We start from the raw sequence: 576716 nt of genomic DNA, 5'->3' as shown, positions 1-576716 counted from the left end.
ATCTTAAGGATCATCTGCTGTGGGCAAAGACACCTTCCACTAAACTAGCTTACTCAGACTTCCATTCAACCTGGTCTTAAGCACTTCCAGGGATAGGGCATCCACAGTTTCTCTGGGCAACCTCTTTCAGTGCCTCACCAACCCCACAGCTAAGAATTTCTGCCCAATATTTAATACATCCTGCACCAAAATATTTTGCTGTAAGCTGCAACACTGGACAGCCAACTCCTGTACTAGGCGTGTCAGCACCAAGGACAGAGGTAAAAAGCAATAAATTCCAAGAGTGTGATCACACATTATCAATACAAGCCCCATCTTTCTTACCTTCTAATGGCAGTCACCTCTCATAACCAAAGACCCAAGAAGATTTTCCACTCTGAGGTCTGAGGAGTTCTTAGCTACAATTTTTAAACAGCCCAGAACTGAGAAAATTTTCATAGGATTTCAGGATGTATCTATGTAGCATAATGAATCAAGGTGAGCTCTTTGTTTGACCTGTGATTTGATCCAATTATGAAATAGAACTTAAGTGGTATGAGGTAGACATGCCTTATACTGCTCTGGACATGCAAAGGCCCTCTGCATGGTTATATAATCCCCAGGAAGAGCAGTAGGACCAGGCAAAGAAAGCATATAGACTCCAGCACAAACATGGTCATTTTTTTGCCCAGGGCAAAGGTCAGATTGAACATCTGGCCTGTCCGAAAAATAGCCGCAATGGCACATCATGATGAGGAACAGCTGGGGTCAAACAGCTGTCTGTGTAGTAACTAGAATCAAAAGTATATGATTATAGATATATATATATATATATATAGATATATATATATATATCCTCCTGTTCAGGACAAGATTGTTGAGAGGCCTACCTCCTTCCATACCCCAAAAACAAAAGAAATTAATCTTCAGAGTTTGGAGCCTTATGTTACAAAAAGATCAACAAACTTCTCAGATTTGTGGATTACATCCTTTTCACTAAGAGAGTTCCCATCATGGTACTCAGAATTCATACAAGCGGGATGTAAGTACAGTAGTTTCACGAATACAAGCCGCACAATTTTGACTAAAATTTTGCTCCCACCCTGGAAATGCAGCTTACGCTCAGGAGCAGCCAATATATGAAAAAAGTTCTGAAATTTCCAACCCCAGAAGTGCCAGCCAGGGTGCTGAGCCGAGCACCTGCCCGTAAAACCTGGGATTACATGATTGTTACAAATTGGTTACTCTGTTGCGTGGTGGGTGGATGTGGGCTCCATGCCGGCAGCATGGCGGGGAGGTGGGGAGCTCCCTCCTGCTGGCCCTGTGGCCCGGGGAGGAGGCGGGGGGCTCCGTGCCCGCCTCCCACTGGTGCCACGGGAGCAGGGACACTCTGCGCCCGCCTCACACCAGCACTGCAGGAGCGGGGAGGGCTCTGTTCTCCGCCTGCTGCCGCAGGGCAGCACTGGGCCAGGGCGAGTGAGCCTGGTGGCAGCAGCGGCCAGCCCTGAGCGGCCCCGCTGAGCAGCAGCACAGAGCTGGGCCACCTGGCCCCATCAGCAGCCCCGAGCAGCCCGAGCCTGCCCGGCCCCAAGCCAAGCCAGTAAACCCCGTGATTACGCGATTCTGTTACTAATTGGCAACTTTGTTGCACGCGGGTCCTCACTGCAAACAGCAGTGCTGCTTATAATCGGGTGCGGTTTATATATGGACAAAGATCTAAAGGTTGCTGACACCCAGAGCTGCCGCTTAGAATCAGGTGCGGCTTGTAATCATGAATTTACTGTACTCTAATTTCTGGAGACATTTGCTGTTTTTATTTTGCCTCTGTTTCCTGATGTTTGCAAATAATATTCTGTGCTGACACTGTGTCTGAAGTTTACACAACTACACAGACTTATACAAAAATTACAAAAAGCCCAAGTTTAGAATAGAGGAGTTTATCAGTTCTGAGTTGTGAAATATGCACAACCCTCTGTGTCCCAAAGAAGACTGTGTATGTGTGTATATATATACACGTATATACAACACACGCAAACTTGACAGATTTCCATTTTAGATACTGAAAATAACTGGGTTTTGACCCATTGGAAGAATTCACATTGAAACGTGTTGAAGTGTCCAGATCCATCTACAACAGGGTGCATCTGCCTTATAAACTGACTGTGCAAATGACACTCAGTGAAAATTTTTGTTTCCACAATGCAAGGAAGACGAAGTTGACCCATGGGCAGACCTGGATGGTACAGAACTTCCTAGGAAGAATGTAGTTGAATTATTTATTATATGGTGTGATCTTGAAATCAATATGTAAAAAAGGAATGATTAATCCAGCCGGAAAATCACTGGTCTACACTTTCAGGCATATAGCAGGCAAGGTTGCAAAGTCAGATAGAACTTAGGACGCGTGAAATCCATATATCAGAACAGCTGGCATGGCTTTATGGAATCTTTTTAAAATTACCGTAGCAAGTTTCTTTCCATATAATTTGTCTGTGGACAAAGAAGAAACACAAAATCCATTAGTCTTAATGTGTTTCCACAGAGTTAATGATTCTCTCAAGTATCAAAAAGAGTTTCAAAATTATCCTGCAAAGGAGAAAAATGGAAAATTATGTGCAAAATAGATTTTAATAATTCAGACTCAAGAATTTTCAGGCGATTTTAAAAAGCAGCTTAACTTACTTACGGCTATATCAAACAAATAGATATGGGCTTTTCCCAGTCTAGTTGACATAAAATTAAAATAGACAAATTTTCTAGGGGAATAGCAACACAAGATTTTTATTTGACCAGTCTACTCTGACACTACAGACAAATATTAACTGGAAGATGTGGTAATTTCCATATTTTGCAAAGCTGGTATTTACTGAGCTCATTTCTGATGAACATGTTTGATATTAATTCATTTCATCTTGCAACATACATAGTCTCTGATGGAAAGCTGCAAGTTTTGGTATCCGTAAGGAACAAATCCCAGCACATTTTCTTTTACTATCCTTTCTTCCCAAGTACTCTATCCTTGGAATGTGTTTTCCAAGAAATAGTTTATACAGCCAGAAATGAATTCAAGTTTTCAAAACTGATGTTCCACAATGATATAAAGGAATTCATTCCATTCTGGAATAAAAGGATTTCAAGGAATATTAGAAAGGCAAAACCACAATAACTGATGTAAAAGTGCTACATAGTCTCAAAGACTCAAAGATGTGGTTCTTGTATTTTATAGTTTCCAGATAGCTTTTACGCATTAAGTTACTTTAAATTAGTTTTTTAGTCATTGTAGCAGTGCTGTAATTTACTGACTTGCCATGCTTAACATTTTCACAAATTGCTGGTGCTCATTACAACCGAGTTTTGAAATAGCTTTTTGGAATAAAGGACAATATTTTGAAGTTGCCATTTAATGTCCTGGTCAGTAGGAAGCCCTTGACCTAGGAATGAATTTAACGTCTACTTAACTTTATTCCGTGTATGTGCTCTAGATTTGAAGGTAGATGAACACTGCACTGGAAAAATGCCCTTCTGAAGGATTTTAACACATCCCTAGATCTTCCAGCTTTCAAAACACCAGTCTAAGTAACTGTTTTCGGAAAGATGGACTGAAGCACATTTTACAGTGACTGGTAAAGACAAGGCTTGTGTATTTTGTAAAAGTGTTTCATTTTTAATGAGCTATTCACTTTCTGTACTCATTTTATTTAATAGCTTAACCTCCTAACTCTCTCTTCTCTATGGTAGTGAATTACTTTCCAGAAATAATAAGGAATTTTAAGCATCATCATGTTGCTGGTATTGTCCCTTGAAAATGTGGGTTGTCATCACCTCATCGCCCCATCCTCATCTGCTCATTAGTGACACTCTGTATGGAAAACCTCTAAAGATCATTACCACTGTAGTCTAAAGCCAATGTGCCAACATAATGAAAAACAATTCAGCAGTTCCCTATGCTCTGTTAGTTGTGTTTGTCATAAATGAGTTGTGGAGATTTGGAGTGAATGATCCATATCATATTGAACCGTCCTTTTTATCGCTGACAATTGAAGGTGACTGAAAAGCTGGGTCAGTGTCAGACTGTATCTAATTGGAAACCTTTTCTCATTAACGCTTGATGTTGACTTGTATTAGTTGATGAAATTAGAACCACAGTGGAATGGATTTTATTACACAGAATGAGCTGGTTGAGCTCTCTTCCATTTCAATGTTTTTTTAACCCCACCCCTGACTGCTGAGAAAGGAATCCAGAAGCAAGGGAGTTGTGAATGATGCAAGATTAAGAGGAAATTGAGTAAAAATGTCAGTGCTTCTCAGGAAATTGAAACCATGTGCGTATTTGTGCCACATTTGTTTCAGCAAAACTTCTGAAAATACTTCCTTATTGATCATCTGAGGTTTTTTGTTTGAATCTGGAATGGAACAGAAATGTTTCCCAGTTAAAAGAAAAATGGAAAATGTTGTTGGAGGGAGGGGGAAAAAAGTGCTTGTTATCTGAAAAGAAATAAGGAGATTTTTTTTATAGGTTAGACAGTCAGTTTTGCAATAAGGAAAACATAATTCATTCTTGAAAATTCCCCCAACCCTGAATAATCCATTTTCCTGCTTATCAGCAGCTGATTAAAGGATACCAAGACAAATTCATACCAATACAAAAGTTAAATATAACTGTATAAGCCTACAGAAAAATTTATGAGTCATACAATGAAGACTGATAACATACAATGTCCTATACATACAATTTTTCACAGGTGTTTGACAACTTTTAAAAAAATAGTATGTACAAATTCATTTTAGGAGCAAATTAAATCAACTGAATTAACTATATGGCAGTCTGATATAGGATAATGATGCCTATAGACTGTCAGATTGAAATAAATCCTGTCACTACAGAAATTCAGACCTACAAGATGGGTGGCAAGGGCTATTATTACAAAAAATCTCTGTTTAATGATCTTGTACTCACACCCACAGCTTCTCTCAAATATAGCTTTTTATCATGAGAAATTCATTAAAATTGAACACATAAGGGATATCTTGATGTTATCTCCTTAGGCATATCCTTAAAGCCCATAAGTCACAGCCAATTTTTGACAGGAATCTCAGAAAATACTGAAACTGGAAACTTTGAGATCCGATCTAAAAAGAGCAAGAGATTTCTTCCCAAGAAATGCGCATGAATCTCTTAAAAGTTTTTTCATTTCCATTCAACTCATGATTCAGGACTTTTTTCCTCAAAATTTTTTTAAATAATAAAAAATACGTAAGTTGACCCAAAACTTCACTTATTTATATAGTCAAAGTCATGCCAAAACCATCATGTAAATAGTTTAAAGTCCATGATCTCAAAATTTTTACCTCTGAACAATCAGTTAAACTGGTTTCAACTCTCAAAAATTCCTCAGTCTCATTCCAACAGAAATAAGAGCTGGTTTGCCAATGCCCCTCCTTTTGAGTTCAGTCAGTGATTGACACCAAACTCATTAGATTTGTTGCTACTGTAATTTGTAATCACAGATACCATATCGTAATCACAAATGCCATATTATAAGAAGAGAAAGAAAATTGGAAGTGCAAATTCAGAAAGAAAGAAAGAAGTTAAATATAGCACAATACCAAATGTTCTTTTAATAACACCTCTGCAACAGATTATCTTATATGCTGTTGAAATGTGTCACATTTTCACTACGTTTATTTTTTTAAAAATTCAACTTACAAGCAGAAGAGGAGGAGCAGACTCTGATCTCTTCTCTGTGGTGACCAGTGACAGAATGCAAGGGAATGGCCTGAAGTTGTGTGAGGGGAAGTTTGGGTCAGGTATCAGGAAAAGGTTCTTACACAGAGGGTGGTTGAGCACTGGAATGGGGTCCCCAGGGAAGTGGTGACAGCAATAATGTGGCACAGTTCAAGTGTTTGGACAGCACTCTGAGACAGATTCTTGAGGTACCCTGTGAAGGGCCAGAGGTTGCATTTGATGATCCTTGTTTCCCTTCCAACGCAGAATATTCTGTGATTCTGTGTTAAAACTTGGTACATCTTCCAGTACAATTACATGTATTGTTTGAGATTTTAGAATGAAGCAAAACTTGTTGGTGTTATTGGAGAAAAAGTAACATGTATTTTTCATCTGTCTCAGTTTAAAAGAAAACATAGAAACTTGCCTGCTATTCAGAGAAACCCACATTATAAACCAAGAAAATTGGTTTAAACCAAGAATAATACAAATCTCTTGTATTGAAATGACAGTCTTATAGGTTGTGTTTAACTACCACTAGATAGAATCATTTACACTTGTCTTCAATCAAATATACTTTGATTTACATAATGCAATGCTTTCAACTCTCATTTCTTACTCATGCATCATGAAATTACACTAGTTTCTACTTTGCTTCTAATTCTGTTGCTGCTGGACTTAAATGGTTCTTAGATTCAAATTTTGATTATATATGGTATAATACAAAAGCTTTGTCCCTGCTTAGAAAGGACATGTTTGGCTCAACATAAAAAAGCAGAAAAAAAGTCATACTACTTTAATCTTTTTCCCCCACAGCCAGCATCTAAATAGTGATGAGTATTTTGCAGTATCAAGGTAGTGCTTGGAAATAAGCTTCATTACAAAGAAGTTGTTCTAAACATCTCAACTTCCACAAGGTATTTTTAAAAACTGTGGTTGTATTTAAATTCAGATATATACAGGAAGGAAATTAAGCTAGAGAAAATAAGCAGAAAAAAAAAATATGAGCAATATGAATGCGTGATGACCTAAGTAAGTAAAAGTAGACAATTGGCACCCAGGTAGGAAAGATAATTGGGCTATTTTTGCTAACAATATAAGGTGAAATTCAAAGGAGAAACACTGGCTTTACCAAGAACACCAGTGTTTTATATGGTTTCTTAAAGGCATTGATTTGGAAAATGCATGTACAGACAAATCTGTTTTGATTCTTTATGCCTTTCAAACAATTCCAAACTTCATTTGGATATGACTGTATGTGATGTTTACACACACAGGGTTAACATGCTTGGCTTACTCAAATCCATTCATAATCTTGCCCTGCTTTACTTCCACTGTATTTATGAACCCTAATTATTAAGAAAACACCAGATGATAACATCCAAAGATGGGTAGTTACTGGTTAAACTCACATGGCTTCCTTCCCAAACTGTCTTTCAATGACCCTCCTTCTGAGGTTCCAAATGCAGTTTAAGAGCTGCAGACATTTTGTTGGCACCAGATTTGAAACTCATAATGGGTACATTATTTGGCCACATTATAAAATAGCTTCATCCATCTAACAAATGAAATAAATTTAACGGGTGCACTCTTAATTACAATAATTTGGAAGAGAAAGACATCAGCTGAAAGTGGTGTGAGAAGGTCATTCAATGAGATTTGTGACTTTGGAGTCCCTTTTCATGATACAGTAGGTAATTGGACTCAATGATCTTACAGGTCTTTTACAGCTTAAATTATTATACAATTCTATGATGCTAATTCCTTCCTAGAGTTGCTGTTTTTCTTGGTGTTTATGACAAATTTTCCTTTTTCCTGGCATGTAGGCAAAAGCAAAACATGGCTACTTGATGCTTTAGTTGACTTTAGATTTTTTTATTGACACAACAGTTTCTAATATTGTTTAGAAGTAAAGGAAATTTCTTTCACTAAAGGTCAGCAGAAAGGAGAGATACACAGACCGATGCCCTACCAATGGATGTTTGCCCTCAACCAAGATGGAAGACAGAAAGGGCATGGAGAAAGAACAGAAATTGAAATAACTCTTTCCAATCTCACAATAGCTATGAGTCAGAAAAATACTTGTTGCATTCACAACTCTTTCTACTGCACAGGTTCCAGTAAATCCACAACAAAATATGTGTTGAACAAACATACTGTTGTTTTTAACACAGGGTACACCATTCACAAGCTTTTATTCACTTTGCTCTGGAGGTAATTCCTATTTCCTTTTCTTAGAAAAAAATATGGTGCCTTATTTTCAAGAAGCAGCTCATGCCCAGGGACCACTAGCATCCATGGTTAGGCATATGCTCTCCCTCCCCTCTACAAAACTTGTAAATGGCGAGGCAGAAAACTGCAAGAGCACATGTAGTAGACATCACATATCTGTGTCATTCAAGTAGATGTCATAGATAAAAGACATAATTGCCAGAGTGGTGGGATACACACCACTTTCTTGTTTTACTAAGTTACTTCCACGTCAGGCATGTTCAGTAGGCCAGACTTTTAGAAAAAGGAAACAAATAAAGCAATTACTAGAAACTTTTAATATTATAGCTATTGACAGTCGCCTTTAATAACATAACTTTTATTAAAGGCTAAATATAAATTCAATTTTAGCCAAGGAGTCTGACTGGCTGTTGGCTGTTTGAGAAACCAGATAAATTAATACTCTGTCTCACCAAAGATAACAGTCCATTAACACAAGTCAGTATGTGTGACCCTACACCAAGCTGCCTATAGGAAGAAAAAGCTCTTTGACACACAGGAACACCAAAGCTAAATGGCATACAATGCATGTGAGATCAAGACTTAACGATATATGATTATGACTGAGAAACAGTTTGCTTAGTGCAAATAAGCCGCTATTTAAAAACTAGACAGCGCACTAACAGCTTCAGTTTCAAGGGTAATATTAACAGTATTGATAACATGCTAACAGTAATTTACAATTTTACTTATTTCTTTGTTATTTTACTGGGAGCATCTTACTGACACTTACAGTGTCTGGTGGCTAACTTCAGAAAAACATCATAATCATGTTCCAGTGTTGAAAATCTAAAAATAGAGACTTTTTTTTTCCCTTCTTTTTTTTTTAATTGAATTTTTAATTGAAACATGTCTTGGACAAACATATGCTGTTGTAATGATATATTGCAATGGAATGAAGTTTTCCAGTATTTTACTCAGAAATATGTATTATGCACTAATCTGACTGCCTTAATTTTGCAGGAAACAGTACTCTATCTGTATGGCCCTTCTGTGGTACATAAAGATGCAGCTGCTATAAATCACAGAAATGGTGACATTACTGAAGGGAGAGAGAGCTGCATGTAGCATTTTTCCTGACCTCTTTGCAAAAGAGTCAAGTCTAGAGTTTAATGAAATGAAATCTCTTTCAAGGGAATCCGAATGAGGCTGCCTCTGCAGCACTGTTCCAGGGAAATTATTTCAGCTGGCCTCTGAGAAGATTTACACCTAGTTCTTCAGTGTCAGAAGTTAAGGCAGGCTGCATTCACTACCTGGAGACCTCCTTATCACTTCTTATCCTAAAGCCAGGAGTTGCCTCTGAAATTGCTTGAAGTAAAAATGGTTTAGGTACAGAAAAGATATAAACAAATTAATAAGAGCCCAAGATCACTGTAACTCTCATATCAAAAAGTATTAGCTTACCCAGAAATTTCCTGACCATAGCAGGGAAAGAGATTAAAGTTATTTTTCACTCAAAAAAGGTCAAAGAATAGAGTAAGTTATTTTCTTCTCATCAATAGTAATAGTTATTGTCTGCATTACAACTGTTCTTATACTAGGCACAATATTTAGTCAGAACACTGTTTTTCCTGTAGTAAACTGAGAAAACTAATATTTGAAATTTAGTTTCATTATATAGTTTATTAATTTGGATATTTTTTTCTTCAGACTTCCTACTCCATCAATAAGAGAACAAACATCAGTAAAGAATTGGGTTATTTTTTAACACCATTTACTACAAATATTACACTCAAGTGAGAGTAATACTCCTGTATTACTCAGGCAACTGAACTATTAAAATAATTTTATATTGATAAGCCTCTACCTTCTCAACAAGAAAAAACAACTTGTGCTTTTTTCAGATCTTAACAAATACTAATAATATACTTAGATTAAATGTTTTTATGTATATCCCAATCTGCTTAATATTAAAGAGCTGCAATATCACAAAGGGTGTAAACATTTATTTCATTAGGTGATCTTTAAAATCACACATTTAAACAGTTTGTTTTAAGCTGGGAAACGAGAGTATTTAGGGTATTTAAGCATCTAAAGACAATTATTTAAATGGAAGCTACCAAACTTCCTGATTTCTAATAGGCAGAAGCACCTATTCTCCTGCAGTAATGTAAATGGTCTGAATTCTTCACCAGAGATTGCAGGCAGAAAGGTCAACTATTATGCAAAATAAATGACGGGTTTGGAACAATCACTATATCCAGCTGTTACAAAGTAAGCAGGCTCTGTAAGCCTGCCTGCCAGGTGCAGGCCTCTTTTCCCTGCAGGGGTGATTGTAATTTCAGAAAGCGATGCAGTAAACAATATTACTAGATACCCAGGGAAAATACCTACCATCATGTTTGCAAACCTAGGGTCCCTCTATATGGATACGGGACAAAATATTTTGGCAGATCAGGTTTTGTAAAAAAAATTAATTATTTTTATGAAATATATCTGTAGCAATATGAAAAAAATTATAATCTAAAAATTTTAGGGTTTCTCCTTATTGGATGAATCACATTCTGCCACAATTACCTCCACTACTCAATGGCCTGAATTCTTGTCACTGTTTGTAAAAAGTCATCTAGTTATAAGTACAAGTATTGAGAGAATTAGATGCAAAGTACCATAGCATTAGAAATGCCATTACTTTCTTTGGTGGGAAAAAGTAAGTATTTTGTGATCTATATGTTCAAAATCTCTTTGTATTTTGAAGGATCAGTTTCACAGAGAGCTCTTCATATTCATCTGCTGCTTTTAAAATTTGCCTAGAAGCTTCATCAAACACTTTTGAATAAAAATATATTCAAAGAAAAGTGGTTCAATTATGAATTCATGTAAATAGAAGGTTTTACTAAGATTATTGGTTCTCCATGCAACACAGTGAATCATAAAATTTGGACCCATTCTCCTTACTAACAACTTCCTGAATAATCATTCCCTCCTTTATTTATATTTTTTTACCTTTTTGCACTCAGAAAAAAAAAAATTAGGAACCATGGTCAGAGCCTAACATATGGTACATGGACCTCTGCCAGTGTTTCTCTTTTCTAATTTGAAATATCCTTCCTGCTGTTTAAATCTTTGGTCAGCCTTAAGAGTACTCAGCAGTCCTCAGGAATCAGCTGTAGTGCTTTAGGAAATGATTGCTAAAGCACCATTAAAATCAGTGCAGAAATTCACCAGCTACATTTTCTTCTATTTACTTATTGATGTCAAGGATGTATAACCAGGAACTACAAAAGAATAAAGCATCCCAAGCACCTTCTTGTCCAGGAATATGACTTGAAATGTGTATAGAATTCAAGATACATAGAAATATAGCAACAGGTTTGTAAGCAGTGCTTGTGTATTTCTGCATCTGCCAGGCATTATTCAAAATGGGAGGTGAATCTAAAGCAGAGGAGAAAATTATTAGAAAATGTTTTCCTGATGTTTCATGGCTTGTCCTGGCTTCACTGGCTGCAGAGTGAATAGTGAATAAAAGACCTCCAGAAAGCCAGACCCATGTATGTAATGTGTCTGGAAATTCCACATGCTTTGGAATTATGAGGCCAAACTTTTGTAGCACAAAAGGAAGAAGCCTTATTAATGCTGGAGTATCATTTTATTATCATCCTCTTTTTTTTTTTTATTTTAAAAGGAAAGCGAGAGAGGTGAAAGCATCACAGTCTTAGGCAAACACTTAAGGCTGGATCAACATCTAGATACATGGGTAAGTTAAGTACCTCTAAGAAGAAAGTTATCGAAAATTGTGAACACATTAAGCCAATAAGAAGTCAGTGCTCTTACTGGGTTTGGTTGCAAGCCAAAGCAAGCCTCTAATGTTGCCCATAGTGCAAGGACTGGTAACAGACCACCCTGATCATATACTAGTGGTCAGTCAGTCTGTCCTAGCAGCCCAAACTGGTGAGACTCAGCATACAGAGAAACACAGGGGTAGATTTAAAGGCTCAGAGGGAGTGTAATGAGGAAGTTGTGCAATTTCTTTTCTTGTTAGTTATCTCCTTTCAAATCTGCATCCAATGTTTGTGGACAAAATCACTCTCACATTCACTGAAAGTAGTGCTCTGTAGTATTCCCATGAACCAGGAGGAGCAGGCACAGCAGATTCCTGAGGAGAAGACTAATTAAGGGCAACCCTGACTTCTTCCCCTTTTAAGAAATATCATAATCTCTAGAAGTATAACGGGGGATCAAAAAAAGTTCTCAGATGATATTTTGACAGTGTGACTTTCCCCGGCTTTAAAATGATGAGAACAAGCTTAAATGCAATCAGGTCTTTTATTCCCCTAGCCAGAAAACAAAGGTCTCAGAGCTAAAATGTCACATTTCTTCTTATTTTCAATTTTCAGATTGTAGTCAAAAGCTGAGGCTGACATTTTGTTCTTTGACTTTGATAGTTGCCAGAAAACAAAGGAAAAACACAAAGGTGTGAGGAACAAAGGACAAAGTATCCCTCAGATTTGCTTCCAGTTTCTGGATTTTGGTTGCCCATGACTGTCACTGGGCCTTGTGCCACCCAAGTCCTTTGGAGTACACACTGTCCATGCTGGCTGTAACCAGTCTTTTCTGCAGTGCCATCAGGGTGAGGAGCACTGTGGGTTCCTGGCCTTGCACCATATGCACAGATGCTTCTAGCTGCTGTGTCAGCTTCTTCTGCCATCAAAGCTTTTTTTTTTTTTTTCTTATGAGAAAGGACTAATATTCCCCTCTAACTGTCCCTAAGCTACATACTGAGTGTTTTGTTAAATTAAATTAAATGCCCCTTAGACATCATGATTCTAATAATTTTCCCCATAAGATTTAGAGTACTGCGCATAAAGATCCAGATTAGACAATAATTTTTCTCCCTGACATAAACAAATGCATGACAACATTTTATATAGACCTGACTTTTTGCCATAGAGAACTGTACCAGGACCAATTTTTTCATAAGCCGTTGCAATTTTGATTATCATAAGTATTACTTGCCTTCTGCATTCCTCAGTTGTTTGAATCTTGCTCCAGTCTTCTTGAGTTCTGTCATTTCTGTCAGTGAGGATGAAGGAGAGAGCTAACTCATGAATTTAAGCCTCTGGTGAAAGCACAGTGGCAAGTAACACACTCACACTGACCATCCTGTGAGTACAAACAATTTACAAAGCCTCAAAGTCATTATTCTTAAAAGCCTTCACTCTGAAACAAAAATGAAACATTGTGGCAACTATTCCTATTGCTGATTTACATATTTTTGGGCTACAGAATTTGAACAAGCCAAGAAATTACAATAGAAAAGATTGTTCAACAGTTGGAATAGCTGTTATACAGCTGGAAAACTGTATATTATATATGCAAACATATACAGTAAATTCACGAATACAAGCCGCACTGAGTATAAGCCGCGTCTCTGGGTGTTGGCAAATACTTCGTTTTTTGTCCATAAATAAGCCGCACCTGAATATAAGCCGCTCTGTCGTTCGCAGTGAGGACCCGCATGCAACAAAGTTGCCAAATAGTAACAGAACGGTGGCAGGGCGGGGTTTACTGGCTCAGCTAAGACTGTGCAGGCTCGGCCCGCTAGGGGCTGCTGACGGGGCCAGGTAGCGCAGCCCGGCGCTGCCCCTCGGCGGGGCCACTGGGGGCCAGCCGCCGCTGCCACTGGGCTCGGTCACCACGGCCCAGCGCTGCCCTGTGGTGGCAGTGGCGGCCCGGGTCCCCCCCCTCTCCTCCCCGGGCCGCGGCAATGGCGGCGCGGGTGCCCCGCCGCCTCCCAGAGCCGCGGCAGGGGCAGCCCGGGTCACCTCGCCTCCTCCCCGAACCACAGCAATGGCGGCACAGGGCCCCCCCATCTCTCCCTCGGACTGTGGTAGGGAGCTCTCCCGCCTCTCTCCCCACCCCCCGTGCTACCTGCAGGCAGCCAGGCTCCACCCGCAGTGCAACAGAGTAGCAATTTGTAACAATCGCAAAATGCCGACTTTGCAGCAGCTCGGCTCGACACTCTGGCTGGCACTTCTGAGGTTGTAAATGTCAGAAAATTATTCACATATTAGCCGCTCCTGAATATTGGCCACATTTCTGGTTTAGGAGCAAAATCTTAGTCAAATTGGTGCGGCTTGTATTCGTGAAATTACTGTAGGTTATCTCATATGTGATTACCCTGAAGGAAACAACTTTTTAATGGTCGGTGCAAAGTTTCCCTGCTCAAGGCACGGGGTTGGAATTAGTTGATCTCTAAGTTCCTTTCCAAACCAAACCATCCTATGATACATCTGTAAAAACAGTTCTTCTGTCCGTTAGACACTATTTAGTTGCTGTTAGAAGTTCAATGGAAAACCATGTTGACATTAAATGTTGACATTAAAAATTTCCAATATAATTTCTCATTATTTGAAATGCTTTTCACTGAAAATATGAAGATTTCAGCTTAGCATGAGGAAGAAGGAAGAAGACAGAAGCTGCTTAAGTTCTGATAAATCCAGATGCTAGAGAACACAGGAGGATAAACAAACAGATACAGCACTGGCACATTTGCTCATTGCTAAGCATAGGCACTTCACAAAAATCACTTACTAACTGTTACTTGTACTGCATGTCCCCACCATTTTCCCCCATTTTCTCCCTGCCTCAGTGGAACACATCATGTACAATTCTACTATTACACTCTCTTTCTTTTCTTTGTTTTCTGCTTTTCTGAAAGCAGGTTTCCACATAAGGATAGCATTTAAATCTGACTATGTAACCTTATAGGAACACAGAGCACAGAAATGAAGGTAATGAATGTGATATATAGCACAAGGCAGTCTTCTATCATTTATTTGCCATCATGATTCATTAGGGAAAAACAGGAGAATAAAAAGAAGAAATTGAAAAGTGTTGTCAAGGTCACCAACATTTCTCTGGTGCAGGATTTCCCCAGGTAAAATTATTTTAATTTGCAAATTTGCAAAGATAAAAAAGGCCCTGCTGTGAAAACCACAATATTCACTGTAGCGTGTGGTGTTGATGAGCTCCACCAGATGATAACGCAAATTGAAATCTCACATTTCTAAGACCTTTCATTAGTGGGGGAGAAAATAATGTGAAGAGTTATAATATAGTTAATGGTATTGCAGGGTTGATCTCACTAATCTTACATGCATAGGTTATCATACTAATTCACTTCATCTGGAATATTAGTCATCTTAATAGAGGGCTTTCATGTTTCCTTTTGCTTCAGTTCTAAAGCTTGCGTTTGGATGGTTTCAGACTGCAAAAAAATTCAAAAATCTCACAAAAGAGATCAAAACTCGATAATACGAATTTAAACAAGCCGTTCTGCTCTTGGCATGCCACCAAGGGAAACAGCACAGAGAACTGTCCAGTAGTTATCAGATCCAAGTTATCAGATATCAAGTATATGAGAGGTACACCCCCAAACTCAGAAGAAAATCTGGAAGGTGCCACATACTGCTTTCCATATTTTTGTTGAGTTTTTTGGTTTTGTGGATTTGGGATTTTTTTTTGTAACCTCAGATTCATCCTGCAGACTGCTGTGACAACCAATATCTCCAAAGACTCAACCAGATTTACACTTAAGAGTTAAATTTGAAACAAGTCATGTCACCAGCAGTGAGTGGCTCTGGCAGAAGATATGCACTAGATCTAATTCTTTTCCTTACTATTAAGGTTTGCATTTAGCATCTACTCAACAAGAAAAACACCTCCAGTGTGAAAAGCAGAACCCTGGGAAAAAATTCTACTGAAAAATAAAAAAAAAAAAAAAAATGGGGGGTGAAGTGAGGGGGGAGGCCAAAACGCCTTTCAGGGTTTTATTTAATTCCTTAATTACTTCATTCCTTTTTCTCTGTTGTTCCCAAGAGTATTATAGCAAATATGTAAAGGCAACAAGCCATTCAAAAAAACCTCACCACTTTGAGAAAAAAATTTTTGAATGCAGAGAGTTTTTATAGAGAGTTTTTATGATTGAATATTGAATCAAAAATTATTAATGGAAATCTTAAAATATACTTGAGTTAATTTAGAATAAAGCAGTCTCGAGTATTTACATTGACCCATTTGCAAATTGTCTTGTTCCAAATTGCAATAAATTACAGTTCTGGATACTTTTTCTCTAAGCATCCTGGCACAACTAGAGAATCTATTCTTTATTACACATTTTATTTGCTCTTAGCCCAAAGCTTAAAAACTCCAACCCAGAAAGGGAACATTAAATGAAAAAGTGATCATAAATTACATAGACTTTACTGATAGAAATAATAATTTAAAAAGATAGTAACATTCCCTACACAAATAGGTAAGATATGTGGTAGTTTTTGATTAAATCTTTAATTTGATAAGAGGATTGTCTTTCATTTTGATGGCTGCAAGTTTCATGGGCTCCAAAGAGTTTAGAATCACCTCAGCTTCAAGGCAACTTACTTGCTGATCTATATTCTTTATTGAAAAAATATTTGAAAAAAACATTTTGTTTATTAGCAATGACAAACACATCAGAAACAGAGTTATGAGTAAATTTAGCTAATTACACAGAACTTTGGAGAGAACTTAGAAATTTTTTCCTTATTCCTACTGCTTTGCTAAGACCACCATGAAATATCATTTGCCATGTTAATATGATAAAACATCATAGTGTTGAGGGCAAAGAATCTCCAAGATGCTCTAATCTGGGTTATTTTTGTTGATGGAGATACCCTCTCAAAATTGCAGTAATTTCACGACCATAAGGCACACTGGACTATGAGGCGCACCTCCAGGAGTTGGCAAATTCCGTAACTTTGTACATTATATAAGGGGCACTGGACTATAAGGGGCACTTTTTTTTTTGCCGCGAAGATCCGTGCTGCGGGCAAAAAAAGTAATGAATTAGTAACGGAATCCCGCGATCATGGAGTTTACTGGCAGGTGCTCAATTTGCAAACATTTTTCACAGATTGGTGTAGCCTTTAAACGCAGCCCCAAGAGCCCTCCCCGTGCGCGAGGCCCAGCAATCCCACCCGCCCCCAGATGGCATGGCAGGGCTCTGGGCGGCGGTGGCTCAGCACTGTCCGCGGCTCGGAGTGGCTCAGCACTGCCCACTCCCTCTCTCTCTGGGCGGCTGCTACTGGCCGGGGCTACCCGCTCCCTCTCTTCCCATGCGGCTGCTGCTGGCTGGGGGCTGCCTGCTCCCTCTCTCCCCAGTGTCGCCCCTCCCCATGGCTCGGCTCACGGCTTGCGGCTCGCGGCTCGCTTTTTTTTTTGCATCAAGGAACTACACTGCGTGCAACAAAGTAACAAATCACTGGCAGGTGCTCAATTTGCTAACATTTTTCACATAGTGGCATAGCCTTTAAACGCAGCCCCAGGTGCCCTCCCCATGCCACAGACCCCAGCACTCCCACCCGCCCCCAGCACCGACTGGCGTGGCTCGCAGCTCCTGGATACCAGTGCACAGCCGTGGGTCCCAGCTTCCCCTGCCCAGTGGCCGCAGCTGCCGCAGGCCCAGGCACTCCCACCTGGTGCTGGATAGCGCAGCTCAGCTTCGTGTTCCCTCTGTGCCCAGGCTGGGGCTGGCACAGCTCGGTTTCTTGTTCCCCCCATGCCCGGGCTGGAGATGGCAGCAGCTCCCTCCCTCCCCACGCGGCAGCAGAGGCCAGGGTCGGCAGCAGTACCTTCCTCTGTCCCCACGCAGCTCCTGCCAGCGCGGCTGCCTGCTTCCACCCCACCTTGCAACTCGGCACGCCCGCAGCACCGCCCCAGCATCGCAGCTCACACTTCTGGGTTGGCAAATTTCGCAACTTTGTCCGTTATATAAGGTGTACCAGACTATAAGGTGCACTTCCGGGTTCGGGGAAAACTTTAGTCAAAAGGGTGCGTCTTATAGTCGTGGAAATTACAGTAATTTCATGATTATAAGCCGCACTGAGTATAAGCTGCACTTCCAGGTGTCAGCAACTTTTCATTCTTTGTCCATACATAAGCCGCACCTGATTATAAGCCGCACGTTACAACACAGAGTGTGATAAAAGCTATCTATTCTATCACCATCTTTTAAGGGTGGAGGTAGCAATCCTTATCTTCACAGGAGATGTTCTGCTAATGGGCCATCCATTGAAACCAGGCAGGGCATTGTTCTTTATCTTTTCACAACCCATCCTTCCTCCAGCAAGTCATTTTCTACTAATGGCCCATTGAGTCCCACTGTGTGACTGATAAAATTACTTCATCCCATTGGAAGTTACTCCAGGCAGGGGGAAGAGCCCAACATTTCTTACCAAGGTAAAACAGAGGTTTTGGGACACTAAGGTAGCCTTTTTCTCCACTGGACTCCAGAGGAAAACCGGATTTCTCCACATCACCACTGGACCTTTAGAGGGAAACTGCACCTTCTACAGGAGCACTGCTTCAACTGAACCACATCTGTCACTACAAAAGGACTACAGCCACTATTTGATGGGACTGCTACCAACACCCTGCCTGACAGGGTGTCAGGTTGTACTCTGACTTTGTCAGGGCTTGGGGTTTGTTTCTTTGTAGTGCTGTATTTCTATTTTAATTTCCCTAGTAAAGAACTGTTATTCCTAATTCCCATATTTTTGCCTGAAAGCCCCTTGATTTTAAAATTGTAATAATTTGGAGGGAGGGGCTTTACGTTCTCCATTTCAAATAGAAGTTCCTGCCTTTCTCAGCAGACACTTGTCCTCCAAAGGAAAACAGCAACTTTTTGTTCTTTGTCCATATACAAACCACACCTGATTATAAGCCGCACTTCGCGTTTGGACCAAAATTTTAGTCAAAATGGTGCAGCTTATAATTGTGAAATTACTATAGCTATGTTACTACAAGAAGGTGTTTTAAACTTCTGCCAGACCCAGAAGACCATAAACTTAGCACCTCATAGTAAGTTATTTAACCATGTTTATGCTGCATGTTGAGGAATTATTCCTTAAAAAAAACCCAACTGATTTAAAATGTAGTCTGTCAGAAGTTAATTGCTTTATTCTGAACACACTGTGTGTTAAGGGACTAATATTTGCATGCTGGACTGTACTAACAAAACTGTGGACTTCATTCTCTTGAAATGGTATGGAAGAAAGTCAGTGAAAACAGGAACAAGGGAGTAAGAAGTAAAAGCAAGTCAGTGGCAGTTCCCTGCTTAAACGACCTCTGTGTTTTCAGCTATCAATCCCTACTTCAGGGGATATTGCACAGTTTCCTTTGAATAAACTAGAATGAAGGAAAATGTTTAGTCCTGACTCTTGGAGTCCTAGATATTTCTCAACTCCATTTAAAGCTGTGAATGCAAAGTTCAGACTTAAAATACTTCGTTACGTTAATAAATGTCTCCTTCTTAAGGATTGTGAAAGGATGAACATAGGAGGCTGAGGTTCCAGATATTTTTACGCTGAGTGGTAAAGCGGTAAATGTTTATAGAAAATGTGCTGTACACCTTCCTTCTCAGCCCTGTGGAAGAAGATTTAGTTTGGACGACGGATGAGATATGCTTTGTATACTAACACTAGTTCAATGTGATCAAGTACAGGAAGATGTCTACCTTTGGAACTGAAAAAAAGGGAACAGAAAAGTTAGTTTGTTTTTTGTTCAAAAGCCTAACTTCAAAAGATACTCAATGTCCTTCACCCTCAGGGGACTGGCTTAGCACAGTGTTGAACCAGCCAGTAATTGCTTTGTTAGATTATTTAATTAACCCTGAACAAACTCTCTTGGGGGATGCAACAAGAGACATTTAGCCAATCTCCCTCTACATGAAAATCTTGACTGGTGAAAGATGAGAAGGTAGAAAAAGCAGCCCCGCTGGAAATTACATGCTGATATTTTGCAGAGTGAGACCTATCTAACATAGTATTTACAGTAATTTCACAACTATAAGGCGCACCCTTTTGACTAAAATTTGGGTCCAAACCCGGAAGTGTGCATTATAGTCCTGTGTGCCTTATATAAGGTACAAAGTTGAGAAATTTGCCAACCGGGAAGTGCGAGCCATGAGCTGAGCTGCAAGGTGGGGTGGGAGCGGGCGGCTGTGGCCAGAAGGAGCCACGCGGGGAGGGAGGGAGCAGGCAGCCCCCGGCCATCAGGAGCCGCGCAGGGTGGGTGGTACTGGGCAGCCGCAGGCAGCCCCTGGCCAGCAGGAACTGCACGGGAAGGGAGGAAGCGGGCAGCCCCGCGCTGCCCTGAGCCACGGGCAGTCCCAAGCTGCCCCGAACTGCCCTGAGCTGCCCTGAGCTGCCCCAAGCCTCGAGCCGCCCCAAACCGCTGCCAGCCGTGGCAGCCCTGAGCCACCCTGAACCTCAGCAACCCCAAGGTGTGAGCTGCAGCCGCCCCGAGCCCCGCCTTGCCAGCTGGGGGCAGGCGGGAGTGCCAGGGCCCGCGCATGAGTAGGACACTTGGGGCTGTGTTTAAAGGCTACACCAATCTGTGAAAAATGTTTGTAAATCGAGCACCTGCCAGTAAACTCCACGATCACAGGATTTGGTTACTAATTCATTACTTTGTTGTGTGCAGCACAGATCCTCACTGCGAAAAAAAAAGTGCGCCTTATAGTCCAATGCCCCTTATATAATGTACAAAGTTGTGAAATTTGCCGACTCCCGGAGGTGCGCCTTATAATCCGGTGCGCCTTATAGTCGTGAAATTACTGTAATTAGCACAAATATCATTTCACAAACCTATTTTTAGATTAGTTTTTAAAACTTGAGACTAAGACTTTTTTCTTGGGATTCACTTTGGAAAGTGACATTGCTTTCCCGTCTTTTATCATCCCATCTATTTCTTGGGTAAGTCATTGACAGTAGGGGGTGAAAGAGCTGAAGAAGAAATGAGGCTACAAATGGTTACCAGGACACCAGTCCATTTGTTTCAAGGGGTTTCTTAGGATAGAAACAGCTGGCATCACAACTGTCCACTCAAAAATCTCTAGAAAATGTGATGCAGAATGAGATGGTACGACAATTACCAGCTCTGACGGAGGACAAAGGAAAATAAATCTAATTATAGTCTGTCATATATAAGGTGTATTTAGATTATGCTAAAAAACTGCTTTAACTGTAAACATCAGCAAACACAGAATACACTTCAGCACAAGTCAGTGCTGAGTCTTAATAGAAACTGTACTAAAAATAACCGGTTTAGATTCAAGGCTGGAAGGAAAAACAATCTAGGTTAAGAAAAGATGCCTCATCTGAGCAGTCTCGTATTTTGTTGAGGTTTGTTGAGGAGAAAGAGAAAGTTCTAATGCTTTCAGTCTAACTTTTGGAGGTTTTGGCAAAGAGTTTGGAAATTGTTTCATAATTTAAGAATTATTAAAACAAATATGATATTATACTATCCAGGAAAGCTACTGTAGGATATTTTATTGAACATGTCTGATCCAGCTGGGGTGAGCAATTATCAAACTCTGATGTTCATGAAGGAATGAAGACCTGCACAGCTGCATTTTTTGGAGGCTCATGACATATCTGCTAAATTGTAATATCCAACATATGGCTCTTTTTTTAATATATTTAATAAGATATTAAGTATACCAGAATACCAAAAAATGGCCAAGGCAGCAATCCAGTGTGCACTTTGAAATTTGAAGTACAACAAACTTTGATTTCTTCCTGCTTGGGGATCTCTTTCCCTTCATATTTTTCCACAGAAGACAAAAATGGTAGCATCCCATGTAAATAACATGTACACACTCTCATGTGATTTTGAAACATATGTTTTCATAACTGTATTTTTTAAGACAATTATAGCACTGTGAATAACATCCTCAATGTCTGTTAGACTGAAAATACTAGGAAATTTAGGATTAAATCTTACATTCTTTTTTAGAAGGCTCCCTTTAATTGCTTGCAGAGCCATGAAAAAGCCAAAAGAATAAGTATTCCATGGGTGAGTCAACCCAATCAATGGCATAGCATGAAAGCAAGTACTTGGGGCAGTACTGAAATATGAAATCAAGGGTCCCTGGCTCTGCCATCATTTTCTGTTTCAGTATAAAGAATGACAGCCCAAGCACCTCAATTAACCTCAGTTTTTATGGCAACTCTCAGACCAATCTGCTACTATTAAAGCCTAACTACTTTAGAGTTTCCATGATAGAAATAACTACCTTAATTGTTTTCTAAAAATCAGTTGGAAATTAATTTCAACAACTAGATGGAAAACCAACATAGTGATCATGCCATCGATACATTGCAAAATATGTTTGTCCTTGCATTAAAATCCTCTCCCTATGGGACTCAGATGTTGCTGCTGCCAAAAAGTATGGAAGCAGTTGAGTTGTAGCTATGCCAACCGGAAGACAGCCAGACACTGTAACAAATAGCATTCCCTCATGCATGAAAGAAAGGAAAAAAACCAAGCACGCCATTGGAGTTTTTCTGATGTCCAGCCATGGCTACAGGCCCATATAGGCCAACACCAAAAGCGTTCATGAGTATACCAGATATGCCAATTCAGCATGAAGGCTTCTTTGTGTTTTGACAAGGAGCACAATTTCAAGGCATAAAGGTTGTCTTGAATTCTGCTGGTAGACATGCTACGGACACAAAAGGGCCTTTAGGGTCCTTTTTATGCTCCCATTTCCAGCATTCAACTGTGCTTTCCAGCCAAGATGTCCCAAGTAACTTATTAAGTAGGAAAATGGTAGTGGGTAATGGAAATATTTTTTGGTAGTTTGGAATGAGATCTGACAACTTATTCTCTCACTGGAATATTTTTGGCATGCTGTAGTTTACAAGAAAAGTTTGCATTATACAGTAAAATATTGCTATGGTAATTGATGGTAGTGTAAATATAATTTCCTAATTTATTACATGTTTCTGCTAACCTTATTTTTCTAGCTGGTCTTATACTTTATTGGCTATTAGAATAGAATATAGAGAGTGTCCTTTATTATTCCATGAAGAAAGATATTTCAAATTTTGCAGTATAAGTACTCTGCTTTTCTAATGCTGTTTCTCTGCTGCAGCTCAGCCAACAGAATAAGAAATGAGCTTATGCCAGTGTTAGGGTTTAACTAGCAATGAATATAACTTTATTGCCATATTTATGAAAGCTTTTAAAATTGTGGTTAAGAGGAAATCTTCCATGTCGTTTCAGTCAATATTTTCTGAGAAGGAGGACTTTAAAAAGCTGTGAAGTTATAAGTTTTTTCCTCATACCTGATTCCTCTGCCCTTCTCCTTTTCAGCTCTTTCCCTGAGTCCTTCCTTAGTGTCCCAGTGGTCTTGGGAAATTGGGGTTTTTTTGTATTCAACTGTATTTTTAGCAAAGACGTATCCATGTTACCTATAAGATAAGCAAGAAGTTTGAAAACTGGGACCAAGAAGCCTCAGGCAGTTTCCAGGCCATTGCAAGTGCAGCAATTATTACCAGTGGTACAGTAGCTGTGAGAGATGATATTCGACTTTATCCAATTGCACTTGGAGCTCTTAAGAACCAGTTTGTAAACTGCTCCTTTGCTGAGGTATGCTTCTTGGGATTGACAGAAAACTGGATCTTGAGCACAGTTTTACAGACCACTCCCCGCTCCTTTTCAAAGGAGAAAAACAAGTGTGCAAAGTAGCTAGAGAATATTAACATGGTAGCAAAATAAATTGTGTTTGATTAATGACCTATAAATGTAATAGAGACTGCTCAGTTGGGGGGTATTCTGAGATGCCTTCCACTGCATGAGAATTCCTGTGTAGTCAGTGAAACCCAAAGGTGTTTTTCAGGGCAAGATCCTCAAAGGATTAAATTATTTTTCTGGAGAGGTGAAGTTCTGATAATCTAATGTCTGAGGAAAAAGGAAATTTTACTCACAGTCTGGAATAAGTGATGGTTTTCTTCCCTCAATAGTTCTCTTAGTTGTAGCCCACTTGAACAGTCCTGAAAAACAGGATCCTCTTTCCTAACCTCTGTCTTCCAAGGATTTTATTCTCATAACTGGACTTCATATCTCGCTCATTCTTACCTGCTTTCCCTGTGCCCTATACATGCTGTATTTCTATCTGCATCTGAGGAGGCCTAGAAAGAACCAGCCTACACTTCCCAGGTGTTGCATGATTAGAAAACTGTCCAACAACTGTGAATGAGAACCCCTTGGTTCTGGGGACTATATACAGAATGTCAATATTTATCCTGGAAAGGAAAGGTTTAGCTATTTGCTTTATGTCATAGAATCATGGAATGTTTTTTGTTGGAACAAACCATCAAGATCATTTCGTTCCAAACCAGGAACACCTTCCATTAGACCAGATTTTTCAACTCCCTGCTCTTGAGCAGTTCCTAGGATAGGGCACCCACAACTTCTCTTGCAACTTGTTCCAGTATCTCACCATCCTCACAGTAAAGAATTTCTTCCTAATACCTAACCTAAATCTGGCTTCTTTCAGTTTATACCCATTATACCTTCTCCTACCACCACATAGAATCACAGAATGACCTGGGTTTGAATGGACCCTAAAGATCATCTAGTTACAACCCTCTGCCATAGGCAGGGAACTTGCCAAACAAGCACGAGGAAAGTGGCAGGGATGGGTCCTCTACAATTTCTGTGAAAAACCTTACCACTCTAATGTGGCAGCTTGGATAGCAGAGGAAAAAAATTCACAGGATTTAAAAGTCACTTTGGTTTAGCCTTGCTATATTTGCAATGCTAGTGAAGGTTAAAAGCACATAGTAAGAAGTCAGATACAGGTGAAGAGATAACTTTGAACTCATGCTACATATTCAAAGACTTTGGAGTGCTTTTCAAAATCTAAAAATATCCAAGAGAAAAGTACATGTAAGGTAGTTTCCACATAGCCATAAACAGATAACTGCAGAAAAGACATGTAGAAAAGAAAATGAGACAGAAAAGAGGGACAAGAAAGGATCCACAACAGCCAGTAACTCTCTCCTTAGAGAAGATAGAAGTTCAAAACATAGTGTTCAAAATCGCCCTAAAACATGGAAACGTCAAGAACAACTAAATATTTAAACCATGACAGAAAGCTCAGGTATCGTAGCTAATAAACTCGGGGAAACAACTTGTCTTTGAGTAATTTCTTCTAAGTTTGGTCTTTTCCATAAGCAATAGTTTCAAGACAACTGACAGCTCTATATCAAAAGCATTTCACTGCAGGGGGGTCAGTAATGTCAAAGAAATCTTCTGCAACCTTATGTAAAAGATACCTAAGCATATACTGTAAGTAATTTTCTGGACTATAAAACAACATGAAACAAATTACTAGAAAGCAACTACCACCATTTTATTATTGGGAGCAGGGACTGACATTATAATTTCTCCTACATGCTTGTCTTCTCTGAATCCTCTGGGATGCATTGCAGAAAGATGAGGAAAATCTGCTTATTGTAATAACATAAGCATGATGAACATATTTTGAAAGTTGTTTTATTACAAAACACTAAAGCATATTTCAGGTTTTTTCTGATTTAAGAACACAAATAAAATATCAGTGACATCTACAGATAAAAGCATTCAAGGCCTCAGCTTGCTTCCCTCATGCACATTTGTGTTTCAGCTGTTATCAAAAGATTTTGGATTCATCTCTTTCTGTTTCTGAATGTTCCTAAATGGGACAAATGAGCCGACTGGAGACAAAAGTTACAATACTAGCTGTAGCATGTATCTAAGTGCACATGCTTTCCAAAATATTTGGTAAACAAACAGAAAAATTAATCTTGAATGGGTGTGCAATAAAATGGAAACAGAAAATATACAGGTGCAAATTTATGAGCAGTGAAATCCTCCAGGATGCCAGTGATGGTGTGAGTATTACAGATAACAGTAAGGAATGAGATAATTACATAGCTGAAAAGAGAGTTGCTATCTCATATCATGAGGATATTATGAAGGGAGCTTCTCAGTCTCTTTCTTTCCCATAGGAATACACAGAGAAATTGGAACTCATCATGTTAAGAACCAGACAAAAGCCAGTGTCTTGCCTCCCATTTTTAATATCTCCTCCTTGTGGTAATCACAGTGACTTCACTTTCTAATCTGGTGAGCAATTATCATTACGCAAGAACAGAACATTCTTTAAAATAAATCATTGTTTAGGCAATTTTAGTTTAATTCTACTAATCATTACTAACCATATCCTGGGATCTAGCCCTTTACTAATGCAGTCCTTTCCAAACCCTGTTGCAATTGCACTTAAGTGCAATTGTTATTCTTCGGTTTTCCTGGTATGTTTTTCTTTCAATAAAGCATACTATTAGCTCATTATTAAAAAAAAAAAAAAAAAAAAAAAAAAAAAAAGAGAGAGAGAAAAGAGAGAGAGAGAGAAAAGGCAGCAGTAGGCAAGGCAAGGTAGATAGATTTTTTTTTATTTTATTTAAACATTACATTCCCATTATCTGTGCCAGGTGCTTTCTGTAACATTACAGTACCCTGGAGTCTAATTGAAGACCATTGAAACCACACACCCCTAAAAACAATTTATTTCTGTACTGCTGACAAAAATACAGTCATAAATAAAAAAACATTCTGCTGCTCTTTTAATTTGTCCATAAAGATGCATGTATCTGGAAGATAAAAGCACCTGGATCTTAAGCCATATTGGCACAAAACTGTCTGAATGAATACACCTTTGTGGACAGACCAAAAGAGATATCATGTATGCGTGACAGGTATAGACTGAAATAAAACACAGTTGCTAGGAAAAAAATCATGAAAATAATATTATTTTGAAATGGCACTTTAAAAATAACTTTCTTTAAAGGGCTATGAAATTAAGTGCTCGACTGGTGTTCTTTGGGCAAAAGGTAAAAAGTAGAGCCTCATGCTACAGAAGTAGGGTCTAAAATACAACAGGTTTAAGAAAGTCTGCAAAAAATAATTCTGAAAGAGTTATTTTGTGTCTTTTGAGCCAGAACATATTTAAATTCTGTAAAAACAAAGATAGATTCTTGCTGAAAGACTGTCATGATGAGAGAGTAAAACCAACAAAATTTTCTCTCCTATATAACAGTGGAGGGACTTCAGCAATTGTGAAGAGTGTTGGAAGTTACATTTAAAGTAGGTGTCAAAGGTGCATCTTTTTTCTAGGTATACATGCTTGCAACAAATACAAAAATAGTAGAGCAAGTATTTTGAGAAGCATGTATGATAAGAGGACTAGAATGTGAGCAGGGACCACAGTTCCTGTTTGGTGCTGCTTAGGCTTTGAAGCATCCTGTGTATTCATTCTGTTCCAGCAAAGAGGTTCTTGTGCACTTCCATAGGATATTCTTCACAACATTGTTAATTTGCAAAATACTTTTATCTAGAAAATTCAACAAAGAAACAAGAGTAAAAATTTCCCTTTGAGGGATTGACTAGCTCTTCTTATAATTCTTACAAGAGAGGGTTGTGTTTTATATTTGTATTTTCCTTCTTTGGGGTCCAAATGAGAATGTCACTTAAAAAAAATATTTAAAATAAATAGTATGAAAGTGTTCTTTGGAAACTACCCATCTTTTTTACTTGTTTTGTGCTGGGAGTCAAGAACATTGAAAAACCTCCTTCTGGCTAGCTAAGTCTCTGATTTTTCACTAAGCACAAGTATGTTTTGAGTTCTGAGGAAATAGAGAGGTTGTCAGAAAAAGTCTTTGTGGTTTCCAGATCAAACTTACACTGTCGAAGGTGAGTCAAGAAGAGACAACTTTATTTTACAGATAGAGAGGATCTCAAGAGTTTTGCTAAACTCCTGTCCCACTGGTTCACTCACCCACCCCTGACCCAGACATGTAATTTCTGATACTGACATTCAGGAGTGATGAAAAGACTCAGATCTGCAACCTCAGAGCATACGCCCAGAGTACTTTGCATTACCTAAGGAAAGTTGTACCCTTTACAAGCAAACCAAGGAACACCTCCTCAAACACTGGTAGTAGAACAAAGATTTTCATCTCATGGGTGTAGATTACTAAATGGTATCAATAAAACTTATTACATGTTTTTATATTGGAATCAGAAATACCCTGCATTTCCTGTAACTTTTCACACATGGATGAACTATTTTATCTCTGATCAGAAAATATTTCTAAACAGCAAAATTTCAGAGTACACTCTCAGTATCCCTTGAGAAGCACATATTGAACTTTCAGCTTTCAATTTTAATTGCTTTATCAGAGAAAGGAACCAACGGGATTTCAGTTTTCTCTTTGCTTCCATCTAATTCCCCTTTCCAGCTCCTACATTTTTCCACAAATCTCGGGATTGCTCTAGTAGTCATTTGCAATCGTGTTCTGGCTTTAGTAGGAGGGATTTGCTGCGCAGCAACAGAAGATGAGGACAGGAGCACATGCACTGGAGAAGCGAAGAATATTAGAGCTCTAACGCAGAAAAGAAAGGCGTCACTTCTGCATGTTTTTGCCTCAGTATTTAGTAGCTGATATCACTTGTTAGGATACTCAAAATATCTATTGGAATTCAAATGTTTTCCAGAGACGCAAAAACAGGTCTTTACATCAGCAATAAAATTTATTATTTCCACAGTTTCTTATGTCATACAATCCAAGGAGGTTTTTTTGGTTTGTTTCTTTTTTAATGTTGTTTTAGTTATTAGGGCTGACCAGAAAACTATTCTGTTAATTTTTAGTCAATTATATAATTTTCTGTTTACTGCTAGTTCTGTTTTCTGCTAAGATGGAGAAAAAAAAAATCAACCAAACGTTATACAACCATTTAGTCTGCAAACAAAGAATGCCTGAAAAACTGAATTATCTAATTGGTTAGAGTGTAAAACAGTGGAATTCACCACTCAGAGTTTATTAGTCTGTTCATTTAATTAAGATTATGTAAATTCTTTGACAAAAAGTAGTATTTCATTTCAAAAATGTATTCTCTTATTCAGGCATTTCACTGTTTGAATTGTAGTAGAGGATGTTCATTTACTACAAGCAGCTTTGATCATAAATATGCACTTATTCACACCCTGCCATGTCTTATTGATTAAACAGGATATTTTCCCTCTTGTTAGAGTGAAGTTGCAGTTCAAAGGTTTTAGAAAAGCATCCACTGTAAGAAATTGGCAAAGGAAGTGTGTAGTGCACTACAACCTCCAGAGAATTGCATGATGTTCCCTCTTTCCAAGCTTCTGTGTTTATTGCTGAAAAAAGAGCGTGTGCAGTTTGTGCTGCAGTTGAAATTCAATAAATATTTGGGGAAAATGGGTATGCTTGAAGACAGACATGAACTATGTTAAATGCCATTAAATCAGTAGACATATTTTGAAGTGTTCATTTCATTTATTTAAATTTATTTATTTTATTTTATTTATCATGACATATTTCATCCAAAATGGGCAAGTTACAAGTGAAAGCTTTGGCTCACATCTCCTAAAAGGACTACAAACCCTTCCACTATGTTACAGAAAAGCAATCTCAAAACATTGTAAAATTCTTGAATCCCAGATATCTGTCATATGAAGTAGGGAGTTCTCTGATGGTTTTTGTGTATAAATTTCAGTCAAGATGTCTGTGGTCTTTTTGCAGCAAAAGCAAAGAGTGCAAAAGTTTTATCTGTTTAGATAGAAGGATTAGGTTTGGGGGGGTGGTACTTTTTTTCCTTTTTCTTAAAATCTCTATGTGATTTAATAGTTCTCTGAAACTCACTAGTAAGTCCCCCTATGACAAGTTTCAAAATGGAAACCAAATAAATATCTCCTGAGCCTCAGAGAGAGTACACTGAATAATAAACTAAAGCAAGGCATTGTAGACTCACACAGCATTCTATGAGGGTTTCTAAGTGTTTCAAAAATACATGAACTATCACAGTAAGATGAGCAAGAATAGGAGATAGCAACAAGATCATTATCCTCATTCTGCTAATAGACATACCAAGACAAGAAAGCTGAACAACCTGCCAAGCTTGTGGTTCATAGCCAGGAGAAAGCAGATCTCCTAACCCCTACTTCTCAGTGTTAACCAAGATAATTGCCAATGGCTAGCCAAAGTTTGCTAACGTCAGGACCTTGCAAAATGTCCCTGAGATATCATATAGCAGACAGAAAAGGCACAATTCAAAATGTATTAATATGAATGGGAACTTTTCTACTGAAATAAACACACTGAACTCTGAAGATTTTCCTGAACCTGGTCATCCCTAGTGCTATAGAAATGGAATAGGTTCAGCCACTTCCTGCCACACTGCCAGGAAATAATCTGTTAATTGTCTTTTTGGAAGGATTTGGGAATTACAGTAAATTCACGAATACAAGCCACACGGACTATAAGCCGCATCTCTGGGTGTTGGCAAATATTTTGTTCTTTGTCCATAAATAAGCCGCACCTGAGTATAAGCCGCTCTGTCGTTCACAGCGAGGACCCGGGTGCAATAAAGTTGCCAAATAGTTACAGAATCGCAGCATGGCGGGGTTTACTGGCTCAGCTCGGGCTGTGCAGGCTCGGCCCGCTCGGGGCTGCCGACAGGGGTTGCTTGGGGCCGGCCGCCACCACCACTGGGCTCGCTCGCCCCAGCCCGGTGCTGCCCCATGGTGGCAGGCAGGGACGGAGCCCCCCCGCTCCCACGGCGGGGACGGAGCCTGCCTGCTCCTGCCGCAGCAGGCGGGGACAGGAGCCTCCCGCTTACCCCACGGGTCACGGGGATGGCAGCACAGAACCCCCGCCTCCTCCCCGAGCCACGGGGATGGCGGCACGGGGCACCCCCCGTCTCTCCCCTGGGCTGCGGCAGAGGAGGGAAGGAGAGAGCTCTCCTGCCTCTCTCCCCACACCCTGTGCTGCCTGCCGGGAGCCAGGCTCCACCCACGGTGCAACAGAGTAACATTCGTAACAATCGCGAAATGCCAGCTTTTACTGGCAGGTGCTCGGCTTAGCACCCTGGCTGGCACTTCTGGGGTTGTAAATGTCAGAAAATTATTCACATATTAGCCGCTCCTGAGTGTTAGCCGCATTTCCGGTGTGGAGCAAAATTTCAGTCAAAATGGTGTGGCTTGTATTCGTGAAATTACTGTACTTTCTTTAAAGCACTGTTTCACACAAAATAGCAGAGTTCTTGAGAGCATTTATGTTTTTGTGCCTGGAATGACCAGCTCCACCCCAGGTGCTGTGGGTAGGCAGTTCTTTATCTGGAAGGCTGCAGGCCATGAGTGATGGTTTTTTTCAGCATTGTCTTTGAATACAAAGAAGAGTACTGTTCATATTGTTACGCATAGATGCATTAATTTTTTGCTTGCTTCTCAATGTGGCCACGAAATAATGCCTTTCCACAGAGCAAAGTGAGTGCTACAAATTAAGAGAAAACAGCAGCTAATTTCAGGATCAGATTAGCCCTGGTCTGCAACATTCCCTTTTTAATATCAAACTGTTTTTTGTTTTGGTTTTCTTCTACTCTCTTCTTGTAACAACATTGCATGAGTCCAGCTTGTGGGTAAGAGTGCCACCTATTGAATGCCTGCAAGTATTTGTCATCATCTACCAAGGAAACAAAATCTTACATACCATGTTTTATGGTGCATCTGTAAGTGGCAAAAAGACAAATAATGTCTTCCTAACTGAACCTAAGACTGATATGTAGTTAGCGGGGGGGAAAAAATTAAAATTGGAGAATTTAAGAAGCAGTGTCACCATAACAAACACATATTCAAATATTTTTTTTTCCCTTAGAAAATCGGGAAGGGGAAAATCAATATACAGAAAAAGGTCAAGTACTTATGATAAAAAAACAGTGTGTCTAATAAAAGAGCAGTTTGTTTAAAACAGTTCAGATATAGTTCAGGGTAAGTTTGTCTCCTGACTCAATCCAGAGAGGATTTTTTTCCCCTCATCATATTGGCTAGTCATTATGCTAATTAAATACTTTACTAAGCCAGGGTGTGCTAGATGTCACCTTGGAACCACTTCAAACAGTGTTGAATAATATAAAAGCTGAATATAAGGCAACCACATTACAGGGTTATATTACAGAATGAACTAGTTTTTCTTTCTTGGCAGCAAAATTGCAACGACAGTGCATATTTTTAAAAATTACTGGAATCTCTAGAAAGTGAGGACAACCAAAAAGACTTACAAGAGCACTGATGATTTTTCCACTTTATTACACTTGCATATGAATTGCATTTTCCTGGCATCCTGAGCAATGATGACATATGAGAAACATGTATATTTTTAGAAGATTTGTATAATTGTTGACTTGGGTATATATACTGAGTTTAATCAAGAGAAATCTTACTTACAGTAATTTCACGAATACAAGCCGCACCAATTTGACTAAGATTTTGCTCCTAAACCGGAAATGCGGCTAATAATCAGGAGCGGCTAATACAACCTCAGAAGTGCCTGCCAGAGTGCTGAGCCGAGCAGCTGCAAAGTCGGCATTTTGCGATTGTTACAAATCGCTACTCTGTTGCACCGCGGGTGGAGCCTGGCTGCCAGCAGGGAGCACGGGGGGCGGGGAGAGAGGCGGGAGAGCTCTCTTTCCTCCTCTGCCACAGCCCAGGGGAGAGACGGGGGGGGGGGCCCGGCGCCGCCATTGCTGCGGCCTGGGGAGGAGAGGGGGGACCCGGGCCGCCCCTACCGCGGCCCGGGGAGGGGGGGGGGGGGACCCGGGCCGCCCCTACCGCGGCCCGGGGAGTGGGGGGAAGCCCGCACCACCATTGCTGCGGCCCGGGGAGGAGGGGGGAGACCCGGGCCGCCATTGCCGCGGCCCGGGGAGGGGGGGGGGAAGCCGGCGCCGCCATTGCCGTGGCCCGGGGAGGGGGGGGGAAGCCGGCGCCGCCATTGCTGCGGCTCGGGGAGCCGGCGGGAGCCCCGCGGAAGCCATTGCTGTGGCCCGGGGAGCCGACGGGAGCCCCGCGCTGCCATTGCTGCGGCCCAGGGAGGGGGGGGAAGCGCGCGCCGCCATTGCTGTGGCTCGGGGAGCCGACGGGAGCCCCGCGCAGCCATTGCTGCGGCCCAGGGAAGGGGGGGGAAGCGCGCGCCGCCATTGCTGCGGCCCGGGGAGGGGGGGGAAGCGCGCGCCGCCATTGCTGCGGCTCGGGGAACCGACAGGAGCCCCGCGCAAGCCATTGCTGTGGCCCGGGGAGCCGACAGGAGCCCCGCGCAGCCACTGCCGCGGCTCGGGGAGCCGATGGGGTGCTTTGTCCCCGCCCGCCGCCGCCGCGGCAGGAGCGGGGAAACTCCGTCCCTGCCCGCCGCCGGCGCCACGGGCGCGGGAAAGCTCCGTCCCCGCCCGCCGCCGCTGCCGTAGGAGCGGGGGAAGCTCCGTCCCTGCCTGCCACCGCAGGGCAGCGCCGACCCGGGGTGACCGAGCCCAGTGGCAGCGGCGGCCGGCCCCGAGCGGCAGCGCCGGGCTGGGCCACCTGGCCCCGTCAGCGGCCCCTAGCGGGCCGAGCCTGCACAGCCTTAGCTCAGCCAGTAAACCCCGCCCTCCCGCGGTTCTGTTAATAATTGCACGCAGGTCCTCGCTGCGAACGACAAAGCGGCTTATATTCGTGTGCGGCTTATCTATGGACAAAAACCGAAATGTTTGCCAACACCCAGAGATGCGGCTTATATTCAGTGCGGCTTGTATTCGTGAATTTACTGTATATTATATGCTGCACTTCATAGGCACTAGCTAGACAAACTAACCATTTCCTGAACTGTGGGGGAAAACAATCAGAAAAGAAAATTAATAGAATTTAATCAGTACATGAACACATGTACTTAATTTTAACTTTCATTGAAACCGCCATTTTTGCTTTCCTGTTCTGAGCCATAATGCAGTAGCACTTACTCTTGATCCAAAGCAAGGTTTGTGGTCACCACTTATGTTGATGACCTGAGAGAGAGCCTACCAGATGGGAATGAAGAATAAATAAATTCTTCTTATTTAGCTGTAAACAGCATCCTGAATTAATCATATCCTGATCACTCTTCAGGATCAATCTGTGTAAGAGTAGTGATGTGCAAGTAATGACAGAGGGTGAATTCTGGTAGTGTTATTCTGGTGTCAGTATGAACATTGCTTCAATGAAGCAGTATCAGGAGGGAAAGAAGTACCTTGAGGAAGCCCTGATAGAGAGATGTGAGTGAATAAGCGCATAATTACTGCCTCCAAATGACCACAGTGATGATCAGATAACCCCAGAGTACACAGGCAAACACAAACAGCTGTCACAAACTCCAGAATCTGAAATATCACAACAGATTATTCCTCAGTATGCAAATATGTGTTAGCACAGATACAGCTACACAGATATATTTCCTGAACCCAGGGATATATTTTTCTTAATGTTACTTAACCTAGTCTGCAATGTTCCTAGGAGATTTGCAAATCTGGCCTGTGAGCTGTGCAGTCAAAAATCCCAAAACCTAATCAATATGCTTTGTCTTCATATTCTTGCTTTATTCCTTATTTTCCAGAAGCCAGACTCCCCCAGACAGCCTAGCAGTTCTGGGACATAGACCTTCCTCTTGCTGTAATTCATTCTTTGGACTGATGAACAAATAATAAAATTTAATTCCCTCAGCCTTATTTATGTCTCAGAAAGGTCTGAGACTCCTATAAAGAGGCAAGAAAATCTGACTTCATCCAAATTGCAGAAATCATTCTGAGGAATATTCATCTACCAAAGTCATGCTAACAAGTCCCACTGGAATGATGTGTCTGAAGGTTTGAATCCACAGTACATCCAGGATGGCAAGATCCTGCCTTTCTATACATTTCTAGTTTCTATGTCAGCGACATTCCTCTGGATACAAGATGCATTTGTCAACTCTCCACACAACAGAGATTATTCCTAGCCATCCCCACTTCCTGGATGTCATGCAATTTATAAGCTGGACATTGATGTTAAGAGGATAGATTGAAGAATGGTAGAGAATATTTGTAGCACTAGAGCATTTATCACCTCTAATACTACAGAATACATCCCTTTCCCCTGACTGAATTTTGAGCTCAGATTTTGTTAGCAATCACAGCAAGGTAAAAATCACACCAAGTAAGAACGTAAGGGGAAAAAGGAAGGAAAGAAAAGGAGCAGGAGCATGTTAAACAAAACACATTTTAATTTAACACAAAAGTCCTTTTAAGGGCTCAGAGTAAAAAATCACTCCAAGTATGGATGTAAGAAAAAAATATAAAAGAAAAAAGAAATATGTCAAAAAACAGGTTTCTTTGTTTTAAAAGAAAGTCTTTTGAGGGCTCAAGGCCTGAACCTCTGTTAGGGACTGCTACACAGGCTGGATGACTGCCAATATATCAGGTTGCGACAGGCCATTAGAAGAGGCTGAATATGGATAATCTTCCCTAAGGGCTGAGTAGTATCATACTGCCTTGATTACTTTTTTTTAATTTAGATTAAAAATCCCTATAACAGTTGCCAACTAATTGGAAAAAGATTTTAAAGTAGCTTTAGGAAATTAGGTAAGAATAGTTTTTATTATTGTACTGAGTAGCAATTGCTGCAAACCTCCTCCTCCTGAAGGATGGGAAGTCAATCATGAGAAACTCTTATTGGAACAGAAAACTAAACCTTGTCCCTTATGGGATTTCATCCTCTGAAAGCTTGTTTTACTCTGACCATTTTATTTGAAGTCAATGTCAGGGAGCAAAATAAGTGTTGGGAAGGCCAGTCTCTGAGCAATCCATGCACATTTGTACAATGCTTTTATAAAACAAGTTAGCTTCATATGTAGGTGACTAGCCACTGCAACCATAGGCCCAAGCTATGATTTCCTGAACTTTAACAAAAATGATAACACCAATATTTTAATTAAAGTAGAGGATGTTTCTGATTTAGTAGGAGCATTCTCCCACAGTCTTCTGATACGAATCCTAGGATTCACTTCTCTTTGTCACTCCCAATTAGCAATTCATTGAACATATAAATTGAGATACTGATTTGAACTCTGGAACTCAAAGATCAACTACAGCATTAAAGACCACAACAATCATCTGATTTCTAGGAAGAAATAAATATAAATATTAGAGGCACATACAACAGCAGCAATATGTTAATGCACAAAAGCCAGAGTGTGGCCAAAACTGTGAAGAAATTAGAGAAAATTCCACAGCCAAAAGTGGTTAAATACATACACGTAATTAAAATCCATGTGTTTGAGAAATAAATTAAACACTGACATGGAAAGTAAGTTAGCAGAGGCCTCTGTCCACTTTTCTCCTAGTAAATTTCCATCTGAGTGTCATGATAGCAGTGCCTCTGCAGACACTGTCAGTTCCAAGGATTTACAAGATTTAGGCTCTGAACAATACTGCTTTCAATCACAACCTTAATGACAGATTTGCAGAAGTAGCCACAGCATCCATGTGATTAATTCAGATATGAAATCAGATCAATGTTTTCAGGAAATACATTCTGGGGAAACAGACAGATACATTGGGATTGTTTATTTTTGAGTATAAGGGGCAGGTTTTCAAGTGTCCAGCTGTCACAGCTGGGTGACACTTTAAAAATGTTGCTGAGAATCCATTAGCTCTATTTTACTTTCTTCAATCAGATTTTTTTCTATAAATTTATATGTATATGCATATCCATATGCATATGTATATGTGTATGTATATGTTTATGTATATGTATATATATATATGTAGGTATGTATGTATGCATTCTTAAAAACCTGGACACAGCTCATTCATTCAGTCTGTGGACACAGACCATCATTCATATCTGCTGCCTAAAGGTTCTCTAGAACTTTCAACTCAGTATGTTCATACTACTTTTATTTTTGTGCGTGTGGTACAGGAAAACGAAAGCTAACTACTCCCTTGTATTCCCAAAGAACATCTAAAGCACCTGGAGCCATATTCTAAGAAGAGACGCCAAGAAAAAATAGAGAGTTCTATGTGTGTATTAAGATTGATTCTGAAATAATATAAAGTCTGTTAAGGGATTTACTGAACAAATCAAAAGAGGAAGGCAAATTCTTTAGACATACTAGATTTTCAGAGCAACTTGGTCCCTGACCCAAGATAGCTATTTACAATTCTTGGCCCTTGCTGAAGGTGAATGTGTCTCAGCAAATGCTGCTCAGAGTGTCCCCTATAGCTAAGCATCTGGCTCCACTGTAGACTCATCTAATAACAAATGAGCAAATGTTCACAAATCTGGAACACATATTCAAACAGACTACAGTCAGCTTTAAAATTAAGCAATCCTCTCTTTATGGTGCACATATTTTGGAAAATGTTGTGTTTCATGACAAATATTAGCCATGTCATTTGACTAAATTCAGCAATGTAGTCCATTTGTGTGTTTTAGGTTATTTTTATGGTCTCTAATACCTTGTATCTACAAAAATAAATTAACCTACTTTCGTACTATCATAAAATTCATACTACTACAAAAATAAATTGCAACCAATTTAGATACATTTTTTAATCTCTGCAGTTAGGTTAACTCCTGCTTAATTTTAAAAAAATGTAAATTATCAGTTATTAAAAATTAAGTATGATAGAATCAACACGTTTAAATTCTAAGTCTTAATACTGGCTAGAGAAATATTTATAATACTGTTTCTTCTTCTGCTTCTGTCTTAAAATTCAGTCTTACAATTCAGCCATTGGCATCATAAGACTGGGGAAAAGCATCAGCACATTTTTAGTCTGTAATGTCATTGTAATAATATGAAGGGAGACTTTACAGAAAGGATTTGTTTCTTAAACTTATGCATTCAAAACAGTCTTGGTCAAGCAAGATGAAATTGTTGCATTCCAGAACTCATGGCAGCCCAGGAACATAATTCTTACTTTCATTCTGCTTTGAAAGCAAGAAGGACTTTCAGGAAAAAAAAGGTTTGAATTAGTATGAATTGACAATGGACCCTAGACATTTCTCACTTTGCTGTATCAGATTTCAGTTCTGATGCCTCATCCATAACCAATTAATTTTAGATAGAGAAAAAAAGGTTGATAGAAGCTTGGAAATATTTTAAATGAGACTTAGAATATTCTAGAAGTATAAATGATACAGAAGTATAAATGGTATGGGGTTTTGAATCATGACACTCTCAGTGCCCAGGGTCCCCAAGAAGTAAGGAAGGATTTCTAAATTTTTTAAAAAATCCTCAAAAGCCAGAGCAACATTCTTATATGTTGCTCTTTTACAAATAATTTCTGTAAGAAATCAGAAGTCACAAAGCCTTCAAAAGGAAAGGATGGGAGGCTTTTACCACTAGATGATTTTAAGCCCATTTATTTCTATGTACAGCTAAGAGTCATTGCAAGCAGAATAATCCAGAAATTTCAGCAGATTATGCACATCAGTTGCTTTGGTGCAGTGCTTACTAGGAAGAATGGTCCTCCAGGACAGTTCCACTCCTGAGACAGTGCCTACAAGTGGCCTCCAGTGCTGGTTAACTTTACTGCTCCATGATAGGATGTATCTTTGGCATATTTCCATTTCCTTCTGCAATCCATTAAGACACTACGCCACTCTCATTTTATTCAGTTGTAAAAAAAGCTTTCACTAGTTTTCTTCTTTCCAGTTCCTGCAATAGAGGTGGGGTCTGGTTACCTGGGTAACAGAAACACAAAATCAGACATTAAATCAGAATTTGTTTGGCTTTCTGACAAGGCAATTGAGAAGCAAGGGACATCTTACTCATAAACAGGCTTCTGCACAAAGTCACTAACCATGTAATAATGGATAGCCTATTATGTATACATGTGAAAACTGAAAGAAAAGAACATAAAGTAGCCACGTTAGGATCAAATCAAGGAATATGGTCAGAAGTTCCTAGACAATCCAGGCTGCCTTAGATTTCAGGAGGTGTCCCAGTCCTTGTTCAGCTTGCTGCCTGCCAGGACCCAGTGCCATATCACCATTGCTTCTGCCCAACCCTGCTGTCCTAGCTTGCATCCCTGAAAAGCTCTGTCTTCCCAGGACAGAGCTTGGACAATACTCATGTTGAATTTTATAGCATCCCTGTCAGCCCCTTTCTCCCCCTGCTCCAACAAATTTTGAATGGTAGACCAGCCCTTGAGCAAACCAACCAGTTCCCCTAATTGTCATCTTCAAGCCTTTTTCCCAACCTGAAAATGAAACTTCAGATAATTTTAGTAAGGAGGTAGTATAAAAGAGGATCTTTAATGAAGGCCTTCAGGAGCGGATATGGAAAGATGTCTACAAAATCCTACCCCTACAGGGATTAATACACATTTACAGGTTTTAGGAAATTAGCATAATTGATTAAAGTACCAATTAGGAGGACAAGTGATGAGGCAATTATTCCATTAAAATGTAGAATGTCTCAAAGAGTTGTTTTGGGACTTGGTTCTCAGAAAGAACCAGGATAGCACAGAGACTTGTACCTCCTGGGGATTGGAACTCTGGAATTTATTTTGTCTTTCTGCTTAGGGAAAGGCCATGGGAAAGTACCAGGGAAACTAGCTACTAATACAGTAGGTGACAGAGTTAAAATACATGTGTGAAGGATATGGAGAACATATAAAACAAATAAGGCAAAACCCAAATGACATCAGAGGCACGAATCCTCCATCTCCTACCCTGGATCGCTGAAAGAGCTTCAGAATTAAACAAGAACAAGCAGAACAGCTCCCAGAGCCTGTGGGACCCCAGGTGTTACACATCTCCACGAAGGACACAGCTCATAAACCATGACCCTCCAAGCCTTACCATTCCACTGGAGAGGTACAGGCCCACACAGCATAGTAATGTCTTTCTAAATGATGCCAGTGGTGCTTCAAGGAAACAACAGTGTGGAAAAATAACACTTGCACTACTATGGTTTCTTAGTTTTTAGCATCTAGAAACTAAGTAGTTTCAATACTTGAAGAAGGAGTGCTTGGTGCACTTTTATTTTCTAAATATTTTCAGTTTCTGAATGCATCTTTCTTAACAATAAATCCTATAGTGTCATTATGTATTGTGTGTGGGGAAAAAAATCTTCTTTTGTTGTAAACATCCTGCCAAATAATGTCTTTTTCTCCTCTTCATTCTATTGCGGGAAAGTGTGACTAATCAGCCCCTGTTCACTTCCTTCTCATCATTCTTGGATTTATCTAGTACCCCCAGTCATTTTTCCTCCCAGACTAAGTAAACCTAGTCTGTTTAATCTATCCTCATGTGGAAAAGAATGGAACATAGTTGTCATCTTTCTCCATTGCTAGCTTTATTGTCCCTTTTGAGATGCTATAAGGAGAGCTCTGCTTAGTATTAATGGTATGAGCACATCTTGGACTTGGGGCATAATAATGCTTTCTGGTTTGCTGTAATTTTCTTTCATAGTAAGTCCTAACAGTTGATTTTCATTTTTACTGTCTCTGGGTAATAAGTCATAGAAATAAACACAATAATAAATACAATGCCTCCACAACCTTCCTTCTGAACAGTAATAGTTCATTTAGAGTCCATCCCTGGGCATGTATACACCCTGTGTACATATAGGTAGCAGGTTTTTCCCCAGATGCATTACTTTCATGGAACAGAATTTATCTTTCACTTTATCACTGAGTTACTCAGTATTGTGACGTCCTTCAGCACTCGTGCAATCAGCTTGCATTTAACTGATCTGAATGTTATACTCCCAGCAAATATTTTCACCTCTCTCAATACATGTCTACTTTCACAATAATTTTAGTGAATATGCGAATGAACACATATCTCAACTCCACTCTTAATATTGCAACACCTGAAAGTTATTTCTTCTTTTTTTTGCTAGTAGTAGGAGGAAGAGGAGGAGTAGTAGTAGGAGTAATATTAATATTGTTGTTGTTACATTTATATAAACACCACAGGATCTTGTTCAGCCATATAATCTCCAACTGCAAGGAATTCCAATAAATTTTCAGGGCATGACCTAGCTCTTCAGACACCACACTGAATGTTTCCCACTATGTGATACTTATGCATACGTATTACTGTGTCTGTATTATGGCTTCCTCCACAATGTCCAGTACAGAAGTCAAGTGTACTCGTCTCTTGTACTCAGATCTGCTGTGAATCCCTTCTTAAAAATAAGTTTCAGATTTTTCAGATTTGACTCTTCTGGTCTCAGGGTCATTTTAAACAGTAATTTGCAGTTCATAGGTGAGTAATTTTGTACTGGTAACTCTTTGTGAAATATAATTTGATCATGACAATTTATGGCCATTCAATTGCCTTTATTGAAACTCCTCTACTGCAGGGTATTGTGATGGATTCTGAACCTTTACCTCACCCATGCTTGAAACCTCTCCCTGCTTAATACAACCACACACTTTAGATGAATACTGTCTAGCCCAACATCTGCTCTTTTGATAAATAGTTGATGAAATGAACAGGCGTGTAACCACAACAAGTTCCTGGTGTAACATGCTTGAAAAGGTTTTCTACATTGTCAGGCTTCAATAATCACTGCCACCATCACAATTGTAATTGGGCATCTACCTCCTTCAGGATCACTGACAGTTATTGTCTCCGTCTTCGAGTATTGACAATAGCAGTAAAAGCTATCCACAAGGATATAGTATATTTTAGTTTAGATTCTCTGTTGTGACTTTTAGATTCTTGTTACTGAAGACAAAAGAGCTGGAGAATCACAGCTCTGCATGTTTGACTGTAGTCAGGGATATTTGCTGCATATACACATTTAAAGAGACATCTAGACACAGATTCATTGGTCTAAATATCTGTCTGTCCTTGTTAGCTCTACTTTTGTCCTCTGTGGTACTTCTGATGCTTAGTAAATGACTGCCTTCAAGTGCCTGTGTTGACAACTGAGCTCTGTATAACAACCGCCAGCAAAACTCAAGTTGAATGAAGGGCTGCCTGAATAATTTATATGACTGTTACTTTTACAACTTCAGCACATTTACAACTAAATCCAATACAGATGAACTGCTGTATAACAGTCTATCCATGGCAAATTGGGCCAGAGAGAGCCCACAGGTTCATGAGAAAAAAACCCAGAGAATGAAAGGACAGTAACTGAATTCTACTGGTGCTGAATATGTATTTTCTAATTTTATATAGATTCCAACAAAATACAAAAATACCAAAAATGGTTTATCATAACAACAATACAGATTTGTCCAGGTGCAAGTCTTTAGCCCACCTCCATCCAGATCTTTTTCCCTAGATTATGCAGGCTACTCAGAATTACTGAATTTAAGAATGTGTTGACTTGTTAGATGTGGACTTTTTTAGATGGCAATGCAAAACATTATGCTTAAACTGGCATAATTTGATTCCAGTCAAACCATTTTCAACTAAAAGGACTTAAGAAAACACTTGGCTTTCCTATGTAATTTTCCAGGTTGCACATAGCTTTTAGTTCTTCCTAATAATATAACACTAATTATAAACAAAGTAATGAAACTCAATTAAATTCCTATTGTTTAATTTACTTCATTTGATATACACAAGGTAAGATATTATTTTGTAATTAATGTACACAGATACAGACAGTAATTAAAAAAGAGGGAAGGAGGGAGGGAGGAAGACAGGGAGGGAGGGAGGAAGAGAGGGAGGGAGGGAGGGAGGGAGGGAGGGAGGGAGGAAGGGAGGAAGGGAGGAAGGGAGGAAGGGAGGAAGGGAGGAAGGAAGGAAGGAAGGAAGGAAGGAAGGAAGGAAGGAAGGAAGGAAGGAAGGAAGGAAGGAAGGAAGGAAGGAAGGAAGGAAGGAAGGAAGGAAGGAAGGAAGGAAGGAAGGAAGGAAGGAAGGAAGGAAGGAAGGAAGGAAGGAAGGAAGGAAGGAAGGAAGGAAGGAAGGAAGGAAGGAAGGAAGGAAGGAAGGAAGGAAGGAAGGAAGGAAGGAAGGAAGGAAGGAAGGAAGGAAGGAAGGAAGGAAGGAAGGAAGGAAGGAAGGAAGGAAGGAAGGAAGGAAGGAAGGAAGGAAGGAAGGAATTTTTTAAAAAATCCTGGCAAAGTGAAAAACTAGTAACAATGGATGAAGAGAAGGCTGATGTACTCAACAATGCTTTTGCCTCAGGCTCCAAAGCAAGCTCTCTTCCCACACCTCTTGAGTAGATGGACAGGAAGATGTGGACTGAGGGAACAAAGTCCCTCCCACTGTAAGTAGAGATCCTTTTCATGACCACCTGAGAAATCTGAAAGTACATAAAACTTTGGGGCCTGACAAAATGCATCCCAGAGTCCTGAGGGAATGGCTAAGGTAACCACCACACCACACTTCAAGATATTTGAAAAGTCTTTGCAAGTCAAGTAAAGTCCCAGGTGGCTGGAAAAGGGGAAACATTGTACCCATCTTTTAAAAGGATAGAAATGAGAACCCTGGGAGCTACTGACCTGTCAACCTCCCCTCTGTGTCTGGGAAGATCATGGAACAGATTGTCCCAAAGCTGTGCTAAGGCTACGTGTGTAGGACAGGAAGGTGGTTTGGGGTAGCCAACACCACTCCACCAAGGGGAGGTCCTTCTATGATAGGGTGGCTGCACCAGTGGACAGGGGAAGGGTGTGGACTTCTGTAAAGCCTTTGACACAGGCCCCCACAACATCCTTCTCCCTTAAAATGTAGAGAGAGGGACTTCATGGGTGGACTATTAGATAGATCAGAAAGTGGTTAGATAGGGTAATGGTCACACAAGGTAGTGGTCAACAGCTCAGAGTTCTGATGGATAAGAGGGACAAGGGGTGTCCTTATTGTCCACAGGGGGACCAGAGTTATTTATACTGTCATTAACGACCTAGACAAAAGAGATTGAGTGTACCCTCAGAAAATTTGTAAATGACACCAAGCTGCGTGGAAGGATAGGATGCTATTCAGAGGGACCTGGACAAGCTAGAGAAAATGGTCCATGGGAGTCTCATGTGGTCAGCTGAGGGCCAGGACATCCCCTGGTTTTAACATAGGCTGGAGATGAACAGATCAGAGCAGCCCTGCCCAGAAGGACCTGGGGGTGCTGTGGGTGAGAGGCTGGACATGACCCAGCCATGGCACTCCCAGCCCAGAAAGCCAAACGTGTGCTGGGCTGCATCCAGAGCAGTGTGGGCAGCAGGGCAGGGAGGGGATTCTGCCCCTCTGCTCTGCCCTGGTGAGACCCCCACCTGCAGTGCTGCACACAGCTCTGGGGACACAGCACAGGAAGGACATGGACCTGTTGGAGCGGGTTCAAAGGAGTCCAAAAAGCTGTTCGAAGGGCCGGACCACCTGTCTTATGAGGAAAGGCTGAGAGACTAGGAATTGCTCAGCCTGGAAAAGAGGAGGCATCAGAATGACTTAATTAATTCCAGCTTTCCATTGCCTAAAGGAAGCCTACAAAAAAGGGTGAAGGGACTATTTATAAGACCCTGTAGCAACAGGAAAAGGGGGAATAGTTTGAAATTGAGAGCAAGTCTAGATTAGATATTACAAAGATAGTCTTTACTGTGGCGGTAGTGAGGCACTAGAGCATGTTGCCTAGCGAAGGTGTGGATGCCCCATCCTGGAAGGCAAGGCTGGAAATGGCTCTGAGTAACCTGGTCCAGTGGAAGATATCCCAGCCCAGCAACAGGTGGGGTATAACTAGATGATCTTTAGGGGCTCTTCCAACCCAAGCCATTCTACAGTAATACACCATTTATTCTGAGAGCTGCATTTTCATAAATGTAGCAACAGCATAAATGTGAGTGGGGGTTGTCATCTTAACTATCGTTTAAGGTGGTAGAAGCTGTGTAAATTGTTAGCTGTTTGTGTACGTGTAATTAAAGGTGAATCATAAGCTGAAATATAAAATCAAAAGAAAAATTTCTACTAATTTTACAATGTTAAAAAGAGAGAACAACACTGAATACCTGTGTCACTTTCATTTTCAGGATGAAATTTTACCATTAATAAGAGTCATGCTATCCCCTACTGAAAATTTTAATTGCTTTGATAATATTGTAGTTAAAAGGACTGTTTGGATTCTTTACTCTGAAAGTTCGAGTAACAAAATCTTACAAGTTTAAGATGAAAGATCTAAAATACCAACTTAACTTACTGAGTATGCCTTATTAAATGACCATAATCCAACAAGAGGAGGAATTAAGGGGCACAGATCTAAACTGTTCACTTAATTTCACTTCATGATCTGGGTTACATATAATTTTGGAGCATATCTCAGGTTAAGTCTGATGACATAGATACAAAGCCACAATGTTCATAGGAGTGTCTGAAGAGATACAACTATGGATGACGGTGGAGTATTTAAACTGCATGTCCCCACTTTACTCAGTTTTCAAAGGAGCTGCAAGGAAGACTGTCTAAATCAGAAGATTTTTTACTCCGCCAGTTTGGGCAACATTTTTGTTCTCATCTTTGCAACCTTTAAGCAGAAGAAGCATTCAACAGAATAGAGATTTGAGAAGGGCCTTGTTACTGGTTTGTTTAGAATTTAGAAAGCACCATAAGACAGTTCACAAGTTTTGTCACAAAATGTAAGTTACTTTGACGATAAACACTACAGGTAATAGTGCCACCTGGTGACTGAATTATGTCAAACACAAATAAATAAGCATATTAACCTGATTAACTATTCATTAATAGGGTCCCAGCATCCCTAAATAGAATGACTTAGTCCAAACAATTAGCAATCTATTGCCAAGTTGCTATGGTTCAAAACTTTATTTCAAATTGATAAATTTCAAGACACAAGCTCCTTCTGAAAGCTGGAAATATCTGTAATGCTTAGTAACTCAGTACAGCCAAAGGGTACTTAGTACGTTAAGAATTTTTCACCTAAGTAAGTCAACAAGATTTTAACATAATACAACCAGTTTACATTTGAGATGTAATTGCGAAGTGTAACTGCTCGTATTTGCTCCAGAATAAATACAGAGTAATTCATTTAGCATTGATTTGGACATGTCCATGCTTTAAGTGACAATCCATCTTTTCCACCAGTATTGGCTGAGAAGTGTTCAATTAAAAAAAATTAATTAGCTTTTCTAAAACTCTGTTCTATTTTAGGTATTGTATTTTCAGTTAAGGAACTTGGAAGCAACCATCCACAAAAGTCTCACTAATAATTGTTCCTGATTAACACGAGAACATCAATAAAAAAGATAATTGAACACTTTTTTTTTTATTTAAAATGATCAAGTCAAAGAAAACAGTATACGTGGCAGATTGCTTATGTAAAAATAATTGACTCATTAATCTTAACCACATGAACATGTTCACATTAGCAGGGTCAGCTGCTAGAAAGGATGGAACCACAGTTACATATTCAAAAGGTGTGAAGTTGAAGTTACCCCAACTGCATGAAATCTTACCTTAGAAACTTAATGGAAGCTTTGGAGATAGCTTTAGATAGCTATCCCATGCCAAAAACAGAGAAACTTTCAGTGACTTTCAAATAATGGGATACAGATCAAAAACCTTTTCAGGAAAGAAATGTCCTTCTATCATACTAAACTATCAAACAAACATGATTGAGTCACTGACTGTGGCCTCTATATACAGAAATATAACCTTAACCTCAGTGCAAAGGTATGTGTTAAAGCCTTTTCTTGGTGATAAGGTAACGAGACATTCTAAGCTAAATAGCTCCAGAGAGGAATTGGGTCAATGCAAAAGGCTTCACACTTACAGCAAACATCGATAACAGCATATGAGACTACATAGATACTCAGGAAAAGTTTTCGGCGATGTGTGCATGGCCACTGATTGAAATTGATCCCTCTGCTGATTGCACATCCTGCACATTTACACATATCCATATATAAATACATACAAACAGTAGATGTCCACCACCATAATGATGATGCTGACAACACCTGTAACAGGCCACTAGCTTTGCCTTAAGCTTACAGTTCTGGGCTTAGTTCCTGAAAAGCTCTGTCTAAATTTCATTTGGCCTCCCTGGAGATTTATTTTAGTTCAGCAAAAGGAGCAATCACCTAATGACCAGGTAACTATTGCAGTATGTTTTGTTCAGCTTTGAAAGTAAACTGTGTTCAAATAGCTATCACTAACTATGCCGAGATATGTGTTTAGTAGATAAAAGCAGTAATAATGTTGTTAATCTTTATGGAGAGAGATAACTGTGACTTAGAAAGAAATGAAGTACAGATAAGCAGTGGAGTCAGATGGCAGTATCTGATGCCCTGGGCTACAGGCAGCTAACCAGTCATTCCTGGTCACCTTGGGAGCTGGGCAAAACCATTTTTCATGGCAATAAAGAGAAAACAGGACAAATAAAGAGTGAAACATACCTTGTATGGCATAACATTGACTTGCAGATTAGTGGAGGAAAAGCAAGTTGCAGAGTGTATTGCTAGACATAAAATTGGCCACTATTATATCCCAGGTGGAGAACAAAAATTGCTGAGATCAACTCCACCTTCCCCCCTGCAAATAGTTTAGGATACTGGTGATAGACCATACCCCAAAGTCCTGAGACTGAAGCTACAATTAACATTAGAGCCCAGAAGTGAAAGGCTGAGCACATCACCACCTGAAGTGTAGACTTTGGGAGGTTGGTCTTTATGCCATTTTAAGTACATGTGTTTTGATCTGTAAGCACTGGTTACATGACAGTATCATTACAACTGGCTACTAACATTCTTCAATTAAACCATTAAGGTTTTCATTAGACTAAAAATGGATTATTGGCTTCACATGTAAGGTAGGTGGCTTTCTGCTGCAAAAGGATTTTCAGTGTAAAAAGCTTGCATTAATTATAAAGGCTGTTTTGTAACCTAGGTAAAAGAGATATGTAGTACTTTACATTAGTTTGGTTATTTGATGCAGAGGCTGGAAGAAGAGGATAGCATGTATATGACACGATGCTTCTGCACAGAGTATCTGGCATTCTGAAGCACTTCACTTCTTTCACTGCTGGAATTTCAGCCTTAAGAGAGTACAGAAGTTACAGCTATACATTTCCAGGTTGCTGCTTGTTTGGACCTACATGGGGCATTTTCAGTTGTCCTCTATGCTACTGGACCATAAGATTTCTGCACATGAAAGTCAGCTATTGTGATTGCATTGCCAATAATAATGCACTATAATAAAATTGGATGCAAATAAGTGCTTGGAGCCCAGCCAGCTGCTGTAAATCTCAGCTAAGCTGAGAGGACAGCTCCTTGAAACTATCCAAGCTAAAACAATTGATGGCAGTTGAAGATCTGGGTCAGCATGTTATAGAACAGGGAACTATCTCCGCTTTGATTATTTTGAGAATAATTGTTGAGATAAGCTTATTACTCTGATCTTCTCAACATCTGCCTTTTCAGTGTCCATGATTGCCATCTCTTAATTCTCTTTCAATTTTTTAGTTCAGAGAGCACGTTAGTTCATTAAAGCCTACATTATTTTCTTAATATACTGCAGGGTTTCCCCCGGAATCAATATGGTCTACCAAGTACTATGTCTTTCACTAGGGACTGTAAATCAAAAGGCAAGCCTCAGCCATCCAAGCACATTTTTCTAGAGCAATATAAATAGTTTCTCTTTAAAGAAGTACAAACAAAATTGTATTGTGACTTATGTCTTAATCAATGAAAGTTATCGGGTATGCCTCCCACTAAAAAATTAATATACACATAACAATTGCGACTAGTGTCATATAAAGATATAACCATTTCAACATAGTTTTAAGTATAATCCTTATTTCTTTTCTAGATGAGGTGTTCAATCCTTTACATGTGGCTTTTCTAATAGTTTCTTTTTAATGCTTAGAGAAATATTCTCCATGACCAGACCCAGTGAAAAACCTAGAAATACTCAGGCTTTGGACACCACAATTTAACACCTCAACTGACAATGCTGGATTTCAAAATAATTAACTGATGTTCTTTCTAAAAATTTCTTCCTTTTCTCATATCCTCTTCCAAACCAATTTGCATCTCAGTTTTAAACTATCTGCAGCCATTAGATGATTAATCAATCAACTACAACTTCTTATATGAAAATAAATAAAATTAAATGTTTGAGAAATATTGAAGGAAAAGAAAACCACAAAACTAATTTGTGGGGACTAGAGGACAGTCACAGTGCAAATACAAACATCAAATTCCACAAAAACAAGTAAGTTTACTTTTAAGTTATATTCGTAAGAGGGAAAAAAAGTATTCCAATGGAACTTAGAGCAAAAAGGAGCACATTTTCCTGCAGCTGAGAGATCTAATGAAGGAATACATCTTGTATCATTCAGAAAGAGATTTTTAAGGGTTTTTTTTACTGTGGGCAGTAACTTAACAGTGCAGAATTTAACCAAAACAATTTTATGAGGAAGATATACTAGAAATATAGGAGAGATATTTTTGGTATTTGTCTTGAAGGAAGGCATTAACTAAGCAAAACACATCCACACACGCATACACACTCTAAGAAAAGTATCCTAATGTGAGTTACTAATACTCTTCTTTATCCAGAATGATGTATTTTCATGTCAGTTGAATTACATACATGTTTTCCTCAATTTCTTTTCCACACGTACTCTAATAAAATTCATGATTTTTGGTGTACTGCAGTGATCTTCAGTTTGTTCTTTCTCAAATTCAGTGGCATATAAACACAACCAATCCTTTTACAAAGAAAAGAGTTAGCTCGCTGTCAGAGAACAGACTGTGAGATTGACAGGTGTATTAAAAAAACCTGTGAGAAGCTCCCAGAAGATTGAAGTTTTACCTTGAAATCTAAATAGAAAGTTAAAAAAAAAAAGTTATTCAATATATTGTCTTCTGTGAAGATACAGTTATATCACTAATAGGTGCAAGGTCCACTGAAGAAGGTCTAGAAAGTAAAAGATAAGGGAGGGGAGGGGCTGTGGAGTTTGTCACAGCAACTATGTTTATTCATGTATTTAAACTCATCTTTGAGATGTCCCCATTCCCAAATGTAGAGCTCTTTTCTACAGCTCTGGTGATTTTCTTCCAGATATTTTATTAAAATAAGCATTCATGAGACTATTTTTCCCCAAAGCTGTTTTTCATTGTTAGGCAGATCAGTTTTCCACTCAGCAAAGTCAGCTCTCCAACTATGTGGACTTGCCAAGACACAGGCCTAGTGACCTCTACCTGCCCTCTCCTGTCTAGAGCTCACAGGGCAGTGATTTTCTTCATAGAATGTCTTGAACTGATATGATGTCATTTTCTTTTAGTCTGGCATTCTCTGAGTTCTAGAAACACCAGGTTGTGGTTGCATAGACACAGGGGGAAAAAAAACTACCCAGAGCTTCAGTTAGTATTCCTGATTTTGCCCTGCTAAAATAAAAGAAGAGTAAATTTTCCTGTAATTTCCTAATTTCCTATGATGTTTGATTTATGACATGTTTTACAGTACTGAGGCAATTTTAAAACAAAACAAAAAAAATTGATGAACAAAATTCATGTTACTTTACAGATAAATTCACTCATTTTTGATTTCACTATAGCTCACCCTTACACATTTACTTCCAAATTCTCTCTAAAATTGATTCTTACTAAATTAAGAAGAGAGTGCAATGAAAGGCAACTATATTTATGCTGAGGTCCTTTTATATTCTGTTTCTCTTGCAGTTTTCATGTTTTATCTTTCTCTTTATCTCCTTCTAGGTTCTAGAAACTGTTTCATCCTCCAAAACGGGTATATCTGGAGCCTGAAGAAAAGCAGTAAGAAGAAAACAGAGTATATTTAGTTTCTCATAACAGGTCTCTGTTCCCTTTGCAATGACTTTTCATGTAATTGTAATATTATGTCATTATAAAATGGAGCCAAAAAATGAGTTCTGTGATTTTTTAAATAACTTTCCAGATTATCATCAGAATGATAACCAAAATTTTTGACAGGATTTCACAACCAAATATGCTTGGTGCTCACTACATGTTTTTGTGTGTATGCATGTATATTAAACTGATGGAAGAAGATGAAGAACCTGCACGGGCCAGGCAAAAACTAGAAGGCAAGTCCCCTATATATTTGCAAAAAATTAGAATAATTTTGTTTCCATATAGTTATGTCTAACAAGTATTTTCTTTCTATTTTCTAGTTGTTTCATAACAGTATTACATCTTCCAAGTCTTTGAAATCCTTCATGTATTGATTCAGATATAACAAGAGGAACTAACTGAAGTAGCACAAGAGGCACTTGATGAAACTGGTAGAATAGCAGAGTAGAACTGATGATAGCATGCACTTTTCACAACAATGAACCTTCAGAACTCGTGGCCAAAGGAGGCAGAGATGAGCATAACAGCATGTTCAGAAGGATGTCAAATTGACTCATGAAAAAGAGATTTCAAACCAGAATTAAGGGCGTTAATAAGGAGGTGTCTCAAAGCACTTCACAGAACCACAGAATGAGTCAGGCTGGGATCACAGCAGGTCATCCAGTCTGACCTCCCTGCTCAAGCAGGGTCAGCACATTGTCCAGAATTCTATCCAGGAAGTTCTTGAATATCCCCAGTGAGGGAGACTCCACAACCTCTCTGGGCAACCTGTTTTGGGTCTCAGTCACTGCATAGAAACCAAGTTCTTCCTCATGTTCAGATGGAATTTCCTGTGCCCCTGTTTCTGCCCACTGCTTTTAGTCCCACTGGACACTGTAAAAAGCATCGCAGAGCAGAGCCTGGCTCCATCCTCTTGACACCCTCACCTCACATACTTACAGACATTGACAAGATCCCCTGTCACTTGTCTTCAGAACAGAACCAGCTCCAGCAGCTTTTGCTCGTAGGAGAGATGCTCCAGGCCTTCACTCATCTTTGTCACCTTCTGCTGGACCCCCAGTGCCCTCCCTTCCTCCTTTGAGGTACTTTTTCATCATAGAAGGCAAACAGGTTGTTCAAATATACCTTACCTGCAATACATCCATGCTGACTACTCCTGATCAGCTTTTTGTCCTCCACAAGGATAGAAATCGCCTCCAGAATGAGGCACTCCATCACCTTGCCAAGGATTGACTATCTGGTAGTTTCCTGGGTCCTTTTTTCCCTTTTTATGCCTAGTGTATGTCCATACTTCCTTCCAGGCCTCAGGCACTTCTGATCACTACAGCATTTCAAAAATGGTTGTAAATTGCTCACCTTGACTCTATCAGCTCTCCCAGCCCTTGTGGGTGCATCCTGTCAGGGCCCATGGACTTGTGGATGCCAGGCTTGTCTGGTTCCACTCAGTCCTCCTTGAGCAAGGGAAAGTCTTCCTTCAGCCTTTCCTTCTCCCTAGTCTCCTGGGTCAGAGATCTCTGAGGGCTGGTCTTGTCAGTGATGACTGATGCAAAGGCAGCATTCACTAACTCTGCCTCCTCTGTCCTTTCTTAACGGAGTCCCACTTCCATTTAGTAACCAATCTACATTTTCCTTAGTGTTTCTTTTGTTACTCAAGTATTTAAAGAAACCCCGCTTCTTGTGCTTGAACTCCTTGGCTTTACATCCTTGCTCAGATTTAGTTCCAGGTGGGTCTTAACCTTCTCTGTCTCATTTTTACTTACCCTGCCAACCTCCTTCTATTCATTCCAAGTGGTCTGAGCCTACCTCCATCTCCTGGGTGTTTCCTGCTTACTGACAGAGCAACTTACAGGAGTTCTTTATTCATTCATCACACAGATCTCTTTCAGTCTTTACCAAATGGCTTGTCCATTAGGATACATCATTCCTGAGCTTGGAAGTGGTGCTTCAATATCAACCAATGCTCTTGGATCACTCTTCCGTGCAGGGCCCATTCTCATGAGATTCTTCCAAAATCCCTGAAGAGGCAAAAGTTAGTTAATTTCTCCTGTAGCCATTAAAGATTTTGGCATAGCATGAGTGACTATGGTATCAGGACAGAACAATTTCATTTAAAGCCTCTATTAAATCTTTCTAGCTTCTTCCACCTGTTCCCAAGTAAAGATCTGGAGCTAAAAAAAAATTTAAAAGGCAGCAGAATTTAGACTGGAAGGATAATTCAGGCAACAGTAGAACCTGCTAGTCAGACATCATTGAGGTAGAATATTTAGGTAGTTTTATGAAAAGGATATCCAAAGAAACAACTCTCCAAAAGGGAGGGAAAAGGCTATTTTTCTAATTTGATGTAGTTGTTCACCATTTAATGAAGAGGATTATGCCAAAATTTTGCTTAGAGTGCCAGAAGGCTGGACCTAAAGACACAAAAAGACTTTCAAAAAGGAAAGCAGGACTGCTGACAAGTTTTTACTTTGAAAAAATTATATATTGAAATAAAATATGACAAAATCAAATTAGCTCATTTCCCTATCCTCTTCTCTTCCTTTTGAGGAGAAGATTTTTGATAGGTTTTGTTGAGGATCCTTCTGCTCTACTAAAAAATAAGGCAGACATCTTTATTTGGCAACATTTACACACATTCAGTGTTGAGCAAATGCTTAGTTCCACTGACAACAAAATAACACGAACTCTCAGGCAGGTATACATATTTTCAGGATTAAGGCCATGGTGATTTTTTTCCCCCCTCTATGCAGTTATGCAAATTTTTCATTCTACTTGCGATGAGAGTCCTAAATTACTGTCTAAGTAACTGCACTAGCAACAGCAGACTAACAGTGCAGTCTGAAAGTCAATACTCCTACACTGTTCTGAGATTAAACCTCTGACTTGCAACAGATTGCAGCCAAGTGGAACAAGAGAACTGGTCTTGTCAATTCCTATGGCTGAGAAAGACTCCTTCTATGCTCACCATAACAGAATCATACTTTTTAAATTAGGGTAGGTTACTTTAGAAGCAAAGATACAGAGATTTGGGCTATTATAGGCAGAAAGTGGAATAATTTGACAACACTGTTAGCACACAGGAAAAAGCAAAGCTGAAAGAGAGAATTCATTCATGGCAATTTGTTTGCAAGCAGAGCCTATATAACCTTATTAATTGGGTAATCAAAACAGATCTTTTTTCACACCTTTGGCAAAGTGAAAACACAGGCACTTAACAACACAGTCTATATTGTGTCTCCTTGCATGGAATTACATGTGGTGAAATCTCTCAATAAAAAGTAAACATTCTCATTAATCTGCACATACATCTGCCAAATAATCTCTTATTTCCTCAGGTAAAGAGTTGTTTTAACAGTGCTGGGCCTGCACTATGACCAAGCTCTGATAGCAGTGGGAAAATTCACTGTAACTGTATTGTTGTGGCAATATGGACCACCAAGGATGCTGCAGAACCTACCTAAAAGCCTTTTGAAGTGGCGTTTTATAAGACAAACACATTAAATTGCTCAGTAGATTTTACTAAGGCTGGCAAGCTTCAAGGAGCAGTAATAACTAAGATACTGTCCTTAAAACTGCAGGCAGAAAAGTAGCAGCCTTTACTGCTGCCTTTCTGCTTGGTGCTGCAGGGATGTCAGCTCCAAGCCAACAAGTATCACCCTGCCTGACAACCAGATCTGCATATCTCCTGATCCCCTTTTTAGGGCTAGCCCAAAGTATCCAGCAAAATGCAGCATCTTAACTTTGTCATTAGAAGTAAACAGCTCTTGGCCAGCAATCCAGGCGATATTGTATAATACCTTAAATGAAAAGCCCTAATTCAATATTTCAAACCTAGTACTGGCTTTTTGGAGATGGATGGATCCTTAAAAATCACATTTATCATGCCCTAAAGCATCAAATTTAAGGAATAGCTTTTCCTTCCAGCTTTTCATAGTATAAAGAATAAATTGTATCTAGGAGGTTTGTAACTGTTTTTAATTCTGGCAAGTGCTTAGCTATGGGCGTATTAAGAAATGCTAGCAGAGAAAATGCTTGACATTTTCTGAGAGTAGCTCCTTAAGTTCCCAAAAAAAGATGGAAGTTAAATAACCTTGCTTGTATTAACTCACATACACTTAATTTTATGGGTTAGGATATGCATGATTAAGCCAAAGAAATTGTTATCTTCTCTTGCATTTGTCATTACAACCTCAAAGGCAAAAAGCAGTCTTCTTTTACATAACATTGGAAAGTTTAAACTCAATCTAATGTTAAGGTTAAAGGGAAATGGGGATGGGGAGTGTGGGGAGAAATTACTATTACCTAGCAGCCAGTCATTTAGGCAGATTCCCTAACAGGTCTCTGAAGAGTATTCCCAGTGTGGGAATTACTTGCTTCTAGTATCAGCTGGCAATGAACGAACTAGACATTGATAGCAATGATGAGCAACAACTGATAATGCCTCTCCATTAACATCTTAGTTCAAGTCAGGGATGTTTTTGGGAAGTGATTCAAGTTGTTCCTACTTACACCACTTGATTTGATAGCTCAGTCCAAATACATGAACTAGTCTTCTGGATGAAACAAACTAGATGAGGGGCTCCATGGTCTCATCTAAAATTAAATTGATAATTTATTCTCATTTCAATTTTATCCATACCTTCATTTTATAAATTTTCTTTTAAATATATATTTTGTTTATCAATACTTTAAGCATTTGGAGTATGTGGAAGTATATGGAAGGTTTTTCCTCAAATATCAGAGTTTCAAACCCTAAAAAACCTGAGGGCATAGAAAATATGTCTCAAATTCATTGAACACACAGGAAGATCTCTCACACTGTTTATACTCAGGCCAGGTCACTATCAGTTTCTGCAGGAAAGCTAATGGATATATTTATTATGGTTTTCGAAATCTAATATGAATTTCCTGTAGTATTTGAAGATCTGGTTTGGTTAGTACACATCAATAGAAACTGACTAGCATTTCAAAAGGCGCCCGTATTCCCTCCTGCTAGCGTCTGATAACAGATACCTGGGCATTAATTCTGTCAAGTTACCCTTCTTGTGGCACCCATGTGTCCTGAATTTATTCTAGCTTGGGTAAAAGTTATGCATCTCACACTCTTGGCCTGCTATTGTGGGGCTGAGGGTTGCAGGCAGCTGCTTCCTCTACCCTTCATTCACTCTTCTGCAAGGAATGGTTGATGCCAGTCGGCTCAAACATTAGCCAAAATCATCTTTTCCTTAAATAGTTAAATTGGGATTTGATTTTTGGAGTACAAAACTTCAAAGCTGACGGACTGTAGGCTGCAGAACACACTTCTGGGCCCAAAACCTACCAGTGCACTGTCCTCAGAAGCCCCTGTTCCAGGCAGGTCCCTGGCGACCTTGCATGCAACCATTTCAGAAGGGGCCACAGCCATAAGCTCGCTTCTGACGTGGTGAGGAGCCCTGTGACCACCTGAGCCGCCAGCAAGGCTCAAGGTGCAGCTTCAGCATCAGAGCATGTGAAGGGAGCAGCTGCTTTCTCAGCAGCAGCTGCAGAAGCAATAGATATGGAAGGAGCCAGTCAAGCTGCAAAAGAAGCTTCTGTTGCTTTAGCAGAAATCTGCAAGCTGATCTTTTCCTGTTTAGTGATACATGAGTAGTGGTATGGAAAAAGAATATCAAGGGCATGGGAAAGAAATCACTGAAAAATCTCAAGATGTATTCTGTGCCCTCTATGTCAATTTAATCTAAAAAAAATGATCTTTTAAAAACTTACTCCTTTATGAAGAATACAGACTGTGTTTCCTCTTCTGAGTTGAGTAAACACAATGCTCTACAGTGGGAGTTCCACACACTATTGAGACAGACAAGGCAATTCTAAGCATGGCATCTTCAGATACATTCTTCTTCCCAAACCCCAGACACAGAGCTTTCACACCCACACCTCACACTAAATACAGGAATGGAAGGTTTACGGATAATCTTTGTATAACAACTGGAGCACTGCTAGCATTCTGTTCCTTAAGATTACATAAATTTACCAGAAAAATCTAACCAAAGGAAAAACACAGCACAAGAAACCTCCACACACAACCAACAGCAAAAAAAGACAAGTTTGTGTTACAAGAAAATTCATCATTCCAAAATATATTGTAGCTTTGTTTCCAGCTTCAGTGTACTCCCTTTAGGAAATAAAAGCAAAGAGCTATGACTGGTTGACCTGGAGATTTTTGATTTTTTTTTAACTAAAAAGGTACAACATTTTCTTCATGGTCATCTTTATAAATTAACTTCTGTTCATTGTAGCAGATTGATGTTTTATCTTGGTTTAGGGGTATTCATACATTTAAATACAAATTAATAATTCAAGCCTTTGAGTTACCCAAGGAAGCAGTCAAATAAAAGTGCAAAAAAATTTTCCTAATTTTCTTGGTTTAACCAGTTTATTTTATTCCTTCCTTCTTGTTGAGACAATTTTGCTTCAAAGCCAGAAGATATTTATTTATCAGTCATATTACAATGTGCTCAAGTTAACAGAACAACAAAACCTCACATGTCGGTAACTCAGGAGAAAATTAAATCTGTTGGATTCCCAGTGGCAATTCAGACTTTAAGGGCCCCATCCAAATCTTTGACCATGACTGGGAAAAAAGCAGATGACCAAGCACAATTAGACCACACTAAGGGCAACATTTTCATATGTGGGAAGGCAATCTAATTTGCCTTTCTTTTTCATGACTTGCAAGCAAAGATGTATTTGCACAAAAATATGTGGACATTTTAATGCAATTAATTAAGCCTGCAATTTATATGAAAATAAAATATTGTTGGACACTATCTAGGCATCCAAAATGTACATGTAATTTCTGTGACTTCTAATTTGTCAACATCATTTATTTTGATTGTGCAATTAGGAAAGTAGATTAATTAATTTCTGTCTTACTACAAGAAGCAAGGCAAATTCAGCAGCCAAGATGTCAAAGTTATGAAGGAAAAAAGAAAGAAAAATCAGGACACAATACTGAAAAGCTCCAGGCAAACAGAGCTTCTACATACCAATACAGGGAAAATAAGAGGGCTGAATTTAAGGAGCAAATGCTGGGCTAAAATGTGTCATTTAAAGTCTCACTGTGAGAGAAAACAGTTAATGTCAAATCTTATAAATATAAATGTAGAAATAAAGGGGGGAAGGTTATCTAGCTCAGAGCAATTTAGCAATATTAGTGGCTCAGAAATGTTTTATGTGGTTCTCATTAGAGAATCTTCTCATTGGAAGATTTACCGGTAAATGTATTTTCATTAAATAAGTGTTTCACAGAAACTGGAACATTTTCCAGGGGTATATTGATTTCAATATAGCAGTTTTCAGATAAAGAAAGGGTAAGAGACCAACAAATGCTCACAAGATTTGCAATCAAAAGACAAATTCTTCAGCACTATATGCTGGAAAAAAAATTAATATTTTGTTTTATCTCCGGTACATAAGCTAAAATGAACTCACAGACCTAGAAAACAAAATAGTCATTCTTAAACCCACACTGTTTTCCCCACTGGTCCCCTTTCCTGACATGAAAGCTATTGGCATTTTCAGCTCAGTTGATGAGGTACACACCTGTACCCAACAGCATTCCTGAGAGCCAGGCTCTTACCTCAAACTTTTTTTATGGATGTGCTGTGAGGATTGTGTTACAGGAAAACACATATTTGCTTGAAGTGCATTGGTCAGTTTTGGAAGACCTTATCACATTGTCTGAAACATGTCCTTGAAGTGGCTTCTTCAAACAAAAAAGACTGAAGCAGATGCTTTGACAAGGCATCTTCACTTTTCAGGGTTTGTGAACATATTTCAGTCAACAGTATCCGATCTGTTATCTGTGATAGGTCACTGTTACTCATGGCAGTCTCAACTCCCATTGTAAAATTCAGAGAGAATAAGAGAGTGTTTTGAAAATATAAAGATTTAAGAAAATCTTTTTTGTAATGACTCAGTGTGAGTAGACAATCCCTATACGGATATGTCCTGTAAAAATTGCTTAGGAATCTTTCCTCCTCCCCTCTCAACACCTAATACCTTTTTGCTGAAGCAGTTTTCTTCCACATTTTCCTGTTAACTGTTCCATCAATACCTCCTGTCTGGTAATCCCTTATAACCTTTTTGACTGAATGACATTCTCTCTAAAACACCAGCATCGTTATTTGTGCATGTTTGTGTCTGCAGCAATACTTAGACCAAAGTGATACCTCATGTCCTATTATGTATGTTATTACACTATACCACTATAAATCGCTCTTAGTAATGGCAAAAAAATCTATCTTGATTTTTTTTTGACATATAGAAAACACATCTAAACCCAATTTATATTATTTTTTAAAAGAAAATTCTTTTCAGTTGCTTGTTTACTCATAACAAGGACTAAATGCACTGCAGTATCTTTTCACTAAAATGCTTATGTAAGTCATCTGTAAAAAGTATTCCAGCATATAACAGTGTGACAAAGGTACTCAAGAGTAGAACTGTAAATAATTGATTTCTCTTTTTAAAAAATATATGTAGAACGTATAGCCTTGGGGTAGACATTGTCTAGTCCAGACTCCTGCTGCAATAAGAAACAGGTCACATAGAGGAGGAGGAGAAGGCTCAGGTACTGCAGGTGTCACTCACTAGCAGCTCTCTGAAACAAAGGATCATACTTTCTCACTGGCCACAGCAGATGGGATTATAAACTATTGCTTTAGATTACTAAATTGACTTTTTCCTGTGAACATAGTTTCTGTGTGTTTGGACAGAGAATTAAACAAGCTATAGAAGTCATTGTGATTTATGGATTTATGTGTTTAGTAGTTACTGCGTCTTGTTGCTTATCCTGGGCAGGCACAGCCCAAAAGTTTGCAAAAAAGTAGGTATCTTTAAAATGTTTTGGATGGGTTTAGGAGGGGTATTTTGCATGTTTTCATATTGGTAGCATATTTTCAAAGTGCTTGCCATGAAATTCTATGCATTATGTTTAGATCAAGTTCCTAGAGTTCAATACGCCGACTAGCAGATGTAATGGCACAAATAATATAAAAAGTCATATGAAGCAATTAAATGTTGTGCCACAACAGAAAGGGTTTTTGTTAGATCTTTTATGCTAAAAACTGTCTTAAGTGACCGGTTTGGCATTAAATGACCTAACATGAAAATGGTCCCAACCAAAGAGAATTTTGATAATTTGCACATAAATGCGTTTAAATTGAAATGTGTGTCAATATATAGAAAACCAAACAACTTGTGTATTTCTGACTAGTCAAACAAGCTGCCTTCCTGAGTACTAAGCATAAGACAAACAGGTACATAAGGCTCTGAGACACATTTTGACACCCACTGCCTTGGATGTCACTGCTTTGACACTACTGTCTATGCAGTTACGGAACACACCAGGAAACAAAGATGACTCAGTCACCCTCTGCCTGCCCTGTTGGGGCTGATCAAGCTCAAGTCAGGCTGAGGTCACAAGATGTATCACTGCATTAACTTTCTATTTTAATTGGGCCAATTCATCCTGCCCTGAGCAGGTCTTCTTAGCTACCACACAAGTAACTTCTCCAACATAATTACAGGAATTTCACGATTATAAGCCACACCATTTTAACTAATATTTTGCTCCTAACCCAGAAGTGCGGCTTACACTCAGAAGCGGCCAATATATGAACAAATTTCAGAAATTTCCCAACCCAGAAGTCGGAGCCCGCAGCAGCCCTGAGCCAAGCCGCAGCCCGCCTGGCCTCGGGTGGCTGGACAGCAGTGGAGCAGTGGCGGCGCAGTTCAGCCCTGGTGGGCACAGCAGTGTTCCCCAGCTCCGGGAAGCAGGGTTTTGGTGGCACTGCCCGGCCCTGGGAGGCACAGTGGTGGTGGCGCTCCGCAGCCCCAGGGGGCAGGGTGGTGGCAGAGCTCCCCAGCCCTGGGAAGTGGGGTGGCAGCGGCAGTAGCCGGGCACACTGTACCCCCACTTCCTGGGGGCAGTGGCTGGGGATGCCGCTCTCCCTCTTCCCACTGGCAGTGATCAGGCACGCCGCTTCCCTGTTTCCCAGCGGCAGCAGCGAACGGGACCGGGGCCGCTCCCTGGCGGCCACCCCAAGCGGGGCCGAACCAGTAAAGCCCGTGATCATGCGATTCTTTTACTAATTGGCAACTTTGTGAAAGTTGCACGCAGATCCTCCCTGTGAACAAAAGTGCTGCTAATAATCCGGTGCAGCTTATATATGGACAAAGACCTAAATGTTGCCGACACCCGGAGCTGCGGCATATAATCAGGTGCGGTTTGTAATCATGAAATTACTGTATACAACTTCATCAGAGGTGTCTGAGGTGCAACTAGCACAATGAAAATTATAATGCCTGCATCCTCCCACACAAGCAGAGTTTCCTATATAGTCAGAACTATACATGTTTTGTAAAGTGTAAGACAGACCCATCAATAATCTGCTTTAGTACTATAGTGATTTATAATTTTTATGAGAACTGGTGCTATCCTGTGAGTAACCCTGTCAAATGGCCAGTGTTTCAGAAAGCCCTAAGAACACCTGGATTTAAATAGTCCTTGGCACTGACACCATCTCTTTTCTGTTTGTTCAGAACAGCTTCTTTTACAGAGCTCACCTCATATACTAACTACAGACAAAAAACAACATTGCTTGAAAAATCTGATCTTTACTGAAAGATTCAAAATCTACAACAAGACATTTACTCTGAAAATCTGGATATTTGACAATGGATTGACTTTAAATGGTTACTTTGCTGTTAGCTATTGGCTAGATCTTGACAAGTGTCTAACAGTACACAGTAATCCCATATCCATATAAAATTAAAGAGATAACTGACAAATAAAATTAAAAGAGTAATTTGAATTGGCATGCATCCAAGAAGGTGACTTTGCCATCTCTACATTGAATACTCCCAAGGAATCTTTAATGATTTATGGTAGGAAAGGATGAGTTTTGTGGGCCAGTGTGTCACAGTAGAGTACTCCTCCATTCCACAATCTGTGCCAAGGCTTTGGGTTCAGTGCCGGCTAAAGAAAAATTATCAATTCCCAAACCAGTCTCTGAAGTGCTTTGGCAATAAGTGAGCCAAATTCAGCCTTTCAGAACCTTGACGTAATTTTCCAGTTTTGAATATCTAAGGCAGGAGAGACTCACAAAATCACACCTTTCCTCCAGAACTATCTGGTCCTACAACCCATATATAGGCCTATCCCAGTGGAAACTGCCAGCACAGTTGATCAGTGCCCTTTTGATCTCTTTTTCTATATCTATGTGCACAATGAAAATGTGTGTCTTCAAAATAAACAAGGACAAGTACTCAGTGTAAAGAAGAAATCAAAGATTTCTATACGTTTCTTTTGAAACTTGTGCAGTTTTCCAGGCATTCACAGTACAAACCTTATTTGTTGAGGTAAATACATGGAACTATATTTTCAAGTTAATTCCAGCTCCACTAAGTTAACCTTATCACTGCTCATGAAACTCAGCTTAAGACCTGGCTAATTACCCCAGTCAGCCGCCATGCCCCATGCAGCCTCTCGCTCACACCCCCAACAGTGAGAACAGGGAGAGAATTGGAGAAGTAAAAGGCAAAAAAGCTGTGAGGTGATATAAAGACAGTTTAATAGGGAAAGCAAAAGCCACATGAGCAAAGAAAAGGAATTCATTCACTGCCTCCCATGGGCAGGCAGGTACTCTCCCATCTCAAGTAAAGCAGGGCCTTATCATACATGATGTTGACTTAGGAAGACAAATGCCATTATTCCAAACTTACCACCCTTCCTCCTTCTTCCACCCATTTTATGTACTGACATGATGCTGTATAGTCTGGAATTTCCCTTTGGTGAGTTTGGGTCACCTGTCCCGGCTCTGTCTCCTCCCAACCTCCCAAGCACTCTCAGTCCCCTCACCAGTGTGGCAGTACCAAAAGCAGAGAAATCCTTGACTCTATGCAAGCCCTGTTCGTCGATAACAAAAACATCTCTGTATTATCAACCCCGTGTTCAGGACAAATACAAAACACAGCCCCATACCAGCCACTGTGAAGAAAATTACCCAGCCAAAATCAGCACAAGCATATTCCCAGTAAGTTCTGAGTTCCCATACCCACAAGTTGACAAGATTAAATAAAGGTGGTAAAATCTAAACTGAAGTGGAGGGAGGAGAGAAATACTTGAGAAAAAATATTGCCACTTGTACTGCAGAACTGAAATCCAGTATGTGGCCTAAATTAAAACATCACATTTGGTATTACAGCCCATACATGTAAGTGAGGTAAAAAGATACTATGCAAGCATTCAACAAAAGGAAAAGACATGTTCACATTTAACCAGAGAAAAGTCTGTCAATAAGGAAAGCTAATTTCAGAGTAAAGAAAAAGTGGCCATGTCTTTCTGCTGAAGAGAGAAAGGAGGAGGAGTTGAGGTAAATAAATAAAAGAAGCAGAAAATTTAGCATGGCAAAACCATGAAAATTAATGCTTGAAGCTAAAAAGAGGGACAAAAAGGATCTGAAAAAATACTGATAAGCTCAAGAGGAAGAGTTATAATAATGTACATGGAGGAGGAGAAAATAAGAGGAAGAACTATAATGTCAAGAATGTTAAGCTGGCAAATCCTACTACTTTTTTATGACACAGGATACAGGAACAGAGCATTTAGGATTCTTCCCAACCCCAGGAAAACAGTGTCAAATGACAGTTATTTCATTCCAACTAAGAGAACATTGATATTAAAAGACACACAGAGACAGAAAAGCAATCTGAAGGAAATTACTTGGGTTTTCAACATTAAAGGAATTATTTGTACAAGCTTTTGTACATAACACAGAGTGATATCATAAGGGGAAAAATTAAGTATGAAATGGTATCATAAATTGTTCATTTGCTACAAATCTAAAGTTGTTGTGGAAGAAGAATGAATCATGGGCTCTTTTCTCCACAGTATGTTCTCTAAAACCTGAATAATGTGACAATTATTCAGGGTTAACAAAAAGGAAATATTTTTTTCCAAGGCTTCAAAGTAACAAGGCAGTTAGATAAAGTGGATTCTGCAACACCAGGAAGTAGGAGGTGAGGACTGTTTTTCCTACTAACATGGAACAACTTTGACTGACCAGGGTAACGTAATGTCAGCCATCTGCAGTGAATAAGAAAGATTTCACAGCGAGCTTACTCCCAATATTTGACAAAATACAAAATATTTTCTGGTGAACCTCATCCTCTCTCTGTACCATCTGTACCTACACTGAGATCCTCAGAAGTTCTACAACAAAATAAATAAAAAACCAAAATACTGTGCATATTTGTGCAATATTGTCAAAATGTTGTGCATGGGAGCAGGGGGAGGTTTTCCTTGTAAAGAATCTAAAAAATAAATTATCGATACTAGTTTCCTGATTTTGAATGAAAGGATATCACTGTATTCAAAGTCAAAACTATTCTGCAGTTGTGGAGATGGATGGGGGTAAGTGATAGACAACTGACTAAAGACACTACTTTTCTATGGCAAGAGAAAGGAAGTGAGCATTATTTGGAGTCCTTACACTTCAGAGTCAGAAAATTGCAGTAGTCTATTTGTCCTATAATACACAAGTGCTATCATCTCAACTGTGAAGACACAGTTATACGCTCAGAACACTCTCTTGTTCAATTGCAAGGGTTCCCTTTTACAAAGAAGAAAATAATAAATGCAATAGGGTCAGAGACAGAAGATATGGAAGGTGGATGCTGGCCTCAGAGAATAAAGCTTGTTTACCTTATATATTGGTGCAATTTTCTTTCATACTGTTTACTAGGGAGGAAAAAAATCCACTTTCCTCAGATACACTCAGATGGGCTCAAATATAAGTTCATTCAATTTATTAAATCTTGCTGTATTGTAGGAAAAAACCCAACACATTACTTTTCTGTATTAATTTTTTTCAAACATGGAGTAATGGAAATATTAATTGCATACTCGAAAGACTTAAATTGCTTTGCTATTAAAAAAAAAAAACAACTAAAAAAAAAGTGGAAAATAGTTTGTCTTACCCAATTCCAATTTATTTATTTTTAATATATTATTAGAATTTAGGTGTGGAGATTATGGGTCATAATCAATAACTGGTTAATGGTATATCTCTGTGTTTAAAATGGATAGTGCTATGCACATATATTCAACTCTTAATTGATGCTACCCACATACAGCTTTTTAAATAGCCCTCCTTGCCTATTTTTCAACACTCTGCTATTCAGTTTCTTGCATAAATTATTATATTTATGCATGGAAACAAGTTCAGCTGCTTTGAGTGCTATTAAACATGAACATTTTCAAACTACCTCAAAATAGTAGCATTTTAAAACATTACCAAGATGTCTAAAGAAAAGGCTTTTCTGATTTTCTTTATTACTTGTTTTCTTTGTAAGTTTTAACAGAGGATCTTAGCTTGATAATAAAGGCAGTCATGATGGGATACAGCAATTCAGGATATAAGAGACTTTCCAAAATTCTATAGTCCATGAAAGGAAAGTGGATTAATTGTTCATTTTTTTCCTTTATGGTTGCATTTTACAGGTGGGAAGCTGAAGGAGAGACAGAGAAATTCACTGGTCCAAAGCCACACCCAAGGTGTGTGGTAACACCAAGGACTAAACCCAAAGACTCTTCCTTCTTCTGCCCACTGTGTAATTGTCTTCCTCTACAATGATGTCTCTACTATAAGTAACAAACATGGAAATCAGTTGGAAAAGTCTCTGTCACACAGACTACATTTTGTCTCCTTCCTCAGTCTATGGTCCTATATATGCTCATCGGATCAGGTCTTTGCTGAAAATGTCAGGAATCAATCCCTCTGCAAGAAGTATTTAAGGAACGTCTTTGAGATTCAGCAATACTTGAATTTTCCTTTACTTTCTCTGTTTATAAGTTACGATGTTTGGGACTGAAATGAATAAAATCCTATAAAGCCTTTCAATATGATCAAGGTCAAAGGAATATGACCAATATCTGTGTTTTGGTTTTGTTTTGGTCATATCTGTCATTCATACAGTTTCCAGAATTTTCTTAGTGTCAGATTTTAAGCAAATGAGCTCCCCCAAAAAAGCCCTTTTCTTGATTATTTCCTTGACAAATCATGACTAAATATTTCCCAAGCAAATGTTCATCAGAAGAGGGCAAGAGGGTAGAATTAGGTCATTTTGGTAGATGTCTTAAATTTGAGGTAAATGAAGTAGGTCTCAACAGAACTAAGCAGGAAGGTAAGAAGAAATAATCACACAAAATTTTTTCTTCCTTCTATGCTCAATTATGTTAAGCAGTCATGATGCAAACTGCATCCTTCATCCTCAGACATGACTGTCTCAAATATTTGTCTTGTCTCTACAGGGGACCATTATACCACTAGGGTATTAGTCCACATTTATCAAGGAAAAGCATGAACTACACTCACCTATTCTCTTATACTCCAGTTCAGCATAGATATATATGGAAAGTTTGTCTTCACTCATCCACACCCATAATCCACAATTGAAACAATTTTAAAGAAATAAACTAAGAAAAAAAGCCCTAACAGTAAAAGTTCATAATCTCCCTTTGCTTCACATGAAAGGCACCCCTTTCCTGAGTGAGAAGATGAACTTTCAGCCTGAGTGAACCATATACGTTTTGAGAACACACTGTCATAGAATCAGATGGCATAAATATGTTAAAGGAAGTCTCTGGCTCCAGGATCCTGAAAGGAAAGCTTGCCATATGTTTTCTGGTGACATATGAATATTCAGTTTTGATTCCCAAGGTGCTTCACATTAGGAAGAAAAGCAGTATTGGGGGAAGAGCTGAGAAAGTCTCTTCTGCATTTCATTTTTCCTTTTTTAAAATATTATTACAAAATTCACAAGGAATACAGAAATTCATACTAGCTTAGTATAAAAACTGTGTTTGCAAATTTTTTTTTAAATTAGCCAACTGGTCGCACAAGCAAACTCATTTACTTTATTTAGCCAGAATGTTAAATTTTTGTGAAACAGAGAAGGGAATTTTGCATGGTCTTTGCTCACATGTTAATGTTGCTACAGTGGTAGGTATGAGCATTGCCATTAGACTGTAAATGTAACAGTAAAACTTTTTTCTTTTATTTCAGGAGGGAAGAACAGTATTTCATGCTTTGCTCATGATGTTTTGCTTTACTTGTTGCAAATTCTTCTCAGGGAATAACTTTTGCACTAGGAGAGCCCATTTAGTGCCCTCTTTTGTTTGTCCAGTCATTTTGAGCAGAGGAAAATCCTTGAAAGCAGACACAAATTCTGATATTAGTACCTAGGAAAGGGTATAATGCCTGTTTACTATTTTCAGACACTGCTGTTTGTGAACAGGTAGGCATATTGATGAATGAAGATACTACTCAAAGAAAATAATCTGCTCTGACACTATTTTTCCTTTTCCGTTCAACATTTATTTGAGTTTATTTATGCATTTGAAAGACAAGAGAATTTGTCAACTTAGCTTGTTAAAATATTCAATTTCATCCTTTAAATCACATCATTTTCACCAAGAAATCAAGTTGTTGATCCCAAAAAATATTTTAACCCCTTCCCAAGGTAACAGAAAAGAGAGAATGGTGAGGAAGGAACTGTTTTCAGTGTATAGTTTGTCCTCAGCAGCTATAACTAGCTTAAACCTCTGTCTGGCAGCAGTTGTTATCTTCGAGGTCCTCCATAAAATATGTCGAGAAGATGGTTTCCAATCTCTTTTTATTTGAGTCTGTATATCAAAGGCCACACCTGAGTGATTTTTATAATTAAGATCTCTGAAACTCTGATTCATGTTAATCTTTCAGCCTCAGACCTTTCATGCTTCATAATTTCTTTCCTAAAATATGGCTTCTAGAATTGAACATGTAGGCTCCAGCTATGCTCCCCCTAATGCTCAGCATTAACCAATTTATAATTCCAGCTCCTTTGAGTCTCTTTTCACTCCTGCCAAAGATTGCTCAAACAGCTTTTGTGTATTATTTATGATTAACCCTGTTTCCCAAGGTGATTTTTTTTTTCTTCCTAAAATTCATGCATTTGTTAGAGTCCTTTTTAAGCCTACTAGTATAACTTCGGTCAAGAGAATGACCTAGATCAGTTCAGATCTATCTTTTTGCTGTTTTCCTTATCTTTTTGCAACAAATCTGACTTTTTGGTTAATATGAAGTACATTTTCCTTCTTCATTTAGTTATAAGATTAATTTCCATACTATATATGCTGCATATGTGTACATCAGCAGTGACACTAATCAGATTCTCTCTGCAGAATTAGTAAAAAACAATTTTTTATCATATTAAAGTTTACTGAAAATAAAATAAATCTGATGCATACTTGCTCCAAAGGAATAAAGTGCTTATACAAGGTGATACTGACACTTGATGCTCAAAAGCTGTGAGGCTGGTTTTTTTGGTTTTTGGGGGTTTTTTCTAGTTGAAAGCAGAAAAATTGCAGCTAAGTTAGATAATAGTAATTCCAAAGAACTCCAAAAGCAACCAAGGGAAGAAAGGTGTGTGGTTTCAGCAAGATCATGAACTGATGTAACCGAAAATCCTCCTTGATATGTCTTTTACCATATGGGAAATTAGAAGTTTAAATTAATATCAGATTTGAAATACTTTTTAAAAGAAATATGTGAAACTCTTGTAACTCCTCGTCTTGGAAATGTTGAATAGGCTTCAAAAGGGATCAAATGAAATCAGACAAAGTTTGAGGTGGAAGTGGACTTCTGGACATCATCTGATTCAAACAAGGCTACCTAGAAAAGCTTGCCTGACACTTCATGCAGAGGTGTTTTGAATGTTTCCGGGGAGAGAGACTGCAATGTTTCTGGGCAACCTAAGCCAGGGTTGAATCAGCCTGACAGTGGTAAAAGGTTTCTTTGATGTTCAGGAAAAACCACATCTTTTTCAGGTTGTGCCCCTTGCGTGTTGTCCTGCCACTGGGCATCACTGAAAGGAACGCAACTCTGCCTTCTTTGCATCCCCTCTTTGAGTATTTATAGACATTTATAAGATCCCAGCAGAGCTTTTTTCTTCTCCAGGCTTGACAATCCCAGCTCTCTCAGCCTTTCTTCACTTTAGAAATTCTGCAGCTCCTTAATATTCTCTGTGGCCCCTTGCTGCTCTCACTCCAGTACATCCATGTGTCTCTTGTGTCTCTTCTGGTGAAGAAGAGACAACACTCCAGGTGAGGTCTGGAGTAGTCAGAAACAGATATTTCTGACTCCTTCAGCCATGTGTGCTCCACTTTGGGCCCTCCTCCAACCCATTTTTCAATCTTTAGGTTTCTAACATCTCTCAAAGCTTTGCTGGCACTTATTTTAATTATCTTGACATCAAACTACGGAGCTCGCTGTTTCTCTGAATAGATCAAAAGAGCATATGCTATGCAATCTTTATCTCTAAGTGATTCAGAGAGAAAATATCAACCTCAATTAAAATCATTAACATGGTCTCTTTTACTGTATCACAGCTGAGAGATAAAGACCAGATCAGATACAGATTTTGGATACAAAGTTTGGGGAAAAAAGTTCAAGCATGTTCAGTTAAGAAGTAAATATTAAATCAGTCTTCAAAGAATGAGGAACCTGGGAAGAGATTAGTGTCTGTATTTCAAAATATGTTCAAGATCCTTTCCTTTTTCTTTTGTTACAATTTTCCATTTAAAGAAAATAAATTAATTTCAAAGTGTAGTTTCATAATATTAAAGTTAAAAAAAAAAAAAAAAAGGTAAAATGAAATGTCACACCAAAAGTACTCAGAGCACATAGTCTGAAATAGTTTAATTACAGGTAGTACAAGTGCAGTGAAGTTGAGTTTCATTGCATTAAGGTAAACAGCTTTGATTATGTCAAGACATTAAAGGCTGCTTCAGGTTTTAGCTATGTGCCTCAGGACAGGTTAGAAGTCAATACGCCACTTACAGTTGAAGTGTAGGGAATAAAGAGGACAAATATGTCCAAGGTTCCCAGCTGGCATAACTTACTCTTACCTTTGTTGTTGGGGGCACAGTATCACATCAGCATCTAGCAATGCATATGATCTTTAGAGCAATGTGTCAGACCCACACCTGGAGGATGATTGTGTCTGGAGCAACAGCACAAGAATAGAGGACAGACTGTGAGAGATCATCCAGGAGATGTAAGTCTGAGAGTAACCTTGTGTCTTCATGAATAGGCACTTCATCATTAAAAATTCTATGACTATACACAAAGTAGTTTAGAATTTCCCCTGTGTAGGAGAGAGTACAAGTCAGCAACAGGCTGAGGCACAACTGCTTGCTTGCCTCTGCACAGAGCACCAGTGACACTGCTGTTTCAACACTATCTTTTTAAGCTCAGTTCTCAATTTCAAAAACAATGTAAAAGCCCTAGGAAGAGAACTGTAAGAGGATCTGAATAATGGCAAATAAGCATTGGGAAACTTGTTCTTTGTGCTATAAGTTGTCATTTCATTACCGAGAACTAACATGAAAGGAGTAAATGGGTATGTAACAACTGCAATGCCATGAAAACATGACAGTCAAGCATAAAAGTGTACAAAATTAGCCTCTCTTAACAGTAAGTATAATCAGAATGAGTCAGTCTGAATCAGATCAAAGTTCCTTCTGGTTTGGAATCAAGTCTCCTGACCTAAATTGTTAGGAAATACTTTGAGAAAGTCTAGGACAAGAGAGGAAGAATATGGTGTGTTTCTCTAGAGTACTTTTTCAGGTGCCAGTGGATTGGTGCAACTTCAAACACATGACCAGCATTTTTCTTGTAGAGAAGGTGGATAGGTATTACTCTACAATTCCATAATGATACATCCATGACACGTCCACTGGGGCATGGAGAATACTGACATAAAATCTTAGAGAGAAGCCTTTGATGGGAGGAAGTATGAGATTCCTGTACAGTTTATTTATATTAAAAAAAAGTTTCCTAATTCTGTTCCAGATAAACCTAAGGCAATAACTAACATAGAATTTTATATCCATTAAATCAATTTTAAAGTTTGGCTAGAAGTTGTAGCCTTTTTTTGCCCCCAAAGAATACAGCTAGGAATACAGGTCTGCATCATTGCAAAAATGATTTTAATATTCAAGGTAATACTTTTTCTGCAGACCATTTAGAAAATTATACCTGTTTGTTATCAGACGTAATATGTTTGAATTTGTAGACAGATCCTGTAGACAGGTCTAACACTAGCAAGCAACCAAACCCTACATACATGCCCCTTCACTAGACATGGTGTCACAGAGAAGAGATTCAGAAGGGTAAAAGCAAGAAAATTTGTGGATTGATGGAGGTGGCTACCATGGCAAGTAGTGAATTATTTCCTTGTTTTACTCTGCATGTGTGTGCGGTTTTTGCTTTCCCTATTAGATTGTCTTTATCTCAACCTGTGAGTTTTCCACCTTTATCCTTCTGGTTCCCTCACTACCCAAATGGTCGGGGAGTGAGCAAGTGGCTGCAAGAGATTAATTTGATGGCTGGGGTTAAAACAAGGCACTTGAAAAGGCAAACATCATTTGACTGACTGTCCTTCCTTCCTTCCTTCTTCTTTCCCTCTTTTTTTGTATGCTGAACATGATGCCAGAACCTATGCACCTGTGTCCCCTCCCAACTTCTTATACACCCCTAGCCTCCTCACTGATGGGATGGTGTGAGGAGCAGAAAAGATTCTTGACTCTGGAAGCACTGCTTATTCACAACTAGAGTATCCCTGAGCTACCAACATTATTTTCACCACAAATCCAAAACACAGGCACAAAAAGAACACACAAACCTATGCTAGCCAAAACCAGCACAATCCCATTGTGTCAAACCTTATCACAAATGATCATGTCTTATCATGCATACTGAATACCCTGCAATAACCTAAGGCAACCATAATGCTTAGAGGCAGCATGCATTTGGGGGAAAAAAGGAAAAGATGGTGGGTTTGATGTGAATAGTATGTCTTAGGTTTGTTTGAGAAAGCATAGCCTTGCATGTTACACAAAAATACAGTTACTAGATCACCTGAAGAATCTCTCTAATGCTGTGACTTCTTCAGACCTCTCAATTCCAATTTATTTAATCTTCATAAGTTCAGGAAAGGATATTAAGAAATTTGGAAACTTTTCAAGTAAACATTGAATCCAAGTCCATAACCTTCATGATACTAATAAATCTAAATTACCTGTTAGTGTATCCAAAGAACTGTTACTCATTCACATTTTATTGTAAATGCAGAAAGCTGTTTTTCCTGAACATTTTTTTGAAAAGGTACATGTAAGATATAGGAGGGGTCCACACAAAACATGCAGAAACAAAAATCACTTTGTTCTTCCTCAGTTTTTATCTGTTATGTTTCCAGTCATTAGAATCTATCTCAGTTATTAACAGGGGAATAACATCCATCAAGATTGCACCTCCATGCTATCAGAAGGAAGCAAACACCTGGAGGATCAAAATACCTTTGCTTGATTCCATCATCTCCTCTGGTAGCACCATCACTGACTTCAAAGAGCTTTCATTTATACTGGTGTGCTCCAGAGATAAATTTGGCCTTTCAGTTTCATTTTCAAATGCAAGACACAGAGGATAAAATCTTAAACAGACAGTTTAAATGCTCTTCCTAAATACAGCAAAGAACCTTCAGAGAATACACATACTTCCTGCTGAACTCAATCAATTTGACTTCATCCCTAACTTGCACAGATTCTGTGACAGTATGATACTAATGACAATAATCCTGAGTGTCCTCAGTGGATAGATATAAAAGGTATGCCCTTTTGTTTCTAACACTAATTCGCTTTAAAAAAAAAGATCTTGGATATAGCAACTTCAGCATCAAGTTTGCCTCTTAATTCCATGATATGAAGTAAATACATGACTCTAATTTACAGAAAATTTTAAGAAGTTTTTTTTTTGTACAGAATAGGCTTGGTAATCTTATCTGCATAGGGCAACTTTGTAAGTTTGTGGACAATGTTTATATATTCATTTTTTCAAAAAGTGTGAGGGGTTTTATTGCATATTGCATATGACACAAATGGAGATGATGAACTCGTCAAACTTTACAGCTTGGTCATGCATTCAGTGAGCAAAAGAAGGAGGGAAAGAAGGATAGTGGTAGCAAAGAAAATCTTGATCTCGGCATTGAAGTGGCCTCAGGTACTTTGTACCTCTGGCTGAGAGAAAATGTCAGCTTGCCTATGGTGTTCTGCAGCTCACACTGAAACTTAAATCCAGCTGTAAGGCTTTTTCACAGAAAGGAATCTCTTGGTTGCAGATATTTTAGGTTTTGTTCACATGAAAAATGAATGGAAATACCTCTTTTACATGATCACTGATATATAATATCAATATTAAGTAAAACAACATTGCAAAACAAAGCGCAGGTAGGTCAGGCTTCCATTTGAAGAACAGTCTATCATGTACCCATACAGAACAGTAAAATTAATCACAGGCTTTTTGTTATCTTGTCCACAGCTCAAAAAATTATTTTTAAAAAGCAAACAAAAAACACCACCAAACCACGCAAGCATTGATGTTTCTGATCATGCATTGCAGACACTCCTTCAGTAAAGCCTTTCAGGCAAATAACTGACCCCTGTATTAAAATACTGTGGGTACAGTTTCCCTGGCTGATGTTTCAAAAGTATTACCCTATATTCCTTTAAACACTAGGATGGTTGTATAAATTTCTGCTTCTTTTAACGGATACTGATAACAGTCTCTCTGCATTTTTAACAAGATGCACATCTTCAAAATAGAAGGTTTTAATTTGAATAAGTTACTTTGGAAGTAAGAGGTAAAAATCAAATTAATTAAAATGTCGTCCTTTGTTTGTGGTGATTAATAATACATAAAGAATCCAGGTTTTACATAATTCATCAATCTGACGCAAACTGGCACTTTCCAGTTCCACAGAGTGGAAATCCAGCTACTCCGTGACACTTGAAAAACAGCTCTGACCTGATGTACTGCATCCTTCTGCAACAGGACTTAAAGTCATAGGGATCCAGTTTGTCACATATAAAATGAATTTTCTAGGACTGAGGCAGTAAGAATACAATTTAAAAAAAATGTACTGAGTTCCCAACATGATTTTTTCTCTTTCAAGTACTAAAACTGCAAAACCTAAAAGTAACACAGTAGCAATTAAGGATGGAGAAGAGCTCATGTAAGATAATGTAGCCTATGCTCTTATGACTAAAGGATTATTTCCTGAGGAACTCAACATTTCTAAATATATTGCTCACAAGGTGATCTAGAACCACGTATATACACCACAAAGCTCAATATGTAAGAGAAGGGTGGCAACATTGGGATTGAATCATAGTGGCAATAGATCCTGCTTCTTTCCAGACATGCAAGTTCAATCAGGAAACAGTAAGAAATAGGCAGAGAAATAATTCCTTATCAGAAGTGTTTTCCATCATGGACTGACTTTAAGAGTCCCAAAGAAACAAGAAAAATTATACCGAGTTCCCTCAGTTCTTAGTCTTGATCAAGTTGTGTACTTTTCCCCTCTTTAATCTTCTTTCGTTATCCTCTTAACCCTCTGCCTAATTGCATAGCCTCTGTAAGTCTTTTTTTTCTCAAAATCTTTATAAGCACTCTGGCTTCTTCAGCTGTTCCCTCTCTGTGATTTGAATTTCTTTCTTATTTGTCTCTAGGGATCACAGGTATTTTCCTTTCTTCATGCTGTGACAGAGCATAAAGAAGCAGCTGATAAAAAACCACCTTCTCTTATTGATGGGTAATGATGACTCTTCATTTGTACCTGTACACAGTACAGCAACACAGCCAAAAACATTGGCACAGAGTTCTGGTTCCTGACGGTGACACCAGAACTGTCAGCATGCACTGGCCGCTCAGTGGTATAAGCAGTTTGCATTCCTGCTCAGCTTCAAAATTTTGTGTCAGGTATTTCTACCAGAGGTACAAACACTTATTTTAGTGTTCAGTAAACCCTGAGGTATGATGACAAACCTATACCTCTGGAAAGATTTCAGCTAATTACCAGTGGGTTTGAATTAAGTATTTAAAAGTAAGCACCAAATTATCAAATGCTCAAATAATGATAAATTCTTTGCTTGCAGTGTATACAGAAATCGTATTATATTGATCTCATTTTATTAACAATCTTAAAACTTCCAATTCTTTTCAGTATTCCCTATAAAATACTTCTTTCTGCATATAAATCAGCCATTCTTTTCTTATAAAATACTTGTTACTGAGTGTAATTCACCTCATCTTGGAACATAAGTAATTTGATTAATATTTTAGGGATAAAGGATGTAACTTTTGGTTTTTTTCCAGTTTTAAAACTATTCATATTTTAAATAAAGATGTGCCATAGAATAAAGTCTGGAAATTAAATCTTTTAACATTTGAATATTTAGAGTTCTTGTATTGCTATTTTTTTCAAGGTAGAGATGCATTTAATATTAATATTATTTTTATTTAAGTATTACATCAGAAAACAAGAGCAGAAGAAATAGAATGATTCTGTAAAATCTGAAGCATATTGAATAAGTTCTTTGTTTTCTAATGATCTATTGTTTTGTGGAAATATTCAAATCACAGGGAATACTGCTATTAATTAACAAATAAATTAATTATTCAATATACATGCATACCTTCAGTCCTTAAGTCTAGCACACTCTTATGCATTTACCTGAAAATATAATGAAAACCAAAAAAAAATTCTAAGTAGAGAAGTAAATACAATTAGATTTTTTTTACTTTTTTCTTTTCTTTTTCAGACAGCAGTGTTTGCAGTTAGACCGTTTTACATTCTAATACTTTGGTTTTGGTTTGTCTTCAGCTTCATTATATTAACTTCTGAAGGCATCTTTTCAGTCTTCCTTTAAATTTTTTGCAATAAATAATCAATATTTGCCTTAAAGATATCCTACAGAAGTTTTGGTAAAAAGAAGCCTCCTGTCTCAAACAGTTGGAGGATGAAACAAGCTCCTTAAATAGCCAACCATTACTAGTTCTCCTAGTGAAAAAACAAAATGCTTTATCAACCTCCATTCATAGTAGAGGATGGGTTCACGCACAGATTTGAAGCAATTATCTATTTATTTCTATAAGAATAAGAAGTTTTCAATTTATTGCATCTATCAATTCTCTTCCAGAATATACTGGACTCGTGTATTATACCCATAAGCCTAAAAGTCCTCAGAGCAACAAAAGACTTTTAGGAAAAAAGGGTCATACAACAAAATCTGCTAAAAATTTATATCTCTTTCTTTTTAATTGATTTTAACACAAACTGATGATTACAGTAATTTCACGAATACAAGCCGCACCAATTTGACCAAAATTTTGGTGGAAACCCGCAAGTGCGGCCAATATTCCGGGGCGGCTAATACATTAACAAAATTCTAGAAGCTGCCAACACGGAAGTGAGAGCCCGCGGCAGCCCCAAGCCAAGCTGGAGCCCGGCCGGCCCCGGCTGAGGTGGGAAAGCCTGGCAGAGGCGGGGCCAGCAGTGTGGGGGGTGGGCGGCAGAGCCTGAGCCAGCAGGGCGGGGCAGGGGGGGCGGCAGAGCCTGAGCCAGCAGGGCGGGGGAGCCCGGGAGAACTGGGGCTAGCAGTGCAGGGGAGCATGGCAGAAGCAGGAAGGCCGGCGGGTGGGGCTGCCTGGCACCGGGGGAAGCCCAGCAGAATCGGGGCCAGCAGCGTGGGGGAGCCCGGCGGTGCGGGGGCCTGCAGTGCCGGTCAGGGCGAGGAAACGCGGCAGCGGTGCAGACGGGAGGGGGCGGCCGGCGAGCCTGGCAGCGGCGGCAGCAACCCTGCCGGCGGGGCGAGCGAACGCGGCGCAGGGCGAGCACGGCGCGGGGCGAGCGAACGCGGCGCGAGCGAAAGCAGCGCGAGCGAACGCGGCGCGAGCGAAAGCGGCGCGGGGCGGGCGCGGCGCGGGGCGGGCGCGGCGCGAGCGAAAGCGGCGCGAGCGAAAGCGGCGCGAGCGAAAGCGGCGCGAGCGAAAGCGGCGCGGGGCGGGCGCGGCGCAAGCGAAAGCGGCGCGAGCGAAAGCGGCGCAAGCAAACGCGGTGCGAGCGAAAGCGGCGCGACCGAAAGCGGCGCGGGGCGAACGCGGCGCGGGGCGAGCGAGGCACAGTGCGGGGCGAACGCGGCGCGGGGCGAGCGGCGAGCCCGGCGGCGGCAGCCCTGCCAGCCGGGTGAGCGAACGCGGCAGCGGGGCGGTGCTGACGGGGGAGGGGGGCCAGCGAGCCCGGCGGCGGCGGCAGCACCACCCGACCAGCCCCGCCGAGCCGTGGCGCTGAGCTGGGCAACCCGGCCCCGTCGGCAACCATGAGCGGGCCGAGCCTGCCTGGCCCTGCCCCGAGCCAGTAAAGCCCGCTATGCTGCGATCCTGTTACTAATTGGCCAATTTGTGAAAGCTGCGCACGGATTCTCGCGACGAACGAAAGTGCGGCTAATATTCGGGGTGCGGCTTATCTATTGACAAAGACAGCAACATTGTCGAGGCACCGGGGGTGCGGCTTATAATCCGTGCGGCTTGTACTCGTGAAACTACTGTATTCTTCCTTTCTGTAAGATGGTGAGCTTGAAAGACCTCCGAGGGTAAGGTATAACCTGATATATAGAAAGCTTAAGTAACTTTTCCTGACATGTACCAAAGTTGAACAGTTTTTCCCCTTTTCTTTGATTTTAGTTTCAACAGACAGTGTCAGAATACAGAATATGAAGCTTATTGAGCTTCTAAGATTAGTGCTGCAGAAACTGCTTCTAATCCTCCATCATCATCAAATTGACTAGTCTGACACTGTCAGTGCTGAGCACTGCGTGTACCAGCAAACACTGGAGGCTGAAAAAATATTTCATTTTAATCTAAAAGAAATTTATCTGTTGCTGCATTGAACTTGCCTATATCTTCTCAGAGAAGATACAGAGAAGAGGAAATTAGTTCGAAATCTGTAATTTCTTGAAAAAGAGATGTTTGTAAAATGTTTTGATGCACTAACTATTTCTGAACCAACATTTTATATGGAAAGGCCAGCACATATATTTTATACTATTGTTCAGCAAAGATGCAGTTTTTTTAAACAGGAAGTATTTTCAGATTCAAAGAACATGGGTCTGAGCCAGGACTCTGAATCCAAACAGATGGTAGGTAACAAAGGCCAGTTGAGACAAGGCTGTTGATGGCAAAATCCAAATACTTTACAGGCAGGATGATGAAGTAAAAAAATGTTCAAGCTTATGCTAAGTTTGTATTACAAACTAAGAGATTCCTCCTATCAACCTCCACTTAAGCTGCCAAATCCTCCTTCAAGGAGCTACCTATTGAAGTGCATTATTTTATCAACCCCAATGCTAATTTGCAAAAGAAAAAGGTAACAAAACTTAAATTAAAAACCCCCATACCGAAGAAACCTTTTAAAGTATAGATTTCCCCTTCTGTTCTACCAGACAACACCCACTCCCATTCCTATGTTGACTGAATACAGTCATCTTTTCAGAAGTTCCTAGAAAACCTAAGCATTGCTGATTTACAACTTCCTGGATTTAAACTAAGCCCTGACTAGTATAAGATTGTAAATAGTTGGTGTTCCTCTTTTCTGAAAGAAGTCGCAATATCCTTCAAAGAGGAACCTTCATATCCTTTTTCTAGATGCTCTATTGTCATAAGAGAATTTAGGAGTGAGGAAGATGCAGAACAGGATAGCACCAACCAGAAAGACAGATTTTATTTTTGACATAATCCAGCCAATAACAGGTAATCAGCAGTGGTACCTTCACATTAGAAATGACAAGAGGGAGTTAACTCAACAGTTGTGTTGGGAAATTACTCACTAAATAAAAAGAGAAAGCTGTCATTTATTGACACTTTTTACATATGTTTTATGCTAGTTTTTCATGCATTCCGTCTTTCAGACTTATCAACAAATTAGGCTGTAGACTTAAGTAGTAATATTGCAATTTGCATTCTTCAACAATATGACTTGAAAAGCAGAAAAAATAATAAGTACGGAGAAGATTATTTCATCAGTCCCACTCTGAAAAGTCGTATCTAAACAGTATCATACTGCCAGATTACATTAGTTCTCTAGATAAACAACCAATAAATAGTCATTGTTGACTGTACTATTGATTTCTAGAGAAAAGAGTCCACAACAGAGTAAGACTAGTTACGGACTAATTTTCAGAGACATATCCCACATTTCAGAGTCTTGAGGATGTGTTTAGCACTAGATCAGAAGCATGTTACAGACTAAACCTTAATCATTCCCTTAATCATCTCATCGCTCAGTAGTCTTTCTGTAGATTTTAGGAAAGCTGGCAAGGAGCTTCACGGCAGGATTTAGAAAAAGGTGTAGACTGCAAGATTCATGAGACAGTGACTCTATTACCTTTGAGTTCTCCTTCAGATTAGCACAGTGGCTAATGATGGTTAGTGATGATCCATAAAGTAATCTGAAATGAGCTATTAGGCTGCTTCTCCAAAGCTGATTGAAGAAATATCATCGCAAATGCTACCCAAGCTTCTACTCTCCAGAAAACTGAAGTGAAGAAGATGAGGGGATTGAGTTATGAGTGAAGAATTGTGTTTCGTGTACCTTTGCAATTATATATTCCATTTAGGAAATTATGGAGGTTTTTTCTTAGTTTGGGGTTTTGGAGATGAAAAAAATCATAGTGGACAAATGGACTGATGAGTACCAAGTATGCTGCAGCCCACGCTCTGAGTAAGGCCAAATGTGCTTTCTAAAAAGAGGAATCTAGGAATATAGGAGATGTAGATTTTAACTTCCCTGGAGTCACTAGGTAATTTTCAATAGGTTGAAAACCATTGCTTAAATATCCACTCACAAACAGCAAAACAAAATTACAAGCAAACAAACAAAATCAGGACTTTCCAGCAAATACTAGATTTTGCAAAACTCACATGAATACCATTCTCCAAAAGGAGTCACTCTCACTGAAAGAGTTAGTAGCAGAAAAAATTGCAAATAAAGCAAAGAACAATATGTTATAAATCCATCCCTACTGTCAGCTCAAAGAGGTAAAAAATTTCACAGATTCTTTTACCAAACCTGTTTCATGCTGAAAAGAATTGATATTTCAAAGTTTGCAGAATATGCACATAGTTTGCTTTGGCAGTTGCATCAGACTTTGTTGAGGTGTATGGAGGCTTTCCAGTAACGAAATCTGTATTGTACAAAATTGACATTTTACTATAATCAGTAAACAAAAAAATTGGTTCATATGAACTGAAAAATTCACATATATAGACAGAATGACATTCCATAGGACAGAAGGAAATCTACAGGCAATGCATATAAACAAAACATTAAACAGTCATATTACCATGCCTGAGACTAAGAAGATACAAAAATAAATGTTTTTACTTTTTCTCTGCTAAAATGGTATTATGAACTGTGCAAAAAAGAAAATCTCAAGGACTCTAAAACACAGTCACACATGCAAAGGTACTAGACAAATGAAAAAAAAATTAGTTGCAATATCATCTCTGGCAGTTGCAGGTCTTGACTTTGTACCATGGCAAAAAAGTATATTTGGACAGATAAAACAGTCAGGGGAAAAAATTAAAACACGTCTTTAATTAGAATTAGTATCTTAATATGAGATTTCACTTCTTCTACTAAAAGGATGTTTAAAATTTACATTTTAAAGATAAAACACCATTCACTAGTATTATCATTTAGTTGTTAAGATGGCAGTGTAGAGGAGGGGCTCGGGGATCAGCAAGTTCAGAGCCTGAGCCTCCATGGCTGGATGTTCTGGATGTGTTTAGTGCATTTTTCAAACAGTTTCCATTCATATATCTTATGTGTTTAAACAGCAGGACACTCTGAAGTAGAGTGAGACATATACAAAGAGTTTTCTGGTGGGGAGAGAGAAGAAATGAAAACTATTTGCTTTTGAAGTGAAAGCCCAAAAGTTTGTTGAGCCATTCTGTTTCACTTTAGATATTTATGTCCTTCTCTGGTAGGAGACTGAACACACACAAAAATGCATCTCTTCACTCTGTGGTAAACAAGCTACTTTGACATTGATTATTCTTAGGAGCATACCAAGGAATATCACCAAGTAGCATTAGAATACAGTCTTTAATCACATGGGGAATGTAGTGTGTCCCCGAAGAAAGGAGAAATTCACAGACTCAAGTAATATTTACATCTGACCTCCTGTGTAGTAGAAACCATAAATGCCATCCAGCAGCTCCTGCATCAACACTATAATTTCTGTTCCAGTTGCAACCTTTGCATTTTAAATACTTTTTCATCTTGATTTAGAGATCTCTTAAACAACGTCAGAATGCATGGTAATAGGGACTTAATCAGGACTGAATAGTCAGGAATTATTCACTTCTGGTTCAGGAAGAGACAAAATAGTATGTTCATGATTTCAAGCAGTACATCTTAACACAGTCAAAAGAAGAAAGACTACCAAGTACAGCAACATCTGTTCTCTGACTGACTTTAAAGAGCACCACGCACAGAAAAGCCATGAAATCCAATACACAAGGTCTTTTTTTGGCAAGGAATACAAAACTAGCTTTTCTAATTAATAGTGTTTCAAATTCCTGCCTCTCCTTTGAACAAAGGAAGCAGAAAGCCAACCAGTTGACACTAACTTAAACTTCTTGGTCTTCCGTTGTGCTTTGGATATTATAAAACTATTTATAACAAAATTAATTGCCATTTCAGAATAGATATTTAAAACAATATGGGGGCCATCCTTCTGCCTGACTCAAAGCAATGGGACAACTAACTCACTCTGTTTAATATAAAGTACCCATATTTTAAACAGGCTTCAAGACACATTCCATTGAAGCTCAATGTACTGTTAGTGAAAACACAATTTAATATGGGAGAGAAAATATCATTATCAACTAGTCCCCTTCACAACCTTTAACCACTGAAATTCCTTCAAGATATTATGCAGTTTAGGGGCTAATTAATATTTGCAAAATGCTGGGACTCTTATAGACCAAAATATGCCATATACAGACATCTACACCAGCATAAATATATGTCAGTGCTTTGGATGTGAGCTGTTGAAAAGGATGGTGGTAGAACAACTACTTAAATGAGTCCTTCATCTGCTATAAGGCTGATTGGAAACAGGCAAGATAAAATAACTTTAGGAAGAATTGCTTTGTAAAAATACACATTATTACTGAAGCATCACATGACTTACAGCCCAATATAGCTGAAATGGCATATCCATTACAAGATGCTGATAGTTTTCATAGAAGGAGGTAGAAAATACAGCTGAAAATTCAATATACATTTACAATTTGCATGCATGTTTTTAAGATTTCTCTATATTTCCTGGTCTAAGAATATCTAATACAGATTAGTCTTCAGTTTAACATGCCACAAATGTGGTTCAAAAGGCTGTAAACACACTAAGTCATTACATCCAGGAATGTGAGACTCCTGTTCAAATGATAAGAGGTGGAAATAATATTTACTTCCTTTTATCCAATTAGATATTATAGTCTCCCTAAATGTCCTTCCTGAGAAGACAGAATAATTTTTCCTCCTGAAAACAGAAAAAATCCATGTCATCATGTTTTCATTGAGTTTTGCTGAAACTGCTTTCAAACTGGAACCATAAGCAAGGCGCTTACAATGAAGTGAGGAAAAATTTGTCTAGGTCTGACATATTTCATGATTCCCCAGCTGTCTAAATCGTACTGATCTGGAGAACTGTCCATATGACAAAAGCACAAGTGGAATTGTTTCCTTCATGCTTTTAGAAAGATGCAGTGGATGTATTCGGTTTACGTGGCAAAATAAATAGCAGGGGTACTACAGGTGTGCCTTCCGTGACAAGATGCCAATGTCTTCACCCATGTCAGACAGAGAAGTCACTGCTGAAGCAGAGGAAGAGAATGAGAAGAAAGGAGTGAGAGAGAGAACATGGAATGAGCTGACCAAAGTCCCCATTCTCTATTCCCTTACATCACTTTGGGAGGACACAGAGAAATTGGCAGGGAAGCTCAGTTCGTGAAAAAGGGACGAGTGTGGAAAAGCCTTTGAAGACTCACTTTTATTTCTCTTTATCCTACTCTATCTTTTGGCTAGCAATTACTTAAATTAATTTTCCCAAGCTGAGTCTGTTTTGTCCATGACAGTCATTGTTAAGTGCTCCTGCCTTGCTCTTGTCTTGACACATGAGCCTTGTGTTATATTTTCTCCCTCCTGTCCAGCTACAGAACAGAAGTGATAGAGGGGCTTTGGTGGCCTTAGACATCCCGCTGAGCAATAGCCCCCCTCAGCACTCTGCAACACTTACAAAGGATAAGAACAGGTAGGATGCAACAAGCATTTTCCAGTGTATTAAGTCAGAGTTGGACACAAAGCTGCCTACATGAGACAGTAAATGGAAAGTATCTGTACCTTGTGCTGCACCTCTGCATCACAGTGAAGCTCCACACCTACCATCAGGCTGAAAGAAACCTGTATCTGGGAGTCTGTGAGTTTAGCACGCAGGAGTTGGACTACGAAGTCAGCAAGTTATTCTTCACATCCAATTTGAAAATTAGTGTGTATAAATTAAAGGCGTACAATAGAGAACTGGCTTTGAGCAATTATCATGCTATAAATACATGTTCTTCAGAATTTATTTTACTCAAAGTTCTATGAAGGGCATTTATGTATGTACATGAACCCTTTGGCCTATATATCCCAGCCAAACAACAGTAAGCCTCAATACACCTTTAGCAACATCCTATAGCTGTGGGTGATAGAATAGCAGTATCAACATTTCCCATGTCTGAATTATGTATATGTAGTAAAAGTTAAGGTGATTCATTTAAGCTATTTAAGTGAAGCTAACCACAAGTCTATGTTTGTATCTATGCCAAAAGTGTATTTTCTACATACACAGGACAAAACAACTTGAAGTTTCACTTCTCTTCTTATGCAACTCATCCAGTCTGTTTTAATTAATTCTCTAAGTAACCTGAGCCCTGCAGAAAAAGTTTGAAACAGAAATTTAGAGAGGGAAAGAGAATGCAAGAGGTCTGCTGTATTTACAACAGTACATTCATGAATATCATCAAGTAGATCACCCACCTTTTTGCACAGCAATCTAAAAATACACATGTGCTCACAAACCTGAGCAATAAGGACACAGTTAATGTTGCTGCTTCCTCTTTTACTCCAGTATCTGTCAACACAGCAGTCCACAAACTGGGCATAATAAAAGCAGTACAAAATTTCTCAGATATCTCTACCAACAAAACAGAGATGTATGTGGTTAAACCCACAGAAGTAATAGAAATAAAGTCATCCCACATGACTAAATGACAGTTTCTAGTGGGTAGCTTAGTAAGTGAACTCTTTATCCCCGAAGGACTACTCAAACCATTTGTTTTCATTTTCTTGACATCCTGTCAGCATAACATAACTGGATGTGCTGCTCTGCTTGTTATTTTCTGGGATGAAAATTACTGTCTTTGCTGAGGAGTCTTAAGAGATAATGAATAATAAGTTAGAGGAAAATACCCATCATGTGATTTCCCAGGAAAGAACATTTGCTCTTAAGCCCTCTTGCAAACCACAGAAGGCAGTGAAGATCTCAGAAGTTAGGCCACTGAGATGTGGGTGGAACAATGACATATTTTCTTTATGGCCCCTGAAAAAAAAAGATTAATTTTTTTGAAATTTTAGCACTTTTTGAGGCTGATTCGTTAAGAATTGGTGCTTTTCTTTGCGCACAAAGTTGCTGCTCAACTGTTTAATACCTTACTACTTCTATGCTTTCATTATCCCTGTATTGCCAAGGACATGGCAGTCATTGTGATGATTATTAAAGACTTCATGAAAAAGCAAGAATACTGGATAAGGGATATTGGCAATGCTGTGCATTAAAATATTAAGACACCTAGACCTTCAATTCAGGCCCAGTGAGCTAGAATTTTCAGCTTAGAAAACAAGTGAAACAAGTAAAATTATCTCACTCTAACCTCCAGCGGACATTAATCCACATCACAAGACCATCATGCAACTTGTCAGAATAGTCATATTTTCTTCAAAACTTAATCTAAGACCAGTGAGTTCTGAGCATGGACAGGAATCACTGTTTCTTCTCATAAAGAGTTTGCACGATGCTTGATATTAGCATCTTTTGTTCCAATCATTGTTACTAGATGATAGATACTAATTTTAATTTCTGTAAAAGTGGTATGTGAATTTTAAAGGGCATTAAGATGAAACTTACATACATTGACAGCAAAGTACAATGCTTGTAAAAAGGGCAGAGTTGCAGTCTATTACACCTTAATATTGGAGCTACAGTCTCCCAGAGATGCTATTTAGATCTCAGAATCCTGCTAGGAAAAGATTTTTACTCTGGTTCCTCCTTGCTCCCATGGGATGGTAAGTTACTGCTAACCTAACTGCGCAGCTCCCCATTTATACCTCCAGAGGTAGTTCTGCTGCAAAGATCAATAGAAAAGCACTACATGGAGTGCATTTACTCACCCATTCCTAGCCCCTAGTCTGTGAAGATCCCAAATTCCTCCAAAGTGACAAGACCAAATAACTTCTCAAAAGATGAAAGGGGGCTGTCACAGCACATTATGTCCTTGAAATGACAGAACAGCCCAAACAAGACTCTAGAATTTAACCATTTCTTTCTATGTAGTTCTTACTTATGAGAGAAGGACTGCGAAAAATCAGCACTTTATTCTATAAATTTCTAAAAGCATTCCTTTTATCAAAAAGTATAATTGGCAGGAAATGCAGCAAAACAAAGCCAAACACAATTTTGATGAGTACTTTTTACATTGGTACTTGGCAATTTTATTCTGAAATCCAAACTACTTTCATCTTTCAGGAATGAAATTTAAAAATCCTTCAACCAAGAATGGATATCTGTGTAATCAGACACCTGAGTAGAATTCTATTCCTTTACTAGTTTATAATTTGTTGATGTACCACAAATTTGAGTCTAGAAAGGCATTTCACCAGAAAAATGTGTATATTTAGCTACGCTATTTTTAAAAGGAACAGTACTATTTCTCTAAACACTAAATATCTGTTTTATATCATTCTTTTTAAATATATTTTTAACACTTTTTTAAGATTTATGAGCAAAAATCCGAAGTTCTCCATCAAATTATTCTATTTCTTTAGCATGGCGCAATATAAATTCAACCAATAATATTTGCAGTCATTTGTGCCATGACTTTGGGTCTGACTTGAGTCCTAGCTTTTCTTCAAGGAATCCACATCTGTGACGTACTAAACCATGTTTTATGATAGAGAATATCCAAGACATTATTTTTTTGTCTTCATCCCAGCCAAAGTTCTTCTGTATGTCCTCCCTATTTCACATGTTGATTTTTATGAATCATCTTAAGAAATACTGTGTTGACAGTCTCACAGAAAGTTAAATATCACCTTTTTAATTTCTCACAGTAACTTTGTACTTACCTGTTGCCATCCTTTTTTTCTTTTCTCAGAATATGAGTCAGCAAACTCCTGCCTTCAAATACTATTAACTATTCTTTCCCTGCTACTTTTGTGATACACAAATAAACTCCGCTCCAATGTCTAATGTGAAGCTGCTCTCACGCTGATAAGCTATTTACAGATCTTCCACCAGCTCCTTCTCATAATTATGATGCTCTTCAGCATCTCTCCATCTTTAAAATCCACTGCTTCCATACTAACCATAATATCTTCTACCACAATGAAAAAGGTGTTTGCTTTAACAAATTATTTTTTATTATCTCTCTGTGTACTTCATTAATGTCTGTTTTATCCACCTAACATCATTCACCCTATTTGAGGGACAGTCTTCCTTTCACATATGTGCTTCAGATATTTCCACCTATCCAGGACCCCCTCCTGGTCTTCTTTGGCCACAGATATTAAATAGATGTTCGGTCTGGGATTTATGCTGAGAACTCGTTATGCAACCAAGAAGAATACTAAGGCTCTAAGAATACTCCACCTTCTTGTCCTCTAGTACACCAACACAGTTCAGGAGTTGCACAGTATTGTTACAACCTCAAAAGAAGGAATCTGCCAAGCTTTCCAACAACACAGTTGTAATTGGATTGCTTTTAATATAAAAAATTTGCAAAATATTACTTATGTCACATGCCAAGGCAATTAGAAGCCAAATTGTATTTCAGTAACCTGAAACTAAGCCAGTCTACAGTAAATGACCTGACATAGACATAGCAGTTGTTCCTGAGGCAGGAAGAGGTCTGGAAAGCCCAGGCATGGATGATACTTGGAGCTTGAGGACCTGTCACATATGTGATGACATACATGTGTGAAAACCTAAAGAAACTGCACTTACAAGATAGCACAGAGCTGCCTTAAAAGAGTATAGATTTCATCACGAACAGTCAGTGATGCAGTTACCACACCTCAGAAAAAAATGAGCAGAGCTAGTTATCCTAGCACCCTGTATTGCATGGCTGCTTTCCTAACTATTGCCTTTGAAGTGAAATTATATTTTAGTAGCTGGTTTAACCTGTAGCTAATTCTACCTAGTAAGTCTGGCTTCCTACCTTTTTGGACCAGCTGTTGAATTTTAGTACCACAGGATCCATCCATATGGCTACCCGAGTTGAAGGAAGCATTGTGTCTGCAGATATGCTGTTTGCAGCCTTTGGAAACAGTGGAATTTAACCAATGTATATAGTCACTGTTGTCTGATGGAAAAATGTTTGCAGATTTTGTGATAGATACCATGAGGTCTTGTGGAAAAGCCCCTAATACCACACCATTCCAGAGAAAGATGGGCAACCTAGCCCAGCTAGGTCTGCTCTTAGAAGGGCACTTGGATGTCAGGCTTGAAACCATGGGGATGATGGCTGTTGCAGACAAAAGAAAGTAAGAGACCGTTCTGCAAAACAGAGAAATCATAACTACATTGTGAAGACCCAATTTAACCTTGATTTCTGCCTCAATACTGGTTGTGGGAGGTTTGTGAGGCAAGGGGGTGCACATGTGCCATTTCCAGGAAGCAGCTAGGAGAAGATGGGTGAACACCTTATCTCTGGGGATACTTTGACTGGCAATCATTTTGTATCTCACATGGAACAGGTAGTCAGTAGGAGACCAGTTCAGATTCTGTACTCCCCAGAGAGGCTCTCAAATCAGATGGCAAAAGCTCTCCACCAAGGGACTGCACTGTTGGACTGGGCCAATGGTCTCCTGTCAGCAGGCAGACTTTGGGAGGACCCAGGGGCCATAAAGGTAACTGCCCCACACTCTCTGGGGGTTTTCTTGCTTGGGTTTCTTTGAGTTTTGTCTTTTGGGGGCTTTTTTGAGTCTAGGGGCCTTCTGAGCCTTGTGTTTTTGCTTTGGCTCCAGCCCGTAAGGTCTGCTTCTTGCCTTGGCTCTAGCCTGTTTTTTGGCTCTCCTGCCCTTGCTGGCCCTTGCTTGCCCTCGCTCACTCATCACTCACTCACTCTCTCACTGGGCACTTGACAGCACAGTAGCTGACCTCTGAGTTTTGTGTGTAGCCTGGGTCCTGCCCAACTCCCTCACCCCTACCCATTCTGGTTTTCAGATAAAACTTTGTGTCAGTTGACTTAATTTAATTCTAGACCATCTATTTTTAGAAGAACTACTCACAGCTCCCCACAATGGAACGAGATATGCATAAAAATCAGTTCAAAACAACTATTTAAATCCAAACTTACATATCCAGGGTAGAATAAGGACAGATAGAAGCACTCATGCAATTAGTTAATGGGTGGCATTTTTCTGGTTATTATTTGTAAAGTTCCTAGGATCATAAATCTTAAACATTTAGGACCTCACCCAAAAACTTCCATGTTAGTGAATTTGTGGGATGACAGACAACTAAAATGTGCAAAACAAGGTAGTAAAATCAACAACTTGAAGAGCAAAAATGCTTCCAAATTCTTGAAAATAATTAGATGCAGCAAGCTGATTCCAAATTGAATTAGATTCATTCAGGAATTTATAATAAGAACGTGACTGTGGAAAAGAGTGGAAGCTCAATGATACCATCCATTAAACCTCAGAACCTCCTGAGAAATGAAATTAGATGTTTCAGTTCAAAATTGTTTTTACTTCCATTATTTAGCCATGGCTGGAGAAAAGAATGAACACAAAGCACAGCAAATCAGACCTTTCAGAGCATTATATAAGTAAGCCTTATGCCTTATCCAGTTCTTGAGCAAAGCTGTTAAGTGTTAATGCATATAATCTATCTAGCCAGCTAACTAGTTTAATCCATCACATAGTGTGTGAAAACATAAAAGCAACCCAGCTGTGACAAGTTAATAGCAGGGTGAGGCAGTAAAACAGTAACAAAAACACACTTTGATTAATGATTCTGAATTGTCCAGCTCTGGTATAGATGGCTTTTGTCTAGGTCTATTTAGTGGCCAATCAATGCAAAATAGATCTAGTGATCTAAAGCATTATACCAGATCAGAAATATTGCTTCAAAATGATAAAAACTGGAGAAAACACCACGTTTTCATAGCAAGTAGAAGCAACAATTCCTATAACTAGACCTGCTTCAGAAGAAGAGAAATAATTAAACCATGTAAGGTTCAAGGGTTATTCCAGTAATACCTTCAGTAGAAGGCATGCTAATAATATGAATAATATAAGAACCATTTCATACTATTAGTCAAAGAGTAAGAAAAACTTTCTTTGACCTTTAAAATATGTGAAGTGATTCCCTTTCCTCATATCTCAGTTTCCATTTCTACAACCCTACATTAGCAGTTTACAAACAGGGTTAGGGGAAAAAAATTATAAAATATCAGATGAAAACTTGCTTTCTTAGCATCTCCTGTGGTGTCTTGGATATTCCAGTTACATATAAAATAAGCACACAAACTCTCGGGTACGTGACAGCACTGGACAGTCATCATACCTCTTCTTTCAGTCCACAGAGTCTTTCCTGTTAAAAATACTATTGAAGAAACACGCGAAACAGTACCTTTGACCTCAGGACATGGAAAGCTTGAGGATATGCCTCTAAATCTGAGGAATTCGGGCATCCGTTATATCCAAAGGGAATGCTGCAAGCACCAAGCTGTGTCTCTTTTTTTCTCACCAAATTTTTCTTACCAAATAGGTGTGCTACTACTCTACAAAATATCTGTAATAGCATAAATATTATTCCTAAGTATGCTTCCTATGGAACTGTTTGGCAATTGAACTTGTAACAGTGAAAACGGCAACAAAAGAAGATAAAAAACTATCCATAAGACCCTACATATTTGTTGAGCAGTAAGAATGGCCAAGAGAAAATCTTCTACACACCCGTAGAGCAGAAATAAAAGCTAGAACCAAGCATGCAGAAAGTGAAAAGAGATCTCTGTTTTCTACACAGCAAGCAGTTGCATGGATTTTGCTGCTGTATGACAACATAGGACATGACTTGGGCAAAACACTTTTCTAGCCTGGAAGATCAGACTAACAAGTCTGTTTCTCTTGCTTGTGCACAGTATAGCAGGCTTTCAGTCTGAGGCACTTGATAATCCTAACCCCTCTGACCTGCACAGCTGGTCATTGTGCGGACTTCCACGTGTAGGATGCAGGGTAAAATGAAAGTGAGAAATGCATCTTGCCAACATGGAGCAATCAGAGTTATCTGAAAAGAGCACAACATCCCAGTTCCCTGAATGCTGAAGGAATCACAAAACTGGAGATCATTACATCAATCACAGTTTCAAATGTCCTGACCACCCACTGCACAGCACACTAAGCATTCCCTTTTCTGCACCCCCGTGTGTGGTTTCTGGGGCTGCTTTGTCTTGCTGCACATTCTCTCACCCTTCATTGACACCTTTTCCATTTGCTGTCATACAGACCTCTATCCAAACATGATTAAATAAATTGCATTTCACTCTTTGCTCCTTAGGTTTTGAACATCTCTCATTCTTGTCTTTGCTGTGAGTTGCAGTGAAGTGTGCAGTGATTTTGTAAAGGGGATTTAACACTTCATAAGTGATATGATCAATAACAGTACTGTACAACAAAGTCCAAAACAAGTCTGTAAAAACAAAAAATGCATCAGAATTCACTTCTGACATCACAAGGTCCAATACAAATACATTTAAATGGTCCTGCTGCAGTGGCCTGTAACAGGAGTTGTAAGCGCAAAAACTCAAAATGAGAATTTGTTTCCTAGTCATTGCTAGATATATGGGTATTTGGAAGTTCATGATGATTTTTAGGCAAAATAATTACAAAATTCTGTGTGTAAAAAGTAAAAAAAATCAAACTCAGAACATATGGCAAATTTTTAGGAGAATACTACCACAGCTTAATTGTCAGCATAGCAACTAGCAACATAGAAATGCTGTCAAGTAAAGTGACAACATGACATGCCTGCAAGTAGTGTAGCTGTCCCAAAGAGAACTAAATTGGCCTGCCTGTTTATAGCTACACAGAAGAAACTGCCTGCTGTACTAAGTAAAAGCTGGTAGCAGGATATTTCCATCTATGGCTTTTGAATGGGGAGTTTATCTGCCATCCCATCTAACACAAATCAACATCTATGTCTGCAAATTAACAAGGGACTTGCTGTGTTAGGAACTGATAGCAAATTGGACTCAAGCATTTTTAAAAAGGCTATGTTAGAGAAGCAGACAACCTGTACAGACTTGGTTCCACAGAGAAGAGAAGGAATACTTAGTGACTATTTCTGATAGTTGATAGTTCAAGACCTTTGTTACCTGACATATATTCTGAGCAGCCACATTCAGAATTAAATACTGAGACACCCATGTCTGAGGATGGCTAAAGGATAACACTAGCTTACAGCTGCTGCTAATCCTTCAAGCACCTTTTAGAGATAAAAAAGTTCAGTGGGTCAACTTAACCTAGCCAGCTGTCTCCAAAAAAACACTTAGAAAGTCCTTTGAGATGTGTCAGATTACAAGCAGTGATTTGGAGCATCATCTGCACCAAGTAACTGTAAGTGCTACTGGCAATGTCCAATTACATGCTGACAGAAACACAAAACACCACAACCCTGATGTGATAAACCAGCTTGAAAACCCACATCTCCCAATAGAACATGATTGAACATTCTAACAAATGAAAACAGCTAAATGGATGTGGCCCAGCTCGGCTGTTTCTTTATCTCTTTTTTAAGGGTTGGGTTTCTATTTCGGCAGCTACATGGAGTGGCCAGTCTTCATGGGAAAGGCACGGCTTCAGTAACATTCTATGTGGAATTCAAAGTAGCCACAAGAGGAGGTGCTAGAAGGAATTTGCTTCTTTTTTTTTTTTTACAGGATATGATTATGGTAAAAGGTGTGTTGTATATGTCTAGCCACAAGAGTTCTTCCCAGGGTTTACCTACTAAATAAGAGTGAATGTTCACATCAAGGAAGGGGCCAACATGTAAGATACTAATTAAGTTTCTGAGGAAAAATTGCCAGACTGAATATCATATAATCCAAGTAAAATCTCTAATGAGTTTGAAGGGACACATGTCCAAGAGAATTTCAACAATGTTGAAAACAAAGAACTGTTTTTAAAATATATGTATTTTTTGAATACGAGTGGTTTTTATCTGCTCTCATTACTGTTTTAATTATTAAATTACTTTTAAAATATGGTAATTTAAAAAAAAATACAGAGGATAAGGCTGCTTTGTTTCAGACAAAGCGTGAGGTGAAGGAATGTGTTGCTTCTAATTTTCCTTTGAGTGAGTGGGAATTAGAGGAAATATGTTAGGATGTGCTGCAGTTGCAAATATCAAGTCTAAAATGTTAAAGAGAAGCCTTCCTATCTAAAAGAAAGGAACATTTTCTCAAACCCAGGAACAGGTTTTAAATGAGAAAATAAAAAACCTTTAAAGAAAAAAAAAACATTTTTGAAAGATAAACTTATAGTTGAGCTTTTGTGAGGTAATATTTTTCTGAAAATATTTTGTCCTTTCCTCACACTTAACAGGGATCTAACATTGTAGATTGCCAGACTAATAAGCTTTGTTTTCAGAGAAAGGGAGTTTTTGCTGAAGAGTAAGAATGTAACTGGTTAGTGAGAAACAGTCTCTGATGTCATTTTCCTGTATTTTTCCTAAGAAACATCAGTGAGCTTTATTAAATATATCAGGCTTACGACAGAATATTCTTAACTACAAGTTCTTATGAAATTCACAAATTACTGGAAAAACCACAGATATTACACAAATGAAGAGAACATTTCTGTGGGTTATTCTTTTCCACAAAGAAAGAGAATGATAATCTAAGCACTGAGGTGAAGAAAACTGGCAAGAAAAGTACAGAAATAAGCAAAAAAGAACATGCTCACATTTCATCAAGCAATGTGGAAGGGAAAAGTGAAAGGCAAGGAGAAGGGGAAAATAAAGGAAATATACCTATGTGAGAGAAATTTCTGCCAGTGTGCTGAGATGCACACTTTTGCATACATAATTTTCCAAGCTACCATAAATGAAAAGCTTCCAATAGAGGAGCGGGAGGGCATTGGGGGCAATGGAATTGACAGTAATGAGCTTACTAAAATAGAACATTTGTATTTTGCCTGAGGAATAAGATTCCATATTACAATATATTTCAGTGGTTGGAATTGCCTGAAGCTTTCAATCCGTGTATTTATGGTTTATGAGTTAGTGAGCAGAGGACATCTACCAGATACTGACAAGACTGCAAAGGCCTGAAAGGAGAACAGCATTTCCAGCTACAAAAACGCCTGATATCCTACCTGTGTTGATGAGACCTAACTTCTTACATCATAACATTTCATTAATGCTTTTTTGAATGATCTCTAGTTGATCCTTAGATTGGTCCTTGGTCAGATATAGAAGTGAGAAGATAAATTTAATTTCATCTTGAGATCAAAATGATGGTCTAACTTGTTCTTCTTCTTACTCACAACAGGAGATATTACAGGTTTAACATTCAGAATTTGAATGCTTGCCAGAAAAGAAGTAGGTACATTGCTCAGAAGAAGGGGTAAACAGGATGATTCAAGTTGGTGCCATTTTGGTCCATCTAAAAATATAAGAAATGTATGCAAACAGTTCAGTCTAACTGACAATTTATCAAGGAATAGCTTAAAAAATAAAGAGAAAATTCTAAATACAAGATCAATGAATGTGGTTACTCTTAGGGCTGTTCAGTACCCCTAAATTAATATAGGCTGCTGTTACACACTATAATAGCTTGCTGAGCATTTGTTAACTCCACCAGAGTATATGTGCAATTATTTCTAATGAACTCCCCAGCCCCTTAGGAAAAACTAAAAGTCCTTTGGAATTGGTTCTACCTGTTGGCTGCATTAAATTTGGAAACAAAACCCATACGTTTTCAAATCTCCCCATACGACAGGGCTCAGAGCTAGATTGGCATGTTTATTTTCAGAAAACCTCCCAAAGCATTTTAGGCATGGCCAAACTAATACATCTCTCCGTGACAGCTGAAGAACTTTTATTTCCTTAGCTAGAGTGTAACAGATTGCTTGCAGTTTAAGTCTCAATGTTTAGGTTGCACTGCAAAATCTGGCTGCCTGCTGGGGTTGTAAAGAGGTCCTATGCAGAGAGGGGAATTCTGGGAACATCTGCCCACATAAAGAGTCAAGGGAAGGAACAGCAATTGTGGAAGGTGAGAGAAAATAATTTTCCATCACATATCAGCAGACTTTCTACTGATACACTCAACTTTAAAAAGTATCTGCTCTTGAAATTCCTAATGATTCAGCTGGCAGAACAATTTAATCAGAAAGATAGGACTCCATCCTAATGAGGGCACTATTTTTTTTTTTTTCATTTTCAGAAAAATTTTTATTTATATGTGCTTTCAGGTATGCTTTTTTTTACTTTCCTCTTATCACAATATAATTGGAAAAATACAGTGTCACATCAGAGGATTTCCATTTTCATGGCAGATTTAAATGAGATTGCCTTTATCTGGAAGATTCTTGATCACCAGTCAAAGTAACAGCTGGTGCACTCTGCTTCAGCTGTATTTGGACATTGGGGAATGTCATGTTATCAAAATGTTTTAAGTGCACCTATCAAAGCTGACATAAACTGGAACCTGCGACATCAGCCAAGCAGACTGCAGGTTTATTGCATGGCTTCACATCACTCTGCAGAAAGTAAATTGTGCACAGGAAGTGAAACACAGTTTTTCTAATGCTAAACTGACTTAACTTTCAACTTCCCTAGGCAATATAATTCATGAGGCCCTAAACCACTTGCTTTACCAATATTTTTTTCACATTGATGAACTTAAGTAAATAAAACACACTTTAGAAGTACAAGTATCCTGCGTGTTTTAAAAGGTTGTTTTACTGAATGTACCAAAGAATGCTTTTGTCAGTGAATATCACTGAAATCTTTGCAAAAACCTTTATACAGTGTTAGATCAAAAACCATTATTGGCAGAAAGTTGTAGACATTCAGAGAAGGATTTTTTGGTATTTAAATCAAGATTTTTCCTCATAAGTACGTAATTATACACAGAGAAAATGATAGATGCATGCAGCATATCAGCAACTTCAGTAATTTCCAGTTGCTTTAGCCAATGATGATTTCAATTTTTTTTTTCATGATACTCATACTGACACTATTATTTCATGACACATTATTATGTTCTAAAAGAATAAACAACGCACATCACCAAATGGTCTACAATGTATAAGATGTGCACACACCAAGTGTTCTTTTCACAGTGGATTTTCAAAAGGCTTTACAATTCCCATTTTGGAATAAAATTAGGCCATAAATTGACTGGAGGCAGCTCCCAGACTGAGCTAGAGTTCTGCAGCCTGAATTTCTAGTTGCCAGCCAGGAAGGGAGAGCTTTAAGTGCAAACTGCTCATATGTGCAGGAATAGATTATAAGCAGCAGGTAGAAAGCAATGAATTCATAGGAACTGAGCGTTGAAATGAGGATGTTGCTATGCAAAGGCCAAGTTATTCCCAAAGTGAAGAAGACATAGGTGACCACTCCAGTAACTACATTCTCAAGTCTATGTCTTTTCATGAATGTCCATCGTTTGCCCCTAGCACACCCATCTTTCATCTTGATTCTTAGACATAAGAATGCACACTTGCAAAGGGGTTTGAAGTATTCAGGACTAAAAAAGCAACCTTAAGATTAATGTTCTCACTTGTAGCTCATGCATAGCTTGGTGAAAGCACTGCAGCCTCAAGAATAAACAGATAAGGCTGAATTTACTGCTGAGTGTCTTGTGACCTTTTCAATTACCTAGAATAGCAATCACTTAGAACTTGTAAACAGACATCCCAGATGATGTTTGCTGTGAGTAACTCCATCCTCCACTATAGTACATAGCAGGTGTCAAGTGCAACTTTTAGTGAAATTCTCATGGATACAGAAGTTTGGAATCTCATATGAGCTGACACCCTTGGTAAACCAAATAAAACAACTTACTAAAAACCTTCTATGGGAAAGCTCTGTTCCAAAATAAGTTTTGTGAAATGTATCCTTATAAAGTTACTACTGCTTTTCAAGAGAGAAATAATTCCTTTTTTACTTTCTTTCTTTCTTTCTTTCTTTCTTTCTTTCTTTCTTTCTTTCTTTCTTTCATAAATTTTGAAATCTATGCTCTCTATTCTGAGATCTTTAATGAGTACATCATGCTGGTATTATTAAAAAGCAATGGATTTTCATGTTTTTACATAAAGAACCAAAGGTCTTCAGCAATGTTTCTCTCATTCTTCAGTTTACTCCAGGTTTATGTGCACTGCTTCAGGGCAACAATTCAAAGCCTCAGAGCTGATGGCAGCAGGGAGATGGTAAGCAATTGCCTTTACACCACTTATTTTGTTCAGTTTTCACTCTCCTTCCACATTCCCTTAGCTTATCAGATAATTTTCATATTAACTCATGAGTTTTCTTGCTTTCACTTCTCCTCTTCTCTTCCACCATCCTACTGGGCATAGGGAAGGTGGGAAGAGTGAGGAAAAAATCTAAGTGATACTTAGCTACCTACCAGGTTTAATCTATAACATCAAGACAAAGCACTAAGAATCTTTAAAACAGAAAATCTATGATGGTAAATAAATAGAATTTTTCAGAGATGTGGGTGGGTTTTTTTGTTTTACTGAGTCGACTATATATGAACATGAACTATTCAGGTCTAGAGTTAAAAAGAGCTGCCTTTTCTCCTGGAAATAACTCAAGAGAGAAAGACCAAGCACACTGTTAAGTATCTCCAGTGACACAGTGACCTGTCATTGGGAAAGTCTCCCTGGAAAGTCTGCCCAGGAAAGTGATCAGGGCTCCAAGTCAGGGTACCAGTTGCAACTGGACAACAAAACTGTCGCTCAGTTTGTCTCTTTGGGTCATCCAGTCACCAAAAACCCCATCTGACCTACATCATAACCCGGAGCTGCTGAAATAGACTAAATTCAAAGACAAAAAAGACAGCTCGGTCATCACTTCCTGTTACTTTCTTACATTGGGTTACTGACCTATAGAAGAAAAACATGCTCTGCAGGTAACCTTTTAGCTCAAAGGAAGGTCTTCCTGAAGCCACTGAGTTACCTCACCCAGTACTACTTCGGTTTTTGACAGGCACTCATCTTCTTCACCAAAGCTAACCTGACAGATGGGCTGAAAGCCAAGCCCAGAGGCTGATCCAGGCATGACTAAACATCTGGAATCTTTTATCAGGTGGCTTCTCCGCTCCCACTTTAGGGTAAATTTGTTCAATATACTTTAGCATCTGATTAAAGAGAAAAAGAAAATGAGATAGAAACCCTAAATAGACTTTTAAGAAGCCTGAATTCTTAAATTGAACTTTGAAATGTAAATAAATCTTCACCTCTGAAACCATCATAGAAGTGCAAAAGGCAGAATTCATGACGGGACTTCAGGGCACAGAAAACCAGATGTAAAATGAGACGTTGAGGGTGAAACAAAAGCAGTTATTACTCTTCTCACAGTTACAACTGTGAGTGCATACATTCTAAACTCCAAGCTCCACTACATTGTAATCCTATTCATATACCCCCATGGGTATATATACCATGTACCTCTGCTATTAATGATGTTGCTCTTTCTCGAGTCAGACCTAAATTTTTCTCTTTTGGAAAAATAAAGTAATAATTAAAATCTGTGCTCTCCACGTGTTTGTGCTAAATATAGGCAGTGGTACCTAGAAGGCAAAAAAAGTTTCCTTCTTCTGCTCACTGTGCCTTAATAGCACGACAAGGATCAACCTCCCCTAACATTTTATGCCTGTTTGGGATCTCACTTTTTTTTCTTTCCACCAGTCAAGCCAACAATAAATTGGGTCTGAAGATACAAAATTCACTGGAACAAGAAGCCAGAGTTGCAATTAGAACCTCATAGCAGTGAAGAAGTTACCAGGCAACAACTGGCTGACACTATCCTGTCCATCGGTGTACTTACATTACCTGAAAGGACAAAAGGACATACAGAGAGTGCAAATTGATTGTCCAAGGACACAAAAGGAAAAGTTCTGAGGTAAATGTTTGGAGAATTCCTGTTGAAACCTCTGCTTCACTTACTATCCCATTCTGCCATCACTATACATCCCTTAAATTGCAAACCTCAACATGTTATGGAAAGGAGAATGTTATGATTGCAAAAAAATTAAAAGACCCAAATTCAGGTGGGTGGCTCGATCGCATACATTGTTACACTGACTTTTCTCCAGTAGTATTTTTTAAATTGTTGAGAGGTTAAAGAAGCTTGATGAGTTGACAAGTGGCTGTGTGGCAGCTCCCAGAGGGTCCTGATCAGCAGCACTGGGTCTAACTGGAGGATTCTCATTAGTGGTGCCTCCTGAGGTTCAATACTAGTCCAGTATTGTTTAACTTATTCATCAATAATTTGGATGAGGGGGCAGATGCCTCCTCAACAAGTTCATTTGTCATCAAGCTCTCTGATGGCAGAGAGCTGGGAGCAGTGGCTGATAGCCCATAGGGCTGTGAAGCTCTTCAGAGGGGTCTCGACAGGGTGAAGAGATGGGCAGAGAAGAACCTCCTGAAACTCAGCAAAGGCGAACACAAGGTCCTGCATGTGGGGAAGAACAACCCTGGACCCCACAAGAGGCTGGGAGCTGATCAGCTGGGGAGCAGCTCTATGGGGAAAGACCTCAGGGCCCTGGTGGACAGCAAGCTGTCTATGAGCCAGTAGTGTGTCCTGATGGCCAACAAAGCCAATGGGGGCATTAGGAAGAGTACTGCCAGCATGTTGAGGGAGGTGATCCTGCCCCTCTACTCAGCCCTGGTGAGGCCACATCTGAAATGCTGTGTCCACTTCTGGGCTCCTCAGGATAACCAAGACATGGAGCTCCTGGAGCAGGTCCAAAGGAGGGGGAAAAAGGACTAATAGAGGATGGGGGCACCTCCCTTATGATGAACAGCTAAAGGAGTTGGTCCTGTTCAGCCTCAAGAAGTATTAAAAATACCTTAAAAATTACAGTAATTTCAAGATTATAAGCCTCACCATTTTGACTAAAATTTTGGTCCGAACCCGAAGTGCGGCTTATAATCAGGTGCTGCTTATATACAGACAAAGATCGAAATGTTGCTGTTTTAGTTTGGAGGACAGGTGTCTGCTAAGAAAGGCAGGAGCTTCTCTTTGAAATGGAGAATGTAAACCCCCTCCCTCCAAATTATTATAATTTTGAAATCAAGGGGCTTTCAAGCAAAGATATGAGAATTAGGAATAACAGTTCTTTACCAGGGAAATTAAAATAGAAATACAATGCTACAAAGAAACAAACTGCAAACCCTGACAAAGTCAGAGTACAACCTGACACCCCGTCAGGCAGGGTGTTGGTAGCAGTCCCATTAAATGATGGTTCAGTCCCCTTGCAGTGACAGATGTGATTCAGTTGAAGCAGTGCTCCTGTAGAAGGTGCAGTTTCCCTCTGGAGGTCCAGTGGTGATGTGGAGAAATCCGGTTTTCCTCTGGAGTCCAGTGGAGAAAGGGGCTCCCTTAGTGTCCCAAAACCTCTGTTTTATCTTGGTAAGAAATGTTGGGCTCTTCCCCCTGGCTGGAGCAACTTCCAATGGGATGCAGTAATTTTATCAGTCCCACAGTGGGACTCCATGGGCCATTAGCAGAAAATGACTCACTGGAGGAAGGATGGGTTGTGAAAAGATAAAGAACAATGCCCTGCCTGGTTTCAATAGATGGCCCATTAGCAGAATATCTCCCACGGAGATAAGGATCGCTGCTCCCGCCCTCAACAGATGGTGATAGAATAGATACATTTTTATCACACTCTGTATCACCCAAGACAGTTGCTGACACCTGGACGTGCGGCTTATAATCGTGAAATTACTGTATGTAAAACAGGACATATCAAGAGCCAAGCTCTTTTTTGTTTTTCTGTGCAATAGAACAAGAGGCAATGGACAGAAAATAATGCACAGAAATTTCCACCTGAACATGAGAAAGAACTTCTTTACTATGCAGATGACAGTGCACTGGAGCAGATTGACAGAGAAGTTATGGAATATTCCTCATTTGGAATACTCAAGAATCATCAAGATGTAATCCTGTGCAATGTGCTGTAGGAAGACCCTGCTTGAACATAAAGATGACTCACTGTGTTCCCTTCCAGCCAAACCTACTCTGCGATTCTGTCATTCGGTGAACCCCAGACCGAAAGATTTTGCAATTCATACAGCTATAAAAGCAGATTCAGGTTCCATTTTGTTCTATTGCATACAGCCTGTTCTGTTCCCTAGGTACTGTATTTGCAAGGTAGATAATGTTCACACAATCCAGACTTTTCAGAAGGAAATTAACACTGTGAGAGTATGATTGTGATATGAGACTCATAATCTTATATCCATAATGAGTGTCTAGTGTGCTTAAACAACCATCAGAACTGTGGTGTGTGGCTGTTTAGAGGTGCATTGGAGGAGTACTGTGGATTGTTAGAAAATTCAGACAAAACAGGATGAATCGATAATCCACATTGAAATTGTAAAGCAACAGTGACTTAAAAGGAAAAAAAATATATTTATAGTTGGTTGCAGTTTTTCTTCCACTTCTTTTTTGAATAATTGTGTAGCAGGGTTTCTAATCCATTTACAGAAATATTGAGTATGCATTACATATCAAAATAAATAATTCCCCCATATCCTTGTACTCCAAAATATGCAGTTAATTAAACTAATTTGTCAGTTTTTGTAATTTGGAAACTCTTCCTGTCATTGTCTCAAATCACTACTTATTTAAATTTCATCCTTGGCCAGTTTCATGATAATGTTTATCTGCTCCAGAGGATTGGAAATGAGAGCAACACACTGCCATAGCATTTAATTTCTTTCTTAAAGCTGGAAAAAGTAAAGCATCAACTGGTCAGTTAGATAACACAATGTCCCATGCAGCTTATTTGCTTATGATAGCTGGGGGGTAATTTAATTCCTGAGCTCCTCGTTGAATGATTCTGAGTGGGCTTCCCTACTGTTGAGAATGAACTGTACATAAAGTTTCTATAAAAATAGAATGAAAATTTTCTCACATCAGAGCAAGTTATATATTACTGCAACACACATTTAACATGTAATTCTTCACTATTTGTATACATTTTTTATATAACATTTATCTTGTAGAATAAAGAGACAAAAAAGGGAATATCAAAACTAAATCTTAAGGAAACGTACCTTCTGAAGAGTCTAGAAAAGAATTAGTAGAGATTATCTAGGTCAATTTTTTTTTTTTTACATTTGTTTTCATGCTCAGTGTGCTTCATAAACATTCAGTTAATTCCAAAATCACTTCTGTCAGATGCATTGTGCGTGCTTCTGGTTTTGCCACCCCAGGAAATTAAAGGCATATGCAAAAAAGTACTTTTAATACTCTTTCTGCTAATAAGAAAGTTCCAAACTCCCAGATCTGTGAAAATCCAAAGGGTCATTTCTCTACAGACAAGTAAAGATGTTTGCATGTATCCTGTTTCTGCCTTGGGGAGCACACTACTCTATAATGTTAGAACATTATATAAGGTAAAACAGCAAGTCTGTGCCCCAACATTTTATCATACTGCCTCTTTTGGTGTAATGTCCCCTACAGCTTACCAGCTATATCTTGAATCAGATGGAAACCCCTATGATATCTTTCTTACCTCTTGATTGAATCTAACTTTGAACCAACTTTGCTACCAACAGCAAAGGTATGTGGCAAGTATTTCCAGTTGCCTTAGCTTGTGCTTTTACTGATACTGCCTGCCTAACAAAGCAAAGAAAGAAGACATTTCAAGAGAAAGGGATAGCAACAAAGGTACCATAGCATATATTGATGGTTAGGTTTTCTTTTTTTTTCTTTTAGGGAATTTTCTTCCCGTTTGTTGTCATAGAGATGACATGGTAGCCAGGGATTTTGGCATACCTCTGAAGAGATCCTGGAAGAGGAGAAGCAGTGTGGTGCTCAGCACCACTGAGCTGGGATGGGTCAGTCTTCACCTGGCTGGGAGGGTGGACAGCTTTGGGTTTTTGGTACAGGACTTCTCTGCCCAGGGGGCTCACTGCTATAGCTGAGCATTCCTTGCCATGTCTCTGTGCTGTCAGTGGGCCAGTACTCAAGGAGCTGACATTGGACTGGGGCGTTTTGACATCCATCCTTGCTGGGAGAGAGACCCTGACTGTCTACCTGGGGGCCTAGAGAAAACCTCAGCCTCCACTTCCTTCCTCTCTCCAGAGGAAGCACCTCCCAGCCGCTTACTGGAGCCTTGGCTGCTGCTATCTTCACCAGAGCACTGCACAATGGGACAATGAGAGCCTGGAGAAACCTGGCATGCAGCACAGGGAAAGGGGGAAAGAACTGATTCTGAGCTCTTCCTTCCCCTTTGAGTTATTCTGGCTGCTGCTGCTGTTGTTGTTTGTCTTTCTTGGTTTAGGTTTATGTGTGCTTATCTATTTATTTATATGTAAACAAGTGTCATTTATTTTTCCATATCTTTTCTTGAAAGCCTGTAATTGCAAATTTATAATAATTTGGAGCGAGGGGGGTCATCTTTTCCATGCCAGGAAGGTTCCAGCCTTCCTTGGCAAACACCTGTCTTTTAAGACAGGACAGCATATAACACACATGTAGCATAGAACTCTGCTGTTTGTAATAGGGCAGGAACCTGGAAAGACAGTGAAATATGAAGAATTTCACAGATCTAATAGTAGCAGCTACTGATCAATATGAATTCTTCCATAGAATTGGAAAATCTGAATTTCCTAGTCTTTGATAGCAGAAATACGGTAGTTTGGGGGATTTTTTGCTTTGTATGCAGTAGATTTAGGTCGTTGTTCCACCTTTGCCTGTAAGAACCTTTATTTGACTTTTTTTATCCTTCTCAGTCTCCTCTTTTTCTCTTGAAAAGTTAGACTGAGATATTGAAGGGCCAAAAGCAACAAAACTGCAGTTCGAGTATTTGACCTGCTTCCTCTCCTGGCATTCACCTGAGGATTTCAGTCTTAACTTTGTTTCCACCCAGCACTTACATGGTAATAAGCAATAGCAAGCACCATTTTAATAAGAGGCATTTTACCTTATTGTCACAGTTTTCCTTAGACTTAAATCTCTATTGCAAGTATGTTTTTCTTTTTAAGATTCATGTAGACACCATCATAACCAGCCTTTTGGAATTCATTTACTACTGTCCTAGTACACTAGCATATTTGTATTTGCATTTTGTATGTGTCATCCACTCTTCCAAGTCATCTGATGAGATCTCATCTCTCTATTTTGAATGCAGGTGGGCATCCAGGACTTATTATTGACATCATGTAGTAGGGAACTCACAAATAGTCCTTAAGGTATTGTGATTCTGATGAAGTAACTCAGTCATTAACAGTTGACTGAGTGTGGATGGGATGGAGCTGATCTTCACAGGATTTGTATGCTACTGTGCTTTGGATTTGTGACTGATTTTGTTTATAACACACCAGTTCGTTCTCTGCTGCTGAGTGGTGTTTGCACAGCATTGAACTTTTCTCTTTTTTCCATCCTCTCTCCTCCAGAGAATAGACAAGAGGATGGGAAGGGAACAGCTAGCAGATTTGACCCAAATTAAGCTAAAGGACATTCTGTACCATATGACATCATGGTCAGCAATAAAAGTTGGGGGAAAGGAACTATGTACATTCACATGGGTTGTTCCTGTCCAGTAGGTAAGAACAACACACACACAATTCCCCTACTCTGGTGGAATAGAAGAGAGAATGGAAAAAGCAAAAGCAAGAAGGATTGTAGTCTGTGAGAAGGTTAATTTAATGGATTAAGGAAAACTGAGCATGCTAGCAAAGCAATATTGAAATTTTTTTCTTACCATTGGCAGGGAGGTGTTTAGCCTTTCATGAAAAGCAGGGTCTCAGAGTGCTGTAGTGGTTGCTTAGGAAGGCAAATGCCACAACCCCTTATAACAGTAGGAATCTTCCAGGTGGCTGTAACAAGTATCACATTACCTGGCAAATTGAGTCTTATTGTTTTGCCATTGAGACTTACAATATTTTATAATGTTAACTTTCGACAAACAACCTTTCATGGTATTTCTTTCACACTGACCTGTCTGACAGCCAATAGCTGACAGGGTTCAGAGATAGCAGTCAAGAGAAGGATGATATTGCTTACTTCATTTCCAATATTACACAGCATTAGCAGTTTTCAGTACAAGCATACGACCTTACCACTCAGGAACACCAAGTAACTATCAAATGGTAATGGTTAAGTCAGTGGTTTCCTCATGACAATCCTTAGTTTCATACTTTGATTCTCAACAAGCCTGAAATTGTTGATAGAAAGTGGCAGGGTACTGGCCAAGTAAAATATTTGGCCTCTCTAGGGTAAGAATTTGACTGGTTGTCATTGGAAAAAAAAAAGTAAAACAGTATTCAGTTTATCATCAATTATGAAGTCAGTTTTATGGCTATAAGATAGTTCCAGATTCTCCTGAAGATTTTGATACCGTGAAGCAGAGACAGGTATGAGGTTTTTCTTTTTTTAGGCAGATGTGCATACATTATGTTTCTCTGGTATACTAAGTTTATCCAGTGAGTTCATCCTAACCTAAAAAATATGAATTGTACACAGTTTCATAACTCTGTTTTAAATATCAATCCCATTTTGCTAAGGAGTCATCTAAATAGTAGAACAGGATTTCTTTCTAGTCAGAGTAAATAGAATAGGGACTTGAAAAGAGTAAATTTGGATTAGTAGTTAACAACAATACAATATTTTTTTTTCTACTTAGCTTATCACAAGCTCAAAAGCTCTCTATTTTCTTCACTTTATAAAGAAAACTTATGCATCTGTAATTTGAGTAAACTATCATCTAATTAAATAATTTAGATTGAATATGCTAATGTAAAGGATCATAAAAAAAGAATAATTACAAAGGGACTTCAAGAGGATAATTGCAAATGAAGAATGTTGGAGCCAAATAAAATTATTATGTTCTTTAATTACTGAAAACCCATCTAAACAAAGAATTGAGAATATCTTATTTAAGCAATGTGCACAATGAATGTCTCTTCAGACCCTTGAAAAATATTAATATGATCATGTACTTATTAGATAATGCTTAACAACTTTCAAAGCCTGTGACCTCCAGGGGGAGGGAAAAAAAAGGGAAATTTTTATCAATGCCCCATTTTCCACAGCTCTGTGGGCAGTCTCAACACCGTGTCTCATCCCAACAGTAAGGCAGCTCATGCCTTCATCAGCATCATCCCTGAAGTCGTCAGAGAGGGCCTTCCACTTACCCAAAGTAGCTTCACACTAGAAATAACATTCAAGCTGCTTTGGAAGAAGAAACAAAACTAAAACCATTTGCTTCATCAAACAGATGCACCCACACATGCACAGAGGACTGCACTCCAAACAGGCATAACAGCAGGCTCTGTCCATTTATATCCTGTTTTCTACAATTAGTGGGTTTGTTCAGCTCTCATATTTTTCCTCAAATATCTGCTTTCTCATGCAGTGAACTGTTTGCAATGCTGGTAGGTGGAAAGTTTGTTGTTTGTTTTCCTTTGTACTAAAAATCAAGATTTTGGGGAGCTTCCACGGGTTAATTGCACATTTTAAAGTATTTTCATAGTCTATCCTAGCAGTGATTTCATCAGTATCAATATCAAGTAATCAGAATATTTCATTCAGTCTTTGGTGAAGAGAAAAAGATTTGCAAGGTCATGTTGTTTAATTACACAAATTAAGGTGTTACTCTTACCAGTAGTTATTTCAGTATCTATATTTTCTGTCTTGCATTCCTATAGTGGCCTAGGATCCCATTTATATAAGCAGTCCCTGCAAATTTTCTTTAAAATGCTAAAAAGAAGCAACAGATATGGGGAGAAGATGCAGTTCATAACCAAACCTTGATTTGTGCATAGCTTTTATAACATGGCACAACTATATAGGAAGCATTAAAGTATTAGAAGCACTCAACTATTAGAAGTATTCAGTTTCATTTTAAGAAGCTGAGAAAGCAGTCATTAATTTCTACAAGAAATACGGGAAAAATGTTTGATTCACTATCTTTCCAAAGGAACAATACAAAAGAAACATCCAAGTTTCAGTTGTATATATTTATTAGATAGAAATCATTCATTTGATGAAAAGTAAAAAGTACATTAAATCTCTTTTTAATTTTTTTAAACCTATTTGGATCACCCAGAAGCACAGCTGAATTACAGGTGTATTTCTTAGCAATTTCAGCATAAAAGAAACACAGTGTTCTGAAAAGAAAATCAACCTGTATAACATCTGTCGATCGCACCATCAGAATATTCAGCCAAATACTCAGAGGTTACAAAGCACCCAGGCTGAGGGCAACAAGAAGTGAAAGAGTCTAGACACAGATAATCTTAGACTGTAAAAGAAACTGAAAATCATCTTGAAAAGCTAAAAATGTGAATACAGTAGCCTGTTTTCTACCCTGGTATGATTTGAAGGTATAATAAATCAAGCCTTTCTTGACAGACAGAAACTAAAATAACTGTGTATGTAAATAGGAGAATTTAGCATAATTGTGCAAGATCTATTACATTCCCAGGAAAAAGATCTTGATTGAAGCCAGTTTTGGTTTATTGTTTCTTTTGGTGTTTCCTTACATATATATTACTTCCAATTAATAAGTTTCAAGTTTAAGGTGTAGAGTTGGTTATAGTTTCTGAAAGAACACTGCCAAAAACTATTAAGATTTCTGTAGCCATAAGTGAAAGCACCAAAGAAATAATGGCTCTGAGTTGACTACTAGAGAATTCAGCCTTCCGAACCTGGGGCTTATAGGACAAGCCCTTTGTATTGCTGTTGAAATAATTTAGTAGAGACAGACTGAGTCAATTTCTAGGCTTCTCTAGAAGTATTTAAGTGAGAAAATACAATGTACAGATGTAGCAAATATCTGAATTTCCTGGGCTTGGACCAGAAAGAGAAGTATACATTGCGCTGAAAATTGTACTTGTGAAAAACTAAGACATGAGAATTTATGTAAATTTCAGTATGTGTGTACACAGCAACAAACACACTGGGCTGCATTCCTGAAAAACAGGCATTCAATTAGGGAAACATACCTATAACCCAGCTGCAGGAAAAAGAAGGTAGAAATACAGGAAGTCAATTTTACAGTTATTTCTCAGCTATCATAACTTGTAGGAATCGAGATGAAAGAGAAATAGAACCTACTGCCTATGAGTGAGAAGAAGGCCTGCAACTTAAGAAATAAACAACCTCACTCAGCTACCTTAAAATTCTCTGGTTATATTTTTACTAATTTACCTCATTTTGATAGTAACTAGATACAATACTTCCCCCTGCAGAGATTATTTATGCCCTTAAAAAATGTAGGATTATTGAAAATTGAGCCAGTCTCTAAGGCAATTGTGGTGTGATATGATCCTATGCGAGCTGGTGAAGAAAGGCTCAGGATGACTCAGATGCACCCTCATTGGTGGCACCATACTGTTTTCCCCTGCCCAATTATCTAGCATTCGGGGGAAAGAACTGCAGTTCCCTAATTGGTAGAATTTATGACAACTTTTTTCCTCTTTCAGGAAAGTTGCCCTCTGAGACATTGACTGAAGCAGCTCTTCAGAAGCAGTAACAGCACAACCCAATATAGCCATGTCTCATTCTAATTTTGTAAACCATATGTACAGTTTGTGTTCTTAACAGATTAGATGAATCTTTCTATGAGTTTCAATAGTCTACTAGAAAACTATTTTCAGGCTTTGGTAGACTATTCTCTATTCCTGCAAATAGCTGCTTCAAGAATCTAGCTTGCCCCAGCTGCCTACAGCTATTCCTACAAAGTTCTGATAACACTTTTTTGAACATTTTGAGAAGCACAAGGTCTGGTTAAATTGCAGTCTCTTTGAACCCAATGTCTTCTGCCAAAGTCTCCTTTATCGTAAAGGTGACACATAAGCAAACTATAACATCAAGGTGATTATCTGAGAAATGAGCTAATAGACTACAGCTGCATAAAGAAAAAGTAGTTACACATGTTGTGCTCCAGTGAAAGCACTGAAACAGACAATTCTTTTGGAGCTTCATACAAGCAAGATTGTTAAACAGGCTTTTTTCAGCCTGTTTCAGAAACAAAGAAATTAGAATCTGAGGAGGGATGACTCTCTACATCCTAGCCCAAGTCCATTCATTACCAACAGAGGTTACCACACTGCAAAGGAGCTCCTGACTTTTAATAGCACAAACGTGATCCTCATAGTGTGCAGTGATTACGTTTCTCAATAAAATGTAAGTGTCTAATTCCTAAAAAATGAAGAAACTTGATGGCTGTTATACTACTTACATGGCTAGAAATTACTTAATTCACTACAATTAGATAAGTATTTTCAACCAGCCTCACCTGAAACTATATAGGCATTAATATAAATTCCATAGATAAGAAGATGATGATGCAGACACAATATCCCACCCTTCAAGAAATCTAGATGAGAGAAAATCACATTAACTCTAGATAGATAGATAGATAGATAGATAGATAGATAGATAGATAGAATTAAATTATATTTACTCCAGCATAAACTATGTAATATAAAATAAAATAAAAAATGCCTCCCAACAGCAGTTTGTGTATCAGTTTCTGGGCAGAGACTCTGCTTCCACATTCCACATGCACATTTCCTTCCCTATTCATAACCTTATCAAAACCAGATAAAACATAAATTAAGTGATTTGGAATACACTTCTGCTGTCCTGAGAAACATTATTTAGCATAGTGAAAGATATTTTTGTCTTAAATCAAACTGTTTTGTAAAAAAAGGATATGAGATATTTAGGTAATTTTCTTTTCAAGCAACATGGTAACCTAAAATTATTGACTGCTTTGTTGAATAACAAATATTTAAATATTTTAAATACCTGTGGGAATATTGCAATTTATTATATGCTTTGACAATGTTTGCTGCACATTTGTTGCTACCGCTTTAATATCTACACTTACAGTGGACAATGTGTTATTTTTTGTCTTTGGATTTACTGAAATTTCAGCGCAAGGGCACCAAAGATATCTTAGATAATGTATTAAAACTGCAAGTTTATGGCATGCCAAAATCACAGGCATTTTGTATTTGAAAGTGTTATATTCGTAGCACCAGAATACAAATTATCATGAGTTCCACTAAACATAATTACATTATATGTAACTATAAGTTGTTGCACCAGAATAAAGAATTTTACAGATTGGCTTTTGAATATATACAGAATGTATTACACTGAGGAGCTTGAGATGCCTACAGTTGATTGAGAAAATGTGGCCACTGTGTGCCAAAATACACTTGAATTTTCTTCTAAACCAAAACAGCAAAAGGTCTTCAGGATGGGTTTTGCAAACCAATCTCAAGATATTGTTATTACCAAGCAGCTTTGTCAGATGCCTTTGTTAACATACAGCTACAGATGACATGAATTCATTCCATGGACATGTCAAGAAAGTAAAATTTGCTTGATTCCCAGACAAGACTGACTACTCAAACCTGCTGGCATTCAATTGCTCCCATCTTTTTACCTCTGATGCCTGGGCAAATTGCATACAGATTGGCAAACTAGGACCAGGTGTCAGGTAATACAGATTTTGGATACAATATAGAATGGGTATATGCAGATTGTCCTGTTTGTGTCCTGCTGAGCGATATGAAAACATGCCTTGGACTATTTTTACAGACTGTGGTCGTCCAATCCATATTATTTGAATATAAACTTCTCTGTCCCTTTTTGAAGGCCCAACTCTGCCCAAACCATACACAAATTTTCCTTCTTGATACTATCCCTTAGTCCTACCCTGTCTTGTACTGCAAGTCCCTAGTCCTCAAGTTAACTTCAGCTTCTGACAAGACTCAGCAGTTTCATTTCATCATGACCATTCTGTTTTGCGGAGCCTGCTGTGGAGATTATGAAACAAATTTCCAACTCTGGCTAAATTTGCCTTCCAAAAAAAAAGATAAATCATCTGAGCCTGCCCTTACTGACAACCAGCAAAATAAGCACCTTCCTTGGATGGGACTTTGTCTATTCTTTCATTCAATAGTTTTCACTCAGGGTGTCCAGCTGCAATGGGAGCATGCTTCTTACAGCTTCTCTGAAGACGATCCTGACACCCTTCATTATCACACAAACTCCCGCAAGAGTCTCAGATCTGTACAGCTTTCCCCAAATTTGTCTTTTGGGCAACAAAGGCCATTAACACTGATAGCAAGGTGAAAATGACATTATCTATGAAATTACCTCAACCCCTTGTCACTCTTTAAGCAAAGACTGTTTCAAGGAAGGAGTTAAATTAAACTCTATAATGTTCACTGAGTTATATCCGAGAAGACCCCTGCTATTGAAGGGTGGATCTGAGTGCTGATGGGAGAGGCTCCTGACTGAGCAAGCAATAGAATAGAGTTTGTACCTCCTGTTCTGTTGCTGGGATCCACAGTCTGCTCTGACTCGGATCAGCTGTTGTTTTGTAATTTCTTTGGGCCACCTGCTGTCAGCACTAATTCTGTAGATAGCAAAGCACCCAGAGGATAGGTGGGGCACAAATACTCTACTTTAGTTGAAACAGGAAAGTATCAGAGACTAACACAATTCTTAAAGTTGTCTTAAAGCACTTTGTGCTTTTCTTTCCTAGGCATTAAGTACAATAAATGCAGCGTTTACAAACCATCAAGTTTAATGTACTAAAAAACAATTACTAAATATGATCCTCCAGAGAAGTTTCCCTCCGTGTCCTCTCCATTCAAATATTCCTTAAGCTTAGTAGCAAAACTGAGCATCTCTCACCTCATGCTATTACTTTCTTAGTAATTTGTGGATGGTTGGTAATAACACTAGAGGAAATCTTCCTCCCAGACTAGCACTGCAGGAGTGCCTATCTGCAATGCAGATGCCTGCTGTTTTCAGTACGTGACATCCACAAATGTCAGTAGTCTTAGAACAGCAAAGGGGGGAAAAAGATGGAAGAAAAACCCTTCACCAATTAGGTGCCACTTGTTTATCCATGGATCTTACCTGTTTTCAAAGGCTTAGCCATCTGATCAGATTACTAATGTATTTATATATAATATATGTTATATATATTATTATAGCAGAGTAACCAAATGATTTTTTAATCATATATCACATACAGTGAGAGTGAAGAGTACACAGCACAGAAATAATGTAATTCACCAGTCTTTTAGGCATTTATTGATGCCCAGAGGAACTAGTTCTTAATTCTGCTCTTAGTACTTCTACAAATTCTGCCATAAAACTTCAAGCAGTTACTTCATCTTCTTGTTACTTGCTTGAGGTTGTCACAGTCCCAAGGGCTTTACCTGTAATACAGAATAGAATCATAGACTCATTTAGGTTCGAAAAGACATTTAGGATCCAACCTGGCACAGCCAAGGTCACCACCAAACCATGTTCCTGAGTGTGGGGAATAGAAAAGGTAGAAAACTCTCAGAAGAGGTATGAAAACAAAACTCACAACAGCAGAATGCAAGAAAACAGATATGCAAGGACAAGAAACAGTAAGACTGTGTTTTTAAGCTATGTAGAGATAGGCCTTAGAAAATATGTTAAGCAAGATAACAGAAAAATGCAAGTTTAATAATAAAGCTTTATCCATTGTTTTTAAGCTAACGAAAAGCAAGCATTGTTAAAAGCAAGGTGTACATGTAACTTGGCTTAGGCAAGTGCCTGTAAGCTTTTAACAGTATCCTATTGGCTAGACATCTTTTAAAAAGACCTTGTAATGAAGAGAATTTCAACTGTTGTTTTTAGGGCAAGAGCTTTCGCCATCTTCTCTGTCTCACCCTGTAATGAGGCTGATGCACTGAAATAAAAGCTCTAAAAGCTCCATGCCTGATGCCTTGTACCTTTTTTACTATAAAGATTCAACACTGAGTAGCACACCTACACATTTTTAAATATTTCCAGGGATGGTGACTCAAGCACTTCCCTGGGCAGCCTGTTCAAAAGCTTGACAGCCCTTCCAATGAAGAAATTTTTCCAGCTTTAACATCTTGTCTTACCAATTGTTACCTGGGAGAAGAGACCAATCCCTACCTGCCTGTAACCTTCTTTCAGGTGAGTGTACAGAGTAAGGTCTCCCCAGAACCTCTTCTTCAGCAGACCAAACACCCCCAACCTCCCTCACCTGCTCCTCACAGAATGTATGTTCCAGAGCCTTCACCAGTTTCATTGCCCTTCTCTGAACATGCTCTGGCACCTCAGTGTCTTTCTTGCCGTGAGCGGCCAAAACTGAACACAGGATTTGAGATGCAGCCTCCCCAGTGCCCAGTACAGGGGGTCAATCCCTGCCCTGCTCCTGCTGGCCACACTGCTGCTGGTACAGCCCAGGATACCATTGGCCTTCTTGGCCACCTGGGCACTGCTGGCTCATGTTCAGCTGCTGTCAGCAGCACCCCCAGGTCCTTTTCCTCTGGGCAGCTTTGCAGCTACTCTGTCCCAGCCTGTGGCACTGCCTGGGATTGTTGTGACCCAAGGGCAGGACCCAGCACTGGCCTTGTTGAGCCTCACACCACTGGCCTTGGGCCATGATCCAGCCTGCCCAGATCCCTCTGCAGAGCCTTCCTGCCCTCCAGCACATCAACACTCCCACCCAGCTTGGTGTCATCCCCAAACTGACTGAGGGGACACTCTATCTCTTTGTACAGATCATCGATAAAGGTGTTAAACAGAACTGGCCCCAGTACTGAGCCCTGGGGAGCACCACAGGTGGCCGTGTGCCAGCTGCATGTAACTCCATGCACCAGCAATTTCTGGGCCCAGCCATACAGCCAGGTTTTTACCCAATGAGCAGCACACCCTTTATATTTGTGGGCTGCCAGTTTCTTCAGCACACATGTTGAAAATGGTGTCAGAGTCAATACTGAATTCCAGGTAGACAACGTCCACCTCCTTATTTACTAATCAGCTGATCTTGTCACAGATGGAGATCAGGCTGGTCAAACAACAGGGTCAGCCTTTCACAAACTCTGTGGAAATTGAGGTGGACAGGGAGCTGACTTCACCTGTCAGTGCAGGCCCTGAGGCCATGTGAGATAGCATGCTAATGTGGTCATTCTATATTAGGTCATGTTTCTGGTTCTTGCTCTGGGTTGGTTTGGAACTGGTGGCTTTCAAGGACATGCTCCTAGTTCGCATTCGTGACTGAAACTGTGCCCTCATATACGCCTATATATTGCTGAGTTCCCCACACCCCTGAGTCTTTGGAGGTTGCCTTTCTACCATGCGGTTTCTACGTTTGCTATGTTTACATCAAAAGTTCTTTGTTTCAGGGCCATCATTCCCATCTCTCTATACTTATGCCACATGCTCTCCAGCTGGAACGGTCATAAAACCCCTGCTGACAGGGCCCTAGCTGTCGTGTGATGTTACTTAGGGTAATCTGCTCCAGACTGAGAGGTCTGTAGTTCCCCTTGTCCTCCTTCCTACTCTTCCAGTGGGTGGACATTAAATTTGCCAACCACCTGGGACCTCCCAAGTTAGACAGGATTTTGGTGAGAGATGCAAAGTGGCACTTCCACCAGCTTCCTCAGTGTACCTGGAGAAGTCTTGTCTGAGCATCATAGATTTTGTGTGTGTCTAAGTGGTATAGAAAGTTGCTGACCATTTCCTCTTAGATTATGGGAGCTTCACTCTCCCCATCCCTGTCTTCCAGCTCAGGGGCCTGGGTCCTCGCAGAACAACACTGGTCTTGCTATTAAAGACTGAGGCAAAGAAGGCACTAGGTATCTCAACCATTTCCCCATCTTTTGTCACTACACTTCCACACAGTATCCAATAAGGGATGGATAGCATCCTTTTTCCTGCTAATGTGTTTATAGAAATATTATTAATGATGTTTTAAAGCCGTAGCCAGATAAAATTCGTGTTGGACTTCGACCCTATTAATATTTTTTCCCTGCATAACCTCACAACATCCTTGGAGTTCCAATGAGTTGCATGGTCCTTCTTCCCAAGGTCATGAACTCTCCTTTTTAACCTGAGTTCCAACATTTCTGGACATTTTTTCTCTTCAGAACTGCCTCCCAAGAGACTCTAGCCACCAGTCTCCTACACTGCTGTCTGGAAGTCCAAGGCAACAGTTCTGCTGCTCTGCCTTCTTTCTACTCCAAGAATCAAAAACTCTAACATTTCATTATTCCTATGCCTAAAACAGCTTCCAACCATCACATCACCCACACATCGTTCTCTGTTCACAATGGTATGCCTTCCCTAGTTGGCTTACTCAACACCTGTGTCAGAAAGTGGTCTTCCATACATGTCAGTAATCACTTTTGGATGAAAATTTCCTAAGACAGAAGTGGGATTAAGATTGCAGGCTGCTTTAAAAAGGCAGAACAATGATTCTAGAGCTATTTGTAGCTATTCTTCCATGAACTTTAATTTCTTTTTTCTTCTTAATCTAAAACAAAGGAGAGAAAAATTTAAAGAAAATTAATCCAAGATAATCTTTACAGTAAAATCTACTCCCATCTTTCACTTCTATGTGCTGTCCTTTTATTCATATGTCCTGAAGCCTAAGCTTCAAAATGTTGTTTCCCATTTCTGTAGGGACTTTAATATGCCTGACTGTGGACTTGTTCACAGCTAAAGAAAAATTGTCTAGAGCATTATTTATGAATATTGTTTTTCAAAAGACTCTTCTGCAGAATTTAATACCAAGTTTCATGCTAAAGCATAGATATAAAAGTAATAAATCCAATTGCCCAACATAGTTTTCTTGAATTTGGGAAACCAAGCCAGAATGGTTTCTGAGGTATTTATGCTTTTTACCAGCCAGGAAGATCCTCCAGAGCATTACAGCAATATAGCAGTTCTGGGATAAAAGCTCTCTCTTGCTGTCTTCTTCCATTAAAAAAAAACAAAAAACAAACAAACAAAACAAACAAAAAAAAAACCTGTATATGTATTCATAGGAGTCAAGCTTTCCCTGAATTTTCATAGACTGTGGACAAAAGGGAACAGTGTTTATTTTTTTTTAAATAACACAGAGCACAAAATTAATTATTGTACAAGCTGAAGCATGTCTGTTACAAACAACCAATTCTAATGAAAAAATTGCCAGTTAGGATAATTCAGTACTAATGTTGGTAAGCTGTTTCAATAGCTAATTTTATTTACTTAACACTTATGCCCCTAAATTATAAAATGGTAAATTTAAAAAGAAATACAGATTTCTACTTACATGATTAGCACGTAAAAGCAGGCCAGGTCTATGACCTAAAATACCAGAAACCTGTTTTTTTTTTAATGTGTTTTAAGTTCTATCCTAATGAAAATTGAAAACAAATGAAAATGCAGAAAATGTCTATCCTATTTTGGGAGAATGCATAAGAAACTTACATGATAGTTGTAACACCTACAGCAGTTATAAATTAATGGGTATAAATTAATGAACAAGTTAAATTTGCATTCCATTTCTAGAGGCTGTATTCAAAGATCCTTTTCCCAGTATGTAGATGTGAGATGTGTCTACTTCATGTCTGTGTGGGGTGCATATGCCAAGGGGGTGCAGAGGCAACTCATGTAAGGAGAGGTTGGAGCTGCCTCATGCTGGAAACGTAGGATTTCATGTGGCTCCAACAAATCCACCACAGACTGAGATGGTGGCTCCTCTGGGAAAGAAACTTAAGAGAGGGCAAAAGTGCCAGACAGTCTGAAGAGGAGGGGAAAAAAAGAGTGAGAAACACACAGGACTAGGTTTAAACTAAGACCACAGCTTTAGGGGAGACCCATATTGAAGCAAAGGAGGTGTCAGAAGGAAGGAATGGTAGAGAGGAATGGTTTGGAACAACCACAACTCCGTTTCCCCATCCCCCTGCACTGCTCAACATTGGAAGATACAAGTTGGCAATGGATTGGAGCTGAGCCTGGGAAGATGGTTTTGGTTTTCAATGTCTAAATTTATGTTAACTAGTTATAAATCAAATCAATCTTTCCTATATCAAGCCTGTTTTGTGCATGAGAGAAGTTGGTAAATTATTTCCATGACTTTTTCTTAACCCGGGAGATTTTTCATCTTATTCTCTTATTGTCCTGTTAAGGTAGGAGAGCTGGTGAGCAGCTGGACAGATGTCTTCCACATACCATAGCAGTGGAAGACAGCAGAGCTTTAGTGAGACTTGTAATATTGAAATATGGGATGTTGGAAATACATCACAAAAATGGAAATACATCACAAAAGTAGAAAACCATGAGGCAGTCATTGCTTGAGAGCACATTATGAGTGGTAGATTGGTCAGTAGCTAAGCACCCCACAGCTCACTCCCCTTACATCTCTGAGGGTACAGGAGAGGAAAAGGAAGAGCACAAACCAGGAGATTCATGGGTTATGATGAAGTTTAGTAAAAAGGAAGAAAAAATCAACAAGAAAAAAAAAAAAAGAGAGATGTAGAGGCCATCATTCACCATCTCCCAGAAGCTGGCCAATGTTCAGCCAGGCTCTGGACAATCTCTCTCCTCAGAGAAACCCTCTTCTCTGTTTCTATTTTAAACATAATATTACACAGATTGGAGTAAGCCTCTTGTCAGTATCATTCAGATATTCTGGCTGTGTTCCCATCCAACTTATTGACCACCTTCAGCCTACTCTCTGAGGGCAGAATGGGAAAAGGAGAAACTAATGCTGTACAAGCACTGCTGAGTATTTGCCAAGATACTGGTGTGTTATCAACATTGGTTTACACACAAATCCAAAACGCAGCACCGTTAGGGCTGCTGTGAGGAAAATTAGTGCAATCCCAGCCAGACCAGCATAATACAGCAGTTTTCATATTGAAAAATTCCTTGGAGGTGATAAGACTGTTTAAGGAAGTAAAAATGAATCTTTTAGATTTGTATTCACTTTGAGATTTGTATTCATACTGTCACCTGGGAGCTGATGATGATCTGAGAAGAAAATAGTGGAACAGAACAAGAGACGAAACAGAAAGATTTTGATGCTGTTAAGCTAGGTTCCTATCTCCTGCATAGAAATAGATTTCTTCCTTTTGAATTATTTGTGGAGTTGATATCAGGAAAGTATTGTGGAATGGGTCTGAAACCTTTTCCATAGAGACTCAGGCAGAAGGCAGACATGGTGGAGCTGCAGCAGTTTTACCTCTCCTTGTTAAATCTCTGCTCTGCAAACAATATAAATTCACCAGCTAGCCCATACTGACTTTCTATATCTCAGCCTTTCCGAGACATCCATCTCCACACTCTTTCTTCCAAATATACTGAGAGGTTTCTGCTAGATAGCCACCTGGGAAGGTGTAATATAAGGCTCAGTTAACGCCTTGATGGTAAGAACACCTAATAATTCTTGTGCTACTTAGTTTTATTCTGATTTTCAGCACTGTGGAAGTGATATGACACTCACCATGACTGTAGATACATGTGATATCAATGAGAAATACATAATTCTACATAAGAATTTAGATCTTTAATGTTCTTGACCTAGAATAATGTGTTTACAAACAAGACAGCAAAATACAGTAATTTCAAGATTACAAGCCGCACTGACTATAAGCTGCATCCTCCGGGTGACGGCAACATTTTGTTCTTTGTTCATACACAAACTGCACCCAATTATAAGCCGCTCTGTCATTCACAGCGAGGATCCCCGTGCAACTTTCACAAAGTTGCCAAATAGTAGCAGAATTGCTGGATCGCGGGGTTTTTACTGGCTCAGCTCGGGGCCATGCGGGCTTGGTCCACTCGGGACTGCCGAGGGGGTTGCCGACAGGGCCGAGTGAGCCAGCTCAGTGCTGCAGCTCGGCAGGGTCACTTGGGGCCGGCCACCGCTGCTGGGCTCACTCGCCCCCGCCTGCACGGCCGGCGCTGGGCGAGCTGGTCCTGGCCCAGCGCTGCCGGTCCCGCTGCTGCTGTGTTTGCTCCCCCTGACCCGGGGCCCGGTGCTGCCAGCCCCACCCCTGCTGGGCGGGCTGGCCCTGGTCCGACACTGCCGGTCCTGCCACTGCCGCATTCGCTCTGCCCAGCCCCTGCCGCGTTCGCTCCCCTGGCCCAGAACTGCCCGCCCGGCCCCCGCTGTGTTTGCTCCCCCCGGCCCGGCACTGCCGGTCCTGCCACCATGGCGTTCACTCCGCCCGGCCCAGCGCTGCCTGCCAGGGCTGGGTGGGCTCAGTTCGGGGCTGCTGCCGGCTCGCATTTCCAGTTGGCAGATTTCAGAATTTTTTTCCACAGATTAGCCACTCCAGATTACAAGCCGCACTTTGGGTTCAGACCAAAACTTTGGTCAAAATGGTGCGGCTTGTAATCGTGAAATTACTGTACTTCTTGAGAAAATGCAGATAATGTTTTAATTTTATTAAATCCCATTAATTCAGGTAAATTGTTAGGCCTTGGAAATGGATGGATGTGATATATAATGGTAAAATATCTGTAACCCAAGCAGTCCATAAAGCAGTGAAAACATCAACTGGTTGTGGTGGTGGATAGGTTTCAAAGAATGCCACAGGCGTATGCACACTGTGAGATCTGTTATTGCAAAGGAAGGTGATGAGAGATAAAAAATCAAGGTTGTCTTCAGGAACACATGAAATTAAGCAAGTACACTGGCAAAGAAGAAGCTAGCAATATTATTAATAGCAGGAAAGTGAAGGAAATGAAACATAAGAGAGAGATGAAGATCAATGAAGCTCTTAGAAACCTGATCTAGTGGAATGTGTCCCTCTCCACAGCAGCTGGATTAGAACTAGACAATTTCTAATGTCCCTTCCAACCCAAACCATTCTATGATTCATGATACGCAGATGACCACAGACTATGTAACCCCTTCAGAAACATCAATAAACAGGTTAGGAAAAGAGAGCCGTTGGAAAAACTTCTAGCTGAATTGTGTACTTTGTTGCCAAATCCAACTGAAGTGAACACAGTATAATCATTTTCTGTTTCTTGCTTAGAATAAAAGTGACTTAGGGAAGAAATCTGGGTCATTGTGTGTGTTTCCATCTCCTCCAGCCAGGATCTCCAAAGTCAGACTTCTGCATTTTTATGAAGAGGTTGAGTTAGGTCCTCAAACAAAAGCTCTGCCTTTTCAGGGTCATGGTAGCTGAAGAATGGCACCCAAGAAAATTATCCTGTTCATTTACTGGAAAGACAAAGGTAGATTGCACAATCTCTGCCAAAAGAAGCCATAGTTCTCCTCAACTACTTCTACACTGATTTCAGCTTCTTGTTTTTTGACTGGGATTGCAGCTGGAGTATTCAGTGATCATTTCACAGGAGTCTCTTTCTGCTACATCCTTATAGAACATTACCTTTATCGTAGAACCATAGAAATATTAAGGTTGGAAAATACCAGAGTTATGAAGTCAAACTTTGACCTACTACCATTATATCCACTAAACCAAATCATGAATTGCCACATTTACTAATTTTTTGAACACTTCAGGAATGGTCTTCACCAGTTCCCTGGGGCAGCCTGTTCCAATGCTTAACCAGTCTTTCAGTGAATAAATTTTCTCTAATCTCAAATCTAAACCTTCCCTGATGCAATTTGAGGCCTCTTGTACTATCACTAGTTTTCTGGGAGCAGAGGCTGACCCCTGTCTTTGGTTACAATACAGGATGTGATCAAAAGTATCCATTTTATCACCATCTGTTGAGACAGGGTGGGGTGGTGATCCTTACCTATACGGGACACATTCTGCTAATGGGCCATCCATTGAAACCAGGCAGGGCATTGTTCTTTATCTTTTCACAACCCATCCTTCCTCCAGGGAGTTTTCTTCTGCTAATGGCCCATTGAGTCCCAGTGTGTGACTGATAAAATTACTTCATCCCACTGGGAGATGCTCCAGCCAAGAGGAAGAGCCAAGCCTTTCCTACCAGGATAAAAACTGAGATTTTTGGGACACCAAGGGAGCCCTTTTTCCACTGGATTTCAGAGGAAAACCAGGCTTCTCCACATGGACCTTCAGAAGGAAACCGCACCTTCTACAGAAGCACAGCTTCAACTGAATCACATCTGTCACTGCAAGAGGATGCAGCCACCATTTAATGGGACTGCTACCAACACCCTGCCTGACAGGGTGTCAGGTTGCATTCTGATTCTGTCAGTGTTTGGGTTTGTTCTTTGTAGTACTGTATTTCTATTTTAATTTCCCTAGTAAAGAACTGTTATTCCTAATTCCCATATCTTTGCCTGAGAGCCCCTTGATTTCAAAATTATAATAATTTGGAGGGAGTGGGTTTACATTCTCCATTTCAAAGAGAGGTTTCTGTCTTTCTTAGCAGACACCTGTCCTCCAAACTAGGACACCCCCAACACGGCTACAACCTCCTCTCAAGCAGTTGTAGACTGTGATAAAGTACTCACTGAATGTAGTTTTCTTGGCTAAACCAATCCCAAACTCTCTATGCCACTCCTCAAAGGATTTATTTTCCAGACCTTTCATCAGCTTCATTGCCCTCCTCTGGACACACTCCAGCACCTCAATGTCTTTCTTGCAGTGAGCGGCCCAAAACTGGATACAGAACTCAACTGGACTCTGTGACTTCACCAGTGCCCAGTACAGGGGAACAATCCCTGCCCTTCTCCTGCTGGCCACACTACTGCTGGTACAGCCCATGAAGCCATTGGTCTTCTTGGCCACCTGGGCACTGCTGGCTCATGTTCAGCTGCTGTCAGCAGCACCTCCAGGTTCTTTTACTCTGGGCAGCTTTGCAGCTACTCTGTCCCAGCCTGTGGCATTGCCTGAGGTGGTTGTGACCCAAGGGCAGGACCCAGCACTGGCCTTGTTGAACCTCATTGAACTTTTGCAATGGATGGCAGCATTTCCCCAGGTAGGACCACCTGTGGGATGGGCATGACCTCTTCTACATCATGCTGATTCTGACTGAAGAAGAATGACTCAGATTTTGCTACAGCCAAATATTAGAGCAAGGAGCTGACATACCACAGCCTGACACAAAAGGAATTGAGGCACACTGACAAATTGATCAGTCAGTCCTAGCAGGAGGCAAAGCATTCTGGGATGCCAATTGAAAGTCGGTCATTTTAATGTGAGGTAGGGAATGTTGGGCCCCATTACCTTAATATGCTGTTAAGTTCACACCCTTTGCACTAAAATATAGGAAACACATTATCTGGCCGGTTAATTCACCTAAAGAGCTGCAGCAAGTAGAAGCAGGTATTTTAAAATGCAAATAAATTAAATTTGGGGTGAATTAACCTCTGATCCCCACCAAGATATTTATTCCACGTACCTGTTGTCCAAAACTGATGAGCTCATTTTGAAATATATAGGAAAATACATTATTAGTCCTTTTTTCCCCCTGATTTCTATATTTCCCTAACATGTTAAATATAATAATTAGATTGCAAATTGGCATCAGCAGAAAAATGTAGTGAGACTGAATTTTTATGATGTTTTTCTCAGATATTTCTTCCTTTCTTCTACTTTACAATCAGTTTCCAAGATAATTGTGCCTCCCTTCACTGAAAATGATGACTGTACTTACGTAGTGCCCTGTAGAAAGTGAAACTGCATGCCTCAGTGAATTCTATCATCATTTCACCCCCTAATGAGTGAGATTGTTTGCAGGCAGATGAAATTAAATTGTAAGCTCTATTGACTTCAACAACAGGTGCCACTTGCGCAAACCCAAAGGGAACCATTGAATTGTCAAAAAGATTTAACTCTTCCTCACACGCTGGCATCAGATAAAATCTTCTTGGTACCTACACCTCACTTAGTTCCTGGAACCAAAATTTATGATCTCATCCATAACATCACTGGCAAAATGTCGAGAAAGAGCTGAATTAACTGCAAACAAAGCAGCTCAGTTTCTGACTGCTGGGTTGTAGCAGGCCTGCATAAAGCAAAATTAGGTAGAAAGAGAACAATTAAGCTGAAATAAATTCATCTGGAAAGTAGTGAGGATTTCACGAAATTTCCTGTTGGTTTAGGATTTTATGTTTTTGCTTAATCCTCTGTAGTTAAAACAAACTTAAACTTGTTCTTGGAAAATCTTAGTAGGAAGGATTTAATTTACAAATGTTCCCATAGCTCCAGGCTGTGCCATTACTTCATCTGCATTTGCAAGTAAATCAAGATGCCGCTGATAAGCTATGCAAAAGAAATCCATGCAGAAGCAGGCTTTCACCCTTTTTTGAGCAAGAATGTCACCATTGTGATCTTACAGAACAAATTAGTATTTAACTCAATGACTGGGGTTTTTTTGTGCAAGCACAAAATATTGGCATTCTTAGTTTCAAACAGAAAGAATGCTCAAATCCCAGTGTTGAACAAAATAAGAGCTGGTGCTCTTTGAGTTACTTTCTTAATGCCGTTTCTTTCCCTGACACAAGAATCCTGTTCTTGTCAGATAGAGAGTCAGTTAGCCCTATCTTGCAAGAGAATCCTCCCTATTTCTGGATATAATTTGATATTTCAATGATGTGAAGAACAATTAAATACTTAAGAATTACATAACTTCAAAAGTCTCTTTTGAGATGAAAAATATGCAAATTATAGTGTCTAATATGGTTATGGTAAAATTCTTTAATATTGACTTAAAAGCAAAGAGATTTCAAGACAGCATGATATAGTTGATCCAATGAAATAATCAAACCAACTTTGTATCACTTTGGTGGCAATTTATCTTCTCTGCCTGAAGCAGAAAGATATTCCTGCTGCAATAATGGATTTATGTAGTTTCTCCCAAATCGGTTTCTTTCAGTTTTAAGTATTCAAAAATGTGAAGTCCTTCAGTGGGTAATAGCTACAGGCACGTACCAGACAGGAGACTTCCCGGAGATGAAGTTTAGAACATTCCCTTGTTGAATACGGTTACAGGGCTACAAGTCACCACTCTTGCTCTGCTAACAGGCCCTTGCATTCACTCCCTTACTGTGTCAATTGAGGAAGGGAAAGAAAGGCTCAGGGAGCTAATGGTTGCGACAGAGCCCGTGCTCAAATAGCCATCCCACAGGATCCCAGCCTTGCCCACCACGGCGCAGGTCAACGCAGCACCGGAGCGTGCCCCGGCCGCTGCTGGGCACATCCAGCGCCGCCCTCCCGCCGGGAACAGCGGGCAGGGAGCCCCGGAGACAGCGCCTGCTTCGCCCGGGTAAGGAGCAAAATGTGCTGATGGCATCTCTGACATTTAACGATGTTGCTTTCATTTTGAACACACCATTGAACAGATATTGAATCCATTCATTCTGATAATAGACTCAGTGCTGCAGAGCTTTCATTTTAATATATAAATAAAGAAATAAATAAAATGTAAACCACACACGCTTTTCTGTGTGGGGTGAAGGGAGGGAAGAGTTTTGACACTACATATGATACATGTTCAGATTTTTTGAGTTTGCCTATTTGCATACATCTCTTTGAAAATCTGATTTAAATTTCCTATTTTTTGTCTACAGCTTTTCCAATCTTGAGATCAAGCTGCGTATTACTCTTTGTCAGACTGGCTGTTAAAAAAAATGTTAAAACTTTCATATATTACTCATGTTTTCCAATTTGGCTGGGGAACATTCAGTTTAAGTACTGTTTTTGAGACAAAATTGTGGCATTTTTTCTTATCTCACCAACTACACTGTATTTATATTTTTCCAGCTAGTAACAAAAAGGAGAATTTGAATTTAAATCATTATTTGCAAAAACCACATGGAAATTTTCAGGTGTTGCTATGTCATTTTTATAATTGTAAGAGTATTGCCACATTTATTTTCCCAAATTCCCTTCTTTGTGCTTTTATGTAAAGTAATTCAAATAATGGTGTTTGGACAAAACTAGGTGTCATGGTTTAACCCCAGCCAGAATGCAAGACCACCCATTGCCTCTCGCTTGCTTCCCCAGAAGGGGGAATCAGGGAGAGAATGGGAAGGGTGAAACACGGAAAACTCATGGGTTGAGATAAAGACAATTTAACAGGGAAAGCAAAAGCCACACACACAAGCAAAGAAAACAAGGAATTAATTCACTGCTTCCCATGAGCAGGCAGGTGTCCAGCAACCTCCAGCAGTGCCTTATTGTGCATGATGATGACTTGGGAAGACAAATACCATCACTACAAATGTGCCCCCTTCCTCCTTCTTCCCCCTTCTTCCCCCCATTTTATGTACTGACACGATGCCACATGTTCTGGAGTTTCCCTTTGGTCAGTTTGGATCCTGGCTCTGTCTCCTTTCAACCTCCCAAGCAGCCCCAGTCCCCTCACCAGTGTAGCAGTACCAAAAGCAAAAAAGGCCTTGGCTCTGAACAAGCCCTGCACAGAGCCTTTTGTTATTTTGCAATAACAAAAACATCTCTGTATTATCAACCCTGTGTTAAAATCCAAAACACAGCTCAATGCCAGCTGTTATCTCTACCCCAGCTAAAACCAGCACACTAGATATCATACATTCAAAGCTGAGGATCACTGTGAGCCAAAACATATACCAAACTCCAAGTCCAAATTTTCCTCTTACGTTGGATGGGTATTTTTGGCAAGTGCATCTTCACATATTTTTGTGAAGTGAAACCACATTTATAACAAAACAACTGATATGAAAATATGCTCTTGTGCTAAAATGTAGATATGTTTGTGAGAAAAAGAAGTGATCAAAACACTTTTTCCCTTGGTCATGGATTCATAGTATCCATACAACACTCTGAGTTGGAATGGTTCCACAGAACTGTTGAGTCCAATTCCTGGTCCTGGAGTGGATATCCTCAATAATCACACTATGTGACTGAGAGTATGTTCCAAATTCTTCTTGAACTCTGGCAGGCTTGGTGCTAGGGCTAAACTCCTTCATCAGGAGAGTAACAACCTGTTAACAAAGATGTTTGAAGTAAAATATGCTTGTAAGATTAATACAAGGAGTGTCTTAAGTGATACAGATAAAAGGGTGGGATAGACATCCAACTGTGTAATGACATCAGGATGGCTATTCTGTGTCCCACAAACTGGCTGTGACTCCATTTACTTTCACTATTTACTTTACAGATATTACATAACATATAACATATACAAAATATATACATATTAGAGGGAGGGCCACACTCCTGTGAATTGTTATTGCTGTTATTGCAAATCCATAAAAAGAAGGCACTCTGTGATCAACACTGTCTCCATTCTCAGGTTTGAACAATCTGAGCTATGGGGTAGTAAGAATCCCCTTTTAAGACAGAGAAGTTTGAGAATATTCGTGTTTTGTTGTACATGCAGTCATCTAACCTACTCCCTGCTGCTGTTTCTACCAGTGACTCCAATAAGCAAATATTTCTACAGCCTTCTTTTCTAGCCAAGAAACTTTAGCATACAATAATGAACAAAACAACCTAACTTAAAGTTATTAGTTACGCACCAATGGGGATGTTTATAAATGCAAATCTCTCTCATTATGTCCTACCAGAACATTCCTTGTGATTTAAGAATTACCTACCCACATGCTTTCAGAAGCTCCAAGGCTAAGCAGCAGCTACTGATTGCACTTCCAGATTTAGACAAAGTGGCAGGTAGCTGCCTGAAACCCTTTTTGATCTTTCTGGCTTATTGTCTCTGTCTACATTTTTTCAGTTTCATGATCCACACAAAGAGAAAAATGGATTCCTATATCAGTTTTCTAGATAGATTAGAGATTAAAATCTGCTCAGGTAATCCATCAGCACATGAATAGTACTCAGATGTCAGAGACAATGGTAAATTCATTTCGATCAAGCCATTCAAATCTCCAAACACAAAGGACCAAGTATTCACAGGGCTAATGAACCACCTGGTAATGAACAATAAAAATTAAGTCCTTATTTAATTTCTCTATAGTTGAAGGCAGTTTTCTGTCTCCTGTCACTTGGTGTATCAATGAGCAGGTTTCCAGCACAGCTGAAACAACATTAGATTTGAAAGATGTATAAACATTGGTATCATCAAGAATATTAGCAGCTATGAAAGCCAAACCAAGCTTTTGCCAACAGCTGCAGCTAGTTTCTCTATTTCAGTACAAAGGCTGCAAGTAAACAGCAGCTCAGATTAAATCCTGGATGTGGCAGGAGGCAAATGAGGAGATAAGAGCTTCTTCTAATGCAAACTAACACTGTCATGGCAGTTTCTATGTGAAATCTAACTAGAACTTGAATTCCAGACATTTTTTTCTGTGCCTGATTAATCTGTGTACCAGTAACTTTAGATCCACCCAGCTAGAGTATGCAGATAAAATAGAGGTAGAAACAGATATTCAATGGGTAAAATTATCTTTCTAATCAAGAAAGTTTTGTGCAGCAGACAATATAAGTCAGCTGAAATTACATTTCTTGAAATAGAATACAAATTTAATTTCTCGCTTTCTACTACGTGTGTCTGTATCAAACAGTTCTCAGTAGCCATTTCTGGCACAATATTAGCCCTGGCAACCAGGAGGGCAACCACATTCTGGGGTGCATCAGGCATGATGGGGCAAGGGAGGAGGTTCCCCACCTTGTTCTTCACTGGGATGGCATCACCTCGAGTGCTGGGGATAGTTCTGGATGCCACAATAAAACAGAGAGATAAAGCTATTGGGGAGTGTCCAATGGAGAGCCATGAGGATGGTGAAGGGAAAGCTTTGTAGGGGAAGCTGGGTGAGAAAAACTCAGGTCACTTGGTCTGTTCCGTCTGGAGGAGACTGAGGGGAGACCTCAATGCAGTTACAACTTCCTCACCAGGGGAGGAGGAGGGGCAGGCACTGATCTCTGCTCTATGGTGACAGTGACAGGACCAGAGAAAATGGCCTGAAATTGTGTCGGGGAGCTTTAGGTTGGGTATCAGGAAAAGGTTCTTCACCCAGAGGGTGGTTGGGCACCAGGCTCCCCAGGGCAGTGGCCACAGCACCCGCCAGAGGGAGTTCACAAAGCATTTGCACAATGCTCTCAGTCAGACACATGGTGTGACTTATGGGGTGTCCTGAGCAGAACCAGGAGCTGGATGTCGTCCAAATCAGGATATTCTATGCTTCTAGATTCTTCAATTTTCTTTTGGAATGCATGCAATATGGTTCAAGTAATAAAACACTCTTAAGTGCTTTGTATGAGACTAAGTAAAAAATTTCCAAATATCAAAATTATTTTATTCCCTTGCATTTCCCTTTGTTTTTTTAAAGGCACAATTGCACCTTTTGCTGTATTTTTATATGTCTAGGTCCTGTACCTCACATTAAAAAGAAAAAAACCCAAAACTGTTATCACATGAATAAAATATGTGCTACATAGTGGTAAAGGTATTAAAACTGCAAACTGGATATTAATCTGATTCTCACATGGAGAATCAATCTTTATTAATTAATTTCAAAATTCTTACCCTGAAATTGTGATGTTACACAAATCTCTATTCAAAGAGAATGGATTACAGTAAATTCACGAATACAAGCCGCACTGAGTATAAGCCGCATCTCTGGGTGTTGGCAAATATTTCGGTTTTTGTCCATAGATAAGCCGCACCTGAATATAAGCCACTCTGTCATTCGCAGAGAGGACCCGCGTGCAATTAGTAACAGAACCGCGGGAGGGCGGGGTTTACTGGCTGAGCTAAGGCTGTGCAGGCTCGGCCCGCTAGGGGCCGCTGACGGGGCCAGGTGGCCCAGCCCGGTGCTGCCGCTCGGGGCCGGCCGCCGCTGCCACTGGGCTCGGTCACCCCGGGTCGGCGCTGCCCCGCGGTGGCAGGTGGGGACGGAGCTTACCCCGCTCCTACGGCAGCGGCGGCAGGCGGGGACGGAGCTTTCCCGCGCCCGTGGCGCCGGCGGTGGGCGCGGACAAAGCACCCCGCCTCCTCCCCGGGCCGCGGCAATGGCTGTGCGGGGCTCCCGTCGGCTCCCCGGGCCGTGGCAATGGCGGCGCGCACTTCCCCCTTCCCCCAGGCCGTGGCAATGGCGGCGCGCACTTCCCCCCCCATCCCCGGAGCCGCGGCAATGGCTGCGCAGGGCTCCCGTCGGCTCCCCGGGCCCCGGCAACGGCGGCGCCCCCCCCCCCCCTCCTCCCCTGGGCTGCGGCAGAGGAGGGAAGAAGAGAGCTCTCCTGCCTCTCTCCCCGCCCCCCGTGCTGCCTGCAGGGAGCCAGGGCAACACGGTAACACTGTAACAATCGCGAAATGCCGGTTTTTACTGGCAGGTGCTTGGCTCAGCACTCTGGCTGGCACGTCTGGGGTTGTAAATGTCAGAAAATTATTCACAGATTAGCCGCCCCCGACTATTAGCCGCACTTCCGGGTTTCCACCAAAATTTTTGTCAAATTGCTGTGGCTTGTATTCGTGAAATTACTGTACTCTTAAAACAACAGATTTGATCACAGTTCATTGTTGACCACTGTTTTGAGCTAATAAACTTAGCCAAAAATATCTGAAATTTTCTACAATTCAAAATAAATCAATTTTATTCTTTTAACCTGTAAGTCAAAGATAGTATGCTTCAGTTCCACATTAACAATAAACAATAATTAGCAGAAAAATGCAAGCATAAAGCCTTTTTTTTATTTTCTTTTTTCTTTTTGTTTTTTTTTTTTCTTTTTTTTTTTTCCCTGGGGCTGCAATAAATGTCCCTCTGAAATAAAATATACACATAATTCTACAAAATAGCTTTTGTGATAAAGCTAAGATGTGGCTAAGGCTCAATGTTTAGGGGTCTCTGAGTGGCTCACCTGTGAATAATACATTACACAAGAGGGAGTTAACAACCTTGTCTAAATACTTATTCACTCATCCTGATACATGATGGGCAGTTTTAAAATAGTTCTCTATATGTAGCAGATAACAGTTATGAACTACAGATTAATAAATGCATGTAGGACATACGCACACACACATGCACGCACACACGCACGCATGCGCACCAAACATCTTGGCTCAAACATTTACTTTCCCAAGGGAAATTGATTGTTTAGTGGAAGAAGTAATCTACCGGTTTGCAACATTGCAGTTTGGTCTCTGTCCCACAGATACAAAGCAGTCATTTAGTATCGGGCAAAAAAACTGTCTCTGTGGAAGCAAGCACACACATAATTGTCTGTTTGTTAGTTTAAGACACATAACGGGGAGCACATTTTAAATTTATTACATCCTTATGTAAAGCCACATAAATATGCAGATTGATCATGCATTTGAAATCATTAGCTCTCAGTGCAAAGTCAACATATAAATATGTGTCCTCCTGTTATGGAAATTGTTTATTAGCCAGCATATCAAAGCAGGTAGAGAACTAATTCAGTTCCCATGACAGTAGCATGTTGCTGCTTCTCTACTACCAGAATTGTTGGTTTTTACATTTAGGAGAAATCCAAAGCAGTGCGTAAATAATACATATCAAGAAGGTCCTCAATCCATCTCCAGGGTGCCTGCCATTTATGTCTCTTCTGACACACTTCCCTAAATGGTTTTTCAGCTTTTAGCAACTTTCTGCATCTTACCAAGCAGACTTTTCAATATAAAAATGCCCCGGTCCAAAGCAATAGCCAAATCCTCAAGCTCAAACATCCGTATGGCTCTAAAGGAGTGGTGAAAATTATTCAGTGAATTGAAAACACCCTTCCTGTTTAGCCTGCCATGTAAAGAATTGATAAAGCACTATCAGTATTTACAGACCAATTATTTGGAGAAATTTTCTTGGGAAGACATGCTTGGATATTCAGAAAGATGCCCTAACATGTAGATTTTTATTTAGCTGAAGTACATCCTGAAACTGGGAAGGATCATAGCAGGAACTGTTCTGCTGTAACTCAGTGTTGTTTTCCACATGATTAATTTCCTTCTACATACCGCCAATATCTTCCTTTTTTTCCAGATGAAATTTTCAATATGGTGCCAATAGCAGACTGAAAAGTAGGGACAAGATCCACCTACAAATACAAATACAGCACAAAGGACTCCAGTAATTCAAGAATATTTGTCAGCATACACACCTCTGCCTAGAAAATCAACCAACACTATAAGCCCTAGGTAACCTGAAATCCTAGCTGTAAAAGAGCTGATTACTCTGGGTTCTTAATATTCATGGGATTTCTCTTTTTTTCCAAAAGTCCTTTGGTAAACAGACCTGTCTAATAAATTCTAGTCCAAGATAAACTGGGACAGAGTTCCCTTAGTGCCAGTTGCACAATACATCTCAAAATTTGAAATTTAATATTCACAGCATCAAGAGTACTAAAAGCTGGTTGATGTTAGCACAACTGTATTTCAAAGCATGTATTTCCCAAGTGAGCTACTAACAACAGGGGAGCAGCCTCCCTTTCTGGTGGATGGGACAATGAAGAATTTAGTAGACCCAGACTGAGGAAACTTTTTGGGGTTTTGCATTGTTCTCTCAGAATGAATGTCCTGGTACCCCTTTTCTGAGGAGCAGTGTTGCCGCCAGTAGTGAATGCTTATCAGAAGAGAACCTCTACCACTCAAGTTGTACCCAGCTGCATCACTTGGTGTAGCTTCCTGCATCTGCACCTCTCTGAAGAGAAATGTAAGTGCAAATGGTTTCTTGAGATGGGTGCTTTTTAGAAAACCTCTATGCTTCCTGGAATATAAGTTCTCTCCTTCTAACTTCTATTTTTCTTTATTTTTATTCTTTTTTCATCAATGTGCAAATATCATTAAGGACACAATACAAGTCAACATTTTTTTAACTATATAGAACATTCAACCAGCCCATTGATAATAATCCCACTCATGCACAGTATCTGTTAATATAGATTTTAATAAAAAGAAATGCTCTTGGTTTAAAAATGTCAAGAAATTCTCTTCAATACTAAATTCTAGCAGTTTGAGAGACACTAGTGTTTCCTTTGGAGTACTCAGGGAACTTGGAAATTATTCCATTTTTGAGTCAGTGTTCTTTTTAAAATACATCATAAAGCTAAGTTACTTGCAACCATCATTTAAATTACTACTCATTTGGGATGTTGGGAAGACTCAGAAACCCAAGAGCAGTGCCTTATAATCACTTCATAGATACGCATTATCTGCCTCCAGTCTTAAAAATTCATTTTAGCTTGTTCCTATTTTTGCTGTCTCTGCTACCTCTTTTCTAAAATCTGATTGAATAATATTTTATAGTTTCTCTGATAAAATACTCTTTAAAAATTTAAAATTGTTTCACAAACATTTTCATGAACATGCTTAACAATTCAATTTGTTTTCACTGTCCAAAGCTTTGGGGACATTAAAGCTGTGTAACTCTAAGAAAAACTTGATTCAAATAGTTTTATCATGTGCTCAGTAGCATCCTTGACAGCACTTTTTTAGCATTAAAACACGATTGGGAATTGATTTCTTTGGTGAATTGTATTTATTTCCCATACCTGCAGCCATAAGGCCAAAATATTGAAGGACATATAAATCACTGGGTTTCTCTGTTGTTTTGGTTTGGAGGTAGAGTTATGGAAAACAACAAAATCTGATGTCCTGAAGGTTTAAAAACCCATAAAACCCTCATAAAGGTTTAAAAACCATGAGATTTTATCCAACAAAGTACAGCTCAACATATACAGCAAAGAATATCTAATAATTTGCACAGTTAAATGCAACACCCAAGATGAATATTGTTGGACAAAACAAATATGATTTTGTCCTCTTACATGCACATAGCCCTCTTTGACAACAATTAGTATTATGGACATGCATATAAAGAAAGAAGGTTACAGAACAAGCATATATACAAATCCTTGTATGGTAATTGCTCAAAATGAAAAAAAAAATTAGATATGCCAAGCTGGCACAGTAGTCCAAGTGAAATGGTGTCATAAATTGTTCTGATAATACAAAATACAAAAAATACAAATGCAATATAAAGGATAACAAACACTGAAGACAATGCCTCAAAACAGGACAAGCCATAAAGGTTGTAACAGAGAAAACAGGACTTCGTGGTGCCAACAATATGCCCAGTGACAATCTGGGCACTTCAGTCTTTGAGCCAATGACCATAAATATTTCCTGATCAACAAGATTTTTCATAAACTGAAACTGTAAGTCACTGTACAGCTTTTCCTGGAACCTGAATCCAGCAGCTTGAGAGAGTTTGTGAGCTGAAGGTATAGAATTTTGCTGTGAGTTTTATATGACTTTTGACTGGAAAGAGTAAAGGAAATCTCTAATTGAACTGTTCTTTCCATGTTAACCTTTTTTCAACTCACTATCATGACTCAAAAGCAAGAATATAGAAAAATTAACAGGGATAACATGAACATCATGTTCTGTTGTATTTCCACATTTCCACCCATGCTGGTTGCAGAGCTCCTGTTCTGAATCACAGATGAAGCCCAGAAGTAAAACAATGTCTGACTCCTTAAAAAAGCACAGGTCATGTTAACGCAATGTTAACGCAATGTTGACAGCACTTTTTGTGATACCTACCTTACCAAAGGGAAAATACCTTTCCAATGGACTGGTAGAAATTAAATGTAGTTTTAGTACACTATCTGAGTCCAAGCAATACAATCCCTTTGGGTATATAGAAAATAATGAGATATCTTGCAAATGTGATTAATTTCTGGCAATTCAGGTAGTCTTTTTCTGTCAAATTGGGTCTGATACATGAAGATAAAACTTGGCAGTTTTGCATTGGTTTTTTTCCTCATTTATTACATGAAAGGTCTAGCACAATAACAGTGAAATTCATGTCTAAACGGAACCATTTTCTCAGCATGCTGCTCTTCAATATTCCTAGGTGGCTTTTTTAGAGAAGTGACATAGTATTCATGGATTTTCTCTGACATGGGTGAATAAGCTAGACTTTCTTTAAATAAGCTATGGGATCCTGTAGTTCCTTTCTTAGTGGATTTAACTTAGTTAACTCATTATACACAGACAGATATACTCCTTTCCATTACATCGAACTGAATCATACACTGTGGCACTGCATGAACTTTAATGATGTGGTTTTATCAAAGCCCCAAAATAGTCAGCTTTCAGACTTTTTGGAATATCTCCTGACTGTCCATTTATTAAAAAAAAAGATAATACCAGACCTTCTTGCCCATGTTTGGGGTGACAGGCTGCCAGCATAATGAAAAAATTCTTCTGATTTCATGAAATCCATTTCTGATAGATCTTCTTTGGCAAATTATCCAATCTTTTTCCTGTCATAAAAGGCAGGCAGAGGTGGATAGGTCAACAAATTCATAGACATATTGCTAGAGTCAAATCTTTTAAAAGCAGGAGTTTTACATAAAATGGATGCTATAGAAAGTATGCTATTTGTCCAAACAAAGAGTTGCAATTGATCTGTCTTGGGAAAAAGCGTAAAATGTTGTTTAATGCCAAAAAACAAAAAAAAAAAAAAAACCAAAAAAAAAACCCAACCAAAAAAAACCCCCAGAACTAAAGACAAAAAAATTGTAACCATGTTTAATTATTATGGGAGAGATTCAGAGCCCATGGAAATCAATGGAACAATTTCAATGCATTTTGATCGGGCCCATAAATAGAATTGTTTTGTGAATCGCTGTGTTGTAGCAATTCAATACAAACTGCTTCAGAGGATTTACTGAACTTCCATAGAGAAGTGTTGGAAATTCACAGAAATAAAGCAAAACTCACGTATGTGATTTGGATTCTTGTGGAGTGTAGCACTCAAAATGCAAGAGAAAGAAAGAGAATGGTTGGTACTGTTTCAGGGATTAATTACTTTGGCAGTCTTGGAACGTAGCATTACTCCCCACTACCAGGATCCATTGGTAAGAGATCTACACTTTTTTCCCAGGAACCAAGTTGGCTGCTGGGCAGTGAGTGAGTGGCTATTATTTACTCAGGGTTTCTGAGTCTGCCTTCAGGCTTCTGGAACAAATGAAAATTTACCCTAGCAGCCATGGAAGATCCCAGGTGTAAAGGCTCTTTTGCTTTTCATGTCTCACTGTCTTTTTGTGTTGCCATTATAAACCAAAGTCTTCTAGCATTAAACTTATCTTGAGGATAGAATGAACTTAGAAATGAGCAGAACTGTAGCCAGAATGGGGCATCTTCTCCTGGGCAACACTTCATAATCTCCCTGAAGACTGTAAATATACAACATAGAGAGGGGAGTGTGCCAGGACACTATGAGTTCTTTGCTCTACCAACTTGAACAAAGCACATAACTTCTGTAACTATTCCAACACAAGCCTTACACTCATTTCTCTGCCTGTAGAAGACACTTGCCTGAGGGAAGTTCAGGTCTATAACATTGTTTTTTCATGTGCATGAATATGCTATTTATGCATACCTATTCAGATGCTCAAAAACCAACTAAATCAGTCATTGTTTCCAAGATTTATTGCCTCTGACTCTGCATATTTTGTTGTGTATTTCCTTGAAACCAGATCCCTTTCTATGCAAGACCTCTGAGCACAATAGAAGCAGCAACAATGGGACTGTTCCTTCTTTTTCATGTATTTGTTGCTTAGGTTTGATTCCATTTGGACTGTTACTATCATATTAGATGGTTATACTACAAATACTGATCTCCATGCTGCAGTATATCAATTAGTAGTGATACGGGACAAAAAAAAATGCATGCATTATTTTTATCATTGCTACCTTGGCATGTTCAGGAATTCCAATTGATTTGGTTCATCTTTCCCATTCCTATTTCATGTACAGATCTTCAGGAAAAAGTGAATGGTCTCCCTGTCTGGAACCAACATATGACCTTTCTGTATTGGGATGGAATAATAAACAGTATAGAAAGCAAAGAGTGGTCATATAATCGGACACAGAAAAAGAAAAAAATTCTCAGTGCATTGCTTAAGTACCAGAAAGATGCCAGAATTACTCATGAAGGCAGCTGAAAGAATGACAACCATCTATTATAGAATTATTACCTCCATAGCTGAGTCCAAAGTATTACCAGCAATACATTGAATGTACTAATGTTACATCTCCTGAGAGGATGAAATGCTGCAGTCAAAGGAGGGTATAAAAAGATGCATCAGGGTTAAAAGGAAATCCATGCCACTGTATCAAAGGCAACAATTTTCCTTCCTTGTGTTCATTGTATTGCTGTCTGTGCATGTTTTTTCGTACTTTCTTATTGATGATTTTAGGAAATATTAAAGAGAAAATGAAGCTCTTTTATCTTCTTTGTTTCTCTGCTATATTAAATGTAATGATGTAAAATTCAGATAATATACAAATCACATGTGTCTTTTGAGATTTTAGACACAGGCCTAAAGCAACGAATCAAAAACATGGCTAACAATACATGAAAACACTGTGCTTGTGTTGTTAGTCATTTATTCTAATATTCTGCAAAATTCTGCAGTTGGGTGGGAGGAACAACACACCATCTTGCTGTGAAACACCACACACAAAGAGCAGTCAGCTTTTTCTGCTTCAGACAATTTATTTTCTAGAGAACATCAGTAGCTGTGGTAATGCTGCAGCAATAGCAACAAGAGCAGGGTGCTCTCTGCAAGAATAGTGTTATGACCCCCCACAGCTAGAAAGTTACATAATTACAAAAAATTTTAATTACTTACATCTAAGATAAACATGCCAGCCCACCTAGAGGTTGTACGTACACCACGAAATTCACTTTGAAAGACAAGAGGCATTCGGGCTTATGGCCTGCACTGCATTTCAGAAAAGAAGGCACAATCATTACCTAACTGAAATTACTTTATTACTTCTTCCAAGTATATTTATTGATTCAGTTTATGCAAAAATCCAAAACCAAAACCAAGCATATAAAAACAACCAAAAACCCCCATACAAACAAACAAATGCAAAAAGTACAAACCCCACAAACAAAAAGAGATAATTATTTCATTTTCTTTATCCTGTTCCAACAGACAGACTATGTTTAGGAATTGGAGCTCTCCACTGACTGACACATCCAGCTTCCAGATATCCAACTTCCTCAAAATTTAAATTAGAAAAACTTTCTGTCTGGCAACACACTACCCCAGGTCTATTGCACCCTTCCAATGAATCAGGGAGGAAGGTTAATGAAGTGATCTCACTGCATGGGCAAGAACAGAGCAAAGCTCTCTGCTTGCCAGCAAAACAAAGATCAGATAAGTCTGAGGCAGGACATATGGTTGCATAGCACTGCTCTGGTTGGTTATGTCACAGTAGGAAAATGATCTGACAAATAAAGGAAAACCTACATATAGAGGGTGTATGATGTGTCCGAATAGAAAAGTCAAAGAATAGGAGATTTACACAAGAGTTTAAAACTATTTTTCCTGTTGTTACCATCTCTTTTACATAACTCTCTCAAGTGTTGCTAACATTTGCAGGCTAGAGGGGTTGGGTGGCAGAGGAAGACTATCCCTTAATGAGTTTGTAATTATCAAATGATTTATTAAATTATTAAATGATGAGAAGGTAACATTTGAAAACTTAGGAAATCATATGACTCATAAAATATATATTCTACAGTCTGTCTTCATTAAATGCAGCCAAGCTCACATCCCCAAGTAGAGAAGAACAGAGGAATTGTTATATTGCTATGATTGGTTTGGGGAAAATTGCATCATATGATAAGAGTGGAACAGGATGTGCAGAGGGGTTTTAAATGTGCCATCCCTGGAAACATTCCAGGTCAAGCTGGGTGAGATTTTGAGCAACCTGTTCTAGTGAAAGGTGTCCCTGCCCATGCACGACTTGGACTAGATGAGCTTTAAAGGCCCCTTCAACCTAAACCATCCTGTGATTCTCTGTGAAAATTAAATCACAAAGATACTTTTCACAAATATGGTCAGGACTGCTCTGTGAGCTCATATATTTACTTCATAAACAGTGCTGTGAAGATTCAGTTCTCAGAGTATCAAATGAATCATGCTGCCACTGCTCTTATTTAGAATATAAAAAGGCATTCAATAGTATGCAATTATTGACATTGACTTTTCTCCACCCTGCCTCCAGTAAAAGGCAAGTTTTTTCAGTCTTTCATTTCACTAGCATTGTAATTTGTCCTGCGATGAGACTGCTACAGTAAGCAGCACTAAAGAGCAGCTCTGGCACCCACTCTCTGGGGTTACTATTTTTACATGGGGAAAGGAAAAGTGACAGATGCAGAATCTGAGACCTGAGAATCTCAGGTTTCAGAAAGATCAAGCCAGCCACAATTACAATTATATTCATTTGCTAAACCATTCAGTTGGACTAGGACAACTAATTTTATTCATTAGAGCTCAATTAAACTAATTTGAAATTCAGGATAGCAGCATTGTGGTAGTATAGCCATATTAAAGTTGAAATAGAATATCTCCTGATTGTTTTCCTCTGACAGAACAGTTTTATTTACACTGAATTAATATACAGACATCTTCTTTAGCAAGACAGTGAAATTTCACAAACAAAACTTGGGGTATTTTTAACTACAGTCATCATAAACAGATTTCATTCAAAGATAAAATGGAAACCCACCTGTTTTCCAAAAAAGGAATTTAATGGCATCTCCCTAATGTTATTGCTGAGAATATTTTCATTTTCTGACCACAGAAAACTTGCTCCGTAGTCCTTACCCTATAATCAAAGTTTACATACAATTAGCCATCCTCAGTCTGAGGTTCTTTGAAGCAGCCATTCTTTTTACAGCACAAAACTGCAGCAGAAAGAAACATACCTCCTGCCTCAAAGCAGGTCTTGCTATTCCTGAGCTTTTTTTAGACAGATGTTGTTCTAAAATTTTCTTAAATACCTTCAGCAACAGAGATTTCACAACAGAAATCACAGCACTTTGTTCGTCTTAACAGAGCTGCCCCTCAACTAGCAGGAAAAGCAAGGGACTAAAATTGCATCTCTGCAGGGTCATTTATTACCAGCTTGTCTTGGTAACCTGTGTGATTTCAAATAAAATCATCTCCATTCCCATTGGCATCTGTGTTTAGGACTTTATTGTGCATTTTATAAATCTTCATGTTGTTACTTTAATTAGCACACGAACTGCCAACAAAGCCAAGCCACAGCTATTAACATCCAGCCAGGCTTCCTTAGGCAGGATTCTCCCTTGGAAAGTAGTATTCCAGTCACACTTTTTGTGATTAACTGCTCAGGATTTCTATTCACCCAGGGAACAAGTACTTCTTCACGCTAACTAAGTTTGGAAGAAAAGTCCTCCTTTGACGAATGCAGCTCCCTCTGTTCCTGGTATCTTTGTAGTTACTTTGTATCCAGATGTAGAGAACCACATCTTGTGTAATGAGACGAGTTTGATTTGACGCCAAAATGCTTACAAACCAAGGAAGCTATTAAAAAATAACCGTAACTGGGGACTCAACTATTGAGTAGGGTCTGGTAGTTTCCTCCCAAATGCAAAACTGAAACTGTCCCTGCAAGTTTGGCAAGAAAGAAACATTTACTGCCTCAATGACTGTTTAAGCTAAATGTCTGCTTAAAAATTAGGTTTTCAGAGACTTTTATTTTAAAATAATGAAAAGCTTTCATATAAGACTATGTTCCTTGTGCTTCATTGAAGAATACATCCAGTCTTACTAAATCCCAATGAGATTAAGAGGATATCTTGTTCATACCACCAGCCAACCACAATCAAATCACAAGAGGAACAGAGAGCAGAGTGATGACAGGACACTGTGGGAAAGACAGCTTCCAATTCATCATCAGTACCAGCCACTATGATTTAAGCCTTAAGCCCTTCACCAAGGGAGAAGATTTAACTTTCTTTAGAGCTTTAGTAGGATATTCTCATTCCATTTTAACTGAATGGAATTATTTTTAGCATTTCAACTGAAGCCACAAATTATCTAAATCATGTGTTTCCATATTGCCTAGAAAAAAGAAAACAGGAATGGGCTTTGATTCAAAACCAGACATACATTGATTTATCTGTTGCAAGACAACTTTTTGTAGGAGTGGGGGAGGGTTTTTGGGGGTTTTTTTTTGTTTGTTTGTTTGGGGTTTTTTTGTTTTGTTTTGTTTTTTTTTTAATAGGTAGTTTAAGTACATTCCTCTGGGGTTTTAGGGCTTAATTGAGATTACTCTCATTTTCTCAATTTTTTTTTTACTAAACCTACATGACTAAAGAATTGATGATTGCATCTGCCAGCTAATCTAAAAGAAGAGAACTATTAAGAATTGCTTTGCCTTATACTTCTTTTATAGAATGTACATTTTCAGTCATTCAAGAAAAAATTACTTTCTATTTATGCATTTGAAATGCCCAATTTTACACTACGAAAACATGATTAGAAGAGATAGGACTAAAAAGCATATGTATTCCCTTGTTTTACTTCACTTCAAAAGCAGATAATCAGGATTAATTTTGCTGCAGAGCAGAGAGTCTTTTATGAATCCATAAATTTTAGTTAAAATCCAGGGAATATTTATTCCAAATACTTTGATTCCCTTCTATGATCTATGCATTATTTTATTTCTTCAGTAATGTATGCTTGAGTAGAGCCTCTGCTGGGGTATAAGATCTCCTCCTGCTTTCTTACTTCAAAAAACCCTATTTTGCAGGAATCCATCATATTTTATTTGCAAATACAGTAATTTCACGATTACAAGCTGCACCTGATTATAAGCTGCAGCTCTGGGTGTCGGCAATGTTTAGGTCTTTGTCCATATATAAGCCACACCTGATTATAAGCCGCACTTTCATTCACAGCGAGAACCTGCATGCAACAAAGTTATGAATTACTAACTGAATCGCAGGATAGCAGGGTTTACTGGCGCGGCTCAGGGTTGGGTGGGCTCGGCCGGCTCAGGGCTGCTGACGGGGCCAGGTGGCCCAGCTCAGCACTGCCACTCAGTGGGGTCGCTTGGGGCCGGCCGCTGCTGCCGCCGCCACCGGGTTTGCTCACCCTGGCCTGGCACTGCCCCATGATGCTGGCAGGAGCCTGCCTGCACCCGCGGCAGCAGGTGGGGACGGAGCCCCCCGCCACTCCCCCCCAGGCCGCGGGGCTGGCAGGAGGGAGCCCCCGCCTCCCCCACTGCGCTGCCAGCACGGAGCCCGCCTTCACCCGCCGTGCAACAGAGCAACCAATTTGTAACAATTGTGCAATCCTGGGTTTTACTGGTAGGTGCTCAGCACCTCGGCTTGCACTTCCGGGTTGGGAAATTTCTGAACTTTTTTCATATATTGGCCACTTCTGAGTGTAAGCCGCATTTCCAGGTTGGGATCAAAATTTTAGTCAAAATGGTGTGGCTTATAATTGTGAAATTACTGTAGTTTTCTTAATTTCTGCAGCAACCAGTTCTTTTCCTATAAACAAACAACACAATCAAATAAAACCTCCAAACACAAAAAAATCCACCTGAAACAAAGTGCTCAGATGTTGCCATGCATTGTTAAACTACGCAGGTTACTATTGAAGTATGTGTGTTACATTGCAGAACACAGTTAATTAACCTTCCACTACCTCAGATGTTGCATCACGTATCCCACATCTGAGAGTAATGTACTGCATTTTATATGCAAAGACAAATCAAAAATTAGAAACTAAAGCTAAATTTATGCTTTATTTCTGCAAAAGTGACCATTTGTCACTAAGCATAATCCCTTATCTAAAAGGATTGCTAATGACAAAATCACTATCAAATGGAATGCCATCACAGCTTCCATTAACTCTCTGGGGTAGCTGCTAAAAGACTTTCAGTTCAAAAGATTATACTACTGATAAGTTTATGAGCTTCTGAGTTTTATCTGAAAATACACACATAAAAGTATATTTTACATTCATAGGCTGCTGCTCCAAATGTCCAGATATAGAACTTGAATTTTCTTCCGTAACTCTCTTCTCATGAAAATTTTGCTTTAGAATTAGATCCTTCTATGGAAATGTGAGAACAAATTCAGTAAAATTAAGTTCATTAAGTACTGTGATAGAAAGGAAAAACTCTTTTTCCGGATATATGTTCACATCAAGCTGTAAAAATCAATGTTGAAAAACCCCACCTTTTAATCATACATATTGTTTACAAAATTTTTACAATGTTGATTTTTTTACATAAAAATTGCCAAGTAATCAGTTCTAATGTAGCTATGAATCCATATTTTGCAGTATACACATTTGCACATTTAAAATTTTAACGCACTGTACAGTAAGGTAGGAGAAAACCAAGCTCATGATGGAAACTAAGGATGAGTCAGCCATAGACTCTACAGGAGTATGCACAGAGCTGCACAAAAGGTAAGAATATTTTCAGTCATTCATTCTACCTTGCCCTTTGCATGTTAAAAACTGCTGGGGAAGGGAGCTCCAGACAAGAAGGGAAAGATCCTACAAGGAAATTATATTGGCTAAGGGCTATATGCAAAGCATAAAATACAAAATCCTGATAAAAAGAAATGGAGCAAAATGCAAAGCAGTATTCATGCCATAGGGAATACCACATAATTCACTAGAGAAAATGGATTACATGGCCTGACAACAGTAAGGGGATGCCAGAGACTGTTCTCATAGCAGAACTAAGCTATAATTGCTGTATTGTTATAATTTTCATTGGGCAAAAACTTGCAGATTTCACTCAGTCAGCTCTCACATTAGTGCCACACAGCATTTAGCAAGTAATTTCGTCCCCCATTCTCCATTTGAAAAATCTGGTATTACTCTCAGTGAAAACTTTTGACCTTCCTCATTTAAAGCACTGTCAGACATGTCAAACAAATTGCTGCAATAGTATTTGCTATGGAGTCAGAGCTGCTTTTGCACAACAAACCATGAAAAGGCTTGCATGTCTCAGACTTGAACTATCATTTCACCCTTTATTCCTAAGGCATGAAAGGCAAAGAAGGGTAGAAGACAAGACAGAGAAGTTGTGAAACTGGTGAGTACACCTGTGACATATCCCAGTGCATCTGGCAAAAAATGGCAAAAATGGCAAAAAACGGTAAGGTGTGCCAACTCTTTTGATCACTCCTTGCCCAGCAATCATAACCATGTAGGACCCTCCACTGGCCCAGAAGTAACATCTCCTTTTCAACTGGAAACTTTGTAACTTGTCACTAAGATCATTTGCTTTAAATCACTGAGAAAATCAATTGTGTTGATACACCAGTATCGTGTTCCTCCGGGGCCTCCTTTAGTGACTATCATGTCCTTTCTCTTGAAACACATCATGAAATTAATAATTCAGATGGGAAGTGATTACCCTCCTGGGGTTTCTCAATTGGTTTCTCCTGTCTTTTTAAAACATTACTAATTGACATGAATTTTCTCATTACTATCTCAGCAGTTTATTTGATGGGCACTTCACAAGGAAATATTTACAACAGATTTTTTTTGTTTATTTTTTATGAAGAGTTTTGGGAGAGTGCCACAGAGCAAAGTGCTGAAACTTGAGAGTAATGCACTGAGATCACATATCACATGCAGGGTGGGGGTTATGGTCTACATGTGCCCCTACAGTATCACCAGCAGAGGAAGCCCTGTCAAAATGCAGGTGAATTTCCCTGAGACAAAATCTTTGATTATTCCAAAACTTTGGAGTGCTGTAGCACAACACCATTATTGCATATCAGACATCCACCTTCTTTGGCAACAAGGATCTTGGAAAGCTCAACGGTTGTTTTAAATCCTCCTTTAGTGTTTCAAAATATTGGGGAAAAAATTCTGCATGCATGGCTGTGTCTTGTCCTGCTCATTCTCTAAGCACACAGTGATACTTACACCACTGTCTCAGGAGTATCCTGCGGCTCAAAGCACTTACTGCAAAGATTTACCTCCAGTTACAGCAACTATCTCATGTAGCCTCTGCTTGACTTTTCCCTGACCAAAAGAAGCTACCAAAGAATTTAATTCATGTAGTTCTTTGTGTTGACAATGTACCTTCCATTTATTTTTCAAGTACTCTTACTGAACCAGCTTACATGGTCTCACATCCACTAACTTCTCCTTCTTTCAAGGAAGGATATGATCTCTGGAGATCTGCCCAAAATCTAACAGAAAGATGGCATCGAAGTTGTGAGCTCTTGCTACAATATGCTGCTTTGTGTTGCTTTGTTTCAGTGGACGACAAGAGTGAGAGTATTGAAAATCTAATGATTTCTAGTTTTTAGCCTATGGCACCACTGTTTTTGTAGCTATGTCTTTATTCAGTAGTCTCCAAAATGCAGTAGTCAGTACCCATTTTGTTATCTGAGATAGCATTGCTCACCATCTACAGGCCATATTGGCATTATACATGAACATATTCTGACTGCCAAGAGACAGATGAGATAGATGACAGATGATGATTGATAGATGAAAGTTCACAGAGGGAGCACAGAGACACACTGGAGACACCAGACTCCTTCCCATTCCAGAGATCTCTGTGCCTTGCATCTTGGCTCACACAGTTGTCACAGAAAAATAGGAAGTTGTCCTTTTTACTATTTACTATTTCTGTGTTTAGACCTGGAAGAATTTTAGCTCATTTTTGACTGCTTTTTGGTGGGGGACTTTGAAGTTGGAGATACAACACTAGGTAAGCAGAGAACAGAATGGTTCCATCCCTTCTTTTGAGAGGACTGAACACTTGAAATAACAAAGAGACATTCAGCACAGAAATCTATCTTACTGCTATTTCAATATGAAATTTCCAATAGGAAAAGGAAACTGTTATCTGCTCCTTTCTCTTTAAAGCTAAAAGATAACAAAGAATGAATTCACAGTTTCTGCTTTTACTCTCCAAATAGGACTCAAAAATACCAGGGTCATGGTATTGGCTGACACACCTGGACTGGACTAAGGTTAGGAACCTTTTTATTATTTATGTACAGTACATATGATCACACAGAAAGGAAGAAGTTGATTGCAATGGACTACTTTAGATGTGGAAGCTTCTCAAGGATAATTTTGTTCTGTTACATTGTTCCTTGAGCGTTTTCTCCTCCATAATGTAGCATGACATTGCCATCAAATGTTAGTACTGTGCAAAAAAAATGCCTTAGGGAGTGCAGTGCTTCGTGTCTATTCTTTCTTGCTTTTAACTCCTGTGCATTCCAGACAGTCATTATGGTGATTCTTTCCTACAGTTCCTCTAGTGACTGGATCTGTAAGGAACATATGAGGACATTTAAAGCATTATATATCTTCTGGGAAAATTTTGGCATTGGCTGTATATTTCAGATACTGCACCCTTAACTGTAACATAGTAATTTATAAGCACTCAACCACAAAACCTGTGTTTTTTCTAGTAACCAATCTGGGGGAAAAAATTAAATCTTATCCCATATAACTGACTTCCCATCTGTACAGAAGAACCAGATCCTTAGGAGAACAGTGATAACTGCTCCTTGAGTTCATTCAGTAATTAGCATCAGGAATAGCTGTTCCTAAAGGCAATCACTCAGTAATTTGCTGGTACATTTCACAGCCATTTGCTTATACCACAAGAAATTTGACCCTCAGGCATCCTGGGTACTGCAGAGACTGTGAATAAATCTCTTTTCAAAATCTGGTCACCCTATTTTTTCTCCTTCCAGCTCCATGAGTTCTCCATATTTGTGTCCAAATTTTAATGCTTTTGTATTTAAGCAATTTGGGGTTCTTTATTTTTCCTGTTTGGATTAGTTTTGGTTTTTTTCCCCATCGGTTTTTTGATACAGCAGCAACTTCAGCAAGGCACTGAGAACAAACAGGAGCTTGCCTCTGTGTTCCACTCAAGTAACTAGGGTGAACAAGAACAGGACAAAAGGCTCTCCCGGACCACAAGGCCAGTGCTGAGCTGTGGTGACAAGGCATGCACAGCCCAGTCCCTCACACCAGAAGGGCACTAGGGTGAAACGAGCTCTGCAGGTACAGGTTCTTCCAAGACTTCACATCAGATAGCTCAGTCAAATGATAGGACATCTACAGAAACACTCCACAAACCTACCTCTAAAGTCTAATAGGAATCACTCTTTCAGCCATTCACCTTTCAGTCATACACCAACCCTGTATAAAGAGACCCACTTTTACTGTATAAAGGAACCAGAGAGGTTGTCAAATAAAGGCCTGGGAAACTTTGGGAGAGAATGAAGGATGATTTTTTTTATCCTTAATCCTCCTCTTCAAAATCTTTCCAAAAGACCAAACTGTTTGAGATAAGATTTCCTGACTTTTTCAAACACAAACCCACACATAAAAATTTCAGCTGTAGGATATCTAAATTGCCGAAGTTTTTAGTAACTCAAAACAGGCTCTTACAAAAGTTTTAGCAGCTAACAACTCTGCCTACAAATCTAAGTTTAGAGGAAACACATTTCAGTGTTGAGAATAACAGCAGGATGGCTGCAGGACAATTCAGACCAATAGTAACAGTGAAGTTATAAGTGAGTAGACTGTATATGCAACAGCTGAGATGAACTCCAGTAAAACTTTTATGCCCTACCATAAGATCATAATTTTCTTTTTGCTAAATGTGTCAGAGAAAAATGCTATCTAAGGCATTTGGAATTCAAGACTAGAAGCCCCAGAGATGGCTTTTGAAATGTGAAGGTGTGTGATAAATCTATCAGATAGTTCTGCAATTTTTAAAAGAGATGGATATCCATTTTGTGCATATATTCAGGAAAGATTCCTTTTGCCCACCCTACGTAAGTTTTATCTCCTACTAATATGCTGTTGAACACTGACATTAAACACTTCTGTTGACTAACAAGAAACAGAAAAATCCCTACAAAATTCAGAGACTGAAGAAAAAGCAGCATTTCATACCAGTAAGTGAAATTATAATTCTGCCTTCATCTACTATCAAAGTTAATAGTTGTGATTGTGCCACTAAACAGAGATGGTTATATTGAGAAGCACAGACAGCAAATACAAATATTTGTTATCTAGCACAAAAAACAAATACTTTGTTATTATTAATCATTCAAGCGGAATGTAGATTATCAGTTATTTTTCCTTATAATGTTTTCTACATTGGAAAACATATCACAAAATCAGCAAGAGGGGAACTGCATAAGAACGGATATCTTTTATTTGGCTCTATTTTGTTTATAAATAGCAGGATATCAAATTAAGGTCTCTGTTACAAAACACTGCTGTTCACTTCCATCACAGTCGGAAAGTATAAACAAGCTTCAAAGCAAAAATATTTTGTAGGAATTTTTCTATTACTCTCTTTAATTGAAAATTTTTAACCACCATGGCACAACACAATATATTGCAGAACTCCTATTAAGCATCAACAAAATTGCTTTGCTGCAACAATACAATAGCAAATAGGATTCACAAGAATTAATCTAATTTTTATCTAATTCTAGTAATTTGATTTTATCAGACCTTACTTACAGCTGTGGAAATCAGAGTCACAGCATTAAAGCATCCTACTTCACAAGCCAGCATAAATTGAAGTACTTCAGATTCTTCCTTGATATTTTTTCAGATGACAGAGAATAAAAATAATTTTGATGTATCCTGACCAAACCACTACTTTGTGTTCTCACCCACGACCTTCAGGACTTAAGACTGTAAAGAACAGCTACTTCATTCTTGTACGTATCAGGCAATAGAACAAACACGGCCTGTCCTATCCTGGAGCATGTTGTGCTCTCTTGCTATTAACATTCAGTTTTCGTGGGTTTTTTTTTTACTGTCAGGAATACCATGCCAATTCAGTTAGCCAGTCTTTAACAGGGCTTCACTTTTCCTACCCTGCTGCATGCTTCCTCACACAGACACTGTAATTGAAATGGTCATGAATGCTGGCATGCTTTTTCACTAGAAAAGATGTATCTGTCTCTAACACCAGAAAATTAACACACACAGATGTTTTACTGGAGAAATTGGCTATTGAGAATTGGTTACACGGATAATGAGCAAGCCTGTTTTGTTGTACATCTAACTGATTCAGTTTGTGGCCAGCTCCTGTTTCCCAGAGCATTCCATACCAATGTATTCTCTATCTCATATACCTGAAAGGTCCATAACAGTATTGGCTGCGGAACAGAAAAATGCAGCTTTTCAGGAATTGTAAGGGAACAGGATCTGTCTTTCTAGGCCAGCTGTTTAGCCAATTCAGTTTGCAAAGACCACGAGTCCTGAAACAGGAGACATGAAATTACAATGACGACAATTACACTTTTCATTTACTCAGAAGTATTTTCTAGTACCTTACAAAGGCCAGAAATAATTTCAGTGCCTTAGAGAACTTCCAAATTAAAGACCTTGATGAAAGCCAGAAGAGGAAACTAGACAATTTTTTGCATTAATGTTTTTTTAAAAAAATTGCAACCCTTTACTCAGAAAATTCCAAGATGATCCCTAGAAGAAAAAGATCCACTCTATAGAGATATGGGATTTATTCATGGTGCCATAATAGGTAATACCAGACCCAGACAAAGAACATGCATTTGATTTCTAGTCTCTCACATAGCATCACCTGTCCAATTACAAAATATTTTAATATGTATTTAACAATTTATTAATGTCATAGTTATTTTGAACCTTCATTGATAACTATAAAAGCTTTCTTATCACAGAACACAGTATTTTGAAACTAAGCATCAGTAATTAGGTGTAGTGGGTTGACCCTGGCTGAGTGCAAGGCACTCACCAAAGCCAGTCTGTCATTTGGCTCCATAGCTGGACAGAGAAAAGAAAATATAAAAAAAAGCTAATGAATTAAGGACAGGGAGTGATCACAAACCAAATACCATCTCAGGCAAAACAAGACAAACTGGGGATATTGACTGAATTTATTATTAACAAAATTAGAGCAGGAAAATGAGCAGTAAAATCAAATTCTAAAAACACCTTCCTCCACATTTCCCTCTCTCCTGGGCTCTTCCTCCTTCCACCCAGGGGATGACAGTGAATGGGGCTTATGGTCAGCTCATCACACATTGTCCCTACCAGTCCTCAGGGAGAGGAGTCTGTTCCAACACAGGCTGACTCTACAGGAGACAGCTATCTATTAACTTCTCCAGTGTGAGCTCATCCCATGGGCAACAACAGTGCTCCATGAACTGTTGCAATGTGTGTCACTCTTCCACAGGGTACAATCCTTCAGGCACAGCCTGAAGCTGTGTGCACAGCTCCACTATGGGTCTGTCTTGGAGCCAGTTGGCATTGGTTCTGCTGGAAGCTTCCAGCAGCTTCTCAGAGAAGCCACCCCTGCAGACCCCACTACAAAAACCCAGTCACACAAACCTCATAAAATGTGATTATCAGCTACAAATAACTACAGAAGGAAGCCACAATCTTGCATTTTGTAAATCTATCATTAGTTTTAATCTTTTCTTTGGAATACCAAAAAGAGCACTGATACTGTGAAATAGGCCAAACAGCATACACCACAACCCAGTGCCTTTAGAGAAAGTGTTATCAATTAGATATACATTCCAATTGTTACAGCTAAGAGATTTCTTAGACTAAAGGGATTCTGAGGGATTTCAGGGTACAACAAAAGATAGTTAATGTAACACCGAAAACTTACACTGTCACTTGAGGTGTCACATAGCAATTGAAAAGATTTTACTGTCCACTTAAAAAATAAGAATAATCATGGAAGGGCTTCAGTGAAACAAAGATCTGTATGCCTCAGCATACAAAGGACTGGGGTTTTGTACAGAAAAAATCTTTGGGTCCATATATTCAGGTTTTTTGCAAGCAGAACTCTAGAAACAGCAGTGCTCGGATTTAAATTGGATTTTGGAGGGCTCTTTTTCCTGTGGCAGACAGTCAGAAATCCTGCTGACTGTCCAATTTACAAGAAATAGATTATGTCACTTTGATAACGCTTCCTTCTAGGTTCACATACCCAAGTGCTCAGACAAATTCAGGCTTTCTGCTTTCTATGAAGCATCCAAAAAGGTCAAGATCCCAAAGACTTAGGAGAAATAGAAAGACAAGAAATGAAAGTACAGTACTTATCAACTCTGAATTTTAACATTAAGCTATGTGAGTGTCTGTGTTTATATTCTGTTTCAGGGAAACATAGCATATATTCCTGACTCTCTAGGTATGAAACAATAGGGTTCAGAACCACATCAACACGAAAAATGTTGCAATAGTAGTAAAGTATTTATTTATTTATTTATTTATTTATTTATTTATTTATTTTTATTTCACTGCTAGAACATTATTTCAAAATAAAAGCCATAATATATTCATTCAAAACTAAGCTGGTAAGCATATATATTTCAACTTTAATTTCCATACATACAGTGAAAGAAATTAATATTTTACAAGTAGCTATTATTAAGACTTTATGAAAAACATGTTTAAAAATACCTGCCAAAATCTGTCTCTTTAAATATACAAAATACCCTTGCTGTGCTGAAGATATCTCTCTTAAAAGCCAAAAATATCTAAGTCAATAGCTGAGTCCCCATCAAATCCTACTGAAAACAGTAGTGACATAAAAATGTAAAAGCACTGTACAAAGTAAATGCAGCCTCTTTTGTCTCAGTACTGTACAAATCTGGTTTTGTTTTAAAAATATTTTATAAAAACTGCTATTTTTGAACTTAACATCCTTTTCCTCTGTGCAGAAAGAAAGTGAACCACTGACATTATCTCTGTTTACGAAAATGTCTCCTTCTCAGAACTGTGAATCAAAGAATTCAAAGAGAATTTTATCACTCATTTCAATAACAACAGGACTGAAACTTTTCCTCAGCATATTATTTAGTAATCTTTCTTGGTTTTCCCCCGGTTTTACAATGCAAAATATTACAAATTCTTAAATACATTAACTGATGAAATCAGAACTCAAGTACTTCAGATTACAAGGCTGGTGTATGGATTAGTTCACTGTAAAACAGAGTTTTCCGTTAAACAAAACCCAACTGCAAATAATGCTGCATGCTTTTTAATCAAGAATCCTTTCTCTTGCTTCCTTTACAGTCCCTTCTGGCATTTCTTTTGGAACGAGCTTTTTAAGAAGGTGCGGTATCCTGGATCATCCACATATTCATTCTTAAAGCGAGAACTCAATACTCTCTGCCTTTTCTTCTCTCCCAAGATAATATCTGCTCCATAAAATGTGTCTTCAAATCTCATATCAGAAGCTGTAGACTAAAACCAGACACTAATTACACATATATACAATTGTTATCATTCCGTATTTTGCATGTCCAATTCAGTATTAAATTCTCCACATTTGTAGCATTCCTTGGAAACACGTAACTAACAGCTGTTGTTAGTCTGGATTTTATCCAGGGATCACACAGGCGTGCTAATTCTAGGCGAGAAAACAGTGGCATGGAATTGATGCAGCTGTTGGGCAGGTTTGATCCTAGCAGTATCATGTAATCTTCACCACCTTGTGTTACTCAAGCAAGTTTTAAATGCAAGTTACTATGTCATGGATGCCTGAAAAGAAACCTGGACACTGCCTCAATTTGCAAAGCCTCAGGGTTGCTGTTTGGTCCAAGATTAAGAAAAACATCATTTAGAAGGAACTGGTGCCTTTTATTTCAATAGAGAGGAACCTGATCATAGGCTGTCTTAAACTTGCACTGCGTTCAGCACAACATGGGGAAGGAGGTGTTGGCCATGCCTTTAGGACTAACCTACATATTTGTAGAATTTAAGGCACTAGTATAAATCATATCAAGGTCTCAGCAAAGGCTGCGGTGTGTTTTATTCAGCTGACCAAATTTAATGTTTTTATTCTATAGTTAACTCCCTAATGAAGTTTAAAAAACAAACAAACAAATAAATAAAATTTATAAAACAATGAATTTAAAAAACAATAGCATAAACTCCATTATTATAAATACCCTGAGAACGCAATAGTTTGCAAAAAAATGGCAACAGTATAAATGGTATAAAAAACCCCATTAAATATAATCAGATGGTTCTTTCACCATTTTCAAAGGCATCTATCTTAACCCTAGTCAAGACACTGAAAGATTTGTGCATTTATCCCAAATTCACTGACATAAAGGTTTCTTAACCCAGAATATTTGACCAGTGCACTTTGCATTAGAAAGAGCTGTCTTAAGACAGGTAAAAAACAGTCATCTCCTCCAACAAATGTATGGAAGAACTTTCCGTTTTCAAACTCTAAGAGTTATGCTCCCTGTGATGTTCAACACCTGGCGCACATACAGTAATTTCACGACTATAAGGCACACCCTTTTAACTAAATTTTTCTCCCGAACCCGGAAGTGTGCCTTATAGTCCGGTGCGCCTTATATAATGGACAAAGTTGAGAAATTTGCCAAATTGGAAGTGTGAGCCGCAATGCGGGGGCAATGCTGCGGGAGCGCCGAGTCGCGAAGTGGGGGTGGGAGCGGGTGGCCATGGCCAGCAGGAGCCGCATGGGGAGGGAAGGAGCTGCCGCTGGCCCCAGCCCAGGCAGAACAAGAAGTTGGGCAGCGCTGCCCCCGGCCCGGGCGTGGGGGCGGGGGGAAGGAGAAGCCGGGGGGAACGAGAAGCCGGGTGGTGCCAGCCCCGGCCTGGGGAAAATGAGAAGCCGGGCGGCCCCAGCCCAGGTGTGGGGGAATGAGAAGTGCGAGCTCGCAACAGCCCCGAGCACAGCCCGCCCGGCGGCGGCATTGGAGCAACGGCGGCGCAGCCCGGGCGGTGCGGGAAAGCAGTGGCGGTAGCATGGCCCCTGTGGCCGCGGCAAAGTGGCAGCGGTGGTGGCGCAGCCCGTGCAGCCGTGGTGAAGCGGTGACCCATGGCATAGTCACGGGGAAGTGGGGAGAAGCGGCATGGCCGCTGCCGCCGCCGGCCGGGGGGAAGCCAGGACGCAGCGCAGCCGCGCAGTGGGAGCTGGGAGCCGTGAGCTGTGCCAGACGGCGCCGGGGGCGGGCGGGAGTGCTGGGGCCTGCTGCACGGGGAGGGCACCTGGGGCTGTGTTTAAAGGCTACACTGATCTTTGTAAAATGTTTGCAAATTGAGCACCTGCCAGCAATTCGTTACTTTGTTGCGCACTGCACGGCTCCTCTCTGCAAAAAAAAAGTGCGCCTTATACTCCAGTGCGCCTTATATGATCTACAAAGTTGCGAAATTTGCCTACTCCCGGGGGGTGCGCCTTATAGTCTGGTGCGCCTTATGGTCGTGAAATTACTGTACATAAAAATGTAGCTGGTGGATGTTGTTTGAAAGACCAAGAAACTTTTAAAAAGTAGCAAATGTCAGTTTTAAACCAGACTAGTGAAATGATGATAAATCCTGCTAGCAACATTAATGAGTTTAGATCAGCCACATTGTTTCTTACAAGAAGTTAATTGATTTTTCATTAAATCACGGTTTTTAAAATCACAAATCTCTGAGAAGCTGGAAAGTTTTTAAAGAACTATACCTGTTATAAGCACACTGAAAAAACAGAATGTTTCTCCATTTAGTATTTACTAACTTGATCATTCCTGATCTGACACAGCAGACAAATACGATGTCCTTTTTAAGAGAAAATAATTACACCTGACAACAGCATTTGTCTGTACCGGAAGAAAAACTAACCATATCACTAGCAAATGGACACATCTCCTGATTGGGCTGATTTATCACAGGCTTCACAAAACATGACTCTGTTTATATTATACATATATATATGTGTGTGTGTGTGTGTATATATATATATATACATATATGTACATAATAAAGGTAGCATCAGCAAATACTCACTAAACGTGCTTTTACTCTCTTAGGAAGCTCTTCATCCAGTGTATATATTTCTTCTCTCTTCATTACTATTTGAGAGCCATCTTCAAACTCCACCTAATTGAAAGAAATGTGTATTTGAAGTAAAATAATAATTAACTCTTGCAGGAAGTTCCTGGAAATGTTTCCAGATAAAAATACATTGGTAAGCAAAGAACATATATATACAGACATTTTACTATCTATTTTAGGCTGAAATTAGGCTGAAACATAAAAAATATTATTTCTTAGGAATTGCAACCTATATTTACATTGAAAATAATATCTAAGAAAAGAGACTTCAAAATCAGCACTGACTCATATATAATGAAGTAAAATCTTTTAGATTAGGAATGTTGAACAGTAACAAGACAGGCAACATTATTTTGCAGAACTGACATATTAAAATGTCTTTGTGTCATTTTTATTTGTCACTAATTTTTTTACTTGTTTCTAATAAATAAAAATTTAATTTTAACTTCCTGTGATTCAAGATTGAGGAAGACCATGTCAAAAGAAAGTGTGAGTGACAACTAAGGAAATACCAGTTAACAGAATTTTATTGAATCTGATGGAATTTCTTTTAAATGCTGTGTTCAGAAGATGAAAAGCTTTATCATGCTTAGGTTTAGATTTAATCCAATATGAACCCCGTTAGCAGAAAATGAGAAAGGAAATGTAACTAGGTGTGGGGAATGTTAAAATGCTGAGGCTTTGAAGCATTTAAGCTTTTCCAGTAGCTGCTGATTTTTTCCTCTATTTTAATACTTCATCTAACAGTCGTGAATTTCAGGTATTATCTATGACTGCAGTTTAGCTCCCACAGAAACTATAATTTAAAGTTTGATATAAAATTAGAAGTCCCATTCTTCATTCTTATGTGATTGAATAAAACTATGTGAATGACTACAGCACATTTGATTAGAAGAATAAACACAAATACAAACACAGGAGAATACTGATTTATCAAAAGTATCATTAGAGATAAAACTGAAAAATCATGCATTTTAACTTGCAAATGGACCAGGATTTTAATTTCAAATTAAAAGCTTGCTATAGCTAAGTATGTCAGATTAATATGTGAACAGCTGAAAAATCCATACATCTATTTTTAAAAGTCAGGGTACAGACGATGATCTATTCGCTTCTTTAAAAACAAATTTTCCAATGCAACTAATAGGGCTGCACAAATCTGGAATGCGTTTAAAATGCACAGAGCACACAAATGGATAAAAAAGTCAGAAGAGTCATCCTTTCCTGTTACTAACCCCATAAGCCTACTCAGTTTGCCTTAAGCATGTTTAATTAAATGATGGCAATCCACGATGCAGGAACAGTCTTTCTGCTATACCTGCTCCCTCCTGCACAGTACATTTGGTAATTTTTTTGCACAATACAGTTGGTAATAATGTTTTTTGCACCCCTGCTGAAAAAACTGAGCAGGAAATTAACTCTGACGCTCCATCAGTGTGATAAGAAAATCTCTTCTTAAATGGTCAGTATATTTGTTTTCACTCACAATGTGCAGTAGGATGCAAATGCTTCATACCAGAGAATCTGTCATGCTTGAAATTTGAAATATATTTCACATTTACAATGAAGAATAAATGGAAGTTCTTCGGGTATAATCCCGCATATCACACTGGAAATAATTTGCCTACACCTCATAGTAAACACAAGAGGTTCTGTAAGACTTTCAGTAGTATCAAGATTCATGCAAAATATAAACCCATCATCTCTAATAGTTCCAATTCAAGTCAGATTGCAGATCCTACATTTCAAATAATCAGTTTTATCAAGTAAGTTATTTCAGTTGGATTCTGCTGCTGTACTGTGTCTGCATGATATGTTACTATCTTCATGAGATTTTTTTCTATAAGCACATCAAAAATTAAAGGGAAAGCTGTTAGAAAGCAATTAATGGAGTGAATGAGTAATTTCATAAACCCTGACTAAACTGTGAAACTCAAGATCAGAAATCATCAAGTAATCAGATGTGGATCACATAAATAATTTAACTTGAGCACCTGTTTCATTTGCAGATTTAGCTCTGCTTAGGGATTGTGTAGGAGATTGGCTGACAAATGTCAAATTGTATGACAAATTCTGGTGCAATGTGCCATAGCTCCTGCATGCTCAAGTACCACATGTGGTACAAATGTCTGATGAACATGAGGAAAATTCACAGAGTTTTACAACTAGAACTGTCTTATGAGATCTAAGAAATCACACACAAGACTGCGTAAGAGAATCTCAAAAGTGCAACACAGATTGCACCAGATGACAACAAACCTTTGTGTGTGTGTGTGTGAGTCCTGGCAGCTTTCAGACACTTTAGAAAGACCATAGGACGAACTACTAATATGCCATGAAGATAATCCTGCACCCTCCTTGTCATAAATTTTCTGTAAGATGTGGCCACAGGCAGCCTCCTCACTCATCCTGTAGACAAAATATCTGCTTGTCTCTACAGTTCTATGTATTGCAATATGGACTCCCTCTAATCTTTAAACTTTGCAATTTTCCCCCATGACGGGGGTTGTTAAAGGCAATTTACAGGAATTTATGTTTGTTATGCTGAGGAACTCTAAATCTTGCTGAGCCTCCACATGCTTATCCATTTCCCTTAAAAAAAACTCGTTTCATCATGTTGTTCAAGAGGTGTAAAATAAGACAAAGTTGTTTGTTTTGACTATGTCAAATTCCTTCAAATATGAAAGACAACATACATCTAAATCACCTCACAGTGTTCCTCAGAAGACTAGTTGTTCAAAAGATTAAATGATTTGAAGATTAATGTTACTATAGAAAAATAATCTTCATACTTTGTAAAGAACTTTCTACCTTCACAACATATTACAGCTGCTAAATAAAAGGGAAGAGGTAAGATTTAGAGACTAGCTCAAGGCTTTAGGCATTTGAGGAGTTGAATTCGATTGCAAGTCATTGGCAAAGTGAGAAGGTCAATGCAGCAAGTAATTTAGCTTCCCTGTGCCTTAATTTATTTAGAGATATAATAGTAAATTTGTCATTTTGGTACAGTAATGTGAGGCCCCCTGATGAAAAGAGTTACATAAGTGAAAATGATTACATATATATAAAAGAAATGTATCCAGATTCTCATTCTTTCAGAAGTGCTATTATTATTGTGATTGTTTTATTGCAGTTTCTAACATTCACTTGGGTACTCAAAGCTGCTGACTGATTTTTCTCAAAGGCAAGCCCATAAAAAAACAGTAATTGTTACTCTGAAGTCAGAAGTCAGCTTTTTAGCTTTGCCTTCAATGTTCAGTTCCCTTTTGCCTTTGCTGAAGATAAAATGCTCCTTAGATTAATTAATTAAAAAATGCCTCAGACAAATGAATGTTATGCTCTTCTTCTTACTGTCCTTCCTTCCAACCTCTTATGAAATGCCTCAGGTTCATTGTAGGCTCATACCAATACTTAATTAATCGTATAATTAGCTGATATCAAATGAAAGCAAATAACATGCAGAAAATAACAAATCTTATCTTTCAATCTTAGTGTTCCAGCTGTTTACCTGACTTTTTAGAAGACAATTTCCTTGATTTTGTAAGACCAAGCAAAACCTCTCTTCCAAACAGTGCACAGCACTCACTACTGGGTTAGAAAGTTTTACACATTAGTTAAAGTATGGTAACAGTTACAAATAAGAGTTCACATGTCAGTCTTCTTCATCTTTGAAGATGTGGCAGGCCACTCCAATGCTAGAGCCAAATGAGTACAGTAATTTCACAACTATAAGGCACACCCTTTTGACTAAAATTTTCCCTCGAACCTGGAAGTGCGCCTTATAGTCCGGTGTGCCTTATCTGATGTACAAATCGGCGGAATTTGCCAAACTGGAAGTGTGAGCTGTGAGCTGTGGGGGGAGCCGGAAGTGCCATGGCAGCTGGCTGGGGGCAGGCCTGGAGGCCCGTGGCACTGTCCCTGCCGGGTGGAGGCGGGCCAGGGGGCCTGAGGCACCGCCCCTCTCGGGTCCAGGCAGTCCTGGGGCCCCATAGCTGCCGGGTGAATGTAGGCTAGGGGGCCCACGGCACCCGCCTTCCTGGGTCCAGGCAGTCCCGGGAGCCCATGGTTGCTGGGTGAATATGGGCTAGGGGGCCTGCGGCACCCCTCTTCTCGGGTGGAAGCAGTCCCGGGAGCCCATGGCTGCTGCGTGAATGCGGGTTAGGGGGCCCGCAGCACCCCCACTCCTGGGTCCAGGTAGCCCCGGGAGCTGACGGCTGCCAGATGAAGGCGGGCTAGGGGGCCCACGGCACCCCCGCTCCCGGGTCCCGGTAATCCCAGGGGCCCATGGCTGCCGGGTCCAGGGTGGCCCAGTGGCTTGTGGCACCACCCCTGCCGGGTGGAGGCGGGCCCGGGGGCCAATGTCTGCCGGGTTGGCCAGCAACTGCACGGAGTGAGCTGGGGGCGGAGCCTCGCTGCAGAAAAAAAGTGCGCCTTATAGTCCGGTGCGCCTTATGGTCGTGAAATTACTGTAATTTACAATAAAGACATCTGAAAAGAAAGTGTGTGGTAATAAACATAGATACTCACCTGATACATGTGAGCTGTATTTGTTCCCAGATACTTTGCACCATACAGTTTTCCATCAGGCCATTTCACTTGGACGACCTCTCCCTCTGCAGGTGGACCCAGCCTTAGGCAATCTCTGCTCTATTTACAAAGAAGGATGGATTCTCAAAACAGTGAGTGAGCCACTGCACTGAAATTACCAGTAAGATGCTTTTAGAACTTGGTAATTGGAGAAGATTTATTACCATGTATGTTTCAAGTTTTATAATCCTGCTAATGGGCTAATGCTAATGTTAGCCCTTATGAAAATGAAATACTGTCCAAAGAAACACTTTCTTTACAGCTTGATGCTGCATTGGCAAGACAACATATGCATAAATCAGACAGCTATCAGCAACTGTGATACACTTCCACCAAAATTAATTTCTAACACACATTGAAAATAAGGATCACCAAAGTGCAATTACATATGTGCAATGCATTCTCTTTTACATATCCAAATAATTTGTGTTTTGTTAACACAGTACATTTTTTGCTGGATGCTATCTTTGCTGACTGAAACATACACGGATCAAACCATAAATGGTGAGAATGCCAATGAGTTTTTTTGCTTAGCTGATGGAGAAACTCTAAAAGAATCCAAATGCTTATAAAATTAAATTTGGAGGAAATATTTTTTTCCATAGGATATAAAGCATTTTTGTTCCAATGGTTTGGCCAACTTCTGTGCCTGACTATTTGAGCATGTCAGAGCATCAGTAGCTGCAACTCTTTTTGTAATGGTTTCTTTTGTCCTATATGTCTCAGTATGACCTAAATGACTCATTTTCAAAGTACACCAACCACATACCCTTAACAGCAGCTACTCACAAATAAATAAGACAAACGACCAGAAAATGATGTGACACAACTGGGCTCACCAATTCAAATCCTCACCCCAACAAAGGCATCTCTACTTCTCAAGTGACTACGTAACTGTAGACCTGCCATGTAAACTAGTGCTGAGTAGTATTCTCCTGGGCATGAGACGACTTACTCAGTGACCACATGAGCTCACTCACAACTGGTCTACAGTGGAAAAAGATAAAGACAAGGACTCAGGTATAAGGACTCAGTGACAAGGTCCTGCAGGACCTGGAGCTATCTCAGGTTGCCATAATACTAGCACTGTTTTCTTACATTTACAGAAAATAACTTAGAAAAATATTTGTATTTTGAGTTGAACAATTCACTTCCAACAGAGGCCAATGATCATCACAACAAATAACTTAAAATGTAGGAGAAAAATGCACTCCAAGGATCCTCACTTTGACATTATCTGGATGCAGTATCATTCCAGCCAAATTCAACCTTTATAAACTGATTTTAATCAGGTGTATCTTAATCTGTGAGTTTGATTTAACATGGGATAAAATAAATTAAAAGCTGGATTTTCACAGAAACATTTCTACATGACAATACTGTCTCTGTCCCCCCGTCAGGTGCTGTGCAAAGGTGTAAGCTTTCTTTTTGTCTCTGGTAGTTGTTTTACCAGGACCTGAGAGTGCTAATATCGATCAGCCATCTCTCAGGAGTTTACATTAGCCAGCAGAGAAAGACCGGAGGCCTTGCTTGATGTGTTCCACAAGAATCTTTATTTCATGCGAAGGGTGATCAAGCAGCATCCTCGGAGACAAAGGGGAGACAGTCGTATTTATAGGTTCAAGGGGAATTCAACTACAGCCAATAAAAAATTTATACAAAGAAAAGCATCCAATCTAAGTCGAAAGTTGTAAAGGTAAACTGACCAATTACACAAACTAAATCTAACCAATTATCTTCCAAGGTGTTAGGAGAGTGACCAAATTCTTACCAGCCTTGGTATCTAGGAGGCCTTACCTATTAAACTACATGCCAGGGGCAAGGGGAAGATGGCTTTGGAGGAATTGTATCACCCACACAAAGGCTTTAAAATATGCCCTGTGTTTGCCTGGCAAAGGCTACTGCAACAAACACAGACAGATATACCCTTTCAACATCACCATACATTTGGAGTGGGTGGAATTACTGTAATACACTTCCCAATATTTTCAGGACAGACAGGAGGAAAGGGGAAAGGATGACTGCTGCAGTGGAATAATTATGGGGGACAGGGATTACTATTAAATACTGTGATAGTTCTGACTATAAATTAGACTGTATTCTTAGTTGTTCTCTCCTCAGTGATGACTGTCAAAATGATTATTGTCTTTATGATACTTCTTCAACTATCTGTTTATTGCAAAAGTGCAAGAAGGAGCCTTGACTAAGTGTCTTGAAACAAACTTCTCAAATGCATCATGGAATGGAGTAAATTTCCTGAAAACAAACAATCCAACAACAATGCCAAGCCTAACATTAATTTTCCCAGAATAAAAACTAGCATGAATTACTCCCTTTGCAACTTGCAAAAGAAAAAAATATCTCACAGACTCTAGTCTAGCTAATAGAATTGTTCATTTGGAAAATTAGAGTCTTCATGCAAATAACAAGACAAATAACAACCTCATTCTTCATGTATCATCACAATGTCTTAGTCTATGGAACAATATTTGGGAAATTGGTACTAGTTTTTATTAATTTGTACCAGAGCTCCCACCTTTTATTTTCACGGGATCATAACCATTTGAGATTGTCTTTCAACTGCACAAATAATTCTTACCGTTTTTTTCTTGGTAATGATAAGATCCATTTCTTAGACTGACAAAATGACAAAAATGATACCTCACTTTTTTCAGTCATGTAACAAAAAGTCAGACAACATATGGCTGGTATAGCAATCCTTCAACATTCCCATACTAGCTGTAAATAACATATAGTATGGGCTCAATCCTCATTCAGCTTATAAATCATGCACATTTCTCATACAATTATATAATGTATTTCCATCTTTATAGAAATGGACAAATCATGCCCATCAGTACTGAAAATACAGTTCACTTGCGTGTCCAGTTTCACATTCCGGCTGTTGCACAGCTCAGAGCTCCAACTCCAGCCTCAACTAACCATGTCTAAATATGAATACTTCAAGGCCTCCCTGGGCCATTACTCCAGCATTCAACAACCCACAAGTGAAGAAGTCTTTTCTTAAGTGAAGAAAAATCCTGTGTTGAGGAATTTCCTGCATTTCAGTTGGTACCTGTTGTCTTTCATCCTGTCACTCTGCATCACCAGGAAATATATGGCTTCATTGTCTTTATTTCCCGCATCATGTGATTACACATTTGGATAAGATCCTTCTGAGCCTACTGCTCTCCTGAACAGCCTCAGCTCTGTCAGTCCCCTCATATGACAGATGCTTCAGTTCCTCCACCACTTTCATATCCTTTTATCATATTTGTTCCTCTATGTCCACATCCTTCTTGTACAGGTAAGTCCATAACTAGACACATTACTGCCATAAGGTCTCCCTAGTGTTAGGCCTACAACCATTCAAACAGACACTTTAAGAGCAAAACCTGTAAATAATATTAATAATAATAATAATATAATAATAATAATATAATAATAATAATATAATAATAATTCAGAAAGTTCTCTTGTTTATTAAAGTTAGTACTTTCTGGGTTTAGAAACATTTCTTTTGAAATTCATTATATACACTTAACTTTAATAGTAAACAATCTATTTGCAATAACTGTTGGAAACACATGTTGAAATACTGGGGTTGTCTTCTACACTGTCATAAAGAAATTCACATGGAAAGCATTGCAGATAAAGAAGACTATTTTTCCTACCTTTCTTCTGATATTCTGTTGTTTTCACCAGAGATGCTGATTTGGTTTATTAAGGTTGGACAGAGATTTTACAAATAACAAATTCAATTGCAGTGGCAGATGATGGTTGACAGACTAGGAACTCTGGAGCCACACTAAGAAAATAGAAGGAAAACTGCACCTGAAGCATGCACTGGAATCCAGGAACTTGAAATGTTGCAATATTCCCATAATTCGAATACAGCCGCTGACACTTGAAGAAAATATTTTCAAATATGTTCAAATGCTTTCCTAAATTAAGGCAAAGAGGTAATGATATTCTAGTCTAAGGAGAACTGAACTGTTGAGACTATTCTCCCAAGCTGTCAAAACCTTGTACTTGGATTCCTACAATTTTATTTTGACAATGCTTCCCTGATTATTCAGTTATTAAATCAGTTATCTCAAACTAATAATTATTTTTATAATTTTAAGACTATTAGAGTCTTTGACTTCTTTTAGATTTGATCCAAAGGATCCAGCTGAAAACAAATATCAACCCTTGAACCTCTATATGGGCTTGCAGGAGTAGTGTTTTTTTCACAGGTCTGTGAAAGCCAAGTAAATGTTTGTGTCCACCTGATGAAGGTACCAGTCTATGGGGCTTGGTATGCAACCTGGAGTCCAGAGGGAACTGGCTGGTGCTTTTCCCAAGGCACTCTCTATCATATTTGAAAATTCAGAGCAGTCAGACAAAGTTCCTGGTGACTTTAAAAGGAAACATCACTCCTATTTTTAAAATGAGAAGAAAGTAGAGTCAGGAAAATACAGACCTTTGAGCCTCACCTCTGAGCATCAGAAAACCATGGAGTAGATGCCCATGTAAGAGATATTAAGGCATATGCAAGAATAGGAGGTGATTCAAGAAGTCAGCAAGGCTTCTCTTAGGGCAAATCATGCCTGACTAATCTAGAAGCCTTCTATAATGGTGTCCTGGTTCTGGCCAGGACAGAGTCAATTTTTACAGTAGCCAGGAGGGCCATGGATAGGGTCTGGAGGTTATTCTACACCACCTCATGTCATTGCTTGGCACACCTAAAGAGACTCTCTCGTGTGGAGAAGGAATTCTTTGCAGTCAGTGCGGCAGAGGAAGCTGTCTGGTACTGTCTGTTGTTGGAGAGGGCACTGATCATTGTATCTCAAAAACTTGTTTAAAAATAGGAAAATGTGGCCCATATGGCATCTTTTAGAGGAGGTATAAACCCAACAGCAGACAAATGTTTAAAACTGCTACAGAAAACAATAATATACCAATAGAAAATCACCAATGCTTGTCCATTCAATTAAGGAGTCCATCACATCTCCGGCTCTTGTTAATGATCTGAATGATGTGATTCTATCCTGACTCAAGAGAGGATAGATGAGTTGTGATGATGAAGATCCCCAACTTGATCCTGCTATCGATAACTTAGACTAGTGTGCTTGCTTTCAAAGCTGCTTTTGCCTCCCCCTCATAGCATTCTGTAGAACTTCTCCTATCAGAATGAACAAAATCAATATCCATTTTGATCAGATCAGAGTGGAAGATTAGTAAACTCAGTTCTCACATCTGTGCTCTTCCAGTGAGCTTACTAGGGGAGAAAATAATAAGGTAAAAAACATTTGAAATCCGAAAGTAGCCAGTCTGAAGACCTTTTTCTAAAGCTAATGAATATTCCTCAGACATTTCCCTGAACATAGCCCTAAAAATTCATATATATAAAAAACCCCCCAATACAGTAAAGACTGAGATTTCTTTTCCTACGCATGAAAAAATAAGGCAAACAACTTGGAAAAATGTCGAAGAAAAATAAATTTATTCAGAGTGTAGAGTACTAAATGTGAATATTTTCTACAAGTGGTTTCCTCTTGAAGATTACTCAGATTCACCACTAACTCATCTGAATAAGCATAATTTTTTTCTTATTGTGTTAACATAACACAACTTGGTTTTTACTGGGGGCAGAGGAAGCCATAGAGGCTGTTTCTGAGAGAGAAGCTCCTTGACCTTCTAATATGTCCTGCAGAGCCAATCCCTAAAGGCGCTGGTGATTGACATCATCAATTAGAGATGGCCCAATTAGAGAAATAAACAATGCCCCTATGATGACATATTTAAGAATAAAAACAGGCATGCAATTCCTCTTTCTCCCTCTCCTTGGAGGGGTGTGGGAGGGCTGCTGGTCCCCTACCTAGAGAGACCCAGCTGGGCCATGCTGCTGGGGGCCATCCTGGCACTGCAGGTGGCCCCGAGGCCAAGGCTGAGAGCAGTTGAGTCAAGGAGTGGTTGTGCCAAGTCAAGGAGCAGCCAAGCTGCCAGGATACATGGTCAGGGTGGTACCATGTGGTCTCTGTCATCTCTGCAGGGTTCGTAATGAACTTCATTTAAAAGCCACTTTTAGCCAGCCATGCTGGGCGCAGGAGGGCAGAAGCCGCAGCAGCAGCTTTTCCTATTTGGCAGCCCACATGAAGAGAGGTGCTGAATGGAGCTGGCACCATGGAGGCTGGCACAGCTCCCGTGGCACAGCAGGGACCACATGACCAGTGGTGAGAAGCATGATGAGCAATTCTCAGATGTGGATACAAGATGGGATCAACCTTTCAGCATTGCAAGACTCTACAAAAACTTCACAGTTGATAGAACTTGAAAATGAATGAACCTGTGGACACCAATTCTTCTTCTGCAAGCTGTGCTGAGGAATAGAATACAACAGTTTCCCTGTAATTCATGAAGTGCATGGGGGGATGGAGAGGTCCATTTGTATCCCATGAGAAAGAGTGCTCATGCTGGAGCGCGTGAATGCTGAAAAGCCGTAACTTAGTGGGAAACTCAAAAAAAGAGAGTGAGAGAGAGAGAGAGAGAGAACTCTTTCTTCCAGAGATAAAGGACCCTTGCTTTTGTACTAGAACAGCTCAGCCTTAAAAGATTACACCCGATGAGCTAATGACCCACACAAACAATTGTGGGAAGACTGCCCATGGGAGAGACTCCCATTACAGCAGTTTGGGTGAGACTGCTACTCGTGAAAATTAGAACCACGTTAGAGAAATTCACAGAGAACTGTCTCTCATGGGAAGGATCCCATGAGACAACAAGAGACTCCTTTCCCTAAGTGAACTGAAGAAAGATTTTCAAAAGTGACAAACTGACTAAAAATCCCATGTTTTGTTTCCCTGTGCTGTCAGTGGGAAAGAAAGAAGGGTTGAGGGGGAGAAGGTGTTCTAAAGGTTTATTTCAGTTCTCAGCCTGTTTTGCCCTTCAAGTGTTTTCTTCACAATCCTTACCTCAACTCACGAACCCCCTATTTAGAAAATGGTTCTTTTCCCCTCCTTTGCTCAACTCTAGCAGAGGAGAATGAGTGAATGATTTTATCGGGTGCACTGGCATTTAGCCAATGTCAAACCAATTACACCTATATCAATGTTTACACACCCGAGTTTACATTCATCAACTGGCATAAATCTAAATTTTTAAATTTAATGAAAGATTAAATTTAATAATTTAAAGAGGAGGTAGAATACCCTCCTCTTTCTCTAAACTATTTCATTCTTTTGAAACTAGTTAAATAATTTTCAAATCTACCATATCAATAACATTCTTCCACCCATTTCCCAGGGGGATGACTCTACAAAATCCATAACACAGAGCAGTCAACTGTCATCAAGCATTAACTAAGACAGAAAACAAATCCGGCTGGCACTTTTTTCTTCAGGAGTGCTTTAACTGAGCAATCCCAAATCCTTGAACAACCTCAGGAGCTACTACTTTATTTCCTTCAATACTAATATAACTGTTTATGTGTTTAACTGGTAGACACAGCACTAAGCTTTGTTACTTTTCAAATCATTCTGGTTTAGACTGTATTCAAATTTAATTATTTTGTTTGTTTAAATTGTATTCAAATTACAATATTTTCCTCCATGTCACTTAGCAAACATTTCTCCATCTCTTTGACACAATTTGCTTTGTTTCCAAAACAAGCTAAAAATTTCCCACTGTTTACTGAAATTGTTGTCAAATACCACTGATGGTATAATTGACATAAACAACACAGGTTAAAAGTGGTTAAGTGTGACTCTTGCAACAGGCTTTGTGAACTGTTTCACTTAATGGTAATGGATTAAAATAAAGATACATAGAACCTGACTGGGATTATTTTTCCTGAGATGCTATGAGTTTGAAGATGGTGCAAATGTTAGCTCAAAAGTAGTACTTGTAACAATTATTTTATCTGAATGCATTTCTCATCTTTTAAAGTCACTCATTTCTGTATCATATGACACCAAAACCCTCTAGGAAGACATATTTCAATCACTCAACAGCAGTCTGCCAGAAAGACTGTGTAAAAATCCATTTCATTGTGCCACTGCAGCTTTCCGTATTAGAAAGTTTTACCAAATTCCAGTATGTCCATGCAGTCAGGCAAAATGGAATGGCAAAAGGCAGAGGCAAGCAGAAGCTTGGCTTTGGCCCCACAGTGTGCCTGGTGAAATAGATCCTTTCTGTATTGTTCCATCCCTGCTGCAGAGGGGTCATGGCACAGTATTTTAATCATTCTTCTGACAGACTGAAAGCTCATAATCTAGCCCTGAGGTTACAAAGATCAAAGAGAAGCAGATATTGAAAAGACTGACTAGAGAGAACTCAGATTCTTTAACTGAACTAAACTTGGCTTTCCTATGTACCTACATATAATTTTTACTCTAAATCATGCTGTATTTGTTAATAATTTTATACATAATATGGTTCATTTTCTGTCATACTCTGCATTTCTTAAATATCTAAGAATAGTTCAGACCTTACTGTTGGTCTATCTAAACACATTTTGCACAGAGAAAGCCACTGTATTGACTTTTATCCTAGAAATGTAATGATTTCTGAAAAATAACTTAAGGTCTCCAAAACTTGAAACACCTCTATTCTCTTATATTTGAGAAATTGAAATTAATTTTATAGCAAACTGATTTCATAACACATTCATTTCAATTTAAAGCACAATTAACCGTAACTTTTCATATCATAGACAAAACACACTACCTACATCAGATTTTAATTAGTCAGACTTATAGTGCCTTTCTAGTCCCTAGATTTAAAATATGAAAAAGTAAGAAAAATCCAGGCCTGATTATTTGGCTTTTGCACAGAAATTGTCCTCATGGTTACTCCAGCTGAACTGCAGGATTAGGTTTTAAATTTTCCCTTTGAATTAGAACCTGAGTTAAATTTACTACCTTACGTCATTGCTACTAGGGTATACATATAATGAGAAAGAGCTCCCTGTACCAACAGAAACCAGACGAAGATGGTTTGACAAGAAAGAGTGAAGAAGCAAGCATGGGGTGGCCATACTACCAGGAAGTAGCCTTTCCAAGTCCACCCTGCAAAAGAACTTGATACAAATTTTCTTCTCTGCCTTCATTCCTCCAGCTAACACAAACTTCCAACATGAATGCTAGTGATTAAGCTTCCACAGTCCTGCTCACTGGTGATTGTTTCATAAAAGCAGCATGACTAATGTGATTGCAACCAACCCCTCGAATCTGCAAAGCTGGGCATACACACAAATAGCACACTGAAACCGCAAAAACTGAATTCAGTGTCATATCTACCAACACCATTAATGCAAGTAGAGAAACAAATTGTGGAAAGTCTCTGAAACAACCACTGATCTCAACATATTGTCAAACTGTTTTTCTTTCCAAAGCTGATAGTATATACTAGTTCATGCAAACTTTTAGAAACACAAAATTAGGTTTCATATGTTCCAAGACAATTTCAATGAAAAGGAGAGTGGTAGCTAATTTGTCACAGTCAGATTTTTATCTAAACAGGAACAGCAATTTACACAGTGCATTAGCATTTGAAAGAGAAGGCCTGATTCCCAGGAGCACAGTTCTGGTTTTGAATTGGTATAAATTCAGTGAAATCACCAGATTAACAGAATAGTTACTGTAACTCAACAAATTTAACTTTGAATTACAGAATGGGAGCATAAAAATACTTCAAATTGATGTATAATATTTGTCCTTAAAATATTACTGAATGTTCTTCTACAAAATGAATATATGCTTTTACAAAAGAAAACTGGAATATAAATAGGACCATGCATTCTCACATAAATATAACAATTTGTTATTTTCTATACAGCTTAGAAAGTTACTATTTTAACCATTGCATTGCCTTTCAGCAAAGTATTAATAACACAAATCCAAGCATAATACTAGTTGATAGAACCACAATTGACCAGAAGACAAGTCAAACCAACATTGTAAAATGTGATTTAGGATGTCCAGGGTGGTACTAGGCAGCACAACAAGGTACAGTAAAGAGGACACTAAAAGGTACAATATACTCTTATGGGGCAAAACTGAGTGTCAGCAGGAAGCTGAAGTTGCCAAGGACACTCAGAAGTCTAATATGCTATGAGGAAAAAGGCTTCTGTAATGCAGCAGAAAATCCTATCTTATGCTTACATGAAAGTCAAATGAGACTGAATGCTACACTAGGGCCTCACATCCTGCCCATCTGTATATTGGCTCCCTGTAAATCAGTTATAGACAGGTAAGAACAAAAACAAACTCATGGGCTGCTCCCGCCCCTTCCTCAGGATGAAAAACATACATGAAGGAAAATGTAAGTCTTCCAACACTTCTTCCACTGATCCCCAGTAAGTCTGGAAACAATCTTTATTTGCACAACAGTATTGTAAACTAAGAGATGAAAAAATGCTACAATTCCTGAATTACCTCAGAAAAGATGTGGGAAGTAAAATAATGTTCCTATCCCAATCCCAGCCATCCCAACTCATCTCACAGATTCAAAGAGGTATTTCACCATGCTGCATAGACTCATCACAGCTGTACTCACTGTGGTCCTGGACAAGGACACACTGCCTTCACAAACACAGGAAACATTGTAATATATTTCTTTCTCTCACCTACCTCATTGCAAAGTCAGCCATCTTATAATGAACTGCAAATTAATGTTTTACCTTCCATTTTGTTTCTCCTGTTGAGCTGCCAGGCATTACCTTCAACTCATCTAACATCATTATTCTTAAGGATCCATAAAACATTTCATCATAAAGTGGAAAGCCTGTTCTACAAGGAAATGATATAAAGACAATATTTATATCTGAGGCTTTAATTTGCTTATAATCTGTTCCATATTAATTTTTTATTATTATCTACTAAGTTCCCTGTCTTTCTTCTGTAACAGGAAACAAAAGAGGAAGAGCAACGGAAAAATTATTTGTGCTCTCCACAAGGGAGTAAAGTGAAACTAAAATCTCACTTAAATCAAGAGTTATAGAACTGTACAATGTTTTAGATTAAAATAAGACTATTACATCAGTTGATGCTTTGTAGCTTCAAGAGTTAAACAACGGAATAAAACCCTTCAATCTGCAGCCTTAGAACTTAGTCTTTGGTTTTGAAACAGTTTGATGTTAACATATTAAAAGCAAGGATTTTAAAAAAGGAATTACAGTAATTTCACGACTATAAGGCGCACCCTTTTGACTAAAATTTTCCCTCGAACCCAGAAGTGCGCCTTATAGTCCGGTGCGCCTTATCTGATGTACAAAGTTGCGAAATTTGCCAAACTGGAAGTGTGAGCTGTGAGCTGTGGGGGGAGCCGGAAGTGCCACGGCAGCCGGCTGGGGGCGGGCCCGGAGGTCCGCAGCACCGTCCTTCCCAGGTCCAGGCAGTCCCGGGAGCCCATGGCTGCCGGATGAAGGTGGGCCAGGGGGCCCACGGCACCTCCCTTCCCGGGTCCAGGCAGTCCCGGGGGCCAATGGCTGCCGGGTGAATGCCACCCAGGGGGCCCGCGGCACCCCCCTTTCCCGGTCCAGGCAGTCCCGGGAGCCCATGGCTGCCGGGTGAGTGTGGGCTAGGGGGCCTGCGGTAGCCCCCTTCCCAGGTCCAGGCAGCCCCGGGAGCCCATGGCTGCCGGGTGAGTGCGGGCTAGGGGGCCCACGGCACCCCCCTTCCCAGGTCCAGGCAGTCCCGGGAGCCCATGGCTGCCAGGTCCAGGCAGGTCTGGGAGCCCGCGGCACCACCCCTGCCGGGTGGAGGCGGGCCCGGGGGCCAATGGCTGCCAGGTTGAGGCGGGGCCTCAGCCAGCAACCGCGCGGGGGGAGCTGGGGGCGGAGCCTCGCTGCAAAAAAAAGTGTGCCTTATAGTCCGGTGCGCCTTATCTGATCTACAAAGTTGCGAATTTTGCCGACTCTGGGGGGTGCGCCTTATAGTCCGGTGCACCCTGTGGTCGTGAAATTACTGTAATTTGTATTAGTATTCAGAAGACACAAACAATTACAGTAATTTTATGATTATAAGCCACACCTGATTGTAAGCCGCATGTCCAGGTGTCGGCAACTTTTCGTGCTTTGTCCATACATAAGCTGCACCAGATTGTAAGCCGCACTTTCGTTCGCAGAGAGGATGCTTGTGCAACTTTCACAAAGTTGCCAATTAGTAACAGAATCGTGCGGTTGTGGGGTTTACTGGCTCAGCTTGGGGCCGTGCGGGCTCGGCTCAGCCCCGCTGCCCCGCTGCCGGGGCTGTGTGGGCTCGGATCGGCCATGCTACCGGGGCCGGGCAGGCTCCAGCTCGGCTTGGCTCGAGGCTGCTGCGGGCTCGCACTTCTGGGTTGGCAAATTTCTGAACCTCATCCATATATTGGCTGCTCCTGAGTGTAAGCCACACTTTTGGGTTGGGACCAAAACTTTAGTCAAAATGGTGTGGCTTATAATTGTGAAATTACTGTATTCACATGCAAAAACCCTAGCATTCTGTGTATATGCACATGTAAATCTAATGAAAAAGTTCAGAACTACAAAAATGTGTTAAAATAAATTTTCCCAGTTCACAAACTCAAAGTAAATTCTTCATAACATATATAAATATTTAAATTATTGGAGTACAAGAATGTAAAATCCTACACAATCTCTATAAATCCATCAAATCAGAAAAAGAAACCTAAGTTTTTTCTGAGATGCCATGCAGCTCTCAAATTTGCTTTCCAATGTTTTTCAGAGTTACTTATCAATAATCATATCACACAACTTGTGGAGTAGTAAGTTCAATTACACACCAGTTTTGTAATGCTGCAGAAAACAACTGTAGCAGCCCAACATGAATCACACATTATTCAGTTCAGAGTCAATGTCACAGTCAAGAACCATTTTAGAAAGTTGCTAAACCAATTACAATTCATTATGTCTCTTTTCCCACATCACAAAAAAATTCTCACAAATTTTGACTATGTTTTTACCAAATACAATCTAGCCCCTTTCTACCATCAGAAATCCATTGCATTCCTTTTTCACATTCTCAGAAACTGCTGGTGATGGTGGTATTAGAGTGCACCTAAAATCTACAGATTGCCCAGAAAATACGCTAATTTCTAATTTTCTTAGCTATTTTTACAGATTTACATGCCTTATAATAAAACTTGAACAACAAGTAATTATTGTATGCTAGCAGTCAAACAGCTCTTTCACAAAGAGTCAGCAAACACTACTAATTTAAAATTTTGATTTGAACATGCAGAAAAGCAGAAAAGTGTTGTCAGCAGACATAAAGAGAGAAAGGTATACAGAAGAAAAAAATGCTGGAAACTAGTCAGGAGTTCAGTCATTGATAATGTCAGACAAGGTTGATAGAAGAAAAGTAACATATATCTTCTTTGCACGACAGACTGTCAAAAGAACACAGCCCTTAACTCCCTTCAGAATTACTAGGGCTAGAATCAAAACTTCTGGCTTTTTTATACAGATGGACGTTAAATGGGCTCTCAAGATTTAGTTCAGTATCCCCAAATATCTTATTGTTCAAGTAGTAGAAATATGTTTTTTCAAAAGCAGAGGCAAATGTATTAACATAACAGGTACTGAGAGGCTGACTATCACATCTGCATACCCACACATCCTGCACCAGTGGAAGTCAATGGTCATGGACTAAGTCATTAGAGAGAAGCTCCTGAAAACAAGTAAGATTTTGTTCTTGAAACTACATCCTGAGCACTGACACTGACAGCTCTCAAAAGAAAAGCTACCTTTTCCAATCTGTACATGCCAAAAGTTCCACCAAAATAATGGCACATTATGGTTTTCTATTAATATTATCTTTAGCTGGGCTGGAGGAAATAATTTTTGAAAAACTGCCCAGCTAAATCTCATTTGTTCTGCATCTCAAAGGAGGATGAAGTAAATCTGTTCTGTCTCTAATTTGTCTAATAATATCCGATTGTCTTGGGACAATCTCTATTCACCCTGACTCCTTCACCTGTAAATTACCCCAATTAGTTTCCCTTGTCTCAGGTAATTATTAAGGTCATAAATGCCTTCGCAGTTTCGAATCCTGCCTGATATCTTGGCCAGGAAGATCATGCAAAATCTCAGTAAGTCCATGATAACCAAAGCAGACAGATTTGGCAGCTTTACACACATAGCATACAGAGTGTATGTGTATACAGTAGAATGCATTTACAATAGAGTGTGGATCATGGGATGTCAAAACTTTTATTTCATAATTTTGTAGGATATGAAGTCAGCATTTGTTGTCTGGATAGTAAAGGATTCCAAAAAGTCCCTCACTAAAAAAAAAGTTATGGGTTATTGTTAGGGGTTTATATTATTAACAGATTCTTAAACTACATTACTATCACACTGGTTTTTTCTGTCCCTTTTTCTTTAACAAAAAAAGCAAGGGATGACAATTTTAGATGCTGTGAAATACAGGTGCACACTGTAAGAAACTGTAGCCTTTGTAGCAATTTCAGTAAAGTACTTTGGTTGTCAAAAGTTCTCAACAGCCCTGTTCCTCCCTGTCCTGACAGTGGCAAATTTAAAGTATTGATAGACACGGAAAGACAGAGTTTTAATCTTCTCACACTAAGGGCATTCTTGGGTCCACTGCTGGAAGAAGGTACTTGCAGTAAGTATCAACAAAATTCTGTTAAGGATTCAGGTATCACTGTTGGTATGTTAAAAATTCACTGCTTGGTGGTGCTTTTTTAATGCTAGAATTTTTCATTCACTTAAAAAAAAAATGGTAGACAAAAAAAAATCAAGCATGTTGGATGGAGCAACATGACACATACAAAAATGAATTGAAATTATCACTGAACAGAAAGATCTAGCTGGAACTCAGGAAAGAAAGGAGAGTTTATCACCTTAACAAGAAGAGGCAGCCAGCTCAGGAGAACTACAAGGATGTTGTGGGGTTATGCAGGGAGAAAATTAGAAGGGCCAAAGCCCAGTTAGAATGTAATTTGTCTACTGACATAAAAGACAATGAAAAATGTTTCTGTAAACATTCACACCAAAAGGAAAGCTAAAAAGAATCTCCATCTTTAGCTGGATGCTGTGAGAAATGTAGTGACAAAGAAGGTGGAAAAGGTTGAGGTACTTAACCACTTTCCATTCCTCAGTCTTTAATACCAGTTGTACTGTGAGAACCAGACTCTTCAGCTGGAAGACAGGGGCAGGGAGCAGAATGAAGCCCAAATAATCCAAGAGGAAACGGTAATCAATCTGCTAAACCATTTAGACACACACACGTCTATGGGACCGTACTGAGGGAGCTGGTAGAAGAGCTTGCTGAGCCATGTTGCATCATTTACCGGCGGTTCAGGCTAACTTGGGAGGTCTCAGTTGACAAATGTCATACCCATCTTCAAGGTGGGTCAAAATGTGAACTCAGGGAACTACAGGCCTGTCAGACTGAGTGCCAGGGAAAGTGGCACTTTCCCTTAGTTCCAAGGAAAGTCATGGAGCAGATCATCCCAAGTGTCATCAAACAGCAAGCAATGACATAACAAGGCCCAGCTAGCAGGTGTCAGTGAAAGGCAGGTGCTGCTTAACCAACAGGATCTCCTTCTGTAACAAGGTGACAAGTTTATTGGATAAAGAAAGGTTGTATACGTTGTCTCCCTGGACTTCTGTAAAGCCTTCGATGTCATTTTACACATCATTCCCCTGGAGAAACTGGGTTTCCATGGTTAGGGCAGACACTCACAGAAAGAGGGAGCTGGGTTGTTTAGGCTGGAGTAAAGGATGCTCAGAGGTGACCTTATTACTTTCTACAACTTCCTGGATGGTGGATGTAGGCCAGGTGCAAGTTGGCCCCTTGCCTTGTGAGATGTGATCTGAGATGTGAGAAAATGGCCTCAGGTTCCCTAGTGAAGGCTCAGATTGGAAATGAGGAAAAATTTCATCGAAAGGGTTATCAAGCACTGCAATAGACTGCCTCAGGAAGAGGTTGAGTCAATAGCCCTGGTTGCAGTCAAAAACATGCAGAGGTGGCACTCATGGACATGGTTTAGTGGTGGCCTCAGCAGTATTAGGTTAATGGTTGAACTCAATGATTTTAAAGGTCTTTTCTTACCTATATAATTCTGTGAAAATTAATTTCCCATTCTTGCTTTTGACAGCTATAATCTGAATGTCTTAATCAGAACTAATATATACTTTTAAAAGTGGATGCTTTTTGGATTTTATCAGAACCTCAGAAAACTACCAAGTTCTGATTATGCAAAAAACCCTAATAAACTCCTGAATCAATTGTTCTTCCAAACACATTTCTTTCATCAACACTTAAGATCCTCTTGCTTTTAAGGAACAATTATAGCAGCATTCCATAAGCTACCATGCAAAAACAATGTTATTTTATTTATAGATTTTAATCAGTAAAGTTTTTGGATTGTGGACATGACTACACACAGACCAATTTTACCTACTCAATGGATAACATCAACATTTATACACTTATAAGTAAACTAAAGCACAGTGTGGTTATGTCACGGCAGCAATTACACTCATATTTGTTCACCTAGTTTTCTTGATAAGCACAAGCTGAATCCATGACATCACAGAATTCTCTGTAAACTTATCATAAAGAACCAGAACACTTAATGGGCAAGTGCCTGGAAGGATATTTACTATTTCAGGAGGTGTTTGCTCAGTTCTCTTGTAATCAGACCTCTCAACAGACTCAAAGCATGCTTCACTCTACAATTATGTTTTCTTCCCTGCAATCAATATAATATGGTGGTATCTATCTCCCCCCAAACATGTATACTGCAAAGCCTCCCTGTTCTGCAATTTTAATAAGGTAACATGGGAACAACTTCATCCAAAACTTACACATATATGTATATAAGGCATATTGGCAGCCACAGTATACAGAAACAAGTAAATCTTCTAGCTATATACCAAAAGTAGTAATTTCTAGCAAAATGCTAAGATATGCCAGTGCCATAGCCACTAGGTATAAAAACAAAAACAAATAAAAAAGGAATTGTGGGATACTCTCCCTAAATGATCAGACCAAAGAACTGAAAAAATTCCTGATGCATAATCTGCAAACTGACATCTGGCCTACTGGTCAGAACAGTACTGTTCTGCTAGGGACTGTTCGACAAGTTACGGAGCATTAAGACTTTGAGAACTGGCAAGAGACACACGTACATGCTGTCTGCTGTATGGGCTACAGGACTACAGTATATGCACTCCCTAGTTGTGTGCATGCATCATTAAACTAACTGTGAAAGCTGTAATCTCATGTCCTTTAAGGTATCATGTACTGTCCCCCTCACTGTAGTCCTCCCATGAATTACAAGAGGAATTTGCACTGCTTCCAGGGAGAGATTATATCCTTACACCTCTTACACCTTCTGGGTAGAATGAAAATGGATTGGTTAGCATATCGGACAGCTAACTCTTAGGTTTAAACCCTGTAATTGAGGAGTGATTAGTCTAAGAAGTCAGGTATAACACCTATGCAATAAATAATGTTGAAATTTTAAAATCTAAATATGTGTTGATAGTTAACACACTTAATAACTCCCCACCTCATATATTTAGTAAATGTTAACACAAATCAATAGAAATACATATGAGAAGAGAACAATGTATACCCTGATTTGGTTGTTATTGAATGAAAACACAGTTTCATAAAGCTTCAAGATTAAATTTTCCCTGCTCCTTCTTTTCCTCCTTAAAAATAAATCACTGTGCCTGAACATTGGAATTCTGGTCTATTGTGAGCTGAGCTGAAATTATGTAGTGGATTCCGCACATACTGGAAGAGTGAAAAGCTTCTGCTATCTTTGTGAGCTGGTTGAAAAGTGAAAACAGATTAGAAAAATATGTTCTTCAACAGGCAGCAACACTGCTTTCACACCAGATTTGATGAACAAGTCCTCCCAGCGGCACTAACACCTGATACGCACATTGCATGGATTAGTAAGTTTTAGCCTGAGAAGAAGAAAAAACACTTTTTTTTCAGTTCCAGTAACTGCTGCAGGTATACTATCTAATGAAAACACAAGATTTCTCTAAGGAATGTGAAATTCATTTGGTGTTTCCATTATATGTTGCTTATCCACTATCTGAGAAGCACTGTGGCATATCCAGACCTGATTACATTTATTCTTAGCTCCAGATCAGACCCCCCCACTAGGACAACAAGCAGTTCCCCACCTTTGCCTTACAGATCCTTGATGCAGGCATCTACAAAAGGGATTTCTCATAACAATACAGCCACATTTACTTAGTATCTTGATCATCCTAAATCAGAATGTCTTCGATCATGGAGACTTTGAAATGGAGACTTTTGCAGTGTTTCGCATTTAAAGGATAAATGTTAAAAGACATGTACGAGAGGTTTGGTGACTGACTTCTATTCAGACCACTGAGGATAAACAACTCAATCCCCAAATACTGACCAGAAATGCATCCTTTCAAATACTGTATTGTAATGGACGAGGCCAGAGTCTTTATCCGAGAGCCACTCAGTTGTTAAAAACGGAGCACGGACTCTCTCGCAAAAACCAGCACTCGCTTATTGAAAGTAGCAGTACAGGACGGAGGACCCGGAAGATCCTGGATAAGCCCGAGTCCCCTCACAGCAAGTGGGGAAAAAAAATTTACAATGTGTCAAACCCATGACACACTGGGTGCTCCCTGGAAACAAGTTCTGAAGAAGGACCCTGGCAACCGCCCCACGCTCCCTTTTATAACCTGGCCCTGGTCCAGCATTGGCGGGATTTGGATCCTCGTGGGGACTGGTCCATCCTCAGGGCTCTCATTGGCTCTCAGTGGGATCCACTCCTGACCGATCATTCTCTCAGGGCATCGAATGATTGGAATACTCCCCCCACCAATCACAGCTCATCGCGCTGATGTCACTGCGCTGACTTCACCCCCAAGGTGTCACCACTCCCCTCTGAAATCCACACCACATCCTGGGCCCCTTTAAACTTCGAACAAACATTAATAAATTCATTATAATTCAATCAGCTCCCCTCAAAAAGAACAAACTATCTCCCCAGAACTACAACATAGTAACAGTCAACTTTGAAAATTGACAAACTTTAACCCACAACATACAGTAACTAAATGTTACTTATAACAGTATTTTCAAAAGATGCCAGACTTTTTAATAACTAAGAAGCTTCTACAAACTAAAGTATCATTTCCACTGATGCATCTTTTAGGAAAATATTAAGTCTGCAGAAAGCAGAAGAGTTCGAAGACTTTCACAGGAGAAAAATGTGAAGAGCTTGTAGGAGTTGTATCCCCTGAGCTGCAAAGCCAGTATTCTCTGTCACTGTGTAAGCCAGGCTCCTCCCCTCCACATACCGAACAGGACTAAATGAAAAGTGATCCTGCAACAAACAGCACTTTTGTGTATCAGTGGTCCCTGGAGGCTTTAACTTCTAGAAGGCAGTAGGAGGTACACCAAAAGTCCTAGCTTAGTGCATAAAGACTCCAAGGACCATGAAGATAAATGAGGATTAGAGTCACAGCACAAGAAAGATGTTGAAGGGCACTCGATGAACACCACGAAGTATAACATCCAATGTATTCATTGCAAACATAGATGGAAACAGAATCTTTCTCCAACTGCAAATTTTGCTCACATGTGCCAAGTACACAATGTGGTCTTTATAAGTTAAGAGAGCCATGGTAGTTTATGTAAGTGCATAAGGGAAATCTAAATCTCAGTGGCTTTTTGAAAATGTAATAAACTACACTACATATAGATAAACTACTATCTCCTCCCTGATGATTTTTATCATTAATAATGTAATCTCACAAACTAAATATCAGGAAGAGTAAAGAAGTTGTTGAACAGATTATTGAGAGCTATTCTTCACATTAAAGCATAAGCTTTTTATTCTGCAAGGAATTTTTACAAGTTATCGCTAAGTGACAGAGAAGGATATATGCTATTCCCTCTTTCATATCCTTTATTAAATATGTATTTTTTATTTAATTAAAAGATTTCCTAAGATTACTCTTGATTCATTTGGTCAAATGGCAAAGACTAATTAGAACAACCAAGGTTTGGAAGCCCATTAAAAAATAATCATTCTCAGCAGTTAAAGTAAAAATCATGAAGTGAATATTAAGAAGTTATTTCCTCAAGGTTGTAAGAAATAGTTCAAGAAGTTCCAGTTCTCTTATTTAAAGAAGAAAACCAACGAAATTCCTCAAACCCCCCCCCCAAAATAAAAAAAAAATTTAAAAAACCAAATCAGAATGAATAGGAATCTGAGAAAGTACTTACTACAATGTCTTCAGGAAAAGTATCAAGACTGAAGGAACCATCATCAAACATGACTTCATAGAAAAGCTGAGATGTCACTCCTATGACTCTGCAACTATAGTATCGCGTATTTCTATGTTTCGTGATGACTGTCTGCCCAACTGTAATGGCTTTCCCACATACTTTAGCTCTCTTGAAAAAAAAGAATTTAAAAGAAAAAATTAATTAAAAATACCAGCTTACACATGACAAAACGTATCGGTGTAAAAACAGGGTTGATAACAGCTCACCACCCAAGATAAAAACTTCAAATTAAATTAATTTAATTCAATCAAGTTAACATAACTCCTTTTACATACAAAATTTCTCTGCTTTGTGGGAAAACAAATGACATCTCAATAATACCACATCAAAGCATATTTCTGCAACTAATGCCTTAAAACTATTCTGTATTACATCAATAACATATAATTAGAAAAAAATGTAATTTTTATTTGTAGGATAATTTGTAGAATTTTCCTGAAGATGTGATGAACCAAGAATATGGTTGTGACTTTTTTTTAGATTATGAGATTTTGTAGTACTGGATTTTTGTCTACATAATAGAATGAAATTTTGCCCAGAGATAATCAAATGCATATCCAGCTCTTGACAAAGCTGCCTACAGCAATGTACCTGAGGAACTTCTTAACCCACATTGTGCAGAGCTTTTGTCTAAAGCTCCAAACAGCACTGATCAGTCTTTATCTGTTATTTGCATAGTAAATCAGTAACAACATTTTTTAAACTTTTCACTTACAATTCTCCAGTGTTAATTATATCAATGAGAAGGGGTTTAGCAGGGTTGTTAAACTATGTTAAACTACGCAAAAATTCTACATCAATAATTACTTGATGGGTACTATAAACATAGAAACAATGCAACCTTGTAGGAAGGCAATCACTAAGAAGCTCACACCTTGAGCCTTCTACTCTAAAAGCAACCTTCTTCACCAGGAAATGAAATATCTTCTCATCCAACTAACACACAGAAGGCACTTCTTTTTATGAGCTTGACCATTTAATATTTCAAAAAGATCCATAGTTTTTATGCAAAGGGGAGCTATTGTGAGTTTGGAGAATTGAACCTTTCTAGTTATGTAACATGGATGTGCACTGGAATATTTAAGGATGAAATATTTTTATAACCTTCAAAGGCAGTAGATTCTTCAGTGAATGTAATAGTCTTAAAATTGTCTTATGAAAAACTGAAGAATTCTACTGCTGTAGGATTTTTATCAGTAGAACTGAAGAGAATGAAGAACAGCATCAGTTCTTTTAGTTAGATTTCAAGTATTAGCAGTAAAGTGAATGCTTCGGTGTAAGAGGAAAAACTTGAAGATTTCAGGTTTTGTGCTGACTTCTTGTCACTACTGGGCTTCTTCCTTGGACCTATTTATGGGATTTAAAATTTTTAAACCTCTCTGCTCCTGAAAACTAAGGGTATATCAAGTACAAATACTCCGTGCTATTTTTATAGGCAGTGCACTAAATCTCTGTGTGTCAGAGCTGCCTGACACAGACATTTGTAGGATTTAGTTGATGTCACCTGAGATAGTAAAACTCAAAGATGTTCCTAAAACATTTCCAAGTATACCTAGAAATAATGTTCTGGGCATACTCACAAATTATTTACTCATTACATTTCACGTATTTCACGTATAGTGAAATTATTACTTCCTCATTTTAACTGTCTATAGATAGACTAAGTATAAAAATTACCTACATAAATAGCAATTGAATGATATTATAGAAGCATTAAAATGTGCATTAGCATGTTTTATCCAATCTTGAAACATATGTAAACATACATGTTAATTTATCTTTCAATTTTTTATTTTATCCTATTCAGGTTTTGGTGGGGACAGAGGCAGATCAGATGTAAACTAGAGACTATTAATTGTTTTACTTCTACGTGACAATAGGAAAAGCATTATGCTACAGAAACCCAAGGAGATAATGTTCTATTAAAAGCTTTAAATCTTCTCTGAAAGAAGACGTAACTGTTTAGAGAAGATGGAAGCAAATTATAATATTTTAAGAAACAATACAGATTCATTTAACGATAAAATTTTCAGAGAAGGAATGCCATTTCTCATTAGAAAAAGTAATAAAACCCCGAAATGCATTCTAGTTCAAGGAGATTATTTTTTTAGTTTTGTTATCTTCATAGGATTCTTAATTTATTTCCCAGAAAAACATATTCACAAGTACACTCTGTAATTGATTGCATGTCCCAGAAAACATATCCTGACAGAAAATCTTAAGAATTTGTTGATGTTAAGAATGTCATTTTTGATCAGAAAGGACAGCTGTTATGTAAGGGAGTCTATCAGATTAAAGAAACAGCTGTGGTAGTTACCAGATTATTGAGAAATCTGTAGTTTAAAAAGCATGATTTTCTTTAATGGTACCAAAGCCAAGAATTTACTGAGATAGTGGCAGAAATACAGAAAACAACCAGATACAAAGAAAGATAATCTCCCCTTCTGTGTGTAACCTTCAAAAAGATAAAAGTGAAAACGACTTCCTCCTTCATTTTCTGTGTGGCAGGAAACAAAAACTTTAAATACATAAACTATGTGAATATGAATTCATAGTAACTATCATGAAGTAGGTATCTGATGTACATCTAAATACCTAGAAACATTCTCAGACTACAGTTTTTAATGGAGGATCCTAAAAGATCTGAGACTTATTCCATACAGGAACTTAAATCTCATGTCATTGTTTACTCCCTGGAATTCCAATTTCTGCATAGAAATTATGCATGACATTTCAAAAATATTCCAGCTCATGATTTTTGAATAACATGTCTTTCTGAAGGCATGGCTTAAACTTTCTGAGATGTTTGTGGGCTGGTAGTAGTTAGCAGAGAGGGGCAGACAATGACACTCCATCACTAAGGTATTCAACAGAAAAAGGATCTACTGCTTCCATTGGACAGCATCCCTTCATTCCCTGTGTGCTACACAGGTTAAAAACTTGCTGATAATAGCAGAAGGTAATTTTAAGTAGCTCCAAAACCAGCAACAGAAGGTACTTGCATGTCCTGTCTTTGCCTCTTCTAAATATCGTTATTCTTTCAAATGGTATTGGGGTTGTCTAGATAGCCCCTTCTGCTCCCAATTTCCAAAGGAAATAGCTGTGAGTAGGGGTTGGCTCGAGCTGGCTTTCTCTGATCCACAGGGCCTATGTAGATCTTTTGGGGCTGGATTTGGGGTTTTTTTCTGTTAAAATAATTGCATACAACTCTTTTTTCTCATCTTCTTGTGTATGAACAAGTTCTTTTAATCAAAACAAATCCATGTTCAGCACCTATTCTCAACTGTACTTCCATGTGTTCTTGCAGTTTTGATGACAAAAATGTGCGAGGGATATGCCTCATGCCCAGAGACAAGAACAGTCAAGGAGAAAAAACCAAAGAACAAAAAAAACCCAAACCACAACCTGTAAGTAGCAAATAATGGAGCCTTCCATGCATATAGACAGTCAATTTACATAAAAAATATCATAGGTAATGTCAGCAATAACCCAAAACACTCCATACAGAAAAATTCGTTCAGCTAGCAATCTTTCTGTGTTATTTCTAAAGCTATACCTTCAGCAAATACAAGAGGCAGGTTTAGTTTTTTCCATGAATATAGAAGCATATTTTTGAAAAATCATATCAACATTCTAAAAACTCCAGTTCTTAGTATTTCTGTACTTACTTAATTTGGCAGCACCAGATTTTTGTTGAAAAGACCCCACCAGTGCTTACAATGACTCATAACAAAAAGACACTCTAAAACACTGAAGACAATACCGAACCTGATCTCCAGCGAAAAAGACTTATGCAAGTATGTTGAAAAATTTAGTTTGAGTTCACAGGCATAAATAAGTTGGATGTACACAATAAACCCTTGTCTGAGGTTAAGAGATATGCCAATAATAACAATAATAATAATAATAATAATAATAATAATACACATTTATAGGTAGGCCTCTTTTGTTGAGCACCCTCACTGACTTACATATTAAAATACCTCAATAGGTATATGTCACAAGTTTTCCTAGTGCCCAGAAGCCATTCTTTGATTGTTGAGTTTTTGGGGTTTGATTTTTTTTTTAACTTGAAGAAACCAGTAAACATTGAGTCAGTACAAAGATTGTGACTGAGTATTTAGATGGAATATTTAGAGTATATATTAATGAAAAATCAGACCATTTACACTTTTTTTCCTTGAAATTAGGAGTAATAATAGTGTCCTTGCTTTATGAAGAATGTTTTCTGCTAAACACCAGAAGAGATTTTTTCATACTGACAAGATGATCTCTTTGACTCCTGTAAGAATTTGCTAAGTGAGTATAATATTTCAGTCTGCATGATTCCCTGTTCTGTTTCTAAGCAAGGAAACTAAAACAACAGCCAAAAAAAAAAAAGTTTATTAGAAGTAAGATACATTGCTATGCCTAATGGTGAAGAGCAATGTTATTTCTGCTTGAAGGAATAGCTAATAGCTAAGAAAAGCATAACAAGAAAACCAATGGTGAGAAAACTTCTGAAGGCTTAAAGATGTGATTAGATTAATTATCCAAAAGACAGAATACAAAATCAAGCGTTTAAAAACATATGGCAATTTCCTTTGTCTCAGGAGTAAGCTAAGAATTTTACAGAAAAACATGCTTTAACAAAATATCTTCTCTTTCCAAATTTTGGCCCATCAAAAACACAAAAGCACGACTTTTATTTCTCCTCTGCCAACCTGACTTTTAACTGAGCCATGGGGGAGAAAAAGAAAGGTAAAAATAGTGCATCTTTTCCAAAAAGTTTGTGCTGAGTTTCAGGAAAGGATGCAATAGTCTCATTCCAAGACACTTTCAATGTCCTTCACACAATCTCTTAAACAATAGACACACAAAATGCTGGTTTTGTCCATAGTTTATGGGATTTCTTTTCTTCTACACTAACTAATACAGGTCAAGAGAATCACTAAGAAAGCATGGAATTTATGGGACTGATGCAAATTCCACTACCTAGATTATAAACACTTGTCCCAAAAAGATACTAGAAAACATTTGGGAAATGTTGGCCTGATTTTTACTAGCCATGACTTTAATCCAGTTTGTTTTTCAAACCAAATTCATTTTCTTGCAAAATGTTTGAAGACATTAAAACCGCATAAAGTATGCTGGTTTAACATGTTCATTCATACTGGAAAACAAAAATATTGTAAAACTTAACAATTCTATGGAAATTTTGAACAGGGATAAACAATATGTCTCCCTTTCTAAAAATCACCTACAGACTGAACACTCAGGACTGATTACTCTAGTTGGGCGGCATTAGGATTTAGTATACGGAAGAGAATCCTACTCTTCAGTAGTCTTATTAAGTCCTGTAATTAAGACCAAGGACTTACTGACAAGCCCTCGAAAGAACAACATCTATTATACAGACATTACCTGGGTTTATGTGCTTCCCTTCTAATGCATAAAGGAGAAAAAAAAATTGCAGCTTGACTAACTTACCAAGTTCTTTCCTTAAAAACACTATGCTAAGTCCTTCTTGTTTGCTAGGAAGTAAAATACAGCTTTAAAAGCCCAAGATGAATAGAAAAAGTTCTCTCTTAACTGAGACTCTAACCATTTATTCAAGTAACAGACATCAAATTAATTCTTCACTGTGTCTCATCCAAAATTAAAGGCTCTTCCTCAGCACAGAGTAGAAATAAAAAGGCAGTCATAACATGAATTTTCATGGCATGCCAATGTTACTTTGCCAGATGACAGAATAATTATAACTGGATATTTTCAAGAGACTCTTTGGCTGCAGAAAAAAGATTTTACATATACACCACATCCATTATCTCACAGGATCTGTGGGTATTTGCAAGATATTTTGATCTGGGTATTTATAATACACTTCAGGTTAACAAAACAGAGAATTAGAGATTTGTTCTGACTGCCAAAACAATATACGCAACAAGTACTTCAAATTTAAAAATGTGTTGTGTATATCAGGTATCACTTTTCCCAGGTAACTGCATAAGGAAAAACCTTCAAGCTGTAAAAGATTGCTATGCATGAAAATATGATAGACAGAATGATGATAATACATAGTGTGGATCCTCTCCTCCATTTTCTCTGGAAACTTTAATTCTGCAATTCCATTCCTCAAAAAATTAGAAAACACATTCCTCACCACATTTTGGTTGGTCTTGTGCCTGAAACATGTGATGTAGACAACATATGGCCAGTCATCAGGTTCCATCAGCACTCCTGCAGCATGGGCACAGGTAACATGGAAGGATGCTGGGCAGCGTCCATATGAACACTGAATGCAGGCACCAGAGATTTTCTTAACTCTCTGCCTGCAGAAGATACATTTCTGTAGGAACAAAATAAACAGAGTATTTTCTGTATTACTCCAACTTCAATGATTCCTGCAAGTACTCAAAGACTGAAAAGTTCTTTGTGATCCAATGACTACATTTTTCACCTTACAATATGCACAGTGAAAGGAACAGCATTTATGAATGACAAGGTAACTTAGCAATATAATTAATACATAGCATTTTTGCCTTTTTATATAAATGTGAACACAATCTGTTCCAATGCTACAGCAAGAGAACAGACAGACTGAGATACAGATAGTGAGAAACAGAGATAGAGATAGAGATAGAGATAGAGATAGAGATAGAGATAGAGATAGAGATAGAGATAGAGATAGAGATAGAGATAGAGATAGAGATAGAGAGATAGAGATAGAGATAGAGATAGAGATAGAGATAGAGATAGAGATAGAGATAGAGATAGAGATGATAGAGATAGAGATATAGAGATAGAGACAGAGATAGAGATAGAGATAGAGATAGAGATAGACATAGACATAGACATAGACATAGACATAGACATAGACATAGACATATCTCAGATAGAGAGACTGAGATATAGATAGGGACAGAGATAGAGATAGAGATAGAGACAGAGATAGAGAGAGAGATAGAGATAGATAGATAGAGATTAGAGATAGAGATAGATTTAAAACTTTTATTTTAAATTCCATACTCTGAAAATCATTTAACTTAGCTCCCTACTATGAAGCTGGACTAAATATATACGTAGACAGTCTTTGAAAAATGGCTAATCTAACGCATTCAGGAAACAGGTTCTACAGCATCCTCAAAGAGCCTGTTACAGTGGATAAATCTCCTCTAAGTCAGAGACATTTTCTTTATCTCAAGCCTCTGTATAATTCTACAGCTGAAGGCTGTTCCCAAGACCATTTTCATTTTTTAGCCTGGTTTTCACTGGTTGAGTATTTAATAACATGTCAATACTGCAGGCTGTATTTCCTCATGTATTTACTCAAACATCTGTCAACAGCCTTACTAGCATCAAGACACACTGTTTTTTCTCTTTTGCCAAAATGAAGACCAAATCAAAATAATGCCACTATTTTTTAAATGACAAAAGTAATGACTCAATAGGAAAAGAAGACAAAGGGATATAAGCTAATGTATAAGAAGACAAACGGATGTAAGTTAACTAAGTCTGGGGCATAAGTTCTAATATACTAAAAAAGACAATAAAGACAAACTGTACCTTGCCACCACAAGGCATTAACAAGCACACTAGAAAGAATAATTACTTCTGTAACTTCTACGGACAACTGTTTTTTATCACATATAAGAATTATCCTCTCATAGCTATCATCATGGCTGAAAAAATAAAATAAAAGCTAATAACATGTAATAACTTATAATAACTTGTAATAACTTGTAACCTAACCAGCCAACCAACCAATAAACCCTAAAACAAAGACCACACACAAAAAAATCCACATGTTCTGAAATAAACACAAAAACACAATTCAAACAAATTGTAGAGAATAAGGAAAAGGAATAAAGCACAGCTCAACTAGCATCAACTGAAGAAATTCTAACATTACAGCAGGAAATGCTGGTTTCCATTAAATTATTGGCTGCACATGCACAAGGGAGCAGATGTGTAAACACTACAATGCAGTTGTAAGTTTCTCCTGTATCCTGTACTACAAAACCTTCAGAAATGCAAAAATCTAAAACTGTGTAACGTGAGTAAAGCTTCAGGAAAAAAAAATATGAACTTACAACTCTATGTATGTATAGTTGTTCTTCTACATTAATATTTTAAAGTTTATTATCTTCTCAAAGTAGAAAAGCTGAGAAAAATAAAAGCAAGAAATGCTGAAAGGGAAGCTGGAAATGTAGTCAGGAAAACTGAAAATATGACAAATTAAATGTCATGGCCAAATCCTCGGAAATTACAGTAAAACTTTATCCCTGCCTCTAAGAGAGGCTGTTTTCTCTGTTTTATTCCAGCACAGGTTAACTTAATGAAAATGTCTGACAAACTGGCATAGTATGAGAAAACATTAGTAACAATGCTTTTCAGTTTCAACTTAAAAGTACTGAAAATAATTATTAAAAAACAAGCTGTCCAATTACTATTGACTATATTCTTACTTCATGATGGTGTAAAATCAGTATAATTCTGAAGAGTAAAGTTACTTCATATATAAAAGGAACACTGCTTGGTCACACTTAGGTCTGAATGCAGACCTAAGTTTGCATGATGAAAGTGAAAAAATTCCCATTTTAACCATGCAATAAATCCATCTCACTGCCAAATACAAGGAGGGTAATTATTACATCAGTTAAGTCCAAGCCCACACTAATCTTTTGTTCTACACTCATACACTCTTCAGTATCAAAAGGATTAAATCATGGACATGAAGAGGGGGAAAAATGTTACTGCACATGCAGGAAAATAAAAAAGCTCTCTGTTTTTAAGGAACACCAGAAAAATTATGAAAAAAATTCTTCTTTCAAGAATGCAGGAAAATAATCAAGATTTATAAATAAAGAAATATGCTTCTTATTTTATGTAAGATACCATGTCCTTTGTGCAAGCATGACACTGAGAAGGATGATGCATATGTATCTTAGCTCTACACTGACTCTCAGACTGAGGCATGAATTTTGAAAAGTACGCATGAAAGTCTAGTGGTCAAGCAAACTACAGCTTGCATAACTGTATCAGGCAACATGGTCCCATTCAGATGTAAGAGAAGAAGTCCCTTCATATTTGAAACTATACATCAAATAGTCAATCCACTTCAACTGATAAATAAAATCAGAACACATAAAATAAAAGCAGAGTAAGTTATTAAAAAAATCTGTTTTGCAGAGATTTTTGGAACATTAGCTGAACTACATACCAAATTGTATATTAGTGACAAGTAGTAAATTGAATTGTGCTGTATCTGGTTCATACAGGCAATTCTTCCTCTCCATGGTTTGTGAAAAATAATGTATTTCTCATAGTCTCACTTGGGCTTCTACATTTAAATTTTTTTTCAACTTTTTTCATATGTTAATATTATTTATTACAGTGTGGTGCTACATGTAAACAAAAAAAAACACCGAGGAGGATTATGAAATGGACAAGAAAAACAAAAATTTAAACAATCCCACTGAAAGTGACAAAAGGAAAAAAGCACCAGAATCTCATGAGAAGAAAGGGAGATACTGGCTGTGAAGACTGAGGCTTCACTCTCTCCCCACCTCCTCCCTGAAGTCTGACTTTGGTAAGTCTGTAAAATGAAGGCATCGTGTACAATGGAACCAATCCCAAACTATTCCTGCAAAAGAAAAGGTCAAAACACCTCTCCATCAGGGCAAACCATATATTTAGGTATGTAAGTTTGCTACTTGTGAAACTTGACATACCATGAACACATTTTCTAAAATACAATAACGCTAATTCAAGGCTCAAATGACAGTTTTTCAGTCACTTGAAACTACAGCTGTTCGTATCAGCAAATCCAATTCTAGACAGCTAGGAAGAATGTCATTTTGATTTAATGATTGCTAGATATTAGTGCAAAGTAGAGACCAAGGGGAAAATAGCTGAGGATCAATCTTAATCAGAGATCCAGATGCAAAAGGAATTGGAGAATATATAAAATTGTTTATATAACTGGAGATTAAGAATATAGGACAGAACTATGTACTTCAATTTTATGGATTGTGAAATGACCTCTTTTTGCCCCCCAAAAGAAAAATATTCTGCTGCAAATGAATTTCATTATCACGGAACAGCTCTTTAATGTTAATAGTCTGCAAATCTATAAACAGAATGGATTTTAAAAAACGAGTTTGAGGAAACTTGATGTCAGCATTTTGCAAAAGACAGCTCACTGGTAACTTTTGTGATAATTTTTATGCATTCCTATTTAAAGATTTAGAAATTGCTTCCCTCAAAAAGACTGGTATTTGCAAATAGAATTCCAGTCCCTAAAAGGATCATAAATTAATCACAGTAGCAGTGTTTTCTGATGGAAGGGTTTATAAAAATAAGTATAAGCTGAGGTCAAAGCAAAACGCCAGGGATGAATTTTAGGAAACAATTTTGAGTATTGATTTCTCCCCCAAAATTATCTCTATGTCTTGGCAATCAGAATGACTTAAGTGAAGGAGTTCACTGTAGTAAAGCATTAAATGCTACAAAAAGAAGCTATTTCAAGACAGCCTCTAAAAAATATTAGATTTCCAAGTATTACTAAAAGTCATTCCATAAGAGTTCTGCTGCTTTTGCAGATGGTTAGCAAGTACTAGTCAGTAACTGATTCATCTATTCTCACCTGCTTTTATATATTTGCCAGTTTTTTGTCTTCCATGTATCATTTGAAATACTAGGACAGAGACACCATTGCAAAATTAAGAAAATTAATGAAAAATCACCTCTTCTTCTTTTTTTTTTTTTTTTTTTTATGCAATGCCTGCTTTATCATATCTTCATTTGGTAATGATCTTACTTTGATTCAGAATTCACATTACCAGACAAGCAATATTGCTATTACGTATGAACTCATCCTCAATATGAGAAGTCATCCCTACTGTAAGCAATAGTGCCCACAGGTACATACAGATTTTTAGCAGAGCAAAGATTTTACAGAGAATATTGGCAAAGGAAGTTCACAAGCTTAACACCTATTATAACCTGAGACTTACAATACAAACTCCACAGTTGAAACTAATCTTTTCCTTTCCCGTTCCAAAGCCAGAACATGGAATAAAAGTGACAAAGATTACAGCAAGGGTTGGCAGCAAGGTACTCGCACAGAGATTTGTTAACAATGCGAGACACAGTCAGAAGATGCATACTATGAAGACATTTGACACATTAGCTACACACCAGTGAACACGTGTTGTCTGCACAACAATCTTTTAGAATACAAAGTCAGCACTTAATTTTGGCAGAGAGCATGGTATGTTTCTATGGAAACAAACTCATTACTGTTTTTACATTTTATGTTTCCTTTTATTCCTGATTAATTTAAACAAAGATGAGCATTTGAGCTATGAAACTGACAGCATCAGAACATGTGAAGAAAGAGTTTGTTAGACGATATATTCTACTTCATTGTTCAGACAATTATATAAAATTAACTAAGAATATTGTTACAGAAAGTACCAAGAGACTATTTTGCATCCCTCTGATATTTCAACCATAACAGCCAGTACCTCAGGGGAAAAAGTCCTAGTACTTGTAGGAAACAATTTGTAATTTCTTACTATTCAGTAAATCTGCTTATAGTATAAGGCTATGGCAAATTAAAGATGGTAGACATTATCTAGTTTTAGGCTAAATTCTTTTAGTTGTAAATTTCAGGAGAGAAGTAAACATAACACTTACGCATCAATAGCAATTAGACACAGTAATCTTATTCGCCAATAACTCTGTGAAAATGTAGCTTTGGATTTACTCTCAACGAATGAACTTGTAAGTTGTTTGATTTTGAATTGAACATGAAAAGCTATTGAAATTATGCCACCTATACATACTATGTTTAAAATACAATTTTAACAGTTGACAAAAAATTACCAAGACTTGCCAAAATCACATATAAATACATTATCCATCAATTATTTCAATTAAACTGTTAAGGTACTAATAGCTTTTAATTAATAGGGAAGGAAAGACAAAAATATAGTGCAGAGTTAAGAAAAATCTCATTTCTCCTGAAGCATGGATTGTAATGAAAGAGTCATTACATGGTAGGTTAAAAGAGAAAGAAAAAGAATCAAAGGAAACAAAACACTTGGTGAAGAAGTACTTATTTTGAAAGTACATGAAAGGGTTTGTGCTTCTGTTATACACTATGCAATCTCAGTAGCTGGTAAAACAAGTATTGTGAGGCAAAAGGCAAGAAATAAAATGCCCTTTTAGAGCTTCAGCTGTGGTCTCACAATCACTATATCTACAACTATGCCATATGTTAATAAATAAACTGCTGTGTATTTATTTTCAGTATTCTTGAAGTTCTCAACTTCATAATGACATTTCAACACTAAGCACTGTCCTTAAGTCCCTATTTTTTTTCAGGCTAGAGCAGTACCATTAGCACTCCATACTGTCAGAGATACTCTGAAAGTGCTTGAAATGTCTCTAATCCTACCACAGAGATCTACTGATAAAAATACCATATAAACATATCTCTACTATGTCCTCAGTTTTATATACAAGTACTAATAGGAAAACATTCAATCACCAACACATTCTTTAAAAAGAGTATCCCTATATACATAGGGAATATTCTGTTAGCACACATTCACTGAACAAAAGTATAAACTGTTCTTTCTTACAGATTTATATGTATCAGGTGACACAGAGAATTTAGCCATCCTAACTCTTCTTTCACCCCCTTCATATCCACCTGCTTTCAGAACTAATAATATGTGAATGTGAGCCCAAACTTTATAAGGATACTCTCAAGATTTTATCTTGACTGCAGTTCTCACACAGTCATGTATTTTTTTACACACATTTTTATTAGAGACAAATCTTTTTTTTCCAGACAATGTTTCTTCCCCCACAGATTTGAAATGTTACAGGTCTTGTGTTTTTTCCCCCCAGAATTTTCACCTTTTATCCTCCAAATTTTACTAAAACATACACACAGGTTTAAAAAGACTCTTTTTTTTTTTTTTTTTTAGGAGCACTGAGTCTATGAACAAGAAGTGATTGATGCTAGAATTGGAAGGGCAAAATTTCAAGAAGATTAATACAGGAGGTTGGAAAGAATCTCCTTTTCTTTATTCTTCAGGAAGAAAGCCTTTTTATTAAAACTTTCCTTCCAATTTGCATAGACCAGTTTGAATAGATTTGCCATTTACACAAAGGCTAAAATATCTGACAAGCTGTGAAATGCCATTTAGGCTGAAAAGGTGATGAGGCATCATTTCACTGCCTCACTGCTGCAGCCTTTAGGCATCCCACTATTATATTGTAACGGCACTTTTTCCAGCTGATTCCTATAGGCATTAGCAGAATTTAAGGCAATGGTCAAGTCCTGGTTCTTTTCTGCACTCCAGTCATTCAGTCACACATTTCTAAACCCCAGTGCATGGCAGAGACAAAACAACTGTGCAAAATACGGGCAAAACTATTCCAAAGAATAAGGGAGGTTGATGGGGACCTCCAGAGCTCACATAGAACAATGCATAGAAGGCAGACTAAAATCAGGTTGCATAAAGACTATCCAGCTGACTTTTGAACATCTACAAAGACAAAAGTCAACCTAGCTGGGCACCTGTTCAAGTGTTCAGCTATCAGCTTTCATAGTCAAAAACTCTTTTCACAATACTGGAACTTACCATGTTCTGATTTGGGTTCTTTGCCTCTCAAGCTACTACCCTGCACCTCCAGCAAGCATCCCTGTCCATCTTGCCTGTATCCTCTGATTACCTCAGTATTAGAAGCAGTAAAATCGTCGAAAAAAGTGTCTCTTTTCCAGGTTGAACAGACCCAGTTTCTTCAGTCCCTTTGTACATGTGCTGTGCTCCAGACCTGACCATCTCATTGGACTCGCTCTCATATCCCAATAAAAGGCAGACCAGCACAGGTGCTGTCTTAACAAAAGTCAAATAAAAGGGAAGGATGGATCAATACCCAGGGCCTGATGGGTACACACCATGCCCTGGATGCAGTTTGTCCCCTCCTGCAAGGGCACACTGCCGACTCATGCTTAACATCTCCATCATGATCTCCACTGGTTTTCCGGCAAAGCCAGTCGCAGACTTTGTATTACGCAATTTCAAAAGAGACAGACTTCCCCACAAAATAGAGCATGGTTATGCAAAGTAGTTAGAGAAGGCATCTAGAATTTGCCAACTCAGAAGAGCCTTTAATAAACAATGAAGACAGAATTTTAAGAGCCTATATGGCTATTTCAGGCTCCAGCTCTTCATGAGTTGCCATTTAATGCAAAGCATTGCTCTGAGTAATATCATTACTTGGATATAGTATAGGAATCAGCACTGTTTCTACGTAGTTTATTTTTTAATAATTGCATTATGGTACTTTATATAAATACATACAAACACACAGAAATTTGCCATTCTAATAAGATAGCAATTAAAATTAGACCACCAAGATGCAGCATTGAAAGGATTATATTCTCAGCTATATCCCAAAAACAATTTATGAAATGAAGAAATGCAAAGACAGTTTTTATCAAAATAGAAGTACCATCATCTAATAAACTATCCTTTTGAGAATGGAAGGTCAGCATGGTAATATCCCCAAAATAAAAATCTATTTCCATACAAACTCAAAAAAAACTAGTATTACTATAGAGACAATCATACAGAATTTAAGATACAAGTTTCAATGCTCAGAAACAAGAATCCTGTCAGGCTCAAACAGAAACCGCTGATGACAATAAAAGCACACATATCAAAATTCCATCTACCTACTAGCATGACAGTAATGTGCTGCTTTGCATCTTAAAAGATTACAAGACAAGAATGGACTTCAGTATATGTCCTCTGGGCAAGAAGGGGTCAAGGCCAATTATGTAGGTGAATGCACTTTGCCTCTGGGAAGGAAAATACTGTGTTTGTGAAGCACACTGAATGAGGCCACAGCTGCTTGTCAAGTTGTTCTCTGTCGAAAGGAAGCAGCTGTGGACAGCATACACTACTAGAAAATTATGATAAGTAAAAACATTTAGTGTACTTATGTTACTGGCCATGAAATAGCTGTCATCCCTACAGTAAATCGAGCAAACGTGAGTCATGCCATTTCCAGGTACTAACAATAGCACAAAAACAATGAAGTATGTCAAAACTGGGAATACAGGGTTATTTCAGAGTTAAAACTAAATGGGGCATTTTTTGTTTGGTGTGGGCTTCTTTTTTTCATTCTTGTTTGGGTTTTTTTTGCTTGAGGATGGGGTCAAGACACACATAAGTTTAACATGCACTGTATCACAAAAAGTTTACTTTTCAGTCCTAAAAAGCTTAAGGGACGAAGCTTATTTCTGAAGCTTTCAGTCAAAAGCCACAGCAGAGCTGATGTAAACATTATACCTAACCAGAAAATTCGAACAGACAAAAGTGATAAGGCAGTACACAAAATGTATGACATTCTTTAAGACATATTAAAATGTTGTAACTATAAAATGTTAAAACAAATTCTACAACCTAAAATGAATCAGTTGTAGTATCTTAGAAAAAGAAAGCTATTTCTAAATGATTCCTTAATTTTTAAGTTCTGTACTAATTTCACTAAGTAAATATTCAGATGAATCAGAGGCAGAAGAGGGTGAGTCTTGTCTTAAAGTATTTAGCCATTATAAAAATTTGAGAAATCATAGCGCTCTCTAGACTGAAACATATTAGTTGTTAATATACTTACTGGTTAAAATAATTATTGGCAAAAAATGCAGAAGCATTATATTTAAAATAGTTTTCCTACCCTCCATCTTTAATTTTTTCCTGTTACTTTCCCCAAAAGATTAAAAAAAAATAAAAGAACAGTATGATGTCTTTATTGTCAACATGTAAGCAAGTGATCTTTTGGTTAAGAAAGTAAAATATACTTTCTTTGGTTAACAAAGTATCATCCTCCTTGCATAAACCTGAAAGTATGTCAGCATAATTGCAAAGTGTTCCAAGTTTGCCATGGAAACAACATTCTTATTTCAAAATATTACAACTGCTCACTGCAGACTATTGGCATGAAAGCTCCCAATCCGAGCTCATTGACAGCTTCTGGAGTGGACAGATGAGGCATGGAAAATATTTTAAATTAGTTCATTTATCTTGCTCAGACATGGGAAGAGATGGAGAATTTTTCATGTTTATTAGAAAAAAAAGCAGAGAGAGAGAGAGAGAGAAAGAGAGAGAAAGAAGGGGAGAAGAGAGGAAAGGCAGGGCTAAAGCTGAGTAAAAAGGTAGAGGAAAGAAAGGAAAAAAGGCAGAAGGAGGATACAAGTAGAGTAAAGGTAGAACAAGGATAAAGTGATGGGTAAGAGGGGAAAGGTGGAAAGAAAAGAAAGCATCCTTTTTATATTAATTGTAACTAGTTAAGCCAAATTTCACACATAATGCATTTTTCCTACATTAGAAAATATACAAACCAACATCAGCCAAACCAGCAGATATTTTAAACTGGTTTTGATTGTATCTCCACCATTTCCCAAGAATCAATACTGAATTTTATTACTGCATCAAACACATCCAGATTTAAATTGTTTTGTTCTAAAGACTCAGATTATAGATATTTTTCAAACATGCTTCAGAAACTGCCAAACACACCCAAGATAAAGAACAGATGAAATATATATAGATTTATATATAGATATATAAATACAGCGTCAAATTGTCATGGATGCTATTGGAGCCCAAGACATTCTAAGAGAAATGGCTTAAAGGACAGAGTAATGTTCCAATGTCTCCTAAAAATATGATTCTGACAAATTCAGACAAAGATGGGTTTCCTCTTCCTGCTTCAAACTTGGATCACTTTATGGTTACAGCTAGAAATGCAGTCTAGTACAGTGTTAAATCCCTAGAAGAATCAAAAATACCTGGTATATACATGTCAAGACTCAGTGAGAAGCTCACAGAGAACCTTGCCACAAATAATGAAGAGCATGGAAATTTATGTAAGAACATAGACTTCTTTTATATAAAAATAATGAACAAACATTACAAAGATCTGCAATTACTGACTTGCTGCAGTATCAGTTCTAATTCCTTATATAAAGAGACTTTGAATCCTATTTATTTGCATGCATCAAATAATTCAGATATATTTCTCATTCTAAAAGTAAACAGAAAAGTGAAACAATGCAGTTCAAAGAGAATCTTAACAAAAAGGAATGTGTGTCTTGGTTATTTCCAACAGGGATATCACCTATGGATAACATCTGATTCTATTTTGTACTGCTATTTCTTATACACAACTCAAATTTTGCTTCATATAGAAACATGTATATCTAATGTTCATATTTGTAGTTTATTCAGTATGTCTTGTCCTTTAACTAGGTTTTCAGATGCAGTGATTAGGTCTGAAGGAAGTTAAGACTTTTCCTCATATCTTTATCTTCAACGTTTGTCATTTTGCAATTTTGCACTCTGGAAAGTACTTCATACTCTTGTTGGACACAGAATTGATTTGTTTAGTGTTTAGACTGTTATTGAAAGGCAAGTTGGTCTCTCTTCCACTGTGATGCCCAGTCCAATAACACTGTATTACAGAGAGAAAATTTTTATAAGCCAACTACCTGTTCAGTGTGTTTACTGACCCATCTATTTGGTCTAAGTGGACCCATTTAGCATGCAAACTATTTTTTTTTTATTTTAAAATACTCTTTTTTGCATCTTTGCCATCCTGCTGCACACTCTTCTTTCCCAAAAACCATAATCCATTTACTACTGCAAACAGAACTTCATTAAATTAATAAGTACTAGCCTGGTCTACTGGCCCAGTTGTCCAGTCTGGACAGCTACTTTTTCTGTTTTTGTATCACAAACATTTTCATTAATGCAGGATTCATTCATGGGGAATCAAACTTCTAAGCAGAGATTTAATTTTAAAGGCAATTTTAAAAAATTACCCACCAAAGGCTATCAGCAACAACATGAAGAAATGCATGAAAGCGCAATATTTCAAAAATCACAGCACAGAAAGAATACGCAGCATATAGCCTGACTTTTGGCACCAATTTTCTAAATTTCTTTTTGACTAGTTAGACTTCTGGAAGATACTCTTTCTCTCCACACAGTGCAACCAAGTCCTATGTTAATGGACCACTAAAAGATGCCTCATTGTGTCTTAATGGCATAATACATTACAGAAGTCAGGTGAAGGAAGGAATTACACCTCTCAATCTGAAGACATGTCATATAAAAAGCAGTAGTTGGTGTTTTCAGAAAGAAATACAACAACACTTGGCAAACACAGCACTGCCAAGTAATTGGTGATGTTTTAAAAACATGTCTATCATAAAAAATATTCTTTATCACTTTTCCAGAATTCAGCTAAACCCTTTAATAAACTAGAGTCTGACTGGAACAACCAGCATGGATTTTGACATGCCATAAATTTTTCTAAGCAACTTGGTAAGTTTTTAGAGTAGATAGGTATAATATTTCAAGTCACAACTTACTTGTTTCAGCTCCTAAATAACCATAAATTGATCCAGTATACTAAGTTTAATCCCTAAAAACATTTAAAATGTTTATTCAGGAGCAGACACAGCACAGAGAAGTTTTCAACCCATACATTGTCAATTTGCTAAACACAACCTAGTGACTCAGGACCAGAGAAAAAAGACATGGATATTTGGATCACTGAAGTATCACAGTGCAGAACAGGTAATACAGTGATATGGAGGCACTCACGATATCCAAATTTTATGTGCAACTGTGAATCATTAATATATTTATTTCCACAGGCCTGTGCAACGTTAAGTTGCGTTTGATACTGGCTAGAAGCCAAGCACCCAGAAAAATCATTCACTCATTCTCCTCTGCTAGAGTTGAGCAAAGGAGGGTGAAAGAAAAATTAAAAGGCTCATGGAGTGAGATAAGGATTAGGAGAAAAATACATTAAGGGCAAAACAGGCTCAAAAATTTAAAGTTATAAAGAAAAAAATTCATTAACAGAATTAAAAGAGGATAATGAGAACTAAAATAAACCTTTAGAACACCTTCTCCCCCTCAACCCTTCTTTCTTTCCCACTGACAGCACAGGGAAACAAAACATGGGATTTTTAGTCAGTTTGTCACTTTTGAAAATCTTTCTTCAGTTCACTTAGGGAAAGGAGTCTCTTGTTGTCTCATGGGATCCTTCCCATGGGAGACAGTTCTCTGTGAATTTCTCTAACGTGGTTCTAATTTTCACGAGTAGCAGTCTCACCCAAACTGCTGTAATGGGGGTCTCTCCCATGGGCAGTCTTCCCACAATTGTTTGTGTGGGTCATTAGCTCATCGGGTGTAATCTTTTAAGGCTGAGCTGTTCTAGTACAAAAGCAAGGGTCCTTTATCTCTGGAAGAAAGAGTTCCCTCTCTCTCACTCTCTTTTTTTGTGTTTCCCACTAAATTACAGCTTTTCAGCATTCACGTGCTCCAGCATGAGCACTCTTTCTCATGGGATACAAATGGACCTCTCCATCCCCCCATGCACTTCATGAATTACAGGGAAACTGTTGTATTCTATTCCTCAGCACAGCCTGCAGAAGAATCTCAGCTGTGATGCCTGCAGCACCTCCTCCCTCCTTTTCACCTTAGTGTCACCTTGTTCTCCCCGTGTGTTTTCTCCTTTTCCTTTTTTCTGACTCGGGAGACAATTGGTGTCCACAGGTTTGTTTATTCTCAAGTTCTATCAACTGTAAAGTTTATATAGAGTTCTGCAGTGCTGAAAGGTTGATCCCGGGTTCCACATCGAGGAACTGTTTGTCATGCCCCTCGCTGTCAGCCACGTGGTCCCCCGCCAGCACCACACAGTGCCAGCCACTGCAGTGTTGGCGTCATTCAGCACGTCTCTTCATGTAGACCACTGAAAAGGTAAAGCTGCTGCCGCCGCTTCTGCCCTTCTCTTCACAGCATGGCTGGCTAAAGTGGCTAACAGGCAAAGTTCACTGCACACCATGCTGAGATGGCACGGCCTTAGTGCCGCTTCTGGAGCCAGGATGGCCTTCAGTGGCTGCACAGGGGCAGTCCCCCAGCAGCTGTGCCAAGACAGCCCCCTGGCAGCTGCCTCTCCACGCCTCGAAAGAAGAAAGAAAATTGCAAGTGTTTTTTTCTTTCTGAAATATGCCATCAGAGAGGCATTACTAACTTCTCTAGTTGGGTTAGCAGCATGTCTATTTTCAGAGCCAGCCCATGATTGATTTTGTCAGGCACAGAGGAAGCCTCTAGCAGCTTGCCACAGAAAAATCACTTCTGCGGCTAACTTCTCCTCTCCTCATCAAAAAATCAAGCTATGCAAAACCAACACAGACTAATAAACCCTTGTGATGGGGGCACACACGGTATTAACTTTTGTATAGCATGTACTTGGCCCAGCACCCTCAGAACAGTGACTGAGAGGACCCTTATGACTCACTTCTGAGAGAGCTGACTGTCGCCTGAGATCACACAGGAGGCAACACTGAGCATCTGTATACCACAGAAAAGACTAAGAGATCTCTGGAAGCAAAACTGATTTCTTTGAAGTTCTGTAGATCAGTCAAATCCATAGATGATAAAGCTGGTATTTGCCCACTCCATCTGATGAGTTTGACATGAATCAACAAAATGTAACAATAATTCACCTTTCATTTTTAATTTCATCTAAAAATAGAAGCTCCAGAAGTGAGGAGGTCGGACTTGGTAATCACGCATTTTAAAAGTTTGGTTTAAACTTCTTAAAGAGCTATTTCTAGAAGAACAAAGGAAAGTTGGAAAAGGAAAAGGATATAGAAACTTTGCTATATTTAGGATTCAAAGTCCATGTTTTATTGCTTTCACTGCTTCACTCTGAAATACTGTGGGTTTTTTTATTTCTCTCATTTTAGCTCATTACTTTACTCATCTTTTTAATTACTGATTAACAGCCAGTTTTTAAGCTTGGAGGAAGTCTGTCCAGAGAAACATAGTAGAAGTTAGCAGAAGATCACACTAAGTTCTCTTAGTCTAGAGATATTTATTACTAAGTCAGAAAAAGACAAAGAACATAACCAAATAAAATCCAAAAGTAAAGCTGCTTTCTCCTAATGTGAAATTAAAAAAATATATTGTATTTATCATCATTCATTCTTTAACACAGCAATTCTTTATTTCTTTATGTTAATGTTCAATAAAATTGGAAACTCTTGTCAATTTCCTCTAGATTCCTTTGCCCTGGAGATACTAGGTATAAAGAATTATGTGGTCTAGAGGTGTAAATTAATGACAATTAAGTGGAGATGAGTTAAGTTACCCGTAAACAGGTGAACATCTGTTTTGAACAAAATCATGGAAATTTTGGGTCTTGTTCTAGAAAGTGCATTCTGGGATCCTAGCGGTGTTCTAGTTTGGCGGACAGGTGTCTGCTAAGAAAGGCAGGAGCTTCTCTTTGAAATGGAGAATGTAAACCCCCTCCCTTCAAATTATTATAATTTTGAAATCAAGGGACTCTCACGCAAAGATACGGAAATTAGGAACAACAGTTCTTTACTAGGGAAATTAAAATAGAAATACAGTAATTTCACAATTACAAGCCACACTGACTATAAGCCGCATCCCCAGGTGTCGGCAACGTTTCATTCTTTGTCCATACATAAGCCGCACCTGATTATAAGGCGCTCTGTCATTCGCAGCGAGGCCCCGCGTGCAACAAAGTTGCCAATTAGTAACAGAATTGCAGGATCGCGGGGTTTACTGGCTCGACTCAGGTTGTGTGTGGGCTCAGCTCGCTCAGGGCTGCTGACGGGGCCAGGTGGCCCAGCCCGGCTCTGCTGCCCAGCAGGGCCGCTCAGGGCCGGCCGCCATTGCCGCCGGGTCGCTTGCCCTGGCCCGGCGCTGCCCCGCAGCGGCAGGTAGGGATGGAGCCCGCTGGCGCCCATGGCAGCGGCGGCAGGCGGGGACGGAGCCTGCCTGCTCCTGCAGCGGCAGGAGCCCCCCACCTCCCTGCGGGGCTGCCAGGAGGGAGCCCCCCGCCTCCCCACCCCCCCGCACTGCTGGCACAGAGCCCGCCTTCACCCGTCGTGCAACAGAGTAACCAATTTGTAACAATTGCACAATCCCGGGTTTTACTGGCAGCTGCTCCTGAGTGTAAGCTGCATTTCCAGGGTGGGAGCAAAATTTTAGTCAAAATGGTGCAGCTTATAATCGTGAAATTACTGTACAGTACTACAAAGAAACAAACCCTAAGCCCTGACAAAGTCAGAGTACAACTTGACACCCCGTCAGGCAGGGTGTTGGCAGCAGTCCCATTAAATGATGGCTGCATCCTCTTACAGTGACAGATGTGGTTCAGTTGAAGCAGTGCTCCTGTACAAGGTGCAGTCTCCCCCTGGATGTCCAGTGGTGATGTGCAGAAATCTGGTTTTCCTCTGGAGTCCGGTGGAGAAAGGGGCTACCTTAGTGTCCCAAAACCTCTGTTTTTATCTTGATAAGAAATGTTGGGCTCTTCCCCCTGGTTGGAGCAACTTCCAATGGGATGAAGTAATTTTGTCAGTCACACAGTGGGACTCAATGGGCCATTAGCAGAAAATGACTTGCTGGAGGAAGGAGGGGTTGTTAAAAGATAAAGAACAATGCCCCGCCTGGTTTCAATGGATGGCCTATTAGCAGAATATCTGCCGTTGAGATAAGGATCACTGCCCCCACCCTCGACAGATGGTGATAGAATAGATACCTTTTATCAGACCCTGTATTGTAACCCTAGACAAGTGGTAAGTTACGTAAAACCAGTTGAAGCATCTTGAAAATTTCCACTACCAAGGCTAGCATGGCACTTTCAGTGCCAGAAATCAAGACACTATATGAACTACCATGAAATACTTCGGGCAGCTTTGAGACTAGTCTGTATCAGTTTGATTAGTTTTGTTCCATTGCTCTGAGATAGACAATGGAAATTGTGCACTTTCATGTCTACCAATCTTATTTACTACAGTACACTTTGCACACTGAACTGACAGTTTACAAACTGGTTTACAAATGAATTTCAGACACTTCTTAGCTTCTTTCATTTTGTTTAATATACTTCTGAAAGAGCTCATTCAAAGTCATGAAACCCTGTACCATTTTCAGAGTTGTTTCTTAGCTAATTTTTATCTGTCACTTACTGTTGAGGTCAGCTCAACCTGAACCTGTTTCACTCTAAAAGCACAAAGCCAAGACCTTTTAAAATTGAGATTTTTGCTTTCATTGAAGTTCTTCTCTCAACACTACTCTTCTATCAATTATCAATGGTAACATGAGAAAAAAAAATAATCATCATCTTCTTTTGACTTAATGACCTCAATAATTTATCAGAGACACAAAAACCTCAAAGTATCAGTTGAAGAAAAAGTGGAGACCTAAGTAAATCTTCCAGGAACTTTTAAACTCAAAATGTGTCATATTTTTCAATGGTACATGAAATGCCATAATTTAAAAAAAGCAATGTGGTCCTCTCAATTGTGAACAAAAAGTAAAAGAAATATGACTGTGTATGTGCAACAATCTTGTATCTACTCTTTATGTACAAACTAACAGTTTCAGTAGCTTTTTTGTCTTCAGCTGGATTTTGCACAACTGACCTTCTATTCTTTCCTTCAAACACCCCCAAGCCCCTCCAAAGATGATAGAATACATAATAGGATGCATGAAAATATTATGCGCTGAAGTTCTATATTCAGTGACTACCAAGACTGCTAGATTAGTAGCAAATGTCTAATCAAGCTCTCTCACTAAATTGATACACCACATAGCAACCAAAAACAAGTAATAAAATCCTTCCCTGTACAGTGAACAGTCACTCATTAGCAAATATTGGAGGTGGGGAGAGGTGTGATCTGTGTTTATGCAAAGTTCAGTATAATTTAATAAAGTCTGTTCTCAATGTTTAAGTAATTTCTATCTATGGTCAAGATTGTTCATAATTCTAATAGTCTTTCCATGCTCTGTGGATTTCAGAAAACCAGCTACCAAAAAACCAAGGACAGAGACTCAAAAAGAGTAATAATGTGCTTATTGTGGCTCTCATTAGTGAAAACATGACAGTATGTATTTAGTGCTCTCACTAAAGTCATTTAAATTCCAATACTGTAGAAATGTCGAGTCTGGAATAAATATGATTCATTTTGCATTAGCTGGGCTTTATTTCTGCTCCTTCTGCTTGCTGGAGATAAATGATACAGCTTGTCCATGATTAGGTATAATTTCTCCACATTATTTTTTGCAGATTTTTCAATTCAGCAAACGTGAGAAAAAAATAACATGTAGCATACATACATACAGTACAACTACATGTAACTTTTACAGCAGAAATTAAAACATAATAATTTATCACTGAGAAAACCAAACAAATAAATACCAGAAGTAATGAGCACTATAGAATTTAAATATTTTTGAGGGGTTTTATTCCCTTATTTTTCCAAGCTACCTGAGCCAGGAAATGCATGGAATTACATACCAATAAGTTATCACTCATTATGAAAATACAATTAAAACTCATCATACTTAGTTTAGCACTCACAGACATTTATTGCAATGGAGAATATTAGCAATATCTCACTTGCTAAGATAAAAGGATTTGCCAAAGAAAAGACATGTTTTACTAAACACTTTTGGAAGATACAGCTGGCAGAAGAGAGGTCCTTAAATGCAACTTGGAATGTTCTTAGGTACTAACTATTCAATGCCAGGCAAAGAAAGAAGTAAATGTATCTCACCTGGATATTACAACAAGCAACAAAGCAGTAGCTGCCTTTTAGCAGTGTGGCAAGTGTTAGAGCAGGCATGTGAACTGTGACTCTTGAAACATGACATCATGAATCTGCACTGCCTCATGACTTTTCCAATGTGAGTTTTTCAATAGATTAACCCAACACATCTGAAACTTGACTCAGGACACTTGTGTTTGGCATGACAGAAACATCCTCATCAGGGCAGACTGCTGACAACAACATAGATTATTTCAATGACATGATTTCATGAAGTCTCTTCTGTTCATACTGACACTGCCTTATCACTCATTATTATTAATGTGTAAGGCAAAATAATCAGGGCTACATGTAACAAGTGCATACAACCTGAGACACCAGATTTTGCCACAGTGCATGCTCTAAGTCACATAGCAGGATAAATGATTTGTTAAAAAAAACCCACACAGAAAGCTTGTCTGAAGTGTGGAGCTATTTTCAAGCACGTCGCAATATGCAGATACATCATAACTGATGATTAATATGATGAGTATACTAAAGAATAACTGACCTGTGCCTAAAACTAGGACAAAGTGAAAGATACTGAAAGATAAAGCAAAACTACTAACCAGATAAAAATTGTTAACTATGATACATTCCATACAGATGCTAGTTACCAGAAATACAGACCCCAGACGTCTTCAAGAAGACCTCTAAGGCAAAAAATCAGTTTTCATGTCCCTCCGGAGCCGGGCATTGAAACAAAAAGAATCTCTAAGTTTTAAAGAGTAACTCCAGAGAATGTAAGAAGTCACCTACTCATATTGCCAAAAGTTTGTTGATTAGAGAATCTGAAAATGCACACTCACTTACTTTCTACCTGCTTTAATCTGCAATATTTCCATATTCTCTGCAAGTATAATGCAAGACCCCAGGTGTCCATCCTTAACGCAGTGAGCCAGTGCATCTGCTCAAATGCATAATGCTGTTTTCTGCCACAGTGAATCTCATCACAGTGAAAGCAAAACAGCTTTTCATGAAAACAGAAAGCTTTGCAAAGGCATTGAAATAAAAGGAACATGCTACTTTTGCTTTGGCAGAGCTGAGAATATTTTAAGTGTCTATTGTGTTTTGATGTCTCTTTTAATATGCTGCCTTCATTAATGAATAAAATTTCATACGTTTTTCCCCATACTTTCCTTTTTTCCCAAGAAAAATATGTTAAAACTTTGACTCATGAAATGTCCCTGTGAATCTCCCATAAAAATCAAAAAGGAGAATTAAGAAGTTCCTACATTTGATAAATCAGTCAGTTTTTCTAGACATTAATTTTGTACATTTTCTATTCCACAGAAAGCAAGTGATGGATTTCACTGATTGACAGACATAGCTTACAGAATGCAGTAAATTATAAATGAATTAATATAAACTTATTTTACAAGGATGATACAGCTGTTTCTAGGGAGAAAAGGCACATAACAGCACACCCTAAATCCTGTATTTCTAATTATTTAGTACATAGGCCTAAACAGAGGATGTTATAAGTCTCTTATAGTCCATGTTTATGCAGGTCCTTATAAAACAGAGGACCAAGAGAGGCATCATGCATCCAATTTTGTTGTGAATTTTAAGTAGCTGCAGAACACTTGATCACTGAGTTTGGAAATATACACCTTTTCTCAGGTTTAGACACAATCTGTGGCAACTCAAGGCTCCTTATAGTTATAGCAGTTTAAACACAATTTTCCATAATAGTCAGAATAACTTTAGAATAACAAAAAAAATCCAAAAATTGGCTTTTGAACTCTTCAACAATTTTTAAAAGCAGGTCGCAAATATGTCTGTAAAAACTTTGAATGTTTTTTGACAGCTGAGAAAATAGGTGAGGCCTGCACTATTTTATCTTTTGACAACCTTCTTTTTGTAAATGTTTTCTGTAGCATGTTATATAGTGCTTTAGAAAACGAAAATGGCTGTTTCAGATTGAACCACGCTCCTTTTTTGCACATCCAAGAACAGGAAAAGACTTCACGACACCCAAGAAAATGAATATAATAGTCCCAAAATATGTTTATTATTTTGTGAAATGTTTGAATTTATTGAAAGAAATGAAGCTTGTGCTGTGTTTTACTCCAACAACACAGACATGTGGTAAGTGCTGTTATTGTTAGTGGGGCAGTAGCTATCTGGAACATACTTTACAGGGACAACATGCATATCTCTAGTCTTTTTCCAGAATAATTGCTTTCTCTTTAGTGTGTTCAGAAGTACATGTTGATTACTAATGATGAAGTAAGAACTGATATTGTTCCTCAGCCCAGAAATCAACACAATTCCTCCATACTCCTCTTAGGAATATATTGTCAGGCTCTAACCCTAGCTGGCAACTAAGCACCAAGCAGCCACCTGCTCACTCCTCTCCACTCCCTAGGGAGACTGGGGAGAAGAACCAGAAAAAAGGCAAAACACGTGGGGTTCAGATAAGAACATTTAATAACTGAAACAAAGTAAAATACAATTATACTAATACTAATGATAATAAAACAATAATAATGATGGTTATGAAAAGGAGAGAAAGAGAAATGATGCACAAGACAGTTTCTCACCCACCACTAACTGATGCCAAACCTGTCCTCAAACTGTAATCAGCCCCTGTTTCAGGTAACTCTCCCAGTTTATATACAGTGGGCATGACATTCTGTGGTATTAGTAGCCCTTTGACCAGCTCAGGTCACCAATCCTGGCCATGCTCCCTCACAGCTTCTTGTGCACTTCCTCAACTGCTATGGGACACTAAAAAGTCCTACTGATGTTATGTTCATACTAAACCCAAAATACAGCATCAGCTACTAGAAAGAACTCTATTCCAGCTGAAATCAGGGCAGATATAAAACAATGAAAGAACGCAGATTTACTTGAGAAGAACACTACATGCAATCATTTTCAGCTAAAGCAATTTACACCTAAAGAAATTATGAGCAGTAATCTAAAGAACCCTCAGTTGTGCTTTGGAAAGATAAATATCTTAGAAATCAGAGGCAACCAGGAAGTCCACCCACATACCTAACAGCTACATAATCATACAGGTACAAAGAATTGTGTCAATTCAAGGAGCACTGGTTGAAAAAGGAAGGCTTTTACCTTTTCACAACTTCTCAGTGTATCAGTAGGGAGAAAGCATTAAATTACTCCTACTTGTTGATTTGCTGCAGCATGTAGCTTGGTCAGGCAAAACCAGGGAAGATATCTGGCTAAGGTAGGGAATCATCGTTCCATTCCCCCTACAACTGAGAGAGTCAGTTTCTAAGTTGCACTTGAGGGCTGTGAACACTTCAGCACTGCCACAAAGGGTACCTGTCCTCCCTCCAGCAAGCAGGCACACAGTAGACCAAGGCAACTTACCTTGGGTTTAACACCTGAAGAGGAAAGGACCAGGAAACTACACCTCTCCATGGTTGGGGCAGAGTTACAAATAATTGTAAAGCTGTTTGGTTTAGTTATTGCTGAGATCTTAATTACCACCCTATGACAAGCTATTCCATCACAACTCCCCTCCTGCTTCCACAGATTCTCCTCTTTCTCTCTTTCTTCTCTCCAAAATATGAAAGATATACCTGCTTAAGTTACATCTTACGAGAAGCATTAAGTATTAGACACAACATAAGATGATAAGACATCTCTGGTATAATGCAATTTACTCTCCTGTTTGAATGCACTGAAGTTTGAATAACAAGGTTATTCAAAATTGGCTCTTCATTGATTTAAAGTGCTACTGATTTGCAACATGAATTTCCAGAAAGCAGACTTTCATACCACTGTGCCCCCCACAACTTAAGTTTATTTTTCACGTTTGGATAGTGAGATTATCAGCAAAGTCGTTTCTAATAATTGGTGTAATAGGCTAAAACTATTTTTTTCTGCTTTATCATCATAAAATGTATGAAATATGTTTAAATTGTATAAAAGACAATTCTTAGGGAAATAAAATTTTCTCAGTGCTACCTTTAAAAACACTATCATAATTCTATTCTAAAATCATGCTATTGTAGCACCTCATAGGACATGAAATCCGTGTGTCTTAAGAGATCTCAGATTTATTAAATAGGATCATTTTTATTACTAGTGATTTTGATTTCATGCTCAAGTTCCTAATTAGCACACTGTAACAGAACTAGAAGATAGCAAATTTTCAATAACATTGTGATAAAAAGAACAAATGCAAAATGTATCCATTAATATTTATAATCTCTTTTTAAGGATTTGATGTATTTGATGGCTTGAAAAAACAATCTACCTTTTTATTTTCTTATCACAAATATGAAATTCAAAAGCTTCTTAAAGGAAGAATTTCTTTCTGGATGGTTTTGGGAAAAAAGCTTAGCAGCAACTGTAAGGAATAACAGCACAACAGAAATTGAGTAAGTACGTGAATGGAATATAAACCATATGTAAAGGGGTTCATGTACTAAATGCTACTGTTTTCAAAGATCAGGGCTCCTACAGGTTTTAGATAGTACATTTTTGCTATCTGCATAAAGAATCAGGGAATGAACAACTCTGGGAAAAAACTAAAATAAACAACCTGAAGACAAAAAAGTTCCATGGATAAAATACAGATTATATCCACATGATGCTATTGAAAAACATGAAAAAGACATATGGAAATGGAGTAACCAAAATTCAGTATTGAAAGTATTAATCTTTAAAAACCTATAAAATCATGGTCAGGCAAAATTCAGATGTTACTATTAGATGTTGTGCTATATACTCAGAAATTGACTAAGAACTTGTATACTCCATGGTCCAGCTATGATTGTCAGCATTATGGACACAAGTCATGGTAACTTGATTCTGCAAGACTGCTGGCTCTGTGGCATGAGGTTTTCTGCTGCCCTTGTGTCATTTTGGCTGAAGTACTTATTTGTGCTATAATACCAACAGTATAAGAAATTTATAGACATTTAAATGAGTAACTTTTCTATTATGCCTTCCCCCCAGGACACAGCAATGAAGACTTTCTTAGAGAACATCTAAACTTTATTCTTCAATATATGGAATTTTTAATGATAGTGCTCATCCAAGCTTTTACACTTTATAGAGGAAATATGATTGTAGCAAAGGTCTTTTAGCATCTTTTTCACATCAGCATTGCTTTTTAGTATTTTTAGCTTCCAGGGTGGCATGTCTGCTATGCTCATCATAAAGATGCCTGGAAACTAAGAAATGGATCATTCTTGAGGTCCAAATTTGAAAAGGTTATTCCTAGTGATGTGAGTTAAATTGTTAGTAAAAAATATATTCCTTCAAAATAATTTTTCAAAGAAAAACTGTGGCAATGCTCACAAAACAATGTTACAACATATACTTGGTATAGCATTTTGAATGTAAATTCTCTGTGATAATTGGCAATGTTTTCAGTAACACCAGTATTGATATATGCTCTGTGTTTTAGTCATGATATGCTACCTGTTTCTTATTTGAAATTATTTTTTCCTGCTACTTTTCCTTCAATTTTTTGGGTTACTTTACAAATATAAACAATTAACTACGTAAAAGTGGTCAGACTGTACAAATATGCAATTCCATGGACTATACTGCAGTAATTGAGCATGAAACAGTAATTGAGCATGTGACCATTACTAAAATGCTGGTGCATTGCAGGAAATGCAGTTTGCTTCAAACTGAATGTTTTATTTGAAAAATAGAATGATCAGCAAATCTTATTTTTCTTACTAAGTCAAAACTACGTCACAGAATCAGAGAATATTCTGAGTTGGAAGAGACCTTTCAGGATCATTGAGTCCTGCTCCTGGCCCTGTGCAGGATACCCCAAGAGTAACTTCATGAGCCTAAGCACCTTGTCCAAACGCTTTCTGAGATCTGTCAGCTCCAACCTAAACCTCCCCAGCTTGATGCCATTCCCTTGGGTCCTGTCACTGAACAAGTAAGTCATAAATCAGCAGCCTCAGATTTACAGAAGGCAATTAAGCTTTTTGTCTTCATTTGCTAATTGAAGCTGCATGACACAGTAATTCTCTTGGGGAACAAAGTCTGAAGTAAAAAATTATAACAAAAATACAATAAAAATTATAATAAAAAACACATCAAAATTATAATAGCTTTCCCTCATATTTCAGCAAATTAGGTTGCAGAGATTCTTGAAGCTTAAAAATTCTTCTGCATAATCTCTGCAGATTGCACATTCAACTCCAAGGCAAAAAACAAGAATGTATAAGGATGCACAAAGAAAAAAAAATCAAATATTTTAGCATTAGCATGTAGATAATAAAAAAATAGAAAATCAGTTTAGAACCATTCTGTAACAACTCTTTAAAGCTTTATTATACATCTCATTCCATTTCCTGGCTGGCTGTGAAGGACTGCCAGGTTTTCATTTGTATTCCAGCTGTATCTGGTATTGATTTACACCACTAAGGATAGTTTTGTATTCTAGACAAAAGACATCCAATTCTTACAAATTATTCTCTTAATTCCCAACACAGCTATTATTCAATCAAATTATACTTATTGCCATGGAGGTTTTGAAGATATCTCAGAGTTGCTCAGGCAGTTCTAACACATAGAACTGCTACCCCTCCAGTGCCAGTCTCTACCATAATTGTCCTTTACAAATCTAAAGAGATATTATGTCAGAGTAATAACATGAATGTCACTGCTGCTTGGCATCAGTTTACTTCACTGCATTTATCAGTTTCAAAGTATGACATTTTTTGGATTGCTTAAGCACTAAGACAGAAATTTTGAATACACCCTGTCCTCAGTGTGTCAAGTGACAATAGGGAAGCAGCAACAGGCAACAGAAATGGAGCTGTAGAACAGTCTAGGCAGGGCTGAACAGATATCTACCTTTTGTGGGATTCTCCAGCAGACTAGCAGGAGATCTCTGGTTTCTTCATTGAGTTTTTTACTGAACGTTTTACATTGAAATGTTTTACACAGAACTTTCTCCCTTTTTTACCAGTGAATTTTAGGGAATGAAAGAATTTTATGAATCTGGAAAAACTTTACTGTGCAAAACTGAAGTTGCTGAAAACAGTAACCAATCTCCATTTATTAGAATAATCATGACAATTTATACATAGATGGATATATATGAATCAGTGATTGAATTATATTAGAAGATTAGCTTTCTACTCAGTCTGAAGATAGCATAATTATACTAGCTTTCAAGAGAGTGAGAGAAATATAAAAAGAAAGGGAAAAAAATTAATTTACTGGTAAGTTTTAGTAATTTTATTATCATTGTTAAATCAAAAACCTATTACTGAATTAAACAAATGTAGTGCATATGTGTTATCTGTGGTACAATTTTCAGTCCTTTTTCTTTCCTTTTTAAGTCATTTGACATATTTATTTACAATATAAACCTAACTAACTTTTCTCTTAGAGTGCTATTAAATGCTCATTTGAAATTTCACTTTGCATGTACAGATACCTCCTATAATGCTACTCTTGCTCTAAATAAGCAATGCCCCCTATATCCTTCAGTCCCAAATAAGCATGAATATAGATCCTTACAGCACAAAATTTTCCACCAATTCATCAGAAAAGCTGGAGAAATGAGCATTTAAAAAGATTTTATGTTTGCTTTTACTAAGGATGAGGTACTCCAGAAAATACTTCACATAAATCAGATTGCCAAAAAGATCTCACTCTTTACCCTACCATACCTCATGGACTACCACTACAGCTTTTGGAGGATGGCAACAAAAGATGGCATGACATGGAAGAGTAGACATGCTCTGTTGAAAACAATGTAGCTTTTGAGAACGAAGACAATGAAATTGCTCAAAATGATGACTTGAAAGCTGAACTTGGTTTCATTAACTCTACATAAACTTTTTGCTACAGGTTGTCTAGAGAAGGAAAAGGAAGCAAATGAGGCCATCTACAGGCAGCATGAAGCAGCCTCAAAGTCACAGGCCCTGTTTTTTTGGGAATGACTTTAACTACCCTGACATCTGCTGCAGAGCCATGAAACACAAACTCAGGAGGTTGCAACACAACAACGGATAACACAGGTAGTGGAGGATCCCAAAGGGAATGGTGTGCTGCTCAACTGATAGTAGCAAACAGGGAAGGCCTGGCTGGAGGTGTGACCATGAGAGTGTGGAATTCATGGATGAGGAGAAAGCAGGGCAGCAAGTATGTTTACAACCACAGACTTTGGGAGAGCTAACTTTAGCTTCTACAGGAATCTTCTTGGAAGAATTCTACAGGAACAGACCCTGCAGGGTAAAGGGGTCCAAGAGAGTTGGTTGATATTCAAGAATCACTTCCTCCAGGCTCAAGAACAATGCTTCCAAATATGCAAGAAATCAGAGAAAGGGGGAAAAAGACCTGATGGATAAATAAAGAACTTCTCTCATTACTCAACGGTAAGCAGGAAATACACAGGAGCTGGAAGCAGGATCAGGTCAGTTGGAATGAATTTAGAGAGGTTGTCAGAATAAGTAGAAATGAGATGAGAAAAACAAAGGTCCATGTGGAATTAAAACTGGACAAGGATGTCAAGGACAACAAAAGTGGATTCTTCAAATACATCAATTACAAAAGGAAAACAAAAGAATAAAGTAGGCCCATTGCTAAATGCTGGACCTGTTAAATGAACCATGTGGAACAATTCTCTGCAATGTGCTCTAGGGTGACCCTGCTTGATCAGATGGCTCACTGGGTCCCTTCCAACCCGACCCATTCTATGTTTCTGTGTTTCTCTAACTCCAAGGAACATACTACTTTTCACTCTGTCACAAATGCTAATGCCTAAAATCAATCAAATTCCACCTAAAAATGAAATTACAACTGTAACTTTACCTTATCCTCTCCCTAAGAAAAACCTATTGTAAGTGTAGCATAATTGGAAATGGATGACAGGAGAGTCCACCTTTGTATCCTGGGATGATCAACAGCTATAGCTATCTCCTCCTTCATAGGGATGCCTATTGGGTAAGACTTGAATAATCAGCTCTACCAAGGGCTTCTCCAGGAAATTCAGAAAGCAAGCTTGTGTGTGTCAGCATACTTTTAACAACAGATAATCATTTCAAAATTTAATATATTTGTTGTTGGCTCTATTATTCATAATCTAGGTATTCACATGTCCTTTTGCAGACAGTGTATTTATCTCCATCAATCCAGTAAGAACCTGCACTTCTGCTGCTCAGTAAACAACACTATTTGCACCTGGCCATGTGAGTTACCGAACATGACCACACTTCTAAGTCCTGCCATCACACTGTTTGCAAATCCATAATCATGGTAGTTCTCACTGAATCCAACCAGATATACACTGCCACTTGGCTTTCCCCTTCTGTTGCTTAGTATTGAAGGGGCCATCACTTAGTATCTAAGCCTAGCAGCTCCCAACCCCTCTGATATCAGAGGAACAGCTATAATGCAAGGGAGTTTATTTTATGCCAAATTCAACACAACAGAAGAATATGCAATACTTTTAATGCAACACATGCTCTCCACCCTGAGATCTGAACAGCTGCATGTTTTCTTGGGAACTTACCCTGGGTAGCCACATTTCTGGTCACTGCAGAAGACATAGCTTCTGCCAGGTGGATGACAACTCCTAGGAGGTTGATGATCACCAGCTCACTGTTTGAACTGATAAGGTGTCAACACTACTACTGTGCATCCCTCTGCATTTACTGCTGCACCATTCCCTAGTAACTCACACTCCCCAGGCTGTCTTGCAGACATGTGTAGGTGGTCGCAATTCCTCCAGCAATGCCCGGACCTTGTAAGCATCCTAAGAGCTGTCAGGTCCATGTGGGTCTCTCTATGCTCTGGCACTCCCCTGCCTCAGAAAACCATACTGTGTGTACTATAATCTGCTGCTCCACTGAAGTGGTCAGCTCTGGAGAAGCTTGCCTTGGCAATTGGTTTATATAACACTGTACTAAGAGTTTTTAGCAAAAGCCACAAACTACCACTTTGGTTATCTAGAGTCTCTTTCCCTTTCAAGTTTACTGCTTAATATTTGCCATTTAGCAGATATTTGAAAAGTTTGAAGCTTTATGTTTAGATAAGAAGCAATTTCATTGCAAATTAAGTACAGAAGTCAGATAACTCACCAAAAGCTCTAAGTGGTGCATTCCCAACCTCTCCTAAGCTACAAGTTGTAACCTGCTGCGGAGAATTACATATTCACCTTCCTAATTATTTTAGAATAAAGATCTACAAAGGAATTGCAGAATAGAAAATTCTGTGCTATATAACCTTGCCACAAAATAAATAAATCCTACTGTTTATATCTATAATACAGCAGCTATAATAAAAGTGGAAAAGACTCTATACTGCTACTCTGATTTTAAAAATATTAACTTAGTTTTATGTTCACACTGGTGGTTAGTCTAGAAAAGACTTTGATTTACACAGTTTATTCTTCCAACCCGCATTCTTAAAATTTCACTGAATTAAACTGTTCTGATCACCATTGTGAATTCCTTCTTCATAGATAAATATGTGTTTCCACAAAAGTGTTAGCAACATCACCTCTTTTTGCTTTTGAAGGATCTCAGGATTGTGCAGTGAAGTAATCTGACCTTCCAATCAAATCCTAAGGAAAGCAGGGAAATTTTAAATCTATAAGAGAAGCTATACCTACGAAATCTAAATAATACCCAGAAGTTCCTATGAAACAGAAATGAGTGACATAGCAACTTAAAAAAAAAGGATGTCTAGGACAGCTACTGACAACTTTCTTTTGATAATTTCTAAATTAATGACATAATCACAAAAAATGAAAGAAACTGAAATTAAGCTAAATGTTGCAATTTTTTTAAAAGCCTGAAAAAAAGTAAAGTCAAGTTCTAACTGAAACTAAATATTTCTCTTTCCTTTAAAAATAATCCCATATTTCCATGAAGCACTATGTTTTTTTGTAACATAAAACCCTCTATACAGCTCTAAAGAAAATCCCAGCTATTAAGAAATATTTCCATTTTCAGTAAAAACGTAAATCAAAAAATAAGGTAAAATGTTGGTAAGCTCTCAAACTTGTGTAAAAGTACATTATGGTCATTCCTTACTCCTTAAAATCATTCCTACAGAATAACTGCACAAGTTTAAGCTTTTTCAACCCCAAGTACTTCCCTGAACAAGGGTCAGCACCATCAGTTAAGCTCAGATCCATAAGCCTGTGCACAGCGGAAATTTTCACAATAAACCTGTTAGCACAGAAGACAGTTTTTTACAGGATCAGCTTAATCACTCAAGAATTTGGGTCACCTACTATCTTGCTTTCCACTCCCAAGGAACAGTATGTACTATCAAAACTTGTTGTCCAGATTGATTTGATAAAAACAACATGGGAAGCGGAAGGAGAAGGGGAAAGGGAAGGGGAAGGATTACTACAACAACATACTGGTAATTTTCACCCCTTGGAGGAAAGATAAAGTAGTATGTGTAAATCCTTTACATTCTCTCAGAATTGTGTGAGAGGCTCTGTGATTGATGAAGATCAACATCATAGATTTACATGCAAACAAAAGGTAATACCAGAACTTAACCTAGTATTAATATAAAATCATCACCTTACTGACGTGAAAAAAAAGGGTCTTTGCAATACCTTTGAGCAACCGGGAACATAATCGTTATCATATTTACACAAAATTAATCACTAGCCCATGAAACCTTAAAAGCAATGGCTATGAAATATACTGTAGAGGGTTATCATTATGTAATAGCACAGTGACAAAACGCAGAGCAAAAGTAGTGGGTGGTGTCTTTTATGTTTCTTCAGTTGACAGTCAGCAACATATAGGCAACGATACGATGCATAATAAAATCTTTAGGATCCAAAACTGTGCTTTATATACCTAAATTAAGTTAAATGGGAGATCGATCGCATGCACTAAGAAAAGAAAAATGTTACTGAGAGATAAAAACAAAGAAGGATTTTATGGTGTGATCACTACACAGTGCTCCATAAGTCTCAATTTCAAACAGCTAAACAAATACAGCAAGACAAGAAGATCACCTATAGGCTCCCATTTTACCACTTCTACTACTATTCTCATAGGGACAGTGGAAAATCTAATTTACTGCACATATGAAGATGATATTTATTAACACATATTTAGTTCTATTAACAAAACTAAGCAATACTTGAAAATGTTCCGATGATAATTTAAGAACAAAAACATTTCTAGTATACAGCTACTTTATGGTCAGATTTTGCTGCACTGAAGAAAAGAAAAAGTTAGAAACTAAACCATTCAAAAATTATTATATGACCACCCCAAATGAACTACATGGACTGTACTTATTCCTCTCAATATATTTATGTCATGTATCTTCTTCCTTTAACTTAGATGCAATGTTCATTTGCACTTTGAATTTTTCTCTTTTCTCTCAAACAATAATCACTATGGTCAAAAATATTTAGCCATTGGCTGTTTTCCTTAGAAAGCACTCTATAGTTCAAGGTTCTATTGAATGATAGGTCTATCACTGCCTTCTGATGTAAAACAAGAAGAAAACAAGTTTGCAATATCAACTCTCCTCTAGTACAGATCAGAAATACCGAAAGTCTACCAAGACTCTTCCATAATCCCATCCAACTGACTGCTCACTAGCCACTTCATCGCCCTCAGGCTGACAAGGATTTTGATCCTAATTTTCCTCTTTTAAAATAATCTGATAGCAAGGGATAAACATTTAGTATATCTCCCTTATGTCTATGTTGCTTACCTGCTCTTGTAATCTCTATGCTTTCATTTTGTTCCACTTAATTTGAAAATCATGACAAAAAAAATCTGAGTCACATATATCTGGAAATACTGGGATAAATGTTTATAAATTACAAAAAACTGAACAGGATAGCAAAAAGCTCTGAATTATACAAATATTGGGTCAGCGACTACTCCTCTGACACCTGCTTGTATGCTAGTCACGATTACACAGCTATATACATGGAAATCACCCAAACAAACAAAGACAGGACCCAAAAAATTAAACTGTAGTTTCCTTTATTAAGAAAGATATCACTTCAATAAAGACATTGGGAAGCTGGAACAAGTCCAGAACAAAGCTGGTGAAGTACCTAGAAAGTAAGTCCTATGAGGAGTAGCTGAGGGTTCTTAGATTGTTTAGCCTGGAAAAAAGGTTGTAGCCTCACAGAAGGTTGTAGTCAAGTGAGGGTCAGCCTTTTCTCCCATGCATCTACAACAGCACAAGACAACACAGCCTCAAGCTGCCCCAAGGGAGGTTGAGGTTTAACAGGATAAATTCTTTCATGGTAATAGCTGTTAAACATTGGAATGTAAAACCCAGGGAAGTGGTGAAGTTACATCCTTGGAGGTGTTTAAGAAAAGACTGGATGTGGCACCCAGTGCCATGGTTTGGTTGACAAGGCAGTGTTTCGTCAAGGGTTGCATTCAATTATTTCAGAGGTCAGTCTTAACCTAAATAATTCTGTGATTCTGGAAAGAATGGCAGACACATTCAGCAAACCTTGATCTCCTACATTTTCCACTAACCTAATAAAATCACATCCAGGAGAGGGCTGCAAATTCTCAATTTCTATTTAAAAGCGATCTGATTTCTACTTGCTATAATGAGATAATTTTTACCATGACTAGTTAAAAGAACTAGATGTATTGCAAACAGAAAATTCCTAAAGGAAAGAGAGACAAGACAGTTATCTCAAAGGCAGAGTGACCTGAGTATTTTTCAGATAGATGAGGTGTCTTGAAACTATGATGAACTGGAAAGTGCCCGGGCATTATAGGCAGTTCTGAATATGCTAAGTTTACACTGTAAACTGTGTTATAGCAGCAAAATGAAACAGCCAGCAGATATCAGTTATAAAAAGTAAACATCTCTCACAAGGACAGAAACACTCTTCCATGGTGTTCAAAAAGCAAAAGCCTCAGAACAAAAAGGACATCTGTGATATAAGCCAAGTCTTCTTAGTCAGAGATCTGGAATTTCTCCAAAATCATTTAAGTGCTGCCCTACTGCAAGACTGTAATTCCTCTATCATCAAGGAATTTATTTTTAATACTGTAGAAGAAAACCAACAAACGACAGACCAGATGGTTAGCTGAATATCATACAGTATCAGATACCATGAATTTTTCTGCTGTATGTTCTGCTCTCTTTCTCCAGCCACCATTTCTATGGAGATTATGTTGCCTTAACATAGAAAGATAAAGTAGATGGCTACCTTCCTGTTAAGGGGATGATAAACATGAGATGCCATGCTAAAGACTAAGGTACCGATATATTATCTTTTCCTCGTGATGAGAAAGTCTTTAAAACAAAGTTTGTATTTGCAATGGCTTCTTTGTTTACAGTCAAGTTGATGTAAACTTGTTCAAGAACGTCTCCTACTATTGCAGTAATGTGCAAAAAGCAGAGGAATATATAATTTTTCAAATCCATGATATTTTCTACAGCCTCCACTTGTGTACATATACCCTTGTACCTGCCCAGTTTCATAAAGTTAAATTTTCTCAACTATGAAGTTAACATATTCATTACTCATTTTATGAGTTCCATGACAATCTATGTATTATTTTGTTATGAAACCTTCTCACACAGCCCCTTCCTTCTCTGCTGAAAAAAGCAGACAGTAACACTGACTCTCCACCACAAGAATTTTCTGTCATAGTGTCACTCAGTAAAATATAGGCTACTGGACAAATTGGAAGATGATGTAGGCTGCAGTACCATCCTTATGATGTTGACATTGCTTTAAGATTTATATTTGTCAGACTTGGACAGTGTAGTCTCTCAGCTTGCCAAGTGCCCTGCTGTGATAAGGTGCAAGGAATAAGTAAGCTGCTTAAGTTCAGAGCTGACAAGACAGATGTAACGCTTGCTGGTAATGAAAACAACACACAGCCATTCCTGAAGACCACACGGTTAAACATGCTGGATGTGCCTAGCAAATGATCTCACATCACTACATGCACAGGAAAAATATGCCACTTCTCCAGAAACAAAATGGTGTTGTCTGTCATTTGGAGCATTTAAAAGACTCGTCTCTAGTGCAAGCTGTGGCAGCTGTCTAAGAGACCATACTTTCTACTGGTAACAGCGGAATTGCAAACAAAACAGTAGCATGAAATAAATAAAATGTTTTAGAAGTGCCACAGTAAAAAAAGGCAGGACAAAGCTCTAGTCTCTAAAAGACTGTGCCATTTTTCCACCAAGAAAACTTTATCTAAAACTGATACTCTATCCTTCTTCTTGGGAACTGCATAAACAGAAAGCTCACAGAGAGCTGCTTCAGCTAATGGAAAAACAAAGTAACCCCAGGCAGCAGCTCAGCCATAATTTTTTCTCTTTAAAATAAACATTTACTTGAGTTACTTTAAATCCTCAGAATATGCTGTGCAAATCAACTTACTACTTTCTTCAGCAGCTCTTTACAAGTATTATTTCAAATACATGTCAGTTTCCTAAAGGAAAACCAGTGTCTGCTCATGAACACAAGTTCTCAAGCTTATAACCTGAACTGGACCTTTTACCCTTCAGGGAACAGGTCTCACAGTAATGTTCCAAGGATCATCACCCAAATGCCTTGTGGCAGAAAACTTTAAGTGAGAGAAACAACAGGAAAAAGTTAGTTAAAAGTGCTAAAAATACAAATTTAACTGCTGAAAGCTAAAAATTCTCACTGAACTGAGTTTCGAACTATTTAGAATTATTTGTCCAAGCAATTAATTTATTGAGAACTCATTATTCTATCCTTAAAATACATCAAATTTTGAAACAGCATACAGCATATGTAACAAGCAGAAGGGGTTAGAAGTGACCATGCAAATGGAAAACTATGATCAAATCCCAAACACTGACATTTGGTGGGACAAATCACATAACTGAAGCACTCCAATTGACAGCTACAAACTGTTCAGAAGGTTCAGGCAAGGAAGGAGGGGCAGGCAATTTCCCTTCTCTATGGACTTGATTGCACATACCCATGTTTGAAAAAACAGTGATGAACAGGTCAAGAGCTTGTGGTTGAAAATCAGAAGCCAAGCTCATGGTTTGTGTTTATTGCCCACCTCAATTGAGTGGACCCTGTTGACAAAACCTGTTTACTCCACCTGCAGGAAGCATCACTCTGGCACATTCTGATCCAGCTTCAGGGACTTGTCAGGACAGTCACCTGACATCTGCTGGAAAAGCACCTCAGCAAGATATAAGCAGTCCAGGAGACTCCTGGAGAGCATCAAGGAAAATTTCTTAACCAGGGGACAGAGAGGTGTTACTGCACTTGCTGCTTACTGACACAGATTAACTAACTGGAGAGGTCAGGATCAGTGGCAGCCAGGGCTACAGTGGTCATGCCCTGGTGGAATTTGTGATCTCAAGGGTTATGGGCCCAAGAAAAATTAAAGTCAGTATTCTGAATTTTAGAAGCCTGAACTTTTAGTTATTTAAGGAATAAGGATGGGACCCTCTGGAAAACTGCACTCAGGGAAAGAGGAGCAGAATAGAACTCTCAGATCTTTGAGGGTATTTTTCTTAGAGCCCAAGATGTCTCAATTTCCACCAGTGAGCATTCAGGCAAGGAAGGCAGGAGACCAGCATGGCTCAGTAAAGACCTCCTGGACAAAGTGAAATACAAGAAGGAAAAGCACTGGACATGGAATCAGGGACAGATATCCTGGGAAGAAAAGAGAAGTGCTGTCTGGTTGAGGAGGCACAGGATTAGGAAAGCTACAGTATAGTTTATCTTAGCTTGCAATGCAATATGTAACCAAAATAATGTATTCTATTACCATCTGTTAAAACCAGGTGGGGCAATTATCTTTATCCCTTCCACGACCCATCCTCTATCCCAGAAAGGTATCTTCTGTTAATGGCCATTGCGTCCCACAACATGACTGATAAAATTACATCATCCCATCGTGAGATGCTCCACCCAGAGGGAGGAGCCAAATATTCCTGCCTGAATATAATCTGAGATTCAGAAAATCACAGCCAGTCCTTTTCCACTGGATTCCCAGAGGAAAACCAGACCCTTGTACATCACCAATGGACCTTCAGGAAAAAAGTACACCTTTCTACAGGATTACTGGTTCAACAGAACCACATCTGTCACTCCAGGAGGCCTGCTGCCACCATTTAATCAGACTGCTGCCAACACCCTGATTGACAGGGTGTCAGATTGTATTCTGACTCTGTCAGTGCTTTTGTCCTACTGCATTTTGTTTTAATTTTCCTATTAAACTGTAGTTCTGACTTGGGATCTCCCACTGGCTTGCTTTCAAGCCAGCACAAGTTAGAGCTGAATTTGGCAAGGGATACAAAGAATTGTAAAAATGGCTTCTATAACATGTTAGTCAGAAATGGAAGATTAAAGAAAATGTGAGGTACTCAATAATTTTGTTTGCCTCGGTGTTAGTAATCACTCTTCCCACATCTTCGAAGTCCCTAAACCTCAAAGCAGGAACTGGGGAATTGAAGTCAGGTTCAAGACCACCAGGGGGATCTGAACATAGACAAGTCCATAGGACCCAGTGAGATGCATCCCAGTGTCCTAATGGAATTGGCTGATACAGCTGCCAAGTTACACTCCATCATATCTGAAAAGTGATGGCAATCAGGGAAAGTGCCTACTGACTGGAGAAAAGGAAATAATTGCACCCTTTTTTAAATGTCTATTTATAACAGAACATTTTTTCCATAAACACAATCTATCACCTTTGTATCTGGAGTAAGGTGATTTTAACCGGACCATCACTGTAATTATTACCAGTTGCATTTATGACACCGTAAAGTTGTAATATTCAATCTTCTAGAAATTTACTTTTTTTATTATATGTAAGTCTAAAGCAGTTTTGAATAAATTTTGCTGTGCTACTGACTATATACACATTTTAAAAACCCAACACATATCAGTGGGTGATGACCTCATAACTGTTTTATCCCTTGGAAAATTCCACTGTTTCATGTCCTCCAGAATCTTTGAACAGTTTGGGTTGGAAGGGATCTTTAATGACCATCTAGTTTCAGCCCCATTGCCACTCGACCAGGTTACTCAAAGCCCCATACAACCTGACCCTGAACACTTCCAATGATGAGGCACCCACATGTTCTGTGGGCAGTCTGCTTCAGAATTACACCACTTTCAGTGTAAGAAAAAAGGTCTTCTTTGTATCCCATCTAAATCTACCTTCTTTCAGTATAAAACACTTGCTGGTAGTCCTGTCACTGCAGGTCCTGGTAAAGAAAAATTTTTATTATCTTTTCTACAAGTTCCTTGTAAGTATTAAAAGGTCTCAGTAAGTTTTAACCAGTGCTTTCTCTTATCCAGGCTGAAAAGCTTCAGCTTTCTCAGCCAGTCTTCATAGCAGAGTTGCTCCAGCCCTCTGATCATTTTTGTTTTGGACCCATTTTAATAGACTGATTATTTTTTCTTGTGCTGGAAAACCTCAGAACTAGACGAACTCCTCCAGCTGGGAGTACTCTCGAAAAAGCAGAGGCACAAAGTTCCCTCTCTTGATCTGCTGGCCATGCTGCATTTCATGCAGCCTAGGATGCACTTGGCTTGTTGGTTTTTTGGGTTGTAAGTGCACGTTGACAGCTTGTGTCCAGCTTTATCCCCTGGTACTCCCAAGTCTTCTCTGCAGGGCTGCTGTCAGTCTATTAATCCATCAGCCTGTATTGGTACTGGGGACTGTCCCCAGCCTGAACAGAGATTATTACAAAATTGCAGAAGATTTTTTCAGTTTTAATTTGCATTTAAAAATATGGTATGTATTCAATCATGATACAAATAAAAACCATGCACATAACTTGTGCATGTAAAAATCAGGGAGAAATTTTCCTGGATTATGGTGTGTGCAAATTATTTTCTTACAGATACAAACCTGGTGCCAGTTTTTTTTCTCCAGATTTCTAAACTCTGCATACACTGGCCACATTTAATCCTTGACAGTTACTACACTTATAACAGCAGACATGTCTATGTCTCTTTCTGTTAATGTCTTTAGACATTATTTATAGTAATGCATTTATAACATTTGCCATATCTTTCATAAGACTTGATAGTACCGTACCACTACAAGATACAAACTTGACAGTTTGCAATAGGACCTACACATTATTCTGACAGTAAGTACTATACAACCAGCAAACTATATTCTTTTAATATCCTTATTAAAAATCTTATGAACACTGTGACTAAATCATATATAGTAAATTCTATTTTGTACATGATGGCAATGAGTCACCACATTTTTAATAAATTATATATTGCAGTAAGAAATTATTGCATTATTCTTAGTTTAAAATTTTTTTAAATTACTAAAATCTATTTCATTAACAGTTATAAAACAATTTGGAAATATCTTAAAATCTGGTTCTATTTCGGTCCCATTGCCTCTGAATGTGTGCAATGATCTAGTTAATACAGGATTGCATCTATGGCATAATGATTCTACTCAATGGCCCTTCCAGCAATATTTTTGGAAGCACTGAAAAGTAATCAATACTTTTTTGTATTAGCAGGAACGCATAGCAACACTGGTATACATCACTGTGAGTGCTTCTCTACTTTTTCACAAACACAGCTGCAATAGCTCTACTAGCTCACTGTAGTTTAACAAATGAATTTCATTACAAATTAGAACAGAGAAGATGAGCAGTGTCCTCAAATGTCTTTAATTCTTTTTAATCATTAAAACAGAATGACATGCAGGAGAATCCGTGCTCATTCTTTTAAAAGCTCATACAAATTTTTGCTTTGATTCCATTCTTCAGTGCCATACCACTGAGAAACCTCTGTATTTTCAGAATTGATGTACCTTTCAATACCATAATCTTCGGCTTTCAAGCTCACTATTATTTGCCTTCAGGTGCAAATTTTAAAGTGTACAGCCTTTTAAAAAATCTTTATGGCTTCAGCCATATTCTGAAAGGCTTGTAGATCAGTCATCATCACACTGTAGATTTCTTTTCAGAATAATGTTCTTTAGTCAGAGTACACTTGTGGTTATAGTCAGTTCACTTGTCAAATACAAATCTGAGGTCATCAAAAGCTTCAGGGCAACTTCAGCTATTCCAAAACTCATTTTCTACCTCTATTTTGTTGGGAGAAATAGTATTTCAAGTATAAAAATAATAGGAAATTCTACAGATAGAGAAACAAAGGCATCACATGTGCATGTTCCAGCACAGCATTGCAGTGACTGACTATCAGGACAAAGTCAATCCAACACTCAAGCATTTTGAAACACAAAAAATACCAAAAGGAGATAAGATACTTCACTGAAGTTGATATATATTCTACTGAAATTATGATTTTAGAGCTGACATCTCAAAATACATAGGTCTAGGAACAAATGCTAATGATTCTATTTAAGCATTTCTGTTGTAATTGATGAAACATTAAAACATTCTCATTTACAAGGTCTACATTCATTGCAAGTCACATGCCTGGCAAGGCTGAATGACACTAGGCTCAGTATTCCTGTTGGCTTCAATTACTTGGCCATATACTAGCACGAGCTTTTACTTAATTCTAATTTTAAGCCCCATGTTATATTAAAATAGAAAAACAAATAAGAGAGTACTTTCTCTCTAAGGCTGATTTGATATTTGAGAGGTCAGTCTGAATTTTTCATCTCCAGAGACGTTTCTATGCAGATATAATTCATATTTATAATTAGAGCTGTGTAATTAACACTCTTTTGAAAACAGAGACTATCTAGGTACTTGGGGAAAAGCTTTTCCCTTCCCAAAGAAAAATTGAGTTTTATCATTGACTTTGATACACAAAGAAATACAGTTTGTTTCCTATGACCCATAAATAATCAAGAAAAAATGGAATTTTAAAAGCATAAGCATACACCAAGCTTGTCTTGGAGACTTAAAGCAAATGGGACAAGGCAAAAATAAATTACAGTAATTTCCCGATTATAAGCTGCACCATCAATGGGCCATTAGCAGAAAATTACTTGCTGGAGGAAGGATGGGTTGTGAAAAGATAAAGAACAATGTCCTGCCTGGTTTCAATGGATGGCCCATTAGCAGAATACCTGCCATTGAGATAAGGATCACTGCCCCCACCCTCGACAGATGGTGATAGAATAGATACCTTTTATCACACCCTGTATTGTAACATTTGGTTTATAATCAGGTGCGGCTTATGTACGGACAAAGAATGAAAAGTTGCCGACACCCAGAGATGCGGCTTATACTCAGTGTGGCTTATAATAGTGAAATTACTGGTAAATAAAACTAAACTCAACTGGTATCCTAAGCTTTGTCTGCTTTGGGTAAACTGTTCGATGCTGTTTAACGGAACTGGGATGGAAGCTGACACCATACTCATTCACAACAAGAATTTTTTAAATTACATACTTTCTCCAACTTGTCATTAGCTAAAATTCTGTCTACATGTACACAAATTTCAAATGGTGCCCCCGCATCCCATCACTTCTCAGCAACTTTGCCTCTCTTTTATCTGCTCCTAACATTTTCACTGTGATTAAAAGTACTTAAATTAGCATTTGTGCATTTCTTGTTTTCACACTAGCTCATGTCTGCTGCTAAACTTGGAGACCACTGGAACAGAAAACAGTTGTGTCCACAAAAACTAGCATACTGTAATTTTTGCAAAAAATTGGTTTATAATGTGTGATATGGTAAGTATATCCCAATACTTACTCTATGCTGCTAAGTGTAAAGTCATTTCTTTTTACAACTTAAATGTCCATATTCAACTTATTTCTTTCCTAGCTTGGTAATTACAAATAGTTATTCCATGTGGCTATTTCAACTCAAAGTGTCTTGATGGATGTGAATGTCATAAAATGAAGAAAGAAAGCCTGACTCGGACAAAAGAAGATCAGGATAATCTCATTTCTCCATTCACAAATATTTTTTTTTAAAAAAGGGAAAATGTACCATCACAAACATCATGTGTAGAAACCACAGGTTATAGCATCCTTCTGGAATGCTCTCAACACTAAGGTTGCGTAGAAGGTCTTTTGCTTTTGCATGAGAAGTCAGCTAAAGTCCAATAATATCATGTGTTTATACCCCTAAAATAGAAGCAATTTCACCAGAGTGCATCCCATTCTTTTCTTCCCTTATGAAAAACAAAGCAGTCAAATCTTCTATTTATTTTGTCTACTTGCATTCAGGAAAAAATCTCAAAAGACTTAATTTTAAATGAAAATTTCACTGTCATGTAAGTTTTCAGCAGTGATGATACTTGACACATAACCTACTGAAAAAGCTAGAGAAACACGAAAACATATTGGCATGCTATAACAACCCAGTATTTCAAACATGAAACAGCTGAATAAAACATTTTTCAATCTATAAACTACTATTAGTATGATACACATACTGAGTTTTGCTCTGGAAGAAATTAGTATATCTTGAATAGACTGACAGAAAACACACTGATTTCAACTCAAAATTTCAAATGAATTGAAACAATTTAACATCAATCCCTACATCAACTAACTAAGCAATAAAAATAAGCCTACCAATAAGTTCATGTTTGCACAGATGCTTTTTAATTTGTAAAAAAATTAAATATTGGTTTTTTACTTCCCTTGCTGTTTCTTTGTAGATGCTACATTAAAGAAAATGTCAGATCCTGCTCTATAGATCTCTGAAAATAGTAGATGTTCTTCTAATCTGGGATTCTTATTACTTCAGGGGTGAGGAAGAAGGAGGAAAAGGATAGAAAATGCTTCAAACAACTAGAACAATTTGCTCCTACAGTGTAATATCTAATTTTGGTACGGCTGCATGCTAGAACTCAATCAATTCCTTTACAATTTTTTTCCACTGCTCATTTAAAAAAAAAACAATCAACAAATCATATCCTAAATTTTGTAACGGAAATGTGGCACAGTAAGAAACCCACATTTATTTATTACATACCCCATGCTTTATCACAAAATTAATTATAAAAATAGGCTGAAAATTATATATATTTTTTTCTTATGAAGGCTCAGTCTCAAGAAATTATGTACAAATCTTGCCTTTGCTCTGGTAACTCTCTGGCTTGAATGATGGAGAGAGATGAACAGAGGTGTCCTTAATCTATCAAATAGGATAATTGTGAGGCTGCAATTAGATGCTGAAGAGGACCACTGACAGTTCCTAAAATTTCAAAGGGCAAAACTGAGCTGCATCAATTGCAGGTGTGAAAACTCAATATGCTTTTACAGAAATTAACAGCAATGCAGATGGTATCACCTGTCTACTCTTAGGTATAGAGCAAATGGTAACAGAAAGGAATGAAAGATAAGGATGAGGTGAGGTTGTGTGGAGGAAAGTAAAGGCAGGAATTAGTAGACAAATAATAAATTTGCATATAATCCCTGACATTCCCATAAGGAAAAATACTCAGTGCCAGTGGGTATGAGAGCTTGCTATTCTGCAGCATCAACAATCAGAAGTGAAGACTAACTTAAAGATCATGTTTGAATTGAGAAAAATGCGGCAAATATACACAAGACTAGAACATATACAGAAGGTTGTTGGCAGCAAACTCTTTTGAGAAATAGGAGCCCCATGTTTCAGGAAACAAGAAAAATGTTACAAGAGGTATCTGAGATACAGTGTTTAAGAGAAAATAAAAGTATCCATGCAATTCTGCTATGTCTATGTCTATGTCTATGTCTATGTGTCTATGTCTGTGTCTGTGTATGTGTATGTGTATGCGTATGAGTATGTGTATGTGTATGTATATGTGTATGCATATGTGCATGCATATGTGTATGTGTATATGCATGCATACACACACACATACTCGTTTTTATTTTTAAAATACAGAATGACAGCATATCATATATCACTCAGGAAACAGTTTAGCTAGGGCATTCACTCTGAAACACACTAGAATAAAATCATCAGATGCAGTAATTTACTTGCAACAAAATCAAAATTCAAAAGCAGACAGCAGACAGCTGGTGATTTTAGGGCAGGTTTTTTTTTCTGCTCCTCTATCCAAGAAACAACATTTTATTGGTCTATTGGCATTACACCACTACAGAACCTTTTGAAATTGTGAAACTGCCTACTTCCCTCAAATTAATACAAATCTAGCTATTTCATTATAAATGTAATGTAATAAATTAAATCCTGGAATAAAAAGGTTTAATGAGCCAACCAGGATTCTAGTGCTTCCTTCCCTCACAGAAAGGCTGTCTTCTGCCTGCAGCACTACTACATTTATGACTGTTACATGCCTCTCAATTCTGCTGTATTCAGCTGAGTTCCTTTCTTGCAACACTCGTTCCACACAAATATACAAACTCTTCTTCTTTAAAAAACAGTGTTAAGAAAGCCAAATATTCTATTTTTAAACATTGTTATGTTTGCAGGACATCATAGGATTATATACAGCTTTTTACAACACAAGTGTTTCAGTGTCATTTTATATTGAAGGAGGCATGAAGAATTGAAAAAGCAATAAGACTAAAAGCAATACTCTATCCACTGAAGAAAAAAATAGAAGAAAATCTAAAAATTCCTCAACTGTTCATGACTGATTAACATAATTGCTTATTCTGCAGAAATAAACTAGGTATGTAAATCACATAATTTCAGAAACATTGGCTCCACACCCTCATAATCAATAACTTAAAATTAATTCAAGCCTTTTCCAAAAGGCTCCTGTTAGTCTTACAGTGTTTAAGTCATGGACATGCCACAGAATACATTTCAACATCTGATGAATGAATGAATGAATGAATGAATGAATGAATGAATGAATGAATGAATGAATGAATGAATGAATGAACTAATTAATTCAAATCCAGTTGGTGGCTGGTAACAAGTGGTGTTCCCCAAGAATCAGGGCTACTTCTTTATGACCTGGCCAAGGGGACCAAGGGCACCCTCAGTCAGTTTAGAGATGACACCAAGCTGGGCGGGAGTGTTGATGTGCTGGAGGGCAGGAAGGCTCTGCAGAGGGATCTGGACAGGTTGGATCATGGCCCAAGTCCAGTGGTGTGAGGTTCAATAAGGCCCAGTGCTGGGTTCTGCTCATGCCCTGACCAGGTGGCCAAGTAGGCCAATGGCATCCTGGCCTGTACCAGAAAGGACCAGGCCAGGGATTTTTAGCTCGTCCTCAGTACAGCTGAGGCCACAACTGTGGTCCAAGATGGACATTGAGGTGTTTGAGCACGTCCAGAGAAGTGCAGCAAATCTGGGGAAGGACCTGAAGTACAAGTCTTGTGAGGAGTGGCTGAGGAAGCTGGGGTTGTTCAGCCTGGAGAAATGAAGGCTCAGGAGGAACCTTATCACTCTCTACAACTGTCTGAAATGAGGGTGTGGTGGCCTCTTCTGCCAAGTGAAAAACAGTAGGACAAGACACAACAGCCTCACAGTGTCCCAGAGGAGGTTAGGCTCAATATCAGGAGAAATTTCTTCCCTGAAAGGGTCGTTAGGCTTTGAAACATCCTCCCCAGAGAAGTTGGATGATGTCACCATCTCTGGAGGTGTTAAAAAAATGACCAGATATGGCAGATTGAGATAAGGTGTGCCCAGTAGGCTTTGTGTTATTCAGTGAAAGGTAGGACTTGATGATCTTGGAGGTTGCTTCCAAAAAATTTTCTATGATTTCTGTGCTTTCAACCCTTGAATTAACAATTTTCAAGTTGCCTTACATTCTTATGTTATATATATATACACTCTCTACGTATGTCTTTTAAGTTATTTTTAAAAGTACATAAGAAAACTTATTTTTTTAAACTGTGAGCAAAAATTCAAAACACATTTGCACTTGAAGGACAGGCTATCAATTTTAAAGTACTCCAACCTGTATTTCCACATTTAGACATACAGCTACAAAAGAAAAATAATGACTGGAATAAAATGAAATTAAAGTACAAATAGAGTGAAAATATTACTAGCTCAAAATAAGTGACTATAAGGTAAGGTAGACCAAGAACAGTGTGAGATGATCCAGAAAACAGTGTGAGATGATCCAGAAAACTTACGCTTCCTCAAAGACTTTGAATGGGCCACTAGTCAATTTCTTTCTATCTCACAACATCACAGTCATGCACACACTGACAGATTTAGTAATTATCGTATAATATAGCAAAAAACCACATTTTGCACTTGTGCATATTCTCTTCTTAAGCACATCAGTGTTCCTGAATGACACTGTTTAATGTGTGATTTCTGTACACATATTTTGCAATATCCTGATGGCAGAGATACCATATAACAAACAGAGCATGCATTCTTTCACCTTCATAAATAGTAGAGGTAAAAATCAATAATAAAAAGACCTCACAAATATGTACTGTGTAGTATTCCCTGTCTTTTTGGGTTTCATCACCAATACAGCTCCAAAAATGAAACTTTCACAGTTGATACTGGTCAAGTTCATTATTCTTCTCTTGGGGAAGAGTAAGTTAGAATTAAATAGAATACCAAAGACTGTTACTACTGTTAATTAACTGCCATTATGTTTCAAAAGGCCCATCTTGATACAACTCTTGTTATTTATTTCTTACCTTGAACACAACTTACTGCTCTTTACCTGACAATTACCTTCACAATTCAGATTTTTAATACATTTCAAATATTGGAGCACCTTATTAGCAATGCATATATGGAGCATATATTAATATACTACTTACCAATTTTAATCTTTGCAAAGGTATTCCGCTAGTGTCTATCGGAGTACGCTCTGTGACATTACCAAACCTGACTTCTGGGATGGCAATTGCACATATTACATGTGCCCACCTGTGAAAAGTGGCAAGTCAATACCACCAAAACACACATAGAAATACAAGTACTTCAGTTTCTGCTGCTGTGCACTTTGGTTTGGTTTGGTTTGGTTTGGTTTGGTTTGGTTTTCTTAAAGGTACCCATCTTCAGTTACTTCCTAATTAGGCTTTCTTAACCTTCATTAACACATTTTAACAAACCTTGCAACACTACCACTTTGCGTCAATAAAATTTCAAACTGAGGTTTTATTGCAACAGTTCTTAAGCATGTTTTACTTTTTATTTAAGTAAGAAGTTTTTGTAAGTGTGCTGTTCAGGTACATACATAAACACTATGTGGCTCATGTGTAATTTACCATCTACAGCATTTATTACTCATTATTAAAATTACTCAGACCTGAGAAACTATTCTTACACAACAAACATGATTACATTTAATCATGTATCTATCAAAATGCAAAATGAAATGCAAATTATATCAAGGCCTTCTGTCTTCTGATGCAATGGCATCCAAGCAGCCAAGTGATCAAGCCACCAGTACAATGCCCAACATGAACTGGATCTCCTTTAGTAGCAAAAGCACCTGCAAGTGCCTAGGACCATTGTTACATTTAAGACTTCAATGCAAGGTCAGGAGGTTTGTCAGATGATACATGCTTCCTATATGCATCAGAAAGCATTCCAAATCCTCATGATATATTAATCTCAAAATAAGAAAAGCTAAAAGAAACTTTAAAAAGTCTGAAATTAATGTTGAAACTGTGTATTTCTTAAAGAAAAAGAGAAGCTAATGCACTTCTATTAACAAAGAGTAGCCTTCTGAGCCTACTTGTAAAATCTTTTTGGGGTAGACAAGAAGTAAATTTGAATAAGGAAAACATTTCCATCATAAAGATGACATATCAATTAGCAAGTTATACAGTTCAGCCCAAATAAAAATAGATAAAGTGCAGATCCATCCTTTCATTATGGTGACAGTTTGTTCATGTTTTAAATTACACAAAAGAGTCTTGTTTTGAGACTTTTAAAAACATTTTTGTAACAGCTGTTTTCATTGTGACCTCCCCACCTGCAAAACTACATTGTCTTACCATCTAAGATTTATGAGACAGAAATGCTACAAATAAAATGCCTCTTCAATCAATCTTCATCTAAACATTTATCTTCTAACATCTCTCAACTCAACAGACTCAAAACAATTGCTATGTTCTGCTGAAAAGAAGGAATCTCAGCCTTCCTATACAGCATGCACACATATACTGCATGCACATATACCAATCTGATCCATTAGCTTTTAAAAGTATGACATGCTCTTCCTGTATCTCTAATTAGTATGTACAGAGTAAAGAAGGAGCAAAGGGAATGTATGTTAGATTTTACAGCTGTTGGAGAAAAAAAGATATAATTGTAATATACTTTTCCAAAAACTCAAAATTTTGAAATGATGGCTAATGCTGAAAGACAGATTAAAAATTCCACAATGTGTAACAACTACAAGGAAACTCTGTTATGAAAACAGATCAACTGCTTTTACAGAAATCACATCTCACAAATCTGTAAAACTAACCTACAGAGTGATAGAATGTAAACTCCATAACCTTATATATAATTACACAAGAAAAATCATTTTATGCACATGTCTGAGGATTTTCCTCTTAATGTATCTTATGAGGCATTTAAAAAAATTTAAATTTGTATTAAAAAATTATGTACACATTTTTAAAGATGCAACATAGAAGCTACCAACAGCAAATATCAAATGGGCATGATAAATTCTACTGAAATAATATTTTTCTCATTCTCTTTTTATTTAGCAAGTAAACCAATGAGAAAACATAAGGGAATTTAAAGTAGAACTAAAAATCAGTTGAGAATTTTCATGTACTGGCAAAATTCTCCATTAAAATGGCTACAATAATGTTTTCTGAAGGTAAGATATGGCTTGAGTCAAACATAAAACCTTCTCCTAACTGGACGACTTACAGGAGTTACGAAATCAATTGCAAACCACTGATAAATTCTTTCCTAGTAAGTGGAAAAGAATGTCATACCTAGTTCATGTCTTACCACTGCATTCCAAATCATGAAAGAATGAGATCTACACAATATTTCTATGGTACTAAGATAAGCTAATAATTATGAAATTATTCAAAATGTACAAAGACTACAGTAATTTCACGAATACAAGCCGCACCAATTTGACCAAAATTTTGGTGGAAACCCGGAAGTGCGGCTAATATTCCGGGGCGGCTAATCTATTAACAAAATTCTAAAAGCTGCCAACACGGAAGTGAGAGCCCGCGGCAGCCCCAAGCCAAGCTGGAGCCCGGCCGGCCCCGGCAGAGGTGGGAAAGCCTGGCAGAGGCGGGGCCAGCAGTGTGGGGGCGGGTGGCAGAGCCTGAGCCAGCAGGGCGGGGCAGGGAGGGCGGCAGAGCCTGAGCCAGCATGGCGGGGGAGCCCGGGAGAACTGGGGCTAGCAGTGCAGGGGAGCATGGCAGAAGCAGGAAGGCCGGCGGGTGGGGCTGCCTGGCAGCGGGGGAAGCCCAGCATAATCGGGGCCAGCAGCGTGGGGGAGCCCGGCGGTGCGGGGGCCTGCAGTGCCGGCCAGGGCGAGGAAACGCGGCGGCGGTGCAGACGGGAGGGGGCAGCCGGCGAGCCTGGTGGCGGCGGCGGCAGCCCTGCCGGCGGGGCGAGCGAAAGCGCCGCTCGCGAAGCGCCGCCGCCGCTCGCGGAAGCGCCGCCGCCGCTCGCGAAGCGCCGCCGCCGCTCGCGAAGCGCCGCCGCGGCTCGCGGAGGCGCCGCCGCCGCTCGCGAAGCGCCGCCGCCGCGAGCGAAAGCGCCGCCGCGAGCGAAAGCGCCACCGCCGCGAGCGAAAGCGCCGCCGCGAGCGAAAGCGCCGCCGCCGCGAGCGAAGCGCCGCCGCCGCTCGCGAAGCGCCGCCGCCGCTCGCGGAAGCGCCGCCGCCGCGAGCGAAGCGCCGCCGCCGCTCGCGGAAGCGCCGCCGCCGCGAGCGAAGCGCCGCCGCCGCGAGCGAAAGCGCCGCCGCGAGCGAAAGCGCCGCCGCCGCGAGCGGAAGCGCCGCCGCCGCGAGCGAAGCGCCGCCGCCGCTCGCGAAGCGCCGCCGTGGCTCGCGGAAGCGCCGCCGCCGCGAGCGAAGCGCCGCCGCCGCGAGCGAAAGCGCCGCCGCGAGCGAAAGCGCCGCCGCCGCGAGCGGAGGCGCCGCCGCCACTCGCGAAGCGCCGCCGCCGCGAGCGGAAGCGCCGCCGCCGCGAGCGAAGCGCCGCCGCCGCGAGCGAAAGCGCCGCCGCGAGCGAAAGCGCCGCCGCCGCGAGCGAAAGCGCCGCCGCGAGCGAAAGCGCCGCCGCCGCGAGCGAAGCGCCGCCGCCGCTCGCGGAAGCGCCGCCGCCGCGAGCGAAGCGCCGCCGCCGCTCGCGGAAGCGCCGCCGCCGCGAGCGAAGCGCCGCCGCCGCGAGCGAAAGCGCCGCCGCGAGCGAAAGCGCCGCCGCGAGCGAAAGCGCCGCCGCCGCGAGCGGAAGCGCCGCCGCCGCGAGCGAAGCGCCGCCGCCGCGAGCGGAAGCGCCGCCGCCGCGAGCGAAGCGCCGCCGCCGCGAGCGAAAGCGCCGCCGCGAGCGAAAGCGCCGCCGCCGCTCGCGGAAGCGCCGCCGCCGCGAGCGAAGCGCCGCCGCCGCTCGCGGAAGCGCCGCCGCCGCGAGCGAAGCACCGCCGCCGCGAGCGAAAGCGCCGCGGGGCGGGCGCGGCGCTCGCGAGGCGCGGCGCTCGCGAGGCGCGGCGCAGGGCGAGCGAAAGCGGCAGCGGGGCGGGCGGCGAGCCCGGCGGCGGCAGCCCTGCCAGCCGGGCGAGCGAACGCGGCAGCGGGGCGGTGCTGACGGGAGAGGGGGGCCAGCGAGCCCGGCGGCGGCGGCAGCACCACCCGGCCAGCCCCGCCGAGCCGTGGCGCTGAGCTGGGCCACCCAGCCCCGTCGGCAACCATGAGCGGGCCGAGCCTTCCTGGCCCCGCCCCGAGCCAGTAAAGCCCGCTATGCCGCGATCCTGTTACTAATTGGCCAATTTGTGAAAGCTGCGCACGAACGAAAGTGCGGCTAATATTCGGGGTGCGGCTTATCTATTGACAAAGACAGCAACATTGTCGAGGCACCGGGGGTGCGGCTTATAATCCGTGCGGCTTGTATTTGTGAAACTACTGTACTCTATTACTGGGTTTGAAAAAGCATTAAGCTGCAACATTTTCCACTTTAGCAGCTAGAGTTACAGCAATTTCATGGCTATAAGGCACACCCTTCTGACTAAAATTTTCCCCCGAACCCAGAAGTGCACCTTATAGTCCGGTGCACCTTATATGATGTACAAAGTTGCTACATTCGCCACCCCAGAAGTGAGAGCCGCAATGTGGGGGCGGTGCCATGGGAATGCCAAGCCGGGAGGGGGGACGGGAGCGGGTGGCCATGGCCAGCAGGAGCCGTGCGGGGAGGGAGGGAGCTCACGTTGGCCCCGGCCCGGGCGCGGAAGGAGTGAAGAGCCGCCGGGCACCGCTGGCCGTGGGGAGAGCGAAGTACCGCCAGCCGCGGCGGGAGCAAAGAGCCACCGGGCGCCGCCCACTTCATGCCACCGCCGCTCTGTGCACCGCCCACTCTGTACTACGGCGGCTCCGAGCGGTGCCCGCTCCATACCGTGGCAAGCGCCACCCGCTCCGTAGCGAGGCTGCTCCAAGCAGCGCTGGCTCCGTACTGCAGCGCACTGCCCGTTCCGTAGGGCAGCCGCTCTGAGCAGCGCCCGCTCCGTACCGCTGCGAGTGCTGCCTGCTCCGTGCCACCATGAGCGCCGCCCGCTCCGTGCCACTGCTGCTCTGAGTGGTATCTGCTCCAAGCCTTGCCTCGCCAGCCACCGCCACGGGCAGGCGGGAGTACCGGGGCCCGCACATGGGCAGGGTGCTTGGGACTGCATTTAAAGGCTACACCAATCTGTGAAAAATGTTTCCAATTTGAGCACATGCCAATAAATTCCACGACTGCGGGATTCCATTACTAATTAGTTACTTTGTTGAGCGCGGCATAGATCTTCGCGGCAAAAAAAAAGTGCGCCTTATAGTCTGGTGCGCCTTATATGATCTAAAAAGTTGCGAATTTTGTCGATTCCCGGGGAGTGCGCCTTATAGTCTGGTGCGCCTTATGGTCGTGAAATTACTGTACTTGCTATATTGGTCTGTCACCCAGATACAGCAATAACATGATGTCAGCAGCAAAACTACTTTTGACAGTGTGTGCTAGAAGTGCATTGAAAAAAAGATATTTCAGAATTTAAAATTACTTCAATAGGATTAAAATTAAGTCATTGAAAATACTGGGTTTAGAAATTCAAAAGTATTGTACCATAATTTTCAGGAGCAAAGAAGAAAATACAGTTTGCTGTTTGATAAGATAAGCAGACAATGATAAATGAGTTTGCATTTACCTTCTTTGCACAAAGGCCAGCAGATTAAAATTTGGAACAAGCAAGTGTGTGCAAATACTAAAACAAATGTACATTTTACTATCTAACTATCTAAGAAAATGCCAGTGCCACATTTCAATAGAATTGTAATTCTGCAGTGATTCACCTTAAAGGGACACTGTCAAGTAATTAGGGTTGCAAATGCTTTGCACATGGGTATCAACTGGAAATAAAGTTTAAAATAAACACACAATGTCCTGAAGAATATATTACTTACTTTTTGTCTGTGGTTTGCTTTAATGCACCACCTCTCAAATTGCAGAGGCAACATTCCTAAAAATAAAAAATAGAGTAAAAAAAAGTGACCTTTAGTGATGGTTTACAAATCAGTTCTATTCATCTGATCTTGAGGATAAGTAAACTGCTAATGCAATTAATTACTCGATTACATTTCCTTACAGCGGAAGAAAAGGATACAGTAGCAAAAAGAGAAACAACTCTTGATCTAGGTACAACCTAAAGAAAATAGATATTTGAATATTACTTACAGACACAGTGATAGAATCCCTTTGAAATGTAATAAAAAAACCCAAACAAAATCAGCACCAAAAAAACAAACAAAAAAAAATCCCCAAAACTTTTGATCTGTACTGCTGTAGAAAGGCTAGAAACTGACATACATACTTTAGGAAGGTAAAACAAAGTATTATGGCACATAACTACTTTGATAGAAGTTACTGAGAAGCTGACCCATAAGCCTACTGATCTAGCTCAAATTATTTTTTTCTTTTTCTTTTTCCTTTATTTTTCTTTTTTCAGTGAAGGTACTATACCTACACTGCTTTGATCTACAATACAACTCCGTCTCTTCCAGGGTACTCAGCAAGGCATTCAGTAGTCCCCAGATAACATGCCAAAAATCATGGCTTTTCATACCTCTACTTAAAACTGAGCTTTTGAACAGATACACTCTTTTCTTCTTTCCAACCCTTCACTTCTTCTCTACAGTCTCCTTCATTTCTAAATCTATTATTTCCCTTTATTTCTCTTTTTTTCCTCTTGTCCCTAGAGAGGAGCTGATGAAAAGGTTTTGAACATTAGCTATTTTTCTTCCTGCCTGTTTTTCTGAAAGAATAAATGTACAAAATAGAGTCAAGATATTCTGTGACAGTATAGCTATATGAGACCATATCTTTTGAACCCCTACATTTAAGTTGCCCTTTCAGGACAAGCAAACAAACCAAACAAAAAAACCAAACAAAGTGAAACCCCATGTTATAATTTCATGCTATACTCCAGTCTGATCTTATCTTAAAAATTTCAATGATGAAGACTACAAAAGTCTGCCACAAATTTAACCAAATGCTATATTACATTTTCTATGAAAAACATCTTTCCTAACCATAAAAATTGCTTCATTGCAACTATCGGATCTTTTATGTTATTCAAGCACAAAAAATCTTGCCTTATCCACCAAAACCATGGAGAACAGAACATCCTTTTATAGAACAACCTTTTAACTACTTAATATTATTGTAGAGTTTTAAAGAAAAGAATTGAGGGTCAGTACTCTATCCACAATCTTAGGATTGGATACCTAATATGTTCCAGATCACACTTCCCTAACTAAAAGTGAACATTGACTATTAAGTCAGGGAACCCAAAGGCTAAAAAGGATACTACTTCAGTTAAGTTGTTTCGGGGGTTTTTTTCTGGGCTTGCAACAGTAGCATTTTGCAATAAAAACTGTTTTGGAGTGATCCCTGTACACCTGTCCCAAAGACAAGGTCACACCACATCCGACAGACCAGTTCTCCTGTCCCCAGCACTTGTGCAGTATTTAGTGATTATTTACTGTTATTTTCTTTGGCTTGTTGCTGTTTTACTTGTTAGTAAACTCCTATTTTTTCACTTACATCTACTCACATTCATTCCTTATGGGTGGAAAGGGACTGGTTGAAACTAAGAGGAGTTAACCCATTTTAAAGCATCCAACACCTTAAACTTTCTTAAATCAAGACAGCAGTTCTGCAGAGCATGAACTTTAATAATTTAGACATAGAATAACATCTGCCAACTGGGGAAAAGAGCATGAGTCTAACCCATCCCAAACCTCTTCAGGGAAAAAAAAACTTTCATTCTCCACTGTAAAATGTGAAAGTTCAGGGGATCCCTCATAAATTCTTTTTAATCTGAAACAATGGCCACAAAAATACTTTAACTCTGCTTTGCGAAATAAAGAGTGCATTTGCTCAGATTTTTAGAGCTTCGATGTTCTTAGGTCACTTAAGTTCAAAATTTGTTACTTGAAAAATAACTACATTTTTCCACTTCTAATGGGTATTTTCCATTTTTACAGAAAAATTTTACTAGATCATTTGCCGTGTAATGGATTTGGATTGAGAATCCAAATCCCTAAAGAAATTTTATAAATAAATTTAACAAATAAATTAAGCTAAAAAAGCACAGGAAGAGACAGAAGTCATATCTTCACCTACTAACTACAAAGCTATGACATTAGGTTAAAAATAGAAAACAACCCCCCAAAAATATAAAAATAGGGAAAATTAAAGGGACAAGAGTAGTCCAAACAAAAGAGAAGGTGGTTCTAAACACCCTCATTACAAGCTATAGAAAGATTACCCTTATGCAGGACCTACAGGAACCAAGTATTATGTCCTCTAAAAAACACCTATATGTGTCTTTGGTGAGAAGAAAGTGTTGATGGGTACTTGCTCACTGTCTGTTGGTCACAGGCTATAAGCAATTAGATCCCTAAGTACTAATAAATTTCACCACCACGCATAACAAACCTGTGCAGGTAGGAGCACAGGTTTAAAGCCCATTAAAACTATTTTGTTAATTATGCCTACATTGCAATATATTGTCCTATATCCAGGCAACATTGCTATTAGTTTAATTTCTGTTTCAATATACTACAATTAAGGAAACTCAGAGGATCTGACACTTACAAAGATTAATATTCCTAATAAATGCATGTATACCATGGGTGGCAGTGAAATAACATATGAACTAGTAAATATTACCCATCTTATCCATGAAGGACATAGACCTGCTGAGGTAGTCCACTGCTCTAAAAGCACCTCTCCTCTGAAGACAGGCTGAGAGAGTTGTTCAGCCTGGAGAAAAGTAGAGAAGGCTTTGGGAAGACCTCACTGTGGCCTTTCAATACTTAAAGAGGCTTATAAAAAAGGATGGGGAAAAACATTTTGGAAGGACAAATGGTTTTAAATATAGATGAGACACAAGGAAATAGTTTTTGACAATAAGGGTAGAGAAACACTGGACTGGATAGCCCAGCGGGGCAGTGGATGCCCTATCCCTGAAAGCATTCAAGGCCAAGCCATATGGGACTCTGACCAAACTGATCTAGTTGAGAATGTTCCTGCTCATGGCAGGCAATTTGGACAAGATAACCTTTAAGAGTACTTCTAACACAAACTCTTCTATCACCCTGTGGTTTTGTGTCCTCACAAGAGAAAGAGTGTGTCTGTGCAGCCCCAAGTGCCTACTGTCAGTCTATATGTAAAAATCAGAAGAATGTATTCCATTATATAGCATCACCTTAGAAGGCATCCTATCTCTCATTCATTATTACTTTGCAAATCCTTTAAACAAGTAATTTGCCATTTGTATTTGCATTAAATAATAATTTCATAAGCATATTATTTTATAGATATCTAAATTAAATCTTAGACAATTTAAAATTGCTCATCTCCTTAAAAAATCTCCATACACTCTAGAATTACAAAAAGGTTTTCTTTCTTCCAGTATCTGTATAAAGTAAGATATCTCCATATAATTCACAAGTTCTATATAGTAACATATCTCCATATAATTCACAAGTTCTATACAGTAACATTCATTTAATCTTTCCAGTTTTTTGTCAAAATTATGCATTTTTTTGCATAACAATATATATTCTATTTACTGTTTGTGAATATAAATATTTTGTAAATGTTTTCCCATCTTTCAAGAAAACATTTTTGCAAACAGCAATCCTAATCTCACTTCTCTGCTCCAATCACTCCAAGAAATTGCTGGAAAAACCTCAAGTCAGTGTGAATTAACCATGTTTCCTTTGGTACATATATCCAAAAGATGGATCACCTTTTTTGGAAGGGTATGTCGCTAGTCAGGCATAGCTGCATATTAATTATTGTTGCATGGATAAGTATTACACAAAATCCAAGCCTGTTGACACTCATTTGTATTTTAAAATTAATACATTTGCTTATCTTAAAGTATCTTTTTTGTGTCTGCCAAAACTCAGTCATATTCACAGTAACACTTACAATAAGCAGTTTTTACACTTCCATATTCCCATACTTACTTCATCAGCAATAGCTGTCTCCATAGGAGACAGGAAGCTGTCTGACACACCAAGGCAGTAAAATTCAGCCAAGCCATAGCAGAGGGATATATATTAAGTAATCTAACAGTTATTTTTACTGAAAACTATGACCATGCACCACACAATCTCCTTTCTTGTTAAACTGCTATTTCTTCTTTACTAAGGCTCTGTAAATTACAACAGCATCTCCAAAGAATTACATTTATCCAGTTAAATGAAAAATAAATTTAAGCTTATGTCAGTGGAAGACAGGGTAAAATAAAATATATTTTACTTTTATTGAACTGTGCCTGACACAATTTCAAAAACTTCCTCTTAAAATATAGTTTCCATACGCGACCTAATAATCTCTTCCAGCTCTTTGGCATCCATGCCATTAAGGAGCTTTTCATTAAAGCTAAAAAGTAGATTCCCTGCTTAAGCCTTTTCCTTTTTACTTTATGCATGATAAACATAAAAAACCCAGATTGTCCCTTTCTTTTTTTGACATTTTCCATTTATAGACCCTAAGTCAGTTAAACAACCACAATTTTTCCACCTGAGTGACTTCATCTGTGGCCACGTTCTCCCTTTTGAAATGTGATGAGAAGAGATCTTCAGTGATGTCAGGCAAAATATGTTTCATTTTTGTCCCACATCTGGGGAGATGTGCTTACACAGTCATGACTTATGCAGCACATGGACAATAATCCTCAGGATCTTTTCTACAGCAGCCGTTGACATCACTGCTCTGCAATCCTTTGTCTGTATTCTAGCTTTTATATCTTGCACTCTTCTCTAATTATCTCTTGTTTTCCAGGTTATCTCAGGAATTTATTAAGATCTTGTTCATTCTAAGTGCCCTTATTTCACAGGCCTCATTAAAAATAAGCCAAGAATTTGTCTTCAGCTAACATCTCCTCCAACAGCTTCTGCAAAAGGGATAACTATGCAGGTTGTGGCTGGTCAAGCCAGTAAAAACATCTGTAATGTTTGACAGATGTGACTAAAAAATGAGACTTGGAGAAGTGCTTGACTAGATACTTCAATAAGAAGGTAGTTGCTATTGAAGGAAGCTAGCAACAGATTCAAAAAAAAAGAAACAAACAAACAAACAAATAATCAGAAAGATTCCTCACACAGTATGTGTCTGTTTGGGTGCTAAAATTTTACACTAGTTGAGAAAGAAGCTGCATAAGTTAATGAAAAAAAAATCCAACAAAGGTTAGTTTTTACTAAGGAAAAGAAACGTACTGCCTTGGCCAAGACAGTCTCTTACTTCCACACTGTAGGCAACTGAGAAAGTATTAGGAATGCCTGCTCAATATGCATATTCTTCATCAGGCATTAATTTCTTGTTGTGAAAAACAAACTGGAACATACATTAGTTTTAATCTTATGGCACATCTTAGTGTTCTATATAACCCGCAGTTTTAAACCTTTATATGCAGAAACACTAATTAGATATTAAGGAAAATCCACATGTTTGGCAATAAGCACACATTGAAACATATATTATGTATAATATACATTTAATTTTCCCAATCTGTCATCTCAAAACTCACCAAAAATGCAACTTTACTAATATATCATTACCGTTTATTGAATAAGTTATTGTGGTAACTTTATTGTGACAGCTTTATTTAGCAGTGATTTTACCTGAAGTAGTAATTTCAAGTAATTTCAATATATTTTGGCTAGTGATTTGAAGCATCACATTTGAAAGATCATTTGCATTAAAGATCATCTAGTCCAACTCCCCTGCAATGGGCAGGGACACCTTCCTAGACCAGGTTGCTCAGACCCCTTCTAACCTGGCTTTGAATACTTCCAGGGATGGGGCATCCACCAATTTTCTGGTCAGCCTCAAGTTAAAGAATTTCTTCCTTACATCTAATCTAAACCCACCAATAATTTAAACTCACTACCACTTGAAAGTGTCTTAAGCACCAAGTAGGATGCTACCTATTCAGTAAATAATATATTTCCACCTTTTTTTCATCAGCTATTTTTGCTGTCAAGTGACTTCAGCTAGTATCTAAAAACCTAAGAAAAGTGGCTGGAAGATTTTGGGATAATTTCTTCTCTTATCTTATATTTACATATATCTATGTACACAAACAACAGGATGTGTCTGCTGGAGCAACTCTCTTGAAGACTTTACTCATCACAGCCATCAGCCTCATTTTACAGAACCAAGCAAGGGAGATGGAAACAGCTTCAGCTGCTTGCAACAGTACACAAGTTGTTCTTAGTTACACATTCCTTTAAAAGATTTTAGCCAATAAGATAATACAAAGCTACAAGCGTTTGCTCTAGCCAATTAGTATACTTGCATGTATCTCTTGCTTCTAACAATGCTTATGTGTAATGGTTTAAAACAATGGATAAAGCTTCATTATTAAGCTTATATACTTCTACTATCTTGCTTAACATGTTTTCTAAGGCCTATCTCTACAAAGCACATAGCTCTATTGTTTCTTCACCTTGCATCCCCAACTTTCTTGGGGATTTGTTTTCCCACAGCTTTCTGAGAGTTTTACCTTTTCTTTCCCACAATTTCCCCTCTCGGTTTAACCCTAAGAAATCCCTTTAATGACTTTGTCATATGTCAATTACCTTCCATTACATAGCACCACTACAGTGCTTTTTTACTTATCTAGCAAAACAGTATTATCAGCTTTCTGAATGAGGTTATATCAATAAAATTTACTTAATATATTGCTTTTTGTTCATTTAAGGCACTTTTTCAGCTTGTTTTAAGCAGTTTTACTTTAAACTACAATTCTAATGTTTCAAAAGTCAATTCCCAGGGTGTGAGTCAAATATGGTAGTAAGTGTTACCTCTGGATTTGTTAAGTTTCTGTTCCAAGGCCTTGAATCAAAGCCTTCATAATCTTTTACACTATCATACAGTAACTTGAGATCAGCAGACAACCACATAAGATCCTGTGAACTCTCTGTATTTTCCTTTCCTACATCTCCTTCTTCAATGACAAAAGCTTCTTTGATGGTTTTGTCCATCATATGTCGCACACACTGAAGTGCGCAAGGCCTTATCACTAATATCACCATCACAACAATCAAAACACATATAAACTTATCCTGCAAGGTCCCTTAACCAACACGCAAAGTTCCATCTCTCAAACAAATCGTCTAACCATGATCCATCGTCAAAACAATTTCAAGAGTCAACTGCTCCAAAGATGTCTCATAATAATGCCAATTTACTAGTCTCCTTGTTCAACTCTGCCACAGCTAAGTCAAATAGATACAAATTGTAGGGCTATGGCTGTTAAACCTATCTTGTTTTCTTCAAGCCCTTCTGGTGGGCTTTTTAGATAGAAACCTTTGAACTGAAAATAGATATCCTTAGTCTTCCATCTTTTCTCTCAATTGCATTGTAATGCCCAAGGTCACACTCCTAGTAGTATTAACACAGATATGCATTTGGAGATGGCGTTGCTATATTTTAGCTATCATTTTCCCAGCTTATTTATATTTGTGTCTAAATTTATCCCTGTATAAAGAGAAATGGGTTGGTGTTTCTTGAAAATGTTGTTTTCAGTAATGGTCCACTAATGAATATGTTAATCTTTCTATACCAAGGGAACAATTTTCCCTCAGAAAATAGCTTTTGAAATTACTGAATTTCAATTCAAAGTCCACTATTGTATCCAGATACACTGGATAAACTTCTTTTTTTTTAAGTGACAAAATATTTGCAAAAAATAATAAACTGCAGAAAAATTTATGTTTATCTAGTAAAAGATTCAGATACAGTTTCCTGACAAGGAGCACCATTCTTAGCTAGATGCTACCAGTATAACTCACAACCTTTATTTGTATTGTAAGTGATTTAAATTCACACTGATTATGGAGGCTGGATAACTCCATGAAAAAGATACCCACACCGGCCAATATTTATTTAATATCTTTTTTCATCTTTGGCTGGAAGATTATAGTAGGTTCTTGAAAATCAAAGGTGGCCACACTTCTTTTATGGACGAATATTTTACTCTTTCAGATGCATCGAAGTCTGTTCAAGATACCCTCCTTTGGGAATTTAAAGTTTACAAATCATCACCTACTTAATTTCCACATTTTAGTAACCTAATCCTTCAAGCATTCAGTCTGCTGTGCCCTTGATTTAGGGATAGCCAAACATTTCCTTGCAGTTGCAGCAATAACTTATCCCATATCCTGTATCATGCCAATGTAAAGCAATAGTGTAAGGAGCAAGTAACATTTCACTACACTGTCCATAGTATTACTAACAGTGAGCTCCAAGACTGCAAAGAACAGAAGAGAGTAGCCTGGGATAAGAAGACTGGAAAGGGGGAAGAGATGGAAAATGGGAATATGGAGACAACTCCACAAACGGAAAAGGAATGAGAACGGAGGTGAGACTGAAACGAAAATCAAAATACTCATTCAGGTAACTGGAGTAAAAATAATTCACACACTTGATGGGAGATGGGGGACTATGTGTCCCTTCTCCCTAGAATGTGCATATATGAAGTAAAACACATCCATAAAGTATAAAATGGAGACTACTCGATCTCTGACTTTGAAGTATTTTCTGTCATAGTGGTCGTTGGTCACTCAGATCTAGAAAATCCTTATAGCAGAAAGAGCAACTGTTCCCAAACAATTGAACAAGAAAGATTTCACTCTCCCTTTAAGAGAAGTAAAAAGGATCAGCTTTCCAAGAATGTTAATAAATAAGCCACTGAAAATAAAAAACTGATCATTGTTCCTGCAAAATACAGAGACTTCAAAAATCACTTTTTGCCCCAGAGGAAAAATGGGACAATTCAAGCATAAATAGAGGCTCGGTGGAAAATCGATCAAGACCAACCCTGGCGAGAAAGAGTTGGGGCTTTTGCTGGACAGAAAGCTCAGTGTGAGCTGGCTCACAACGTAGAAAGCCAACCCCATCCTGGCTTGCACCACAAATGGTATGGTCAGCAGGTCAATGGAGGCAATTCTTGCCCTTTAAGATATCCCACATAGAGTTCTGCATCCATCTCTGGCACCCCAACAAAAGACCTGCTGAAGTGGGTCCACAGAAGGCCAAGAAAAAGATCAGGAGGCTGGAGCACCTCTCCTGTGGAGACAGGCTGAGAGAGCTGGGGTTGTTCAGATGGGAGAACAGAAAGCTTCGGGGAGACCTTATAGCAGGTTCCAGTACCTAAAGGGGGCTACATGAAAGATGATAAGACAAGGCTTCAAACTGAACAGTTTATGTAAGTTTATATAAGAAAGACATTCTTCTTTATGAGGGTGGTGGGACATTGGAACAGGCTGCCCAGAGAAGTTCTAGATACTACTGGAAATTCCAGACATTGCTGGAAATTCTGAAGGCCAGATTGGATATGGCCCTGAGCAGCCTAGTCTAGTGAAAGACCACATCCATGGCAGGGTGTTGGACTAAATTATCTTTAAGGTATCCTCCAACCTATCTAGGTTTCTGTGAACACTGAGATTAAATGCTTAGCAAACAAACAGGAATGATGTAATATCTAATGTACATTTACATATGATAAAAAGATGTAGGCTTATTCCCATTATTATAGACAGCAAATATTAGATTTAAACCTGAGTTTAACATCTTCAGAAGAAGACCTGTACCTTTAAGAAAGCAGTGTAACACCAGCTGGGCAGGTCAGCATATCCTGCTAGTGGCTATTTTTAGCATTTTTTTCTTCTCAATGACTTTGCAGCAGTACCTCTAGAGATCACATATGTTCTCTGAGGATAAGTTTGGATGAGATTGAAGGAAATTCTCTGGTCCAATTCCATCTCTCCAAGCAGGGTCAGATTCAAAACTGCATCTGATTGAAATCATAATTCACCTTGCAGGGAATCCCTTCCTTGTAATATGAGAATACTTACATGGCAGAAGGTAACCAAAGCTGTCAAGCCTTTTGACATGGGTATCATGACAAAGGTTGATTTGGCAAACTCCAGTGAAGGAAATGAAAGGTCAAAATGAGCTTTGGGTTTGAGCCTTATGGTACTTATGTTAAAAACATACTTTATGAGTTTAATGGTCTTTAGTTTGCTTTCTGTGACAGCATCAGAGAAACCCCATATTTACAAACCTGTTCAAATATCTTGTTTCAAAATCTGAGTTTTGCAAGCAATAAATATCCTGTTACTAGTATAATACCAAAATCAGAAAGAAACATAACGCTCCCCACATCTGAGTCCATACATAGTTACCATTAGCATTTAAAATTCTCCCAGTAAGTCAACTTTTTTGCGAGAAGATTGGCAAAAATCCAGATTAAAAAAAATTAAAGTATTTTTTAAAAATAATAATCAGATCTTATTTTTCTGAAAACAACACAGAAATATCTAGGGTTTTAATTTTTCTATTACAGCCCAATTTTCCTGTCCAGTAGTTTCTTTTACTAACAAGATTCAAATGCATTTAAAGCTTGGTAGAAAAATCAGCCTAAAAATTAAGACACTCTATAATCAACTCACATGTATTGAGTTAATTTTGGTAGGTAAAAGGCTCTGAAAACAGAAGTTTATAATGGAAATAATGACACTGTATCAGCAAGAAGGGCACCAAAACAATAAGAACATACAAAATTATTATTTTCAGTAGAGTGAAATAGGGCACTTTCTGAGCAGGAATGTGGAAAAGCTCTTACATGCCGCTTTTCTGATGCCTTTGGGAAAAATAAACTAAAAGTCCTTCAAATTACATAAAGGGCTACTCTAACCATAAAACGCAGATGAACCCAAAGACTGACTATCAATAAGTAATATACAAAGCATGAAAAAGCTCCTCTATAGAAAAAGAAATCCTGGTAAACTATTTAAATATAGGATCTGTTCTCAAAATCAGTGCCAGTTAACCAGGTTAAGTACTTAACAGTTTCTCTAGTGGACAATGCAAGAACCAGTTGTGAAAACCCATGCCGCTTCCTTAGTAGCCTTATGACCATGACCTACCTGATCACGAAGTGAGCCATTGAAGTGTATTTACCTGCTTCCTGATTCGCTCTTTCTATCTCTTTCCTGTCCCCAACCCTTTGTCCTCTAAATAATAAAGGTACTCCACGTTTATGTGTTATAGCTATTAGGTGACCACATCTTTGCTCATTGTACAGTACATTGCATTCTCTATAATGCCAGTCATTATTCTTCCTGACTTCAGTAACTTTTTCTAGCTGAAGCATTTAAGATTAATGAGGCATTTGTTCTCAATCAAGGCACTTTATATGAATACAGTTACACTTTCAGGATCCATGCAGATAACTTATTTAATATTATTAGATTTTTCAAAATTGTTTTTTGAAAAAAAAAGTGATTGATTTATGGCTATTTTTGTCCATTAGTACAGACCATTCTGTATTACTCCTCTCTTTTTGTCAATAACTGTTATAAAACAGGACCTACTGCATAGTACAATATAAAGATGTATCATGTATCATGAACGCAGGTGTATCCTAGAGGATGAAAATTTGACATAAAGTATTGTAGAGCACACTACTTCAGCTACTTAAAGATGCTGAAACTGCAATAAACAGTATCCTTCTGAATCTCAAAATCAGTTTCCTATGATATATTATATGATAATATAAAATGAAATAAACATCAAGAAAAGTCTGACTCTGCAAATCTAAATCCAAAGGACTGGGAAGCCTGCCACATGTGGAAAAGTTGAGAGAATTGAGTTTGTTCAGCCTTGAGTAAAGAAGGCTTAGGGGAGACTTGATCATTGGGTTCTGGTATTTAAAGGGTGGCTACAAAGAAGATGGAAATTCCCTTTCTTACAAGAAGTCACATGGAAAATATGAGGGGTAATGAATACAAGCTACTCCTGGAGACAACGTGATTAGTCACAAGAACAAAAACTTCACAGCAAGAACTACTGCAGTAATCTCCCAAGAGAACTGGTGAGTTTCCATATGTTGGACATATACATTTCATCTGAACAGCGTGTTAGGTCGTCTTGTCTAGACTGTGCTTCTGCCAAGAAAGGTTGGACCAGATGATTCTTGATGCCCCCTTCCAACCTGGTATTCTATGACCGTATGAAAAAATTTTGAAAATTTAAAAACTTATTGAGAAAAGAAACATATGCTTTTAATTCAAAGGAAGCAAAAACTTCAAGCTGCAGGTTGGTATGACTAACCTGAATTGCTGATTTTTCAATGGGAAAGTAGTACTTTGGAATAGCCGTATATTTAATTAACTTGTCATTTTTAATGTACAGAATACTGGTTAAAAGAGAACCATATGATCTTAAGTATAATTCTAGGATTAGAAAAAAGAATTGTACTATTTTGAAGTGAAAGCTCTTAGGGTAATCTAAGGTTATCCTCTAGGATCTGAAGAGACATAAACATTACCCTAAAATGACAAATTGGATTAAATACATATCAGCAATTATTATTATGCTGATGTCAAGACTGAGGTTGCACACAAGCAAAAATATACTAGCATATTTAAGTTGGATACCGAACTATTACATTTTTCCCCAAAGACAACTACAGCTACATTGCTTGCAATGCATAATACTGTCCAAACAAGCAAAAGAGAACTATAGACAAAAAAAATTTGCAGTGTTTATTTTATCATTCTGCCTCAATGCACAGTCAAGTCTTCTTCAACTATTCCTGAAAAATGTTTCTATAACATTTTTTTAAAAATCAGAGCAGCTTCTATAAAATCTCTATATACCCCAACCCTGACATTCACTAGTTTTAGAAATCAAAATTAATAAAAATTCCTGGTATTAATATTAACTTCTGCTGATTCATCTTAAAGTCTCTACAAGTCATCTTGACCCTAAAAGACAAGACAGAAATTCCCTTTCTTACAAGGACTTACACGGAAAATACAAAAAGCAGTCACATGGAAAATTCCTGGAGACAATCTGATTAGACACAAGGAGAAAAAATTCCAGAATGGCAATTGCTTATGTTACTCTTAATTATACACATATAATTTTACATTACAGAATGTGACTTTTTTTCCTTTCTAACTTCTCCTAAGAAGATTAAGTCTTTTCATTCCTCCCTTATGGAATGATTGACATCTATCAGGAATGACTAAAAGAATTTCTGTTGCAACTCTTGTATCTTCCATCAAGGATTTTTGAACATTGTACGTCTACTGTTACACACAGTTCTTCAACAGGATTCTTACAAAAGCTGAAGAGAGCAGGAAAACTGTTCCATGGGTTTTTTTACTTTGGCTTTGCTTCTAGCACAAAGCTAAAGCATCCTTGTGTGATGTTTCAGATTCTGTAAAACTGATAACATGTTCATGGCAGCTGGGCAGCTTAGGTAGAGTCTACCCTATTATGTGCGCACAGGTGACAACTCACAAGTACTCACCCTATCTACTGAACTTCGTATGATTTGTTTTTCAATAAAGTTTAACACTTTGGTAGCATCACATTACATAAACTCCCCCAGTTCCTGCGCAATCATCTTAAACAGCTTGAAGTAGACCAGTCTAGATTTCCAAACATGCTCCATAACAACATGAAAAGCAACCAGCAAATGATGCCCAGAAATTTATTCTCTTAATGGTTTAAGAGGTTTTATGAGGATGATAGATAGTAGTCTGAGATATTAAGGTTGAGAGCAAATCCATATTGCTATGTGTTTGGCAACTAGTATTTTCATCATCTCTCTTCTGCCACTGCCAGTATCAGAATTTAAAACACCATCAAAAACATCTGAAAGTTAGGATGCATGAAATCTTCTGCTTATTCCTTACTCCCATGATCTACCACAGCAAAAAAATCCGTGGCCTGTTTTGAAATAGATACATCTTTGTATTGTGTTATCATCTAGGTTTTTAGAAATTTACAGATTCAGCACTTCTTCAGTATTTTTTTTGTTATCTGAGATAGGTTGACTGCCATCTACTTTCTCGGGTCATCCATTTTGCACCTTTTTTAAAAAACAACAATATATTTTCCAGGTTGATGTCACCTCACCTAAGCTCTGCAAACTCTTGTAATCACTAATAGCTCCGAGATTGCTATTAGTGCAAGATCAGCATGTCAAAATTTTTGGAAGACTTTATCATTAAAAAAGTAAACTTGATATCATTCACATGTATGTATTTAACAAAGCATTATTCACTTCCCTGAAACAGCTGAATTTTTTCCTGCATATCTTGGGTAGCAGATGCCTACTATCTATTAATCCTACATCTTGCAGGTGAAAAAGAACAGTTCACATTTGCATGTGAGTGGCATGTAGTAACAAAGACTACAAAACAGCAGACAAGAGGATGGTTTGTAAGTAAACATAACACTAGTCTAGAGGTCTATTCAATCTTCAGTATTTCATTAAAACTTTCCAACCTAATGATGACTTAAGGCATTAAGAATGGAACTTTATTCCACAAACGTATCTGAATGAAGGACATGAAGGACTCTCCAGGATAACAAATTAATTTCTTTCAAGTTACCAAAAGAGAACTACAGAAAAATTATTTTGTAGCTTTAGCAAGTCAACTGTACAATAATCAATACACACATAAAATTACAGATATTCAGCTAAATATATAACAGATAAAGCTTACTTTAAAAAAATTGTCCAAATGGCTAACACATATTGTCTAGTCTTTGCATGGTGAAAATGGTGCTCTATTTCAGTCCTATTATCTTCTTGTTAGCTAATTTATAAAGCACTGAAATACATGGACCTTCTTTAGTTTCTAGAATGTACTTGTGCAAAAATCCAATTCCAAAACCTCATCACATAAAATTTTTATTTAGCCAACTCCCATATGGTCTTGAAATCTCTTTCACTACTTCATCTCATCTCCTGAAATAATTTGGCTAAAAAAGTACTTTCCCTTAAATTCAGATTTTCCTTCTTATCATAAACTTACATGCATCATACAAGAACAACCCCAAACTTATTCAGTAAAATGTGAATAATTCTTCTCAAATTAATGTTTTTCACAGATGTTAATTTTCCTCCAAAAAGTCTGCCAAAGAAAAATTCCAGTTAAATTAAAAGTTTTAATCTTCTCACCAATACTTTCCTTTCTCCACCGCATTAAAAAGCTCCTCCCTTAATTGACCCATAGTGAACATAAATGAGTCACCAGACACTTCAGTGTTGCTCTTATCGTTCACTTACCGCTGCCATCTAAATGACCATTTCAAGATTATTTGTAACCTTAAAAACTCAGAACAATTTTAGAATCCTTTCTACAACACATAATTAAAAAATTTTAAGACTGGATTTTGTTTTAAAATTTTTTCAGTGCCTTTGTTTTTAAAAAATGTACCAGAGTCAAAAGACACGCCTAAATTTTCACTCAAATATGTTATTTTTATATTGTAGCTAACATCAGCTCCCAAGGCAACATTGTAAATTTTTCAATGTTTTTAGCAAAAAATATGTGATTTAATCATACATAGCATTTAATGAATAAGGATGTGCTCCTTAGAACTTCCCAACTTCCCTCATAGCCGCAATTCCCCTGAAAGAAGCTAACATTTTTTAATTTTTGATTGAGTAGCTAGGCTTTCTAATCCTGTTTGCTTAACTGATAATTAAATTCTGAGCTCACAGAAACCGACTTACACTTTTCCCCTTGATATTCCCCTGAATCTAGAACAGTAGTCACAAAAATATTTCAGAAGATCCTCAGATTCAGGACTGTCTTAATGTTTTTCACAAAACTATATCCTGATAGCCAATCCATTTCATAAGTCTATGAAACTACGCCAAGTTTGTGTATCAAAATGCCATTACAGTGATTTCACAACTATAAGGCGCACCCTTTTGACTAAAATTTTCCCCCAAACCTGGAAGTGCGCCTTATAGTCCGGTGCCTTATATAATGGACAAAGTTGAGAAATTTGCCAATCTGGAAGTGTGAGTCGCAATGGGGGGGTGGTGCTGCGGGAGCACCAAGTCGCGAGGCGGGACGGGAGCAGGCAGCCGCAGCCGGCAGGAGCTGCAGAGGGAGGGAGGGAGCCAGCGCCGGCCCCGGCCTCTGCCGCCGTGCAGGGAGGGAGGGAGCTGCCGCCAGCCCCGGCCCAGGCGTAGAGGGAACAAGAAGCCGGGCAGCACCAGCCAGTGCCAGGCGGGAGTGCCTGGACCCATGGCAGCTGCGGCCGCCGGGCAGTGGAAGCCAGGACCTGTGGCTGCGCAGTGGTAGCCAGGAGCTGCGAGCTACGCCAGCCGGTGCCAGGGGCAGGTGGGAGTGCCGGGTTCCGTGGCATGGGGAGGGCGCCTGGGGCTGCGTTTAAAGGCTACGCCAATCTGTGAAAAATGTTTGCAAATTGAGCATCTGCCAGTAATTCGTTACTTTGTTGCACATGGCGCACCTCCTCGCTGCAAAAAAAAGCGCGAGCCGAGAGCCGAGCCGCGTGGGGGGGCGGTGCCACAGGAGCACTGAGCTGCAAGGTGGGGCAGGAGCAGATAGCCCCGGCCAGCAGCAGCCGCACGGGGAGAGAGGGAGTGAGCAGCCCCCGGCCAGCAGGAGCTGCACAGGGAGAGAGGGAGAGGGTAACACCGTGCTGCCCCGAGCCACGGCTGCCCCAAGCCCCACCTTGCCAACCGGGGGCGGGTGGGAGTGCCAGGCCCCGCACACAGGGAGGGCGCCTGGGGCTGCATTTAAAGGTTACACCAATCTGTGAAAAATGTTTGCAAATTGAGCACCTGCCAGTAAACTCCACAATCGCGGGATTCCGTTACTAATTCGTTACTTTGTTGCACGTGGCATGGATTTTCGCTGAAAAAAAAAAAGTGCGCCTTACAGTCCGGTCCGCCTTATATAATGTACAAAGTTGTGAAATTTGCTGACTCCTGGAGGTGCGCCTTATAGTCCGGTGCGCCTTATGGTCACGAAATTACTGTACATTTTGCATTGAAGTCTACTCATAGTTTACATATAGTTTTTCCCCAGTAAGTATGATCAGGAAAAATATGCAGGTTGTGTACCATATGAAATAATGCACGTGCTACCACTTTTTTCTCCCTTAATCTCTAGTGTGTTAGATAGCTAAACAACTTACAGCTGTCCAGGCATTTTTTCTGCATCGACAACACAACCACTCGTTATGGATTTCATGAAAAGGAACGCCATAGCAACCTAGAATAAGAGAACTGGATTGATTATTATATTCTGCCTTTTTATCAATGATGTCATACCATTAAATTGTATATAAACCTTAATAAAACACATTGTCACAGGACATGCCTGTCCTGTGACAAAGGAGACTTTTACAATCTAAATTTTTTGCTAATTTCACAGTCTATGAAATATATCTTCCCAAAACTTAAACAAAAAGAAGAACCCACAAAAATCTCCATAAGAAAACAAAACAAAAACCCAGCAAACCAAGCACCCAAAAAACAAAAACCACGATCAATTTCTCATTATTTCTCATTTTTGTCATTACAATATCATATTACCAACTCTCTGTGAAGTAAAAATTTGACTTTATGTACTGACATTTATTCTGCAAATATATCATATTTCCAAATATCTTGGGGACTTTTTAGACTTAATTATTACAGTTCTACAGTCTTTAGTAGATACTGCAGAAAAATCCATGCATTCATCTGTTACATTTTTACAATAAAAAAGAATGTTAAGTGAAGAAAAATACTGCATTCACAAATTTAATAGCAATATTCACAAGTCCTCCATGAGAATTTCACCCTAACTGCTTAAAAAGCACACACTAGCATTGCACAGTGATTTAAAATAGATAATCGAAAGAGTAATTAAATCACTAGAACAGAAAAAAGAATCAGAAGTTTGTGATCACTGAAAGATTGAGAGATCATCCAAGACAGTTAATTCTTCAATATTTTCACAGCAGCCATAAGTTACAGAATATGTAATGCAGTTTCTAAAAAAAAACGAGCCAGTGATTGAAGCATTACAAATGGAAATGTTCTTCAAGTACTTTCAAAGACATGCTAGAAGCCTAGCCAACTTATTTATCAATAAAGCAAAATTTAAAATTACATGTCTGCCAACAGAACAATCAGATTATTTACTTGCATGAACCCGTATGCAGCACTTTGCACACGAAATCAGAAGACTTGTTCCATCTTCTTCAACAAAGGCATTTGATGGATAGTTTTCAGTGTTTTCTTCACTGTAAATAAAACACATCTCTGGAATAAGAGGTTTAGTCTTCTCATTTTCTGCCATCAATATTTCTGCTGAGTTTGCTTCAGTGAAAATAGGACTTTCTTCATCCTGATTGTCTGCCTGGAAAATAAACAAAATCTATATTTAAGTAAAAGAAAGGAGAGTTTTACTCCTCCTTTTGACAATGATGAAACTATTCCACCCCTCCTAACTTTTGTACTCAGTGTAACAGTTTCATGAGAAAATTAACTACTTCTAGGTATTTATCACAGTCATTCTACCTTGATTGTTCCAAATAACTGTGATGGTTGGAATAGCACTCAGCCTGCAAACCAGTGTTACTGCAGTGATATTCAGTGGTACATACTTTTTGGGCCATTCAACTGGGTCCAGTGCAATAAAGGCTTTTTTCCTGGTTCCCATGCTAAGGAAATTCTAGTTTAGCACCTTCAGAATTAGCAGCATAGTACTACAACATTTGATGTAGTAATTCCATAAGACAATCAAACAGTGTTCTGCATTAAACTGTTTCTGAGAGAATATTTTTTTCTGAGAAGGCTTAAATGCTGTGAAAACACTTGTTTCCTCAACACTGAAGAAAGGCAGCATAAAAGAGGCTCTGATAAAAGGTATTTGGAGATGAACATATAAGGAAATAGCTAGAAGATACAAACCTACTTGGGTTCACCACACCAAAAAGTGTAATTTCAAGTGAAAATACCTGCACACGCACACACACACATACATACGCACAAACACTAACCCAGCGTAAACGGTACTAGGAGGTATAGTATCTGCAGCCAAGGATAGATAGCCGGTGAACAAAGTATCAATTCTAATTTTAATGGTAGTGAGTTTATTTACCTCTCTTACAAATGAAATACATAAGTTTATCTTTTTTATAATTTCTTGAGTATTAAGTAGCCAAGCAGCTATTTCACACTTCATCCAGAGACAAAGCTGCGAGAATCTTGCTTACCTTATAGTATGGCATGAGAAGAGTGCAAATGGCACAGTGAGGTTCCTTTCTTGCACAAGCTGCATTGTATTCTTTTTCAGCATTGAAATTGGGTGGTCTTGTCTGCCACAGGTAAACCAGAGGCCTGGCCCATGCCTCTGACTCTTGAACTTTCTCTTCAATTAAGGTAGTCTCAGGCAGTTCTAAAAGAAAGCAATCAATGACTATATTTTAGTCATGGAATGAAGATAAACAACAATTAATCTGTCATGTGTGCTAACAAAGAAGATCAAACAATATTACAAGAAATCTGTGTGCAAATATAGATGCAGAAGTCTAAAAGAATGTTGTGTCAGGAAAAACCCACAGTTAAGTGCTTTGACATCTGTGTCATGAGCTGACTGCTTCAGATACAGCATAAGTAGTCTGCTGTTTATATTTTGTATTTGTATCAATATCATTGTGTCTCACTCTCCCACTCTCTCCTTAATGCCTCCAAACTCTATCCCCTCTCCCTCCTTGCACACTGCGCTAAATTATTATGGATGGAACATACTGCATCCTGGCAGCAGTGCCAGACAAATCACTCTAGTCACACAGGATGGCACCTCACAAACTCTTCATGGAGAGTAACTAATTTTCCAAAGGGGAAAATCATCAAACACTGTAGCCAGGGAGTAATGGGGAACAATCAGATCTAAGAAGCAGAGAGATGTGCACACTGGATGATGTGGACAGTGCCTACTAAATCTCTCACAATCAATGAGAAGGCAGGGAGGTGTCAATCAGAGTAATTCTGTGAATGTGGAAAGAAAAATGTGAATAGTCTTGAATTAAGCATTCAGATAACAAAAACACTGTATAGCATACAGTCCTTTTCTAATTATGTACTTAAGAAAAACTGTTCACTTCAGAAGAAGAAAATTCCAACACAGAGAAATATTTATTTAAGTACATTAAGCTGATTTACCACACTCCTTCAGCATATGATTGCTTTTCCACTTCACTTTATGGGTATCCTATGATAAATGTCACACACGGCTACAAAACCACTATAAAGTTGACAACATTTTTATCAGTGTTGAATAAAATATTGACTAAAATACTTGTCTACAAGCAAGCCAAATGTAATAAAAATAAATTAATAAATGTATCCTGCATTTGATTTTTAATCCATTTTTTATAATTTCTCAGAAGAAATAATATCAATTCAACAACAATCTGGGTAGAAGGGCCCAGAGAAAACAACTGCAAAAAAGCTGCCAATATTTAGCAGAGAGGTTTCTGGTGAAAAACTTAGCTTCAAAAGAACATCAGTGAAGAAACAGCTGAACACATAGAGAAGATGAAGATATTAAATGCCAGCATTACTTTTGTAACTTTTTGAATTACTCACTTTTTAAGTTAAAAGCGTAACAAAGTCTTTGCTTAAAAAATTCTGTTAAATCATATTTTTTCTACTGTTTGCAGTTTTAAAGAACTGCAAAACACATAGCAGTGGAAGTTACTTCTCTAGTTCTCTTCCTATCTTACAAGTAGCTTCAGCCTTAAAGATTTTTTTTTTAATTCTTCCTTTTACATTATTTTTCTTCAGGAGCTCATAACTCATTATTTTAATTATTTTCATTATAGTTGTAACCTCACAGAAAATTCCGAGTTTGATTCTCCCTTATGAAGAAAACAAAAGAGGCAGGTGAAAGTTTGTAATATCTTCCATACATCTAATATCCACTCGAAACTGACATTCTTTGATTGCACCACTCTTATCACCACTGAATAATTCTCCCATGATAGCTGAAGCCTTTCCCAGAACCTCAGCTGATAATACTCTTCTTTATTCAAAAATCTATCATCATATTTATAGTCCTGGAACTAATTCTGGGTTAATACTGTAGTTCTCTCATACAGTGCTCGGACTTTTCAATGCCTACTGCTCAGTTCATGAACGTACTGGTTCTGGTTTTAATGAAAATAATATTTACATCTTTATTTCAGATAAACTCCATAATTTCAATTCCCTTGTGTGATCTTTACAAAGGCTTTCCCAACCAGGAAATTGAAAAGAACGCAAGAGACAAGAAAAAAGCTAGCTTTTAACAGTCTTTTGCTGCTTTCAAGAGTTCTGCATTTCTTTTTGAACCTCATTCCAAACAAAGCCAGGGACAAGATGTCACATGCATATATACCAGACTCTATCTTTCATGAACTCATAAAAATTTAACACTATTTTAATAAATTTATTTTCTCTCTTACATTATGTTTAGAGCACTTTCAGTCAGCTATCAACTAGAAGCAAAAACACTCCGTATTTATTTGCCTCTGATCTCTAATGTCTAAATTATTCTGAATTCTACGTCCTTCTGCGTCCTTTCAGACGTGACTGCCTTCTCCATGATCCTTGCTGCAGTGTTCTGTCTCCGCATGAGTTACACAAGCTCTCTGATATGATCCTCTGGTAAATTACACCATGCAAACCCTTACTCTTCTCTATCATAACAAGAAAGGAAAAGTATTCCTCCTCTTTTCAGAGGGAGGCTCCCTAATCCAACACTTAAAGGAATGGTTCACTAACAGAATACAAAATTAAAAGAGGACAGAATAACATTCAGAAGGATTACAAGCTTTGTCTGATACCCTGTTACCACTAACGTGAGGGTAGTAACTTCTAGTTCTCAGAAATTTCCCAGGCAACCTTCAGCCTAAATTACCACCTTTCAAGAGCTTCGGAAATATGAGTTCATCTCCTTATAATCAACATTCACCCACCCACACTGAAATAATCAAATGTCAAAAGAAATCGTTATTTTTAACAAGTTACAGAGTACATGACCCCATTACAAAACATGACAACGCTGCCTTAAAAAACTTCCTCACTAGGTAGAACACGCAATCTTCTATGTAACTATACTACACCAGTAGAACTTGGGCAGTTTCACTTTGTGTGCTTTATTTTTCGTGTATGTGCACCAGCATCAGTGAGAGAAAGAATTTTCACATAAGCTTCTCTGGTAGTACAAGTGGAGGTACCTTCCTGGTTTCCATGTAGTCAGAGAAGTTATGCACCATAAACAAAAAATGAGAATCTGGTAAGGAAATTAAAAGAAAAACCAGCTCTCCAACAGTTTGAGAGTAGCCATAGAGAATATGTAACACACACCGCTTTCTTGGCACAGTTTACAGCCTTTCTTCACTTGTTCATTTGATACTAATGTCCTATTTATGTCCAAAAACACCATGGAAAACTTAGGGGATTTTTAGATTTCTTCTTTTTTTTTTTTTTTTTTTTTTGTTTAACCAGCACTTCTCACTCACTTTACTTTCTTAAATTACTCCTTTCATTACTTACTGTTTAGCTGAAGAGCAATCACTGGCTCAGCCTAAAATAAATTTACATTCCTAGCTTACATTGTTGCATGCAATTTCAGGGTAGACATTCAGGAGCCTCATGTGAGCTCAGTGTTTCTCTGATCAGAGGTGTCTGTTAGAAAAACACAAAATAACTGCAGCCTCTAGCTGCCTCCATTTAAACTTCACCTTAACTAATGATTTTCAAAATAAGAACAGAGAACAATTTATAGTGTTCATACTGACTGAAAGATCTCAGAAACTCCACTGTCATCAGCAGGCATGCTTTTTACTTCAACTGTGAATCAGTGCCAATTGCAAGTACTCAAAACCTGCAAAAAATTGTGGTGGAAGCATCTGTTCCTACAGCAAAAGATACATTTCCCCCTGCACCCCGCCAAAAAACTGGCATCTACTTCATAAGGCCAGTATGTAATGTTTTGAGAAGGGCTATAAACATGATGTTTCACTCATCTGACATATTGGCATTTTTCTGAAAGAGTATGAGAATGCTCTCAGTTCTGGTAGTGCAAATTTTGATGAATAGTCACTTCTGCAGTGCTGCCAACCATCAACACTATGATAAGCACCACATTTATGCAATCAAGCCTTCACTGTGGTAAACTGGCCTTGCTTTAAGAGCAGCTACCAATGGCCCAAGACTGGCAGTTTGAAAGATAAAGGTCAGACAATATAGTGATATGAACCATAATATATATCTGTAGGGAGCATTTTCTTCACACAGCACATGAAATGGAGTTGGGGAATCTACCCTGACTTCTGTGCCTGCCCTAACTCAGATGAAGTCACTGACGCTTCCTCACAATTCGCGGACAGTAAGCACATGAGCAGGACCCTGTGCAGGTGCGCAACAGAACTCCTTGGTGTGAACTCTGGTGTAACTTCTTTTTCCAGCTTTTTGGCATGAAATCTACATTTCAAATTAAAAGGTAATCAAGACAAAAGTGACTAAAGCACCCTTAGCACTCTTTTATATAGAAAATTTCAACTCAACTACAGTACAAAATACATCTCACTGTCAGAAGAAATCAAAGGAAAATAGAGGATTTGAGCCTGCTAGCCATGACAGGGAAATCTGCACCTCAATTGACAGCACTGTTCAAGAGATTGCACACTCATGCATAACACATAGACACACTGACAAATACCAAGGAAAGGTAATTATTTTGCAAGTCTGTTAGTATGCACACGGTTTTTAAACACTCATATGAATAAAGTCCATTTCTTATAACTTCTGTTATGTTTCTAGCTGTTAATATATCACACACTCATGCTGAATTCTAAAGTGGATTAATACCAGTCAAAAATGTATTAACTGGATGATGTAATGCAGCCTACACCTAAGTATGTAAAAACACCTTATTGTTACCATTAACAGCAGTCAGAGATCTTGAATCCCCCTACATCACCTGGGCATTTTTACTTCACTGCAAATATAATGCTTTTTTGTAGTATTATTTTACCAAATACAATTCATAATTAGGTTAAATATTCTCTTTTGTAAGGGGGTTAGACCAAATGCTCTTTCTTCCAACAGAAAAGCAGAAACACTTGACAATACAATTACGACTTTAAACAAATGCATAACAGTTGGTATAAATCTTCCTGTATCGTATTGTGCTGACTTTGGCTGGGGTAGAGCTAATTTTCTTCACAGTAGCTAGATGTGGTTTGGATTTGTACCGAAAATGGTATTAATAGTATAGAGATGTTTTTGTTATTGTTGAACCAGTGCTTGCATAGCATCAAGGTCTTTCCTGCATCTTGTGCCACCCTGACAATGAGTGGTACAAGAATATTTCAGTTGTCTCCCTGATCTGTTTGGTGGGGGAGTAAGTGAGCAGCTGTGTGGTGCTCGGATGCCAGCTGGGCTTAAACCACACCATCTATAATTCAGCCATAGCATTACTGACAGTACAAGGTGATTAGCAATGCTAAACTAGATGATAGTTCCTGCTATCATATTCATACCTGAAAAGAGTATTTCTATAGGATCAATTAATCTCTATAATGTAATTTCAGAAATACCAGTTCTCATAAATGTGATTATTCATACGCATCTGTACCCCTTCACATATTCAAGAAAAGTGAAACAATTCATTAAAACAAATTGTGTACACAAAAAGAAAATTATAGCCCAGGATCTGTCTTCATATAAAGGAAACTCCTTCCACAGCAAAGTATTTCTAAACAGTCACTATGCTTTCCAAGTGAGTAAGTGAATGAATGAATTGTTTTCACTAATGTTACTGCTTTAACAGTTTGTGGGAAACTTGCTCCAACAGACAATGCTAATGCTTTGAATGGTTTTTGCTTACTAAGTCAAACTCAAATTATCAAGCAGAAAACATTTGGGCCATTTGTAGAACGGGCTGTTGCCAGCATTTGCTGATTTAACCCAGCAGATGTGAAAAGCCATAGACACTAATACAGTACAATTTGCTTTTGCCAGTCTCAACAATGATTTTGCTGCTTGGGGTTATGTTCCACTGATGTTTCCTGGCTTTGTACAGCAGCATTCTCCACTATGAAGAGCAGAGAAGCATCTGTTATTTTTCAGGTAGTTGAGCATAATCTCAGCCCTGGGAGGCATTATCTATAGTTTCAAATGTCCTGGAGGAAATAATAATAGTACCAAAAAAAAAAAAATTAAAAAGACAGTCGGGAAGAAGCCTTGTACTTGAAAACTTTACTGTTCCAGCCAGTGTATCGGCAAACTTAGTTTCAGAAATTGTCTTTCTCATAGCAAAATATGTAAAAACAGTAAAAAAATTTAATTTATTGTATTGATCAAGAACTTACATTTCTTGTATGGGGCCACTGAGTCCAAATAATGTGAAGTATGTATACACTTTTGATTAGAGAGCCTAATTGCAAAATTAGCTATTAACACTTCAGTTCTCATAAAAATTGAATGTAAAGATAAGTATATTGAATCAGAGCTCTAGAAGTTAAGCCGAAGAGCTCCTGGATCAAATCAGGTTTAGCTTCCAAAACTAAGTAATGGGGGGCTTTAATAAAAAAAAAATTAAATATAAGAAAGTATAAGACATCAGCTACAGCAGATCTCAAAATGTTTTGAAAGTCTGAAAAATTCAGCATTTTTAAAAAGTGTATTTTAAAAGACAATTTGACAGATTTGGAAGTTCTGATACTGGGATACTCAGATTTTCCTTCAGCATACTATTAGAGCTCCATAATGAAGTTCACATTTGTTTTGTGATTGATCTGTGCATTGTGATTGCTACACTTTGCTCAATGTAATTTGTACTTGTATTGTGACTGAACTGTATATTACAGTTCAAAACCCTGGTAAAACATAATTTGTATCTTCACAGTAATTTAAGTGCATTGTTGTATCACTCCCCTAAATTGAAATCTCATGTAATTTCAAGTAATTTCAAATATGAAAATTCTGTATTATTCATTAAACCATCCACACACAGAATATCTAGAAGAACCTGTTAAGAGTGTATTGCACTCCTTCATTAAAAGGCAAAGCCAGCAGGTTTTTCCTGAGGGTGGGTGGTATCCACTAAAACAGTAATGATTACTTTGGCAAAAACACTCTTTCTGGTGTTAGTGACAAATAAGAACCAAGTAAGAAAAATCTCATTGTGATTAAGACTGGCTGTAGACAGGACCACTACCATTTAAAACAGTAAATAAAGTTACTATAAATACTAGCAAAGGCTGGAAAACTCTCACCAACAACTTTGAAAAGGAGGGATAGGAAAATCCTGACCATGATTTTTCACAGAAAGCAGGGCACACTGATCCCACCGATACTCTGGATGAATATGAAAAACTGAAAGGTTCTGAGATGTTGAAGAAAGGAGAGAAAAGCAGGGCTTCACAGGTTGCTGGGTATTTACTCATGAGCACTAGTGCATAAGTTAGAAGGGGAGAAATTAACACAGCATATTAGAACAAGTAAAAGAAACAGTTAAATAGCACAATTTAAATAATGCAAAACTCCTATTATACTGCGTCTTTAATATGTGGAATCTGTAAAACGACCCTGTCAGGTTGCACTGGACTGCAATCTTTCTCTCTAACAAATTGTGAAGTAACGAAAATTTATTTGATTTACATTGCTATGATTCTGAGAAACTAACTTAGAGAAAACTCTGAGGATTCATAGCATACAGATTTAGTTTACATTTAAATTATCTGTAAAACTAGTTTTATGGAACTGTAGCATTGTTATGTTTGAAAATAATAATTTTTATTTGCTTACTAGTTCCTGCCAGAAAAAAAAATCTATTTGAAACGCTGGATCATAAAGATATCAAATAATACCAAGGGCTAAAACCCAATCTTTCATTCACAGTGTTCCCTAAATAGCTGCATTCCACATGTACAACTTCTTTGTGCGTATGGAATGAAGAATTTAACCTTAGCAGTTAAGGTTCAAATTATCAAAGATGTCTACTTATTCTGTCTACCTAAGCTGAAGCACAAGCAACACGTTCTTCCTGATGCTGTAGTCCATGACCTATCCAGTGTCTCCAAAAATACAGTTACTTACCACATCCAAAAACCAAGTTAAAGGTGACCCACTAGTCAGGCAACTTTTTAAAATGTGGACGGGAGGCCACAGAAATGGAGATGCTCTTAAATCTGTATGAACTGCTAACATTAAGTATTTACAGCATATTGGTATCATAATTTCCATTATTGTATATATGTGTACATATAGTACATATTAAAGCAACTTCAGTAATTTCTCCTGTCTTTGCACTGAGTAAATTTAAATAGCATCCCCTGTATTTATAAATCTCTATAAAGAGCCATCTCTGCAAAATCAAACAGAAACAAAAGAAGATCTGCTGGAATCTACTGCATAGCCTATCAGCAGAAAATACAGTTGTCAGTACAAAACCACTTCAAGCAAAACTACAAATAAAGATTAGCAGATATCTGCTCTATTGAAAAACTTTAATTCACAACACTTAAGAATTAAACAGCTGCTTTCTCAATTCCATTCCCTCATGGAATTTTTCACAGTTCTTATGAAAAAAATAATATCTTGCATTCTAATGTAATCTGCTTGTGATCAATGTACTTATCCCAAAAAAACTTGATCAATAACTAAAATTACATTGGAATTTTTAGGAACTGATACTGCCATCCATATACATGTTTACTGATTTACTAAACACCATAGTCTTCCAGGGTACACATCTGTACCAAAAAGGAAAACAAGAAAGCTTTCTTGCCAATCATCAGGCATGTCTTGCCTATTAATAAAACGAATCTCTCAGATACAACAGAATTACTTGGTGGTACTTCCTTATTTTGGAAATTATATTGCAACATCATTGACCACATGCAAAATACTGCATGATCAAATAGACATTCAATTATTATTATGCTGTTAGAATGTTTCAGAAACAGTACAAAGCAGAATCACCAACATACTCCTGTTTAATGCTACTCTAAAAGAAAAAACAGTACCAAATGAGTAAAACATATTTATTTTATTGTTATTTCGTATCTCTCAGGCAGCACAAATCTAACCACATCATTATCCTACGGCAGCACAAGTTCCCCTGGGGCAAAACAAAAGTGAAATTTGAGGAACACAGTTACTTGAATGTGTTCAATTAAGGCTGTCCAGAAGTCATTCACGGAAACAAGGCATCATCATAAGTACGTAAGTTATAAGTTAGGTATAGAAGATGCAAAACAGACTCAATCACAGACCCAAATTCATGACAAAAAAATGCCCAAATCAGAATTATAAATTTATATTTTCAAGATACAGTTGCTGCAGATCACTAAAACAAATATCTCATAAACACTTCATACACTAGAAAACAATTGCATTTAAATGTAGGAGTGACAGTGGGTACAACGGTTGGGACAAATGGAGAGATCTCTAAAGCCAGGTCTTGGAACTTGTGGTTTATTGCAAAAGGGCGTGGGTGAAAGGGTCCTGCCTGGAGCTGCCAGTCGCAGTTCAGAACAGAGCAGTAAGACAGTAAGAGAGAGAGTTAAGAAGGTGGCAAGAGAAAGAGCTGAGAGGGAGGTTTCCGTTACAATACAATAAATCTTCTTCTGTGTTGAATATTCTAACTTTCACTAACCAATCTAATACAAGATACAAATCCTACAGCATTTACACACAGCCTGTAAGAATCATTACATTACCATACTGTGTTACACTTTAGACCCTAAAAACTACTCTTTGGACCCCTTCTGCCAAGCTAGCAGGGTCTCCTCTGACCTTTGGACCTGCCTCCAAGCAGAGGGAATTGCTCAATCAAGAGGGGATTACTTTTGGCTGGCCATACTATTGTTTTCTACTTGTTTAGTAACTATGGTTTGATATCTCAAAGATGGCTTTCATTTCAATCCTGCTTACAGTTTTCATATTCTCAAACTCTTTTGCCAGGCAATCATATTTATAAGGCTTTCCTGTTTCATCCTCCCAAACATCTAAACTCCTTCAAGAATCAATTTATGAAATGCAATTACAGTAATTTCACAACTATAAGGTGCACCAGATTATAAGGTGCACCTCCGGGAGTCGGCAAATTTCGCAACTTTATACATTATATAAGATGCACCGGACTATAAGGAGCACTACATTTTTTTTGCAGTGAGGATCCGCACCGCACGCAACAAAGTAATGAAATAGTAACGGAATCGTGCCATCGCGGGGTTTACTGGCTTGGTTTGGGGTCGGGCTTCTGCTATGAGATAGTATAAAGCCTTGGTCTTTGCATTCACTTTCAGAATCCCATGAGATCTGCTTGATTTGGTATTAAAAATCAAACCATTTAAGGTTTGTTCAGTAGCATCATAAATTGACTAAGCCTGCTTAAATAGGTGAAAATTGCACTTGTAGATGCAGTTACTATTATTTTGTTTCAAACCCTAAAATGGGAGATTTTGCTTGAAGATCCTCACTTACTTCAGAAAAGAATGTTTTTTTCCTGGTGTTGCATATGTAGATAAGAATTTGCTAACCAGTTGATAGAGTCATGTTTATATTTACCACATTGGTATTACAATTTCCAGTATTGCATTCCTTCCCATAATGTTTTGAATGAAGTTTTACTTCTTTAAAATACTTTGCTTTTGTGTGAATATGGGTTAATCAGGCACATAATTTATGTATGTTTTTCATATATCATCATCATTTAAGAGATGAAGAATCCAGTATTGTCTACCCCTTCCACAGTGTAAGCATGCAGGAAAAATGTGGTTTCTCTCCTTTTCTCTGGTACCTACATTACTTCTGTTTTGTTTAAATTCAATTTTCAAGATATGATCGACATAATTACAAAAAAGTTCTGACACTTACTAAGTTCTGGTGTTCTGAGGCACCTGAGCCACACCGCTGTGCCGGGAGCCCATGCCGCGCCGCAATTGCGGAAGCCCGAGCTGCACTGCTGTGCTGGGAGCCCATGCAGTGCCGCTGTGCTGGGAGCCCGTGCTGCGCCACAGTGCCAGGAGCCTGTGCCCCACCGTGTTGCCGGAAGTCCAAGCTGTGCCAGGATGCCGGAAGCCCATTCCGGCCCGCACTGCCGGGCAACTCTGCCATGCGGCGGTGCCAGGTGCCCGTGGCGTGCCGCAGTGCTGGGAGCCCATGCCGCACCGTGGTGTCAAGAGCCCGTGCCATGCTGCCAGTAGCCCAAGCCACGCCAGGATGCTGTAAGCCCATGCCGCCCCGTGTTGCTGGGCAATTCTGCTGTGCTGCTGTGCTGGGTACCCGTGCCCTGCCACTGTGCCGGGCTCCCATGCCCCACCACTGTACTGGGAGCCCGTGTCATGCAGGAAATTAATTTTCATTTTGGCATACCTGATAATGAGGAATTATACATGCCTTTCTATACAAGACTGCAATTCTATCTAGTCCTTTATGAGGTAAAATACCGTATTTGAAAGCTAAGAAAGCAGCACAATTAGAGCTGCAAGGTTTATCTAGAGAACAATGACCTTTCAGTGATCATAACATATACCACTGTCCAGAAAATGATGATAAATGTGAGTAGAACTGGTTCATATTCCACTCTTGATCAAAATATTGGCTTATCTCAGATCCTGTATGTGTCCACAGAAAGACAGATAATTGCTACTCATAAAATATGTCACGGGACAAGAGCTGACAGTGGTAATAATGAAAGCTGTCATTTCTTACCACTTCTGGAGATCAGCTGCCGGCTCACAAGATTGAGGAGAGTAAAAGGAAAAGCTTTCATCTGACCTTTTAACACACCTCTTTCCTAAACACCTACTAAAGTTTATATAATATTTTTATAAAAGTTTTCTTGGGATCTTCAGCATTTTAAGTATGATTCAGAATTTCAAATTCATTTTACTTTCATTAGTTTGTAAAACTTCTCTCTTTCTGTTTCCTTATTTTACAAACTAATGAAAGTAAAATGAATTTGAAATTCTGAATCATACTTAAAATGCTAAAAAACATATACAAAGAGCCCCACACTGAATTCAGTTTATACACTCTAATTATAACATTGAGGGTAATGGGAAATTTTAGTCAACTTCAATTTAAAAACAGTTTCTAATGTTGCGTGAGCAAACAGTGCTGGAAACAAATCTCCGGGACCAATCAATGTGCATGCAAAGTTAGTACGCTTGCCCTTCTGCTGAATTTGCTTTTTTATTGCTTAAGTGAGTAGAATATTATTACCACAAGTTAACATACTGCATTGAGTATGAACATTACATAAAAATTGTTAACATGTTGAGTGTGACATACCACCCACACTATACTGTTGCACTTATTCTCTTGAACTGGCAGCTTGTGTTATAATTTCTAGGATCCATTCCCCAGTCCCCAGTATTTCTCTGTGCTCAGTCTTTTAGGCATTTATTCCCCAAGAAGTCAGACATACATAGGGAAAGGCTTCAGGGAGAGTGAAAAAAAATTACATCAATAGACGACAAATAAATAATTAACCCAATTATTTTTCATAAAGAAATACACACATATAAGAATACACAGTGATAAAAACAAAGGACAAAACTCAAATGTCCAAGTGATCCTGTGAAAAAAAATAATTTCTGCAAAGAAAAAAAAAAGTGAATTCAGAGTCTTTGCTAAGATTTAAGCATGGTGTTCAAAACAATAGTGTTCTATTTGCAAAATTACAATTTTGAAACAGCTGACAGTGTCAAAGAATGCTGCCTACATATTATTAGCATCCTCTAATCACTTCTATTTATAGACACTTCTTAATAGAGTCCTAGTATCTGAAAGACTTCAAATATATTAATTTTAATATATATTATCTGTACTAGAAATGGCAACAGACTATCCAACTTGTGGATAGTGGTAAGAACTGCAGACGAATTATAAGCCTCAATTTCTTAACTTTTCACAACAGCGCTAGCCTATATCTTCTTCCTTTATTTTGTTTGCAGTTATTTTTTTACTGGACCCAGATAAATTAAAATATAAACTAATGTACAATACATAAATCCCTCTTGTAAAACAATCAGAAATTACTCTACTAAGAGACAATACTATCATAGTCTCAGCCAGCATCATTTTCGCCCAAAAACACTGAGAACAAGAACTGGGTAAGTATAAATGCTGAATTACATCTCTATTGACTCTGGAATATGGATGAAACACCTTCATAAAGACAAATGTGGTCATTAGCACATTGATGCTGATACCTTCCCTCGTATCCGACAAAACAATCTTGAAAAAAATCAGAAAATCACCTAGCCACACATCTTTAACCCACATGCCATCCTGTGTCAGGCAGCTTAATGAGGATACAGTTTGCCAGTCTCTTTCATCACTTCTTCAGTCTTTGTCTTGGATCTAAACACTCTGCTCACCAAATGCTACTGTTTCTCTTTTAGTGTTCTTACAAATCAGCTGGTAAATTAGATTACAATGAGAGACAGATGCATGAAAATAATAATAATTTCATTTCCATCTAGGAAATACTACTAACTGCCATGTCCAGTAAAACTCTTAATTGCTTCCTTCAATAAGTAAGCAGACATGCTTGATGGCTACTGATTCGAAGACAGCTCCTATGGACAACCATCATGCAAAGACTTTAAGGTATATGATCTCTTGTCAGGATGTTGCTATTTTCCCATAAAATTAATATCCCGGGAAGCTGGGAAACTACTGGATGAGATGGAAAATGTCTTGATATTAGAAAAATCCTTGACTCAAAACAGTCATCACATCATCATCTAGCCAGATTATATCATACACAATCCATGCTTAAATAGGAGATTGATAATATGTTTCAATCATAATGTTGAAAAAGCATCAGCAGGTAAAAGGAATATAATCTCTAATTAAAAAAAGAGCACTTTTACTGCAACCTACCACATATTAAATCTTTAATTACTTTACTAGATGAAACTTAATAATAATATCATCCTGTAAATTACCATAACATTTTCTGAAATATGCTCTGTCTAGCCCTCAAGGTATTCAAACATACTCATATATGATAGAGATCGTGGGTCTAAGCTGTCTCTAATTTTCAGAAAGATGCTTAACAGCTAATTGAAATATCATGCCTGGCAAAGCTGCAGCTCAGATAAAAACTGAGAGTATAGCTTTCCAAAACTTGTGAGACAGAAGACATAAATCAATTACTTCAGGGTTGAAACAAGGAGGGAAATGTATTGATGAGAGGTCAATTGAACTTACAGCAATCAGTTCAACAATGCCTAACTTGCCAACTCGAAGTATAATATTGCTTAGCTACAAGAAGAAGAATCAATTAAAAGGCATGCTGTCTCACAAGTCAAGAAAATTTATCTGCAGCTGTAAAAAACAGCTACTGTTAAGGAAATGTAAGTGAGAGGGGAAAAATAGATCAGGTAAAATTGCAGCTAAACACTAAAGTATGCCATGATGTTGGAATCAGACTAGTAGTCACAGACAGGGCACCAACTCCAGATTATCAAACTTTCTAAGAGAGTGTGAAAACTAAACTCCAGTTCTGGTATCTGAGGAGATTCTGGAAAACAGCATCTGAAAATTTTGTGCTTAGCTGAACTAAAATGGTACAGTGATATGAAAAAGAAATGTGTTTGTTTTCCATTTAGAGCTAAACTTTTGATGAATATTTCCATCATCTTCACAAGTCATATGAGATAGAACAAAGTAGCTTTATGTATCAACTTAGTGTGACTGTCTACACAATTGCTAAGTAAAGCAGATTTACTTTTTATATCTATTTCAGAGAAGGAAACCCCTATGTTGGGCACATTTCCTAGATTTTTTAGCCTGTCTGCAAAAGGCAATGACTCACTAAATGCCTATATATGTGTTCTCGTAACACCATAAAATTATCATCAGAAATATGTATTCAACAATCCACTCACCTTCATCACTAGTTGCTTGTTGTTTAACCAAAGTCATTGGAGATCTAGCTGGGGGTTTATGTAGTGGATGACGCCAACTCTTAGATATTTTCTTTCTTTCAACTTCCTCCGACTGAAAGGAAAAAATGCCACTAATTCAGTATGTAATTCTGCATAATTAATTATGACAAACATAAACATTCTTCAAACACAGACATCAAGTCTGAAAATACTACACCTTCAGTGTACCAATACAACACTTGCCTCTAATTAAGAATATGTATTTTAATTTTAAAAGTATAATCCTTATCATAAACAAATCATTTCACGTACAATTTACTGCAGCCCTTCCCAACTTACAAAGTATACATCCTGTTCTGCTCATGTGATGTTTGTGAGGAAGACCAGCATCCTGCTGGTTTTCTGCAAATGACTCTGCATACCCATAATACAATACACCCACTAACTGTGGCTACAAAATAAAGCAGAATCCCACTGGCTTAGTCTGTGAAAAATTCCAAAATTCCTCAATAATTACAAAAAAGTGGAGTTAAGATAATAAATCAAGAGTCCTGACATATGACTACGTTGATTTAGAATATGAATAAATTCTTTCCTTCCTCAATCATTGTACATTCAGTTTAAAGTCATTCAAGCTTCAAAAACTAAGGCAAACACTTCAAAGTCTTGAAGTGCCATTGGGGGAATTCTAAAGAAAGCGAGCTACTGATGCTGGGTGTCTAGAGGTCCAGGACCAGAGGAAGAGCAAGGACACTGGCAGAGGTATGGAAAGGACTGAGTTTCACTTCCTATGGACCACAGCATACTGTGCCTCAAGACACTGAATCCAACCTAGGAGATTATACACATGCCCCTTGAAGTAAATTATAAAACAACGTATTTACCATGACAAGCAGAGGGCAGGACATAAGGTCAAAGCACACGACAGGTTTATGGTCTAAATAGTCAATAATTAAGTAAAAAGGGAATTGTCAGGCTTTTAAAATTGCATTTGTACAGTACACTTCTTCACTTAAAACATAAAGAAAGAATATGCAATAACACTACAGAAAATCTGAAACACATTAGATAAATATAATGTGGCTGGAAGGCACAGAAAGAGATACAATCGCCAATACATGTTAATTAAACATCAAGATGTTTTTACTGCTCCTTGATATGATGGAAAGGCTAGAGCCAAGAATTTTAAAACTTACATTGAAAAAAATCGTTAGAGCACAGTTCACATATGTGGAAGAGTCAGCATGATTTTTAGTTTGGCTTCTAAAATATATTCCCCATGAAGTCTTCACAACTTGGCAGTGGATTTCCTGCTTTCTCTATGCCAATTTAAGATTCAGCTCACCACTCAGAAAGCTATCAACAACCACTACAGCTTAATTTTTCCTTTTGCATCCCAAAGTCAAAGCTGACCATGAATCAAAGCAGAATAGCAAAAGTGAAAAAAAAGCCAAATGCTTGTAGGTTGCCCAAAGACAACACATTATTAAAACCAATTATTTAAAAATTGCAAATATATTTCTTTTAATACTGGGATTTTTCCTTCAAGTGTTTCCTTTACATATTTTAGTTCATTTCCAAAATCCAAGAATAGAAAGTATGTGAAACTCACAGTCCTGCTCATATTGGCAGGTAGTGAATATGGGAATAGCTTTGAGAATAGCTGCTGATACCTCAGATTCACGTATATAAAGTGAAATTACTAGATTTCTAAAATAACAGGGAAAAATATGTCAACAAGCGAACTCCAAAAACAGTCTGCTTTCAAATCAAAATTGCCATTCTTGCCCGAACACTTCAAAACATGTTCAAATTATCATCTGATTAGAATCATGCATATTCTTAAATGTTTTAATATGGATATCAGGTCTCATTAGGAAAATGCTCATTCATATTTCATTAAAACAAGAATATATTACTATTATGATGCAATTTCCTTCACATACATAAGATATTTCCATGCTGTCTCCTGCATCTTTTTTTACAATGGGCACTTCTCCATGTTCCAAAGGACTTCCAGAACTTTCTAGGTTGCTGGTACTGTCCTCTGTTGAGATACTCTCCTTTCTATCTGGATTTTCTGCTTCAGAAGTTTGTCCGTCTTCTTTACAGCATGGTATGGATGAAACATACTGATTCTGAGATTTTAAACTCTCTCCTTTTCTACATCTAGCAGAAGGAGGCTTGCTGGCTACAGAATCTTCAGGTGTGAAGGAAGAATGACTGGAATCCATACTATCCTCATCTTCCATCATTTCTGTTCCCTCTAGTCCAGGACCAGGTCTCAAAATTGACACTGAAGGGACGCTTCCTATAAATCAAGAGTATAATTTGTTAATAAATCCCACTTTACATTAGCACACTGAATTTCAGAGCAAGCTAAATTATTCAAATTCAAAGCATGGTTCCTCATTTAGAAATCATACAGAAAACCATTTGGTGGAAGGTTATACACAAATGTGAAGCATAGGTTTTATCAAAGAATAAATTAATGTAAATGGTTTGAGTTCAGAGTATGAAATATAGTTTTGATCATTTAATCAGTATTTTGCATTTGAATTATAGGTCTTCATTTGATTCAAAATAATCTATATTCATGTAGCTTCCTTAGTTTTTACTCATATTGCCCACATGCACTTCGAATCAATGAAAAAAAATACGAAAAAGCTGGTATATTGAACCTTATACCCTGCATTTTATACCTATTATGCCTGTTTAAAAATGAAAATAACCAAAGATTAATGGTTTATAATTACAAAAACATATTTCAAATAGATACCAAAAATACTTTTCAAACAACAGCATCAGTCTAAAAATGAAAACCAATTAGCATAGTTTTATTTTTTAAAAATTAGCATAATTGTATATAGATATTGAAGAGTGAAATCGTGTGAATTTTACTTTGCAAAAATTCTTCCTCTGCTGATACTTGCATTGGAAAGACAGAACAATGGGCTAGAGAGGTCACTCTAAAACATACTCCTGAAGAACTCTGGCATACACTGAAGTAAATTCTGATTCAGCAGCACATCCACGATATTAAAGAAAACAGTTTCTGTTAAGTTCCTTGATAATCTTTCTTTACAAAGGTTATTTGAACTTGCTTTTTCTGAAAAATTTCCTTTTCGATTCATATGTATATAAAATTCAGCTACACAAAGACAATAGTAAAATGTAATCTCTGGGCACAAACAGTACTGCTTCAACTGAGAATAATGGACACATTAGCCAGAGACAATACAGAGCAAACTACATGCTTTAACATGAGTACTGGAGGTTCTATCATATGTAAAAACATCCAGCTTCCTACAAAGTTCCAGGCCTTCTAAGAGGACAAAGGAGAGAGGGCAGCTCTTCATTTTTTTCTGCTTTTCCTTCTCTTTCCAGTAAACATTGAATGGGTGCTAACTAAAAACTATTTTCTCAGTGGTCATGAACATTTGAAATCTCTATTTAAAATTTGTGGGAAGATGTAAAGCAATAGCACTTTAAAAAAAAATTAGACCAGCCCTGGAAATAGTTTGATAGAGCACTAGACAATTTGTGTAGATGAATTTCCAAACTTCCATATTGCAATATCTTGGTATCTTTATGTGAATCAGTCATGGTGATTATAACCTCTAAATACGCACTAACATAATTATTAATATTCACAATAATTAAAATACTGTCTATGTGCAATTTGAAAGTGAATTTTCAGTAGCAATACAAAATAAAATAGGACCATTTCTAAACTTAAAACTGTAGTTTGCCTTATGAATAGGAATGAGGAACTATATCAAAACTATAATGGAATGTGATATAGACAAGACCTTTGTAGCTGTCAGACCTCTCCAGAGGAAGTTGAAAAGAATTGGAGGCTCAAAATACAGCACTTTCGTGCACAGGTACAGTAATTTCACGATTATAAGCCACACCTGATTATAAGCCACACTTCTGGGTGTTGGCAACTTTTCGTTTTTTGTCCATATGTAAGCCGCACCTGATTATAAGCCGCAAGTTACAATACAGGGTGTGATAAAAGGTATCTATTCTATCACCATCTGTTGAGGGTGGGGGCAGTGATCCTTATCCCAATGAGAGATACTCTGCTAATGGGCCATCCATTGAAACCAGCTGAGGCATTGTTCTTTATCCTTTTCACAACTCATCCTTCCTCCAGCAAGTCATTTTCTGCTAATGGTCCATTGAGTCCCACTGTGTGACTGATAAAATTACTGCATCCCATTGGAAGTTGCTCCAGCCAGGGGGAAGAGCCCAACATTTCTTACCAAGATAAAAACAGAGGTTTTGGGACACTGAGGTAGCCCCTCTCTCCACTGGACTCCAGAGGAAAACCGGATTTCTGCACATCACCACTGGATCTCCAGAGGGAAACTGCACCTTCTACAGGAGCACTGCTTCAACTGAATCACATCTGTCACTGCAAGAGGACTGCAACCACCATTTAATCGAACTGCTAACAACACCCTGCCTGACAGGGTGTCAGGCTGTACTCTGACTTTGTCAGGGTTTGGAGTTTGTTTCTTTGTAATACTGTATTTCTATTTTAATTTCCCTAGAAAAGAACTGTTATTCCTAATTCTCATATCTTTGCTTGAAAGCCCCTTGATTTCAAAATTATAATAATTTGGAGGGAGGGGGTTTACATTCTCCATTTCAAAGAGAAGTTCCTGCCTTTCTCAGCAGACACCTGTCCTCCAAACTAAAACAGCAACTTTTTGTTCTTTGTCCATATATAAGCCGCACCTGATAATAAGCCGCACTTCGGGTTCGGACCAAAATTTTAGTCAAAATGGTGCGGCTTATAATCATGAAATTATTATAATTTGCAGGTTCATTGTGTAAATATTTGTAGCATACTTGCAAAGATATATGTCCTGTACTGTTTGAATAGTGTTAAAACACTCTGTATCATTTCCATATCAAAAACAATTGCTGTAATGAAGAAATATAATTTACATAACTTCACTCTTTTTGCTCCTTTAAAAAACACGCCATTAAAAGAGTTCAGGTGGTATCACTCTCAATTCAGAATATTAATTTAGATGTTTTCTCTTTCTTACCAAATATCAATCTTCTTTACATAAATACTCTCTGTGTAAGTATTTTAGTGTACTTACTCTAGGATAATACTTTAGTTTAACATCCACTGATTTGTGGCATTAGTGTATAAAAAGCCTACATCTTACACGCGAAATATAATCAGTGCTTATCTCACCTGCAACCTTGACATGATCCAATAAATGCTGATCCAGATGCATTCTGCCACTGTTTTCTTCTTCCCCAGAAGCCACTCCTGTGTTTACCACTCTCGCTTTTTTTTCTGGCTCTTCACTGACCTTGAAGTCATCAGTAGCTGCTTCAGTCACTATGATTTCTGCATCAGCTAGCATAGTAGATACTCTCTTGTCCTCTGGAGTTTTAAGCTTTTTAGATCGAGATCTGGTGTGCTGGAAGCTGTTATAGGAGATACTGCTGTCAGAGTAGAAAGTCTGTCTTGGATAAGATAAAACATCTACCATATATGTCCCTTTCACCTGCTTAAAGTAGCAAAAAAATGACAATTTTTCATCTTTTTGTGTTGAGATAGTGCTACAATTTATTAAGTGAGAGATTAACAATTGATTGGATTTAACCTTCTAATCTTTTATCACCAGTTCATGGCAAAGTTGTTAAACTCTAAAAGTAGAACAGCCTTTAAGTAACTATTACATAACTAGCACATGAACTAGCTTTTTAATAATTAGTTCTTTTGAACTCAAAAAAGAACTACCCTTTCAAGAGTAATGAAGACAAAATTCTCACAGTAGCAGTAAAATCAGGTGATATTTCCAAACCCTAGTGCTAATAAAACACTAGTCTGAATATCCTCATAAGAGCTGATCTGTTTGGAAGTTTTTTAATGAGTTTTAACAGAACTAACAAGCATCTGAAAAAGATAAAAATTGTGATGAACAAATAATTTGAAAGACTACAATATCAAGCAAAATATGTAATTATTCTGTGCTAAAAAAAAAAAAAAGTTGAAATTAAAGATTGAGCCTAAATTTTTGTGCACTCAGAAGTATAAGGGAAAAACTTAGATAGGAGAACGCAGTAGAAATAGTTCATAATTTATATGCTCTGAATAAATATAATTGGAAATCAGTCCAGTTTCAAATTCAACTATTTGACACAAGAGGAGCATTTAATATTATCATACAGCAGGTTTCAAAGCTCATAACACATTAGAGATAAAAGTACTACTATTGCTGGTGAACTTCACAAAATTTTAAGTGAGTTTTACAAAAGTCTTGCATCTTAGATTTTACACATCTCCAGGAAAACCTTTTGATACCCCATACATTTTATTCTGTGTCTACAAATGTGCATCTTTCAACACACTCGTCATATAAAATAGTAATTTCCACACAATTTGCTGAAGTATGAGACAACCATCAGTTCACGTTGTAAATAACAGAAAGTATTATTACTATTTACATGCAGTCATAAGATGTTATATAGCAGCAATGGATTTCAGCCATAAACATCATAGATAAGCTCTCCCTGTCATTATATTCATGAAGAATCCCAGAGAGGGTATTTTTACTTCCACTTTGCTGGAACTTGTATCAAAATTATAATTTCAACCGACACATTATACTAGAAACGAAGCTGAATAAACATTCTATCCTCCTCTGCAATACACACTGTCACCATGCCCGAACAAAAGCTAATTCAAGACTTAAACAGCGCTGGAATTGTGTTTATTAGCTCAGCGAATTGCATAAATCAGGCCATGTGTTCCTGTGATAAAACTTTCAACACAATTATTAGAAAGTCTTTGATTTTACTCAGAACCAGCTACCCACAAGGATACTACCAAATGAATCACTGCTGGTCCAAATGGGAATGCGCATTAACACTGCACAATAGATGCAGGAAAACCTACTACAGGGAAAAATGGCATTCGCCTAGTTAAACAACAGAATTATTCTCTCTTTGAGTCCAGGTTAGTATAGTACATGTATTAATCAGCTGCTTCACAAACAACCCTCACCCAGAACAAACTTGGTATTATATTTTCAATAACAATATTCCCCTACAGTGCCAGTTGATCCTTTACATTACAGGTTGACTTCCCTATATCTTTCTCAAGAAATACATAAACTTACAAAGAAAACGAGGAAGTTTGGTTAAAGACTAAGTTTAAAAAGCCACTACAAGGTAAAATTATTTGAAGAAGGAAAAAGATCTTTAAAAAAATCAGTATTATCTCCAACTCAAAAAACTGCACTAAAATACCAAGATACCAATAAAACTGCCCACCTTTGGCTAGAAATTAAGTAGATCGTTGTTAGATAATTAAGAAGAAAACCAAAAATCCTGTTAAGACAGGAAAGCACGACTGTACAAAAAACAAAATGCAAACAAAAACCATAATGCATCTCAATAACAGATATAAAACTGCTTTAAAAGATCAAAGCTTTTATAGCTTCAGTGACAAAGAAACTTTATTCTCCTAATTTTCTTAGTAGCGTCAGTACCACCAACTGAGATTTAGCCCTTATTATGATCAGTCACTGACCTTTGGTAGACAAGCCAGGTTTTGACTGCAGCACTGCAAGAGTGTGACAAACAAGCAGTGGTACCTCCTTAAAGTTAAATGGCAGTGAATATTACTAGACTGTAAGACTGTTGCTAGAGACTTGAAACAGCTGGTGATTCTATCACAGCTTTATGGTAAGATTTTCCTGTTTAATTTCCTTTTCAGCTCTTAGGAGTCTTCTCCCTTGCTTTTGGTTGCTGTGATCTCTAGAAACAATGGCAACCATCCACACCTTAAAAATTACATTGAAATAACCCTTATTAAAGAGAGATTTTAAGTGCAACACTTGAATGCATTTTGATGTTCTCCATAATCACTAACTTTCCTAGGTACATGCAAAACTTTAAAATCAAATTTTCACAGTTGCTCTGAAAAAAGACTGGCCTGTCCCCAGGTTCATCTTCATACAGAAAACAGAAAAAAACATTTTTTTTCTAAAGGAAATTAATTAGAAGAAAACATGTGATATAGTTTAAGTCCAGCTGAAAGCTAAAATTCAGCCCCTTCAGTGAGAGAGAGAGAAAAGACAGAGATTATGGGCTGAGATAACAATTTACTGGAAACAGCAATTAGATAAGAAAACTAACAGTAACAGTAACAATACTAATAACAAGAGCTCATATATGCAGGTGACTACACACAAAATGCTCATTTGAGTCCAATCAGCCTAGAGCCATGAGGCTGTCCAAGAAAAAAGGACATTATGGCTCCCATGCCCTTGGTACACATCATACTCCCTTCCTTCTTAGAAGTGAGAATCCCTTTTTATGTCCCCCAGCAATGATGTGTGTGGTAGAAAACAATGTAGGCACAACCACACAGCTCCAAGCCCCACCCACCCATTGCCACTATGAGAAAATAAAATCTGTTGTGGCCAAAACTAAGAAAACATCAGAGGAAGTGGCCAAAATGAAACAGAAATTACACTGGGATCATATTAAATAGACAGTAAAGAAATATAAATACCTTTGGGGAAAGTTCTGCGTTTTCCTTCTTCTCTGTAGCCAGATCTTTACTTCAGGTGTTGATTCAGGAGTTGGTTTTGTATGATCAATGGTATATAAATCCTTGCCCTGTTTCCACAGCTGGTATCTGTCTGGTTGAAACTTCCTCACAAAGACATCCATGGATATTGACACCATGTCTCTCCTACAAGTACACTACAACACATGAGAGGAATTTGTAAGTGACAAGTATTGGAACATGCCACAGTTTGCAGTTTAAAAAGCCCAGAACAAAAACTCTACATGCAAAAAACAATTCTACTGTAATTATTATTTTCCTTTTTCACATTTCCTTGAAGAGGAAAGGATTACACAAGAGAAAACACCTGAACAAATGTGTCACACTAGGATTCCCAAAAGCACTTAAGGACACTCCATTGTTGCATTAATTCCTATGGGTTAAGAACAAAAAGAAACTATAGCATTCTTTCTGCTGTATTACCTGGTTTTGATAATTTTAAGCAAAACTTGCCACCTGGAATCCAGAGATTGCACATCTCTTGAGTGACATCAGAGTTTTACTTTTAAAAATAACTCATGTAGGATCCTGTTGACCTAAAGGTTTTTACAGGCATTTACAGTCTTAGCACTTAACTCTTCAAAACATAAATGCATTCAAGTACCACATCAAGTTACAGTTTTTCCCAATTTTTTTCTCCAAAGGGTAAAAAGAAAGCAAGAGAGAGGAGTATTATGTTTGAGGTCTGGAAGGGTATGCTGTATCCATGTAATCCAATCCACTCTACAGCGCAGTCTAAAATCTCATGTAATACTTTCCTCATCAACTATAATCTAATCCTTGACTTTAGTCCCTCAAAGAATTTTTGCATTGTTTTTCTTATGCACCTGAGTAGAACATTTTAGTCCTATTTGAATAGAATCTTAACGGTCATGAAAATGCAAAGGAGCCTCCACTTGAAATGCAGTAGATGCTGAGTCAATTTTCAGATTAAAGTCATTATACCCAGTACTGAAAAATATTTGACAGTAGGCAACTACATTACGTACATCAGTATGTTCACACTGAGTACTATAGTGTGTTAATCCCAGCTGGCTGCCAGGTGTCCATCAACTTGCTCTCCCATTTCCCCTCCTCAGCAGGACAGGGGGAGAAAATAAGATGGAAAATGCCACTAGATAAGGTTGGCAGACCATCTTTGACTTCTCTTGAGGAAATTACAGTCATTTAATGTCAGCTGCGGAGTGGTTTCTATTCTTTATAAACTTGCTATCACATGAATAGCCACCAGATTCATTGACAGGGTCAGCTGTGGGCAGCAACAGGTTCTTTTTGGAGTCAGTTAGATTCGGCTCTGTCCGGTGTGTGAACTGGTCCTGATCTGTTCTGGTATTAGCCCCTAATAAAGCATCTCTACACTACCAAAACACTGTCACAAAAACCTTAGTAATTTTTCCTTCAAATTGAAAGCAAATTCATTGGCTAAAACACACTCTTACATGAAAAAACTTTGAAAAAAACTTGGTTACAGCTAAATAACTCTGTTAAAGCACAAAACTGAGACAGTATTTTCTTTAAGGTAAGAAGAGATGTATAGAAAAATCTGGTAAATGTATGGCCTTGGTTTTATGGTTTACTACAACTAGTTTTATTACACTTTTTTAACAAGCTTAAACACACAAAGGACGGAATGCAACTTTCCTACTAGCTAGGTTTCTGCACACTAAATGCAAATTTCTGTACCTATAATTTCCATCTATCATTTCTAGTTCACCTTCTTCCTCTTGAAATTCATAAAAGATATAATGAAAAAGCATCTGAGATGTTTTAAAAATGCTTGCTTTGCTTTCAATATTTCAACATTGATATCCTGCATATTCACAACACTGCCATCTAATGGAGGATGAAATGGAAAGAAGGAAAAAAAAATCAAGACAGAAATTCTAATTTTATGCAGCTGACTTTAGTTATAGTTTTAATCCAAAACACCATCTGAATGTTCCCTTTTCAAACAACATGCATATATACATTTATACACACAGCCTGTAAAAAACTCAAACATATTTGAAATAGTATGTTCCCGTTAGAGAGTCCTTGACTGGACATATGAAAAGCAAAAAAACCCAATGAAGACACTTCTCCATAGTGGAAAAGTGCACAGAAATCCAAAGTAATATTTTTAACTTTTAAAATGAAATTTTTAAAATAAAGACAAGGAACAGTGGATTTTCTCTCCCTTTAACTCTCAACATCTTTTCACATTTTAACCCTGTTGCAACAGACCAGTAAGAAATGACAGTTAAAGCCAAAATTTTGCTGTTAAACACCAAGACTTCCAGTGCCTTGACAGAAAACAATTACTTAAGCTTTGAAGCATTAAGGAAGAAAATACATCATGTATTCTACGCTGGAATAATAATAAGGTATTAAAGGACTCAAATCACATCTAAATGGGACACCATTTCTTTCTTTCAGTAAACTTTGATTAGTTTCCATTTAATTTTAATAGAACTAGTGCAAAAAAATTAAGAAATCCAGGGCAGGTATTAGAACTACAGTAATTATTTTAAATTTTCAATTTCAAATAAAGTGTACTTTTGAGTTAAAAGCAACAGAGTAACATCATGTGCAACAGCATCACTGCCCAAAAAAACAGGAGACAGGTTTCTAGGCAGTGAAGGGTGGAAATACTTGGAATTACCCTATCAGATGACATGAGCAGATACGTTCTGAAAATAATTTCAACTCCTTTTTTCTCAAATTATTCATGAAAAACAAAATCACCACAAACACGGGAACTGCTGCTTTGATAAATCATTTGGAGGATCTTTCATTCTTTGTGGTGGTGGTGGTGATAGTTCTTACTGTTTTAAATTTCTCATTTGACTGGCTTGTGGCTGGCAGTTATGTCACTTCCTGCTCCTGACTTGAAAAAGCGACAGAGAGATTCTCTCTAAAACAAAACTAAATGTGATTCTGTTGAAGAAGGCTCCGGGAAAAACACAAAACAGACATTTCCCTGTCTAGTAAAGTACTCAGTGTTTTTTTTTCGCTTGTTTGGCTTATTGTTTGTTTATTTGTGGGTTTTTTGTTGTTTTTGTTTTTGGTGTTTTGTTTTTGTTGGTGGTGGTGGCGGTTCAGTTTTTTTCTTTTTTTTTTTAACTTATAATATTTTTTAAAGTAAATGCAAAATCAAATAACTGGACTATCATGTAAAAGGCAGCTGATGCTGCCATAGATAAATGTTGCTACCTTTGTACTGAAAGCAATTATTTTCTACACACTATAGAATTAGTTTGACACTTATTCTTCAATCAAACACTACTACGACAATCAGAATACTTAAGAGAATGAAACTCCTTCACAATTCTTACTATTAAATTCTTACTATTAACATTACAAATGATACTATTACTATGATTATTATTTATCCTGTCATACATGGAGAGCTTGAAGGTAAGCAATTCAACTAAAATTTATTAGTAAGGCCAAACCTTTACAGAATTAATTGGAAGAAAAAAGTTTTAGCAACTTTAACTAATTGGCAGAAATATATGTGAGATACATTTGTGATATGAGAAAATCACCTAGGACAGACATATGCAGCCAAAAGAATTTTTTTCAGACACATGCTATTTGTGAATGGAAAAGAGAATAATTATTTATAGTTTAAAAAATAAATAAATAAATTTTCTTTTTTTCCCATTTTGCACTCTGATTCAGGAAAATATAAAAGAATATACAAGAAGTCTCTAGACTTGTACATATTAAGTTAAACACACACTTAAGCACATTCTAAAATACCTGATGCACCTAAGAACAGTTTTTATAAAACATTTATTTTATCATGAAATGCATGACTTAAGGGTCTTTCTGGATTTTCATCATTAACACTTAATATTAATATTTAATGATATAAAATAAAATTAATAAAATTAATTATGACATTTTAAAAAGTGATATAAAAACATCTGAAGAGAATATCATACTTTGCTACAACAGAAAGCAAATAGATGGGTTATTATTTGACTAGTAGTAGCGGAGTAGTATTTCCTAGAACCATAGTTTTAAGCACGGAAACCTATATCCAGAGTCAAGTCTTTGTGATTTGCATTTTCACCTTTTAGTTCAGTGAAGTACACCTCTGATGCATCTTGTGATGAACTGATGTCTTTGTTCACAACAGCATCTTCTCCACCAAACTTCAGTTGTTATACTACTTAGTGTGTTAAAATATATGAAATATCAGAAAGAATTTAAACATTTTGCACTAAATATTGGATTTTGTTAATTAAAATGTGATTTTCACTATATCTGAAATCTATTTTAGTTATAAGTCTTCCAAAGTTTCAATTAATGATTGTAGTACTTGATCAGGCTATTTGTTCCCTTCACCTCAGAAAGAAAGCATTAACTAATGCAGTTGCACAATGTAGGTAAACTACACGCCTGTGGGACATCATTTGGAGGCTAACAGTCACAGGAAACCATGGAAAATTCACTTTGTAAAGAGAAAATGGATTTTTACAAAACGGTTACAAAAGCACAAATTGCAGGATGAGGCAAGCATTAGGCTGGTAACCTGTGGGAACCCAGGATATTCCCCTGGCTTCCCTGGAACCAGGGCAGGGGGCTCAGATACCTAGGCAAGGTTCCCAAAACCCCTGTGAATTCGATTTAAGTCCCTGGGAGAAATTACCATCTTTATATGAAGAATTACAAAGTCACAAAAAATAAGTAGAGTATAAATTAGAGTATTAAAAGGTAGAAAAGTGAAGTTTTAAAATTGTTTATATTAAGGCTCTGAACACAAGATAGAGGAATTAGGGCGTGGTATGTCCTTCTCTCTTCTTCTTCTTCTTCATGTCATCCATCTTTTGGGTTAGGATGTCAATTCTGGATTGGTCTAGGGGAAAACTGGACAATGCAATGTAGGCGTTATGTATTGGAGATTAATTATAAACAGTGTGTACGTAATTTATAGTATAAAAGATAAGTCCTGCCCAGGAGGGGAGGCAGAGTGCCTCAAACGACTTGCAGGAGGAACCACTGCAAGTCAGAGAGAAAATTCCTTAGATAAGAAAGAATAAACAACCTTGGAAATCTCAGAAAAAGGCTTCTGACTCCCTTCGGTGCCCAGGCTGAAAAATAAGAACTCTCAAACCACCACTACTGTGCGGTGAGTGATCTCACACCATAAAAGAGATCGTCGCCATTCACAGTAACCTTCTTTACATTATGTAAGTCCCAATCTACAAAGTATGCCCTAAAACTATTTAATCAAGCTCTTTTTCAGTGATACTCCTTCCTATAATGACTAAGCTCGTAATGACTAAAGCTTTCTTCAGAGAACAGTGGCAATGATGTACTTATTGGAGACAACATTTTAAATAATTTAGATTCTTCTTACCAGCTTTAACTATATGCAATAAATTATTTCATGTACTATATCCCACTTTTGCAATACTTTCAATGAAGCATGTCTAAACAATGTAAAAAACCCATTTTGATAAAAAATGTTTTAAAGGTGCTGTGACTGGAACTGCTTCCCGTGGACTGACTGTAGAAGTGCTTGATAGGTACTGTGTGCTAGGAGGACAGTATTTAATAAATCCTGGTAACAGTATCTGTCCTTTGCTATGGAACCAGGCTGTGATATATTTTCACAGGAACCTTCTGGCAACTTGTAAGCAGTGTTGCAGAAACCTTTGGTAGCAGTTAACCATCTGTATAAGCATCGAGAAAGCAAGCTTTCCTTTGGTAAATCATAGATAGTACTCTTCCCTCTGACACATCCAGTCACACAGAAAAAATACAAATGCAAAACACCATTCTTTAAGGTCCTTTTTGTACAATAATAATTTTTAAATCCTCTTAAATTCATTATTTGTAATCATACACCCTTAAGCAAATCTTTGAAGAGTTCAATATTAAATATGGCCTTACAAAATATATGGCTTTTTTCCTTAATTCATTTCTAATTTATTTTACATTTACACATAATGCCACCTACACATTCTTACAAAAAAAGACTCGGTTTGTATTACGTAGAATTGATTACATCAGCACCTGTTACCATTACAAAAATGTGGTCATTTTTCTCCCATTACTTTGAAAGCTGGGCAACCTAAACAGTGTGACAAGACGCAACTAAAGGAATCCCCATATTTTCTGAAATATTCCACCTCACAGCCTTTTTTCCTCTTTATCCTTTAGTGGTATCTTTAACAGTATTACTCTTACCCCTTGAAAGATTAAGTCACTATTAGTGTCACTATTAACCTCTTTTTCTTTATTTTGATTTCATTCTGTATTCAGCTTGAATCTTTCTGCTGTTTCACTTGCATTCACTTCTCTGTCCATCCCTGACTCCATACAACAGAAACTCCCTCCCTTGAGCCTTTACCTCTCCTGCTGTATGTCAATGGCCCCTGCTCCATTTTTCTCTTAGCTCTCTGCTCTTTCCTTAGTACATTTGGACTTCACTTTCTAAGATCCATAAAATAACAGCTTCTATACCATATCTTTAACCGCCTATGAATTCCTGTATTTTAAAATTAAATTATTCCAAACATGCAAAATTAGAATTCATGGTAATTTCACGACTATAAGGCACACCGGATCATAAGGCACATTTCCCGGTGTTGGCAAATTTCCAAACTTTTTCCATATATAAGGCGCACCAGATTATAAGGTGCACCTTTTTTTTTTTTAAGCGAGGATCCGTGTGCAACAAAGTAACCAATCAGTAACGGAATCGTGCGAGCCGTGCCAAGCCCCACCGGGCCACGCACCTCCACGCGAACCCCGCCGAGCCGCGCAGCCCTGCACAAGCTGGGCCAAGCCCCGCGGCCCCGCGTGAGCCCTGCCGAGCCCCGCCAAGCCACGCAGCCCCACGCGGCTCGGCTCACTGCTCGGCTCACAGCTCGAACTTCCGGGTTGCTGGCAAATTTCCGAACTTTGTCCATATATAAGGTGCACCGGATTATGAGGCGCACTTCCGGGTTTAGGCTTTAAGGTGCGCCTTATAGTCGTGAAATTACTGTATTTTAAAGAAATTAACCTCCACTTGCAACAGATCAGAATTAACCAATGCCATAACAGCTCCTAAAATAAGAAAATAGTCTGTGCAACAACATGTACGCATATATATTTGAATTTATATATATATATACAATTATAAACAATAATTTCTTGTTGTGTAATACCAAATACTGACACATTACTAGGTCAGTAATCTTTTTCATACAAATATTACAGTCATAATTATGGATTTAATAACAGAAGTTTTTCTATTATGAAATATTAAAAAGGAATTCACAAATGACCCAACTATAGCAATTCTGATAAACTGCATTATTGTTAGCTCATTAATTACAGCAAAGGGAAAGTTGTAACATGTTGTAGGGTAAGAAGACAATATAACCGGATACTTACAAAGGAAATACTATTATCAAGAATCAAAAGAAAATCAATAGTATATAAATTTTAAAATTTTATTCTAAACATATCACCTGGGGAAAACCTCAAATTAGAACTCAACATATTGCAGATTAAAGGGGAAGATATGCAGCTGGTATGAGTAAATGGGCTGAGGAATTGGAAATTTTCTTTCATTTTGGATTGCTACTTATCAGTTAAAATAAACTATTACTCCATTCGATTATTTAAGGCTATTTTCTGGCACAATTAGCACATGTCTCACAACTCACATTGCCACACAACTCGAACTTTTAGAGATCTCCAAGTCTAGTAGCCACGATTAAAAACTACGGTTATATTTACAGATGGTAATGCTGACAGACTGATCATATTGAAAATTAAATACTATTACTGCATAAACCTTAGAACTGTTGGACATTCCTCACTGCTGTGTCCTAAACACAGAACAGAAAATGGAGTAGTGACTGGTCCCTATATTAATGAAGTTATAAATTACTTAAGTTCAGAAAATATTTTTTCTAAGTATTTGGAGATGTTCTAAAATTATGTTTTACATTTTTTCTCAGGTTTCACCTCTTAGCATCTAATTCATTGTATTAAGGGTGCTAAACCAGTAAATTAACACTATCAATGGTAAATCACAATACATAACGACTTCAGTCTGGGGAAAGAAGAATGCTATGAAATTCCAACCAGAAGGAAAAGTTCTGACCAAGTCTCATGTGAAGTACGTAAAACTCCATCACATTCATTAAGTTTCTCTAAAGTAGATGATAAATTCTTGCAAAAGCATGGTTAATTTTTTTCAAGACTGAGATGCCCCAAATCCATCACTCACATATATCTTGTGAGTATAGCTTCTCTAATGGCTGAGTGAAACAGCAGGATGAATTAACCAGTGGTCTTTGGACATCAATAATCTCATTGATTCAACTGGTAAGCATTATTCATAACTGAAAATTCACAGGTGATAAGGCTACAAAAATTAAGACCAAACAGATTTATTCTAGATTATCAACCTACTAATTTTTTTTTTTTGCCAAAATGACTCTTCCATCAAGTGTAAGGCATCTCATTTATACTTTTGCTCAGCAAAGTAGAACAATATTTAGAAAACCTATATCCCTTCCAACAAATAATGAAAAAAAACTTAGTTTTATGCAACTTCCTTCCAGGAATTTCAGGATGGTCTGCAAATACTTGTGTTTTTTCCCCGTAATACAGAAGAAGAAACTAGACCAAAGAAAGGCTTATTTATTATGGCCACAAGGCAAGCTATTTAGAACTGACACAGCAATATATTCAATTTTCAGTTTCCTACTCCAGACGTAAGTCCTGATTTCTAAACTGAAAAGAGGAAAAGAAATAATTTTTTCTGTTATTAAAATATTTTTTTCAAGACTCTCCTACTATTCAAATTCTATTAAAGAGCAAGAAAAAGATCAGCAGAAAAATATTAGTGTAAAAGGAATTACGGGGTTCTACCATGTATTTTAAAAGGTAATAAAACATCACAAATTTTTAATAATCTGCAGCTATTTATGTAGTTTTATTTCTTAACAAAAGATGGAAAGGAGTGAAACTAGCTATGTAATGTTCTACCAAGCGTTATGTTTTATTTAAATCTAAACTAAGTAAACAAAGAAGCATTGTGATATTAAGAAAAACACACATAAACACAAAAGAAAACCACACAAAAGCCAGCACAAAAACAAAAACCACAACACCAAACAAAATGTAAACAAAGGGGAAAAAAAGGAGAAAAAGGAAGGAAAAAAAGGGGGAAAAAGGTGGGGGGGGCAGAAGGAAAAAAAACCCAAAACAAAACAAAAACAAACAAACAAACAAAAAATCCAGAACAAAACAAAAAACTAACACCAAAACAAACACACATCTCCCCCAAAAAAATCCTGTATCTCCAACACTCAAAAAAGAGAAAAAGAGGCAAACCTGTCAGGAACAATGCAAAGAAAAGGCATCCATTTTGGAGGAACTTCAAAAGCAAGAGTTTCTGTCAGTCTTATGTGACAGAAACCATGTGGTAGCAAACAGTGCTATGCTGAAGCTGTTTTGAGACACTGGGAAGGAGACTTTGTAACAGAGATTGTAAAGGTTTGAAATGGTAGTGGGGGAAGACAAAGTAGAACAAAATGTCAGTAAGACAGAAACTGTAGAATTCTCTACAATATTTTCCTCTAATAAATAAAACCTACTTGTAAGCCCCATTTTTCCAGTGAAGACACTGACACACTTTTGCTACAAGGCATCTTGCAGGCCTATTTTAAATGTTCCTATCAGGGTAGTGAAGTGGTAAGCTGAGGACATAAACAGTAAAAACATTTAGGAATTAAATCCACTTACAACAAAACTATAATGGCAACTATCTTAGAACTAGTTTAACTAGGTTGAACTATTATAGCCGATAAAACAGGAATCTAAGAAGTGAAACCAGAGCCTTATGTATTTCCCCTACTACAAAGAGAAAAGAGTAACTGAACCAAACAAAAATTCATTGACTTTAGTATGCACTCAAAATGAGTGAAACTACCCTTAGACATTTTTGGAAAAAATGGAGTATGTTTCTGTTGACTAAAGCTCTCAAATGAAAAAAACAGATTCACTGATGGGAAATAAAGTCCCTTTTAGTAAGCCCTGGGTTATCAACAAATACATCATTGTCACTAAAGAGCCTAGAGAAACATCTGCCAGTAGTCATGGAAAATTGAACTCATTCCTAGAAAATATGAGTTTCCAACCAACAAATATGACAGACAAAAAGAAAAGCTCAATGTAAATAGAGATTGCATTCAATTTAAACTCTAATGAAAAAAAATGACAGACCATTCACAGCAACAGAATTTTGTTTCACTAAAGCAAAGAAAGAAAGAAAGGAAAAATTCTATTGACAATGCAGACTCTTCCCTTCCCTTCTTTTGTTAAAACACTTTTTATTTTTTTGCCAAAACACTTTTTTTTTCAATCACTCACCCTGACTTCCTATATTAAAGTTTTCATGAAAATGTTTTTAAATCATCCTTATTATTATTAACTGTCACCAAGCTACTGTTGTGTTGCATGCTACCTGGAGTCCTACCATCTTTAACATTAAACCTTTATTGTAAAAGATGTGCTTTACTTTTAAATGAGCTAAGAGAAATTTGCTGCCTTAATATAAATTTCTGCAGGACATGTAACACAACCTTTATAAATGGTTCAGTTACTAGGTTAAAAATGCTTTGTCTCAAATAGGATCTACATTTAGATGGACATTCTGTGGTACTTCTTAATACAAAATGCACAACTTTCTCACTGAAGAGAACTTCACCCATCAAAAGATTGCATTTTCAATATGTATATATTCATATATCTATACTTATCTTTATACAATATACTAGAGAGCAGTGACATACAAGTGCAATCGCTTTGTTTCACCCTGGAGAGAATATGACTGAACCTAAACTCCTTCACCATTTTGCCTTTGTGAAGAAGTAAAATTAGGTTCTACATTCTTTCTCTTCTTTCCTCTGGTCTTCCTTGAAGGAAAAGACAGTTCTTCCTCCTCTATTGTACCTTTTAACCTAGACATTTTTACAAGTGCCTTTTCACTTGTGTTTTTCAAAACAACAGTCTTTCTTTTAACTATTCCATGTAAATGGCTGGAGAAAGGGGCCAACAGGAAAGTAACAAAAGGAGATTCCAAACGCTGCACCTGGGGAGAAATAACCCCCTGAACCAACAGGGCTCAACCAGAAAGGCCCAGGAGGAATGCGGGCCAGTAGTGAGTGCCTCCGTGCCCTGACAGGGTCAGCGAGAGCGCTGCCAGCGGGACACGGAGGGATCCTGCCCTCTCCCTGCCCCACGAGGCCACGCCTGGAGCGCTGTGCCCAGCTCTGGGCTCTGCAACCCACGGGAGATGAGGAGCTACTGGGGAGAGCCCAGGGGAGGGCCACAAACACGGTGAGGGAACTGGAGTGAAAGCTGAGGGAAAGCTGAGAGAGCTGGGACAGCTCACCCTGGAGAAGACGCCACGACACCAGACTCACCCCAGGACCTGACAAATTGGGGGTTTAAAGCCACCAAAATATGTCGGACATGCCATGGAGCAGGGTCTTTTCCCTCTGGGATGTTTGTTGTGCTCACCAGGTTCAACAGACAGGTGCCACAGGCTCCTGTGCTCGCAGACCTGGCCCAGTGTGCGGCCTCCACCAGGACCCAGGCCCGGCACTGGCAGCGCCCTCAGCACCACTGAGGGCTCCCAGCGACTTCCTCCATCCCCCACCGGCCCCTGCAGGTACCCTGTGCCAGCTGAGCCTCGCTGGCTGGGCGGGAGCAGTGGACGGGACACTTCTCCTGGAATGGGGGGCAGCGTGCCTGAGGGGAACAGAGGGCGAGGCACCTGTGGAAGGCAGCTGAGGGGCTGCTCCATCACTTTCCAGTAAGGTCTTCTCTGCGAGGAGACGAAGGTTCCTGGCCCCCTCTCTGCCCCACACCGAGACCCTTCGGGAAGCCCCTCTCTCCCCTCTGCCCCACACCGAGACCCTTCGGGAAGCCCCTCTCCATCCTCTCTCCCCTCTGCCCAGGCCCTGCGCCCTTCTCTGCTGCCGGTTCCCGGCTCCACAGCAGCTCGGGCCCTCGGCCGCTCTCTTGGCAGCACATGGCGCGCGGTGCCGAGGAGGCTCGGCAGGAGAGCGCCTCAGCCCCGCCGGCCGGCTCGAGCGGGGGCCAGCGGGAGCCAGCGGCAGCCGGGCTGTGCCCCATCTGCCTGGGCGACCTGGACAACGCGGCCCACGTGGGCACATGCCTGCACACCTTCTGTTTCGGCTGCATCCGGCAGTGGGCTGCCGTGCGCGCCGCCTGCCCGCTCTGCAGGCAGCGCTTCGGCCGCATCCTGCACACGGTGCGGGCGGACGACGACTACGAGGAGTACGAGGTCGGCCCGTCCGGCTGCCAGCAGAGCGCCGCGGCCGGGCACAGCGTGCGCGCCACATCCCCGCGCCGGCGCTACCAGCTGCGCCCGCGGCCCCACCGCGATCGCGCTGCCGGGAGGAGGGGGCGGCCGGCAAGGGGCCAAGGGACAGCTCCAAGGAGCTCCGACACCTCTGCCCCATAGCTGCAGGGCAGCGCTCGGCCCCTCGCCCTGCCGTGCTGGGGGCGCGGCTCACGGCCCTCCTGCCCTTGGAATGAACATCCAGAGCCTTTCCGGAGCACGCGTCTCTCACAGCCCCTTGGGATATTGATGTGAATACACTTATTAGGCGGAGGTGTTATTTTAGCTCTGTGTTTCTTTTTCATTACTAATATTATTAGTCATAATAGTATTGGTATTTTTAAAATTATTAAAGTGTTCTTATCTCAACCCAGAAGGTTTATTCTTTTCTTTCCAATACTCCTTCCCAGTGGGAAGGGGCTGGTAAGTGGGTGCATTAATCTTGGTTGCTGGCTGGGGTTCTCCACTTCATTGTGCTGGTCCTGGAAAACCATTGGCTTTGTGGACACCGAACAAAGATCCGGAAGCTTTTCAGAGCATGATTCTCTCAAAACTAAAGAAAGCCACTTCAGGCAATGCTTTCTAATAGTGCCTTAGTAGTGTAGGAAAACAAAAGGGGAATGTACTGTGAAGTTCTTTATATAAATGCTGTAACAGAGTCCCTTTCACCTGAACTCCCCAAGCACAAGAGCATCACTGCCCAAGCTCTGTGGCCATCAGCCAGAATGCCTGACCTGAAGCAAAGCCAGGTCCATGGACACAGGCTATGCTGACAACCTGCTCTCTCCTAGTGCCTCCACACCCAAATTAATTTGGTCATCCCCCTGTCACAGGCCTCTGAGCCTTCCTCTGACACTTCCATCCAGCAGCAGCCCAGCTCCTCTGGCCCCAGCCCCCACTGCCATGGCTGGAATGCAGGAGAGGGCTGGGTTGAGGCTTTACAAATGATACTGCTGGGGATTATCTGCTGACCTGTACACCTTGGCTCGGCTTTTTTTGGAGAGCAAAGCTCTAAACTCCAAGCATCCCAGGACTTTGGAATCACCAAAAACTGGCATGCAAGCAGAGCATATCTGTGCCAGGGGCCAAAACACGGGCATCCCACTCCCTCCACCTCCAAGTCTTACTGGGCCCATCCCAGTCCCCTGCTTTCAATCCTTTCTCCAGACACACCAGCACCAAACTTGAACATTTCCACCAGCTCTGCAACAATCCCGTCTTGCAGTGCTGGGACAGCCCCACAGACTCTTATCCCACGTCCCACAAGGGTCCCCAGCCCTGCTGGCAGAATTGCCCCAGCCAGTGAGGCCCCTGGGCTGCATTCCTGTGGGATCCATCTCCACTTGGCAAGGCCTGGAGGGCTTGGGGACATCAACATGCAAGCAGCACCGGTGGTGTGCCCTGTGCCCAAAAGGCAAAGAGGCTCCTGGGAGTGCTGCCAACGGGACAGGGAGGGACCCCAACCCCTCGCTGGCCAGTGAGGCCGCACCTGGAGAGCTGTGCCCAGCTCTGGACTCTGGCCCAGAGAGACAAGGAGCTACTGGAGACAGCCCAGGGAAGGGCCACAAACTTGCTAAAGGAACTGAAGTCTGTCCCCTTTGAGGAAAAGCTGAGAGAGCTGCAGTGGTTCAGCCTGGAGAAGAGAAGGTGCATGGGGATCTCATCACTGTTTGTAAATACCAGATGCAGTGAGTAAAGAAGAGGGAGCCTGACTCCCCTTGATGGAGCCCGATGGCAGAACGGGACGGAATGGATACACAGTGAAATGCACTGCATTTCATTAAATTCCATTTAAGCATGAGATGAAACTTTTTCACTTTGACAGTGGACTTGGACTGGGAAATTGTCTATACAATTCTATTAATCACCATCCTTGGCCTTCAGCACTTTGAAGAAAGTGGAAGTAGAAGGTAACCTTCTTCCCTCTACCACCTCTCCAGACACTCAGTTGTGCAGAATTAACCTATCAAAGTATGGCAAGATCATCTGCTGGACCCTTTGCACTTCTAACAACAGCTGTGATGAAGTTATCACTGATTCTATAAAATATGGATGAAAAATGCACTAAAACACAGGATAAAGTCAAATTACACTTCCTGGATGGCAAGCTGAATCTACAAATGAAGGTCCTGACACAAGATGATGACCAGCATTCCTCTTAACTCATGTAATTTACCATGTACTGATTGGGAAAATAAACATTACTTCACTGTGCTTTACTGCACTTAAGTTTTTCAGAGAACAGTAAAAACAAAACACAGTAATTCTGTAGCAATATCAGATAAATGCATTTAACTTGTTTGTTTATATATTCATCAGCTTATAAAAGAGGATGAGAGGCAGAGCAAACTAAGTGTCAGCAAGTGTTACAATAGGTAAGAATGCATACAAAACTGATATAAGATGCTCAATATGGGGCATGCAAGCTCATCATTACACAAGAAACTGAAAACTATGTACTAGGGTATCATAATTCCTTGCATTTTTTGATGTAATTTATTTTATTAAACCAGTCCATAACAGGAATTTTCTCAAACCATTACTCTTTGTCTTACTAGTGCAGCTAATATCTTCAAATACCAGTGTAACTTGGAATAAAAGCAATTATTTGCCATTGGCCAATTCAGAAGTAAGCTAGATGGTGAAATTATTGATCCAAGAAGTATCTTGTAGCATCAAACACTGCACTAACAATAAAAAGTATGCACATTTGGAAGAGAAAAAAATCCCAAAAAACAAAAAAACAAATCAAACTTTTTCTGATTTTATTCTAAGATTCATGTTGATCTGCATTAGACAGGACTAATATAGAACAGGAAAGAAGCACAGAATGGGAAATACAGGAAATACAGAATGGAAGATGTTCAGTATTGCAGAGCATTATTACGGTATAGTAGAGGACACAAAGATAATTTTAGAACCAAAACCTGTGTTAATCTACATAAAAGAAGAGATGACCACATACGTCCATGGTCTTTTTCCCACACTCCTACATCTATGAGAATCCTCCAGTGCTGGGAAGGTAATATGACCAGAGATATGTGTGGTTGCAAACCATAGAAGTATCATCACTTCCTTGGCTAGGTGACTGCACCATTAACATGTTAATACCAGCTTACATACACTGAGACCACCACAACTCCTTGACATTAGGAGGTTGGGAACACATGTGCTCAAAGAGTTTTGTCCTCATCAGTAAATAGTTAGGAATCACTCTCAACGTGCCAAGTGTTGTTAAACTAAAACCTCTTTCACTATGTTTTAGTATTTTTAAATCAGCATACAATTAAACAAGCTGGCAAACTTTTTAAAAACAGTTTCCTCTTATGGGTAGGGCAGAAGCCTGTATAAAGGGAGACTAGAAGAGTTACAGACTTCTTTAGGAGTTAAAATGCAGTGAGGGTTTGCCAAAAATGCTGATCTTACATAGCATATATATTCCGAAGGCATCACACTTATGAAGATACAACATTTTTCCTCTTACCAAACAGTATGCTTAGTTTTAGCTCTTTTCCTTTTTTATTAACCAGAACACAAAAAAGAGTATGTGTCATTTTATCATTATTCCTTTTGGGTGGCTGTAAAAGATAAAAGGATCGTTTGAGATCTATATGCCTTCTTTCAATAATTACTTTCTAAAGTAATCAGAATTGCCATCAGCCAATTGTTCCTTATGTTTTAACAAAAGATCAGGATTCTGCTTTCTGAGAGTGACAATGTGATGTGCTGCTTATTCAATTTTCCTGCCAAATTAATAGGAGATATTTTCCCACAACACTGCTAGTAGATAAAGAATTGCTCTAGTCATAAGGTCTAGTAAAAGTAATGAATCTTCTATAGGAAAAAAAAATACTAGGTTCCTGTTGGTTAGGTTCTTCGCCCCACCAAACTGGGATAAGTAGTTCATTAAGAGTAACTGTTTGATTTTTTTTTAAGACAGTCACGTGATCAGATTTATCTCTTCATAATTAGCTATCTAGAATATTAAATACCAGTATTTTTAACTAATAATTTTGAAAGAGTGTAAAACCCCAAATACTGCATTTCCAAAGCTACCAGATCCTTGAGAATGCTTTAATCAGATAGACACAAGATATTATGCATGGATTTCACATTACTGTGATTCTTACTTAAAAACTACAAAATTTATTCTTTTACTGACTTTTAGTCCATGCAAAATAATGTTATGTTACATACTTTGCCCTCTGAGAAGTTTGATTTGGCAGGGACAGAACTGATAACATGGAACTAACTGTCCTGTATGATATCTCAAGTTGCTTTTTAATCTGTGAAAAGTCTACTAACCACAAAGAACATGCCAAAAGTGTGAAAGAGATATCTGCATCAACCCTGTATTAGCTCCTACCCGTTCCATACATTTCTATTAAATGTTTTATGCCCACTTGCAGCTAGCCTGAAATCTATCATTAAACAAACTGGTATCAATTCTATAGGTTGCAGGCAGTGAAGGCCAATCTTAAGTGTTGTAAGTCCAAATCCTAGAAAATAACATTTAGAAGTTTTGTGTTCAGCAGGGTCTCTGAATACTTAATAGGGTTATTTTTTATTTATATTGCATGTGATAAGACCAAATTAGATCATTAAATTTTAACATTCCATGGAGGAATGATAATGGCTTTCTGGTGATGTCAGAATACTTAGTATACAACTTCTGCGTTTACTTTTCCAGTGTGATCAGCATCTTATTTTATTGCACAGATGTCACTCCACCAAATTATTATCAGATTGTTCCATCTTTAAGTAGATAATTCTATGCCATATGTTTTGTAGGAATTAAGATTCTTGCAATGGTACGTACCATATTGCTCTCTCTCTTACTAAATACAGTTAGAGAATTAATGCTTAATAGACACATGCAGTGAACACTAAACCTGCTGCTGGGAAGGATGTGACACAAAAAGGGGAACATTACTTGATGTTCTTTTCAACTGTAACCAACCTATTGGAAAAGAACTAGCAATCAAAACTCAAAAGACTTGTACATCATGAAATTGCATCAGGGAAGATAGAAGGACTGGGAGTTAATGCATTTTAATTCAAGGATAAGTTGCCTCTGTCTTCTGAGAAAACGCTAATATTCTTCAGCTTCTGTTGACTGATGGTGGAACTGAGGATGCACCATGCCTTGCAGAATCAAAAGTTTGTGAACATAAATGTCTTAAGGGGAAAGGAAAACTGGGCTCAAGAGAGTTACAAACAGAAGAAAAGCAATTATTGCTGCCTAGGTCAGGAGCACTGCGTCCATCCAAATTAATCACAAGCATGCGTGAAGCATTTGTGCTACAGGACAAAAGTGTAGTTAAAATTGACCATTCTAAAACTAAATGCCCATCTTCCTGAAATCATTTTTCTCTGAAACATTTACTCAGCAAATCATATACCTGCTACGTTTTAAACTAAAAAGACAAAATTACTTCTTCCAAGAAATCATTTTTCTCTGAAACATTTACTCAGCAAATCATATACCTGCTATGTTTTATACTAAAAAGACAAAATTACTTCTTCCAATTTCTTTGCTATTGCATACAAATATAGAAGGCAGTGGGGTGGATTTACTATTATGCTATGTCGTGTCTTCAAGGAGAACATTTCTATGGAAAATGTCAACTGCAGTATACAGAGCACCTAAAAAACCTACTAAAAAGTTCACATTCTTCACACAGTATCAAGTTAAATGAAACATCATCCAACAAAGGCCTGCAATTACCACAGGAATTCCCACAAATAAGCTCTTTTGTTATGCACCTACCAAATGAGATCTGGACTGTGAGGTTCATTTCCTTCTAATGTTTATTTCTTTCAGGCTGATTATGGAGGAAATTGGGAAAAAAAAAAGAGATACCAAGCAGTGCATTTCAAGTACAAAAAGCTATCTATTTTTTTCTATTTTTTAGACACAGGTTTTAACCAGGCTGAAATTTTATTAATGCTCCATTTATAGGAATCTTAACAAGCAGAATTCCAATTTCAAATAATGGTTCTAGTGACAAAATGAAATCAGAATCAAGATGTCTATTTCTACTGCACATGAAGCACCTTTATTTTATGCCCTTTATTGTCCTTGTGTTTTCGAACTCAACATTGACCTCTAGAAAAAAATATGCCTAATTCATTCCTATTATATAGTTTTTCAGATTTGATTAATATCCATAGAATTACATGTATGCCTTCCCAATGTTTTTTCCTCATTTGACCCAGCTGCCCACTCTAATACTAAGAAGAGAAAAAAAAATTGTTGTCATATTCTAAACTGTTTTTACACACCCCTATCTAGAAGTTCACTTCCACTAGGCATAAAAATTTAATTGTGATGTTAGCTTAAATATATTCATGGATTGCCTAAGAGTTTTTTTCATATTTGTACTGCGATTAACATACTTGCAAGGATAATGTTTCTAAACCCACCAGGTCTGCAACAGAGCTACAGGATTTGGTTACCCAAAATTCAAGTACATTTTGGTGTCTCCTGGATTCAGCCCATGTGGAGAAAATCAGAAAGCTAAAATGCATTTATAAATAAAATTTTAGCTTGCGTTTCAATCCAGCTTCTGTATCTTTTCTTCTCTGTGTGTACTAACTCTGCTCTTTTCAATAAACCAAGGGTGTTTTCTTCTACTCACTTTCAAAAAAGATTCCTTCTTGTCAACAACTTTTTAAATTAACTTTTTTGGAACACAAATGTTCAGAATTGCATAGTCTTCAGGTGAGTTTTACTATGGTCTTCTACAACGGTAGCAACACTTTTATATCACTGCTACTACAAAAAAATTTGTTACTGATACTATCGAAAACTCCATTTATTTTATTGAATACCATCCTGCAAGGTTCACGCAGTCATCAGGTACACAGTCCCCCTAGTCTTGGTCATTTCTAAGAGATGCGGTCCCAGCTGCAACCAGAGGTCCATCTTTTCACATCACTGAACAAACAAATGAAATTTAAGTGTTGACACTGCTGGCTTACACACCCCTGCCAAACACCGTGCCACATCACTCTCCTGTCACAACAATATTACTTAGGACTAAAGCGACATTTTTCTCCACATTTCAGAAGAGACACCAAGGGGGTGACAGGTCTGCATAAACGAGAGAGAACAATTTAGTAAAAAGACACCTCCCTGCCATGGTTTCAGCATTTTAAAACAGTGGTAACTAATTTCTTCATCAAATGCAATATAATAATCATTTAAAAATATCCATTATACTAAACAGCAAAAAATTACCAATAAGCCAGTCCCATTACCACCACTCCACATTTTGAAGGTCCAGCTTTCATTCATAGCTTGAATACTTGTGCTCAAGGCTTCCTACCCTTCCAGCTGACATTGTCTGCATCGTGTAACTCAAAAAATTGTATTTGTTCAAGTACTATTCCTAGATTTCTGGGAAACATAAGTTTCTCCACACTTGGAAAAGTTGCAAACATTTTACATTTGAATAAAGTAGTAGATTTGTAATAATGACAGGCAAAAGAATCTGTATCAATCTTCTTTGCTTCAGCTAAAAAAACTCTCCCTCATGTAACCTGAAAGTTCATGATTCCCACAGCCTGCTAGCCGAAAGAAGAAACAAAGCTTAAACACATAACAGCTCAAACGTAGTCTGCAAGCCTTGTTTCACAATCTGTGACCAGTAATTCATGTAGCTTTTCACATCTTCTTTAAATGAAAGGTTCTAATCTTAAAGGAACAAATAACTGAATGAAAAACAATGTTTAAACAACGAAACATTGTCCATGGATATCAGTTTTGTACACATGTAGTCCAGATGCCTAAGATCAAGGGGCAGTCTCAGCCCCTTTATCTGCCTGTTCTTCTGCAAATAATTCTCATTTTCTTGACAATACTACTTTTCTAATAATTTTAATTGTCTCAGTTAGTGTCTCCAAGCCATTGCATTAAAATACATCACTATGAGCTAGGCTTGGAATAAATGTTTTCTCAATTAAGAACGTGTGCATTGTTTCTTATCCTGACAACTGGGAGATTCAGTTACCTCACATAACAATAGCCTCATCCTAGCTTCTTTAACATACTTGCTATTGAATTACAGTATTATGTATGCAGCAACATAAGTCATGTAAACATAAAATGGTGCCACGCTACTCTGCATATTTTGCACTCCTCAGTTGAAGCATTAACTAAAGCCATTTCTACTTCCAAGCCATACACTCTGTTCAAAGACTTCATTCTCACTTGAAATACACAGTGATGTGCAGGTGCACAACGTTCATAGTACTACCATTAACCTGGTGATGTACATTATAAGAATTACCAGATGACAGAAAGACTTTAACATTGTTTACAAGTCAATAACACCAGCTAACTTCTGTAATTTTACTATAAAATAAGTACTTCTCCACAGATCAGTGAACTGTCTCCACAGGATTTAGATGGCAATTTTGAAATCAAATCATGATTTTAAGCAAACAGGATGTGTATTTAAATGTATCACACTCTCAACAATGTCAAAAATACTTTCTATCTGTCAAGAATAGTCTTTTCCAGTTTATAGGGATTAACTGTTAATTGATTAGAAAGCTGACAGTGCATTTTAATATACTAGAAATCAGGTTCTTAGAAACTCAACTACGGTATCACATTACTTTAATCCACAGTCCCAGTTGCAAAAGAAAATGAAAGAATTGGGAGTAATTTGCATCAAGAGATAGATTACTGAGAACCACTGTGGATTGGACAAGTTTTTGTGCTACAGAAAGCTTTAACACTATGTAATTTGTAGCACAACTCAATACAAATTAAAAGGGAAATATTTTCAAAAGTCATCTTCCATTTGGCCCTTCTGTGCCTGTGTCATGGTCTCAAATGGCAAAAGAATCTTCTGTTAATCACTGCTTCAAAGATACCCAGCTTGACATAAAGTACAGCTAGTAACTAGTTTAAACTCCAACTATGAAAATGTTCTTAGAAATACAAGACAGACACACAGAATGCTGATAAAAAACATAGACAAATGACATTTGTAATTCCTTCCAATCTTAAATGCCCAAACTTACTGAAAGTCACTTAGAAATTTCCAGATAATATTTTCTGTTTCAAGAAACCATCAGTCCATCACCCAAAGGAGCCTAAACATACATGAATTATAAACCAACCTACTCTTAAATTTGACTTAGGAATGTATTATCTTACTTCTTTCAGTAAAACTGGATGGTGCTGCTACAATTATCTTTTTAAACATGCCTAATTTTAACTCTGTCGGTAATAAGGTAAAATAAACTGACACTATTGGATATATAATAAAAGTTGATCACCTACCCAAACATGGAAGAATTTTTCATAATATGAGTTAGTGTACAAAAATAAAATCACTTGAACATACACTGTAAAATACTGGCAAAAAAAGAGAGGTAAGGTTATCAACATAAAATATTTGTTTGAGCTCCTACATATTAAAAAAATCTTATCTTCCACTCGTCTAATTTTGTAGGGGCATGGCAACACTCTTAATGGACACTGTTGCAGTTTGCTAATTAACACAGATTGGGGAAAATACAATATAGCCTGTCATGCTTTACTGCCCCTGTTTTAAGACATCTAAAAACAACAACAAAAAACAAACAAACAAACAAACAAACCAACAACAAAACAACAACAGAAAATCACCCTATACTCCCTCACTCCCTGTCTTCACTTTGGAAGACTAATTTCCTTGTAGCACCTTTTGCTCAGATCACATCTAGATAACTGTGTCCAGTTCTCTCCCTTTGAGAAAAATGTATGTAAGAAGAGTGAGTTCAGCAGAGTTCAAGGCAGTCAGAGAAAAGAGCATGAGAAGATTGAGATGAACACATTTACCATGGAAAATGTTTCAGGGGAGAACCAACAGCACTCCTCTGCTACTTAAGAGATTACCAAGAGAACAGAGTAAGCGTGGTGGATGATAAAGGGGTGAGAGACAGCAGTCATTCATTGAAATACAAGTGGTGGAGATAGGAAATAATAAGAAAAATTTTTCTCCATGAGGACAGACTGACCTCAGTAGAACCAGGGCCCTGAACTATTCTTTGATCCTATGAAACACAAAAAATAGCTGACAACTTCATCTACATATCTTTACACAGCAGGCTTACAAACATATTCTGAAAATGGTAACTTCCACAAGGTTTAAAAGACAGTAAATTTTCTCCATCGGTGATTACAGAACATGAATATTGAAACTCTTTAGTTATGGTACACATTAAATTTTAAAAATTCCACTAGTTAGCAAAAGAAGACAAATTAAAAGAGATTGGTTGTCTCCCAAGATAAAATGCAAGAATGATTGTTTAACAAATCCATAACTTTAAAAAGTAGCATATTCCCAGAGGAAGAAGTAGGAAATATTTTTTCTGTAATATTGATAAAGGGTCAAATCACAAAAAGCAAAAATATCCCAAGAAAATTCAGCATGCCAAGTTAGAATACTTCCCTTGACTTCTGAGCAGTGGGTCTGAGGGCTTCTCCTCAACTAATTTAAAAAAACCTATCATTTCTGAACATCAGGAAATTTAAATATGTAGTGGTCAATATGCATTGAGTATAGTTACAATAAACTGGAGTGATCTTTCCTCCTACATGGATGACTTTCACTTTTTATGTACAATATTAATGTAATCATAAATTGCTCAGAGTTTTAGTAGTCATTTAGTCTAATACTTTGGGTTCAAATTAAAACTTTAGTCATGCACTGTAAGTAGGGTTTCTTTTGATAAAGTAGTTATCCCTGATACATTTAAACTTTCTTACTGTTCATTAGACTTCATGACTACTTAGAACAATGAAGACCATTGCTACTTAAAAACTGACATATTTTAAGAAAAAATAGACTGTCTGAAGAAAAGAGTTGTCATTAATGGCATATAGATTCCACGAAGTGACTCATTATGTGCAACTTCTGTTAGGGTATCCTTGCTCTCACAGGGCATATTCTAGCACAGGACTTCTATCAGCATAACTGAACCAAACTGAACCAAACCATTTTAACCATGGTTGCAAATGCACACCAAGAACAACGTTTTGAAGCATTCTTCAGCTTCTGAGAGTGACACATCAGGTGAACCATCAAGTTTGTTTTAACTGCAAATGAGAACAAGAACCAGGAACCATAGGTATAGAAAACAATAAAAAGCTTACCTTTTCTCCAACTATAATCTTTGTACATAGCCCTTATTTTTCCTCAGATTCACAAAGTTTGCTAAATGAGTTTCTCAAGAATAAACAACAATAATAAATCAGACTTCTCTCATCTAACAATTCTAACAATGGTATCTTTCAAAAAAGCACTGGGTCTGAATCTGGGCTTTGTTGTGTTCAGTCAGACATGTTTAATGTGAAAAGACAAGACTCCCTTAAACAATATTTAGGAGCAAAATATACAGAAACATAGCTTTAACTTTTTCCTCATGGTACAGTGACCTCAGTAACAACAATTTTATGCACAGCATTCATGAAACTTTTTCAGTGCACAGGGATTTTGAAAGTCAAACTAAACAGACTTGAAAAAGAAAGCAATAATTACAAAGCAAAGCTTACAAGGGGAAAGAAATAGTACATATCTATTACTCTTCTTTTCCTCACCAGTAACTCTGAAGGCAACTTTACAATAATTTTGAAAATTTATGTTACAAAAGCTGCTGCTTAAGACTGCAATTAATATCAAAACATTTATTATTTTCATTAACCAGATTTTTTCACAATATAAACCAAAAACTTCAGTGTGACTATACAGGAAAAGAAGGTACAATGGCAGCTTATGTAAACATATCTGTACTAACCTTCATGAACAAGCACAAGTTAAAAATAATTTTTTATAAAAGAGAAGGGGAACACTAGCTAAAAACCAGCACAGCTATCCATAGTTTGGAGAAAACAAGTGCTTTCATTTCCCTGGCATGTTAAAATTACAGAAACTCACTACCACTTGAGTAAGTACACATGTGCTAGCACAGAATAAGATTAACTTCTGTTTTGCAGTTTGACTTGTGCTACAAGCCAATGTTAATGAAATTTAATGCCCTCAATACCTCAAACTTCACTGCAGAACAAATCAGTCCATAAAGCAACACTGTTTTTCTCAGAGAGTATGCTGTACCTTAATAATCAGCTATGGTATCCAGAGAATTGCAGTTACACTGCATTTGTCCCTAAGAACAGAAAGGCATATTTTAAATTCCCAGCACAATAAAAACCAAAGCCAAAAGTAGCATAGATGTAATGTCACATTTTTAAATGTAAATGTGACAGGCATTTAAGGAAAGACAGAATCCAAAATGAAATATAGCAGGGGGATTAGCAAAGCCACTATGATTCAAATAACAGTGAATTCTCTAAGGGTTCAAGCTTATCTGAGTCTCAGCAGCAGCATAACAGCAGAAGTCCAAATCACAGATGCAGGGATTTTAAAGCACTACAGCAACACATATATACCACTAAATAAATCATTATCATGAAAATGTAATTTCTTTACAACAATTCTGGACAATGAACCTTTGCTTGAAGATTAAAAGCAAAACAATAGCAGAAATTGAAAATGGTCCAAATAGTATAAATCACTGCATGGTGCCTGTGGCACCATGGCATTGGCAGAGGCGAACTGCAGGGACAGCCTCCATGGAGAGAAGCCTAAGGTTGCTGGACATCACCCATTCCAGCTGGCCCCATGGACCAATCCTGAGACATGACTGAGCCCTGCAGCCAAGATGAAAGAGACTCACAAAAAACATGCCAAACAAAGGGAAAAGCTAGCAGGAGAAGGGAACACAAAGTAGAGTGAGAAATGACGGAGGGAACACCAAGGTCAGAGGACAAGAGAAGGAGGTCTCCATAGCAGAGCAGGTACTTCCCCAGCAACCTGCAGAGAGTCCATACCAGAGCAGCTGGAAGCCTAAAACAACTGAGACCTTTGGGCAAAGCCCACACAGAAGCAGAGGAAAAGTGAGAGAAGGTAGAACTGGCAGAGAGAAAATTCTGTACTCTGAACATATACCCTTTTTGCCCCTGTGACCCTTAGAAAAAGCAAAGGGTGAAAGGGTCAGGAATGAAACCTGAAGTTTAACCTCAGAAGCCTAGGAAGAAATGTAGCTTTTGTAAGTTTGTTTCTCACTACCCAAATGTATTTTAATTGGCAACAAATTAAATTACAGTAATTTCATGACCATAAGGCGCACTGAACTATAGGGCGCACCCCCTGGGAGTTGGCAAATTTCACAACTTTGTAGATCATATAAGGCACACCGGACTATAAGGCGCACTTTTTTGGTTTTTTTTTAGCGAGGATCTGCCCCCAGTTCCCCCCACATGGTTGCTGGTTGAAGTCCCGCCGCAACCCTGCAGCCATGGGCCCCCGGGCCCGCCTGTACCCCAGGACCCGTGGCTCCGCCGGCCCCCTGCACCCAGAAGCCACAGATCCGCCTCCACTTGGGCTCGCCTGTACCCAGAACCCATGGCTCCACCGGCCCTCTGCACCCAGGAGCCACGGGTCCACCGGCCCCTGGGTCAGCCTGTACCCAGGAGCCACGGCTCCGCCTCCACCTGGGCTCGTCTGTACCCAGGACCCATGGCTCTGCTGGCCCCCTGTACCCAGGAGCCATGGCTTCGCCGGCCCCCAGGCTTGCCTGTACCCATCAGCCACAGCTCCGCCAGCCCCCAGGCTCGCCTGTACCCAGTAGCCACGGCACCGCAGGCGCCTGGACTTGCCTCCACCCAGCAGCCGCGGCCCCGCCTCCACCTGGCTGCCGCGGCCCCACGTCCCCCAGCTCCCGCGGCCCTGCCGGCTCCCGCCGCGGCTTGCGGTTCACACTTCCAGGTTGGCAAATTTCTGAACTTTTGCTCACATATAAGGCTCACCGGACTATAAGGCGCACTTCCAGGTTCGGGCGAAAATTTTAGTCAAAAGGCTGCGCCTTATAGTCATGAAATTACTGTACTTCTAGAGTCCACAACAGTAGCTGGTGAACCAGCAAGCAGATGGGTGGGTGTTATTCTTCAACCGAGGCTGAATCATGACAGTGGAGTGAGTTGAGAACAGGAAAAGGAACTATACAAGGACAAATGCACTGTACTGTTTTCTCTCACACCTAATATTAATAGGAACTGATTTCATCTGTAGGAAAAAAAAACTTGTAAGTGTGGCAGACAGTATTAAAATTCTCAGTAAGACACACAATCTTAAAACTCTCAAGAAATTGGAAAAAATTTCCAATACTATAACTGAGAATTTACTATTTTATTCTGCAAAAGGCAAAGTAATTTTTTGGGGGTCTGTTTTAAAACTATATTGATTTATGTGATGTGTATTATTACAGCACTACACTTAGTGAAGACAAAAGATTCCAGGCAGTAATCTGTGTTTCATTTGACAAATAATTAGGAAAATCTGACAGCTGACTCAAGGCAGAAGAAATTATCCTGAATAATTTCAGTTTTAATGTAGAAACTGGATCTCTTCTTATATGGTCAAATTAATATTGCTGAGAGATCTGGTCATTGCACTGTTTTTAACATTATTATTGTCCTATTATGAAATATTTTGGCCCTTCGTTATCTTTTCTTTGGTCATTCAGATTCTTTCCTTTAAACCTGTAAAATATCTAAATCTTAAATGAACTTACCTTTTGTTATTCTTGAGAGTCACTCAGTAGGGCCCTACTGTAATTTTCCACAATTACAATCACTTACATATCCTAAGAAGTTACAATATCAAGGTTTGTTTGCTTTTTGTTTCAATAAAATCAGTAGCTTTCTGATGATCATTCAATTTGTTGTAATTCTACAAGCTCTCCTCTCCCAAAAGATGGTTTTTTATTAGGCAAAGCACAGGGCTTTTACAGCTTCTCACTTTACAGAGTGCTGTGAAAAAGAAATTATTTTTCTTAAACATAATAGAAAACTTGTTCAACAGAAGCCAGCTCACACCTTTTTTTCCAAGGCTGCCTCACTTGACTCTTCAACTATCTCCTTATCCAATTAAGCACTGTTGACAAGAGCACTGCTGAAAGCTATGAAAGAAGCCGTATCGAATCTTCCTTGGCAACCATGACATAGGCCACTGAAGGATTATCACTGGGCTCCCACTAGCTATGCAGAAAACCCCTGCTGGTTTTGCACCAACATTTTATTAGAAGAATTTTCCTAGTCTTATTACTAGCCCGTACCCACCCAGAAGCCACAGTGATGTAATCTACAACGTAGGCAAATTTCCATCGTATGAACTTTGCCCATGGCAGATTTAGAAAAAGCAAAAAAGCAAACTTGCCAAGAGCTTTCAGCACCTTGCATATGCTGCAGCTCTCACTGCTCCTGCCAGCTGTACAGCTGAACCAGTGATAATGCCGGCTGGAAATTTTAGAGTAAACAGACATGACTCCAAAGGGATAATACGAAATGAGCTGGCAAAATAATAAGATAAATTAAAAAAAAAAACAAACCTAGTAAGCTGAATGTGCCATAAAGAGTAGAAATAGTTTTGTAGTAATAACTATGAGGAAACTCCTGAATGCATTTGGTAGTGTAACATGCTCCTAAACAACTGTGTGCCAGGCAGCTTTCACACATGTGTTTTCAAAGCACTACAAATAAAGAGTAAGTGCCAAAGTAATTATCCTCCTTTCCCTGAGCTAAAGAGTATCAGACACATGCAGCTACTGTTCATGATAATCATCACTGCTGTAAGATGGAACAGCAAAGAAACAGACCCGCTTGGTGTTTCTGAAGAATAATTTCTGCCTAAGAGTGATTTAGCTAATAAAATGTAGTATGCAACAAACCTTTTAGCACCTACCAATCATACTTTGCAATAACCTTCCTGAACAATACTGGGAAATTATATCATTTTATATCTTGTAATTCATAAATAGAACATTTCACTCATGTTCACAGATGAACAAGTACCATCAGTACAAACAGATTTTTGTACATTTGGCTATGACAAACAGAAACAGATGGGAATCCACTTTCTAGATACTATGTAGAAAAAAGAACATATGTAGGTTCCTTAAAACACAGTAAAGAAAGTTTTTAATCAATGTTGGCATTTGCTGTGCACCAGTCTCTCTTTCAAGAATCAGTGTTAGAAAATGCACTACAACACATTATTTTCATAGACCAATTTGTTCGGTCTTCCAACAACAATGAAAGCCAAGCTGGACGCTCAGCAAGTGCTCAACAGTCCTAAAGGCCATAAAAGTCTGAGTATAGAAGAAACCAGCTCAGTACACAGCGAATCACATTTTGTAAAGCACACGCAGACATACTCTTAGGAACCAGAAAATAACACTAACCACCACCTGAAAAAAGGTTTTAGCAAAGATATCAGAGGTAATACAGACAGTAGAACAAAACAGGAGTGTTTATATTAGTGCAAAAATTTCTTAATATACTGATTATAGAATAATATCTATTCCATTCTGAAGGGTGTCTTTAAAGATTAAGATACTCAGACATACGTCTCTGTGACAACCTGGCTGAAAAAATGTTTGTGATGACAAACAAGTTAATTTTTCTCAAATCTTTCATAACATCTAAACGGAACAGTTTTAGGCATATGTATTCCATGGCATTTCACAGAAGAATCATAGAAGTCATGGATAGCAATCTTTAGACTGAATGTAAATTCCTGTGTTGAGAAATTTAATTTGGAAGACAGATTTAAGGGAAAGAGAAAAATATGAAATCTGAGGATTTCTCACAAGCAGAACCTTAGATTTTTTTTTTTTTGCCATATGAGGACAAATTGAACCAAACTAGAAAATCAAAGCACAGAAGAAAAGATGGCAATCTTACTTGTACCAATATTTGAACATATTAGTCTAAGTAATAATAAAAGGTTCAAACAGATCTAAGTATGATGGATTTTCTCACTATTCAGAGTTAAATTGCTGTTAACACGTCCTGCATGTGTTGACTAACATCAAAACCAACACCGTATACTTAAAACACTATTTTCATTGACAAACTGGAGGTGGAAAGGAGAATTTGTAGAAATGGGTTTTTTTAAATCTGGATCTCAATCTTCTCTTCAACTTCATAAGCAATACACTCCACTTTTTTTCAAGTAAATCAGTAGACAAAGTGATCTTTTTAATGGTTTCATGAATATACAATTCTATTCACAGACAAAGAATAGAATCAAAATTTTAGGACAACAGATAGATTGTGTAAGTATTGCAAACAGTCTTCTCATTATTGAAAAGCAATCTTGCATAAAACCATTGGTAAGGTAAAGGCAGAGACTAAGTCAGTCTGCAAAATTTTAATTATAGTATTTTCAGGGTAAATAATAATTTATATTGCTCATATCCAGTATTATTTAATTAAGCAAAAATTAAGAAATGACCAGAGAGGTGAAGGACACCAAATTAAGCTAAAACTATCAACTTACTTCTCTCTGTTAAGAAGAGAGTTTTAATATACTTCGCACACTCAGGCATTCTCTCCTCAAAAGCTGCTGAGTTGAAGAGAAAGGACTAAAATCAACAACTGGAGCTACTCAACAAAGAAAAGTTTTTAAGGCTTTTTTAAACTACATAGAATTTAGAGAAGGCAGTTAATCCTATTTACTAAAAGAAGGCTGTTCACTACAATATATGAGGTATATTCAGCCTTTTCATAATATTCCTTCATTTCCCTGATACTCCATTTTCAATTAGAGTTTCATTCAGTCTATCTAGATGCTCTTCACCAATTTGCAAAAAATTATTTTCTGCCACTTCTCCTCCTTAACATGAGAACAGATACCACTGAGGTTGCAATTTTCTTTCTACGATTAACTCAGTTTAAGTTGGTTTTACTTTTTTTGTCCTACAATGTATAACTTTTCCATCTTTGTAATTAACATATAAGGGTACCTGGTTAAGAAAAAAATATTAATCAAAATTTGCAATTTTAGCAGGTTTTTATAAAAAACGGACAACCCTAAAATGCAATTATTAGGAGATCTTGTTGAGATTTACTACCTAAAAGAAAACATGAGATGAATTCAGTAAAAAATTAATTTGGAATTCTTAAAACAGAGTATAGAAAAACCAGTCTACATAAACAAATAGTCTGATAAATTAGGAGGATTTTCTCTTAGAGACAGCTAAACAACAGATAGATATTTACAAACCTTTCCATCAATTTAGTGTATAATAAAATTTTCCAAAATCTTAACTTCTCAGAACTTGTGTGTAAACTAAAAACCTTTACCTGCCATCAACAGCACAAATTTCACACGTACAATTTCCAGTGAGAGCTCATGTAGAAATAAAGAGACAGACAGAAAGACAGATAGACAGACAGATGGATGCACATATTTTTATAATTCCACACACTTTGTGGTTGCATAGCTCTTAATCTCTTGGCAAGAAATTCCTAAAGGAAAAATAAAATAAGCTGTATTTACTTGCTACCAAATCACACATAGAATGTGTTTGGTTATTACTTGCATTTGTTGAATACAGGTTTCACACAAAAATTATAATTCCAGTTGGGGAACTCCAGATTCTGTTTATTCTCCATTGAAAAATACTTTTCAGAACTGTTCTAGTTACTACACAAGATCTTAAAAATACTTAATAACAGATATTTCATGATTCAATAGCCTTTCAGTGAGAAAGTATTTTCCTAAAAGGTAATATAATCATCTTTCATGCAACTGAAGTATAGCCTCTTTTGTATTTTATTTAGCTTGGGCACAGAGAACAAAGGAATAACATTGCCTTTTAAAAAAACTCATTAAAGGCTTGTAATATTATGCTTCAGTTTTCTCTTTTTCAGACCAAGAAAACCAAATTATTTCATTATTCATGTAATTCTTACTTACTACCTACCACTACTCTCTCATTTTCAGTATTTACTGACATCTTCTACCCAAATATGAGAGTTCTCCAGGTGAAAATTCATCAGCTTCAGGTGAAATAGTCAACTCACTTGTTTTCCATAACAATGCTGTTCTTAATGCAAGATGCTAGGAATTCAGGAGAAAGGTGAAAAATTTCATTCTTCATCTAGTATCAGCAATATAGGTAACTAGAGAAGAATCTGTGCTAAGTCCTGAATTCTCTTTAACAAATTCAATGTATTTAATACCAGGTGTGTACAGTAAAATCACTGCATTTAGAAAATGTTAGAAAATGTCAAACTTTCAATTAGGTATTGTCATGATAAACCTAGTGCTGTAGTAGAAGCATTATCTTGAGTTGAAGCTTGCAATAGCATATAGACACTATGTTTTGTTCACCCAAAAGTATTTCCCTTATATTTTATATTTTTTTCTGGGTCAAAAGTACAATTAGTTTTACCCAATTTAGAAAACTACCTTCACTAAATAAATGCATGCTGATGACAACACCATTCTGTGAACACAACAGGACAAACTGCTAGCAAATACAGCATTGAAATACCCAAATTCCTCACCACAAAGGATCTTCATTATTTAGTTCCTAAGAAACTTGCAATTTGAGAATGTTTTAAACTAAGGAAGTCCTGTTCCTTTGTCCCAGCAAATTCTCTTTGGTTATCCTTGCTTTTCCTCAGAGAAATTGTGGCAGTTAAAAATAACCTTGTCAGCCAATGCCAAAAACTCAACACTGTCTTCACTACTAAACTCTTAACAGTTCAAGGTATTGTGGCAGTTGTGGTGGAGGGTCTGCTGCAGACACTCCTGATCTCCAAAACCAGCGGTCATGCCAATAGTCTATTAACTGCAGCAGTATTAGAAGCTGGCAGAGTACCTGTAACTTATCTGCTGTCAGAAAAAAGTGTTTCTTAAAATAATGCCTGAAACTCACCCTCTCCCCTTATGACTCAACTGTGGGAAGGAGATCATCTAAATCCACAGAGGAAATAAAATGGTAAAGCAGAAAAGATAAGAAAATGTTATTTTTGGTAACAATGGTCCAGTGGCCACAACAAAACCCACAATACATTCAGATACCATGTGTGGCACTAGACCAGCAAAAAAGCAAGGTAATAAATGCAAAAGCATATCTGGTATATCCTAATTTTTAACATTCCATTTGTAAGCAAAAGAAACCTCTCTTGTAGCAGACTTCTTTTCTGTAAATGTGCATTTAGGCATATTTTTCCTACAATGACGACTATTTTATCTTCTTACTGTGGCAATTAGTCTCTATCATAATTTACTTACATCTCCCATAAATTCCTGTATCCTTAAAATAAAGCAGGTGCAAGATCATTTGACATTCTGTCCAGTAAGACGCAGAAAGTTTATTCTTTGCATAGTATAACAATAACTGGTAGTTTGGTAAAATAGTAATATAATCACAACTTTTTGCAGATAAATATAAACTTGTGGTAAGGCACTGGCCCAGATTCTACTCTTTGCTAGAAAGATTCAGAGGAAATCAGAAATGGCCTCAAGTGATCACTATTTCTTATGCATTTCTCTTTCTTTTGTCTGCAGCTGGAGGCCAATTGCAGAATTGCACCCTTTAGGTTGTTTTTCTTCTTGTTACAACAGTTTCTTTCAGAGAGTTATTCAGTGATAGAAACCTCCAAAACACAAGAGTCTCTCATTCCTTGTCACACCAGTCTAATTGAGGGTGAAAAACAAGATCAGCAGTCTACTGCAGTGGCTCCACATCACTCAAGGATTCCTTTATGTCAAAAAAAGGTTTCAGCCTGGTGATGTCTCCAAGGCTTCCTTCTAACGTGGAAAATTGGGATGAAACACAGGAATTTCTGGATATAATCCAATACCTTAATTTTAATAACTGATATGTCTTAAGAATGTGGAGATAGTAATTGCTCCACCTAAAAATTGAGATAATTGAGGAGGGAGAAAGACAGGCAGAGTACAGTAATTTCACGACCATAAGGTGCACCGGAATATAAGGCACACACCCCCAGAGTCGGCAAAATTCGCAACTTTGTAGATCAGATAAGGCGCACCGGACTATAAGGCGCACTTTTTTTTGCAGCGAGGCTCCGCCCCCAGCTCACCCCGCGCGGTTGCTGGCTGAGGCCCTGCCTCAACCTGGCAGCCATTGGCCCCTGGGCCCGCCTCCACCCGGCAGGGGCGGTGCTGTGAGCCACCAGGCCCCCCTGGACCCGGTAGCCATAGGCCCCCAGGACTGCCTGGACCCACGAAGGGGGGTGCCACAGGTCCCCTGGCCCGCCTTCATCCGGCAGCCATAGGCTCCCGGGACTGCCTGGGCCCGGGAAGGGGGGTGCCGCGGGCTCCCTAGCCCACATTCACCCGGCAGCCATGGGCTCCCGGGACTGCCTGGACCCGGGAAGGGGGATGCCGCGGGCCCCCTGGGCGGCATTCACCCAGCAGCCATGGGCCCCCAGGACTGCCTGGGCCCGAGAGGGGTGGTGCCGCCGGCCCCCTGGCCCGCCTCCACCCAGCAGGGGCAGTGCCGCGGGCCTCCGGGCCCGCCCCCCAGCCGGCTGCCGTCGCACTTCCGGCTCCCCCCACGGCTCACAGCTCACACTTCCGGTTTGGCAAATTTCGCCGATTTGTACATCAGATAAGGCGCACCGGGCTATAAGGCGCACTTCCGGATTCGAGGGAAAATTTTAGTCAAAAGGGTGCGCCTTATAGTTGTGAAATTACTGTATTTTAAAAACAGTTTTTAAATCTAAGGAAAGCAAAGAGAGGTTGAGAGTAGTTTCTATGATGGTATAGTTTTGTGTAGAGAAATGTTCAGAGTAAAAGAAATTCAGAAGTGGTTAGAGATAACTTAATACATATTTTCTACAGTTTTTGATGTTACATCATTCCAAACTCTTAAAAAACTCTACTGTGTCACCTATATATTATATCCTTTGAAGCTAAGTCAGTCTTCAGGATTGACTCCAGCAGTCTAGCAGCTTAGGATACTACTAATGCTGAAACATCAGCTATTCCTTCTGTTACTTAAGTCTATGGGATCTGGCAGAGATTTAACTGCTGTAATGTTCACTCAACAGAGGCGAAAAAAGTTAGAACTTCTAGGTATAAATCACAAGACTACTGAAAATTCTTCACACTTAATAATTTTAACTTAAAATACTGATTTACTACTGTTTTCAAGTAAGTGGGTCAGCAAGTCCATGATACTAATGTAAACACCTTCCAAGATGGAGTGCAGCTTCAATAACTAGTTTGTATTACTTTCAAAGTACTTTAGCTTTAGTAGTTTATAAAGCAGCTTGCATAAGTTTAAGACGACCATTCAATTTGCAGATCACACTGCTGTAACATCCAACAGTGATGTATAAGAAACTGTTAGAGAAAGAACATTAAAATGCAATTAGAGCTTGATCCTGCTAAATTCTCAGCAACTCTGGAAGGTGCTGAATGCCTTGATGCTCAAGTGTCTTGATGCACTGCTATGTCTGAGCCTAGACTGTGTTCGTACAGACACATAAATCAATAGTAATGAATCAGTAATCAATAAATCTTAATCACCACAAAGAAAACAGCTTATTAATATTTATTACATTAACTGATGCACAGAAACAGACTAGGTTATCTTATTTTAAGATAGGGAGAGGGAAGGATGCTGCTCACTACTTCGCAGAAAATAATCCTGTCATTAAAAAAGACAATACCAAAACACATAACACATAATAGTTTTAAAGGTCTTGCTTGAGTATCTTTCATCAAATATTTAAACACATTCCTTAATCAATAGAAGCCACATAAACAGATGCAGCGGGAAGACAGGAAAAAAGAAAAACAACCATATCAGTCCCATTTATATACAAGAAAGCAGTAAAATAAAAACCTCTATGTCATGAAGTCTGTGTGAATATTAACACTTCAGTCATTAATTAGTGCCACATGGCACTCACCTTTGTTTCAAATAATAAATTGAAATTGCAGTTGCTTTACTGATTTTCTTCACATCTTTTTGCAATTGAAAGTGCATTGTTTAGGAATACTTAAAAACATTTAAAAGGTTACAGCTGTATTTTAGAATGGTAACATTTAAATAAGGCAAAAGTAAGATTGTCCAGCAGTTACTTCAAAGATTGTCTGACAGTGACATCAAATTCACAGACAAGAGGAAGTAAAACACTTTATTATCCACTAGAACTAGTCCTACTGCTTTTCTCTTAACTGTGCTACCATACTCAAAAATAGTAAGATAGTAAGATACCATTTGGTAGTATGTAGAAATAGATCTGAATTTAAACAAGTATCCTACACTGGTAACCAGAAAAGCTCATGCAAACTCCAAAACCCTAGATAAGGTTTTATTTTGTAGTGCTGATCTTATCACTACTATGATAATTTGTAGTACTGAACTGCAAAGAATGTAAACAAACTCCTCAAAGAAAACTAATATCATTTTTAAGATTAATTTATGCAAGTCTACAAGCCTTCTATACAGGCAACATGGTTTATGGATATAGATGGAAATTCCAAACAGTCGCACCACTGTATCTCTGGTTAATGTGATAACAATACCCATAAAAAAGGGCAAAAGTATGTAGTAATGAAAAGCATTAATATCTGATGCTCTGATTGAAAAAAAATAAAGAAAAAAAGAAACTTTCTCCCTATAACATGCCAATATATTGAAGGAAAAAATTAAATATAATGCTTACTATAAAGACACTGACACAAGAGAACAGTTTTCAGAAGTTTTAACACAATGAGTATTCTCTACTGCATGTAACTCTTTCCCGTTTTAAGAGAACATACTAAATACTAATTCTGAAACTGAGAAGAATGTTTCATGGAGTCATGACACGCAGGAAAGACACTGAAGTTTTCTGGAGTGCCAAGAAGGACTTCCACAACTTTCAAATTCAAAAAACTAGCAATGGGGAGTGCTGATGGAGTAAGGAGAAGAAACCCAAACACATATGGATGAATGGTTTATTCATCACCTTCACAGTGGCTGTGATAGGATGCCTTCACAATGCAGTCCTCGCCAAGAGAATCTGACTCTCTGGCATGTTTCTAAGAAGCTTAGACTCATGAAGTGTGCATCATCCTCCTCTTGACATGGCACACTCCTTTGAACTCAAGGTACAGAGGCATGTTTTAACTTCATCACTCAGCCTTTCACAAGGCATTGTAAGAGAACAAGAGGACAGCTTTGAGCACTCCCACCTTGTAGGGAAGGAGACTGCACCATCAGATACAAATCGTGGTCATGTCGCAAAAAAGCAGGACAGCTGACAGCTCAATAAAGTACTGCTGAAATCTCAATCCCTTTCTTTATAGACCTGCTCTACTCTGAAATAATCTCTGCATTTAAACAGTCTAAATCTGTGAGAGGGAAGAGAACAATACCTGGAGACTTAAAACAAAAACATACCACATGGAGTTCAAGGTTTACAATGCAAACATGAAAAGAAATTTCTAATCCTCTCCTTTCTGTGATTTTGCTCTTGGAAGGAGAAACATTTTACCCCACATTTCTTCAGGAAGGGCTGAACTGAAGAATGTGCAAAGTATGAGGTCACCTTGCTGTGAGCAGGGATCAAACTAGCAAAATGGAGTCATAATTCAAACAGATCAAAAAATACAGTGTCTCTCAAATATTTCCTAAAACATAATTATAAAAGTAAAAAAAGCTTCTTCCTTTCTTAGCTGTAGGAAATGTGATTGCAAACTTTTTAAAACTCACTATTTAGAAACAAAACATTTAATGGTTGCCTGAACTAAGCATCTGACCTAGAAATGATTTTCAGAAGCAAACCCCAGCTGAGCTACTGTGTTTACAATCATGATTATGATTGTCCAATTTTCTAAAAGCAAACACAGCCATGGAATATAAGTTTGTCTCCAGTGGGTGTAAGTCCCGACACAGACAGAAGAAATCCTCTCTTATCCAGCCAGTTCTCATATCTTATAATGAGCCCTATCACACAGTGGAGTAATTAAGAGTTGATTTTATATAGGAGAACAGCACAGGGGCTTGCTCATGACACAGGTATAAGGCATCCATAATAAAACACTGCAAGAGAAAAGCTAGAGGGAAAAGGATTACTTACAGTCTTTATCTCAAATTACAGCAGGCTTTGTTTGCTAATACCATTAACTTACTGGGTCAATTTTAAATCTTGGAATCTATTTACTCTGTATAAAAAGACTTCTCTTTATGCACGGAAATTGTGTTTACTGTGACTACAATATAGCACTTTATTGACTATATTCATGTTACAGTATAAATCTTTTTGAATCTGATGTGTAGCTTAATATGTGTAAATACAAAACTCCAGTGATAAAATAAAAGTCAAAATGAAAGTGTCAAACTTTTTATAATATACCTCTTACCCAGTGCTTAAAAATTGTTAAACTTTGCTTGTTCCCAGAGAAAGCTCAGACAGCAAAAGAATTTTTATATAGTATTAAGTATCACTAGTAAAACAATTACCAACAAAAGGTACAGCATGTACCAGAATATAAAGGGCAGCATTTTAATCCTAAGCAGGAAAATCACACAACTGGAGTTATTTTAAAACATTCTAGTGAAATGTTGATGCTACATTTCAGTATGCAACTCTTACCATATTTCTCTAAAACCCACTAGTGAAAAAAACTATTGCAAGTTTGATTTCACATAGTCTACTCACAGCTAGTTCTGTGTACTTCAAAATCTGATTTGCAAAATGGCCAAAAAACTCCTTTCTCTACCTGCTCAGACTTGAAGAGGTTTCAGCTTTTGTTTTTGTTTTCTTTTTTAAAAATATAGGACAAGAATCTTGTTAGACAGGATAAAGGAATCATCATTATCTCTTGCATTGAGTAGCACATTACAAACCAAAGATGCTGCAGGAGTATTTTTTTTACTCATCTTTCTTACGATTCTCAAAATCAAATCTGCCATATAATTAATACCATTAATATAATGTATGTAACGCAATTATTTGCAGCAAGACGAAAACAGTGCTCAGGAATGCTGCTTTTTAAGAAGCAAAAGGAAAATTTCACAAGTTCTACGCACACTTCAGTAGAAAGTATAGCGGTTTTACAATGCCATACAACATGTAGTTGTACCAGTGAAAGTTCCATAATATTAGGAACTTCTGCTTTCTATACTTTCCTGAAGAGCACCTCAAATCACACATTTGTATCTGTGCTTATGTTTCTTGGATTAAAATTCACAAAAGAGTCTGAAATTGAAATACGAAACTAATGATTTAATATTAATTTACCTGTCTGGATATTTAACCCATTAACTTACTATTTTTTTCTTTTGACTTAAAATATGTGATACTCCACCACATGGGACAGGACTTACATATCTGTACTTTAAATGATATCATTTTAATTCATGAATCTTGGCTAGCTGGTCACCATCTTTTCATTTGCTGTCACAATGGTCTGTTTTCATGTAACACAATGCAATAACTTCTACTAAAAATGTCAGATACATTCACAAGACAAGCAGTTTTAATTAAAGTCAGGAATTTCACAAAATCCTGCATGTACTTGAATACATATTTCATACTTGTACCTTAATTTTTTGGCCGACAAATGTGTTTGTATACTCTTTAGTGAAGAAACTATTTTCCTAGTGACTACTGAAGTCACAGGGGGACTCCATCAATGTAATTTTAAGTTCATCAGTAGGGCTCCTTAGAGAAAAAAATACTTGCTATATATTAAGATATTATACTAACTCAATAAATTACCCTGGCCATACAATTTGAGGCACTTTTAAATTTATGAAGAAAATCACATTCTTCTGGTAACTCCAATACTGGAACCTGTTCTCTAATATTAAATTTAAATAAATACTAAGCTTTTTTAAAAAAATCAGAGCTATAATGGGATTTTTATAGGTCAAATACAGTAGTGACCTTCAAAATTGTCCTGCCTGTGTATATACTACAACACCATCTCATGCTCACATTGTCTAACATATGTGATGCCTCTGATTTCACCATCTAGGCACCATAGGTATATCCTGGATTTTTAGTAGAATTCAGATAAAAACTTAATAGAGGCAGAGAAAGTGAAATGACTCACTAAAATATCACTGTTTGCAGAGCCATGGAATGGGAGAAAACCATAAATAAAAATACTATATATAAATATAATATAATTATATATATATAAATACAATATAAATATATGTCTATAAATAAAAATACTTTAAACATGAAACAAATACAATTTTTAAATACAAATACAGGTAACCAAATATAAGCTTTCCCTCTCAGGTGAATTTAAGTAATTTCTTAATAAAATCACTCCTTCTCTGTTATTCATAAGTAACTTGAAAAACTAAAGAAAAACAACTCAATTATATTTTATAAGTACACAAACAGGCAGCTTTATTAAAAGACACCCTTTCTTTAAAAAATCTTTGACATTTCCTTGAGTTTTAAGGAAATTTACAAATCGTAAGTCTCCAATGTCTCAACAGACGTTTACGTGATGGTCACTTCTGTATTTAAGGTTCAGACTTCTCTTCTGGATGAAATGTTAAATAGTGGTACTACCACACTGTTATGAACAGGCAGTGCACATGCAACAGCTCTGTAAAAAGGCACTGGGCGAAACAGCAGATGAGGCTGCAGAAGAATGCTGTATGTGGAGAAAGTCATACTGAACAGAGAAGCTGAAAATCCTAGGAAGAACCCCAGTGAAACAGGAAAGAGGCAGGTGCTGGGTGGAGTGGTGACCGAAGCCAGGCTACACCACAACAAAGGAGAAAGCAATGGCACTACAGAACATAACCTTGTCTGAGCAAAGTGTCTGCATAAATCACAGAGAATTGCTATTCAAGAAGAAAAACCTGTGATGAGAGCTCGAAATTCAGTGTTCCCTTGTCAGCCATACCTCAACAACTAGTCCTAGTCAGACTGGTTGGACACCTCAGGAAATGTGCATATGCTAAGGTAGGAGAACAGCTGAATGAAGTAACTAAGCAAAATCTACAAAGACATGCACACAAATAAAAACAACCCTGCTTAAATTTTCTGAAAATTACCTTCACTTCTGCAGAGTCTTGCACTAAGCTTTCCTGTCATGAGTATGAAATACAATTATTTTGTATCTACTTTTGCTGTCAGCACTGGAAATGACTGAGTACTACACATAAGCAGAATGGGCTATTTTTGGCATATCCAGTTCATTTCTGAGTTTTCAGTTTTCCTGGATTCTGTTTCTAATAACACATCAGTGAAGTCTAGTTTATTTCACCTCTCAGAATAATTGACATTTTAAGCTATGCTTTCCAGAGGGAATCACAGCAAAGGTAAAGAAAAGAGCCTTTTTTTTTTTTTCTGGCCTTAAAGCCCCAACTAAACTTATTTTGTAGACAAAGCAAAAGATCACTAGAGGACTGGAGTTTCAAATTTAGCATTTCATTCCTCAAACTAGATCGGAAAAAGTGCCCCAAAAAGCCTAATTGGTCACACCAAGTTGTGTACTGGGAATGCACACAGACTGTTCAAAACCAGCTCCTACAAGGTACACAGCTCTCAACAGTAACTGGCTCCAAAGGGAGTAACACCTTAAGTCTGCCTGAAAATGTCTTAGCACAGTTCCAAAAGGAGGGATTTTTAAATGGGGAGATGGGAGGAGGGGCAATAAATTTTACAAATATATCTTTTGGAAGTTTATGACGCAGAAAGATTTTAAAACATTCCACAAAGGGGGGTGGGGAAGGTGGGGGGGAGGCACAGAGAAGAGCTTATCACAGCCTAATATAACAAGACCTCTACAAAACTAAAGCCAAAACTTCAGGTAAAAGGACATAGCTACAAGATTCTGGTGGAATCTTAAAGATCCTGATTCGAATTTTCATTATTTTCAAAATACTGAGAAAGAAACAATCTACAAAAAGTTAATTACCACTGCTTCTACTGATTATTTTTCTATATCATTCACCCTTTTAATGCAACTATATTCTGTTTCAAGGGTGGTTTTGTAATGAACACATGCTCCACTTGTTGGCAAGGCCACACAAGTTGCACAGAACTATTCCTCGAGAATGAAATGGCTGCATACTCTCAGACACATCTGAAAACAAGAGCACAGCCAAGGGGGGCAAAGCTATCTGGACAGAACACAGAGCTGGAGGGGAGGGAAAGGCACTGCAGGCAGAGAAGCACGCAGCTGCACCAACACAGCTACAAAAGCCAGGAGGAGAGAAAATCAGCTGGAAAAGACCTTTGGATAAAGGCAGAGAGAAGGTGGAAAGGCCTGTGTCAGAGAAACAAACTGGGGAGAAACAGGAAGAAATGACCTCTGAAACCAGGACCTGGGAGTTACAATGGAGAGAGAGCTGAGTGAGGAAACAGACACATGGGTAAGGCAGGATAGGGTACAGCACACACAGAGAGGAGACCAGTGACAGACTGCTCTTTAACCACTGGAATATTGTATTCTCAACACAGTATTTCTTTTCTCAACAAAAAATCAATGTCTTTTTCACTAAACAGACAGATACAACATGGGACAGAACCGGAATTCTGTAGCCATTAGTTTTGCACATCTTTGCAGACACTTCAAGATGTAAAGACAGCACGGAACAATATTCTAGACAAATGGGAAATATCACTTTTAAGAAAAGGGCATACCTATCAGAAGAAATTAATTCTTCTCTTTACTCAGTCATGGAGTCCCTGTGTGATGGCATGCAAAGCACAATATCCAATTTTTCAAGAGCAGTAGACAATAAAATACCACAAAAGGAAGCTGCAAAAGTGACAAGCTACTACATCCACAGTTTTAACTCAGCTAACTGTGTCTCAAAGTGTTACAAGAAAATACTAAAATCTAAAACTCAAGTCACTGGCATCTTGAATTGGATACTTTAAATCTACAAATATTTCAACCTTTATACATATTTCGTTTAATGTTCCACAGTTGTAAAATACAGATAGTAATATGAACTAATCCACAGGAGTACTGTAATTTTAAATTAATTTTTATCAAGTTTACAGATGCAGTGAAAGTATTACAAAAAACGTCTAGAAGGATTCTTTTTTCTGGTATCTGGTTTTAATAGTGAACAGTATGTCTACACACTATATACTCTTATAAAGGAATATGAAATAAATTAACCTTTTTAATGGAGTACAGTCTGTGGAAATAAAAAATCATCTGTTCTCAATCCTAAAGATTACATATGAACATAACGAGAGTGAACTGAAGTTGAACTGAACCCCTAGTTTTGACAGACTAATTTTTCAATACTTGATTTTGTACCCTTTCCTGTTCTTTCACACTGAGTTTCTTGATTAGTGTAAGAATGGCCTACTAAGATGATAACTGTTCAATTTTAGACTTCTTGAAACAACAAAAAGTACTCAACATCTTGCTGTTACACAATCATGTCAAAATCCATGAACTGTCTGAAAATCTTAGGCTGACATTTTAAAAGCACTTATCTGTGAAACGCTATGTAAAGGTATGTTTGGTTTGGTTTGGTTTTATCACTATGACAGATTATTCATGAAAATACATATTTATAGGAAAAAAAGAACCAAAAAATTTTAAAAACACTAATTAAGTAGCAAATCTTACAGTAAGGCACGTCAATGAAAGAGTACCATCTTTCAGCAGCTGAATTGTGTCATTTTCACTAGAATTATTGTGAAATATCTTAGCAAAGATTTTTAAAGAATTTAACCATTTGTACGTACAACGTTTTGAAAAAGCATCTGTACTAAGATGATTACAGATGTAGCAACAACTGACTGAAAATGACCTCTTGAATTCACACCAAGCAGTGTTTCTCCCTGTTGAATGAGTTCAAGGCATCTTAATTTTACTGTACTGTAAAAGAAATAGATTTCTTTTTACATTTCTAATTATGATTGCTCAAACAGAAATATATAGTTCTGGTGGTTTGACTTTGGCTGGATATCAGGGCCCCACTAGAGCCACTCTATCCTTCTTATTGCCAACCAGATAGTTTGACCTTCACATCACTCCAGATTTCCACAAGAAGGTTTTACAGCTGTAGCAAAATAATTTTGAGACTTTCTGAGAGCTTCTTAGCGTACCTGGATAAAGCATGTGAATGGAAAACCAAAATGCGGAGAAACATAGCGAAGTTGATAAATGTATTCCTAGAAATTCTCCAAGGCTGTAAGATCACTAGCTCTCAGAAGTGGAACAGCTCAGACATGCACAGGAAGAATTTATGCCCACAAACAATACACAAAAGCAACAAGGGAAAACCAGAAAATGATTTAAAACAAAACAACTGCTGCATGCTAATAACCCACAAGTTGAAGAAGAACATGTGACGAATTTTTTTTTGCTGGAAGATTACACAGAACAAGTGTAAGATATTTTACTATGCCAAATGTGTGGTCCACACATTATGAAAAGCCCTGCCCCTGTTTTTTAAAATAGCCTTCAGAGCTATCCCTACAGGCCTTACTTATCTCATTTATGTAACCAAATTGAAAAAGTTTGTACCTAAATAGTCTAAACTGCACCCTAGAGATTATACTGTCTCTGTAGAGAATGCAGTATATTAATTCATGTGCTTATGTCACAAGCATGGCACTAGAAAAGCTCCTCTAATTAATATATATTTCAGTGTCTTCTTAAAAGAGAGATTTAATATCTTTGTTTCCAAATATATTTTTCTCCTCATGTGTAAGTATTTTTAGCAATTGGAATGTGTTAACATACCGGAACAAAGTGACTTAAATCTAATGCATAATAAGATTAAAGTACTTATACACCTAGATATGCAGGCAGGTGTGTTCTGGAGTTTCTAGAAGTATATAAAAGTCTAATTCACAAAAGCTCTCTGCTGTCATTGGCAAAAAGAAGACCTCGCCATCTCATCAACAAATATCTTCTCCCATAATACAAGAGATTGCATTTTCTTTGCACAGCGAATCCACTAGACAGTCGAAAAATGACTGTGGATTATCATATCAGAGCTTTATGAAAAGTAAACACTGGTTTCCCTAAGGCACTTAAGAAAGACACACTGATAATGTTAAAAATACCACCAAGAAATTTCTAACAATATCAGGTAGGATGACTTTTCTCATTCTACATGCCCTCAAGATCCTTTCTCTTTAGCACTCCAATGATAACAATAAAACTTCTTTTAAAATGCGTAGTGAATTTACTCCTGTTATATTTTTATACAATTTATTTACATAAAAATCAATCTTTACCTCTGACACTTAATACTATTAGCAATTTATTGCAATAGAAAGAAAAATATGGTAAATATTTATAAACATTAAAAGATCACTGAGCTTAATTGTTCTTTTCCTTTATGCAACACATTTTACACTGTTAAAGAGAAAACATATTCTGCCTAGGAGCCTGCTTTTTCTGATCACATGTACTTCTCAAACAAATAAAAAAAAATAAGAGTGAATATGTAAATGGTAGGATAGTGCTGTTTTTTCATACCTGAAAGTTGCTCAAATGAAGCTGAAAGATCCACAGCACTTTTGCTTTCAAAGAAAAGTAAAATGGACTGCCCACATCTTTCCTAGAACTTATGAAGTCAAACATCTGAATGCCAATAAAACAGTACTCAAAGTGAACTATGAAAATTCTTTTAATACTAAGTGTCTTCTGAAGTCTTAGTCAATCACTTCACATAGAATCTTCACAATTATCACAGCAATTAAATGAAACAAAAATTAATTCAAAAAAGGTACTATTTCAAATGAACTCAAATTAAACTGCCTTTAATCCTCTTGGTCAAATATGTTTGTATCCTTAATTTCCCTTTTCCACTAATATTTTTATTCACATTTAATAAATTTATTTTTTATCTGATAGTTTAACTCATCCTTTTCAGAAAAACAAACAAACAAACAACACCTTCACTAAAGACATCCTTTACATTCTATTATTATTTTATTTTTTAGAACCTCTCACTGATTGTGTCTATTGAGCAAGTTAGTTCTGTTACATGTAAAACAGAAGCATATTACATCTCAGTGATGGCTAAGAAATGTACCTTAGAAAAGACATCTACTTTCCACTTCTCCTATCTCTTCAGCATTACTTTTCATTTTGGTTCCTTTGTAGTAAACATCTCCTTTCTTGGATGCTGTAACATAATTCCTCAAAATAGCATTTTCATTACCAGCAGCACCACTAGAGCTTGTCAACATGCTCATCTTTGTGAGTCTTCTTCAAAAATTATCTCATTCTAGAAATTTCTATCAACAAATCACCAAACATGTCCCCTTTTTGCTACCAATGCAGAGTTCTCTCTGTGGAAATGGCAGCTTTTACAATTCCTCTGTGCAAATTCAAACAAGAACATGCAGGCAAAAGTTTTACTGGTTGTTTCAGGATTGAGTAAATAATGTTTTCCACAAAAACTTTTTATGTTAGTAAACTTGGACTAAACAAAGCTACTCAGTACAAATGTGAACTCAGGATTAAAATACTCATCCCTACAAAAGCAGATATGATTTTTCTTCTTCGTTATTACACTTAATAGTTGCTTCTGTTACTTAGGGTTAATTTATTAAATGCTATTGACAAAAGGGCAGTATTGTTCTAACTGTTTTAACTTACACTAAAGAAATCTTCCCAGTTTTAAATGGTTCTCTATTGAATTGTAAGAAATTTATTTTTATTTTCAAGAAACACAAACAAAGCAGTTCAAAAATTATTTTAATCTAAAATACATACTAAGCTTCAGCAGCTGTGATAATAGCTGATTTTACAAATTGCAAATAGAACTCATATTTTATTGCTTGATGGCAAATATTGATTTGTGAAAAGGTCTCTCTCACCTCTTCACAGCATGAGCAGAGCAAGTAAAGCCAGAATAAGGTAAAAATGCTTTCAATTATTCACAGAGACAAAATGTGCTTCTCTATGATCAAGGAACAGTCATGGAGAAAACAAAAGAACACGACTTTCAAACACAGTAATGTAATGAACTTCAACAAGCTCATAGTCTATGCTGTGCACAAAGCAAAACAGATAGAGGAAACTATGCAGATTTCCAGCCAAAGCCACTAACACTGCTATTTAAACAGAGCATGCAAATTTTATTAAGCATTTATTAAAACTGAAGCTACCCATGCACATAAACACTTCTGTAACAGAAAGATACAGAATTTTTAAAAATCCCCACCTCCCTTCCCACAATTACAACCCTTTAAAGAAAGAATTCTTCCCAGATCACTTTCCCTCATTATTTTCTCTGTATTCATTGTTTCCCACATTTTTTTATTATTTCTATTCCCCTACCTTTTCTATCTCTTGCTTTGTAGTTTTTCTCTTTTTTTGTTCTTTTATTTTTTCTCCTGCTGCTAAAGCTATGTTGCAAAGAGGAAAAAGCATGTAATGCCCCAGGGAATTTCATGCAGCAAACAGGGCTCTGGGTACAGTATCATTCACCCATCTGAGTATCATCCTCTTGCTGTGTACAACCTCTCAGTCATAGAAAACTTTTACACACAAGATCTCAAACTGCATGAGCACTTTAGAAGACACAGTGTGTATTCACACAATTCTCAACCTGCTTGAAAGCTACATATCCTACAGCCAGAGAGATAAACACGTGGACATTCTGTGCCAAGTATTACTCTGTGACCTATTCCTGGGTAAGGTCACTCACCACCAAGGAACAAGCTATGAGCCCCTTTCTTCATGCTGGTCTCACCAGGCTACAGACCCAGATAAGGACACTTTGTTTAAAACAGCAGCTCATACTTAAAAGCTCAGACATCCTCTGCAAAACCCACAAGGAAGCTGTCACAGGCACACCTCCCATAAAACAACAATGAAAGAAATCTTATTTCTAATATCCTATAACCATTCTAAGACCTACTTGAACTTCAAAGCAAAGACGACAATGACATCCTGAAATCAGACAGGTCATGTAAACCAAGGTGTCAGTGTTAATAAATGCTGGTAGAGGTGCCCAAAGGACACAATTAAAAGTACACTTTAATTAACTAGGTATAGGACTATGACTAAGAAATGCTGAATAATGCTTTTATTCGTATTTCTGCTCTCCTTATATAGGCATCAGAAGTTTATGAATGCACTTGGTATGAGCTATGCCATGGGCATCAGCTGTCTTACCAAACAGAGAAAGTGAACTCAATCAGCTTAGAGGCAAAGTTTTTTGAACAACCTACTTCTCCCCTGAACCCCTCTTGAGAGCTTTTACTGAAAAAAATATATTTTATATGTTTCGAGAATGGGTATTTTTTAATTGAAAGAGCAGTTTCCATAACTTAAGCAGTTAAAAGCCTCCATCAAGAACTTTATTTATAACACAAGAATGGCTAAAAATTACATGTATACAAGCCAATTCTAATGTACATTGCAAAGAATTAAACAAGGGTTCACAGAGTCTGTGGAAGATGACTGAGATTTGGCAGCAAGGTTTCATACATAATATAAAATTACAAAAAAGGTGCTCTGTCTCAAAATCATTGTTCAGTAAAATATCTAACCACAATTAGTCTAGGAAACTCCAAAACAGAACACAAATCACACAGAACTGACTGAACTCTAACAGGATTTCCCTGTATTGCAGACTACCCATCTAAGTTTTACTTAAACACCAAGAATTAAAAAGTAAAGACTGTATGGTGGCACACAGCACCAAGTACATGAAATTCAAAGTTAAATAGCAGATCAGCAACATCATTTGCCTGCAGCTTGGGACATGCTCTTAAGGAATAACCATATTCCCTAAACAGTTTCTGGAAAGTGATGAACATTTTGATTTGTATTGTTGGAAAGAAGTTTAAAACCATTCCTTGAAATGTGGTGTATGTGGAAAATTTTCCCTTCTCAACAGAGTATCTTCATTTTTTTTTTTATATATCTTACCTTCAGCAAGAAAGCAATAAAATGATTAAAATAAGTAGTTTTAAGTAGTTTCTACTTAGTGAACACTTTCAACCATTATTCACTGCTTCATTTTTAATAAAGTACACACTCAAAGGTCTGTAAATATAAATTTGAAGTTAATCTTGGCTGATACATAATAAAGTTCCTAATCAAAAAAAAATAAATACAGGATACTAGCATATCTCCTTTACATTTATCTTAAAGACAGCAATGGGCAAAAGATCACTGCAGTGATTCTTTTTGCAACATTTGAATTCCCTTACCACAAGAATAAATATTTTTAAATAACATTGAACAAGTTATCAAGACTTAAAGTCTGGTTTCAATGAATATGAAACTGTTCAGATTTTTCTTTCAACACTTCCTTTGTTTGTTTCAAACAAATTTACTAGTTGGCGTCATCTCTCCTATGTATTATCATAGCAAAATAAAAGACTGTCTATTTTCTGCCAAGTATCTGCTTCTATAAGAACAATGATTATATTAAAAAATGCCAAGGAATCCAGCAGTGCTGAGATTACTCCCATTAAGACAGCAAAACTGAAGGAAAAAAAAGAGACATCTGACTATAGCCTCAGAGAACACAGACCAAATAGCATTTTCTTAACATGCTCTAATAGATTCAGGCAGAGAAGAGAATTTGATTTGGAAATGAATTATCAGCTGTCACAAAACATGGACATCATTAAAATGAGAAAATATGACAAACATGATACAATATCTATCCCTTTTTAAGCTTAAATCCAAAATAATACCAAATTATAGCCAAAAACCAGTTAAAATTACATCAAAATAAAAGTTCAAATGTAACACTTTTTTTAGCAGCCCTACAATTAGAAACATGAAGAAATCATAAATTCATGTTAATTTTTGTCCTGCAATTCCCATCATCTGTACTTCTGATAACAGAGAAAGTAATTTGAAACACATTAAGCAACTGCATTTTAAGAATAAAGTCCACATATAAAGGTCATTTAAAAAAAAATCGAAGTCCAATCTGAAAACTGGTGTGGCAGTGATACTGCACAGAAAGTAGAAACCCTGGTGCAAAAACAAATGTGTAATCACACTACAAAAAAAAAAAAAATCTATTTTCTCTTCCTGACTTAGGGAATACCATGTTCCAACTCAATGAAAATGGACTTTGCACAGGATTTCATTCTTTCCCTTATGTGAGGCGTAAGATTTAATTTAATTTTTAGGAGGCATACTGGATTAAACATCCTTATTCGTATCACAGCAGCTACATGCTGCTGACTGGCATCAAACTGGTAATGACTGCTGTATTCCTCTCATTATTCACCATAATGCCCCTTTCTGGAAATCTGCACAATACAGATACATAGCTACAGGTCAGCCTTTCACTTTATTCAAGTACATGTCAAAAATCCATGTACTAAATTACTCTGTACATATCAGACCTGAAACCAGCATTAAGGACAGTAGAATATAACAGGTATCCAAAAGCACACCATGTAGAAAATGTAGCTTTTTGGCAGAGGATCCCCAAGACCAAGGTGCAGTAGGAGAACACATACTTCAGGTCCAAGCACCTCTTCTCTATGCAGAAAATAGAGAAAGGTACTTCCCTCACCCTGTTTTGTACAGGCTTCTTCCCTTTCTCCTCAGCAAAATATACGGAATTCAATTTGTGTTTCACCTTCCTTTAAGAAATTATTTAAATGATTTCTAGAAAATTACTTATAGAATCATTACGATGCCAAAATCTACAAATAAGTTATACATGTAGTGTGTCTCAGCTTGCACATTCATTCAGTAAGTACAAAAGGAGCACTGATGTGCAAATGAGTATGTGCAGAGAAATGCAAACCTGGTACAAGATGAATCAAGACTGTCAATCATGTTAGAACTTAATGTTAATTTTCTTTAAGATTACTTCCTACCCTGGTTTGTTTCAAGGGAAGTGGGGATGTATCATTTAGGATAGTAACCAAAAGGAGGTATTCAAGCACCTTGGCATTTCTGGGAAAAGATGTATCTCAAAATGTACATTCTGCACTGGAACAGGTGAAGGGAAAGTGAATTTTTGTCTTCTTATTTCAGTGTCCAAAAGCATAGCTGATCAAGTGCTAGGTTCAAATTGTAAACCACTTTATAAGAGGCAGGTGGCACAAGTGTTGTCACCTAAATAAAGCATATTCCCGATGGACAGATACACAGCCTTTTGAGTTACACAATCAAGACAATAAAAATTGATTCAGCAGTTTTGAGATCAGACAACTAATGCAGAACAAGTTAATTTAAAATGTCCCCATTACTTCTGAAAGGAAAAAATCTGAAAAAATACTGTTCTCAAGAAAGTCAACAAAAAATAGAGTATGGGAGAGCAAACAAAGTAGACAAGAGGAGACACACAAAAAAAAAAGAAAAAAAGAAAACTAGCAGAATCCTGTTATTTTATTTGCTACTCAATAGTTCTAAGCACAAATATTCCACATGTTGGGCATGAATGATTTTATCATAATAATCTATGCCATTCCATGAACACACAGAACAGGGGAAGTGATACTTAATATATACCTCCAGTTATAGCCGAAGTACCAGAAATTACAACAAAAAAAAAAAAGGCCACCACAAAAAAACTTGCAGGTGTGTTTTCCTTTCTCTTGCATTAGAATTGCATTAATACAAGTTTGATTATACAAATAGCTACATTAAGTTAAAGACATGAAGTTAAAAAAAAAACAAACCAACCTTTCAATAATTTATACATGACAAGTTTAGGTACAACTACCTAAAATAAACTCTTATGCAATAACCAGATCAAAATATATAGTAATTTCATGACCATAAGGCGCACCGGACTATAAGGCGCACCCCCCAGGAGTTGGCAAAATTCGCAACTTTGTAGATCATATAAGGTGCACCGGACTATAAGGCGCACTTTTTTTTGCAGCAAGGCTCCGCCCCCAGCTCCCCCCGTGCGGTTGCTGGCTGAGGCCTCACCTCAACCCGGCAGCCATTGGCCCCCGGTTCCGCCTCCACCCAGTAGGGGTGGTGCCGCGGGCCCCTGGGACCCCCTCCACCTGGCTGCCGTGGCACTGTCGGCTCCTCCCACGGCTCACAGCTCACACTTCCAGGGTGGCAAATGCCGCAACTTTGTACATCATATAAGGCGCACCGGACTATAACGCACACTTCTGGTTTCGGGGGAAAATTTTAGTCAAAAGGGTGCGCCTTATAGTCGTCAAATTACTGTATTTCTGACAAGCTTATCACATCTTCAGTTTAAAAGTCGGTTCTAATAGACAATCAGAGTGCTACAGATACATTTGTTCATGAGTAGTTTATCAAATTCCTTCACAAATCATATTTACAATACTATAAAATGGTTGCTGCTTAGACAGGGGTAACTAAGGCAATATCTTTTGAAAGTTTACCTAATACATTATTAGTGATGAACATCTACATTAAATTCATTAGCCACCAACCACCATGTTAAATAAGTAGAGTACTTTATGTTTTAATGGAAATGTGCTTAATAAAATTTCTACAGTCCTCAAAATAAAGCTCTTTTTTAATTTGTTCAATATTACATATAAACTAATTCTAAAACAGTGTCATACACATTTGGTTATTAACATTTTAATAAAAAGGATGTTTTAAATATCAATTTTTTTTAATTTGCCATTTGTCTTGGAGCATGGCACAATGACAAGTGTCTACAGCTACGGTAGTATGATAATTTATCTATTTATTTTATTTCCAGACATTATTCTCTACCAAGACACAGGAAATTTTCACATACATATGCCTGGATATATCAATGAGATTGACAATAATTTAGCTCTGAAAGTCATCCAGTCATCCAGTGCTAGCTTCTTCTTCTTTTCCACTTAACCCTATTAGAATGAATAACAAAATCACCAAATGGAGATTTCTGTAAAACTGTCTTTACCTTCCCGGCAACTAATGATTTTTTTAAAAATTAACCTTCGTAGCATAAAGAAAAAGTCTAAGATGTTTCAAAACAATGATTTTTAAACTATGTATCTAACTTACATGTTGCCAGTTACATTTGCAGAGACAGTGTGTTCTTTTCAACCATCTAACAATGCTTTATTTAATTAACCATTAGTGTATGTTGCAAGATATAACCATATAATCAGCACTGTATTTGTGCATTAAAATCCTGCAGGTTTTTTCTAAATAAAATTTTTAATCCATAATAATCATTACTTGCATTTATGTATCCCAGCCTAAGACTTCAATATCTGCTGAAGCTGACTTGAATTTATTCCCATTTTGCATCAGTGTGATAATGTAAAAGACTGAATGATTTAATCAAATCCTATCATTAGGGGCAGATTTGGAACTGGAACACAAGCACAAATACCTGTGCAAAAAAACTGAATGCAAAAGATGTATTATACCAAATACATATATTCTTTACTATCTGTTTTGCCATTTTTATCTACATCCAGTACCTATAGGAGTTCGATTGTTATTTGCAATTTAAGTAGTACAGATTAAAGAGAGGCAAATTAATCTCCAAAACAATTTTAGTAATAGAGGAAGGCCAGCATTATCCAATGCATTTCAAACAAAAGTAAAGAGAGGGATGCTACTGCATAAGGTCATTCAGCAAGCCAAGGGCAGAGCTGGAGCTAGAATACAAAATATTTTAATCCTAGCCTCGTGTTTTAACGCTGGTAAATGTTGCCTGTCCCAGGCTGTTAGTGGGAATTGTATTTATGCTCTGACAGTAAAGTAGACTCATTGAATGTTTGATGCCCAAAGGAGAAGATGAAAAACAAGAAACCATATGTCTGAAGTCTTTCTGAATATGCCTCAAGAGCATTAGAAATAGGAAAGCAGATTTTCAAAAAAAAAAAAATTGCCACACATGAACATCCATTTTGGGATTCCTGTCATGTCCTGAAAGAAGTACTAAATGGAAATTTAAATGGCAACATAAAAATCAAAGAACTATCATAATATACTTGCATTAACATGATGTACACTAAAAGGTTATGGTACACATGATTCCTAAGGAGTGCAAAGGCTCATTTTGCCACCCCAGCCATAAAACAAGACTCTTCTTCTAACGTGTGGAATGAATGAGTTGAAATGCAGGCTCAAGTCTAGTTTTTCTTAATTATTACAGCATAGCTTCTCACTACACCTAATTTACAATATATGCACTGACAGTCTATCAAGTATTACAAATTCTTCATAAGGGATTTAATCCTACAACAAAACTGAAATAGATGCAAAAAGCATCCATCCCAAGCTTTGCATGAGACTGTCCTAAAAGAAAAAATACATATGTCCCAGAACAACTAAAGTCCACAAACAAAAAGAAGACAAACTAACAACAAACCAGTGAAATGGCGCATGAGCTAATTGCTGAGGGCGTATTGGCTAATCTGGAGAAAAGTAAAAATACATTTTCCTAGCTCCAAAAAGTCAGGACATTTTCTGCCTGCTTATGAACTCAGGGGATACATCCCACAGAGTGCAACTACCAGGAAGTTTATATAGGTTTCTGAAAGTACATAAGAAATACTAATACTACAGCTCATTGCTTTTTCATCACGAGTTCACATATTTTCTCAGTATTTACATGTAGGTGGTCCCTTAGTTAAAATTAGAAATAAAAAGATCAACAAATTAAATCCTTTCAAGGAAATGTATGAAGTTATATTGCCCTCTGCTGATGAACTGCTAAAACTGGATATAAAACCAGAGCTTGCGCTCCAATATGAATATGAGTAACATCTGTTACTGAAACTCAAATACTTGTTTTGTTATTATATCATTACAAGACATGGCAAATTTTTGTTTTACGAAGAATTGTCAAAAAAAAACCCCAATATAAAAGACATCTGAAGACAAGAAAAGATATAAATGTTAGAGGTTTCTTCCAAGAGTTGAAAAACAAACATTGCTAATTGCATGTTACTGTAAGACATGCTATCACTTTAAATTAATTACTATATGAAAATAGTTGTTCACAATTTTTTCCTTTAAATTAATAAGAAATCATATTTAATTATCAATAAGAAAACCAATCTTCTCCACACTGACTTTAAAAGGCTTATTTTTAAAAGGGACATTACAGAAGCAGCCAGTAAAGAACTTATTTTCAGTCTATACAGACTGTTTGATGATAAAATATAGTTACTTAAACTACAGATCAACTAGTATGCTCTTATATAGCCTACCGATATTATCTTGGTTAAACAGATTTACATTTATAAATATTTTAATCATTAGTTCAAAGAAATTCTTGCTGCTTTAGAAAATTGGGGTTTTTTTTGTGAACAGCACAGTTTACTGGTAATGCTAATAATGTCATTAACACCTGCGGGAGCCAGAGAGAACTGTGAGCCAGCTAATACAGCACCTCGTGAGAAGTGTTGCTTACTTTAACTCTGCCCTTGTCATGACTAATATCTTCAGTACCAACAGTTCAAATAAACAGCAGGGCAGATGCAGTTAGACGTACTCTGAAAGGCTCAGGTAGATCACATGATAGTGTAAACTCTATTCCAGGGTTACACCTCCTGGTCCTGTTAAAACACAAATTCTTTATGTTACCTGCACTTTTACAATGTGTCAATTAGATTACACTAAGTAATTCCATCTCATTTCATGTATTTTAGCATGTATCTACAAAGGCTTCTGATTCCTTACTATGCTTGAGGTATGATTAGCAGCACACACAGCATAATATCACCCTGGAAACAAGGCAGTATGTTCTCTCAGCATATAAACAACAATACTGCATTTTTTCAACAGGATACTTTAATAATATCCTTTTAGTTTTGTTTAAGCCATAGAAGGGCTCAGGACTGAGGTAAAATGGACAAATAAAAAGAAATAGTACCTACAATGTATTTTAAGTAAAAGGGAATTTTATTCATCTTAACACCAAGTTTTCTTCATTATTCCTGTTTCAAAAGCTTCTTTCACCAACATTCAGAACGTTTAAGACAGCACAAAACAGAACACTTAAAGTTGTGATTTTCTGTAACTCTTGTCTTGCCTCCACATCCATTTTATTTATAATGCTCAAACACACCAGAGGACTGCAAGAACTATTTGAAAAGGAAAAAAGAATAGTACCAAGGCAATAGTAGTATTTCTTTGACTTCCTTAAGTAGTAGATAGTTAATCAACTAACATATATAAGTGATGTGACTAGACAAAAATACTCAGCTGTCAAAAAAGATACATCAAAGGTGTAAATGAAAGTCAATTATCAAAATAAATTGGCAAAGAGAACATCTTTTAAATTTTATTACTATACTCCTGACCACTATTTAGTTTTTTTTGAAAAAGACAAAACCTTAAATATCTATCCTACAAAGCAAATTTGCTATAAATGTACTATATGTACATTCACATCCATATTATTAAATATCATAAAATCCAAATGATATATATATTTATACAATGTAATTATTATATAATTATGCAATGTAATTAATTAGTCTTTTGTTTATATTGTATGTTGTTTCTATAAATCTGCTATAAGGTACAATTTCAAGTCTGGTCTTATAGGGAAGGGACCTAAGAAGATCATATGGTTCAACCTTTGGTAAGAAAGGTAGCAGAAAAAGTCTTCCACCTGAACACATCCTAAATTTCAAACCCTGCTTTAATCTCAGTAACCTTCCTTTGTACTGAGACCTTGTAGATTAACTCAACATGCCTGAGTAAGGTGAAGAATAAAAATTCTTCAATAAATTCTAAATACAAATAAAGGCAAATTAAGTCCCTTTAGCATATAATTTCAATTTCTTCACTTACATGTAATTGCTTATAAACACAGTCTAGTTTTCTTTGACATCTACTGAGAGCTCTTGTTCATTATGACCAACACAACTGAGAAAGTCACGCTTATTCATTGATCATTCCAAATAAAACCTAAAGCTCTAAAATTTCAATTCCTGCAACATCCTCTGGTGTTCACCAAACCATATGCAGTCCATGAAAAACTATGAAGAGTATTTCTTACTCCAGGACCGTCTGAACTGCTAAAATATCCTTTTATAAAGGCATGTTCTTTCTAAGAATAAGTCCAGTAATACCACTAAAACAATTCTTATTTTCACTAGTTGTAATTTTAAATAATGCATTAATGTCCAGCAAATAACTTGTATTCAGTTTCTGCCTACAGTAAACCATATTAATGTACCAATAAAAACATATTTCTAAAAGGAACAAAATCCTGAGAACTACTGTAACAAGCACATCGTTTATTTTTAAGAAGAGAAAGATGGAAAAATATAGGAGAAAAAAAGAAAAAGGTCTTCGCTTTTTTTTTCCTCACTTCACTAGATTTAAAATTCCAAGAAATTACGTAAATATTGTACTCTAGGGAAGTCCTCAAAAAACGAAACCGCTGTGTGTCACCTGGCTTTGCACTCTTTCTTCTGCAAATTACCAGTCTTTCAGACTTTGCAGAGAACAGTTAATTGACCATTCTCATTAATGACCAGTTTTGAGAAAACTGTATCAATTCTAATTTGCTTTCAAAAGTCCTACATTACTGGTAAACTTTTTGTATTATGTTTCTTAAGAGTCACAATATCAGCAGAGTTCAACCTGATCATTTGAATAATCTTCTGTGGTTTTTTGGCATATATGCATGTATTTTCAATTGTTTACCACTGGTGACAAAACAGAACAGAGACAGCAATGCTAAATAGCTTAAACATTGTTTTAAGTAACCAGCTAACTCACTTGTAAGTTACATACGGGCAAAACAATAAGCAAAGCAAGGATTTTCATTATTAATGTCTTTCTAAGACAAATGTTTGCTGATCATTTGCACGAAAGTTCTAAATTCATTATTGTTTAATAAAAATACTCATTAATACCTGCAACTTGCAAAGAGTGCATCTATATAAAATTTTAAACACAGATTTTTGTATTTCACTTCTTGCTGTATCATCATGCTTAGCAGGACACTCAAGAATAACAAATAAGTACAATTAGCAGTTTACATTGACAACAGGGGGACCCACAGTGCATTATCTTAGGGAAGTAAGAGATGAATAAACATGGTAAATAAGCAACTATGCTGCTTCAAAATGCTTTAACACAACATCATTTTTAATTACTTTGAAAATGCTTAATCACACATAAACTTGAAAGGCAAGCATAACCACAGGCTAAGCAAACACACAAAACTGTGCCTACATACAAAGGCACAGAAGAAACAATTTGGAAAGCAAGATTATTTTAGTGTCAACTATTTCTGCAACCCATGAATACAGGCAGGAATAGTCATAACTGCAGAAAGAACTCATGGAAAATCTTCCGGACTAGCTTACTGCTATAATTTTATCATGAAGAACAACAAAATGTAACAATAATCCAATCGCAAATGAACTCTTAGGAGACACAATGACCAAATGAGAGCCCAGAAAGCACCTCAGGACACAAACTGCTGGAGCTTTCTGCCTAGTTTGTCAAAATCCCATACAATTTTAATCCCAGACACAACACAACATTGTAATTACCCCAATGCTTCTTAAGATGTTTCCCTGATATAGAATCATTTACTTTGAAAAAGCTTTTAAAATAACCAAATCAAACCATTAACTCAGCATTGCCCATGTCCCTGGAAATCCTGGCCAATCCTGACAACCCTCTCCATGAGGAAATGTTTCCTAATATCTTATCTAAACCTCCCCTGGTGCAACTTGAGACCATTTCCTCTTGTCCTATCACTTGTGATTCAGAGAAAAGCCCAACCCCCACCTCTCTTTCAGATGCTTTCAGGCAGTGGGAGAGAGGGAGAAGGTCTTCCATTATGACAAATGATCTGACAGAATTTGCATGGTACCACTGCATTACCAGTAGCTGAAATACTTATTTCAAACAAAAAAGACTTCTACTTAGTGAGTCAACATCAGATCAATCTTTCTGAATGAATTCACGTAAATGAAATGTTAAAGTTCAAAACCTGGTGTTTAAGGCTACCACTTAGAATTGTCTGCACATGTATTTGCATAGACCTCTGTGAACTCCAACTGCCTGAATTTCTGCAGCTTTTCAGTCTAGTGTTAAGGTACATGCTAAATGTCTATAATTAGCTCTACAGCCTGGCTTTCATCTTCTCTCCCCTTCAACATTTCCAGTAACCTTCACTTTACATGACTTCTTCGCATGCATAGATGCAGACCTAGACTGAATGTTTATCACCAGACTCATAAGAAAATATATGTATATCACCTCAGCTAAAACTGATCTTCCACTTTCTTTTCAAACTCCTAATAATCCTAACAAAGAGAAGGAAAAAACAAAGTAATAGCAGTAAATCTTAGCAGAGCATTTATGGCCTCAGTTAATACAGCTGGCCTTTCATTCAGGATTGCTCTCGACACAGGCACTTCTACCAGTGGGCAACTCCCTTGCCAGAAAATTATTACATGAGCATTCAGGTTTGAGGCTGTGTTTCAGTGGTGCACAGACACTAACAGGGAGAAGCTCCACGGTGAAATACACGACGCCCACAGAAGTTGCAGGATCCAGCTGCACTTTAGTAATCATCCCATCGGCTTCAGAAGGTAGTGTTGGCAGCCTCTAAGCCAAATGGAGCAAAAAAGTACCCTCGTTGTTTTAGAACTTATATGAGGGCTATTTACGTTGGATTTGCTAAGCAGAAAAAAGATAAATTCAAATCAAACTGAATTGTTGTCTGAAAATACTTAAGATAAGATTACATAATTAAAAAAAAAATAAAATATAGTTTGATTTTTTATAACTGTAGTCTGTTTCTTGGTTACAGTGTTTCTCTGGAAAACCATGAGTATACATATGATTAGTTTTAGCACAGCATTATAAAACTTACTGGAGGTGTTAATTAAAAAGGTGAAAAAGTTGGTGTCTCCAAATATACTGATATTTTAGTAAGTTGTATTTTCAAATCTAGTAATTTCATTGAAAAGAAAAAGCAAAAAATCAAAACCCACACAACCTTGTATTTCCAATTGTCATTCTTCGGACTACTGATACTGCAGCTGACTTGTGTTTTCTATCTTTATGTGTAACGTGCAAGAATTTTAATAGAAAATAATGCTTTGGATCCTGTCGTTTCTCTGTATTGTACTGCAGAAATTACCCATGTCAGCAAAACTTGGCAATATCTAGGTCAGTTCATTGCTGTATTCTCCTTAGAGAATATTATATACTGATGACTGATTATTTGTCTTCCTACAGGAACATTTTTATTTTTTTTCCAAGTGGTTTCTAATTGCTTACATCTGGATTTCTGTCTTAGAAAAAGAAAAAAATCTTAAAATACAATCAATACCCTTTGATTTTGTGGGAAAAAATTCCAACAAAGATTTTTGTTAAAATTGTAGTAAATATTTAGGCTATGTGATGGTACTGCTTTCCAGCATGAAATGAGATGGTGGCATAGATTCTCCGAAATCACGTAAATAAATAAGAGATATTTTTGACACTTGGATCACTTTGATTAAGAAAAGACTATGAATGCAAATTCCAACAATGATTTTCTGTCTTTAAAAATGCTAAACTTGAGGTCTTGGTTTCACTGTGTGTTCCCTAACTGCAAGTAACAGTTGAACCCTGAGAGAAAGGGATGTATCCTCCAGCTTGCTTTCTAGAGTTTGTGCAAAACTGTCATGGTTTTAAGCCCCACTGGAGATGAAACAGTATGCAGACACTCATTAACTCCTCTTCCTCCCCGACCCAACAGAATGGGGAGGAGAGTCAAAGTAAAACCTGCATGTTGAAATATGAACAGTTTAATAACTGAAAATAAAGTAAAATACAGTAATAAAAGTAAACAACAATAATTATAATAAAAAGAGAGGAAATAAGTGATGCACAATGCAGAGGGTGCAGAGGAGAATTAGAAAATAAAAAGGTAAATCCCATGGACTGAGATGAGAACAGTTTATTAGTTGAACTAAACTATTATGGTAAGACATAAATGTGAGATAAGAAGAGAGAAAGGAATAAAACCTAAGAGAAAGCTGTTGACTGATGCCAGACTCCTCCCACAGCCATACTGGCCCCTCCTGGCCAATTCCCATCAGTTTATACACGGGGCATGACATTCTATGGTGTGGAACATCCCTTTGTCCAGTTCAGATCAAATGTCCCAGCTATGCTCATCCTGGCTTTTTGTGAATCCCCTTGCTGTCAGAGCATGTAAAACTGGAAAGTCCTTGATGTTTAGAGTAAGCTACTGAGCAAAAACCAAAACACATCAGTGTGTTATCAACATTATTCTTATACTGAATCCAAAACACAGCACTTCACTGGCTACTAGAAAGAAACTTTATTCTATCCCAGCTGAAAAAAGGACCCCTGTCTGATGCTTTTCCAATTCTTGTCAGGGTGTCTCACAGCTCTCAGACATGCCTTGTCCATGCTCCCAGAAGGTTTCAGAGAAAGTACTGGCATTTCTGAATGCTGCTGCTGTTGCTTACTGTGTCTGTTTTGTGGGACCACTTGGTGACTTTCACTCAGTATAAATGTATGTAAATTTTACTGCCTGCTCTCAGGGGTAGTGTCACACTAGGTGATTTTACTAGTCATTGTAATGATTCTTTTGTACTGCAGCTCCTTTTAAGACGTGATTTGTTTTCAGATGCTGGAGCTGAAAATCTTTTTGTTGTTTAACTGATATATAGAACCTGAGAAGTCTACCAACCTTTTCTGCTTGAAACTAGGGGTACTTAAGTAAAGGGGTACTTAAGTAAATTTCATAAAATTAAGTCAGTAATTACTCACATATTCTTCAGTGGTAGCTGCTAAGCAACGTGTTTTCCTGGATAGGTTAGATCAAAGTGCTGGCCTGCAGGTTGTATTTTTTCCTTTGGTGGGATGAAGTGCAGTTGTTTTGATGTTAGGTTTGATGGATTTGTTTGCCACTGCATTCATTAGCTTCACATCAAAAAACTGACAGGCTGTTAAATGAAACTTTGGCTTAGATTTTCAGCTTGACTGTTTCAAGACCTATGTGAAGATATTTTGGTTTTGTGCTGCAGCAGCCTCAAGCAGTTATGACTGTTTCAAAGGGAAGAAAAGTTATTTAATATCTTGATTTATCTGGGAACAAGACTCATTGTCTTGAAGATAGCCATGTCCAGCTTATGTTATTGAAACAGTATATTTATTTTGAAATATATATTGAGACACAATATTTATGATGTAACTGATTTTATCATAGGAGAGATGATACTGCACAAAAATACTTCCACCTCTCAAAATTTATTGAGGTAATATTTTTTTTCAATGAGGATTATATTTAGGTTGCTTTTGTACAATATAATGTCTGTTCAAAAATAAAAAAACCACCTGAATTGTACAATTTTTATTTTCAAATGTGCATGAGTGAAATTTGAAGGTCTAGGTTATTCCAACTGCAGTGTTTTAGTACTGACTGTCAGAAACAGCTATGTGCATATGCTCATGAGTTATTCACCTACCAACTTACTTTATTTGATTTTCAAAACTTTTTTTTAAAACCTGCATGCTCATGCATTTGTTACCAGTCTGCAACAATACCAACATTATTCATGCTGTACAAATCAATGTTTTTACATGCTAGATCATAATTAGCCACCTTATATCACTGACTTGTCTGCTAATGAAATTTTACAAGGTTTCTGGATCCAGACATGCTTTCCATTTCTGGTCTGAATTGTTAGTACACTACTTCAGAGCAAATCTTGTGCATTCTGCATCTTGACATTTCACTTCATAATCTCACTACCACTCTCAGCTTTTCAGTTGTCATGGAATTTTCTCTTTTATTTTTTATTTCTTTTACATTGATCTCTTACTTATCTTTTTTTTATTTTTTTTTAATCTTACTGCCATCATTTATTGCCTCTGTTTAGTTCTTACATCACAAACTCATAATTTCCATAGAATAGCAGCTATTAAAATTTCCCACTCTAAAATTTATTGCTTGAATGGGAGATTACCAGTAAGTTGCAAGTTGCAGCAAGTTGCACAGTTCTAGATTTCTAGTACTGTGACACTTTGAATTAAGAATTAGATTTTAGAAGTAGAAAAGAATAGTAATAATCACAGTACTTTTAACTTGTTCTAGTAGAATAATATTCTAGTCTTTTTTTGAACCTTCCCTTTTTGGTACAGCATCTGGTTATAAAATCATACTAAATGTCACGTGGTGGTGTTCCCACAGTCTGAGCTACGTTATGTGCTAATACTGATGTTGTCTGTGAGTAGCGTATTCTGTGGTTCTGAAGTTATAGTATATTCTAATCTATCTTTTCCAACACTACAGCACAACCTTTTTCTATGTGACGTAGAGTATGTGTAAAGAGCATTATACATGTATATTTCTAGCACAGGGCTCTCATGCAAGCTGCTGCATTGTTTATTAAATAAAAACTGAACCAACAATACTACCACTTCTTTCCTGCATGTAGTTTTGATTAAGTAAGGAGAGGAAAATTCTGTAAAGGAACATTTTAAATGTTGGATTACATTCTGACAACTGTGAGTGAGTGGAAATGATGGAATCTAATCTTCCTTTTTTCCCCCCTAAGTGTTATCCAAGAGGTTCCATTTATCAAAGTAAAAAATGTACCAAGTTGGCATACTTGGTGGATGTTTAGAAGTTTTTGTTTCATAGCAGCTTTCACTTAACAAGGTGATCTTTTAAAAGAAAAAGTCAGTAATTTGGACTAAAGTTGCCTTTTCAGAGTATAATTTATTGAAAATTTTGAGTAAATCAATACAGTTTGCCACTCCTTACTTTCTCTGAGAATACAGATAATATTTATCCTCAATTTGCTGAGGAAAAAGTTTTGCCACTATGTAAATATTTCTGTCTATATATTAATGTCATACCCTGTGAATAGAGATTATTTTCATTACAGGTTTTTAAAGAAAGTAGAATTTAACTAAGAATTTTTTTTCATAGATATGAGGTTCGCAAAATAGACTCTTTGGTCTTGAATCAGCAGCTGAAACAGATGTCAGACACCATGTCAGCTATTTTTCCTTCCTTCCTTTGTCTAGGCAGAAGAGTACAAATCTCCAGGAGTCCAGTGTAATATTTAGAGCTCAGTCAGTGTTGTACCATACCATACGTATCATATGTACCAGAATGTGATTCAGATGTCAGTGCATGCCTGGACAATTGAACTGAGTCAGCTGTCATTGTATTCCATTTATTTATCTCCCTTGGCAAATGTAAGACTCATCCTTAATATTAACTGCATTCTGGTACTCTGAGAGGAAGTCAGTTCTCTAGCCTTTTTAATTTATCATTTTGGCACTGAGTGGTGACCTTTTGTGATAGGCCAAAAGGTGACTTCAATGTTAAAGTTCTCTTAAAACTGTCAGCTTCCAACCTTTCTTCGTATAAAGCAAAGCCTCCACATACTGCTACTAGTGCTAGTTACTTTATTAGTTTATTTAATTTGGAATAATTTTAACTCTGCACTTGAACCATCAGAGGGTTCAAGACACTAGAAACCCTATGTTATGTTCCTCCATGCAGTTTCAGTTGTCTTTGATATCATTTGGATCTCAAATGTATCTTTCATTGTTTGTTAGTGGGTTTTGTTCAAATCCCAATGAAGTTACTTCAGTGATTCATGCAGAATACATTTATATAGTTCAGTAAATGTAGTGTTTCAGTGGCTTTTCAAGGTTTGTTGAGAACAATCACAATATGTAAGAAAGGCACAGAGGTCTGGGTATTTTGATGCGTTACTATGAGTGCTGTGGGATAAACCTAAGATACATGTAGAGAAGAAATATAACCTTTATACATTTTTGTTTCCAGTGGATTAGGGAAGACAGTAAAAATTTACTCTTAAAGGGGAAAGTTACAATCCCCTCAAAATCCCCTTCTCTAAGTTCTTCTCCCCTTTTTATGTAGGTAATTACAGGTCTTTGATATACTGGGATTAGAGTATCAGCCAGTAAATTGTTATTTAGGATATAAGAATCTGTCTTATAGTCTAAGATTGTACAAGATTTCACTAAAATAATCCAGAAAGGTGGCATTTAGTATGTTTGTTGAATGACTTTGAAAGTTAATATTTTGTAAGTTTATACTTTGGCAGATGTTTCTGAAGTTAAAATAATTCCAGCACTTTTTATTGTAAGTCAGGTTACTTGTTGGTTTCTATGTTCTTTGCATGTATGAATGAAATATTTCAACTTAGACAGTTTAAATTAGTTTTAATGCTGTAATTGAAAATTACGCTGTGATATGAAACAGTATGCTGGGTGATGCTGATGTCCTGTGAGCCTTATTGGATAGCTGTTTGAGTGAGTAGTGGGGTTTGAGTGAGTCTACATAAAACACATTCTGGCAAAATCTTCAAAAATTATTCATAGTTACATTTCTTTTTTGTGTGGCTGAGATATACAAGTAGAGGTGACTTCATGTTGTGTTGACGTTTTGCTGAAGAAAGTCCATGAACTTAGAAACTGTAGAGAATTCTACCTTGGAAGTGAGTCTTTTATCTATTCTTCATGTCCAATTCCCTTTAAGGTGTAATATAGTTTCAAAGGGGTGATAAGAAGAGGACAAATAAATAATGTCTAGACCTTGCTGTGAATAAAGTAAAGGAAGAGTGTTTTCAGTCAGTCACATTGGACAAAAGAATAAGTTGTGATTGTCAGGTTCACTGTATTTTACACAAGTTTCATGATGGGTAAAGAAAAAGACTCATGTTTACTTCACGGAGGCAACATCTTACCATAAGTAGAAAACCCCCAAGCAGGACAGTATAACAAACACAGATGCCTGACTTAAAGTCTGCATATCATGTGTCTGTTGTATCTGTGATTATAAAGCAACTTGGAAGTGGTGGAATTACCAAAATCTTTTTTCTAAAAAAAACTCTTAAAGAAATACTAAGAGCATTGTGAGAAAGGTCAGGTTTTAGAAAAGAATACAGAGTATTTTAAAAAATAAGTGTTCGGTAACACTTTTATCAGATGTGACATCAGGATGACAAATAGTCAAAAATAACAAAAATTTAAACAATATTAGTGTTGAAATGGGATTGCCCTAGATGGAATATAGCTGCAAAAAGATAATAACGGTATTAATGATATTTTGTGCTAGAATTTGCAGGAAGTAAGAGTATGATCATTTTCATTTTGCTTGATGTGGCTTAAGTTGACCCCAGTGTTACACTGGTTTAACTGAAAGCTGACTTGGTCAAGTAATGTTGTGAACAAATTAAACAAGATTTAATTTTTAGATTTTTATTCAAATGCAGTTAAATTGTGGGTCTGGCTAAATTTCAAATTTTAAGATAGGGAATAGACCATTCACTTAAGATAGAGTAGCTGTGAATAACGATGAGACCTATATTAAGCTACATCATAAGACTAGATCTGTATAGTAGCAATTATCTTCAACTCAATTTCAGACAATCCTCTACCCCAAAACAGAGGAAGACCGTGTGTGGAAAAGATGCAGGACCTATGAAACAGACAGAGAGAAGAAGCAGTGAAGAAAACAGACATGGGTTCCTGAGACACTGAAAGTGTGGTCTTGAGAAAAACGAGACATCCAAAGGACTGAGGGAGGTGCACATAGAATTTCTGTGCTTGCTATTTCAGTGCTTTTTCTGTTAAATAGTTGTCAGTAGACATGAATTTAATTTCCCTCATGGAGTGGTGTCAAGTGTTGTTTAATGCCCTGAACAAGAATAAGTAGGGTATTAAAAGTGAAATAGTTAAATTTACACTAAATTCACGAATACAAGCCGCACTGAGTATAAGCCGCATCACTGGGTGTTGGCAAACATTTCGGTTTTTGTCCATAGATAAGCCGCACCCGAATATAAGCCGCTTTGTCGTTCGCAGCGAGGACCCACGAGCAATTAGTAACAGAACCGCGGGAGGGCGGGGTTTACTGGCTGAGCTAAGGCTGTGCAGGCTCGGCCCGCTAGGGGCCGCTGACGGGGCCAGGTGGCCCAGCACGGTGCTGCAGCTCGGGGCCGGCCGCCGCTGCCCCTGGGCTCAGTCACCCCGGGTCGGCGCTGCCCCGCGGTGGCAGGCAGGGACGGAGCTTCCCCTGCTCCTACGGCAGCAGCAGCGGGGGGGGACGGAGCTTTCCCGCGCCCGTGGCGGCGGGCAGGGACGGAGTTTCCCCGCTCCTGCCGCGGCGGTGGCGGGCGGGGACAAAGCACCCCGTCGGCTCCCCGAGTCGCGGCAATGGCTGCGCGGGGCTCCCGTCGGCTCCCCGGGCCACAGCAATGGCTTGCGCGGGGCTCTTGTCGGCTCCCCGAGCCGCAGCAATGGCGGCGCGCGCTTCATCCCCCTCCCCGGGCCGCAGCAATGGCGGCGCGCGCTTCCCCCCCTCTCCCTGGGCCGCAGCAATGGCGGCGCGCACTTCCCCCATCCTCCCTGGGCCGCAGCAATGGCAGCGCGGGCTTCCCCCCCACCTCCCCGGGCCGCGGTAGGGGCGGTCCGGGTCCCCCCTCTCCTCCCCGGGCCGCAGCAGGGGCGGCCCGGGTCCCCCCTCTCCTCCCCGGGCCGCGGCAATGGCGGCGCCGGGCCCCCCCCGTCTCTCCCCTGGGCTGTGGCAGAGGAGGAAAGAGAGCTCTCCTGCCTCTCTCCCCGCCCCCCGTGCTGCCTGCAGGGAGCCAGGCTCCACCCGCGGTGCAACAGAGTAGCGATTTGTAACAATCGCAAAATGCCGACTTTGCAGCTGCTCGGCTCAGCACTCTGGCAGGCACTTCTGAGGTTGTATTAGCCGCTCCTGATTATTAGCCGCATTTCCGGTTTAGGAGCAAAATCTTAGTCAAATTGGTGCGGCTTGTATTTGTGAAATTACTGTATGTAAAATCAGATATGTTTTGTTGATTTTTTTTTAAACTGGACTTCAGTATAATAACCAGATACTGGACTTTTTTCTTAATGCGAGTTTGGAATGATTGTGCCTTTAAAATCCAACTGTCTTGGTCGAAATCCGGAGAGGAAAAGTGGGTCCTTGTAGTCTCTTGCAGGGAATCTCCTGCATTTTTTTGACTCTGCAAGTTGTATGAGAAATGCTACTACTGTTTTTGTAGGCAGATTCAATTTTTCTGTGAGCCAGGTATCTGCCATGTACTCATCAAGTACTTGTCTTGCAAGTGGACAGAGTTGATAAGTTGAATAGAACAGCTCAGTTGCCTGTGAACATGGGTCTGCACAATCAAATGGACAGTAATAGTGTATTAACATTGTATAGAATAAGAGTAGAGAGTGAAGTGGATTTTTCTCATGCTGACTTTGTTGCTAAACTCCAGAATGTAACCTAATCAGTACTTTGTTTAATAAAATTGATGTGTCTAGCACATAATGGCTAATTTAGAATAATATGAAATTTTACTGACTGCAGTGCTGTTTATAAAATTGTTACAAAACAGTTTGACTTGGAAAAGCTTTGAATTCAAAGAGGCTAAATTTAATGTGAATGCCTTTAATTAAATTTGCTTAATTTAAATAATGTAATTTGTATTGATTATGGTTCTGCAGTTCATTTGGATTTTTGTTTTTAATTAAGATTCAGTAATCTTGTTTTACCTTCCAGAGCTATTCATAAATTGACTGTGAATAAAAAGCATGTTAATTAAGTTAACACTTACATAAATTTATTAAACCAAAAGCATGTAATATTGTTTTTTCCAGATGAAGATATTGTATACAGAGGAATATTTATTAGAAGGACAACAATTCAGTTTGATTTGAATTTATCTTTTTTCTGCTTAGCAAATCCAACGTAAATAGCCCTCATATAAGTTCTAAAACAACGAGGGTACTTTTTTGCTCCATTTGGCTTAGAGGCTGCCAACACTACCTTCTGAAGCTGATGGGATGATTACTAAAGTGCAGCTGGATCCTGCAACTTCTGTGGGCGTCGTGTATTTCACCGTGGAGCTTCTCCCTGTTAGTGTCTGTGCACCACTGAAACACAGCCTCAAACCTGAATGCTCATGTAATAATTTTCTGGCAAGGGAGTTGCCCACTGGTAGAAGTGCCTGTGTCGAGAGCAATCCTGAATGAAAGGCCAGCTGTATTAACTGAGGCCATAAATGCTCTGCTAAGATTTACTGCTATTACTTTGTTTTTTCCTTCTCTTTGTTAGGATTATTAGGAGTTTGAAAAGAAAGTGGAAGATCAGTTTTAGCTGAGGTGATATACATATATTTTCTTATGAGTCTGGTGATAAACATTCAGTCTAGGTCTGCATCTATGCATGCGAAGAAGTCATGTAAAGTGAAGGTTACTGGAAATGTTGAAGGGGAGAGAAGATGAAAGCCAGGCTGTAGAGCTAATTATAGACATTTAGCATGTACCTTAACACTAGACTGAAAAGCTGCAGAAATTCAGGCAGTTGGAGTTCACAGAGGTCTATGCAAATACATGTGCAGACAATTCTAAGTGGTAGCCTTAAACACCAGGTTTTGAACTTTAACATTTCATTTACGTGAATTCATTCAGAAAGATTGATCTGATGTTGACTCACTAAGTAGAAGTCTTTTTTGTTTGAAATAAGTATTTCAGCTACTGGTAATGCAGTGGTACCATGCAAATTCTGTCAGATCATTTGTCATAATGGAAGACCTTCTCCCTCTCTCCCACTGCCTGAAAGCATCTGAAAGAGAGGTGGGGGTTGGGCTTTTCTCTGAATCACAAGTGATAGGACAAGAGGAAATGGTCTCAAGTTGCACCAGGGGAGGTTTAGATAAGATATTAGGAAACATTTCCTCATGGAGAGGGTTGTCAGGATTGGCCAGGATTCCCAGGGACATGAAAGTAACCCTTTGGCAATGCTTTAGTGGTGACCTTGGCAATGCTGACTTAAACAGCTGGACCCAATGATCTTAAAGGTCTTTACCAATGTAAATAATTTTATTATTTTTTAATATTTTTAATATTTCCTCTGTTTTTCTTGTTTACCCTATTTCTATAGCATAAACAAATACCAGTAAGTTTTAGGGAGAATTAGTTCACCACACTTACTTTATTTTCTTCATACACATTTCCATTAAAAAAAAAAAACCTAGCATCTGCAATCCTACATTCTTGCATGTTCTTCTTTATTTAGGAAAGAGAAGAAAAATTAGATTCACATTCTTGTGGTAATAAGTGCTAAGAATTAAGCAAATAATATCAAGGACTCTGACCACTTGCCAAAGAAACTGCAGTTCATATTTGACAATGGTATCTAAGATTTCTCTACAGAGGGAGATTAGTTATTATTGCTCCTAGGCCACTTTGAAGCTGGTAGGCATTTAACTGCAGACACCAGAGAAATACTTTAATTTCTTGTATTATATATATACAATACTGCTCCTATGAGCAATACCACCACCCACAGAATTCACTGTCCTAAGATGAAGACTTCACCTATATGTTAGAGAACTTTGACAAAATATTTAGAGTGCATATGCAAAGAATTCCTAGCTAAAATTCCAGAATTACAGTAGCACTTTTGGGGTGGTGCAAAGCAACACAATTACACTAGCTTTAAAATTATCTAAATCCACTGAATTTAAAGATGACATTAAGTTTACAGTATAATACAATAATAGAGAAGCATAAAACTGGAGGCATAAAACATTTAACAGTTTGTACTGGGGGAAGCTGTACACCAAACAGTAGATTACTTTTTAAAAACTTAAGAAATATGAAGCCAGTACATTGGCAGGGAGGTACCTGCAGGGAGTACCACCTCAGCTTTGTTACATCTGAAGATACAGTCTGCCATTCTTGAAGTTCAGCTGAATTAATTTTAGAGCTGTATGACATTAATATCTTTCAAAACCCAAGTCAGTTTTACCTGCCACATTCAACTCTGGTGTATCGATGGCTCTCTCAACTTTGTTTCATTGTACTATTCCCAGAAATCTGAAGTTATCAAACTCATAGGCTATCAAATGCATTTTAGAGTTTAAAATTAACTTTAGAATTGCTGCCTTATCTGTCAGCTATTAAAAAAAAACTTTCCTATTAAAGGAAGACACCAGTCTGAACATTAGATGTGTTTAGAGATTTTCAATACTTTTTGAGAACTTTCTCATGAAGGTGTTTGTTAGTCTCCAGGGTCTAATAAGAGTTCACTCCCTTTATTAGGCTGTTAAACCAGCACAGCTGATTTTGCCCTTTACTCCATACTATTGTATTAATTAATATATTAAAGAGGTTGCTACTGGAAAGATTTTTTCCAATTACAAACAAGTCAATGCTGAAAACGCTTCTGACTTAAACCCTTTTTGAATAATACAAACTAAGGCTTATGTAAGCCTTAACAATTATTAAAATCAGAGAATATTGAAAAATGGTAAAAATTTCTGCTGAATAAATTGTCCACTTTTTTGATTTTATGCATTTTCTTCATTACTTGCACATCCATCAGTGGAGGATGGCTACAGTGTTTCAGAAGGTACCGGGGAGACAGTAGAGGTGGTGCAATGGCTCGCTGCTTCAGGGAGTATTTTGACTGCACAGAGCTCAAGGTGATGATAGGGTTGCACAACTATGGGTAAGACTCCTCTGGTTCCAGCCCCCAATCCATTCCTGCCCTCGGCTGCCCTGCCCCCACCCTGCAACCCTGTCGCTATGTGTAACCCTGGTTTCATGGCTACCCCTCAGGCTCAGGTTACACATGCCTGTCCCCCAAGATACTCCAAGGGGGAGGGAGGGGCCCGTGCAGGGCTCAGCCCCGGTGGGGAGGGGGGTGGCCAAGGCCCAGCTCACAGCGCCTGTGGGACAGACAGCGTCCCTGCAGTGAGGGAAGGTACACAAACTACAGGGCCCGGTGGGGGGGTAGTGCCCAGCCCTGAAAGTCAAAACCTGGAAGAAAATTATATACCATCAGTAGCTCCAGTGGTTTATCTTGGTAGGAGAAATGGCGAGAGAAGTTACCAATCTTTGTCCTAGCAAGATAAAAAGGAAATTTGTAAGGTCCAAAGAGAGTTTGGCAGAAACAGTGAGATATTTAAAGGGTTTTTTAAGGCTACATTTAGTTCAATTGAGATGGTACCCAATGATATTAAAGATTTGTTGAGATGTCTGTTAACTCCCTCAGAGTATGATGTGTGGGAAAGCATGTGGAAAAATCTTCAAGAATGCTTTTGCAGGAACTTCAACAAAGACCAAATAGTGCAAAAGATGAGGATAATAATGATATTACACAGGAACATCTGTGTAGAGAAGGTGAATGGCATTGCCCAGAAAAACAAACACGGGTATTAACTGAGTTTGTTTCGGGTAAGATCTGCCTGGTAGCAGAAAAAGCCTTCAATCAATTACTTACTGTTGAAGTTAAAGGTAGTTATGTTAATATTAAACAGTTTCCTTCAGAAAATTTCTTGTAGTTTCTGAACCGTCTTCGCGTGCAGATGGAAAGACAGGTACCAGATCCAGTGGTGCAAGCTGATTTAATCAAGAAGATGGCTCAGAAGAATGCTAATAAAGCATGTCACAGGGTTATTCTTAGCCTTCCCCTCGAGCCAGCACCTAGTCTAACACAGATGATAGGAGCCTGCACCAGAAAAGCGGAACTGTTCAGTGCACCAGAGAGGAATCCAGGACCAGCACAACCAAAGTCTGCAGCAGCTGTAACACCAGGACCAAGGAAGCAACCAGTACCACCACAACAGCTCCAGCATATCACCTGCTTCCAGTGCAAGAAGACAGGACACTATGCAAGGGACTGCCCACACAACCAGAAACAGAAGACCAACAAACAAAAACACTAGGTGCACAGCGCGTGCCCACCATAAATACAATGACGCGCAAAGATATAAATATAGCGGGTTCCACACTGGCGAAAGCCTCTCTCTTCGAAACAAAGGGAGAGGGTGGGACAAATGGTGTGGAGATTCAAGATAACATAAATGTTAAATGTTCAGTTAACAAGGGTTGGAAGCCTCTTGGTCGTTTCAACCTTATGACTACAAAAGGTTTTCATTCTAGGTCAACAGAGTGGACAATTATTACAGTGGACCTGTCTAACACTTCACTGGACATAACGTTGTTGCATATGAAACTGCACTGTGAGTATTTTGTTATGGGGGACACAGCACACACCCTTGGAGATTGAGTTACTTCCCATGTCCTTGAAGGGAAGCATCTCCTGCCTCATTCTCCTGGCACGCTGCTCTCAACCACCATTTTACCTGGTCGAGGGGCAAATCCTCGCCCAGGCCATTCCTGTTCCAAAGGAAATCACAGCAGATGGAAAATCACCTGAAGTCTATTGGGCAGAGGTGGTGGGTGAGGAAAAACCCTCTCTGGCATGCAATCTGACCCATGGTTCAGACCATCTCCATGTGGAGGGGGTGCTGGACACAGGGCAGATGTGACGATCATACCCGAGAGGATGTGGCCATCACATTGGGAATTGCAACCCGTGGCAGGCAAAATCCAAGGTTTAGGAGAAGTCAAATTGGCAAAGATATCAAAAAGCGTCGTGCAAATTGAGGGGCCGGATGGAAAAGTGGCTAGTGTCCGTCCGTTTGTTACAGACTTTAAGTGCCCCCTGTGGGGAAGAGATATCATGTCCCAGTGGGGAATGCAAATAGTTATTCCCAAAACTCCCCAGGATTTTTAAAGGTGGCCTCTGAGGAGCGCCCTGCCCACAAACTGGTATGGCTGGATGATTCTCCAAGATGGACAGCTCAGTGGTCGATGAGTAAGGAGAAATTCAAGGCGCTGGAGAAGCTTGTAGCAGAGCAGTTGGCAAAAGGGCACATAGAAGAAGCTACAAGCCCTTGAAATTCCCCGCTGTTTGTAATTAAGAAACCAGGGAAGGATAAATGGAGGTTGTTACATGATGTCCAGGAAATTAACAAAATTATAGCAGACATGGGATCACTTCAGCTAGGGATGCCCTCCCCAACGATGCTTCCGCAAAATTGGAAATTGGCAGTTTTAGATATTAAGGACTGTTTCTTTCAAATTCCTTTACACCCAGAAGATGCTCCATGGTTTGCCTTCTCTGTTCCTACTATCAATAGAGAAGCCCCAATGAAGCGCTACCACTGGAAGGTACTCCTCCAAGGGATGAAGTGCAGTCCTTTCATATGCCAGTGGTATGTGGCCTCGTTGCTGTCCCCAGTGCGTGCTCAGAAAAAGGAAGCTATCATCCTACATTATGTAGATGACTTGCTTGTGTGTGCCCCCGATGACTCTATACTCCAACACACGCTTGACCTAGTGGTTAAGGTTTTAACCTCTGCTGGATTTCAACTGCAGGATGATAAAGTCCAAAGGATGCCACCTTGGAAGTACCTGGGCTTGGAAATCACTGCAAGGACCATTGTTCCTCGGAAATTGGACACTGATTGCAATCCAAAGACCTTAGCAGATCTCCATTCCTTGTGTGGGTCTTTGAATTGGGTTAGGCCCTGGCTAGGCCTTACTAATGAGGACCTAGAGCCCCTTTTCAATTTATTGAAGGGGGAGAGAGAGCTGGTTTCTCCCAGGGAACTGACCCCAGAGGCAAAAGCTGCAATCGAAAAGGTACAGAAAGCACTAGCAGAGAGGCAGCTCATTGCTACAAGCCTGAATTGCCTTTCAAATTCATAATTCTGGGAAAACTGCCACACTTACAGGATTTGATATTCCAATGGATCGAGGGGCAGAGAGATTCGCTCTTAATCATAGAGTGGATCTTTCTCTCCCACCAAAGATCCAAAACCATCACAAAGCCACAAGAACTCATAGCTCAGCTGATTCGGAAAGCAAGGATGAGACTGTGTGAGCTGGCTGGTTGTGACTTTACAAGTATTCACCTTCCAGTCAAACTCTCTGAGGAGGGAAGGAACTCTCCTGAGAGGTTGACAAAGGAGATGTTCGAGCACTTGCTCCAGAGCAGTGCCAGTCTCCAATTGTCTCAGGACAGCTACAGTGGACAAATATCAGTCCATGCCCCGTCTCACAAACTGTTCAATGAGGAATTCCACCTCATTCCTCGTGAGGAGTCAGAGACCACTCAAAGCTCTCACAGTGTTCACAGACGCTTCTGGGGCTTCCCACAAGTCGGTGATGACTTGGAGAAATCCTCATACTCAGCATTGGGAAGCTGATGTTGAGTTTGTAGAAGGATTGCCTCAGGTAGCTGAACTGGCTGCAGAGGTAAGAGCTTTTGAGAAGTTCTCAGAGCCAATCGACTTGGTAACAGACTCAGCTTATGTAGCAGGGGTAGTGTCCACGGCGCAGCAGGCAGTGCTCAAAGAGGTCAACAATGAGCAGCTTTTCAGGTTGCTGTCAAAACTAATCTATCTACAGTAATTTCACGACCATAAGGTGCACCGGACTATAAGGTGCACCCCCTGGGAGTTGGCAAAATTCGAAACTTTGTAGATCAGATAAGGCACACCGGACTGTAGGGCACACATTTTTTTTCAGCGAGGCTCTGCCCCCAGCTCCCCCCACGCGGTTGCTGGCCGAGGCCCCGCCTCAACCCGGCAGCTACAGGCCCCTGGGCCTGCCTGTACCCAGCAGGGGCGGTGCCACGGGCCCCCGGGCCCGCCCAGACCCGACAGGGGCGGTGCCGCGGGTCCCCAGGCCCGCCTCCACCTGGAAGTCATGGGCCCCCGGGCCGGCCTACACCCAGCTGCCGCGGCACTGCCGGCTCCCCCCCATGGCTCACGGCTCACACTTCCGGGGTGGCAAATTTCGCAACTTTGTCCATCATATGAGCTGCACCAGACTATCAGGCGCACTTCCAGTTTCGGGGGAAAGTTTTAGTCAAAAGGGTGCGCCTTATAGTCACGAAACTACTGTAATTTCTCATAGAGAACATCCATTCTATGTGATGCTTGTGAGGTCACACACTGATTTGCCAGGTGAGATCACAGAAGGGAATCGTCAGGCAGATCCCCTTGCAACCCCAGCTGAACAAGCATGCCTCCCTGACATCTTCCAACAGGCAAAGCTGAGCCACCAGCAATACCATCAGAATGTGCCAGGTCTGATCTGTCAGTTCCAGTTAACACGGAGTCAGGCTCGAGCCATTGTGGCCACCTGTCCCAGCTGCCAGCTCCAGGCCATGCCATCACTAGGTGCAGGGGTTAACCCCCGAGGCCTTGGCAGCTGTGAGGTGTGGCAGACAGACATCACACACATTCCCAGTTTTGGTCACCTCAAATATGTTCATGTAAGCATTGACACATATTCAGGTGCGGTTTATGCCTCTGCCCACGCAGGAGAAAGAGCTGTGCATGCCAAACAACACCTAGTGCAAGCTTTTTCAGTATTGGGGATCCCTAAGGAAATCAAAACAGATAATGGCCCAGCATATGTGTCCAAGGAGTTCCTGGAATTTGTCCAGCAGTGGGGAGTGGAACATAAGACTGGCATCCCCCACTCTCCCACAGGCCAAGCTGTGATTGAGTATGCACACCAGACGCTCAAGCAGGTTCTGGTTAGACAGAGCAGTTTGACTGTGTGGATGTCTCCACAGCAGAAGCTCTGTAAAGCCCTGTTCACTATCAATTTTCTGAACTGTTCATTTGAAAACATGAATCCACCTGTGGTTCATCATTTTAACAGTGGTAAACAGTTCAAGTTGTCTCAGCATCCACCAGTTTTGATTAGGAATCCAGAAACATGGGAAACCAAAGGTCCCTATGAGCTTGTTATCTAGGGATGTGGTACTGCGTGCGTATCCACTCCCTCAGGCCCTTGATGGATTCCTCAGAAATGGGTGAAGCCTTTTGTCCCCACACAGCCAGCTCCAGCTGAAGGGGACGAGAAGCAAGTCGCAGTTGCTTCAAAAAGAAGACGTCGCCGGAAAGAGGAAAGAGAACCTACATTGAAGACTACCTTCTGGCAGATTCAGAGACTTTTAACATGTTTTAAAAATGTTTGTTTTCTTTTTAGAGAATACCTTCCTTCCACTCAACCCTGTGATGAACCCCATCCAAGTTGTCATCTTTTTAACATTGAACAGTCTGGTAGCTGCATGGATCGTCCCTCAGCCACGTCAAAACGTCTGGGTGACCCTGGCAAAGACACTCGAGCAGGAAAACATATGCCTGTCCTCGGCAGCAGAAGAAAATCTTATGTCCACCTGCCTGGTAGGAGTTCCCTTGAAGGCTGGAGAATATTCAGCCAGTTTTGAAATACAGATGCCAAATCAACTTCCCGAGTCACACACAATTTCATTATACAAACCTCGTAGGCAGCAAACAATAATGAGTAAGAATCCTATAGAGGAAATGCTGCCAAGTTTGCCAAAAGCAGCTCAAGAACCTCAGGAATTAGAGTTGTTAAGTTCCTATCCATCACAATACTGCATTCATTTTGTAATCTTTCCAAAACTTTCTGACACCAAAGAAATCCACGACATAAGGCAATACAGACAGGAATTCATGGCCAAAAGGTGATACAATATTCTGAGTCATATTGCAGCAGACACCCCATCTCTAACAAGTCTCAAGAGCCTCCCTAAAAGGTTGTTCTTGATTTGTGGAGATCGGGCATGGGAAGGAATTCCTTCGCGACTTTTAGGAGGGCCATGTACCTTCAGGCGGTTGTCCCTGTTGGCACCCAACGAAACCCTAATTAGTGATTGGACTCATAAAAACAAATCAGTTAATAAAATCAAAAAAAGAAGTGCAGACAATTTGGACAGAGATTGTGACTCTGAAATTTTTCATTGGGCCAAGTCAAAAAGAATTGCTGTATCCCTGTTTCTTCCATGGATAGCAGCAGCCAAAGATCTGGGTGAACTGGGCCACCTAGAGTGTTGGGTAGTCAAACAGGCAAATTTGACATCCACTGCCATCAGCTTCCTCCTGGAAGACGAGGAAATTACCAGGCAGGCCACACTCCAAAATCGTGCTGTCATAGATTTTCTCCTGCTGCTACATGGACATGAGTGCCACGAATTTGAAGGACTTTGCAGCATGAACCTGACCTCAAAAGCTCCTAACATCCATGCTGCCCTCCAAAACATGAACAGTTTGATCAGACAACTGAAGCAAGAATCTGAAGATTGGTTCAACGAACTGTTCAAAGGCTGGGGATTCACTGAGCGGTGGACTTCTATAGTTAAAACTATTTTGTTCCTCTTTGTTATTCTTTTCCTTGTAATAATAGCATTCGGAATCCTTTGTCACTTAGTTCTCAAGAACATTAATGGTCTCCTTCTTTCTGTCTCAGTAGTTAATCACATAGAGATGAACACCTTGAAACAATCTAACTCTCCCACTAACTCCAAGTGGTGGGAAAGATCATAATTTGAAGCCAGAATAACCTAGTAGCCTTCTTTCATTTTTTTAAACAAAAAAACGGTGAGATGTTGTAACCCTGTACCCAAGATGTATTAAGAATGGTATGTCCCTTAATTCCTGTGGCCCCTGTAAAATCTATGGACTGACCCCTCTGTTATCCTATTGGCAGGAAGCCAAGTTTCCCCTCCCCTCTCCTGACCCTAGAAGAGACCGCAGACTTTGGGAAATTTTATCTTTGTCCCCTGGAAGCCATGAAGAAATAAACCCAGGAAAACCCTGGGAGAAAGAGCTTCTTTGTATCTTTTATCCTGTTATCCATCCCAGGCTTGCCTTGCTACAGGATTGCCAGGAAGCAGGGAAGCCTCGGAATGAGGCAACACCTTACAGATTCTATGAATCTATGCTGTACACAAAAAAAAGGAAGACATGCACACCACAGAACAAGATTTCAGTCTAAAGTATCTTCAGTTATACACACTTAAAACAGTTGCTTTATTATCTTGTACTACAAGTTTTCCAATTAGATTTAAGATGTGAAAATTTGAATTTTTTTCTTCAAACTTTATTTGAAGTTTCACTATTCATGCTTCTTTCCAGGTATCAAAATTGCTAGTTAAACTTCAGTGCTTTCACAGACAGTAAAGCTTAAAGAGGTTTAAAAGCATAAGTCTGTTGTCTCCACATATGTTAACCTCAGTGTATGTAGCTTCAGCTTAAAAATATCCACAAACAGAACTGGTTTTGAAGAATAATACATTAGGTTGCAACAAAATTGAATACGGAGAGGAATATATATTGCTGGAAGTGTAATGCCTACTATCAAAATAACAAATTAAACCCCTTTCTCATCACCTTCCTGAGATTCTCACAAAGAAATAACCACAGGAAATATTTCCTTACACATCAATTTTCTGCTTACTTACCAATTTTGCTGCTTTTCCATAATCAATCCATCGAATGGAAGCAAAGTTTGTTGACTCTGCACAATTAAATCCATGGTTAAACCCCGCATGGTATCCATATGGGAAAGTGATCATAAATTCTCCTGCCTCTTGGGTAACCTTTAACAATAAAAAAAAAATTTAAAAGGCCAAAATAAATACACTTTTAAAGAACTTCAAAGTGAACTACAGTAATTTCACAAATACAAGCCACACCAATTTGACCAAAATTTTGGTGGAAACCCGGAAGCGCGGCCAATATTCCGGGGCGGCTAATACATTAACAAAATTCTAAAAGCTGCCAACACGGAAGTGAGAGCCCGCGGCAGCCCCAAGCCAAGTTGGAGCCCGGCCGGCCCCGGCAGAGGTGGGAAAGCCTGGCAGAGGCGGGGCCAGCAGTGTGGGGGGTGGGCGGCAGAGCCTGAGCCAGCAGGGCGGGGCAGGGGGGCGGCAGAGCCCGGGCCAGCAGGGCGGGGGAGCCTGGGAGAATTGGGGCTAGCAGTGCAGGGGAGCATGGCAAAAGCAGGAAGGCCGGCGGGTGGGGCTGCCTGGCAGCGGGGGAAGCCCAGCAGAATCGGGGCCAGCAGGGTGGGGGAGCCCGGCAGTGCGGGGGCCTGCAGAGCCGGCCAGGGCAGCCCGCCGGCAGGGCTAGCGAACACGGCGCGGCACGGCCGGCGAGCCCGGCGGTGGCAGCCCGCCGGCAGGGCTAGCAAACGCGGCGCGGCCGGCGAGCCCGGCGGCGGCGGTGGCAGCCCGCCGGCAGGGCTAGCGAACGCGGCGCGGTGCGGCCGGCGAGCCCGCCGGCAGGGCTAGCGAACGCGGCGCGGCGCGGCTGGCGAGCCCGGCGTCGGCGGCGGCAGCCCGCCGGCAGGGCTAGCGAACGCGGCGCGGCGCGGCCGGCGAGCCCGGCGGCAGCGGTGGCAGCCCGCCGGCAGGGCTAGCGAACGCGGCGCGGCGCGGCCGGCGAGCCCGGCGGCGGCAGCCCGCCGGCCGGGCGAGCGAACGCGGCAGCGGGGCGGTGCTGACGGGAGAGGGGGGCCAGCGAGCCCGGCGGCGGCGGCAGCACCACCCGGCCAGCCCCGCCGAGCCGTGGCGCTGAGCTGGGCCACCCGGCCCCGTCGGCAACCATGAGCGGGCCGAGCCTTCCTGGCCCCGCCCTGAGCCAGTAAAGCCCGCTATGCCGCGATCCTGTTACTAATTGGCCAATTTGTGAAAGCTGCGCACGGATTCTCGCGACGAACGAAAGTGCGGCTAATATTCGGGGTGCAGCTTATCTATTGACAAAGACAGCAACATTGTCGAGGCACCGGAAGTGCGGCTTATAATCCGTGCGGCTTGTATTCGTGAAACTACTGTACATTACAAAGCATTTCTAGCCCTGTAGCAATGAAAACTACATACACTTTTATAACTAAGTAAAACAAAGAATTCTTTTTACCTTGCACAGAGATGAGATTTAATACAAACAGAAACTGTATACTTGAGACAATGTTCTTTAGTCTAAAATACATAGCTAGGTGCAATAGTCAACAAATTCAGAAAGAACTCAAAAGATTTTGATCTTGGAACAGAGGTTCACTGGAAGTAACTAGAAAAGACAGTATGAAGAATATATCATTCTTACTGACTGAGAGGAAGCAAAGACAGGTGGGATCAAAATACCCACAATTACCATGCCTAAATGTTGTGCAGAATGTCTCAAGATAAAGCTATTAAAACACAAGTTTTAAGCTGTCATTGTCCTTCCCCTCTTTCTCTTTAGCTGTATTTTAGAGAGCAGAAGTACTCTGGCACTACTGGTAAAAAGAATTCCAAGTAACTAAAGAACAAGTGTGATAGAAGGAGATTCTGAAAAACAAAAAGTTTGACTAACAGTTGAACTCTGACATTGTTTGAAAGATTGAGCGAGGGTAATTTCAAAGGACTACAACCAAAAGAAATATGTGAAGGCCACTGGATCGACAAGATAGTAGGGAAAAAAAAGGAAAGTAAAAAGCCAACCTAAAACTCACTGCATAGTAATCATGTTTTGTATACACAAAAATAACCCAAATGCCAGTGAGTTTTAAGAGATGCATCAGACTTAAAAAGCTTTTAGAGTAAACTACAAAATTAAAAAAAAAAAAAAAGTGTGGTAACATAAATAAATCACTAGTCAGGTTATTCTCTTTCAAGAGAGAAATCTCATCTTCCTACACTAGGATGGACTGCTGCAAGCAGACAGCACTTCCAGTCAGTCACTAATATTCTCCCCACACAGCAACAGCTTTAATCTCCTGAAGTCAGACCACCAGAGACTTTATCAAGGACAGGCTAGTCAAAGATTTGAAATAGCACACCATCTTCTGAATTATCTGATAAGAGTTAATGAATAAAGTACATTATACAGAAGTAAATAGTTAAAAGAGATTCTCCATGCTCTGTTTGATACATATTTTACGCAAAACACACATCAGACAACAGACCCACTAAAAAGCAAACAGATCTATTTAAATGAAGCAAATAATCTGAACAGTGACTGATGACTATTCAACATATGCATTTGTTGACTACAAGAAAATGAGGAGACTTCTCAAGAGTCTAAATAGGTTGCTTTCAGTGTGTGGCAATGTTTTGCATAATCAATATAGCAAGAAAAATTGGAAGGACAAATATGACTCTTTTTAGGGGCATACTCTTGTGACTTTTAATCACAAAAAGAAAGGGTTAAATTTTAAACAGACATCTAAATTAAAACTTACAACTTCAAACATTTTCCTTTTTAATGTCATGTCCTAAATGTGAGCTTTCTACTGGTATAGTTGTCTTATATTCAATTTCTGCTTTTACCACATTCTTCAAAATTGTTATTTGTTCTATAAATTCTTTTTGTGCTTTTTTGCCCAGTGCAAGAACACAAAGGGCTAGCACTTTAAAGAGGTCTATTTCTGACTGTATTAAGGGATGAAGGAAAGAGAGAAAAACAAGAAAAATAGCCAACATGGCTAGAGAAAAAAAAAAAAAGATGTTACATTTTGCATAGTTAATTTTTTGTGGGTTCATAGTTAGTATGTATATGCAAATGCACATATAGTTGCATATATTGTAACTGTTACTGCAGCACTTCAACAATCACTGTGGGAATGTTTAAGAAAGATTATTCTCAATGCTAACGATTCCAAAATTTATCTCAATACACCCTCCCACTGCTGACAGTTTAGCAGGTGTTCTATTGCAACAAGCAGCAGTTCAGCTGCCACCTGGTAGGCGTAGGCTGACTTATCAGCATTCAGCACATTTCCACTCCTATCACTTTGAGCCATGAGAGATCACAGCCTGGTTTTCTCCATTCACTTCCTCACTGAATCCCATTAATTACAATTACACTTGGGTACAGCCTGCTTCCTCCAAAGACTAGGTGATAGAACCAAACTTAAATATTTAACTGTTTGTAGTACACCTCCCTCCCCCCATTCCCCTTTTAGAGGATTATTATCCTCTAAATTAGAACACAGGAACAATCAAGACACCAAAATACAAAGATCAAGATACTCCATTACCTCACCTCAAATGTATCATATTGAAAATAAGTATGCAATATTCTGCAATATGCTACTTTAAACACCAACCATTTAAAATTATACTGTTCAGAGTAATGTTGTGTAAATCCAAAACTATAAATCTGGTTATAAAACCATCCAGCTTGGAAAGCTTAACCTGACACTTCATGATAAAGCACAAGGCTATGAAGGGAATCAGTATATTTACCTATATATTACAAAAACTGAACTAAGTAGCTACATTTCCATATGATAATAAATCATTCAGAAAACAAACTACTTATTTTATGAGTAATTTATTCAAAGAACCTTGCTTTCCAAGGCAGGCAGTATCATTCTAAATGCCTACATTTCCTCAATTTTACCCATAGGCTGACTTAAGCATGAAAAGTGATGAGATGTTCCAAAAGGCATAAAACACATCTGTGTCTTCATCTCATTGGTGCTACCAACAGGACTGATAACACAGAGGTGTCCTGGTTCTTGCTGGGCATGTCTCACACAGCATCAAGGACTCTTCTGCTCCCCACATCATTCCACCAGCAAGGAGGATGGGGGTGCACAAGAAGTTGGGAGGGGACACAGCCAGGACAGCTGAACCCACGGTATCCTGCTCAGTACATAAAGCTGTGAGAAAAAGAAGGCAGGACAATTGTTTGGAGTGGTGACATTTGTCCTGCCAAGTCACCATTATGAATGACAGGGCTCTGCTTTCCTGGGAATGACTGAACACTTACCTGCCCAGAGGAAGCAGTGAATGAACTCCTCATTTTGCTTGGCTTGTGTGCACAGCCTTCCCTTTCCCTATTAAACTATGTCTGTCTCAAACTATGAGTTTTCTACCTTTTATCCTTCCAGTTCTCACCCCATCTCACCAAGAGGAGTGAGCAAGCACCTGTCTGGTATTTAGCTTCCTGGTAGGCAAAACCACACATGAAAATATTAATACTCTTTTTCTTCTTCTATTTTTTTTTTGTTTAAATACTGCTGGAAAAACATCAACTAAACCAGACAGGAAGCACTGCATCATCCTATATTTTACGCTAGGGAACACATTAAGCAGAGTTTGTACACATGTGCCCACATTTTATCAATAAATAAATAGCACATTCACAAAAATAGAAAACACAATAATAAGCAAGGTGTGTGGCAAGGATATTTTACATTACCATATTGCAGTGGGAATAAAGTGAGAAAAAGTGTGTATTGCCTGATTCTTCTGAACAACTTAAAACAATTTGTGCAATGGGAAACCAGGAATCATAGCCCTTTAATGATCAAAAGCCTTTTGAAAACTCAGTATTAAGATAAACTGCTATTCAGGCAGCAGACCTTCTGAATCAAGTTCTAGCCTTCTAAGTAGGTTTACAGAACTCCAAAATTTAGAGCTTTAGAACTTACAAAATGTATAGAATAAGTACATTTTTAAAAAAAAAAGAACAAACAATGAATTGAAAATACTTTATTAGCTGGCACCTGAAGTTCAAAGTGGAAAACAATTAATACAGAAAATCTTGTAGAAAGCAGAAGAAACTGAATACTTCAGAGGTGTTTAAAAGCAGCTATGTATTAAATTCATGCACAAAGAAGAAAGACAGGTATCCTTCTCAGTTTCTGTTTGTATAATGTTCTTATCAAACATTTATTCCGCCACTACCAAACAGTCAAAAATAATAATTCTTTTTCTATTCTGTTACAGCTTTTAAAATACATTTTAAATTATGTAACAGTTATTTGTGGCTTTATTCCACCTTAAACCTCGCAGATCCTTATAATGATAAAATTATATTTAATTGCATTAGGAAAGCAACATACAGACATACAGAAATTAAATACTTGTGTTAAAATATTAGGCACACAAATTAACAGAGTGAGTTAAGAAGTATTTCAGTCAACAGAAAATCACATCTAAGCTGCCATGGAAATAAATTAAAAATAAGAAATTTTGATAATGTCTTAGAAAAAATCACAGAAATGCTGTAATAGCTGCAAGTGTTTAATGCCAGAAAATTCCCTGCTAAAACTATTGAAATTTCTAACACATATTTTTATGCAGCCACTACCTAAACAAAAAAAAATGCTTCACCTTTACTATAACAGTACTTATTATAAACATGATCTAATTCAATTCATGAAAGTAGAGTTTAAAAAGAAACATTAATGTACCTTGTCAAAAGGAATTCCATACTTTTTCAATATTGATGGAGAAATCAGAGTCATCTTGTGGCGAAGAAAAGCATCACATCCTTGGGAACTGCTCGGAAAGAAACCTAATAAGGCAAGAAAAGCAAAACTGCGTATCTTTTCATTAAATCAAATCTTTGTAGTATTTTTCAGTACTTAACACTGTTTAAACTTGTTTTAATATTTTTTATTATGTCATTCCTAGGTCCTGAGAGATTTCACAAGAATCAAATGCACCTCACAAGTTTTTCAACTGCTTTCCAGGGGGAGGAGCTACAGGGTCTTCCTTGCTGTTAAGAACTGAATTAATTTAGAATAATTGTGGACCAGTACATTTAGGCATAGTTTCTTACCCTTTAGGAAAATGCATTGTTGCTGGGAGCTTTTTTCACGTTAATGCTCATTCTGCACACATGAAAATCAATTGCAATAAATAACTTCAGAAGGATTCCATGAAGACTAGGCTTACCTCACACTTATAAATCATCTATACAGTAAACAAACACAACTTCTTAACTTTGTACAATCTGTTGTATTCCTCTCACATAAATGGTGGTTCATCATTCACAGAAGCAGTCTAATTCTTGGACAAACATGCTTACTCAATTATTTTTTTAAAAAATCATTTTCAATCAACCATCTAAATATTTTAATGCCTTGAGAAAAAAAAATTGAACTATAATTTTCCATAATATATAGTTTTCTCTCTAACGTTAGATTAAATTTCTTCACTCCGGTGAGTCATATATTATGCCCATTAACCACCCTAAAACTTCAGAACAATCTAGAAGTTATTCTATTATAGTAAATAAACCCCTTGTACATTCAATCTAGCATACTCACCAGTACTGGGAGAACAATATTTCTCTGATTACTTCGAAATAAGGTTACAAAGCACTTAAGTAGCAAAGGTATAATGTAGACTTGTGCTAGTCAATGTACGAGGAAGCCTGCCAAGCTGCCCTGAGATCACATTTTCTTCGAAGTCATCATTCTTAATTTTTTTCTCACCAACAAGAAACACAGAATTCTTTACTCTCTCTTTGAATTGCAAATAATGTTGTAAGTTTCAAAAAAGTACTATTTGATAGGTGCAGTTATATATATGTGGCTCACTGACTAAAAGACAGTTAAAAGAAACTACCCCACAATTAGTGGACTCCAGCAAAAAAATTTCAACTATTTTTTCACAATTAATGCCTGTAACATAAATTATAGCAATCAAAACTTAGAATCCACAGTTTCTAAGATCAGAAATCTCAGTCCTGAGCAGTATAATAATAGAAATATATGGGAATTTACTGTGAAAAACATGATTGAAAATGATACTTGAGACTTGAAGGAAGAGCTGATATGAAAAGTAGCCAAAAGCTTAATTGCTAAAAGCAGAGAGAGTTTAACTGAATTTTCCTTCAGAGAACAAATTTTGTACCAAATTAAATTACTGCAATATGCTTAATTATCTCAACACAAGATGATAAAAAGCAAACGATGGGCAGACATCCAAAACTTAAGTTATACTACTCCAGCTCCAAGAGATCAGACATAGCTGTGACAAGTCCAACCAGAAGGCAGGCTTGTTGCTGAATTCCAAGAAAGCTGCAAATAACAGAGCAGTAGAACACAACCTGCTCAAAATCCACTACCAGAGATTTACAGGAGAGCATTTGTAGTAGCTACAGAGCCCTCACAGTGAAATCAAAGTGCAGCCTACACATTCTGTACTGTAATAAATAATTTTTTGACTTGTCAAATTCTCCACTTGCGTGCACAAATTTTTCAGCCTCATTCACCTCATTTTCTCAAAGAAACTCCCCTTCAATGAACAATGAAAGAAAGGAAGGTAGTATTTCCTCATTACAAGACTCTCTTTATCAGAAGATCTTTTGTGTGCCAGGCCAAATGTAAGGTCACACAAGCTTTTTTCCCAGAAAATAAAAACCTTGTGGGAGAACTGGCTAACGGATGTAAAAAAATACCACATAAAGGACTTCACAATAGAAATATTACAAGACTCCTACAAAAACATTAAATTCAGGGCAATTCAAGATATGCCCACAACAATGAGAGTCATTCTGAAGTACCTAACTGATGTTAAAATTACCAATTAAAAGGATTACCATGTAATCCTCTATGTTTAGTGAAATCCCATATTCAAAAAAAAAATACTGTAATTTATCTAGAATGTACCTACTATTCAAATTCTGCAGCACATTCATGCTTTTCAAGGGACACATGAAATATTAATTTGATCCATTAACACTAATCCATTGACTCTAAATCAATTCTGAAAAACCAGGTATTTTGTAGGAATTCACAGGCAACCCATTTCTTGGATGGTCTCTTGCGACATGGTAGACCTATATCCTATTGATCTCGTTGGAAATTATTGCAAAGAAACAAAATTAGAATTGAAAATCAGAATTCAAATTAGTTCATAGAAGCCAATGAGAAATAATTAGAGCTCAGGGTAAAACTGGATAAGGTTGCTCATTCATTTAAGACCATGAGAAAAAGACAGTCAAATTGAAAATTCTCCAATCCGTGATTCACGGAAACACTGACATTTTTTAACAGCTAGAGCAGAATTAGAACAGTCTACACAGTAAGTATGTGATTCAGTACTTGCTGGCCGAAATGTTTGGATACAAACAACTACAGGGAGAGGATATTTATCCACTAAACTCAAGGTTCCTCTCGGTTTTTCTAAACCCTTATTTAGTCAGCCCAAGCAGCAACAGCAAAGAGTATGTGAAAGCATAGGCCTCAGACTATGTTAACAGCCAAAAACATGCCCTTACAAGACCCTATATACATACTCTAACAGACAAAATAGCCCAAAATGTTCAATCTTACCAATGCTATTTGTACAAACAAAATCAAATTGCTTTAGTAACAGCAACATCACTGTGGGGATGACCCTTCCTCTATCAATGCTATTCCATCTCAGCATGATCTTACCACAGAATTTCAGGGTTTATAATCCAAATATATGCTAGATAGAAGTCAAAGCCTGGTCATCTCTGGGCAAAGGTAGAAGCAGTAGGCACTCAGCAGACGCCTAGTCATACAGGGATATAGAACATATTATAAAAAATAAGTTCAAATTTCTAAATTACTGAGGCACAGTTGCTACCTGGCAGTCTCATTTTTCCTTTCCACCCTGAAGGTGTCCTTCCAACATATCACACGTAGTTCGTATCAGATGACCACATCAATATCATACCTATCCCTCAGGCTAGCTGAAGTTGATTGGGTCCCACTCCTTGTTTGATTAGCATTTTCAAGACAATTGGAATCTCCTCTATGTTACTAAGAATGTGCCCATAATGTTTTCAATCACATTGTCCAGCTAAAATCATAAATGTACAATTTACAATACTATTACCAAAACTATTCTTCCAAAATCCCAAAAAATTCTACAACTCCATTGGACTGAACAGGTTGGTTTGCTATATTGTACCTTGAATGATCAAGGAAATCGTAATTTGGTCACTAACAAAGTCATTTAATGACATCCACATAAAATCATATTCTTAGGGAACTTTCAAATCAAATCCTGATCAGTGCAATAAAGCTAGACAACCCGTAGTTTTCAAAACTTCCTTACTCAAGACTTCACCTGAAATTTAAAGGTGCAGCATTTCTTGTTAATAGTATTTAAAATTGCTAAAAATATACAATCATAAAACTCACATAAGAAAAATAACACCCTAAATTGCAAATATCTTTAATATTGTTTAATGTTAATGAAAGTGAAAATAAATCAAATTACATCATTAAGCTCAAGGTTAAGATTATTTTTATTTATGCAGACCTTCATTTAAAGGACTTACACAAAATACTTCATAATTCACAGATCAGCACAATCAAAACAATGGCTCAGATTAAGAAGTACTAAGTTTTCTGGTAATTCTCTTTTTAGATTCTACTATGGCAGGTATAAATACAAACTTAATATAATTTATTTAAGTTATTTTACCATGATATGAACTAATTTGATTTAGCTTTCTGTATTGAACATGAAAGGAATTAGGAGGATAAGTTTGCATGACAACAACCATCACAGAGGAAAAACAGCAATTTGTACGCTATACAAAGCAGAATGCAAAAGCTGGAAAGAGGCTTTCAAGTGGCATGAAATACAACTGTAGGTATGCCCAGATGAACATCTTCAAGCCTTACGTTTCTTATCTCTTAAATAAGATTTTTCTAACTTGACTAATTCTTTTTTGGGGAAAAAATGCAAATCTTCAACTACTAAAGTTTTCACATTCAAGACCCTTAGAAGTTATGCAAGTTCTACCTCAAGTCTCATTTCAACAATTATTTTAATTTACTTTCACACGTAACAGATAATGAATTCTGCATAAAATGAAGTAATTAATACTATACACTCTGCAAAGCTTTGTACTACAACCATACATACTTACAATACATTAGACCTTAGTTTCTTCTTTAACATAATTAAACATCACAGATAGATGTCATCTCCTTTCTAAAACAGTTTCTGCACTCAAACGATCTGTTAAAAGATCTTCAAAATCCTTCAATCTGCCATTTCTCATTTGCCACTCTGCCTCTATTCTCTTTATTTTCTAACCCATTTTGTGAAATAAAAAATCCTTTAAGAATACCATGGTACTACAGATTAACATAACAACACATATAAAAATTGCAGTTAATAGCTCACTTGAGATTTTTATTACATTTATGTCCACATAAAATTGGAGAAAAAGATCTACATAAATGAAAAAGCAGCTGAAGGGCAAAATCAAACTGTTGTCTTTATTAGATGCAAGTCTAATGTCTTTGAGATAAAGCATTTGTAGGCACCACAGTCAATCAAGATTTCAATGAAAAGCAAAAATGAAAGCATTCATGCACAAAAGGCGTGTGTTGTAATTGTGATGTGCAGACAAGATAATAGAAAATATTCTAGCCTTCTTTTAATTTTATGTATCAACTGCTGCCTTGACTTAGACAATCTGTCACTTTTAATGTATTGTTTTATTATTTTAATTATTTAGGAGCATTCAATTAATTCAATAGGCATCTGGTCATCAGAGCTAACCTTTCCAAATAAACTACTTTGTTTTTCCTTCAAAGGTTGCATTCATGCAAAAATATTTTCACTACACATGCTACTAAGTACAAAGGTCTCATTTATACTATGCTTTGCTAATGTTTTCCTTTAAATGACTTGCAGCCGTGCAGCTTACTTTATACTTTCATCTTTGTAAGATACCTTATATGAAACATGATGTATTTTAGAAAGAACCAGTTTCAAAGTAGAAGATCACAGCATGGAAACAATAAGAAATGGTAATTTTCAGTTTAAAAAAAAAAGTCCATTATTTTTATTTTTCATCATTGTAGCATTGTAGCATCTTCTACATTCCATTCTCAGCTATTAGCTGGACCAAAAATACCATGGAAACAATCTACTCACAGAAAAATATCCAAGACTACATTAAAATCAAATACTAACAATTTAGTTTCCCAGACAACATTCTTCAACATTTCCTAACTCATCTATCTTATATTGCTGCTACAATAATACTCTCCATATGAGTACCTAGACTTCATATAGAAATCCACTTTCATTCAGTAAATGTAATGGAATAAACACTATTTGAAATTTTATTATCTCTGTTCAGTACCTGATTCTATGCTTTATTTGTTATTTCTTATTCAAAACATAGTACTGAAATAAAAATAATTAAGTTATGATCATAAACATGATTCATCAAGGAAGTTTTCCATCCACTTTTTAACTTATACAAACATAAAATTAAAAGCAGCAGTGGACAATTTACTTCTGTGCAGATGTGTCCAATTCTGACTAGCACTCGGACATCAAGACACCATTCCCCCAGTATAACCTATTGGTTTCTGAAAAACAGTGGACTTGAGGATTTCCATTTCTCCAACCCTTAATGTCCTTTTTCTATTACTGTATTAGGACCCCATCAGCAATAAGAGGACTGTGTACCCTCAGACCAGTTTTCTAACATAAAATTTTTTTCATGTAGCAAAACATGTGTCTCCAAATTTACCTACTTGCTGAATTTATATTGGTTATTCCAATATCTACAGAAGTCAAGGTATTTCAAGGAAAGAAGGAGCTTTTTTTTTGTCTACAACAAATAATGCCATGCCTCAATACCACTTCATTTTTAGAAAGGAGTGAACAAGTGTTGCTTCAACTGCCCATCTTTTTCTCTCACTCTGAAAACAAAGAAAAATTTGATGCATACTCACCACAGCACATTTAAACTTGAATGGTTTTAGAACACTGCACAGCTGTTATCAAGCAACATGAAATCTACAATAAATGCCACAGCAGCCAAAAAAATAACATGCCAAGTCTATCTACCCAGAGATTTTGCTGTCATCAAATGTCAGAACTGTATATAGAGAACCATTTACATACAGTATGAAAAGTTGGCTTTCTCTGACAAACCCAGTAGCAAACAGCTGCTCCTCCAAGACTTCTAAAGCTAGGGCAGTTCCTATGTTCCTCTAACATATTTCTGTGCCAGTGTGCTCCAATCTCCCTCAGAATCCATGAAAATTTTAGAATCCACCAAGTAAGGAATGTATACTGTGAAATAAACCATCTCCTCAGGCTTACTTTGAACCTGACAAGTCACTTCATTTGGAATCTCTACATACACTGGAACACTGAACGAACAATAACTTTTTGGTCACCTTGCCCACGCCAGTCACCACAAGTCTTTATCATACCCCCTCCCCTTTATTTACCCTCCTTCTCATTGAAAGCTAGAGTTTACTAGCAATTATGAAAATAAAAAGGCAATTTTTTCAACAGTCCTAGTGTCCATCTGAAACTTTTCCAATTCTCTACTTCTACTCTTTTATCATTTATTGAAAAACTGATTTATTGAATCATTCTAAGTCAGTGTCCATTGCCCAGACTACAACTTCGTTTGCCAGTGAAAACCAAACAAAGTGTACAGAGTTCTGCACTTTGCATTGGGAAAAGACATTGGAAAGCAAAGAAAATGAGTGACAACTTTTTCAAATGAAACTATGACAAAATTTAGGAACAGGAAGCTTAATTTTTCAGGTTGAAATCTGTTTTCTTGAGACATGCTTTTAAGACTGGAAGTTCACAGGTCTCTACTTTCATATCTTTAAGTGCAATAGTTTTATAATAGCTCAGAAAAAGAATCATGCACCCATACACTAAGGAAAAAAAATTATATGAAAACAAAATGTACACAAATTTTTAGAATTTTGTCCTGATACAAGATCTAATTATGAACTTTCAATAGCATTCCTTTCCTCTAATTCCATTTCATTAAGCACTCCATTCCATAATTCCTTTAATAGTTATTAACAAGCTATAAAACATAGGCTGCTAGGCCAAGAAACATCCCTAATTATTCCCATGTTCATAATTTGCACTCTTAATTCAGAAAGAAAAATAGAGGTACAGTGTTACTGAAAAGAAAACAAATTACTGAGTGAGAATCCTTCTACAGACTAGCAATTTTTATCCCTTAGACTGCAACCTTACTACCATATCTCTGTTCCTTCTCCCAAACATTTCTGCCACCTCTAAATGGCAAAAGTCAGTACATGCTTCACCTAAAGGGGATCTATAAGCCTGCTCAATAATCAGAAAGCTCCTAACTTAGTGTTTCTACACTTTGTCTGCTTACGCCTTCACAGAAACACTAACCTAACTCTATCTTCTACCCAACCATGAATTTCAATGGAACTTTTGGAGACTTATCTGTCTTCAATATTTCTATCTCTGCACCAAATCTGGGTAAGAAGATTCAAAAAGCTGCTAATGAAAAGAAGCTAGGACAAGAAAGAGCAAGGGCACAGAGGAGACAAAGATATTAGTAATGAAAATCTAATAAACAACAAAATACTAAGCCTCATTTTCATAAGTTTCTCCAAGCTTAAAATTCCAGTACAAAATAAAGTGCTAAGAGAAACAAACAAAAAAACCCAAAACAAAAGAACCACTTTACAGTAATTTCACGAATACAAGCCGCACATATTTGACTAAGATTTTGCTCCTAAACCGGAAATGCGGCTAATACTCAGGAGCGGTTAATATGTGAATAATTTTCTGACATTTATAACCTCAGAAGTGCCAGCCAGAGTGCCGAGCCAAGCTGCTGCAAAGTCGGCATTTTGCGATTGTTACAAATTGCTACTCTGTTGCACCGCGGGTGGAGCCTGGCTGCCTGCAGGCAGCATGGGGGGCAGGGAGAGAGGCAGGAGAGCTCTCTCCTTCCCTCCTCCACCACAGCCCGGGGGAGAGACGGGGGGGCCCGCGCTGCCATTGCCGCGGCTCGGGGAGGAGAGGGGGGACCCGGGTCGCCACTGCCGCGGCTCTGGGAGGCAGCGGGTGGCTCCGTCCCCGCCCGCCGCCGCGGGAGCGGGGGGGGCTCCGTCCCTGCCTGCCACCACAGGGCAGCGCCGGGCTGGGGTGACCGAGCCCAGTGGCAGCGGCGGCCGGCCCCCAGTGGCCCCGCCGAGCGGCAGCGCCGGGCTGGGCTACCTGGCCCCGTCAGCAGCCCCTAGCGGGCCGAGCCTGCACAGCCTTAGCTGAGCCAGTAAACCCCGCCCTGCCGCCATTCTGTTACTATTTGGCAACTTTGTTGCATGCGGGTACTCGCTGCGAACGACAGAGCGGCTTACATTCAGGTGTGGTTTATTTATGGACAAAAAACGAAATATTTGCCAACACCCAGAGATGCAGCTTATACTCAGTGCGGCTTGTATTCATGAATTTACTGTAATTCTTAAGAATTCCTCAGGGCAATAATACTGTAGACACAACATCAAGTAATAAAACAGTAGGTGAGTTAAGAACAATGTTTCTCACTTTCCTCAACAAGGGTTGTCCTTCAAACACCATACATTATGAAAATATTGGAAATCCTACCTTGAGCTAGTCTTTCAAGCCGTTTCCCATGCTCCGGAGGAATAGCATACCTAAAATTCATAAAAAGAAAAGGATGAAATGCTTAAAGACATAATTATTACATAATAACTAAAAGTCACCGCTTACGTATGACAAATACCTAACAATACAGAAGCTAGAAAGATTAAAGACTGAAAAATTACCCAGAAAAAAAATATACCAACATCTAAGGAAAAAATACAGACATTGGGTTTTGGGGGCCAGGGATTGAGAAAAATCTTAGCTTATTTCTAGTTTATACATTTTATTATGTACTTCCAAAATGTTATATGCACTATTTAAATTCAAGCACATTGACAATACTTGATATTATCACATCACCACAATTAAAAAAGAAACATTTTATTTTTCCAAATGAAATGAAAAAATGTAAAATAAGTCTAATTTATACAAGTTTAATTTCTTTGAATTTTAGTATACTTCATAAGATGCAAGGGTTCAACAGAAAAATATTAGCATTAAACATCTCTATTATTTCCCATAGCAAAAGTTGTGGAATAAAAGGGTTACTTGCCCTTGTAGAATCATTACAATCAGAGTTTTAAATTATTAAAGAGATAGACTTTCTTTAATTTCTAGAACTGTACATATCTTAGAAATCCGTGGTTCTTACCATAATCTGATTTTTTTAAAAAATTCCTCATGCTACCTGCAACATTTCAGTAAAAATACAAAAGAACATATTATTTTTTATGTTCACTGCAGCCAAAAAATAGAAAAGTATTGAAAAGTTGTTTCATTTCTGCTTCTCTTCATTATTAACATATTTACTGTACTTCATGGACTTACTGGATGTTTTAATTGGATTTAACATAAAAAGGATTTATAATTGACTTTAACTGCTTTAATATGCGATATAATCGGCTTTTGTTTCAGTTTAATGTTGCAATAACACTGGTTTGATTCTTCTCTATTAAAAAATATGATTCAGAAAAGAAGAAAATGTATATTCAGCTGTACAAGATAGTCCAAATCCACACTGTTAAACTAAGTAAACAGAGAGCCTTTTACTACGCTGTGAATATATTTCATTCATCTATCCTGAGAACTCACTCAGAAAAACAAGCAATAAACATCCATCAAGTTATTTGCACACATACTGAAATTTTACAGTTTTACTCTATTGCAACTGAAACACCTGCATAGAAGGAAGATCACTACATAAGTCAGTGCTCTGTAAGTGAAACACATGCATACTGACAACCCACTAAAAATGGTATTAAACAAAGAGACTTTCAGCTTACTACGCTCAGTGTTTGCAGACTTAATCAGAATTTTGCTGTCTCACAAAAATGCACTTTGGTCCTCTCCATTTGTACTTCCAAAGTGTTTGTGATTGTTTTTCACTCCATATTACATATGTACTAGTGTACCCATACCAATCTAAATGATGTTTGCCCTCCTTCACGCTCTATTGGAGAAAAATGCTATGTACGGCATGATATACTGTACATAGTCTTTAAATACACAACTCCATAAAGCAGAACATGAACAGATACTGTTTATGTCTAACAAAAAACCTCAAAACTAGATACTGTACTTTGCTTTGACTCTAATTGAACTGGTGTTCCTCCTAAATGTTAATCCTTCAAAAGTACATGTTATAAAATTTAATAATATGCAGCCAAGCGCTTCCATTTGTACAAAACATGTCAATATTATAAAAATGCAAACATCAAATGAGCTCTCAGTAAGTCTTTTGGAAAGACAGTGCACGATGTAACTGGACTACAACTATCTATTTAGATGTTTTAAGTAAATATCATCAGGGGTTTTTTCAAAATTAATCGTATTCATTGGTTTTCTAATTGCAATAGACAACTTTCAACACTCACATTACATCAAAATGATGCTATCTAACTCCAGGCACTGAAGATCAGAATCATGTGACCTTTTTATCAGCAACTGATTTGATCTATTATCTATTTAGGTGGTTCATATTTATTAGATATAAAACTGATACCTTTTTAAAATATAAACAGATTTAAGTTTTAAAAACTTAATTTAGGAAGTTAATACATTTTTGGTTTTGAGATGAGAAATTTGAAAGTCCATTGACACCTACTATGTTCCTACTCAATCTAAATACAGTAATTTCACGACTATAAGGCGCACCCTTTTGACTAAAAGTTTTCCCCGAATCCGGAAGTGCGCCTTATAGTCCGGTGCGCCTTATCCGATGTACAAAGTTCAGAAATTTGCGAACCCGTATGTGCGAGCTGCGAGCTGAGCTGGGAACCACGGGAGCCGCGGCCGGCGGGCAGGGGAAACTGGGAACCGGTGTGGCCACTGGTCAGGGAGAAGTGGGGGTAAGTGGCGCGGCCGTGGGGAAGCGCCAGGAAGAGGTGAAAAAGCACTGTGGGAAAGTGCCAGGAAGCAACGAAAAAGCATCGCGGGAAAGTGCCGAGAAGCAGCGAAAAAGCACCGCGGGAAAGCAGTGAAAAAGTGCCATGGGAAAGCACCGAAAAGCGGTGAAAAAGGAGCAAAAAAACGCCGCGGGAAAGCGCATAAAAAGCAGGGAAAAAGAGCCCCGGGAAAGCACCAAAAAGTGGCGAGAAAGCGCCATGGGAAAGTGGCGAAAAAAGTGCTGCGGAAAAGTGGCAAAAAGTAGCAAAAAAGCAATGTGAAAAAGCGCAGAAAAGCGGTGAAAAAGCACCGTGAAAAAGTGGTGAAAAAGCAGTGAAAAAGCGCCCCAGGAAAGTACTGAAAAGCGGCGAAAAAGCGCCGTGGGAAAGCGTGGAAAAGCGGCGAAAAAGTGGCGAAAAAGTGCCGCGGGAAAGTGGTGAAAAAGTGCCGCGGGAAAGTACCGAAAAGCGGCGAAAAAGTGCCCTGGGAAAGCACCAAAAAGCAGCGAAAAAACGCCACAGGAAAGCGCAGATAAGCAGCGAAAAAGCACCAGGGGAAAGCATGGAAAAGTGGCGAAAAAGGGCCGTGGAAAGCACCGGAAAGCGGTGAAAAAGCGTTGCAATAAAGCGTGGAAAAGCGGCAAAAAGGCGCCGTGGAAAAGCGGCAAAAAGGCGCCATGGAAAAGCGACAAAAAGGTGCCATGGAAAAGCGGCGAAAAGTGCCACGGGAAAGCACCGAAAAGCAGCAAAAAAGCACCGCGGGAAAGCACTGAAAAGCAGCGAAAAAGCAGTAAAAAAGTGCTGCGAAAAAGTGGCGAAAAAGCGCTGCAGGAAAGCACTGAGAAGTGGCAGAAAAGCGCTGTGGAAAAGCAGCGAAAAAGGGCAGCTGGAAAGCACTGAAAAGCTATGAAAAAGCGCCTCGCGAAAGCACCGAGAAGTGACGAAAAAGCGCCGCAGGAAAGTGCCGAAAAGCAGCGAAAAATTGCCGTAGGAAAGCGGTGAAAAAGCGACGAAAAAGCGACAAGAAAGCGCCGCGGAAAAGCGGCGAAAAAGCACCGCGGGAAAGCGCTGAGAAGCGGCGCCACCGCCAGCCGAGGGGAAGCTGGGACGCAGCGCGGGCCGCGCAGTGGGAGCCAGGAGCCGTGAGCCGTGCCAGACCGCACCAGGGGCGAGCGGGAGTGCCGGGGCCCGCTGCACAGGGAGGGCACCTGGGGCTGCGTTTAAAGGCTACACCGATCTTTGAAAAATGTTTGCAAATCGAGTGGCTGCCAGTAATTCATTCCTTTGTTGTGCGCCGCACAGCTCCTCTCTGCAAAATAATAGTGCGCCTTATAGTCCAGTGCGCCTTATATGATCAACAAAGTTGTGAAAGTTGCCGACTCCCAGGGGGTGCGCCTTATGGTCATGAAATTACTGTATTTTAAGAAAACATCCTCTTCCACAAGGGAAAAACAAAACAAACAAATAAAATTTCCCCTTCCTTCAGATTCCTGAGCAAAGTTCTTCCACTTTGTGAAGAACATTGAAACTAGCAAATGATTGCTCTGTTTCAAGCACAATTACCCATTTGAGCTGCTGACAAACCACCATACTATTTGAATACAGACACCTTTTCACAAACAGAATCCCTGTTTGATTACAGGCATCTCTGTGACTCATAATATTTCTAATTTTTATAACAGCTTTCAACAAGACCAATCCTAGTGGAAGCTTTATACTTTTATTTCAATTTCTGCCACACAGGTTTGACTTCTCTGTAGTTTTCTGTGTCTATTTTGTTTCCTAGACATAGAATGTAACTAGGAACTATGTCTGTAAAATCAGTGGTATATACAACTTTTGCAACGGTACCAAGACTCTTCAACTTATGCTGAACTCTGTACCACCTGGCCAGATTTTGACTAGCTTTTATCAGTGCTGATCACACTGAAAGTTCTATTAATCCTTCCTCAGAAGGCCCTGTAAGGACCTAGCTGAGACTGTAAATCCATTTGCCTTATTGCCATAATTATTCTTAAATCATACAATGTTAATTAGCATCAGTCTAAGTATGTTTTTACTTCATCTTTTTTGTCTATAATTTTGTCTAAAACTGATATCAGAATGCCATCCATTTTTATCCCATCATACTCATAACCCCATAACTATTTCCCTGCTACTGGTATTCAAATCTGAAAGCCTTCACATGAAATGTTTCAAAGACTTCCACAACTCCTGCTGTGTAACTTCCTGATTTTTGCACCTAATTAAGCAAGATGAAAAGCTGTTGGTACACATTCTACACTGGCAAATCCACAAAAACAGATTTTAGTCACGGCAATCAAGAGGTAACAATAATGTTGCTCACAGTATAAATTTTAGGCAACCCAGAGATCAGATTTCTTGCCATCCTATATCCACTGGAATCATGAAGAGAAATCCTGAACTTAAACCCCTGCTTTATTTTGATCATCACAATAGATTTATTTCCTCTTACAACCTAAGTAAATTTCCAGGTCCAGTCTAACCCTCCTAATGCATCTAATATTGGCTGTCTAAGCATTCTCTCTCTAACAATCTGATCTCTTTTTCTTGATATGGTCACAAAGATGGAACCATCTTCTTTTTCTGTAGTATTTATTTCTGTTACTTTATGACTGACCAACCCTGCAAGACATTTTGTGATTTACGAAAGACATTACTAAACAGGAGAGTTTTTTAATCTAATGTATTGTCTCTTGTCATTTTTAGTCTTCAGAAAAGCTAGGAAGCAAGGATCAGATGGAATGTCACAGAAAATGTATAAATTGATGTGTAAATTATTGTTTGTATCATAATGCAAGTTTTCACTGTGTACCTTTCAAGGGAAAGTAAAAACCTAGTTTTTACTAGAGAAGAATTCAGGTCTTTACCATCAAATATAAAAAGTGAACAAAATGAGCACAATATTTTTAAATACTACTTTCTAAAGTAAAATAATATATTCTCTACACATCTTATCTTCTTTAAAATAAAATCGAAAAATAATTGTCCTATTATTATTATTATATTTTAAATACCCACAGTGCCATGAAAATAATTAATTTCTGCCTTCTTAAGAAATACTTCCTTATATTCATTATTATTCTTCTTCAATAAGATTTCTATCATCTCAACACTTAAAAAATTCAACACCACTGTTGTTCATGAGTCAGGTAATCAGAACAAAGACTAAGCCTTGCTTTCAGATACTTAAACCCAGAACTATTTTTAAAAAATGTGAATGTCTTACTTAGATTTTTTTTCATTTATAAAATTACAACATTAATTGAAGCATAATACAAGGATATAGTACATATATTAATAGTATAGTATTTCTACTAGTAACAAAAATCTGGTCTTTGCTAAGCATTAATTCTCAAGAGCACCCTAAAAGTTTAACGTTACAAAACTCCTCAAATTATTACACAAAACAAAAATGAATTATCTTAAGACCTATCCCCCTGAAGCAATAATTACAACAAATGAAAATATTTAACGACAAATGCCAGAGTGAAGAAGTTTTTTATATTAGTAAGTGGTTTATAAATACCATTAGAAATATGTCAAAATCAAGAGATAACTGAATTAATAAGCAGCACACTATCAATCACACCAATGGTTTGTCTTGCTAATACAACTTTTTCTAAGAAACTGAGATGTAAAATGAGGTACCATCTTCAAGGTACCTTTCCCCTCAGAATGCAAAGAGAAAACTGTAGTAAGAATTATTGCCTAATAGCAAGTAATTGTAAGCATCTTTCCAGCAAATTATTTTCCCACCACACCTCAATCTCTTTTGCCCTTATATTATTCTATTTCAGGGCTTTTAAGTTTCTTCTTCTTTTTCAAAATATTTTCTCTTTAGTATATTTTTGCAAGATAAAGAAAAATCTCTAAAATGAATGTATATATTACATAACACATATTAGTGTTACCCAACCATATACATTAACATCAGAACTGCCGTAATTCTGATTTCTTGAGTTATCAGACATACTTTTCTCCCATGTTTAATACGAGGCAGTCAACAAAGGAATCAGTATACATAACACAGAAATAGAGACTTCTCTGCATAACTCTCAAAGTGTGAAGTGTAAGAAGTAATGCAGGTTAACCTAAGCCTAAACACTGCTGAAAACTTCAAATTCTATAATGACTTCTACAGCAGTTAGACTCAGCTGCTATCCCCAAGTTCTAATTGTGGTTCTCATAAGGAAATGGTGGTCCTTTCACAATTCAGAGAAAACACACTGCATGTTAGTTTTCCAAAAGACCAATGCGTCTGTCTTGAAGAACCACATATATAAGCAGTAAAATCCAAGAACATGTATTATTCTGTATGTCAGGTTGTTTGGTTTCACTAAGGATTGTGAAATCAGTTAAATTCAACTGATTTTGTCAAATCAGTTGAATTAAAGAACACACAAGATCTTTAGCATCTGTATCAAAAGATTCAGCTCCTGCCCCACTTTCTTGAAGAAAATATTATACCACCATTACATTAACATGACACATTTTACTGATAAATTAACTTTGCATAAATTATTGCAGCATTCCCCCAGTAAAAGGCATATGTGTAACATCACAGAAATCTTTAGTTGTCTTTTGTTCAGCTTTTTTTATAATGCTGCATTTCTTAAAAGTATGGGCCAATATGGTACTGAAAATGAATTTGTATCCACGATTATTTCTTGAAAATATGAAGAAGTCAATGTTTAATGATTTTGTTCATTACAAGCATAAACAAGTATCAGTAAACTTGAAAAGTATTTATCCTTTATCAACTCATGGCCTCCTTCAAAAATACTTAAAGAAACTTTCCTAGCTCCTTCCCATTGTATCTAAGGACTTCAGAGTTTAAGTTCTCTACTCTTTGGAATTTCACAATATGCAGTGAGTTTTTCTTCAAACAGCACTTTTTAAATTCCTGAGAAGAAAAACAACTTTATGCAACCATCTTTACTTACATATTACTTACAATTGTCCTATCATCTTGGAACATTCTTGAATCACCTACCTTTACATCCATTTTTAAAAGGTTAACAAGATTTTCTGTATGTTTAATTCTATGAAAGAAGCAATTTCATATACATATATATGTATACCTATATACAATTATCAATTTCAAACATGGACCTGCTTTGCTACAGTAAGTGGTATTCACCTTCTGTGACCTAAGAGCTCCATCACATAAGCAAAGCAGGTAAACACAGAGTAATTATCTATGACCAAACATCTGACCAATTAACCACACTCACAGTATAAATACATGATAGGTATTTTAATTTTGTATGGGTATAAAAAAAGTGATGTTTGATGGAATTACAAGCTACAATTTTCTGTCCAAGTTTGGATGACTAGAAACTACCAGAATTGAACTATGCATAACTTATCTTTTACATATTTTTCCAATGCTTTTACACTCTCTTCAGAGGTATTCCGAAAAAAAAAGATTTCATGAACAAAAGGAATCTATTTTTCTTATATACTTGAGATACGTGTATATCACAATGTGTTAAACCAAATTGTCTGTTAAGGACGTTCAACCAAAAATCTAGTATTATGGAGGACAGCAGAAGTTTCATACGCAGGAAGTACCTTTAGCTCCGAATCTTACCTCGTACAAGTCCAGCTGAGTTAACAGTACAGAATATGACTCTGATTCAAAAAAAGCAATTTACTTTTATTGTACAGATAAAAGTAAATTTTGTACAAATACAAAATATGGTGGGTAGTCCCAAAAGGCAACAGAACCAAAGAAACTTCAAAGATTTCAAAGAGCTCTTTCAGAAGTTCCTCAAATAGTCTTGGGGCTCCCAAAACATTATGCTTCTCATATTGTATCTTTCAAATACTTTTCTGTTGAATTCAAATAAGTCTTATGTACTTATCTGTCTTTCCCTTTAAAATAAAATAATACATAATGTTATTTCATAGCATTCTGAGCTTAAAAAAACTCACCGAACTACTCTTACATTTTTAGTAATGTTTACCATTGTCAATCATAACTCATCGGTTTGGTTCAGACAGCTGAAATAAACAGAAATCATCTTAAAACAAAAAAAAAAAAATTAACTTGCCATGACTTTGGCTCCCCAAAATGGAGATAATTAATACTGTAGAGATCCATGTCTTCAGTGTGCCACGCAAATGTTGTTTTCCACATGCCAAAATAAAGATACGGTGTATTTACACCCTCAATAGAAATTCCACACTCTTCTCCTACAACATCCAATATTGTATTAAGATGGGCAATATTCCATTCCTCAATACCCTGAAAAAGACACATAATAAAAACATTACTAAGCATATAAAGCAATGCAATTTTATATAACAGTCCCAGCCAAAAGATACACACTTGATGTAGCCTTTCAAAAGACAGTCTGTTCATACGTATTTGTAAGGACTTTAGAAGACAGCTGGAGAAAAATTTTCTTGACCTTAGTAAGTATTAGATCATGTTATAAGTCTGAGATGTTCAGAGCAGAGAACACAAGTTCCTATCTGGTTTACAACTTTATATCAAATCTAATTTGGATTGAAACACCATACACCGTACTTGATACAAATAGGTACACAAAAGTTAGAAATAATAGCTGCAGACAAGACCTTCAGTGAGTTGATAGCTGGAAGCCACTAACTTTCACAGGACCTATCTATGCTTTTTCATTACTTACAAAGTAATAGCAAATAGCACAAGAATGGTTTAAAAATTATTTCACATGCATAAATTTACCATGACTCTGGAAAGTATAAAAACTAAAATGATCACTTCAGATGTATTGTATTTCTAATCATTATGATGTACTACATAAGAAATATAAAAAAGGAGAAATCTATTTATTTCAGGGGATTTAAGCTATTTCCCTATGTTATTGCCCATAAAATTTGTATATTAAAAGTCATTCAGAAAGCAATATATGTATTTTTTGTTGCACTTCAGATTCAACTGCAAACTGCAATTCTAATTCCAGGTAATACAGCATGTAAGAGACAGTATAACCCAGATCAAAGCTACAAAATTGAAGAGAAAAAATTAGACTTCATTATAACAGCAATTATTAGCACCTCCAGGGAAGACATTAGCTGGCACTCAAGCAGTCAGAAAACCAAGAAATATAATCAAAACTATTAAAAACTCGATTCAGACAAGTTTTACTGGGAAGACAGCCTCTAAGCACACTCCTAACCATGAACTGCTCTGCCCAACACCCCATTACTGAACCTACAGTTCTGCTAATCTCACTGGGGCACAAACTGGTAGCAGACTGCAGTCCTGATGTAGTTCATTAAGACTAAGTATGATGATATTTAATAGCTGGGCAGCTGGAGTAGAAAGAATACAGGTTAAATCAAGAAGTAATGAAAATTTAATACTCTCAGTTTTCATTTGTTTTTGGAGATTTTTATGTCATGCATGTTATTTACGAAGCAGGTAGAATTGATAGACAAGAAGGTAAGATCTGTAAAACGTTCAGACTTCCCATTGAACAAGCACTTCTAACCACCTGCTTTGACTATTTCTCTTACTAAGAAGTACTAAGTTATTTGGAATTTAACAAATTAATAAATGATGTTTTTAAATTATTTCATTTCAGACAGCATTATTTCTTCTAAAATGGAATGCACAATGGAATGCACAAATGCATTAGTGAAACATAAAGGCACTTGAAATTTAAAAAGTAAAAAAAATAATAAAATTTATATCCTAATAAAAGAAATAAAAATCTGATTTCAAAAGAGTAGATGCTGGTAAAATCTGCACCTTTCAAATATAAAAAAGTGGCAGTTTTTGAAAATAAAAAATCTGAAGCAATAATTTTTAGGTAATAAGTCCTCAAATTAATTTACAAATTTTTTTTTTAAATCACATGAAATTTATCTCTGCTTACAAATTGTGCAGTTCATTTGGAGAAACAAATTTATACAGCAAACTAAGAGTAATGATTCAACCACAGATGAATATACAGGATTAGAAGAAAACAATAAATACTTGTAAAAATCAGCTGTAATCAGTTACCCTGTCAGTGGCCAAACAGTGTAAGTACTGCAGCAACTTGCACTTGAAGATTTCTTCAGACAGAAAATGGTTATCTTTCTATTTAATATTATTCCATGGACTTTTTTACCCATTATTCATCCCATGGCAACTTTTCACCCATATAAGCATCTAGCCACCCTAACATCCTGAAATCTTAGTCTTCTACTAAGAATTAAGTAATAACTAAGAGAATTTTTATTTTTATTTTAACAACACATCTCATTGCTACACATTCTGTTAAGTTGTATCACAACTAGTCACCAAGCAAACTCCTAGTGATTTGTCCTCAAACAAAAGCAACTCCTATCATGGAGCTCAATCCTAGAACAAATAACTTCAAAATACAAAACATACCAAATAAACAATCCACAACTTCCACACTCAAGATAAATGACCTACTTCCTTTTCCTAAAGACTATTTTGGACAAGTGTTCTTAGCTTAATAGGAAATGCTCACTGAAACTGGCAAAACCACTAAAATCACAGAGATTCATTTCACCTCCTCCTACATTCCCTAGGTTTAAAACAATAAATCAATTTCATATTTACGCCCAGACTGTTACAAGTAATTATTACAAATTATTATTAAAGATGTTACTTTACCTTAAAGATCGTTTTTTAATAGTCAAAAACATTAAGTAAAATGCTTGCACGATTTTAAAGCAAAATATTTATTATTACTTTTACAGTAGTTGTATAGCTGGTTTTAGACATAGCACTTGCAATGCACACTAAAAGGTGCATTTTTAATAGGTCATTACATACCCATACCTATACTTCTCAAATTTTAAGTGTATTTTTGCAGGTTATGTGTATTTAATAACAATTGTTAGAACAGCAGTATGTATATTACTTGACCATGACATATATCTGGTAGTTTCTTACAAATACAAATACATTTAGACATTATAATCTATACAGTATTAGGAAAATAGAAAATATTTATTCTCCTCAGAATATCACAATACTATCAGAATTTTATAATAATTTCAAAGGAATATGTCAAGATACTATTTCAATTTATCCACATTTGTGATGGTACATTTTTTAAAGAACATCTGCCATCACTGACAACTGTACCACACCATCCTATACCTAAAAAAATTTTACTTTTCAGTGGTTTTCCTTCTATAAGATAACAGGCTCACCAATTATGGTCATTGCTATGCACATTACACTTACCTTGCATTTCCCTAGAGAAATACTGTAAGGTACATAGTAGTTTACATAGAGGCCACTATTCCAATCTTCATTCATTGTGAAGGTGATTCAAACTTAGTGTAAATTACTATCAAGAGTTTTATTACTCTTAACAGCCTTTGCATCTGCTTTTAATGCAATGCAGAGACAAAGTGGGACACTTGACAAGCATTTCTCATCTAAACACCTGCACACTTTGGAAGGATCCATTGCTTTCCCAAAGGCACAAAGAATAATGTTTATCTCAGCACATTGGTAAAAAGTGAAGTTCACAGCTGAAAGCTCTGACCTCTTTGCAAGTAAGAATAAAACAGCTTCAAGGCAACAATTTTTTATTAATTTTTTAAAGTACTTAAAAAAGTGACTTGATGCTAGTCTTTTCTTTACTTAAACCAGTCAACACTGTCATGAACATTATTTCTGTATGTATACATTATTACACACAATCCTTTTTTAGTATTTTATTTTTCCTTTGATTATCCCACAGCTTCATTTCAATACTAATCTGGCAAACAAAACATCAGTTGCACAACTAAGACTGAATAGCCCTTATGACTGACTGCAACAACTCAAAAAATGGAGTATGAAACCTAATTAAGAGAAAAAGTGGAAAGGAACATGACAAAGATTAGAGAAAAATTTGTGCTTGGTAGCCCACTCCTCTCTCCACATAACCATTCACTCACACCAATGAATACAATAAAGCTACTGATAGGCTTTTACTGCGCTTGAAAGTCATTAAAACAGAGGAAGGAAAATGCTATGGACAAAACCTCTACACCATAAACACACAGATTAGAAAATACAAACATCCTCCCTCATTAGATTGTTTTTACTTATCATCATTTCTAAGGATATAGTCATTGCTTTTTAAGTACCCCTTTAAAGGGTGGGTAAGTAGATTCTTTGGAAATCACACTAGAACCTAAATTACTGCTCACATCGATCTCAACTATGAGTAGATCACAGAAAAAGGACATTATAGAATAGAAGGAATAGAATAATTTAGGTTGGAAAAGACCTTCAAGATCATGAAAAAACTTTATTAATTTGGCTCTGCTAAGGCTAACCCATGTCCCCAAGCACCATACCTACAGGTCTTCAAAATATGCTCAGGAATGGTGACACAGCTAGGCTTCCCTAAGCAAGCCTGCCCCAGCGATTGGTATTATTTCCTTTCCACAAAAAACCATTTCCTAAAATCCAAAGTAAACCTTCCAATCGGCACAACTTGAGGCAGTTTACTTTAGTCCTGTTGTTGGTTGCCTTGGAGAAAAGACCAACCCCCACCTGGCTACAACATCCTTTCAAGCAGCTGTAGAGAGTGATAATGTCCCTCCTGAGCCTCCTCTCCTCCAGGTTAAACAACCCCAGCTCCCTCAGCTACTCCTTATAGGAGTTTTACTCCAGATGCTTCACCAGTTCTACTGCCTTTCTCTGGACATGCCTTCTTGGCCACCTGGGTACTGCTGGCTCATGTTCAGCTGCTGTCAGCAGCACCCCCAGGTCCTTTTCCTCTGGGCAGCTTTGCAGCCACTCTGCCCCAGCCTGTGGCACTGCCTGGGGTTGTTGTGACCCAAGGGTAGGGCAAAGTCCTTGGCCTTGTTGAGCCTCATGCAGTTGTCCTTAGCCCACAGATCCATCCTATCCAGATCCCCCTGAAGTCTTCCCACCCTCCAGCAGAGCAACATCGCACTCAATTTGGTATCCTCTGCAAACTGACTGAGGGTGCACTCAAATATCATGTATGCTCCTCACACCTTATGCATGGTACAAGGTAAGCATTAGGAATTGTCTTATTAGGAGAAATAAAACTAAGAGGAGAAAAATGAAAGTAAAGTGTGTCTTTCAGACAGCAGCTGAGGAGAGTGGTGAGAGACAGAAAACCGTATTTATTCATGCTTCTTCCAAACTTGGCTTTTCTCTGCAGAATAGCAGATGCCATTGTCAGCACTGAAGTCAGACATGTATAAGGACTCCTTATAAACTTTAAATTGGTCAGTTTTCTTTGGAACGTTTTTTGAAACCAGGAAGATGGCCCCCCTCATCAGTAGGTAGATCAGTCCACATTGGGATCATGCCTTTTCTAGTCACCTACACAGTCATTCTTCTACAAAGCTCTGCCATTGAATGTAACAGCAACTAGAATGCAAATAACACAGAGTAATATTTCCACCAAACCTTAAACTATACAGAATTTATTTTCTATAAAGCACTACAATGTGCACAAACACTTGTTTTCATAGACTATTTGCTTATTTGTGAAGACTTAATCTGAGTTCAAAGCCGTAAAATAATCATAAAGACAGTCCACATTCTGGAATAATCCAAATATTACAAGAGTAAACTTGAACCATTGATAGTAGTTGTTAGACTTCAAAGTATGTACTTATAGCTTTGTTTCTTTATTTCTTTGCTTTCATTTGGGTTTTCTATTTGTTTTCTGTGGTCTTTTTCTGTTTTATGTAATGCAGCCTTTAGAAAATTTTGCCCCATCTTCCAAACCCCCCAGAACCTATCATCCTGTGGTCTAAAATAGCAAATACTACAAAATCTATAATCTCTCTGGCACAATGACAACAAGATGGGTGTTGGATTCCATAAATAACATTTCTTAAATTATCTAAATAGTAAAAATTAAGGCTCCATCATGCTTTGGATACAAATATCTCAAAATAAAATTGACTGTCACTAAGTGGAAAAGAAAATGTAATTGGTAAACTGTTAAACTGATATACAGAGCACAGCAGTATTTCTTATTAGTTTTGACAGCACACATAAACGTATGTATCACATTTTCCTTACGTTCCTAGTAGTTGTTACCTGGAATTCTGTCAGACATTTACCTCAAGTGTAACATCTGTAACACACCGTTTTTATCAATATGTATTTTGTAAAAAGTAAGCACTTGTTGTTTCTTGCAAATAGGCTACCATGACAAATTAATCCCACCATACACTTTCTCCTAAATGCAGCCCAAAATGTGAGTGATTTGTATTCATCTCCTTTCCCCAAATAATCACAATCCTGAAGGAAATTGAATGAAGACATGAAAACAACCTCCAATTTCAAAAATCAAAAAGATCCTTCTTAATATTATCTTCGAGCACTAGAACATGAAAAATATTGTTGAGCAAGTACACCATCTGCTGGCCAAAAATTAACTGCAGCAAAATTATTCTGAGAGACAACATTTTGATCAGTGGATCATAACCTTCTCACCAACATTTTGGTATACCAGAGTATATTCCTTCTTTTCCTCTATATACCAAGCGGGCTGTACACCAGCACCTGGCTGTCACATTAAGTGCTCAATCTGTTCACATTTCTAAATGTCAACTCCTTTCACTAACATTTTTAAATTACACCCATTTTATTATAGGCATCAAGGTTTCTTTATTATATCTTTTATTGCTTTCTTTCCCAGTTACTGCAATTTTCAGTGCTTTGTTTCCTTCTCCTATGCACTTACATCTGAGTTAGGATCCCTAAATGCTGCTTTTCTCACTTCTCTCCTTGCTTTTCTTTGACCTCCCTTCCTCATCTTCCCAAGAGTGTAATTCAGTAAGAAGGAAATCTCTGACCTTCCCTTTGACCAGTCAGCACTCTCAAATTGCATATTATTGCATTCATTCTCTTTTCCTTGAAAACATTGCTCATGCAAGAGTAAACTAAGATACTAAACACGAAAAACAACACAATCCAAAAAAAGCGTACATTTGTAAAAATTATATCATAAGGCATTATCTGCCAACAATAAAGGCACAAAGATCAAAGAAGAAAAAGGGCAAGCTTCTATTTCTTGAAACACTGTTTTTCTATGCCTCGTGTTGGTCTTCACAAAGCAACAACCATCTAGAATGTCTCTCCACAGAAACATTCTTAATTAGACTCTCCAATTATTTTCTAAGTGATTTCCTAAAGTAACTATGGACACACAAAAGCATTTGAACTTGCCTTCTCTAAACAACATACCATTGGACATTCTTAGGTATCTTTCAAAGATCACATAACTCAGTGCAAAAACTGAATTGCCTTCAGCGATATTGGCTTTATTGGTATTTACTGGTATTCATCTCTAGACAGTCTTCAACTTGTCGTCTGTGAAGAACCTTGCAACACTAGGAGAGCCTCAGACCATCTGCCACGGCAAAATCATACTTTTTTTTCTAATGATTGGAAAAGGCAGTTACTCAGAACATTAAATAAACCAATAATTTCACATAGGGTATCTTATTTTCATACAAGTTTGTCCTGTACCTTTTAAATCCTCAAATTTTTTCTGAAGTGCTAACATTTCTTCTCTTAGTCTCATTACTTAAATAATCCTGTAGAAATCTAGTTCCTGTCTTACTTACATAGCCTAACTGATATCAATGGATATTCCATAATTCTTTGGATAATGAGATCTGTTTTAAGAGTCCCTTTGTTATCCATGGAGATCTTGGCAAGTAACCAGCAAAATTAATTTCCTTAGGAAATTTTAATTTCATCTGTTTTAATTGAAAGGTAAGCAATATGAGTAAGTACATTTCCAGGAAACTACAGACATTCCAAGTATGAAATACAGCTACCAATATTCCTCAGTGAAAGAGATATAAAATGTTCATCATTTAATTATAAAGTAAAACTTAGTTAAAATATCCTCAATTCCCACAGATACACACAGGAAACACACATACTAGAATGTTAACAAACAATTAAATAAGTAGGAAGGAATCTCAGAGTTCTGGAGAGTTCGAAGTGAAGAAAGGGAAGAGTCATGATCAGGAAGAGTGGCAATATCCTACTGTCTAAGGACAGAACTGTCTGACTCTTGCAGATGTAGAGATAATTTCAACCTTGCTTGGAGGCTTTAAACAGTAACACAAAGATTTCAAAAAATTTCAAGATTCTCAGTCACAAAGTAAGAGTGTATCCTCTAAGTAGAGTACCCTTTAAAACAGGGCTGGAAGGGATAAACTTCATAAAAAAACTATGCATACTTCATCATAAATGCTCCCATTGATATCTGCTCCATAAATTGGTGCGACAAAAGTCAAGTTCTTCCAGTATTTACGCTCCAGATCTTCATAGTCTACATATCTTGGAGTGCGGTATCTGCAGAGAAAGAGGTAGGCAAAGGTTCATCACTGTCTGTCAACAACTGCCTTCACAATGGCCCATGCTTCTAAACCTCCAAGACGAAGTCACTGTATTTCAAATTCTCTGAAACAGAAGAACCACCAGATGTCCCATATTCTTAACCATACCATGGAAACCTCCTACATGACAGCTACAGTAACTTAAGTCATCCACCAACTCACACAACATTTGCTTCAGTCTCCAGCAGCAAATCAGCCCATGAACCAGCCACACTTAGGCTAAGCCCCTCCCTTTTATTTCTCTTCCTTAAAGACACATATGGAAAACATAATTAACAAGTATTTATTGTTTTCCTACCTCACTACCAGCTCTGAAAAGACTCAGATAAAGGTGTTGTACAAGCTTGTCTCAGAACAATGCAAACTAACTCAGCCATGCAGCCCTCAAAGGCAAAACCAATACTTTCTTCTCTTCTTCCTGCCCCAGAAAAGCCTTTCAAGAAAACCTGTTGTTTCAAACAGCTGATATAAAAAAAATGCTACGATGCAGAGAAAAGAAGTACTTAAAGGAACTTTTTACTCCTTTATAACAGCACAAGATACATAACACACACTTATATGCTTAAATATACTTATGCAAAAGGTTACTCATGTAACCTTTCAAAATCTTGTGGGAACACAACACAAGCACACGATCATAGAAACATCTATCAACAGCTTTGCCTTAGGATCCTTTGTCAAACCTCTGTACTTCCATATTTAAGTCTTCAGAAAAGAAAACTTACTCCCCCATTACTGCGACTCTGAGACCTACAGTTTCATAGTAGAACTGCCAGTATGTTACAGTTTAACGACTTGAAAGAAAATCAAAACATACAACACGGAGACCAAGTACATTTACATAATGTAATAACTCTGAACAGAGATAAAAGACAAATTAGCAAAACACATCTTAACTAAAGTAGATTGTATTTCTGTTGGGCCCTGAGTAACATGCACACATGAACTCATTGATTACAGGATGCAAACACGCTCCTATTTCCCACAGGTCAAGTAGAGAAGCACTTTGGTTCATTGGTGAGCTGCAAATGTCTAAACAAATAAAAGATGAAGTGCATTAGACTGAGTACACATGATCCTTTCAAAGGATCAAAGGATCAAATCAGCTATGATTTAATTTAGATGTTCATGGCCCTTCTCTCTTACCCAAAGGAAACAGATAATATCCTAATGCTAAAAAAAAAAGTCTTTAACAGAGAAGTCTTCTCCTTTAAGGAACAAAATTAATGTAATGGGAGAACAGAGCCTCTCTCAAACCTGACAGTTTAAGAAATACCAACTGCAGTAAGAGCATCATAGAATGTTATGTGACATTTTCACCAGAGCAGTGACAACTATTTGGAAAGACCTATGGCTAGTAATAGAGAGGAAGTCCTCCCAACTGTTTTACATTTGCATATGAAATTAAGTTGTCATCTGATTTCAGTAAAAACAATAAAAATTCCAACCAGAAACACTTCCAAAATTCATTCCATGATGAACATAATAAATTTAACAAGCACATACTAAAAACTTCCCAGCATTTCTGCATTAATTAACTATTTTAAGAAATTAGTGTATTTCAATTTATTAGGGGGTTAATAAATGTAAACTTTAACATCTATGAAAAAGTATTATTGAAAATTACATCAGATACCATATAGGTCTTATGATTTACTCTCACCTCTAGTATTTACTAAACAAATCATTTCAAGAACCACAAAATAGGTTCCCATTTCCAATTACCAGAGACAGAATACTGTGCGCTAAACTTAATTTTGCACAAGTAATATATACATGCTATTCATTGTGACCGGTGAGGAAAAAAGAGGTTGTTAGTTTTCCACAATCATGAAGGCATGGATCCTATGGAACATTTGCTAAAGAGCCTCTTTAAAAGCTTTACATGTCCTAGTTTTTTTCGATCTTGACAACAGCTTCTATTCTTACACTTAATTTCTTAATTAACCTATAATAGAAACTTGCCTTCAAAGTATGGCAGTATTACCTTCCCACATTCAAATATCATTTCTTTCTAAGACCCTTTGACTCATCTTCCAGAAACTACTTCCACTCAGTTCTGAGAAGACAGTCAAGTAAAATATATTCTTTTTATGTGGCCAAAATGACAGGCAAGAACTCATTCTATCAATTCCCTCTTCTTGAAATGCTCAACAATTTGAAACATTTCAGTACACTACTCAGCCCTTCTTTCCCCTCCACCCCATAATATCCATCTTGCCATAACCATAACGCTGACATTCACTAGATACCATTGAGTTTTCTTAGATTAACGCAAAAGCTTCTGGATTGGTTATAAAAGATATCACAGTTTTCAGAATTACATGGTGATAGGCCATTCTAGTATCTAGGAATTAAATATTAATAGGTGTAATCAAATTAAAACTCAGATACATATCTCTATTATCTTCACTATTTTCTACATCTTCTGGAAGATAAAGCAAAAAAGGTAGACAAGAAAGCATCATGTCTCTGGTTTTTCAGATGCTTTCTTGCTACCATGGTATCAGAAGCTTTCAACAACCTAAAGAAAAACAATATTCATATCGTGGTACCCTTCCATACCTTGAGAGACAGGTAAAAAAAGTGAAAGAAATCACTTGCCTTGCATAATTCAAAGAAACCACAACATGTGAAGATAATTATTTGTCTTACTAAGCAAGAGCACATACTTGTCACTGTTGGCCAGCTGCTTGAACTCCTTCACTGTCATGGGCTTTTTCTGAATATTGTACTGTGTGAAAAGTCCAGACTGGCCAGTGACCATCTGTTGAATTGGAGCAGGAATCACTAAATCCTCAATATCATCATAATGTTTTCTTGGCTTCCATTCCTTTGGTGGGATAACCTTTAAATTCAGGAAACAGAAGAGAACATTACAGTTGCAATAACTATTCAAAATATCCTGGAAAAAAGTTGAAAGGACAGTTGAATATGCCCACATGACCAAAGGAACATTTGCACACCAGCTGTTTCACATTAACTGATACTGTAAGTGCTCCTAGACAATGTAGAAGCCCATTCAAAATACAGTATCAATTCACAAGAAGCAACTCACCAATCTACAGCAATTCATAAACAACTGTGCAAAAATACACATTTATAGTAACAGTTGACAAATTTTTTACAATCAGAAAGCCTTAAAATTGACAAATAGTTTGCAATCCATTACATCATATATGTTCAGTGTTAAAAAATATGTGGATGTTGCATTTGGAAATACAGTTTAGAGGTGAACATGTAGGTGCTAAGTCAAAAGTTGGACTCAATGATCTTAGATGTCTTTTCAACACCTGAAGATTCAAAGATGTAAAATTTTTATCCTCAATTAAAACAAAAATTCCTAAAAAAAACTGTCAGTCCCCCATCTAAACATTATTTGGCATAAACAGTATGCATAACTCTGTTTTTTTACTGAGCAGTGAAAAAAATACAGCTGTCTTAGATTTCAGAATCTGTTCAATTTATTCCTCATGAAACTACAGGGTACAACTCTATTACAGTAAGAACGTGCACTAATTTAGATACATTAGCTTTTATAATTACATTATTTAATCCTCATAATTGAAGATTAAAGCTATGTGCAGATTAACCAGCTGTAAAGTTAACACATTTATTTCAAGTACCACAGAACTACCCACAGTCCATGAAAACTCTTCAGCAGATTCTAGAGTGCTAGCAAAAGAAATCATGAAGAACTTCACAGAAGTCTGTAGTTATACCAATGTTCTTTAACAGGCCAGGTAATTATGAACATTTCTAGCATGTATTATTTCAGCAGAAAACAGGTAACTCCAGATGTGAAACTGTATCACTTCTAAAAGAGAGCAACAAAAATTTTTTGGTCTGGTTTCATTTTTGAACCTTTATTTGTCAAAAGGCTTAATGACATGGTTTTTGATCCACTCGTTATTTTCATTCTTCTGCTATGTTCAAATCAAATTTCCACAAACACAGGTTTGGAAACTTTTAAAGGATCTTACAACAAAGTAGGACAGTTTTTATAAATATGCAACAAGTGTATTTGAATAATTAATTCATAATTTAGAGGTAGCATGAAAGACTGAAATTTTATGGTTAAAGGCTTCAACACTGTTCTCAAGGCCTTTTTCCCAATTATGGTACAACTGTATAAAGAAGTTGTGCCCATCTAAGCCAAGCCCTCCCTGAATATGCCTGGAACTTTGGACTGTGATTTAAAGCACCTAAGGAAAGATAAGACACTATAGCTCAACTGACATGATTGCTCAATTATCTCAGGTCTAGGGAGAAGTAGGCAAGGCTGAGGGAGAAGAAGACATCCAGGAAAAAGCTAAACCCAGTAGCTGTTCTGAAAATCAGCCTTGGTTGGGTTTGGGGTGAGGGAGGCCATAGCCCATAGGCCATCTGCTGAGGTCAGATTTGCTCACACTCCCCCAATGGGAAGGATAAGAAGTTTTGGGGTATGGCATAACCTCTGGTCAGGAGTGAACACCCATCCTCCCTTACACTCAACTGGTTCAGCTGCAAATCCCCTCCACTCCTGGATAGCCACATCCACAGGGCATTCACATGAGAGGCAGATGAGGAGGTGTCATAAACCATCACAGACCCTGAAGCAGCCCCAGACTCCCTCCTGATGCAAAGGGATGCAACAGATCCAGAGCTGGTTGCAAGAGATAGTATCAAACTTGCCCCACCACTGAGGTCAGCTACCTGGGCATTCCCACCTATCACCAATGTGTATTTATCTACTGAATTCTGTGGATTTCGAGGGACCATCAACACCAAAAGACCAGCAGATGGTGGTGAAGATGTCATTGGAAAGTACAGTGGTGATACTTCTACTTAACCTCTCTCTTTCTCTCCCCCTTTTCCCCCTTCCTTTTCCATTTCTTTCTAACTCTCTCTCTCTCTCTCTGTTTACCATTAAACAAAACCCATACTTTTGACTTCAGCATATGCTCTTGTCTGCACCGCAATTCAGGCAGAGGCATCTCTCCAATACTTTTAATAATGGGATCAACATGAGGCAGTCCTTAAGCTATACAGCTAGGTTGTTTTCTTACAAGCATTTTAGGATTCCAGCTATAGGCATCCATTAGAAATTTCACTATTTCATATCTCCATGATAGTAATAAAATTCTAAAAAAGACAGATCCTAAGATCTTTTGCTACCTTTGGAAAACAATCGCAAATAGGCATATTGTAATGTTAATATACTCAGACAATCCAGAGAAATCCAATCAAGACCATTTGTACTAAAAGCACACCATGAATGACAAACATCAAGCCAAAAGAAATTTATCTAATAGTAACATACTGCCATAGCTAATGTTTTAATTTTATACATAAACATGTATTTTAATCAAGTTTTTACACAGATGCAATTCCCTCTTTTCCTTTTTTCCTCTCACCTTCCACAGGACTTCTGCTGTACAAGAACTACTTAGCAAGTTTTAATGTTGTTTGCTTTTAGAGAAAAAAAATAATCTAATCATCTTGTGATTACCTACTTATTTCTTTCAGAGAACTCTTAAATTATATGCACATTAACAAAATACAAAATGTTCATTTGGAAGAAGAGAAGTCATGCATTCCGAATATATGCATAGAAGTCAAATATGTGCATAGAGATTTCCATTTTCATGATTATTAAGCATGAAGTTGGAGGTTTGGCTCAAATATATGAATACTGAAAAGCAAAATTTGCATTATCTTACTTAGTCCAAGGTCAGTATGCTTTAAGCAATACACATTTTTTTGTGAATATAAGTTCAAAATATCCCCTTCCAGCTAACTGGAGTACGTTTATCACTGTTGTAATTAGAGTGCTGATTAGAGAAGTGAATTCTGTGGGGACCAACATGCAAAAAAACTTTTTAAGAAGATAAAAATAAACTGCCTGCCCCAAAGAATTTGCATTTGCTAATGAAGATGAGGACAAGGACCGAAGATGTGAATACATCATGCTCAAAGCAACACACAGCTAGCCAGTATAACAGCTGGAAATAATGACTAGGTCTCTGTGCTTTTACCACTGACCTGTCCCACCGAAGCATCTCCATATCTCCTTTGGTTAAAACAGCTTCTTCAAAGTCAAGCAAGTTAGATTTATTCAATGGGAACAAACTAGATCAAATTCATTAATCATGTTTTTGAATGCTCAAATATGAAAAAGCAAAAACTTAAGGCAAGGCTTTTTCATTTACGTATTTATTTATTTATCAAAGATCCTGAGCATATTAATAGAGTCTTGTATCATTTAGTGTGATAAACACAGAGTTTCAGATAAGGACGTCTTAGTTATACCAGTTAGTCTCCTGCATGAAGACTGCATGTCAGTACTACCGAGGTTAATGCAGAGTGCTATCAGCCCATACATTTCTGTTAAATCCACTTTCATATACTAGTAATCTCCCATAGATCTGGTTCTCAATGGCAGTGGCTACTACTTCTATGCAACTATTTCTCCCCAGCTCATCTGAAAATTATTTTTCTTGCACTTGCCAGCATCTATTTTCAGCACAGTGTTCTGAAATTACTTTTCTATATGCCATTGTGACTGCAAATTAACTTAACTCTTTTGCTCTGTATTAATGCAGCTTGAGTTTTCGAAACACCTCATTCTTCGGTAAAGACAAGTAATCTACAGTGTCCCTTATTTGTCATTTGTTCCATTGTTTTCAGCCTTTGACTTCCTTTTTAAGTATAGAATCCTCTGTAACAGTAAGATTAAAATAGATTTTCTATGCTTAAAGCTCATTTCAGATTTTCAAAAGCCTAATGGCAGTTTTTTTGCCAATTTGCTCAAGGGATGCCACAGTACATTATCTGCTTTGGAAATTATTTTATATTGTTTGTCTAATACCTTAATTACTTGTTTCAGACATAGTATTAGTATTAGAAACTTCAGTGACGGTTGCAGTTTAACATTTTATTTCCCATACTCCTTCCTTCCTTCAATATGTGCAAGCCTTACAGTCATTTCATCCCCATTTCTTGCATTCATACCTGAAACTGTACCTCCTGAACTTAAAAAAAAATTAGGTTCCCAGTAAGTTAATTTTCTCTTTCTATCAAAAGTGAATTTTTTTTTCCTGTTATTTTAAATGAAATATCCAAAACTCAGAAAATATCCCTTAAACTTCTGCAGTACGAATTATTCACTTGGTAAGATTTGTTTTTAAAACATAATTAGCTGGTTAATTTTAATTTATAAATTTTTCAGATATTATCAAAATGTAGTGAAAAACAGAATATAAAATTCTCAAGAATTCTCATAATGTGTTGCAAGTACCTGACAGACTGAAAACAGCAAGAGATGCTTTAAATGCTGTTCAACCAAGCAAGAAGATATCACTACAATGAAGTTCACTGTTCAAGATTAAAGGACTGCAATACATCATCCCCATACAGACTTAACAGGTTCCATAACACAGCTGGACACGGGGAAAATTCAGCCCAGGCTTTCCACTCTTGCCTATTTATCACATTTCTACTTCTGTTTGCAGAGAAAAGTTTAGAATATAAGCCATATACTCTATCAGCTGAAATTTAAAAAAATAAACCTACAAGGTTTTCAAAGAGTGAGGAGTTCAGTTTTGCTTTGTTTCACAGGAAGCAGGAGGCAGGAGTGGCCAGAGTGGAAACCAAGAATTTCAAGTTTTGCTCCTCCTCGCTCAGATTCCAAATGTCTTGACCACATAACATTAGCTTCAAACCCCAGTGACGGAGACATGTATTTCCATGGAGTATTTACAATAACTAAGCTGGTATTTGTAGACCTGTACTGGTTTCTGCTGGTTCGAAAAGTGGCAAAACGGATTCAGCATAAACAATTATATGATGTATCATTAAATTACGTCAGACTGAACCTCTGACAATCACTTTTTGCTGGGGGAGGAACTTCTGTTGTAACACCCTGGATGTGCCATTGTTCAAAGAGTAATACAACTGCAATTAGTGTGCCTGAAGTTCTCATTAACAAGAACATAACATGATCACCACTAAAAAGAAAACTACTTTCATTCAAATACTGCCTTACCATCTTTACATTCTCCTTAATGAGGTGGGATTATTTGCCCCAGAAAAGCTTTACACAACCCCAAAACACCAAGTTCAACCCCTGGTGTATCAGGATTTTAATTTATACTATCAACTCCCTGCTTTATTCTGATTCAACAAAAAATAGTTTTAATCTACTTAGAAAGAAATCCTATTTTGCTATTGTAAACTTGTAAACTATGCATCATTTTGATTATGAACTATCAGAGACACTGAAAGACTCTTTCTTAAAAGAGTAACATACCATTATCTACTCCAAAATCATTTGGAATAAAGAATTAAATACTAAAAAAGTCAGATTTGTAATCAGCAAAATACAAGTAATGAGAGATAGGGTATTAGTAGCATTTTTCATCTATGTTACAGATGTTTACCTTTGCAACTCCAGCTCTATGAGCACCTTGTGATTCCATGTGTGCTAAGTATTTGTTGAATTCTCTGAATTCATCCATCGAAGGCCTGAAAGTCATGATTTTGCAGCTTGGGTTTGGAGGACTGTCTGAGATATCAGCAGCCATTCTGATTCAACTTCAATCCAGCTGTTAAAAAAAAATAAAAATCATACACTGCAGAGAATAACCTGTAAAACCAATTCTTCAAACAGGAAAACAGTATCTAAGATTATCTGCCCAGGCTAGCATAAAAGGAACAAAATAAATGTTTACTTTTTATCCTTACTCCTTTGAGAACACACAGCCTTTACCCAGAACAATTTTACTATTGCAAATGACAAGAACACAGCCCAGTCCATAGCTCTGCTGTTACAGCATGTTTTCTCAAGTTAACCTACCATCTTCCTGTGTAGATCCATCTGCACATTCTCTGTCTACAGAGTTACATTACACAGCAATAACCCAGAGTAACAAAGCCACATATTTGATAAAATATCACTATTTCCATTCAGTAAATGGAGAAAACCAACGTATTGGGTCTACCACTGGCAAAATGCCAGTGCACTCACTAGAATTATTTACTCATTTTCTGCTGCAAGATAAGGATTAGGAGGAGAACAAAGGAGGCTCAGAACATTAAAGTATAAAGAAAATTTTATTAACAGAACGAAATGAAAAAATAGTGAGAAATCAGAATATACCTCCAGAACACTTCTTCCCCAATTCTCTTTTCTTTTCCTACTGACACCCTAAAGAGACAAATTTGTTATTTTTAGCCAGTTTACCACTTTTAAAATAATCTTTCTTCAGTTCACTTAGGGAGAGGAGTCTCTCCTGCCATCCCATGGAGACTTTTCCATAAAAAACAGTTCTCTTGTGGTTTTAATTTTCACAAATAGCAGCCACTGGGACATCTGCAATCGTGAGGTCCCTCCCACAGTTTGGTAGTTTTCCCACAGCTACCACCATGGGTCATCTCAACTTACTGGGGTACAATTTTAAGGATGAGCTGTTCTAATAGAGAAACAAAAGTTCTCTTGTCTCTGGGAACAGAGGTTTTCTTCTCTCATCCCTGTCGCTGGGTTTCTCATCTCCCCATTTCCCTCTGTTCAAGCTTCTCATTAGATCACAGTTACTTCAACACCTGCTTGCTTCAACACTTGTGCTTTTGCTTACAGCTGTGGCCAGAACACTACATCCCTCCAAAGCATTCCATGAGTTACAGGGGAAAAAAAACGTCTGATAGATCAATTATACCTTCACCATAACCTTACAAGAGAATCAGTCCAAGACTTAAGGCATCTCTTCATTCTCCTCCCTTCTGGGATTTGACTTCTTCACTGACACCTTGGTGTCTCCATGTTGTTTTCTTTATATGTCTTCACCTTTTCCATTTTCTGTCACTCCAGAGAGGACTGATGTCTGCAAGTTTCATCTGCGCACTGAAGGAGTTAATATCTCACCCAGGCCTGCAGATGGCCATTTGATTTCTGCCAGGCAGTGGTCACTCTAGCTGCACCGTTGTTTTCTGGCCCCTGCCACGTTCAATTCCAGCCACGGGGCTGCTTTTCTGCATGGAGCTGCAGGGCCGTCTCCGTTCTCAGCTGCATGACTTTTCCACAGTGCCAGCAGGATGGCTCGGCTCTACCCAGAGCTGACCCAGAGCTGGCCTGGCCCACCAGCTGTGGCTGGAAGTCAGTGGCAGCAGAATCTCAAGCCATCCCACAGGCCAGCTGTGCAGCAGAGCAGGGCCTGGCCCAGCCAGCTTCAGTTACCTGTTCAAAGGCCAGAAGCAAGACAGTTTTTCCCAGGGCTTGCACACCTTTAAGTGTGATCTCACAGAGATGTATTCAGTTTACTTACATGGTTTAACAGGGTGTCAATATTCAAAACTAGCCAGTTGATTGGCTCTGTCAGGTCTGAAGGAAGCTGCCATGGTCCTTACAGGGAATCACTTCCGTAGCTCATGGATTTTTTTCCTTAACTAAAAACTAAACTACGTTAAACCATGACAACCAATTACTCACTTTCCACTCACACTGCAAATACAGAGGAAGAGCACTTGGATTTTCTAGTTCTCACCATCAGCAGTTTAACAACAGGACTATATTCCTGCTCATTCTCTGAAAACTTCAACAGAGAAAAATGCAAGTAAGCTGTACACATCAGCATTTCCTCTGATTTCCATTTCAACATTGAGACTGACTAAAAGAAAAAGTCATTTCTATTTCATACCAGGATACAGTACTCAGAAATGGACTGATCTTTAGGCAAGTGACAGATACACATTATCTTCAGATCAGAAGGTGTTGCAATTTCCAAGTATAAATTACGATGCTCCATCTGCCATTCACAAAAATTCTTCACTAACCTTACAAAAAAACTGCTTGCAACAAATTTCTTCCAACATGTTCTAATCAGATCTGTGGTTACCTCAACCCTTCTTGCCATACACTGGGTGCCAAACTGGCAACTAAGTACCCCACAGCTGGCAACTTCCCTCATCCATAGTGAGATTGGAAGGAGAATCAGAAAAAAAAAAAAAAATCATGAGCTGAGATAAGAACAGCTTCATAATTTAAACAAAGTAAAATTTATTTTTATTTATTATCATGAGAGATAAAACCCAAAACAGCCCAGGTGATACACAACATGATCAGCCACCCTTCTGGGTAACTCACCCATGTTATACACTGGGCATGTGCTACTGAACAGCCCTTCGGCCAGTTCAGATCCTCTCTCCCGCTCAGCTCCCTCCCGGGTTTTTGTGCATCTCCTTACTGGAAGAGTGCAAAACACTGAAAAGTACCTGATTAAGATTAAGCAGTGCTTGGCAACAACCACAACATCAGTGTGTTATCAGCATTATTCTCATACTGAATCCCAAACACAGCCCTGTACCAGCTAAACACACAAATTAGTATTAATTATGCCAACTCATACAAGCAGATAGTGTCAGATTTCACCTGTATCACCTTTCACTACATCACAGATGAAGCCCATTTCCAAAAGCATAAACTGATTAACCAATTAAATTTCAGTTGCTATGTAAACCTATGAAATTTAATTATGCATATAGAAAGTCACTGCCAAAAAGAAACCTCTTATCAGCCTTCTAATCTTAATTTTCTCTATGGGAGAAGTGCATAAGAAACGACAGTTTTAGTTTAAGCCTGAGGCTCTCTCTTCTTTGGAATTAGTTTTTTTTAATGTGAAGGGGTAAAAGTTTGAAATACATCTGATTTCCTATACTCCTTATGCAAAAGGAATACATGCAAAAGGGTAAGGAGACAAGAAAGATACTTATCCAAGGGGTTCAGCTATGATAAAAGCTGCAGGATTATTTTGGCCAATGTCTGATTTCAAGCACCAGGCACAACAAAGTTATTATTGCATAAATTAGCATGATAAAAATTCCTCTTAACCAAAACATCTCACCAAAACTGATTAAGTTTTAATGGATGAGCTGCTTTAAAAACGGTCATGTACCAAATGAACTGAATATACCCTGGCACTTTGACACAATGAAGAAATTCAGTTAATACAAGGATTGTTAATCGAACTAATAAACTATGATTAAGTCATGCTAGCTTTCACACATCAGCACTCTGGCCTGGCTACCAAACTCTTAAAATCTTTTGTGAAGATCGAACAAGATTATTCCCTTATCTCTCTGTAACCAAGACCAGGCTCAAGCATGTAACATATCGCACTATGATGAATCTCAAACTGTATCACAAGCAGAATTAATAACTTTCAACTAATTATGAAGACGTGTAGAGTATTGGAAAGGCTGAATTTTTTGCCCAGCTTCATTGCAGTGCAAACAGTACAAATCCTGCCTTTCACAGATTTTTTTTTTTCTATCAGCTTCCATCTATCTTAGGGTCCAGGCCCCTAAGCAATGAGCACCCAGACCAGCCAGTTGTGTTACTTTCAGAAGAAATAAACTGTCAATCCATGTGTAACCCTTCTTCCTTAGTTAAAAACACCTTCTCATTAACTTACTGGGTAAAGCTACTCCTTGATAAGCACAATTTCTGCAAGAACTCCTTAGGAAGATTTGACTTCTAGTCTCACCACAGAAAATCCATTCCATATTTTCGATCATTCTGTTTCAGGATCTCTACCAGTTCCAGTTCCAGTCAAGGGAAAAGAATATCCAAGCTGAAAGCACTATATTTAAGATGCAAGTAAATCAACTCACACAACGTTTGGTGTAACGTTTTCAAACTTGGGTGTAGTCCTCAGAGAGTCCAGACAGTGGTTTGGCCTACCTCTCACTTTTCAAAAAGCTATTTTACAAGTATCTAAAATTTCAGAAAAATATTCATTGTTAATGCAACTGTGCTGTTTTTGTATTACAGTAATTTCACTATTATAAACCACACCTGTTTATAAGCTGCATTTCCAGGTGTGAGCAACTTTTCGTTCTTTGTCCATACATACAGTAATTTCACGACTATAAGGCGCACCCTTTTGACCAAAATTTTCCCTCGAACCCGGAAGTGCACCTTATAGTCCGGTGTGCCTTATATGATGGACAAAGTTCGGAAATTTGCAAACCCGGAAGCGAGAGCTGCGAGCCGTGGGAGGAGCCGGTAAGCCCATGGCTGCCAGGTGCAGGTGGGCCGGAGCAGCAGCGGGCATGCCCCGGCCCCACCAGGTACAGGCGGGCCTGGGGGCCCATGGCTGCCGGGTTGAGGCGGGGCCTCAGCCAGCAACTGCGTGGGGGGAGCTGGGGGCGGATCCTCGCTGCAAAAAAAAAAGTGCGCCTTATAGTCCGGTGCGCCTTATATGATCTACAAAGCTGCGAGATGTACTGGCTCCTGGGGGGTGCGCCTTATGGTCCGGTGCGCTTTATGGTCGTGAAATTACTGTAAGCCACACCTGATTATAAACTGCACATCTGGGTGTCAACAACTGTCTTCGGTTACAATACAGAGTGTGATAAAAGGTATCTATTCTATCACCATCTGTTGAGGGCGGGGGCAGTGATCCTTATCTCCATGGAAGATATTCTGCTAATGGGCCATCCATTGAAGCCAGGCAGGGCATTGTTCTTTATCTTTTCACAACCCATCCTTCCTCCAGCCAGTCATTTTCTGCTAATGGCCCATTGAGTCCCACTGTGTGACTGATAAAATTACTTCATCCCATTGGAAGTTGCTCCAGCCAGGGGGAAGAGCCCAACATTTCTTACCAACATAAAAACAGAGGTTTTGGGACACTAAGGGAGCCCCTTTCTCCACTGGACTCCAGAGGGAAACTGGATTTCTGCACATCACCACTGGACCTTTAGAGGGAAACTGCACCTTCTGCAGGAGCACTGCTCCAACTGAATCACATCTGTCACTGCAGGAGGATGCAGCCACCATTTAATGGGACTGCTACCAACACCCTGCCTGACAGGGTGTCAGGTTGTACTCTGACTTTGTCAGGGTTTGGAGTTTGTTTCTTTGTAGTATTGTATTTCTATTTTAATTTCCCTAGTAAAGAACTGCTATTCCTAATTCCCATATCTTTGCCTGAAAGCCCCTTGATTTCAAAATTATAATAATTTGGAGGGAGGGGCTTTACATTCTCCATTTCACAGAGAAGCTCCTGCCTTTCTCAGCAGACACCTGTCCTCCAAACTAAAACAGCAACTTTTCATTCTTTGTCCATACATAAGCCGCACCTGATTATAAGCCGCACTTCGGATTCAGGGGAAAATTTTAGTCAAAATGGTGCGGCTTATAATCGTGAAATTACTGTAATTCATTTTTTTTATAAGGAAGGAAAAGAACCAGGAATGGAACTATAATATTGCTGGGGATAGAAATCCCAGCTGGTAGATGAAAACTCCTTCCTAATTAAGCATTTTTGTAAGCACAGTTTTAATAGCCTGTAATTTCTGCCTATATGGCATTTAATTAAGTCCTTTAACAGGTCCCCTCCTGAAAAATACCCTTACAGCTTGGACTTCACAAGTCCTTAACACCAAAACATGCATCTTTTTTTTCAGGGATAGTCTACAGTAACTGTGATAATAATTTTCCAAGGAACCACTATATGGCAAATCCTTTATTAGACGCTGAACAAGGACAACATGAGGGGGAAAGAAAAAGAATAAACCAAAAACACCGAACACATAAATGAGGCTCTAAAACCTGAGAAATAAAAAGATACACTTATTTCTCTTAAAGCTACTTATTTATGGAACACCTGAAATTGCATTTCTGCACCAGTAAAAAAGCTCACCTTAAGTGTGAGTAGTTGCAATCTCATAAAGGATTTCATAATTCAAAGACTTCATAGAATTCCCCTGCTCTAACATTTTGGTCTAATTTATCACAGACTCAATACCTAGTGGACAGGCTATAGCCAGGAATGTCATGCCTCTTCTGTTGGTATGACTGAAAGCACACACACTAAAGCAAACCACACAAACGGTCAGCTTGCATGACCAAAAGCTCCTCAGTCCAAACTGATCCCAGGCCCCGGTAATGACATACCATTTAACAGGAGTGGCAGACCATCTAAGGAACTCGCATAATAGTATCTGGGAACTACATGGCTCTAACCCACAATATTACATTACACAAAAGGAGTAAATTCAACACCAAAGGGCCTTGAGAGGAAACTGTATGAGGAGCAGTCAAGGCCACTTGGTCTGTTCCATCTGGAGGAGACTGAGGGGAGACCTCAATGCAGTTACAACTTCCTCACCAGGGGAGGAGGAGGGGCAGGCACTGATCTCTGCTCTATGGTGACAGTGACAGGACCAGAGAAAATGGTCTGAAATTGTGTCAGGGGAGTTTTAGTTTGGGTATAAGGAAAAGGTTCTTCACCCAGAGGGTGGTTGGGCACTGGAATGGGTTCTCCAGGGAAGTGGCCACAGCACCAAGCCTGACAGAGTTAAAGAAGTCTTTGAACAATGCCCTCAGACACATGGTGTGATTCTTGGGGTGGTCCTGTGCAGAATCAGGAGATGAACTCAGGGGTCCTCACTCCACTGTGAGTTTAGAAGTTTCACCAACTCATGTTAAGCATAAGCCATACTACAAACTTTGAAGGCAACAAATCAGTTAAGAAAGCATTTTTCCTCTATTATTAATTAATTATTTTCCCAAGTTCTAAATATCTGGCTTATCTCAGTTTTGAAATATTTATCATAATTTATTCAAATCACATACTTCAAATACTTCCATCAAGTCAAACCCAGACATGAAGAGTTTGACTTCTTAAACTTGGAGTTTCTCCCACTTTTGTTTCAACATCTTTATTTGTAGCTCACTCTACAGACCTCAACACTTCTACCCAATTTAATTTTAAATGGAAATTACTCTTTTTCAAAACAACTTATGACTATAGACAATTTATCCAGCTCCAAAGGATAGGTTCATTCCATAGGCTCATTTACCATTTTGACAACTTCGATACTTTTTAATAGTGAAAGTGAAACAAAACTTGACTCAGCACAGTAACGTCTGTCATACAACATCTAACATGAATATACGTATTTACCTAGGTCCTCTTGGAGACAAGTTACCTGTTAATAACTATTTTTAAATTTTATTAGACAAAAATCCAGCAAGTGTAACCCAGCATTAGACAAAACATCACAGGTGTAATGAGCTAAATCCCAACAATCCAATTGAGTCACTCTATATTTTACAGCAGAAATGTCACAAAGGAATTGGAGTATATCTTGTTTGTGAAAGTTCCCTCAAGTATCTGCATCAGTCAATGAATTATCCCACCTTGTCCGAAAATCAGAAACTGACCAGACAACTGGATTTTTTTCAGTATTTAGTTTTCACTAAGAGATGTGTTTAGAACTTTAACTCTGGCAACTTTAATACCTTAAATTTAAAATCCTAACATGTTTTCCAATTTTTGTTTATACAGATTATAATGATTACATAGATTCTCCTCCTGAATCTATGTAGCATCTGGGAGATGCTACCTGGAACAGAGGCTAGACACGTTTTCATGGTACACTGTCCCTGAAACTATATAGCACCCCAAGTATATTGTCCCAAATATCCTGTCCCACAAATGTTGGGACATAAACAGAATTACGGATAAAAATGACTACAGTAATTTCACGAATACAAGCCGCACCGTTTTGACCAAAATTTTGCTCCCATACTGGAAATGCGGCTAATATTCAGGTGCCGCCAATATGTGAATAATTTTCTGACATTTTCAACCCTGGGAGTGCAAACCAAGTCAGTGCAAACTGCAAAGTCAAGCTCCTGCCAGTAAAACCCTGCATTTACGCGGTTGTTACAAATTGGTTACTCTGTTGCGCGGCAGGTGGAGCTGCTCCGTGCAGGCAGCACAGGGGGTGGGGAAGGTGGGCAGCTCTCTCTCGGCCCTGCGGCTTGGGGGTAGGTGGGGCAGCTCTCTCCTGCTTGGCCCCGCAGCTCGGGGGGCTCCCGTCCCCGCGTGCCACCGCCACAGGAGCAGGCAGGCTACATCCCTGGCTCCCATGGCCGCCGCAGGTGCCAGCGGGCTCTGTGCTCCCCCTGCCGTCGTGGGGCAGCGCCAGGCCAGGGTGACCAAGCCCAGCAGTGGCGGTGGCCGGCCCCGAGCATCCCCGCTGAGCAGCAGCGCCGAGCTGGGCCACCCAGCCCTGTCAGCAGCCCCGAGCCCTCATGGCCTGAGCCGAGCCAGTAAACCCCGCCCTGCCGCGGTTCCGTTACTAATCAGCAACTTTGTTGCACGCGGGTCCTCGCTGCGAACACAGAGCGGCTTATACTCGGGTATGGCTTATTTATGGACAAAAACCAAAATGTTTGCCAACACCCAGCGATGCGGCTTATACTCAGTGCAGCTTGTATTCGTGAATTTACTGTACTTGCATAACTCAGTGGTGCAACTACTCAGACAAAGCCAACAACCCAACTGCTATGTACAATTCCACAATTTTAAACAGGTGAAATGAAGCGGAAGGAAAGGGCAAGCCTACAGCAGAATTAATTATGATATACAATGCCATCTATGAAATCTGAAGTAAACCGTAAGTCTTCATATAACAAAACTACAATATGAGTTTATTTACAAAATATATTGGGATTTTTGGACCAGCAAATTCTTAATAACACATTCACTATGTGAATTGATTACACAACAATTACCATCCTCCAAGTATAAAGTATCATTACCTTCAGAATATCCTACAGGTTTTCTGTGACTCTAAACAGAAATCAAAAGAAGAACTCACCACATCACTTGCTGATTTTGAGATATTAATTATCAAACTATCAAGTGACGATGGAGACTTTTTACTACAGAAGTACTAAAATCTTAACATTTCAGAACATCACTTTTTGAACCATTCCTGTGATCATTCAGAGACCTTGCAAACACCTAAAATTAACAGAATTATAATAATACATCTTTCCTTCAAAGCTCCACATTGTAAATTCATGTTTCAAAAGTTGTTAGGGTGAGGGTTTTTTAATTTACATTGGAGGTAGCAGGATGAAAATACCACCTTTAATAGCACTACAACCCTATACACATTCTGTACAGCATAATGCTGATGAAATGTATCTCACCAAAAGAAAACTAAGAAAAAAAATTCAATATCAAACTGAATTACCTACAGAACGAAAAAACAGACTAAGAGCTGCTTAAATTCAGAAAATCCTTAATCTATAATCTACTCCACCCAATATTTTGCAATACAATTAAATATAAAATTATATTTTTAATAATTACTATGCTTGCTCATATTACCTTAGGAATATTTCAATAATGAGCAGTTAACATAATTTTATTATTTGAATGCAATACTGATTGTGCACTCAGATTTAGTGCAGCACTATGTATTTGATTTGTTTAGAAATTAGCTCAATATAAAACTCTGCATGTTGCACTCAGCAATAATTAAAGAGCAAAACTTAAAGGATTTGAATTTTTTTCCTATTTTATCATATTTACCTTTAAAAAAAAAAAAGACACAAAAAAACCCATTAGAGATTAGATCAGATAGGTTTTTTAAAACAAGCACTGACCAAAGACTTTTCTCTCATGTACATTATGCCAACTCTCAGACAAGGGCTATTTAACCATGTACATATATCTGGGTGATACATATTGTTTCCTGGGTCACTCCCTAGAAAGGAAACTGCAAGCTGCTGCTGTATCACTAAAAGCCCAAACTAAGAAAAAAACAAGCATGAGGGTCAGTAGTTTAGTTTACTCTCATTTCAACTACAGAAACAGAAATCTTTTCTTGTGTTTGGAAAATACTTCTCAGAAGCAGTGCCATCACCTACTTATGACAGTAAAGGAAAAATAAAGGTAAAGCCCAAGTCAAATTTTATATCAGACATAAAAAAAAATCTACTGCCACTAAGTTTCTTTCTTGTGGAAAAAGTGATTCTGCTCAAAAGGTGCTGGTTTAGTAGCCACTAGATGGTAACTTCAGTACCTGTAGTTGGTAATTCTCAGCAAAGAATCATAAATCTGCACTTTTAAAAGTAAAAAATAAATGCTGTTTATCCTCTGAGCTAGTAAAAAACACACGGGCACGAGAGTATTTTTCCTAACAGAGCTAACCTATGAGAAATATTTTGCACACTTCCCACTCCACTTTCCCAGCTGAAACGAAGAGAAGAGAAGAGAAGAGAAGAGAAGAGAAGAGAAGAGAAGAGAAGAGAAGAGAAGAGAAGAGAAGAGAAGAGAAGAGAAGAGAAGAGAAGAGAAGAGAAGAGAGAAGAGAACTACCACGGCAGAGAGACCTGATCCCAAATGTGGAGCAGGCGCTTAACTCAGCTCTTCGCTCAGCACTCAACTCTGAAGTCTTAGTTACACGCAGGAACGAAAGAGCTGCACCCACAACAGACGGTCTGGAAAGCCCACAACAATTTCATCAAACCCCTGACAGATACGGAAAGAGGTAAAATCTACTTCACTCTGTCCACGCACTTCGAACACGCGGAGAACCTGCCCGATCTGCCGGAGAGCTCCCACGGGCAGCCCCGACCCAGAACCGCCGGCCGCCAGCAGGAACGCCAGACCCTTTTTTCCCACTCCTGCCGGATTCGCTTCCTCACCTCGGTCCCAGCTGCCACGCTCCGGTCCGCCGCGCGGAGCCACCGCACCCATCCCCTCCCGGCTCGGGGGCTGCCGCGTCCCCCCTCTCGCCTGCGGAAGCTGCCCGGCGGCGCTTCGGCCGCTCCGCCCCGCGTCCCGGGCCCCGGGCCCGCCCCGGCGATGCCCCGCCGCCGGGACCCGCCGCACACCCCCGCTCAGACCTGGCCCGACCCGCTGCCTCCCCCGCTCGCCCCCGGCCCGCTCGCAGCCCCAAACCTCCTTCCCGCACCCCCGCGGCCACCGCCAGGGCCAGCTCGGCGCTCCCTCCGCACCTGTCCGCGAGAGGCTCCAGCGGGCAGGCGCGGCCGGAGGAAGGGATGAGGGGCAGAGCAGCGCGGGACTGGGCGGGGCGGCGCGGGACGGGACAGGGCAGGGCAGGACAGGACAGGACAGGACACAGCAGGGCAGGGAAGAACGGGCCTGCTCCCTGCCACCGCCGGGCTCCCCGTCCCCTGGAGGCTGTCGCTGCCCCTGCCCTGCCCGCACCGCAGACTCCGCGTTCCCAGATTTCGGATGACAGCTGCTGGATGCGCACGCGCGCTCGCGGGGGGCAGCGCACGTGACCCAGGGAGCGGTGGCTTGCCCCGTCACGTGCCGGGGGCGGCGCTGAGGGCGCTTCCGGGCAGGGGAGCGGCGCTGCGGCGCTGTGGGAGAGCGGGCAGGGCAGCGCGGGTCGGGCCGACCTCGCAGCCTGCTCGGCCGGATCCGCCCTCCGCTCCTGCCGGCCTGGGAGGGCCTGCCCGCTTCTCTGGGCCGCGCCCGTCAACCCCCTGTGCGCCCGCCGGGACGCGCTTGGGGAAAAGGCCGGCGCCAAGCTTAGAGCAAAGTCGGTCTGTTACAGAATATCAGAAACACAGAATCGGCTGGGTTGGAAAAAACCTTTGAGGTCGTCGAGTCCAACCTATGACCGAACACCACCAAGTCAGCTAGAGCATGGCACTGAGTGGCAGCTATTTTCTTAAACACCTTCGGGGACGCTGACTCCACCAATTTCCTCGGCAGCCGATTGCAATAATAACACATTCTGTGAAGAAATTCCTTTACAGTTATTCCTGTTGTAGCCTCAGAATGGTTACAGCAGTAAAGGGAAAATAAAGGCAATATTAAATAATAAAGGACCTTTCAGGTCTGTAGGAAGGGTGGATCTGTCAGAGCAAGCGGGAAGGTCACCATGGTTATCCTAATTAATCTGAATGCCACAGTATGCCATATCAATCAGTACTGCTGTACATGTGTGATTTTGTTTGCAAAAGTTTAATGTTGCTTTTGGTGAGAAAGGCACACAGTGCTCAATGTGGTGTCTTTCTGAAGGGCCATGGTACGGTATAATTTTGACTGATCAGATTGCTGCTGAAATGAATCAGTCTGTGGTTTAACCAGTGTGTGATGCACGTTGACTTTTCTTACCCATCAGTAATCTACATTAAACTTCTATTTTGTTTCTGGTTGCTGTGTTCTAGATAGTAGTGAAAAACAACCAGAATATGACTGGAGGACAAGACCTCATTAGTCTTTCTTCAAGTATTATGTTAAAAGAAGTTATACTTTATAGTTCTATTCATCTTTGGGAGTCAAAAGCTTTTTTCAGCACTAAAGAAGCCTCAAAATACAGAAATGTTTAGGCTGTTTTTTAACTTAATTTTTTTTGTTTTTTAACTTAATGCTGTTAGTTTGCTGTGCTCAGAGACATTTATGGTTTTTTGGTCTTGGGTGCAATATTATGCATCAAGAAAATTTGTGCAGCTGTATCTCTGAGTATCTCTGTATGGCACTACTATGTCTAGCAGTGTCTAAAATGAATAATCTTTTCTGCCTAGGGAAACAAGTTTTGTTTCACTGAATAAAAGTAGAAGAAACAGAGGGAGTTTGCCTTCTTCCTTAAACCTTTGTTGGGGTTAATAAAATATTTGTTTAATGCTTGCAGAAAAATAGTGCAGCTGAATGCAGTTTCTCATTGTTTGTTCTCTGCTTGCTAATTCACTGTGAAGCAGAAGAGATTGATGACTTCACATTGTTTTTAAATGTGATCTCTAAGACTCATGTGGAGTATTTGTTGAAGAGGAAGTAGAGCAGTAACTCGTGGAAGTATTGAGTCAACACTCTCCTGATCTGTTGTTCTTTCAGGTTACAACTCTCTGCAAGGCCACAGGATGCTCTGGAGTGTGTTACAGTAGTGCACCTCCCACAGCCACTGGCTCAAGCAGTCCCAGGTTATGGGCTAAGGGGTGTACATGGGTAGTCTGAGAACATTAATCCTCGTAGTGCTGTGGCTGTGGAAAACTATGCCTTGTCATCATTTTTCAAATGCCAATAGCTAAGAATTTCTGTTTTGATAGATGGAAGTAAGGACAGGGGCCTTTTTCAGAATAGTTATGTAGCAATGTGTGGTCAATAAATCAATGTTTTGGCTTTATTAAGCTGCTCTGGTACAGTGTTTCCAGTACATGCTTACGTTGCGTGGGTGTATCTGAAAGCACCTCTAAATTTGCTGGTATGTTCTCCTTGGCAGGAAGAATCTTTTAATTACTGAGGCTTAAGTAAGCTTTTCTGCGCTTTCTTCCTGCCTTTCATATTTTTGTGCTATGTCTTTAGGTTAGTGTTGGCTAGTAACAAAAACCCTGGTCCCATGACAACAGCCTCTAAGAGAAAACGATAACCTGTAAGTTCCCTTACCTGTATTTTAAGTTGCTGATGCAGTATCTAGGCAGCACAACCTCTGAACAAAAAAAAATAAAATAATAGCCTTTTTGCTGTGTGACAGTGTAATTTCTCTCTTTCGCTGGGGTCAAGAACCATTTCTGGTTTGAGGAGTTGTCATCTGTTTGAGTTACAAATTTGTCTTCCATGGCACTTCTGTGTCCCTGTTACAATAGGTAACAGTGGTTACAGTGGTAGCACTCATGGTGAAAAATTTTTCTGTAATATACCCTGAATTTCCTGTATTGCAATGAATGTGTTTGTCTTGTCTGATCACTGCTTTTCCAAGGGGCTCCATCTTTACTATGCCCTCCCACTGGGTGATGGTGGACAGCAATAAGGTTACCTTGAAGCCACATCCTCTTAAAGCTGAACAAACCTAACTCACTCAGCTGCTTCTCATCAGAGATGTCCTCCAGTCCCTGACAATTCTGTGGCCTTCTGCTGGAAGTCTGGAAGCATGTCAATGTCTTTAATATACTAAGAGTTGAAAACTGGTCACAGCATGCTATTTCCACCAAACTGGAGCAGAATATTTCTTTTTGGTTTTGAATGTAGGTCATTTCTGTATCACGTAGCACTAAAACATCCTTTCAGAATTTTAAGTAATGCATTTGCTTAACATTGTTGTCACATAGCTATCTAAAGTTATTTTAGGTGTACAAAACGCTCACTTCTAAAATTCCACTGCAGTACTCCTTGGAACACATGAGATGGCAGCAAATACCAGAAATAAGGCACTGCTGGCCCCAAAGCAGACAAGCTGATGCCACTGAGACAGGTTTTGTCCTGCTCCTGATACAATTGTCTAGACTGTGTAGATTGCTGCAACTTCTGTTATGCCGCATTGAGTTATAAATCACAGTGTGAGTGCTGGCGTTTAAATGTAATAGTGCCAGGAAAATCCACTAATGCCAGAGGTTTATGTCTTAAAAGGAGACAGAGGAGTCCTTCAGCTTTATTCGAATAAAGGAAGAGTCCCCTGGGGCACGTGCCTGCAGGGTTTTCTCTCTCAGGATTTCAGAGAGCACAGCCTCCTTTGATCCTAAACTCCCGGCTGCATGTTGCCCTCCTCTTTTCCCCATTGCTGAGATACTGGGAAGGTACAGCCTTCCCAAACTGCCTACCACATATCCAGATATTTCCCCCGAAACTACCTGTCACATATTCTCCCTTTGAACCTACTATTTTACCCCAAAGTTCAGAAGTTCAGGCTTGTGCAAACTCTGTCTAGGCTCTGCAACAATCTGTTGCCCAAGGTTAGTAGAGACATTAAGACCCATTTCAAAGACATGAACGCCCATATCTTCACTCATCAAATTATTTGTAAAGACATTTGCACACATCTTTCTTCTCAATAGTGACTGAAAATTTCTGTAGCCTGTATGTTTCATTAAGAGTATGCAGTTTGCTAATGTTATATAACAGAAGAAACAACTTTTTTTTCTTCATATATATATTTTGTCAGTTTTGCATCTTTTTCATCATATTTTTTAAATACTGACGGTATTAAATAAGCTTCTAACTCATAATATTCTGGAAATTCATTCATTGAGAGTTCATTAATGGAACTCTGTAGAAGTTAAACATTTCCGTGACGTGAAGCTGAAATTAGGCACATTTTAACTGGGAATGATGAACAGTAAAAACAATAGCAGGACAAATAAGGAGTAAGTTTACCTACAGATATTGTTGATAGGTGTCCTTCTTCCAATAATGTCATTCTATCCAGCTGAAAAGTGTTCTGAGTGCTCTGTTTCAGAACCTTTTGGCTTTGTGAGAAATTCTCATACTATCTATGCACCTCTTACAAAGGCCAGACTAGATAATCATAAACAACTTCCAAGTTGAGAATTCGCATTAAATATCTATTTCTATTACATTTACTCTTGATATTTTATTTTAAACATAGAGGGAACCTTATTGTATTTAACATTAATCACTTCCATTAGAAACAATGTTTCTTTCACCTGACAGCTTTTTTTCTCAAAAAATGTCAGGATAAAAAAGAGAGGCTATTCCATATTGTCTCTGCAGGGCAACAGTGCTGTAACAGTACATTTCAAGTCTACATAGGCATCAAGTCACTGAGGCCCTCTGGCCTTTATTCTGGCCTCCCAACCAGTTCAGCCGAGCAGTCAAAGGTTCATTATTTGGTGATACTAGATTTTTCTTTGGTCATGTTCTCGCTGCCAGACTTACGAAAAATGTAGTTCTGATTTCCAGTAGTACTGCACAGATGGTTGAGAGTCTTAATTATTCTGTAGCGTGAAACGCATAAAAGATTAACAATATGTAATCCGGTCACCTTGTGTGACCTCTGAGTCAATGAATTTGCCTTCTTTTCAGTACACTGCTTTCTGACCTGTATTTAATAGTGTTCTAGATCAAAATTTTCACAGTATCTGTCCATTTTGTCTGCAGTACCCCTGTGACTTTAAAGGGCTTCAGCAGTTTTACATGTAGAAAAGATGATTCCATGATAATGACTAGGTGAAGATGAATATTCAGACAAGGACAAAGAACACAGAATTTTTTCTTGCCTCCACTGTAAATAAATAACAGAATTCATGTACATAGGTTTACATGAAAAGAAAGCAAATACATCTTGTAATTTAAATACCTCAGCCAGGTACTTTATACTTCCTATGAATTTAGTTTGTTGATGCTATTTACTGAAATGTGGAAAAGTCTTTCCATTTATATATTAGGCATAGAGCCAAAATGCATTCCACTTAGATAAAAGGTTATATGTTGGGGGAAGCAAAATCTTTGTATTGTGACAGTGATAGAGATGACTGGAGCACTGAACTCAGGATGTTTATATTCTCTTGCTGTATGCAGAAACTGTGCTTTACTTCAGAACAATAGGTGGCAGACTTTATCTTCTGCTTCTCTCATCCACAAACAGTTAAGGTATCTTTCTTCCACAAAAAAATAACTAATGTGCTTTGACTGCAATAGCAGAAAGTAAGGCTTGGTTATGTCAGTAATCAAACTGCTGCATTTAAACTGTAAATTAAACTTCTGTAAAATATGTGGAATCCTGTGCTGGTTTGAAAGCAAGCCAGTGGGAGATCTCAAGTCAGAACTACAACTTAATAGGAAAATTAAAACAAAATGCGGTAGTACAAAAGCACTGTCAGAATACAACCTGACACCCTGTCAGTCAGGGTGTTGGCAGCAGTCTGATTAAATGATGGCTGCAGTCCTCCTGGAGTGACAGATGTGGTTCTGTTGAAGCAGTGATCCTGTAGAAGGGTGTTGTTTTCCTCTGAAGGTCCGTTGGTGATGTACAAGGGTCTGTCTTTCTCTGGGAATCCAGCAAAAAAAGGCTAACTGTGGTGTCCCAAATCTCAGATTTTATCTAGGTAGGAAATGCTTGGTTCCCCCCAACCCCAGGTGGAGCATCTCACAATGGGATGATGTAATTTTATCAGTTATCCAGTGAGACTCAATGGCCATTAACAGAAGACATCTCCCTGGATAGTGGATGGCTTGTAGAAGAGATAAAAATCATTGCCCCACCTGGTTTTAACAGCTGGCCTATCAACAGAAGGTATTTCTTGTCTTTAAAACCCCTGTATGTGACAATACAGAAAGTATTTGGAGTAACTCTACCTTCAGGTCACTGCATAGAACAAGTATAAAGGAAAAAAGTAACCAAGTGTATACAACCCAAAGTATTGCATCAGAATACCATTTCCTAGAATTTGCACTACGTTTAAACTTCTTCAGAAACTGGAAATTGAATGCAAATTTTACTAACCGGATATTTCTACACATTTAATTTTCACTTAAATTCTACATTGCAGTATCTTACAGGGAGCTATAAAAGGTTAGCATTTGTCAAGGAAAAGAGTACAAAGCTAATGTTAAAAAAATTTTAGCTACAGTAATTTCTATAAGGCGCACTGGATTATAAGGCGCACCTCTGGGAGTCGGCAAATTTCGCAACTTTGTACATTATATAAGGGGCACTGGACTATAAGGCACTTTTTTTTTTTTTTTTTGCAGCAAAGATCTGTGCTGCGCGCAACAAAGTAATGAATTAGTAATTGAATCCCGTCATCATGGAGTTTACTGGCAGGTGCTCAATTTGCAAATATTTTTCACAGATTGGTGTAGCCTTTAAACGCAGCCCCAAGCGCCCTCCCCATGCACGGGCCCTGACACTCCTGCCCACCACCGGCTGGGGAGGCGGGGCTTGGGGCAGCCGCGGCTCGAGGTGGCTCAGGGCAGCAATGGCTCACACCTCAGGGTTGCTGCAGTTCAGGGCGGCTCAGGGCCGCCACAGCTCACGGTGGCTCGGGGCGACTCAGGACCGCCCGCTCCCTCCCTCCCCCGTGCGGCTCCTGCTGGCCGGGGACTGGCCAGGAGCTGCCCGTGGCTGCCCGGTCCCACCCACCCCGTGTGGCTCCTGCTGGCCGGGGGCTGCCTGCTCCCTCCCTTCCCGCACGGCTCCTGCTGGCTGAGGGCTGCCTGCGGCTGCCCGGTCCCGCCCACCCCACATGGCTCCTGCCAGCCACGGCCACCTGCTCCCATCCCTCCTCGTGGCTTGGCTCACGGCTCGCACTTCCGGGTTGGCAAATTTTGCGACTTTGTACAATATATAAGGCGCACTGGACTATAAGGCACACTTCCAGGTTCAGACCAAAATTTTAGTCAAAAGGGTATGCCTTATAGTAATGAAATTACTGTAACTACAAGTGATATAGGTAGAACCTTTTAGTAAATAAGTTGTGATTTGTCAGTAGTCATAATGAACGTGAAATCTAGAATCTTCTAACATTGCAAGTTTTAACAATTCATCATTTTGAGAATTAATGTTACTAAATGTTGAAACAAATTTTTACTTGCTTTTCATTTGATAGTCCACAATTAGCTTTATTTTCAGTATGGAAGTCTGCACACTTCTTAAAAAGGATTTTTTAAAAAAAATGTTATTACATTCAAAGTACTGTCATGGTTCTGAGAAGCAACATGAATTCAGAATTTTTAAAAATCTTGGAATGTATCAACCAAGAAAATCTTGAAGATTAGTACATTTTTGGTCTCACATATTATTAGATTTGATGGGGCCATTGTTGTCCTTAGACACAGCTATCCATCCCATTAAGAGTACTGTAATAAAACCTACAACATCAGAGCACCAGAAGAAGTCCAAAAATATTCTTAAGTCACCTGACACTTATCTGATTTTTTTTAATATTTCTTTTTTTCTAGCTTTAAAACAATGAAGAATAGCATTTGCTGTACTGGAATCAGACAAGGATTAAAACAGCAAAATTTCTGACGTGCAGAGTAGTATCTTCATCTTGGATAGTGATGATCTTGACTCTATTAAAAACGCCCAAAATGACTTTGGCTAATGGAAATTACTAAAATCAGTGATCCTAACTACAGGATGATAAATATGACGTAAATTTACAAAGAGAAATGCATCCACTACAAAAGTATATTGTAAATAGTTTTCTTGTAAAGGTGTATGAGCACTCCAGAAAAACTTTTTTCTGGTCTTTCTGTTCTCTCATGCTGATTGTTTTTACTTATTCTATTTCAGTATACCCATCCCATATACTATTTTCAATCACATTACTCTTCATTCCTGTGTGGACTCCCAACCCTCATGAGTTTTGTCACAGTGTACAGCGTCATTGTGACATTTTTTGCTGTCTAAATGTGGTGGGCAGTGGGTGGAAATCATATTGAATGAGGGTATTTTTCCTCTAGGTCAATCCAACAAGTTCCTCCTACTGAGAAGAGATGTGTTTCTTCCACTCACACCCACACAGACACACAACTACACACCCTTGTTTCCATCACTTACTCTGCATCAGCTCTGAAAGTTGCTAGACCGCCTATCTGAGCAGTCTTAGCTAATTAATCAAGTGATTAAATAGATATCTGTAACTTTCTTATAAACTGGGATACTGTATCAATACACAGAAGGGACCTTTCAGTGCACAGAGATGTTACAAAAGCACTTGGCAACTGTTCTTAACTGAAGAGTATATGACATCTCTCATTTTCTACGGTGATCAGTTCAAGCTCTAACTGGTTACATGGTTCCCATTGTCCACTGGTTGTCATCTGCATCCTCTTATTAGTACAACTTCTTGTTTGTCTCTTAAACTCTTTCTACAAAGTTTAAAAAACAATTTTAAAAGGCCAACTTTTTGAATAATTTCTATTCCAGCTAGAGGAGTTAAACTGCCTGTGCAATATGAGAGATACTGTTAAGAAAGGTGGTTAAGCATCTCAAACCTTACAACCACAACTGGGTAAAAGGAAGGTATGTTCTGCCATGCTTGTAGGCTCTGCCTCTCTGCTTTCCAGTTTAAAAGGCATTCTGGGAATTCCCACATTCTTTAGAAGGAGTACTGCTAACAGTGTCCAGCTGTAGATGGAAATACATTTTTTCTCTTCTTCTGTTTTGGTGAGAGAGATGTCACATGAATATGCTTTGAATTTATACAGAAATTAAATGAACTGTTGTGAGTTTCATCTTCCCTGACATCCTACAACCACAGAATTTTTAGTGTCTCTATCAAATTGCTGTAAACACTCCTACATAGTAGTAGCATCTGTGCAAAGACCTTGGTAAGCCAGAGGAAAAAAAGAGAAAGAAAAAAGAAAGGCAAACAGATGGCATTCTGAGAAGGCACTAATAATATTGAGTATGTTGTGTAAGACCTTGTAAGATTTTTAAAAATGGTTCTGTGACCTTACCCTAGCATTTCTCCTACTCCAAGGTGAAATGAAATACAGGTAGGTCTGGCAGCTATGACAGCCAGCTTTTATGAATATCAGTATTGGACACTCGTCCAATTTATGGTAGTCATCCCACTACAGTGATTGGCAGTGGAAGAAGAAATGGAGAGATGTGCAGTTTACAGTTTATGAACTCGTGAAAGAGTCTGCTTCAGTGTGTTGGCATGAACTTGATATTTTCTCTTACTTTTTTGGTAGGAGAAATGTTTCAAAATCTTTTCTTTGAATTATGCTTATTTTCATACATCTTGTAAGAAACATTTCCAGGTTAATTTACAGATGGTTTTACAAAAAATGATATCCAAGTGATCGAGAACCTGAGGATCTGGCAAAATAAAAACTCCCATATGATGAAGTTCATATTCCCACTCCAGTCAAAACTACTAGAAGACACTTCAGGCAGTTCAGGTTACTGCTTTTTACTACAGCAACTGGAAAGCCAAACATTAAGACTGCAATTTGAGTAGTAGGGTTTTAACAGCTTGTTGTGCTGCTTCTCTCTTTCTCTCCTTTTGAGACATTCCAACCACATACTACACTTTTTTGTTAGCTTATTTAACTCATTAGTGAAGTAGAAATCTAATCCAGAAAAAGAAAAATGGTTTCCTGCATGACTAGCAAAATGGAGTGTTACATCATCCAAGGAACGCAGAGGACACTCAAAAATGGGAACAGAAGAGGAGAAGAAAAAAAGAGCAAGAAAGGTAAAATTTCTTCTTTCTTGACAAGTGAGTGAAATATTGCAATGCCAGAGATAAGACTATTCATGTCCTATCAACAAATTACAGTTAAATTTAAAAAATTGTAATGATAAATACTGTATCAGTTTAATATTATCATACAGTAGGACACAGTAAAAAAATAATCTGGTCTTCCAAAATAATAGGGTGGTAGTGAAATCTAATAGTACAAACAGCAGAGAAGGAAAATAGCAACCATAACTACTCTTGTTAGGTATTGCTTATTATATGAGGGATATTTTTTAAAAGCAAATATTATAGTTATTTCTACAGAGACCCAAGTGCGTTAAAATTCATGACTTTGATTTTGAAGGAAAGAAGATGAAATGTAAATTAAAAGTGCATGGTTGTACTTAGTAAGGTCTCAGACTGGTGTTTCTACCTTTGAGAGGGAAGCAAATAGATAACAGAGATTAACATAGGAAATAAAAGAGCAAAAGGAAGGCTGTTTTTCCTGATTCCAGCCAGGACAGGGGCATAGCTAGGACCAGGTGCTTATGCTCTACCACCTCTACTATCATTGCTGGGGTGGGGGAAAGGGAGTCTTTTTGAAGGGAAGGAGCTCCTTCTGATCGAGTAAGTGTGGTGGAGTTGCTTCTGTGTGAATGTCACCTCTTGTACTCTCATCATTCATATTGTTGCTGTTAGTGTTAGTTTTCTTATATCATTGCTGCTTCCAGTAAATTGTTCTTATCTCAGCTTCTGGTACCTCTAGTTCTTCTCTCCAGCACACCACAAGGAAGGGGAAAGGGAAAGCAGGGGAGTGAGCCAGTGGCACATGGTTTCAGTAGTAGCACTAAATTGGAGAATACCATCCCTAAACAAGGACACTACTGTGAAAAAAGACATTGAAGGGAACAAAAAGCAAATAGGATGAGCAAAGGAGAGCAAAAACAAAACAACAAAAACAAAAAACCGAAACAAACAAACAAAATCCAACCAAAAAAACCCCACGTAAAACACCACAAAAGACCAAAAGAATCAGGAAAACAATAGGTATGTAAGAAAAAAAATTGACATAACTGAGGTAATGATAATTATAATTGGCCAAAGAGAGACTCCCTGAAATCCTCTGAAGTATTAATTTCCCAGATTAAGTATGGAAGGCAAGTTTTTTTAAGAATTGGATTTCTAGAGTCCTGCCTTCTAACATACAGTCTAGCTGCTGATTGCAAGCCTGAATCAAGTTCAGAAAATGGAACACCAATCCGCTATTCCTTCACAAAAAAACTAATTGTAGGAAGAGGCTGTCATTGCAGCAAGTAGCTTTATTCTCTTTTAGGCAGAGTAAATGCCAAAAGGAAAAAGCATTCAAAACTTTTTGCAGTATTCTTCCTGTTGTCCTGAGTAGAAATCTACAGATAAATTCCATTCTTGCTTGGTTGGGCTTTTTAGCTCTTCAATTTGTAACTCATAGTAATTTTAAATTTTTTTCTGGGCCTTTTTTTTCTTTTTTCTTTTTTTGTCATATGAAGCTTGACTAAGTATAGTCAAGTCATTTTTATCTGATGTATGTTTTAACAAAAAGTGCGACCACTGATAGAAAAAAATCCACACTTAGTAAAAATTTAAAAGGTTTGATCTTGCATAGTTGTATAACTGTATACCCTCACAGCAGACTCTCATGAGCTGTGAGAATAATTTTTTTTTCATTGGGCTCTAGCACCAAACCTTGAACTGCTTAACTGGTTTTAAAGAGATGTGGGACAATATATCCATGACCATATCAAGAAGAAAATAAAGGTACAAAAACTTCAGAAATAAGTTGCACATGGCACATGAGACCGTCATGGGAAGGGAGAGACTCAACTTCTTATTTTATAGAAAAAAATGTTGGTAGCTATCTACAAGGGGAAAAATACTATATTCCATGTAAAATAAAAAGCAGCCATAGTGCAAACTCTAGTTAATATAGGAGTGAAATGACTGTTAGAATATGAATTGCTGGAAAAGCATTTGAACTATGCAAGAAAGGATGGTAACGATTTAATTTTCAGAAATTTTTGTGAAGTAGAGAGATAAAATAAAGGCACTTTTATAATAAATATAAGTATTTGTACTCCCTACCAAATACATATTCTGTATGTATTTAACAAAAAACGTGAGTCATTTGACAGTCCTGGATAATTGAAAAGCACAAAATGTTGGCCACATTTCAGAACAGAATCGACTAAGTTTGGAAGATAGTTGGTATTAAAATGGTGCCTTTCATTGTTATTTCTAAGAACAGCTATGAAAAAAATGTTTGTCATACTGCTCATTGTTATTTTTAAAATTGACATGTTATGCATTATAGCTTTGTGGATTATTTGTATCTCTCTCTAAGTCAATGTGAAGTGACACTCGGATTTAACATTTTGTACTTTCACAAGCCAAGCACACACAGATAATATTTACTTAGAGGGAAGCTGGCAGATCTCCTCCCACCAAAAGCCTCCCTTACTCCATCCAAATGTCTTTTCCATGCTCTCTAAAACTGGCAAAGGGGAACACTGTGTTTTATTGGAAGGCAAGGATTTTGGAGAGGGTGAGGATTTATTCAACCCATAAAAAGTGCACAGGAAGTAGTCCACAACCCAACACATTCTACTTCTAAATCCTCTGTCAGAACAAGTTCATCAGCTTCTGCAGAGCAGAGGAGCATGAAATATGACTGGGTGGTTGGGGGGTGGGGTAGGAACAGACAGACACTGGGGACCAGGGATGGGGGGACACAAAGGAGATTAGATTTTGCATTAACTTTATACTTGCTAAGAGTCTGTGATAAATTCCCTGTTGAGTACGATCATATGACTGATAGTGTGTTGGCCTCTATAGGGTCTTCCTTAAGAAAAATATTATGAAGAAAAATATTAATGAGAACAGGAATAAAAACCCAGCATTTTTATATTACTTGATACCAAGTAATTTGCTTCATATTTTATTGGGTAGACAATAAAAACCATTTGGAAAATGGCTCAAGGTACGCAGAGGGAAAGCTGTGAATCTTTTTTGTCTGCATGGTCTTCTGAACAGTATTAAAACTTAAGATAAGTTTTTACAAAATTATTTTACAAGGAAATGGAACCCTTAAAGCTGTGATTCTCAGATTATTTTAGTTAAACAGGCTGTTGGAAATTCTCCAATTTCAGACAATTTCATTGAACGTTTAATTGTTTTGTTCACAAAAATTACTATTCATATACATTTTCATATACATTAAAATTGCGGAGCCTTACACCTCTTTCCATTCTCTTACTCTTATGCAGTTATTTTGCATCTCTTTGGGCATTGTCCATTTCTTCTGTTATTTCCTGCTGAGTAGTTGCTGAAATGTTGAGGTTAATTTATAAACAAATGTTAGAGAAACATGACACATACTCCTTGGTCCTGGTCATAAATTTAAAATGTAAGGTAATAAATTTCCAGGTTTTATTATCTTCTTCTTCATAATGGGTGACCTGAGATTAATTATTTGTTTATTTCATGTACAACTGAATGGGTTAATGAGGTATGACCAGGAGAGCAAAATGATTCTATTATTTTTATTTCAACACCACTACTGCTTCTAATTTCTTTAGGTATTTCTGAGTACTAAGTTCCATTGAGAATTGCTTAGACAAGGAGGTACGGACTGTATTAGCCAGTACTCCTCAACCAGTGTTTTCCTTACCCATGAGTCTAGACTGTTTCTTTTGAAAGACGTATTTCTGCCTTTTAATTTTGTTCTAGAGCTGATGTTGATTCACAGAATACAAAGCTGTTGGAACAGTAAGGGGAGTTATGTGGTTTTGTTTCTGGAATTTCCTTATAATTACATGGCAGAGATTATGTTCTAAAAAGCAGCTGTCATTCAAGTAAGTGTGAATGTGCTCTTACCTTCTGCAAAATTTTCAGAGGCTGCATTTCTAGTTCTTGAAAACCTTAAATCAAGTAAAAAACAAATGTGATTTGATCCTATTATTTATTTCAACTTTTTTAAAAGATTACCAAAGACAGAGTTGCATAATGCCATTTTGCAATTGGTAAACGTAAGCACAGAGAAGATACATTTTAAATATTTGTACTTAGGCAGGCTAATATATTAGCACTGTTAGAAGATAGTGATCTCTAATGTTCTTGGACAACGTTAGTAAATTAATAGGCCATCCTTATTTAACTCAGTGTACATTGGAAAATGAAGATATAAAGATGATCCATGAGTAACAGTTACAGAGTACTATAAAAGCAGATGTAGTATGAAACTACACAATTTTCAGAAGCTAGTGCTACAGAAATTCCAATTTCCTCTTACTTCTGTTCATCTATTACTTAACATTTTGCTATGTCATCCTGTGGGGGAGCGGCTGTAACGAGAAAATTATATGAGACAGTATGTTCTTGCTTATCCTAATTATGTTGAAAAACAATAAACAAATTGTTAGTAGCATCTGAGATTTCTCAGCATCCCTCATCATTGTATATGGCCATGCTAGTTCAATTCCAGATCATTACCTATCTTTGCATCTTAACCAACTGAAACACTAAAATTCATGAAATTAAGATTTAGGATTTCCTCTGCAAGTTTTATCTAGTACCCAGACATATGCATTACAATATATTTTTAGAATATTTAAGATTGCTTTTTCTGCCTAGGACTCATACCTTATTTAGTAAGTAAGGTACATATTTGCCTATTTTTTCAGCATTACACTTCCTGTTACTCCTAACTCACTCTCAGTTTTTTCCTCTCACTCTTTGCCACTGGTTAGTCCTGCTGCAGTTTCTAGTCTGAGCAACTGCTTATTCCATCACCCTTCTTCCACATAAACCATATTGACAATTAACACCATTTCCTGTCATATGACAAGTAGATATCCCAAGCTGCATTTTTCATTTTCTTTTTATAGTCTGCATTCCCAATTGCTCCCCAAAGTCTGAGCAATTTTCCTTCTCCACCTGAGTCAGGATATTGCCTTACCATGCTGCACTAAAGAAAAAAATTTGGATTAGTTGAAGCTCATCATCATGTTTAAATCCTGTAGAGAGTCGAAGTATGTTAATACAGCACTGCACTGAATTAACATTAATGCACGCTCTGTGGCCAGAGCTGTGGAATCATGGCTGTAAAAATCATGTGCAATCCTTGGGGGACCATGAGTGAATGGCAAGTCATGGTCAGGTAAAGCATGCTTACTGTACTTGGGATATTTACGTGAAGTATAACTGCATCCTAAAAAGTCTTCAGTTAAGTGTGTGTGAGCCAGTCCTTTTTATGAGCTTATGTTGCAGCCATGTTTGACAGTTTTTTTTCCTTTTATTTTTTTTTTTACAGGAACAGCAAAAACATATCTAGTACCACAACCAGGACATTGCAACACCTTACTCTTTTTCTAAGTTATATTTTAACTAAGATATTATGTAACATTAAAATATTTATTCAGTTTTGATTTCAAATTCTTTAGTGCTGGTTCAGTCTTGATCTATATTTGAGTTCACTTAGATATGTTCATTAGGAGTTTGAAAAATATCAGATACTCTAAGCAACTGCAAATGGTCAAGAAGATAGCTGAACCAATCTTTGCAGCTTTTAGTTTGTAATCAGAAGAATCGGTCCCATTTCTTGCACTCCCCTATCCTTGCCATGCAATGCCACTTCCTACCTTGCACTGTGTGATATTCATCTCCTGTGATCCTTTGGTAGGCCAGCAAAACTTGTTCACCCAAGAAAACCACCCCTTTTTTCAGGATGGATGCAATATAATGAAATCTTAAGTTGATACATTCAGACAATTCATCTGCATATATATGGACAAATCTATGTATATGTAGGCATAGATGATCAAATGCAATGCCATAAGTGATTGTAGGCCACCTAGAGCCTAAAAGAAAGTATGTTCTGATGGAATCATTTGCTGCATTTGCAGAACTGGTTGAAATAAATCCTTAAAATCATAAATCATTGCAGTTCTGAAAGCAACAGCTTTCTTAAAGCAGATGAGGACTCAGAAACTCCCCAAAAAAGGGAAGTTCCCCTAAGAAAGTGCAGGATTTCTTTTTGAATCTTTTGCTTTGAGATACAAAGATGAAAGAGATTTTCTATTGGAGCTTCCGTGGTTTATAGAGAAGAATTCATAAACTTTTACCTCAATCAGACACAAGGAAAATGGCTTTGTAATCAATTTCCTGTAGCTAAGGGATCTTGTTCAAATCCTGAAAGATGAGCAACTGAGATCCAGTCTTGCAAGAGGAGGAAAAGTTTTATTCAGCATTTTTCAAGATGAGTGATGGTTTCATTAATATCTGTTGGACTGATAACCTAGATAGACATCTAGGATTTGCAATTTTTTTTGAAAGAAAAGTTTTTGTTGGAGCTGTCGTCTCAGCAGTTTGTATAGGTGTGCTAGCTGAAGAACAAAGGTAATAATAATTCCGTAACAAAATAAAACTCTATGCATATACAGAATCTAGTCTTCTGAAAAAACAAGTCTCAACTTTTAGATTTCCTGAATTTGCAAAATCTCTATATTCTGTTGCATAGTACCTTTAATTTCTAGAAAACATTTAAAGAGGTCAGATGTTTATTTCCCAAAGAGTATCTCAGTACCTTGTCATCACGATACTGTTAGGGTAAGCAGTATACAGGTCCCTCTGCCAGGGAGAACTTCTTTATTGCCTAATAAAACTAATTAGGCAAGAGAAATTTTTTGTAATGCCATGTCTATTACATAGGTATTCATAATAGATAACACCTCCTGATGTATTTACATAGGCATTGCTCTTATCATACAGTCATATTCAGTATTTAAAAGCCAATGGTCACAAATAACATGATAAAAGGGTTAATATACCGAGTATTAAGTAACTGAATTTGCATTCAAGGTCTATCAAGCTTACCTTTGAGCCAACTTTAAAAAGAGCAAATGGCAAAAAGGCAGACTAGAAAATCACTTACGCAGCAGCAAATAATTCTGATTTTTTAAGAAATCCAGTGCTGGTCTTCCTGGCCTTCTTTGGATGGTTTACAGAAGACATTAGTGGGCATTAGTAAGGACTGAAAAAAACCACATATTTGATTGTAATTTAAATTTTTAAGAAGCAGAAGTATTTGCTGTAGACTGAGCAGCAGCTGCCCTGCTTGGCTATGTGTCACTGAGGTGTCTGGCAGTTCAGTTAGTCACAGCATGAGAGAGCAAGGTGGCAGATGGAAATCAAAACAGTGGTGGTTGGAGTTAATGCTGTTTATCTCTTCTGTGGAAATCCAAATATAAAAGAAGGTGAAGTATAAAAAAGGTTTAAAAGAGGTTTAAAAAATTGAAGGATTAAGAGGTTTTTTTGCCAGAGGAATGGATTATTAAGGGGAGTTTAAAATTATTTAAAAGCCTGTGGGCAAAGCCAGCCTACAGAGGGTCCCTACCTAATCATGTGATTGTTACAGGAGAGAGTCCAAACACCAAATGCACCTCTAGAATCTACTGACCCTGACCAGGCTCACCCAGGGCATGCACACACTGCTTGTGAGCCCAAGGTCTTCATTTCACCACAGCCCGAGACTCTCAACTATCTTGCCATATGCTGGTCTCCAGCCTAATCTGGCCCTGCTATCTCAGCATAGCTCAAATCTACGTAGTACCTAGTTTTCCTCCTGAATATAGTTCTCAGATGTCCATTGCCCACTGTCTTTAATCTTGTCTCCTGCATGGACCTCAGATTCAAGATGAATTTTGGTCTATAGTCCTACCTATGCTCTCATCTCCTTTTGCTCTTGCCTGAACCTGGTTCATCTCTTACCTGGGATGATCAATGGATACTGCTACCAACACCTGGCTCACCCTGCTAAGTCTATACCTGTGGGACCATGCCCTGGAGTCACTCTCTACCCCTGGAACTCCTAGATTGAGGAAAAGGCAGGACTGTAGTGCTCTCTGACAGAGGAAATGCAGAAAACAAACTACAGTAAATTCACGAATACAAGCCGCACTGACTATAAGCCGCATCTCTGGGTGTTGGCAAATATTTCGGTTTTTGTCCGTAGATAAGCCGCACCCGAATATAAGCCGCTTTGTCGTTCGCAGCAAGGACCCGTGTGCAATTACTAACAGAACCGCGGGAGGGCGGGGTTTACTGGCTGAGCTAAGGCTGTGCAGGCTCGGCCCGCTAGGGGCCGCTGACGGGGCCAGGTGGGCCAGCACGGTGCTGCAGCTCGGGGCCGGCCGCCGCTGCCACTGGGCTCGGTCACCCCGGGTCGGCGCTGCCCCGCGGTGGCAGGCAGGGACGGAGCTTCCCCTGCTCCTACGGCAGCGGCGGCGGGCGGGGATGGAGCTTTCCCGCGCCCGTGGCGCCGGCGGCGGGCAGGGACGGAGTTTCCCTGCTCCTGCCGCGGCGGCGGCGGGCAGGGACAAAGCACCCCGTCGGCTCCCCGAGCCGCGGCAATGGCTGCGCGGGGCTCCCGTCGGCTCCCCGGGCCACAGCAATGGCGGCGCGCACTTCCCCCCCCTCCCCGAGCCGCAGCAATGGCAGCGCGGGGCTCCTGCCGGCTCCCCGAGCCGCAGCAATGGCGGCGCGCGCTTCCCCCCCCTCCCTGGGCCGCAGCAATGGCAGTGCGGGGCTCCCGTCGGCTCCCCGGGCCACAGCAATGGCGGCGCGGGCTTCCCCCCCCCTCCCCGGGCCGCGGTAGGGGCGGCCCGGGTCCCCCCTCTCCTCCCCGGGCCGCGGTAGGGGCGGTCCGGGTCCCCCCTCTCCTCCCCGGGCCGCGGCAATGGCGGCGCCGGGCCCCCCCCGTCTCTCCCCTGGGCTGTGGCAGAGGAGGAAAGAGAGCTCTCCCGCCTCTCTCCCCGCCCCCTGTGCTGCCTGCAGGCAGCCAGGCTCCACCCGCGGTGCAACAGAGTAGCGATTTGTAACAATCGCAAAATGCCGACTTTGCAGCTGCTCGGCTCAGCACTCTGGCAGGCACTTCTGAGGTTGTATTAGCCGCTCCTGATTATTAGCCGCATTTCCGGTTTAGGAGCAAAATCTTAGTCAAATTGGTGCGGCTTGTATTCGTGAAATTACTGTAATACCTAATACCTTAAAAACCTTCTGACACTTGCTTTCTTCTGCTTTTGTCCACACATGAAATGGAGTTGGAAGGGCTTTACTCATAGGTTAACATTCATGGATATCCCCAGTCTGGTACCCTGCTGACTGGAAAAGAGGAAGAATAACCATTTTGGAAAAAAATGAAAATAAGGAAGACCCAATGAACTACAGTCAGTGTCATCTCAGTGCCCAGCAAGACCATGGAGCAGATCGTTGTGGAAACCATGCTAGGGCATGTGGAGGACAGGGAGTTGATTGGTGACAGTCAACATGGTTTCACTGGGGGAGAATTGTGCCTGATAAGTTTGGAGGCCTTCTATGACAGGATTATAGCATTGGTGGATGAGGGAGAAAAAACTGACATCATTTACCTGGACTTGGGCAAAGCACTGGACAGTGTCCTGCCCAACATCCTTGTCTCTAAACTTGAGAGACATGGATTTGATCAGTCAGTGGGCAAGGAATTGGCTGGATAAGAGTTCAGGTCAATTGCTCAATGTCCTAGTAGAGACCAGTGATGACACCACCCATCTCTGTGGTTCAGTCAACATGCTGGAGGGCAGGGATACCATCCACAGCAACCTGGACAGGCTTGAGAGGTGTGCCTGTGTAAACCTTTGGAAGTTCAAAAAGGCCAAGTGTGAGATGGTTTTTCACCTGAATCAGGGAAATCTCAAGCACAAATACTGCCAGGGCAGAGACAACCTGAAGATAATGATTTGAGGGTGCTGGTGGACAAGAAGCTGCATTGTTCTTTATGTAATGACAGCCATAGTACTTTTCAAATCTTATTTTAAACAAAGAATCATGTTACAGATTAAATACTTCCAAAAGAGAACAAATATCTGTGTTAAAGATATCTCAAATTAAAAGGCAGCAATACAGTGTAAACCCATTTACAGTTTATAGTACAAACCCATAAGCAGGAGCAACCATGGAGATGGCAATTTAAACTGCTAAAAACTGTCTTTCTGTTGAGGAATTTGTACAGAATAAATCTTGCATCAAGACAGAAGTCAGCATATGTTGGGCAAAGTCTGTATACTGATACTCATATTTTTTTTCCTTTTGCTTGTTGAAATGTCCTTAACATTATAAGTGCTCTTCACTACTTTAAGGAATTGTAAATAAAGGAAGAAAGGCTTATAATATGACTGCTTTTGAAGAGTAAGCTGTTATATTTATTCCATTAAGAGTTTACATGGGTCCAGTGATCAGCTGAACAAATTTGGGTAAAAAGTACATTAAGGACTAGCAAATGCCGAAATCCCAGGATGGTAACTGAAATACTGCAGATTGGTATCAGTACATCTTTTTGCATTGTCTTATGTTTCTCCTTAGGTAGCTGTCATTGGCCAGTATCAGAAACTGGTTATTATTACAGATAACACTGTAATCTGACCCTATCTCCATGTTCTGTGGTACAGTGGTGCACATCACCTGGCATAGATTTCCTCTCTGGGTTATAGGAGGGCACTGGAGTGAATCTTAAAAACATATAGTACCATTTTCTTATTTTGATAATTCATTATTTTAAAAGAGCGCAGAAGGATAGTTTCACCACAACCCATGAACCTTGCAGTATTAAAACTGCAATAGATCTTTTGGCTAAATCACAACCAGAGTCAAGACATTCATAGAAAGCTTAAAAATACAAAGATTACATATAACATGTCCCTTTAATTAAAAGGGTAGAGGGCACTCCTTTTAAAGTCTTGGCTTCATCTGACAAAACTGGTGTCCCAGAAAGCTACATAGCAACTCACATGGTGAGCTGATCAGGCAAAGACATATGCATCTCTGAGCTTTGTGCAAATAGCTGTAATAATAGCAAGATGCAGTTTCCCAATCCTTTTCTCTCTTCCAAGAAACCTTCCTCTTGCTGATACACATGAAGAAAACAGCTGGTTTTATTGACTATGTATTATGAAGTGATAAATTTAGTCAAAGCTACAAGACTAGCTAGCTTTCCTTGTTTTGATATGAAAGTTCAAGTCACCTTTGATCTCCAAGCTCTACTTTCTATTGCATCTCTTGTTCCAGATTCCAGATTGTGCTAGTTAAGGCAATAAATAATGATTTTCAAGAGGCTGCTAAAAAGCTGTCTAACTGATCAAGCACATAAATCAGGCTTGTATCTCTACCACAGTGATTACACATAGCTCATGCTAAGCTGAAATCTGTGCTGAGGTTCTGAATAAAAAAAATTATACACAGAGTATATATATACAAGCCACTCCAGATGTAGTGCTTTCCAAGGTGAAGTGGGCATGCCTTGACATTACTGTGTGGTTCACTGGCACATCTCTCCAGTCTTCTATCTCCAATGCATAGTTTTCAAGTTGAACTAAAACTGGGGTTAGTTCTGGAAAATTAAGAAATATGGATAGAAAAGATACTGTTTGGGATGTTTTGGATGCTTCACTGTTTCCTCATGCTTCACTTCCTAAAGCACTACAGACAGCTATAAAACTCTGACCTCACATTGAGAAATAATTTTGTCAAAGTTACCATTTTGAATGAGCTGAATGTAATGTCTTAGTTTGTATGAAATATCATCCTGATGCTACCTTGAAACACTAATCTTAGAAAAATTAAGATTTAAGTTAAACTTAAATAATTGATTGATTGTCATCTCATGTTTGCTCAGGTGTGCTTACAATGGGAAAAGATGAAACTGGTAAGCAGGCCTGAAGAAGCACGAACAATCACAACCAGAAACCCATTCTTTGAAAAATTGGAATATCCCCAGAAATCATTTGTATTGTCATTAATAGAAAAGGGTCGAAAGTTCAGGGCGAGGAAGACTTGCCTTACTTCCTCCTTTTAGGACCCCTCCCCACAAAAATGACCCCAGACTTAATTCAAGAAGCCAACTACGCATGCTTAATAGCCATTCAAGCTAATTACCATAGGAAGCAAGGGATGGGAGGGGCTGGTATTATGAATATGTATTTATTTAAACCTTTTGTCAAGAAATAGACTCTTTGACCACCTGTAATTTCGCAGTGCGTATTAGGGGGCTACCCCACGCTGCTGCCCAGCGCTGAATAAACATACCCTTTCTAACTTTAAATTGTTAGAGAGTCTTTTGTCCGTCACAGTTGAGTATTGGTACTAGACCAATACTCATATTTTGGTAAATCAACCTGCAAAAGAAAAGGGACAATTTTTAAGAACACTTATCACTTGAACAAAGTCTGAAAGAATATTTGAACACAATCTAGTTTTTTTTTTTTCAAAAAGCCTTAGAATGGTTTTAAAAAGGAATTATATAGGAACAAACTCAGAACAGGCATTAATTTGTTATTATCATGGTTTTAATGTATTTTTCTAGTATTTCTATTTCACTCATGTGATTTCAAGATAAAACCCATAGCAAAGTTTTAATTTCCTTCATGCTACTATCATATTTCTAAAGAAGCAATATATACATCTAGAGGAGAAAAGCACTACATTTATATTTTAATAGCAATTAGTTAAGTCAGTATTTGATTTATATCACAAACCCTTGCAGCAAACAGCTTTGCTGTTGAAGCAAGCTTCATCTCACTCAATTTGGGGATCCCTTATTTTGAAACCAGGGACTCAAATCATTACTCCAAATACATTTGTGAGGGCCTTTTACTTTATAATGGAGTATTTATGATAACTCAGATTATATCAGAGAAGTAATTTCATGTTCACTACAGGAATGGAGGGCTTGCATGAATCAGTTATCTTTGGTACAAAGAAAATTTTCTTTTAGGTTCCAAAGTAGTGATCAGTTATCTTACTAAATTCAGAAGGCAGTAGATCTGTGATACAATTAAGATGAAACTAATTAGCATCTTGGAAAGATTTTTTTTTCTTTCACTGTTATTTTATTTTAGTGTTGATTCAAATATGTATCCTCAATGTGGCAACTCTGGAGTTAGTTCTGGAAGATGAAGAAATGTGGGCATCTGTTTATAAATAAAAATACAAGTTTGTAACTATGCTAGTATCATCCTCAGAAAGAAAAAGAATTGAAAGATGGGGGGAAGTAGGTTCCTCTCTGCGGAGTTACCTCTCCGCTCCCCAAGACTAACATCACCAAAAGTTAAAGCAGTAACAAAGTTCACACGCACAGACACAGACGCGCCGGTAGCAGCTATGGACAGCTAATCCTAAAGCTCGCCACTCGAAAGCAAGTCCACGCTCTGCCAAGGAAACACAGAAACCTTTTTTATCCTACGTGAGCAAGGCTTTGGTGCACGAAAGCCCTCTCTCCTGGGAAAATGGCCACCGGGGTGTGCCCGCGGGCCGGAGGCAGAGGCGGGTCAGCGGCGGGGGATGCTCGGCGCGGCCCGGGCGGTCAGGGCCGGGGGCGGGCGGGCAGGTGGCGGCGGGCGGGGCCGGGGCGGTGCCGCCCCCGGGCCCCATTGGCGCGGGCGGTGGGGGCCGAGCCGCGCCGCCCCCCGCGCTCAAGTGCGAGCGCCCGGCGGTGGCGGTGGGGCTGTGCCGGGGGCTGCGGAGCTGCGGGCGCTGGCGGGGCTGTGCTGGGGACATGCAGAGCTGCGGGCGCTGGTGGGGGCGGCTGGCGGCCCGCGGGACTCCGCACCTGCGGGCGGCGGCGGGGCAGCGGCGCTGGGGCGGCGGGGAGGCGGCGCGGTGCATCGAGCAGCTCCTGCCGCGGCACGATGACTTCTCCCGGCGGCACATCGGGCCCCGGGAGCAGGAGAAGCGGGAGATGCTGCGGACCGTCGGGGTGCAGGTAGGCGGCGGGGGCGGCGCGGCCGGACCCTCCCGGTGCGGGCTGTGCCGCCCCGGGGGCTAACCGCGGCGTGCGGGCGCTTCTTGCAGAGCGTCGAGGAGCTGATGGACAAAACCATCCCGGCCAGCATCCGCCTCCGGAGGCCACTGAGGATGGATGACCACGTCTGTAAGTGACCGCATGGCACGGGGTGGGGGTCTATTCCGGCCTCCAGCGCCCGTGGTGGGTGGGGGGGACTTGGGGTGCGCTCCCCCTGACCCGATGTCCCTCCCCGCTGACACGTGTAGCGGTCTGATCGTACCGCCCGAGCAGAAGTGCAGGGTAACACTGAAATCAGCGTAGCAGCACAATCACCGACACTTCATTCTTCTCCGACCAACTCCATAGAGTAATTTGGCTGCTGCCTTTATAGCTCTCCTCTTGGAAATCGGTCGGAAAAATGTGTGTAGCACACAGGGGGCTGCCCGAAAACCCGTTTTGGAACTCAAATGACTTCGCTTTGTCCCGGGTCTAATATGAAGGCAAGAGTATGACTAAAAATCATCCCCTTAGTGTGAACATCAAATGGGCCATGTCCTTTGGTGATTCTTATGTATCTGCAGGATTTCTTTATTCCTCCCCCACGACCCACCCAATAATAACCTGCATTTTTTAATGACATGAAAAAATCAGTGTCTCCATATTATGGTATGTGGTAGACTAATGGCCAGAATTTTAAGTCTGTTTAATTGAGTGTTATGGCTAAACTGCAGGAATACTAAACATCTAAGTCAGCTATTGTCGCACTACAGTAATTCAGCAAATCGCTGTAGAAAACTTAATGTGGTTTCACAAGGTTTTAGATATTAACGTTTTTAAGAGTTAGCAAGCACAGTACAAAGTTTCTACCTGCTTAACGGTATTTTTGAGTGTATTTTTGAGTATATTTTTTGTATCTGTGAATGTGATGCTGGAAGTCCTGTAAGTGAAAGAAACACTTAAAAGTCCCCAATGCTAAATAATTGCACTAAAACTAACAAAGCTCAATGGCCATTCAGATATGGGATCCAGTTACATCAGTATTGACTTCATTTTTGTGTCACAATCCTTTGCCTGATTTGTAGAAAACTTGATTCCTCTTGCTGGCATTTTTCTCATTGCTCATCTGTGTGCTGTAATTTGAGTGTAAACTTCAGGCCTGCAGCTTTGGTGAGGTTCCTGGCCAGTTCAATCTGGTTACTCTGAGATGACATCACGCATGAGAGGCAGCACCACGATGAACAGCCAGGGGAACTACACCCTGAAAAGACAGATTCTAGCTAGGAGGGATACAACAGGGACTGGTAGTTTCTACCTCTAAAATGTTTTATTAATGCAGTGGTATTTCAGTCTTTGGTAACTTTCTATCTTATTAAAATGGGGGGAGGCTGGGCAGCGAGGCAGAATTTAACAACCTTCTCATGACTGTATAACTGCTGAAAGTACTGCCTGGCATATTTCCCTATGGTTAATGTGCTTTAATCAATGTACTCACTGAATAAGAAGTGATTTTCACTGACCTCAAAGAAAAGAACTTTTTAGGTTATTATTTTTTTATGTCAGTAGAAAGAGTGAAATGCCATTTGTCACTAACAATTTTGTCTTAGAATCTTTATGTCTTTCTAATTTTTTAATCATTCGTTTCTATTATTAATTAATATTACACTCTTAAAAATTTTACTTCACCAAAACACATGTAAAAGTGATACAGGATAGTGGGAATTAAAATACATACACATTATTGAAAATTAATCTGGTGATGTCAACCTAAGTCACAATTTTGATGCAGTGCTCAAATGCTGATTTTCATAGGAATTTTGAGTGGATGTCTCCTACACAATAGTGCATTAGTTGATGTCGTGTTGTAGGCGAGTTCTCACTGTGCAACAGGACCTCATTAGCTAACAGTGTATTTAGTTCACTGGCATTTTGCTCCACTTGCTATGCTGTTCTTGTTCCCTTAGAGTAAACTTTGAAAGAATGTGACTGTGATGCAGTCTCACTTTGCACAGCATGCAACAGTGAGTTTTCAAAGGAGATGCTTGCATGAGGTACTGAAATTTATTTTTTCTGTACACAATTGTGTTTTTCTTCTGCAGCCAGTGTGCTGGATTGTCTTTTAAATTTAATGTGTAGTTGTTTGTCACTAGTTTTCCCCTGCACTGGTACCAGAAAATTCCACAGCTTTTAAAAGAAAAGTTAAAATCTTCAGCTTGAAATTGTGCAACGTCACATTGAACATCTTGTACCCAGGACATTGTAATCTGAGTGAAGCTTGCTTCCTCTTTGATGAGCTGTGAGAGAGAACACTTTCCAATCACCAGGGTGATATTTCTTATGTGAGGATGGGGCATTATTTCTCAATCATATACCTTTTACTAAAGGGAAATGTCATGAAAACTGTATTTTAATGTAAATATTTGGTTTTATTTGCACGAGTGCTCTCACTGTCTCTCTAACTCACATATGGAAAGAGAGAACAGAACAAGACAATGCAAAACATGTCACTTAATGAACTTCAGCATTTATAAAATTTATAATACAAACACATCAATTTTCACTTGTCTTTATAACTCAAAAATGTAATTGTAGTAACTCCACAAACTGGAGTGCAGCTGAAAACATGTGCTAGAGCTACTCCTTTATAGTAATAAACACAACTGAGCTTACGTTGAAGTCTCATTGAAGTCAATCCTTACACATACAATTAGACATGCAGTTCAAGAAAACCACACACCCACCGTAAAAAGCAGGTCTGTATATTATGGGTCTCCACAATTGCATTTGGGTGCTTTGGAAAACTTTCATAGCTGTAGACCTCATCTCAGGTGTGTAAATTTGATGTGTACATTTGATATATAATCTTCAAGTTTTTATTCGGTGTTGTCACTAGAAAAATTACTTTACAGAGCCTTCCATTGATAATCTCACAAGTTGTCTAGAAGAAGGAAAATTAATCAAATGTGTGTGTGCAATAGCAATAAAAAAAAGAAAAAAAGAGTCTCCTGTGGATGGAGCTTGTGTTAAAGAGCTTGTTTATATAGCACTGCATATTCCACTAATGATAAGTAAAATCTCTGATTTCAGTAGAAACAGACTTTTTGTGCCTGTGTTGTCTCTCCTAGACATTTTAGCACAGACCTACTATTCAGTGGAAGAAAGAAGCTTTGTTGCTTCCCTGAAGGACATAACATATATATAAAGTTTTTTAACCTCAGTTAACTGGACATTTCTGGAGGGCAGGAAGGCTCTGCAGAGAGATCTGGGCAGGCTGGATCATGGCCCAAGGCCAGTGGTGTGAGCCTCAACAAGGCCAGTGCTGGGTCCTGCCCTTGGGTCACAACAACCCCAGGCAGTGCCACAGGCTGGGGCAGAGTGGCTGCAAAGCTGCCCAGAGGAAAAGGACGTGGAGGTGCTGCTGACAGCAGCTGAACATGAGCCAGCAGTGCCCAGGTGGCCAAGAAGGCCAATGGCACCCTGGGCTGTACCAGCAGCAGTGTGGCCAGCAGGAGCAGGGCAGGGATTGTCCCCCTGACTCAGCACTCAAGTTGTGAGGCCACAACTTCAATCATGTGTTGTTTTGGTCCCCTCACTACAAGAAAGACACTGAGGTGCTGGAGGGTGTCCGGAGGAGGTCTACAAAGCTAGTGAAGGTCTGGAGCAGAAGTTCTGTGACAAGCAGCTGCGGGAGTTGAGGATGTTTAGGCTGGAGAAAAGCATGCTCAGGGGACACCTTATTTCAGGCTCTCTACAACTACCTGACAGGAGTAGCGTGGGAGTAGTGTAGCTGTGTGGGGTTTGACCTCTTCTCTCCCAGGCAGCAGAAGAGGAAACTGCCTCCAACTGTGCCAGGGAAGGTTCAGCTTGGGCATCAGTAAGAATTTCTTGATGGTTGGGCATTGGAATGGACTGTGCAGGAAGGAACACCATTCCTGGAAGTGTTCAAGGAACAACTGGACATGGCACTTAGTGTCATGGTTCACATGACAAGGTGGTAATCGGTCAGAGGTTGGAGTTGATGATCTTGGAGGTGTTTTTCAACCTAAATGGTTCCATGATCCATTTTTCTTGAATTGAGTAACTAGTCAGTCAATGTGGTAAATGCCGCGTTTTGCTGGTACAAGTGCATCTATGCTCTAAATGCTTTAAAAATAATTATTATTGTCTGCATTGGCAGATACTTTTCTTGGACTGCAATTATCACTGATGGAGGAAAGAAGGACTGTAGCTTGTGCTAAGATGTTCCTGAAATAAAATCCTTTTTTTGGTATGAAAAATAACAGGACTAGCTATGTCCATTTTGTGACACAACCCCCCCCGCAAAAAAAAAAAAAAGGCCACTTAACCACTTTAAAAGTGTCTCTTGCCATAAGCCCGCTGACTGTAAAACCATCTGGAAATGCTACTGAATTCCAGTAGGGGTGAAATAGCAACAGTAAATTTCAGTCCTTTATCTCATCTAATTGTGGAAGAGGGGCTCTTTTACATCCAGATACCTCTGCAGATATAGCTAAGGAAAAAGATAATTATGGCATGTAACTTCCATTCAGCCAGTATTTACAACAAAGCTAGGCATCTGTGCAGTACTTAATTGGGATCAGCTAGTATTACAGAACTTTATTCCCTGGACTACAGCAAGTAAACTTGAGCAATCAGCTTTCCATTAGGTGTTGAAGGTGCTTCAGTACATATGTTGTGATTGACCCATTTGAAGTAAAGAAGAAATTACCTTATATAAGCGTAATCTTCTTTATTTTATCCTGACAAATCTGCTATCTATGTCAGTCATAGTTATCCCTGCAATGCTGCCGTGATATGTCTGTCTTTATATGTAATGGATAGATCTTATGCATGTGTTTGTATTTCTGCTTTTTAGTGCAGGATTTGAATTTTTTGAAAGGTTGAATTAAAAAATATTCTGTGAACACCACCACAATTTTTTAATCAAATTTTAGAATTTATAAGCATTAGTTCCCAAAATCTTAGGAGTGCAGTTGGGTTTCCAGTGTAAGTGTTATTAAAAGTAATAGTGTTCTGAAGCAGTTACATTGTAAATAAAGACTAGTTTTGTCTCCAAATTAGCAGCTCGTTTTTCAGTAAATCTTCTTCAGTAGGATTTTATATTTTTAAATACCAGTTAAAAATTAATTCTGGGTGCATTTATAATCATCTCCTAATGTCAGTCAGATTTTTAGAGCTAATTAGCCATTTTGCCTGAAAGGGGTAATTGTACCCTCCAGAGAGTTGCCACACATAGTGCAGAATCTGCATTACCACCTAGGGCACTTTCCTCCTCACACGCTTTGAAGCTGCTGGTTTGTTTTTTTTCACAGGCAGAAGCTCTTGTGGGTAGAACAGGGAAAGGCATCTTGTTTTACTCAACCTGCCCCTGCTTTTGGCTCCTGGCAGCATCAGGAGGTTTTGTGTGCTGCCCAGGCTGGCTGGGTGAGCACAGGTAGCCTGAATGAAGGAGGGGGAAGGGCACCGGGCTTTCTGCCCAAATCCTGAAGTTAGGAACACAGCACCTGGAACATGCACTTTCCTTGTGCTGTCCTACAGCATTATTATTATGTGCTTTGGAACTAGTTTTCGTCAATATAATCTGCTTTTTGATTTGCTTTTTTGTTTGGTTGGGATTTTTTAAGAGATTGAATTAATTACTTAACTAACAAATAAATTAGTCCCCGTTTTATCAGTTGTTCTAAGGATCTTGCTTCCCTGATCTCAGAGGCTAGATTTTTTAAGATCTGATATGAAGTGAATACAAATATATCAGATAAATAGCAACCTTTTTGTATTGCATGGTTCAAATTGTATAACTTGAACTGCTCCCTTTGTATTTTCTCCACTCTCCGTCTCTAGTACCATATTTTGCGAGCATCTCAAGTTGAAGGCAACTACCGTGCTAACTACAAAAACAGTACCAGAAATAGTGTATCATTTTGTGATCTGATAATTCAGTTCCTCTTCCTATTTTTGCCATATATTCTGCCTTTGCTACCTGTAGATGTAGCAATTGGGAAGTGTCCTCACAGAACCTCTCAGACTCTCCCTAATTTTTCTCCAGTTATAAGATAGGAGTACAGCAAAAGCAGTGGACCTTATTCTGAGTACTGTCTTTGATCTTAATTTTTAGTGAGTTGATGAGAGAAATAGACATCAACTGCAGTGACTTAGTTGGCAATTTTTTTGCTGAACTAGGTTCTTAAGGAATTTTTATTGTATACCCAATAAAACGAGTTTATGATAAAGGCACTTCAGTCACGTTTTTTTAGAACACTGGAAACAAAAAGCTTAGTGAGGGTGGCCGGAGTCCAATCATTACTTAAGCATAGTACATTTCTGCTTTATTTCCACATTTTGCATATTGCTTCTTAATCTCATTGCTAGGAGAATTAAAAAGAAATTAGTAACACATCCAAAAATATCTTAAACTGTGTTCTTTGAACCATGTAATTCAAATTTTTAGGTACCCTATATGATTTAGTTTTAAGGAAATTAATAAATATCTAGAATAATACAACATTTCCACTACATATGCTCCAAGTTATATACAGTAATTTCACGACTATAAGGCACACCCTTTTGACTAAAATTTTGGTCCGAACCCAGAAGTGCGCCTTATAATCCGGATGCGCCTTATATATGGACAAAGTTTGGAAATTTGCCAACCCGGAAGTGTGAGCTGTGAGGCGAGCTGGGACCCGCGGGAGCTGCGGCCACGCGGGGGGAGCCAGGAACCGCGGGAGCCATGGCCACCGGGTGGGGGAAGTCAAGACCCAGCGTGGCCGCTGGCCAGGGGGAAGCGGGGAGAAGCAACACAGCCGCCGGCTGGGGGGATGCTGGGACCCGCCATGGCTGCCACGCGGTAGGAGCCAGGAGCTGGGAGCTGTGCCAGCCGGCACTGGGAGTGGGTGGGAGTGCTGGGGCCCGTGGCACGGGGAGGGCACCTGGGGCTGTGTTTAAAGGCTACACTGATCTGTGAAAAATATTTGGAGATTGAGCACCTGCCAGTAATTCATTACTTTGTTGCAGGTGGGGCAGCTCCTCGCTGCAAAAAAAAAGTGCGCCTTATAGTCCAGTGCACCTTATATAATGTACAAAGTTGTGAAATTTGCCGACTCCCGGAGCCTTATAATCCGGTGCACTTTATAGTTGTGAAATTACTGTACTTTATACAGCAGAAAAAGTATTATTTTTAGGGTTTGGTGACAGTCTTGGGCTGAAATGGAAGTGTAGCAACTTCATTATGAATCTGAAGATTAGTTTTTAAGCATACATAAGATCGCTTTTGTGTTTCATATTCATCTGCCTTTGTGCTAGCACTAGTTCTTTACAGAATGATCAATAAAGAGTTAGACCCCTTTCACAAATAACATTATGGGAATGCACTGTGGAAAGCTAGGCTTAACAGAGTGGGTAGTAAGGTTACTGACAGAGACACAGGACTGGTGGAGACCCAGGTCAGTCTCCAGCCGCTGCCCAAAGCTCTGCTGTGAGTAGATTGTTCAGGGCTTCACCCAGTTAGAACATGAAACCTGAAAAGGTGGACACTCTGCTGCACTGCTGGACTGTCCTTGTGGGCCCAGCTCTCCTTGTCTCCAGCCTGAGCCTCTGGCCCTCCTGCTAGGTGTGCAGTGCTGTTAAGAACCCAGCTACACCTCCTCTACCTCCTTCTGTTGGTGCTGGGGGGTACTGGTGAGAATGGTTTGTTGCATTGCCTTGCCCTCTGGTCTTTGGACTCCAACATCTGTGTTAATTTCTCTCACCATTATCTATATCAGTCTTACTTGAATTCAGAACCCCATCAGTGTAAAGTAAACACCGAATTAATGAAATCTCCATGGGTTTATGTTTGGTTAGAGGTAAGCCAGGCTAATAGATAAATCAGGGGCTATTGACTTCCTTTCTTCAGGACTGCAGTTTTATTTATGAGCTGTCTTCCTAAAGATGTACTGTGATGAAGTACTTCAAGGCAGTAGAAGGCAAAGGGTAAGGAGTTGTTTTCCCTGGTCCCTTCAAAGAGGCATGTCAAATGTGGGAGATGTATATTTGAGCTGTACTACTGCCATTGCCCTTATAGTGACCAGAGGAGCAGGGTCAGTAAGGTGAAGCAGGAGTAGGAGTATGTGCTCCAGTATTTTGCCACCCTGGTTAAAATTAGCTGTGTAACTGTCTTCACCGGTAGCTCATTAAAATGTGATAATTAAAAATATGTGCAGTCTTGGAACTTCTCAGTGTAGGTATTCTAGATGGATTCCACTCTTAAGCATAATCCCTACCTAAGCTTCTTGCAGCATCACTAGGCTTTTGGCTTTGTGCCTTTAATCAGTTTGGAAGCAGGTTTGTTTTAGCCATCTCCAGCACAAGCTAAGTGAGTGCATGTCGTTGTTAGCTACAATTGCAGAGAAATAACTCTAGAAGAAAAGCGCATTTGAGCAAACAAAGGAAAGTTATCTATCACATTGTGCAGTATTTGTGGTATGTGTTTACTGCAGAAACTGCACTCAGTGCATTTTTGTATGTGACGTTGAGCTAGCAAGCAAGTTAAATGATAGCCAGCTTCTGCCTTCAAATGCAATTTGGAATTAAACAAGGAAATTCGTTACCATTTCCAAGAAATCATTGATGTTTGACTTATGCAAGAGTACAAGCCTCTGTCTGAAATTGCAGCCAGACTCTTTCATCAAACTTTTTGCAAGTGGAAGAGGAAGGTCTCTACAATGTTTAAACAAAAAACTGCCTCTGTCTTATTATAAACTCTGTGGGAAGAGTTCTGTGGAGTGGAGTTTTTCACCACTTTTAGAAACTTTGCTCTGCACATTGCTGAGTTCAAGCTTAAGGAGCATATAAGTCTCCAGAAAAAAAATTTAAATTGCAGTTTACTGAAACGAAGAAATCAGTCTTCATACTTTAGATCTAATGGTAACACTGAGTAAAAGCAGAGAAGAAATTAACTTTGAAATGAGAACTGAATATCAGTAAAAAATCTTGGTGAAAGGTGTAATGTGACTGTGGAATAAATTAATTGAAAACCTGGAGATTTTGGGGGAAAAAAATCTTTATGCATCAAATGCAATAGTAGCAACTTGAGTAAAAGGAAAAAAGGTTTTGAGATCAGAGCTGAAGTTCTAATATGCTTGTTTGTGATTGCACTAGAAATTAATTCAAAACCTAGATAATGATTTGCCACCACATTCTAGAAAATTAACTATTCTGACTTCATCTCTTTTGCTGGAGTAACTTGCAGAGAAAAAATAAATTTTGAGGCATCCAGGGCCCAATATATTCTAATTCTGTGATTTGTAGCATTGTATTACAAAGTGTCATCTTCCAGTTGTGGTGGAGAGGGAGCAGAACTTTGTGTAACTGTCCCATTACAGCAAACTCCAAGGTCAGAGTTGAGGGAGGAGTTAAAAAGCATCTGCTCCCCTCACCCAGGAGGATTGGTGTCCAGTTCTACCCAGGTCTGTTAGACTGGGCTGACCTATCTTTCTGTGTGATCTTAAGACAGTCTACTGACCGCCTTTCTGCATCCTCAGCTACTAATACATTTTTAAAATGCTACTCTTTGGCAGATGTTTGTAGCATTATTCATTGACTTCTAGGAATGGTGACTCAGTGTGATTTTTGCACAGCTTTCAGGACACTGATGAGCAAGACCAAAGAGTAAGCTGTGATTGGGGTAGAGGGGGAGTGCAAATGTTTTCATTCTGTATGCTTCAAAATCATTCTTTTGTAATGTCTTCAAACTAGATTGGCAGACTCATTTGAAAGTTAATCTCATCTTGAATGTCTTAAACTAGAAATACTCTTACTAACTTTTTTTTTACTAATCTGATGAAGCATGCTAAAATTGAATTAAAAAACAAAAACAAAAACAACCAAACAAAAAAACCCCACCCCTGTTCTGTTTTATTAGCAATTTAGGGAAAATGTGAGAAAATAAAGGTGATTTATCTGTGATACTAAGAAATTATTCCTGGGTGCTTGGTGTAAGCCCAGTTTATGCTCCAATGTGACCCCAATATGGCTCCAATAGAAACACCAAATGACAGCTGTGGATGGCCATGGCTTCAACCAATGTAGATTCTGCAAGATTCAGCTAATAAGGAATGTCTCCTGAGGTACTTCTTAATGCATGTCGAATATGGGTCTCTTCTGGATTGAATGTACATTTTATTAGAACACAAAGAACTCCTTCTGCCTACAGCTGTTTCTCTTGCTAATCTTTCCACATGCTTTGGAGCCCTGTTATTATTCAGGTATTGCGTTTTCCTGAATTCTGGTAGAATTTAAACTTTCCTAGCATATTTTACCAGGTTATGACTTTATCTTTGTTATTCTTGACTTGCGCTTTATTCTGCTGCTGTTTATACTTGCACCACCAATGTTTTGGTTTTTATTTTTATTCTGGGGTTAAAAACTGTTATTGTTGCATGTAGCTGTAGCATTCTGACATAATTTATTTCCAATTAGGTGAAAATGAAATCCTTGACACTCTATACAGTATTGCAAGCAAGAACAAGATCTGGCGGTCCTATATAGGCATGGGTTATTACAACTGCTCAGTGCCTCAGCCCATTGCACGCAACTTGCTGGAGAATGCAGGATGGTAATGTACCATGTTTTATTGTGGATGTATATGTGTATATATATATATTTTTTTACTAAGGCTTTCATATATTTGGTAATGATGTGTCTCCTACTGTGTAGGAGTTGTGTTGTTCATGCCAAAGTTAGAAATTTACTCTAGAAGATGCTTTTTTTCTGTAAAATATGCCGCTGGGGGTTTTTTACAGCTCCTATATATTATGAACAAATAAAAGATTACAAGTTTGTTTTAAGAAAGTGTGCAGACTTACCTCCTAAACAAAAGTATTTCATTTGTAATTTTTGCCTGAATTTAAAACAGCTCCCTCCTCCACTGGCATACGTAATTTGGGTGGAGGTAGTAAAATACTACGCAATGCTACGGTCATAATTTTTGATGAGGAAGTAAGAAACTTCTAAGGAAGTAGAATATTCTAAAGTCTATTATCTTAGTATTTCTTTCTTGTTTTGTTTTGTTTTTTTTTTAAACCAGAGGCTCTCAAGGGCTTGAATGCTTATCCATAAAGTGAGTTCTTTTCTTGTCTGATCAAATGATTCTCTGGCGAGCAGCAGTGACATTGAATTATCATAATATGATAATTCTTTTATGAAAAGGCTGAGAATACTGTACTTGGTTCTGATCATCCAGTTGACATGTTGGTTTCTAAAGAACTGTAGCTCAGAAATCATGCAACAGGAAAAGCTAAATTTCATGTCGAGTCTCATTTTCCAATAGAATGAACATCACCCTGCATTTTCTCATTTAGTTTACAAGTTCCCCTATCACTAGTCACTCAGGTCCTTCTTTTATACTAAAAATACTTTTGTGCTAAAAATAACTGTCATCTTTATTACTGAGTAATTTTTATTTTAGTAAAATCAGTATTTGAAGGTTTTACATATATTTTTAAAAGCCCAAACACCAAAAATCTCCATGATGAACCCAAGGATTGTATTACTCAGTGCAAAAAGTAATTGTTACTTAGATGTTAGGTACTTTTTATACTTTGGGTTGCCGTAAGTGGGTCTACATATCTGTGGACCTCTGAGTCTTATTGATTTTTAGGATTTTTAGATTTTAAGAGCAGGAGTTCTGTAATATATTTCAATTACAGTAATTTCACAACCATAAGGCGCACCAGACTATAAGGCACACCTCCCGGGAGTCGGCAAAATTCGCAACTTTGTAGATCATATAAGGCGCACCAGACTATAAGGTGCACTTTTTTTTTGCAGCGAGGCCCCGCCCCCAGCTCCCTCCGCACGGTTGCTGGCCGAGGCCCCGCCTCAACCCAGCAGCCATTGGTCCCCGGGCCCGCCTGTACCTGGCAGGGGCGGTGCCGCAGGCCCCCAGGCCCACCTGTATCCGGCGGGGCCGGGGCATGCCCGCTGCCCCTCTGTGCCACCTCTCCGGGGCCAGGCTGTGGCCGCCGCCCCTCCATGCTGCCTCCACGGGGCTGGGGGGTGCCTGTGTAGGGGCCGTGCTGCCTCCATGGGGCCTGGCTATGCCTCTGGAGGGGCGGCTCCACCTCCACGGGGCCGGGGGATGCCTCTGGAGGGGCAGCTCCACCTCCACGGGGCCGGGGCGTGCCCGCTGCCGCTCTGCCCCATCTCCACCTGGCAGCCATGGCCCTGCCGGCTCCCCCCATGGCTCGCAGCTCTCACTTCCGGGTAGGCAAATTTTTTGAACTTTGTCCATCAGATAAGGCGCACCGGACTATAAGGCGCACTTCCAGGTTCCGGGGAAAATTTTAGTCAAAAGGGTGTGCCTTCTAGTCATGAAATTACTGGAATCACAATATTTTAATTATTGTTGGTCTAATTCTAGTTCCTTATGCAAGTTAAAACGTAAGAAACAGCCCTTAGGTGAAATAAAATGAGAAAGCACAATTGTAAAACTTTAGGTACAGAGCAGTTTTTTCTACTAATCAATAGAAGTAATTGCTCATGCAAAGGCATTTGGAATAATTATTTTTATTGGTGAGAACTGAGTGGGCAGAGGGACCATACAGAAAAGAAATCTTGATATTCCCAGACTGAAAGTTCATCTGGCAAACTGAACACCGGATTTAGTTGCTGTGGAGAAAAAAAAAGCCCTACTGTTGGGATTAGCAAGATTGCATGTAGCCATGGTCTCACCTGTGAACTATGCAGTCATATGATGATAGTTAGTTTAGTGCTAGAACTGGCCAAGAATGAGAAAAAAACCTACAGGTTTTGGGGAAATCGTCAATATTTATGTACTCTATACATAGCTATTGCTCTCTGTTACTCTACAGAATAGTGTATGAGAACAATTCAAGCAGATGTTTCATTTAATTAGGCTGTAAATACATTAGCATTACATATTACACTTTGAGTTCACATATTGAATATGTCCTTCTTTTAGCTTTTGCATTCTCTTCAGGACTTTTTTCCTACTATCTCACCTTACTATTTTGTTGTTTCTCTCATCTTGCTCAATACCAAGTTCTCCAGCTTGTTATTTGAAAATCTTTGGTTTTTACCTTCTATTGACTTTACATGACTAGAGCTTCCAAATAGTGGAGTCTTTCTGGAAAGCTTAGACCTTCACTTAATTTTTCAAAACTCTAAGACTTACTACTGCTCTTTTAGGGAAACAAAATGCTGTTTTCTTCCATCACTAGAAAACAGAGACCACAAGTATTTGCACTATCGACTCATTTCTTTCTGGCTGCTACTCTAAATTCAATCTTGCGTAAAGTCTGTCCTGAACTACTGTTCAGGACAGATTTCCAGCAGTGAGAGGAGAGACTGACCTCTGTTTTTGCCTTTCATCCCTGGACCCATGCTGCTTTGTTTTCTGGGCTGTTATAATAGACTGTTTCCCTTAGATTCTTGTGTTTTTGAAGGAGTTGCTTACATTGCCACTACTGCTTTGTTCACCAGATGACAACAAATGAAACTTTTATCAGTCTGACTTCCCTCCTCTAACATAAATGGAAACTGTCATTTCACAAGAAGTTGCATACTTCTGAGCTTGATTCCGTGAAATACCAAGTGCCTTTCCTCTTCAAAGGGTGGAGAACACTTGACAAGTAAAGGTCTTAAGAAACAGTATTGAAAAATTGTGGCAATATCTAGATATGATTGCACAAAACATTCTCCTTTGAATATTGTGACTTGATTTAATTCTTCCACACTCAGTGTCTACTTACTCTGTCCCTTCTCCATAATGGCCTCACACCTCTGTTTTAAAAGTATTCCTCTATTCACCTGTATTTAAAATGGAGAGACAGATTTCTTGTTCTGTAAAAAGTCAACACTAAAAGATAAAAATTATGACATCTAAAAATAATTGTATTCTAACAAATTTCCATATTAATGAATTACACTTTACTGTTTATTTTTTTTCTGTGATGTAATTCAGTTATATGTTGCCATGACTATGCTACAAATTTATTTTCCTAGACCCAAACTCAGAACTCTTTTCTTACAGGGTTACCCAGTATACTCCTTACCAGCCTGAGGTATCCCAGGGCAGGCTGGAGAGCCTCCTAAATTACCAGACTATGGTGTGTGATATCACAGGAATGGATGTGGCTAATGCGTCCTTGCTGGATGAAGGAACAGCTGCTGCAGAAGCCATGCAATTATGTCACAGGTACTGTGTTTAAATATATGTTTAAATCATAGCAGGAAGTAGTTTTGGAGTTTGAAGGCATCTATCTGTGTGAATGCAATGGGTTGAAGTTGAGTGTGGCCTTCTTACTGTGGGCAGTTCACTGAACAGCCACAGTCCATCTTGCCATGCCCCCAGACAAGTTCCTAGCATTGATGTAAATGTTTAACTCAGACATTTAAGGCTTTTAGAAAACTAAGGACATAGAAGAAATTCTAGAGGAAGGAAAACTCAACCTTGCTGGAGGAAGGTCAGGCTAGAAAACATTTAAGCAAGCTGGACTTAGACAGGTGTGCTGCACCTATGGTTGCTGAGGGAGCCTCCTGGTACCAGTATGAGTATCACCAGTCACCCTTGATTATCTCTGAACAACCACAGTGACTGGGAGAGGTGCCTCAGCAGTGGAGCAAAGCAAGTGACACTTGTCTCCAGGAAGGGAGGAATGAAGATTCAGGGAACTGCCAGCCAACCAGCCTCACCTCGATCCCTCAGTGATGATGGAATGACTGCTAGCCCTGGAAACTATTTCCAGACATGTGAAGGACATGAAGGGGATAAGGAGTCACGAGCATGAATTAACACAGGGGGAGGTTATGTTTGACCAACCTGATGGCTTTCTACAGTTGAGTGACTTGCCTGGAGAGGGGAGAGCAGTGGGTCTCCCTTAAATCTCAAAAGAGAAACCAAAAATTAAGGGCTGAATAAGGTGGGACAAAGCTAGGTGGGATATAATGGGTTAACTGCACCACCTAATTAATGGCTTGTCATCATTTTCTTCTGCCTTCAGTCAGAGTCAGAATTAAAAACATGAAGGAGACGAATTTTTTCATGTTCGGATTTGGTTGTTTATTAAATCTTATCTAAAGTATAGAGAGTTCTGCAGCACTTCTAGCTACCAGCTGAAAGCAAGTAAAATGGAGGTGAATCTAGCTAGTTACAGGGTCTTTTAAATCTGAACAGTCCAATAAAGAGCTACTACCTATATTATTTTATACTTTTGACCCAATAACCAAACACCTGTCACCCACAGTGCAGCACTAACTGTCCAACCAGAAACTACTGCCTGAAAGGATGAAGAAGAATTTGACAGAAAGAGACAATGCTCTAGAACCTCTGTCCTGTCCCATACCTATTACTATATTCTGAAAACACAAAATTCAAAACACTTCACCTTGTGAAATTATGCTCTTCTATTCTAACTACACACCAGTGATTCTAACTCCATCATTCAAATTTGGAAGCCTTCTCCAAGGCCTCAGTCAAAAGCAGTGCTCTCCTGGGGGTCAGTGTCAGAAAGCACAGAAAGTTCAAAACTCCCACGCTTCTGGATTCAAACAGTGGAAAACTCTGACTGTTGGCCCAAGGGATGCTTGTAAGTGACATAAACTCTAGGTGAAGAACAGCCACTATAAGCCAGGGACAACACTGGATTAAATTGATGATCTGTGTGATGGGGCAGACTGTATCCTCAGCAAACTTGCTGATGATGCAAAATGTGGAGGATCAGCTGTTAGATCAGTAAGTCATGATGCCTTCCAGAGGGACTTGGACAGGCTGGAGAAAATTGATTGACAGGAACTTTGTGATGGTCAGCAAGGGAAGTGCAAAATCCTGCAGCTGGGGGAAAAGGAACCCCAGGTATATCGGGTACCTGATGGAGTCTGGCAGGCTAGAAAGCAGCTTTGCTGAAAAGGCCTTTGGGATTTTGGGTGACCCCAGATTGAACACAATCCAGCAGTGTGTACTTACTTGTGGCTGTAGGCCAACAATCTTCTGGGCTGCAGTGAAAAGGGTTCTGCCAGAAGGCCAGGGAGGAATCTCTCCCTCTCACCCTGATGAATCCACATCCCACAGTGCTGTGCCCACCTCCCCAGTATGACAGAGACATGAACATACTGGGAAGTGTCTAGTTGCCCTGCCCTAGGGTATTGGCCCAGCTCCTGGCACCCAGAAACACACCTGCTCCCACTGATGCCACCACAGACCAAGGACCCTCTTGGTTGGTGTGCTGCTGCACTTGCTGGCACTCACTCCAGTCATTTCAGGTGCTGTACTATGGAAATGTGGATCCTTCATGGTCTGACTCCAGTGGCACTCGTACACGTACACAGAGAATACCTATGAAAGGAATCGGTAGGGCATTAAACAAGAGGAGAGGACAGACTTCATTAGTTAGGTGCAAGAGCTTCAGCAACCAACTCTGTGACTGTCCTAGTTTATCCCCTTATTTCCCTATTTTGCTACACTTGTTGCTCACAGAACTTACTTAGCTATGTTATTTCCCCCAAACATCTCATAATAAGACATGTTTGTGATCCCCAAATGCTCTTCCTGTGTGTCCCATAATGTCTACTTGCCAAGTGTGGGGTGGCACCCAGATGGTGTACCTGTTTGGGTTAATTATTAATTAGAGTTCCCACCTTCAAGGTGGCCTCTTTGCTCCTCTGTGCTTGTGGAGATAGGTCCCTGCTGGGCTGATTTTCCCTGAGAAGCATCTGTGAGCAGCAGGGACAGGTTGTTATTTGGGCTCCCCCACCTGCCATTGGCTCTCTGCAGGAGATGCACAGGACCTTTTATCACACAATCTAACAGGCTGTGGCCCAAGTCTCTTGTGTCTATGGAAGTTGAAGATATCCATTATCTTTTTCCATCAGTGATTAAAAGAAGCTTTAAGCAATAGTGGAGTACATCATTCTGAGTTGCTAAAAGTGAAACTGTTACTGGTATGTCCATATCTACTTTCATGTATGTCTATTGTACAGTAATGTGAAAGGGATTTGCAAATCAAATGAAATATGAGAAATGACTGAAGGTCACTGCAGAACTGTGTATTAGGAAGGTGACTACACAGCAGAGACTCTGTAATCGTAGTTTAGTATGTGTAAAAATAGTTTTCTAACTATCCAGTAGTTCAAAGGCTCAGTGTTTCATAAAATTCTGCTTACCAGAGAAAACTAGGGAATTGTCTTACCAGAATCATAAAATGGTTTGGGTTGGAAGGGACCTTAAAGACCACCTAGTTCTATCCCCACTGCTGTGGGCAGGGACCCATTTTTTTCTTCATCTCCCTTTACCTGTTTGAATGACTCATGTTTTTTTATTCAGGGCAACAGCGAAAAGTCTGTATTACAGACCACAGCTGTATTCCTCCAAAAGAAGAAGTGTGTGTGTGGAGCCATTCCCATGGCTTTTGAAATTGGCTTCCTATCCTGTTCCATAATGTTTTAAATTTTGTCATGTATGATTCTCATTTGAATGTCTGAAAGGAACTTCCTTAATGCAAACACACCAGAAACGTCATGCAATCTTGCGCTTAATCTGGTTGTGATAACCAACCTTTTAAACTGACTTTTTACGTAGGAAAACTCACTTCTTAAAAATAAGCTGATTTATTTCCATGGATATTGATGTGCAAACCTTCTTTTTCTTTTTTTTTACAGACACAACAAAAGGAGAAAGTTCTATGTAGATGCCCGATGCCACCCTCAAACTATAGCAGTAGTCCAAACTAGAGCAAAGTAATGTTTTTCCTTCATATTCCATAATATCTTTTTCCTTACACTGAGTCATTTACTATCTGTGCCTTTTTGCCATATACCTAACATTTCTGGCCTGTGCTTTCTTTGCAAACTAAAAGCAGAAGGCTGTTATCATTTGGCATTTCTTCTAGATCAAAAGGAAATTAGAGCAGTTTAAAAAGACACTAAACATATGATAAAAAGAAAATACCTAATTTTTCCTTTAAATTGTTGCACAACTGTATATGTTTGACTGTTGCACTCAGTCTGGTCTTTTTTTTTGTTTTACTAAGAGGCAAGTATCTTAAGCATTCTCTGTTTGCTTTGCTCTGTATTTCTGATGGTGACATTGAATGCAATTCTTCTTCAGTACTATATACCATGACATGAAACTTTCTCAGTGTTAAGTGCTGTGAAGGTGTTCAACTCTCTGTATGGTAAAGAAAATAGTCATATATGAGTCTATGAATACATCTTATTAAGTATCACGCTAAGGTTGGAAGTGGTTTGAGTATTTTGCCTTCTGCATGTTTTTGTTCCCAGTTATACAGGTGTTATTACTGAGCTCAAATTACCCCATGAGATGGATTTCAGTGGAAAGGATGTCAGTGGAGTGTTATTTCAGTATCCAGACACTGAAGGGAAGATTGAAGACTTTTCTGAACTTGTTGAAAGAGCTCATCAGAATGGGGTAAAATAAATTTTATTGGTCACACAGACATCAATCTGATGTATCAAACAGCCCTGTTCATAGAAACTAGATGTTAGTGAGACACCATCTCAGCTACATGCCATTGATAACTTTTACAGCCATTGCACTTCAGCTCCATGCAAGTGATGTGGAACTGTTTGAAACTAAATTTAAAAACCTAGCTCCCATACCATTCCTTCAGAATACCATTCCTTCAGAAGAGAGGCTGACCGCTTTGTGCGTTTCTGTTCTCAGACTCTCGCCTGCTGTGCTACTGACCTTCTGGCCCTTTGTATTCTGAAGCCTCCCGGAGAGTTTGGGGTGGATGTTGTCCTGGGTAACTCCCAGAGGTTTGGTGTCCCACTGTGCTATGGGGGACCCCACGCAGCATTCTTTGCTGTCAAGGAAAATCTAGTGAGAATGATGCCGGGCAGAATGGTGGGTGTCACAAGGTAAGGGCTCCCTCTACCATTAAGTGAAGATTGAAATCATAGAGTCTTAGAATCCTTAAGGTTGGAAGGACCTTGAAGATCATAAAGTCCAACTATCAACCTGTCACTAATGTTCATCACTAAGCCATGTCCTCCAGTGCCGTAGCCACACATTTTTTGACCGCTCCAGGGATAGTGATGCTGTCACTTCCCTGGGCAGCCTATTCTAATGCTTTGGAACTCCTTATCTGAAAATCTTTTACCTGCTATCCAATCTCAAGTCTCCCCTCAGAGATCCTAGTAATACATAAGAAACCATAAAAAAACACACTATGACCATCTTGTGCATCCTTTGTGAATAGCAGGTGACCATGGTGTTGTACTGAGCACCCTTTTTTTCTTGAAAACTATTAGACTAAAAATTGCCGTCAGTTTTGAGGAAGCAAGCTTCAAGAATTCAATTTGTATGGAACTGTCTATAGTTCTTGTGATATTGTCGAATGAAGAGATTACCAAAAGCAGAATGGATTCATTGTGATGGCTGGAGGCTTTGCAAACTTTCTCCCCATATTCTGTACTGTTAGAGCTTTTGCTCTGTCGTCCAATCTTACAAAACATAAATGGAAAATTCAGTGAAACTCCAAAATAATCTAGAAGGAACTTAATCTAGTTCAAATTTTAGTTATGTTTAACCAAAGCAGAGAAATAGTGTGCAAAATCTGCTTCTAATAATTGCTGATGGTAATATACTGTGTACTTTGACAAAATGTCTAACTAGTAATAATTGGAATACAAAGTAGTTGTCACTTGTAAGACTGTATTTCTGTGGCACAAAGGCTATCCAGAAGTACTTCAGCAACAAAATAACTAAAACATTCACAGTTATGAATAAGCTTAAGAATATTTAATTTATATTATTTTTTCAGATAAAATAGCTGCAATAATCTGTCATTTTAAGGCAAATACCAAATTCTCCTGTAGTTAGAATTTCACAGTGTGCTTTATCAACCATGATATAAGCAGAGATATAGAGGTTCTTTAGTCTTGCTCTGTTTGGTATTGCAGTTGTCCTTTGTTATACTTTGTTCTCTCCAGCACCCTTCTGTCTCTGAGGATAGAGAACTCGTTTCAGGTTAGCACGCATAAAGCCCTGTGTGATTAAAACTGTAATTTTAAAGTAATAGAAGCAACATTTTCACTTGTCACTTAGAGATGCAAGTGGGAAGGAAGTGTACCGGCTTGCTTTGCAAACACGAGAGCAGCATATCAGGAGGGATAAAGCTACCAGCAACATCTGCACAGCACAGGTAACTTACACTATGTTTTCAGTCCTGGAAAGGAACAAGTTGAACAATAAGTTAGCTTTACTTTAGAGAGATTTTAGTAAGAAATTAAGAAAATGGAAATATTCTGGTCTGTGTTCATTTGTTTTGCGTCCTTTGAATAATGGGGTCTGCTTGAAAAGAGAGTTTTACTATCTATTTTCTTACTGTCGTTCTGAGTTCTTGCAGTGTCATGAATCTGTCTGTCTTGTAGCATGAACACCACTGGTAGTGCTGTGTTTGTTATAAATGGTACAGAACTCTTCATAAAGTAGAAGGGAATTCCAATGGTCTGAAATTTCCAGCTCAAGGCAGAAGAAATAAACTTGTAAATTGTAAAACTAATTATTCAAACTGTCACAACTCTTATTTTTGTCTGGTTTGATGCAAGAATGTTACATCACCGAAGTGATACCTTTACAGGAAAGTATCATGATTAAGTAAGGAAGGAAGTATCTAAAATAGTTACCTTCAGCATACTTCCACAGATCTCCAGCCAGACAGGGTCATAACTTTTTTTGCTCCTGTCATTGCCTTCCTCCTGCTATTAATGTTGTGACAGATTTTGAGGAGAGATTATTATTACTGACAGAAGTTTAATTACTTAGTATTCAGGAGATACTCTATGGCTTTTTGTACTGATCCTAGACAATGAGTTCCCATGAGACTGGCTTGACTTTCAAGTCTTCCAAAGTCTTTGTTGTAGTAGTCGAATTTAAGTACATGTTAATTGCTAAAACAGTTACATTTCAAATAGCATTGAATTCATAATCAGTCTTTACAGTTCCATAAAATATTTTGCTTTTCCCTCCTTTTATTTTGTAGGCAATATATAAGCAGCTATAACTTCCGCTGAGAATATGTGGTTGTCCTTGGGTGCTAAAGAAACATTGCACTAAACTTACGTGAAGTAGCCTTTGCTCACAATAACAATGTCCTAAACTGTGTTTGGATCTAGGCTCTTCTGGCTAATATGTCAGCCATGTTTGGAATTTACCACGGGTCTGATGGACTAAAGCACATTGCAAGACGAGTACACAATGCTGCTCTAATCTTGGCTGAAGGTGCGTGTTTAGTGTTTGTAGAAACTGTTCTAAAATCCTAACCCCTTAAATAATGCATCTTAAATGAACTTACAGGGTGGGGGCAGGGATATCCATCTGATGTGTGTTCTCACAACTCGAGAGAGGCCATTTTAATACAAAATTCACAGCTGATTCTTTTAATGTAGTTCTGGTAATGACATCCAAGAATTACATGTCTGTGTGATAAGAAATTGCAGGCATTGCTTCTGCTTTCTTGGATAATTAGCAGAAGTCTACAGAGCAAGTTTCCAGATGATTCTACTGAACTGATGCTTGCCAGCATCTGCTTCTTTTGATGGACCATCCTAGTTTACACACAGAAATCTGCACAGAGTCTTAATAACATAACTTTGGTAATAAATTATATTAAAGCTGTAGAAACACTTCAGTTAAATTGGGTGGCGTATCATACCTGCTACGAACATTGAAATCCCAAAGTTTAACAGCTGAGGAAAAGCACAGAATATTTAGCAGAAAATAAAGATTGCATCTGGACTGTGTGGTCTGGTAGGGTTTTTTTCACTGATAACACTACTGCTGCTGTCAGAAAGAGCTGTACCAAACTGGAATGTTTGGAACCAAGGGATTACTGTAAGAAACATCCATGCTTTATTTGCCAATTTAGCTGGACGACCTCTTGCTTTGTTATGGCAAGCTCTGTGACAGTTCATATTCAGTAATATATGTTTATATAGTAAATAATAAATTCCAGATTATTCCAGTCTTATTATTTGTCCTTATTGCATTCATATACCAACTCTGCTGCTGTATATATGTCAGATCTGATGTATCAGAATGAACTTCCCTAGACTCAATCTGCATTATTACTTAGTTTTGAATCTGATTTATTTGCATTTCATACAAAGTGACATTTCAGTGAAAAGATGGTGATTTTGCTGCTCTTTACACAAGGGGCATATTTTCCTTTATTATGTCAAAGCATTTACTTATGAGATACATAGTGTTGTTCTGCAACTACCGCCTGAGCAAACAATACAGTGTGCATGTAATAGAATTAACTTACTGTTTTTTATAGGTCTCAGGCGAGCCGGTCATAAACTACATCATGATCTGTTCTTTGATACCTTGACGATCACGTGTGGATGCTCAGTCAAAGAGGTTTTGGACAGGGCAGCTCTTAGAAAGATAAATTTTCGGATTTATAGTGATGGCAGAGTAAGCAACTTTCTAAACCTTTGATAAATTCAGAAATTCTGTAGTATGACATTTTCCTCATTAAGTTTCTAGTCATTACATGTACTAAACAGAACAAAATTATTTAAGATCTTGTGATTTGCTCAGATATATCCATGAATTATAAAGATAATATAAAGAATGAACTTGTTAAGTGAAACACTGAACTTCCAGAAATAATGCTTGTGTTTTCATTGCATGCCAAATAAAAGGATTAACTAATTTTTTCATGTTAAATATGCCACTGAGGGATAGAGTGGACAGACTCTAAAATTTAATGATGAAATACAAGGTGACATCCAGAATTCAGGTCCTATGGGAGTGTTTGAAGGCAGACTGAAATCTAAACCTCATTTTGGTTGGCACTAAGGAGTCTTCACAAAGTATAGTATGTTCTGTAAATTGGAATGGGGGAAGGGGTGTCACAGGAAAATGGGCAATTTTCTTATTAAGTAGAAAATGCTTAGAAATGCTAGAAAGGAGGTCATGAGTCTCAAAGTTTCTGAGCCTGGCTTGGATGGTTTAGGAGGGTAAAGGAAGGAACTGGAAATTTTTATATAAATAGAATAAATTTATATATCATAAATACCTATAAATATGTATGTTTACATATTATTAGGTAGCTAGATTTTTTTTCCACTTGTGTTTCTGGAAAGCTTTTCTTGGCCAAAACAAATGTACTATGTCTCTAGATTAAACAGTTTTGAGTAATTGCTGGTGCTTTTATCCATAGCTTGGAGTATCACTTGATGAAACAGTAAATGAGAAAGACCTAGATGACATATTGTGGATTTTTGGTTGCGAGTCTTCTTCTGTAAGTATATAATAGGTTATGTGGATTAAACTAAATGTTTCCACAGTTTAATGAAAATCAAAACTGGTCATGTGTAGTAGGTTTCTATATGATGACCATTGGTTAAGCATTAAGAATTTCAGATCCTCTCTTAGATGAAGAGGTAGTGTTAAATAAAGGATTTATACAATGCTGTTTTCTGGTTGCGACACTTAGTTCTTTCTGTCAGCTTGGACACCTTGCGTTTAGAGTATTACTTCTCCTGTGATAGTTAGGACATGGGGTCAGTTATTTCTTTCCCACTGGAATTTTTGTTGGATGTCATTAGCATTTAGCAGTGGTACCTACAAGATGAGGACTACTGAGACATTAAAGTTACCCAGTTTTAATGTAACACTGTTGTCATGCTGAGTATATACAGATACATATGATATTAAAGGCAGGGAGTTTTACCTTAAAGCAAGCTGACCAAATCCTGAGGTAAACTGCATAAGCTGCATAACTATCATAAGCTAGTTCTCATGGCAATTGACTATAAAAAAAAGAAATTTCCGTGAAAATATTTGACTATTTCTTTTTTGTTGAAGGAGCTAATTGCTGAGAGTATGGGTGAGGAAACAAAAGGCATCCTTGGCACCCCATTTAAGAGAACTTCCAAATTCTTGACACATCAGGTTTTCAACAGGTTTGTGAATGCATGTTTGCTCTTTTTAGGGGATCTGAAATATCTCCTTTCAAAACTAGCAGTGCAGTCAGTTGAGGACAGTTTTGTACCTAGATTCATACAGTGACTTGCTACTCTAAAATAAGATATTTAGTAGCATTTTTAGTTTCTCTCTGATTATAAATGAGCAGAGCAATACTCATGAACACTGAGAGAATATGCTTTTCCAATAATCTGCTGCATTGCACAGGCAGCCTGCTATTTGAGGACATGGTATCCCTGTATTCTGTATTTAGTGACAGTGTTACTGGGGTAGTAATAAGCATTTTTAATCTGTGTTGCCATTACCAAGCTTAAAGTGCCAGTTTGGAAAGAACTACTTAGTATTTATTAATAACTATCCTCAGGGGTTTTTTTGTTGTTACTTTCCTATGTAGCAGCTGGTATAGCTAATCTGCTTGCCCTAACACTGTGTTTTGTGTTCCCCAGCTATCACTCTGAGACAAATATTGTGCGGTACATGAAAAGATTAGAAAACAAAGATATTTCCCTTGTTCACAGCATGATTCCCTTGGTAGGTGTTTACCAAATAGAAAACATGAAAAATTATGTACTTGCCTACATAATTTATGTAGGTAATGTGTTTATGTATTTCAATAAATACTGATGTGTGTTTGTATTTTTAGGGGTCCTGCACAATGAAGCTCAATAGTTCAGCTGAACTCACAGTAAGTTGCAATAATGCTGTCTCACTTGATATCCACATGGACAAACTATCTAGCCAGTTTCATTCTAGAGAAGTAAAGGCTGCTCTGTTCCAGCTGAGAACGCAGTTTCAGGGGTATCTAAAGTCACCCTCTCCCTTTTCCACTAAGAAAAATTTCTGAAAAGCACAAGTAGGATTGCAACAAGAATAGGAGAGTGTGTGGGCTTGAAGACTCCGTTTTGAAAGAAATGATGAAAATGATTTTTTGAATTAGATATCACAGTCCTGTTCACTCAAGCAGTGTTGCATTACCTGTATTCTGCCTGCTTTACAGATCTTAAAATCAAAACCTCAGAAATGTGGAAAGAGTCAGCTGGGGCTGACAATTCATGCTTCTTTTTCAGTTTGCAATTTTTTAGGACAATTCCCTTTACCACAGCTGAAGAGTCTCCAGATATCTTCATTTTCCTAGCTGAGAGCAAATCAGCCAGAGCTTTAGCCAGGCTGTTTGATTACCAAATGACTTTTTGACTTGGAATGAGCTTCCTTTGTTCTCTGTCTTCCTACTTTCATCTTTCACTAGTTTCTTTTTCCCCCTTTCTTTCTCTACTTTCTCTCTCTACCTTCACTGTTTTATGTCCTGTATATTTTCCTCTAAGTAAAACTAATACTATTCCAGACAACTTCCGTCTGTTTACCCTGGGATCTCACAGCTCTATACAGGATCCAGTGATGATCCAGCTGATGGTGTATCCAGGTCCTAGGTGCATGTGCACTGAGGCTTCTGCCTTTTTATAGATAAGTTTTTCTGACCCTGGAGATAAACTTCTCGCTCTCTATGCAAATTAATTATCATGCATGTTCTACCCACAGTTCTTCTGGGCCTTTCTGGGAATGGGTCAGAGGGCTTTGGGGGTCTTTGATAGTCTTGATTCCCCCCACTGGATCAACCTTTGGTCGATGCCCTCTTCTCAATCTCATTTCTGCACTTGTGCTGTACTGTGTTGTGCTTATATCCAGAAGCCAGAACAAAGGCAGTCCCAGGAAAGTGCTGCTCTACTTCCATGTGTTCCCCTTCTCCATGCGCACCCTGTTCTTTCTTGCTCATTTGCACAGTGTGCTCTTAACAATCCTTGGTTGGCTCCACAGCTATCTGTCCATCAGTGTTTGAGACATACACATTAGCCCCTTATCTTCTAGGCTTTTGCACCATCCCGTAGCTTAAACATCAACATGGACTTGGTGATCTGTTGAGAAGGGAAAAAAAGAGAGAAAAAGGCAAATGCATTCTATAAGCTACTTCTAAGCTTTGGGAGTAATCTCTTTATAATGCCCGAAATCTTTATGTGAAATCTGATTACCAAAATAAAAAACTAAAAGGTTAGCATTAAACCAGTTAACATTAGACCTTATTGAACCTCACATGACTGGCCTTGGCTTCATCAATCCAGCCTGTCCAGACCCCTCTGTAGAGCTTTCCAAGCCTCCAGCAGATCAACATACTTGGTGTCTGATACTTAATTGATCACAGGGCAACTTCTTCCTTCACAAAATTAGTTGTCTGTATTTTGTTACAGCATCTTTTTATGTTTATTTGTTCTGTTTTTGTAGCCTATTACATGGAGAGAATTTGCCAACATCCACCCTTTTGTTCCTCTGGACCAAGCTCAAGGGTATCAGCAACTTTTCAAGGATTTAGAGAAGGACCTTTGTGAGATTACAGGCTATGACAAAATCTCCTTCCAGCCAAATAGGTAGGAACTTTTTTTCTGAGTGTTTGCACCTTGAGACATGATTCCAAAAACTTATCTCCAAAGAAAATGTGCAAACCAAAAGAATTTTCTAAAATTAAATTTTTCTTGAATGCAAGATTATGAAATTACTAAGTGGTTGGTTTTTTAAAAAACAATGGTATCTCGTTTTGTCTCATCTCTTCTAAAAGTGTAATAGTTTGGTCTTTTTAATTCTTTTAGTATTTCCTCTATGAACTGAAAATAAAGATTTGGAATAGGAATAAGATGCATGAGCTGCCAGGTGTTTAATTGTTAAAACTACTAGTTAGTGCACTAGGTTGACGGGAGAACTGGAGAATTCCTAAGATCTGCATGCTTACTGAAATTAATAAAGCAGCATTTAGTAAGTGCTGCTGCAGCCTGTTTGTGTCCATTAGCATTTTTGATAGAGAATGAGCAGCTGCTTAGGCTGCTGCTGAAAGACATTTTATGTTTCATTATATACACTTTGCTATGCATTCCAATATTAGTTTGCCTCTCTGTAATCAAGCACAGAGTCCCCTGCTAGGTGCAGAAATGTGGATCACCTCAGTCACCAGAAGGATTTAACACTGTCGTATAAACACATAAAATGGCATAACCTTTTTCATCTATTCTTTTCATTTACATCTAGTTGTTAATTTAAGCATGCCCATTTGTAATTTAATCCATGGAATGTGCTCCTTTTAATTTGCTGACACCTGTCTGAAGTCATTGATAAGGATTAGGGCTGGACAGTTTTGAAGTTCTGCAAAATGGTGGCACTTCCTGGTTTGTGTGCTGTGTAACAGTATTTGTGTTTTTCTTGCAGTGGAGCACAGGGAGAGTATGCAGGCTTGGCTGCAATCAAAGCTTATTTAAATGCCAAAGGAGAACGTCACAGAACCGTAAGTGTCAATGTTCATGTGGGGAAGAGCGCTGGGGGGAAGTGGAGGGTCGATTCAGTGGAGGGCTGATTTGGGAGCTGGGACTCACCTAGACAGAAACTGGGTGGTGTTGTCACCTTTGATAGCCTTTCAGTACTCCAGCTTCCCACATGGATCCTTGATAACATTCTAAAAGATTTTACACATAGTGAGAATGAGACGGGGGCACTCTCTGGAAGGGTAATTGTACTGAGTCTGTCTAGGGTGGATTTAGCTTTCTCCACATGAATGGCAGAGGGACCACTGTTCACAGCACAGGGATCTCTTGGCATGTGGTGGACAGTGCTTTTACAGTGTCAAGGCTTTCTCTCTATGGCACTGCCCTGTTGTGACCCTGTCCTTTCCCAGCAAGGAGTCTGGGTGTCAGCACAGTGCTGGGAGAGACACAGCCAGAACTGCTGACCACGCTGACCCAAGGGACGTGTATGCCATTTAATGGCATGCTCAACAACCAAAGCTCAGGGAAAGGAGAGCAAAGCAGGGAAGGTCATGCTTATGGCATTTTAATTCCCAAGCAATCATTGCATGTGCCATGGGAGGTTGGGAAGTCAGGAAGGAAGAAAGGAAATTGAAATATGTTTACAATTTCATCTAACACCCTCTCACTCTTGAAAGATGATGAATAGTTCTTCCATGCTCACAGCTGACATATCATGTGTTAATTCCAGGATTATTTATTATATCGTTATCTATTCTAATTTTCTCGCTGGATTCCAGTTATTTGTCCATCCTTCTCAAAAAAGACATTTTATAGCTTTGGTTATCTTTAAAGCATCTGTGTTCTTTTTACTTTTTTTCTCTTATTCCCCTTCTAGTTTTTGATGCAGTTGCTTTCTTTCCCACGAAAACTGTGAGATCTTTTAGTACCAGTAGATTCAAAGCTAAAGATCACAGTTGTGGGTTGTTAAGGTGTGTCTTCTCGTGTCATACTTCAGATCTGTCTGCCTCCAGTATACACAAACTGCTTTGAATGCTGCCCCTCAGTACTGTGGGTCCTTTTCTGAACTCTGCAATCAGTTCTTTTAGTCACCTGGGGGATTTTGTATTAACAGGATATTTAGCATTTCACTGTGTGTCTCCATTATAAACACAATTATGAGTAATTTTAAATGTTAGAGAACCAGCACAGATAGTTATAATATTCAATTAGGATGACCTTTCCACACAAGGAAAACTTACTATTTTTCTTTTTTTTTTTTTTTTTTTTTTTTTTGTTAATTTTCTTTAATGTGTATTCATGAAATATTTATCCTTATGTACCTTCCCATTTAACCCACTAGAAGTTAGTTTAGGAATATTTTTTGGGACCACATCAAAAACTTGTTGGAAATATGAGATTACATAGGTGGTCTTCTTTCACACACCCATAGAATTGGCTTTAAACAGAAAGAAAAATGTCCTTAGTGCAATAACATACACATCCTTTGAACCTGATTTTATCCTTGGCTTTGGGACTCATTTGCCTTCTCAAAATGGAAGGTTCTCTGTCCTGGCCTCCTGGGATCTACAGCCGCTGTGTGAGGAAACCACCTAAAAAGGAATGTGAGTGTTGTCTTCCTCTCTTTTTGTTTCTTTGTTGCATCCAGATCTCATCAAACTCATTACAAAGCAACCACTCTACAGTTCAAAACTCTGTTTTGTGAGTAGTTTTACTCAATGGGAAGTGAAATTAAGTTAAAATTTTATTCCTTGTAGAGTTGTCTTCTGATTGTACATGTATCATCTACCATTTCTCTTATTCTGGATCCTTAGGAGCCTTAGGATTCTCTGAGTGTCTGTAGAGCCTTCTGTGGTCTGAAAAACCCAGAAGAGAGCCTGGGGACTCTTGCACTTTGCTCACACTTTACAGATTTCAAATGTTACAGGAAAATCATGGTACTCTTGGGGAAGAGTAAAAAGGAATAAGAAAATAAGAAAGCCCATAAAATGTTGGGCTTTCAACTCCTGGGCTGGAGAAAATAATTAATTAAACCAGCAGCTCAAGGTTCTCATAGTTGGCTGGTTTGGATTTGGTGCCCTCTTGTGGGAAAAACGTATGGACATCCCTGCTTTTTTGTGTATTTGATGATGTCTGTACCAGCAGGCCTCGGTAGCCATCTGGAGCCACTTTAGGTTTCAGCTCTGTGGATAAAATGGCTACAGATGTGGCACCGTGCTTCCTGGCACTGCACTGGGGTCCCTGTGTTTCTGCTATTTTGAAGTATTCACATTTGTCTCAGCGTCACTGTGGATGATAGAGCTCCATTAGCCATCGTGCAGGTTTTTTGGGGGTTTTTTTTGGGTTTTTTTTGGTAGAAGTGCTTCTCATTTTTTTCTTTTAAAGTTAACTGTACAGAGCATGCAGGTAGCTCTGAGTTTCTCATCTATAGCCAAAATATTTTGGTCTTAATTTTTGTTCTAATAGAATACAGAAGAAGATGCTTTGCAAGCCAGAAGAGTTTGTAGTGGAAATTTGGAATTAGGTAGTTTTTCCTTTCAAGTCATTGTACCTATGGAGACTGATAACTGTAAAAAATAAAAAGGAGTGTTTTATAAAAAGGTGGGGTGAGCCAAAAGGATTTTAAATATAAGTATCTGAAATAATATTCTGGAATTGCATCCCTAAATATGACTTTGCAGCAAATTAAACTTTGGTAATGAGTATTTAAATGCTGGTACCTCAATGGATTTTCTTAAAAAATGTAGTTGCATTATTCAGCAAAAGAGACAATTTGCTGGTACCATCAGGATTTCTTTTCAAAACTTTGATAATAATTGTAGCTGAGTGTAGACCATAAAACATTAGGATTTTGTTAACTAGTTATACTTTAGGCTCTGCTTTCCTTTCCCTTACAAGGTTTGCCTTATTCCTAAATCTGCTCATGGTACTAATCCAGCAAGTGCACAAATGGCAGGGATGAAGATTCAGCCAATTGAAGTGGATAAAAATGGGAGCATTGATATTTCTCATTTAAAAGCAATGGTGAGTATTTAACTATCTTTGATTTTCAAGGAACACTTCTTTGAAGGCAATAGTGTTGGCAGCTGAGTCACAGTTTTCTACAAGAAAAAACGAAACAATAATAGTGAATACATGCTTCAGAAGATAAGTAATTTTTTTTTTTTTTGCTCACTCAGGCACTAACCATGTGACACTTGTGAGATTTCTTTTAATTTGAGGATCTTTGATGCAGGATTTGCTCAAAGAGTCTTTCTACATGGTAGACTCTTTTATAGCAGACCTTTTTGGTCCACAGCTAGTACTGGAAATGAACAAGCCATGTTCATGAATGTGAAGCATTCGAAACTGCTTTTCAGCCTTCTTTTAACAAAGTTCAAATCCACCTCTGCTGGGGAAGGTGTTGCTAGGCAACTACTTCTCTTGTTTGAAGTATATTGGCTACAGGTGAATCTTGCAATGCAAGGGATTAGCAGGACCTATTTCCACGTTTAAACAAACTTTTATGGTAGTCATAGAACTGTACTGCTGAAAGTAGGGGGAATGGTCACTATTTCACATTAACTTGAAGGCCAGATGTTTCATTGGTTGTCTGAAGGTCCCAGAAGTATTATTTATATGTATGTGTGTGTGTGTGTATATATATATATATATATATATATAAATATGCACCTTTTAATAGCTGTCTTCTTCCCTGATTTAAAATTCTGATTTGTTCAGCAATCACTCTTTTTCCAAAGGTACAGCTACAGGAAAGAATTTTGCTGTCTTTTGCTGACTAAAAATGACTTTGACTATCTGCTGATAGGCTTGCTTCCCATCTGTAAACCACTCTGGCTTTAGCTGTGTTTTTGAAATAGATTCTTGAGAAGCTTTAGGAGCCTCAGTGACCTTTTTCTCTCCCATCCCTGCCACCAGGTGGACAAGCACAAGGAGAACTTGGCAGCCATCATGATCACATACCCTTCCACCAATGGTGTGTTTGAAGAGGAGATTGGAGATGTGTGTGACCTCATCCACAAACATGGAGGGCAAGTCTACTTAGATGGAGCAAATATGAATGCTCAGGTACAGAATCTAGGCAGGTTTACTACTTGTGGGAGTCCTTGCAATAAAAATAGCACAGCAGTACTCAGTTCAGACCATGTCACAGCTTCCATGCAAGATGGCACAGTGTTTGGGAGAAGATGTGAGATTTCCAAGAAGAGTAATTAAACTTATATGGTGAAAGTAATTATCTTTTATTTGATTTTGCCCTGAAATGTGTCATAAGATTTATGAGTTGTTCAGTGAAATTGGCTTAGTCTGCCTACCCTTTATCAGAGACATTCTTTACAGATTAAGAATTCCTAAAACAAAATATTATTTGCATCAAGTTCTTGCTTATGATGCATCATGATAAAGAGAAACATTAAATGTACACCATCTTTTTCAACCTGTTCTTCTAGCATTCAGTAATAGGTTTTAAATGGCATATGAAGAATATTTTGAAACAGAGTATTCCCTTTACAGGTTGGTCTTTGTCGTCCTGGAGATTATGGTTCTGATGTCTCTCACTTAAATCTTCACAAAACCTTTTGCATTCCCCATGGAGGAGGAGGACCTGGCATGGGACCTATTGGAGTGTGGGTATCTCTATAGTAACCTTTAAAAAAAAATAAATATATATATATATAAAAAAATATATATGTGAATGTTTGGATGTTCATTTTAGTGCAGAGTCGTGGATGGGATGCTGGTTGCAAGAGTCCTTCTCCAGCAGTCTTGTACTGATCTCATGAATGGTGGTGTTCACCTATATCCCCAAACCCTGCCTTCCATGTTGGCCTTCTAGTGTGTGTGCTATACCTCACTCAGCAATCTGTTTCCTGAGCAAGAGATGGACTTTGAGGGCTGATAATACTGCCTTTAGTCCAGAGCACAGAAGTGCTACACAAGCTGTGTGAATCTATCCTATGGAGCATTCATACTTCCTTAAAGGAGAATAATCCTACTAGTTTAAAGAAAGTTATTTTTATTTGGGGAACTCCATAAATACCTTGTGATAGGTTGAAAACTGAGTGCCATCCTCCAGTGGCACCAGTTGTATTAATAAACTTTCTTATGACGAAGGCATAGATCAGACTTCCTAGACGACTGTGTTTTGAAGCAAGGTGAAGAGAAACTACTGATGATTAAACTGTTCAGATATGGTAACCTAGGAATGCATATTTAAGCTCTAAAATCCATATTTTTGTTTTAGGAAGAAACACTTGGCTCCCTACTTGCCTACCCACCCTGTGATCAAAATACAACCGGATGAGGATGCGTGTCCTTTGGGTACTGTCAGTGCTGCACCTTGGGGTTCCAGTGCTATATTGCCAATTTCCTGGGTGTATATCAAGGTGTGTAGACTTTTATAAGGAGTATCAGCTGAGGTTCTGTTTCTATTTCAAGTCCAGTGACCACTGGAACCACATGGGTGGGTTTAAGAGCAAAACCAAAACGCAGTGAAATGAAGTGACTACAGTACAGTCACATGTTGTTTACATCCATCAAGCCTACTGTTTTATAGTAGGATAATGTTGCCCTGAGAAAGGATGTCAGGACAGCTGCAGGACAGCTCTTGTACCTCTTGTCTGTAATAGGTCTTGAGGTAAGTGGACACCAGGCAGAAAACTGCAGTCAGGCTTCCACTTTCTGACATTAAGTTTTCATGTTTAAAAGCTGCTTGGTAATTACCGTTCCTCGCAAAGTATTTTTAATTGTATGATTCAGTCAACATCTACATAACAGTCAACTTTACAACATCATGAATAGTGGGTTTGAAAACTGGACTTAGTTCTGGTTTTACATGTGAGACAGCTTGATTGTGATCTATGTAATTTGTTAATCCCATGCCATTTAGTGGTAAGATAGCAAATATTTGGCTACATTTATGGAAATATTTATCCAACAGATTCAAATTCTAGTTGATGGAAGGGTATCCTGGGACTCTTCAACTACATTTAACGCTTCCACTGACAAAGTCGGGGAAGAGTGAACCTGGAAGAAGTGTCATTCAGAGTATACTTTGTTTCCAGTTTGATACTCTAACCATGGAGACTTCCTCTACTGAGGAAACCAGCTCTCCTGGAATTCAAAAAGAGCAAATATGAACTGGTGCAATTTTCATTTTCAGCTGTGGGCAAAAATAATTTGTGACTCTAAGATGGTTCCCATTACAGAATATTTAATCCATTAGAAATTTTTTAAGGGGAGGTGTTTCCTCACAGTGCAAAATTCCATCTATTTACATTGCCCCACCTAAAGTTCTCTGGATGGATGTGATGTGGGATGGAGACAGGCAGCCTGTGCCTTTTGACATTGTTTGTGTTCTCACTTCTTTCTATTGAGTTCAAGGCTTCTCAGTTTGAGGAAAGGTTTGGGTCATTCACTTGTGGACTTAAAGCGAAACCTCTTACCCAGCAGCCACTCTCATAAAACTTCTTACACCAAAGGTGCCCTCAGTCAGTACCCAGTGCTTCTCCATGAGCATTGTGGAAAAGTGCAACAGCAGAGTGACTGCCTTAGAGCTAGCCAGGTGCACTGAGGTGCTGCTCTCTGTCATGCAGGAGCACACTTTGCTTGTTTTGAACCTATTTCAGATCTGTTTCTCATGTTATTTTTCTTTTAGACAATGGGAGCTAAGGGTCTGAAGCATGCTTCTGAGATTGCTATACTAAATGCAAATTACATGGCAAAGAGGCTAGAGAAGCACTACAAAGTCCTTTTCAGAGGAGCAAGAGGCAAGTATTGAACAATTTTTTTCTTCTACCAGGCTGACTTTTTTTTGCTTCATGTAGAAGTTGGCTTGCAACACGGTTGTTTAGTTTTATTTTTTTAATGCTATGTGACCTCTGATTGCAAACTTCTCTTGCTGTTGTTCACAAGGAGAGAAATAACCTGCCACACTTCTATGGATGTATTGCATTGAAACTGAGATACTTGGAAGCAGAAGAAAAGTAATACGATATTTACCATATTTGTAATAAGAAAAAATTATGCCAAAAGATAAAGAAAACCATTAGGCTGGTCTTCTTGAAATTTAATAGCAGATTAATGATTATTAGAAAAAGGAGAAGCACTGAAAGTAATTTTTGGACCTGTACTTCACCTTGTACATTTCCTCTGAAAAAAAAATCCCCCCAAGTTTCCCTAATTTCTGCTTCTTGTTCACTTTTGTGAGATGAGATGGAATTCCCTTGGCAATGCATGATATTTTAGCTACATTCTGGTTCCCTGTTTTGGCTCTCCAGTCTTGCAAAAGGACAGGAGTAGTGAAGAAGAGATGAAAAAAAATATTGTGGTAGTAGAGTAACTATTAGAGAATTTATTTGGCTTGTTTAAGCTGAACAGCATTGAAGAACATTTGAGTACAATATATATTATCTCTAAAATATATTTCTTACATTTAATGACATACACCTTGGTTAAACCTGCAAGTTGTATTTTAATAGAAGTGAATGAAAATTGCAAATTTTGAAGGACTTAACAATGTAATGGAAGGTTCTCCAGAGTCACGGATATAAATACAAAGAACTTTTGTCTTTAGCTTCTCTATAATTTGAGCTTTGCTCTAAGATGAGGTAAAATGATGGCATAAGATAAAACTGATTTTCTTGATTAATTTAAGATACCCTAAAACCCAAATGGTGGTTTGCCATTGACACATCCAATTATTTTTTCAGAGAGCTTGTAAATTGTAGGAGCTACTTTGACCACTCATTCCTAGTTCTAATCTTGTAAATGAGACCTCTTCTTAATGTGATGTGGGACTCAAAGACCAGTCTTCAAAAACTGAGTTGCATATCTCTTACCTGATAATTTCTCAGATTTGAGGTTTTCCCCAAGTGGGTATTTTTGAGTTTCTCTTTTTGCCATGCTCTCCACAAAACCAATCAGAATAGACAGCTTGGTAAGTTGCATTGTTCTCCTGTTAAGTAAACCTAGTATTCACCTTTCATTTACAGGTTTTGTGGCCCATGAATTTATTTTGGATACAAGACCTTTCAAAAAAACAGCAAACATTGAAGCTGTAGATCTTGCTAAAAGGCTTCAGGATTATGGTAACTCAAATGTCTGTTCTTTAAAATAGCAGTGCATGTGAAAATTTTCTAAATCTCTTCTTAAGGGAGACGCAAACATTCTATTTCTGTGCTTATGTATGGTGAATCCGTTACAATTATTTCAGGCTCCCTCATGTTCTTTAAGGGATTGGAGGGATATTTGCATATACTGAGTTGTAGTAGATACTTCTGACTCCGCTGCTACTTCACAGTTTTGTAAAGTGCCCCATCAAATTACTGATTACATGGCTCTCAACTGTTTGGAGCAAGTGGGCTGGACCCAAAAGCTTAATAAGATTCCAACAAATCAAAACAAAACAAAATAGGAAAGGAGAAAAAACCCAAAAAACTTTTGAAGTAGGATAATAGAATTTGAACAGCTCCATCCTGATATAGTTTATGCAGTTTTGTACACATGCTCTTCAGGATGTGATTGTGGATACTTTTTGGCTGCGGACAAGAGGGCCCATTGAGCTACTTGATCCTGTAGTACTGTGCTTCTAACGAGCATGCATGAAAGCTGCTAAAACCCTAACCAGTAATACCTCTTCAGTGAAATAATCCAAAGCCTAGTTTTGATACTAAAAAATCCACCCTTCCTGCTCTTTGTAAGTGAGCCTTAAATATTATGCACCACTTTAAACAGACTTTTCAGTAGGTATAGAGGTGAGTTACAGAAGTATATTAAAGTTCCTTTTTGATAAACTGTTTCATTAAATCAGTGTGTCGCTCTATTGTAAATAATACAGTGGTGTTGCCCTTCAGTGCTAAAAACGAAGATACTTGAAAAGTCTATCTTACCTCTAAAGTACAGTGCCAGCACTACCAGTGAGTTCAATCCTGTACAGATTTTTGTAGAGAAAGGGCTGAATTTGTGAATCTGCTGATGTGACAGGTAATGCATGTATTATACCCTATTGTCCGTGACTGACTTATGCTATTGTCACCAGGTTTTCATGCTCCAACCATGTCCTGGCCAGTGGCAGGGACACTTATGATTGAACCTACAGAGTCTGAAGACAAAACAGAGCTGGACAGATTTTGTGATGCAATGATCAGTATTCGGCAGGAAATTGCTGAAATAGAGGAGGGCAGGATGGACCCCCAAATTAACCCACTTAAGGTAAGATAGCATGTAGAGCAAGGTACCAGCATCAGCCTAACTCTTGAGACTGCAGAAGCCCAGATCTTTCAGTACTCTCAAAAGTAGTGGTGCACAACAATGAACACAAGACTTTCTGGAGAAACCTTCAACTTTTTCCAAATTTGAATTTTGACTTTTTCAAGTGAGAAGTCAGGCCTTTGCTGACAGAGCAGAGAAAGTTATTTCCACAAGCACTTAATTTATATTTCAAGGCCATCTCAAAGTAATGAAGGAGAGACACTTATTTCACTGGCTTAAGATGAAAATGGAATGACCTTAACACTAATAATAAAATAAGGATTGACTTATTTTAGCAATGCAGCACAGAACTGGTATCAGCTCAAGTTCTGTTCAACTCTTTTAATCATGTACTGACTTTTAAGTTTAGTGAAAAGCCAAAAGCATATTTAATATTCATGGGTAGCATCCTTAGAAAAACTGAAAATAAATCCAAATACTGACTTGCCTCCTGGTTTAAATCTGCCTTTTTTTTCCCCCAGAGAAACACTGTTCTCTAGACAGTAATTATTTATATGTTGTAATGTTAACTTGAAGAAGGCTTCACACTGATATGTTCAACTGAATTCAGTAATTTCTTGCTCTCATCATGTCTTGTTTCTTGTAGATGTCACCACATACTCTGAACTGTGTCACTTCTTCCAAGTGGGACCGTCCCTACTCCAGAGAAGTGGCAGCATTCCCACTGGTGAGTACATAATGGGAACTTCGTGGTGTGGTAATACATAAATATGCTTTTTGTAGTTTCTTAGTCAGTTGGAGATGAAGTAATGTGGTAAGAATGAAAACCTCAGAGCCATTTTATTGTTGCTCAATTTTTATGTATGTGAGCTCTACCACAGTTTCATTAGTTTAGTTTTTAAAGACAAGGAAAGAAGACCTCAAAAAAAAAGTCTCTTCATATACTGTTTCAAATAATAAGAATTCAACTAGACCACCATTCCACTTTCCTCTAAGTATTATATTGTAACTATACTGAATAGCACAGCAGTGTCCTCTGCTTTTCCTTCATTCCTAGCTGAAAGCCAGTTGTTCAAGGGATAATAAAGTTTTGTTTCATCTCATGAGAACTGCTTCTTTGCAAGCATGTTTTAGAGGACATGACTATACTTTTTTGAAAAACTAAGCAATCTTTCACCTGTCACTTTTATTATACATGCTTGTTAACTTTCAGAGACTGCAAATAGATTTGAAGGATGACTTCACCTAAAAAAATCCACTTTCACAGCACTTGTGGTTCTTCAAGCTCCTAAAGTCTATTATAATTTTGTAGCTTTAATTGGTGGAAAAGTTAAGATGGTCAGGTTCTTTTATCTCTCTTAGCCATTTGTGAAGCCTGAAAGCAAGTTTTGGCCCACAATTGCTCGCATTGATGACATATATGGAGATCAACATCTGGTTTGTACCTGCCCGCCAATGGAAGCCTATGAATCTCCATTTTCTGAGCAGAAGAGAGCATCTTCCTAAGACTGCTTCCAGCTGCCTGCATTTTTGACTCCATCAGAATGGCTCTTTCCTGATTTCTTGGGGATATTTATACTATGTATATTTTGAATAATCACAACGTTTGTTTATTGAACCACTGCAGTTAAAATGTAAATACAATCAGTATGTTAGATGCAAACAAAATGTGATTGTTTGACAGCATATGATGTTGGAAGTTGCCTTGATTTATCAATTTGTCTGTTTTGTGCTAAAGTTTTAACAATTAACACCCAATTTGCAAAGTGGCATGGAAGATACAGTTTGAAAAGTAGAAAAGATGCAGATACATAAGGAAGTACTAATAAATATTAACTGCAGAAATAATTGTTTATATCGTGTAAAAAAGTGATGAAGTAGATTCTTAAATTTACTTCACATATTACCACTAACTAGCATTGCTAGTATTAATATTTCGTACTGATTTTTTTACCTATCAGTGTTAGTAGTCTAATAAAATTGGTGAGAATTTTAAGTGTTGTCATGTTTTGGATTTAAACTTTTCAGCTGGCTTTGTCAAACAGAGCAGTATGAAATTATGGAGCTTAAGTTCCCATTTGTGACAATTGCCACAGCAGCAATAAACTTAAACAAAGGAAAGTACCGTCAGAGAATAATATTTAAATAGACCTCTGATTTTTTTAATGAGCCAGAATTATCCATTTTACCAAGCAGTAACAAATTTAATCTTGTTCTATATCACATGATTTTTTCTTAGTAGTTCCATCTAATACTCTCTTATTCTGGAGAAGGCATAAAAGACCACTGTGAACTGGTTAGTATTACTTAAACCTTGGTTAAAAAAACCTCTCTTTCCACAATTTCTCAAGTCTCCCTCTGGTGCTTTTTTATACAGAGCACTCAGTTTGCCCTACTTTGTATACAGCTTGTGTAAAAACTGATTCACAGCTTAACCTCTGGCCCTCCAAGAGCACCAGCAGCACTGAGTCCTGCAACACACAGTGCCACATTCAATCACTCAGCAGACAGAGCTCAGACCTTAAACAGGAGCCTTTTCCAGCATTTTCCATATCAAATTTACATAAAACTAATCCTCCTTCTAGTTACAAGTCAGACCTCTGTGCTGTGAGCACATTTGAAAGGGACTGGCCAAGGTCCATGCAAAGCTGTCTGACGTACGTGAGGACCCCTGAAGGGACCAACTCATTCAACCACACAAAGCACAATTTTGGTGCTGGAATTAGGAAATAGGTACTCAGCAACACTGAGAACACAGAAAAAGACCACACGGTTTTTCACCCTACAACCACCCACTACTCAACCTCTTCTCGAAGATCTACATGCACACTCAGCCTGGGAACTCTGAAGTAACACAAATGAGGCTGTTCATGGCAATATTTTAAGTTTTACAGTGAGAGTTTTGGGACTGCAACACTTTCATTACCTACTTTATTACTTCAGCAAGGGGCTCTACACAAAGAGACTGCAGATGATAGGACAAATGAATGGCTTTCATTAAAGGTAAGTCAGGCCAGATACCAGTTTTTATGTGAAAAGCTGCACCTACATCCTGAATCATGTTAACATATAGTGAAGAAAATCAGAATTATTTTACTCTAGAATTTACTACTGAAAAGGGTGTCTTTGAGTGGCTAGTGATATAGTACTAATGATGTAAAAAATCATGAAAAGCCACTGCAGACTTGTAATGTGAGGAAAGGACAGTCTTTCTCTGTTGCCAATCTAATTCCCCAGTCTTGACAAGCTACTTTAATATTTGTTAAAAGCAGCTTCATGTCACTTCATTATGTCATTGAAAAAGTATATTAAAAATTGGTTTACATATTTTTGTATAAAGCAGGTAACTTTATCTTATGACTTAGTTGGTAAAATCCCCGCAAGCCTCATGAGCTTACCGTACAGAAGTAATGGCTGTTACGAAGTGAAATCACACTGTTCTCTCCAGAAAATACTGAGCTACCTGTAGCACTGTGGGCCACAGGCTGCCACTGCAACCTCAGTGCCTACAGAGGGAATCTGAGTCACTCACCCACCTGACCAACCACGTAGGAACCCCACAGGCTGTGAGTGAGTCCATGGGTACCAATGTCACCTCTGGACCTTGGTTTGGATTTATTTGGCTGTTTTTAAAATTAGGTGTTCTTTTCATTGAGAAATGAGTTATGGAATATAAAGTCTCACACTTGAAAAACATGGCCACCCAAGGAAAACATTTAGTAATCTGAAAAACAAATTCTGTAAAAATGTTGTGACTTAATTAAGCGAATGACAGTAAAAACAAAACTAGCAAATTTTCTGAATCATAAAATATTTAATAAGGTATATTTTGGGGGCAATATATTGTATATAAAATTTCAGATCACAATATGAAGCGATTTGAACCCTCTCCAAGCTAGCACTGCCTTTAATGCTGTGTAGAAGTATTGCCACTGATACAAGACCTACTAAAAGCATACAGTTTAACTAATACAGAAGTGGCTTTTTTTATATGAACTATTTTTTACACAACTAGAGTGTCTTGAATACCCTCTTTAAGTGCAAAAAACACAGATCACTTTACACTAATGCAGCAACAATGCATTCATATTGTTCTCATTAGTCATTAGTAGTCAACTTGCATAAGATACAAGAAAAGCACAATGAAGCTCACAAAAATAGACTAAAAATCAGCCCGTTCTTGCAAAAAAAATACAGCATAATAGAAGAAAAAGACAAAAAAGGGATTATGCACACCACAGAATTTGCTGTTTAATCCAAATGGCTTAAGTGCTGAATGTTTCTTTTTCCTGGTTTTTTGTGGGTTTTTCTTTTGGTTTGGGTTTTGTTATTGGTGGTTTTTTTCTTTCTTTTTTTTTTTTTTTTTTTTTTTTTTTTGTAAATCAAACCACATGGACCAGGCACGACTAATATTCAGGAGGCAGTGTGTAGCTAAAATATCACTAACTTTTTTTTTATCCCCAACATTGTTTCACTGTTTGACACAATTTACTTTCCTCTGTCCTGAGGTAGTTACAAAAAAACCAAATCATAAATTAGGCATCAGCTAGGCCAGTAAGAGCTGAGGCTTTTTCTTTTTCTCCTTTTTTTTCTTTTTTCTTTTTTTTTTTCTTCTTTAAAAACTATCAGTTAACTGGCCAAAACTACCCTTGATGTTACAAGACAGCTGAGAATTAGAGTTCTCACGACACCAAGAAATGGCTATGAGGGGAAGAGGGCTAGCTGCTTCAAAATGTGACAATATATTGAGTCCCATCAAGCTGGCTGGTCCACTTCTGAATTCCCCAAGTTTATTCCCCTTTACTGTCTTTAAAGTCACTGGGAGAAGTGTGGAAGGGTCTGAGCACATCATCGTCCTTTGCTGTAACCCGGAAAGAACTGGTCCAGTAGTGTCTGCAGGACCTTGTTGGGAGCCATGGTGTAGCCCTTCCCCAGGTCATAGCGGCAGGCAGGGCAGGTGAACACTTCTGCTCTGAAGGAGCGCTGTAAACAGCTCTGGGACATACAAACACAGACAGGTAAATTGCGGTAACTTTCTCTTTGATTGACAGCTTAACCAAAAGTAAGGAATTGCTGCAAACCAAAGGCACGATCTGCTGCACTACTAGAAAAAAGGAAGCCCTCTGGTGCCTGACTTTGCCTGTGACTAAAATGTCCTAGCAAAGGAACTCCCCTCTGTGCTGGGATGCTAAACACTGTGGTTGGGAGGAATTAAATCACTACTGAGGTCTTCCCTTCATTTCCACTAGTGCCTCCCTTTCAGTCCCAGCCAATCCTCAGCTTCCTTAGAGCTTCACAGACTACTATCCTTTTCCAGACCTCCATACCAAGAGGAAGGTTAATATACTACATATACAGTAATTTCACGACCATAAGGCGCATCGGACTATAAGGCGCACTTTTTTTTTCCAGCGAGGCTCCGCCCCCAGCTCCTCCCACACAGTTGCTGGCCGAGGCCCCGCCTCAACCCGGCAGCCATTGGCCCCCAGGACTGCCTGGACCCGGGAGGGGCGGTGCCGCGGGCTCCCTGGCCTGCCTTCACCCGGCAGCCACGGGCCCCCAGGAGTGCCTCCACCCGGCAGGGGCGGTGCCGCGGGCCCCTGGGCCTGCCTCCACCCAGCTGCCGTGGCACTGCTGGCTCCCCTCATGGCTCACAGCTCACACTTCCAGTTTGACAAATTTCGCAACTTTGTAGATCATATAAGGCACACCGGACTATACGGTGCGCTTCTGGGTTCGAGGGAAAATTTTAGTCAAAAGGGTGTGCCTTATAGTCGTCAAATTACTGTACTGTTTATGTAGCAATCTCCATCTATCTCATCAGAATAGATTCAGTTTAGCCTTACAGATTTATGTAGGATAATAAAATCTGAAACACATTAGTAGCTGTTTTGTCATCCTTATAATGTTATTGCAGACTGATGAGCATCTTAAATTTTTTAGGGCAGATCTGTGTCCAAACAGCAACAGCAGCTTATTATTAAACTATTCCTTACAACTTTAAATGGATATTATATTGTATTCTGAAATATATACTGATACCTTCAAATACTGTGCTTTCTGGGTTTGTTGCCATTCAGCTTTCTCTTTCTAAATTTTCATGGTTTTTCATTTTCCACAATTGTAAATCTTAACTCCACAATATTTTTTATGTTTTTCAAAGAGCCATAATCGTTCTATGTGTGCAGGCCATACACAACACCGTCCTAATTTTTACTGGAGTGGTACCTTCTTAAACAACAGGCTTGCATTACTTGTTACAAATACTCTACTAGGATGATAATTAGGGCCTCAGGCAGAAATACTAGGTATGGCAGGCACCATTCAAATATGCACAATTCAGTGCATGACTCTGTACACTCCAGTGCTACAAAATTACGTCTAGTCCAGATTTGATTCCAAGCTCCTTATATTAGCTCCAACTTACCAAGATTTTGAGACACATTAGTAATGTACTGACATCTATGGCTCTACTACCAAACATGAACAATGCCAGGATTAACAAGATAACACAACTTTTTCTGAATGAGCCCAAACAATTTTCTAGGGTATTTAGCCTCCACCTTTTCACAACTCGTAATAGAGACTTACAAAATTATAAAATCTCATTTTATGTCTTAGCTATGTAAAATTAAATCATTGATATTCTACCAAAATATAACCTGTGGACCTAACCAATTCTTAGCACACCTCCACTGACCACAAAGGCATGACAGCAATGGTAAACCTCACTCACTATGTCTACCAGGAACTATATGGAACATACTTTTACTCTTTATTACACAAAATTAAGGTGCTTACATAGGAAACACTGAATGGAAGCTTGTTGCCTGTTTTTGCTCAGAATGTTGTGCAATTATTACTGTCTTTCTAAAATGCATATGGCTTTTGGTGACTGGTGTCTCAGAACCAAGAAAACAGCCCAGAGCAAGGCAGATTATTCTTACTTTACAGACGTTGTGGAGGCACTCTGTTGTCACTGGCTGGTAAACCAACTCCTGGCAGCAGACACACATAAAGGACTGTTCCAGTTTCTTCAGAAAATTCTAATGTAGAGCAAAGGAATAAAAGAGACAAACTCTGTTACAGTTCTCATAAATGCCACTAACTACATAAAGATTATGTACTTCCAGAAGTTCTTCAGTCCTTCACATCTCTGAGCACAGCTCTCTAGAAGTAATCAGGAAGCAGGTCTTTAATGGGTTAATTTCCCTGTTCTTCTACAAATTGAAGAATCATATAATCAGAGAATCGTTTGCGTTGGAAGGGACCTTAAACAACACCTATTTTAACCACCATGCCTTGGGCAGGAAATCTTTCAGACCAAGTTGCTCAGGGTCCCCTCCAGCCCAGCCTTGAACACGTTGAGCGATGGGCCATATGTCTCCAGGGAACTTATCATTAAATTATTTTCTGTCTAAAACAAAACATAGTGACTAAAACAATGTTTCTTCATGTTTGATTTCTGACATTAGCACAGTATAAAAATACATTATATCAGAGAAAACATGCTCTCTTCGATAATGAAAATTTTAAAAAATCTGCTTTTAACTTCAGGATTGTTTATGAGCAAGAAAAGGTCTCTATTGTGGAGGCATTAACCCATCCTCAAAAGCAAATTGCACAAGCGAAATTAATTTTCTTGAAATACAAGTCTTAAAAAAAAAGTAATGCTAGACAGTCTATATTTAGCAAAAGTTAAACATGTAAATGAGGTTTTAAGAGGGACTCAAGATTTCTCTTAGTAATATAAAGAAAACGCAAATGATAAAAGTTATGCATGCAACAAACATACTGGTCCTTCCTTAAGAGATGCAAGTACTTCATCCCACAGCTTCTGGTTCATGCAGTCTTCTCTAATTAGCCATTGCTGCTCTTGGGTCAGCTGGAAAGCTTCTCCTTTCCCTCCATCTCCCATCCTCATGGCTTTGGGTGCATTTGTAGGTTCCTCTGTACCTGCTTGGTGACCATCAGATACAGTAACAACAGTGTTAGTCTGAACTAATCGAAGGGAAAGACAGAATTTTTTCTAGAAGGAAACATTTATTAATATGGATTATATGCATGAAATACAGCAAACAAATTCCTACTCCAACTCATACTGTCCATCATGGTTTTGGATTGCAGCACATAGTTGCACTGTGTTCATTTTTTGCAGAGTTTAAGATCAAAAAACACAGAAGGAGCAGTAAATAAGACCCCTACACTACTACTTAATTAAAGAGCATGTGCTTATCAATTTACATTAGTATTCCAAACAACTTCACACTTCCACAAAGATTTCATAGAAACAGTAACACAACAGACTTTGCCGATGAAAGTTAAAAAAGTAAAAAAGAAATACCATCATCAATTGCCCTTTTCTGGTTTCCGTTACTTTGGCTGGTTGGCTCCTGCTTCACAGTTTGCTTTTTAACTTTATCTTTCTTCTCCTTACTAGCCATAGCTTCCAAATAACCTTCTGGATACTAAAATCAAAAGCACAGATTTAAAACAAAAATCACAGGCATACAGGAATAATCAAATACCAAAAGGAGTAACTTCTAAAAGAATTTACACCCCTATGACTATATATAAAATCCTCTATGATAGAGAAAACATTTATATTAGTACCCATCACTAAGAAAGCACAGTCAAGTCGAAGAACCGAATCCATTAAACAGTTTATCTGTACCTGTGTGCTTACAAACTATATAAATCAGGGAGATGATGGTATGCTGTAAAATATACCATCGCATTGCCAAGAATAGATATAATTTCTTTCCACCTTTCCGTCTTTTATGCAGACTGCAATGCCAAGATCATTTTCACCGATCAACCTACAATTTTTCGTAAAATATACCATGTATACGAACTACTCAGTCACGTGAGGAGAAAAATATATTAAAATGCAGAGATTTTTTGTTTCCTCAGACAGACTCTAGTGACCTGTAGAAAAATTTGTTCCAGCCTAAGAATCACAAAACTGGACACAAATTCCGATTTTCCAATCCATATAGACAAACCAATTTACTACTAGGGCAGAAAGCTGAATTCGCAGTTCCTTCTGCTTTGTCACTCTTGCAAGATTCTTCCAATTTGCATATAATCTGTAGTGGTTTTTAGTATCTAAAGCTGCCACAGTAAATAACAAGAAAAGAAACGAACTTTAACTGATTTATTTCTCTGGAATTTGGTTACTGGAACTAAGAATAAAAACATCAGTCCGAGTCCTGATGCCAACCTGTACACTTAAACCCAGCTTCTTTGAGCGCTCAATTCCTTCTGATGTCCAAGGTGCAGGCTCAACATCATCTCTCCTCAGAAGATAGCGCCAAACTAAAAATCCACATTTTCCAATTTCTGGCCAGTATTTCACCACCTAAAGAGCAATACACAATTACTGCCATTATTTTGTCACAAGTCAAACACATTAATATTTTGATACTTTAACTGTTCAAGAAGAAATTACAAGACTGATTTATACATTATTATTATTATCACTATTATTATTAACAGAAGTTCTTCGCTCTGCTGTGAAATTTTTGTATTTCTTATAAATACAGTGATCTTAAAAGCACACTTCTTTGTTTCAGAAACTAAGAAGTCTTTAAACAAACAAAAGGCTAGGATACAGCTGGAAGGACTGAAGAAATAATGAAATAATCTCATTTCAGGGATGAATTTAACTCAATAAGCACACTCAAAGCAACTTACATATTCAATCTTATATATCCTATTATAGGCTGTGTTCTATTATCACTGCTCTGAATAATTTCATTTTGGTTCACTTGTCAAGTAATACTGAAGACTAACACATATGAGGCTTTTTAAAATAGAATAAGAGGAATTTTATGTTGTACAGATCAGAATACCTTGTAAATGCCATCATATCTGTTGCCTTCCTCTGGGGCATATTTGCTGATCCGCCGTCCTTTTGAACTGCGCACTACTCTAACTGGTTTACCAGCTCTCCAATTCTTTGACTCTGCTCCATTTTTGTCATCCAGTGGGGCATCACAGTTAAGGGCCAATGCTCTAGAAGACATTTAAATTCTTCATAAGCTAGATTGCTTCACCCAACAGAGTTTTGAGACTTAACATAATTAAGTCACATATGCTTTCTTTGTCTAATTCTGCTTTATCAAGCAGCATAGATAGACCTTTCAATACGTTTTTCAGCAGAATTGAAGGAAAAAATGAGATCCACACTAAAATGCATGGTAAGAAAAAAATATGGGAACACTAAATATGTTGTCTAGGTTGCAGATGAAAACTCGTGAAATTGCCAGATAAAACAAACCAATCCTTTTAGACTTAATATTTTTCATTAAAAAAAATAATCCCTTCCTAAACAGCATTGAGGAAACTAAAATTATAACAGAAGGCAAACTTCCTGTACTGTTATCCCCCATCAACAGACTTCAAGGCTTTTCAAGTGTGTACACAAAAGTAATGAATATGATGAAAAACACATAGAGGAAAAAAGTACATAATAACCATCAGAAAAGCTCCAAGTGACCTACCTTTCTCATGTGATACATAAAATACCTCAGAGAAGAACTCAAAATCACAGTAGCTAATTAAAGAACAAACAACTCCTTTACCCATAAAGACCCTCTCATAGAAACCTGGAGTAAGACAATATGACCAAACTGCCAAAAGAAATAGTATTTCTACTACCACAGCCTGACTTGAAGGGATTGAAAACCCTTCAGAATCAGTCACAACACAAATGATGCATCTCAAACCAGAAGAAATTATATAGGTTATAAACAGACACGGTACAAGGACAGAACCCATGTTGTAGAGAACAGTAAGAGACAGGCACGCTCTGCCAAGCTTTAAAAATGTTTCCCATATAAAAGCAAAATTTGTATAACTAGCTGGACCAGTAAAATCAGTATAGATTCAACTACATAAAATCATCATAATCTTTGAATTAAAGCGCTTGAGAACTTGTATCAAGCTCAGTAAATGAGAGCAACACATTGTTACTCCATGTGCACTAATGCCTTCACAGTTGAGTAGTTTTGCCAGAGGATTTCTCATTTGCTAAGAGGAGAGAAATGCTGACACTAAGGGGTCCAGTTTTTAATTCTGTGTCCCGAAACAACTTTGTTCTATGCACTAAATATGCTTGTATGCTTAAGCCTACTTCCATCTCTCTTCCTTGTTTGTTGTTGCTTATTTTCACACCACATGCCCCCTTACCATTCCCTTTCTCAGCAGCCAAGTCAGGCTTTTCCTCTTTCTCCTAATGAGAACTTGAAAGAATCCCTCTCCAGCCTGTCTGGGAGCAGCAGGACACAACTAAATGCAGACCTGGCAAACAAAAGTTCTCAGTGACTCTCAGCATCCCATAGGTATTCAGAGGTCAGTTGTGTAAGAGATTACGGTCTCAGAAACAGAAAAGGATGGAGTACTCCTTGTTCAGGACAGCTTTTGGAGGATGGAAAAACACTTCAGGCAGATGTCTAATTCTTCCTCTGAATTCAAGTTCTCTTTCAAGTGCCTGTTTTGATAAAGCAGCACCCTAATTCCTTGCTTTTCATAGGAAAATAGGGTGGAAGAAAGGGCTAGCAAAATATAAAATATTTCTTTTGTCATGGGAAAAGTAACATGTTTTCTTCCTCCTTAAATTTATAACTGATTTATTCATGAGAGAAGATACTTTAAAAAAGAAACACCCAAAATTAGAAAACTTCTGCTCAAGAGTTTTCACAAACTTCTCATATAATTAAAACAGAGTTCTCTGAGGGCGACAGTAGAACAATTTCAATCAGAGGTAAGCTGCAGCAACAATACAGCAATATGTTTCACATAGGTGTGTGTTCCTTTAAAGCAACAAAAGATAATGCTCGATAAAATGCCTCTTAGAAGCAAAAGACCTTGCTGTTTATGAACAGAAGAGGAAAAAATACAGCAAAACATTAGTTTTAAATTAAAGCACTATAACCCAACTCTTGGTTTTGGAATACCTTTAAATATTACCTTCAAAACTTACCTATTCATGTGTGTTAATGTCTGATCAAATGAATGTTCTCCAATTCTTTTATTGCCAGAAAGATCTCTACCTCCACTCCCAGTGTACGTGAACTCATCTCCTCGATCCTGTGCAAGAAGATTATCCTTTGGTTTAACGCTCTAAAGTAAAGCAACTCAATTAAAAAAAAAAGAAAAAAAAAAAGAAAAAAAAAGCAACTTCATTTGTTCTATTTACTCAGAGAAAAACTGTAATCCAGGGTATGAAAGACATGTTTGCAATTTCATCATTGTCCTATAGCAGCTGCACCAGCACAAAACTACTTTTCTAGATGCAACCTCTTCACCAAAATATTCTGACTAAACGAAAATGCCTGTCTTAAAAAAATGCTCCTTTTGCATTTTTTATAAAGCTATTTTGAGAGAAAGTTCTGAGGAAGGGAACATATTCTAGTAAATAGCTACTTGCTCTTGAGCATCCATTGAGATTACAAGAGCATCATGTTTGAAAAATGCAGGAATAATTACCTTGGATGGATCACGTCAGTCACTTCAGCTTGTGCAAGGAGCTCAGTGCTAGTAAGTACATGCAGTGCTGCCTCATGTACAAAGCAGGTGCTTTAAGGAAATAGTAATCCCAGCTCTTCTGAATCACTAAGAGTTCAAAATCATTTAGATTCACATTTGTAAGCTAAAATAATTCTGTACTATAGTTCCTATGTAGAATTTTCATGAAATTGAAGGAAGGTTGATAAAATCTTTCACCATGAGCTGTGAAAATTGTCAAAACCCAAGTTCACTCCAGTAAATCCTGTATTTCCACTTCCTGTAAAAGGTCTGTCACAGAATTTCATATTACTCCTGGGAAATTGATGTATTTCCAGAAATACGTAAATATACAGACTATATATATTGTTAATATGTTATTTCTTTGGAGATGTATATTTGTTACAAAGCATATAGCAATTTAACAGGAAAATAATGTTTAAATGAATTTTTATGGCAAAATTCTGAACATCTATGCAGTAATAGAACTCAGTAAATTTCTTACCACTCTTAAAAGTCTGACATTATCTAGGATTCGTTTAGGAAAATAATGTTTAAATGAATTTTTATAGCAAAATTCTGAACATCTATGCAATAATAAAATTCAGCCAATTTCTTACCACTATTAAAAGTTTGACATTATTTAGGATCCAATGCAAGACTGTTACACATATTTCATGACTGACAACAGCAGAAAAAGAGAATGTTATAACGAGAAACACTGGTTGAACAAGGCCATAGGTAAATTATAGAAGTTAGGGTAATTTTATTTTGTGTAGGGAAAACCTAGCAGAAATTCAGCTGAGGTTATTTGTACATAATAAAATACAAGTGCTATGAAGTTGAAAACTATACTCAAAAGCAAGCAAAGACATGTATAAACTCTGGTATATGCTTTCTTCAAACAGTCTACTTACTCTACTAAATAAATATCTAAAAACCAACAGAAAAAGAATATAGTTATATTAAGAGCAGTATATGAAACAACTTCAAAAGACCAACCAGACAACTACCATTTATTAAGAAAGGACCTAAATTAAATTGTATAAAAAAAGGTATCACAAGATAGGAATTAATCACAGAGTATGTTTCATTTTCCCTGATTGTCAAGGCAAACACAATGCACAGATCACACAATGATGATTCTGGTAATAATGTGAACAAGGATGGATTTGCTACATGTATCACAATCATTCAAACAAACTGTATCTTGACAATGAATAAAAAGTTCAGAAAAATGGGAAAACATACATTGGAAGGTCATGAATCCAGAATGGACTGGGTTTTGTAACAAAGAAAGAAATATGTGCATATTCATGATGTGGCAGGGTGGGGAGGGCTGTTAAGGTAGTTTTTGATATATAAGCAGAACTAAGCTGAAACCAGAAAGTGATTTTTTTCCCTCTTCTTAGAACATAATTTTGAGATAAATACAGATGTAACATATATGTAAGAATGTGAAAAAATATATGAAAAATAGAAACACTTCATATGAAAGCAAGATGGGAAAAATAATTTATGACAGAACAGGTTCTTGACAAACTTTTGTTTATCAACTACCAGGTTGTTGATAAATCTTCATGAGAAGAAAGTATGGAACAGACTTTTATTTTCTGGCATAACAGAAAAATATAATTCAAGGACAAATTGCTGTAGACTTAAGCAAAAAAAAAAAACCAACTTCAAGAGACAATGCAGAAATACAACAGTATTCCTACATGCACACACTTCTATGGAAAATGGGCTAAATGTAAATGGCCTACACCAAACAAACTTACAGCATCTTCAAAGAAAAAATGAGTGGTTCTCTGGTGATAGTCTAACCACAGGCAAACTGAAAACAATGTGCTTGATGAGATACTATTGATAGAAGGTCTATGCATACATGCTCACCTCCAGAGGATATCACACACCTCATAGGTTACATTTGCTTCTCTTTAATTATCAAAGTGCTCTATGCATCAATGAACCACAGGAAATCCAGGGGAAGGAAAATGGAGGATAAAATGAACAATTATGGAGCATAAATGTTACAGGTCAAGTTACAAGGGTCTTTCAACATCCTCCAATGTAAGGAAGATTCACTGTTGCTTTATTTTCTGGATGAACGATACTCCCTTTTCCATATTAGATGTATGAGGGGAAAAAAACGGATTTCAGGAAACAAAGACACAGTTTTTAGAATTGAAGGAAAATGTCAGAGATCTCGCCACTGATCTGGGCTGGATGAAGAGAAATTGGAGGCATTTGAACCTGATATAACAGCTCAAACAGGAGAGAAGAAAGCTCAGAAGAACTCAGAAGTGTTGTAGAGAATGAAAACAGAAAACGAGTAAGTGATGTGACACAGACCCAGTGTCTAACGAGTGGAATAAATGTGGATATGAATGTGTCTGACAAGCAGGTGTGACATAGGGACACTGGTACTCCAGAGACATACTGGGAGGCCTACAATATCTACTTTCATTGGGCTTAAGGTGTTCTACTTTTAAAGTGAAGTATAACAGGAATATTCACAGCTTATTATTTTGGATTATTGGAGAGTAATGATCATCAAAACAATTTTTCAACAGCTTTGAGGTCTATCTATAGATAATACAGGATCTTCCAACTACCTACAACAACTTTTAACTTCGAACCAGTATGAGATTAGTAAAGCTATTATTGCCTGAAGAGGATCAGAAAGCTGAAGACAATGGTTTAACAGTTAAAGAAAACACATGGCAAAATGAATTATTGATGTCTGTATGCTCTTGAACAAACATAATAGCTGTCAAAAAGACTATCAAAACAGTCTTATCTTTTCCCTTCCCTTCTGCCTACATTCTCCCCATTTTCTTACCTTAAAATACATAATTCTGCCATTTCTCTTCTGCTTTCCACAGCCTAATTCCACTTCCTTGCACCAAAACTGCCTTTCAAAAGCTAGTAAGCACTTTATTATTCTGTCTTCTCTTAATGCCTTCTGTATGTGCCTTTTTCTTATGTTTTGCCCATAAAGTTACTTCTTAATTGTCCGTTTGTAAAGTTTGATCACATTACAGAGCAAATGAACTTCAGCCACAGTAGCATTGACCCAGTATCTCGTACTGAGGCATGTTAGTGGAAAACAAACCTGAAGCTCTAGTACTACAAGCCAGAGAGCCTCAGACAGCCAGTACAAGCCCTCAGACAGTTGTATTAAATCTTACTTCTCTATACAACAGTGTTGTATCAGCAATCATAAGTCTAACAGAGAAATAATTTAGAATGATGAAAGTCAGATTTTGAATGCCATTGAATCATTTGACCCCATTATTTCTATGGATTACTTTTATGCATCAGCTAACGGGGATATTAGCTACTTCAAGTTACTAGAATATCAACTATCCCAAAAGAGCTCTCAATTATTTTCTCTTTCCATTAACACCTCTGCTATTATGCTCAGATTTCAAAGTTTGGTTCCAACACAGAATGCAAAAATTTTATTTATCAGTAATAGGCTATTGCAAACACAATTAGACTTTCTAGATGAGTTCCAACCTTCAGTTCGAACAACAAAAAAAGTCTTGATGGCTTTCTTGATACAAGAGATTTCCAAATATCATCACTTCATCAATCCCTCACCAGTCTGACCTCAGTAAAATGTAATAAAAAAAGGTGAGCTTGATTATATGATAAAGTGAAATTAAAAAGCACTAAGCCTTTTAAAATGAAGTTATTAAATCCAAGTCAATTATTAACTATCAAGCAATTACATTTGAAAGCATTTTCTTTTCCCTGCAGTAGGGATATCTGAAACTGAATCATGTCATCATTCATCTTCATTAAACTCCGTATCCATAAAGAGCTGACAGAATTGGCCTATCTGTTCACTGTGTGATTTATTTTTGATAATTTCTAGGTTCAACACTGCAGTAAAAGGTGCCAATAGAAAAAGAAGAACTAAAGTACACATTTCATTTGTAAATCAATAGAATCCCTTGCATTAAGTGCAGAGCCTGAATACATCGTAATTGCTCTTGCTGAGTCTTTCCCAGTGACCTCTAACAGCAAGAACCTGGTAGTTTCATGGCACATTCCACCACAAAGAAAACATTTCACCATTTTAGAGTTCACTAAGCTACACGTCTGAACAGTAAGAAAGACAGCTTCAAAGCAGAAAACAGCAGAAGGTGGCTGACTGGCGAAGGAAGTAGGGTAACACTTTAAAAGATTGAAGTCCTAGTTAATTACTATATGTGAATTCCTTTCTGAGTGTTTTCTTACTCCTTTCCATGCAGTGTCCAAAAATGGTGGATTACCAGGCTTTTAAACTGAACATTAATATGAAAACTCAGGCCATACAGTGTGGATTCATTATCTCTTGTTCCATTAAAAGTCCACTCTGACTTTGGACCAGGTTCACCAAAGACAGAGTCTTCTCAGGTCAAAGACCCCTTTCTGTAGTGGGAGTTTACTTAGGAGACACAACAGCTCTTAGAGACAGTACTTTAAAATTATGGCTATCTTTGGCTATTAGCTGGAGATACAAAATTGCTTGTTTTCTTCAGGGAAAAAATAATGCAATCTGTATGACTAATTTAATTAGCCCACTACAATTCTAGTTAAAGCAACACATTTAAAATCTAAAAGATGTGTCTTTCATACTAGACATTCATTTCATGAAATGGTTTGTGAATGCTACATTCCAGGTATGGTTTGGTATAAAATCAACAAACCTTAACAATCAGTATATTGCCTGGGGTCCCTTTCGAGTCATTACAGTCATTATCTTTTGTAGTCCCAGAATCTTTTACCAGAAGATACGACTGCTCACACCAGCTATTATTATCCAAGGGATTCTAAATCCCAGTCCAGAAATTTCCCATATGATCATACATGCAACAACACTTATAGAAGAAACAGTTTTTGGATTTGGATTAAACTAGAGCACACCACAAATTAATTTACCATCTTTACGATACTATCTCATCTCAGCAGAAACATCAATCTTGAAACTTTTGACAGACAATAAGCAGCAGTTTCAACTTGATACATAAAACAATGACACAAGATAAGAAGACAAGTTTTCAACACAAAAGGTAAACTACTTGCGCTGCTTGATCAGACGACAAATCAGAATATATTCATCATGAACACTGCGATCCCACAATCAGTGCTAATGTCCAGTATCTAGTATGTAAATGTTAATCTGTTCTGAAATAATTCTTAGATCATAAATTACTGAAAGACTTCTCAATTTCTTCAGCTAATGCTCCTGTTATGGTTACTACCAAAGCAATACCAGGAGATCAGCATCATTAACATATTCAAAACAAAAACTAACTATAGGTGAGCCATGTAACTTGTCACTAGAATTCAAAGTTGCCCATTTTCAGGAGAGCAATTAACATGCAAATATCTTATGTGCATGTAATTAAAAATGACGATGAAGTGCCATGTGTAAAACAATTTCACACAATGCTCATTTTCTAAGCTATTGACTGTATCTGTTCTCAATCTTGAGGGTAGGTCTGACAGAACTGACAAAACTTGTTATTAATGAGCACTCCAGTACATCCAGAACATCCAAACTTCAGTAAAACTGTACACAATTCTAGGACTCTAGGATTATAAGTTTCTAAAGGCATGGCATAAAAATGTCATGATCTGAAAGCTAGACAACTAACTCTGTTTTCTGCAATGTATTTTTGTAATTACATTACCTCAATATGGGCTTTGTTGCATAAAGTATATAAAAAGTATAATACTCTTCCAAAATGAATTTATTTCTCAATTTTATAAAAGCCTACACACAAGCATCTTTGTTGCACCATTGAAATTCAAGTAAGAGTTATCTCTCTTTTTCGGTATTCATACAATAAAATGAATAGATGTGAGCAGAGGATTTTATGTGCATTTAAAAAAATCTCAGATTTCACATCTCAAACTAATTAGATACTGAGGACACTTATAAGTACAGAACTCAATTTTTCTGTACATATTCTTACAGGACTTTAATCTCAACCTTTTTAAAAAAACAGGGAATATGGAAGTAAGTTGGAAGATAAAATCTGGTACATGAAAGAAGAAGAGAAAAACTACAGTAATTTCACAAATACAAGCTGCACTGAGTATAAGCCGCATTGCTGGGTGTTGGCAAACATTTCGTTCTTTGTCCATAAATAAGCCGCACCTGAGTATAAGCCGCTCTGTCATTCGCAGGGAGGACCTGCGTGCAACAAAGTTGCCAAACAGTAACAGAATCGTGGGATGGCAGGGTTTACTGGCTCGGCTCGGGCCATGAGGGCTCGGGGCTGCTGACAGGGCTGGGTGGCCCAGCTCGGTGCTGCCGCTCGGCGGGGATGCTCGCGGCTGGCCACTGCTGGGTTCAGTCACCCCGGCCCGGCGCTGCCCCACAGTGGCAGGGGGGGCACAGAGCCCGCCGGCACCCGCGGTGGCGGTGGGAGGCGGGGATGGAGCCTGCCTGCTCCTGCGGCAGCGGCACGCGGGGACGGGAGCCCCCTGAGCCGCGGGGCCAGTAGCACGGAGCCCTCTGCCTCCCCCTGGGCTGCGGGGCCAGCAGGAGGGAGTTGCCCCGCCTTCCCCACCCCCTGTACTGCCTGCATGGAGCAGCTCCACTCGCCGCGCAACAGAGTAACCAATTTGTAACAACCGCGTAAATGCAGGGTTTTACTGGCAGGTGCTCGACTTCGCAGTTTGCACTGACTCAGTTTGCACTTCCGGGTTGAAAATGTCAAAAAATTATTCACATATTGGTCGTTCCTGAGTATTAGCCGCATTTTCGGTGTGGGAGCAAAATTTTGGTCAAAACAGTGCAGTTTGTATTCGTGAAATTACTGTAACTTCAGTAATGTAACTGGAGAAAAAAATCCCTGGTATTATTAGTTAAAAAACAGAAAAAAACCTGATGTTCATATAAGTTTTTAGGGTATTTTCTGCAACATTTCTCTCCTATTATGCCTTTCCAAAAGTATTTATGTCTTTTAGACTATGACAGTACCTAGGTGTCTACAAAAGCACATACTCACAACATCACTTAGGTGAATTGAAAAGGCATGCAAGGGATCCAATTAAGTTTACTAAATAGTTGGAATTGAACAATTACCACCTCAGAAATAAGGGGACATCAGTATCACCAAAAAGAACAAAAAGAGGAGTCTGCAGCATCTCAGCATAGCAAATACAACTACTGTGAAACAGTGTTCTTAGGGTCTAAGTGCCTGGGCTGGGATGGACAGTAAGGACACCATATCCAAACACCAGTCCTCATGCCACTTGTTCAAATAAGAGACACACACTCCCTCACAGGTAATGCTCTGCAGCAGCAGCAGCAACAACAGCAGGAGCAGCAGCTGGTAGATGCTGCTGGCAAAGAAAATAGTACATTCTGATGCTATTTCATTCATATGCCTATTTTTTTTTCTTCAGTGCCCTTTTCCTTGTGATTGACAGTTATGTGCATTTTAGAAAAACAGGGTTTCTTACTGCATTATCCTTCACCTGATCCACGATTCAGAATTCCACCTGATGGACTGGAACTGCAGGAAGGGATGTACCTTGTGTAAACATCACTTCATTGAAGAAAACTGCAATCTCTTCATAAATAAATGTTGGACAACACCACAAGACGAAAATTGAAGTGCTTACTCTTTTGTTTAGCAGTGTAACTGCTTTTGTTATTCTACTTAGATGTGAACACCAAAGTACAACTTTTTTCCAGCACTTTTAGGGATCATCATACAAGATTCTGAGACTTTGCTAAGAAGTTCTGAAAATGCACATTAGCAGGAGCCAAGAAACTTCAGAACTTCATAGTTCTGAACTATATTACTATCAAGCAACATGTAATTTTTATTCTTGCATCATTAAAATAAAAGTATCACATATTTAGAAAAACTGTTTGGAATGTATTTAAATTGTGACAAAAGTAAAACATAAAACATTATTTACATATAATTACACTATCAGATTCTATATTATACTCAATTCAGACTCCAAAAGTATATTGAAATATAGCTACACTAAACAATGTAAAATCCAATGGTAACTGACAATTTGATTTAATGTAAATTAGAGAATAAGCATTCTTTAAGATTTGGTAACATTTTTTTTCCTCTGAAATACTAAGAACTACAGTAATTTCACGACCATAAGGCGCACCCCCCCGGGAGTCGACAAAATTCGCAACTTTGTAGATCAGATAATGCGCACCGGACTGTAAGGCGCACTTTTTTTTTTTTGCAGCGAGGCTCCGTCCCCAGCTCTCCCTGCGCAGTTGCTGGCCGAGGCCCCATCTCAACCCGGCTGTCATGGGCCCCCGGGCTCGCCTGTAGCCGGCGGGGCCAGGCTATGTCTGCCGCCGCTCCGTGGAGCGTCCCCAGGGCCCCACTGCTCCGGGAGTTCCCTGGCACTTCAGGTGTCACGCGCCCCCCTGGTGTACTGGGAACCCCGTGCTGCCGGTGCACTCCGGGTGACCCGATGCCGGCGGGCTCACCCCGTGCCACCGATGCCCCAATGCAGGCGGGCTTGCCCCACACAGGGGCCGCCCCGATGCCGGTGGGCCCGCCCTGATGCCGGCGGGCCTGCTCCGGCCCAGTGCTGGCCTGATGCCGCCGCTGGGCAGGCTCTGCTCAGCTGGGGACTGTTGCGAGCTCGCACTTCCCAGGTGGCAAATGTTACAACTTTGTATATCAGATAAGGTGCACCGGACTACAAGGCGCACTTCTGGGTTCCGGGGAAAATTTTAGTCAAAAAGGTGAGCCTTATAGTCGTAAAATTACTGTACTTAATTTATCAGTAGTAGCTATATTTTTCCCACAGTCATATCTACCTAAACACAAGTTTTAGATTAAACACCAAATACAACTCTATATTTACAGACATTGATACATTTGATGCATTAGAACAGCAAGACCATTGCTTGCATGAATGACGTACCACTTCATCTTCAAATCCCCCAGCTAGTACGAGTGAATAAGCTCCATCATTACTGCGTCCATGGATTCCACCAACATGGGGCCTGTGAACACCTGCTTCGCTCACCTGGAAAAAGAAAAAAGCCAGTTTATAGCAATTTTTAAAGAGACCCAGCCACTTACAACCATTTTAAAAAATCAATTTTCTGCTTAAAATATTGTACAGAGGTTTCTGTGTCAACAGTCAATGCAAGACTGCTATTAAAGGTGTGAATTTCACTGTTTCTTCAGGAAGAAAAGCTAAAAGTAAGAACACCCAGAAAACCACCAGGACAAGTGTAATGGTACACTTTCTTCTTTGGGGAAAATCTCCAATATTTTTTCCATAAGCAGTATTAAGACTGTACTCATTGCTACATTGCACTTGCAGAGTCATTTAGAACAATTCAAAGGAGAAAGCGATCTACCAGTTTGGTAACATTCTGCCATCTTTAACCAAGGAAAATCCTGTGTAAAGACCATTTTGTCAGGGACTTTTAAGGTAACAGCCTGTAAATGGCAGTCGAGAGGAATATTATTGGACTGCCCAAGGAAACAGAAGAAGCCATTGCAACACTAACAGGACCATAGATTATTTCTCCAACCGGGATAACTCTTTGGTAATAAATGTTCAAGTAATCTGCAACCTGACCACCTGAAAGGTGCAGGTGGAGCTTAATCATTAAAGTCTGCTGGAGCATCTTTGCCACAAAAATATATTTAATAATGGTTTCAAACTACTGATTGGTAGAAAAGCCCCACAAACAGCCTTTACAAATAAAAAAAAAGAGTATATATTAAATTATGCATTTTCTCAGTATGTTATGCAAAAAATATTGTTGGTAGAATGAAGGTTTCCAGCATAAAACGAATTACACTACTTCTTTCTAACTTCCTATCTTCTTCCAGACCTTGATTCTGCCTGTTTTTCTCATTCTGTTTCTTGCACTCCTGAACCCCTTTTCCCAACCTATTAAACAACTTCCATGGAAGTCTATATTCTTCTGCTATAGCCTTGAAATTTCATATCTCAATGCATCAAAGATCAAGCTAGTCAAAAAGGCACTTTTAAACAACAGATTACAGCTGTGCACAGTTATGAAAACTATGCCAGCACACAATAATACTTCCCTGCACATTTTCTCAGGATTCAGCTGTCTGTGGCTGACTTCCTGTTCTGTTGAAAACTTCTGAAAAATTTTCTGAAAACTTTACAAAATATGACATTATGATTTGTAAATTTGACATTACAGAAGGATGTATATTGGTCCTGCTTTTTTTTATACTGTACATAATTTTGTAGTCATCTACACCCCACAGAATTTTCAACATCTTTCAGATGAATGAAAACCACTCCATTCATTTAATTGTCCTGGTTGCTGCTCATAATAACGTATTTTATTTTCCTGACCATTCATTCCATGACAATTTAGTATTTGATTTTTTTTCCTGATAACTACTTAAATTATATATTTTTCAAAATTAGCTATTAGAATATTTCTTTGCTCAATAACAAGAAGAATAAGCAGCTGAAAGCCAACTACAAATTACACACTTAGAACTCTGCCCAGTCCCACGTTTGCTATCCATAACAACTTAGCACTCTCACTTAACTTTATCAGCTATTTGCCCATTTTTCCAGACCATTTATTATGAGTATGCTGAATTAAAAGGTCCCACTATTGCATCTTTCTTTCCTGTTGTATCAAACACCCTTTAATTAATTCCTCCATCCCTTCTTTTAATTTCCAGGTTTTACCAATTAAATTTAGGTTTCTGGTAGGTGATTCAGCCCAAAGATGAACACTGATAAATAATTCATTCCAAAGATGCTTTTCAGATGCTCTCTCCAAAAGTAATGTTTAATCAATTTCCTCCTACGGAAAAGAGAGCTTGTGTAATAAAAAAAACCTATGCAAATTAGAAATAAAGAGGTCCTTAAGTTCTCATATGGTCTCTACATTCATACAGAATTGCTGAGACAATCTCATTTTGTCATAAAAGAGAACAGTTCATACAAGAAACAAAAGTGTAATTAAACTTTCTATGTAGAAAGCATTTAAATTTTTTTAAATGACAAAATATTTAATTTGTACCCAAAATAAATTAATTATACATATATGATAATTGTCTTTTGATATGTATTTCATATATATTTATACATGCATACACAGTACATACATACTATATATAATATATATGAAATAAATTTTTTTGACATATTTTCTGGCAAAAGCAGCACTCTAATTATGTTTCTTTTTCCTATGAGTACTAGAAATATTTACAAAGCATTAGTTTTTGTCTTATCAAATTCCTACCAAAAAGGTTAACTAGTAATTCCAATTACTACTGAAGCAGCAAAAATAAAAATTGATTTTGATACTTTGAGTTTGTCCAAGTGATTTTATAAAGTTCTCTTACTTATTAGGCTTTACATAATATGGTACCCAAAAAAAAGAAAGCAAGTGATGAAAAGTTCATAAAACAAATCAGAAGAGGCTTTTGATTTCTGGCTTGTCTCTCCTCAAGCAGTTTAAAAAACTCTGCTGTTATTCTTCCAATTATGACAGAAAACATTCAGTTCCAATCATTTACACATGCAACAGACAAAGAACTAACTGATTCAAGAAACAAAGAAGTATGCATTTTTCTGACTAAAAATAACAATAAAAAATTAAAGATAACCCAAAATTCATTGCAATTGGATCAGGCTGGAGCAAAAGAGAGGAAGTTTGTAGCTTGCTGGACATTACAAAATCAGAAAAAATCAGAAAAAAATCAGTACTGGCACAAAATGCAGCTGTCCCATCCTCCCTGTTCTGTTTTTTCCTCCCCATTGAGTATTGGCATTGTGCTTATATAGAGAAAATGCAAAATGCACTGGGAAAATTAACCCCCCATCTACTCTTTTCTGCCAGTTTTTTACCAACCCAGTTTACCACAGAACCCAAGGAATATTTGAAACAGAAAATGAGAACAGTTCAAAAAAAAAGCAAAAGCTGAGTATACGTGAGTTTCAGTAGCAGTACAGGCTTACACTGGTTTAAGCTGTTCATCAGCCTAAAAGCAGATTTGGACATCCATTACATATGATAAAAAACACCTACAGAGTCTATTCATAGGGGTAAAACATAATGTTTTCAAACTCTGCAGTCTACACCCATGCATGGCATAATCAGTTCATGTGAAGAAAACTATTCAGAAAATACTTAACTCTATTCACTAAGTATCCCACTTAAAATTTTAACATATGAAATACATTTACCATAATTCCAACAGACCTTTTACTAAGTTGTATGTAAAAAAGTTGGATTAAAAAGTTGGTGTGGTATAATCAGCATAGTTCAACCTTCACTACTATCAGCATCACTTCTAATATTGGAATCATAGTGCATTTGCGTTGCACAGTCCTGGAAAAATGGCAATTGTCAATTGATATTTATTTTACTGCCCAACCCATTCATTATTATTCCTATTTCTTTCAGCGACTCTAATACTGAAACAACATACCTGAACTCTGAATTTCCAGGTTGTCCCAACAGGAATACCAGGTATAGGCCCATAATGATTTGAAGGAACAATAGTGCATTCCTTAGTGCGACCAACACAGGCCATGCCCTAAAAATACATCAGACAAAAGTAATCAATGAATTACAATACAAATGAACAAAAACAAACTAATTACAATATTGAAGACCATTTGCAAATTCAATGCAGAGATCATTAAATCTGTCTATTATAAGAAACACATACTTCAAAATATGTTAACAGTTGTTAAAAGGAATGCTAAATTAAGTAATACATGGTTATGGGTTTGGGAGGGGAGTTGGGTGTTGTCTTTTTTTTGTTGTTTTTACCTGTAGTCACCTTAATAATCCCTCCACTGCTTTAACGGCCAGTAGACAGCAGGCAGGATTAAACATTGTATTGTTGTCTGTGCAACCCAGTACTGAATTTTGTGTAGTGCATATGTAAGCAGAATTATAGATGCAGCACATACATGAACAATCAGAGTAACAGCTATTTCTAAAACACACTCTACCTTTCCCCAGTCTCTCTGGCTTTCAGTACTGGCAGATGGCATCTTTGCTTTCTTTTTACTCTGTTTGAGCTTTTCTCCAGCCTTTACAACTTCATTAGAATCATTTTTGCAGGAAGGACAATACCTAAAAAAAGGTTTTAGTAAATTCTCAATTAACTTCATAATAATGGCAATACATTTCTTGCAGCCAAAATAGTGTCCATTTGTTTATTTTAACTGAAAGTTTCAAGCTAGCAAGCATATACCAGTCTTAAGCAGCTGAAGCCTACAGCTTAAAAAATGAACTCAACATGAATAAATATTGTCAACTTTCTTTTAAAAAGGGCTTTTCAGTATCTTTAAAGGTAGAGTGCTAGTTGCAATACATATAACTATTTTTTCTCATATGGTATGTGAGAGGTTCCCATGTTTCCTGTATTTTCTCTTCACTTAGTCCTCCATCATTTACATCATGTAAAGGAGAAGATAGCTGAGCTGCCAACCAGTAGTCATGGTCTGTTTCTGTGTCCTGCTCAGTCTGTCCTTTCTTTTTTTGCTGGTAGTGCAACAAATTTCACTACAGATTGCTGAATGTCAAACACAGCCAAAGTATGACATAATGTGTACAGAAACACACAAACACACAATCACTCACTCCACAGCACTGAAGACATTTGGAATATAATGCTGAGGCTCACTCCAACTAACACAAATCCATTCTGGTAGGAAAGCAGAGATACTGGTATACACTGACTACAGCAGAGAGAGAAAAGGTCATTCTGCTGTTTCCAACAACATTCTCATCCTGGTCCAGCAACAATACAAAGGCACGTCCATATTTCTGGCTCCCATAGGCTGGATTTGGTCCATACACCACTAGAGGAGAAAGCCCGATCTACATTTACATTGATAACCTCATTCAGGTAACAACAACTACTACTACCACTACTACTACTACTATTGCTACTGCTGCTACTACTACTACCTGTTTGTGATTTATTAAGTTTTCATGTGGATATGAATAGAAGAAATATTGGTTAAGGTCCACAGGAATGTTGAATCATTGAAACTATGAAGCCATGTAGATTAAAAAATAAAAATGTATGATGCTGAAATTGTCTGACACTGTGACTTCAATTACAGCTGCTTACAGAAAAAACAAGTAAGACCAATTAAAAGAACAAACACGACATAATGCAAATTCATAAGGTGAAACAATTAGGTGAAATTACATGGTGAATTCCATGTTTCTTGATAGGGTAACAATGTTACCTTAATATCTTTTAAACTGAATCTTGTAGGGAATATTAAATACAGTAATTGATGACTATAAGGCGCACCAGATTATTGGAGGGAGGTTGCACCCTTCTACAAAACCACTGCTTCAACTGAACCACATCTGTCACTGCAGGAGGACTGCAGCCACCATTTAATGGGACTGCTACCAACACCCTGACTGACGGGGTGTCAGGTTGTGCTCTGACTTTGTGTCTTAGTTTGGAGGACAGGTGTCTGCTAAGAAAGGCAGGAGCCTCTCTTTGAAATGGAGAATGTAAACCCACTCCCTCCAAACTATTATAATTTTGAAATCAAGGGGCTCTCAGGTAAAAATATGAGAATTAGGAATAACAGCTCTTTATTAGGGAAAATAAAATAGAAATACAGTACTACAAAGAAACAAACTCCAAACCCTGACAAAGAGTACAACCTGACACCCCTTCGGGAGGGTGTTGGTAGTAGTTTGATTAAATAGTGGTTGCAGTCTTGCAGTCACAGATGTGGTTTAGTTGAAGCAGTAGTCTTGTAGAAGGTGCAGTTTCCTTCCAGAGGTCTAGTAGTGATGTGGAGAAATCTCATTTTTTTCTAGAGTCCAGTAGAGAAAGGGCTACTCAGTGTCCCAGAATTTCAGTTTTTATCTAGGTAAGAAAGGCTTGGCTCTCCCCGCTGGTTGGAGCAACTCTCAATGGGATAAAGTAATTTTATCAGTCACACAGTGGGACTCAATGGACCATTAGCAGAAGATAATTCCCTGCAGGAAGGATGGGGGGGTGCAAAGATAAAGAACAATGCCCTACTGGTTTCAATGGATGGCCCATTAGCAGAGTATCTCCCATGGAGGTAAAGATCACTGTCCCACCTAGTCACAACAGAAGGTGATAGAATAGATACTTTGATCACATCCTGTATCATAACCCAAAACACTTTGTCAGTTTTTGGGGTTTGTTTCTTTGTAGCGGTTTGCAGCTTGCACTTCCAGGTCGGCAAATTTCCAAACTTTGTCCATACATAAGGTGCTCTGGAGTATAAGGCACACTTCCAGGTTCAGACCAAAATTTTAGTCAAAAGGGTGTGTCTTATAGTCATGAAATTACTGTACTGTTTCATATACAGAGTGACTTAATCTCCACAAGATAAAACTTCTGCTTTCCCAAACTGAAAGCTTAACCCCCTGAAGAGAGTTTGCCAGATTTTACAGTCTAAAGGCATGAAATGGAAGTATTTCCAATTCCAAAGCAAACTGTTTCTAAATTAAGACTCAGACAAACACAACTCTTTGCTAATATGTAAGAAGAACAGAGGGCACAAACTTCTTTGGTAGGAGATGTCGCTTTGCCTCGTGCAAATGCACTTCTACATAATGACAAGATTAAGGCAGTACAGGGTTGGTGACACTAAGTGTCCCAAAACTAGCTCACATAAGCCAGGTCCATAACTGTTCCTCTACCACCCTGTGACTTCATCCACAGATGCAGCTATCTACTTACATATATAGATCTTAAGACTCCTATTCTTAGTTACACAGTGAACAAAAAACAAGCTAAAAGGCTTGACAGCCATTTTACAATGAATTTTAATTATATTAATTAAACTTCTGGAAATTCATTATTACAATGTGGTCATTGGACACAGGCAGAGAGGACATCACTCTCAGAGATCTTTGTGACAAAAAGCCTCGTTTATTGTTCGCACCTCCTTTTACAGGGGTTTCACATCTCCCACACTTACACAAGCGGTTGGTTGAGATCTTAACAGTGCCCAGCTCCCTGGCCATGATAAATCTGCATTTAAGGCTGAACGAGATTGGCTGAGGGTGCCTGTGTAGGTTTGAATCCAACCAGTACTTCTTCACTCAGGGACCTGTTTATCCAACTAGGGCTACCCTCACTGGGTTTCTGGTTAATTTGTGGTCAAGTTATCTGCCCAGCTATAGACTAGTTGTGCTGTGACAATTCGTAATTAGGAGAATGGACCAAGACTGGCTCTGGAGAGTAGGAGGTGTTTGTGATCAAAAGGCTTACCATGACCCAGCCATGTATCCTCACAGCCCAGAAAGCCAACCCTCATCCTGGGCTGCATCCAAAGCTGTTTGGGCAGCAGGGCCAGAGAAATGATTCCACCCTTCTGCTCTGGTCTTGTGAGACCCCACCTGCAGTGCTGCATTCAGCTCCAGGGCACCCAACACAGGAAAGATAAGGATCTGTTGGCAAGATCCCAGAGGAGGGCCATCAAGGTGATCAGAGGGCAGGAGCACCTCCACTGTGAAGACAGGCTGAGAAGAGCTGGGGCTGTTCAGTCTGGAGAAGAGGCTTCAGAAGACTTTACGGCACCTTCTAGCTAGTTTAGATTTCAGTAAGAAATTTTTTCCTGTGAGGATAGTTGCCCCATAAAGCAGGCAGACCATCAGGTACTAACCAATAAACATTATGGAATCCAGTAAGGTGTAGAAGATTGAGTTATTAATTTACAGAGAATGTTAAAACTTCCAAAATATTTACACAGATTTTTACATAAAATATAATCACAAGGTTCAAAGAGATTCCATGCAATGTAATCATAGACATCTTAGATATTTAATGAAGTCTATGGAAAACTTTCTTAGAATAAAGTTCTATTTATTGCTCATTTATAAAGGATTAGATCTCAAGTAAGTCATAGGCAGGTGATAAATATGGACAGTGTAAATCGTAGACAGCTAATAAAGACATAAGAGAAATTACGTAAGAAATGAAGAGTAGCAATGTGGTGGTCCTTCCATAGCATGAAAAATGAATGTAGTAGAGGCAACAAAGAGCACAGGAGCAGCAGCAGGGGGATGAAGGGGCAGAGAAGCATGAGCATAAGAGAATTGCTCAAGCAGTGAAGTTTTTAAAAAATGAAAAGGCTGAGGAACAACAGCTGTCAATAAATACAATCAGATCAGGTAATGTCACAGAAGATCATAATGACTAAAACGAACATACAAATCTTGAAATTTCATAATGGCCATTAAAACTTACTGCCAATCCATTGTGAATGATTTAAAAGAATTATCTTGACAGAAAACATAAGCCTTATATTAACTAGATGGATGAAAACAGCTAGAATTTAAAAACACCTTCAGTATTCTCTCTCATGAGGAGAAAATATCAAAAAGGTACCATGTATGGAATGTCAATAAAGGTAAGTAAATCATCCTCATATATTTACCAGTCTTCATCTTCTGGTATCTTGCTTAAGGGAGGGTTCAGGCAATATATATGATAAGCCATATTACATTCATCACACAGGAGTTGCATGTGAGCATCCTGTTTGCCACCACATAAGTAACACGAACAAAACCGGCACTCCTTATCTGGATCAGCCCTACAGTGCTTGCATTCAGGGCCACTTTTTCCTGTCAAAAACAAAGAAATGTCAAATGCCATGTATGTCAGGAAAGAGCATTACTGTAACTAAAGGAATAATTATTTCTGAACATGAACACTAATCTCTTCAAAATGCTTTTTTTCTTACAATGAGGTATTTATCTAGACTTAGCAAGATTTCTTCTGATGTATAAACAAACCACAAAAAACATGACAAATCATCAGCTTCTCTTATTTTCTGCTATTCCCAAGAAGCACATTCTCCCTAAAGATGGAGTTTTGCTGTCTTTTGAAGCTGTACAGCTTATAAGTTGTTCCTTGTTAAGTTAGCTTGGATAACATAAGCAATAAAAGTAAAAATGTCTCTCAGGAGTTTATTCTTGAATAAAAAATATGAGGTGGATCTTTGATGTATCCAGAGGAGTTCTGGATACTTTCACATTTTTCCTAAGTATACCAAGAAGGAAATTAATCACTAAGAATTTGCAGGAATCCAAGTTCCTTTCTACTGAAAATAGTATGCCCTCCCAACTGAATAGAATTTACAGAGAAATTGATCCATGCAGTTGTAAGCTACCAGTGCAAATCTCTGTGAAGAGTAACTGCAGACTGAAAGTTTTCTAAGAAAGGGGGACTGTAAGGCCATTGTACTGTATCTGCAGTCCTTCTGGAGTACCTTGAACAATACTTTTATCTTCAAAAGCAGAACCAGCTAGACTTAGAGTGGGAAGAGAATGGAATTTTGATCAACAAGGAAGAGACAGGGGCTGCTGATGAATTAAAAACTGACAGGGGAACACCTGTGAAATGCCTCAAAAGCACTACAACTTTTTCATTTCAAATGCTGACACATTTGGTAGCCCTCCTGATATGTCTGTATACTAGCATATGTAACATGGGTGACAATCAGAAGAATTGGAAGTGACTGTGCAAATGGAAAGCTATGATCAAATCCCAAACACTGACATTTGGTGGGACAAATCACATAACTGGAGCACTCCAATTGACAGCTACAAACTGTTCAGAAGGTTCAGGCAAGGAAGGAGGGGTAGGCAATTTGCCCTCTCTGTGGACTTGATTGCACATACCCATCTTTGAAAAATAGCGATGAACAGGTCAAGAGCTTGTGGTTGAAAATCAGAAGCCAAGCCAATTAAAGAAATCTCATGGTTTGTGTTTATTGCCCACCTCAATTGAGTGGACCCTGTTGACAAAACCTGCTTACTCCACCTGCAGGAAGCATCACTCTGGCACATTCTGATCCAGTTTCAGGGACTTGTCAGGACAGTCACCTGACATCTGCTGGAAAAGCACCTCAGCAAGATATAAGCAGTCCAGGCGACTCCTGGAGAGCATCAAGGAAAATTTCTTAACCCAGGGGACAGAGAGGTGTTACTGCACTTGCTGCTTACTGACACAGATTAACTAACTGGAGAGGTCAGGATCAGTGGCAGCCTGGGCTAAAGTGGTCATGCCCTGGTGGAATTTGTGATTTCAAGGGTTATGGGCCAAAGAAAAATTAAAGTCAGTGTTCTGAATTTTAGAAGCCTGAACTTTTAGATATTTAAGGAATTAGGATGGGACCCTCTGGAAAACTGTACTCAGGGAAAGAGGAGCAGAATAGAACTCTCAGATCTTTGAGGGCATTTTTCTCAGAGCCCAAGATGTCTCAATTTCCACCAGTGAGCATTCAGGCAAGGAAGGCAGGAGACCAGTATGGCTCAGTAAAGACCTCCTGGACAAAGTGAAACACAAGAAGGAAAAGCACTGGACACAGAATCAGAGACAGATATCCTGGGAAGAAAAGAAAAGTGTTATCTGGTTGAGGAGGGACAATTAGGAAAGCTAAGGTATAGCTGGAGCTGAATTTGGCAAGGGATTACAAAGAACAGTAAAAATGGCTTCTATAGGCATGTTGGTCAGAAATGGAAGATTAAAGAAAATGTACACACACAACCCCATCCTCCCCACTGTAGCTCAAAATGAGACAGAACTAATGACAATTGACAGGGAGACGGTTGAAGGATACAGCCTCAGTGTTCATTAATCACTCTTCCCACATCTCTCAAGTCCCCAAACCTCAAGAGAGGGACTGGAGAATTGAAGTCACTCCCAGTGTAAGAGCAGATCAGGTTCCAGATCATCTGAGAAACTGAATACAGACAAGACCATGGGATGTAAGGAGATGCATCCCAGGGTCCTGAGAGAATTGTTTAATGTAGTTGTTAAGCCACTCTCCATCATATATAAAAAGTTATGGCAGTCACATCACGTCTGAAAATCGACAGCAGTCAGCCTAAGTTCTCAATGACTGGAGGAAAAGGAGTATTTCAAACTTCTTTAAAAAGGGTAAACAGCAGAAACTCAGAAATTATTGACTAATCAGCCTCATCTCAGTGCCCAGTAAGATCACAGAGAAGACACCTGGAAGACATGTCAAAACATGCGAAGACCGAGGGCAGGCTAAAGACAGCCAAAACGGCTGCACCAAGGACAAACAGTGCCTGATTGCCACAGTGGCCCTCCACCAGGGACAGAATGCATCAAACGCCAAAGGAGAGCTATATATTTACCTGTCTGTAAGGCCTTTGATTTGGACCCTCACAATATTATTCACGTAAAATCATAGAATTACAGAGTATCATGAGGGAGTAGGGATCCACCAGAATCACTCATGTCCAATCCAGGTCCTGCAGATGACATCCTAATAATCCCTCTATGTGTGAGAGCATTGCTCAAAAGCTCCTTGAATCCCTGCCAGACTTAGTGCTGTGACCACTTCCCTGGGAAGTGGCTCAAGTGTCCAAGCACCCTCTGCGTGAAGAACCTTTTCCTGATATCCAACCTAAACCTCCCAATACAGCTTCAGGCCATTTCCTCAGGTCCTGTCACTGGTCACCACAGAGAAGACATTGGTGTCTGCCCCTCCTCTTCCCTTCATGAGGAAGTTGTAGACTATGATGATTGACCTCAATCACATCTTCTCCAGGCTAAACATCCAAGCAACCTCAACTGCTCCCTACAAAGCTTCTCTTCAAGGCCCCTTAACCATCTTGATGGCCCTCCTTTGCAACATTCTCTAGCTTCACAGCTCTCTTACATTCTTGCTGCTAAACTGAAAAGAGATGGGTTTGATGATGAAATGTTAAATAGATAAGGACTTAATTGGATGGTCACATTCAAAGACTGAATGGTCCATATCCAATGGTTCAATGTAAAAGTGAAAACCATTAGGAATGGTGTTCCTCAAGGGTCATACTAAGAACACTATTATTTTCTAACTACATCAATGACGTACCCAGTGGAATTGAGTGCACCCTCAACAAAGTCGTAGATGACACCAAACTGAGCAGTGCAGTTCATCACAGAATCATTAAATTTTGAAAATTCCTTTAAGATCATCAAGTCTAACTACCAACTCAGCACCACCATCATGTTCAGCTTTAAACCATGTCCTCAAGTGCCATATCCACTCACCTTTAGAACACTATCAGGGATGGTGATGTTGTCACTTCATTGGAGAGCTTGGCCTAATGCTTCACAACCCCTTCTATGAAGAAATTTTTCCTAATATCTAATCAATGCTCTCAGGCACATGGTATGACTCATTTCAACACCTCAATGTCCTTCCTGGAGTGAGGGGTTCAGTACTGAACACAGGATTAAGGTGTGGCCTCCCCAGTGATGAGTACAGAGGCATAATCCCTGCCCTGCTCCTGCTGGTACAGCCCAGGATGCCATTGGCCTTCTTGGCCACCTGAGCACTGCTGGCTCATGTTCAGCTGCTGTCAGCAGCAGCCCCAGGTCCTTTTCCTCTGGGCAGCTTTGCAGCCACTCTGCCCCAGCCTGTGGCACTGCCTGGGGTTATTGTGACCCAAGGGCAGGACCCAGCACTGGCCTTGTTGAGCTTCACACCACTGGCCTTGGGCCATGATCCAGCCTGCCCAGATCCCTCTGCAGAGCCTTCCTGCCCTCCAGCATATTAACACTCCCACCCAGCTTGGTGTCATTCACAAACTGACTGAGGCTGCACTCAATCACCTCCATCCAGGTCATTGATGAAGGTATAAAACAGAACTGGCCCGAGCACGGAGCCCTGGGGAGCACTGCTGGTCACTGGCCACCAGCTGGATGTAACTCCATGCACCACCACTCCCTGGGCCCAGTCACACAGCCAGGTCTTTACCCTGTGAACAGTGTGCCTGTCTGAGCCATGAGCAGAGACTTTCTCTGGAAGAATGTTGCAGGAACCAGTGTCAAAGGCTTTACTAAAGTCCAGTCAGATAACACCCACAGCCTTTCACTCAACCACGAAGTGCGTCACCCTGTCATAGAAGGAGATTAGGCTGGTCAAGCTGAACCTGCCTTTCACAAACCCTTGCTGGCTGGGCCTGAGCCTCTGGCTGTCCTGCACACTTGGGATGATCCATGACCTTCCTGAGCACTGAGGTCAGGCTGACAGGTCTGTAGTTCCCCAAATACTCCTTCCAACCACGCTACGACAGGTCCGGAGGAGGGCCATGAAAATGATCAGAGGGTTGTAACATCTCTCCTATGAAGAAAGGCTGAGAGAGATGGATTTGTTCAGCCTGGGTAAGAGAAGGTTTTAGGGATACCTTTTTATGGCCTTTCAGTACTTAAAGAGGGCTTATAAGAAAGACAGGGAAAGATTTTTTTATCAAAATCAGTAATGACAACAATCATGACAACAAGGAGCAGTTTTAAATCTAAAGAAATGTGATTTAGACTGGATACAAGGAAGATGGTGATGAGACACTGGCACAGGTTATCCTGAGAAGGTGTGGATGCCCCATCCCTGGAACCTTTCAAAGCAGGTTGTATGGGGCTTAGAGCAATCCAATTTAATGAAAAATACCCCTGCCCATGGTAGGAGGGATTGGACTAGAAGATCTTTAAAGGTCCTTTCCAACTAAAATCATTTTATGATAAGAAGTGTTGAAACAATGCTGTTTGAATAATTGCTTTTAAGGTAAAAACCTTTAAAACTGAAGAATATGAAAGAATCACTGAAGAGGGAAATATTACCTGCTGCAAATGGAAGGTTTAGTGAGATGTACTGACTGGAAAACCTGAGAAATAAATATATAAAGCTACCAGCACTGACTATTTTGCAAAGTCTTACAGGCAAGGGTACACTTAAATATATACTTCAAAAAAACCTCTAAAATCTATGAGAATACTGCTTCTTGTAAAGTCTAACCTAGAAGACTTATCATACTATCCAAATGGAGGTAATCTTCTATTGGTTTGAGACTTGAAGAGAAAGGAAATATTTTACAAGGGCTGATGAACAAATCTGAGGGTTTTCCAGCATAGCTACATCAAACTCACAATCTGTGCAAAGTTTCAACACCAATTAAAGTCAGACTAAGAAATCCCAGATAACTGCTAACTCCTTCGAAAAATTCTAAAAGTGATGACTGAACACTCCCTATGGAAACCCAATAGTCTACCTCATCCAGTAAATAACAGACAACAGGAAATGACACATTTTTCTGTATCTCTGAGCACGACATATTGTTTAGGCCTATGTAATTAATTGGTTTCAGTTACAAAACCAGTTTCTTAGGTGAAAGGTTAGTAATTTTTTTTAAATAGGAAAAGAGAAAAAAAAAACTGTATGTTTTAGTTCGGTAAAAAAATAGGTGAAATTCTCTACTTTCTTCAATATAGAAACAACCTACAGTCATTTTTATTATATGACTTCCATTTTTCACATTTCTGTTTTAACCATGTTGGTAAGTCACATGCACTAACTATAGCTGCACTATTGGTCACATGAGACAGGTCTGTTCACTTGAACCCACAATGCAGAGTTAAGTTGCATAAATAATCTTACATTATCTTCTTTTGTAGAAGGAGTTAGCACAAGTTTGGATTCTGGTGGAAGTAGTATATGTTGATACCTAGGTCTTATTTGCATGTTTCATATAAATACTTGTAACATATTTAAAAATATGTTGCTTCTTAAAATTTTTTATGTCTAACATAATTTTCCAATAGGCTTAGCCTTAGTCATTTCCAGTTGTAGAATTTTACTTCCTCTGATCAATTAGAAAATGACTAGTTTATTTCTAATTGTAACTGCTAAATGTATATTGCCATTACTTTACACATACAAAATCGATTATTATGTGACCATGCTCAAGAAATAATAATTTTTCTGCAGAGACAACATACACTGTTTATCTGGTGAAGATTATTTCCATAGTAGGTATCCTGTCTTTTGGCAAGGGCATGGAGAATAGCTTAATATAGACAAAAATGAAGTCAGTGTATTTGTTGATTGCGCTTACAACAAATCTTAAAGAATATTTAAGGCCAAATAATGATTTTTATTTCATCTGCCATTATTGTAATAAAATTCTGCATCTTTCCATAGCATATAAGCTGAGGGAGCTGTGGTTATAGATAGGTGTCTATATATTTAACTTTTTTAAACACACAGTACAAATGGGGTTGTAAGTACAGTCCAGAAGGAAAGGTTATAGGTGGTTACAGCATACAGCTCAACTGATGTGCACTGTGCATACATAGAAAATGGCAAAACAGCTGACCTGGTTGAAAAACCAGAATCACATGAACAGGGTAGTGTGGTGAGCGTTGGCTTCAGGAAAAAGAGCAGTTCAAGAAATACGGTTGAATTCCCAGATCAATTTATTTTTCACAATTACACTTTAAAATAATATATTTATGAATTATATTTATTTATGAAGGTTATAAACAATATCCTGAAATTAATAAGATTGGGACCAGGAACAAAATTAAATAAAACATACACAGAGGTGCAAATCTCTATACAGATGTCAATATCTGGGTGGTTTAAGTAAAGAGATTACAAATAAAGAAACAGCTATCAACATTGGAGGGAAGGAGCTGTAACAGACAATGAAGGTCATGACTGAAATAAGTGGAGTGGCAATCAGTGTACAAAGTACAGATTGGTGAGGCCATCCCTCAAATCCTGTGTTCAGCTTCAGATCCCTCATTCCAAGAAGGACATTGAGGTGTTGGAATGTGTCCAGGGTAGGGCAGTAAAGCTCATGAAGGCTCTGGAGCACAAGTCCTATGAGAAGCAGCTCAGGGAGCTGGGGGTGTTTACCCCGGAGAAAAGAAGGCTCAGGTGACCTGAGACCTTATTCCTCTCTAAAGCTATCTGAGTTTGTAGCCTGGTGAGAGTCAGTCAAAAGGACAAGAGGAAATGGCCTGAAGTAGGGCTTGGAGACATTTAGATTGGTTATTAGGAAAACTGCTTCACAGAAAGAATGATCAAGGACTGGAAAACACTGCCCAGAGAAGTGATGGAATTACCACCTCTGGAAGTGCTCAAAAAACACGTGACAATTAGGGACATGGTTTAGTGGTGGACTTGATGGCCTTAAGGGTCTTTTGCCATCTAAATGACTGTATGACAACTAAATACTCATGTCAGATCAAACAGCACCATTATAGACAATTTTTTATGGTGAACAATAATCACTCATTTCCTTGACACATAATTTCAAAAACTAATTCACTATACAGTAGCTGTGGGGGGAGAACTAAATGAACTGCAATAATTTTTTATGTAATTTAAAATGTTGCATACTTGCAAAATAAATAGTATGTAAACACGAAATAGTATTTGTAGATTTTCAATTTTGTCACACTGCAATGTTTTTAAATATAGCATTCTTAAGGATATTGCAAAGTTCTTTCAATGTGACCAAGAAAAAATAAAACAGAGTGGATCATTTTCTTTTTTTGGTAATCTAAGGGAAGTATTTTAAAAAATGAAAACTAAAAATGAGTTGAGAAATTGACATTTTTACTTTTAAGAATACCACAGGAAATGGTATCTGCTCCTCTGAAAAAAAGTGGGGTTTTTCTGAAAACAAATAAATATTATTCAGACTCACTGTGCACTGAGAGCCACCTCCAAAGGTTCTGAAAAATTGCATAGAATCAGGAATGTAATATATAATTATATCTAACACCTACTTATAGACCTGAAGTTCAATTTTCCGTGTTGCTATCACAAACACTTAGCACTCCTAACTTAATTGTACTTTCAAACTTAGGATAAAGTGTCACACTACTTCTTAGATAAACTGCCACTTCCTCCTTATTGTGGTTGTGAGGAGGTTAAGGTCTGGCACAGTAATTTTTTTAGGAGGTCATGTAGGGAAAACGAATCCAAACATTAATTATCGGGGTTTTTTTTCATGGTAGAAGCAGCTTTAGTGCAAAGTTCCTTATCTTTTTTTTCCCCTCTGACATAATGACAAAGTTAAAGTGCATTACTACCAATTAATTCTATTTTTGGTATTTATTAATTTATTAAAAGTTTAAATTACATGTCAGTTGCAACAGCAGTTTTGGTGGCCTGAACACCTCTCTAGTAACTAAATGAGACTGCAAATTCATTCTGCACTTTTCATTTAGGGCATTATCAGGTGTTTCCCTTTTTCACCATTTATGACTGATACAACTAAGCTGTTACTAGTTTCTGAATATGTCAAGTAATAAAGCCACCTTATAGTAACTATACTTTTAGAACAGAAATCTAAAAATTATTCAATGCAACTACTTTCTTGAACACAAACCAATTTTTACTACAACCTCTGCATGCTGATATTTTCTAAAGAAACATCACTCAATTTGTGCTTATATTCAAATAATTTAAAAAACGCATACTTTTGAAATCTCCATCCCCAAATGTCAATGGATAGGCTCCTGGTTTTTCAATCTTGTACATTTCCTCTATAAATAGGATTTTACAATCATTTATTGTGTCTTCTGGACCTCTGAAAAACAAACAAAAAAAAAAGTAAAAAGTACATTTAACTTAGTTCTCCAGACTTAGATGCTGCACGTTTTGAATCCTAAGCAATAAGATAAAGATAAGTAGCCTTTTTAAATTACTGATAGGATATTTTATTTCAATTCACACACAAAAATCAGTCTAGCACTGTAACTTCTAAGAAGAGAATAAAACACACATTTAGGGCTTGCTTAAAGAAAAGATTACTCCATCATCCTCAGACTGTCTGGCACTTCAGTATGTCTTTATTGACAGTTATCCAAAATGGCTTAATTCCACTTCTAAAACCTCAAAATTTTTTTATTGGCCAAACATAGCAGACCAGACAAAAGCATATCCACTGAAGTACAGCATCTCAAACATTATTATAACAGTATAGCACCACAAACAAAACAGAAATGTGATCTATAAGACTGAATAATACTTGGAACCCATAGAGCAAGAAATGCAGCAGAAAATTTCAAAAGCCCTTCTATGACTTCTAACTGTTTCTCAACTCTGGAAAGTCACATACAATACTGTACTGGATTATACACTGTAAACAGTCCTGCTAATGTCAGGTTTCAATGCAAAATCTCAGTGATTAGTAGCAAAAAATAGCCAAAGACTCCACAACAATAATGTCACAAGACTTCTAGAAAAGAATTAGAAAATACTAAATGTAATTGTTTTCACTTACTCTTATTAAAATACATTTGTATCTACACAGATTGTAAATAAAATGGAAACCTACTGAGGAAGAAATGGTCATAATGAAATCAGCAGTTGTAAAGCACTCCCTTTTTCTTCCTCCTTAGGATGATGCCGTGCTCTCTTCAACTGCCTGTTCTTTTACCACTTTTAATTTACTACCTGATCTAGAAGCAAGCAGGAATTTTCAGTATAATAAAATACTGATGGATAGCCATAAGAATCTATCACTTGAAAACACTCTTCAAGAAAGCCAGCCAGGTGGCCGATCTGTATAAAAAGGTCTAGTCTGAAAACGGAATTAGACCACAGACATGTAGGGAAACAAGATACTAGATTCATATTCAATAGGATAACTGCAACAACTGAACACCAGAAACATCAGGCTTCGGTCTGGAATTTGTGGTTCTCTGCCCTACATATTCGTGCCTGTTCTCACCACTTCCTTTGTGCTGACTACCAGCTCTTGGACTCTGATACATGATGACCTAACTAAGGCATTAAAAAACTAAGCCAGGGAAAAAACACAGGCAACAAATCACTTTTTTATGTCCCTGAACATTGCAGTGTTTAGGTCTTCATTGAACTAAGAGGAGAGAGGATTGTGTCAGTGTCTTGATTGACTCTAATTGCCTTTTAAGTGTACAGGTGTGTACTTAGGTACCTGTATTTATTTTGACCTTTTCCTTTCCCAGCAGTTTTTGGAGGAAAAACATTCCCCATTGTTGGTCAGATGCATAAACAGCAAATGTTAACAAATTTCAAATATTTAGGCTACTTTAGCAGAATATACAAATGTTGCAACAGTGCAAAGACATCCACCAGATAAAGAACTGCTTGCTTTCCTGATCAGGAAAAGGATGCATTTAGAATTAATTTCATTTGCACCCTAAAGGGACTGTACTTTAAAGCAGTTCTGACCATTTTAACAACTCTTAGGTTTAGTATGCAAAGACACTTTGAATTATCCACACTACTGGGCAATTCACAATCACAAAGGCATAATACATTCAAACATAGAAAGGACAAGACACAGACATAATCTTTCGCAGGAAAACTGAACCAACAAACTCTTCAAAGCACCAATATTTCCCAGGTTATTTTGTGGACTTTGGAGAGTCTTCTACTAACTGTCCTATATTTCTTGCTATTCCTAGATTATTAAAAACAAAACAAAACACATCTGCTGACACTCTTTAATGCCATGAAACTGTGCTAGAACCTTTCTTACTTACAACACTGCTTGATGCCAGTATTATTACTCTAGGACTTCCTTCAAACACAACTCAAAGTCATGAGTCTAATTTAAAACAAAATACAGAATTATTAGGATTAGACTTCTTCCACACAGTTAATGTGAAATGTTATACTTAATGTAGCAGCTACAAATGACTGATATTCTCAAATTCTAGTAAATTTCAGACAAATTTAAGCATATTTTCACTAATTTTTGCATCCTGCACATCTTAAATGTGTGTGTAGTCTACAGTCACTGTCCCTAGAATGAGCAAAACTGCATCTAGGAAAAACTCCTCTCCTCTCCTCTCCTCTCCTCTCCCTCTCTTCTCCCCTCCCCTCTCGCCATTTGACTTACCCTCCCCCTGACCCCTGCATTTTCCCCAGAAAACTAAAAAGCAGCTGTTTAAAAAATAGCTTTTTATTATCTATATTCTCTGCATAGAGTCTATGGTCAAGATGGAGGGTAGCAAAACAGCATACAGCTTTACTCAGAAATCTAGACATTTGCTATTCATATCTTTGGGAAACAAGTCAAATTTGAGATCCGTAGAATAATAATTAGGAGTAAACACCACTGGTGCTAATTTAAAGTATAAAATTACTTTTAACTACAATGATTATCACATCATCTCCTTAAAAGATACCATGAAAAGACGTGTGAATTGGTTCAATGATGTAAGTGCTCCAAACGGTAACAAGTTTTTGTGAAGTATGCAGAAGCACAGACTTTTATCATCAACTTTATTACAAAGTATAATCTCAAAAAATATTATTTTCATCGTAAAGTGTTGAAGTGTAACTCTTTTTTTAGTTTAGCTAGCTAAATAAAAAACTCCTCTAATTAGTACTGTAAACCACAGAACTCTTGAAATAATAAAAAAATAATTAATACAGCTGCATGGCATGTTCTTCTCTCATAGCACCGCAATCCCACTGACTAGTAATACTACTCCTTATATCTAAGCAGTAGTATTAAATGTATGGAATTCATTATTTCTTTATCACTTACACTAGATCATGGTAGACATTCCTTCTCTTTTTGCCCTGTATTTTTCCTTTGAGATAAGGACACTTAGAAAGCAACTTTCAGGCTAAGTTTTTTCCTAAAGTCTATTCAGTATTTGAACCCAAGAAAACATTTCATTTTCTGCCACGATTTACATAAGAAGTAAGTGAATACTATCAAATACCATTACAAAGCTGGTATGTCCCAAGAAATGTCACAGCTTTATATCTAGAACTATGGAGAAAGGTCAAGTAACATTGCAAAAATGATGGCAAATAAATGGTTAAGCCTTACCAAAGCTAAAAAAATCTGCTCAGCTAATTGCTCATAGAATAATTTCTCTGCCACAGTACACATTCAGTGCTTTAATAATGATGTGTTTTTTAAATTATGGTTATCTAACAAAATTGTGGCTGTATTATGATGTCAAATGCATAACCTTTCTTCATTACTTCATCCTACCATACCAAAAATGAATTATGCAACATGCACAGTAAATTAGGTGTTTGTATTCCAAGTAAGAACTTTAAATCTTCTGAAAGAATTAAGTCCCAAAACAAAGCCAGATTCTTCCACACAGCAGAATTGCTTATGTAAACCTTCCCTTGAGATAGGTTAGCCAAAGCCAGAAAGAAACCTTCAACTAAACATTCTTGTATCTGAACTTTCCCCATGCACATTTCCTTTTTTTTTTTTTTTTTTTAACTTGCAGGTAGCAAAACACTTTAGACATTCAAAATCACAGTTGACTAGACATGTGACAAGTGGACATTACCCTGGATATTTCAAAAGCCAGCTTCACAGAAAATAAAAGCTGCTGGACAGTTATTACGCTTAGAAAACTTTATCACTTCTTACAATCTGAGAGATTCAGTGACAATTGTCAGATCTCTGTCTGGAAATTTCTGGGTTTATCACTTTATCACACTAAAATTAAAAGTATAGTATTTTAACACATACTAAAGTCAAAATACAATGCTGTATAAAAATGGGGGGAAAACTACTAGAAAAATGAACACAGATTTTATATTGGTACTAAGAATAATAATGGAAAGTGTCTAATGATGATTTATATTTAGGCCCTCTAAGAGCAAAACCTTCCTCACACACTCATGCTTAACACAAACAATGAATTCACAGTCAGTCTCTATGGCTAATGTCAAAAATTACTGTCCAGGTCTCAATCAAAATATAATAGAATATAACATTGGCTATGCTCTCCAAAAACACAAATTCACTTAATAAACAAGATACAAATCAAAACAAAACCAGATTTACTACCACTTTCTGTATCTACCTTTTCATATGCAACAGTTGGTTTACATGTCTTACATCAATCAGCTGTTATTCTGCTTTTGTGAAGTTTTCAGCCAGTAACTCCTTCTGTTCTGAATCAACAAATCATAGTTAAATAACTTCTTGAAAAACACACAATCTTTCAATATTACAATTCAAAATGCTTGTTAGAGCTTTTAATACTATCTCCTTAGAAGGGATTGACTGGACATTTGATTTTAAATAGGCTAGTTTCAAAGGTGACATCAAAATTTTCCCACATTTAGACATGATATTACATCAATAATCTCACCAAATTCTGCTAAGTCGTACTGAATTACATAGGGGTTCTTTTATTTTTTTATTGCACACAAGAAAAAAACAGAGAGTATTTACAAGACCTTTTTTTTTCCCAGAATATTCCAGATGCATTTGTTTAACCATTACAATAAAAATGTACAGTTACAAAATGGGACAGTAATTCAACTTTTCATTTATGACACAAGTACTGTAAAGATAAAGACGTGACAACTTCCAAACCATACAAATATTTCATTGCTCACTTTCTATAATACTAGTATTTAAACAACAGCAAAAAAATTAAATTAACATTTTCTATGTTGAGGATCATATTCTAATATGAATCTTTAATGCCTTTAAAACAATACACATATACTCCAAAACCTACAAATTCATACTGCGGACATACACACAAGTCGGCAGGATATTGCTTTTTTTAATGTCAGTAGTAGGTGTGATGCTTGATGCATTTACAAAGCAAAATATTATAGCTCATGATGCCAGATTCTGAAAGCAGTCTCTGGACACAGAGACTTGGACAGAGAGACTCTCCTCTTCTCCTCAGGCTGGGAGCTGCAGGCAGGTGGACGTGAGAGTACCTGGGGAAAGAACTGGCCTGAAAGAACAGCCAGCAACAATGTCAGAGGCTCACGACTCTGCACACATCCCTGCCCCACGCCACGACCACACCGAGGTGGGGAGCCTGCGGAGTGCCCTGATCCCGCCCCAAACCCGGCCCTGTCCATGGTGCTGCAGGAACGCCCCTGTCCCATAGGGGAGGGGACTCCACTGCCACCACCTCAGCTGCTCCCTCCTGTAGTCACGACTGAGTCTGTAACTGGCACTATCACAAACGTTCAGTAGCCATCTACAGCTTCCAAATCCAATTTCAAACACATTGATGTTAATACCCAAATGTCCATTAAGAACCAAGTACAAAACCAGGTCGATCACCCATAAAGGCAATACACCAAAGGCTTCATATATGAAAAACAAAAGAGACAAGAGCTGTTCTCGGTATCACAGGGTGCAGTCCAAGCTCAGCTGGCTTTTCTATGTGTTTGCAGACTGAACTGCAGAGCACAGAAAGAATGCTAAGGGTCTGTTCAAAACATCACTCCAAGGATCTGGGCTAGTCAACAAATTCCTTCATGCCAGGAAGAAGCAAAGATACAAACAGGTTTAAACACTCCTATCCAGATTTTAAATTATATTTCAATTCAGTGAGTAGATGCAGCACATACTCATCATTAGCTAAGAAAGAGTTAAAGGAGACCAATCTGTGAACCCTGCCAGACAGAGTGGGAACCTCAACTCAAAAACAAAGCCATGAGAAGAAGCACCTCCCTTCATAACAAACTCACAGGGATACTGTCACGATGAAAAGACCTTCCAAAACAAACAAATAAAATAAAAAATATATATAGAAAGAAAGAGACCTGAAAGCACAGAAACATATTAAGCACTCTGGAAAAAAATCCAAACAAAATACAAAGAAAAAAACAAAACCAACAAACCAAAATCCACAAACCCCAAAACCACAAACTCCCCAAATATCCCCAAAACCTAAATTAATACATCAACAGTAACAACAAACCCCCAAAATGTAAGATGTTTTAAAACCAACCAATCAACCAAAATCAAACAAACCCAACCAATTACAAAAAGGCCATGAAAACTTCTGAAGGTATAAACCTTCAGACACCATAATAGAATACAATGGCACAGAATCATAGAATTACAAAGACGTTTCCAAAGAATGGTCATATCAAACCAAAAGCAAGGAAAATTGCTTGCAAAGAAGGACAAATCTACACTTCTAGCTCAGGAAGTTTGTAATGAATTTATTGTCATGGCTTGAATGCATGTAACTGCATTACTGTAACAAAAAAACTTGGCATCTGGGGATCCTCCTGTTCAGAACATGATGAATCTAATTCACTAAGAATTCCTGAAAGTCAGCAAATTTTAGAGAGAAAAAGAATTCCTAATTAATTCGGCATTTAGAGGGCAGTTGCTTACTTTGGAATGTCTTTATCCCTTATATTGCCCAACTTCCTTCAGAAAAATTACAGCAGATGCTTCCACTATGATTTCCAATTTCATTAGTGCACAATATAAAATCTTCCATTTAACTGTCCAATGGCCATTACATAATGGTAATACAGCCTTTCCAGGTCTTCTGTGTTTGTCTGGCATCTCTGATAATCCTGTAATTATTAATAAATCCAAATGCCCATAGACTTGTGGTTTTAACAGCTGGAGAGATTCCTCAACAAACAACTGAGAAAAGCACACTTTGGTGCCTCTCTGAAACACCTATACACCAAAGCATGGGCAAGCAACAAAGGGGATTACAGAGGTCTGTGTAATTAATGCAGCTCCATGACAACACTGGGATCACAGATACACGGTGGGATAACTCACATGACTGGAATGCTGTGACTAATCAGTAAAGGCTCTTCAGGAAGAAGCAGCTAGAAAGACTAAGAGCAGTAGCCCCTTATATGAGGATAGATCATGAAGCACTAAAGAGCTTACAGGCCAGGTCAGCAGACAGAATATTAAGTGATGCCGTAATAGGTGCCTGCTATAGGGAGTAAATATATGAAGACTGACTTTTTCAGACAACTGGAAGAAGTTTCATGTTTACAGGGCCTGTTCTCACAGGGAATTCGAAGCACCATGGTATCTGCTGGAAGGTCAACAAAGCAGAACATAAACCATATAGAGAATGTCTGGAGTGCCATGGTAAGAACTTCCTAAACATGGAGAAGCAAATTGCCAGACCTGATATATACAAACTGTGAAGAACTTGTCATAGGACATTAAAGTTTGTCTGTAATAATGATGAGATGATAGAGTTCAGAACTCTTAGAGGAAGGAAGACAATCCTGGATTTCAGGACAGTAAAATGTAATCTTTGAAGAGATGTACTTGGAAAAATCCCACAAGATACCCTGTAGAGAATGGTCCAGTAAAGCCAGTTGATATTTAAGGATCATTCCAAGCTCAAAAATGGTCTATCACCATGTGCAGGACATCAAAGGCAACAGTAAGCTCGCAGAAGTTAATAAGGAGCTTACATATAAAACAAAAATCTGTAAGAGGTGGAAGGTGGGATGGTTGATCTGGGGCAGGAAGAGGTATCTTATTGTGTAGGCATAGGGTTGGGAAGTCAATTTCAATCTGAGGAGTAGAATTCTATGACAGGAAAGGAAAACTAGAGAAAATGTGGGGCCACTGCTTAATATAGCAGTAATACGAAAAACATGATATGACAATAAACACATGATATGACAAAAATATTACAGTAAACACAGAAAATCCAAGGTGCTCAGCACTTTCTTTGCCTCAATTATTAACTGCTAAGAGCAGTGTTTAGGAATCTGAGGTCCTCAAGAGTAGAAGCAATGGTCAAGCCTCAGTGGAAGATTAGGTTATGGAGAATTTACACAGGGCATACAGAAGTCTATTGGCTCTAAAAGGTCATAATCATGAACTCCAAGGGAGCTGCCTAATGTTTGGATGAGTGTACTTTTAGGTGATTACACCTTCCTGTTGAACAGGAAAGAGCAAACATCACACCTATCTTCAAGAAGAAAGATTGATGACAGACTGACCAGCCTCAACTCAATCCCTGGGAAAGTGAGTATCAGTTGCCTCTGCCACCATTTAGAGTTGGATAGAAAGGAATTTCATCATATTCAACAAAGAAAAATTCAAGACCTGCACAGAGAAGGTACCAGTACCTGCCAAATGTCTCCATCTGACTAGAGAGCAGTTTGGTAGAGAGAGACCTTGAGGAGCATAAAAATCAAGCAAACCGTAAACCAGTTATGTGCCCTTGCAAGCAAATAAGATCCACAGTTTCTTGGACTATAGTAAGAGTAGTCTTGCCAGCAGGTAGAGGGAAGGCAAATGTCAATCATGACTCAGCATTAGTTAGGCCAGGTGTAGGCTCCCCAGAGAACACAGACTGGGGTGTACAGGAGCGGTTCCAAAACAGGGATACAAAAATGATTAATAGGTTTGATACAGAACATCCTTGATACAGGAGTGTTTAGTCTAGAGAACAGAAGGGTTATGTGAGGATGGCTCTTACCTCTATGTATAAACAGAGAGTCAGACTTCTCTAATTAGGCCACTGCCAGGATAAGAGGTAAGAGTTATTGTTCAGAAGATTGTCAAGTAATCGCTCACAACATTATTAAAACCCCAACTACACTTAGTCCTAGACAAACTGCTCTGGCTGATCCTGCTTGAGCAATCTCAAGAGCTCTTTTCCATCCTCAAAGCTTCTCTTAAACACATATATATGTTTCAACACCACTTATTTTGTCTTTTTTATTTTCATAATGCTTTGCCTAATATTGTACTCAACAATATTTCCCACCCACCCACACATCGCTTGTCATTTCACACTTAGATTTGTTTTCTTCTGTTCTTCCTTCCTACTCTGTTTGGACTTACTTTGCTCAGTGAGAAGAAATTAAACTTCAAAACACTTCCATATACCAGCCCCCTAAAAAGCAAGTCAAAAGACTGTGTTTCCAAGTCTGCATGTTTATTAGAGAAAGGACACTTACAAATATCAAAGATATAGTTTATGTCCTGGAAAACCAAAATCCTCAAGATCCAAGTCAATCCATTCTTCACCTTCAAAATATACTTTTATCTTACAGTAAGTTAGAACACCCATAACATTTGAAATTTTAATTCTTTTTACTTATGCTTTTTTTCTGTTGTTGTTAAAGCAATGAATTTTAAGACATAATTAATTGAAATGCAAAGTTTTAGATGCAATCCAAAGAATACTGTCATCACTATCCATCACTAACCACTATCGTCTGAGTCCAATCATTCCATGTTTTCCTTTTCTGAACCCACCTGTTTGTCTATCCTCACAGATTACTACAGGAATCACCAGACTGAGACAGGATATTAAGGGACATTTGCACATTGAATTAGATTCAACTTTTGCTCTACCTTTGATGTGGGGGGCTAGGTTTCTTTCCTTTTGTTCCTTTTGACTTAGGGATTTTTTTCTCCCCAGAAGTTGCTAGGAAATACTAACAACTGGGTACTTAAGAAAACAAAAAAGTGGCCAAGCCCAGGGGAGGAGGGCATCTGGTTGCACTTCCCTCATCTTGGAAGTTTCCATCCGAGGGGGAGGGATCGTTAGAATTGGACAGGTAGAAGACAGGGCTGGGCTCTCCCTCATTCTCGGCTTAGAGGAGGGTAGTCAGAGCTGCAGTGTGGGGAAGGGAATTCGCTGCTGCCAGCAGGGGGTAGTTACTTACTCTTTGGTTCTCTGTAAGACAGACTTATTTTGCCACTAAGATTCTGGAATTTTAAAGAACTATATTCACAATCCAAAAGATTAAACACAAAATACAAGTTTCTAGTCTACTTTCTCTCCATTTTGGGAAACCAACCTGAAACAATCAGTTTCCCCATATCGCTAGTTAAGATCACGAAATACGTAGAGAAATGGCACAAAGGACAAATCACTTAATTTAAATGTTCTCATTTTAAGAATCAGGTAAAGGGAATTATGCAGATAAAATACTTGTTCCATATCAGAAAAGAATTAGGGACAATCAAATCTTACAACAGTAGTGCTTCAAATCCTTTCTCCTCAAGGGAACTTCCGGAAGATTTGTCCTCTTTCAGGTAGAAAATAAAGCAGGCAGGTAAAGAGTGTGAAGGAAAAGCTATGATCTGCATAGAACGTGTTAATCACAACTATTCAATGAGTGTTTGTAAAATGGAAACTTCTGTCCAAAGAAAAGGGTATCTATAACAAGTCAGCCAAATACTTCCCAAAATGTACTCTTTCATAGAATCATAGAACGGCTGCGTTAAAACGGACCTTAAACATCATCTAGTTCCAATGCCTGGGCAGGGACAGGGACACTTTCCACTAGACCAAAAAGCTCAGAACTCCATCCAGCCTGGCCTTGAACACTAATAGGGATGGGGTATCCACTTCTCTGGGTAACCTATTCCAGTACCTCACCACTCCCATATTACAAAATTTCTACTCAAAATCTACTCTGAACCTAATAGGTCAATTTGATGCCATAGTCCCTTTTTCTGTCACTTACATGCTCTGTCTTTTAAGTCTCTCTGGCTTTTCTCCCCTCAGGTGCTGGAAGGCTGTAATTAGGTCACCTCGAAGCCTTGTCCAGGTGGAAAAATTTCAATTCTCCCAGCCTTTTCTAATAGAAGAGGTGCTTCATTCCCCTCAACCACCTTGGTGGCCTCTTCTGGACTTGCTCCAACAGGTCCATGTCCTTCCTGTCCCCTGCCAGGTACCGCAGAGCTGGATGCAGCACTGCAGGTGGGGTCTCACCAGAGCAGAGCAGAGCAGAGCAGAGGGTCAGAATCCCCTCCCTGCCCTGCTGCACACGCTGCTCTGGATGCAGCCTAGCACACATTTGGCTTTCTGGGCTGGGAGTGCCATGGCTGGGTCATGTCCAGCCTCTCACCCACCAGTATCCCCAAGTTCTTTTTGGCAGGGCTGCTTTCCTTAAGTTCATCACTAGCTTCTACCAACACCAAGAGTTTGATGCCATAGTTGCTAAATCAAGGTATTATAGCTCATAAAAAACCTTGCAAAGAGGATAAGTACTACAGTGAATGGTTACAGGATTTGTGCTGCTCATGCTCTCTTGATGAGTTATTCTCACTCAGATACTGTTCTCCTGTTTCACATTTGACAGAAACAATACATCCTGAATAGAAACCTTTCTCTAGAATCCAGGATGTCCCAATATCTTGTGGGCAGTATGTCCTGTACACCCGAATCATTAACAGGCACAGTGTGAAGGCACTTCATACAATGCAGAAGTCTCTTTAATAATATTCTGTTCTAGTGTTCACTCTATCTTTTAATCCTTTACTTTTCCTGAAAAAAGGTTATAAACCTAATTTGGAATTTAAAAGTGAACAGCTTATTTCCAGTAAACATCACTTCTAAGTTCAAGCAGAGAATTGTACTCACATACCACTTTAGGTAACATGATTTCTTTTGTCTAACAGGGTAATCAAGCAGTACACAAAACATTCTGGTTGTCAACAATCATTCCTGTCATGAGTTGTGAGATCATTCCCTAAGGCTGTGTTTCACAAAAAGAACAATTTCTAGCTGTAGAAACCACAAAAATAATTCTAGACATCACCTCTACAGATTCATCACCAAAAATCTCAGCAAAATCTTGGCCACTCAGAATCTATCTTGATTTGAAACAGTCTTGTTGATTCAAGAGGAGTACTCTTCTTGAAAGGAGGTGACCAGCTCCACTGAAGCTTCAAAGGAGGAGAGGAAAGTGAGATACAAATTCACTTTTTACTAGTTTTGTTGCCTAGAAGAAATATGACACTTTTGTACCCGTGCAAAAATGACTGCAGGTAAGGTCCTCAGCAATTAAAATCTTATTACTAGGATACCTGGTGATACAGCATGAAAGTTATTTAAGAAAATGGGTCCAAGTAAATATTGTTAATATTTCACACAGCATCAGAACAATATGTCCCATATCAACCAGCAACAGTCAAAGACATTAAAATAAAATAAAGCAGGATGTTACTTTTCTACTTTGGGTAGAAAATTATGCACATATTAGTAAAACATAAACCACACTGATGAAAATCCCAGACCTGAAGCACTGTGAGAACTGTGCTATTGAGCATCCACCAAATTATGACAACAACTCCGACATGATGATTACCACAATAAAGACTGAGAGTGATACAAGTATGGTACTGTTATTTTCCTAAGTGTCAAAACAAGGCACAACTACCAATAAATTTCTTTTTAACTAGATAGAAAATGACACAAGCAAAAGAATTCTTGAAATTATAAACAAAAAACCCCATGCACAGCTTGTTTCACTCACTTTTACAGAATACTTCACTATTCTGTAAGTGTTTAATTTCTGTGCCTTTGCAAAGCTGTAAAAACAAATATACATATGAATTCTAAAAAACCAGAAGTTAAATATAAATGGAAAATCTTGTCCAAAAGAAGTAAAGGGAGAAGTTTAGAGTAAAATCTGTACAGGTAGCATAATTTTAATATATCATACTGCTTTCTGAGAATAAAACACACTAGATATGAATAAACGAGTAGTAAGATGATAAATATGAATGTATACCATAAAAAAAAAAAGACAAATATCAGATCTGGCAGGTTACAAGAAAAATACAGTGAAAATATTTTAAAAGTAATCTGCAAAAAAAATTCCTTTTTGGGAGCAGGAATGTTCATACAAAAACTTGCAGAATCAAAAGATGACAAATATGAACACAAAAACTTATGGCCATTCTATTACCTTCCTTTACAGCTCAGTAGGTCAAGACATCAAATTCATTAAACATTCACTCATCTAAAGAAGAAAATTATGCTCACTCTGCATAATTTATATCTACATTCTTACACATCTCCAAAGGCTTAAGCAAAATATGAGTCTTGGTATTGAGATAGTCCTTGCTAATCTCAGACTTTCAAGGGCTTACTGAAGAAAACTAAGACCTAATTTGGTCATTATTTTCAATTCTAGGAAGGAGCGAATACAGAGCATCACTTGAACTACTTTGATTTGATTTGGTATGGTGAATTTAAATATATTTGCTGGTTCCAAGGTTAAATTGTGAACAGTTAGTCTCAAACTCAACAAATGGTATTTATTATTCTAGATTACAAACAAATGTTGTCATTATGAAGTAGAACACTCCCTCCAAAGAGGAAAGCAGAGGGTATCTAAAACTGGAGATGCAGCACCTTGCCAGTCAAACTCAGTTTAGAAGTACCACAGATACTCCGAAATAAGAATCCCACATTCAGAGATGCTGAACTGCAAGCATGCACACAGTCATGAGAAACCTTAAGTCCTATTCCATGGCCAAAGCACTGCTGTTTCCCTAGTATTTGCATCTGAGACACAGAAAATCCTGTTTGATATGCTTTAGACATCCTACAATTAGCAATTTCAGCTTCAATGTGAATACTATAGAAATGAGAATTAATAATAAGCGGTCAATTATTCTGTGTAATGATGGTTGCCTGTCCTGTTCAGTCTCATGCTCTATTTGGTAGTATATATATGGAATAGCTTTCATATATATTTTCCAAAAGATGAGCTAATGATGACAGACTGTACAGAAATTTTCCTTTTGCTTATGACTAAGACATGAGTAACAGTAACACCAAACACACACATGTCAAAGGATGCACCAAAAAGAAGTATTCATCATATGTTCTACTAGCTTCAAAGCATGACCACAAACAGTATATTCTTGTTATTCTCCTGTGATTATGCCAAAAGATTCACGAAATCATTTTCAAAAGTAAACAAGGTCAATAAATCAAACCTTCATATATGGCATACAAAATTGTTTTATACAGAATCTCTTTGATATAATATCACAAAAGAGAAAGAGTGCAAGCAATAAATATATGCAATGCAACCCTAAGATCTCTGCCTCCTTTTACTACCTGCTAAGATTGTTCTTCAGTAGTACACAAAAAACTAGTCATTAGCATACAATCAATTAATCATGAACATATAATCATAAAATATTTAAAATGAACTTCATCTTTATTTGAGACAAATAGTTAATGCTAAAATAATGTTAAGAACTTATAATCATATGTCAATATCATAGAATAGAAATATATTAATTATATTTTTCAAGATTAAAATAACTACATTATAATTCTAAACTAAATTAATATATTTATATTAAATATTAATAAACAATGAAACACTGAGATTGGTCTTTAATTTGCAAATCAACATGCCTGAAATTCAAAGCAATTACTTTTGCATGGTCCTTAGATAAATTTATGAATACTAGGAGATTTGTCTTGTTCTTTTACTACTAAATGAGAGGAATGAGTTTGATAGTACACATGATACAGAATTATTCTTTGATAAATTTAAGAAATGGCAGGGCTCAGTTAACCGTACTTTCTGCAAGAAGTTGATTACTGCATATACAATCTATCAACATTTAAAGGAAACCAGAGTTCTTAATTAGGAAGAAAATTCTCTGAAATGTGATTCCATCTGAAAAATTGAATTAAATTAATCACCTTAGAATAGGTATTTGTCAACTGTGTTGTTTTCCTCCCAACTCTTTTCAGAGGATAGTAAGTGTAAGTATCATGGGAACTCTATTGTACCTTCCACGGTACTTGAATTTAGCATCTTCTAGTTTGAAGCATAACTATCATTTTATTTAGATATACAGAAGACTACCCTATAGAGTTCCAACCAGAATTTTCTATTAGCCACTAGGTGCTTCCTTTTGCGAGTATAAAACATATTCTGATTATCCTGTATCCAGTATTTAATAGATGGGGAAAACTCTGAAAGAATCCATGTTGGCAACAGTTTTTAAAAAATTTATCAACAGACATTGGAACTTCATGTAAGCTACTGTGTGAACAGTTCTACTTGTAGAAAGTCATGAAACCCATCCCTGACTCACCAAATGCCACTAGCACTAAATGCACTACAGTGAAAATCTGCATCTTTCCATTGATACTGTCCTCCGTTTCCTAATCTCTTTTCTCTTGCAAGTTAATAATTCAAAATATATACTCATTTTTTCCTAGCTTTGTATTTCAAGTTGGACGGTTTTTTTGCTTTGCAGTCCATGTGCCTGCTCTATGTAATAAAAAATGACTATAATGCACTGAGATTATCTAATAAAACTCCTGTAATTTTAAAATTAAAACCCATACCCAAAACAAATTTTCATTTACTTGCATACTTTACCAAGCCAATGTCTTCACAATTTTCCAGTACCAGGTAAGATTGCATTTTTACACAAAATACTGTATGTCTCTCCCAAGTAACCATGTCCCACACTAAGTCTTCCTACAGATACAACATTCTCTTTTCTTGTAAAGAAAACTACAAGGTATGCTAGTAGTCCAATTCATTTTCAAGAACACACTCCCAGAAAAATGATAACACTCATGAACAAATGTGGGACACGGCAACATTAAATCAACCACTGGTCATCTGTTCATCCCTAAGAAGGCAATAACACAACTTAGTGACAGCAATATCCTAAGGATATCTCCAGAAAACACTGTTCCTGAAGAACTGTATGGAAGTTTTAAAATGAAATAGTAAAACAAAGCAAAGATATTCAGATAATCTCAGTCACAATGAAACTTGCAGTTCCCACATCCCACAGCTCCACACTTTACTTACCAGAAGTTATAATACTACATAAATATTTTATTCTTTAAAAATTTATTTAGCTAGTTCAGAGACTTAATCAAACTGTCAGAGATTACTCATATTCAGTGAGACCTAGGGGTTCCCAATTATCCAAAAAATTACTGAAACACACAAAATACATAAAAAACTTTACGGTTGTCTCCAGCAGTCTCAGGAAAAATAAAAACTCTGACTTACATTTAAATCTGGCAATTGCAAAAACCATGCCCGGTAATTTCGTAATTCACACAGCTGCAGAATCAAACTATGACATTAAAATTAATCTAGTAGTGACTAGCACATAAAAAACCAAACCAAACACACTTCATATGATATGTAGAGATTTTCTGAGTTGGTGAAGTAAGTCTTACCCCAGCAGAATTTTAGCATGAACCTCTTTGTTAGTCCTTGAGATTTCTCTCAAAGAGGTAATTTCTGCATCAAACCAAAATCCTCTTTCTTCCGGTGTCTCAACATTGTAGTTAACCATCACCACATCACCCACTTTTAGCTCACTCCACTTCAGAATGGTTCTTGCTCGGGGTCGAAGATTAACTGTGTCCATTTCTATTATGCCATTTTCTGGGTACCTTGAAAAGCAAAACCAACAACACCAATGATTATGACTCCTGCGACAGTAAAAAGAAAGTCACAGACAACTCTTTTTCAAAAGTAAAAGTTTTAAAATGTTGTTAGGACACATAAGAACCATAAAATCTGACCTAATATCCTTTTAAAAATATAGCTTTCCTCTAAATACAGACTAAGAATTCTAATAATTTGTCTCATCTTAGATGGGAAAAACAATTTCCATCAGTTTTCTCAAAAAAAAAAACCAAAAAAACCACTAAGGTAATCATATGCACTTCTCAATAATTTCGTGTTCTTTGACAGCACTCTAACTAAAATCCTAATGCAGGAAGGAAACCTTTTCAAATTTGAGATGTTTTTGATTTTAACACTACAGTTTTCTCATATTCCTCTGAGTGAGGCCACAATTACTTCATACTAGAGCCTGTATTTGCACATGTACTGAAAAGTAACAGAATATAGACATGATCAAAATACCAATTGCAAAAAAGAAAGCTAGCTAGCCTGTAATAAAATGCTAAAGTGAAGCTCCTTTTTCACACTGTCTGTAGGCTAATAAAAATCCCCTATCACTTAGCTAGTATTAAATGAGTACACAGAACAAATTTCACAGAGAAAATGAAATCAGTCTACTGCAAATAAAGAGTAGCTATTAAAATTATTCATTGTCCCCTCTTAATAAACAATAATGAGGATGATTTATCTTAAACTATATTTTAAACTATGCAATTACTGGTACTTTAGCAAGAGAACTCACAATTAAATTAATATACCTTTTTCAAACACTAATATTAATGGCAAAATCTTACTAATAGAAGTATGGCTCTACCACTTTACAACATACCTCCCTCTATACTGAACAAGAATATTTCAAGGTCTCAGGAAAACTGCACATTGCAACTTACTACAGGAAGAAACTACTGTCATTAAGATCATGAGACTGACTGACTATAGCCTGAAATCGGGATGTCTACTCCTGAACAGCTGACTGAAGTCCCACCAATGAAACTGGACACATTTTAAACAAGTTATGCCTTCTATTATGCCTTAAATCAAACACACCAGATTGCTACTACTGATGTGGGGGGCAGGGGAATGAGGGAGATTTAGTGATAGCTTTTTTAAAGAAGCATGAACTGCAACAGTTTAAGAGTGGGTGTACCTTCAGATAAACTAATGGCTAAGTAAAAAAAACTTACCTCTAACTACTTACAAAAGTTAAATACAAAGCTTGTTTTTGTACCAACATTTTTAGATCCTAATTATAAAATTCTGCACAACAGAAGTTACATCATGATGAGACAGGTGCTTGGGATCAAGTCACTATCAAAACAATAGTTTCACATAATGTAATTCTCCACATTTTTGAAGTTTTTTTGCCTATGTTGTTTCCAAACTCAGTGCATACTGAAAAGCTGACATTTGAGGTTTTGTGTTTATGTCATGCAACTTTCACCTAAAAGAACTACCATACCATTCCACTATATTAATTATTAATATTCTAACTGTAACACCCACAAAAAACATGATTGATTCCCCTACAGGTAACTAGACAAAGCAAAAAACAGCCATAGAGATCGCGTCTATTTTATTGAGTGCCTAAAAATACCACATTATTGTACAACATGCTACTGAAATCTTAAGACAGCTAGGTTTGACCTAATCAGCTGCAAAACTTTTACAGTAAACCTTTCCTAAAGTTTGTAGAAGACAGTAAGCAGAACATCGTAAATAAAGCTCTGTTTACTTGAACTCCGAAACCAAAATAGTGCTCAAACAACAGGAAACTAGAGAAGATAGATCAAAAATATGCACCATTTATGTATACAGTGAAATAATCAAGTAAGAAACACATATGGGATCATAAAACTAATAAACATTTTAGAAATCCCCATGTCACTATTAAAAAAAAAATCAAAATATGTAACTTAAAAGAGTTTACATTCATAGAAACTTAACCTTGATCTGAAAAATCTATTCTCTTCTGAAAGTAAAATATCTTTAGCATCTGTTTCTCCTGGGTGAGCTTTGGACAAACGTTTTTCCCTAAATTCAGATTCATATTATCTATCTCACCTCTATGCAATTCAGAACAGATCCCTCCTATTGTACTGATGAGGAATTTCATCAGGGATGATGAGGGATTGTCATGGAAAACAATGTCTCCACCATTGTTCTTGGAAGCAGCACATGAAAAAAACCAAAAAAAATACTGCCTATCAGCCTGACTAGAACAAGATCACCTACCAAAAGATAGCCCCAAAACTCCCTTTTCAAGCAGAAACTGTTTCCCAAAGGAAGAAAAGGAAGGTTGACTCTCCACTGAGTACATTTTCCTCTAATCAGCTGGTCAAAAATGCAAGCTTACAAACTTTAGGGGGAAAAAAAGATTTCTTTTGCCACATTTTACCTTTCTTTTGCAAAAGATTACAGATATTGAAAGTTTTTACTGCTGTGCCTGCACACAGAGAAATGTTTTCATGGTTGCTGGTGAATACTAGCAGATATTTAACCCTGCACATTAGTCCATAACTGATACCTCAGGCAGAACAGCAGAAGCAGTTTGCCACAAGTTTTTAAGCTAGGCTAAAAATTTCAGAATTAAACTCTGTATGTTAAGCTCAATACCACTATTCATTATCATACTATTAAGCGAAGAGTACTTTCACAGTAAACTTGTGCCCTCAAATGTGCCTAATGCCACAATTTAGTTAAATATGGAAAAAAATCAGGCTCACATTAGAAAATTCTACTACCTCACATTCATTTTCCTAAAGTTTAACACGTCATTTGTGAAAATCACAAAAATAAATTAAAAATTAATTTAAATCAATTTAAAATCTAATCTCTTAAATATGCAAGAATCATATTTAAGCATAGAATCACAAGATATGAATACATGGACTTATGTAGATAAACCAAAATATAAAGCGAATAAATATGGTCTTTTTACCTCAATAATTAAGTGAAAACTAATTTTTGCCCATTATGGGAAGCTTTAATAAAGGACTTCTGTGAGATATGAACATATGCTGAAAGTGTTTTCTCATTTATTGAGTTATTCTGAAAATACTAAGATCACACTCAAAAAAAAAAAAAAACATTTTCACAGTAATGTTTTAATTAGACTAGCATAAATTTGGTAAGTTGAAATTAAGATTATATGGCACAATTAAACCTTTACATTTAAAACACATGTGGACAGTTTCTTGGGTTTCCATGTTTTTAGGACATCTGGCAACTATACTGAAAAAAGGAGCTATACCAGTAAGAATAATCATAAGAGATTAATGAATATTTCCCATAGGATATCTCTATTTACTTTTAATTTAATTCTTCCCTGTAGTATTTCTAACACTAGCATAGCAAGGATTTCTTGGGATTTCCTATCTGTGTAAACTGTCTCCATAGCAAAGAACTATTCACAAAGTAAAAATTCCAGTGTTTCTTGGCTATGGCCAGATAGTTGGCTGTGAGTACTAAAATGCTCAACTGCTAGGATACATAGCAGTTCCATGTCAGAATAAAGCCAAGCCTTCCCAATTTACTGAGACCTTGGCAACATACCCTCTAACACTTTTCCCAGCTGATCAACTAGATCTGGAAAGCTAAAATTCTGGGAACAAAAAGTAAAGACCTCCCCATTCACTCTCCATACTAGAATGTGAGGAATATTAGTGCAAATGAACAATTTTAAAAATTATTTTCCAATAGTAATAAAATGAAAGTATAATTTGTTTTCTCAATAAAAAAATTCAGAAAATACTCATTCCAACCCTGGAATGAAGGAATAGAAGGGCAAAACCAAAAAAAGAAACAGAAAGGAATAAATTCCTGGAAGAGGTAAATCTGACTAAGAAGGTAGAACTGGATGAAAACTAGATTCCTACAGCCCACTCCCTGATAACCTGAGGAAACAATCAGCCCAGTTTTGTTGTAATATTTGAGAAAGCAACACGGTGTTTTAAAAAGCACTCATTGTAAGACACAATTACGAATGGGGAAAAAAGAAATCACTGGGATAGTCGAGTTGTGCACTTCCAGAAACCCAGTAGGTCTCATAATTCATTATTATAAGAAAAAAAGTAATATATTTCAAAAGAAAGACTGGAAGGCATACTGAATGTCAATGAAGATAAAAATCAGTCACATGGAACGTAAACAAGATTTTGAGAACCTTACCTAACAATGAATAATTACAGAATTAGAAACTGTATTAATAGCCTGAAGGTTTGACCTAATCAATTAGAAACTGTATTAATAGCCTGAAGATCACAATCTTACTTCCCTAATTACAGTAATTTCACAAGTATAAGGTGCACCAGGGTAAAAGGCGCACTTCCGAGTGTTGGTAAATTTCTGAACTTTGTCCATATATAAGGCGCACCGGCGTATAAGGTGCACTTTTTTTTTGCAGTGAGGATCCACGTGTAACAAAGTAATGAATTGGTAACAGATCGTGGGGTTTACTGGCTCAGCTTGGGGCCGGGCGGACTCAGCTCAGCGCTGCTGCGGGCTCACACTACCGGGTTGGCAAATTTCCAAACTTTGTCCATATATAAGGCGCTCCAGGGTATAAGGCGCACTTCTGGGTTCGGACCAAAATTTTAGTCAAAAGGGTGCGCCTTATACGCGTGAAATTACTGTACTTTAAGTCTGAGTTTCAGGGAAAAGTAACTTCTAGTCTTACACAATGGCGCTGTGTGGACGACACGGATACCCTGAAGGGAGACAACCTGGAAATGAGAGCATCAAAACAGAAGTGTAAGAAGTGTAAGAAATACGCAGAACGCTCAATTTTTAGTACAATACTGCTGTATTACAAGTTTAAGTAATGTGAATATAGTGAAAACCAGGTTTACTTCACTAGACAGCAGACAAGACATGAATGACAAGTCATGCATTCTTTGAAAAAACTTTCCTCAGAAATGCAAGGAGAACACTCACAGATAATTCAAGAAAAATTAGTGAGTAGTAAATTTCAATCTTATTCTCACTGTCCACACAATTTTTTCAGCCAAGAATCAGTTTTAAACAAAAAAAGTTTGACTGTTATTATTTGAGTTGTTCTCTCAAACAGCTACTAGGACAAAAAAGCTTCTCTCCCTTAGCTCATATCCTTTCTAGAGACGTAACACCTAAATGTCTCCTCAAATTATTCCCTTTTCAGTTTGCACAAAGTGTCTACATTGTTAGAAATCAAAGTCTTACAGCTAGTGTCTGTTGTCAAAACCCTCACTGTAATACATACAAATACTCTGACATCACAAAACACACAATACACAGTCAGAAACCTATTGCAAATGGGACAACAACCTTACAAGTAACTGACTTCTTAGAATGAAGAGCAGTAGTGTGCAGCTGCTCCCATAAAATACTTCCAAGTCTGAATGATTCTGGTGGCATGGTTTCTAGTGAGGATATATGGAAAAAAGACATCTGACATAGCAGCTCCTTTACTACTTTAGCATTGCCTCATTATCTATATGAGGTAAAATTTTTGAATAAGTAAACAAACTAATCACTGGTATTAAGAACTGGAAAACAAAATTACATAGCTAGGAGAGGTGCTCCAAGTAGTCACTCAGACTAATTATAAAAAAAGGTTTGTGACTGACATAAGATGAGAAAAAAGATGTGTTAACCCCTCAGAAACAGATTGTCTTAACATTCTGCTTAGCAGACAATATAGTTTTCATTTATCTTCTTTTTTCTGAAATTCTGAACTCTCCAACATAAACAAAAGTAAGTAAGTGCTATAATAAATCTACAGTTATAGCTCCCATAATTTTGTCATGTTTTCACCCATTAAATTCATGTCCTTCAAAAAGAATTCCTTTCCACAGTTCAGTGTCTGAAACTAGAACCAGGAATCTGACAGTATGCATCCTCCTGATTTACAGTATCTCCTGTGTTTGATGTATTTAAAGAAAAAAGTCAAATAACTCAGCTAAACATTCACAAGGGTTAATTGAAAAACACACAGCATACAAAGGAATGTATTTTGGCATTTCTTCACGGAAGACAAAACAGAACAGTTTGCATCATGCACTATCACTAATGCCACCTCTCAAAGAAGCAGGAAATATTTCCTATATCCAGCCCCACCAGGTAAATTTATTTGACTGCTGAATGACAAAATCCAGTAATATTCACCTAGTAAACAGTAGTTTTTAGACATATCAGGAAACAAGAGCACTTCATTGTAAAGTCACATAACCACAAAATTCAGTGCAACTTCACTGTCTGATGTACATAGCTAGAAAGCAAAGTATAAGAAAGAAGTAGTTTGAGAGCAGCCTATAATGTCTTTTGGTCTCCAAAAATCAATGTATCAGTAGTATGATCTGTGTGAATTCTCTGATACAATCTATTCAATCCCAGCCTACTACCTATATCTGAAAATTTCATATTAAAAACTTGCAGTAAACAGACCCATTAAGCAAGTCTAATCTTCAAACCATGTCTTGAGAAAGTAATAGCAAGTTTAACACTATTATACTCTTGACAATCTCTTCAGCTGTAGATGACACTTTCAAGTAGAAAGTGGGGTTTTTTGACCAGGTAGTACTTAGAATTTTTCTCCTCATTGCCTCAGAAGAGTCTGTGCTCTCCAGCTATAAGACTGTGTCTTGCATATTGCTTCAACAGCCACACAGGCTGACTACACTTTTTTGACGTCTGTGGCAACACAGTGAAATCCTAATTTTCTTAATGTGTGTGCGTGTGTATGTGTGTGTGTGTGTGCGAGCATGTGCGCACCTTTAAAATCCAAGGACATCACTCCACAGCTCACATTAAGCATGAAGTCAACAGAAGCAATTAGTTTCCTGGAAGAAATAACCACAGTGTATTTTATGGTGTATGACGCAGGTATTACTTCATGGTTTAAAATAAAACTCTCTGATTGTTATAAAACCTGAGGGGAATATCACCAGCTAAAACAATAGCCTTGAGAAATGTTACCTACACTTGAGTCATACTTAATCTGTACTTGCATAGAAGTTGTCACATGAAATTTCTCATTCTGCAGAAACATCCAGCCTCCCTGTGGCTTCTGCTGAGAGCCTTCTTAAAAGGACAGACTTTATTACAAATGACTGAAACAAGAAAAGAAAGGGAAAGACATTACTTGATTGTAATCCAATTACTTGGGGAAAATCCCTAAGTCTTCATGCTGCTTTGGGGAGCTAATGATCAAGAAACTAATACTTGCAAATTGAGAACTTTCTCCCTGAGAACAAGTTCGCCATAACCAGTGCTACACCAGTAACAAATATGAAATACAATAAGGTAAGAGGAAAGGGCAAATGCTGATATGACACAGCATTGTAGGTATGCCCTTATGGAAGCTACTGAAATGTCCTGTTTCTGATTCAGAAGTGATTCTTAAGCAAGCTGTTGTGGAGATCACCTACAGTTATCTCAGTTAACTTTAGAATGTCAGCATGTGTTGGATTCCTCACAACTCCTTTTAAATCAGGATTCAGCTTTCTTAGGTTCAAGAAAGGTTTACTTCTGCATTTGAAGTCAGTTGCTGGGAGCAGAAGAAAGAAATGTATGATAGTATTGTATGAAACCTGATTGCACATCCTTGACTTCAAAATGTTTACTGGCTCCTTGTGATACTCACAAATGGAAATATGAAATGGAAATAAGGGAATAAAGTCTAAGGGGAGGAAGATACACTGACTAGAACAGAAACTTCAAAATGCTGCCACCAGGGAAAAACCTGCATTCAGAAATTGAAAGCAGATGGACTGTCATGCAGAATTACATAGCCACAAATGGATGCCAAGAAATTTGATACTGCCTGAAGGCCAGCATTGGTAAAACTGGTATTTTGGTCTCTTCTTCACAGGTGAAATTAGGTCTCTCAAAAAAGTACAAGTCTTTTAAACCTTTGCACTTATCAAGAATTGTGACGCCAGTTTAATTGAAACTGAGTTTTGTTCCTCCCAACAGCTATTGGTTTTCTGTCTGCAGAAATACGTGGGCATTATAACTAATGCAGCAATACAGTTAAAGACTAGACACATAGCTGGGGTGGGGCATGATGGTAGAAAAAGTGGAAGAAAAGTGGAAGAAAACCACTACAGAAACAACTCACCAGTGCTGTTATCTACAAAATCAGAGGAATATGTAGTACCTCCTATCTGTGAGGGTCACAGCTGGTAGGAGAACTCTGTTTAGTCAAAAGCCAGTTAGCCCTTTGAGATTATTATAATTAATTCTTGCCCAGAAAGGGTAATTTCTTTTAACTGTACTCTTTGCAAAAAGAACTGTCACATTTTTTCCCTTCACATTCACTGTAACTATATTATTTAAGCAAGAAACAGAAAGAGGAATAAATGAATACCAAGCCTCTCAGAGGAAGAACACTTCTATGAAATCTAAAACTGCATATCAAAGCATTTAGGTGTATAGGACTTGTGATATGTAAATCTAGCAGCAACGCTGCTAAAGCCAGCTTTCTCACTTAAGAAAAGGACAAATGGTGCTTCATCATTTAAGGAAAACTGCTATAGGAGAGCATACCAATCTAGGCGGTAGAGTAGACCAATTCAATGCATTACAAGTGACCTATCCCACAACTGCAACCTTTGTGGTGATTTTTTTTCACTCTGGAAGGATGTAACAGACAGAAAAGCATCAGTTATGATTTGTGAAGTTGTGCGCCTGTGCCCACCTCTGACATATAGTCCTTCCAACGTATTAAAGTGATTTTGATGGCTTTACTGACACCAGGTTTACATCTTCCATTTTTTACTCTATTTCAGATAACGGAGAGTGTTTTTGTGTCATGTAAGAATACCTGTTGAAGGAAACTACAATACCTGTTGAAGGAAACTACAACTTCAGCCACAACATAGCTGAAACTATGTCACCCATGAGAGCCATCATCTATCAGAGATACAAAGGAGAAGAGGTTCTCCAAAACAATATCGCAAGGATAGACTAGAAAATACCACGCAAATTTGGCAGCAAAATGCTTAATCCAAACCTGAAAAACAAAACACCCATGCACAAATAACTGTGCAGGGCACAGTACTCACAGAAAGATACGAAGCTTGAAAAACAGGAGTGAAGAGATAAATTAGTATTTCTGTAGCAGAGAAAACTGTGTGTCAAAGCACACAATGATCTTCCTACTCATCCACATCAAGCAAAGAGGTGGTAGAATACAAGTGTTGTCTACAGACATCAGAGGTAAACACTAATGTATGAAAACAAAGTGGTAGAAGCACAAATGTAGTTACAATAGGAATGTGCATGTTAGATAACGCTAAAAGAAGAAAAGCGAGACCCCAAAAGAATTGTATTAGGAATATCCACCAAATACTTCATCACTCATAAATGTGCAAGCTGCACTTTGCAATAATTTTTCTTTCCAAAAGTTTACACTTCCAATATCTTAGACTGATCAGCTTAACTGCAATGATCTTGCCACAATATGCTTTTGTGCCTTACTTAATTTCACTGGCCAAGTGTATATAGCTGCTATACACAACCACTTCTTAGGAATAAAAAGACTGTCTCCACCCACTGAAAGGCAAGTACACATAAACAGAGGTCAATCTTTTAGTTTAGTAAGACTATACCAAAGAAAAATCAGAACTGTTGTGAAATCTTTTCTACTTCCGTACTTCCAACCAATAAAAAACAACAGCATCTGCAAAAAAACCCCATAATTTCACTGCAATAGTTACAAACACTTACTCAGAAAATTTTGCCCATTGCTAACTTACATATATACACAGCGAAGTAAAATCAGATAATATTAAAGATAGGTCTTTGAAAGCAAATTAATTTCAAGGAAAACTATTTTCATTTTCATCACAATAGCTGACTATGTTATTTTCAAATATCTTTTGCAATATTCACGGAAGTATTTACATTTCTACTTCCACCATTTTAATTCTCTAACATTTTAAGTAAAATGCTTAAAGTCACAGATATGGAATCCAAACTTAGCACTGAGTCAAAAAAGTGCTTTAGATTGTATCTATCACTAGCACTACAAACAAAAAGTGCTCTCTGTAACTCAGACGCAGAGTTACATATTAAAATGTGGAAAGTAGAAATAGCTACTGTAAAAAAAGTGGTTTGGAAATCTACATTTAGTTAATATTTAATATCATTTGCATTCTACCTCAATCTTACATTCCACAGACTACAGTTTTTTACTAATCTCAGTATCAAAAATTTAAAATACTCAACTCATTTAAAATTTTATTTGTTTAGAAGCTTAAGTTACTGCTTTAACACATTATCAGCAAAAAAATTTCAGAACAATTTCTCAAGCAAAAGAAGTGGTGCAAAGCCTGGTCACAAATACAAAAACCTTTCAAACTCAAGGTCTCCCACCCACACAATGCAGGCTCTAGAATTTGTTATGACTAGAGAATGGACAACAAAACCCCAAACTAACCTGAAAAAACCCCACCCTTAATGCCCTCTCTCCAGGTCAGGATCAGTTTTGCGTCCTCAGACATGGGGTTCTCAATAATAATAAATGGCTACTGTAAGTACAGATCTGAAATTTTGTGCACAATTACTCTATTTAGAATACAATAAATCCAAATTAAATAACAACAATTTGCTTCAATGGGAGTTTTCCTTCAGCTCTATTTAGAAGAATTCCATCTTCACAACACACAATTTAAATTTAAAAAAAACCCTTACTTGAAAAAACAAACAGTAAAAATTTGGGTATATAAGTTTCTTTTTCTTATGTCGAAAGGATGTATATTCTTATATAGGAAGGATATTCTTATAAGGAGAAGATAATACTTCACAAATATTTAGATATGAAAAACATCATTACTGCCAATGGATTTGCTATATCCAACTGAAAAGTTTTATAAATTTTTTAGTATTTTTTTTCTTGGTTGCAATATTGAACTTGCTCTCTTTGATTCCAAACTTCTTCAAGAAATTCTTGGTTTATACAAACCAAATAACAATACGTGATGTCCTCAAAATAGTATCAGGAGCACTTACTCATCATACTTGATATGATAAATAGCTTCTTCATCAGAGTCCATACAGTCTGAATAAGATGTGGAAGGTGTACTGTCCAAATTATTTGCATTTTCTCTAGAATGATCTTGATTTAAGTTTCCATTAGTCCTTCTGTAAGTGTTACCACTCTTCCCTTGAGCTTTACCATTCTTATGTCCCTTTGTTGCTCGAGTAACATTTTCTATATGAGCTTCAAACCAGGCTCCAATGTTGATATCACGGGCATCCACCAATTCATTTATCTAAAAGAAAAATTCAATAATGAATTTACGCGTGTTTTATAAAATAACAATTAAGAAAAAAAAAAATTAGACAACTTACTGGGCTACTGCTTAACTTCGTCATCAGTAAAACAATCAACTACAGTAACAAGTAATATGAAGTCAAAAGTACTTTTTTGCACTTTCAGTGTTTTATTACTCTCCCTTCATTAAAATCTAATATAAATATAACTTATATGCAACTTTAAAAAATAACACTAACTTTTTACCCCTTCAAATCTGGAAATTAGCTCGATGTCTTTCACTACCCTTTCCTCTTGTTTCACCAATTGCTCTTTACAGCTATGAAAAGCACACACACTATTAAAATACTAGCTCAAAACCAAAGGATTTATAGACCTTCCTGAGTCTCCAACCTGCAATTATTATTTAATTTTCTACCTTTCTCTCCTACAAGGTTTTTTTAATCATTAAAGACTCAAGGAAAGATAGGAAAAAAACCTAACAACATTGCCACCATAGTTAGCCAAAATGTTATGACTGTAAGAAATGAAACTCATCTCCAGAATTACTCCCTTCTGCACTCACAGTATTACTGGTATTAAGCAACCAAACCATTTTACTATTCTAAATCATGTTGTATTTTCTCAGGTCTTCAGATAATAAACAGATGTTCTTTAGTAATACAGAGAACACTGAAAGAAAAGGTTTAAAAACCACTTCAACAATACACCAACTATTAAAAAATTATTACAACAGAACGAGTGCAGATAAAAAGTCTTTGTTTATCAATGAGACACATGCAGATATGCATATACAGTAATTTCACGACTATAAGGCACACCCTTTTGACTAAAATTTTCCCCGGAACCCAAAAGTGCGCCTCATAGTCGGCGCACCTTATCTGATGGACAAAGTTCAAAAAATTTGCCTATCCGGAAGTGAGAGCTGCGAGTTGCGGGGGGAGCCGGTAGGGCCATGGCTGCCAGGTGGAGGCAGGGTGGAGTGGCGGTGGGCACGCCCCGGCCCCGTGGAGGTGGGACGGCCTCTACACAGGCACTCCCCGGCCCTGTGGAGGCGGCACAGAGGGGCAGCGGGCATGCCCCAGCCCCACCGGATACAGGCGGGCCTTGGGGCCCGCGGCACCGCCCCTGCCGGGTACAGGCGGGCCCGGGGGCCAATGGCTGCCGGGTTGAGGCGGGGCCTCGGCCAGCAACCGCACAGAGAGAGCTGGGAGAGGAGCCTCGCTGCAAAAAAAAAGTGCACCCTATAGTCCGGTGCGCCTTATCTGATCTACGAAGTTGCGAATTTTGCCGACTCCCAGGGGGTGCGCCTTATAGTCCGGTGCGTCTTATGGTCGTGAAATTACTCTATATAAATACACATATATTTAAGCCACAGTCTTTGTCATGCACTAACATTGTGCCAGACAGACACTTACTCTCAGACATTCCAAAGGCTAATTTCTAAGATATGAATAAACTTATTGTACTGTATTTATTGTATGAGCAAAACTCAGTAAATTTTAGTATTTAGAGTGAAGCAGTCCTTCGGTAGCTGAAAGCACAACTGGCAGCAGTTTGAGCTAACAAGTTTAACCCATTAAAGGAATACTTCCTGTATTACTCTTGCCACTCCTCTTCTTCAGATAAACTCCCAAACGATGTTTTTGTTCTTCTGTGTATGTAAAATACCAATGTGAATTTTTAGTTTTACTTTCCTAGAATATACAGTATTCAAAGTACAGCTTATTACCAGGATGACAGTTTCAGCCACATGATAAACAAATTGGAGAACGACAGCCTTATTTTAAATTTATCAATCTAAAATATAAACAGTGAATTCTGGCACTTCTAGAAGAAACCTTCATGAAGGCATCCCTGTGCAATCTCATATGTTTGAACTAGTTGAAGCTCAAAGTGGTGCTTTACTTCCTTTTCTCCTGAATGAGATACATGCTATTAAGGATTCCCCACCTGTTGCTGCTTCTTGCAACCAGTTATGGAGTGCCAAAGAAGCCAAGTCAGCCAAGTTAAAATCCATCAGATCCAGATCCAAAACAACAAAAAATTTAAAAATAATAATAAAACAATACATCAAGGCAAACTCCCACAATCATTCCTCTGTAATACATGTTTTTGTAATTTGATGTGAATAATTACACAACATACTTCCCATGCACGCAAAGAATAAGAGCAAATAATTATTACCACAGACTTCTGAGGAGCATAATACAACTATTCTATGTGAGTGATGTTTGTTTTAAGAACTGTTTTATTGGCAGCTATTTGTGAACAGTATTAAAGAAACACTGATTTCAATTACAGATTCCATTTCTATGGTTTTTATTCCAAGCTAGGTTCTTGTCTAAAATGTTTTTACTTAAGTCAGTGTTTTTTGAATGAAAAATTGACCATGTGAGAATCAGAAAATTAAACACACACATGCTTCTGTATGAGCTGTGTTTTTTTTAACATTCCTGCATGCCCAAACCACTGTTACTGTAACTGCTCTCCTGCAACTCATCCTGTTATTCCTCTTTTTGGCTTGTTCACTCATACCAAGTCCATCTTTATTGAAGCTTATTGAAGCAACAGGAGGAAGGTTCAGGATTGCCTGTGAACAATGCACTAACCACAGAGTGTTAATATGTGTCATGACAGAAAGTGATAGTAACAGAGATCTGATAGCACTATAAATACCTATATACATATATGTTAATAAATAGTAATACATACTAGTAAATATCCATATATACTAATAAGTACCCATTCAGCTATAATAATAAATATTCCCAAGCATTAATAAATATTTATGTGTGTGTGTGAATAAATATTCCCAGGCCTGCTTCAATGCAACTGGGAGGTACAAACCCCACTCAGGGGAGGAGGAAAGACAATGTCTGTCAATCTGTCCCAATCAAGTAGAGGTGTTTCCCCCCTCTTTCTTTTCTCCCAAAAATACCCCTTCTATATTATAATTTTTGGTCCTACCCAAAAGGAGCGATTTCATGTTACAGGTGGAATTGAGATAAGTGTGGTCTTAGACAAACATGTTCTCCTTTCATCTGCATTCCTAGGTTCGTGAAAATTACTATGCAAAAAAGGACTTACAGTAATTTCACGAACACAAGCTGCACTGTTTTGACCAAAATTTTGCTCTCATACCGTGAAAGCGGCTAATATTCAGGTGCGGCCAATATGTGAATAATTTTCTGACATTTTCAACCCTGGGAGTGCAAACCAAGTCAGTGCAAACTGCAAAGTCGAGCTCCTGCCAGTAAAACCCGGCATTCACGCGGTTGTTACAAATTGATACTCTGTTGCACGGCAGGCGGAGCTGCTCTGTGTGGGCAGCACAGGGGGTGGGGAAGGCGGGGCAGCTCCCTCCTGCTTGGCCCTGCAGCTCGGGGGAAGCAGGGACAGCTCTTTTCTGCTGGCCCCGCGGCTCGGAGGAGGCAGGGAGAGCTCTTTTCTGCTGGCCCCGTGGCTCGGAGGAGGCAGGGACAGCTTTCTCCGCTTAGCCCCACGGCTCGGGGAAAGCAGGGGCCGCTCTCTCCGCTTGGCCCTGCAGCTCACGGGAAGGCGGGGCAGCTCTCTCTGCTTGGCCCCGCGGCTCGGGGGGCTCCCATCCCCACGTGCCACCGCCGCAGGAGCAGGCAGGCTCCATCCCCGGCTCCCATGGCCGCCGCAGGTGCCGGCGGGCTCTGTGCTCCCCCTGCTGCCGCGGGGCAGCGCTGAGCCAGGGTGACCGAGCCCAGTGGTGGTGGTGGCCGGCCCCGAGCATCCCCGCCGAGTGGCAGCGCCGAGCTGGGCCACCCAGCCCTGTCGGCAGCCCCGAGCCCTCATGGTCCGAGCTGAGCCAGTAAACCCCGCCCTGCCGCGGTTCTGTTACTAACTGGCAACTTTGTTGCATGCGGGTCCTCGCTGCGAACACAGAGCGGCTTATACTCGGGTGCGGCTTATTTATGGACAAAAAACGAAATGTTTGCCAACACCCAGCCATGCGGCTTATACTCAGTGCGGCTTGTATTCGTGAATTTACTGTAATTAAGATCTTAGTAACTTCTAGTCATAATTTACAGTTGATACTTCGGTCCATCTGCTGAGGTGGGAGTAAAGGCTTTCTAACCTCTCTGCCTGAGAGTCTTTGCACACATCCTTATCTCCATAAAGCAAACAGATTTCTAGCAAGGCTTTTTATAGATGGTGAAGGGAGACTGACATTTTGGCTGGTGCAGGTGCTCCTCTGCGTCCCACTGAAACAACACAGGGTCATGTAGCCTCTGCTTCACTCCAGACATCACTCCATCCTTAGACCTTGCTTAAGCCAGGTGCAAAATAAGCCAGATAGAAGCCCAGCTCATGGTTTTCTCAGCCAGATTTGTCAATTCTTGAAGGACTTAAGGCAACACTCTAGCAAATCTTCTCATTTACAGCAACCTCAACCTCCTTTTCCTTCTCTGTAACTGTGGACATTTTTCAGCAAAATAATTACTGTTAAAGCTATGTCTTATGTAAGAGAAACACCCACAGAAGAGGTGAAATGCTATCATTTCCTACAGATAGATACATACAGATTTATTAATATCTTCAATTCTTCACACATTCACATACAAACACTTAAAAAGGTAGCAGTCTGGAAACTGCCCCTTTTCTGTTTAAATTAAACTTCTGGTACTCTGATGTAATCCTTCACAACAACATTGAAAAATTCAACAAGGTAAAAACTAAATGAATACCAGGCATGTAATTCCTAAAAAACCTACATTAAAAAGGGTATTACTACATAACATATAGCTTGAAGAAATTGTGTATTTCCACAATTTATCTAGTTCTAATGCAGCACTGAAACATTAGTACTAAAACAGTTATTAGGCAAGCTTGAAGAAAAAAGAAGGGTAAAACTACAACTTAAGACATTTTCGTTATTAGCTTCTTTTGTCGACAAGAAAGTATTTGTTTCACAGCTACTCTAACTTTTTCAAGAATGTGTTTTGAAGAACACAGTGTGTCAGAGATTGAGAGCTGAAAAGTGATCTTGGTCCAAGCGACATGCTTAAGACTCCCCAAGTGTCAGTTTAAATTATGTGAATTTCATTTAAGCCAAATTGGGGAATCAAATAATGCAATAAAGCAATGAGGATACACTCTTTGATACAATAAAACAATACCTTTCTAAAAATAAAATTACATCTGAAGGAGTGAAGCAAGCTTTTAGAGTTTGTACATACCTTGTACAATCCAATGCCAGGATCAATGAGAAACGAGCGAGATGATGTAGATGGCTGACTGGGTGATCCACTATTTGTTTTTTTTACTTTGTTCTTGCAGTTGGAAACAGTACAGGGATTGACTTCTCCATCCTGATCTGTCACAGATGCAGTGGTAGGAGCTTCAGAATCAGATCGTATCAAAAGCTGAACTATGTCATTTAGTCCAACATTGTAGTCAAATAAAGTGTGTCCATCTTCTAGCTGTCAAAAAGAAATGTGTACTTGTAAAACTCTACCTTAAGGTACCCACTTCTTTTTATGGGCAATAATTGCCCAGATCAGAAGAGGCAAGCCATATCTCACTGATAAATAAAAACCTACGTCTTGAGTATATGAAAACACAAAGTCCCCAAGCTAACTACAGCCATTAATTTCAATGAAAATCACTGGAAGGCTTTAAACTAGAAACAGACATCTCTACAGACTGATGTCATCTCTACAGTTAAGCTAGGAAACTTCAAAAAATGACAAGTTGTGCACTAGGAAATACAAGAAGCAGTACTGTTGCTTTGCCAGTTAAATACTCTTAATGACCTAGACCATATTTGAAGCAGAGATTAGATTCACTTGAAATTAGAATGCATTGCTTAGAAATAGCCAAATTAGTATTAATTACACTTTACTTCACACTGCAGTGGAGAAAAACAGTCCTGACTAAAACACTCATGTCTTTCCAAACTATCCTAGCAACAAAAATTATCTACCCTTTTTTTCAAGAAAATGTGTTATTTTCAACACCAGTTGACGTTTCATAAATCTTTCAAACAGAACAGTTTTCATAAGCTTATGGGCAGTATCTGTAAAAGCAAAAGGGGCCAAGAAGGAACAGAAAAGAAAAAAAAAGGAGCACCTCTCTAGTCTCTCACTAATAGTTTTCTCTAATGTTCAAACAATCTCAGGATAGACAAAACCGGAATCCATGTTTCTTTCTCCATCCCCTCTGTTTTTTCAAAACAACACTACAGGTTAGGGGATAGTTACAAATAGAAACTGACAGTCAAGCAATGAACAAGTTCTTCTTCCATGAACTTAAAATCTGGCAAAAAAAATGAACTCTCCGTACTGCTGGTAACTGATGTACCTGATAACTGCAAACAGTAAACAGGAGTATCCATTTTTGGAGTCAAAGCAAATGAAGCTGACACAGTTGTCTAATCAACAGCTACAGGAAAGTACCTTACTCAGCTGCCCATTTTCGTACCAGTTCAACACACAACACAGAAAACGATACTGAAAATTTTCATGCTGTAACTATTAAAGAAATGCAAGTCTTAAAGCAAAAATCTCCAGTAACCAAGACCACCTCATATGACTGGGCCTTTAGGCTTAGTCCTTCATACTGAGAAGTAAGACACTTACAGTAATTTCACAACCATAAGGCGCACCGGACTGTAAGGCGCACCCCCGGGAGTCGGCAAAATTCGCAACTTTGTAGATCATATAAGGCGCACCGGACTATAGGGTACACCTTTTTTTTGCAGCGAGGCTCCGCCCCCAGCTCCCTCCACACGGTTGCTGGCTGAGGCCTCGCCTCAACCTGGTAGCCATTGGCCCCCGGGCCCGCCTGGACCTGGGCAGGGCGGTGCCACAGGCCCCCGGGCCCGCCTCCACTTGGCAGCCATGGGCCCCTGGGCCTGCCTCCACCTAGCTGCCGCGGACTGCCGGCTCCCCCCACGGCTCACGGCTCACACTTCTGGGGTGGCAAATGTCACAACTTTGTCCATATATAAGGCGCACCGGACTATAAGGCGCAGGGGTCGGGGTTCTGGTTTCGGGGGAAAATTTTAGTCAAAAGGGTGTGCCTTATAGTCGTGAAATTACTGTAAGTAACAACCTTTTCTATCCCACCATGTTGTAAGTTCACATACTTATGACTCTTTCACAAAGGGCATAGAAGTGTTTTTGCAGCCTTATTAAATCCAGATTTGGGGGCTTTTCACACCACAAGTATTTCCACTGTTACTAAGCTTAAGGCATTACTCTTATATTCAAAGTACAAATAAACTCAAAACAAAAACAAATAATGATACTGCAAAAACACACTGGAGAGGATATCCACATTGCTACTGCTTTTCTGATCACTACTTCAGGCCACATTTAAGACTAAGCCCCTCCCAAGTGATTTTTCTTGGTTGCACAATGGTCAAAAAGTTTACCATGTATCTGCAAAACAGACCAATTCCGAAATAATTAATAAATGGGATGTTACTGAACACACATAACTTCTCAATTTTTCTCTTCCAACTGGGCTGTACAGGCTATGGAAGAGATTACAGTGTAGTTCCTAGAATCCCATGGTATGAGGAAATCTTCCGAAAGTCAGTGTGTTGGAGAAAAAATGATAACTTCGCTCCTGGTAGACCAAAGCATGTGAGCAACATGCAGATGAGAGTTTTGCTCTCCTGCCTTTGTTCCTGCCCTCTCAGGACAGGCCCTGTGCAGGCTGACAGAAGAATAGTATGAAGTACTGCATTTTAAAATTTAGAGTTAATTCAGTAAAGACATAAATCTGAGAACCCTGAATTATCTACAATAGCTGAGTAAATATCCTGTGTCTAGTCTTTGCAATCTATTCTGCATATTCTATTCTTGCAGATTAATTAAGTCCTCTCTATCAGCACAACAGGTAAAAAAACCCACAACTTAAAACAAAAGACAGAAGAAAAGGAATCTGTCCAGGAGTGGTTATATTTAACATAAACAGAAACAAAGACATAACAAGGTTAGGCCTTGAGTAAGAAGCTGCCTTCCCTAACAACACACGCACACACATGCTACCATGCCCAGACTACCTATTCCTGCACAACAGTAAGAGAATTCTCCTCTCTGTAGGCATTCAAAACCTACCTGGACTCACTCCTAACCTGTGTAAAGTTGCCCTGCCTTGGTAGGTATGTGTTGGACTAGATAACCTCCAGAGGTCCCTTCCAATCCTGAATACTCTGTCATCTGGTGAAGCCAGCTTTGATGAACATGAACTAAATGGTCAGCCAAACAAACTGATGACTGCAAAGTTGTCTAATTTACAGAACAAATTTTTTTAAAATTAGACCATCGAATGGTTGAGAAAGTGGTTGGATGCCAGCATCCAGAGGGTAGTGGTCAATTTAATTAATCTTCATTAATGACGCACACAGTGGGATTGAGTGCACTCTCAATAAGTTTGCAGATAACACAAGCTGAGTGGTGCAGTTAATACATCTGAAAGATAGGATGGCCACAGGGACCTGGACAGGCTGGAGAAGTGAGTCCATGGCAATCTCATGAGGTTTAATAAGATCAAGTGTAAGGTGCTGCACCTGGGTCAGGGTAATCTCCCAGTAGCAGCAAAGGCTGGGGGGGATGGACAGATCAGAACAGCCCTGCTCAGAAGGGCTTGGGGGTGCTGTGGGTGAGAGGCTGGACATGACCCAGCCATGGCACTCCCAGTCCAGAAAACCAAACGTGTGCTGGGCTGCATCCAAAGCAGTGTGGGCAGCAGGGCAGGGAGGGGATTCTGCCCCTCTGCTCTGCTCTGGTGAGATCCCACCTGCAGTGCTGCATCCAGCTAGGGGTCACAGCACAGGAATTACAGTAATTTCATGACTATAAGGTACACTGGATTATAAGGCGCACCTTTTTTTTGCAGTGAGCATCCGCGCACAACAAAGTAACCAATAAGAAATGGAATCGCGTGAGCCCTGCCGAGCCGCATGGCCCCGCCCTGGCCCCATGGCTCGGTTCACTGTTCGCACTTCTGGGTTGGCAAATTTCCTAACTTTGTCCATATATAAGGCACACTAGATTATAAACCGCACTTCTGGGTTTCGATCAACATTTTAGGCTTTAAGGTGTGCCTTATAGTCATGAAATTACTGTACATGGACCTGTTGGAGTGAGCCCAAAGGAGGCCAAAAACATGATAGGAGGGATGGAGATGGAGCACATCTCCATAAAGAAATTGAGATTTTTCAGCCTGGAGAAGAAAAGGCTTAAGGGTCACCTAATTGTGACCTTCCAGTTACCAAAGAGAGCCTACAAGAAAGATAGAAAGGAATGTTTTACAAGGGCATGTAGTAAGTGAACAAGAAGCAATGGCTTCAAACCTGAAAGGGAACAGGTTCAGATTAGATATTAGAAAGAAATTATTTTCAGTGAGGGTGGTGAGGCACTGGAACAGGTTGCCTCAAGAAGCTATGCACGCCACATTTCTGGAAGTGTTCACGGAGAGGTTGGATGGGGCTCTAAGCAACCTGGTCTGTGAAAGGTGTCCGTGCCCATCGCAGGGCATTTGGAACAAGATGATCTTTACAGTCCATTCGAAACCAGAACATTCTAAGATCTGCCAAAGAGATTTGATTTTTCCTCTCTGTTTTTATTATTTATACTCTTCGAAGGAATATTTTATTACACTAGATTATTCTATGACTAGTGAGGTCACACTTAAGTCTCAAAGCACAGTAACAGACATAAGATTACTCTAAGCACACTTCACACGAGGCAAGTTGCAATGCCTGGCAAGGTCATAGGGAAGAGTTCCTGTATGAGAGGAAGTATGTTCCTGATTATGAGCAATTGTATAAATTTAGACCAAGTCTATACACTGCAACAGTGTCCACTTCCAGGAACAAAGTATAGTACCATAGGAACTCAACCAGTAGAATCAATCACCTGGCTTTTTGACTTGCAAGAATTGAGATGTGAATCTGCAGCTATACCTATGCCTAGCATCAGTGAAATCCTTGGAGTAACAACAAAACAGTTTAAAAAGATCCATTTCACACAGGAGAACAGAACTACATGATGGTTTTTCTTGAATTACAACAGACAATTTTATCCCTGAGGTGGGTTAAGCACTGGTCTAACCCCAATACACTCACTAGAATTATTTATTCTTCTTTTCTTACAAGATAAGAATTAGGAGATGGGCAAAAGCAGGCTCAAAACTTTAGAGTATAAATAACACTTTATTAACAGAACTAAAAGCAAAATAATAGGAAAATAGAATGAACTTTCAAAACACATCTCCTCCCCCCAACTCTTTTTCTACTGACAACGTAAAGAGATAAAATTTGTATTTTCAGCCAGTTTACCACTTTTGAAATAATCTTTCTTCAGTTCACTTAGGGAGAGGAGTCTCTCCTGCCATGCCATGGAAACTCTTCCACAAGAAATAGTTCTCTTGTGGTTTTAACTTTCACGAATAGCAGCCACAGAGAAATCTGCAATTGTGAGGTCCCTCCCACAGTTTGGTAGCTTTCCCACAACTACCATGTCAGCTTACTGGGGTGCAATGTTAAGGATGAGCTGTTCTAATAGAGAGACAAAAGTTCCCTCCTTTTATCTTGGGAACAGAGGTAACTAAGAAGATTCCCTAAAAATATGTTTGCCTGAATTGTGCTTCAAAAGAAAAGAAAAAAACATTACATGTTTACTAAGCATTAAAGGTCACTCGTCATTCACAAGTTTATATATACAAATAAGAAACACAGTCACGTAAGTATGAGATAAACCAATCTACTTCAACTCAGCTATGATTTCTTAATGAGTGATTAGAACATGTACTAGAGCAAAAATAACTGAACAGGCAATTTCATTTACGAAATTTTACTAGCTCTTTTGATCCTACTGTCATAAGAAAAAGATGCATTTGTTTCCTTAGCAGTAGATTTTGCTTTCAGTTTCAATTCTTCTAAATGACTGGCATGCTTCAAAAGCTTTGAAGGCTTCATTAACATATTCTGAATAAAACTACACTAAAGAGCAACTAGCTTTACTGTATCTAACACTCTATTGCTATTCTAAACACAAGTAAGATAAACAGACTACATCTTTTAAATGTATTTTCATCATTGTGTGTTACAGACACTATCAATTTCAAAATATTCCTACAGAAGGTTTTTATAAATACTTAAATGTAACACTGTACTCATTTACACTACTACACAAGAACAGCTGCAGCAATGCAATACTGGAATTGATACCTACCTACTATCACTGTTAGAAGAACTGTCTTGAAACATCATGCCACAAATTACTTCAAAAGCATGCAGAAGCTGCACTTACACGAACATGAATAATCATGCATAATGCGGCATGATACTGCATTACTTAGGTTAAAAAAATTTGCCTGACAATTTATCAATTACTATCACATTAACTACAAGTCCCAGTAGAAGGTCAGCAATTTATGGCTTCTACAGCATATACAGAGACCTCCAAGAAAGTACGTAATAATTCTTACATCTTAATGTGTGATCCAGGAACGAGGTGACCTTAATCCAGCCATTTCATTTGACAATCAAGATCTTTAGTCACTTATGAAAGTGTGCCTTTAAGCATCTTCTGATGTTTTCTTTTCCAAGAAATGTGCCTGTATCTAGCGATACAAATGAAATAAACTATAATGAATGCAGATGAGCTTTTTAACATACAAAGTATAATGAAAAATTAAGTGCTATCAATCTTATTCTGCACAGGCATTACACGAACCCGGTAAATTTAACAGGAAATGTGTAAGGGTAAAGATCTTCAAGCTCAAGTTCAGTAAAAAACCTTGGTTAAGAGTTTGTTAGGAGTTATCCAGAGGATATTAGCCTGAAGAAATCAAGAACATGCAACTTCCAGCTGAGAACTTACTGAAATCAAGCAAAGTGGACTTCCAGAATTTCATGTATTTTTCATGTATTTCCATTTTCAAAAGTTAGGTTTCCAAAACTAATTTTTCCTGCCTGAAGAAGGCTGTAGGAATTGAATTCCACTGAGCCATTTAAACATGTCTCTATCTAGCACCTAGTAACTGAAAACTTAAAATCAGCTTTTCAGCACGTAACAGTGAATTTTGGGCAATGAGATCAGCTCAGGACAAAAAAATTCAATAACCCAATTTTATTACCCAACACTGGGTCCTTAGTTTACGAACTTCAGCCATTCTCAGAGTGTGCTCAGTTTGCTTACATTTTCAAAGCTAAAAGAGAACCTGACCAGTATTTTTAATTTCATATGGAAAAATTGCAACCTCCATGTAGATTCTATTCAAAAGAACGCTTAATGACTCTGGTACCTAGAAATACATATATTAACCACATTCAGAGTAGTGGGCACATGGTCAGGTGTTTACAGGAACTGTGTAGTGACACTGTTTCACATGGAAGTGCAGTTGTCACTGTCTCAGCTACAGCAGAGACAACAGCTAAATAAAGAGGGAATCTAGTAGCTAACCACTTAAGAAAGTTATTGTCTTTACAGATTTAATATAGGGTGTCTTCAAGTGTATACAACTCCAAAAGATTCACTTCCTCCTCAAGCAACTGTAGTTTTAACAGTATTTGTTACAGGTTCCATACAGTCTGCTCTATCAAAAATTATTTTGTCTGGTGATCATTCTACTACAACATCCCATATTCTTCTGGGATGTTCTAAAACATGGGACAGTTTTAATGTCAACAGTGATGCTTTTTAGACATGCATCAGTAACTGCTGAATGTCCAAGATTTTTCCAGCCCTGAACAATGAAACTCCTCAAACAATCCATTTTAAGAGGACAAGAAGGCAAATATCTTTAAGCAGAGACTGCACACCAACGAGGTCTACAGGCTCCTTCTCACATGTCTACAGCAGACCAGTTCTGAAGTGTGAGCTTGACTATACTCTCTCCACATTTAACTGAGGTTTTCACATACAGACTCTGCAGTCACAAACACATTCTGTTCCTACTGGTTTTCCTCTGGTACTCCTGCAAGTTTTCTCCTAACTCTCCCCTCATTGCTGCTGGCATTTTTAGCAGAGATCTTAATACAAAACAGAAGGCTACACCTACTAGTCTTACACAAAAACTAACTATAATACAGACTTACTTTCCTAAATAGGAAACAACTTCTATCATGCTTGAAAAGAAATACCAAAGAAACCATGGGTCACCCTTAGGAAAAAAAAAAGAAACCATAAGTTAGACTTACTAGTGTTTTTTTCCCCAATTTGGATTTCATGGTTTGCTGTTAAAAACAGATGCAAATGACAGATCATACCCTCATTTCAAGAAGGAGAATTTACTCATCGATTGAAAAGACAACCAAAAAGACAAAATCATTGCTCTGCCTTTGCTCTCTCTTTAGAGACACACGAGTAGGCGAATTACCTGGACAACCAAGTTCTCTGACAGGCTCTAGATCTATATTCCTCCAAAACAGCATACAGACAGACCACAACATTTTGTAACCCAGTAACTGAAGAAGTTATTCATGTCTGGAGAATATGGTCCAAATTAGACTCAGCTTGGTCAATTGCTTGCCACATGACTCACAAGAATGTTTGAAGATGTGATGCCACCAAAACTATGAACAAGGTCACACACACTAGTTTTTATATCAGAGAATATGCTCCCTTTTGACTGCTTATGTGTGTTACACAACAGCTAAGGACCTGGCCTGGACACAAGGAAAAAGCCAGTCATAACACTGGATAGTATCAAATGACTTACTATCAATTAACCATATCTTAAGCAGGTATCACAGTCTCAAGAGAGACTTCCACACTCTCAACAGAAAGCATACAGCAAAAAGAATTCCTAAGTAAGAAGAATATGAAAGCTTCGCTTCCATATTCTAAAAAAATGCTTTTCTACAACTTCAGTTACAACCAAAGAGTTTGATCGTATGAGAGTGTAAATATGCTGTGTTTGTTCAGTTCACCCAGAGGAAGTCTGGCATGCTACAAAAAGCCACACAACACAGGAACAAATTACAGAATCTTGTTGCTGACATGGTCTGCAATTATACATCAATCCTGGTACAAACATAATGATAAATGTACGTTAGTCGTCTTCATACTCAATAAGACTAGCTTTCTCTGAGAACACATTTACACTTTTCCTGAAGCTCTGTACCTAAAATTAAAAACAAAAGCCTACATTCTCAAAAAAAAAAGAGGGTTTTACACCTTTTCTAAAAAAGTACAGTAATTTCACGTGCATAAGGTGCACCCTTTTATCTAAAATTTTGGTCCAAACCCAGAAGTGCGCCTATATATGGACAAAGTTTGGAAATTTGCCAACCTGGAAGTGCGAACCCGCAGCAGCCCCGAGTTGAGCCAGTAAACCCTGTGATTACACGATTCCATTACTAATTTGTTACTTTGTTGCACGCAGATCCTTGCTGCAAAAAATGTGCGCCTTATACGCCAGTTAATGTAAGGACAAAGTTTGGAAATTTGCCAACACCTGGAAGTGCACCTTATATTCGTAAAATAACTGTACACGCAGAGTGTATAGGTGGTATCAACATATTTTACCTTTTGACCTGAAATAAATACAATCCAAAATAGATTTCAGTGTAGAAGATTGGTACCAACATAAAAACAGCTGAAAGCCAAGAGCTGCAAGAAAAGACTTCTTGACTTTATCAGAAGACCATGGTGAAGGTAGTTGCGTTCAGTCTCAGCTAATGACTTCAGGGGGTTGAAGTCCGCACCTCTTCCAAGCTAAACTTTTAAAAAGGCAATTTGTGTTTTGAAAATTATTTATTCCTTTTTTACTGAGATACAGAAAAAAATGTTAATTTAGATACGGTAGTTTCTTCTTGGATGCAACTCTAAACCCCATTAAAGGAACATTTGCTCATTAATTTATAGATGGAAGTTAGAGCATTAAGGTTTCTCTTCTTTAGCCATTCTATGGCCCCTTCTAATTAAGTAAATGAAAGTTCATGGTGTCTTCTGGATGCTTTTTGGGATTATTCGATACTGTCATTGAAAAATAAAAAAAGTAAGCATGTCAAAATACAAAGCTGCATAGAGATCCTCAGCAGCATGGAAAGAATCATCTATCCCTGCACTGATTAGGTGAGAAGGGTCAAGTACCTCCTGTATGATGGTATGGGCTTCTATAGCAAAGGCAAGTGAAGTTCAGCAACAGTGGTGCCAGCGAGAGCAAATGGTTATCTGCAGCTTGTGAGGACACCTGTAATGAAGAACTGGTTATTATCTCGAGATTCTATAAACAGCAGAAGTCTAAAAACCACACCAAAAACCCCCAATAACCAACTACATTTTTACATAATTTTACAGTTAAATCATTAAGTGGAGAGATTTAATTAATAGCTTTTAAAGAAGAGAATCCTCTCATAACTTCCATTTGTACTATCAATGTCAACATTTGATAACATATTATAATGGAAAATTCTCATCATCTAGTTGTCAGTGTAGGCCTTGCATGAGGTGTATTGTGCATCTAGAGAGATCTTTATAATATAAAATATATTAATTTTCTAAGAGCTTCCAGTCTAATTTTAAAAAGTGCATGTACTAAACTATCCTAAGTTACATGACTCTCAATGTGCAGCGTGACTCTTGGGGGCGTCCTGCACAGGATGAAGAGATGGATTCAGTGATCCCTGTGGGTCCCTTCCAACTCAGCATATTCTGTGATTCTGGGAGAAAATATACATGCCATGAAATACAGAGCTAAAGTTGGCTGCAATTTCTTAGAGGTTACATAATGCTGTGTCAGGTTCCTAAGACTTAAATAATACATACAAAACAGTATAAACTATTCTGTTTTCACCTATGCTTCTCTGCTTTGCCTTCAGTCTATTTAAGTGCTTTAAATAATAAAGACAATTGTACCTCAGAATGGTAAATTGCATTAGTAGCTTTACAGTAACAAGTTAACAAGGAGATGATCTCAGCAAACCTCTGCAATCATATAATAAAAACTCACTCACAGGCCTACCAAAACTACTATAAGGTAAGTTTTGAGTATACACCATGAATTCACTATGCTGGGAATTTCAGCAAGCAGTCTGACCATATCTGACCTGAAGACTCCAGATGACTCTTATCACACTACAGAGCTACTTGTTACCACCTTCATCAAAGAACAGCAATTACAGAAATTTCATGATTACAAGCCGCACCATTTTGTCCAAAATTTAGCTCCCAACCCGGAAGTGCGGCATACACTCAGGAGCGGCTAATATATGAACAAACCTGGAAGTGAGAGCCTGCAAGCACGGCAGTGCTGCTCGCCCCCGACAAGCGCAGCGGTGCTGCCCAGCCCTGATAAGCGCAGCAGCGCCGCTTGCCCTCCGCAAGCGCGGCAGCACCCAGCCCTGACAAGCGCAGCAGCACCGCTCGACCCTAACAAGCAGGGAAGCACTGCTCACAAGCACAGAAGCACTGCTCACCCCCTGCAAGTGCGGTGCTGCCCAGCCCCAACAAGCGCAGTGGCAGTGGTGGCCGGGCACACTGCTCTCCCACTTCCTGGCAGCTGCAGCGAGCGGGGCCGGGGCTGCTCCCTGGCGGCCGCCCCGAGCAGGGTCGAGCCAGCAAACTCCGCAATCCTGCAATTCTATTACTATTTGGCAACTTTGTGAAAGTTGCACATGGATCCTCGCTGTGAACGAAAGAGCGGCTTACAGTCCAGTGTATCTTATATATGGACAAAGACCTCAACGTTGCCGAAACCCCGGAAGTGCAGTTTATACTCAGTGTGGTTTGTAATCATGAAATTACTGTACTTCCCTCCTAAGGTTTCTTCAAACTGTCTCTCTAAAATAAAAAACTTAACTGCTCCAGCTTAAGATTTCTCACCCCAGATTTCTGCCTGAAGCAGATGGGGTTTGGACAGCTTCAGCTGAAAATGTTTACAATTTTCCAAGCAAAATAAAGCTGGGAAGAGTCTATGCTAAGAAACTCAATTGTTCTATGAATAGGCTTAGCACTCCCATTCCTGAGGGAAAGACTTCACAAGTATTGCTTTTCTGGCCTTCGGGGAAATTCATTTAAGTTGTAACTATTACTGTATATTGTGTATTACTGTATACAGTATACAAACCTGAAGTTTAGAAGCTTACACTCACATGAGATTCTACCCACTACTCATGTGCCAGCCCAGGTTATCCAGAAGCTACAGGTCTCATATAATAAAGGCATGCCCTATTGCCAGATTTTACTGTGTGTTTTACTGAAACTACTTTACCACAAGCATGCAAAGCTAAAGCTCTTCCACTCCTCTTACCCCTCTACTGTTTCAGTTAAATTTTACAGAAACAAAACCCTAAATATTTGGACATTACAGCATCAGTCTGACAAAGCAAGTTTCAAATATTCAACTTGCACAGCTAAGTAACTTGATGCATACTACCATACTTCTCTGTGCACAAAAGCAGAGCTGAATTTCTTCTAGTGAAGTAGGCCTGATTTGCAGCAATTTTCACTTCAAGAAAATAAACAGCTTCAATATTCTCACCTCCTCTTGCTGACTTCAGTCTCTCATGAAACAGGTTAGGAATGGTTTCCTCACCAACAAGATGAATGACTTTGAAAGTCGTTTCAGTCACTGACTCCTACATATATTGGCAAAAAACTCTTTGGGCTCCAATGTCTTTTTTCCCCTACTTTTGTATGCACTATGGAAAAGATACTGAGATAACCCTGATGAGGGTTTTTTAACAGCAGTCATTTACAAATTTTCACTGAATTCAAATTCCAACAGGGTGGGATAGGATGATAAGAGAAGCTAACAAAAGACATTAGTTCTTATCTTCCAAAAAGAGTAGATACTGCTGAAATACAAGAGTTTTGCACTTTTAGTCATAGACAAAACGTAAGTAGGTATTAATACTCTTTCAGTCTTACAGAAAACCTTAAGCTCTCTGGTAAGTTTCCAAATTTAAACTTCCATGTATTTTTACTGCTCTATTTTTCCGGCATTGTAACAGAAAGAAACTAGAAATCCCACAATGACTATAACTTAATTCTACAGAAAATCTGCTCTGGTAGGTCAAAATGCTAAGATATCGCCTTCATTTTCACAAATAAACTAAGAATTTGTATTCTCAAGAACAGCTTCACATGCTTTCCAATTAGGAGAGAGAATATGCTGCTGGAAATCAGACTGTCATCTTGCTTCTCTGAATTCCTCTAAGAATGAGTTTACTCAGAGTTAACATATAACACAGAAAAATATTAGTCCATAGTGGGCCAAGGTTGAAATACATTTTATCCTAGCATAAGGAAGTATTTGTGGTCCTATAGGAAAATTCTTCCAGATAATCATCCACAATCTTCAAGAGGGAAAGCAAGAGACATCACCGCAGGTTGCTATGTTCAGTAGACTTCTCTGGATAACTGCAGAGTTAAGAATAAAAATAACTTACAGCGATAGTTCCACCTCCATCTAGAATAAGCCTTGACTTCTGTAGCTAGTAGAGTCATTCAGCTCTGCAGCAGAAATGTGGAGTCCCAGAGAGCACAGGATGTCCTGTACATGTTATAGAGTAACACTATCTTGATCAGCCTTTGGGGTCACATGAGAATGGTAGGTCCTTCTTCTACCGCTTTTCTGGCAATAAAAGATGCCAACCTGTTCAACAATGTAGTGCTGTTGTGTCGGGCTTTTTTCCTTTTTCACAGGGGAAAAAACCCCCAACACAACAGTAATGCAAAGTACTACATTAATAACAACACTAGGTTTCCTCCAGTAGTTCTAGGATATATTAACCCTTAAAAAAAGACATGAAAGGTACTGATCACTAGAGTTCTTGCATTTGTCTTCGAAGATCAGACAACAGCAAACTACAGTATAATACAATAACTGGACAGAGACACTCCTAAAAAACTGCAAAATAATGGCTCCAGCTCAAAATCTTAGTTGAAACTGTTCTCTACTGCAAGCTAAAAACACCATACTGTTGAAATTCAGCCCATAAACAATGAGTCACTTAGGTTTCTACATCTTTATAACCTCATATACCTCTCATTTTTAGGAGGACATTACTTAGCCAGGCTTCCTACCACTTGCAAGATCCAAGGATTTCTACACGTTCCCAGAGAGACTACAGTAAGCAGTATTCAGTAGCAGGATCACGGGTTCTCCTAGCAGACTGCACAGATTCAATAATACTGAGCACTAACCAGATAAAATAACAAAAGGATTTCATCCAGATAATATTTTTTACAGAACATGCAGAAATCTTCAGGGATTAAGTTTTCAGCTCAGTATACTGTTTTCTGTTCATCTCACATTCAACTAAAGTAACCTTTTTTTTATTCTTAATATAAAATAAATACTATTTTATTTTATCACAGCCCTAAGATAATAAGGTTATTCAATTTCATGCTCTCAACATCCAGTTTTACTTGTGCAAGAGCAACCCTTCTGACCTTTTTTCTTACGAGCACCATGGAAACAGCAAAGCAGTCCATAATCAAAAAGGAAACTTCAGAATTGTGGTAATTACAAGAAAATTAACATTTATGGGAGTGAAACTATAAAAACAATTCCCAAACTCTTCACCAAACATGATCCCAACTGTGTCCTAAACTGGTTATATTACATACCAAACTCATAAATGTTGCTCACGTAGGCAATTTCAGCTATAATATTTCACTATCCCATTTTCTCAAGCAAGACATCTCTTAACTAAAATGTTCACATTAATTGGTCTGGCCACTGTCAGACTACACAGAAAAGCACAACTCATTACAGGCTCATTTTCCCTGCGATAAAGAACTTAGGTAAAAACTTCAGGCTTGTCCCACATAAACATGTATACCCAAAGAAGTGTGTTAGCACAGAACAAAGCTAAGCAGGTTACACAACTCCAAGACTCATGTTTCTTGATTCGGACCCTTCCGAAAAACATATTTGTATATAATGTTCCTTAGAAACCAGCCCTCACAAGTGCTCACTGTCACCAATCTGCAGAGCACAAAAATCTAATCTTTTGCTATTGGTCCAAAATCTAGGCTTAACATCTAGCTGCTAATGTTCGCCTCCTGGTTAACAGTTAAATTTCTATTTTTTAAGTTTTTTCCATATAGTTGTAAAGATACAGACTTTATCTCTTTTGAGGCAGAAATCTCACTGCCCTGCATTACTCAGCTTAGGTGAACGCTTCAACACTCATCTGCTGTAACAAGATGCATCTTCTGAGTCACTTTCCCTGAAATGTACCACACATTCAGTGCTTTCCGCGTCAGGTAATAGCTACGCTTCATTTTCGCTACTCGAGCACTGCGCACACCTCGTAGTTTACGTAACGGCTTCAAAGGTTACACCCAACAGCGAAGTTACAGCCTAAGGCGACCTGTTCTCAATAAAATCTGTCCATCATCCCAGGGGAAGGGAGGTACCCCCTCACGAAACACTTCCAGCCAGTCACCCCTGCCACAGCGGCTTCCCGCGGTGCAGATGAAGCGCCTCGCCGGATTGCCGGCAGTCTCCCTCGTCCCGCCCGGGATACGCCGGGACTCACAAGTCGAGGACACCGTGCCATCGCAACTTCTGCCCGCGCCTATTCACCCCGCGCCGCCGCCTCTCCCCGCCCCGCCACGTGCGGACCCCGGGCGGCGTTTTCCCTGGAAACCGCTCGCGGTCGGCCCGCTTCCCGCCCTGCCCGGCCGGGCTGCGGCGGGGCGGAGAGCGGGGTAGCTCCCTCCTTCCCCCCGCATCCCTCCGGCTACTCTGTCACTTGGGCAGCATGAAGGCGGGAGCCGAGGGAGGAGCCTCCCTCCGCTCAGGTGGGAAAACAAACACACAAAGGGGTCTCACCAGGACCCGGAGAGGGGTGACGGGTTTTTCTCCGTGGGGTTTTCACTTCATCGGGGAAAACAGAGGTCCCGGAGAATTCTGTCAGGGTAGGCTCCCCGCTGCCCTTCCTTGCCCCCAGACCCGGGAGTAAACAAAAGCGGGAGCTCACAGAACGGCACATGGGTGGAGACGAGGACCCCTGAGCCGCACAAAGAGCCGGGCCCGGGATTAGGGGAGACCCTCGAGGGCCTGCCTGGATAGGGCAGTCCCCGCCTCACCTGCTTGCCCCGGTAGAAGAGCCGCTGGCGGTCAGGGCTCACGCGGAAGGTCTCCTCGATCTTCTCCCGCAGGCACTCGATCTTGGTGAGGCGGCTCAGGTCGTCGATGGTCTGGGTCTCCGTGCCGTCGATGGTGCGGACCTGGATCCACATGGTGGGCGCCCTCCCGCCCGCTCGGCCGGTCGCGGGCAAAGGAGGGCAGACACAGGCAGGGGGTGGGAACGAGGTCCGCTCCGCGGGTGAGCGCCCGCGGCGTAGGAGGTGCAGGGGAGGGAGGGGTTCGGACGCTACCCCGCTCTTTGTTCGGCCCGACGGGGCAGGAATTTCAAACCCGCGGAGCGGGAGCGACCCTCCCGCCCGCAATCCGGGCCGCCCGTCCCGCTCGGCAGGGTGCGGGAGATGAAGGGGAGCGGAGCAGACCCTCCGGCGTTCCCCGATCCCGCCGAGACAGCGCGGATCGCGGCGGGTCCCGGCGGGCCGGCGGCGGGCAGGGCTACGGGGATGCGCCGGAAGCCATCGCCCGGCCCGGGCACTGTTTACCGGGGAGCGCCGCCGCGCTCACATGGAGGTCACGGCGCCAACGCCGATCTCGCGAGAGCGCCCGGCCGCGGCCGTGCAGACAACACGGCGGGGGGGGCATGGGGGAGCGAGGCGGGCACGCGGCACCGCCACGCCCCCTCCCGCCGCGCGCTCTGGCCGCCCGCCGGCCCCGCGCGAGGCCTGCGGGGGGAGGGGAGGCGCGCGCCGGGAAGCGGCCGTTGGCGTCTCCATGGCGGCACGCGCAGAGCTGAGGGCGCTGAGGGCCGTGTGCTGGCAGCGCCCCAGCATCCGTGGGCAACCGGCGCCAGCGCTTCCCAGGACATAAAGCTGCATTAACCCTACATTGACACAACTGCATGTAACCCTACCCCAAAGATAAAGATTTTCCTGGCCGGGTATGGAAATACGGGGCAGGACTAGAGAACGCAAGCTTCTCTTACGCCCCGAATTTGGTGTGCATTTGGCTCTATTTTTCTGCCTTGGGTAATGCTGCTAATTACCGTCAGGCAAATGTGGAGTTACATAGCTGTTGTGCAGCTGGTCCCCACACATTTCTTTGGTCACTCTGTCACAGGAAGGTGAAGAATAAAGTAAAAAGGCTAAAAGTGAGAAAATGGGCATCTAAATAACATCAGTTTAATAGTTAAAACCAAAAGCTGTGCAGACAAAGCAAAGCGAGGAAGTATTTCAGTACTTAAAATGGACAGGCAGATGTGCATTTATCCATATTTACAAAACCAAAGGCTTTGTAATGTTTAAAGGTTGCTTAGGAAGACAAGCACCTGAACTCCCAACACTCAGCGCTTTCTCCTTCTTATCCCAGCTCTCGTTGAGCGCGACACCAAATGGTGTGGAATGTCACCAGCGTTCCCCACAGGATCCGTTGCCAGCTTGGTGACCTCCTCCAAGTGCCTACTCACTGGCAGTGCTGTCTCTAATATGGGTTCTTCTGTCTGTTGTGTAAGAAAACAACCTACAGGAGATTTTTTTTTATTTCATATTTGTGCAGAGGTGGACTCACAAAACCAGCTTCAGTCAGGCAAATTTCTACTTTCGTAGTGTAGAAGTACAAGTATACCTAATTTCCAATTGCATGCCTATTTAATAATACTGAATTCAAAAAACGGAAATTTAGGTTAGATATATAGAAGAAATTCTTTACTGTGGAGGTGATGAGACAGAAGAACAGGTTGGCCAGAGAACTTGTGGATATTCCATCCCTGGAAGTGTTCAAGGCCAGGTTGGATGGGGCATTGAGGAACCTGGTCTAGTGGAGGTGCCTTGCAGGAGTGAAATACAACAACTCCTTTGCCTATCACAGGGAGATTGAAATTAGATAGTTTTTAAAGTCCTTTCCAAATCAAACCATTTTAAGATTCTATGGTCTTTTGCCCCTTTCGATGCAAATGTAGGTTGTTCGTGTTCAGTGTATCAGCAAGAGGTGGATAGCCTGAACTTCAGAAGTGTGGTTTTCATGCAATAATGAGCTAAGTTAATCTAAAGGACATGGATTTAGCTGATTTTGCTAGCTCAAGTAAAATTTATAATACACTGCCGGACAGTTTCCTACATCTGAGACTTCATGGTACTTGTTGTTCTCAGTTATTCACTCTGCAAATCTTGTCCTTAAATCATTCATCATTCATGATTCTCCCCTTTGAGACTTAAATTTCTCAATCTGAATATGAGACCATTTGAACCTCATTTGTTTTGTCAAAAAACAAATCCTCTTGTTTTCTCTCAAATTTCAAGGGATTTTCCCACACCAGCAAGTCCCACTGTATCTTTTCTCTTGCAATTATAATAGCACCTAACTGTTCTTCATATTAATGAAATTTGAGAATCATTTAGCATTGATACTAGCCATCATCATTATTGGGTATGTTCTAGAAAGTACATTTTTGCATGCTTCCATATGTATATGTATACACTTAAGACACAATAAACATTAAGTACAGCAATTTGATAAATAATCAACACAATTGCTTCAGCTATCCTGTATTTGGTAACCATGCTTTTTACTGTATTACATGTGAGTCACTTAAAGATTGTGGTAACTCATTGCCACCCCTGCTCCTGGGATCAAAAAGGGCACCACATTCAGGTCTGCAGGCTAAAAAAGAGCAACTTTCAGGCCACAGTTCAGATCCATCTGATCTATCTCTCTTCTTGGTCTAGACAGTTCCTTTTAAAATTCTTCACCAAAGTCAGCCTTTGATGGCATAAATGCATGGGTTGCCTGTGACATTTGCCAAGATATATAAATAAACTCTTTGGTCACATATCAAAACCCATCTGAAGAGTAGAGGCACACATGCCTTTGCAGAGCTGACCTCTTGCAATAGAGCCTAGGGGCACCAGGAAGCTGGTGAGGTTTTTGTAGCTCTTCATGCCATTTACAAACCTTACACACATCCCTGCTAGGAAAGATCCCTTCACTTTCATCCCTACTGCAGGGAAAGTTCCTTTAATTCTCAATTTACACAGGCTGGAGAGTTTGGCAAAGAACTTTATGAAACTCAACAAAGGCAAATGCAGGGTCCTGCAGCTGAGAAGAAATAACCCCATGCACCATTGCAGGCTGGGGATTGACCTTCTGGAAAATGTCTCTGAGAAGGAACTGGGAATCCTGCTGAACAATTTTAAGCAAAAATTGGTAAAAATAAAGTCTCCTTAACACCACTGTAGTGTTAAGAAACTGGCATCCCTTATTGCAGACAGATGCACAAAGGGTTGTGTCCTCTGAAATATTGTGCAAGCTAAGTACAGAAGAAGCTCCCGTTTTGCATAACATGTATTGATTTTCCCAGAATAAACATATATATGATAATAATTTCCCTGAAATCATTAATATATGTTCCCTCCCCTTTACACCTGTGTTCTTCTTCCTTCAGGGTCTCTTTGGTGGTCCCTGCTGGTCACTGACCCCAGACTCATACCTGACCACCTGGTGAACTGGTAAAAAGTTGGCACAACTAGGCTGGTTGCTTTCCATTCTTCTTCCTACAGAGTAAGTATTATGTGGTTTCACAGGCCACTGGTTTTTGAAGAATAAGCATTGTATTAACCCACCGGGTACCAATGATTTTTCATCTGGCAACTTTCCCACCCTTTGACGCTTGTGAAGCTTGTCTTCTCTTCAAGCCTTCCTAAGCCCCACCTTGCTTTTTTACTAACATCATATAAGTTACTTGTGTTGCGTGAGAAATCAGGTTTTTTCAGAAGCTTAAAGCAAATATCATAATCACAATTATTAATATGATCACAGTTATACTTTGCAAAAACAAGGCCCATCAACTAGTCAGGGAATATCTAAGTCCTTTAAGTATGTAATTCAACCAGTTACTTTCTAATCCTGCCCTTAATTCTCTTCTAGATGCAGCAATATTATCCTCTGTGATCATCCAGTTAAGCAGTCACATTTGGAATGTGCACGCAGCAATTACTATTGTTTCAATTCAAGCAAGTACATACTTCATATAACAGCCATAGATCTAAAGCCAATCTATTTTGTATGGTCATTTTAGCTGTAGCTTGCAACTGTTCATTTATTTCAGCAAACCCCAAGTGAGTTGCATTTGCTAAGGTTTCCATTTGTAGAGTCAAATTGTTTATGGCTAGTCTATTCCTAAAGGCAGATAATTGAGGAGTAAAGATAGAATCTGAAGTCCATCTCACTATAATAATCTGCATACTGGGATGTTTCCAAGTTTCATTATGCTTAACTTCTCCCCAGAGCTGGGTTCCCAATGGTGACTCGTTCCACAAGGGACATAATGTTAGTACTCCTAGTGTCCACTGTGCTCTTGATTCTCCTACTGGTAAATATGCGGTCCAAATTCCATTACTTCGTACCTATGCTGTGGGTCCTAATGATTTTATGATGTCCAGCAGACAGTCTGGATCTCTCCAAGTCTCGTCGTTTGTTAGGTGAGACCAGTGTCATTAAGAAAGGAGAATAATTTCTGCAAACACATCCCAGCCTCACAGCTTGGGCCACAGACATGAGCTGCTGTACCTCAGGATTCCTACAATGCAAGCAGGTATTTGAGTGCAATTCCACTTTTCCTTTCTATTTCTCTATTTCTCAAAGTGTTTCCTGATATTTTTAATTCTATTATCTTATCCTTTAATTGTGGAGGTGCAATTACCTGCCCACATGAAGTTACCAATCAGCTGATGGATTTTCCATAACTTTTAATGATAGGGCTAACTGCCTGTCCCGATTACTATAATTTGGGTTTTGTTCTAAGAATTTCAACTTTTTGCTAGGTATTTTTCAGCTACCTCTTTAGCTGTTTTGTCAGCTAATTGATTCCCTTTATCAACTGGGGAGTTTCCAAACTGATGGGCTTCAAAATTGCATTAGAGCCACTTCTTTTGGCTTTTCCCCACTCTATAGTAGTTAACTAATTTCTTTTTTATACTTCATAGGAGACCCTTTTGTATATAACAATCCCCTTTCCTTTCATATGGTTCCTTGAGCATGTGTTAGTCCAAAACCGTATTTTAAATCAGTCCGTATGTTTACTCTTTGCCACCACTAAGTGTAAAGCCATCAATTCTGCTTTTCATCCTGATGTATTCTTAAGTAAAATCTGGACTTCTGTTACCTGGGTCAAGGTTACCATTGCATACCCAGTTGCCCATCTTCCATTTCATACCATGCTGCTCCCATCAGAATATAGCTCCAGTTCCAAGTCCATTCTCCTGCTCCAGTAAGGCAACTTGGTATTTTAGCATTTGACTAAAAAGGTTCATAGATCTTGTACAGTTCTTGGCTCCAGAACCTGACAAATGGCTTCCTTTTGGCTGCTTCCCAAGGTTTTCAGCTGCTTTTTCTTTGCAACATAACAAAACCATAAACAAAAGTTAGATTACTGCTTCACTTTTTTCCTGTATGTGGCATTTTCTTTGATATCCCATATCCAGATTGTGTAAGAAATTTAACAGACTTATAGTAGCACCGAGGCACTTCCTTCAGTCTTGGTTGCTGGCAGAATATCATCAATAGATTGTAGTAAAAATCTGTTGAGATTTTCTTTTTCCAGCTTTCTATTTTCTTTTGCCAGACATAGTGGGGTTGTTTGGAAGCCCTGGGATAGCAGAGTCCATGTTAGCTTAACCTCCAACCCTGGGTTTAGATTTTCCCGCTCAAAATAGAACTGCTCTCCAGCTTTGATAATTCAGTCATCTCAGTTGCCCATACCAATGGGGTTATAGCACTTTCTCCGTTCTCTGGAATTTATTCTACCTCATGGGATTCCTGTAACATAAAAATCTTTGTCTCACTGGCTTTTCATTCAGGTATTTGAATTCGTATTTCCCTGTTCAGGAAGTTATTTGATTATTCAGTTTTGTCAATAAATCTGTCCTCAAGAAGGGAGTTGGGCATTCAGGCTCATACAAAAATTGATGTGACCCCCACTGTTTTCTTAATTAAAATGCTAACAGTTGTAGAAAAAAAGGCCTGTTCTCTTTCCTTTCTCTCACATCCACAACACTTACTGGTTCCAAGCTAAGGTTTCCTCTGCATGTATTCAGTACCAAATAAGGTGCTCCTATACAATTTTTTTTAATTACCTCTTCATTCCCCAGCAATAATACAATCAGGGCCTCAGCTGAGGATGATTCCCCTTGTCCCCTTCAAGGAAATTCTTCATTTACGGTCATGAGCCTGATGATTCGAAGAGCTAGGTTCCTGTATGATTTCCCCTGGCCTGGAAATACTCCCTTTTCCAGTGTCCCCTTTCTTTGCAAACAGCCAAAGTATACTCCAACCACAAATTATTACAATACTTAACCAATTCCTTCCAAGTGAGTGTGGGAACCCAGGGTATTCCCCTGGCTTCCCTGGAGCCTGTACAGGGGGCTCAAAAGCCTTGGCAAGGTGCCAGAAATCTCTGTGAGTTCGATCTAAGTCCCTGGGAGAAATTACCATCTTTATATACAGAATTACAGAGTCACAGAAATAAGTAGAGTGTAAATTGATGTGTTAGAAGGTAGAAAAATAAGGTTTTAAAGATTGTTTACATTAAGGGGTTTTTGGACACAAGATGGAGGATTTGTGGCGTAGTAAGAAATTCTTCTTCTTCTTCATGGCATCCATCTTCTGGGTCGGGATGCCAACTCGGGATTGGTGAAGGGAAAACTGCTCGGTGTAAAGTGGGTATAAAGTATTGGTGATTAATTGTAAATAAAGTAGACGTAAATTAGGGTATAAAAGATAAGTCCTGCCCCAGAGGGCAGGAGAACAGCCTTGGATGAGTTGCAGAGTGGACCGCTGTAAGGTAGACAGAAAATTCCTTAGATAAAGAAGAATAAACGACCTTGGAAACCTCAAAACAACAGCTCTCGAGTCTTCTTTCGTGCCCTGCTGCGCCCTGCCTGCAAAATAAGAACTCTTAGACCACCCTTTACTGTACAGGTAAGCGACCTCAGACCATAAAAGAGGTCGCCGCCTGTCACAGTTTGGCGTCCCTGGGTGGGCACAAGAAGTGGGCTCACGAAGTGAGCGACAAGCAGGTGTGAAGAGGGCCAGCACGAAGAGGGCGAGAGCGCAGTGAGCTGGAGGTGGCTTCACAAAGGTGAGCACCGTCGACAGAAGATATCCCAGAGGCAGAGAAAGCTGCAGGGAAGAGATTTTGACCTTCGCTGAGAGGAAGACAGCTCCAAGCCAGAATCGGAAGGGAGGAAACCCGGGACTCCTCTCCTGTGATCTGCTGGCCAGAGACCAGGAAAAACCATCCGGTTCGACTTAGAGGACTTGCTTTTGGTAAGACAGGTCAAAATTCAGAACATGGGGGGTGGATTCAGCCAGGAACAAATCAATCTCCTAGCTACCTTAAAAGGGGAGATGTCAGCTCATCCCATGCCCATCCCAGATAAGGAACTTAAAAATCTGCTTTTATGGGTGAAGCTCAAGTTTCCAAGTGCCGAGGCGGATTTATTATTCGAGCCAAATTTTTGGGAACAGATCAATAGATCTTTGTACCACTTAGCGACTCAGAGAGATAAAGAGGCGTTAGAGCTCTTGTCTCCGGCACGGGTGATGCTGGAAGTTATTTCGCACAGAAGTGCAAATTTACAGAGTTGCCGGAGGGCGATTCTGGGTCCCTCGGGAGCAGAGGGAGGATCCCACTCTAGCCAGCAGCTGGGGGAGGGAGATCTTTTGCCGTCTGGCCATCAGCCAGCGGAGGAATCTTGCTATCAGCAAGGGGCTTCAGATATAGATGAAGGACCCGAAGAAGGTCAAGGTGTATCCCTAGAAACTCCAGGACCCCCAAGAATACCTAGAACACCCCATCCCAGGAAAGGAAAGCTTAAGCTAGAAATTTTTCCGAGTGAATTGGAGGATTTAGATTTCTGTTTTTACAGCCTCTCGGACACCTTGTCCCCAGAGCGCGGGGGGGCGGTACAAGCACCTCTAGGGGGGACGGGTGGGGCAGAGGCGGAGACGGGAAAGTCAAAAACTACCGCGGACACAGCGGGGAAAAGCGCGGATCCGGTGCGCGCAGTCGCGGGGATAGGCGGGACTCAGCCAATCGCGGCGGCGGCCGGGACGCGCGGGACGGGCGGGGCGGCCGGGGTACGCGGGCCAGCCTCGACCCCAGGCACGGGGAGGGCTGCGCTGACCTCCAGCCCGGGAGTGGGCGGGGCGGCGAGCTCCATGCCGATCGCGGGAACGTCGGACGCGGCATGCGCGGTTAGCGCGGGCGCGGTGGCGGCGGCGGGTGGAGCAACAGTCCGAACCGTAGCGGACACAGAAAAAGCAAGTGCGGTGACCATAGTAACAGGGACAGCGTCGGGCGCGTGCGCGATGGCGACGAAGCGCGGTGGGCGTGCGCGCGGAACGCGAAACACGGAAGTCTCAGTTATAGGGGCGGAGAGTCCGGAAGCGAAGAGGGGGCGGAGCAGAAAACAAAGTGACAGCTCAAATGAGAGCGAAGTAGGCGGGTCTAGCTCAGAGGGGGCTGAGACAAGCGACAGCGAGGGAGATCAGGATACGAGAGGAGGCGTGTCCAAGGGCAGGGCTACGTCGGTGCGGGCAGTGGGGAGGCGTGGTCAGGATAGAAGCGGCCACACCCCCGGGGCTCTGCAAGCGGAGACGGGGCGTGCCCAGGCAGGAGGCGTTTCCCTCAGCGCAGACACAGTTAGTCTCAGCAGCGAGCCTCCGCTTCCATGGCAACCAAGTAGACAGTCTCTCATGAAGGTAATAGCTGAAAGTGTCTCACGCAATTTGCACGAACTGTGTGAAACTTTGAAGAGATTCCCAGATTCATCAGAAAAAATAAGCAGCAAAAAGGTGAAACAAAAAGCACAGTCAACCCTAACGGGGCAAACAACTAGTGGTAAAACCTTAACAATGCAAGATTTTTTTCCAACTTCTTACAAAAAATCCTCTTCCAAGAAAAAGTTGCAGGAAAGTCCAAAAGAACAAAACCATCCTTTCGAGTTCCAGCACAATTGCCAAGAGGAACATTTTTCATATGTGGGGACAGAATTTGGCCAGGTATCCCTGCAAACATAAAGGGAGGTCCATGCAGCATTGGGAGGCTTTCGCTTTTAACACCAGACTTGAAAATTTTGAAAAAGTTAAAAAATAGAAATAAGAGAGCAATTCAACAATATGGTCAGGATTGTGATGATAATGTCTACACATGGAACAAGGCACGGAGAATCGCAGCGGCGATTTTCTCACCCCAGATAGCTTCAGGGGCGGCCTTGTCACAATTGGATCATATAGGTTGTTGGCTCAGCAAACATTCTAAAGCAGTTTCACTTGCACTGAGTGACTTGTTAACAGATGTCGACAGTGTAAGGAGAGCCACTCTTCAAAACAGGGCGGCAATCGATTATTTATTGTTAACCCATGGACATGGATGTGAAGAATTTAAGGGAATGTGCTGCATGAATCTATCCGATCATTCAAAATCAATTCATGAAGATATAAAACAGTTACAAGAAGGTGTGACCAAACTTGGAGAAGTCACTGGACCGTTGTTGGATGGTGTGTTTGATTTCTTTAGCTTTTCACCGTTGTGGAGAGAACTTTTAAGGATAGGATTATATGTATTAGTAGGACTCGTAATTCTGTTGTTTGTTTTGCCATGCATTATTCAATGCATACGGCGGGCTATAGACAGGGCAACTAAAGAGGTTCTTTTAGTGCAAACAGAGGGGGGAGATGTGGGAACCCAGGGTATTCCCCTGGCTTCCCTGGAGCCTGTACAGGGGGCTCAAAAGCCTTGGCAAGGTGCCAGAAATCTCTGTGAGTTCGATCTAAGTCCCTGGGAGAAATTACCATCTTTATATACAGAATTACAGAGTCACAGAAATAAGTAGAGTGTAAATTGATGTGTTAGAAGGTAGAAAAATAAGGTTTTAAAGATTGTTTACATTAAGGGGTTTTTGGACACAAGATGGAGGATTTGTGGCGTAGTAAGAAATTCTTCTTCTTCTTCATGGCATCCATCTTCTGGGTCGGGATGCCAACTCGGGATTGGTGAAGGGAAAACTGCTCGGTGTAAAGTGGGTATAAAGTATTGGTGATTAATTGTAAATAAAGTAGACGTAAATTAGGGTATAAAAGATAAGTCCTGCCCCAGAGGGCAGGAGAACAGCCTTGGATGAGTTGCAGAGTGGACCGCTGTAAGGTAGACAGAAAATTCCTTAGATAAAGAAGAATAAACGACCTTGGAAACCTCAAAACAACAGCTCTCGAGTCTTCTTTCGTGCCCTGCTGCGCCCTGCCTGCAAAATAAGAACTCTTAGACCACCCTTTACTGTACAGGTAAGCGACCTCAGACCATAAAAGAGGTCCCCGCCTGTCACAAGTGAGCAGAGTTTTTGAGCCTTTTTTTGAGTTGTTTTTTTTGGTGGTTTTTTTGTTTTGTTTTGGTTTGGTTTGGTTTGGTTTTTTTTGGTGAAAAATAAGCATTGTATTAACCACTAGGTGCAAATGACTTTTCATCTGTCAACACAACAAGCTGTCCATGAGCCAGAAGTCTATGCTTGTGGCCAAGAAGGCCAATGCTGTCCTGGGATGCATTAGGAAAAGCATTCCCAGCAGGTTGAGGGAGGTGATCTTGCTCCTCTACTAAGCCCTGACAAAGCTGCGTCTGGAGTACTGCATTCAGTTCTGAGCTCCTCAGTACAGGGGAGACATGGGATTCCTGGAGCACATCCAGTGGAGGGTGACTGAGATGATTAAAGGATTGGAGCAATTCTTTTATGATGGAAGTTTGAAAGAGCTGGGTATATTTAGCCTGGAAAACACAACTGAGAGGAGACATCATCAATGTATGCAAGTATCTGAAGGGGAGGCGCCAAGAAGATGGAGCCAGACTGTTCTCAGTGATGCTGAGGAATGGGACAAGAGATAATGTGCAGGAGCTGATGCACAGAAAGTTTAGTCTGAGTATGAGGAAGATCTACAATGTGCAACTGACCACTCACTAGAGAAGATTGCCAAGAGAGGTTTTAGAGTCTCCCTCACTAGCAATATTCAAGAACCATCTAGATACATTTCTCTGCCAGGTGCTGTAGGATAGTCTAATTGGGAAGGGAATTTGGATCAGATGTTCCACTTCCAACCTGATCCATTCTCTGATTCTGTATTCTCTGATTCTGTAAAGGGCTTGAAACCTTCATGTGCTTCCAGTTTTCCAGTTTGATTGGGCATTGTTTTGCCGTCAGCAGATCTGCTCCTGGTTTGAGTTCTACTTTTAAGTGGAGTCATGGTGTTTGCTTTAGCTAGTTTCTTTGAACCTCATACAAGAGGGATTACCACATTAAATGGTATTATATGTCATTCTCAGGTTCTTCTGAAGTCTGAGTCATTAGTGAAGACATTCAAACCTTCCATGACTTTTCTTGTGGATTGTATAGCTATACAGTGTTTTACCAAAAAAAGTTATTTGAGCATTTAACTTACATTAATAAATCTCATCCTAACAAGGGAAGAGGATATTCTGGCATATATAGAAAACAATTAGTCAGTTTAGTGTCTCTAATTGTACACTTAATGAGTTGTAGGAATGGCTGCAAAGCTCTTCTTTCCATTGTCTCAGCAACTGGTATTTTAACTTTGTTTATCAGACCCTTACAGATAGTTATTACTAAACAGGTGACCCCTCTACAAATCAAATATCTCTCATTTAGTTCCCTGGTTTTACTGGAATTAGGGTACCCGCTGGAGATGCCTTATTTTTCCCAGTCATCTTCACTTGTTGTCAAAAAATCCTTCAGTATCACAGCAATTACATCTTCCAATTAACTCTTCCTGCCTATAAATAATGCAAGGACTTAGGGCAAAGGCAGGGCAGAAGGCTTTTTCAGACCTCTGTCTATAGCATTTGTTTCACCTTTTCTAATACCATTCTCTTTTCTCCCGCAGTAAAACGGCATTCAATATAGCTTGCATATCCCCTCCATTAGAGTTATAAGTCAGCACCATAATTTCCAAAAACTTCCTTCAAGATTCTCTTGGTAGGAGCCCAAGATCATTTGCAGTTCAACAAATCTGAAGTATTAAAAGAGACACATGTAAAAGACTGACAGACCCTCTGCTTCCATTGCTTGATTGAAAGGTGGCTGTTTCACTGGCTGAGAGTGAGTCTGACCCAAGTCTGGCCCACAATAGGACTAAAATCCTCAACATCTCTCATGCTTTTTATTTTGATATATGTCCTCTTTATCCATCCCTGCCCCAATGTTATGTGTGGTGGAAAGGAGTAAACTGATGCTCACACGTTTCAGTTGCCCCCCTCCACAACATGCCTGCTGGTTTTCCTCCTCAGTACACGGCATCAACATATCTCATCCCATTTTACACTTTTCAGAATATAACCCTTAAGGTTACAGGAGGGGAAAAAAAGCAAATTATTTAAAAAGCAATAAAGTCCTCTTTGGGCCATGGTGGTGCTGATGAGAAAATTAGTTAATGCTAAAAGGGCAAATGGAGTAGCACAGTATGTATGAAGGATGGGAGTGACAGTAGCCCAAAAATTATTAGAATTATTACAGTGAGGAGAGGACTCGGGAATAAGAAAGTAAAACATTGGAGAAGTGAGCGAAGTGCAAATATCTAATTGAAGGCAAACTCAAGAAATTAGTGACAAAAAACCATAGAGTTGCAACGAAGAAGAAAAAAATTCGACATGGTATTTTATGAGAAGACAAAGCTAGTTTTCTTAGGAAAAAAATATAGAACAAGAGTGGGAAATAAAATGAAACTTAAATAAATTGAGAATGACACAATGATAAGCATGATTCTGTTTTAAAGTTGAGTTCTTTTATGATGGAGTGCTCAAAAGAAAACCATGATGCAATTTTTTTGGTTTTTGAGATAAAACAGACGTAAGTTTAAAATTATGGGATGAAAAGTGGAACTATTAGAATGGGACCTTTGCATACGTAGAAAATTTCATGCTTGAGCACGAAAATAAAGATAATTGGTCACTTGAGATTATATTTGTACTGGTATGTGAAATGCTGCCTGAATTCTTGAAAACACTGTAGATTGTTTTGCAAATGTCATTTTTGCCAGTAGGAGACCTCTGTAATGACCTTAATGTGAATAAAGTAATGGTGATAGCAGAACCAGCAAGCGATTAACTTGACAAAGGGACAAATGTGCAGGACCTGTGAGGAGGGGGTGGAAGAATGGAAGCATCATATCAAGCAAAGAAAGTAGAAAGAAGCCACTGGAAGAGGAAAATATAAGCCACAGTTATAAGAAGAGCAATGCAAGGGAAGAGTCAGCCAAGAAGGAAAAGAAAGGAAATTTTTTTAAGGACTTACAATTCTGGACAGCCTTGTAATGACTTGCTGGCAATGTAATGACCTGTTTGGATGTTTCACTGTTACCAGATGTGCTGGTGTCTCTCCTGGAAAAGAGAAGAGAAGAAAGAAATTGGAATTGTCCTTTTACTAAGCTTAGCAGAAACATGTCACTTCTCCGATGAAGTCAATGTGACTATTTCAGCATAGAAAGAAGAGAGAAAACTAGGATGGCTGATTTCATTAACCTAATTTAAACTTGATTAAAAGAACAAAAGCAAATGAAGTATAATTGTTACAGATAATGCAGACGGCATAAGCATGGTATCCTATAGGTAGAGTTAGTTGACTGTGCTTTCCATCCTGTCAGGGAAGTTAAGAAAGACAGAAAAGTTGTGACAGTATGAGTCCATAACTTACAGTAAATTCATGAATACAAGCCGCACTGAGTATAAGCCGCATCTCTGGGTGTTGGCAAATATTTCGTTCTTTGTCCATAAGTAAGCCGCACCTGAATATAAGCCGCTCTGTCTTTCGCAGCGAGGACCTGCGTGCAACAAAGTTGCCAAATAATAACAGAACCGCGGCATGGCGGGGGGTTTACTGGCTCAACTAAGGCTGTGCAGGCTCAGCCCGCTAGGGGCTGCTGACGGGGCCAGGTGGCCCAGCTCGGTGCTGCCGCTCGGGGCTGGCCGCCGCCTCTGGGTTCGCTCGCCCCGGCCCCGCTCCCGCCGTGGCGCCGGCCAGGCACGGAGCACCCCCTACTCCCGCCACAGCAGCGGAGGGCGGGGGAAGAGCCCCCCCCCCCCCCGCCGAGCCTTGGCAATGGCGGCGCGGGCTCTCCCCCTCCTCCCTGAGCCGCGGCAATGGCGGCGTGGGCTCCCCCCCTCCTCCCCGAGCCGCGGCAATGGCGGCGCGGGGTCCCCCCGTCTCTCCCCTGGGCTGCGGCAGAGGAGGGAAGAAGAGAGCTCTCCTGCCTCTCTCCCCGCCCCCCGTGCTGCCTGCAGGGAGCCAGGGCAACAGAGTAACACTTTGTAACAATAGCGAAATGCCGGCTTTTACTGGCAGGTGCTTGGCTCGGCGCCCTGGCTGGCACGTCTGGGGTTGTAAATGTCAGAAAATTATTCACATATTAGCCGCCCCCAAGTATTAGCCGCACTTCCGGGTTTCCACCAAAATTTTTGTCAAATTGCTGCGGCTTGTATTCGTGAAATTACTGTAAGTATTTCTATTTGATTATAATGGGAACTGAACTGCTAACAACTCTGCCTCATTAAATATTAAATCTGTAGTAATGTTTCTTCTGCTGTAAGGGCTGAAGTGAAAGTTGCTAGCGCGAGTGTGAGCTCTGTGACAGCTGGAATGAGAAGAAGTTTACTAAAAGCAACCTAAGGGTTAAAGGCAACAGAGCAGTGAGTGTTTTGGCTAGATCAGAACTAGTAAAAGTTCTTTTCATTTATGGTGAGAAGAGACCCTGTGCTGAGGACCATACAACCTGAAGCATGTACTGCCAGTTTACATTGTACCTGTTCATGGAGTGGTGTACTTAAAGCTCAGGGAGGTAAAATAAGCCTTAAATGTACTTTCTACACTCTGTTTTTATATATTTGCATAGCATTTTTTCTGTGAAAAAAGAGAAAAAGAAGTAAGGAGACTACATCATTCTAGTAAGTCTTTCCCAGAACTGATTCAGAAGTTCATGCTGTTTCTTCACATATCTGCTGTTTCTAGCAAACTCACTTTAAGAATTTAACTCGGTATATACAGTAATTTCACGATTACAAGCCACACCCGATGATAAGCCGCAGCTCCGGGTGTTGGCAACATTTAGGTCTTTGTCCATATATAAGCCGCACCGGATTATTAGCCGCACTTTCGTTCGCAGCGAGGATCCGCATGCAACTTTCACAAAGTTGCCAATTAGTAACAGAATCACGTGATCACAGGGTTTACTGACTCGGCCCTGCTCGGGGCGGCTGCCAGGAAGCGGCTCCAACCCCGTTCGCCGCTGCCGCTGGGAGGCAGAGGAGCGGCGTGACTGACCACTGCTGGTGGGAAGAGGGAGAGGGGCATCCCCGACCACTGCTGCTGGGAAGAGTGAGAGGGTTGTGCCCGGTCGGTGCCACCAGGAAGAGGGAGAGGGGCATTCCCAACCACGGCCGCTGCTGCTGCCATGCCCCCCAGGGTCGGGCAGCGCTGCCGCTGCGCCGCCAGTGCCCCGCCACCCGGGGCTGGGAGGGCTCCAGCTTGGCGCTGCTGCTGGCTCAGATTTCCAGGTTGGGAAATTTCCAAAATTTGTTCATATATAAGCAGCTCCTGAATGTAAGCTGCACTTCGATTTGGGAGCAAAATTTTAATCAAAATGGTGCGGCTTATAATCATGAAGTTACAGTAATTTCACGAATACAAGCCGCAGCAATTTGACAAAAATTTTGGTGGAAACCCGGAAGTGCGGTTAATACTTAGGGGTGGCTGATATGTGAATAATTTTCTGACATTTACAACCCCAGACGTGCCAGCCAGGGCGCCGAGCCAAGCACCTGCCAGTAAAAGCTGGCATTTCGCTATTGTTACAAAGTGTTACTCTGTTGCCCTGGCTCCCTGCAGGCAGCACGGGGGGTGGGGAGAGAGGCAGGAAAGCTCTCTTCTTCCCTCTTCTGCCGCAGCCCAGGGGAGAGACGGGGGGACCCCGCGCCGCCATTGCCGCGGCTCGGGGAGGAGGGGGGGAGCCCGCGCCGCCATTGCCGCGGCTCGGGGAGGAGGGGGGGAGCCCGTGCCGCCATTGCCAAGGCTCGGGGAGGAGGGGGGGGGCTCTTCCCCCGCCCTCCACTGCTGTGGCGGGAGTACGGGGTGCTCCGTGCCCGGCCGGCGCCGTGGCAGGAGCGGAGCCGGGGCGAGCGAACCCAGAGGCGGCGGCCAGCCCTGAGCGGCACCACCGAGCTGGGCCACCTGGCCCCATCAGCAGCCCCTAGCGGGCTGAGCCTGCACAGCCTTAGTTGAGCCAGTAAACCCCCCGCCATGCCGCGGTTCTGTTATTATTTGGCAACTTTGTTGCACGCGGGTCCTCGCTGCGAACGACAGAGCAGCTTATATTCAGGTGCGGCTTATTTATGGACAAAGAACGAAATATTTGCCAACACCCAGAGATGCGGCTTATACTCAGTGCGGCTTGTATTCGTGAATTTACTGTACTATATACTTTTTTCTGTTAAAAACTTGTCAGTTCCTGATAGTAAAGTTGTTGACCTTAGTTATTTCAAATGCCATTAATCTTTGCAGTGGAAGCTAAAATCTCATGAGGTGACAATCTCTTCTCTGTATATGATTTAAGACATTTTTCTTGGTTTGGATTGTTCATCAATCTAGGCATCAATTTGATATATTGAAGCATATAGGAATCTTTCATTTTTTAATGGAAGGGTAGTGATTTTATGAAGAATTACAGTTTTTAATTGTATTTCAAATTTGACATTATTGAAATGGCTGAGATATTACATTTTCTTTCAAGTTTTTGTTTATTAATTCTTTGATGCTTTGGTCACATCTAAACATACTGCATTCTCTACATTCATCTTTCTAAAAAAATGCTTAAGAGCAAAACAATTGTGTTGAGTATAGCCTTCATAGTTATGTAGTTTATAGTTTTAATATAAGTAAGTATTTTATGTGTATCATAAAACCAGTCTTCTCTTGCAAGGCAGGTAAAAGTATTTAGTAACTGCTTGAGAAACTTAAATAGCAAATAGTACTATTAATGCTTAGTTGGTCAATTAGGGGTTTTGAGGCATTAAGGATGCACACATGTGAGCATAGAAATTATAAAATGGAGAATAAAACTGGTCAATGTTGCTCACATTTTGTCATGTAAAAGGAAGGGGGCATATCATACTGTGTTGTCAATTCTTTCTCTGACTCAGAAATTGTAGTTTCTGTAAGTCTGAGTCTCTGTTATTCTTATGAAAGGATGACATGTGTGAGGCCATTTAGAGCTTTCCACAGTACCATTGTCTTTTATGGTATGGGTGTTTCCGTGTAAAAGACAGAGTGGTGTAAAGAGTCTTATTCTGGAGTTGAATCCAATCCTCAAAATTTGTCTTGATCAGGAGTGCAAGCCAATTCCCTTTAAAAATCTCTGGATGGTTTGGAGCCTTACTACCTAAGATACCACCATTTCTTTGCTAAGTTGTCTTGGGGTGATTATGATGATGCTTCATGCCCTTATCATCTGCATTATACCCAGAAACAGCTGCTGCAGCTTTAAGATGGCCCCAGGAGTGGGGGAACCCATGGTCTCTTGCTTGGCTTGGTTCAAATCCGGCTTTCCAGCGTGCTCCGGGAGTGCGGACGGAGACACTACGTTGTTTCTTTTGTTGGATTAGTTGTGCTCGCTTGAAGCAAAAAGTTGGTTTTTTTTTTTTTTTTTCCTTTCCCCCCTAGCCTGGAGGCTGTACCACGAAGCGTCTCTGCGGCTTTTAGGATTTTTTCTCTTGAAATGTTTTGGCTTTTGCTTACTTTTTTTTTGTTTGTTTGTTTGTTTTTTGGTTTTTGTGGGTTTTTTTGTTTGGTTCGTTTGTTTTGTTGTGTTGTATTTCGTTTGTGTTTTTTTCAGTCCATCCAGGGGGCTGGTAGGGGGGCTGCACTGAACCCCAGACCTCTGAGAAGCTGAACCAGCATGAGAAAGGACACTAAAATCTACCAATTTCACCTGCTGTGAGAAGACCGATGGTGAAACGCAGAAATCCAACAGGTTCCCAGCTGCTGAGTGAACTTTTTTTCTCCCCCTTCCCCTGAGACAAAGGGGGCTAGATGCCATCTTTGCCTCCCGGCCAAGTGGGGGTGGGATGTAAGGTTCAATTTTTCTTCCTGCACCTTGTAGGTATCTTGCTTTGTTAATAAACAGTTTTACTTTTTTTTTTTTTTTTGTCCCCCCCAACTTTCACCCACTAATATTCATTACTCTCATTGGCAGAAGGGGATTTTTGAAGCCTTCCTCATTAGAGAAAAACACTCTGTTCTAAAAGTTGTCTCCAAACAGAGACAGATGTCATCACTGTAAGACTGAAACTGTCCCATGATCTCACCCCATGAACCAGCACGGTGGCTAGGTGGCCAAGAAGGCCAGTGGCATCCTGGCTTGTGGCCAGCAGAACCAGGGCAATCATCTTCTCTCTGTACTCGGTACTGGTGAGGCCACACCCCAAGTCCTCTGTCCAGTTTTTGGCCCCTCCCTACAGCAAAGACATTGAGGCACTGAAGTGTGTTCACTGAAGGGTGACAAAGCTGGTGAAGTGTCTGGAGAGTAAGTCCTATGAGGAGTGGCTGAGGGAGCCAGCATTGTTTAGCTTGAAGAATAGGAGGCTGAGGGGGGATGTTATCACTTTTTACAACTTTCCTGAAAGGAGGTTGTAGCCAGGTGCAGATCACTTTCTTCTCCCAGGTAATAAGTGACAGGATAAAAGAAAATAGCCTCAGGTTGCACTAGGAGAGGTTTAGACTAGCTATTAGGAAATGCATGGATGTGGCAATCAGGGACATGGTTCAGTGGTGAACATGGCAGTTCTTGTTAACTATTGGACGATAATTTTAGAGGTCCTTTCCAACCTAAACGGTTCTATAACCTTACCTCATCAACTGAAGTAATTTCAAATTCCAGTTCTTCTCCAAACTCAATATGATGGCATAATGTTTAACCAAACACAGCAATTTCTTGTGGATCCAGGTATGACTGTCAACTGACAGTGTCTCATCAACAAAAACAACTCATTAACCCTAATTCTTAGAACAGCTCCCAGTAAAACAGCACTAAGACTAGCTCATCATCCTAAACCTCATTTCCAGATTAATAGAACAATAATCCTAGTACATTAAAATCTGCAGGTGCCAAGACTAGTTATAGCACATGTCAGGATACTAGTTTCATGTCTAAACCTAGGTGCAATGGAATGTCTCCATAATTTGTAAATGTTAATATGAGTTGCAGCAATCTGTTTCTAGGTCTTTCACTAGCTTGACAATGCCAACTAATTCTCCCTCAAATGCTAGCCCAGCAGAGCCATCTTCCAGTTTTGTCTAGCCTTTCACTCATAGAAGATCCAGCCTTTACTGTAGAGCATCATCCTTTATTACCCTTCCAAACTGAAAAGCTAACCTCATTTTACTCTCTAATTAAAGACAATTTCTTCTTTTGTGTCTGTTAACCTAGAAGTAAAGGTTCTGGGTTTGCAATTTTGTTAGTACATATGTTGACCTCTGAAAATTAGTAAAAAATCCCTCTATCTGCTTGACCTCATTAAAAACCAAGAATAAAGTTGGTACTTCTCAGACAAGGTTTTCAATATTTGCTTAAAAATATGAAAGGGACAAATAGGAAAAACATTTCCAGTAATTACATCTTAATTACAAAAATATTTACTTATGAAGGTTGAAGCAATTAGTCATCAATTAAGGAACACATGCATGCCAAACTTTACTGGGTTTTATTTGCATAATATATGAAGTTTGATCTGCTGAAAATGTATTCATTTGTAAGGGTGTATCTTTTCTTATGTAGTGACCTGATTTTTAAGTACGTAAATGTCAGAGAGAAAAGTATTTCAAAGTAAGGACAGAATTTTTTTTCTTCTCAACATCATAAGCTCCAGAAAATACAAGCAAAGGAGCTAGAATATCTTTCATAATCAAATTGCCACTGTAGTATATTACTTAAGTATGAGAAAATAAACAATAATCGCAATCAGGATGATGTGTACTAAAAATGACTAGGTGTTGCAAATATATGAGTAATATGAGGTCAGTTGAAATTACACTATACCTCTTCTCAGATTTTTTGCAGATTCATCAAACCATAGAATAGTTATTTGGAAGGAACATTTAAAGGTCATTTTGACCCACCTTTTCCCCTTGTAATGGGCAGGGACATCTTCCACTAGGCCAGGTTGCTCAGGGCCCCATCTACCCTCATCTTCAACACTTGCAAGGATCGGGCATCTACAGCTTCTCTGGGCAACCTCTTCCAGTGTCTCACCATCCTCATAAAGAAAAATTTCTTCTTATATCCAGTCTGAATCTACCCTCCTTTAAACCATTACCTCTTGTTCTACTGCTATAGGCTGTGCTATAAATTTTGTGCCTATTTTTCTTATAGGCCCTCTTTAAGTATCTAAGGCCCCAGTGAGGTCTCCTGGAGCTTCTCCAGGCTGAACACCGCCAACTCTCTCAGCCCATCTTCATGAGAGGAGTGCTCCAGCCCTCTGATCATCTTGGTGGCCTCCTCTGGGATTCACTCCAACAGGTCCATGTCCTTCCTGTGCTGTGACCCCAGAGCTGGGTGCAGCACTGCAGGTGGGGTCTCACCCGAGCAGAGCAGAGAGGCAGAATCCCCTCTCTGCCCTGCTGCCCACACTGCTTTGGATGCAGCCCAGCACACGTTTGGCTTTCTGGGCTGGGAGTGCCATGGCTGGGTCATGTCCAGCCTCTCATCCACCAGCATCTGCAAATCCTTCTGAGAAGGGCTGCTCTCACTTCCATCATCCAACCCAGCTTGTGTGGATACTCAAGGCTGCCCAACCCAGATACACGACCTTGCGTTTGAACTTGAGTAACATGATGCTTTTGTGGGCCAGTTTCTCAAGTCTGTCAAAGTCCTTCTGTAAGGCATCCTCTCTCAGGTTTGTCAACTGTGCCACTCAGCTTGGTCTTGTCAGTAAACTTGCGGAGGCTGCACTCAATCCCTTTGTCCATGTCCGAGATACAGATGTGAAACAGTAGTGATCCCAGTAAGGACCCCCAAGGCATACCACTTGTCACTGGTGTCCGTTTGGACATTGACCACTATTCGCTGGATGAGATCCCCCAGCCAGTTCCTTATGGAATGAGCAGTCCATCCACCAATGGACTGTATTTCCACTTTAGAGGGAAGGCTGCTGTAGGGGCACCATGTAAAAGACCATAAGGAAAAGAAGTTTCATCCGTGGCTCTTCCCTTTCCACTGATGGAGGCACTCCATTGTAAGAGACCAGTACACTGTTCCGTCAAGGCTTGTACTTGTTGAAACAGTGATGATTTTTTCAAATCATCTCTCTGTCCTCCCTGTGCCTTAGCACAGCGTCCAGGAGGATCTATTCCATAATCTTCTCAGGCACAGAGCTGAGGCTGACAGGCTGGTACTTCCCAGTGTCCTCCTTTATACCCTTTTTAAAAATGGGTGCAATGTCTCCTTTTTGCCAGTCACCTATGATTCATCTTGCATGACTGTTCAAGTATCACAAAGAGTAGTTTGGCTGCTACAGCCACCAGTTTGTTCAGGTCTCTGGGGTGCATCTCACCTGCAAGATGATGCACCCATAGACCTAAGTATATTCAGGTTCCTTAGGTCGTCACAAGCATCTGATATTCTCTTACAGTGGGAGAGGATTTTCTTCCCCATTCCCTTCCTTGTGGTCCATCCACTCAATGTGTGTGAAGAGAGACTACCAAAGAGGACTGAGGCAAAAAATTAGTGGGCCATTTCAGTTTGTAGAGCATTCTCCTCATCTGTTTTTATCACTTTGCTCATTGAGGGAGGGGGGTTACACTTCCTTTACTTTTTGTTTCTCTTCAGCTGCTAGCTGACATGCATTCAGAAGTACTTATTCTTTGTGTATCTTGCCCAGTTCAGGGCTGGGTCTTTCTTGGTTATAGCTACAAATAGCCGCTTATCTAAACCTTTACATTTTATGAAGTTGTGATGGAGATTACAATTTTACCCCTTGAAAGTTATAATTTCATCAAGTATTTTTTGATGGCAACAGGATTTATCTTTTAAAAAATATTTCTATTCCTGAATATCCATCAGAGAGTGATTAATGAACTATGTGCAACCCAAAACAGCAACGAGCAAGACATTTCTGAATGGTTTATATTTGCTCCTCATTACACAGAAAATGCAGACCATTCTTGTCCCAGATTGTCCTATGGGCCTGTGAGAAAGAGGGCTTTCTTGTGCCAACAGTTTACTGGAGTCACAGAACAGCGCAAAATTTTCTGGTTAAACAGCTAGACTTTTACAATGATAGGTAGGGTAAGTGGGAGTAATGTCACAGCAATTCAGTACCTAGCACTTCTGGTGTCAAGGGTAGACCTATGAATGAAACATTTACAGTAATTTCACGACTATAAGGTGCACCCTTTTGACTAAAATATTCCCCCGAACCCGGAAGTGCGCCTTGTAGTCCAGTGCGCCTCATATAATGTACAAAGTCGCAAAATTCGCCAACCCAGAAATGCGAGCCTGCAACAGTCCCGAGCCAAGCAGAGCCTGCCCGGCGGTGGCATCGGGGCAGCGCCGATGTGGGAGGAAAGCTGATGGCGGTGGCGCAGCCTGGGCCGGC

At 38.8% G+C, this 576716-nt stretch overlaps 3 protein-coding genes and 2 long non-coding RNA genes across 12 annotated transcripts; 3 read left to right on the top strand and 2 right to left on the bottom strand.

Moving 5' to 3' along the window:
* Window positions 1-122567: 122567 nt before the first annotated feature.
* On the top strand, window positions 122568-141872 carry LOC117010561. The gene is made up of 3 exons (XR_004420712.1): window positions 122568-122948; window positions 130139-130284; window positions 141483-141872. It is a non-coding gene; the product is annotated as an uncharacterized LOC117010561 (long non-coding RNA).
* A 7642-nt stretch (window positions 141873-149514) lies between these two features.
* On the bottom strand, window positions 149515-406367 carry KDM4C (lysine demethylase 4C). Of its 5 annotated transcripts, none has more exons than XM_033085582.1 (22): window positions 406242-406367; window positions 394858-395022; window positions 389110-389285; window positions 386279-386393; window positions 378133-378326; window positions 369669-369718; window positions 360716-360819; window positions 354993-355130; window positions 276698-276891; window positions 273362-273600; window positions 270087-270451; window positions 268141-268252; window positions 253453-253634; window positions 252377-252593; window positions 251383-251459; window positions 234282-234337; window positions 228463-228571; window positions 183344-183529; window positions 177139-177309; window positions 156830-156949; window positions 152255-152347; window positions 149515-149692 (listed from the first exon to the last, which is right to left on the bottom strand). In XM_033085582.1, exons 2-22 carry the CDS (start codon window positions 394999-395001, stop codon window positions 149516-149518), a joined length of 3219 nt encoding a protein of 1072 aa, XP_032941473.1. In that variant the 5' UTR covers window positions 395002-395022; window positions 406242-406367; the 3' UTR covers window position 149515. The 5 variants fall into 5 exon arrangements, 4 of the variants coding, with proteins under 4 accessions (XP_032941473.1, XP_032941474.1, XP_032941475.1 ...); XM_033085583.1 differs by lacking the exon at window positions 406242-406367 and adding an exon at window positions 405930-405950; XR_004420744.2 differs by lacking the exons at window positions 149515-149692; window positions 152255-152347 and adding an exon at window positions 160564-160697 and having other exon boundaries at window positions 156890-156949.
* Window positions 406368-429735: 23368 nt separating this feature from the next.
* Window positions 429736-468451, top strand: GLDC (glycine decarboxylase). The gene is made up of 25 exons (XM_033085627.2): window positions 429736-429951; window positions 430041-430119; window positions 440449-440584; window positions 444023-444187; window positions 447646-447723; window positions 448267-448414; window positions 448670-448866; window positions 450056-450152; window positions 451126-451231; window positions 452289-452428; window positions 453180-453260; window positions 453827-453924; window positions 454393-454477; window positions 454590-454631; window positions 456221-456363; window positions 457193-457268; window positions 460144-460269; window positions 461164-461313; window positions 461758-461870; window positions 462488-462629; window positions 463901-464012; window positions 465237-465332; window positions 466283-466455; window positions 467102-467182; window positions 467818-468451. The coding sequence occupies exons 1-25, from the start codon at window positions 429745-429747 to the stop codon at window positions 467959-467961; spliced, it is 3015 nt and encodes a 1004-aa protein (XP_032941518.1). The 5' UTR covers window positions 429736-429744; the 3' UTR covers window positions 467962-468451.
* Window positions 468452-470789: 2338 nt separating this feature from the next.
* UHRF2 (ubiquitin like with PHD and ring finger domains 2) lies at window positions 470790-554543 on the bottom strand. Of its 4 annotated transcripts, none has more exons than XM_033085629.2 (16): window positions 554026-554543; window positions 538198-538440; window positions 532723-532985; window positions 521499-521717; window positions 505248-505357; window positions 496393-496579; window positions 491947-492070; window positions 491415-491522; window positions 487888-487992; window positions 478442-478581; window positions 476310-476472; window positions 475679-475816; window positions 474800-474923; window positions 474251-474411; window positions 473403-473501; window positions 470790-471450 (listed from the first exon to the last, which is right to left on the bottom strand). In XM_033085629.2, exons 1-16 carry the CDS (start codon window positions 554176-554178, stop codon window positions 471304-471306), a joined length of 2484 nt encoding a protein of 827 aa, XP_032941520.1. In that variant the 5' UTR covers window positions 554179-554543; the 3' UTR covers window positions 470790-471303. The 4 variants fall into 4 exon arrangements, with proteins under 4 accessions (XP_032941520.1, XP_032941519.1, XP_032941523.1 ...); XM_033085628.2 differs by having other exon boundaries at window positions 474251-474414; window positions 554026-554540; XM_033085632.2 differs by having other exon boundaries at window positions 478442-478548; window positions 554026-554540.
* On the top strand, window positions 553477-558737 carry LOC117010723. Its single transcript, XR_004420750.1, has 3 exons — window positions 553477-553737; window positions 557460-557575; window positions 557942-558737. It is a non-coding gene; the product is annotated as an uncharacterized LOC117010723 (long non-coding RNA).
* The last annotated feature ends 17979 nt before the right edge of the window (window positions 558738-576716 follow it).

The sequence above is a fragment of the Catharus ustulatus genome, chromosome Z, assembly GCF_009819885.2.
Source record: "Catharus ustulatus isolate bCatUst1 chromosome Z, bCatUst1.pri.v2, whole genome shotgun sequence".
NCBI classification, from domain to species: domain Eukaryota; kingdom Metazoa; phylum Chordata; class Aves; order Passeriformes; family Turdidae; genus Catharus; species Catharus ustulatus.
Note: the sequence above shows the minus strand (reverse complement) of the source record. Positions and strands in the feature narration are given on the sequence as shown.

What these genes read in the sequence shown, in the direction of transcription:
- KDM4C (XM_033085582.1), bottom strand. Translation starts at nt 395,001, where the DNA reads ATGGCTGCTGATATCTCAGACAGTCCTCCAAACCCAAGCTGCAAAATC. An exon ending in ATGGGAGCATTTATGATGAA is followed by an intron (nt 378,327 to 386,278) that starts GTATGCATAGTT and finishes TGTCTTTTTCAG; the next exon opens with GGTATTGAGGAATGGAATAT. An exon ending in GCTTGAAAGACTAGCTCAAG is followed by an intron (nt 360,820 to 369,668) that starts GTAGGATTTCCA and finishes TTGCCTTATTAG; the next exon opens with GTTTCTTTCCGAGCAGTTCC.
- UHRF2 (XM_033085628.2), bottom strand. Translation starts at nt 554,178, where the DNA reads ATGTGGATCCAGGTCCGCACCATCGACGGCACGGAGACCCAGACCATC. An exon ending in ATACCAGAAGATGAAGACTG is followed by an intron (nt 492,071 to 496,392) that starts GTAAATATATGA and finishes ACCTTTTTTTAG; the next exon opens with GTATTGTCCTTCCTGCAAAA. An exon ending in GAAAAGGGCAATTGATGATG is followed by an intron (nt 474,415 to 474,799) that starts GTATTTCTTTTT and finishes ATGGTCACCAAG; the next exon opens with CAGGTACAGAGGAACCTACA.
- GLDC (XM_033085627.2), top strand. Translation starts at nt 429,745, where the DNA reads ATGCAGAGCTGCGGGCGCTGGTGGGGGCGGCTGGCGGCCCGCGGGACT. An exon ending in TTGGTTGCGAGTCTTCTTCT is followed by an intron (nt 453,261 to 453,826) that starts GTAAGTATATAA and finishes TTTTTGTTGAAG; the next exon opens with GAGCTAATTGCTGAGAGTAT. An exon ending in ATAGTTCAGCTGAACTCACA is followed by an intron (nt 454,632 to 456,220) that starts GTAAGTTGCAAT and finishes CTGTTTTTGTAG; the next exon opens with CCTATTACATGGAGAGAATT.